The sequence below is a fragment of the Nyctereutes procyonoides genome, unplaced genomic scaffold (assembly GCF_905146905.1).
Source record: "Nyctereutes procyonoides isolate TBG_1078 unplaced genomic scaffold, NYPRO_anot_genome, whole genome shotgun sequence".
Classification (NCBI taxonomy): Eukaryota; Metazoa; Chordata; class Mammalia; order Carnivora; family Canidae; genus Nyctereutes; species Nyctereutes procyonoides.
Genome location: NW_026575120.1, coordinates 45,659,780 through 46,236,495, shown reverse-complemented (window position 1 = coordinate 46,236,495; position 576,716 = coordinate 45,659,780). Strand labels below are relative to the sequence as shown.

Genomic DNA, 576,716 nt, shown 5'->3' with positions numbered 1-576,716 from the left:
AGATCTGAGGGCTAGTTGCTAGGAGCTCCGCCCCCTTTTGTCACAATCAGATTTCCAAAAATCAAGCCCTATGGACTCCCCTGAAATCCCTGAAAGGTGAGACATGAATGGGGTTCCAGGGAAGTGACCACAATGCGAAAGAACCTGGATGTCTACCTTGGGCCCTCTTTTTCCCATTCGACCAAGGGATGCTCTCTGTGTAGTATTGCAGTTGCCTGGGGGTAGAGTGATGTGATCAGGTTATAGCTACTCCTCTTACTCTTCTAATCTCATCCTTCTTAGTCTCTTTGGTTTAGGGAGGGCCGAATTAGCCTACCCCCATGTTCCTGAATTTTTGCAATGATGTCTTTTATATGGACAGTTCCTAGTTTATCTTGTGAGGGGGACTGAAGTCTAGAACAACCTATATCACCATCTTGATATCATTCCAATGTTTCATTTTATTGATGGTTCCCTTTACAGAGCAGGAACATTTTACGTTGATGTAACACCACTAGTTTGTTTTGCTTTTATATATATATTTGCTTTTGGTATCAACTACAAAAGATCATTGCCAAAAGTAATATGAAGGAGATTACTCCAATGTTTTCCTCTAGGAATATTGTGGTTTCAATATTTAATCTTCTTGGTATTAAATACATTTAATACACATTTAATATATTTAAGTATTCTATCTTGAATTGACTTGTATATGCTGTAAGATAAGGGTCCAATTTCTTTTGCATGTGGTATCCATTTATTGAACAACATCATTTATTAAAGAGTGTCCTTATTGTATACTGTAGACACAGTTCTCAAGTTATCTGTGTTGTCTTAATTCTAGATTCTCTATTCTCTTTCATTGGTGTATGTGTGTGTATTTATGCTTGTGTGCCATGTTGTTACAGTTTTCTAGTATGGTTTGGAGTCAGGAAAGTCACAGCTTTACCTTTATTTGTCAAGATTGCTTTATTAAAGATCTTTTGTCCTTCCAGAACAATTTTAGAACTTTTTATTTTTCTATTTTTCAATGCTAGTGGTATCACAGGGATTTCATTGGATCCATAGATCACTTTGAGTGGAATGGACATTTTAACAAAATTCTTCCAGTTCATGAAAATAGCTTATTTTATTTTAGGATTTTTATTTATCCATTCATGAGAGAGAGAGAGAGAGACAGAGGCAGAGACCCAGGCAGAGGGAGAAGCAGGCTCCATGCAGGGAGCCAAACGTGGGACTCGGTCCCGGGTCTCCAGGATCAGGCCCTGGGGTGAAGGCGGTGCTAAACCTTTGAGCCACCTGGGCTCCCTGCTTATCCTTTGATTGATTTGTGTTATCTTTTATTTCTTTTATCAATGTTTTATATAGATCTTTGATATCCTTGATTAAATTTAGTTTTAATCTTTCTGTTGCTATCATAAATAGAAACTTTTAAATGTCTTTTGGATAGTTTTATTAATGCATAGGAATGCAGCACTTTTTTGTATGTTGTTTGTTTCTTGCAACTTTACTGAACTCCTCAGTTTTGGTGATACTTCAGTAAAACCTTTTAAGATTTTTCTATATATGATTGTGTCATCTGTAAATAGAGATAATTTTATTTTCCCTTTGTGGTCTGGTTGCCTTTTATTTCTTGCCTAATTATTTCCAGTAATAGTACTAAGTACTAAGCTGAACAAAAATGGTAAACATGTACATCTGTCTTATCTTAGAGGAAAAGCTTTTACCTTTTCACCATTAAAATTGGGCAGCCCTGGGTAGCTCAGCGGTTTAGCACTGCCTTCAGCCCATGGCCTGATCCTGGAGACCCGGGACCGAGTCCCATGTTTGGCTCCCTGCATGGAGCCTGCTTCTCCCTCTGCCTGCGTCTCTGCCTGTGTGTGTGTGTGTGTGTGTGTGTATCTCATGAAAAAGTAAATAAAAATCTTAAAAAATTTTTAAAATGATGTGGGCTTGTCATATACAGCTTTTATAATGAGCTACATTTCTTTTATACCTAATTTTTTGCTTTTTTTCATGATATTGCTGTTTTTGTCATGTGCCTTTTCTGTATCTTTTGAGATAATGTTTAACACTTTTTGTGTTTTTGTATTTTTTTTATTGGAGTTTGATTTGCCAACATGTAGTATAACACCCAGTGCTCATTCTATCACTTTGTTATGCTGTGTATACCATTTATTGACTTGCAGATGTTGAAACACTCTTGCATCTGTAGAATAAACCCATTTGATTATGGTGTATAATCCTTTTAATGTGCTGTTGAATCCCATTTGCCAATATTTTGTTGGGGATTTTTGCATGTTATGTTCATCAGAGATACAGGCCTGTAATTTTCTCTTCATGTAATGCCCTTGTCTGGTTTTAGTACCAGGGTCCTGCTAGACTTTGAAAATCAGTTTGGAAGTATTCCCTCCCTTCCTTGTCAGTTTTTGGAAAAGAGGCTGAGAAAAATTGGCATGAATTCTTCCTTAAGTGCATAGTAGACTTCACCAGCGAATCTGTCTGGTGGTGGTCTTTGTTGGGAAATTTTTGATGACCGATTCTTCTTACTCATTCTTGGTCTGTTCAAGTATTTTATTGCTTTGATTCAGTCTCAGTACAATACATGTGTCTAGGAATTAATTTCTTGTATTGATTGCTATACAGTTACCCATAATAGTCCCTTATAATTCTTTGTATCTCTATGCTATCAATTGTGATGTCTTCTCTTTATTTTCTCATTTGAGACTTTTCTCTTTTTTGCTTAGTCTAGCTCTTGGTTTATTTCTTTAAAAAACCCAGATTTTAGTTTCACTGATATTTTTAAATTGGGTTTTCTTTGGGAGGGTTTATATTTTACTTATTCCTGATCTAATCTTCATTTCCTTTCTGCTAACTCTGGATTTCACTTGTTCTTTTCTAGTCTCTTGAGCTATATAGTCCAGTTTACTTGAGGTTTTTGTTTTGTTTTAAATATAGACTCTAATTGCTATAAGCTTCCCAGCTGAAACTGTTTTTGTAGCATCCTACAAGTCTTGGTATATTGCCATTTCATTTCCACATGTTTCAGATGCATTTTTATTTCTCTTTTGATTTCTTTTTTGCCCCACGGTTTGCTCGGGACCAGATTGTTCAGTATGCATATATTGGGAGATTTTCCAGCTTTTCTCTTTTTACTAATCTGTAGTTTCATACTATTGTAGTTGGGAAAGATACTGGATATTATTTCAATCCTCAATTTATTAAATATTGTTTTATGGCCTATCAAATGTGACGTATCCTGGAGAATGTCCTTGTACACTTGAAAAGGTGGTGTATTTGGCTATGTTAGAATATTCTGTCATTTAGCTTCATTTAGTCCTGTAGTTCAGGTCCAGTATTTCCTTATTTTGTGTGGATGATCTGTCCATTGTTGAAAGTGGGGCACTGAATTCAGCTATTTTTGTAATGCTGTCTATTCCTCCTTTCAGGTATGTTAATATTTGCTTTATATTTTTAGGTGCTTCAATGATGGATGCCTACATACATTTACTATTGCTATTTCTTCTTGATGAATAGACTCCCTTATACGATGACTTTTTTGTCTTTTATTACAGTTTTTGACTGAAAGACTATTTTTTTCTGATGCAGGTATATCAATTCCTGTTGTATTTTGACTTTTATTTGCATGAAATATCTTATTCCATCTCTACTTTGAGACTATGTCCATATAGCTGTAGTGAGTCTTTTAGGCAGCAAACTGTTGGGTCTTGTTACCGGTTCAACTACCACTCTTTTTTTTTTTAACCACTCTGTCTTTTAATTGAAAATTTTAGTTCATTTATATTTGATTATTGATAGGTAAAGGACTTTTTCATGCTATCTTCTTGATTGTTTCCTAGCCATTGTGTAGTTCTTTTGTCCCTCTCTTCCTGTCTTCCTTTGTGATTTGATTATTTTCTGCAGTGCTATGCTTTGTTTCCATTTCTTTGTTGTAGAACTACTATAGTTTTGTGATTTATGATTGCTAGGGGATTTACGTAAAACATCTTATAATAATCTATTTTAAGCCTGTAACAACTTAACATTGTTGCCATAAAACACCTCGACACGTTACTTCCCTTCCCCACATTTTTTGTTCTTGATGTCACAATTTTTATCTTTTCACATTGTACCCATTAAGGAATTATAGTAATTTTTAATTCTTTACTCTTTTAAACTTTATGCTAGTGTTATATGTAATTTACACCCATCTTTATAATAATGGTGTATTATGGATTTGACTATATGTTTACCTTCCCCAGTGAATTTATGCTTTGATCTTACTAGTGTGTTTCTATTTCTTCAGTTTGAAGAACACCCTTTAGAATTTTAAGTTAGGACTAGTGATGGTGAGCTTCTTCAGCTTTTGTTTGGGAATGTTTATGTCCCCTTCAATTCTGAAGGAAAATTTTTCTGGGTAAAGTTTTTTTTTTTTTTTTGAGCCCTTTGAATATATCCCCTCACTTTTTCCTTTTTCACTATAGGTGTCTGCTGAGAAATCCAATGATAGTTTTATTGAGGTTTTATTGGGGTTTCATTGAATGTGATGAGCTGCTTTCTCTTGCTGCTTTCCAGATTGTTTTTGATTTTTGACTGTTTTATTATAATGTGTCTCAGAAAAATCTTTGGGTTGAACTTTACCAGGGACTTTTGAGCTTCATGTACCTGAATGTGCTTATCTTTCCACACACTGTGGAAATTTTCAATCTTTATTTCTTTAAATAAGCTTTCTGTCTCTTTATTCTTCTAGGAATTCAGAGTGCAAATATTATTGCTTTCATGATATTCCATAGGTGTCATTGATTTTTTTTTCCTTTTATTTTTTTCCTGAGTGGATAATCTCAAATGAAGTATATTTGAATTAACTATTCCTTCTGCTTGATTAAATCTGCTGTTTAAGCTTTTTACTGAATTTTTAGTTCATTCATTTTTATTTTTTATTTTTTAAAGATTTATTCATGACAGACACACACACACACACACACGGAGAGAGAGAGAGAGAGAGAGAGAGAGAGAGAGAGAGAGAGAGAGAGGGGAAGTAACACAGGAAGAGGGAGAAGCAGGCCCCACACAGGGACCCAACGCAGGACTCAATCCCGTGTCTCCAGGATCATGTCCTGGGTCCAAGGCAGCGCTAAACTGCTGAGCCACCCAGGTTGCCTGAGTTCATTCATTTTTAATCATTCTGTTTTGCACCGGTAAAAATGCGTGTTGTGTTAATGTTTTCTCTTATTTAACTTATTTTGTTCTTTTTTTTTAAAAGATTTTTCTGGTGTGTGTGTCCAAGATTCTTTTTTTCCCTTTCCTTTCCTTTTTTTTTTTTAAGAGAGAGTGGGGTGGGGGGATTAAAGAGAGAGAGAGGGACAACACGGGACTTAATCTCATGACTTGAGGCAAAATCAGGAGTCCGATGCTGAACTGACGGAACCACCCAGGTTCCCCACTCTCCAACATCCTTTAGGTCAATTATTTTGAATTCTTTCATTAGGCAATTTGTAGATTTCCGTTTGTTTGGGATCAGCTACTTGTACTTTATTGTGTTCCTTTGGTGCTGTGTATTTCCTTGATTAAACGTGAGCCCTATAGCCTTGCATAGGTATCTGCACATTTGAAGAAGCGACCACCTCTTTGAGACTTTATGACTGAGTTCAGTAAAGAAAGACTGCCTTCTGCAGACTGGGTGCATACTTTAGCATACTGTGGTTCTGTGTCCAGTGGTGCAGGATGCCAAGGACAGGGGCATATGATAGCTGTGTTAGGAGGGTGGACATAGTGTCTCACTGGCTTAGGCTACTGGGCTCATGACTTAGATCAGCTATGCGGGCCTTGGCATTGAAAGCTGTGGGGCATCCACAACAACTATAAAATTCCTTAGAGCAGCTCCTCAAGGTGTAGTGGTATGGGATTAGGACAAACATTGGTCACCAAAACCACTGCACACAGCAGCAGGGACTGGCTGTAGATGCCTGTGTGGTGGCAGGGGCTGGCTGCCACACAGTGGTGAGGCACATGCACAGTGGTGAGGGCTGGGTTCAGCAGCAAGGGCCTGGGCAGACAGTACTCATGTGGCCAGAGGAGCTAGGTGTAGGCAGGTGAACAGCACCCAACAGGTGATGGAAGTCATGGTTGGTGTGGTGGGTGTACAACTATAAGAACTAACTGTGGGTACACATGACAGTGCAGGCCAGTGACAAGATTCCGAGTTGCATCCAAGTGCACAAGCAGTTGTCAGGGCCTGGGCTATCCGTACTCAGTGTCAGGGCTAGCTCCAGGTGTGTGCACCAGAGTGGGTGCCTGTGACAGGGCTGTAGTCTCATAAATCAATGACTACATGGACTTGCTATGTGTATGTGTACATGGTACAATTTGGTAATAGGAGTACAGGTTGACTTGGGGTGCCCAATCAGCTGTGCATGTGTGTATGGTAGTAAGCATTAGCCACAAAAGACTAAACTGGTGTGCATGCATTCAGCCAGAGGCCGAGGTTGCTGCTGGCTTGGAGTCATGAACCAACATGCCCTTAGTGGGGCTAGCCAGGTCAGCTCTGGCAGAAATGACTCAGACAGCTGAAGTGGCAACCTGTGAAGCCCACAGCAGTCAAATATTCAGGAGCTGACCATTAACGGTTGAGTTGGCTCAACCAATGGTTGAGTAGGTTACCTCATTGGTAAACGCTAGTGGGTTTACTGCAAAACAATATATTTGGAACCCAGTAGATCATAGCATATGGCTGATGACTGATAGCTCCCTTTCTTCTTCCTTGCTTGTAGGGTTCTCTAGACATCTGAGACCTACCACTCTGTGGGTGATGACCCTGAAGCAGCTCCTTGGACCCTTAAGGTAGGTCCAACTTTCCTTTTCCCAAAGAGGAAATATTTTCTGCTGGGAGGTTGCCTTTTGGCATTGAGAAGTGACAGCCTGAGGGATAGGATAATGCAGGAAAAATGAAACTAATATTCCTACCATTTTTGTGCAGTTATTCTCAAGACTTTATTGATTGAAGCTTCATAAGTAGATTCTCAGGTCCTACCAGAGCTATTTTTATTTGTAGATATTGTCTAATTGCTCTTTGTAGGAGGACAGAGGTTGGAGCCTCCTAATTTGTCATTATTGTGATGTTAATCCTTACCAAGGATAATTTAGAGTTGGTACTTAAAAGCTAGAAAATTCTAAATGTTTGAAAATTTTTAGTTAACTTCAAATTTTAAATTCTGTATCACATAGAATATTCGGTATGTTTTTTTCATTTAAATTCAATTTGCCAACATATAGTATAACACCCAGTGCTCATCACATTACGTGCCTTCCTTAATGCCCATCACCCAGTTACCCCATCCTCCCAGCCACCTATCATTCCACAACCTCTTTTTGTTTGTTTGTTTTTTTCGCAGAGTCAGAAGTGTCTCATGGTTTGTCTCCCTTTCTAATTTTTCCCCACTCAGTTTCCCCTCCTTCTCTTATTTTGGTCCCTTCCACTATATCTTATATTCCACATATGAGTGACACCATATGACAATTGTCTTTCTCTAATTGGTTTATTTCAGCATAATACCCTCCAGCTCTGTGTCGATACAAATGGTAGTTATTTATCCTTTCTGATGGTTGAGTAATATTCCATTGTTATGATCTCTTTTAAATTTGTTGTGGTTTGTTCTGTGGCGTAACATATCCATCTAGGTAAGTATTCCAAGTAATGACAAATCTATTTCTTGTAGTTGAGTATAATGTTTGTATGTGTTGATTAAGTTAAATAGGCTATCTGGTCAGCTTTTTTATGTCCATACTGATTCTTAATGCATCCTTAATCTAGTTTTTACTAAAAGATATGTGTTAAAATTTCCAATTATGGAGACAGGGAGGTGCCTGCCTGTCAGAGTAGAAGGACCCTAAGACTCACCTTGTCCCATGAATACAACTAGGTAACTAGTAAGTCATCCTAAATAGCCTAGAAATTGACCTGAATACTGAAAGAACAAACTCTAAGGGAGAGAAGAAGCCACATTAAAGAAGGCAGGAAGTGGAGATGTGGTTTAGTTGAGAAATGGATGATGGCTGCTGTGGAAAGGAGTGAGCCATGGTTGTTGGAGGAGGGGGGAGGGAGGGGGTGGAGGGGAGAGGGTGTACAGGGGAATGGACAGGAGAACATTTCCCTAAAACCTTTGGCTTGGAAATTGAGAGGGGCTGAATTTCACGAGTTCTCGCAATGAGCAGTGCTTAAAGTCTGGAGTTTTAAAGGTGGGGGCAGCCCGGGTGGCTCAGTGGTTGAGTGTCTGCCCTGGAGACCTGGGGTCAAGTCCCATGTTGGGCTCCCTGCATGGAGCCTGCTTCTCCCTCTGCCTGTATCTCTGCCCCTCTCTCTTTGTCTCTCTGTGTCTCTCATGAGTAAATAAATAAAATCTAAAAAAATGTAAAGGTTGGTGGGCTTGACTGGCATAGAGCCCAGAGGGCACCACACTGCTCCTGGAGAGAAGGCAGACAAACAACCAGGGGGCAGATAGCATGGAAATGACAAATCAAAGAACCCCTAGGTCCCACAGTGGGGAGAGTATTTGCTCTTTTCAGATCCTGTACCCGAGGGCAACATTAATGGAGATAGAATTCTCTAGGAACAGAGGACCTGGCTGACTCCATTTCTGCCACCCCTGCCCCTCAACAAAAACGTAGAGCCACCTGCAAGAAGCAGCACAGCTCATACACTGGCTGCCTAAGTTGCTCATCCCAAGCCCTATACCCTTTCAATCCAATGGAACTGGCCTTCTAAATCATCCTTCCATCAGTCTCAGCGTGATGGCCCCACCCCCCAGCAGATCAGCACAAACTCCTGCCTGTATCCCATCTCCCAACCAGATTACAAGACCTCAGTTCTTGCAGAGTTCTGCTCATTTCACAAGCAGACCAGAGCCTACCTACTTAAAACTTGCCACATTCGGGATGCCTGGGTGGCTCAGCGGTTGATCGTCTGCCTTTGGCTCAGGGCGTGATCCCATGATCTGATGATCTGCTTCTCCCTCTGCCTGGGTCTCTGCCTCTGTGTGTGTCTCTCATGAAGTAAATAAAATCTGTCACATTAAGGCCAGGGACCAAACATTGGCCACAGCAAGCAGGAGTGCCTCTGCACACAAATTGTCTGAAGGATAGACCACCAGAACACAACAGCAGAGTGCACACAGCACACACAAGAGAAACCCCCTGAAGTACCAAGCCCTGGGCACTATATGACCTTTTCTCCCTAAGGCCATTATTTTCAGGGCAGGAAACCTAACTTTTCTAACGCAGAAGAAGGCAGAGACTTGGACAAAATGCCAAGAGGGAGAAATTTACCCGAAATGAAAGAACATGATAAGGCCACACCCAGAGATCTAAACAAAACAAATAGGAGTAATATACTCAACAGAGGATTTAAAGCAACATTTAAAAAGATACTCATTGGGCTTAAGAAAAGACCTCACTGAAACCCTATGATTTTTTAAAAAAACAAACAGATGAATGCAATAAATGACACTAGAAACATACTGATGTAATGAATAGTGTCTAGAAGAAGCTGAGGAATGAATTAATGACCTAGAAGACAAAATAATGGAACCAATGAAGCTGAATAAAAATTATGCAAAGTGACATTAGATTTAAGGAACTCGGTAACTCCATTAAATATAATATTCATATTATAGGAGTTCCTGCAGGAAAGGAGAAAAGGGGCAGAAAATTTAGTTGAAGAACTAATAGCTGAGGGGAGCCTGGGTGGCTTAGTTAAGCATCTGACTCTTGATCTCAGGGTTGTGAGTTCAAGCCCCACATTGGGCTCCACACTAGGCATGGAACTTACTTATAAAAAATGCATAAAAAAAAACAAATGATAGTTGAAAACCTCCATAAGGAGACAGACATGCAGATTCAGGAGGCAAGAGAACTCCCATCAAAATCAACAAAAGTAGGCCAATACCTGCTTTTCTGATTGAATTTGCAAAATATAGTGATAAAGAAGAAATCTTAAAAGCAGCAAGACAAAAGTTCTTAGCTTATGAGGGAAAAACCCATAAGCCTAGCTCAAGATTGCTCAAAAGAAATTTGGCAAGCCATAAAAGAGAGTGGCAGGATGTAGTCAAAGTGCTGAATGGAGGAAAAAAAAACTGCAGCCAAGAATACTCTAGCAAGTCTATCAGATTCAGAATACAAGGACAGATAGTTTCCCAAACAAAAACTAAAGGAGTTTGTTATCACCAAACCCACCCTGCAAGAAATATTAAAGGGGACCGTTAGAGTGGAAAGGAGATCAAAAGTGATAGTATAAAGAATGGAAACACAAAAGCAGTAAAAACGAATATTTCTGTAAACATCAGCCAAGGAACTCACACCAAAAAGGATATAAAATATAACAACATATATTTAAAACATGTGGAAGATAGAAAAGAATGGGTTCAAACTTGAATGACCGTCAACTTAATATAGACTATTTGCAGAAGAGGTTATATACAAACCAAATGGTACTCCTACATCAAAAACCACTAATAAACATGCAAAGAATAAAGAGAAGAAGTCCAAATATATCACTAAAGAAAATTAGCAAATCGCAAGAGGGGAAACACTATGAATCAGAGAAAAACTCCCTAAACAGTCAAAACGCGAGTAATGAAAAGGCAATAACTACATACCTATCAATAATTAAATTGAATGTAAATGGACTAAATGCTTCAATAAAAAGACACAGGGTGATAAAAGAAAAAAAGATCTGTCTATATGTGCCTATAAGAGATTAATTTTAGACCTAAAGATATCTGTGGATTGAAAGTGAGAAAATGGAGAAATATCATGCAAACAGGTGTCAAAAGAAAGCCAGAGTAGCTATACTTACATTGGACAAAATAGACTTTAGAGCAAAAATTGTAATAAGAGACAAGGGCACCATATAATAAACAGGACAATTCAACAAGAAGATACAATTGTAAATATTTACACACCCAGCATGGGAGCACCCAAATATATAAAAGAATAACAAATATAAAGGAACTAATTGATAATAGGGAACTTTAAAACCCCTATTATGTCAAGGGACAGATCATCTAAACAGAAAAACGAGGAAATGATGACTTGAATGACACACTGACTAGATGGGCTCATCAGATAATTCAGAACATTCCATCTTAAAATAGAAGAATATACGTTCTTTCACGTCCGCACTGACCATTCTCCAGAATAAATCACATGTTGGGTCACAAAACAGACCATAGCAAATACAAAATGGTTAAAATTATGCTATGTACCTTTTCTGACCACAGGATCTATGAAACCGGAAGTCAAGCACAAAAAGAAATCTGGAAAGTCCACAAATATATGGAGGTTAAACCACCTTCCATAGAACAATGAGTGGGTCAACCAGAAAAAATCAAAGAAGGAACAACAACAACAACAACAAAAAACACAGAAACAAATGAAAATGAAAACACAACAGTCCAAAAACATTCCCTAAGGGGGGAAATACATAGCAATACAGGCCTACATCAAGAAGTAAGAAAAATCTCAACCAAACCTTACACCTAAAGGAGTTAGAAAAAGAACAACAAATTAAGCTAAAGGCAGCAGAAAGACAGAAAAGAATAAATGTTAGAGCAGAAATAAATGATATAGAAACTAAAGGAATAATGGAACAGATGAATAAAACTAGGAGTTAGTTCTTTGAAAAAATTAATTGATAAACCTCTAGCCAAACTAACCAAAAAGGGAAAAGGACCCAAATAAATCACAAATGAAAGGAGAAATAACATCACAAGATACAAATAATTTTGAGACCTTATGAAAAACTATATGCCAACAAATTGGACAACCTGGAAGAAATGGATAAATTCCTAGAAACATATAACTACCAAAACCGGAAGAGGGATAGATAGAAAACTTGAACTGAATGATAACCAGCAAACACATTGAGTCAGTCATCAAAAAACTCCCAACAAACCAAAGTCCAGGGCCAGATGGCTTCACAGGCAAATTCTACCAAACATTTAAGGAAAAATTAATACCTATTCTTTGCCAACTATTCCAAGAAGCAGAAATGAAAATTTCCAAATTCCTTCTACAAGACCAGTATTACCCTAATACCAAAATCAGATTAAAAAGAGAACTGAAGGCCAATATACCTGACAACATGGATGGAAAAATTTTCAATAAAGTACTAGTGGACCAAATCCAGCAATACATTAAAAAATTAAACACCATAATCAAGTGGGATTTATCCCTGGGTTGCAGAGTGTTTCAACATTTGCAAATCAATGTGTGATATATCACATTAGTAAAAGAAAGGATAAGAACCATATCATTTAAACAGATGCAGGAAAAAGATTAACAAAGTACAACATCCATTCATGATAAAAAAAAAAAATCCCTCAACAAAGTAGGTTTAGAGGGAACACACCTCAACATAATAAAGGCCATATTAAAAAAAAAAGCCACCTCACTGGGGAAAAACTGAGAACTTTTCTTTTATTCAACATAGTACTGGAAGTCCTAACTGTAGCCATCAGGCAACAGAAAGAAATAAAAAGCAACCAATTAGCAAGGAAGAAGTAAAATTTACACTGCCGATGACATGATACCTTGTATAGAAAACCTGAAAGACTCCACCAAAAAGCATCTAGAACTGCTAAATGAATTCAGTAAAGTCACAGGATACAAAATCAATGTACCAAATCTGTTGCATTTCTATACACAAATAATGAAGCAGCAGAAAGAGAAATTAAGGAATCAATCTCAGTTGCTATTGCACCAAAAACAATAAATAGGTTTATTTTGGAATAAACCTAACCAAAGAGGTGAAAGGCCTGCACCCTGAAAACTATAAAACATTGATGAAGGGAGTGTAAAATGACAAACCAAATGGAAAGCTATTCCATGCTCATGGACTGGTGGAATAAATATTGTTAAAATATGTAGAATATTTGGATAATATAGACATTTAATTCAATTCCTATCAAAATACAAACAGCATTTTTTTTCACAGAGCTAGGAAAAACAATCATAAAATTTGTATGGAGCAACAAAAGACCCCTGAATAGACAAAGAAATATTAGAAAAAAAGACAAAGCTGGGAGGCATCGTGATTCCTGATGTCAAGTTACAATACAAAGCTGTCGTGATCAGAACAGTATGGTAGAGGCACAAAAATAGACACATAGACCAATGGAAGAGAATAGAAAACTCAGAGACGAACTCCCAACTATATGATCAATTAATCCTTGACAAATCAGAAGAATATCCACTGGGGTATAGTTGTTATCTCTTCAACAAATAGTGTTTGGAAGACTGGAGAACTACATGCAAAAGAATGAAACTGGACCACGATCGTATTTCATGCACAAAAATAAACTCAAAATAGAAGACCTAAATGTGAGACAGGAAACCATAAAGATCCTAGAGAAGAACACAGGCAGTAGCATCCTTGATATCAGCCATAGCAATCCCTTTCTAGATTTGTCTCCTGAGGCAAGAAAATGAAAGCAAAAATATTGGGACTTCATTATGATGAAAAGCTTCTGCACAGCAAAGGAAACAATCGAGCTAAAGGGCAACGTAAAGAATGGGAAAAGATACTGTGAATGACCTATCTGATAATGGGTGAGTATCCAAAATAAGTAAGGGACCTATAAAACTCAACACCTCAGAAATGAATAATCCAATTAAAATGGGCCGTAGACGTGAATGCACATTTCTCCAAAGAAGAAACCCAGAAGGCCAACGGACACATGATCAGTGATGCTCAGCATCTTTTCATCAAGGAAATGCAAATCAGAAGTACAATAAGATCACTTCATACCTGTCAGAATGACTAAAATCAACAACAGAAGAAACAACAGGTGTTGGCGAGGATGTGGAGAAAGGGGAACCAGCTTGCATGTTGGTGGGAATGCAGACTGGTACAGCCACTCTGGAGAAGAGTATGGAGAAAACTACCTTATAATCCCATAATCACACTACTAAATATTTACCCAAAGAACACAAAATACTAATTCAAGGGGATACAGGCACCCTGAGGTTTACAGCAGCGTATTTGCCAAACTACAGATGCAGCCCATGTCCATCGATAGATGACTGAATGAAGATGTGGGGTGTGTGTGTGTGTGTGTGTGTGTGTGTGTATGTATATATACATACATATATAATGGAATATTACCCATTGACAAGAAAGAATGAAATCTTGCCCATTTGCCATGGATGGAGCTAGAGAGTATTATGCTAAGTGAAATAAGTCAGAGAAAAATACCGTATGATTTCACTCATGTAGAATTTAAGAAATAACGGAGCAAAGGATGGGGGAAATAGACTATTAGCTCTAGAGAATAAATTGATAGTTACCAGAGGGGAGGAGTGGAAGGGATGGGTGAAATAGGTGATGGAGATGAAGGAGTGCGCCTATTGTGATGAGCTCTGGGTGTTGTATGCAAGTGTTGGGTCACTGTATTGTAGGCCCCAAGCTAATATTACATTGTATGTCAACTAACTGGAATATAAACACCTTTTAAAAAAGGAAGGAAAAGAAAGACACTTCCTTGAGTTAAAGGAACTCTTTTGATCAAGGTTGTTTGTTGGTTTAATTTTTAAATCTGCATATACTTCCAAAAAGCTTATATTCAAGAAAGCTAATAAAAGGCAATGTAGAGAATGGTCAGAGGGTTGACGGAGAGAGGTGGGGGAGGGATAGGCTAAATGAGTGATGGGTATTAAGGAGGGAACCTGTGCTGAGCACCCAGTGTTATATGTCAGTGAGGAATCACTAAATTCTCCTAAACCAATATTACACTGTATGTTAGCTAACTGGAATTTAAATAAAAATTTGAAAATAAAATGTAAAAATGGGTGGTATAGATAAAAACTTAAAAATCTGTAATTATGATTTTTATGTAAATATCTCCTTTTGATTTTACTTTTTGCTTCATATATTTAGAAGCCATATTATTGCATTAGTTACATTCAAACTGTTATTTTCCTATTGAATCTACTTCATTATGACATATCTGTATGAAATAGTCTACTATCTAGAAATAGTCTACTTTGTCTGATACTAATAAAACCATGGCAGTTTTTTTGTTGTTTTGCTTCACATTTGCCAATCTTATATCTTTCCAATGTGTAACCTTATATTTAGAGTAGGTCTCTTGTAAATAGTACAGTGGAATCTTAACAGTTTTCCCTCTAACCATTGTCTTCGAAATGGAATAGTTTTCCATTTTGCAAATTTTTTTAGAAGGCACATTACCTACTTATTTGAAATCCTTCATTCTAGAAACATGTGGGGCCTTACAGCATAGATAAAAGGCTCAAGTAATTCTGACAAAAATCAACAGAGAAAGAAAACTAGCTCTAAATCACAGTTAGATGAACATCTGTAATTTAATTTCAATTTAATTTTTAATTGGTATGTGGTATAATTGCTTTAAAATATGTGTCCCTAACAGCCATGAGCTAAGGTCCTATCAGGATACTCACGAAGGGGCTATCTGGGTGCACCTGGGTGGGGGTGATTGGCAATCTGAGTGACAACGTATCTGGAACAACTATATCCTATTATTTTTTAAAGGTTTTATTTATTTATCCATGAGGGACACAGAGAGAGGCAGAGACACAGGCAGAGAGACAAGCAGGCTCCCTGTGGGGAGCCCAACACGGGACTTGATCCCAGGATCTGGGGATCATGACCTGAGCCAAAGGCAGATGTTCAACCGCTGAGCCCCCCAGGTGCCCCTCCTATTTATTATTTATACATTACTTAGCGCCAGGATAGTCGTCTGACAGTTAAAAATCTGTTGCGTTTAGACTTGTCTCAAAATAAGGTACAATGGAGGGACCACTCCCCTGCCCACCATGTGCACCTTTGCCCCCAAATACACTGGTGGACATTAATTTTCTGCCACAAGTCATGAAGTCAGTCCAGGAAGAGTACATTAAGCACATATTTACCACTTCACTGGTAAGAATACAACTCAGTTAGATAATGGACATCCATGGTTCAAGATTACAGGTTACAGATTAACGAAGTTCATGAGTTCAAATTTTTCTGTTTAAAATCAGACTCTCGTTCCACCTACTGCTTGAATTTGCTATAGAGGGTTAAGGTAGGACCTTATATGCAAGTAGAGGAAGTCAAGAAATCTTCAGATCTGTGTGGGCTGGAGGGGCAATCATTAAGCTATTAATGTAATTACAATGAGGAATGTATTTCTTTCCCCTAAAGATTTACTTATTTGAGAGAATGAGAGAGAGTGGGGTGGGGTAGCGGCAGATGCAGAGCAAGAGAGAAAACCCCAAGCAGGCTCCATGCCCGGCCGGGACCCGATATAGGGGCTGGATCCCCTGACCTTGAGATCATGACCTGAGCTGAAATCAAGAATCAGAGGCTCAGCAGACCAATCAACCCAGCCATCCTGAGAAATGTATTTTTTTAAGGGGAAAAAAAGTTTGTGACGATAATTCAGGCCAGTTAACAAATTATTGCTTGAAGGAAAGAAATTATTACTTGTAGGAAATAAAAGGTGGGGTACATTTTTTTAAATTTTTATTTATTTATGATAGTCACAGAGAGAGAGAGAGGCAGAGACATAGGCAGAGGGAGAAGCAGGCTCCATGTACCGGGAGCCCGACGTGGGATTTGATCCCGGGTCTCCAGGATTGCGCCCTGGGCCAAAGGCAGGCGCTAAACCACTGCGCCACCCAGGGATCCCAAGGTGGGGTACATTTAAAAGGCACTAGATTCACTGACCCTAGGGCCATCCTGGAGACACCATGCAGGAAATTTGGAATTATATCATATTTTCTTTACTGAAGTATGATCAACATGTAACATTAGTGGCAGGTGTACAATATGATATTTGTGTATATTGAAAAATATCACCCCAGTAAGTCTAGTTAACATCTCTCAGCCTACATAGTTAGAAAATTTTTTTGATATGAGAACTTTTAACTGTTTGCAGCTTTCAAATATGCGATACAATGTTAACTATAGTCACCAAAATTGTACCTTTTAACCTCCTTCACCCATTTTACTCAAACCCCATCAAATGCCCCTGGCAGTCACCAACCTGTTTGCTGTATCTGGCTTTGTTTTTACTTGTATTTTTTTTTTTTTTAGATTCCGTGTATCAGTAAGATCATACAGTATTTGTCTAAATCTCATTTCACTTAGCATAATGCCCTCAAAATCCATCTATGTATGGCAAATGGCAACAATTCCTTTTATTATGGCTGAATAATATTACACTGTGTATACATCCTACATTTTCTTTATTCATTCATCCATCAATGGACACAGATTGTTTTCCTATCTTGGCTCCTTATTAACACTACAACGAACATAGGGTATACACACCTCTTTTGAGTTAGTTTCCTTTTCCTTTGGAGAAATACCCACAACTGGAATAGCTAGATCATTTTGATAATTCTATTTTTAATTTTTCTCTTTTTGAGGAATCTCCATACTGTTTACCAAGGTGGCTGCACCAATTTACAGTCCCACCCACAGTGCACAAGGGATTCTTTAATCCATATCCTCACCAACGCTTATTTTTTTCTTTTTGATGATAACCATTCTAACAGTTGTGAATTAATATTTCATTGTGGCTTTGATTTGTATTTTCCCTGATTATGATAGCGAACATCTTTCCATGTTACCTGTTAGCCATCTGCACATCTTCTGTTGAAAAAAAAATGTCCATTCATATATTCTGTCCATTTTAATCAGATTTTTTTGATATTGAGTTGTAGGAGTTACAAATTTCAGATGTTAACCTCCAATGAGATATGGTTTGCAAATATTTTCTCCCATTCAGTAGGTTGTCTTTTCATTTGATTTTCTTTTCCACTGTGCAGAAGCTTTTTTTGTTGGATGTGATCCCACTTACTTAGTTTTGCTTTTGTTGCTTTTGATATCAGGTCCAAAAAATCATTGCCAAGGTTTATGTCAAATTGCTTAGCCATATGTTTCCTTCTAGGACTTTCATGGTTTCGGGTCTTACATTCAAGCTATTAACCCATTTTGAATTAATTTGAATTAACTTGAATTTAAGCAATATAGTGGTCCAGATTTATTCTTTTGCACATGGCTGTCCACTTTTTCCAATACCATTTATTGAAGACACTGTCCTTTCCCCATTGTATATTTTTGACTCCTAGCTCATAGCTTAACAATGTACGCACAGGCTTATTTCTGGACTCGGTATATTCTCTTCCGTTGACAGATCCATTTTTATGTCAATACCACACCATTTTGATTATTAGAACTTAGCAGTTTCAAATCCGAGAACATGATGCCTCCAGCTTTGCTCTTTTTTCATAAGACTATTTCAGCTGTTTGGGATCTTTTGCGGTTTCGCGCAAATTTCAGGATTGTCATACTTAAGTGGACAATGTCACTAAAATTTTGATAAGGATTGCATTGAATCTGTAGATGGCTTTGGGCAGTGTATACAGTTACCAGCACAAATTCTTCCATTCCCATTTTTGTCATCTTGAGCTGTCTATATCAATGTGTTGTGGTTTTCAGAATACAGGTCTTTCACCTCCTTGGTTACATTTATTTCCAGGTGTTTTATGTGTATAATGTAATGATTTCATATCTGTAGACATTGTAAAATCACCACAACAATAAGTCCATTTAACATCTATCACCTTACATAGTTCAGTTTTTTCTTGTGTTGAGAATTTATTTATTTTTATTTTTATTTTTTTTATTTACGATAGTCATACAGAGAGAGAGAGAGGCAGAGACACAGGCAGAGGGAGAAGCAGGCTCCATGCACCGGGAGCCCGACGTGGGACTCGATCCCGGGTCTCCAGGATCGCGCCCTGGGCCAAAGGCAGGCGCCAAACCGCTGCGCCACCCAGGGATCCCCGTGTTGAGAATTTAAAGCTCTCTTTGCTTAACAGCAAATATGTGATATAATACTATTAACTATAGTCTCTATGTTGGCCATTACACCTCCATAACTTTTATAACTCAGTTTGTACCGGTTCACCCATTTCCCCCACCATCTGTGCTCCATTTCTGACAACCACCAATCTGTTCTGAGTTGAATTCTTTGTTTTTAGATACAACATATAAGTGAGCTCATATAGAATTTGTCTCCACTTATTTCATTCAGCACATGCCCTCAAGATTGTCACATGTGGCAAGATTTCATTTTTTTATGACTGAATAATATACTCACATCTTCATTGTCCGTTCATCGGTCTGTGGATACAGTCCCCCCGTATCGTGGCTGCTATTAATGCTGCAATGAATATGAGAATGCATAGATCTTTTCAAGTTAGTGTGTTCATTTTCATTGGGTGAATACCTAGGATTGGAATTGCTGGATCGCATTGTAGTTCAATTTATAATTTTTTTGGGAGATTTCAATGCTATTTTTCATTGTGACTACACCAATTTATATTTCTACCAATAGTACAAACTATTACCTTCACTCCACTCTTTGCCTACACATTATCTTGTTTGTTTTGAGTGATATTCATTCTAACAGGTGATTAGCTGTTTTTTTTTTTCAATAATATCTGTTAATGAGATGGTAGCTATTGTGGTTTTGGTTTGCATCTCCCTGATGGTTAGTAATGGTGTGCATCTTTTCATGCATTTGTCGGCCATCTGTATATCTTTATTTATTTTTTCATCTCTTATATCTTTAGGAAAAATATCTATTTAGCTCCTCTGTACATTTTCATAATCATATTGTTATTTTTTGCTATTGAGTTGTACAACTTCCTTATGTATCTTAAATATTAACCTTTTATGTGATACAATTTGCAAATATTTCTCTCATTCTGTAGAGGGTTTTTTCACTTTGTTGCTTTCCTTTACCAGGAAGAAGCTTTTTAGTTTGATATAGTCCCTCTTGTTTTTGCTTTTGTTGTCCACTCCAAAAAAAATCATTGCCAAGAATGATGTCAGGGAGCTTACCCTCATGTTTTCTTTTAGGGGTTTTATAGTTTCAATTCTTATATTCAAACTATTAATCCTTTTTGAATTTTTGTGTATAAACCAATATCATGGTCTAGTTTTATTCTTTTGTATGTGGCTATTCAGTTTTCCCAGCACCATTTATTGAAGAGATTATTCCCACATTTATATTTTTGGCTCCTTTGTTGTAAATTAATTGACTGCACATGTGTGAGTTTATTTCTTGGCTCTCAATTCTGTTTCATTGATCTTTGTGTGTTTTCTTATGCCAACACCATACTGTTTTGATTACTATAGCTTTGTAATAGTGTCTGAAATCAGGGTATATAATGCCTCCAGCTTTGTTCTTTCTCAAGATTGTTTTGGCTGTTTGGGGTCGTTTGTTGTTTCATACAAATTTTAGGATTTTTTTCTATTTGTGTGGAAATTGCCTTTGGAATTCTGATAGCAATTATATAGACCTATATCTGTTGATTGTTAATTCTTCCTATTTGTAAATAAGAAATATCTTTAAATTTATTTGTCTTCAATTTCTTTCATTAATATAGTAATCAATGTACAGGTCTTTCAGTCCCTTGATTAAATTTATTCTTAGATATTTTATTCTTTATGCAATTAAAAGTGGGATTGTTTTCTCAGTTTCTTTCTGATACTTTGTTATTAGTGCATATAAATGCAAGGGGGTGTTGTTTATTGATTTAGTATCCTGCAACTCAGCTGAATTCGTTTATTAATTTAAGCAGTTATTCTTTTTTTTAAGATTTATTATTTTTTTTTTCATGAGAGACACACACAGAGGCAGAAAAACAGGCAGAGGGAGAAGCAGGCTTCCTGCAGGGAGCCTGATGTGGGACTTGATCCCAGATCCCAGGATCCCAGCCTGAGCCAAAGGCAGGCGCCCAACCACTGAGCTGCACAGGTGTCCCTCAGTTATTTGGTGGAGTACTTAGTTTTTTATTTATAATATGTCATCTGAAAATGTTAACTACTTTTTCCATTCTAATTTGAGTGTGATCTATCTATCTATCATCTATCTATATATTTTTTTAGTTATTTATTTTATTTTATTTATTTTATTTTTTTTTTTTTTGCCTAATTGCTCTGGCTGTGACTTCTAGTACTATACTGAATAAAAATGACAAGAGATGGTCCTGGTCTTGTAACTGCTCTTGGGAAAGCTTTCTTCACCATCCAGTATAATGTTAGCCATGTGCTTGTCATATATGGCTTTTCTATTATGTTGAAGTATGTTCCCTCTATACTCAGGTCACTGAGAGTTTTTATTGTGAATGAGTGTTAAATTGTTCAAGTTTTTTTTCTGCAGATATTGAGGTGATAGTGATATTTTCATTGAAGTATGGCTAACATGAAACATATTAATTTAAGGTGTACAACATGCTGGTTTGACATGTATGTACTTTATGAAGTGATCACAATGTCTGGTTCCCATCTGTCACACATCACTATTACAATCCTCTTGACTATATTCCCTATGCTGTACTGTACATCCCTGGGGCTTATTTTATAACTAAAAGTTTGTACCCCTCAATTCCCTTGAAAGATTTTGACCAAGCTCCTGTCACCACCCACTTTGGAAGCCACAAGTTTATTCTCTGTGTTTATGAGTCTGTTTCTGTTTTTGTTTGATTCACTTGTTTTGTTGTCTTGATTCCACATATGTGAAATCACAAGGTATTTCTCTGACTTACTTCAGAGAGTAACGTAATACCTTCTAGGTTCATCCCTGTTGCTGCAAATAACAAGATTACAATATTTTTTATGGCTGAGTAAAAATTCAATTGTGTATGTATAGACCTCATCTTTATCCATTCATCTATTGGTGGATACTTAGTTTGCTTTCATATTGTGGTGATTGTAAAAAAAAAATGATTCAATGAACATAGGGTCCTGTCCTGAACATAGGGTCTTCTTCAATTAGTGTTTTCATTTTCTTTAAATATATACCTGAAAGGTAGAACTTTTAGATAGTATAATATTTCCATTTTTAACTTTTTTGAGAAAGTGATTCCTCAATAGTGACTGCACCAATTTGCAATTCCACCAACAGTGCATGGCAGTTTTCTTTTCTCCATATCCTGGCCAACACTTGTTAATTCTTTTCACTTTGATACTAGCCATTCTGGCAGGTGTGAGGTGATATCTTATTGCGGTTTTGATCTATATTTCCTTGATGATTAGTGATGTTAAGCATCTTTTCCTGTGTCTCTTTGGAGAAATATCAAGTCATGTTTTCTGCCCATTTTTAAATTGGATTGTTTGCTTTTTTAGTGTTGAGTTGTAAGAATTCTTTGAATATTTTTCATATTAACCCTTTATCACATATATAATTTGCAAATACATTCTTTCATTCAGTAGATTGCCTTTTCATTTGGTTAATGGTTTCCTATCCACAAAAGCTTTTTCTTTGTTATAGGACAAATTGTGTGTTTTTTGTCTTTGTTGTCCTTGCCTCAAAAGATATAAAAAAATCGCTAAGACAGAAGTCCATGAATTTACTGCCTATGTTTTCTTTTGGGAGTTTTATGGTTTCAAGTCTTATATTTAGGTCTTCAGTTCATTATGACTTCATTTTTGCATGTGATCTAAGAAACTGGTCCAGCTTTATTCTTTCACATGTAGCTGTCCGTTGTCCCTGCACCATTTAATGAGGAGAATGAGGAGTCTGTCTTTCCCCATTGTATGTTATTATCTTCTTCATCGTAGACTAACTGACTATACAAGTGTGGGGTATTGCTTAGTTCTCTATTCTGTTCAGTTAATTAAGGTTCCTGTTTTTGTGCCAGTATACACTATTTTGATTACTATATACTATAGTTTGTTAATATAGTTTGAAATCTGGACCATAATATCTCTAGCTTTGTTATTCTTAAGACTGCATTAGCTATATTCAGGGTCTCTTGTGGATCCATCCAAATTTTAGAATTGTTCCACTTTTGGGATCTCTGGGTGGCGCAGCGGTTTGGCGCCTGCCTTTGGCCCAGGGCACGATCCTGGAGACTCGGGATCGAATCCCACGTCGGGCTCCCGGTGCATGGAGCCTGCTTCTCCCTCTGCCTGTGTCTCTGCCTCTCTCTCTCTCTCTTTGTGATGACTATCATAAAAAAAAAATCAGAATTGTTCCACTTTTGTGAAAAAAAATGCTGTTGGTATTTTGTAGAGATTGTATTCAATCTGTAGATGGCTTTGGGTAACATGGACATTTTAACATTAATTCTTCCAACCCATGAGCATTGTGTATTTTCCATTTATTTGCATCATCTTTAGTTTCTTTCATCAATGCATAGTAGTTTTTGGAGTACAGGTCTTTTATTCCATTGATTAAATATATTTCTAGGTATTTTATTCTTATGCAATTGTAAATGGAATAGTTTTCATAGTTCTTCTTTCGGATACTTGGTCATTAGCATATAAAAATATAACTGATTTTTGTATATTAATTTTTATTCTGCAATTTTATTGAATTTATTCTAATAGTTGTCGGTGGAGTCTTTAGGGTGTCTAAATATAGTATCATATCAACTGCATAGTATCATATCAACTGCAAATAATTTTTACTTGTTCCTGACCAATTGTGATGTCTTTACTTCTTTTTCTTGTCTTATTGCTGCAGCTAGGATTTCTAGGACTGTGCTGAATAAAAATGGAGAGAGTGGACTATATTACATTGTTCCTGATCTTAGAGGAAAATCTCTAGTTTCTCACCACTAGGTATGATGTTAATTGTGGTTATTTCAAATATGACCTTTACTATTGAGTTATGTTTCTTCTAACCCCACTTTGTTGAGGGCTTTTTTATCCTTAATGAAGGGCTTATTTTGTCAAATGCTTTTTCTGCATCTATTGAGATGAATATATGGTAATACAAATTTTCAGAAAGCAGGGTACCCACAGTTATTTGCATGGTATTGACATTTTAACAATATTAACTCTTTCAGTTTGTGACCATGCACTGTTTCTATTTTTTAACTTTCTTAATATCTTTCATCAGTATCTTGTAGTGTTTGGTATACAGGTCTTTAAATTTCTTTGTTAGATTTATTTTTAGGTATTCTTTTTGATGCATTTGTTAATGGGATTGTTCACTTCTCTTTTTGATGGTTTATTGTTGGTGTATAGAAACACAACAGATTTCTGTATATTAATTCTAAATCCTGAAATTTACTTATTCTAAGATTTTTTGTGTGGAGTCTTTAGAGTGTTTCATATATAGTTTCATGTCATCTGCAAATAGTGACAAATTTACTTCTTCCTTACCAATTTGGATGCATTTATGTCCTACTCTTGCCTGACTGCTACTGGTAGGATTCCTAGTACTGTGTTGAATAAAAATGGCAAGAGTAGGCATTTTTGTATTGCTCTATGTCTTAGAGGAAAAGCTTTTAACTTTTTACTATGAAGTATCATGTTAGCGGTGAGTTTGTTATATACAGCCTTATTATGTTGGGGTATATTCCCTTTATATAGACTTTGTTGAGTTTTATCATGAATGGATGCTGGATTTTGTCAAATGCTTTTTCTGCATCTATTGAAATAATACAATTTTATCTTTCATCTCGTTAATCTGTTGTATCATGCTGATTTGTGGGTATTGAACCATCTTTGTTTCCCTGGATTAAAGATCACATGATTGTGGTGTGTGATCTTTTTAATATATTGGTGAATTCAGTTTGCTAATATTTTGTAAGGATTTTTCTATCTATGTTTATCTTGGATATTGGACTGTAACTTTTTTTTTGTAGTTTTAATGACTGGTTTTGGTATCAGGATAATGCTGTTCTTGTAGAATGAAATTAAGAGTGTTTGTTTCTCTCTAAATTTTTTAGAATATTTTGAGAAAAATAAGTATTAACTCTACTTAAAATGTCTAGTATAATTTATCTATGATGATAGCTGGTCCTAGACCTGTTTGTTGGGAGTTTTTTGATTACTTATAATAAAATTGTATTAGGAATCAGTCTGTTTAGATTTTTTCCCCATGATTCAGTGTTGGAAGATTATATGTTCACAGAACTGAATCTATTTCTTTTTTTGTTGACTAATTTGCTATTTAATTATTTGTAGTCTCTTATAATCCTTTGTATTTTCTTGGTGTTTTTTGTAACTTTTATTTCTGATTTTTGAGTCCTCTCGTTTTTTTTTTCTTAATGAGTCTAGATAAAGTTTTATCAGTTAGATCTTTCCAACAACCAGCTTAGTTTCTGTAGTCTTTTATGTTGTCTTTTTATTCACTGTTGATTGATTTCCACTCTGATCTTTATTTCTTTCCTCTACTAACTTTGGGCTTTGTTGCTTTTTCTAATTCTGTTAGGTATAAGATTAGATTGTTAGGGTTTTGTGGGTTGTTTTTTTAACTTTTAATTTATTATTATTTTTTTCTTCTTTAGCTAGGCCTGTATTGCTGTGTAGCTCACTCTTAAAACTGCTTTACTGTGTTCCAAAGATTTTAGAATAATATTTCCATTTTTATTTGTCTCAAGGTAATTTTGGATTTTTCTTTTGATTTTTTTCTTTTCATTGACATATTGGTTGTTCAGTAGCATGTTATTAAGTAATCTCTTTGTTCTTCCAGTTTTTCCCCCCAGTAATTAATTTTTAGTTTCATATCATTATGGTCAGAAAAGATGCTTGGTATCACTTAAATCTTTTTGATTTATTGAGACCTTTTGGGTGGCTTAACATGTGGTCTATCCTGGAGAACATTTTATGTGATGTATATATATTCTGCATTGTTTGGATGGAATGTTCTGTGTATACCTGTTAATTCCATATGGTCTAATGTGTTGTTTAAAGCCAATGCTTCCTTACTGAATTTTTTTTTGTACCAACTGCCCATTAAAGTAAATGGAGTGTTAAAGTTCCCTCCTATTACTGAATTAATATAAATTTATTTAATATTTGCTTTACATATTTAGGTGCTTCTATGTTGGGTATATAGATATTTACAATTGCTATATATTCCTGTGGTATTGATACCTTTGTTATGTAATGCCCTTGTTTGTCTCTTGCTACAGTCTTGGCTCTAAAATCTGCTCCCCCTCCCCCTATAAGTATAGCTACCCCAGCTTTTAAAAATTTCATCTACTTGGAATCTTATTTTTCACTTCCAAACTAGATGTGTTTTTAGTTATTATGTGAATTCTTGTAGGCAGGATATGGATGGGACTTGTTTTTTAGCCATTTAGTCTCTTCTATCTTTTGATTGGAGCATTTAGTTGATTTACCTTTAAAGTAATCAGTCAATAAAGTTGGCTGATAGGTATGTACTCCTTGCTATTTTGACCCTGTTTTCTGGTTGTTTTCGCAGTGATCTATTCCTTTATTGTCTTGCTCTTATTCTGTTATTTGATAAATTTAGTGTTAATATTCCTTTTACTTTATTTTTGAGTATTATAGGGTTTGGGCTTGTGGTTACCATGAGGATTATTTATAATACATGGTGTATATAGTGGTCTATTTTAAGTTGATAACTGCTTAATGTCAAATATATTCTAAAAGCACATTTTTTGCTACCTTCCTGTATATTTGATATTATAATATTTGTTATGGCCTTTTCTGCTAAAGAAGACTCTAGCATTTCTTGTAAGACCAATTTAGTGGTGATGAACTCACTTAACTTTTTTGTCTGGAAAAATCTTTCTCTTTCAGTTCTGAATGATAACCTTGCCAATTAGAGTATTCTTAGATTTAGATGTTTTCCTTTTTAATTCTTTGAATATATTTTGTCATTCCATTCTGGCCTGAAGTTTTATGGGTGATACCATATATATAACTAGTTGTTTTCCTTTTGCTGCTTTTAAGACTCCCTATCTTTAATTTTTGAAATTTAATTACTATATGTCTTAGTGTGGATTTCTTTGGGTTTATTTTGTTTGGGGATCTCTGTTTTCTGGACCTGAATATCTGTTTTCTTTTCCAGATTAGAGAAGTTTCAGAAATTAAGTTTTCTGCCCCTTTCTCTCTTTTGGCCTTCTGAAATTCCTATAATGCAAATATTAGCATTATCTCAGAGGTCCTTTAAATTATTAATTTTTTTCTTTTTTGCTGTTCAGCTAGGATGATTTCTATTATCATGTCTTTGAGATTGTGTTTTTCATTTCAGTTATTCAATACTGTTTCTTTTTTTGTATTTTCGATCTCTTGGTCAACACTCTCACTGTCATTCATCCATTTTTGGATTCAGTGAGCATCTTCTATGACCTTTACTTTGAACTCTTTATCAGGTTCATTGTTTATCTCCATTTCACTTAGTTCTTTTTCTGAGTTTCTGTCTTTCCTTTGGAATAGATTTCTCTGCCACCTCATTTTGTCTATCTGTGTTTGTTTCTGTGTGTTAGGTAGATCACCTATTTTATTGGGTCTTGAAAAGTGTGGTCTTGTGTTAAGTGCATCTCCTGGGTGGTACCCAGGAGCGCAATCTTCCCGAGTTACCAGAACTAGGCACTCCACCAGTCTCCCCTGTGGGCACCCTTATCCCCTGTGACTGCTCAGGAAAACTGGTGGGTGGGGCTGGCCCCTGGAGTGGCTAGCTGAGAGGACGGTCTGCATCTGCCAGGGCATACGAGGGGGCAGGGATAGCCCCAAGTTTGGCTGGCTATTAGGCAACTTGTGAATGTTTGCAGGCATGCAGAGAGGTGAGGGTTGCCCTGCCTATGGCAAGAGACCCTTTGGAGGGATGCAGTCTTCCTACTGGATGTGGCAGGACAGCAGCCTCTTTGTGGGGTGATGGTCCCATCTGAGTCCATGCATCAGGTTTGGCAGAGGATCCAAAGGAGAAGGAAGAGGATGACAGCACTGGCTGTGGATTCATTGCTGGGTTTTCTATTTTGTTCTATTGATATATGTGTCCATTTTTGTGCCAGTACCAACCCGTTTTGAACACTACAGCTTTGTAATGTAACTTGATGTCAGGAATTGTGATGCCTCCAGTTCAACTTTTCTTAAAGTTGCTTTGTCTATTCAGGGTCTTTTGTGGTTCTATACAAATTTTCAGGGTTGTTCTAGCTTTGTGAAAAATGCTGTTATTTTTATAGGGGGTTGCATTAAATGTGTAGATTGTTTTGAATAGCATAGACAAGTTAACAATATTTGTTTTTTCAATCCATTATCAGAGGATGTTTTTCCATTTTGATTGTGTCATCTTCAATTTCTTCAGTGTTGTATTGTTTTCAGAGTACAGGTCGTTCACCTCTTTGGTTAGGTTTATTCCAAGGCATCTTATTGGTTTCGGTGAAATTTTAAATGGAATTGATTCCTTAATTTCTCTTTCTGCCACTTCATTATTTGTCTTTAGAAATGCAACAGATTTAAGTATATTGGTTTTTGCATCCAAAATGAAATGAAATCGTTTATCAGTTCTAGCAGTTGGAGTCTTTCTGGTTTTACTTAGAGTATCATGTCATCTCTGAATAGTGAAAATTTGACTTACCAATGTGGTTGCCTTTTATTTCTTTTTGTTGACTTATTGATATGAAAAACCATATTCCAACAAATTGGACAACCTGGAAGAAATGGATAGATTCCTAGAAACATATAAGCTACTAAAACAGGAAGAGATAGAAAGGGGGGATCCCTGTGTGGCTCAGCGGTTTAGCGCCTGCCTTCGGCCCAGGGCGTGATCCTAGAGTCCCGGGATCAAGGCCCACGTCGGGCTTCCTGCATAGAGCCTGCTTCTCCCTCTGCCTGTGTCTCCACCTCTCTCTCTATGTGTCTATCATGAATAAATAAATAAATCTTAAAAAAAAAGGAAGAGATAGAAAACTTGAAGAGACTGATATCCAGCAAAGACATTGAATCAGTAATCAAAAAACTCCCAACAAACAAAAGTCAAGGACCAGATAGCATCACAGGTGAATTCTACCAAACATTTAAAGAAAAGTTAATACCTATTCTTTTCAAACTATTTCAAAAAATAGAAATGTGAGGAAAACTTCCAAATTCATTATCTGAGGCCAGCACCACCAAAACCAGATAAACTACACTATAAAGGAACTACAGGCCAATTTTCCTGATGCACATGGGTGTAAAAAATCTGAATAAAATATTAGCAAACCGAATCCAAGAATACATTTAAAAAAATCATTTGCTACAATCAAGGGATTTTATTCCTGAGTTGCAACAGTGTTTCAATATTTGCAAACCAATGAACATGATACACTACATTGATAGAACAAAGGTTAGGAATCATATGATCATTTCAGTAGATGCAAAAAAAAAGGATTTGACAAAGTACAACATTCACTGATGATTTAAAAAAAGAATCCTCAATATAGTAGGTTTAGAGGGAACACAACTCAACCTAATAAAGACCCTATATGAAAAACCTACAGATAATACCATTCTCAATGGGGGAAAAAACAGAGCTTTTTCTCCATGGTCAGGAAAATGATAGAATGTTTACTCGCACCACTGTTATTTAACATAGTACAGGCAGCAGCTTTTTTTTTTTTTTTTTTTAGGCAGCAGCTTTTAAAGTGTGAAAATGTATGCAATTCTTTGGCAGTACAACTTTAAATCCTTGTGACCTCTGGAACAGGTGATCTAGAAGTATCCCCTGGTTAACAGTTGCAAAAATTGGGGCTCTGGTTGAGTTATCAGAAATCTGCAGTGAGGGAGAGGGAAGGTGCAAAGATGGTATTCCTTGGTTCGTGCTTCCTGATAAGAACTGTAGACTCTAGATATATGGTAAACCTGAAGCCTGTCCCTTTAGCTGAAGCTCCAGGATAAGCAAAGAGGTCTCCTTCACAGAAAGTCTGGGAGCAAGGGGCAGGTTCTGTTACTCTCTGTGTGGTACTCTCTGGGGGCGATGGGCAGCCAAAAATTGTCTGTCTGTTAGAACCATTAGAGACCTAGGAACACCACAAGCTTCCTTGGCCAACAGACCCAGGGAATCATGAGGCATCCCCTGGTTTGGCAGCCACAAAAGCAGAGCACCAGGCATTAAAAACTAGGGAACCAGATCTATAAAAGTGTTCTCTTTAGAGTGATACTTGTATGGCAGCAAAAGAATAAGAAAATAGTACCCATTGTCAGAGTTCTCTGGAAAGATCTACAGTGAGCACTTAGATTAAACACATGTTTAAGAATCCTGCCCCTCAGCCTTCTGCTTGATAAGCTAACAGGCTTCTTTCACAGAAAGATTGAGTTCCTGGGTTTGTTGCCCCTTGCCATGCTGAGTGTGGCAGATGTTTAAAAACTCTTTCTACGTTGGTTATAGTCATATGGGATCTGTGAGCATAAATGCCACTGGAGCCTGGTGATTTAGAGGTACGCTCTGGCAGCAGCTGCAAAAGTTGAGGTACCAGACAAAGGTATAAACTCCTCTTGGGGAGATATTTTCAAGCTGGAGGAAGGCAGAGGGAGATCACAAAGGTAGTGTATACCAGCCTCTATTTCCTGAGAGGGACTCTCTGGGCCCCTGTATGTGTTGCAGACCAGAAGCCTACCCTTCAGTCCACAGCTCCTGGACAAGCAACTCTAAGAAAGACAGAGGTGTGTTTCAGTCTGCTGTCTCTGCAGTGTCCCTGGTGTGATAGACTGCCAAGAACCGTCTCTGATGCTTTTTCTTTTCTTTTCTTCTCTTTTTTTATTTTTTCTTTTTTTTTATTTATGATAGTCACAGAGAGAGAGAGAGAGAGAGAGAGAGAGAGAGAGAGAGAGGCAGAGACACAGGCGGAGGGAGAAGCAGGCTCCATGCACCGGGAGCCTGACGTGGGACTCGATCCGGGTCTCCAGGATCGCGCCCTGGGCCAAAGGCAGGCGCCAAACCACTGCACCACCCAGGGATCCCTCTTTTTTTTTTTTTTTTTACACTTCCTTGTGTCTCAGGAACACAAACTACACCCCAGGCCCCTGCATTGGGCTCCAGAGCCAGGTAATCAGTGGGTGTCTGGTGTGCTGCAGCTGCAAGAACAATGGCACCCAAAATAAGAGCTGTCACTTGATAAAATCACACTGGCCAGCATTGTCAAGGCAGAGGGAGAACATAAATGTGGTGCTCATCAGTTGGAAGGTAAAGATGGCACCTGCCAAGAAAAAGAAAGTGATGCTGTAGCAGGAGAGAGGACAAAGAATAGTGCCTGCTAGCACCTTCATCCCTGGCAAGTATCCTAATAGGCCCCTGCTCCGCTGGCTGATGCATTAAATTTAGGAATATAATCTCTTGCACATGTATTCTGGGGCTTTTCAAATGTCTGCTTTTGTGCTGAGTCCAGGGATAAGTGAGTCGGAGCACAAGCCCTGTAAATGCAGTTTCTCGGTTCATTAGAGACTTTGAGTTTCATAAATTCAAGACTCATTGATTGTTAAAGGCAGATGTTAGGCGGCTTCCCTCTTAGGGGCAGGTCTTAGAAACTGAAGTGTCTGATGTGGGGTAAAACACTTTCTCTCCTTAGGGAGGAGCTCTGGGTTTGTGAGTTTGCTCCTGATTGTGGATCGCCACGCCCGGGGTGGAGTTTACGGGGTTCATGGTGGGGTTTGAGATCTTGGCTTTTTCCACTGCCATGAAATGGGCCTTCTTGTGGTTGCCAATGTGAAGGAGCTGCTCAGCTAGTTTTCAAATGTTTTTAGGGTAGAATTATTCAATATATAGCTATAGATTTGATGAGATCTTGGGAGGAGGAAGTGCAGGATTTTCTTATGTCAGCATGTTGGACTGCCTCCAAGATGAACTTCTTTTGTAATTTTTTTTCTCAAGACTTTAAAAATAAGTGCTTTCATTTTAGAATAATTCAGGATTTTTAAAATTGTGATATATATAATGCAAGTGATCCTTGAATACCCTTCACCAAGTTTTGTCTTTCATAATCTTTCATAACGGCATGTTTGCCAAAATTAATAGATTAACCCTAGTGTATTGCTATGAACTAAAATCTAGACTTCATTTGGATTTCACCCCCACTAATGTCCTTGTTCTGGTTCAGGATCCAATCCAGAGCACCACATTACATTTTGCTTGACATTTTGGGGTTTTTGTCATTAATTTAAATAATTTTTACCAATTCTTTTACCAGCTTTTGGTTATATGGTCTAATTGCTTTTGAATGCCCAGCTTTGAATAAAGTAGCTTCGTACATTTCTAGAGGAAGCTAGTTCTTTATACTTGATATAAAATATACTTTATATACTTGGATAATATACTAAGCTGACTTGCTCTATGTAATTAGTACCTAAAATCTGTTATAAGTTGGAAGTTGAATGGTACCTATTAAGAATGACAACTTTTTAGAAAAATGGGTCTCTAGCTCTTCTTTCTAATGGTAGTTGGGTTGCAGAGCCAGTTATCTACTATAGAGTCTCCTAGTGTATGATAAAAGCTGTGTTATCTTCATGTGTGTGAAAATGCATCCTTCTATTTTTATAGTAGAAGGAAAAATACCCCACTTAGCCAAAATTTACCATAAGAGGAGCCAAGAAGGACTGTTGGAATCTTAAAGATGAGGGAATTGGGCCCCACAAATCCTGAGTCTGCTCAGATTAACTTGGCTAGGAAATGGCGATGCTGGGATCAAGCTACACAATAGTCCAGGCCACTCTAAGTTACTTCCACTCTTAAAGTATTTGGCCTTGTGTTCTTATGTACATGATAAATCAATAATATTTTAAGTGCATATTTAAATTTGGCTTCCCAAGCTTCTGTTTATCTTGACCGATAAACTGACTTTAAAGTGAGCATTCTGATTTCTTTCTTTGCACCTTAACTTCACTTTTATTATAGCATACCCAATGGGGAAAAATTACATTTGAATACTTGATTACAAGTTACTAATTTGCGAAAAAAAGTTTAGGCTTTAAGATTCCTCCAATTGGTCAGCTAGGTCACTAGAGATGGAAAAGTTTTTTTTTTCCCCCCAACTTTCTTTAGGAGTAACTGGTAATATTTCATAGTTTATTATTGTTGTCACCATGGTGCATCTCCCTCTTTGCTTTGCCCACTTGGGACCTATTTTTCTTTGTACCTATAACCCAGTAATGCTCAAATTTGCCAGAATTGGTGACAATATTGTTCAGTTTTGTGGATTTTTATGCTTTAAAACTAATGTTGGAAAATTATTTTTCAGAAGTTTTTCCTTGTAAATCACTTTAAAAGTTCTGAAATAAGACTATTAAGACTCAAACATGCCATTTCTCTAATCTCTACTCCAATAATTTGACATTTAAACACATTGTTCTTTTTCTGTCAAATGATACACATTTTGGTAGTGTTCCTTTTATTCCTGTAATGAGCACACTGTCACTGGAGACACAGCATTTGAATGAGATATGGCTATTTGTGACTGAGCATCAATCAGTCTTCTGTTCTGCTAGAGAATCCCCATGATAGTTCCCTTCATCATCTGCCAAGAGATGTCAACAGCCATTCTATATAATGCCATTCCTTCTGTACTGATGGCCCTAGATAAGTGTCACTTGCCTTGACCCGTGACATTTTATTATCCTGCTTCTGAGTGTCTTTCTGATAGCTTCATTTGGACAAATACTGATCCCTTATGGAACAGTTAGAAAGGATAGTTCCCATTGTCTCTGGCTTTTAAGCCTCTCATTATGTATTGTTCAGAGGGAAAAATAAGCTTCCTCTCTTCCTTCATTTTCTATACCACAGAGTATTACTATTTTTCTTATCAAAACTCAAGGCTTAGCTTGTTAAATGATTGTGGTTTTCCCCCTCTTTTGGAAATCCATGTCAATTTCTATTGTTTTCTGGATAGTATATTACTTTCAGACTTGTTCTGTCTGCCAAGAGCCTTATTACTATATTTATTATTCAATATTACAATTGCAAAGTCCTTCTACTTTTATCTTCCAAAACCTGCCATTTTTGCAAAGATTCACCATTAATCTCTTTAGGCAGAAAATCCATCATTCTTACATCATCTCACATTTAAGTGCCCTATACATATAGGTTAAATTCTCTTTTCTTAATCACGTCAATATTTTCTTGTTCATTCTTTGCCCAATATCATTGAATTCAATAATTATTTTGACCTTAACATGTACACTGGACAAATCACTACTAACATCACACTGGAGAAGACAGACACACAATCCATGTTTTTATGAAGCTGACATTCCAGTAAGAGACAGACTAGACTTTTCATTCAATAAGCATTTGTTAGCATTTAACTATCCTTGGATCACCGCTAACATTTCTGAAGAGAAAACAAGTTGCAACTAACTGAAGACTGAAAAGTTAACAGTAGACAAATGGGAGAGAATTTAAAACTTCAAACATGACAAGTACAAGTGAGTGAGTGTTCAGGAATTTTTTTTTAATCTCCAGACTTTCACCTGAGGGTGGCCTGGCAACCTTTGGTTGCAGAAATACACAGGAGATGCAAAAGAGCAAAATCTCTATGAGAAACTCTGTTTTCTGGCTGGAGAAACAAGGTAAATTGCCCCTGTGAGCTAGAGTGGGGGGGGGGGATTAGAAATCTGTTATTTTCTTAGATTAAGCACATAGGCAAGTCACTTGCAGAAATACAGTCCTGTGGTGGTGATCTAGGCACCTGACATCCAAGAGGAATTATCTTTATGGTCAGAAGAAGTGAGGGAGAAAAAGCCCTGGGGAGTCCAACAACTTCAGGGAAATCCAGGAAAAAAGACACTGGAAAAATGTATCTCTTAAATATGTGTGTGAATCTGCACAAGTCCCAAGTTCATTGAGATCTGTGAAAGTACACAAACAGACCTGAGAATAGAAAAGTCTCAGAAAACTGAATTCTGTGGTAGAAAACATGACACAGAAGACTGAAAGGAACTTGGAGTCTCAAGGTAACCAGTCTGATTGCCTGCTGAAAGGAACAACAAGAATTAGAATCCTAAAACACTTCAACAGTACCCAGAGCTTCATAACACAATTCTTAGTATGTTCGGAATATAATAATTACTTGAGACTAAAAGAACCAGGAAAATATGACCATTTCTCCAGGGAAGGACAATCAACAAATGACAACAATGAGATGACTCAGATATTGGCATTAGCAGGCAAAATCTTTAAGGAGCTATTATAACCAGGCTTGAAATACACAAAAAAGAAATAAGTCTCAATAGAGAAATAGTTTCTATTTTAAAACTGAACAAAATATTTTGGGACTGAAAAATACAATGTAATACAAAAAACATTTAAGGACTAACTGGATGGGCTCAATAGCAGAATGGAGACAACAAGGACTACAGAAAATGATCAATATAAATTATCCAAAATGAATTATAGAAAGAACAAAGATTTAAAACAGAATTAACAGAACCTCAGGGACCTATGGGATGGTTACAAGTTCTAACACTTATGTCATCAGAGTTCTAGAAGAAGAGAAAGATTAGTTTTTCTGCACTATTTGAGGGGGGGAAATGGCATGCTTAAAACTTACCAGTTGAGGGGAGGAACCTCAATAAAGCTTAATCAGGGTAAACTCAAAGAAAACCTTGCCAAGGCATATGAATTGCAAAAGGAATAAACAGGGGAGGGATAGGGAGGGGAGAAGTGGATGGAGAGGGAAGGGGAAGAAAGGAAGATGGATAGAAACAGGTGGACTGAGAAAAAGAGAAAATAAGAGAAAAAGGCTATCTATGAGAGTACTAAATAAAAGCAACAATTACATATAGAAGAAAAACTTCAATTATTGAATATTTCTCATCTGAAACCATAATGGGTGGAAGACAGTGGAACATCTTTAAAGTACTGAAAGAAAAACAAGGCTATTAATACAGAATTCTATATGCATCAAAAATGTCCTTCGAAAATAAAGACAAAATATATTTTTAAATGAAAGAAAACTGAGAGTTTGACACCAGCACACCTGCACTAAAAGATATCCTAAGAGAAACTTAGAACTTCAGGAATGAAAAGCAGGAGAAGTTAGAACTATCTGTATAAATATAAACTTTATTTCTCCTTTTAGCTGCTTAAAATACACATGATGGTTTAAAGCAAAAAATGCAGCATTATATAGTGAGGTAATCAATATGTATGTAGTTGTAATACATATGCTAATATAGTAATAAAGGGAACCATTCAGGAAACTGAATGATTGTAAAACTTCATGTTTTATTTAAAAGGAGAAATTTAACTGTAACTGGACTATACAGGAAAATATAATGTAATACTTCAAGCTACTAAAAAAATGCAATGAAAGAGTAAAAAAAATTAATAGGATAGTAATTAATATTCAAGTAAAACATTTTTAAAGGCAGGAAAAACAATAAAAATAAACAGGGCAAATAGGAGACAAAATGCTTAGCTTAAAATCAACCATATCCGTAGCATTAAATGTGAATGTCTAAGCATACCCAGCAAAAGATAAATTTTCGGACTGGATTTATTTTTAATCTTTCCCCATGTTTTTATTAGCTTCAGAGGTAGAACTTTGTGATTAATCAGTTGCATATAATACCCAGTGCTCATTACATCGGGTGTCCTCCTTAATCTCCACCACCCAATTATTCTTTCCTCCAAACCCCTCCCCTCCAGCAATTCGGTTGGTTTCCTAGAGTTCAGTGTCTCATGATGTGCCTCCCTCTCAATTCTCATTTTTCTTTTTCCTTCCCTTCCCCTGTGTTCATCTGTTTTGTGTCTTAAATTCCACATGAGTGAAATCATATGGTATTTGTCTTTCTCCGACTTATTTTTCTTAGCATAGTACCCTCTAGGTCCATCCACATCATTGCAAATGGCAAGATTTCATTCTTTTTGATGTCTAAGTAATATTCTATTGTATAGTTCAGACTGGATTTAAAAACAGGCTTTATTTTTTTTAAGATTTATTTATTTATTCATGAGAGACACATAGAGCGAGAGGCAGAGACACAGGCAGAGGGAGAAGCAGGCTCCATGCAGGGAGCCTGATGCGGAACTTGATCCCAGGACTCCAGGATCACATCCTGGGCTGAAGGTGGCGCTAAACCACTGAGCCACCCAGGGATCCCACAAAACAAGGCTTTATTTCTGTCTACAAAAAACCTACTTTAAGTAAATAAGTAGCAGTGGTCAAGTTAAAAGTATGGGAAATGTAATATGCAAGCACTAATCAAAAAAAAATCTTGAGTGGGCTTATTAATTTATTAAAATATTTCAGAAGGGGGAAAACTTACAACTAAAAATCAGCTATATGGGATCCCTGGGTGGCGCAGCAGTTTGGCACCTGCCTTTGGCCCAGGGCGTGATCCTGGAGACCCGGAATCGAATCCTACGTCGGGCTCCCGGTGCATGGAGCCTGCTTCTCCCTCTGCCTATGTTTCCTCCTCTCTCTCAATCTGTGTGACTATCATAAATAAATAAATAAAAATAATAATAAAAATAAAAATCAGCTATATATTGATAAATGGCCAATTCAAGAAGACCTAACAGAGTATCAAAATATATGGAGCAAAATCTGATAGTTACACTAAAGAGTTGACAAAAAATTCTTAGAGCTAATAAACCAAAGTAGCACGATATGTCAACAACCTGTGTTAAAAAAAAAATTGGTTGCATTTATATACATTAAAAATGAAAAGAAAAAGGAAATTAAGAAAACAATTCCATTTATGATAAACTAAAAAAAATAATAAATTTAAGCAGTAAGGCAAAGGACTTGGACGCTGAAACTTAAAAAAAAAAAAGACATAAATGTAAAGAGAGCACATGTTCATGGATAGGAAGACTGAATATTGCTAAGATGACCATACTTCCCAAAGTGATTTATGTATTCCAATGCAACCTTTCTCAAAATCCAATGGCATCTAAAAACCAAACCAACTGAAACAAAACAAACCAGAAAAGCCCATCCTGAAATTCATGGGGAAATCTCAAAGACCCTGAATAGCCAAAACAATTTCGAAAAAGAACAATGTTGGAATACTTACATCTCCTGATTTCAAAACTCTTAGTAACCAAAACAGTGTGGTACTGGCATAAGGACAGACCTTCAAATGAATGGAATACAATAGAAATCCCAGAAATAAGAGGTTGTGTATATATAGAGAACTCTTGATACTCTTTTGACAAGGGGGGCAAGACTAACAGGGAAAAGATGGTCTTTCCATTAAAAGTGCCAGTAAAACTGGATATCCTTATGCAAAAAAAAAAAAAAAAGGACCCTTCTTTTATACAAATATGAACTCAAAATAGGTCAGAGACCTAAATGTAAATTTTGTTCATTTATTTTGTTGTTTAGATTCCACATGTAAATGAAATCATGTAGTATTGTTTTTTCATTTTAATTTTTGGCAGGTACAGTTTTACTTTTATATATTAATTGAATTTAAATAATATAAATGTATTATTGGTTTCAGAGGTTGAGGTCAGTGAGACATCAGTCTTCTATTACACCCAGTGCCCATTACATCACGTGCCCTCCTTAATGTTCACCACAGAGTTTCTCCATCCCCGCACCATCTTCCCCTCCAGTGACTCTCAGTGAAATAATTTCTTTCTCTGTCTTATTTCTCTTCTCATAATATATTCTAGAATCCTCCAGGTTGTCACAGTGACAAAATCGTAGTTTTTTTTTTTTTTTGTGGCTAATGCACATGTATAGGTATAAACCACTTTTATCTATCCATTGATCTATCAATAATTACTTGAATTACTTCCATATCATACTCATTGTAAATAATGCTGCAGCAAACATAGGAGTGCATATAACTTTTCAAATTAGTGTTTTCATTTTGTGGGGGTAAATTCCCAGTAGTAGAATTACTGGATCATATGGTATTTCTATTTTTAATTTTTTGGGCAACCTCCATGCTGTTTTCGACAATAGTCACACAAATTTGCATCTCTATCAACAGGGCACAAGGGTTCCTTGTTTTTCCCACCATCTCCAACACATGCTATTTCTTGTCTTTTTGATGATAGTCATCCTGAGAGGTGTATGGTGATCTCTTGTGGTTTCGATTTGCATTTCCCTATTGAATAGTGGTGTTGAGCATCTTTTCATATGTCCGTTAGCCATCCGTAGGTCTTTTTTGGAAACAATGTCTGCTTAGGTCCTCTGCATATTTTTTTTGATAGATTATTTGGCTTTTTTTTTGGTGTTGAGTTGTATATGTTCGTTACATATTTTAAGTGGATATTACATATTATATAAGTGAATATTAACCTCTTATCAGATATATCCTTTGCAAGTATCTTCTCTCAACAACTGGTTTGCCTTTTTGTTTTGCTGATGGTTACCTTTGCCATGAAATAGTTTATTTTGCTGTAGTCCCAATCATTTATTTTTGCTTTTGTTTTCCTTGCCTGAGGAAACTGATTCACAAATAAGTTGCTAAGCATGATGCCCAAAAAAATTATTGCATATATTTTCTTATGGAAGGTTTATTGCTTCAGATCTCACATGTAGGTCTTTGATCCATTTTGAGTTTATTTTGTACATTGTAAGGAAGTGGTCCGGTTTCATTCTTTTGCACATAGCTGTCCAGTTTTGCTTTCACCAGGTACAGAAAGGACCCTTTTTCTCATTTTATATTCTTGTCTCCTTTGTTGTAGATTAATTTACCATGTAGGTGTGAGTTTCTAAGCTCTCTAGCCTGTTCAGTTATCTATTTTTGTGCCGGTACCATACTGTTTTGATTACTGTAGCTCTGTAGTAAATCATGAAATCTGAGAATGTGATAATCCAGCTTTGTTCTTCTTTTCAAGATTGTTTTGGTTGTACATGGTCTTTTGTGGTGCCATACAAATTTAGATTTATTTATTCTAGTTCTGGGGAAAATGCTGTTTTTTGATAGGTATTGTATTGAATCTGTGGATGGCTTTGGGTAGTATGGACATTTCAATAATCTTCTAATCCATGAGCATGGTTTATCTTTTCATTTGTGTCATCTTTAAGTTCTTTTGTTAATGTTCTATGGCTTTTGGAGTATAGATCTTTCACTTCTTTGGTTCAATTTCTTCCTGTCTTTTATTCTTTGTTTTTTTTTCTCCTTTTATTCTTTTTGATTCAATTGTAAATGTGATTTCTTAATTTTTATTTTTGCCACTTCATTATTAGTGTATAGAAATGCAGCACATTTCTGTATATTAATTTTTGTATCCTACTAATGAATTCATCCTATTAATGAATTCATTTATCAGTTGTCTTTAAAGTTTTCTATATATAGTTTCATGTATTGTGCAAATACTGACAGTTTTACTATTTCCTTAACAATTTGGAGCATTTTATTTGGTTACTGCAGCTAGGACATCCAGTACTATGTTAAATAAAACTGGGGAGCGTGGATATCCTTGTCTTATTCCTGATCTTAGAGGAAAAGATTTTAAGTTTTTCACTCCTAAGCAGGATGTTAACTGTGAGTCTTTCCACATATGGCCATTGTTATTTTGAGGTATGTTCCTTTGAACTCACTTTGTTGAGAGTTGTTATCACAAACAAGTGCTGAATTTTGTCAAATGCTTTTTCTGCATCTATCGATGATCAGATTTTTATCCTTCTTGTTAATGGGGGTGATTGTGAATATTGAACCACCTTTGTGACCTTAGATAAATTGCAGTAATTGTAGTGAATGATCCCCTTAATGTACTGTTGAATTTGGTTTGCTAATCTTTTGCAGAGGATTTTTTACATTTATGTTCATCAGGAATAGTGACCTATCATTTCCCTGTTCTTGTAATATTTTTATCTGGTTTTGTTATTCAAGAAAAGCTGGTCATGTAAAATGAATCTGGAAGTTTTCCTCTATCTTTTCTTTCTCTTCTATGTTCTGAGATAGTTTGAGAATAATAGGTATTAATTCTTCTTCAAATGTTTGGTTGAATTCACCTATCAAGTCATTTGGTCCTAGAGTTTTGTTCTTTGGGAAAATTTTTGATTACCGATTCAATTTCATTACTAGAAACCAGTCAAGATTCTCTATTTCTTCCTGACTCAATTTTGGAAGATTGTATGTTTGGAGAAATTTATTTCTTCTGTTTTCCAATTTGTGGGGGTATAATTTTTTGTAGTATTCTTTTAAAATCATTTGTATTCAGTGGTATCGGTTGTTCCCTTTCTCATATCTGATTTCAAGTCCTTTTTTGATGAATTTGGTGAAAGGCTTATCAATTTTATCTTTTTAAAGAACCAACTCTTATTTTTATTGATCTTTTCTTTTTGGTCTCTGTTTTTGCTCTGATCTTTATTTTCTTCTAACTTTGGCTATATTCTTTTTCCAGTTCACTTAGGTATAAGGTTAGATTGTTTGAAGTTTTTCTTGTTTATTTAGGTAGGCCTGTATAACTATAAACTTCCATCTTTTTTTTTTAAACTTTCATCTTAAAACTATTTTTGCTGTGTCCCAAAGATTTTGGAATATTGTGTTTCCATATTTACTTATTTCAATGTATTTTTTCTTTCTTCCTCGTAAACAATTTTAATTAAAATTTTTTTTCTAATCTCTCATTGCCCCCCCTTTTATAAAATATAAAAGAGGAACCTAAATTTTACTGATGTTACCAGTTTTCATTGTTCTTATTTTGGTTTATTTTCCTCCCATTTAGAAGACTGGCTATTTTATTTTCTTTCCAGTCAAAAATAACCACCAGCAGAGGTTGCTAGAATGCAAGCATCTCTAGAGAGATGAGGGAATTCTGCACTGCTGTCTTTGCTCTGACTGTCACAGGCGTGTGCCATGGGAAAGCATTTAATGGTAGGGATTTTTCAGAGAATTTTGAATGTTTGTGTGTATTCTATAGGGTAATCTGTGAATTCTCTTGAAGACAGAAGATAAGTAGTCTGGACAACTGACCACTGAAGCGAATTCTTATCTCTTTTTCTGGATGTTAATGTGTGAGGAGAGTTGAAAGAAATGTATTTATTTCACTTAGTGGCCACCAGAGTTCCCAGTCTAGCAAAGTTCTCAAGAAAATTAGAACAAATCTCATTTATGTTAAATAACAACTGTTACGTTAAGTGACTTTTAGGTTTTGGCTTACTTTTAATTTTTAGAAGAAAACTTCAAGTAATGAAGAGAAGATAGACACTAAAAATGTTATTAAAAATTATATTTCTCAGAAATATCTATTTAATTTGTGAAGTTTTTTTCAGATTTTTCAGTATCTGAAGACTGTTTTGAGTGCTAATAGGTTCATTAGGAGTTTTGCTAAACTCCCTCAGTAAAATTCTGAATTCGATTGTGCTTTATTCCCAGAGGTTATCCAAGAAAGGAAGTGGAGAATGTTCCTTTAGAAAGCATGAAGTGGGAAAATGTTTAAAACTATTTATAGTAGCACTTAGCAGTGGAAATCCCAGACTTTACCATCTATTTATAGTTATTCTTTGGGTTAAAAGGGTGAAACCAGAAATCTTGAAAATGCTGCATGCTTTTACCCAGCAGTTGAAACTAATAAGCTGTCTTTTGTGGTTATGATAACCAGATACTTATAAGAGTAATTCTGGAAATGGCAATAAATATATCTTGGCCAGGGGAAAAAAAAAAACAATTAAGTCTGAAAGAGCAGTGTGTTTCCTCATTAAGTGAGTCTTACTTGGTTTTCTTGGGTTTTCAGGTTAACTGCAAATTGGATTCTGTGTGTAGAATGTAAGCTATCTAATGAAAAGTGGGAAAGAGTAAGTTTACAAAAATTTGGGGTTGGGCTAACTGGTTGATGAATCTGAATAAAAAGAAAGCCAGGTAAAATTACCAAGCTTCTTAACAGCAGACTTTGAAACATCCCACTGAGAAATACCAATTTCTGAAAATTCCACCAGACTATAACAGAAATTTTCCTATGGCTTTTAATATGTAACACAGGACTTGCACTTACAACATATGGAATATATAATCTATCGACCCTTAGGAATTTGTGTTATCTTCTTACTATGTTTTTCTGGAGGAAAAAAAAAGACAAGCGATGAGATTATTGCCATAGAAGTTCAGAGCTTAAGAGGGTTTGGCTTGGGGCAGAGGCGCCAGGATCCGGAGGGAAGGGACATGGCTGAGTCCTAGCATTACAATCAGTTGGCCTTTGTTGAGGTGGCAAGTGTTAAGAATGAATCTTCCAACCAAAGGGAAAATTTTTCTATATGCATAATGTTATCTTTGGCTGTATATAAAAATGTAGAGATATTTAAGAATGAATGAATAGTGATGGATAAACAAAAATATCATGTCACTGCCTCAACTTCCTTTGCATACGTCTCACACAAAATCCCACCTAACCGGAAGTTAATAATCATCACTAATGCAAACTCAACATGCTTTTGTATCAGCTTAGAAAAATCAGGCCTCCATATGCAATTATGTATACACAATGCACTGAAGCGCACCATCCACCATTACCATTTTTAAAGTCTCATTCCGTTACCAGAGTAGCATATCTTAATATCACCCAACCGCATAACCTAATCTTCCTTCTGAACCTGGCATGTTCATGCCTTTCAAGCCGTAGGATAAAACTTAACCAATAACTTCCTTTCTACCCACCTATGCCAGTGACGTCTTTTCAATTTCCAAAGCACTCGTTGCTGAGGGCGTGCATTTATCACAGTTACATGCAGCCTTACGCCACCTCTGACGCCACTGTCTTTTCTATTTGTTCCTGTCACGGCTCCAGTTGAGCACTTGTTTCCTGTGGCTTTTATGGTTTGTCTGCCTGCATCACTGGAACCTCTCCTCCACCCCCCTGATTTGCTCTTGTTGAGGACCTGGCCAATTTCCTTGGAAACCACATGTGCTGCATTCACCAGAGAAAGCCTGGTTTGATAGGTTAGAGCTCTGGAGCTCTTACCCTGTTTCTGCCATCAACATTTTGGGTAATTCTGGACAACCACCTAACCTCAGTAAGACACTAATTCCTCTGGTCTGAAATGAACGATTGGGTCAGATCATTTCTAAGGTCCTTATGGCTCTACATGGCTTCATTCCCTCGCCTTTGAACCCCTCACTGGACTGTACTACACTCCAAGGACCTGTAGGTCATCCCACTTACAACCTGTCACCAGACTTATAGGTAATATCTGCAGCTCTACCCACCTCCACCACCAAAATCTAACAGTAGTGTGAGAGAGTCCAAACAGATAAATGAAAAGATGGCTACTCCCATTCCAAAGCTCCCTTGCGGGCCTGAGGGTACCTGAGACTTTATAGAAATAGCCACTCCCACAATGGATGTGGCCTTGCTGAATATTGGAACTAAGTACTGCTTCCCATACTTGCATGAGTAAATGGTCATAGAGTACTTAGCCTGAGGATGTCACAGGGCAGGCCCTCTGTAGCTGGAGCTCTGATGGTGACAATGAGGAATACAGCTCTACTTCTGAGCCTGGTCCTTGAATCTTGGATACTCATGTCTGCTTGACTTTGCTTAGTCCTGTCAGGATGCAAAATGTCCTCCTGCAGGGCTGCTGGTGGGATGTTCTCAGTAACGGTGGGGCTGAGTCCAGATTGTCAACTGGCAGGAATTGGAATTGGAGTTGGGTTGGAGGCAGACTAGTGGCAATCAGGGCAGTATCTGGGATGTCAGAGCTGAGATCCAAGACCTTCCCTTTCCTCCTGGGTCCCAGATGTGCTTACTGGCAATGGTCCAGGAATTGTAGCACCCAGTTACAGGGCTTGCCAGCCAAGGTCGTCACTGTCCATGACAGAGCTTTGAGGAAAGAGATGGACACTTGGTAACCAAAGAGAGTCCTCTTTGTTGCTGTTAATCCTTCCTGGCATTGTTGCACCCTCCCCTAACCTACTATGATGACTCTCTAATCCCTTGGCTCAGGGGTGGGGATTTGTACCTTCCCCCCACCTTCCTTTTTCCAGGCTGACTATGGTCTTTGAGCAGATCTGGTATTTTTTCGTTGGAGAGAGTGAGGATGGGCTAATGTGTGTTTAAGTCACATTAACTAAGGCTGATCCCAAATGCAGGTTCAGAAACACTCAGGGAAATCTTGGGGAGTATGAGTAGTCTCTCAGAAACCTGCTGGTAGGTACTCTGAGCACATACCTTGTTGTACAGGCCTTATTTCACTCCCTCCAACTCTGGTATACTCTGGACATACACACTTTGGCTAAATGAGTGCACATTGATGGTTATTTTCAGTTTCTTCTGGTAGGTCATTAGTTTTTATGTATCATGAATAAAAGACACACTAGAGGAATGAATCATTTAAAAGTGCACATGGAGGGCTATGCTGAATCTATGGAATGAGGGCCCAGGCACAGTGCTTTTGTAGGGGGGAAATAATCCCCTCATGTGGCTCCAATCCACAGCTGGGGTTGAGATCCATTGCATTAGAATCATGAGAACGAAAACAAATGACTCAACTCTCTACCTTCCATCTTTGGCCTCATTTGTATTCAATCTCCCAGCAAATCTCCTTTCATACTGGATTGATTTTTTTTTTTTAAGTGTGTTCTGCCCTGGTGGCTACTTTGGCAGAATCTTTGAAGGAATCACATTGCTTATTATAGCTCAGATCAAAATGATTTAACAGTACAAAGCAATCATGAAACTACCTCCCAATTTTATATGGGAAAATTAACTCTATACAGTGCTTAAATGTTTGTGATGAACTCTTATGTGCTCAGCTAAGAAAGTGGCTACTTTGCTTGAGTTAAAAACCAAACAGGACAGCTATGTGGTCATTGGTAGTGACAGCGGAAGCCTGGCATAGGGTTGGAATTGAACTCTTAGCTTATACAGTGGATGATTTTCACAGCACACGGAATCTTCCTGTATCCCAGCATGTATCCTAGAAAGGAATATAGTTGAAGACTGTGCCACTGGAGGCTTTGAAGAATTGCCTGAGGAACTGTGTGTGGTCAGCATATGGGAATAGAGGAGGACAGGAAAGGGGCATCCACTAAAAAGAATAAGATAACTTATCCACCATATTTTTCATTGAATCAGAAAGTACACCCTGTTGAAGAATAAACAGATTTGAACACCTACTGGGGAAGTCAGTGGGAACCTGCAATGGTAGTTGTTTTATGGGGTTCTCTTGTGGCCAATTTAGAGGTTCAATAGAGTCCTGAGACAGTAGGAAAACCAAGGCCTGAATTTTTTTTTAAACTTTTTTTTTTGTTTTTTAAATTTTTATTTATTTATGATAGTCACACACAGAGAGAGAGAGAGGCAGAGACACAGGCAGAGGGAGAAACAGGCTCCATGCACCGGGAGCCCGATGTGGGATTCGATCCTGGGTCTCCAGGATCGCGCCGTGGGCCAAAGGCAGGCGCCAAACCGCTGCGCCACCCAGGGATCCCCAAGGCCTGAATTATAAACCCAGCAGAGCACATATCTTCAGACTTCTCATCAAGTGTGACAAGTGGCTTATGTGGCCTTTCAGTGTTTATTCACAGACTATAGTTTAAATGTCAAATATTTATATTATTTAGTGTTAGTCACGAAGCTGTGTCGATAAAGATGCTCTTGCTGGGATTCAATGATGTAGGGATCCATCCAACTGGCCCTTAAAGATTTTCATTTGGACATCCTATAAGCTCCTAGATCTACCTAGTGTGTATTCCGATCTGTTTATTCTTCTAAGGCTCTTTATCCTTCTATTATCTCTATCTTATGGAAGTAACTGTCCCCCTATCCACCTGTAATCCCTACAAGCCAACGCAATCAACAGGTTCTACTAATTCTTCTTGAGAAAGACTCCCAAATCTCTGCTCTACTTTCCATGTTCGCTGTTGCTGCCCTAGCCCAGATCCTTATTACCTTTCACTGTCTCCTGCAATCACCTCCTAGGTCTTCTTGCCTCCAGTCTTGCCCCACCAAGCCATTCACTACACTCCCATCAGGATGACCTTCCCCAAACAAATTCCATCATACTTTTCTCCTGCTTAAAAAAAACTTCTGGTGGCTTTCCAGATCTTTCTAAATTATGGCAAACTGTGTTAGCACGAAACTCCCTGCTTTTTACTAACTTTCTCAAGTCTCCATTTCTGACATCATGGCTACCCTCTCCGCATCTCAAACCGTATATTTTAGTCTATATAGATGGATAATTACCACTTTGTATCAGTGCCGTAGAGTTACATCTATATGTCTCTATCAGTACTGGTTCCTTCCTAAATAGCCTCTTCACCACCTTCCCTCTCTTCAGAAATCCCATACACATTTTTCAAGGCTAATTCTAGTCCCATCTTCCTGCAACCCACCCCTCCTCCTTCCCTCTGCATCCCTCCACCAGTTTAATTCTTATCTTCATGGTAAAGAAGTATATTGCCTCTATGACAGCTTTTTCTTCATGCTAATCGATGAGCTTCCCAGATGGATTATTTCTATTTTTTTTTTAAAACTCCATGTCAAACAGGTGCTTAGTGTATGTTTGATCAAACTGGGAAGCTGGAAGCGACTTTATTTACTGACCTAGAATTCCCTGAAACTTCAAATAGATCCTTTGGCTTTACTTTGCACTCTTTCACTTAGAATAGTTTATTTACAACTCCATGAATTCCTGTTTAGACACTTTAAGGAGCAAAAGACTATTTTCCAGGGTTGTTACAAATCCAGCCCAGTCTCTTAGACTTTCCACAAATCTAACGTGGTCAGTAATTCTGAGGTATTGGAATAAAGATTGTCTGCTGAGTACATTGTACTTACTAGGACAAGAAAACATACATTTTTGAGAGATTTTCAGAACGAAAGATTGAACTCAAAAAGGTTTCTGGTTAACCATATTAACCAGGGAATTCAGAGTACCACCATATTCCTGTCTCTGAATATCATGGTTAGAGGACAACTTATTAGATTTGAAAGCAGTTAAATAATGTGACATATTTCTTAGAAGGCTGTAGAGTTCCATTTGTGAACCTAAAATTGTAATCCCCCCTTTCCTCACCAAATCCCCACAGCTTAGTTTTACTGTATTAACATAATTTAATTAGATGGCATATTTGATTCTTTACATCATTTTAACTTATCTATGACTTTTTTGTTATTGTCTGTACTCTTGACGTTGAGAATCTCATCCATTTCATGAGAAGTATGCTGCCATTGTACTGAACTCATTTGCTATTTTTGTCCCCAAGGGACAATTTATCTTGTTGGGAGGAGGTAACATTATATTATTAGTTAATTCTAAATAATCTCAAAATTAGCATTTTGGTTTGAGAACATTCACATGGTGTAACAACTGAATGTGTTGAATTGATTTAAAGTCTCCCCCTTTCCCCCTCTTCTTTAGAAGCTGTTGTTAGTTATTATGGCTTAATTGTTACCTGCTGGCAAGTAAGTATTCCAAAAAGGAAATAAAATACCATCGTTGCAGCAACCACTCAGGGCTGGCACATTTGTGATTTGTGACTGTGCTTGTCTTGTGCCAACCCATGTTCCCTCCTCTAGTAATGCCTCTGTTCTAGAGATTTCCTCAGGGATAAGGGAGTCCTATGTGGCTGCAATAAGAATCCCATGCATTTATTTCACTGGAAAGGAGTGGGGGAATAAGAGGCAAAGCACTATGAACACAGAGTAACTGATAGATAGAGAGCCTTTCCATCTTTAAGGAAAGAGTTCTCTCACATTTTCAGTCCTTTGGAAATTTATTTGGAAAAAAGGTTTTGGAATTAGTTGGTTTGAATTTGAATCTCCCTCCTGCCACTTAGAAGTGGGTGACCTTGGCAAGTGACTTAACCCTCAACAGTAGCCATTTCTTCTATAACATTAGCCCTTTAATCTGTGTTAGCAATATCTTACAAGGCAGTTGACCTTTCAACCTTGCTCAGACCATTGTCCAGGAATGCAAGTTCTGAGTTGGGAATAGAAATCTGAGGGTTTCTTTATGGGCTGAGCTAAGTAAGGTGGCAGCTTTAGACCAGAGAGCTCTACAGGGCTGCCCAGGAATGGTGGCCAGAAAAGGATCACAAAGGGACATGAAAGTGGGACTGGAAAATAATGCTGGCTTTGTGGTTTTGACTGGGCGTGTCCTTGCAGGTAGCATCACTGGGTAAAGCAAATGCTTAAGGCTGCCAGTAAGATGGGAGGACCAAAAAGCTCTATGCAGCCAATTTCCCCCTCTCCATATTATTCTGATCTTTTTGATCCAAGTCTTACTTTTCTTCTAATAGAAGGAAGAAGATGAGAGGAGAGCCAAGTCTTTTCTTGCGGCTCCACCATCCCTACTCCCCTATTTTATCTGTACAGTGCATTTCAGTGCACCAGATACAGACAATTTGCCTACTTCTCTGACACATGCTGGTGTAAAGCTAGGATGCAAGACTGAAAACATTGTATGAAAAACACGGATGTTCACACTGTGAACTTCTTTCATTAGCTTAAGCTTCAAAAGGAAAAAGGGCAAGGAATATAATTTCTGAGCTGACATGGAGCCTGTCCCCACTATCTTGGATTTCCTAAGCATTGGCGAATTGGGTGAAAATAACTAAACAAATATACTTTAATGTCTTGATTGCATGAACAAACACATGCAGAGAAAAGAATAGAGGCCCAAATTAGATGTTCAGGCCTTAGTCCTGGAATCACAGAGTTAGGGACGTATCTGACAGACCCATCACTACTTTTCAGGACTCACTGGAAGCAGAGGACTCATTTTCCTTCTTTGCTGCCCCCAACCACTTGGGGCTACCCCAGGAGTCCTGGAGTTCTTTTCTGAGGAAGCAACTCTGTAGTCTACAGAACTGGGAGTTGGGGGGGGGTAGTCAAAGCTAAGTTAACTGGGGGGTTTGCCATAGACCAACAATGGTCCAAAAATGGGAGTTCTTAGAGGCTGTGGAACAATAGCTCTGACATTTCTCTTCCCAATGCCTGAGGTGCTAGGGTCCCTCTGTGAGCTTTCTGTTAGCCTCAGATGGCCAGTAATGGAAGAGGGTGTCCTTGTCATCCCCCATCACAAGTCAGTTGCTGTGTGCACCCCACTTTATCTGTGGAGGCAATGGAGAGACTCTGAGGTACCTACAGTCTAGCCTGGAAAATACTGTGAAAGTGTCCTGAAATCTATAAAGTAAGCCTGGGATCCTGAGTCCCACACCTCTCCCCAGCCAACATCAACCTCCTTGTCCACAGCCTGCCCATGGTCACCCAAGCAGCAGGGACACCCCAAGTATGAAATGCTTTCCTACTTATATGTCTGCAGGAGTTCTGATTCTTCCATGTGTGTTTTACCCCTGTCCTCTCTTTTTCCCATACCCATCATGGTCTGACTCAATTTCTTAATCCCCCCCCCTTAAGTTTTAATCCCCTTAAGCCATGTCACCTTGGTGGTGCCACAAAAAGGAGTCCCCCTGACCTAGGAAGTGCTTAAGCTAAAACTGAATACAAAGAGTTTGAACCCTAGATAGGGAGGCAAGAGTGATTGGACTGGTTGAAATGTTTGGTTACTCCCAATCTTTAGATCCTTGGAGTTCTAGAAGTTGTCCTGTGGGAATTGACTTTGCTCCTTCCTGATTCAGGAAGTGAGGGCCCTGGCCCACTGCAGCTCCCTTTGTCTGCCCACTGGCTGGCTGCCCAGCAGGCCAATGGGGCTCCCCTTGCCCTTGTCCTCCTCCTTTTCCCACCCACCCCATTTAAATGGTGGGGCACAGCTCCAGAGATAAGCTCCCCTTCCTTGGGTGGAGACCACAGGCCTCCTCCCCACTGCAGGCAGTGTCCGCCTCCTTTGGAGCAGGTCCTACCATTCCCACACCCTTCTCTTGGGCCAGTGGTCAGCTTAGGACAAAGTCCAAATGGCCTGGCAAGAAAAATGGAGGAGACTGAGACTAGGTTAGTTGTCTGGGGCAATGAGGACTATGTCTGTATTAAAGATGTTTGAGAAAAATAGATAATCTATAGCATTATTTTCTATTTACTTCAAATGTATAACTCAGTAATAGTTACATGGATAATGGTTATATAAGGGTCAGACCCAGGAAACAAGTGCCAGCAAAGATAGTATTTCAGTGGAGTTCCAAACACCTTGCTAACAAACTGATCTGTACACTATAATTTGGGGATGGTTGACGTTAACCAATAAGATGCAGACACAAGTGATTTCTTTCTTTTACTTGTAGAAGGCACCTAGGGTACTATCGGCTGTAGCATCCCACTGGTGAGACAGAGTCAACAATTTGTAATGTTTTATGGTGGTTCTCTAGAAATCAAGAAATAAGAACCCTTGGTAAAACCCACTGGTCCAGGAGTTAAAAACAAACTGTCTGCCAAAATTACAATGTAATGCTGAAGAAAACAATAGCTAATTTGGCTGAAGTAAAAAAATACAAAGGGATCAGCGTAATGGATTGGAAGAAAATAGTGCAAGTTTCCCATTGGAATAGCAGGTTGATGGTGACCGCAGGGGCTAGGAACTGAAGAAAGGAAAGATTTTTCTGGCATCACCTTCATTGAATTCCAGTCACGAAAGATCTTCCCTCGGTGTTACAAGGCCTAAGCAATCTCCCTGCAGAATCTGGAGTGAATGCCCGAGCTGAGCCACGTGAGGAGAACCTGTTCCCCAGCATAGGGCAGTGTCCTCAGTAGCCACCAGGTCTTCGCAGTGGCTCTGCTCAGGTAGCAAAGGGGGCAGTGGGTATGGAGAGGAGGGACGTCCAGCTGCTCTTCTGGGAAGACTGCAGTAGAGGAAGATGTCGCCCTGTGAATGGAGCCCATTTTCCCGGCTGCAGCTACCCCTGGAGCTTTCACATTGGGTGCAGATTTTCAAATCAACTTAAAACCTTGCAATAAGTAGGGGATGTATCCGATGTTCATAAATTAGCCAAGTAGAAAAGCATAAAGAATCCTTCCTTCATTTTCATCTTAGCCTTCCTCAAAAAGGTGGCCACCTTTTTTTCCCCCCCTCTGGATTGTCTGATACTATCCTAAGCTCCCCTGGGGAAACTCAAGAGGCTGGTTGATTTACTAATTCTAACCTCTCTCTGTTTAAAGTGGTTTTCAGCTTTAGCTTTCCATTTGATTTTTGCTTTCCATTTATTCCTTTTTGCAGATTTAGTAGATATATGTATATCCCTCTTCTTTTAGTGGTTACCTTTGATCATTTATACATGTCATGATCTAAGGTTAGGGACCATTTACCATTCTCCTGGATAATACAAAGATGTTAGATGCTTTTGACTCCACTGAGCCCTACTTCTAGCTTACAAACTACTGAGATGATGTATTTTGAATTTTTTCATATTTCCATTTTTAACCTCACAAATTGTTACTGTTATTATTAATTTAATGTGTATTTAAGTTTATCCATATGTTTACCATTTAGTTTACTTACCCAATATTTCAAGCTTTCTGGGATTGTCTCATTCTTCCTGAAGCATAACCTGTAGAGGCATCTTTACTGAGATTTTTGGTAGTTAAATGGTCTTGATTTCTATCTACATAAAGTGTCTTTATTTCATCTCATTTTTGGAAGTTGATTTCACTGGATTTGTAATTCTAGATCTATACTTACTTTCTTGCACATTGCAGATATTCTAATTTCTTACAACTTCCATTGTTGCTATTAAGACTATAGCCAGTCTAAGTGATATTCTTTTGTAAATGTTTGCTTTTGTAATTGTCTTTGGTTTATAGCACAACTAATAGGTGTCTACAAATAAGTTTATATTTATTTGCTTTGTATATTATAGTATTTTCTCAGTTCTGGAAAATTCTTGATCATTGTCTTTGAAGGACAGACCATCCCTGACTTACAATGGTTGACTTATAATTTTTTTACTTTACGATGGTATGAAAGTAATATGCAATGAGTAGAAACCATGCTTTGAATATAGATCTTTTCACAGACTCACAATATGCAGAATAGTATTCTTTCATGCTTCTGGGCAATGGGAGCAAGTCACAGCTTCCTTTTTTGTTTTTAAAGATTTTATTTATTCATGAGAGACACACACACAGAGAGAGAGAGAGAGAGAGAGAGAGAGGCAGAGACACAGGCAGAGGGAGAAGCAGGCTCCATGCAGGGAGCCCGACTGGGACTCGATCCTGGGACCCCAGGATCACACCGTGGGCCCAAGGTGTTGCTAAACCACTGAGCCACCTGGGGTGCCCAAGTCACAGCTTCCAACCAGCCATGTAATCACAATCATAAATAACTGACATTGACAACCATTCTGTATCTGTACAACCATTTTATTTTTCATTTTCAATGTAGAATTCAATAAATTACATGAGATATTTAACACTTTATTATAAAACAGGCTTTGTGTTAGATGACATCACCTAATTGAAGGCTAATATAAGTGTCCAGAGAATGCTTAAATTGGGCTAGGCTAAGCTGTGATGTTTGGTAGGTTAAGTATATTAAATACATTTTCAACTAATGATGTTAACTTAAGAGTTTATTGGGATATGACCCCACTGTAAGTCAAGGAAGGCCTGTAATCTTTTAAATATTCCTTAAATAAATACTCTCCCCATTATTCTACAACTTTATTCTGTAATTTGAAATGGACATATATTGGACTACCTCATTTATTTCACTTTCCTATTCTCTACTTGTCCTTTTGTGATACGTTCTGATGACCAAAAGACGCATGAAAAGATGTTCAACATCACTAATCATCAGGGAAGTGCAAATTAAAACCCCAATAAGATATCACTCCACACCAGTCAGAAGGGGGTAGTATCAGGAAGACAGGAAATAACAAGTATTCATGACGATGTTGGTGGAAATGTAAATTGGCACAGCTGTTATGGAAAATGGTATGGAGTTTCCTCAAAAAATTAAAAAAAGAACTACCACTTGATCCAGCAATTCCACTTCTGGGTATTTATTCAAAGAAAACAAAAATCTTAATCTGAAGAGATACATGCAACCCCTAACTTCATTGTAGCACTATTTATACTAGACAGGGTATGGAAACAACCTCAGTGTCCATTGATAGTTGAGTGGATTTAAAAGTTATAATATATTCTGAGCAATTTCTTTGGATATATTTTCCAGTTTACTGATTCCCTCAGGTTGTGTTTAATTTGTATATTTTCATTAAATATTTTCTTACCCTTGGGCATTTAATTGTTTTGGGATGTGCTTTTAAATCTCTTAAAAATCTGTGTTCCTAAAAAAAAAAAAATCTGTGTCCCTCCTCTCCCCCTTCACTCCCTCACAATTTATCCTATTTATCTCTTGAAGCATATCCTGTAGAGATATCTTTACTGAAATTTTACTGAAGAGCTTAAGTTATTGTATATATACAGCTTCCTAACATGTAGATTTTGGTGATTGCATGCTCATGGTACAGTTCAGCATGTTCTTCTGTCCTCTGTATTTTCTGCTAATTGATGGCTGAAACCACCGATTGGATGACACTCTTAGTCAATGCCTTGTCAAGTCTATTGGAAGGATGTAATGCCAGGTTGTCTTTGTTACCTTAGGAGTCACTGATACTTAATGTCAACTTCCATTCATGGAAGGTTGCAAGGGACAGCCCCCTGTCATTTTTTCATTTACTGGTTGAAGTACTTTTATAAAGATACACTTGCCCTCATCTACTACTTGCTCATAAACTTACAGTTTATAAAGGAGAGGCAGGATGAATGCTTGATTGTTCCCTTTATTAGTATGTTTTCAAGGTAATGAACTGGTTTCTTTTTACTCCTGCCATTCTCCACGGCATTAAGAACTCCTCTTAGAGGGGTTTTAATCCATTGCAAGTATTACTGCTAAAGCTCAAGTTTCTCCTTGTGGCCAGTAGGAGCCTCTTCTAGTTGGCTTCTAGGTCCTCTTGACCACCTTAATGGTCTTTGATGGCTTACTTGCTATTTGGTATGGCAAGAAGCCCCATAACCCTCTCATTCTTTTGTTTTTTGCAGATGTAAAATCAGACATTTCTCCAAAAAGCCTTGATTTCATTCAGTAAGAAAAGGTATCACAAGCTTAACATTAAGGAATGCTTAGTGGGCATGCAAATATATCTGAATATATGTAAATATAAATGTATATTAAAAGAAAAATGCCCCATGAATTCAATTCAAATTAGAGTCTGTAGAGCTTAACCTAGTCACAATTACATCTGCGTCTTGTACCTTCCATACCCAAGGACCTAGTTCTTAAAGACACAGGAGACATTAGAATTCTAAAGTTCCATTAAAAACTCATTAGTTTTATGCCATATTACATACACAGCAGTCTCATAGTAATAATACCAATACTGCTACCCTTAGGATTCCTGAAAACATTACATTTGAGGGGATATTTTTTTTCTCTCCTTCTCCCTTTAATTTTTTACCCCCCACCATTTAAAAAATGCTATACTATATCCACATTGTCAGAGCGTATAGCCATTAAGTACTCATGTCTTCATGTTGTGTGTATTCTAGAAAGACCTCAACAGCAGGACGGACGTCCCCAGCTCTTTAGTCATCTTGGTTATCTGAAGCTCGATCTCTGGTAGAGTTCTCAGAATAGGCTCATGGGAATAATATTTTCTAAGTTCTAGCATGTTGATAACAGTGTGTGCCTTTTATACTTAAAAGTCAGTTCAAAAAAAAAAGTCAGTTCAGTTTTGCTGGACACAAAATTCTCATCTCATAAATTTCTTCCTTGAGTATCTTAAATATGCTACTTCATTATTTTTTCATAGTACATTGCTGTCAAGAACTCAGATAACTGTTTTTTTCCTTTCGAGAACTTAATTATTCTTTTCCCTTCACAGTCCTATGCTCTTTTTTTCTTTCTTTTTGGATGTCCAAAAGAAAGACATTTATTATGGCATTTTCCTTTCTCTGACTTTGGATTTTTTTCCTTTTTTTTTTTTTTTTTTTTAGTATTTTTATCATTCTGGGTTGATATTCTCAGGAACTTCTTCAGTATATAAAGTCAATCTTTTTTACTGTTATGCAGAAAAAGTTCTTGAATGTAGTTTTTAGTATTTAGGGCTTTTTCTTCTTTGACTTGGTTTCTTTTTCAGGAACTCCTATTCCAATCTCCTTTACTACCTTTAATATTTGCCACTTTCTCTGACATTTTTTCAAGTCTTTTTTCTTTTCTATTTTTAAAATCGTGCTCATTTTTACTTTTCTGCATTGTTTAAGGATTACGTGTTTATTGTTGTATTTCTTCTACTTTGGCCTTTTCTTTTTTCTTTCACTTCTAATTTTTGCCTGAATTACGTTGCCTATTGTTAAGATATGAAATAACAGGAATGCCGATTAGAAAAACTTATCTAATTTTCTTAAAGTCATCTAGCTTGTTTTTGAAATAGGTTGTGATCTGTTTTGCGGTCATGCTTTCAGTATTTGTACAATATTAGCCTACTCCTCACTCTTTTCTTACAATAAATTTGTTTGGGATTGACCTTGATAGTCTTCTGTTGTTTTAAGATTTCTTTAATTGAGGTAGGGCAGAGGGAGAAAATCTTTTAAGCAGATCCTCCTTTGAGTGTGGAGCCTGATACAGGGCTCCATCCTACAACCCATGAAATCACCACCTGAGCCAAGACCAACAGTTGGATGTTTAACAGACTGAGCCATCCAGGTGCCCCTTTCTGTTGCTTGTGTGTGTGTGTGTGTGTGTGTGTGTGTGTGTATGTGTGAAATTTGTTTGCCTGAACCTTTAAGATAAAGCATGGTTGAAGGTGGCTATTCTAATGCCACAAAACTCCCTCTTCTGATCTTTTTTTGATAATATTAAAAAATAAAGTATCTTGCTTCCTGAGATTTTTTTTCTTTTAAATTTGAGATATAATTGCTGTAACATTGTGTAAGTTTAATGTGTACATTTATATATTTCAATATAGTTATCAGTCTAGTGTTTGCTAACACCTCTATCATGTCACATGTTTTATCACTTATTTTGTGTGTGTGTGGTAGAAAGAATTAAAATCTAGTCTGTTAGGAACTTGCAGTTTATAATACAACATTGTTACCTGTAATCATTATGTTGTACATTATGTTGTACATTCCAGACCATATTTACTAGTTGCAAGTCTGTACTGGTAAACATTCGTTTTCTGCAGTTAAGATCTGGTTAAGAATTTGAGTTTTTTGGGGGGAGGGGAGGTGTCTCTTTTTTCTTAGTTTTTCTTAAATTCCACATATCAGTGAAATATTATGGCATTTTCCTTTCTCTGACTTATTTTGCTTACATTATACTTTCTAGATCCATCTACAATGACAAGATTTCATTATTTTTAGGGCTGAATAATATTCCATTGTATACATATACCATTTCTTCTTTATTCATTCATCTATTGATGAACACTTTGGTTGCTTCTCTAATTTGGCTATTGTACATAGTGCTACAATAAATATAGGGGTGCATATATTTTATTGAATTAGCATTTCCATATTCTTTGAGTAAATAGCCAGTAGTGAAGTTACTGGATCATATGGTAATTCAAGTTTTAATTTTTTGAGAAAACTCCATATTAGTTTCCACAGTGGCTGAAACTTCTTTCTCACCAACAGTGCACAGATGGGTTCCTCTTTCTTCACATCCTTGTCAACATTTGTCGTTTCTTTAGTTTTTTTTTATTTTAGACATTCTGAACAGGTGAGAGGTGATATATCATCATAGTTTTGGTGTGCATTTCCCTGATGATGAGTGATAAGGAGCATCTTTTCATGTGTCTGTTGGGCATCTGGATGTTTTCTTTGGAGACATGTCTATTCATGTCTTCTCTCCAGTTTTTAACTGAATTATTATTTCTTTTGGTATTCAGTTGTATAAGTTCTTTGTATTTTGGATACCAACCCTTTACCACATATGTCATTTGCAAATATTTTCTACTATTCTGTAGGTTGCCTTTTAGTTTTATTGATTATTTCCTTTTCTATGCAGAATCTTTTTATTTTGATAAAGTCACAAAAATTTATTTTTGCTTTGTTTCCTTTCAGGAGATCTATCTAGTTCTTATGGCTGATGTCAGAGAAATTACAGCCTGTGTTGATTTTTATGGTTTCAGGTCTCACATTTAGGTCTTAATGTAATCTGAACTCCTTTGTCAAAGATTAATTGACCATATATAATTGTAGGCTTTTCTGGGCTTTCAATTCTGTTCCATTTATTTGTGTCTGCTTTTGTGCCAGTACCACACTGTTTTGATTACTACAGTTTTGCAGTATATCATGAAATCTGGGATTGTTATACCTCTAGTTTTGTTCAAGATGCTTTGGCTATTCAAGGTATTTTGTGATTTCATATAAATTTTAGGATTATTTCTGTGAAAAATGATGTTGTATTTTGATAGGAATTGCATTCATTCTTCCAATTCATGAGCATGGAATATCTTTCCATTTCATTGCATCATCTTTAAGTTCTTTCATCAATGTTTTATAATTTACAGAGTACAGGTCTTTCAGCTCCTTGGTTAAATTTATTATTTTTGCTGCAATTTTAAATGGAATTTTCTTAATTTTTCTCTTCTGCTTCATTATTGTATGGAAATGCAACAGGTTTTTGTACTAATCATTGTATCCTGCCACCTTATTAAATTTATCAGGTCTAGTAGTTTCTTAGTAGAGACTTTAGGGTTTTCTATGTATAGTAGGTCATCTGCAAATAGAAAAGTTTTACTTCTTCTCTACCAATTTGGATGCCTTTTATTACTTTCTCTTACCTGATTGTTATGGCTAGGACTTCCAGTTCTAAGAATCAAAGTGGTAAGTGTGGATATCCTTGTATTATTCCTGGCCATAGTGGAAAACCTCTGTTTTTCACCATTGACTATTATGTTAACTGTGGGTTTTTCATATGTGGACTTTACTGTGTTGAGATATATTCTAAAACCACTTTGCTGAGGGCTTTTTTTTTTCCATAGAAGGATATGGAGGCAAGGACAGAAGGAGAGAGAAACATCTTTTTTGCTTGGAGAGGGAAAATCTTAAGCATGCTCTATGCCTGATGTAGAGCCTAACATGGGTCTTTATCTCATAACCCTGAGATCATGATCTGAGCCTAATCAAGAGTCAGATGCTTAACTGAGTGAGCCAACAAGGCACTCGAAGGGCTTTTTTTTAAAAAGTGATGAATGAGTGTTGTACTTTGTCAAACATTTTCTCTACTGAAATGATCATATGGTTTTTATTCTTTCTCTTATTGATGTGGTATCTCCAACTGATTGACTTGCAAATATTGAAACCCCTTGCACCACAAGAATAAATCACACCTGATCATGGTGAATGATTTTTTTTATGTATCACTGGATACAGTTTACTACTGTTTTGTTGAGGATAATTTTTATCTGTAATCATCAGAGATCTTGGCCAATAGTTCTTCTTTTGTAGTGTCTTTATCTGGTTTTGGTATGAATGTAATGCTGCCTCGTCAAATGAATTTGGAGCTTTTCTCCTCTTAACATTCTTTTACACTACAATTGCCTTACCCATTCATCTTTTGATATACACTTAGGGTTTTTTCCCCCCATATCTTGGCTATTGTGAATACTCCTGCAATAAACATGAGAGTGTAGCTATCCCTTTCAGATACTGATTCAATTCCTTCAGGTATATAACCAGAAGTAGGATTGCTGGATCATATGATAGTTCAATTTTTTAATTTCGTAAGCTACTGTTTTCCATGGTGACTGTATCATTTTACATTCCCACCAATAATGGACAATGGTTCCCTTTTCTCCACATCCTTGCTAACATTTGTTATCTCTCTTTGATAAAAGCCATCCTAAAGATGTGAGTTGATACCTCTTTGTGATTCAATTTGTGTTTCCCTGATGACTAGTGATGTTCAGCATCTGAACTTTCTTGTTTTGTCTTCTTCCCTACTTTGATCCCAGGGCTCGGAAAACTAAATCCAGCTCACATGAGTTTTGGTATGTCTTTTAAATTAAGAATGGTTCATACTTTCAAACAACAGCAGTGAAACAAAAAGAATATTATTTTGTGAAACATGAAAATTATGTGAAGTTCTGTTAAGTAAAGCTATTAGAACACAGCCACATCCATTCATTTTCATACTGCCTAAGGCTGTTTTCATAGTTGCAGAGCTACATAGTTGCACCTGACTCTGGTCCTCAAAGACCAAAATACTATTTGATCCTTCACAAAAGAAATTGCGTCCACCTCTGACCTTAAACCTCTAAGCTTAACCTTCTCTTTCTTTTGTCTCTGTCATGTTCATCTTGATAAATTTTGATTATATTCCTAGAGATTTCTCGTCACTGTAGGACCCTAGGCTAGAATAACACTCAAGGTATAGAAGTGGGCCAGTTTTGGAAAATCATAGAGTGTCACACTACTGGATTAGGCAAAACCCAGGGACTGTTCTCAAATTGGCCCCACTGTGCTTTCTACTAACAACCTAGCTAATCGGAGATTCTACTGTTCTTAGGTCATCGCCACTGTCCCATAGCCTCCTCCATCTTCATCCTGTATAGACATTGACACTGCATGGATCTTATGGTTGACAGTGATTTGTCTCCGCACGTCTGTATTTTGGAGCTCATCAGAATATCTTGGTTTCATTTTGCTATCCAGGATGTCTTTTTGTACATGGGGATTCGGAAACATTTAAATACTGCTAACATTTTTAAAAATTATTTTCTTTAAGTTCTATTTGGTTCTTTTTCAATTTTATCATTTCAGGGCACTTCTTGCTCTTTTTTCTTGCCGTTTATGTCTTTTTATTTTAACATGTTGAACATTCTCAATTTATAATCTGTGTCTGATTATTTAGTATCTGAACTTGACTTCTTTATATCCACTACACTCTATGCTCCTTTAATGGCTAAAGTACTCTGATACAATTTTCCTTTAGCTGTTGGATCTGATTCTATGAAAATGGAACATTTCTGAGGGTTCCAATACTGCGTGCCTGATCCAGAGACTATGTTCTCTTAGTTCTTGCTTATGGTGCATGGCTACTTGATCATCAACTTATATTAATTCCATTTCCTGAATAACCTTAAGCCAATCCCAACACTTCTTTTTGGAAAATTGTAGATACCTCTCCTACCTGCAATCTCCTACCTCTCCTAACTAGCTGATGCTCATAGGCAGCCTGGACTTGGTCACATTTCCTCTTACTGGCCCTTCCTACTCAAATCTCCAGAGCTCCTGAAGCCCAGCGTGTTTTCTTACACCCCCATGGCCTCTTCTTTATTGTGTTGTCCACAGTGACCACTTCAGCTTCCTTTGAAATCTAGCTTGGCATCGCTTTCTCCTGGAAGCCTTCCCTAAGCCCTTGTCCTTTTCATGTTGCACTAACCACCTTTTCTTACAGTTGCTTGTTTCCCTGGTCTCTGTGAGCTTATTACACTGTATTATAAGCTGTTTTCCATCAATGGCCCCCTTCAACACTGTCAGCTTTGAGGGCAGCTGCCCTATCTTAGTCATTTCTGGTCCCTGGAGCCCCAGATATAGATCTATACCTGATGTAGGATGGGTCTCAATACACATCTTATGAATTTGGGCTATTTATGTTTGGTGTGAATAAGCCTCAGATACGTACTAGAAGGTGAATATGAGTTGGAAAAAGGACCGCAAACACTGAAGTCAAAGTGGGAAGAGCAGGTATAGACAGCTGATAAGAAGATGAAACTGATGTGATGCCTGGATGATGGAGTTGGTTAAGTGTCCAACTCTTGGTTTCAGCTCATGTTGTGATCTCAGGGTCATGAGATTGAGCCCAGGGTTGGGCTCTGCACTCAGAGAAGAGGGGACTCTCTTCCCCTTTCTCCTTCTGCCCCTCTTCTCACCCCGCTCACTGACTCTCCTTCTATCTAAAATAAATAAATAGAATCTTTTTTAAAAAAAGATGAAGCTACCATATTCTTGCCTTGAATGATGTATGGAAAAGATTCCCATGTCTTTAAAATATGATCCCTTGGCTGCTGGTGACAAGCTAACTTCACTTGAGTACATCACTATTAAGGATTAAAATGTCGTTTTATCCAATCTCTTTGTTCCTTTTGTGCAGGAAGTGAGCCCTTAACCTCTGGAGCATAGATACCTTAGGCTTTAAAATCTGATTCAGGATCAAAGGGGGTATCATAAGGTGGCCTGGAGTCCAATAAATTATAAAGAGGAATAGGGCGGGAATTGCTCAAGAAAAGCAAAATGCCAAAAAGTTCAAAATAACCAAATTCCTCTGTTAATCCCTAACCGCGTGGGAGGGTTGTCTCTTCCTTCTTTGCTGGGCTCTGCTGCCACAAAATGGAGGTGACATTCTTTCATCACCACTCTGAAATGAAGTCTAGCTTAAGCCTTCTACCTCCTACTGTGCTATGGGCCCTATCCCCACACAATGTCCCCATTTCTGTTTTTGGAACAAATCTTGTGGGATCATGAGTCATAGCCATCAGCAGCTCGGCACACTTAGGACAAAGAGTCTTTCTCTTTTCTCTGACCAATCCCCAATAACTTAATGATTGGGTTTCTTGCTGCTTGCTGAGCACATTAACTGGCTGACAGCTGGCTCTTCATGCCAAGCTTTGAGGTTTGGCGGCAGCTTCTTTTCCCGCCTTCTCTGGCCCTCTGTGGTGGCCGCCACCTGATAGAACTGCTAACGTGCCTCCTTCCTGCATTCCTGTTGACAGATAGATGAAGGAACAGGCAGTTGGGTGATTGCCAGGTTGGGTTTCCCCCGACAATTTCTCTCTCCTTAGGTTTAGCTAAGATTGCATCTGCCAACTTGCAGGAGGGAATACTAAATTAACTTTTTCAGTATATCTCTGGATTGTTACAGATAGAAAACTATTTTCCCCCATAGATAAGCTGTGAATACAAGCACTTAAAAAAATGAAGCCGGATTACCAAAGGTATTAGCAGGGCCACAGTTCTAGGTGGAGCTTAGAACTTGAAAGGCTACAAAGCTTTGGGAAAACATTAATGCCTGAATTGGGAATGCATGCTGAACAAAATTCTAGGTTAGCCTAAACAATCTGCATGTTCTTTATTTAGCTCCAGTTCAATTATTTTGATCATCATTTTAGTTAACAGGGAAAATATTGTGAGGATAAAAGTAGATCTTATTTTGCTGGCACAGAGAATAGAATTTATAGGTTTAAGGGCTTGGTGAGTATTTTGAAACGGTTATATTTAATAAAAGAATCAGTCATGAACAATTAGAAACTAGCTTAAATATCTTCCAACAAAATCAATAAAATGTACATATACTAACTTAGGCTTTTAAAATGTATAAAATATTTTATGTAACGGTGTAGTACTTCAAAATAAAAGGAAGTAGAAAATTAATCTTGTTTAGACTTTAAGAGAAAGATGAAGTAAATCGAGAACAGGGAACATAACATTTGAATTACAACCATAGATCCTTTTAAAATACATACATTTTGGGCAGCTCAGGTGGCTCAGCGGTTCAGCGCTGCCTTCAGCCCAGGGCATGATCCTGGAGTCCCAGGATCAAGTCCCATGTCGGGCTCCCTGCATGGAGCCTGCTTCTCCCTCTGCCTCTCTCTCTCTCTCTCTGTGTGTCTCATGAATAAATAAATAAATCTTTAAAAATATATATATATATTTCCACTTCCCATTTTGATCATTAAATCATTGCTAAATGTGATAATTGTAAGTAAAATAGTTTTCTATACATTGTTGTTTGAGTTATTTGGAGTGAGGCCTGCTTGCTTTGCATTTCCTTGTCTTTGCTGGAAATTCTTGTCAATTGGCTGTTGGTTACATGTTTTGGGGTAGATAACGGCTCTCTGAATAATGCAAACTGGACTGCATTTGCTGCCATGCTCTGTCCTGTCTTCCGGCCTTCATGCTGTGCTCTGAGCTGTGTAGACAGGTATTGTGAATATCGGAGAAGATTCTTTGCTGAACCAAACCTAAGTCAGATTCCTGAATTTTCTTGTAGGCCCATCTGTGGACCTCCTTTAAAATCCAATTTTAGCAAGAACCCTGCTAAGTCAGTTTAATAAGAAACCTCCACTCTTGATATCTGATCATCCTTTCTATCTCTTAGCATTTCTCATCCCCCACCATCCCTCAGGATGAGGTCCTACCACCTGGCCTGCAAGCATCTTTTTAGGTCATCTTTTTAGCTGGAAACTCTCTTACCTGATCTAGTGGCCCCACCCTGCTCCTTGGCTATGAATTCCCATTTTCCATGCTCTGTTTATAGATGAGCCTCCTCTCTCCATCCTACTGCAGGATCTCATTGCGGTGGCTCCCACAACTATTATTACAACCCTCTTGGGTAAAGCCAGCCTTACTGTGCCTGTGCTTTAGCAAGGGTCATGAGTGTGTGTGTGTGTGTGTGTGTGTGTGTGTGTGTGTGTGTATGTGTTCTTTTCTTTAATATTACCAATCAAAGAAACTACAGCTCTGGGGAGAAGACGAATGCCTTGTCTAAGGCCTCACAGCTGAATACTACTGAGGTAGGAGACTAGTAAATCTACTGTAGATCTCACACATGGAGAAAAGGGGCAGGGAGGTAGGTAGAAGAATGGCCTCCAGCTTGTGACTATATTGGCAAGGGGAAACTAAGGTTGCAGATAAGATGACAATCGGCTGGTGTTAAAGGGATTATCCTGAATCTTCTGGGTGAGTTCAAGGTAATCAACATCACCAGGTCATGAATTAGGGAAGAGGAGGGCATTGTGATACTACCTCCACAGTGCTGCTGGTTTTGCAGATGGAGGAAGTGTCCACCAGCCAAGGAAGGCAGGTGCCTCTAAAAGCTGGAAAAGGCAAGACAAAGAGGTCACCCCTGGAGCTTCCATGGAGGACTGCAGCCCTGCCCACACTTAGTTTGAGGCTTATGAAACTCCTATCTGACCTCCAGAGAGGAAAGGGAAAACGAGGTAGAAGAGCAGGCAAAATAATTGAGTTGGATATAGAGAAGTAAAGAATGGGGGCACCCAGGTGGCTCAGTGGTTAAGCATCTGCCTTTGGCTCAAGTTGTGACCCTGCGGTCATTGGATCGGGTCCTGCATCAGGCTCCCTGCAGGGAGCCTGCTTCTCCCTCTGCCTGTGTCTCTGCTTCTCTGTGTCTCTCATGAATAAATAAAACCTTAAAGAAAAGGATGAAGATGTGAAGAAGGTTAAGAATGATGAAGTTGGAGGGAAGATGGCAGAGATAATAAGAGCTTGACTGTTTCTTCATCTTCAGTTTGCAAACAGCTTTATGATCTGAACAACTGGATTCCCTTAATGGGGTTTCTGAGTACGTGTTAATACCCCCATTTTAAGATAAGGAAATTCAGGATTTGAGTGTTTGACTTGACCAAAGTAATTTGGACTAAGATGTAGGCAGAGAAACAGGAGGTAGCCAGAATTCAACATGCAAACTGCCATGCGCATAAGGTTTTGAGTGCAATTGCTTTTAAATGGGTAGGTGCCTGATTCTTTTTCTTTTCAAAACAATTAGCAACATTACTAAACAAACATGGTAACACCAACAAAAATTAAATAAATTAATCAGGGTCCAGCTAACCCACATAAATTATGTCTCTTCCTATATTCTTGTAATACATACACAATTTTGCATGGTTCTGATTACAGTATAAATACAATTTTGGTGTTTTTTACTTTGTATCATATTTCCTGTATTAGTCTTCATAGTTGTAATTTATAATGGCTGTTTGACATTTCACCACACTGATGTTTAATAACAATAAATTTCCATATTGTTTGATATTTGGTTGTTTGTTTTCGATATAATGATGCAATGAACATCTTTAGGTACATGTCATTTTCCTTTTTAAAAAACTTTTTAGAGCAGTTCGGGTGGCTCAGTGGTTTAGCGCCGCCTTCAACCCAGGGCGTAATCCTGGAGACCCAGGATTGAGTCCCACGTTGGGCTCCCTGTGTGGAGCCTGCTTCTCCCTCTGCCTCTCTCTCTCTCTCTCTCTCTCTCTCTCTCTCTCTCTAGGTCTCTCATGAACAAATAAATAAAATCTTAAAACTTTTTACTTAAATGCAAATTAGTTAACAGTGTAATATTAGTTTCAGGTGTAAAATATAGTGATTCAACACTTTCATACAACATCCTGTGCTAATTGCAAGTGTCCTCTGTAATCCCCATCACCTACTTCACCCATTGCCCTCACTCACCTCCCATCTGGTAACCATTAGTTATCTCTAGTTAAGGGTCTGTCTCTTGATTTGCCCCCCCCTTTCTGTTTTCTATGCTCATTTGTTTTGTTTCTTAAATTCCACATATGAATGAAATCATACAGTATTTGTCTTTCTCTGACTTACTTTGCTTAGCATAATACTCTCTAACTCTATCCATGTCATTGCAAATGCCAAGATTTCATTCTTTTTGTGGCTAATATCCCTTGCTATCTATATACACAATGTCTTCTTTATCCTTTCATCAGTTGATGGACACTTGGGCTATTTCCATAATTTGGCTGTTGTATATAATGGTGCTATAAACATTGGGGTACATGTATCCTCTTGAATTAGTATTTCTGTGTTCTTTGGGTAGATGTCTAGTAGTGCAATTGCTGGATCATAGGGTAGTATCCAAAATATACAAAGAACTTACGAAACTCAACACCCAAAAAACAAATAATCCACTAAAAAAATGTATAGAAGGCACAGATGTTTCTCCAGAGAAGACCTACAAATGGCCAACAGGCATATAAAGAAATGCTCAATATCATTCAGCATTGGGGAAATGCAAATCAAAACTACAATGAGATCCACCTCACACCAGTCAGAATAATTAAAATCAACAACAGAAGAAACTAGGTGTTGGTGAAGATGTGGATAAAGGGGAACCCTCTTGCACTGTTGGTGGGAATGCAAACTGGTGCAACTGCTCTGGAAAACAGTATAGAGTTTCCTCAAAAAGTTAAAAATAGAAACACAATCATTTTCCTTTTTTAAAAAAAGGAAATTTCAGATAAATACTAGGATTGTGCATATGGATGTTCTCATTATTCCATATTTATTGACCAATCACCCTCAAAACTGTTGCACCAATTTATACTGTATGAAGGTACAAGTTTACCAAGCACGGACAGTCTCAGCAATTACACTTTCTTCCCTACTAATTTTGAAAGCCATTGTTAAAGGGTCTCAGATTAGCTAGTATCCTCTACTGACGAGCAAAAGGGTAGGAGATCACTGTCTACATGCTTTTATATTGATTTACTGCATAAGTAACTTGCCTTTATTTGCATTTCAGAATTTCAAAGGGGTATTAAGGAAAAAGCTAAATCCACCAAAATCAAGTTAGCCTTAGAAATAAATGACAGAGTGAAAGCAAGTACCAATGACCTACTTTATTCCAGTTTAATAAACTCTAACTGTGGAGAATGCCTATAAGTGAAATCACTTAGGAGGGTGATGGGAGAACTAGGAGGCACACTGCTTTCTTGGCCGTAGTCATTGGAAGGCCCAGGTGTGCCTGGTGGCAATATTTAGAAACCATGACTAAAACTCCAAGAACAGCCTCATAGTAAACAAGTTCTGTGGTTTAGGACCATGTAAAATTGTTCCCAGGCTGCTCTAGAAATGCTGAGGTGCTTGTCGTTTGTGTTTTGGATAAAGCACTTTGTATGAATTATAATTGATATACCAATATTTTAGGTGTAAAACTTATCGATTCAATATTTTTATACATTATGAAATGATCACTTCAACAGGTCTAGTTACCATCTGTCACCACACAGAATCATAACAAGATTGTTAACTATATTCCTTTAGCGTATGTGACATTCCCAATTATTTATTTTACAGTTGAACATTTGGACATCTTATTCACCTTCACCTATTTCCTCCACCACCTCCTCACTCTCCTCCCCTCTGCCAACCACCAGTTTTTTTTTTCCATATCTATGAGTCTGTTCTTGTTTTCTCAGATACCATATTATTTGACTTATATGTGGAATTTGTCTTCTGTGACTTGCTTCACTTAGCACAATATCCTTTAGGTCCACCCACGTTGTAAATATCAAGACATCATTTTTTATGTGATATTTCATTCTGTGTTTGTGTCTTTATATGTATATACATATCATATCTTCTTATCCATTCATCTGTCAATGGACACACACATTTAGGTCTTTAATCCATATTGAGTTTATTCTTTTGTGTGATGGAAGAAAGTGATCTAGTCTCTTGCTTTTGCAAGTATTTTTCCAGTTTTCCCAGCACCATTTACTGAAGAGACTGTCTTTTCCCCATTGTTTGTTCTTTTTTTTTTTTTTAAGATTTTTTTGCCTATCTGAGAGAGTGACCCAGAGCACACAAAGGGAGAGAGAAGCAGACTCCTACCGGGCTCCATCCCAGGACCCCAGGATCATGACCTGAGTCCAAGAGAGACCCTTCACTGACTGAGCCACCCAGGTGCACCTCCCCATTGTATGTTCTTGACTCCTTTATCATAAGTTAATGGACCAGATAAGGATGGGTTTACTAGTGTTTGATTTATGTGTCTGTATTTGCACCATCATCATACTGCTTTAATTCCTGTAGGCTTTTAGTATAGTTTGGGGGTATCACCTGCCCTGATTCCAGCTTTGTTCTTTCTCTAGAGAGCTTTGGCTATTCAGGGTCTTTTGACCCATACACATTTCATGTTTATTCTAGTTCTGTAAAAAAAAATGGCTTTAGTATTTTGATAGATTGCATTGAATCTATACATTGCTTTGCATAGTATGGTCCTTTTAATTGTATTCATCCAATCCCTGAACATATAAGGTTTTACTATTTGTGTTTTTTTCAATTTCTTTAATTAATGTCTTAGAATTATCAATGTACAGGTCTTCCACCTATTTGGTTAAATTTATTCCTAGGTATTTTATTCTTTTTGATGCCTTTGTAAATGAGGTGTTTTCTTATTTCTCTTTCTGATAGTTACTAATGTATAGAAACAACTGATTTCCATATATTCTGAATCCTACAATTTTGCTGAATTCATTTACACTAAAAGCTTTTTAGTGGAGTCCTTCAGGGTGTCTATAGCATCATGTCAACAGCCCATGCTGACAGTTTTACTTTTTCCTTCCAATTGGATGCATCTTATTTCTTACCTCATTGTAGGGCTATGACTCCCAGTACTATGTTGACTAGAAGTGGTGAGAGGGTGCATTCTTGTCTTCTTCCTGGAATTACCAGAAAAGCTTTCAGCTTCTGACTATTGTGTGTACTGTTAGCAATGGGCTTGTTATATATGGCTTTTATTAGTTGAGATCTATTCCTCTATACTCAGTCTGTTGAGAGCTTTATCATGTTTGGTTTTGGTATCAGGAAATGTTAACCTCCTGTGATGAGTTTGGAAATATTCTTATCTCTTTAATTATTTGGAATAATTCGAAGAGGGTAAGTATGAACTGTTCTTGAAATGTTAAGTAGAATTTGCTTGTAAAGCTAATTATCGATTTTCTTACAGGTAATTTTTTTTATTACTGACTCAATTTCATTACTAGTAATTATTCTATTCTGATTTTCGATTTCTTCATGAGTTAGAAACATAAGATTATATTTATAGAGACTTATCTCTTTCTTCTAGGTTTTCTAATTTGCTGGTTTATAATGTATGTAGTATTTTCTTATTGTATTTCTGTGTACAGATTCTAATTTCTAAATTTATTTGTGCTCTTTTTTTTTCCTTTGTGAATCTGGCTAAAGGTTTGTGGCTTTTGTTTACCTTTACAAAAAAACAAGTTCTTAATTTTTACATATTCAGTGTTTCTTACATTTATTTCTGCCTCTGATCTCTATTATTTTCTTTTTTTTCCCTACTAACTTAGGAATTTATTATTTTTTTAAACTTCCTTTATGGTAGAGTTAGAATTTTTTTTTTAAGTTTTTTTCTTGTTCCATGAAGTATGTTGCATTGATATGAAATTCCCTCCTAAAACTGCTTTTACTGCTTCCTAAAGATTCTGGAACATTGTGTTTCCATTTTCATTGTCTCAAGGTAGTTTTTTATATCCTCTTTGGTTTTTTCATGTGCACATTGACTGTTAGGTAACATGTTAAATCTCCACATCTTTTTCCATTTTCTTCTTGTAATTAATTTCTAGCTTCACCCCACTGTGGTCAGGAAAAAAATTGATATTATTTCAGTCTTCTTAAATTTATGGATACTTGCTTTGTGACCTAATACATGATCTATTCTGGAGAATATTTCATGTGCACTTGAAAAGAATATTTATTGTGTAGTTTTTGGATGGAATCTTCTGTATAAAGTTCAGCTGGTCTAATGTGTGGTTTTTGTTTTTGTTTTTTTTCATTAGAAATTGAAATTTTTTCCACGCTGGGAGATTTTTATTAACTTAAATTGACATTTTTAATTTTGTTTACCAGGTCCTTACTAAATATACCTTTATTTGATACAAACCTACAGGTTCTTATTGGTACCACAGGCTCATGGAGACTCACAGTTGTCACTGTTTTGTAGTGATTAAAACAATACTCAAGAAGTTACTTCACTGAAATACTTAAAAGCATATTCTGGAGAGTATTTGAAAGTAATTTATAAATACTTTCATTTATAAATAGTAATTATAAATTTAGATGGGTATCTGGTGTTGAAGATAAACACTTAATAAAACATTGTTTTAATACCTTTCTCTATGGAGATTAGTTGTAGCTATAATATATTCATAACAGTAAGGGATAAAGCTTTATCTTCATATTTATTTTATTCATAGGACTCTTATCAATGAAGAATGTTGTATCCAACAATAAACTGGCATATTGCAAGTGGCATTCTGCAGAAATAAAAATTATTTTTGTTTTTGTTCCCCTTGCTTCAGGAGACATATCTAGAAAAATGTTACTGTGACCTATGTCAGAAAAATTACTGCCTGGGCTCTCTTCTAGGAGTTTTATGGTTTCAGGTCTCACATTAGGATCTTTCATCCATTTTGAGTTTGTTTTTGTGTGTGATGTGAGAAAGTGGTCCGGTTCCATTCTTTTGCATGTAGTTGTCTATTTTTCTCAACACCATTTGTTAAGAGACTTTTTCCCATTGCATATTCTTTCCTCTTTTGTCAACGATTAATTGACCATATATAATTGTGGGTTTATTTCTGGGCTCTGTATTCTGTTCCATGGATCCATATGTCTGTTTTTGTGCCAGTGCTATAGTGTTTTGATTACTACAGCTATGCAGTATATCTTGAAATCTGGAATTGTGAAACCTCCAGATGTGTTCTTTTTCAAGATTGCTTTGGCTGTTCAAGGCCTTTTGTGGTTCCACACGCATTTTAAGATTATTTGTTCTAAGTCTGTGAAAAGCGCTGTTGGTATTTTGATAGGGATTTCATTAAATGTGTAGACTGTTTTGTGTAGTATGGACATTTTAACAATATTCTTCTAATCAATGAGCGTAGAATGCCTTTCCATTTCTTTGTGTCATCTTGAATTTTTTTTCGCCAGTGTTTTATAGCTTTCAGGGTACAGGTCTTTTGCCTCTTTGGTTATATTTATTCCTAGACATTTTATTCTCTTTGGTGCTACTGCAAAAGAGATTATTTTCTTAATTTCACTTTATGCTGCTTCATTATTAGTGTACAGAAATACAACAGATTTCTGTATATTGATTTTGTATCCTGTAACCTTACAAATTCATTTATCAAGTCTAATAGTTTTTTTTTTTTTGGTGGAGTCTTTAGGATTTTCTATATATAATATTGCATCATCTGCAAATAATGAACAAGTTTTACTTCTTCCTTATTGGGATGCTTTAATTTCTTTTTGTTGTCTGATTGCTGAGCGAGGACTTCCAGTACTATGTTGAATAAAAGCAGTGATAATGGACATGGGTGTCTTGCTCCTAAGGTTCTTGATCTTTGGGAAATTGCTGAGTTTTTGACCATTCAGGATGATCTTAGTTGTGGGTTTTTCACATATGCTCTTATGTTAAGTATGTTCCCTCTAAATCTACTTTTGTTGAGGGTTTTTTTTTTTTAATCATGAGTGGATGTTGTACTTTAAGTGCTTTTTTTTTTTGCATCTATTTAAAATAATCATATTCCTTACCTTGTTGTATCGTATTGATTGACTTGGAAATAGTGAACTATCCTAGCATCCCAGGAATAAATCCTATCTGATTAGGGTGAATGGGTTTTTTTTTTTTTTTAATGTTGTTGGAAATGGTTTGGTACTGTTTTGTTGAGGATTTTTGTATCTATGTTCATCAGAGATACTGACCTGTGGTTCTCTTTTTTTGTATTGTCTTTTTCTGGTTGTAGTAGTATCAGGGTAATGCTGGTCTCATAGGATGAATTGGAAGCTTTCCTTCCTCTTCTAGTTTTTGCAATAGTCCGCAAAAAAAGTATTAAATCTTCTTTAAATATTTGATAGAATTCTTTTGTGAAGCTGTCTGGTCCTGTACTTTAGTCTGTTGGGAGTTATTTTTTTTGTTGTCGTTGTTGGTTTTTGTTTTTTTTTTTTTTTTGTTTTGATTACTAATTCAATTTCATTGCTGGTAATCAGTCTGTTCAAATTTTCTATTTCTTCCTGTTTCAGTTTTGAGAGATTATGTTTCTAAGAATTTATCCATTTCTTCTATTTTGTCAAATTTTATAACATTCTTTTCATAACAGTCTTTCATAATCTTTATATCTGTGGTATTGATCTTTTCATTTCTGATTTGTGTGTGTGTGTGTGTGTGTGTGTGTGTGTCCTTATTTTTGCTTACTTGCTTTTTTTCTTATGAGTCAGGCTAAAGTTTTAAAGTATTGTTGATCTTTTCAAAGAACTAGCTCCTGGTGTAATTGATCTGCTTTGTTTGGATGGTTGTTTTTTCTTTTTAGTTTCTCTTTGATTTATTGCTGATCTGATCTTTATTATTTCCTTCCTTTTGTTGTTTCGGGGTTTTGTTCTTTTTTCAAACTCCTTTAGGTGCAAGGTTAAGTTGTTTACTTGAGATTTTTCTTGCCTATTAATGTAGGTCTATATTGCTATAATCTTTCGTATTACACCACTTTTGCTGCATCTAAAAGATTTTTGACCTTTGTGTTTTCATTTTCAATTGTCTGTGTATTTATGGATTTCCTCTGATTTCTTGATTGACCCATTCATTGTTTAGCACCATGTTATTTTAACTTTATGTATTTGTGTTCTTTCCAGGTTGATTTCTAGTTTCAGTGTTGTTGTCAGAAAAGATACATGATATGACTTAATTCTTTCTAAATTTATTGTGACTTGTTTTATGGCTGATTAAGTGATCTCTTCTAAAGAATATTCCATGTGCACTTGAAAATAATGTGTATTCTGCTTTAGGATGGGATATTCTGTTTATAATGTGTCATCCCAAACCACTGTTTCTTCTTTTTCTTTTTGGATTATCTACCCATTGATGCAAGCGGGGTTCTAAATCCCCTACTATCAGTGTATTACTCTTGAATATTTTTATATTTGTTTTGAGCTGCTGTATGTATTTGGATGCTCCCATGTTGGATGCATAAGTATTTACAATTTCTATATCTTCTTGTTGAATTATCCTTTTTTTGATTATGTAGTGTCCTTGTCTCTTATTACAGTCTTTGCTTTAAAGTCTATTTTATCCCATATAAGTATTGCTACCCTGACTTACCTTTAACTTCCATTTGCATGATAAATATTTCTCCATCCCTTCACTCTGAATCTGCATGTGTCTTCAGGTCTGAAATGAGTTTCTTGTAGACAGCATAAATGAGTCTTTTTTATCCATTCACCACCCTATGTCTTTGGATTGGAGCATTTAGTCCATTTACAGTCAAAGTAATTATTGATATGTAGTTACTGCCACTTTACTTGTTTCAGGGTTTTTTGTTTTGTTTTAGTTCTTCTCTGTTACTTTCTTCCCTTGCTCTCTTTCATGATTTGCTGGCTTTCTTTAATGGTGTACTTGGGTTCCTTTCTCTTTACTTTTTGCATATCTACTACCAGTTTTTGATTTGTGGTTACCATTAGGTTTGTAAGTAACATCTTATGCATATAGCAGTCTATATTGAATTGATGGTGGCTTAAGTTTGAACCCCTTCTTTACTCCCCTCCCCACAATGTTTAAGTATCTTGTTTCATATTTTACATCCTTTTATTTTGTGAATCCCTTGGCTGATTTTTATAGATATACTCAATCTTACTTTTTCTGTGTTTCCTACTTTTCTTATTCCTGCTAATGATCTTTCCTTTCTGCTCAAAGGGTACCCTTTAACATATATCATAGTGCTGTCTTAGTGGTCATGAAATCCTTTAACTTTTGTTACCTGGGAAACTCTCTATCTCTCTTTCTATTCTGCATGATAGCCTTGCTGGATAGAATATTCTTTGCTGCAGGTTTTTTTATCTTTCAGCACTTTCAGTATAATTGAAATAATTTCAAGATATCCTTTCTTGCCTGCAGTTTCTGTTGAGAAATCAGCTGATCATCTTATGGGGTTTCCCTTGTATGTAACTGCTTTCCTTTGCTGTTTTAAAATTTTTCTTTGTCACTACTTTTTGCTATTTTAATGACTGTGTCTTGGTGTGAACTTTCTGGGAATGAGTTTGGGGCTTTCTGTGCCCCCTGGATATGGATTTCTGTTTCCTTCTCCAGATTTGGGAAGTATTCAGCTATTATTTCTTAAAATAAACTTTTATGCCCCCTTTTCCCTCTTCTCTTTCTAGGATACCTATTATGCATATTCTATTATACTCAATGGTGTTGCTGAGTTTCCTCTATTTTAATTTTTTATTTTATTTATTTTTTAAAGATTTTATTTATTTATGAGAGACAGAGAAAGGGGGGGGGCGGGCAGAGACACAAGCAGAGGGAGAAGCAGGCTCCATGCAGGGAGCCCAACGTGGGACTTGATCCCAGGTCTCCAGGATCAGGACCTGGGCTGAAGGTGGCACTAAACCGCTGAACCACCCGGGCTGCCCTATTTTAATTTTTTAACGTATTTTTTTTCTTTCTACTATTCAGATTGATTGCTTTCTATTACTCTGTCTTCCAGGTCCCTGATCCTTTCTATAGTCTACTATTAATTCCATATAGTGTGTTTTCAATTTCGGTTATTTATCTCTGGTTCTTTTTTATGTTCTCTCTTTGCTGAAGATCTCACTGGGGCCCTCCATTCTTTTCTCAAGTCCAGTGAGTATATTTATAACCATTATTTCAAATTCTCTATCAGGCATTTTACTTATCTCTGTTTTGTTTAGCCCTCTTTCTGTAAATTTCTGTTCCTTCATTTGGGAAATATTCCTTGGTCTCCTCACTTTGTATAACTCTGTGTCTGTTTCTATGTGTTAGGAAAATCACCTATGTCTCCTTCTCTTGAAGGTAGTGGTTTTATGAAGAAGTCCTATAGTGTCCTGTAATGTAGTGTCCCCTGTTCACCACAACCTGGTGCTTCAGAGGTGTTCTTATGGGGTTTGCATTTGCCCTACTGTTATGGTTGGGCCACTTTTCCCTTCATCCCAGTTTTCTGCAATGGCTCTCTTTGTGTTTGGTGGACAGAGTTTGGTGCCTATGTTGTGTTAGTGGGTCAGTCTAGGGCCACCGTGGGCTTGAGTTGAGTCAGACCAGGCATTTGACAGAGATGGAATAGCACCAAACTGCAGGGTGCTTTACCTGTGTTGTCCCCTGAGAAGCTTTCATTGGTTAGTGAAGAATATAATTAGACCAACTGTCTCCCCTTGCCCGCTGCTGTGTGGGTGATATGTATATGTGATTATCTTCCCTTCTTCTTGGGACAGGAGTCCCTTTGGAGTGGCACAGGTCTCTGTCAGGGCTGCTTGCACAGTGCTAGTCTTGTGACACCTCTTTTGAAGGGCTCCAGACAAGGAGATATTAGAGGGGGCAGGTTTGCAGAACACTAGAGTGGGGCACAGGGTGGTAGCAATGTTTGCATGGGTCTGCTGTGGGAGGGGACCTGGAGCAGAGGCCTGGCCAGAGTAGTCTCCACAGAAGAATGCAGGGCAAAGTGAACCATTAGCAGTTAGTCAGTGTTCGCACTGTGCTGGTCCCTGCAGGTTTCCCATGTCTCTACTGGGTGACAGGAGAGGGAAATGGTGCTGTCCACTCCTTTATCCCAGGAGGTCTCCCAGTGATCCCTGCCCTTCAGCACATGTTCTGAGATTAGTCAACAAATCTTCCCATATACTGTAGGCATTTTTCAACTGCTGCTTTTATGCAGGTAACTTCATGGAACTCTTTTTTTTTTTTGTGTTGTCTCTTTAAGGGCAGGGACTTGGTTTCCTATTGATTCTCACTGAGCCTTCTGATTTTTAAAGTTCCAGGGTAAGCCCTGTGGACTTGAAGAGCTCAAAGAATCATGTCCCTTTGGTTTTCATGAAGGCTTATGTCTGGGGTGCTTGGTGTAAGGGCCTGGTCCTCTCATTTTCATGTGCCCATGGCATTTCTCCTTCCTGTAAACTGTCCCATGGGTCCATTTAGCTTCCAACCATGTCTCTGCCCTTCCTAGCCTCTTCAGTGTGGTCCCTTCTTTACATTTAGCTGTGGAGATTCTGTTCTTCAGTCTGCAGGTCATTTTCTGGGTTATTTACAGCTCAGAATGTGGATGTTATATAGTTGTATCCATGGGATGAAGTGAACTTAGTTGTTTCCTATTCCTTTATCTCTCCTAGAAGTCTCCCAGACCTTTATGTCTTTATCTTTCCCCAGATTACAGAAGTTTTCCACCATCATTACTTAAAATTTTCTGGCCCTTTCGCTCTTCTCCTTCTGGGTCCCTTAAATGTGAATATTATTCCACTGAACATTGTCCTGGATGTCCCTAAGGTATTGTCACTTTTCCAATTCTTTTTCATTCTGCCATTCTATCTGGATTTCTTCTATTGCTTTGTCTTCCAGCTCACTGACTCATGCTTCTATTTTATCTATGCAGCTATTGAACTGCTCTAGTCTTCTCAATTTAGGTATACATTCTGTTTGGTACTTCTCACATTTCCTGTCTCTTTGAAGTTTGTGTTCATTCATTTTTCTCCTGAGTTTGGTGAACATCTTTATGACCATTACTATGAACTCTTTTCGGATATGTTGCTTATATCCTTTTAAGGTCTTTTCCTGGGGATTTGCCATATTATTTGGATTGGAAAACATTCCTCCATCTCTACATTTTGCCTGGATCTCTGAACTTCTCCATGTGTACTGGAAGAAATGGCTATCACCCTCAATTTTGAGGGCGCTATCTTGTGCAGGAGCTGTTCTGAGCAGCCCAGAAATGCAATCTTCCCTTCCTATAAGAGCCAGCCACTCTATGGGCATCCATCCGTGGGCTTGTATGCCTGCTGCCTAGGGGTTTCAGGGCTCCTGCCACTTGTCTGACCCCATTGCTATTCATCCATTGTGCATGCAGGCTGTGGCTTGGGGCACTCAACTGACTCTTATGGTCCTGCATAGGGTGGTTAGGGCATGGGGTAGGCAGAACTTGCTTGCTTGTGCTAGCAGGCTAGAGAGAGACATAAAAAATGGTCTCTGTCAGCTCCATCACCAGCCAATGAGCATGAGATGGCTTCTGCCCCTGGATAAAATCCCTGTAGATTCCTGCATCTCATGCAGCTACTTGAAAATTAATAGGTTTCCCTCACTTATGGTCTAGGCATGTTTCAATTTGTTGCTTTTTGTACTGGATCTCAGGCCAAGTACATTTGTGTATAAGCCTTTTTTGAGCAGGGTGTCCATTCCCTATGATTCTATGAGTCTTCTGGTCTTAAATCCCCGTTAATTTCCAAAACCAGATATATTAGGGGCTTGTATTTTTGGTACTGGCCACCAGTATGGGGGTGCCTGATAATGGGGCACAATCCCTTGAAATAGTGTTCCATATGTGGGGCATTCCTACTGATTGTGGTGGGGTCACTATGTCTGGGCTGGGGGGTTGGTATAAGGCTGTATCTTTTTTTTTTTTTAAGATTTTACTTATTTATTCATGACAGAGAGAGAGAGAGAGAGAGAGAGAGGCAAAGACACAGGCAGAGGGAGAAGCAGGCTCCATGCAGGGAGCCTGATGTGGGACTCAATCCTGGGGCCCCAGGATCAGGCCCTGGGCTGAAGGCAGGACTAAACCGCTGAGCCACCCAGGCTGCCCAAGGCTGTATCTTTGATTCTCCTACTCTCCTTGATGCATCTTTGTCTTTAGTTGTAGAGGCATTTTTCATCCAGTTATTAGATCCTTTTTAAAGGAAAAATACTCCATATGTAGCTGTAAGTTTGTTGTGGCCCTGAAAGGAGTTCAGAGACTTTACATGCCACCAACATGAATTACTCCTGTGAGATGCTCAGCTTTTTTTTTTTTTACATGGTTCTTCTAGAGAAGAAGTATTCATGCCCCTATTTTGCCAGAAAAGCTTGGGGAAAGTTGGCAATGAAATGTCCTTCACTCTTGCTTTTACAATATTGCTATCATTTTTATTGAGATATAACTGACATATAATATTAATTTCATAAACATAATGATTATATATTCATATATATTGTAAAAAGACCACAATAATAATTAACATTTGGCACCACATGTTGTTTCAAAATTTCTTCTTGTGATAAGTTATAGAATCTACTCCTTCAGGGGCTTTCAGTTATATGAAAACAGTACTGTAAGCTGCAATCACTATGCTATACATTATATCCCTATGGCTTATTTACTTTATACTGGAAGTTTGTAACTTTTGATCTCCTTCACCAATTTCACCACTCCCCAACTCATGCTTATGGCAACCACTAATTTGTTTTCTACATCTAAGAGGTGAGTGTTTTTGTTTTTGCTTTTACATTCTACATATAAGTAAGGTCATATGGTATTTGTCTTTCCCTGTCTTACTGACTTCATTTAGTACAATGCCCTTGTAACAAAGCCCAAGTTCATTTGCTGGACATAGATTAAAGCTAATCAATGAAACATAAGACTATGCAGCAACAAAAGGGTTTATTTTAGAGGCAGCTAAATGAAAAGATAGGAGAGTAGGTCTATAATCCCCCTTTTGAAGGAGGGGACTCAGAGAAATTTAATCAAAAAGGGGTTTGGGTGGAAAGTTGCAGTTGTTCTTATCAGCCCCATTAATGCTTTGATTTACCAGTTTCAATCCTTCCTATCTTTGATCATTCCTCATTCTTGAGGGACCTGGGACAATGATGGCTCTAGTTTCTTGCTGAAATGGGGTAAAGATTGAGTTTAGAGGAATATACCCATTTAGAAATATTCTTTAGTTCTAGGTTGAGACCCAACATTCTGTATTACCAACATTTTTGTTATTTGGTTAATAGTTCTTCTACAACATTCTATATTTTATGACTAAATAGCAAGAGAGAATTAAGAATATGGACATTTCACATTTGAATACTAAAACCTAATTCCTTAAGATATCCTGAAAACTAGTTCTAGATCTGAATCCAGGGCCTTAGGGTAGATTTGTTGTAACTAAGTAGCTTGTAGTACGACGAATTAGCTACTGCACAAACAACTCCTTGTTCTGCCAAACTATAATCTAAAATAATTCTATTATCTCAAACTACTTGGCCAAAAAGTCTAAAGCTTTTTATCATGCTCCAGCTGTTTAAATATTTATATTATCAAGGGAAATATTTAAACCCACAAACAAAAATATAACCTGGGATTGCACATAGCACTCCTGTTAATTCACGAGGATCAATACTTTTGAGACTTACTGATTTCTTCCGACCAGCTCTCCTAAATATTAGTTTCAGGTATGCCAGAGGCTAGTTGGTCCAAGCAGGGTTTCCTTCCATGTTCTTGCGAGCAGTGTGTATGGGACCTGTGGATTCTCATAGAACCAGTTTAATTAGAGTGTGTGAAATCCACAGCTCAATTCCCTTTAGTTTCACTGAAGAATGTGTGGTCAGCAACACCTCATAAGGTTCTGTCCAAGGAGGTTGGAGTTGGACCTCTGGGTGCTTGCTCTTCCAGGTCTTTGATAACATCAAGTCTCTAGGATTCAGGCAGTATGAGGGCACATCTGTGGGGTGCATCAACTTGCTGCTTTTTTGGAATCATGATAAAATCTACCTACCAGTCTTTTCCAGATTTGGTGACTCTAAGTTGTATACCTTTGAGAACTGATGGAATCCCCCCATTTTAGGATTATTTTTTAGCACAAATGTCATATTTTGGACTATCTTTTCAACAGTCTCTGAAGATTGGGATCCACGATCTATTTCTGAATCCTTTGAAATGTGGCATCTTAATTAAAATAGGTGCTTTGATAAATATGGCTACTTATTTTTTCCAGAAGATGTTCTGGAATAAGGATTACCTTTTGTGAATTATATTTTCAGCTGGCTTTAGTGCTAGCATGGTATCTCATTCCCCATTCTTTAGCTCTTGTTAGTGTCTGGTACTAAAGCCATTATACTGGGTTTTGAAGACTGTATGGGCTGCCAGCTTGGTGGCTTGAGCTGCCTGATTATTCTCTTGGGCTCACTCTGTTCATTTTATGGTGTCCTTGGCAGTAGACAATAGCTGATAGGTCACCACTGCATCCAGCTCTTCATTGACCTTAATCCATACAACTGCTCTGGTCTGCAAACATCTCAAGGTCTGGATTTTCCTGGGGAAAAAAAATGTGTTCTGGTGATGATTCTGAGTGGCCCATATGGTAACAGGCAAACATGGGCTGCTGTGGCAATTTTTTGTGATGTTTTCCTCAAGTTGTCTAGCTTCAGGAAAACAAGTGCAATTTTAGTTCTGTTTGAGGAAATCAGAAGACTTTCAGGATCCAGTCCAGTATTCTAGGTAAACAACAAACACTCAAAGTTAATCAGAATTAGAATCTAACATCCACAAAGGTGTGCTACTGAAACATAATTTCTCTCCAAAATCACCTTCATTTCCAAAGATAGGCAAATTAAGACTAATTTGTTAGTAAAATAAGTTATTTTCAACAAATTTGGCCTAATCTTTTTAAATCTGTATTGCTAGAACTTTTAATAAAGAATTTCAGATAGAACTTTTAACAGCCTTTCAAAGCCTAAGAAGCCAAGCCAAATACTTGCCATCAGACTTTGCCTACACTACCTACAGATGGGTGAATTCCTCTCTTGTCAAGGTTCCCAAAATTCTCGAAGTTTCCTGAACCTGACAAGAAGTGACCTTTTTTTTTTTTTTTTTTTTTTTTTTTCTCACCTGGTAAGGTTGCTGGGAACATTGAAACAAGGTACCAGGCTTATTTTTCCAAGGGCTTGCATTGTTTCCATAAAGTCAACCCTATTTCCTTGAGGCTGTGTGGTCATCTCTGATTCTACGCATATCTCTCAAATATGGCATTTCAGTCGAAGCCTTGGTAATATAATCAATATTTCCAATTGTGTCCTGTCATAAAAAGAACAGATTCTTACTCAACTTATGCAAATAAATACATTGCCTTGAAAAGAAAAGAAAATAATCACTTCGAGTTAGAATTCTGGAGTGATTAGGTAGGGAGAAAAAGATAAATCTGTTTTGTTGGGGTTTTTTTGCCAAATTTTTTTAAGTCAGAGATAGATTAAGAGAAATTTTTCTTAAAACGGGAAGAGCAGATATTAGAGAATCAGCCACGTTTCAAATAGGAGTCATAAAAAATATAATTCTCTTCAACTTTATTCAACCCCCTATAATATTGTTCTGTCTGAATGTAGTTTTTTTTATTAGTTCTAGAAATTCTTAGTTAATTTTTGTGATATTAAAGTTACCAGAAACCTGTATTTATCATTATAATGCACTTGTCAATAAAACTCTGTGGCATACAACCCTTCAATAATTAGAATTACAATTGATGACTTTATACCAGGACATATCAAAACCTCAGGAATTTTATATAATTTTGGGGAGAGAGCATTCATCCATACAATATTACTTAAGGTTTATTATCCCTTACTTGACTATGCTTCCCATGTAATTTTATGTACCAAATAAACAACTTTCTCAAGTAATCAAAGATCTAATAAAAACAAAACATGGATAAATTATCTAAGAAGAATCTCATTTAACAGAAAAATAAATTCCAATTCTCTACTGGTGCACTTCTGCTTTAAAAGTAATTTAATGCAACAGGATGATTTTTTAAAAAATTTTATGCAGTCTCTCTCTTCCTCCATTGTCTCCCATGTCAATATATATATTGCTCAATGCAGACAGCTGCCTTGTCAAGGTCACGCCCTCTTCTCAGGTGGTCACATCCAATGACTGTTCAATATGAGAGTATAAAGTGCAGCCCTTCTGCCCCAATTTAGATGATTCTGGAGGGTAATCCAACTTTTGTAATTCCTTTGAGAATCAGCTAAGGCATCTGTTGATGTTGTATCATTGCTCAACTTCTGTGTGCTCTTGTTCTCTCACTTTTCTTCTTTTGCCAAGTGTTGATCACTTTCTAATATACTTTTTCACATACTCATCTCAAAAATCTTATCTATGCATAAAATTTCTTTCCAGAGATTCCCTTTCACAAACCTTTTACTATTTTCTTCTTTATATACAGATTTTGTCTGAAGTTTTCCACCTTTGAATAACCAGTCTGTTTCCTTGCATACAGACTTGTCTCTATTAGTCTTAATTACATTTATTAAAATTCTAATGTTTTCCTCTAAAAACAAGTGAACAAACAAAATAGAATCAAATATAAAGAAAAAACTGGTGATAGAAAGACATACTATGTGCTTTCTGTTTCCTGGCAAATTTTGCAACAGAGATAATGTAAACGTACCTCTCAGAATGCAGGTAACTCTAAAGACATGTCCATTTTAATAAATCCAACAACCTTAAATTAGCTTTCATATCAAATATTTTTCCAGATCAAATGACCTTGAAAAATGTTTGGGTTAGCTTTCTGAGTTTCAGGAGGGCCAGTTCTCACAAGCATTTGCCTTTAAACCAGCCAGAGTTCTTTCACCAATTTGAGGAATACCATGCAAAGACCAAGAAAACATCTCACATTTAAAACATACATGGACGTCAATCAATCAACCTACGTGGACAGATACACAAACAAGATACAAACAATCTTAAAATGGTATTATATAACTTATGGATCCATTAGTCATTTTTCTCTCAAGTCTAATGACTACTATGGCCAAGCAGAGTTAGAACAATTTTTTTCCTTTTCATAAATTCATAACTATTGTTCAGTTTTGGAGAATATAGATCAAAGGGTTGCATTTAGGGACTAAATTATCATTTCCCATTTTCCAGTCAGAGCACAACCAGCTTTATCCAAAGATACCAAAAACTGAAGCAATAAACAAACAAACCCAGTGAAGCCCAGAGTACCTCTGTGAGCATTAGTTCTTCTCCAAAAGTCAGGACTTCACTGTGACTGTATCAAATAGATTCCTAGGTCACTCCTTTTCCAATCGGGTGAAAAAGAAAGCCAAGAGATCCAAACCAGACAAGGAGGAGGAAAAAAAAAACCACCTCACATGCTCTCACACACAAAGTGCTCATTAAGAGACATCTGTTCAAAACAAAACCAAAAACCATTTTCTTGCTGCAAGAGTTATATTACGTTCTGAAGATCCCCAGTGCTCAGTCGATGTAGGGCCTGAGAGATGGTCCCTAGAACAAAGAGCCAGGACCATTGTTTAGACCCATCATGGGACTGTTACTGGGTCTAACAAACCACAAGCAAAGATGTCTTGCCCAGCTTTCCAAATTTGTAGGCAAAACCCAGCTCCTCTGCCTGACAGGCAACAAGGCCAATCACCGAGGCATGGAGTATGCATCAAGGAAAGAGTTTGAGAGGCGGCTAAATGAGAAGGGAGAGCAAGCCTCAAATCTGCCTCCCCCAATAGGACAGTTAGGGAAATTTAAAGGCAAACTAAAAAGTGTGGGTAAAAAGTTGCAGCTGGACTTCTTAAGGCCATTAACCCTTTGGTTACTGTTTTCACCTTCAAGTTAAATTCACACTCTCACAAAGGCAGGATTTCCTTCTTTTATGGCTGAATACCATCCCATCGTGTGCACGCACACCACATCTTTATCCTCTTAACCTTGAGGTCAGTGAGGTTGCTGCCACACGTTGGCTCTTGTAAACAATGCTGCCATGAACATGGAGGTGCGTACATCCTTCCAAGGTAGAGGTTTCGTACTCTTGACAGAAACACCCAGAAGTGAAATCACTGGATTGTTTGGTAGTTCTATTTTTAATTTTTTTTGAGTTCTAATTTAATTTTTAATTGTTTGGTAGTTAACTTCATACTATTTTCCGTAGTGACTGTACCAAATTACATTCCTACCAACAGCATGAAAGTGTTCTTTTGCTCCACCTCCTTAACAACACTTGTTGTGTCTGGCCTTTTTTGTAGCAGCCATTCTAACAGGGTGTGTGTGCATGTGCATGTGCATGTGAGTGCTTTAATATGATTGGCACGCAATGTTTCATTAGTTTTAGGCCTACACCATGGTGATTCTGCGCCTGTATACCATCCCCTGTCCTAGGTTATGCTGTGCTCCCCACAGGTGTACATATCATCTAAAATTAGTATTTCTGGGAGCACTTGGGTAGTACTGTTGGTTAAGCATTTGCCTTGGGCTCAGGTCATGATTTTGGACTCCTAGGATTGAGCCCTGGGTCAGGCTCCTGTTTAGTGGGGAGTCTGCTTCTCCCTCCCCCTCCGTACCTCCCTCTTGCTTATGCTTGCTCATGCGCTCTCTCTCTCTCTAATAAATAAAATCTTTAAAAATAGTGTTTTCTTCTCCTTTGGGTAAATACCTAGTAAAAACCTGGTAGTAGAATGATTAAATTATATGATATTCTTATTTTTAGTTTTTAAGGAACTTCCATACTGTTTTCCACAGTGGCTGCACCAGTTTGTATTCCCACCCACAGTGCATGACGTTTCCTTTTTCTCCATACCCTTGCCAACACTAGTTACTTCTTGTCTTTTTTATTTTAGCTATTTTGACAAGCGTACCGTGATACATCACTGTGGTTTTGATTTTCATTTCCCTGTGATTAGTAATGTTGAGCATCTTTTCATGTATCTGTTGGCCGTCGGTGTGTTTTCTTTGGAAAAATGTCTGTTGAGGGCCTCTGCCCGTTTGTTAATTGAATATTTATTTTTTGTTGCTGTACAGTTCTTTGTATATTTTAGATATTCTTTATCAGGTGGATCATTTGCAAATATCTTCTCTCATTCAGTGGGTTGCCTTTTCATTTCATTAGTTTCCTTTTCTGTGCAGAAGCATTTTATTTCAACGTAGTCTCATTTGTTTTTGTTGTATTTGCTTTTGGTGTCAAATCCAAAAAAAAATTTTCCCAAGATTGATGTCAAAGAGCATATCCACTACATTTTCCTTGAAGAGTTTTACTTTAAGATCAAATCTTTAATCCATTTTGAGTTAATTTCTGCACGTGTGTGTGTAAAATCCTGGTCCAGTTTCATTCTTTTGTGTGCGGCTGTCCAGGTTTCTCACTGCTATTTATTGGAAAAGAAAAACTGTCCTTTCCCCTTGTATATTTTTGGCTCCTTTGTCATAAATCAATTGGCCATGTGTTTGTGTGTATTTATTTATGGGCTCTGTATTCTGCTCTATGGATTTTTGTCTGTTTTTATGCCAAGAGCATATTTTTTATTAGTACAGATTTACTATAGCTTCATATCAGGGAACATAATGCCTCTGGCTTTGCTCTTCCCAAGATTGCTTTGGCTATTGGAAGTCTTTTGTGGTTCCATATAAGTTTTAAGATTGTTTTCTTTTTCTGGGAAAAAAAATGCCATTTTGGGGGGACTGCATTGAATCTGTAGATTGCTTTGGGTCATATGAACATTTTAACAATATTTTTCCAGTCCATGAGCACAGATTATCTTCCCATTTATTTGTGACTTCAAGTGTTTTCATTATTGTCATAGTTTTGAGTATAGGTCTTTAATCTCCTTCAGATTATTCTTGGGTATCTTCTTTTCAATGCAATCATAAATGGGACTTTAAAAAATTTCTCTTTCTGATAGTTTATTAGTGTGTAAAAATGCAACAGATTTGTATATATTGATTTTGTGTCCTGTAACTTCACTGAGGAGTTCTAACAGCTTTTCCTAGAGGAATTCTAACATTTTTTTTCAGGTGAAGTCTTTAGTTTTTTATGATACTAGGCCATGTGCAAATAGTGAGAGTTTTACTTATTTTCTGAGTGGATGTCTTTTACTTGTTTTTCTTGCCTCATCACTGTGGCTAGGATTTCTATTACTATATTGAATAAAATGAGTACAAATGGGCATCATTGTCTTGTTCTTTATCTTAAAGGAAGATTTTCAAATTTTTAGTGAGTATGATGATAGCTGTAGGCTCATTACATATGATCATCATTACATTGAAATACCTTCTCTCTTTACTCACTTTGGTGAGATTTTTTTATTATAAATTTTGAATTTTGTCAACTGCTTCTGTGTCATTTCTAGGGAAATGATTATAATTTTATCCTTCATTTTGTTCTTGTGTATCACATATTGATTTGCAGATGTTGAACCATTCTTTCTTCCTTTGAAAAAACCCCATTTGATCATGGTGTATGATAATTTTAACGTATTTTTGTATTTAGTTTGGTAATATTTTGTTGAGGGTTTTTGTATCTATGTTCATCAGGGCTATTGGCCTGCAATTTTTTTTTTCTTGTGGTGTCCTTGTCTAGTTTTGGTATTGGTGCAATGCTAGCCTTTTAAATGAGTTTAGGAGTATTCCCTCCTTTTCTGTTTTTTGAAGAGTTTGAGAAATATTTATATTAATTTTTCTTTAAATGTGTCACAGAATTTGCTAGTGAAACCATTTGGTCCAGTGCTTTTCTTTGTTAGGCAGTTTATTGATCCAGTGTCCTTATAATAGGTCTGTTCAGGTTTTCTATTTCTTCATAGGTCAGTTTTGGTGGGTTGCATGTTTTTAGAAACCAATTTGTTGGAGTATGGTTGTTCATGATAGTCTCTTAGGATCTTTTGTGTTTGAATGATTCCTGTTTTACTTCTGATTTTTGAGTCCTATTTTTCTATGTAAGCTTAATAAATTTGACAGTTTTTTTTTCAAAGAACCAGCTCTTGGTTTTATTGACCTTTTCTGTTGTCCTTCTAGTATTGTCTCATTTATGTCCATTCTGATCTTAATTTACTTCTGTCTAATAACTTTGGGCTTAGTTCACTCTTCTTTTTCTAGTCCCTTGTGGTACAACCTTAGGTTGTTTATTTGAAATCTTATTTTTAAGATTTATTTATTTGCGAGAGAGCAAACAAGTCGGGGGAGTGGAGGGGCAGACAGAGTAGGAGAGAGAATCTCCAGCAGACTCTGCTGAGCATTAAGCCCAACCCAGGGCTCCATCCCACAACCCTGAGATCATGACTTCAGCCAAAGGCAGACATTCAACCAACTGAGCCACCCAGGTGCCCCAAGTTTCAATGCATTCTAGAGCTCTATATTTTTACTCCCTCTTCCCACATTTTGTTCTTACTTCACAGCTTACATCTGAATATATCGTGTATCCATTAATAGATTTGTATAGTTATAATTATTTTTACTTTAGTCTGTTTCGACTTCATACTAGCTTTTATAAGTGATTACCTTATTACCCTTACAACATGAGATTATTCTGAATTTTACTATATGTTTACCTTTCACAGCATTATTTACATTTTCATGTTTTCCTGTAAATAATTAGTATCTTTATATTCCAGCTTAGAGAAATCCCTCAAACAGTTCATATAAAGTTGGTCTAGTGCTAATGACCTCTTTTAGTGTTTCCTTAAAAAAAAATTAGTATTTTAGAGAAAGAGTTGTAAGCAGGGGGAGAGAGAGGGAGAGGAAAAATGAGAAAAGCAAACCCCCTGCTGACCATGGAGCCCAATGGAGGGCTTGATTCCAGGACCCTGAGATATGACCTGAGCCAAAATCAAGAATCAGACACTTTGCTGACTGAGTCACCAATGGCCCCCTCTTTTAGTGTTTTCTTCTCTAGAAAAATCTTATTTCTCTTTACAGTCTGAAGAACAACTTTTCTGGGTAGAAAAGTTCTTTGGCATTTTTTTTCTTTCAGCACTTTCAATATAATCCTCCAATCCCTTCTAGCCTGTAATGTTTCTGCTAAAAAATCTGTTTATTGTCTTATAGGGATTACCTGGAGCATAACAGTTGTTTTTCTCTTGTTGCTTTTAAGATTCTCTCTTTAATTTTGATACTTGAATTAGAATGAGTCCTGTTTTAGGCCTCTTTGGTTCATCTTGATTTTTTAAAATTGTTTTTATCTTATTAATTTAAGGTATACAATATAGTGATTCAAAAATTCCATGCATCATCTAATAGTAGTTATGATAAATGCCTTCCTTAATATCTGTTACCTATTTCACTCATCCCCCAACCCACCACCCCTTTGGTAACCATCAGAAAATTATATTTAAGAGTTTGTTTCTTGGTTTGCCTTTCCCTTTTCTTTCCCTCTACTCTTTTGTTTCATAAATTCCACATATAAGTGAAATCATATGGTATTTGTCTTTCTCTGCATGTTTCAGCATCACACCATTTAATTCCAACCATATCATTGCAAATGGCAAAATTTCATTCTTTTTTATGGATGAGTAATATTCCATTGTATGTATATACTTACCTCTTCCTCATCCATTCATCAGTCCATGGGCACTTGGGCTGCTTCTGTAATTTGCTATTTTAAACAATGTTGCTACAAACATAGGGATGAATCTGTCCCTTTGAATTTGTGTTTTTTTTTTTTTTTGTATTTTGGGGATATATACTCAGTAGTGCAATTACTGGATCATACGGTAGTTCCATTTTTAGCTTTTTGAGTAAACTGCATTGTGGTTTTCCAGAGTAAATACACCAGTTTGCATGCCCACAAACAGAGAAAGAGGACTCTTTTCTCTCTAAATCCTGGCAGCACTTGTTTCTCATGTTATTAATTTTAGCTATTCTGATAGATGTGAGATGATACCTCATTGTAGCTTTGATTTACATTTCCCTGATGATGAACGATTTAGGGCATTTTTTTCCTGTGTGTGGTGGGCATCTGGATGTCTTCATTGGAGATATGTCTTTTCGTGTCTGCTGCCCAATTTTAAAATTAATTTTTTTTGGATGTTGAGTTGTAAAAGTTATTTACATAATTTGGAAACCAATACTTTATCAAATATGTCATTTGCAAATATCTTCTATCAGTATTGTTGCCTTGTAGTTTCATTATTTCCTTTGCTGTGTAATATCTTTTTGTTTTGCTGTAGTCCCAGTGGTTTATTTTTGCATTTATTTCCTTTGCCTTAAGAGGCATACCTAGAAAAAAATCGTTTTAGTTTTGAACTCCTTCAGCTTCCTGGATTTAGATGTTCCTTTTCCTCCCAAGGTAGGAAAGTTTCAGCCATTATTTCTTCAAATAATTTTTCTTGCCTTTTTTGTATTCCTCTGTGACCCAAAAAATGTGGAAGTAAGTATGTTTGATATTGTCACATAAGTCCCTTAATTTACCTTTACTCTTTTTTATAAATTTTTCTTTTTGCTTCTCTGACTGGAAGAGTTCCAGCACTTTGTCATCAGGTTCACTGACTGTTTCTTTCACTTCTTCTAATCTGCTGATGAACCCTCTGTTTTCCAGTTCAGTTATTGTGTTCTTAGATCAATGACTTCTATGTGGAACTTTATTACATCTTCTATCTCTACATTGACATTCTTTCTTGGTGCATGAGCTCGAGGAGCATTTTTTTGTAGGCTTATTAAGATAGAACTGACACATCACTGTATATGCTTAAGGTGTACAGCAAAATGGCTTGACATATATTGTAAAACAAAATTATTGCTAGGAGTTTAGTTAGTATCCATCATCTCATAAACATATAATAAAAAAATTAGATCTTACCCTGTGATGAGAGCTCTTAGGAGTTACTCTTTTAATAATATTTATACATATGATACAGCATATATAATAATTATAGTTATATTCTGTATAGTACATCCCTAGTACTTATATATGTTGTAACTGGAAGTTTAAACATTTTGTTCACCTTTCTCCTATTTTCCTTCTCCCAAAATCCTGTCTTTGGTTACCACAAATATAATCCCTTTTGCTTTGAGTTTTGTGTTGTTCCACTCTGCATTTGATTCTACATATATGTGAGATCTTATAGTACTCTTTTTCTGTCTGACTTTGCATAATGTCCTAAAATTCCATCCATACTGTTGCAAAAGGCAAGATATTCTCATTTCATATGGCTGAATATTTCATTATATATTCACTATACACACACACACGCACACAAGTATGCACACATATATGCAGTAACAACAAATTCTTGGGGATCCCTGGGTGGCTCAGCAGTTTAGCGCCTGCCTTTAGCCCAGGGCGCGATCCTGGAATCCCGAGATCGAGTCCCGTATTGAGTTCCCAGCATTGAGCCTGCCTCTCTCTCTCTCTCTCTCTCTCTCTCTCTTAAAAATAAATAAATAAATAAAATCTTAAAAAAACCACCAAATTCTTTATCTGTTCATCCATTGATTGATGGGCAATAGGTTGTTTCCATGTCTTGGATATTAAAAATAATGCTGCAATGAACATGAGGGTGCAGTTACCCCTCCAGGTTAGTGTTTTCATATCCTGTGGATATAGTCTCAGAAGTGGAATTGCTGGATCATATGATAGTTCGATTTTTAATTTTTAAAGTAACTTCCATGTGTTTTCCTTAGTGGCTGTAGCCATTTACAATCCTAGCAATAGTATGAGATTTCCCTTTGTCCACATCCTCTCCTGTGTATGTTATCTCTTCTAGATATTAGCCATTTTAATGGGCATGAAGTGTGATATCTCATGGTTTTGATTTCAATTTCTCTAGTGGCTACTTATATTGAACATTTTTTTCATTTCAATTTCTCTAGTGGCTACTTATATTGAACATTTTTTTCATGTACTTGTTGGGCATCTATAGGTCGTCTTTGGATAAATCACTAGGGCTCTTCCCCTTTATTAATTAGATTATTGGGGGTTTTGTTATTGAGTTGCATAATTTAGACATTAAACTTTTATTTCATAAATTGTGCAGAAATATTTTTTCCTATTTTATAAGCTCTTTTTTCACTTTGTTGACTGTTTCTTTTGATGTGAAGGAGCTTTTTCCAACATAGCCCCAATTGTTTTTGTCTGATTTTGTCACTGGTGCTTTGGTTTTTCTACCCAAAAAAATCATTGCCAAGATCCAGGTCAAGAAGGTTTTCTTGTATGATGGTTTCAGGTATTATATTTAAGTCTTTAATCCATTTAGAGTTAGTTTTTGTGAGACTGTAAGATAGGGGTTTAGTTTCATTCTTTGACATTTGAATACACAATTTTTCCAGAACCACCCTTTGAGACATTATCTCTTCTCTATTGAGTATTCTTGGATCTCTTGTCAAATACTAATAAAAAATAGTCTTGGTTTATTCCTGAGCTTTTAGGTCCAATTTCAGTGATCTATTTATCTGTTTTTATACCAGAACCATACTATTTTGATTACTATAGCTGTGTGGTGTAGCTTGAAACCACAAAGTGTAATACTTTTTAAAAAATTCTTTCTTAGGATTGCTTTGTTTACTCTGGTTGTTTTGTGGTTTCATAGATATTTTAGAATTGCTTTTATACCACTGTTTATAAAAAAGTCCTTGGAATCTTGGTAGAAATTGCATTGAAGCTATGATGACTTTTGATAGTATTGACATTTTAATAATTTTAATTTTCCAATCTACAAATATGGGGTACTTTTCCATTTTATCTGCATCTTTTTTTCATAAATGTCTTGTAGTTTTTGTTTTTTTTTTATGTTTCTTTCTGCTGGTCATTCTAATTTTATTGGAGTTCAATTTGCCAACATATAACATAACACCCAATGCTCATCACACCAAGTGCCCCCCTCAGTGCCCATCACCTAGTCACCCCAACCCCCTGCCCACTTCCCTTTCCACTACCCCTTGTCATTTCCCAGAGTTATGTGTCTCTCATGTTTTGTCACCCTCACTGATATTTTCACTCATTTTCTCTCCTTTCCCCTTTATTCCCTTTCACTAATTTTTATATTCCCCAAATGTGTCTTGTCATTTTTTTAAAGATCTTTAACATCCTTGGTTAAGGTTATTTCTAAGTATTTTATTGTTTTCTTTCTGTTATAAATGGAATTTTTAATATCTTTATTCAGATAATTTTTCCTACTATATAAAGCATGACTGAGTTTTGTATGTTAATTTTTTGTCCTGTAATTTTACTAAATTTTTTGATGATCTACAACAGTTTTTTTTATAGAATTTTTGGGATTTTTCTCTATATTCAATCAGGCCATCCGCAAATAGAGACAATTTTTACTTCTTCCTTTCCAATTCTGGTGCCTTATTTATTTCTTTCCTAATGATTCTGGCAAGGACTTCCAGCACTCTGTTGAATGGCAAGAGTGGGCACCTTTTGTCTTGTACCTACTCTTAGAGGAACATCTTTTAACCTTTCACCATATAGTATGTTACTAGTTGTGGGATTATTATATATGTCTTATTTATTTATTTATTTATTTATTTATTTATTTATTTATTTATTTTGGTTTTTGGTTTTTTTAATGCCCTTGGTTTTTGAGGTACATTTTTCTGTGCCTAATTAAGAGTTTTGATCATTAAGCAGATGTTGAATTTTGTCAAATGCTTTTCTTGCATCTATTGAAATGATTATATATTTTTCTCTTATTCTTTTAATGTGATGGGATGTATCACACTGATTGATTTTTGTATGTTGAACCATCCTTACATCCTACATAGAAATCCCAGTAGATCATAGTGAGTAATCCTTTTAAATACTGCTAAATTCAGTTTGTTGTATTTTATTGAGGATATTTGTATCTGTGTTCATCGTGATTATGGGTCAGTTGTTTTATTTTCTGATAGTTCTTTTCTAGCTTTAAGATGATATTGGCCTCCTAAAAATCAGTTTGGCAGAGTTACTTCCCCTTTCATTTTTTGGAAGAGCGTAAGAAGTATTGGCCTTACACTTCTTTAAATGGTTGTAAAACTCACCAGTGAATACATCTGGTCCTAGACTATTCTGTGTTGGGACGTTTTTCATTACTGATTAAATCTCCTTCCCAGTGGTTGGTCCTTCCAGACTTTCTGTTTCTTCCTCATTCAGTCTTGGTAATTGGTATGTTTCTAAAATTTTTTCTTTTATTTCTAGGGTTGAAATTGGAAATGAATGAGAGCCAGCCTTAAGTTCTCTGACCATACCAAATCACTTTTGTTGTATAAACAAAATTTAATTTAGCTCATTTTGCAAAGCTAATTTGACTTGGAGCATTTCTTGCTTGTGCCTCTGGAAATGATAAGCAAAACTTAAACGCTTTCCAAAGGTTGATATAAAGTGACCACTGAAAATTGAAATATTGTTACCAATCACTATGATTGGTAAAAGTCACTGATTTCCCTTGATATAAACTGCCTAATATGAGCATATCAATGAACCTCATTCTGTGTTTTGGTTTGAGTGCTACCACTTTGCAAACTGTCTTTCTCATGTATGCACAATAAGTTTTTACTGATTACTACATCAATGATTTGGTTTTATTTTGGCTATTTTGACATCTGTATGATGTCCAGAATAGCTTTTTAGGTTTCTCTTTTCTTTTCTCTTCTTCATTTCTTTTCTTTTCTCTTCTTTTCTCTTTTTTTTCTTTCTCCCACTCCTCCTCCTCCTCTTCTTTTTGTGTTTCTCTTCTGCTCTAATCTTTATTATTTCCTTTCTTCTGCTCTCTTTGACCTCAGTTCTCCTTTTTTTCTAGTTCCTTAAAGTGTAGAGTTAGACTGTTTGGGATTTTTCTTAATGTTAAGTGTTTATCGCTATGAACCTCTCTCTTAAAACTGCTTGGTGTATCCTGTTAAGTTTTGGTATGCTATGTTTCCATTTTTGTTTGCCTCAATGTAATTTTTAATTTGCCATCAATTTATTCTTTGCTATATTGCTCAGAAAAACATTGTTTAATTTTCATGTGTTCATCAAGAGTTTTCTGTTCATAATTGATATCTAGTTTCTTACCCTCATGGTCAGAAGAGATAATTGGTACAATTTCAATCTTTTTTAGTAAAAGATTTTTATAAACTAAGCCTTGTTTTGGGGCTTAACATATGGTCTGTTCTATAAAATGTTCCATGTATAGTTGAGAAGAACATGTATTCTATTGTCAGAACATTTGTCGCATGTCTCTTAGGTCATTTTGTCTATAGCATTGTTCAAATCCACTTTTTCCTTATTGCATATTTGTCTAGATCATCTATCCATTGTTGAGAATGGAATATTAAAGTCTTCAAATATTATTGTATTGCTATTTCTCTTTTTACCTCTATTGGATTTTACTTTATGTATTTAGGTGCCTTATTGATGGGCACATACATATTTATGGTTGCTATATATCCTTGATTGCCACCTTTATCATTATATAATGACCTTGTCTCTTTTTATCATTTTTTTGTTCAAAGTCTATTTTGTATGAAATTTGTGTAACTTCCCCTTCTCTTTTTATGGTTACCATTTGCTGGAAATACCTTTCACATCCCTTCACTGTAGGTCTTTGTGTGTCTTTAAGGTTAAAGTGGATCTCTGTCAGGGAAAATATCCCTTGATCTTTTAGTCTAGTCAGCTATTCTTTGTCTTTTAATTGGAGAATTTTATCTGTTTGTGTTGAAAATAATTATGATAAACAAGAGCTTACTTTTGCTATTGCGTTAGTTGTCTTTTGGTTGTTTTATAGATCCGTTGTTTGTTTTTTCCTTAATTCTGCTGTCTTTTTGTGTGTATATTAGTGTCTTGTGATATCAGCATATTTTTACTTCTTTATATTCTTCCGTGTCACTAGAATAGGGTTTTCCCTTGTGATTACATGAGGGCTACACAAAATATCTTAAAATTGTAACACTACTTTATTTTATTTAAAGATTTATTTATTCATTTATGATAGAGAGAAAGAGAGAGAGAGAGAGAGGCAGAGACACAGGGAGAGGGAGAAGCAGGCTCCATGCAGGGAGCCCGATGTGGGATTCCATCCCGGGACTCCAGGATCACGCCCTGGGCCAAAGGCAGGCGCTAAACCACTGAGCCACCCAGGGATCCCCCTATAACACTATTTTAAACTAGTAACAAATGAACTTCAAAAGAATTCGTCTTCACATTTCTCCTCACCCTCACATTTTGAGTTATCATTGTTGCAGTTTACATATTTTCATATTGTGTAACTAATGCCATTTGTTTTTTTAGCTTTAGAGATGTAAGTAAATTTTGCACTATCATTACCATGTACAAAATTCAGCTTTGACTATAATTTCCACTACTGGCAAGTTTTAGACTGTCTTCTTATGTCATTATAATGTTAATTAGTGTTCTTTTATTTACTCTCAAAGAACTCCCTTTACATTTCTGGTAAGGCATGTCTGATGATGAATTCCTTTAATTTTCTTTGTTCAGGCAAGTCTTTATCCCTTCTTCATGTCTGAAATACCACTTCAATGGGTGTAATATTCTTGTAAACATTTTTTCTTTCAATATTTTGAATATATTATGACCTTCTCTCCTGGCCAGAAAAGTTTCTGTTGAGAAAATCTGCTACTAGTCATATGAAGGTTCTTTCCTATGTAACTTTTCTCTTACTGCTTTTAAAACGCTATCTTGGGCAGTGCCGGTGGCTCAGCGGTTTAGCGCCGCCTTCAGCCTAGGGCCTGATCTTGGAGACCCCGGATCCAGTCCCATGTCGGGTTCCCAGCATGGAGCCTGCTTCTCCCTCTGCCTGTGTCTCTGCCTCTCTCTGTATCTCTCATGAATAAATAAATAAAATCTTTTTTAAAAATGCTATCTTTATCTCTGAATTTTGACGATTTAATTGTAATATGTCTCAGTGTTGCCCTATTTGCTTTCAACCTATTTGGAATATTTTGGGGGTCTTAGATTGAATGACTTTCCCCAGGTTTGAGAAGTTTTCAGACATTATTGTTTTAAATATATTTTCTGTTTCCTCCTCTTTCTCTTCTCCTAGAGGTGCCATAATGTGAATATTGTTTCTTATGCCCCGTAATTCCCTTAGACTTTCTCCATTCTTTCATTCTTGTTTTTCTTGCTCTTTTTACTAAATAATTTGAAATATCTTATTTTCCAGGTCATGATGTTTCTTCTATGTGGCTATATATTCTATGGAAGCTATTTATTGAATTATTAAGTTCAGCTATTGTATTTTTTGGTTCTAAAATGTTTTTTTTAATAATTTCTATTGCCTCATCAACCTTGTTGTTTTGTTCATGTATTATTTTCCTATTTGTCCATGTAGCTGCCCATTTCTATGTTCTTGTAGTTCATTAAACTTCTCCAAGACGATTATTCTGAATACTTCATCAATTCAGATTTCCACTTCTTCAGGATCAGTTGTTAGAGCTTTATTAGTTAACTTGTATGAGCATCTTTATGGCTGTTATTGAGTAAATTATTTATCTCCAATATGTTAGTGCCTTTTCTGATATTGTACTTTTTGGGTCATATTCCTGTTTATTCATTTTCCTTGACTCCCTGTGTTGGTTTCCATGCATAAGATAAATAGCCAAGACTTTCAGCCTTGAGGGAATGGCCTCATGTAGGAGATGAACCTTATTGTTAAATCCTCCCTAGTTATGTGTTATCTCTCAAAACGTTTTGTTCAAGCTTACTGCTTTATCCTTAGTGTTCCCAATAGTTGAAGCATGCCAAGATCTGTGTCCTGAAAAGGGAGTATTTCAGTCAGCTTATTCCATGTGATTGGAAGCTATATCATCAGGCAGCAGTTTTTGAGGTATACAAATATACCTCTTAGAGTGAAGACTGGAGGAAGGACTTCTTCTGTCTTCTCCCTCTGTACTGATGGCTAGTTAAGACTTCTATTTGATACCATCCCAATCAACCCAGGAATAGCAGCCTCACTGGCTACCATAATCTAGCAATCAGGGAATGTGTCTTCTGGGTGGCAGGCACAAAAGCTAGGGCATCAGACATGTGCAAAAGCTTCTTTTAGGAAGACACTGGTGCTTTGTGATAGGGCAGAGAGGGAATGTGAATATGATCCCTGCCAACTTCAGTCTCTGGAAAAAAATCATAGTTAGTCCCTAGACATGTGTTTAATTAGTACACCCTCTTTCAGGCCATCACTCTGATGATAAGTTGTTCTCCTTCACAAAAATACCAGGGGTGTGTTTCAGTCTGCTCCCTCTCCATTGTGCCCTGGGTAATAGTGGTTGATTAACAACTATTTCATTGCTACAGGCTTGTAGAAGCTTCAAACATAAGCCCTAATAACCACCAGAGCTGGATGATCAAGGGGCATCCTGTGGGCAGCAGCCATGAAAACCAAACAAAAAAAAAAAAAAAAAACAAGGCACCAGACATATGCTGCAAATCTAGCACAGAGAAATTGGCAATTTGGAGCATGGCAGAGGGAGAGAGCGAAAATACTACTGGCTGGCTTCCATCTTGAGAGGATTTTGGTTGGTCCCAGATGTGTGTTGAATTAGATGCCTGCCCTCAGCCCAAGGCTTTAAGATAAGTAAATAGGCTCTTTCACAGAAATGTGAGATGCTTTACAGGAAACTTTTTCTCAGATCACTAGAGTCTTGAGGGTCTCACGGATACAAGCCCTGTTTGCTTTCAAAGCTCGATGTTTGGGGGGCTCATCTCTCACCTGCAGGTCTTAAAAGTTGGCATGCAAGCTGTGGGATTAAAACTTTTTCCTTCTCAGGGAAAGGCTTTGGGTTGTGAGTTTCCTCCTGATTGTGGTTCACTATACTGGGTATGGGGTTTATGGTGAGATTGTGTCTCAACTTCTCTTAATTATATTGATTTGAGTGATTTCTTATTCACCTGATATATAGAAATCAGCTAGTTTTGGGGTTTCTTTTGGAGGAAATTATTTGGTATATCGCTATAGATTTGGAGTGTCCATTGGAAGCGGTGAGTTCAGGATCCTCCCAGGGTAACATCTTGAATTGGAAATCTCTGAGGCAATTGATAACCACACTTTGTATCCTGAACAAGACTCTATAAACAAGGGCTGGTATGAGAGTGACCACACACAGCTGGGCCTGTGGAAAATGCTGCTGCTGAGTTTTGGTATCCTTGCTCTTGTAGACTCCACAGGCATGCCTCATCAGGGCTGACTGCTCCCATGCAATCGATGTAGCTCTTAATTCTCAATTCCAGAACTGCTTATATAGTGCTATTGCAGGGAGTTGGTTTCCAGACTTTGAAGTTCCTCATAAAACACAGTATTTTGGTGACAAGAAAAGTGGGATCAAGGGAGCCAATCTATTATAAGTCATTTGGTGGAAAGAGTTCTTTTACCATGTCCATTCGTGTAATAAGTTCATTGAAAAAAGACCTCCTGCCTTAGAGTCACATGTGCTTGAAGGCTTATAGAATAAAAAACTCTGGGGATATTTGTATGAATTTGCAGCAAAATCGGGGTAACATGACAATCTGGCTCTCACCCCCCCCCCCTTACTAGAGAGGGAAGAGAAGAAAACTAGCTTTGCTGGCATCTAATTTGGGCTAGGTTGGTACTTTGTATGCATTACCTTACCTTCATGACCATCCTTTGTGTTCTCAGCCAGCATTGACTATTTTCTCCCACCCCTGAGTGAAGTCAGGGTGTGATGGAAATCCTCTGCAATGATCCATGGAATGTAGGGAATGAAACCATCATGAAAACCATCATGCCCTGCTGGTATGGGATATGCAAAGTTCAGTGTCAGGGAGAAGAAGCTTCGCAACCATTCCCAATACATAGGGAGAGAGTGGAGGCTGTGGGTGAGAAGTGAGACACACTGAACTGTGTTCTTTCCTTGAGCCCTACTACAGGATGCAAACATGGAGAAGTAGCCAAGGCATCTCAGACTGTTGTCCTCTGGGCTCATGTATTACTCTCAAGCTTGTCCCCCAGGGAACCGTGTCTATGGTTTCAGATCTCCATCTCCCTTCACCTGTTTCTGGGCTCTCCCCTTCCCCAGTACTCCTGCACTGGGGTGTCACTACTCTCACCCCAATGGCCTCATTTTCCTTTTGGTCCCTTTGAACCTCTACAACCCATCATTATGTCCCTGCTGCATGTCTTCTCAACTCCTGCACCCCTCTGTCCCTCTGTACCATTCAACCTGGCAATACCCAGCCATCTGCCTTCTCTATACCTGCAAAAAAACCATTTAACTTCTTCACTGGAGGAAGTGGGTTATGCTTCCATCATAACACTTATTCGTCTGTTCCTTTTATGTCCACACATACCCTCAATTGCAGACTTCTCACATTTTTTAAGAAAACTAAGGGGAATGGAATCCATGTGCCACCATTCCTCAAGGCCCCATACTTTCATCCTTTTGTTTTCTGCAAGTAGATGTAGAGATTCCATCAGATGCTGTTCCTTCTGCTTCCTACTACTGTATACATGGCCACTCTCTCTCCCTTTCAGGAATTATTTCTATCCATATACAAAGTTTAGTATCTTGCATCTAAAAGACAACATCCTCCCCCCAAGAAAAAAAGTTGAATTTAAATATTTAAATAAAAATATTTATTTTTTTACTAAATAAAAATGAAATATTGAAATTGGAAGGAAATAGCAAAAGCAGTGGGAAGATTATAGCATTGATTACTATATTAGAAAAGAAGAAATGTTTCAAATTGGTATGATTTTTAGACTCATATATTTAAAATTCTAAAGGACCAAGGAGGTACACACCCTCTAAATTTATACTCCTGGTTCCCTCCCTAGGTGTAATGAATAGAATTGATTTCTTGAACATTTTCTAGAGGTATTTTATGTCTATATGACCAACTCTGTACATGTAACAACCGTTCACACTTTCTATCTTTGTTTCTATTTGAGATATAATTAGCATATAGCACTGTAGGGGAAAGGTGTACAGCATAAAGACAAATATATTGTGAAATGACTAGCATATTATGTTTAGATAATATCCATCATGTATAAGCACAAAAACAAAAGAAAAAATGTTTTATCCTTTGTGATAAGAGTTTTTAAGATCTTCTCTTAGAAACTTTCAAATCTACTATACAGAAGTGTTAACTGTAGCCATCATGTTGTACATACACTTCCAGTATTTATTTAACCTGTAACTGAAAAATTCTACCTTTTGACCACTGTCATCCAATTCCTTCACCCCCTAACACCCACTTTTGGCAACCACCAGTTAGATTATTTTTCCTTTTTTTTTTAAATGAAAATATTTACATTAAATATTCATTATTTGAGATTTGTACAGTTAGGATGGCATTGTATATTTTTTACATTTCTAAAATTTGTTGAAGTATATAAATGAAGTTGTTATATAAGTTTCTGGTGTACAACATAGTGATTCCACAACTCTATCATTACTTAATGCTCATTGCTGTAAGTGTAGTTGCCATCTGTCACCATACATTATTACAAGGTTATGAAATATTTTCCACGTTAACATGCATAGTATTTCTCCACAGTATGAATGTTTTTGTGCTGAGTAAAGTTAAGTCATTTTCAAAAACTTATTTACAGTATAATGTACAGTGTTACATTAGTTTCAGATGTACAATATCCTGATTCAATAATTTTATACATTACTCAGTGCTCATCATAAGTATACTCTTAATCCCCTTCATCTAATTCACCCATCTCCCCAACCACCTTTCCTTTGGTAATCTCCAGTTTCTTCTCTATATCTAAGAGTCTAGGGGGTTTTTTGGGTTTCTTTTTTTAAAATTTAAATTCAATTTGCCAACATATAGTACATCATTAGTTTTAGATGTAGGTGTCAGTAATTTGTCAGTTGCATTTAACACTCAGTGCTCATTACATCATGTGTCCTACTTAATGTCTGTCACCCAGTTACCTCACCCCCCCACCCACCTCCCCTTCAGCGACCCTCAGTTTGTTTCCAAGAGTTAAGAGTGTCTCATGATTTGTTTTCCTCTCTGATTTTTCCTGTTTGTGTTTGCTTTGTTCATTTGTTCTTTCTTAAATTCCACATGAGTGAAATCATGCTATTTCTCCATTGCTGATTGACTTATTTCACTTAGGATTATACTTTCTAAATCCACCCAGTTGTTGCAAATGACAACAAATAATTCTTTTATATGAATATATATAAATATATATAGCATATTATGCATATTATATATATTTATATATCTACCCATTCATCTAACCATGTATACTTGACTTGACAATATATTTTGGCTATTCTAACAAATGATGCAACAAAATGGGGTTCATATATCTTTTTGAATGAATGTGTTTTTTTGGCTAAATATCCAGTATTGAATTACTGGATTATATGATTCTATTTTTTATTTTTTGAGGCACCTCCATATTATTTTCCATAGTGACTACACCAGTTTCTATTCTCACCAACAGTGTAAGAGGGGTCCTTTCTCTCCACATCCTTAACACTTACTGTTTCAAGCAGTTTTGATTTTAGCCATTCTGACAGGTGTGAGGTGATAGCTCATTGTGGGTTTTGTTTGTATTTCCATGATAATGATGTTGACCATCTTTTCATGTATCTTCTGGTCATCTGTGTGTCATCTTAGAAGAAATATCCGTTCATGTCTTCTACCCATTTTTTAATTGAATGTTTTTTTTTTTTGGTGTTGAGTTGTAGAAGTTCCTACACACACACACACACACACACACACACACACACACGTATAAATATATATATTTTAAAGATTTTATTACTCATGCGAGAGGGGGGAGAGCGCAGGCAGACTCCATGCAGGGAGCCTGACGCGGGACTCGATCCCCGGACTCCAGGATCATGCCCTGAGCCGAAGGCAGACACCCAACAGCTGAGCCACCTGGGTGCCCCTATATATCTTGAATGCTAACCCCTTATCACATATATCCCCTTATATATCTGATCCCAGTCAGTATATTGTCTTTTAGTTTGGTTGATTTGATTCCTTTGCTGTGCAGAAGCTTTTTATTTTGATGTAGTTGCAATTATTTATTTATGCTTTGGTTCCCCTTGACTTAGAAGATGTATTAGAAAAATGGTACTGCCAATGTCAGAGAAATTACTGACTGTACTGTCTCCTAGGATTTTTTTTTGTTTTTTTCTCCTAGGATTTTTATATTGTCAAGTCTCACATTTAGGTCTTTAACCCGTTTTTAGTCCATTTTTGTATATCATGTAAAAAAGTGGTCCAGTTTCATTCTTTTGCATGCAGCTGTCCAGTTTTCCCCAACACCGTTGTTGAAGAGACTATTGTTTTCCTACTGCATATTCTTGCCCACTTTGTTGAAGATTATTGCCTGTAACATCATGGGTTTATTTCTGGGTTCTCTATTGGAATAGATCCATTGATCTATGTGTCTATTTTTGTGCTAGCACCATACTATTTTGATTACTACAACTTTGTAATACAACTTGGAATCTGATACTGTGATATCCCCAGTTTTTCTTATAATATTGTTTTGGCTATCTGGGGTCTTTGTGGTTCCATACAAATTTTATAGATATTTTTTCTAGTTCTGTGAAAAATACTATTGGATTTTGATAGGGAATGTATTAAATCTGTAAATTGCCTTGGATAGTATGGAAATTTTAACAATGCTTGTTCTTCCCATCCATAAGCATGGACTGTCTTTCCATTTGTTCATATAGTCTTCAATTTCTTTCATCAGTGTTTTATAATTTCAGAGTACAGGTCTTTCACTTCTTTTGTTAGGTTTATTCCAAGGTATCTTATTGGTTTTGGTCCAATTGTAAATGAGACTATTTCCTTAATTTCTCTTTCTGCTGCTTCATTATTGGCGTAGAAAAATGCAACAGATTTCTGTTTGTTGATTTCGTATCCTGCAACCTTACTGAATTTGTTTGAATTCATATGAATATGATTTATTCAAAGTGCTGAATAGAAGAAGTCTGCAACCAAGAATGTTCTATGCATCGAGACTATCATTCAGAATGGAAGAAGAGATAATGTTTCCCAGACAAACAAAAACTAAACAAGTTTGTGACCACTAAGCATCCCTGTAAGACACATTAAAGGGGAGTCTTTGAGTGGAAAGGAGAGAACAAAACTGACCCAAAAAGAAAGGATCTCAGAAAAGCTTCATAAGCTTCATACCACAAAACAAGTAATGAAATGGCACTAAATAAATATTTATCAATAATTTCTTTGGATGTAAATGGATGGACTAAACACTCCAATTAAGGACATAGAATGTCAGAATGGATTTTTTAAATTTTTTTTATTATTATTTATGATAGTCACAGAGAGAGAGGCAGAGACACAGGCAGAGGGAGAAGCAGGCTCCATGCATCGGGAGCCCGACGTGGGATTCGATCCCGGGTCGCCAGGATCGCGCCCTGGGCCAAAGGCAGGCGCCAAACCGCTGCGCCACCCAGGGATCCCCTCAGAATGGATTAAAATAAAAACAAAACAAGACCCATCTATATGCTGCTTACAAGATACTGGTTTTAAACTTAAAGATACCTGCAGATTGAATGTGAGGGAGTGGAGAAACGTGTGCCATGCAAATTGATGTCAAAAGAAAGCTGGAGTAGCAAACTAGATCTTAAATACTGTAACAAAAGACATAAGTGAAATCACCATATAATAATAAAGGGGACAGTCAAACAAAAAGATTTAGCAATTATAAATATTGATGGACCCAACACAGGAGTTCCCGAATACATAGGACCATTTTTTTAAATAATAAATTTATTTTTTATTGGTGTTCAACTTCCCAACATACAGAATAACACCCAGTGCTCATCCCATCAAGTGCCCCCCTCAGTGCCCATCACCCATTCACCCCCACCATCACCTCCTTCCATCCATCACCTCCCCTTCCATCACCCCTAGTCCATTTCCCAGAGTTAGGAGTCTTTATGTTCTGTCTCCCTTTCTGATATTACCCACACATTTCTTCTCCCTTCCCTTATATACATAGGACCATAATAACAAAAAAAGAACGAATTGAAAACAATACAAAAATAGTATTTTAACATTCCACTTACATCAATGGATAGATCATCTACACAGAAAATCAACAAGTAAAACAATGACTTTGAATGACATGGTGGACCAGATAGACTTAACAAATATATTCAGAAAATTTCATCCTAAAATATAGGAATATACATTCTTTTCAACTGCACATGGAATATTCTCCAGAATAGGTCATTTATTGGGTCATAAATCAGGCCTCAACAAATACAAAAAGATTGAAATCATACCATGCATATTTTCTGATTACAACACTATGAAACTAGAAGTCAACCACAAGAAAAAATTCAGGAAGAACTCCTGGAGGTTACACATAATTTTCTGCTAAACAATGAATAGGTCAATCAAGAAATCAAAGAGGAAATTTTTAAAAATACATGGAGAGAAATGAAAATGAAAATACCACAGTCTAAAATCTTTGGGATGCAGCAAAAGCATTTCTAAGAGGGAAGGTTATAGCAATACAGTCCTACATCAAGAAGGAAGAAAAATCTCCAAAAAAAACACCTAACCTTACTTCTTAAGGAGTTAGAAAAATCAGAGAAAGAAAAACCCAAAATGAGTAGAAGAAAAATAAAGATTAGAAGAGGAATAAACAAAATAGAAACAAACAAAAATCCAAACAAGAAAAGATCAATAAAGCTAGGAGTTCATTTTTTGAAAAGATCAACAAAATTAATGAATTCTTAGCCAGATTCAATTTTTAAAAGGTAAAAAATGAGAGGACTCAAACAAAATAAAAAATAGACAACCAACTCAACAGTAATGCAAAGGACTATAAGAGAATATTATTTCAAAATTATATGGCATCAAATTGGACATAAAAACTGAATTGGGAAGAAATAGCTGGAACAGATTATTACAAATGAAATTGAATAGGTAATCAAAAACACCTAACAACAAAGGTCCAGCACCAGATAGTTTTACAAACAAGTTTTTACCAAACATTTAAAGAAGATTTAATAGAACTATGTGATTCTCTCAATAGACTCAGACAAAGCATTTGACATCAAAATACAGCATCTTGGGGCATCTGGGTAGCTCAGTGGTTGAACGTCTGCCTTTGGCTCAGGGTGTGATTCCAGGGTCCTGGGATCGAGTCCCACGTTGGGCTCCCCACAGGGAGCCTGTTTCTCCCTCTGCCTGTGTCTCTGCCTCTCCTGTCTCTCACAAATATTTTTATAAATATTTACAAAATAGCATAATTTCTAGATTTAAAAAAAAAAACCCCTCCAGAAAGTAGGAATAGAAGGAAAATACCTCAACATCATCAAGGTAATATACAAAAGACCCACAGCTAATATCCTCAGTGGAGAAAAACAGCTTTTCCCCTAAGGTCAGGAACATGACAGGGATGTCCACTATCAGCATTGTTGTTCAACATAAAGTCCTAGCCTCACTAATGAGACAGCAGTAATAAATAAAAGGCCTCCAAATCAGCAAAGAAGGTGTCAAACTGCCACTTTTTGCAGAAAACATGATAGTTTATATAGAAAACTCAAGACTCCACCAAAATATTGCTATAACTAATACAGGAATTCAGTAAAGTCAGAAGATATAAAATCAATGTACAGAACTCTATTGCATTTCTATGTACCAATAATGAAGTAGCAGAAAAAGAAATCAAGGAATCAAGCCCATTTATAATTGCACAAAACAATTTGATACCAAGGAATAAACCTAACCAAAGTGGTAAAAGATCTGTAGGCTGAAGACTATGGAACACTTATGAAAGAAATTGAAGAAGACAGAAAGAAATGGGAAGATATTCTGTACTCATGGATTGGAAGAACAAATATTAAAATGTCTATACTACTCAAAGCAATCTACATATTCAATGCAATCCCTATCAAAATTAACACCAGTATTTTTTATGGAGCTAGAACAAACTATTCTAAAATTTATATAGAACCAGAAAAGACCCCAAATACCCAAAGTAATGTTAAAAAAGAAAACCAAACATGGGGGCACCATAATTCCAGGCTTCAAGCTGTATTACAAAGCTGTAATCGTCAAGACAGTATGGTACTGGCACAAAAATAGACATATTGATTAATGGAACAGAATAGAGAACCCAGAAATGGATCCACAACTATATGGGCAAATAATCTTCAACAAAGCAGGAAAGAATATTCAGTGGGATAAAGACGGTTACTTCAACAAATGGTGTTGGGAAAATTGGACATCCACATGCAGAGGTATGAAACTGGACCACTTTCTTACACGATGCTCAAAAATAAATTCAAAATGGATAAAGGGCTTAAATGTGAGATAGGAATCCATCACAATCCTAGAGGAGAACACATGCAATAACTTCTTCAACATTGGCTGTAGCAACTTCTTTCTAGATAGGTCTCCTGAAGGAAGGGAAACAAAAGCAAAAATAAGAGACTACATCAAAATAAAAAGCATCCACACAACGAAGAAAAGAGTCAACAAAACTAAAAGGCAAGCTACAGAACGTGAGAAGATATTTTCAAATGACATATCTGATAAGGAGTTAATATTCAACATATATAAGGAATTTATAAAACTCAACACCCCCAAAATTAATAATCCAACTAAAAAATTAGAAGACATGAATAGACATTTTTCCAAAGAAGACCTACAGATGGCCAATAGACACATGAAAAGATGTTAAACATCACTGATCATCAAGGAAATGCAAATCGAAAGTACAATAAGATCACCTCACACCTGTCAAAATGGCTAAAATCAACAGCACAAGAAACAACAGGTGTTGGCAAGGATGTGGAGACAGGGGAACCCTCTTGCATGTTGGTGGGAATGCAGACTGGTGCAGCCACTCTGGAGAACAGTATGGAGATTTCTCAACAAGTTAAAAGTAGGACTACCTTATGACCCAGCAATTGCAGTACTAGGTATTTATTCAAAGGGTACAAAAATACTGATTGAAAGGGATGCATGCACCCTGACATTTATAGCAACATTATCAACAATAGGCAAATCATGGAGACAGCCCAAAAATTCATTGACTGATGAATGGATAAGGAAGATATGGTGTGTATGTGTGTCTGTAATGGAATAGTCTCTGCCATCAAAAAGAATGAAATCTTGCCATTTGCAGTAACATGGATGGAGCTAGAGTGTATCATGCTAAGTGAAATAAGTCTGAGAAACACAAATACCATATTTTACTCTTATTTGGAATTTAAGAAAGAAAACGAGTGAGCCAAGGGAAAAAGAGAGGCAAACCACTAAACAGACTCTTAACTATAGAGAAATTGGCAGTTATAAGAAGGGAGGTGGGTGGGGGGATGAGTGAAATAGGTGATGGAGGTTAAGGAGGGCACTTGTGATGAACCCTCGGTGTTGTATGGTAGTGTCGAATCACTATATTGTACACCTGGAACTAATATTATGTTAACTGGAATTTAAAAACTTTAAAAATAAAAGCATTAAATTATTATTCCTCTGCCAAACACTTGAAGTATATGTTGTCATGTTTTGCATTCTTTTATTCTACTAATCCTTTAAATGATTCTTACAGATACACTTAATTTTACTGCTCTTGTAATTCCAGGTTTTCTTGATCCTGTTTATAGTCATTTATTTCCACTCGGAATCCCCTTTAACGTTTCTTGTAAGGCTACTTTAGTGACCATGAAGGCCTTTAACTTTTGTTTGTCTGGGAAACTCTTTATCTCTTTCTATTCTGAATGATACTTTGCTGATAAGGTATTCTTGGTTACAGGTATTTTTCATTTCAGTACTTTGAATATATCATGTCACTCTTTTCTGGCCTGCAATGTTTCTGCTGAAAAATTAGCTGACAGCCTTATGGGGTTTTCCTGGTATATACCTGTTTTGTTCTCTTGTGGAATTATTTTTAAAAGACTTTGTTTATTTGATAGAGAGCATGAGCAGGGGGAGGGGCAGAGGCAGAGGGACCCCCACTGAGTACAGAGTGGGACCTAGACTTCAATCCCGAGACATTGAGATCATGACCTGAGCCAAAGTCAGATGCTTAATGAAGTGAACCACCCAGGTGCCCCTTCTCTTGCCATTTTAAGAATTATCTTTTATCACCACTTCTTTGCCATTTTAATTACATTGTGTCTTGGTGTGGACCTCCTTTGGTTGACTTTGTTGGAGGCTCTCTCTGCACTCTGAATGTAGATTTCTGTTTCCTTCCCCACATTAGGGAAGTTTTCAGGTATTATTTTTCCAAATAAATTTCCTGCCTCCTTATCTCCCTCTTCTCCTTATGGAATCCCTGTAATATGAATGTTGTTATGCTTGATGGTGTCATTGAGTTCCCATCAACTACTGCCATTTTTTATTGTTATGTTTAATTTCTCCTATTGTGCTTGGTTGCTTTCCATTACTCTATCTCCAGCTTCCTGATCCACTCTTTGGCTTCCCTTATTCTAGTATTTATTCCCCCATAGTGTATTTTTATTTTTACTTAGTGAGGTCTTCATCTTGGATTGGTCCTTTTTCAGGTCTCTGTTTGGGATGGCATTGAGATCCTCCACTTTTTTCCCTCAAGTTTACTGAGTATCTTTATGACCATTACTTTAAATTCTCTTCAGGCCTGTTACTTGCCTTTGTTTCACTTAGCTCTCTTGCTGTGATTTGTCCTGTTCTTTCATTTGGGACATATTCCTGTTTCCTCATTCTGTTTAACTCTCTGTGTCTATTTCTATGTGTTGGAAAAGTCACCTATGTCATGCTCTTGAAAGTGGTGGCCTAATGAAGAGATCCTATAGTGCCCTGCAGTTCAATGTCTCCTGTTCACCACGAGACACTGCAGGGGTGTCAACCTATTGTTGTGGCTGAGACACTCTGCCTTCAGTCCCACCATCTTCAATTCGTCTCGTTAACATTTATGCACAGTGATTGGTCACTGGGTTGTTAATGGGCCAATCTGGGGCCATCTTGGCTTGAGTTGGGTCTGACCAGGTGTTTGTCAGAGCAGTATGGGCACCAAACTGCAGGGCACATTCCCTGTGTTGCTCTCTGAGAGGGTTTCATTGGTGGGTGGGCCCTGCCATCAGGCCAGATCTCTGCCCCCAGGTCACTGGTGTTATTTGCCACAGTTGAGCTGCTGTGTATGGTTATCTTCCTCTGTCCCCAGGGCAGGAGTCACTTTGGAGTTCTTTGGAATGTGTGCATACTTCCAGGCCTGTGGCACTGCTTTGGATGTAATCCTACTGAGGGCACATATGTTTGGACAGGTCTGCAGGAGAACATGGGGGCTTTGTGCACAGGGTTAACAGGGTGTGTGCTGGTCTGCTATCTGGAGCAGCTTCAGGGAACTCCTGCTGAGTGTGGGTTAGAGGGGGTGGGCCCATGTGAGCAGACAGGGGCAGGGCATGCTCTTAGCCAGCTAGGTGGAATGTGTTCACACTGATTTCCACATGGGTCTGTGTATCTAGGCTGGGGAGCAGGGAGGAAAATAGTGCCTGCTGGCACTTTTGTTCTTAGAGAAATCTCCTGGAGATCCTTGTTCCTCCACACATGTTCTACATTAGTCAATGACTTTCATCCCATACACCCCAGGCACTTTTCAAACTGCTGCTTCTACATTGTGTCTCAACAGTGTTGTTTGTTACACTAAGGATGGGGACTCAGTTTCCTATCATCTCTGTCAGCTGATTTTTAAAGTTTCTGGTGTTAAAGCCCCACAGATTGTAGGAACTCACAAGGTTTGGTCCTTCTGGTTTTCAAAGGCAAATATTACAGGGATCTGTCTTCCCAGTACAGGCCCCCTTTGCCTGGGGTGACTAGTTTGTGGTCTCTTCCTCTCCCTTCTCTGTGCTTGCAGTATCCCTCCCTCCTGCACACAGTCTCATGGGTCAGTTTGGTTCCTGACCCCTTTTCTCCCTTCCTACCATTTTGTGATGTGGCCTCTTTACCTTTAGCCATGAAGCCTCTGCTCTGGCAGGCCTTGGGTCATTTTCTTTGTTATTTACACTGATGTGGGTGTTTTCTAGGTGTATCTGGGGGATGAAGTGAACTTAGAATCCTACTCTGCCATCTTCTCTGGAAGTCAGATCTGTTTTTCTAGGAGTTTTAGTTTTTTTAATTTATTTTTTAGATTCCACATAGAAGTGAAAATATAAGATATTTGTCTTTCTCTGTCCTACTTATTTAACTTACCATAATACCTTCAAACTAGGTTCATCCATGTTGTCACAATTGGAAGGATTTCAGTCCTTTTGATGACCAAATAGTATTCAGTATTCCACTGTGTGTGTGTGTGTGTGTGTATGTGTACACAGTACTTCTTTATCCATTCATCTGTTGATGAACACTTAGATTATTTCCATGTTTTGACTGCCATAAATAATGCTGCAATGAAAATGAGGATACAAATATCTCTTTACCATAGTGATTTTTTCCTTAAGCTATATCCCCAGAATATACACTGGATCTTATGGTAATTTTATTTTTAATGTTTTTAGTAGCCTCCATTTATAATCCCACCAACAGTGCACAGAGGCTCCCTTTTGTCCATAGTCTTGCCAGCATTTGTTATTTGTTGCCTTTTTTAATAATAGTCATGTTGACAGGCATGAGACTGATATCTCCTTGTAGTTTTGATTTGCATTTCTCTGGTGATTAGTGATATTGAACTTATTTATGTACCTATTGGCCATTTGAATATTTTCTTTGGAAAAATGTCTATTCGGGTCCTTTGCCCACATTTTACTACTATTATTTTTCTGATGTTGAAATGTATGCTTTCTTTATGTATTTTATATTTTAACACCTTATCAGATATAAAGCTTGCAATTTCCCCCCATTCTGTAGATTGTCTTCACATGTTGATTATTTCTTCCACTTTTCAGAAGCTCTTTATTTTGATGTAGTCACGCTTGTTTTGTTTTTTTTTTTTTTTATTGCTTTAGGTATCCTATCCTAAAAAACATTGCCAAGACTATGTCAAGGAACTTTTTTCCTATGTTGTCTTCTAAGAATTTTACAGTTTCAGTCTTTAATTCATTTTGGGTTTACTTTAGTGGTGTCAGAAAATGGGTATCGAATCATTCTTTTACATGTGAATATACAATTTTCTCAGCACCATTTAACAAAATGACTGTCTTTTCCACATTAAGAATTTTTGAAATCCTTGTCAAATATTAGTTGACTTATATTCACGAGTTTACTTCTGGGCCCTCAATTCTGTTGCATTGATATGTCTGTTTTAATGCCAATAACATTGTTTTAATTACCAAAGCTTTCAAACTATAGTTTGAACTTAGTGTTATACCACCTGCTGTATTTCTCTTTCTTAGTATTGCTTTGTCTATCTGGAATCTTTTGTGGTTTTGTACAAATTTTAGGATTTTTTTCCTATTTCTGTAAGAAAGGTCATTGAACTCCTAATAGAGATTGCATTTTATCTATAGATGACTTTGGATAATATGGACATGTTAACAGTATTCTTCAACCATAAATACTGGATACCTTTCCAATTGTTTTCATCTTTGATTTCTTACATCAATGTCATAATATTCAAAGTAAGACTTTGAGTTCTTTAGTTAAATTTATTTCTAAGTATTTATTGCTATTATAAATTGGGTCTTTTTAAAGATTATTCTTCATTAATGTATAGAAACATTCGTGATTTTTGTATGTTAATTTTGTATCCTGCAACTTTACCTAATTTGTTGATTATATCTCATTTTTAATTGGAATTTAGAATAACCTATATATAAAATCATGTCAAGGGGAAGCCGTGGTGGCACAGCGGTTTAGTGCTGTCTGCAGCCCAGGGTGTGATCCTGGAGACCCTGAATCGAGTCCCACGTCGGGTTCTCTGCATGGAGCCTCCTTCTCTCTCTGCCTGTGTCTCTGCCTCTCTCTCTATGTCTCTCATGCATAAATAAATAAAATCTTTTAAAAAATCATGTCAATAGCAAAGAGAAACAATTCTACTTATTCTCTATTAATTCTGATGACTGTAATTTCTTTTTTCTTGCCAGATTGCTCTAGCAAGAACTTTCAGTAATATGTCAAATAGAAATGGCAAGAATGAACACCGTTGACTTGTTCCTGATCTTAGAGAAAAAGTTTTCAGCCTTTCAGCTTTGAATATAATGTCAATTGCAGCCTTGCCCATGCACAGCCTTTATTATATTAAGCTACATTCCACCTCTACCCAATCTTTTGAAATTTGTTTAATGTGAATGGATGTTGAATGTTGTTATATGCTTTTTCTGTGTCTATTCAGATGACCTTGTGATTTTTTTCTTTTCATTAATTTAATATAGTGCATTGATTTATATATGTTAAGCCATCCTTGCAGCCAAGAAATATTTGCCAATTGGTTATGATAAATGATTCTTTTAAAGCTACTGAATTTGGTTTGCCAGTATTGTATTGAAAATATTTGCACCTATATTCATCAGTGATATTGGCCTGTAGTTTTTTATTTTCTGACAGTGTCCTTTTCTGGCATTTTGCTATCTGAGTAATGCTGACCTCATAAAATGAGTCTGAGACTATTTCCTCTTCTTCAATTTTTTAGGAAAAGTTGAGGAAAGATTGGTGTTAATTCTTCTTTAAATATTTGGTAAAATTCACCTATGAAGCTATCTGGTCCTAGGCTTTATTCACTGGAAATTTTTTTTAAAGATTTATTTATTCAGAGAGAGAGAGAGAGAGAGAGAGAGAGAGAAGCAGGCTCCAAGCAGGGAGCCCGACGTGGGACTGGATCCCGGATCTCCAGGATCACACCCCGGGCTGCAGGCGACGCTAAACCGCTGCGCCACTGGGGCTGCCCCGACTGGAAAATTTTTTATTATTCAAATAATTCAATTTATTCACTCTTAGACTATGTGTTTCTTTAAGGTTAGTGCCTTATGGACAGAATATCTTTGGATCTTTTTAAAATCCTTTCAGCTATTTAATGGCTTTGGATTAAACCTCACCTGTATTCCAAAATTTCATCAGTATCATTATGCTTTGACTTCTTTATCATATTCTTTTGTATTATTACAAGTTTCCCCTTTGTAGTTGACTATATATTGACCACTAACTGAGATTTATACCACCTTTATATATTTTAATGAGGATAATTAATATCCTTTTGGTTCCATTCAAATAACTCATTTAGCATGTGGAAGGCAGATATATTGGTAATGAACTCCATCAACTTCTCTTTGGGAAAGTCCTTATTTCTATTTATTTCTGAAAGACAGCTTTGCCAGGTTTGCTATTCTTAGTTGTTTTTTTTTTCTTGTTTTCAGTATTTTGAATATATTATCCCATATGCTCTTGACCTGAAAAGTTTCTTTGGAGAAATCCATCTATGTTCTTAAAGGGTTTCCTTTATTATGTGAGTGTCACCTTTCTTCTGCTGATTTCAAAATTGTCTTTTTGAATTTGTCTTTTTGCAATTTAGTTATATTGTGTCCCTTGTGTAGCCCTACTCAGGTTCAACTTACTAGGAGCTTTTGGACTTCATGGAACTGCATGCTCATTCTCTCTTCAGGATTAGAGAATTATCAGCCATTATGGCTTTTTTTTTCCCATTATGGCTTTAAATATAATTTCTGTCCCTTTTTCTTTCTCTTCTCCTGTGGGATACTCATAATGCATATATTATATCTTTTTTGTCTCAAAAGTTCTATAGGCTTCCTTCACCTTTAAAAGTTTTTTTTTCTTTTTGTTCTTCTGACCGGGAAATTTTATTTTATTTTATTATTATTATTATTATTATTATTATTATTATTATTATTGACTGGGAAATTTTAAATGTCCTGTCTTCTGGATTGCTAAATCTTTTGCATGGTCAAATTTGCTGCTGATACCTCTATTGTATTCTTCAGTTGATGACTTGTATTCCTAAGCTCTAGGATTTCTGGTGTATGTGTCTGAGTGTGTATGTGTGTATTGATTTTTATTTCCCTGTTGAATTTCTCATTTTGTTCATACAGTGTTGTGCTATTTTAATTTAGTTGTCTATGTGTTCTTGTAGTTCACTAAACTTCTCTGAGAGACTCATTTTGAATTATTTCTTAGTTCATAGGTTTCCATTTCTTTAGGGTTAATCATTGGAGCTTTACTAGATTCCTTTGGGGGTATAATGTTGACCCATTTTCCATGATCTTTGATTACTTACTTTGTGCCTGCACCTTCAGTAAGTAGTCTCTATCTGAGAATTTATGGGTTCACTTTGGCAGACATTTCACTAGTCTACTAAGCTTTGGTTTCTGGATTTTTATGCTGGGAACATCTGTAGGCATTTGGGCTTATGTTAGGTCCATTTTGGGGTGAGGCCACTGCCTGAGCTCTTAGGTTTGGGAGTGATGCCACTGAATGACAAGAGATGTACAGTCCTGATGGCTTTATTCCCTGCCCAAGGACAACTGTTGAAGTATTGTGTAATTGCCTGCATCCTCTGATCAAGCTTCCTAGACATTTGGGACTAGGTCAATAATTAGTAGGAGGTAGGACTGTAAATTAGTTTTTCTGCCATGGGAGGGAAGCAAAATGGACCCCAATGCCTGCACAGAGTATTTGGGGACCCAAATCAGGCAAGACTTTTCACTGAATTCTATGGTCAGATGGGGCTACTGGTTTTGCTTTGCAGACAGAGAAAGTCACAGACTGTGCTCTCAGTCTTTAAGTGCCACTCTAACCAGGGCACGATGGGCTACCCAGTTCCTGTATGCCCTGGTTAGGTTCCATGGTTCGGTGGGCTGAAGTGTAAAATTAATTTTCCTTTCTGGTAGGGCCCTTGTTCAGTCCTTAAGCCTGGAAAAGCTCTTAATTTGGAATAAAATTAGGGAGGACTATACACCAAGTTGGACTGATGGGCAACTGTGCTAGCTCTGCAGAGGGGCAGTGAGTGACACTTGCTGGGCTCCCTGCTCATTTACTGCTATAATCAAAGTTGCAAGATGAGTTACACAGATCTCCAGGAGCTCTGGTTAGCTTCTCTGGGTCTGGTCAGGCTAGAAACTATATTCAGCCTTGGCCAGAGCTGTAAACTAGCTTTCCTGCTAAGTTGGGACTACAGAAAAAGCTCCAGGGCTGACAAGGCTTATTGTTTGGTAATCAAATCAGACAGATAGACAGGACTACTACCATGGCTCTGAATGCAGAGAGCTGCTGGCTAGGTTCTCCACTCAAGTCCCATTTTAGTCGAAGCTGTAAGGTGGGCTATTAAGAATCCTGGGAACTCTGTGCTTTGTGATTAACAGAAATGGTGGCTGTATTCAACAGTGGGCAAGGCAACAGATTAGCTTCTAAGCTTTGGGTGGAGAAAGTCATAGGTCTTGCAGCAGACCCCAAGACTTATAAGCTAATCAGGCACACCTACACACCAAACTTTCAGTCTAGACTGGGTCACCTGGTGGGTTCTGCAGATGGCAGTACCCCTAGGCAAGTACTTTATTCAAATACTGCTGGGAAAAGTTTTCTAGGTGCTCAGGCCAGGGTTTTTGGCAGGCAGGGCCAGGAGCCAGCCATCCTTGCAAGGGTAAGGGATATGAATTATTTCCTCAGCCTGGGCAGGGTGGCAAAACCTGCTGTTTGTTGGGGTCTTTACTCAAGCAGAACTGTGCCTCAGATTTCCTGACAAGACAGAGCCACCTGCTTTGCTCTGCTAATTTGCACTGAAGCTTGTCAGACTCTCCACTCAAGTGTTGCTAAACTAAGCAGCATCCCAGATGTTCTGGTCAAACAGGGCTGGGAGCTACCCTCAGCTGTGGGTGGTACCGTAAATGAGTTCCCCTTTTCTGGCAGAGTGTGACAGCTAGGTCCAAGTTTCCCAGAATTTATGGCAAGGCTTTCTAGTTGGGGGAGCCAAGAGCTACACTCAGCTAGAGATGGGCTATAAATGGGGAGTATCCTGGGAATTGACCTTAAAAAAAATGGTGATGTAGGTTGTTCCTAATTTCATTTTCCCCTCATATGAACAACTCACAACTCTTCAAGGACAGGGCACCATGGACTAAGAAAGTCCAAGAACCTGGGAGTGAGACTGAAGCCCCCCCCCCGCCCCATTTCATCACAGAGAATGAGACCACATTAGAAGGATGAAAGGAGAGGCTACATGCTGACCACAATGCCCCTCCCTCAGGTCAGTGCAACAATAAACCAAGAGTACGCACCTGAGCCTATGGTTCCAGCAGGAAGAGAGCCCTTGGTGGACATCCAGCTCCCCAGCATCATGGGCCACGTCTTGAGAGTGGGTCACTCCAGTTTTGCCCCTCAGGGATTGTGGGAAAATCTGGGGGGCTTGACCCCTTGGGAAGCAGAGAAGTGGGAGGGGTTTGCAGCAACCAGCTCTCAGGTTTTGGCAAACCAAATTCCTATATGAAGCCCACAAGCAGCAGCTCCAACCAGCAGTTTTTCTCATCTGCAGAGTTTGACGAGGGAACTCCACAGGTCTGCCTGATTTGAGACCTCAAACAGTCTTACTATGGATCCTGGTCCCGCACTTGTGCCTAAGCAGAGCTAAGTCATAATCCTGCCCATTGTTGACTGTAGTCATCAGCCCCGCCCACCAGAAAGCTTTGCCAGAACAGCAGGTGAAGCTGACTAATCCTCACTCTTTGGCACAAACCGTAGGCTCTATGCGTTCTTGTGTACCTTGAGTTTGTGTTTAATAATCTCTTTCGAGGCCTATTTGATTTTAGTGTATCCAGAGCTTCCAACATTTTAAGATCACTGCATAGTTGTCCATTGTGTGAAGATACCATAATTTATTTAAACAGTCTTTACTGGTGGACATTTAGGTAATTTATAATCTTTTATTCCTACAAACTAAAATGACGTTCATTATTTGTACATATGTGAAGGCGGAGACATATGCTCCATGTATGAAGCTTAAATTTCATAATCCCACTTCCATGGGTTCTGAATATTCACTTTTGTAACAAATTTTTTGGTTTTATATATATATATTTCATTTTCTAGCATTAAGATATAATTGCCTTATACCACTGGTATAATGTGGACAGCATAACAGTTTAACTTCCACACATCATAAATGATTACCACTATCAGTTTAGATAGCATTTGTCATCTCATATACAATAAAAAGAAAAATAAAAAATCCACATGTAATGAGAATTTTTAGGATATACTCTTAACAATTTGCATACATATATCACAGCAGTATTAACTATAATCTCATGTTGTATTTATTCTTATAACTGGAAGTTTATGACTTTTCATCAGCTTCCAACACCTCTTTCCTGCAACCTCTGGATGCAGGAACCTCCTCCAACCTTTTTCTGCAACCACAAATCTTTTTCTATGATTTTCGTTTAGATTACAAATATAAGCAAGATCATACAGTATTTTTCTCTGACTCGTGTCTCTTAGTACAGTGCCCTCAAACTTCAGCGGTATTGTCACAAATGGCAAAATTTCCTCCTTTTTTTATGGATGCGTATTTCCACATATATTCATAGCTTCTTTGTCCATTTCTTCATGGATGAACATTTAGGTTTTTTCCATGTGTTGTCTATAAAAATGAAGAGTTCAGGTATCTTTTCAAGTTACTGTCTTGGATATGCTCCCCAAAGTGGGATTTCTGGATCACATGTAGTTCTAGGTTTAGTTTTTTGAGGGTCATCTATACTCCTTTCCAGAGTGGCAGTACCAGTTTACAATCCCACCAACAGTGTACATACCTTTTCTCCACATCTTCTCCAGCATTTATCTCTTGCCTTTTGGATGATGGCTTTTCTAACCAGCATGAGATGAAATCTGATTGCGGTTTTGATTTGCATTTCCATAATGACTAGTGATGATGAGCATCATGTCATTTTGGAGAAATGTCTATTCAGATCTTTTGAACACTTTTAAAATCGGATTAGGTTTTTTTGCTATTGAGTTGTAGGAGTTCTTTATGTATTCAGGATACTAACCCTCTATCAGATAGATGGTTTGCAAATTTTTTTTTCCCATTCAATAAGTTGTCTTATCCCTTTGTTGATTGTTTTTCTTTTTCTGGGAAGCTTTGTAGTTTGATATATTCCCACTTGTTTTGTTTTTTGTATATTTTTTATTGGAGTTCAATTTGCCAACATATAACACCCAGTGCTCATCCCATCAAGTGCCCCCTCTCAGTGCCCATTACCCAGTCATCCCATCCCCCCACCCGCCTCCCCCTCCACTACCCCCTGTTCCTTTCCCAGAGTTAGGAGTGTCTAATGCTTTGTCACCCTCTCTGATTTTCTCCACTCATTTTTTTCTCCTTTGCTGCAAAATCCCTTTCACTAGTTTTTTATATTCCCCCACATGATGATTGTCCTGTTTTGTTTTTTTATTTCTTGGGCTTTCACTGTCATGTCCAAAAAAACATTGCTAAGACTTATATCAAAATTTTTTCCTATGTTTTCAGATAGTAAGTTCAAGGTTTTAGGTCTTAAATTTAAGTTTTAATCCACTTAGAATTAATTTTTGTGTGTGTAATACAGAGGTCAAATTTCACACTTTTATATGTGAATATACAATTTTCCCAGCATAGTTTATTGAAAAGACTCTTTCCTTCACTGAGTTTTATTGGCTCCCATGTCAAATATTAGTTAACCATAAATGCTTGGGTCCATTTCTGAGCTATCAATACTGTTTCATTGGTGTATTTGTCTGTTTTGAATTCCAGTTGCCATACTGTTTGATTACTATAGCTTCATAGCATAGCTTCAAGTAAGCAAGTGTTACACTTCCCATTTTGTTCTTCTTTCTCAGGAATGCTTTGGATATTTGGGATCTTTTGTGATTCCACAGATACTTTAGGATTTTTTTTTCTACCTCTATAAAAAATGTCACTGAAATTTTAATAGGCAGTTCACTGAATCTACAGATGCCCTTTGATAGTACTGACATTTTAACAATACTGATTTATCCAATGCATGCACATAAGATGCCTTTCCATATATTTGTGTCTTTGATTTCTTTTGTTAATTTCTAGTAGTTTTCAGAGTAGAGATCTTTCATTTCTTTGGTTAAGTTTATTCCTATTTTATTATTTGTGCTATTGTAAATGGGATAATTTTCTTTATTTTTCAAATAATTTGATGTTATTATAGAAATGCTATTGATTTTTTGTATAGCAAATTTGTACTTTATACCTTTACTGACATAATTGATTAGATCTAACAGTTTTCTTGAGGGAGTCTATAAATTTACTATATATAAAATTATGTCATTTGCAAATAGAGACAATTTTACTTCTTCCTTTCCAAAGCTGATGCCTTTTATTCATTTTTCTTTTCTGATTGCTCTGGTAAGGACTTTCCAGTACTGTTTTGAATGATGATAGTGGGCACTCTTGCCTCCTTCCTGATCTCAGAGGAAAAGCTTTCAATCTTTCACCATTGTATATCTTATCATATAAGTAGGCTTATCTAATATGGCCTTTATTATATTGAGGTATGTTAATTCCTTCCATATCTAATTTGTTGAGAGGTTTTATTAGGAATGGCATTTTCACTGAAAAAATTGGACATGTAACACTGTACAAGTTGAAGGTGTACAATGTGTTACTTTGATACACTTATATATTGTAATATGGGTGCTATTGTAGCAATAGTTATTGCTACATAATTATAGCATGTTATTGTCTATAATCATTTGACTGGGTATTTGACCTTTATGGCTTATTTACTACTCACTATATATTCATACTCTTAAACACCATCAGTCTTAGCCACCACCTCTCATTCTCTGGTAACCACTGTATTACTCTTTTGTTTTTTCATTTTTACAGGTCTGACTTTTTTAGATTCCATGTTTAAATGAAATCATACAGTGCTTGTCTTTCTCTGACTTACCTCACCCAGTGTTATATGTTAAATGTCCACCCATGTTGTTACAAATGGCACAATATCCTCCTTTCTCATACCTAATAATATTCCATTTTGTATGCATACCACAAATTTTTAATTCACTTGTCAGCATTTGGGTTGTTTCCATATCTTGGCTACAGTGAATAATGCCACAATAAACATGGGAGGGCATATTTTCTTAAAAAAATCCAGCTTCCATTTCCTTTGGATGTATATCCATAGTGGATTTGCTGGGTTTTTTTGGCAGATCTATTTTTCATTTTCTGAGGAATCTTCATGATCTTTTCCATAGTGGTTGAACCAATTGATATTCCCACAATGTGTGAGGGTTCCCTATTCACCCCATCCTCACCAGTACCTGTTGTCTCTTATCTTCTTGACAGTAGCAATTGTAACAGATGTGAAGTAATATCTACTTGGAGGTTTTATTTTTTAATTTTTAATTGAAATATAGTTGGCCTGTATCAGTTTCAGGTATACAACATAATTTCTCTTTATTTTTGTGTCAATTGTAGGTTTTTGGTTGCTATAAAGTTTATGTATAACATACTATGTATGTAGTAGCTATATTAAGTCAATGGTTGCTTGTTTGAACATAATCTGAAATTATTATCTCCAGGTTTTATGTTTATGACGTGATCTTTTATATTTTGATTTTGTGTATCTCTTAATTATTGTAGATATAATTAATTTTACTACTTTTGTCTTTTAACCATTGTATTTATAAGTTGTTGATCTGCTTACCTTTACTGTATATTTCCTTTTACAAGTAAACTTATTTCCTTTTGTAGTTTTCTTGCCTCTAGTTATGTTTTCTTTCTTCTTAAAGAAGTTCCTTTAACATTTCTTTTAAGGCCAGATTGAAGAGGTGGTGAACTCCTTTAAATTTTGTTCTTCTGGGAAACACTTTCTCCAATTTTATTTTTTATTTTTTTTATTTAATTTTTTTACTTTCTCCAATTTTAAATGTTGACCTTAACAGGTATTCTTGGTTGTAGATTTTTTTTTCTTTTCTTTGAACACTTTGTATATATATTGTGCCACTCCTTCTAGGCTTGCAGTTTCTGTAGAAAAATTAGTTGTTAGCCTTAAGGATTTCTCTTTACCTAACTGCTTTTCTCTTGCTGCTTTTAAGACTCTATCTTTCATATTTGCCATGTTAATCATTATGTATCTTGGTATGGATTTTCTTGGTTTCATTTGTTTGTGGAGTTCTCTATGCTTCCTGGACCTGGATGTTTGTTTCTTATGCCAGGATAGGGAAGTTTGTAGCCATTTTTATCTTTTCTTTAAGAGTTTATTTTATTTATTCATGAGAGACAGAGACAGGCAGAAACAGAGGCAGAGGGAGAAGCAGGCTCCCTGCACGGAGCTTGATGCGAGACTTAATCCCAGGATCCCAGGATCATGACCTGAGCCAGAGCCAAATGTTCAACCACTGATCCACCCAGGTGCCCTGCTATTATTTCTTTAAGTTTCCTGCCTTTTTCTCTCTCCTCCTCCTCCTAGGGTCCCTATAATAGGAATGCTATTATGCTTGGTGTTGTCATGGAGGTCCCTTAACTAATCCTCATTTAAAAATTTATTGTTGGGATCCCTGGGTGGCGCAGCGGTTTGGCTCCTGCCTTTGGCCCAGGGTGCGATCCTGGAGACCCGGGATCAAGTCCCACGTGGGGCTCCCTGTATGGAGCCTGCTTCTCCCTCTGCCTGTGTCTCTGCCTCTCTCTCTCTCTCTCTCTCTCTCTGTTTGTGTGTGTGACTATCATAAATAAAAATAAATAAATAAAGTAAGGATATTTTTTAAAAATAATAATAATAATAAATAAAAATTTGTTGTTGCTGTTATTATTATTGTTCCCCTTGGCTGCCTTTCACTACCCTGCATTCCAATTACTGATACATTCTTCTGCATCTTCTAATCTGCTGTTGATTCCCTCCAGTTTATTTTTCATTTAAGTTACTGTATTCTTCAACTCTGACTGGTTCATTTTTATATTTTCTTCGTATTTTACAGTTCTCATTAGGTTTACTTGTTCTCAAGTCCAGTGAGTATCTTTATGACCATGACTTTGAATTCTTTATCATGTAGATTCTTATCTCCATTTCATTTAGCATTTTTTTCTAAGGTTTCATCTTTTTCTTTTGTTGGGACATATTCCTCTGTCTCCTCATTTGGTCTATCAGTGTTTATTTGTATGTATTCGGTCTGTCAGTTGTCTCCTCATCTTGAAAGTAGTAGCCTTATGTAGAAGGCATCCTTTGGGGCCCAGTAACAAAATTCCTCGTGGTCACCAGAATTAAATGTCCCTAGGTTGTCCCCTGTGTAGGCTGCATGTGCTCTTCTATCGTTGCTGGGCTACAACTACTTATTCTACACTGGTGGGTGGTGCTGGCCCTTAGTCCGGCTATCTGCAGTGACCAGCCACAACTACTGTGGGTGCAGTAGTGGTCAGGGTTTCCATTCCAAAGAGTTAGCTCAGAGACATAGCTTTAGACACTGTGTGTGTGTGTAGTGATGGGAAGGGCTAGCTTTCCCTCCCCTTGGGGCAAGAATAACTTTGAGGGGAACATCTGTCCCAGCCAGGGCCCACTGGGTGTGGCAGTGCAATAGTTGGTCTGTGGGGATGCCTGTCTATACTGGGGCTGCCTGCCAGGTGTGGAAGTGTGGAAGGCACATCAAAGGATCTCCTGTCAGTGTGGGCTGTTTGAGTAATCTCCAGGGGAGCATGGATACAGGGTGAGTGATGCTAGTAAGGCAGAAGGAAGGTACCAGTACTGGTTTCTGCAAGCATCTGGCCAACCAGGCTAAAGGAGGGTGGGAATACTGCCAGTACTTCAGTTCCTGGGAAAAGCTCTTGCAGATCCCTGATCCTCTGGCACAAGTCCTAAAATAAGTCAATAAATCTTCATGGATAGCCTTGGCACTTCTCAAACTGCTGTTTCTGTGCTCGTCTTGAACTAATTGATATAACATGCTGACCATTAAAGACCAGAGACAGTCGTCTAAAACCCTCTAGCTCTCCAAGAGTTATCTGGGAGAAAAATCAGAGTCTTACTGATTTTCAGAGTCAGACCTTATAAGGATTCATCTTCCTAGTACAAGTCCCGAAGGCAGGGGTGCCTGTTGTGGGGCTTAATCCCCTCACCCCTCCATACCTATGATCTCTCTCTCCCTCAACTGCATGTTACCACATAGGGGGTTTGGTTCCAACCATATCTCTACTCCTTGTACCCTTTTCAGTGTAGCCATCTCTTTAAGTCTTTAGCTATGAAAGATCTGCTCTGAAATCTTCAGGTCATTTTCAGAGTGAGTTAATATGTAGTTGATGCCTTTGTGTGTCAGTAGTTAGGGGGTAGGCTCAGGATCCCCCTCCTCGGCCATGTTCCCTCACTCTTCATTGTGATATTAATTGGCATATCCCAGATGATTAGTGACGTAGAGCATTTTTTCATTTGCTCCTTGGCCACTTTTATATTCTCTTTGGAAAAAAATGTCTATTTAGTATTTCTCTCCAATTTATTGTTTAGTATTTATTGTATATATTCTGCATCTATTAACTCCTCATCTGATATACGGTTTGCAAAGATGTTCTCCCATTCTGTACATTGTCTACCATTTGTTAATTCTTCCTTCTGCCATACAGAAATTCTTAAGTTGGTCTATGGCCATACCACCCTGAATGTGCCTTATCTTGTCAGAAGGTTTCCAGTTGATATAATTCCATTTGTTAATTTTTGCTTCTGTTGTTAGTGTTTTTAGCATCATGTCCAAAAAAAAAAAAAAATCATTACCAAGACCAATATCAGCAAACTTCTTCCCTATATTTCCTTCTAGAAATTTTATGGTAACAGGTTTTGTGTTTAAGTCGTTGATCCTGGGATCCCTGGGTGGCGCAGCGGTTTGGCGCCTGCCTTTGGCCCGGGCGCGATCCTGGAGACCCGGGATCGAGTCCCACGTCAGGCTCCCGGCATGGAGCCTGCTTCTCCCTCCCTCTGCCTGTGTCTGTGCCTCTCTCTCTCTCTCTGTGTGTGACTATCATAAATAAATAAAATCAAAAAAAAAAAGTCTTCGATCCTTTTCAGATTAATTTTCTGAGTGGTGTGAGGTAGAGGTCCAGTTTCATTGTTCTGCATGTGTTTCTCATTTCCCCAGAAGCATTTGTTGAAGAGTCCATCCTTTCTTAAATACATGTTCTTAACTCCTTTGATTATTGGTTGACCATATATGACAGGATTTAATTCTGGTCTCTTTAATCTGTTTCATTCATTGATGTGTCTCTTTCTGTGTCAGTACCACATATTCATTGCCGTGGCTTTGCAGTATATTTTGAAATACGGAAGTGTCATGCCTTTCTTTTTTTTCCCCTCAGGAATGCTTAGGCTATAAAGGGTCCATTGTAGGTTCACACAAGCTTTAGGAGTCTTTCTTTTGTTTATGTAAAGAATGCTTTTGTATTTTGATAGAGAGTGTATTGAATCTGAAGATTACTTTTGGTATTTTGGCCATTTTAACAGTTAATTCCAAACCATGAATACAGGATGTCTTTTATTTGTTTGTGTCTTTAGCTATGTTCAACAATGTCTTGTAGTTTATATTGCACATATCTTTAACTTCCTTGCCTAACTTAATCCTAAGTGTTTTGTTATTTTTAATGCTATTAAGAATGGAACAGTTGCCTTGTTATTTAGTTTTTCGATTGAAATAAAATTGACATACAATATCCTATTAGTTTCAGGTGTACCTCCTAGTTATTTGATATTTTTCTATATCACAAAATGGTGATCACGGTAAGTCTGGTTACTATCTGTCACTATACAATGTTATGTCAATATTATTTTCTGTCTTACCTATGCTGTACCTTACCTCCTTATGATTGACTTTTTATAACTTTTACCTCTTAATCCTCTTTATCTGTTTTTTTTTTTTTTTCAATCTCCTGCCACTTCTCCCACTGGTAACCAAGAGTTTCCTGTATCTGTGATTCTCTTTCTGTTTTGTTCCTTTTGTTGGTTTTGTATTTTAGGTACCACACATAAGTGAAATTTTATGGCATGTGTTTTTCTCTGACTGACTTGTGTATTTGTGTAATACTTTCTAGGTCCATCCATGTGGTTAAAAATGGAAATATTTTATTCTTTTTCATGGCTGAGTCATATGTGTGTGTATCGCATTTTTATCCATTCACTGATTGATGGACGCAGGTTGCTTACATATCTTGGCTATTGTAAATAATACTGCTATGAACATAGAGATACATATATCGTTTTGAATTCATATTTTTGTTTTCTTCAGATAAATACCCAGAAATAGGTTAGATGGATGATATGATATTTCTATTTCTATTTTTTGAGGGACCTTCATACCACTTTCCATAGTACTGGCTGCACCAACAGTGCATAAGGGTTTCCTTTTCTTCAAACCCTGCCCAACACTTGTTATTTCTTTTTTAAATACTAGCCATTCTGACAGGTTTGAGGTCATATCTCATTGTAGTTTTGATTTGCATCATCCTGACAATTAGTGATCTTGAGCATCTTTTCATGTGTCTGTTGGCCATTATGTGTCTTCTTTTGAAAAATGTATTTTCAAATTCTCTGTTCAGTTTTTAATAAAATTTTTTGGAGTTTTTGGTGTTGATTTGTATGAGTTCTTCATTTATTTGGATATTAATCCCTTATCAGATATATTATTTGCAGATATCTCCTCCCATTCAGTAGATTGTCTTTTAATTTTGTTGATTGTTTGCTTTGCTGTGCAAAAGCATTTTACTTTGATGTAGTCACAGTTGTTTATTTTTGTTTTTATTGCATTGGCTGAAAATACAGTTCCAAGAGACTATTTCTAAAACAGATGTCCAGGAGATTACTGCCTATTTTTTTTAAGGAGTTTTATGGTTTCAGGTCTTACATTCATGTCTTTGGTTTATTTTCATATATCATGTAGGAGAGTGGTCCACTTACATTCTTTTACATTAGCTGTTCAGTTTGTCTAGCACCATTTATTGAAGGGATTGTCTTTTCTCCACTATACATGCTTTTTCCTTTGTTGTAGATCAACTCATCATATAAGTAAGGTTTTTATTTCTAGGCTCCCTATTCTGTTTCATTAATACATATCTTTTTTTGTGACAGTACCATACTGTTTTGATAACTATGGTTTTGTAATCTACTCTGATAACAATCATAGATCATCTCTGTAAGCCGAGTGGTTGACCAGACCTCCAGGACCCAGCCAGAAGTTCAGTGCAGCATCCAAGCTTCTCACTAACTCCAATAGGGTAAGCAGGTTGTCCTCACAGAGGGGCTTTCACATTGCAGATGATGAATTGGCTCATATTGTCCATGAACTCCATGCACACCTGTGTGCACTGTCCTGTCAGGCCCAGCACCTTGGTGACCCTGCCCAGCTTAATGGGCTTGGGCTGCACTTGGCTCACTTAGTAGTATACTTCTGAGATTGTAATGCTTCCCATTTTCTTATTTCTCAAGGCTGCTTTGGTTAGTTAGGATCCTTTATGATCTTATGCAAATTTTAGAATTATTTGTTCTAGTTCTGTGAAAAATAGTATAGGTATTTTGATAGGGATTATGTTAAATCTGTGGATTGCTTCAGGTGGAATGAGAAGTTTAACAATATTCTTCTAATCCATAGGTATGGTATACATTTACATAGATTTATTTTTTCTTTGAATACTTTCATCAATATCTTATATTTTTTTCAGAGTACAGGTCTTCCAACTCCTTGGTTAAATTTATTCCTAAACATTTTATTCTTTTTATGCAATGGTAAATGAGATTTTTTTCATTTATTTTTCTCATATTTTATTATTAGTATATAGAAATGCAACAGAATTTTGACCATTAATTTTGTATCCTGCAACTTTCCTGAATTTCTTTATTAGTTCTAATAGTTATTTGGTAGAAGTCTTTATAGTTTTCATTATTTATATCACGTCATCTATAAGTAGTGATATTTTTACTTCTTCCTTGCCATTTTGTTTGCTTGCTTATTAATTTTTTGTATGCATATATGTATGTATGTTTGAGTGCCATGTCCATTACTTTCAGTACTATGTTTAATAAAAATGATAAATGTAGGTTTCCTTGTCATATTTCTGAATCAACATTGAGTATGATTTTCTTATACTTTGTTAAGGAGTTTAGCATCTATGTCTGTCATGGATATTGGCCTATAATTTTCTTTGCTTGTAGTGTTTTTGTCTGGTTTTGGTTTCAGGGTAATGTTGGCTTCATAGAGTGAATTTGGAAATATTTCTGTTCAATTTTTTTGAATCATTTGAAAATGATAAGTATTAACTCTTTTATAATTGATAGAATTCGCTTCTGAAGCTGTCTGGTTTTGGACTTCTGTTTGATAGGAATTTTTTGATTACTGATTCAATTTAATTACTAGTAATCCATCTGTTCAGATTTTCTATTTCTTCATGGTGCAGTCTTGGGAAGTTGTGTTTCTAGGAATTTATCCATTTATTTTAGGTTGTCCAATTTTTTGGCATATAATTGTTTGTAATAGTATCTTATAATCCTTGGTATTACTGTGGTGTTAGTCTTAATGTTCTTTTATTTCTTACTTTATATAGGTGAATCTTGTTTCTTGATTGTGTGGCTAAAGGTTTATTAATTTTGTTTATATTTTCAAGAACCAGCTCTTAGTGGTTTTTTTTTGTTTGTTTTTAGCCTCTATTTCCTTTATTTCTGCTCTAACCATTATTATTTCCTTCCTTCTACTAAATTTGGATTTTGTTCTTCCTTTTCTAGTGGCTTTAAGTATAAGGTTAAAGTATTTGAGATTTTTCTTGTTTCTTGAGGTAGGCATGTATTGCTATAAACTTACCTCTTAGAATAAGTGTTTTTGCAATGTCCCATTGGTTTTTATTTTTTTTCCCATTGGTTTTTAAATGTGCTTATATTCACTTGTAATTTTCTTTCATTTTTTGTTGAGCTGTTGACTATTTAGAGAATGTTGTTTGGTCCCCATATATTGGTGGCTTTTTCCTGTTTTTTTTTTTTTCCTTGTAATTTCTAATTTCATTCCTGTTTGGTTGGGAAATATGCTTAATGTGATTTCAATCTTAAATTTATTGAGATTTTTCTTATGGCCTAACCTAACAGGGGATCTATCCTGGAGAATGTTCTATGTGCACTAGAAAATAATTTATATTCTGTTTGGGGATAGACTGTTCTGAACGCATCTGTTAATTCCTTGTAGTCATGTGCATCCTTCAAAGCCACTGTTTTCTTCTTGATTTTCTGCTTGGATAATCTCTCCATTGGTGTAAGCAGGGCGCTAGAGTCCTCTACTATTATTGTGTTACTGTCAACTTATTTTATGTCTGTTAATATCTGTTTTATACATTTTAGGGCTCCAGTGTTGGATGCATAGATAGTTACAATTGTTATATTCTCTTGTTGGATAGATACCTTTATTATTATGTAACGTCATTCTCTGTCTCTTGTTACAGTCTTTATTTTAAATCCATTTTTTTTCCTGAAAGAAGTATTGCTAATTTTAGGTTTAGTTTTGTTTCCATTTGCATGAGATGTATTTTGTCATCCTTGTACGTGGTCTTGAGTATTGGGCAGACCAGCCAAGGGGAAAGCCAAGCTGTTCTAGGTCCCACTTGTGCAACCTGCAAAGGAATATGGTCCAGTGACTAGGCAAACATTTGTATCATAATGTCTTGGATTGATTCGTAACATCACTAGAAGGTTTGAAGATGCATTTGTGGAATCAACCATGGTGTTTGATTATAGTATTTTTTTGGCAATTACCTAGGAAGGATTCAATGACATTTTTATTTTCAATCCAAAGGAGATTTTTCCTTCCACTAGCCTTTCCTGAGTAGAGAATAGATCTTGAGCTTCAATGGACATTTCCTACTGTCAAATTACCATAGGATGAAGTAGAGTGATTTTTGTCCTCTTTGTGGTGGATACCACTCCCTTTTTTACACCCATTGTCCAGGATGGGTCCATCAGGTACTTACACTGGCAGGAACAAAAACTCCTTCAGGTTCTTTTGCATTACCTAGATGTTGACATAACCAGCAGTCTGATAGATTAGTTAAAGTGGCCAGGGTTTGGAAGACTGGTGTGAGTAGGTGTTTAGGTTGTGATAGAATTGTTGGAAAAGCAGTAAGAGTGAGTTAAAATGAGACACAGTTTGAAAGGGAGCCCATAATGGAGGAACAGGGGAAGAATAGGGTAAGACAAGCAATCTCCCACCAATCTTCATGTGAATGGAGAAGAAAGGGTTTTATTTAAAATTCTGGGTCAGAGAATTTACCAAGTTAGAGAGAGGGGAGGTTTTAAGAGAAGATAAATGGAGACAAAATTCTCGATTCAAGATCTTTGACAAAGTTGTCTACTCCATAATTTCATTCACTCTAGGAGCCTGAGTGGGCTCTGAAAACCCTCAATTTGAGGTCACTCATAGAGATGGCCTTCTGTTTGTCATAGGGGTGATGATTTGGATCTAGGTTAGTGTGTCTTGTGTTAATGCAGGAAGATTGATTTTTTTTTATGATGATAATTGTAGATGGTTAATGATACTTCCTAACACCTCTCCCACTGTGACAATGAACGATTTCTTGTAAAAACTTCTATGCGTGCTTCATTCATGGGCTTAGAACTCAGGCAGCTGTAAGCCCCATAGGCAATGGGGACAACTCTCTCCAGGCCCAAGGCTGATCCTGGGTGGGCTCTTGCCATGTCAGATGGGCTAGTCCCAAACCCACCACAGAGTAGCTTGTGCTGAGCCCTGGGAAGGAAAGTGTAAAGTTGTTACCATGAATGGGTGAGAACCCTTCTGGTAGTTGCATGTGGCATTTGTGCCTTATGTAGCCAAGTGATGGGCTTAGCTGCATGTGCACCCCTGGCCTTGGAGTGCTATTCTTGCCTTTCCATTCCTACTGCCAGGAGTAATGAGCTCTGGGCAGGTAAAACTTGAGGGGACGTGAGGCAAGCATAGCCCTACTCAGGCTGGCCAAGTCCCCTCTCTGCTGCAAGGGTCTTGAGACCTGAGCCACATTCCAGGTTTTTGTTTTTTTTGTTTTTTGTTTTTTGTTTTATTTTCCTTCTTAGTTGAAGTTCTCACTATGTTCACACTTTTCTCAAGTTTGGTGAGCATTTTATGACCATTAATTTAAACTCATTATCAGGTATCTTGCTTATCCCTAAATTCTGAAATTTTTTTTGACAATTCATAGATCTCCATTCTTTGGGCCAATTATTAGAACTTAATTAGCTTCCTTTGGTGGCATCATTTTTTCATGATCATTTATTCTTTATATTGGCCTCTATACATGAATAGGTGATGTTTTCTTCCAGACTTTGCAGGTTCACTTTAGCACAGACAGTTCCCCAGTCAGCTCATTCTGTGTTTCTGGACATGTGTACTGGTATCATCCTTGGGTCATTAGGATTTCCTTTGTAGTGAGGCAGCTGTTTGATTTCTGAGGTGAGGGGTGAGAGGATATGCCACTGGCTGAGAATAGCTGGATAGGACTATTTGCTTCATTCCCTGTCCATGTGAGGCTGTGATAGGCTTCTTTGTGTGTGTTTATACTTTTTGCATCCTTTTTCTTAAAGATGGCAGTGAGAAGTATATAGACGTCATGTCCCCACAAAACCTGAATCTATCCCTGTCGAGTCTATCTATAGGATGATTTAACAGAAGTACAATTTGCTGGACCAAAGGTAGGTGTATTTATGATTGTAAGGATATTATCAAAATGCCTTCCACTAAAGTTGGAAAATATACATTCCCAATAGTAAAATATAAAAATATCTGTTTTCTACATTTTCACTGACATATTATCAAGTGTTATCATTTTTCCATCTTCACCAACCTGATAAGAAAATATAGGAACTCCTATTTCTCTTTGCATTTTTGTATTGTGATGGAAATTGATCCATTTCCATAAGTTTAAGAGCCCCTGAATTTTCCTTTCTAGTGCATTGTCTCTTCAAATATCTTGATTATTCTCTCCTGTTAATTTATAGAAGCTTTAGCTATATTAAAGTCAATATGACTCTGCTGATAGGTTTTTCTATTCCCCAGCTTCTTTTCTCCATTTTTGTGTTTTTATTTATTTATTTATTTATTTATTTATTTATTTATTTATTTTCTGCAGATTTTTTTTAAATGACTATCTTTTTATAGTTGATTTTGTGGAACGATTAGAAAGATGTTTCCCATCTCTGAAAAGAAAATCGTATGTATCTGTATATATGCTATTGGTTCTGTTCCTCAGGAGAGCCCTAACACACATGGTACATAAACATTGTTTTCAATCATTCATCTTCCCTTCATGAAAGAGAATAAAATATCCCCATCCTTTGCCAATTTACCTGCATAGTTACGTATATAAGTAGGCGTAAGCTTGACATGTGTAATACAATAAAACATTTATATGGTCTGTGTCCACAGCTTTCTGGAGAAAACTTAAAAACTCCTGGAAGCAATAGGAATATCTGTTTTATGTTAGTGAGACCCCTAGATAACTTCTAGATGGGGGTTCTAGACCAACTATGTGATTAGACAACTGGGACTCTAAGAGAATTCAATCTTTAGGGAGGATTTTGAGTTCAACATGTGGTTAATAATTTTAACCAATCATGTCTACCTAATGACACCCTAATAAATACTATGCATACTGAGGAATGGGTGAGCTTCCTGGTTGCTAAAGATATTAATGCGCTGGAGTTGGGGGGTGGGGGACGTGTCTTGATTCTATGCGGTGGGGGAGGAGGACAGGATGGTCTTTGTGCCATTCCAGACCTCATTCTTATTCATCTGGATTGTCCTGAGTTATAGTCTTTATAAAAGAGCTGTAATTATTACTAAACACTTTTTTAATGTCGGTGGATCAGTTTAGCAGATTATCAAATATAAGGGAATTTTTGGAACCACCCAAGTTTGTAGCCAGTTGATTGGAAGAACAGGTGACCTCAGGCCCCCCTGAAGTCTGAAGTAGGGGTAGAATTGTGCCGTACTGAGCCCATAAATCTCTGGAGCTGAGGTTAACTCTGAGGACGTAGTGTCAGAAGCGGATGGCAGGCCACTCCACTGGAATTGAAATCCTACCATGAAACTTACTTCGATGAGTGAAACAAAACACAAGAAGTCGCCAAGCAGAAACTGTGAGAGCTTGTGCATTTCTAGCTTTTAATTTTTTTTTATTTACTTATGATAGTCACAGAGAGAGAGAGAGAGAGAGGCAGAGACACAGGCAGAGGGAGAAGCAGGCTCCATGCACCGGGAGCCCGATGTGGGACTCGATCCCGAGTCTCCAGGATCGCGCCCCGGGCCAAAGGCAGGCGCCAAACCGCTGCGCCACCCAGGGATCCCTCTAGCTTTTAGTTCTACGTCTCTGCCCAGCTGAGAACCCTGCCTTTAGCCTAGGTCCTAAAGCAAAGAAACACAGAGCAGAGCTGAGCTGGCATATACCTTTGGACATATACTGTGGGAAGGGGAAACAAAGTTAAAGTACACTATTATAGTAAAACACTGTAAGCCATTGCTGAGATTTGGGAGTCATTTGTTGCAACAAGATAGCCTAACAAAAACCAACTTATCCCTCTGAATTGTTTCCTTTACCTCTCTATCCGCAAAGCTGTCAAATGGCATTATCATCCACTTAGTTACCCTTTACCCATTATCATCCAGTCAACCAGAATCTAGGAGTCAAACTCTTGAATCTTCTATTTCCTTTACTCTACACACTGAACCTACCTTTTAGCAAATTCTATCATTTCTGTCTCCAAAGTCTACCACAGATACACTCTCAAAATCTTTACTGAAATGGTTCTCTCTTGCCTACATTGCCCAGATTTCATCCCCGGCTTCTTTTCTTGTCCCCTTCCATTCATTCTCTGAAGAGCTGCAAGAGTTCATCATAAAAGATCAATTCGATGGCATAATTTTTTTCTGCTTAAAACCCTCACTGGTTTTCCATTAGCTTCAGCATGAAATCCTTGATCTACAAGTCATGCTTCATCTGTACCTTGTTTCTAACCCCATCATATGCCAGTTACTTCCTTATTTGTCTTATTTCAGATACACACAGTAGTCTTCTTTTTGTTCTTCAGACACAGTCAGCTTTTTCCTACCTCAGGATCTCTGAATGAGTTTTTTCTTCAACCTAGAAAGCTTTTCTTCTCAGTCTTTGAATGCCTAGTTCTTTTTCTTTATTTCTGAGTTTAAATGTCCTCTCCTTACAAGGCTTTGCTGACCACCCTTATCTAAAGTAATTCCTCTCTTTGCAGTTGTCTCCACTCTTCTCCCTTTTATTATTTAAGTTTACGTTTTAACTTGCCTTTCCTGTAACATGTTTACTTTATGAGGGCAGAACAGTGGCTGTCTTGTTCCCTGTGCTTTTCTCCACACAATAGATGCTTAGGACACATTTGTTAAGTAGATGAATCATTTGATGGAGAGCAGTTGGGATATAGGGTGGGTCACAAAAAGGGTTCGCCTGGCTGTTGAACAGGCCTGCAACTAATCCTAATCTCCAGGATCTCCTTTGTTGGTTGCTTGTCTTGGCTGCTTTTAGGTAAAGGGAAACACTCAGTGTTCCATACTGTAAGGTTTTCCTTTGCCTAGGATACTGCTTGCTTTCCACATAGATAACCCCCATCCACCCTGCCCTAACCACTAATGCTACCAAATTCCAAAACCTTCCCTCTGCTTCTCATTAACAGGTTGGCCAGACGGCTGACAAGCTATTTCCCTATGGTAAATAGATTATGTGTGCGTGTGTGTGTGTGCGTGTGTGTGTCTAAAAGAGAAGGCACGGAAGATTGTTCAATTTTTAGGCAGGTTTGGACAGGTGTGTTGCTCTGCTATTCACTCTTCTCCTGTAGGACTTCCCATTTAGTCATCCGGGCCCTTTATCTCTGCATTCCTCTCCAGTCTTTTCCTAGATATCTCACATCCCAATCCCTTCCACTAACATTACTCTTCCCAAACTCAGGGGTGTGGTAGATAAAAACAAAAAAAATAAAACCAAAACCTCTCTCTTCCAGTCTCTTCTCTCACGTTTTCTCTCAGGCTCATGGCAAGAGGGGAATTTTTTTTTTAAATAAATTTATTTTTTATTGGTGTTCAATTTACCAACATACAGAATAACACCCAGTGCTCATCTGGTCAAGTGCCCCCCTCAGTGCCAGTCAGCCATTCACCCCCACCCCCGCCCTCCTCCCCTTCCACCACCCCTAGTTCATCTCCCAGAGTTAGAAGTCTCTCATGTTCTGTCTCCCTTTCTGATATTTCCCACACATTTCTTCTCCCTTCCCTTATATTCCCTTTCACTATTATTCATATTCCCCAAATGAATGAGAACATACACTGTTGTCTTCTCCGATTGACTTACTTCACTCAGCATAATACCCTCCAGTTCCATCCACGTTGAAGCAAATGGTGGGTATTTGTCGTTTCTAAAGGCTGAGGAATATTCCTTTTTTTTTTTTTTTTTTTAGGAATATTCCATTGTATACATAAACCACATCTTCTTTATCCATTCATCTTTCGATGGACACCGAGGCTCCTTCCACAGTTTGGCTATTGTGGACATGGCTGCTAGAAACATCGGGGTGCAGGTGTCCCGGCGTTTCACTGCATCTGTATCTTTGGGGTAAATCCCCAGCAGCGCAATTGCTGGGTCGTAGGGCAGGTCTATTTTTAACTCTTTGAGGAACCTCCACACAGTTTTCCAGAGCGGCTGCACCAGTTCACATTCCCACCAACGGTGTAGGAGGGTTCCCTTTTCTCCGCATCCTCTCAACATTTGTGGTTTCCTGCCTTGTTAATTTTCCCCATTCTCACTGGTGTGAGGTGGGATCTCATTGTGGTTTTGATTTGTATTTCCCTGATGGCAAGTGATGCAGAGCATTTTCTCATGTGCATGTTGGCCGTGTCTATGTCTTCAAGAGGGGCATTCAGTTAGGAAGATGTTGGTGATTAGGACCGAGCTGAAATGCATCAGTGGAGTTTGCTACCTGGCAAAGAATGACACTAACTTGCAGCTGGACAGTTAAATCAGTATTTAGACAAGACAAACTGTTTCACATCTCCACTGTTTGGGTATCTGCAAATTAAAATTTTCTGTCCTTATGCTTGAAATTTTTCTCCATTAAAGATATATGGCTTCTTATTAGATTTTGAATCATTAAAAAGTATTTTGCTACACCTCAAGTCTCTGTGATTAACAAATGGGGAAAACTTTGAGGTTTTTGTGGGGAAAGGATAGAAAATAGATTTCGTTCTCTAATGTGAATGATTTAATATTAAGATTTGAACTATAGGAAATACCTTCTAATATTTATATATGATCCAAGTGGGATTTTTTTTCTTCATTATAAATTCTCTAATGTTTAATATGCAAACATTAGAGAAGATCTGACGTTCTATGTGTTTATAAGGTGTTTTGCCTGTGTGGTGGGCATTTTATTTTTGGGACTATTCTTTAGAGGTTATAAATTTTAATATTTGTTGAAATTTAATACAATTTGTTTCATTTTTTTGCTTTATGGATTATGTCATCAGGTTTAATAACTACTTCCCCATTTATAAAGATGATCTATTTATTCTTTTTTTTTGATCTATTTATTCTTAAAGTGTTATACTTTTTAGCGATCAATCCACCTGGCTTTCATTTTTTTATGTACTGTGAGAGGCAGTGAAATTTTTTTTCAATATGGATAATTTTCTGTGATGTCCCTACCAACATGTAGAGCCATATTTGTTATGTACTAAATTTCTATACATACGTGGGTCCATTTCTGGTTTCTCTGTTCTGCTCTGTTGATGTGTGTTTCTAACCTTGTGTCAATACCATACCATCTTTCTTACTGTTGTTGCTTATCTTATTTGGCAGAACAAACCCTTTCCCTTGTTTTTCAATGACAGGAGAGTTTTAAATATCTGGGGGAGCTTAAAGATACAGACTGTGACTACATACACATGCATATAAACAATGGGATTGACTTTATAAATTATTTGGGGGGAAATTGATATCCATCCGGCATGGTCTTCCAATTTATGCACATGGTATCCTTTATTTATTGAGTCTATTTCATATTGTTATTTATTTAGATTTTATTCCAATAAAGCTTCACAATTTTCTCAAATATTTTATGCAAAATTTCTAAGATTTGTTTTTAAAGTACCTCATACTTTTTGGTGTGGTATTTTATATAATATCTTTTTTAAAAGTTATTTGTGTATAGGAATACATTTTTTTTAAATCATTGGTTTTGTATCCAAATCTTTTCTGAGTTCTTTTATTCACTCTAATAATTTATTTGAAAATATGCCTGACTTTTCTATTTTGATAATTCTATATCTTGCATGTTAGAACAACTTTAATATTTGAACAGTTTGAGGATTGGTATATCTTAAATTTTTGGTCGAATTCACAAATGAGGTCATTTGGTCCTTGACTTCTAGTTCTTTGGAATTTTATTTTTAAAGGGGAGGGACATAGGGAGAAGGAGAGAGAGGATCTTAAGCAGACTCTATGCCCAGTGCAGATCCCAACATGGGGCTTAAGCTCACAACCCTGAAATCATGACCTAGACAAAATTAGTCAGATGTTTAACCAACTGAGCCTCTCAGGTGCCCTTCTTTGGAGGTTTTTAAGAGTGACTGAATTGCCTAGCTAGTAGTTGATATGTTCAGATGTTCTTTTTCTTCCTGGTTCAGTCTTGGTATGTTGTATGTTTCTAGGAATTGTCCATTTTTAGCCTATATTTTCAAACTTAAGAAAATATAAGAATAATTTCTTATAGTAGTCTCTTGAGATCCTTTGTATTTCTGTGTTATCAGTTGTAATGTATCCTCTTCCATGTCTGATTTGTTTCTAATTCTCTTTTACCTTGGTGAATCTGGTTTAAGGTTTGTCAACTTTATCTTTTGAAGAAATCAGTTCTAAGCAAAATAAGGCTGTCATAGAAGGACAAATACCATATGATTTCACTTCTATGTAGAATTTAAGAAAACAGAAGAACATTTGGGAAAGGGGAAAAATAGAGAGGGAAGCAAACCATAAGAGACTCGTATCAATAGAGAAGAAACTGAGGGTTGATGGAAGGAGGTAAGTGGGGGATGGGCTAAATGGGTGATGGATATTAAGGGCACTTGATGAGATGAGCATGGAGTGTTACATGTAAGTGATGAATCACTAAGTTCTGCACTAGAAACCAATTTTACGATATATGTTAACTAACTAGAATTTAAACAAAACCTTGAGAAGAAAAAAATGGAATATCACTAAAGAAAGGAAAGAAAAAGCGATCTCCTTTTATTATTTTCATTGATCTTTGATACTGTCTTTTTAGTTCCTCTTTGGATTATTTTTACTCTGAAGTTTCTTTTTTCCTCTACTGACTTTAGGCTTTATATATTCTTCTTTTTCTAGTTACTTGAGTTATAAAGTTAGGTTGTTTTCCTGTGATACTCTTTGTTTCTTAATGTAGGCATTTATCACGATGAATTTCCCTCCTAGAACTACAATTGGTATATTCCATTAGTTTTAATATGATTTATTTTTCTTTTAATTCAAGGTATATTTTAATTTCTCTTTTGTTTTTTCATTGATCCATTGCCATTCATATGATGTGTAATCTCTACATTTTTGTGAATTTTCCAGTTTGCCTTCTATAATTAATGTCTAGTTTAAGATCACTGTGGTCATGAAAGATGCTTGATATGATTTCCATCGTCTTAAATTTAATAAATTTGTATTTATGATTTGTATTATGGCCTGACATACAATCTGTCCTAGAAAATGTTCCATGTGCACTTGAGAAGAAGGTGTGCTGTTGATTTTGTCTGGGATGTTCTGTATATAGGTGGCAAGTCATCTGGCCTAGTGTTTCATTTAAGGCCAATGTTTTCTTGTTGATTTTTTAGTCTGGATGATCTATCCATTGGTGTACATGGGTTATTAACATCCCTAACTAGCATCATATAGCTCTCTGTTATTCCTTTAGATCTATTAATATTTGCTTTATATATTTATGTTGTCCTGTTATGTGCATATATATTTATAAATATTATGTCATCTTTTATATTGTACCTTTTATCAGTATGTAATGATGTGATTTGTCTCTTATTACAGTCTTTGGTTTAATAAAGTTTATTATATACAAATAGAGCTACCTCAGCATTCTTTCAGTTTCTATTTGCATGGAGCATCTTTTATTTTAGGGGCTCATAAGACATTATGTAACATATCATGAGACATAGAAATTAAAATACAATGTTGGCAAGTACAATGATAAACATACATAGTTTACCAATAAAGATATTTAATCCAGCACCTGTTGGCTGTGGTCAGAAGAGGAGCCCTGGAAGACTTAATAATATCTGATTAGAGTCTGAGGTCTGGGTTGGTCAGGCTGTGGGGTTTGAGGCTTCTATTTCATCCATGGGTTGCAGGACCCTGCCATCCCTCACTTTCACTTTGGTCACTGCCCAGGGCCCAGGCCTTGCATTCCAGTGGGATGACCCAACCATGATTCTGTTTCCTCTTCTGTTCCTGGCACAAGATCTCTCTGGTTCATGTGGCCCTAGAGCAGAAGCTGAGACTCCAGAGTGTCTAGCATGCATGGAATATCTTTTGTCATCCCCTCACTTCAGTCTTTGTGTTTTAAGTCTTAAGTGAGTCTCTTGAGGCAGCACACAGATGCATCTTGATTTGTTGTTGTTTTTGTTGTTTTGCCATTCACCAACTCTATATCATTTAATTGGAGAATTTACTCCATTTACATTTAAAGTAATTATTGGGGGCAGCCCAGGTGGCTCAGTGGTTTAGCGCCGCTTTCAGCCCAGGGTGTGATCCTGGAGACCCAGGATCAAGTCCTGCATCGGGCTCCCTGCATGAAGCCTGTTTCTCCCTCTACCTGTGTCTCTGCCTCTCTCTCTCTCTCTGTGTGTGTGTCTCGTGAATAAATAAATAAAATCTTAAAAAAATAATTATTGGTACATACATACTGCTATTTTAACTGTTTTCTATTTTATAATTCCTCATTTTTTTCTCTTACTCTCATCCCTTGTGGATTGAATGCTTTCTTTAGTAGTATGCATAATTTCTTAATTACTATTTGTATATTTACTATAGGTTTTTGAGAATTACATATAACAACTTGTATTTATAACAAAGTTGATAACAGCATAAGGTTGAATGTATTGAAAAGCTCTACATTTGTACTCCCCACACACACTGTTTTTGACATTATATATTTCATAGTGTGTATCCATTGATATATTATTGTACTTTTATGTGCTTTCCTACTTTTAACCTTTTTACTAGCTTTGTAAATGATAAAACCACTACCTATTTATATATTTACTTTCCAGTGAAGCTTATATATATTCATATATTTTCTTGTCACTAATTTTCACCCTTTGTTTGCAGCTTAAAGAAATTCCTTTAACATTTTCTAAAAAGCCAGAACTACTGCTGTTGAACTCTTGTAACTTTGCCTTGTCCAGAAAACTTTGTCTCTTTCAATTTTTTGAATATATATTCTTAGTTGGATTTTTTCTTTTTAGCACTTCAAATATCTTGTTTTGCTCTCTTTCAGGCTCCAGTGTTTCTGCTGAAAAATCTGGTTATAGTCTTCTGTGAGTATCCTGTATGTAGCAAGTTATTTCTCTCTTGCTGCTTTTCTTATTCTCTTCTTGGGTTTAACTTTTGATATTTTAACTATAATGTGTTAAATTATGAACCTGAAGGCATGAGTTTCCTTGGGTTCCTCTTATTTGAACTCTGGGCTTCCTGGATCTGGATGTGTATTTTTTTTCTCAGGTTAGGCAATTTATAGCCATAATTTCTTCCAAATAAGATTTTTGCCCCTTTTTTCACGTCTCTGGCACAACTGTAATGTGATTTTTAGTACACTTGATGTCTCATATCTTCACTTTTTTTTTCATTCTTTTCCTTTATGTTGCTCTGACTACACTGCTTTATCTTGAGTAGATTCATCTTCTGCTTCATCTAGTCTATCATTGAACTCCTCTAATGGATTTTTTCAGTGCAGCTATTATATTCTTTTGTGATGTCTGTTTGTTACATTCTTATGTGTTTTATCTCTTTGTTGAATTTCTCATTCTGTTCATCTATTCTTTTCCTGAGTTCATTGAGCATCTTTATGATCATTACTTTGAACTCTTTATCAGGTAAATGCCTTATATTTGTTTCCTTAAGATTTTTTTTTCTGAGGTTTTATTTTTCTTTAATTTGGCAGAGATCCCTTTGTTTCTTTATTATACTTGACTCTGTATTGGTTTCTGTGAATTAGATGAAACGTCTACCTCTCTCAGTCTTTATCTCCTCATGTAGGAGATAAATCTTGTTGTTCAACCCTGCCCTATTCCTTGGTTTTCTCTCAAACATTTTCATTTCAGATTTGCTTTTTTTTAAAAAACATCTTGTTTTATTCAAATATAATAGAATGTTATTAGTTTCAGATGTACCGTATAACAATTCAACAATTCTGTAGATTTCTCAGTGCTAATCAAGATAAGTGGACTCAATCCCCTTTATTTTACCCATCTTCTTCCATCTACCCTTTAGCAACTGCATTTGTTCTCAGTATTTAAGAATGTGTTTGGTTTGACTCTTTTTCCTTTATCCATTTGTTTTATTTCTTAAATTTTACATATGAGTAAAATCATATGGTGTTTATTTTCCTCTGACTGACCTATTTCACTTAGCATGATACCTATAAGTTCATCTATGTTATTGTAAATGGCAATATTTTATTTTTTTATGGATAAGCTATATACCACTTCTTTTTTTTTTCATTCATCTATCAATGCAGAGTTGCGCTGTTGTAAATAATGCTGCAGAAACATAGAAGTGCATATATCATTACATTTTTATGTTCTTTGGGTAAGTGGCCAGTAGTAGAATTACTGGATTATATGGTAATTCTGTTTTTAATTTTTTTTAGGAACTTTGATACTGCTTTCCATAGTGTCTGCACAAATTTACATTCCCACCAACGTGCATGAGCTATATGCAAAAGAATGAAACCAGACCACTTTCTTACACCATACACAAAAATAAATTCAAAGTGGATTAAAGATCTAAATATGATACCAGAAACCATAAAATTCCTAGAAGAAAACATAGGCAGTAATTTCTTTGACATTGGCTGTAGAAACATTTTTCTAGATATATCTCTTCAGGCAAGGGAAATAAAAGCAAATTTAAACTATTAGGACTACACCAAAATAAAGCTCTTGCATAGTGAAGGAAATCATCAACAAAACAAAAGACAACCTGCTGAATGGGAGAAGATATTTGCAATTGATATATCCAATAAGGGGTTAATATCTAAAATCTATAAAGAACTTATACAAACAATATCAAAACCCCAAATAATCCAATTAAAAAATAGAGAACCTGAATAGACATTTTTCCAAAGAAGACAAAAAGATGGCCAAGAAACACATGAAAAGATGCTCAACATCACTCATCATCAGGGGAATACAAAATTAAAACCACAATGAGTTATCACTTTACACTTGTCAGAATGACTAAAATGAAAAACACAAGAAATAAGTCTCTCAGGCAGTTTTGATTGTTGAAGCAACCTATTTATTTTTAATAGCTCCCACTTGTTGAAGTTGTACCAAGATCTCTATATCCCAAAGGGGAGGATCTCAGTCAGCACCTAAATTCAGGATGACTGAAAACCAGACTCTCAGGCAGCAGTTTTAAATTATGCAAATATATACAGTCTTGTTTGGACCATAAGTATTAGCCTCGCTGGCTTACGCCTGAGGGTGAAGCTCCAGGATAAGCAAATAGGCCTCTTTCCCAAAAAGACTGGATATGTACTCAGTCTGCTGTCTGTGCAGGGCCCTGGGGGTGGTGCAGAGCCTGCCAAGAACTGTCTCTCCAGTTGTCACAGTCCTGTGGGAGCCAGGAGCAAGCCCCTCTGGCCACCAGAGCCAGGTAATCAAGGGGCACCCCAGTTGCAGAAACTGGGACATCAGACATGTTAAAGAACCCCCCTCTAATAGATAAGGATGTGCTAAAAGCACAGCAGAGGAAAAGTGAGAAGATAGTGACCATCCTCTGAGATCTCATGAAAGGATTATAGTTAGCCCTTAGATGTGTGTTTAAATAGAAGACTTCCCCTTGAGTGTCAGCTTGATGGTAAATTATTAGACCTCTTAGGTCTAATTTAGAGGTAAATCCTCTTTCACAGAAATATTGAGCTCTTGAGTCTGATGCCTTTTCTGTCTCCCAAGTGTGGTAGCTGGGCAAGTATTTTTTCTCTGTTGGTTATACTGTGGGATCTGAGGATATAATATTCCTGGCCATCAGAGCCAGGTGATAGACACATGTCTCCTGGTAGGCAGCTGGAAAAATTGTGGTGCCACACAAAGATATAAGCTCTTTTCTGGGAGACAGAAAGCTGGGGTGAGGCAGAAGGAGAGTGCAGATTGCATCTACCAGCTTCTGTTCCCTGAGAGCAACTCCATGGGCTCATGGCTGCCAAGCCAGGTGTCTATCCCTCAGACCAACACTCTGGCCTCTTCCTCAAAAAGACTGGGTGTGTTTTTCAGTGTATCTGTGCAGCCCACCGGGGGTGGTAGCCTGCCAAGAGCCATCTCTTCAATTGTTAAAGTCTCATGGGATCCAGGAACATGAGCTCTCATTGGCCTCCAGAGCCAGGCAATCCAGGGGTGTCCCCCAGGTGGCAACCACAAAATCTGGGGCATCAGACACAACTGTCGGTTCCTCTCTAGGACATATTTGCTCTCTGGAGGGCTGCATGGGGAGAGTGAACCGGTGGCGCCTGATGCCTCCATGAAGTAGATGAGGAACTTAAAGATGACAGCTGCTGTAGGGGGAATTGACTTATTTCACTCCACACAATACCATCCAGTTCCATCCACATTGAAGCAAATGGTGGGTATTTGTCATTTCTGATGGTTGAGTAACATTCCGTTGCATATGTACCACGTCTTTATCCATCATCTGTCGAAGGAGCTCCTTCCACAGCTCCTTCCACAGTATTGGCTATTGTGGACATTGCAGCTATGAACACTGGGGTGCAGGTACCCCTTTGAATCACTATGTTTGCATCCTTTGGGTAAATCCTCAGCAGTGCAATTGCTGGGTCATAGGGTAGGTCTATTTTTAACTTCTTGAGGAACCTCCACACTGTTTTCCAGAGACTACACCAGCATCTTGAACTGGGAATGGTTTCCTTGGATATTGGATGATGCTATTCAGGTCTTTATCTGAAAGTGATGCTTCAATGTCACCAACATGAGAAAGAAGATGCAGACTTGGGTGTTTCTTCCAACATCAGATGAAGCATTTTTTTTTTATTAGACTTGAAACATGTAGACCATCAAATACCTATTAGCTGCTTTGGAGCTTTCTAACATCTTTACTGGCACCAGAATATAGGAGAAGTTTCACCTTTACCAGCAAAGTGCATTTCTGTTGCATTCTTAAGAATTTTTTTCTCCAGTACTTGGCTTCATGTTGGCTCACCATTTTAGTGCTGAGCAAGTCCCTAAGATTCTTTTGCCATATCTGAAAGAATGCTGCCCATGTGGGGGGAGTAGCCTGGTCTCTGATATTTTGAACTTCTTGTATCTCATAGCTGGGCTAGATTACTAATTTAACACAAAAGATAGAAATAAGTAACAACCACATGGAACAGATGCCTTGGGGCAGGGGTATGTGGCATGCACACTGTCTCCAGACATGTCAACCTCAAAACTTGAACATGTTCACCAACCAGGAGACTCATGTTAATTTTTTTTTTTTTAGCATTCTGGAAAAATGTTTTATGAATTATACACACAAAACAGTGCACATATTGTGAATGTACAGCTTAATATGTTTCCACAAACTAACCAAGTCCATGTAATCAATTCTTGGATAAGAAAGCAGAATTACCAGCACGCTACCCCTTTCATTCACTGCCCACCCCATCCCCACCGATTGCAACTCTCCTAACTTTTAAGTATGAGTTACCTTGTTATAAATTATTTTTTCAGTGTATTTAAGAAGCAAGTTTGCACATTTCTCTCACCCCCTGCCTCTGGCAAGCACTATTCTGTCCTGTGTATCTACACACTTGGCTTTGTTGTTGTTAACATTTCACATAGAGATGAGGTACTTGTCATTTCTCTCTGATTTATTTCACTTAGCATAATGCCCTTGAGATCCATCCAGGTTGCTGCAGTGGCATAATCTTATTTTCCATTGCTTAATATTTCATTATTTTGCATGCTCTCCATTCATACGTTGATGGACACTTAGGTCATTTCCCTATCTGGGCTATTGTAAAAAATGCTGCGGTAATCACGGCAGTGCATGTTTACGTTACCGCCAACATGCACCAAGGGTTGCCACTTTTCTCTACATTTGCCACTTGCTATCTCTTTCCTTCTTAATAATGCCCATTCTAACACAAGAGGTGATATTTCAGTTTGCATTTCTCTGATGATGATGTTGAGCATCTTTTCATGTATCTATTGGCTGCCTCTTAGGTCATCTTTGAAAAAAACGTTTATTCAAATATTCCTCCCATTTGTGAAGTAGAATTGTTTGGTTTTTCTGCTATTTAATTATATTTACATATTTGGATATTAGTCCTTATCAGACATATGATTGGCAAATATGTCCTCTCACCAATAGGTTGCCTTTTTCCTTTGTTGATGATTTCCTTTGCTGTGCAGAAGGTTTTTAGTTTGATATAGTCCTACTTACTTTTGCTTTTGTTCCATTGATTTTGTATCAGATCCTACAAATCAGTGCCAAGGCTAATGTCCAGAAGTATACCCCTTATGTTTCCCCACAGAGTTTTATACTTTTAAATCCTTAAAAAAAAGATTTTATTTATTATTCATGAGAGACACAGAAAGGCAGAGACATAAGCAGAGAGAGAAGCAGGCTTCCTGCAAGGAGCCCAATGTGGGACTTGATCCCAGGACCCTGGGATCACGATGTGAGCTAAAGGCAGACGTTCAACCATTGAGCCACCCAGGTGCCCCTGTACTTTAAAATATACCTTGCAATTTTACTGAATTCATTTATTAGTTTTAAGAGTTTTTTGATGGAGTCTTTGGCCTTCTCTATATATAATATTAAATCTTCTGCAAATAATAACAGTTTTATTTCTTCCTTTCTGATTTGGATGCTTTTTATTTCTTTTTCTTGCCTAATTGCTCTAGCTATGATTTCCAATACTGTGTTGACTAAAAATTGCAAGAGTGGGCGGCATCTTGTTCCTTTAAGGAAAAAAACTTGCAGTTTTTCACTATTGAGTATGCCGCTCACATGTCATAGTTAGCCTTTATTAATTATTCCAAAGTATGTTTCCTCTCTACCCATTTATTGAAAGTTTTTATCATAAATGAATGTTGGATTTTCATCAGATGCTCTTTTTTTGCTTCTACTGAGATGATTATACAATTTTTATTCTTTGTTAATGTATTTCACAGTGACTGATTTGTAGATGGTGAACCTTTCTTCCAGTCCCAAAACAAAACATCACTTGTATGATCCTTATATAATAATGTATCGTTGATTTTAAAAAATATTTTATTGAGAATTTTGCATCTATTTTCCTCTGGTATATTGACCTATAATTTTCTTGGATCCTCATCATGTTTTGGAATCAGAATAATGGCCTTAAAATGAGTATGTGATAACTCCCTTTTCTATTTTTGGAAGAGTTTGAAAAGAATGGGTGCCAGTTCTTTGAATGTTTGATAAAAATTTACCCATGAAGTGGTTTGGTCCTGGACTTTTGTTTTGAGGGAAGGTTTTGCCCTATTAAATCAGTCTTGTTATTAGTAAAAGGTCAGATCTGAGTTTCCATTTTATCATGACTCAATCTTGGTAGATATTGTGCTTCAGGAATTTATCCCTTCTGTTGCCCAATTTGTTAGTATATGACTTTTAATAGTAGTCTCTCATAATCCTTTTTATTTCTGTGGTATTAGTTGTACCATTTATTTTATTTCTGATTTTATTTGTTTTGTCCTTTTTTCTTGGTGAATCTCACTAAAGAACTAGCGTTTAGTTTATTGGTATTTTTCTACAGTTTTTAAAATTATTTTATTTGTTTGAGAGAGAGCAAGCGAGCGAGCAGGGAAGGGGGCAGAGGAAGAGGGAGAGAAGCAGACTCCCCTCTGAGCATGGAGCCTGATCTGGGGCTTGATCCCAGGACCCTGAGATCATGACTCAAGCCGAAGTCAGATGCTTAACTGAATGAGCCACCCAGGTGCCCCTCTATAGATTTTTTTTAATTTAAATTTTAGTGAGTATGTGGGCATTATTGGTTTCTGGACTAAATTCAGTGATTCATCACTTACGTACAACATCCAGTGCTCATCACAACAAGTGCCTTATTTAGTACTCATCAGCCATTTAGCCCAGCCCCCCTTTCCTTCTCCATCAACCCTCAGTTTGTTCTCTGTTGTTAAGAGTCTCTGATTGTTTGTTTCTTTCTCTCCTTTTTTTTTCTTTCTTTCTCTCCTTTTTATCTTTTCACTTTATGCACAGGTTCATCTGTTTTTTTTTTATCTGTTTTCTTTCATAAATTCCACCTATGACTGAGATCATATTTGTCTTTCACTAACTTATCTCACTTAGCATAATATACTCTAGCTCCATCCATGTCATTGCAAATGGCAAGATTTCATATTTTGATGGATGAGTAATATTCCATTGTGTGCGCGCACACACACACACACACAGACTTCTTTATCCATTCATCAACTGATGAACATTCGGGCTCTCTCCATAATTTGGCTATTGTTGATAATGCTACCATAAACATCAGGGTACATGTGCCCCTTTGAATCTGTATTTGAAAGATCTAAATATGAGACAGGAGACAGGAAACCATCAGACTTCTAGAGGAGAACATAGGCACCAATCTCTTTGACCTTGACCACAGTGAATTCTTGCTAGACATGTCTCCAAAGGCAAGGGAAGCCAGAGAAAAAAAGGAACTATTGGGACTTCATTAAGATAAAAAGCTTCTACACAGCAAAGGATACAATCAACAAAACTTAAAAGACCACCTACGGAATGGGAGAAGATATTTGCAAATGACCTATCTGATAAAGAATTAGTATCCAGAATTCATAAAAAACTTACCAAACTCAACACCCCAAAAATAAATAATACAGTTAAGAAATGGGCAGAAGACATGAAAAACACTTTTCCAAAGAAGACATCCAGATGGCCAACAGACACATGAAAAGATGCTCCCCATCACTCTTCATCAGGGACATACAAATCAAAACCACAGTAAGACACCACCTCACACCTGTCAGAATGACTAAAATGAACAACACAAGAAGCAACAGGTGTTGGCGAGGATGTGGAGGAAGGGGAACCCTCTTGCATGCTGGTGGGAATGCAAGCTGGTGCAGCCACTCTGGAGAACAGTATGAGGTTCCTCAAAAAGTTAAAAATAAAACTACCCTACAATCCAGCAACTGCACTGCTAGACATTTTCTATAGCTTTTTCAAGCATGTTCTATTTCATTTATTTCTGCTCTGTGTTACTTCCTTCCTAATACTGGCTTTGGGCTTTGTTCTTTTTCTAGTTCCTCGAGGTGTGAAGCTAGGTTGTTATTTGAGACTTCTCTTGTTTCTTCAGGTTGGCATTTATTGTCATGAACTTGACACCACCGCTTCTTCTGTTTCCCAGAAATTCTGGCATATTCAGGCTTTCATGTTGTTTGTCTCAGGTATTATATTTCCCTTCTGATTTCTTTGACCTACAACCTGCTTGGATCAGTAGCCTGTTTAATTAATCTCCACGTATTCTGAAATTTCTAGTTTTCTTCCTGTAACTGAATTCTAAGTTTCAAACCATTATGGTCGGAAAAGATACTTGGTATGGTTTCAGCATCCTTAAGTTTATTAAGATTTGTTTTGTAACCTAACATATGATCTTTCTTGGTGAATGTTCTATGTGCACTTGAGAAGAATGTGAAATCTGTTGCCTTTGGATAGAATGTTCTGTATATATCTGTTACTCTATCTGGTCTAATATGTCATTTAAGACTAATGTTTGTTAATCTTCTGTCTGGGTGACCTATCCATTGATAGAAGTGGGATATTACATTTCCCTACTATTGTACTGCTGTCTATTTCTCCCATTGGGTCTCTTAATATTTGATTTATATATTTAGGTACTGTATGTGGGCTGCATAAATATCTAAAAATGTCATAATCTAGAGCTGGATTGATTTTATCATTATGTAATTCTCTTTGTATATTTATACAGTCTTTGTTTCAAGGACTGTTTTATCTGATAAAAATAAAGCTATTCCAGTTTTTTTTTATGGTTTCCATTTGCTCAAAGTAACTTTTTCCATCCTATCATTTGTAGTCTGTTTCCTTATGTCCTAGTGAATCTCTTAACAGGCAGCATATAGATGAGTCTTGTTTTTTATTTAGTCAGCCACTTATGTCTTTGGATGGATAATCTAGTCCAATTGTATTTAAAGTACTTATTGATAGGTGTGTGCTCTTCTCCTTTTTTATTAATTGCATTCTGGCTGTTTTGATGTTTCTCTCTGTTCTTTTTGTCTTTTGCCCTCTGTGGTTTGGTGACTTTGTTTAGTAGTATGCTTACATTCGTTTCTCTTTTGTGTATTTTACTATAGGTTTTTATGTAGTTACTATAAGGCTTACAACATATGTATAGCAGTCTATGTCAAGTTGGTAACAACTTAAGTTTGGTCCCATTCTAACATTCAGGATTTTTACTATTTCTCCATTTTGTTTTTGGGTTTTTTTTTAATATCAAATTTTACATCTTTTGATCTTTGTATTCCTAAACTAATTATTGTAATTTTAGTTTTTATTGTTTATGTCTTATAACATTTATGCTAACTTTAAAAATGAAATAATTTACTTTTATTATATATTTAACTTTCAGACCAGATTTATTCTTTCTTACATGTTCTTAACTTATTATTGCTTTTCTTTTCAACTTAAAGAAGTCTCCTTACCATTTTTGAAAGGTTGGTTTAGTGGTGAACTCCTTTAGCTTTTGCTTATGTGAAATATTCCATTCTTCAATTCTGAATGATAACCTTGCATAGTAGAGTGTTCTTGGTCATTTGTTTTTCTTTCAGCACTTTATTATTTCATGCCGCTCCCTTCCAGCCTGCAATGCTTCTGCTGAAGGATTTGCTGATAGTCTGATGGGGGGGTGGGGGGGAGCGTGTGTTCCTAGCACATAACATACTGTTTTTCTCTTGATGCTTTTAAGTTTCTCTTCTTTAATTTTTGATATTTCAGTTATAATGTACCTTGAGGATGTCTGTGGGTTTATCTTCCTTGGAACTTTATAGGCTTCCTAGATCTGGATGTCTGTTTCCTTTCCCAAGTTAGGGAAATTTTTATTATTTCATGAAATAAGATTTATGCCCCTTTCTCTTTTTATCATGGCTTGGAATCTCATTTATTTTTAGTACTGAATGACAATTCATTGTCTGGATATACCATCATCTACTTAACTATTCACTTAATGAAGGACATTGGATTTTTTCTATATTTTGGTAATTATGAATAAAGCTGCTATTAAAATCTGTGTGCAGATTTTTTGTGTGAACATAAATTTTCAGCTCTTTTGGGTAAATACCAAGGAGTGTGACTGATGGATCATGTGGTAAGATTGTGCTTAGTCCTATAAGGAATCACCAAATCATCTCATACCATTTTGCATTCTCAGCAGCAGTGAAAGAGAGTTTGTTACTCCACAACCTCATCATTATTGGGTGTTGTCAGTGTCGCAGTGTTTGCCATTTTAGTAAGTGTGTAATGGTATCTCACTGTTATGGGGATTGATTGATTGATTTGACAGAGAGCACAAGCAGGGGGAGAAGGAGGGAGAGGGAGAAGCAGGCTCCCCGGTAAGCAGGGACCCTGATGTGGGGCTCAGTCCCAGGACCCTGGGATCATGACCTGAGCCGAGGGCAGACACTTAACCAACTGAGCCACCCAGGCATCCCTACTGTTGTTTTAATTTGTATTTCCCTGATGACATATGATGTGATACATCTTTTCATGCTTATCTGCCATCTGCATATCCTTTTCGAGGAATTGTCTTTTAAGATTTTGTCCCATTTATAAACAATGTGTTCGTATTGTTGAGTTTTAACAATCCTTTGTATATTTCAGATACCATCCTTTACAAATATATCTTTTGAAAATATTTTCTCCTAGTAAATGGCTTTTGTCTCATTATCTTAATATTGTCCTCCACAGTTCTGAATTGAATGAAGTCCAGTTTATCATTTCTTCTTTCATGAATCATGGCTTTGGTGTTGAACCTAAAAGGCCAGTTCTACAGCCTATGCCATCTATGTTTTCTCCTGTGTTATTTTCTAGGAGTCAGATAGTGTCAATATTACAACTTATTTCTTCTCAATAAATAGTGTGGGTACTGAATCCTTTGCCTCTCCCTATTAATTTAGAATCCATTTGTTGATATCCACAGAATAATTCCACTGAATCTATAGACCATTTTGGGAAGAACTGACATGTTGGCAACATTGTGTTGTCGTCTTAATGAACATGGAGTATCTCTCCATCTACTTAGTTCTTTGATTTCATTCATCTGGGTTTTGCAGTTTTCCTCATTTACTCTTAAACATATTTTGTCCAGCTTATATCTAAGTACTTAATTTTAGAGGGTGCTAATGTAAATAATATATTTTTAATTTTAAGTTCTACTTGTTCATTGTTAGTATATAGGAAAACAATTGACTTGTATATTAACCTTACATCCAGAAATCTTGCTATAATTGCTTATTAGGTCCAGGAGTGGTTTTTTGGTCATATATTTCACATTTTCTATATAGAAGATCATGTTATGTGCAGACAAAGGCATCTTTATATCTTCCTTCTTAATATGCATAATTTTAAATTTCATCTTATCGCATTAGCTAGAACTTCATCATGCTGTTGAAAAGGAATAATAAGAGGGAATGTATTGCCTTGTTCCTGATCTTAGTGGAGAAGCTTCAATTTTTTTTCCCAGTAAGTATAATGTTGGTTTTCACTTTCTTTGTAGATAGTCTTTAAAAAGTTGAGGAAGATCCCCTCTATTCCTAGTTTAGTGAATAGGTATAGTTTAACTATATCAAGTTCATAAAGTCATTGAAAAAAAACTCACTCAGTGAAAATTATTTTCTAGAATACTCTATTTAAGACAATCTCTTCCCTGAATATTTAGTAGAATTTGCCTGGGGGTTGTGTGTGTTTGTTCATATTCAGATATTCGCTTCTTATTGATCAGTTTCATTAGGTTATTTTTGATACTTTTTGCTCTGTTCCCTTTCTAAGCTGTTCTAAATGACTAAAGTCCAAGACCAGTGACTGGTGGAGCAATCAAGCTAAGGAGTGTTGAGAACACTGATCCCAAGCAGGACCTGAAGGACTCCTTTTCCTGCAACATGGTATTTTTTATTTATTTATTTTTTTTAGTATAGTAGACAAGATAATGTGGATTTCACATGTCCACCAGGAAAAAGACAAGCCTAGAGCACTGTAAATTTCTCACAGACATCTGCTTGGTTTTACATGTTTGAACAAAACTACAAAGTCTCATTTCATGCCCTTATTTTGACTGTACTCAGGTTTCACCCAGGTATCTCTTTGGAAGTCTCATGACCTCACAGATGGTCCTTGAGCACTGCCCACTTGGATGCTCAAATCACTGCTCTTCAGTCCGCTTGAGATGTTAGCATATTATTTTATGGGGAGATATTTGGTGGTCGGCACCATCCTATTGAGCTCCTTACCATGGCAGTCTTTCCTTGGTGAAAAGAAAGATTTTTCCCCAAGCTGTAAAGAAACTGAAGTGTTCTTCCAGTGTTAAAATTGTATGAATTAACCAACTGGATATCTTTTATTTTACTGGACAAATAGTGCCTTACATTGAACCTGCTTGTATTCTAATCTCTAGTTATTATACTTGGTTGTATTATTGTACCTCTGATTTTTAAGCCCATTTTTTTCTGAATTATATCTACTTATTCTAATATTATACCAGATCAACTTTTACATTTTCTTTTCCATCAGGTGCCTTTCTTAATTTCATATAAGTTATCAAAAGTATCTCAAAATTAAAAACTTAGATATAAAAAATAAAAAAATAAAAACTTAGATATAAAAATGTGTATGTGTGTAAAATGTATGTAAAAATGTAAAAACATTTCCTTTTTCAAGTCTACTTTTTTTTTTACTTTCTTTTCCCCCTCTTCTTTAAGCTTTCAGAAATTTACCTATTTTATCAGTGTTCTCAAAAATCGTTTTTTGATTAGTGAAATTTTTTTCATTTCCTTATGTTTATTTTCCCAGTTGGCATATATCACTGTTATAAATTTAAGATGTACAGTACAATGGTTTGAAATACATATATTGTGAGATAATGATGCAGTAAGTGTAGTTAGTATTCATCTCATATGGATATATATATCTCCATATATATATATATATGAGTATTTAAATATATTTATATATTTAAAATTTAGTACTATCTACACCTAATGTGGGACTTGAACCAATGACCCTGAGATCGAGAATTGCATGTTTTTTGACTGAGCCAGCCAGGCACCCCAAAAAGAGAAATTTTCATTATGATAGGAACTCTTACAAGTTACTCTCTCAACAACTTCCCTGCAGCAGTGTTAGCTATAGTCTTCACATTAACATGTTGAACATTATACTCCTGATACTTACTTATAACTGGACGTTTTACTTTTTGACCATTTTCCTGAAACACTCTTCACTCCAACCCTTACCCCAAATAACTAAATATCTGATCTTTTTTTCTGTGACTTTGGTGTTTCTTTTTTAGTTTCTACATATAAATGAGATTATATGGTATTTGCCCTTCTCTGTCTGACATCTTTCACTTAGCATTTTCTCTCAAGGTCCATCCCTGATGTCACAAATGGTATATTTCCTCATTTTTTACAGTTAAATAGTATTCCATTATACATATAAATTTATATTTATGAACCATATATATCATGTATATGAGAATTGGATATTCATATGTAAAAGACTAAAACTAGATCCTTATATTACCACAACTTCTTTATTCATTCATCAATTGATGGACACTTAACTTGGTTCCATGTTTTGGCTATTGTAAATAATGCTTCAGGGAACATGGGGATTCGGGTGTCTTTTCAAGTTGAAGTTTTCATTTCCTTTGGGTATATGCCCAGAAGTGGAATTGCTGGATTATATGGTATTTCTATTTGCTTTGGAGGGTATTTTTGTGTTCTTAAAATTTCAATATAACTAACATTCAGTGTTCTATTAGTGTTAGGTGTAAATATATATTCAGTGTTCTATTAATTAGTTTTAGGTGTAAATATAGTGATTCAACAGTTCCATACATTTTTCAGTTCTCATAATGGTAAGCATACTTTCTCAATCCCCTTCACCTATTTCAACCATACCCACCTTCCCTTGATGACCACTAGTTATTTATCTATATTTAAGGGTCTGGGTTTTATCCCCTTTGCCCCTTGTTCCTTTGTTTTGTTTCTTAAACTCCACATATATGTGAAATTATATAGTATTTGTCTTTTTCTCTCTGAATTATTTCACTTAGCACTATACCCTCGAATCCATCAATGCTCTTAAAAAGGGCAAGATTTCATTTTTTGTGGTTGAGTATTATTCCATTGTGTGTTTGTGTATATATATATATATATATTTTTTTTTTTGTCTTTATCCACTCATCTATTGATAAACACTTGGGTTGCTTCCCTAATATGACTATTTTAAATAGTGCTGCAGTAAACATAGGAGTGCATATATCTTTTTGAATTAATGTTTTTGCATTCTTTGGGTAAATACCCAGCAGTGGAATTACTGGATCATATGGTAATTCTGTTTTTAGTTTTTTGAGGAACCTCCGTACTGATTTCCACAGTGGTTGCCTCAGTTGGCATTCCCACCAACAGTGCATGAGAGTTTCCATTTCTCCACATCCTTGCTAAATGTGATTTTAGCCTTTCTGACAGATGTGAGGCAATACTTTCAACTGTGATTTTTTGGGTATTAACCTCTTATTGAACATATCATTGCAAGTATCTTCTCCTATTCTGTAGGTTGTCTTTTAGTTTTGTTGATTGTTTCCTTTGCTGTGAAGAGGAGTGTTATTTTAATATAGTCCTAGTAGTTTATTTTTGCTTTTGTCACTCTTGCCTCAGGAGACATAACTAGAAAGAAATTATTAAGGGTGATATCAAAGATGCTACTGCTTGTGTTCTCTTCTAGGATTCTTATGGTTCCCTATCTCAAATTTAGGTCTTTCATCCATTTGGAGTTTATTTTTGTGTGTGTTGTGAGAAAGTGGTCCAGTTTCAGTCTTTTGCATGTAGCTGTCTAGTATCCCCAACACCATTTGTTGAAAAGAGCTTTTCCTATTACCTACTGCCTTCTTTACTGAAGACTAATTGACCATATAATTGTGGGTTTATTTCTGGGCTCTATATTCTATACCATTGAACTATGTGCCTATTTTTATGCCAATACTACACTGTTTTGATTATTACAGCTTTGTAGTATATCTTGAAATCTAGGATTGTGATACCTTCAGTTTTGTTCTTTTTCATGATTGCTTTGGCTTTTGTGGGCATTTTGTGTCTCTACAAATTATACCATTACTACTTATGTGAAAAATGTCATTGGTATGTTAAAAATTATTTATCTATAGATTTTATTTACTTTATATAAATATTTATTTAATATAGATTTTATTTATTTATTTGAGAGAGAGCATGCACAAGCAGGAGGAGGAGCAGAAGAGGAAGGAGCAAACTCACTACTGAGGAGGAAGGCCAGCGGGGGTTCTATCCCAGGACCCTGAGATCAAGATCTGAACCAAAGGGAGACACTTAACCGACTGAGCTGTCCAAGCTCCCCTGTCATTGGTATTTTGATTGAGATTGCATTAAATGTGTAGATTGCTTTGAGAAGTGTGGAAACTTTAACATTTGTTCTCCCAATCCATGTGTATGAGATGTCTTTCCATTTGTTTCTGTCACCTTCAATTTCTTTTATCAATTTTTATAGTTTTCAGAATACAGGTTTTTCACCTCCTTGGTAAGTTTACTCCTAGGTATTTTGTTATTTTTGTGCAATTGTAAATGAGATTGTTTTCTTAATTTCTCCTTCTGCTACTTCATTATTAGCATTACAGAAATACAACAGACTTCTATATGTTGATTTTTGTATCCTGTGATAACTGAATTTATTTATCAGTTCTAGTAGTTTTCTCATGTAGTATTTAGAGTTTTCTGTATATATTATCACACCATCTGCAAATAGTTTTAACTTCTTCCTTATCAATTTGGATGCTTTTTATTTTTTTTCATGATCTAATTGCTGTGGGTTGGACTTCCAGGTCTATGTTGAATTAAACGGGTGAGTGGACATCCTTGTCTTTTTCCTGACCTTAGGGAAAAAGCTCTGATATTTTCACCATTGAATATGATGTTAGCTGTGGGCTTTTCATGTATGGCCTTTATTATGTTGAGGTATGTTCCCTCTAAACCTACTTGGTTGAGGCTTTTTTTTTTTTTTATCATGAATGGATGTCGCACTTGGTCAAATGTTTTTCTGCTTCTATTGAAATGATTATATGATTTTAAATCCTCTCTTCTTAATGTGATATATCAATCAATGCAATTTACAAATGAACCACACTCGTATCCCTGGAATAAACCCCACTTGATCATGGTGAATTATATTTTAAGGCATTATTGGATTAAGTTTGCTTATATTTTAAGAATTTTTTCTATGTCCATCAGAGATACTGGCCTATAGATCTCTTCTTCCTAATGTCTTTACCTAGTTTTGGTATCAGGGTAATGCTGGCCTCAGGAAGCTTTACTTCCTCTTCTGGTTTTTTTCTTTCTTTCTTTCTTTCTTTCTTTCTTTCTTTCTTTCTTTCTTTCTTTTTTTTTTTTTTTGAATGGCTTGAAAAAAATAGGTATTAACTTTTTTTTTTAAGATTTTATTTATTTATTCATGAGAGACGTGGAGAGAGAGAGGCAGAGACATATAGGCAGAGGGAGAAGCAGGCTCCTTGCAGAGAGCCCAATGCCGAATTTGACTCAGGACCCCAGGATCATGACCTGAGCTGAAGGCAGACTCTCAATCACTGAGCCACTCAGATTTTTGGTAGAATTCACCTGTGAAGCCATCTGGCCCTGGACTTTTGTTTGCTGGGAGTTTTGTTTTATTACTAATTCAATTTTATTGATGGCAATCAGCCTACTCAGCTTTTCTATTCCTAATTCAGTTTGGGGAGGTTATATGTTTCTATGAAATTATCTGTTTCTTTTAGATGGTCCCATTTGTTGGCATATCTTTCATAATATTGTCTTATAATCCTTTGTATTTCTGTGGTGTTATTTTTCTTCCATTTCTGTGTTTGAGTTCTGTCTCTCTTTCTCTTTGATGTGTCTGGCTACAGGCTTATCAATTTTTTTTTTATCTTTTCAAAGAATCAGCTCCTGGTTTCAATGATCTGTTCTATAGATTTTTTGTTTCAATTTAATTTATTTCCACTCTAATCTTTATTATTTCCTTCCTTCTGCCGGTTTTGGGGTCTTGTTTGTTGTTTTTCTAATTCCTCTAGGTATAACATTAGATTGTTCATTTGAGATTTTTCTTCCTGAAATAGGCCTGTATGGCTATAAATTTCCCTTTTGGAACAGTCTTTGTGGCAGCCCAAAGATTTTGGACTATTGTAGTTTTTTTATTTTCTCTTTGATTTCTTGGTTGATCCATTCATTGTTTAATAGTATGTTATTTAACCTCCATGTGTTTTTGTTCTTTTTAAATTTTTTTCTTGTGGTTGATTTCTAGCTTCATAATGTTGTGGTCTGAAAAGATAGATGATTCGATTTCATTCTTTTTGAATTCATTGAGACTTGTTTTGTGGTCTAACATGTGGTCTGTTCTGGAGAAAGTTCATGTGTACTTAAAAGAATGTGTATTCCACTATTATAGGATGGAATGTTCTGAATGTATGTTAGATCCATCTGGTCCAATGTATCATTCAAAGCCACTGTTTCCTCTGTGATTTTCTGTTTGGTTGATCTAGCCATTGATGTAAGTGGGGTGTTAAAGTCTCCTACTAGTACTAGATACTATTGATTGCTTCTTGTATGTTTGTTAATAGCTGTTCTCTGTATTTGGGGTGCTGCTATATTGGGTGCATAAATATTCAGAATTGTTCTATCTTCTTGTTAAATTATTCCCTTTATGATTATTCAGTGTCCTTCTCTATTTTTTGTTATAGTCTTTGTTTTAAGCTGCTTTGTCTAAGTATTGCTACCTTGGCTTTCTTTTCACTTCCATTTGCATAAGAGATGTTTTTTTCACCCCTTCACCCTGAATCTGCTTGTGTTTAGATCTAAAATGACTTTCTTATAGGTAGTCTGTACAAAAGTCTTGCTTTTTTTATGCATTCAGCAATGCTTTGTCTTTTGAGGCAGTTAATCCATTTTCATTTAAAGTTATTATTAAGTATGTAATTACTGCCATTTTGTTACTTGTTTTAATGTTGGTTTTGTAGCACTTCTATGTTCCTTTGTTGCTCCCTGGTCTCATGATTTGCTGGCTCTCTTTAACAATAGATTTGGATTGACTTTATTTCTTTGCAAGTCTATTAAAGTTCTTTTAGGGATCCCTGGGTGGCGCAGTGGTTTGGCGCCTGCCTTTGGCCCAGGGCGCGATCCTGGAGACCCGGGATCGAATCCCACGTCGGGCTCCCAGTGCATGGAGCCTGCTTATCCCTCTGCCTGTGTCTCTGCCTCTCTCTCTCTCTCTCTCTCTGTGTGACTATCATAAAAAAAAAAAGTTCTTTTATTTATGGCTAACATTAGGTCCACATATAATATATAATGCGTTAAAGTAGTCTACATTAAGTTGTTGGTCACTTAAGTGTGAACCAATTCTGAAAGTATTAAATTTTAACTTCTTTTCCCTCATACTTTAGGTATATGTTGTCATATTTTACATTATCTTATTTTGTGAATCCCTTGTGATTTTTTAAAAAATATTTTATTTGTTTATTCATGAGAGACAGAGAGAGAGTCAGAGACACAGGCAGAGGGAGAAGCAGGCTCCCTACAGGGAGTCTGATGCTGGACTCTATCCCAGGACCCCGGGATCACGACCTGAGCCAAAGGCAGATGCTCAACCACTGAGCCATTCAGGTGTCCCACTTGAGTGATTTCTTATAGATATACTTGATTTTACTGTATTTGTGCCTCCTTCTATTCTTACTCCTGCTTGTGGTCTTTTCTTTCCAATCAAAGAATTCCCTCAACATTTCTTATAAAGCTGGTTTAGTGGTGATGAATTCTTTTAACTTTTGTTTGTCTGGGAATCTCTTTATCTCTCTTATTCTGAATGATAGCCTTGCTGGCTAGGGTATTTTTGGTTGTTGGTTTTATTTTTCCTTTCAGCACTTTGCATATATCATGCCACTCCCCTCTGGACTACAAAGTTTCTGCTGAAAAATCCACTGATCACATTGTGAGTCTTCCCTTATATGTAACTGCTTTCTTTTCTCTTTCTGCGTTTAGAGTTCTCTGTAACTACTTTTTGCCACTTGAGTTATTCTATGTATTGGTGTGGACCTCTTTGGGTTGATTTTGTTGGGGCCTTTCTGTGCCTCCGGATCTGGTGTTTCCTTCCTCAGATTTTAGAAGTTTTCAGCTATTATTTCTTCAAATAAAATTTTCTGCCTCCTTTTCTCTCTTTTCCTTCTGGGATCCCTATAATGCAAATGCTATTATGCTTGTTATTATCATTGAGTTTCCTTCATCTATTCTCATTCTTTATTACTCTTTTTTCTTTCTCCCATTCATCTTAATTGCTTTTCATTTCTGTTTTCTAGGTCACTGATCCGTTCTGCCTTTTCTAATCTACTCTTCATCCCCATAGTGTATTTTTAATTTCAGTTCTTGAGTTCATCTCTGATTTGTTCTTTTTTGTATTTTCTTTTTGTTGAGGTCTCACTAAGATCCTCCACTCTTTTCTCAAGTCCAGTGAGTATGTTTATAACCATTATTTTAAACCCTCTGTCAGTGGGTGCCTGGGTGGCTCAGTCAGCTAAGCATCTGACCCTTGATTCCAGTTCAGGTCATGATCTCAGGGTTGTGAGATCAAGCCCCATGTCAGGCTCTGCATTCAGCATGGGGTAAAGATTCTCTCCCTCTGCCCCTCCCCAACCCCTGCTTGAATGTGCTCTCTCTCTCTTTCTAAAAAATAAAATAAATAAATTCTCTGTCAGGCACATTGCTTATGTCCATTTTGTGTAGCTCTCTTGCTGTGATTGTGTTCTGTTCTTTCATTTGGGACATGATTATCTGTATCCTCATTTTGTATAGTTTTCTGTATTTGTTTCTATATGTTATAAAGTCAGCTATGTCTCCTGCTCTTGAAAGTAGTGGCCTAATGAAAAGTTCCTGTTCTTGTTCACCAGAATCTGGCACTTCAGGAGAGTGTCTCCTTTGCACTTTGTGTGCACCTACTGTTGTTGGCTGAGCCACATTTGCCTTCATTCCAGTCATCTGCATTGACTATATTTGCCTATTGTGGGCAGTGTTTGGTCCCTGTGTTGTTAATGGGCTAGTCTGAGACTGCTTTGCACTTGAGTTGACAGACCAGGCATTTGCCATAGATGCAGTCCCACTGACCTGCAGGGTTCTCTGCCTGTGTTGTTCCCTGAGAGGCTCTCATTGGTGGGCAGGACCTGAAGTCATACCAGATATCTGCCACCAGACCACTCCTGGGGCCACAGTAAAACTGGTGTGTGTGCTTATCTTCCCCTCTTCCCAGGACAGGAGTCACTTTGTGTGATACTGGCCAGTGTCAGGACTGCTTGCATGATGCCATGCTTTATAGTGACAGCACTATGAATGGACTCTTGCTGAAGGTGGGTTGGATGGGGTGGATCTGCAGGAGAATGTGAGAGGTGGGGGGCAGGCACTGTTAGCAAGCTTGGTGGAAAATATTCATTTTGGTTCTCACATGTGTGGGGTTATCTAGGCCAGGGAGTGGGGTGAGAAATGGTGCTTGCCAGCTCTTTTGTTCTTAGAGAAGTCTCTAGAGACCCCTGTCCCTCTAGCACACATTCTGAGTTTAGTAAATAAGTCTTTTCTCACATACCCCAGGTGTTCTTCAAACTGCTATCTCTATGCTATATCTCAGTGGGGCTATGTGTTATGCTCTGACTCTTTAAGGATAAGAACTCATTTTCCTACTGCTTTCTGGCTGTCCCAGAGCTGAGCCTGCTGATTTTTAAAGTTGCCATGTTGAGCCCCACAGATTGTAAAAACTTGTGAAGTTAGACCCCTGTGGTTTTCAAAGCCAAATGTAGGGATTTGTCCCAGTGCTAGTCCCCTGTGCTTGAGGTGCCTGGTGTGGGGTCTGCTCCTCCCCCTTCTCTGTTTGCTGTGTCCTTTCTTCCTGCAGACAGTCTTGTGAGTCAGCTTGTTTCCCAGCCATGTCTCTGCTCTTCCTACCATTTTCAGTGTGAACTCTTCTCTACAATTAGCTGTGGAGAGTCTTTTCTGCCTGTCTTTGTGTCTTTCCTGAGTTATTTACACTGTTATGGGTATTATATAAGTATATCTGTGAGTCAGAGTGAGCTTAGGATCCTCCTCCTCTGCCATCTTCTCCAGAACTGATATTTCTATGTTTAATTTCCTGAAGAACCTCCATACTGTTTTCCATAGCAGCTTTGCAAGTTTATAATCCCCCCAGCAGTGCTCAAGTGTTTCCTTTTCTCTACATTCTTACCAGCATTGGTTATCTTTTGTCCTTTTGATGGCCATCCTAACAAGTGTGATGATATTTCATTGTAGTTTTGATTTGCATTTCTCTGATAACTGTGGTCATCACCTTTATTAGCACCTGTTGGTCATTCATGTATCTTCTTTGGAAAAATTTCTCTTCAGGTCATTTATCCATTTTAATTGGATTATTTTTTTATTTGTTGCTGTTGAGCTGTGGAAGTTCTTTATTTTGGATATTAAATGTTTATCTGATGCATGTTTTGCAAATATTTCCTCCCATTCCATAAGTCATCTTTTCACTTTGTTGATTGCTTCTTTTGCTGTGTAGAAGCTTTGAAGTTTGAAGTAAGTTCCACTTCTTATTTTGTTGCCTTTACTTTAGGTTTCCTATCCAAAAATCATTTCCAAGATCCACATCACAGAACTTTTTAAGTCTTTAATCCATTTTCATGAGTATATAAGATAGGAGTCTATTTTCATTCTTTTACATGTGAATGTCCCATTTTCCCAGCAGCACTAAATGAAGAGACTGATTTCTCTTCATTGAATATTTCAGGCTTCTTTGTAAAATATTAATTGATTGTATATTCTTGGGTTTATTTCTGGGCTCTCAGTTCTGTTTCATTGATCTATTGGTCTGCTTTTATGCCAGTACTATGTAGTATTCATTACCATAGCTTTATACTACAGCTTGAAATCAGAAAGTGTGATGCCTCCTGCTTTATTCTTTCACAGGGTTGCTTTGGCTATTTGGAGTTTTGGCAGTTTGTATAAATATTAAACTTTTTTTCTGCTCTGTAAAAATGAAAATACCATTGGAATCTTGATACAGATACAAAGGGATCCATATATCCTGATGTTTTTATAGCAGCATTACCAACAATAGTCAAATTATGAGAAAGCCCAAATGTCCATCAACTGATAAGTAGATAAAGAAGCTATGGTGTGTGTGTGTGTGTGTGTGTGTGTGTGTGTGTATTCAACTATCAAAAAGAATGCACTCTTACCATTTGCAATGATGTGGATGGAGCTAGAGTGCATGATGCTAAGTGAAATAAGTCAGTCAGAGAAAGGAAAATACCATGACTTCACTTATATGTGGAATTTAAGAAACAAAGCAGATGAACATGGTGGGGAGAGAGAGGCAAACTATAAAACAGACTCTAACTATAGAGAATAAACTATGGGTTGCTGGAGGGGAGGTGGGCAGGAGGCATGAGTTAAATGTGTGGTGGGTATTAAGGAGACCACTTGTGATTAGCAGTGGATGTTATCTGTAAGTGATGAATCACTAAATTCTACTGCAATTAATATTATAATATATGTTAATTAGAATTTAAATAAAAGCTTTAAAATGTATCAATTCTTTAAATTCTTTTAGGTAATTTGTCATCAATGTATAGAAAAATTACTAATTCTGTATGTTAATTTTGTGTCCCATGGCCTTACTGATCTCATTGATCTGTGTGTGCATTGTTTAGTATTTTTCTATATAAAATCATGTTATCTTCAAATAGAGATATTTTTCCCCAATTATGATGCATTTTATGTCCTTTTCTTGCTTAAATATTCTGGCATGGATTTCCACAATGTAGAATAAGAACAGTACAAGTGGGCACTCTTGTCTTATTTTTGATCTTACAGGAAAAGCTTTCAACATTTCATTATTAAGTATAATGTTAGCTGTAAGCTTATCCTATATGGCCTTAATTATGTTGAAATATGTATCTTTTATATCTAATTTGTTAAGATTTTTTATCATGAATGTATATTGAATTGTATAATGTGCTTTTTCTGTGTCTATTGATATGAACATGATTTTTTTTCTTTTATCCAACTAATGTGCTGTATTACATTGATTGTTTTGCATATGTTCAAACATCCTTGCATTCAAGGATGGTTGGTCATGTAAATCATCCTTTTGATATGCTATTGAATTCAGTTTGCTAGTATTTTGTTGAGAATTTTGGCATCTATATTCATCAGAGACACTGGTCTCTGGACATTTTTGGACAGTGTCCTATTCTGGCTTTGTTATAAAAGTAATGCTGGCCTCATGAAATGTGTTGAAGTGTTCCCTGCTTTACAATATTTTGAAAAAAATTTGAGAAGAACTGCCATTAATTCTTAAGTGTTTGGTAAAATTCACCAAGGAAACATCTGGACTGGGCTTTTCTGTATTGGGAGAGTTTGGTTAGTGCTTCAGTCTCCTTACCAGTAATTAGTCTATTCAGATTTTTTATTCTTCCTGACTCAGTTTTGGTGAGTTGTAAGTTTCTCAGAATTTTTCCATTTTTTTCTAGGTTTTTCAGTTTGTTGGCATACCATTGTTCATAACAGCCTCTGATGGCTCTTTATATTTCAGTGGTATCACTGGTTTTAATATCTCCTTTTTTATTCATCATTTTATTGATTTGGGTCCTCTTTTTTTCTTTGGTTAGTCTAGGTAAAAGTATGTCCATTTTGTTTCTCTTTTAAAAAATATTTAATTTGGTTAATAATTTCTATTGTTTTCCTGTTCTCTATTTGTTTCTGCTCTATATTATTTTCTTCTAAATTTGGTCTCTGTTCTTCCTTCTACTTCATTAAGAGATAGAGATAGGTTGGGTGTTTTTTTGTTTGTTTTGCTTTTTGGTGTGTGGGGGGCTATCTTTCTTCCTAATGTAGGCATTTATTGCTATGAACTTCTCTCCTAAAAACCACTGTTGCTGCATTTCATAAATTTTGGTATATTGTGTTTCCATTTTCTTGATTTCCCCTTTAAATTCTCTGATCCATTGGTTGTTCAGGAAAGTGTTGTTGAATTTCTGTGTATTCATAAATTATTCAATTTTTTTGTTACTGATTTCCAGCTTCATATCATTGTGGTCAGAGAAAATAAATGGTGTGATTTCAGTCTTCTTTAATTTTCTAGGACTTGTTTTGTGACCAAAACCATGCTCTCTTGTAGAAAATGTTCTATCTGCACTTGAGAAAAATGTATATTTTGATGTTGTTGAATAGAATGTTCTGTATTTCTCTGTTCTCTCTGGTTTAAAGTGCTGTTTAAATCTGCTTTCTTATTGACTCTGTCTGGATGATCTATCCATTATTGAGGGTGGGGTATTAAAGTCCTTAACTGCTATCTTATTGCTATTTATTGCTCCTTTAATTTCTATTAGTTTTTGCCTTATGTATTTAGGTGCTCAGATCTTGGTCACATAAGTGTTTATAATTGTCATATCTTCTTGGTGGATTTGACCCTGTTAAGATTAAGCGACCTTCTTTGTCTCTTTATACCATTTTTGTTTTAAATTCTGTTTTGTCTGATAGAAGTATAGTTATCTGCTTTGTTTTTCTAGTGACCATTTGCTTGAAATTTCTACTTGCATCATTTACTCAGTGTATGTGTATCTTTAAGGCTAAATGTAGGCAGCATATTGGTGGATTTTTAAAATTCTTTTAGTTATTCCATATATTTTGTTGGAGAATTTAATCCACTTACACTTAAAGTAATTATTGATAAATAAAGAATTTATTATTGCCATTTATTAACTGTTTTCTGGTTGTTTTGTAGATCCATTGTTCTTTGCTTCTTATCCTGCTGTCCTTTTTGTGTGTGTTTTGATATCTTGTGGTATCAGCATACTTTGAATCCCTTATCATGTTCTTTTGGGTAGTTACTATAGTTTTTTTTCCTTGTGGTTACCATGAAGCTTGCTAAAATATCTTAAATTCCTGACACCCTATTTTAAACTATTCAATAGAATTTCTATGCTTTATACTTTCTCTTCTGCCACACATTTTAGGTTATTGGTGTTAAAATTTATATATTTTTATATTGTAAATTTTACAATACAGATTATTATAGTTATGGTTTTACTACATTTGTTTTTTAACTTTTATACTAGAGTTAAATGAATTATGCACCATTCACATACTACAGAATCTCACTTTGACTATATATTTAACATTATCAGTGTGTTTTGTTATCCTTTTATGCCTTAGATGGAAATTAGCTTGATTAAGCTTTCAGAAATTTACCTATTTTCAGTTTTTTCAAAGAATCAATTGATTAGTGTTTGTTATTAATTTCTAGTATCAACTTTATTATTTTATTCACTTCCTTGAATACACTGAATAGATTTTCCCTAATTGCCATTGATGGATATTCAGCTAATTTGTAGTTATTTTTATTACTAATAAAAAGCTATTAGAGGGGATCCCTGGGTGGCGCAGCGGTTTGGCGCCTGCCTTTGGCCCAGGGCGCGATCCTGGAGACCCGGGATCGAATCCCACATCGGGCTCCCGGTGCATGGAGCCTGCTTCTCCCTCTGCCTATGTCTCTGCCCCTCTCTCCTCTCTCTCTCTCTCTCTGTCTCTCTCTGTGACTATCATAAATAAATAAATTTTTAAAAAAAGCTATTAGAACTATATATTTCCCTCAAAATATTACTTTATCTGTAGCCTAGGAGATTTTTCTTCAATTCTAAATATTATCTCATTTCCATTGTGGTTTCTTTTGATGTATCCATTATTTGTAAGTTTGTTTCAAACTTACAAATACAGTTAATGGACTGTTTTATGCTATTGATTTTCTAAATTGTTTTTTAGTTCAGAAATATAACTTGTATGAAAGCAATAATTTTTCTTTCCATGATTGAAACTCTGAGCCAGATAGTGTAGTTTCTTTGTTAAACGGTGAATTTTTTTCTAGTTTCCTTCTTCACCAAGTATGTACCTGTCCCGAATTTTGGTTTTATTTGGAAGGACTCATCTCTAATACTACTCACTTTATATAGGCCCACAGCTTCATTTTCTAACCCCATTTGCCATTTAAACCCAAGTCCCTAGTTCCCAAGGGTCCACTCTCCTCATTCCCGAGTAAAAGCATTTGGCCTTAAGGTTCTAGACAGTTCTTGGTTTCTGGCTCCCTCTTGACTTTTCACACATTGCAGATTTCCTTTCTTATAGGAGTTCTGTGATACATCTAAAAATAAATTTGTAATTTTTTTTCTTCAGAATCTCTTGTATGTTATAGCAGAAGTGTTTTCAGGTTATTAAGCCTACTTTATTTCTTAATATTTTTGGAAGTCAAAAACTTGAAGGTTATCTGTATTCTTTACATTCTTCCTAAATAAAATCTATTCTCCTCAATTTCCCCTAAGGGAAAGGTCATGTAAGAAAGTAAAGAACCCCCAAATCAGCATTTATAATATTTTTTTTCTGCTGCACCTGCAATTAAGTCACCAGTTGTTACATGAAATAAAATACCAAACTGTTAATGACTGTAAGCATAAACAGAGATGGAGAAATAAACTTATTATTTACTTTTAGCTGTAGTTACTAACCTAGAGTGATGTCCCACACATTGTAGAGAATGGAGCTCTAGAGTAATAGAGTAATACAGTAAGATATGTTCTACGGCATGGCAGATTTTTATACATATTTCTTTATTTTCACGATTTGGATCTCATTACTTTAAGGTTTTGCATAAACACCTTTGTTTTCCTTTCCTTCTCAAAGATTAATGCAGAATGTTGACTTCACACTTCACTGGCCCAGTTGTGATCATATCCAGGATCCCTGGATGTTACAGCACTTCCTACAAGGAGCAGAGACAAAAGTTTTCAAACTTTGGATGTAAATGAGCCACTCCTTCAAAAGGATCCTGGTTTGGGCAGCCTGGGTGGCTCAGCGGTTTAATGCCACCTTCAGCCCAGGGTGTGATCCTGGAGACCCGGGATCGAGTCCTGTGTCGGGCTCCCTGCAGGGAGCCTGCTTGTTCCTCTGCCTGTGTCTCTGCCTCTCTCCCTCCTTCTCTCTCTCTCTCTCTCTCTCTCTCTCTGTCTCAAACAAATAAAATATTAAAAAAAAAAAGTGTCCTGGCTTACAAAAAAGATATGGACATGGCCAACAAGCACATGAGAAAATGCTCTGCATCACTGGCCATCAGGGAAATACAAATCAAAACCATGATGAGATCCCACCTCACACCAGTGAGAATGGGGAACATTAACAAGACAGGAAACAACAAATGTTGGAGAGGATGTGGAGAAAGGGGAACACTCTTGCACTGTTGGTGGGAATGTGAACTGGTGCAGCCGCTCTGGAAAACTGTGTGGAGGTTCCTCAAAGGGTTAAAAATAGACCTGCCCTACGACCCAGCAATTGCACTGCTGGGGATTTACCCCAAAGATACAGATGCAGGGAAACGCCGGGACACCTGCACCCCAATGTTTCTAGCAGCAATGTCCACAATAGCCAAACTGTGGAAGGAGCCTCAGTGTCTATGGAAAGATGATGGATAAAGAAGATGTGGTCTATGTATACGCTGGAATATTCCTCAGCCATTAGAAACACCAAATACCCACCATTTGCTTCGATGTGGATGGAACTGGAGGGTATTATGCTGAATGAAATAAGTCAATTGGAGAAGGACAAACATTATATGGTCTCACTCCTACAGGGAATATAAAAAATAATGAAAGGGATTAAAGGGGAAAGGACAGAAAATGAGTGGGAAATATCACATGAGAGATTCCTAACTCTGGTAAATGAACAAGGGGGAGTGGATACAGAAGTGGGTGGGGGTTTGGGGTGACTGGGTGACAGGCACTGATGGGGGAACACTTGACGGGATGAGCACTGGGTGTTATGCTATATGTTGTCAAATCGAACTCCAATGAAAAAATATACAAAAAAAAAAAAAAAGGAAAAAAATTTAAAAAGGTCCTGGTTTGGTAGGTAGGTTCAGGAATCAGCACTGTCAGTGATTCTGGGCCAGGAGGTTCCAGACTGTGCTCTGAGAAACTCTGCCAGTATTTCATTCTCAAGTATCACATCAATCTGTCCTGATTTTTTTGTTTCCTGATGATTAGCACAAACCAGTTTGTGTGTTGCTAGAACAGGAATAAGGAAAATCATAGTTTATGTTGTTCTAGTGCCTGATGATTTATAAAGACCTTTCATATCTTGTATTCCTAATCTTTGTTAATAATCCTTTTATTGGGATCCCTGGATGGTGCAGCAGTTTGGCGCCTGCCTTTGGCCCAGGGCGCGATCCTGGAGACCCGGGATGGAATCCCACGTCGGGCTCCTGGTGCATGGAGCCTGCTTCTCCCTCTGCCTGTGTCTCTGCCTCTCTCTCTCTCTCACTGTGTGCCTATCATAAATAAATAAAATTTAAAAAAAAATAATCCTTTTATTTTTATGAGATGTACCACGTAGCAACTATCCCAATTTTACACTTACAAATCCTGAGAGTCCAAGAAGTTAAGTCAATGTAACTGGTTCTACTAAATGGTAGGTAAAGACTAGAACCAAGTTCTAACAAGTTCCTTAATACTTAATACTCCATGACTTCTCTCTGGTCCAATGAACTCTGTGCCTGATGGCTTAATCCAGGTTAGAGCTTGAGTCCTAGTGTTCATACTCATGGGGAGTCCTCCTAAGGAATGGGAGAATGACAAAATGGGCTCTTTGCTCCCATGTGATCCACCCTGCCAAGTTGCTTAAACCATACATCATCCATCACAATGTGCCATCAAATATCTTTCCTTTAAAGACTCAAAAAGTTTAGTCATCTGTCAATTCCCCCTTGGATTCAGATCCAGATTCAGCAACCATTTACCTACGTACTTTATGCCACACAAGGAACATATTAGTGATGGTTCTCCAGAGGAACAGAACCAACAGGATTTATTATAAAGAATTGGCTCATGTGACTATAGAGGCTGAAAATTCTCTAGATCCATAGTCGGGAAGCTATAGAACCAGAAGAGCTGATGATAGGAGTTCCAGTTTGAGGGCAGGCAGGCTCAAGATTCAAGCTAATAGACACTTTCAGTTTGAGTCCAAAGTCAGAAAAAGATGGATATCTCAGGTCAAGGCATTCAGGCATGAGGAGCTCCCCTTTACTCAGAGGTTCAGCCTTTTTGTTGTATCCAGACCTTTAACTGGGAATGAATGAGGCCCACTCACACTGGGGAGGGCAAATGGCTTTACTCAGTCTACTGATTCAAATGGTAATCTCATCCAGAGATCCATGAACATCATACTGGGCCAGGGCATTTCACATTATCCTCCCCCTATTCAAGGGGTGAATGGTTAAACTGTGGCATATCTATGCCTTGGAATACTGCTCAAGAATAAAAAGGAACCAACTATTCATACACACAATATGGAAGAGTTCCCAGAGAATTATGTAGTGATAAAAACCAATGCCAAAAGGTTACATACTGTATAATTCCATTTACATAACAATCTTGAAATGACCCAATTATAGAACTGGAAAATAGATTAGTGGTTGCCAGGAGTTAAGGAAGTGGAGGAAACTGGTAGGGAAGCAGGTGTGGTTATAAAGGGCAACGTGATCACTGAGATGGAAACATTATTTATCCTCACTGCATATGGGATCCACAAATTTTACAGGTGATGAAATTGCATAGAACTAAATAGAAAAACACACATCCCAAATATATGGATGCCTGCACAACTTAAATCAGAATCAGTGTGGTGCTGTCTGGTAGTTGTACATTTTTACAGTCACTCCTCATGTGATTCTAATGTTACATCAGAGTTAAGAGTCACTGGCCAAGGCATTTTCAAAGGAATAACAAGAATTTTACAACATATTTGCAACACACTGCTAGCCAACAGCAGTGCTGTATAATAAGACATTAAAATCCCCAAATCATTAATTCCTGTTTAGATGTAAAAGGTATGTAAATCTATGATAGCTTTCTAAGTATTCCAAATGCTTGCCATTCAAACAGCTTCCAGGACCTCATCTGGGAGCCTTTAGAAATGCAGAATTTCTTCATCCCACCTCAGATCTACTGAATCAGAATTTGCCATTTATGGATATCCCCAGATGATTCAAATTCACATTAAAATTTGAAAAGCACTCCTATAGATCCTTCTTTAAATGCATATGCTCAGAATTTTCTCATACACTTTTCAAATGAAATTGTCAGAGGACACGGTTGGAAATAGCTAAATGTATTATAATGATAATTTTTAAAAAGATTTATTTATTGAGAGTACGTGTACACACGTGCATGCACACAAGTGGGGGGAGGAGCAGAGGGAGATAATCTCAAGCAGGCTCCTGGCTGAGCACCTGGCCAGATGCAGGGGGCTCGATCTCACCCAGAGTCAGATGTTTAACCAACTGCTTAACCAGCCATGATAATTGATAATTTCTATGAGGAAATTAAATCTCTTAAGCGCTTACTTAGCATTTCTAAAGACATGAGGTGTTGGTAATATTTAATATAACTTATGGCAGAAAATGTTCTCTCCAAAAAACGCCACTGTGTATACACCAAATAATGGGAGTGGCTTTCATAACACAAAGAAGCTTTAATTGCATCAAATGAATTCTCACTGGTGATTCATCTCTCCAATGTGTGGTGTTTGTATCTTTTTTTATGCATAGACCGTTTTGGTTTGTGTCATTTTGGGTGAAAAAATATTGTGGGTAAGGAGTCCTAATGTTTAGATTCTTTTCATGAAACTACTCATTAGTTGAATGGCTTTGGAGGGGTCAGCTTCTTTGCCAGTAAAGGACTGGCCTAGATGGGGCTCTCAGGAGTACTTACAGAGGCAAAGTGGAGTTTATCCTTGTGCGGAAGGAGGACGGGATCCTTGGGTTCCATAACCTTCCCTCTTCCCCTCCCAAGTTTTAATCAGTTCAATCAGTGATCTCGTTTACCTATTGCAACTTTTATGCAACCTCATTTGAAAAAGAGTTTTGCTATTTAAAAAAACTGGTAACAATTGCTAATAAAAGTTTCTTGGAGATACTGTGACTTCAAGTTTACAGATCATGTAATAATGAGGTCTACTGGACACGAAGCATATACAGCATTTAGAATAATGATCTGCATGCAGTGGGCACTAACTAAACATTTATTTATTTTTTATTCATGAGAGACACAGAGACAAAGGCAGAGACATAGGCAGAGGGAGAACCAGGCTCCCCGTGGGGAGCCTGATGTGGTACTTGATCCTAGGACCCCGAGATCACGACATACAACCACTGAGGCACTCAGGAGCCTCTAAGTAAACATTGTAAAATTGATTGTTACCAGTCCACCAGACATTCTCAGAGTTGCATTGCTGAGCCTGAGTGAGCTTGCAGTACCAGGTAGGGACACTCAAACATCAGTGCTTCCACCAACTGGTGTATGTGCATCTGTGCAAGTTATGTAATCTCCAGAAAACAGAGTATTCATAAATAATGAGGTCCACAGTTCCTTAACCACAACTCCAAAGTCCAAAAGGCCGAAAAATAGGTTTTGTAGATGAATCAGAGGCAAATCTGACCTGAATATAGACGAGACTATGAATGGTTTTGTATATCCCACTTAATGTGATGTATCACTGAGGAAATAGGAGGTTACAGGCTGCTGCTCCAGGTTACACGGGGGGGGGGGGTGGGGTGGTGGTATGCACCACAGTAATTTATGTTGGGTGGGCCACCAGGTAGCTGATGCTGGCAGGAGTTAGGAGGACTAGAGAGTCTTACTACGAATAACTCCTGTGAGAAATATAGGGGGGAATAAAGCAGGATCCCATAAGGGAAGGCTGCAGGACACCTTGCAGACTCTTGTGTTAACATTAGCCGGTTCGTGAGCACCACTGGGCCCAGGTCTTGGCTGGGAACTGACTGCGCAGAGAGAGCAAGGCCTTGGCTTGAAAGGATGAGGCCAAGGTGCTAACCACTGGGGGCTAGAAAGCTGTCAGCTAACTGTGCTCATTACAGCCAAACAGAAGGTTCTTTGTCAAGTGCAATCTGAGAGGTACCATGACACCATTGCCACATAGCTGTTTTGCCTTTTTTTTTTTTTTAATCTTGGCCTTTTATTTTTGTATATTTTATATTGGAGTTCAATTTGCCAACATATAGTATAACACCCAGTGCTCATCTCATCAAGTGCCCCCCTCAGTGCCCATCACCCAATCACCACATCCCCCCACCCACCTCTTCTTCCACTACCCTTTGTTTGTTTCCCAGAGTTAGGAGTCTCTCATGGTTTGTCACCCTGATATTTCCCACTCATTTTCTCTCCTTTCCCCTATAATCCCTTTCACTATTTTTTATATTCCTCAAATGAATGAGACCATATAATGTTTGTCCAATTGTCTTCACTCAGCATAATACCCTCCAGTTCCATCCACGTTGAAGCAAATGGTGGGTATTTGTCATTTCTAATGGCTGAGTAATATTCCATTGTATACAGAGACCACATCTTCTTTATCCATCTCCATCATCTTTTAATGGACACCGAGGCTCCTTCCACATGTGGCTATTGTGGACATTGCTGCTAGAAACATCGGGGTGCAGGTGTCCCGGCGTTTCACTGCATCTGAATCTTTGGGGTAAATCCCTAACAGTGCAATTGCTGGGTCGTAGGGCAGGTCTATTTTTAACTCTTTGAGGAACCTCCACACAGTTTTCCAGAGTGGCTGCACCAGTTCACATTCCCACCAACAGTGTAAGAGGGTTCCCTTTTCTCCGCATCCTCTCCGACATTTGTGGTTTCCTGCCTTGTTAAATTTCTTCATTCTCACTGGTGTGAGGTGGGATCTTGTTGTGGGTTTGATTTGTATTTCCCTGATGGCAAGTGATGCAGAGCATTTTCTCATGTGCATGTTGGCCATGTCTATGTCTTCCTCTGTGAGATTTCTGTTCATGTCTTTTGCCCATTTCATGATTGGATTGTTTGTTTCTTGGGTGTTGAGTTTAATAAGTTCTTTATAGATCTTGGAAACTAGCCCTTTATCTGATGTGTCATTTGCAAATATCTTCTCCCATTCTGTAGGTTGTCTTTGAGTTTTGTTGACTGTTTCCTTTGCTGTGCAGAAGCTTTTTATCTTGATGAAGTCCCAATAGTTCATTTTTGCTTTTGTTTCTTTTGCCTTCATGGATGTATCTTGCAAGAAGTTGCTGTGGCCAAGTTCAAAAAGGGTGTTGCCTGTGTTCTCCTCTAGGATTTTGATGGAATCTTGTCTCACATTTAGATCTTTCATCCATTTTGAGTTTATCTTTGTGTCTGGTGTAAGAGAGTGGTCCAGTTTCATTCTTCTGCATGTGGATGTCCAGTTTTCCCAGCACCATTTATTGAAGAGACTGTCTTTCTTCCAGTGGATAGTCTTTCCTCCTTTATCGAATATTAGTTGACCATAAAGTTCAGGGTCCACTTCTGGGTTCTCTATTCTGTTCCATTCATCTATGTGTCTGTTTTTGTGCCAGTACCACACTGTCTTGACCACAGCTTTGTAGTACAACCTGAAATCTGGCATTGTGATGCCCCCAGATATGGTTTTCTTTTTTAATATTCCCCTGGCTATTTGGTGTCTTTGATTTCACACAAATCTTAAGTTCCAACTCTCTGAAGGAAGTCCATGGCATTTGGATAGGGATTGCGTTGAATGTGTAAATTGCCCTGGGTAACATTGACATTTTCACAATATTAATTCTTCTAATCCGTGAGCATGGAATATTTTTCCATCTCTTTGTGTCTTCCTCCATTTCTTTCAGAAGTGTTCTATAGTTTTTAGGGTATAGATCCTTTACCTCTTTGGTTAGGTTTATTCCTAGGTATCTTATGCTTTTGGGTGCAATTGTAAATGGGATTGACTCCTTAATTTCTCTTTCTTCAGTATCATTGTTAGTGTATAGAAAAGCCACTGATTTCTGGGCATTGATTTAGTATCCTGCCACGCTACCAAATTGCTGTATGAGTTCTAGCAATCTTGGGGTGGAGGCTTTTGGGTTTTCTATGTAGAGTATCATGTCATCGGCGAAGAGGGAGAGTTTGACTTCTTCTTTGCCAATTTGAATGCCTTTAATGTCTTTTTGTTGTCTGATTGCTGAGGCTAGGACTTCCAATACTATGTTGAATAGCAGTGGTGAGAGTGGACGTCCCTGTCCTGTTCCTGACCTTAGGGGAAAGGCTCCCAGTGTTTCCCCACTGAGAAATATATTTGCTGTGGGCTTTTCATAGATGGCTTTTAAGATGCTGAGGAATGTTCCCTCTATCCCTATACTCTGAATGGTTTTGGTCAGGAATGGATGCTGTATTTTGTCAAATGCCTTCTCTGCATCTATTGAGAGGATCCTATGGTTCTTGTATATTCTCTTGTTGATATGATCTATCATGTTGATTATGAATGTTGAACCAAACTTGCTTCCTGGGGATAAATACCACTTGGTCATGGTGAATAATCTTCTTAATGTATTGTTGGATCCTATTGGTGAGTATCTTCGTGGGGATTTTTGCATCTCTGTTCATCAGGGATATTGGTCTATAAATCTTTTTGGTGGGTTCTTTGTCTGGTTTTAGAACTAAGGAGATGCTGGCCTCATAGAACGAGTTTGGAAGCTTTCTGTCCCTTTGTATCTTTCGGAAGCTTTAGTAGAATAGGTATTTGATAGAATTTGATAGAATTGCCTGGGAAGCCATCTGGCCCTGGGCTTTTGTGTCTTGGGAGGTGTTTGATGACGGCTTCAATTTCCTCCCTGGTTATTGGCCTGTTCGTGTTTTCTATTTCTTCCTGTTCCAATTTCTGGAAATTGGTAATTTCTGGTTTTCCAGAAATGTGTCCATTTTTCTATAATGCCTAATTTATTGGCATATAGCTGCTCATAATATGTTTTTAAAATCATTTGTATTTCCTTGGTATTGGTTGTTATCTCTCCTCTTTCATTCATGATTTAATTAATTTGAATCTTTTTTCTTTTTAATAAGGCTGGCTTATTAATTATCTGTCTTATTATTAATTATCTGTCTTAATTATCTGTCTTATTGATTCTTTCAAAGAACCAACTCCTGGTTTTGTTGATCTGTTCCACAGTTCTTCTGCTCTCTATTTCATTGAGTTCTCGAATCTTTATTATCTCTCTTCTTCTGCTTGGTGTAGGTTTTACTTGCTGTTCTTTCTCCAGTTCCTTTAGGTGCGAGGTTAGCTTGTATTTTAGTGTTTTCCATTTTTTTTTTTTGAGGGATGCATGTATTGCGATGTATTTCCCTCTCAGTACTGCTTTTGCTGTATCCCAAAGATTTTTAATGGGTGTATCGTCATTCTCATTAGTTTCCATAAATCTTTTTAATTCTTCTCTAATTTCCTGGTTGACCCATTCATCTTTGAGCAGGATGCTCTTTAACCTCCACGTGTTTGAGTTTCTTCCAAATTTTTTCTTGTGATTGAGTTGTAGTTTCAAAGCATTGTGGTCTGAAAATATACAGGGGACAATTCCAATCTTTTGGTATTGGTTGGGACTTGATGTGTGACCCAGTATGTGGTCTATTCTGGAGAAAGTTCCATGTGCACTTGTGAAGAATGTGTATTCAGTTGCTTTTGGATGTAAAGTTCTGTGAATATCTGTGAAATCTATCTAAATCAGTGTATCACTTAAAGCTGTTGTTTTGGGCAGCCCAGGTGGCTCAGCAGTTTAGCACCACCTTCAGCCCAGGGCCTAATCCTGGAGACACGGGATCAAGTCCCATGTCAGGCTCCCTGCATGAAGCCTGCTTCTCCCTCTGCCTGTGTCTCTGCCTCTCTCTCTATGTATCTCATGAATAAATAAAATAATTAAAAAAATAAATTTAAAAAATAAAGCTCTTGTTTCTTTGGTGATGTTGTGCTTAGAAAATCTGTCATTTGCAGAAAGTGCTGTGTTGAAGCCTATTAGTATCTTATCTAAGTATGTCTTTACTTTGGTTATTAATTGATTGGTATATTTGGCAGCTCCCACATTAGGGGCATAAATATTCATGATTGTTAGGTCTTCTTGTTGGATAGACCCTTTAAGTATGATACAGGGTCCCTCTTCATCCTTACTACAGTCTTTGGGATAAACTTTAATTTACCTGATATGAGGATTGCTACCCCTGCTTTCTTTTGAGGACCATTTGAGTGGTAAATGATTCTCCAACCTTTCACTTTCAGGCTGGAGGTGTCCTTAGGTCTCAAATGAGTCTCTGGTAGACAGCAAATAGATGGGTCTTGCTTTTTTCTCCAGTCAGAAACCCTGCATCTTTTTATGGGGTCATTAAGCTCATTCATGTTCAGAGTTATTATTGAAAGATATGAATTAGTGTTATTGTAATACCTATTCAGTCCCTGTTTTTGTGGATTATTTCTTTGGGCTTCCTCTTTCTTTTACAGGGTCCCTCTTAATATTTCTTGCAGAGCCAGTTTGGTGGTCACATATTCTTTCAGTTTCTGCCTATCTTGGAAGCTCTTTATCTCTCCTTCTATTCTGTAGGAGAGCCTTGCTGGATAAAGTATTCTTGGTTGCATGTTCTTCTCATTTAGGACCCTGACTATATCCTGCCAGCCCTTTCTGGCCTGCCAGGTCTCTGTGAAGAGGTCTGCTGTTAATATTTCTCCCCATATACTTTAGGGATCTCTTGTTGCTGGCTGCTGTAAGGATTTTCTCTTTATCTTTGGAATTTGCAAGTTTCACTATTAAATATCAAGGTGTTGCATGGTTTTTATTGGTTTTGGGGGAGGGGAGGACTTCTCTAACTCCTGGATCTGAATGCCTGTTTCCCTCCCCACATTAGGGAAGTTCTCAGCTATGATTTGTTCAAATAGGCTTTCTGGCCCTCTGTCCCTCTCGGCACTCTCTGGAACCCCAATTATATGTAGATTCTTCTTTCTGAGGCTCTCATTTATTTCCCTTAACCTTTCCTCATGGTCTTTTGTTTTTCTCTTTTTTCCTCAGCTTCCTTCCTTGCCCTCAATTTGTCTTCTATGTCACTTTCTCTTTCTTCTACCTCATTAACCCTCATCATTAGGACCTCTAGTTTGGATTGCATCTCATTTAATTGATTTTTAATTTCAGTCTGATTAGATAAAAATTCTGTAGTCACGAAGTCTCTTGAATCCTTTATGCTTTTTTCCAGAGCCACCAGTAGCTTTATAATTGTGCTTCTGAATTGGCTTTCTGACATTGAATTGTAATCCAAATTCTGTAACTCTGTGGCAGAGAGTACTGTTTCTGATTCTTTTGTGGTGAGTTCCTCCTTCTAGTCATTTTGCTCAGTGCAGAGTGGCTGTATGAGTGGGCTGAGTCAAGAATATCAACCACGACCTATGCAAATTTCACCCTAGATGATTCTGACGAGATCGGAGTCCAGAAATTTAAAACAAAGATCAGAACAAAATAAAACAAAAGGACCATTAAAGTGAAAAACAAATTGTGAAAGAAAGTAGTAAAAACTAAAAGGCCAAGAATCCCAAAGAAGAAAAAGAAAGGGAAAAAAGAGAAAACAAAAGTAAAAAGGAAAAAAAAAGGCGGGGGGACTGGGAGATGGTGGTGGTGACGAAGTTGTATTGGAGGGAGAATGTAGTCTACCTGAGGGCTCCTAGACGGTGATCCTCTCGGTTCTGAGTATATTAAGTTCTGTATGTTAGAAGATGTTTTGTCCCAAATTTATATAAAGCAGAAATACTTGTAGATGGCCCTACCATTGACCACCAGAACATAAATGAGATAAAAGAGGGGGTGGCTGAATGGGAATCAAGAGAATATAATCTCACAGAATGAATCAGCATGGTATTCCACTTGGTTCTGGGTGCATGCTGGTCATGTTTTAGAAGGTATTAACTTCTGGCATTGTAGAACAAAATGAGGCAGAGAAAACAAAAACCACAAAACAAAAACCCACATCTCATACATCTCTCCAAATTAAATTATGTTGAAGGGAATCCAGAAATGGAAAATATATCTAGGACCTGTAATTGTAGAAATATGAAGTCAAAAAGGAAGAAACTTAAAAATGAAGAGGTGGTAAAATATTGTAGTTAAGGTGGGAAAAGAGAAAAATTGGAAATTTACAGTCTGATATAAAAATGAGTTGTACTGGAAAAAAGAAGAAAAAAGGAGGGGTACCCTCTGGTTCTATATGCTGTAAATCCCTCGACTTCCCGTGGAGCTTTCCAGCGCAGCTTGGTCAAGAAATTGCTTTTCCTCTGTCCCTTCCAGCTGGTCTTCTGGGGGAGGGGCTGCTGTGCTGATTCTCAGGTGTGTGTACCTGGGAGAGATGCTCCCCCCCGCGGGTGCTGGGCTCTGGGAGCTGTGTACCCCGTGAGGCCTCCGTTCCCTGGTGGCCCCGCTCTATCCCAGGAACAGGGTGACACAAGGAGGAACCACCACGCTGGCGGCGGCCAGGTCTTTAGCCCTGGAATCAGCTCCCGCTGCCCCCGTAGCCCGGCTCCTCATGGCCCCTCACCCACTTGGCTCTTTTTTTATTTTCTGCCTTCCTACTTTGTTAGAAGCAAAATCCCTTCTCTCTGTAACGTCCAGCTGTTTTCTCTTTAAATCTCAGTTGGAATTCCTAGGTGTTCAGGATGGTTGAAAGTTATCCAGGTGAGTTGGTGGGGCCAGGTGAGGTAAGAACCCTGCTCCTCAGTAATCTTGCCCCCCCCCCCCCCGGGTTTGCTGTTTCTTCTTTGAAACACCTTTAATGATGTATAATTTATGAACCATAAAGTTTGCCTGGGGAAAGAGTGTGCTGTTCAACAATTTTAGTGAATGCATATGGTTGTACAACCAAATCACAATCCCATTTCAGAACATTTCCAACACCTCAGAATGTTTGCTGTCGGTTCCCACTCCTACCTCCAGCACAGAAACACTCATCTGTTTTCTGCCTTTATGGTTTTGCCTTCTCTAGCATTTTTATCTAAATTGAATCATAACATATAATCAGTTGAGTCTGGCTTCTTTCACTTGTGTATCTTTGGGGATGATGCGTGTTATGGCATGCTATCAGTGATTTGTGTGTGTGTGTGTGTGTGTGTGTGTGTGTGTTGCTTGGTAGCAGTCTATGTCCTCGATATGCCACATTTTGTTTATCCACTCCTCAGCTGATGGATTGCTTCCAGTTTGGGGCTGTTGTGAATAAAGACGCTGTGAACATTTGTGGGCTAGTCTTGGTGTAGACATGTTTCCATTTCTCTAGGAGTGAAATTGCAGTGTCATATGGTACATTCATGTTTAATTTTATTTCTTTGTATGTTGAAAGTTCAAAAGAAACTGCCAAATAGGTTTCAAAGTGTACCATTTTGAAGGCACACCAGTTTTTATGTTTCTCCACATGTAGGTATTGTCAGGATTGTTGGTTACAACCATTCCAGATGGCATGTGGCATCTCACTGTGATTTTATCTTGTGTTTCTCCAATGACTAGTAATGTGTTTATAATCGTGTCTATATATTCTTTATGCTCTTAGTAGACAATCTCTACACAGTCCAGATAAAATTGCTTTATGAGATATATGGTTTACAGCTATTTTCTTCTAATCTGTGGCTTATCTTTTCATTGTCTTTTTGTTTCTTTTGAAGAGCAAAAAAAAAAAGTAACTTTAAGATCCAGTATATTTATGAATAATGCCTTTAGTTTATATTTCATATCTAAGACATTTTGCCTAGTCTAAGGCAAGAAAGATTTCCTGCCGTGTTTTCTAGATAATTCATAATTTCAGTTTTGTTAGGTCAGTGGTTCTCAGCTGGCAACAGTTTTGCTTTCGAGGGAACATTTGGGAACACCTGGAGACCTTTGTTACAACTTGGTGGTGCGTGCTACTAGTGTCTAATAGGTAGAGGCTAGTGATGGTGCTAAATATACAACGGCACAGCTCCCAACAGCAAAGAATTACCTCGCCCAAGATGTCAGTGGTGGGGAGGTTGACAAGCTCTGAGTTGGGTTTCTGGCCATTTTGAGTGCATTGTTGTGTACGGTGTAAGGATCTACACACACTTTGTTTTTTGCATGTGAAGTAAGGATATACACGCATTTTTTTATTATTTTTTTTTACATGACATTTGTTGCAAGGCATTGCATTGCCTTGGCACCTTTGTTGAAAACCAACTGACCATAAATATTAAGATTTATACTTAGATTCTGTATTTTGTTCCCTTGATCTACATTCCATTTTTATGCCAACACCACACTTCTTGATTGCTATAATTTTATAGTACATTTTGAAATCCAGCAGTGCAAATCCTCCAACATTGCTTTTTCTAAAAAATTGTTTACTAAGGGGTTCGTTCCATTGTCCTATCATATCAATTTTAGCATTAGCTTTTCAAACTCTACTAAAAACTACTTGGGATTTTGATGATTGGGCTTAATCTAGATGAATTTGAGAACTGACATCAATACTGAATTTTCTAATCCAAAAACTTAGCATATTTCTCCATTTTTCTCAGCAATGATGGATTTCAGTATACACTTACCTTTCCTAAAATTTTTCCTACTGATTTTAGTTTTAGTTGCCAGTGTAAATGGAATTGTACTCTTAATTCCATTTTTGAATTGTTTATTCCAGCATACAGAAACACAGTTGTTAGTTTTGTATAATTTTGTACCCTAATCTTGCTTATCTTGCTCATTCATCTGTATCATTTTTGATTCTTTAAAATTTTCTACATGTAGTAGTATCCTTTGAGAATAGTTTTACTTCATTTCCAGTGTGCATGCCTCAATTCCTTTCTCTTGCTGCCTTCTCTAGGTGCAATCAGCAATACAACCTTACCTTACATAGAAATGGTGAAAACCACATACCTTTCAAAATTAAAAAAAAAAAGTTCTGAGTTTCAGGTCAGGGATTATTGGCCTGTAGCAACTAATTTCTATGATTGTTAGGAGGTTACAAGAGGTACCATATACACAATTCTTAGTGTAATTCCTGAGACAAATGAACACCCTCATAAAATGTTACTTTCTAGAAAGAATCTCGACCAGCCACTGGCAGGCCAGCATTAGGAATCAGAACTTGTTACTGAGGGTGGTCGTCTGTGGCTGATGCGATAGGGGATGGTCCCCAACAAGACTCAGCACAGTATCTGTCAGCCTCCTCAGGAATTTTTGGTGTTGTGGGAGCTCTGCCAAAGTACCCGAGCTTCGAAGTAGGCAAGCCCACAGCCCACAATGCCTGTGGATATAGTGAAACAGATTTATAACGTGGAAGGAGGAGACTGAGGTCTCTTGAGTTGTACTGAGGCTCAGCCGTTGTTGGGGCATGAGTAATAGGAGGGGATTGTTTGGGGGCATATATTAAAACTAAGAGAAAACACTATTTGTCTCTACATTGCTATCTCCTTCAAAGATTTGTTCTAGTTCCATTGTATTTATTCAGGGACTTGACATGTATTAAGGTAGAGATAACAGTTGAGGAACAGATAACATGGGGAGGGAACAGGATCAAGAAGAAGTCTTCATGGCACCTCAGCCTTGTTGAGATTTAGTATTTCTGTTGAAGACGAGCAGTCAGTGTGTATATGGTTCAGCTCCACTGCCAATATCCTCTAAGGAATGGCAAGAATTGGTCAGCCAATGGAGTCCATGATCTCTTGTTGGTAAAGCTCCCCTCACCATAAACTAACTTGGAGAAGTAGGGCTTCTCGGGTGGCATTAATTATTGCAAGGCTTCCACACCTGTCTTCATTAATTACTTTGAGAAGAATCTCAGGCACATAAAAAGTAACCCTAATAGCTGATCGATATCCTGCCTCTCTAGTACATGACATGTCAATAAAGATCATAGAATCCAACCAAGAAACTTAAGGTATTCTTTGATCTTAGGAATAAAACAGTTTAAACGAATTCCCACTCTTTATTTAACTAAGGTGCTTCCACGACCAAGGTTCTGTGATGTTTTAATCATTATGATCATCACCAGAACACTAAGATTGGTATTACATAGAAAAGGCCCTTTAAAAAAAAAAACACATAAAAAAAATCCAGTTGTTAGGAAATCACACAAAGGAGTTTCTTCATATAAGAACCACAATGCACACATATGATAACATAAAAAGGCATCGTTTCTATGTCTATCCCTTCTCTTGCATCTTTGCTCATTCGAATGTCCAGAGACAACTTTTCGAGCTGTTGGCAGTGGCCCTCTGTCGGTGTCTCCATCACTACAGCAGTAGGTAGTTGTCAAAGGCACAGACCTTGTGCTGAATGATTGAATCTAGAGAGAGAGAAAAGTGGTTTAATGTTTAGTGGCCAACGAGACAGTAAGACGACAGCCTTTCTACGTGCGTGCAGAGTCCTGTTTTAGAACCTTAAACGGTTTAGAGCTGCTTTGTATGTCCACATGGCACACGTGGCTATTTAAAACAGTTCAGTTCCTCAGTCACACTAGCCACGTTTTAAGGGCTCAGTAGGCACATATTCCCATAGATGTAGGACAGAGGGTGTTGGCGTCACGGCAGGACATCGCATTAGGGTGGAAACTTTGCAGTCTGTGGCGTGAGACCAGAGTTCTAATCTCTGCTCGCTAGATTAAATACTCTCTGGTGCAAGGCAGAGTCTACATAAAACCTAAGTTTTAGTTACAGCATTATGCATTCGAGGCCGTCCGCGTACCTGCCCACCTGCATCCTATCCACCTAGCTGAGCACTTTACACAGAGTGCAGTCAGCGAGGACACGTTCTACAGCTCAGGTCTTCGTATTTCAGTTGAAGAGGCCAGACCAGTGAGCTCTAAAGTCCTGTCACTTTGAAAGCCGGTTATTTCATGAAAGTCACAAGGAGTCCCCTGGTCCAGGATAAGTTACTGATGCAGAACAGGCCAGCAGGAGACGGTACTGCTGCCAGCCCTGCTTGCAGGAGGATGAGGGAGGAATGCACTGGGCTGGCAGGACTAGTGGAACTGCAAATCAAATTACAGTTAACTTACTAATTACTATTATTATCCACAGGGATGGATAAATTATATTGAAGGACCTTAAGATGCCCCAGGGATGAGCGATAGCAGAAAGGAAGCCAAAAAAGAGTTTTGTTCTGTGAATACAGGGGAAAATGGAAGAGAAAGTAGCATGTGTTAGTCATAGCTCCTGACAGTGTCTCAGGGTTAAGCTGTATCCTGCCCAGTACAGATGCACTCCCGCACGAGAGGGCTGAACTGGCGACAGGGATTTCGGAGGTAGGGACACTAACACCTGTCATCTACACTAAATACATGATAGGACGTTAAAGTTGATACAGCCAATATAACAAGCATTAGTAGCACGGAGCAAACCACTCTGTCCACAAGCTAGTGACGTGGCATTCTTATGATTTACATTTTAGCATGAGTCCTTTATTCTTGTGATGTGTTGTCCGTGTTTTCTCTCTCATTTGCCTTTTGACTTCTCTTATGCAAAGAAATTTTTATTTTATGTATGCATTCAGATTATGTCAATCTTTTTACTGTATCTGGACTTTGAACCATAGTTAAAGCTCTGTCCTCCACAGGGTTCAATAAAAAGGAACAAGATGTCTCTCCATTTTTAGGAAATCCCTCAAACAACACATAGGGTCTTTATACATTTATTTCTATGTAAATATGTTTTTAAAAAATTAAAAAAAATGCTGTCCCATCTTTAAGTTTAAGGAAGGGTTGTAAGATTTGGGGACTCTATAGATTTCTCTATTTGAATTCTTTGACCATGAAATTGAGTGTCACTTCCTGCATTCATGCATCTGTCCATCCATTAATTCACTCAGGTCTAGAAGGGCCTCATCATGTTGGAGAAAAACTGACTGGAGAAGGAGCAAGTTTTAAATCTAGACAAAATAAAACAGAACCCTAAATGTAACCTCCCATAGCAAGTCTGTGGCTGGTGCCTCACCCTCGGTGTGGTGTGCTTTATGATGGCACAACGTGAGGAATTAACCCAGGGACTTGGAGAAACAGTAGGCGGGTACGTGTAGTGTGACGCCTGTGCATACAGTAAGCAGACTGGGGAGTCCGCGCCGAAGAGCACTTGACTGCCCAGTATGGCTGGCAGCCAGGACATCCGCTTCCAGAGAGCGCCTCGTGTCTCCAGGTCCCCAAATGTAAGCACACGCACACACATGAAAAATGACTTCTATCCAAGGTCATTTGTCAACTGAAGATAGCCACATCCCCCAAATTCCTATGTCACATCATATGAATGATCCTCAAACACCCCCATAAAATGTGACCCACAGGACAGATGTTAGAGCAATGCCAGGCCTGCCCAGTGGAAAGAGACAAATAGTACGTGAGCAGCTCCCATGAAATTTAAACTGAAAAAAAAAAAAGAAAAAAAAAAAGAAAAAAGAAAAAAGTTTGCTTTATTGTAACGGGTAATTTGCAGGTCTTGGCACACAATTACGCACAAATTAAAGTTTACTGGCTACGCTTCTGTGTGGTCTGATGCTCAGGATAGTGAAGGAACACGCTGCTAGCTATTTTTTTTTATATATATAGTGTGGTGGGGCCACTTTATTAAATGGAACTCCAAGTGCCAGTAGCCAAATGCGGCTACGGTACCGTGTGCGGGGAGTGCTAGGACACTCGGACCCCACAGGGAGCTTTATCTTAGCTCATCACAAGAGGCTGACCATTCTCGGGCTGAAACGCGGAGCCAGGCACGCCTTCAGTTAAGCATTCGGCTCTTCTGGAGGGTGAAGCTGCCAGATTTGAAGCAAGAATTCTAAAGCCAGGCGGCCTTGCGGACAGACTGCGCGTGGTAAACCAGGGAAGAGGAGTCCGAGAGCACTCCCAGGTTTGAATTTGGGCCTCTGAGAGATCGCTGATGCTCCTGGACATCAGGATCCGTGGTGGGGCCAGGGGTGTACCCAGCAAGTGGAAGAGGGGCTGATCACGCCCTAGCTGTGGCCACTCACCGTCGTTCACCCCCTGAACCGCCACAAGGGCCTGAAACTGCGCTCTCTGCTTCTGACGCAAGATGTGGGTTCCCCTACTTAAAATCCTTCGGTGACTTCTGTCTATTGAGAACAAAAGCTAAAGCTCTCACCATGGTCTAGAAGGGCCTTGGGTGGTGCAGCCTGTGCGAGCTTCATTTCTCGTCCCTTTGTCCCTTTGCTGGGTCTCAGCCTCTCCCGACAAGGCCTCTGCTCCTCCTGACCTGGAGCCCAGCTGGTCCCTTAGGTCGACGCCAGCCCACCCTTGTGTTCACCATGGGGGTCTCAGCCCAAATCCGGCTCTTCGGCAAGGAGCCAACCTCCCGTCCCCGTAAATACCCATACCCTGTTTTCTTCGTAGCATTTCTCACCGATAGGATTTAAAACCATTTTATTGTCTGTCGTCATTAGAATCTAAGTCCCACGGGGGCAAGTCCTCTGTCTGCCTTGTCGCCTCCTAGTCCAGCGGGGCCTGGAATATGCTCGGTACGTGACACATGCTCGAAACAAGTATAAATTGAATGAACGAGTGGATGGCTTGACATCCTGTGGTATATTTGAAGGAAATTGCTTGATGTAAAATAATGGAGCGTTCTCAACATTTTTTTTTTCCTGCTGCGATACGAGGCTAGAGACATTTACATATTGGAACCTTTCCCAAGAGTATACCAAGAATGTGGACCATGTCACAGACAGGATGGTCTAATAGTTTACTCCTACTCTACCAACTTTCACATTCCACCCAAGAAATGTGAGTTAAATGATACTGTTACCGGGCTAGCCTTGAATCCGCTAGTTTCTCTATTATGTTATATATTTATTTACTGTTGGATATAGGAATGCTCGTGATTTTACCAAGTGGATCTAATATAGACCAATCTTGCTGACTCAGTTACAAGTGTTTTCTTGAGTCTCTCAGATTTTTCTATGTAGACAACTGTATCATATGCAAATGTGAGGATCTGTCTCTTTATAATTCTTAAGTTTCCTTTGTGTGTCTCATCTTATCTCTTTGATTAGGAACACTCGATCTCTATTCAAAGAGTAAGAACGGTCGTATGTATTTTGTAGTTGCTTAAACCTTAAACTAAGGTTTTCATTACTAAGTAAAAGAAAGGTTTCCCATAGATACCCTTTATCACATTAAGAAAGTTCTCTTTTATTACTAGTTAATTAAGAGTCTTTATCATGACTAGATATTGGGTTTTTCTTTTTGACATCTGAGAAAACTAGTGGGTTAGAAAAAAAGATTTAGCGACATCTATCTTTACATTCTTTGGTTAAACTCGGTTACATGTTTCTTAACACACCGCTAAACTTTGCAAAATATTTTATTTTGGAATTTTATATCCATCCTCACAAATGAGTTTGGGCTGAAATTTAAGTAGTATTAGTTCAAGATTGTTCTAGCCTTATAGAATGCAGTGAATATCTTCCTTCTTCAGTGATTTGTAATATTTGGTAAAACTTACCAGTCCTAGACAGTTTGAATAGTATCTTAAAAATATTTTTTGTAGTACAATGCACTTGACATGAAATTTACCTTTTAAACGATTTTAAGTGTACAATTAAGAACGTTCATGATGCTATATGATCATTGCCACTACTCATTTCCAGAATTGTCTCATAATCCCAAATAGAATCTCCACACTCATTAAATAATCACTCAGCAGTACAATTCCCACCTCCACCTAGACCCTGGTAACCCCTATTATAATCTCTGTCTCTATGAGTTTCTCTAGTCTGGGTAATTTACGTAAGTGGAATCATATTTGCCCTTTTGTGTCTGGCTTACTTCACTTGATGTGATTTTAGTGTTCATTCACTTTTTAGCATGTATCGCAATATCATTCCATTTTATGGCTGAATGTATAGACCACATTTTGTTTATCTACTCATCCGTCGATGGATGCTTGAGTTGCTTCTACATTGGGACTATTGTGAATAATGCTATCATGAACACAGGTGTGCGAATATTGGTTCAATCCTTGTAGGTACATAACCACAAGTAAAACTGTGAGATCACATGGTAATTGTTTAATTTCCTGAGGAGGGGTCATCCGGTCTCCCACAGTAGCTGCACCGGTACACAGGTTCCAATTTCTCCACATCCTCAACGATGCTAGTTTTCTGTTCTTATGGTAGCCATCCTATTGGGTCCCAAGTGGTACCTCATTGTGGTTTGATCTGCATTTCCCTAATGATTAGTGACGGTGAACATCTTTGCACATGCTTATTGGCCGTTTGTATATCTCCTCTGGAGAAGTGTCTAGCCGTGTCATTGGCCATTTTTTAATTGTTTTTGTTGTTTTCAAGCTGTCGAGATTCTTTATGTTTTTTAGAGACTGACTTCTGTATTTGCAAATATCCTCTCCCACCCTGTAGGCCACCTTTTCACCTGATTGTGTCCCTTGATGCATAGAAGTTTGTTGTTTTGTTTTTACCTATTTTTATGGTTGCCTACCTTGTAGCTTAATTTAAAAGCAGTGTCTATCATTTTTGCCTGCACGTGTTATTCAAGATGAGTGAGCAAGCCAGTTTTTCTGATATCTCCCAAGCAGACTAGAACAAATAAGGTCTGCATTCAAGGAGAGGAAACCAAGACTGTACGATGTGAACGACGAGCCACAAAATTTCCCTACGGCTCTGAACATTGTTTTGTTTGATTGGTCTTTGCCCTGGTTGCTACAAACTTCTGACTATTTTCCAGCACTCCTACACAGTTGGTTCAGACATAGTTGGTTCTGCTGGGGGGCTTTTTGGTGTTTCTGTGGGGAAGATGGGAGTTTGGATCTTCTTAGTCTGACATTTTGCTGATATCACTCTGTGCAGGTGTCTTTTTCTTTTTTTTTTTTTTTTTGATGGACGGTGAGAGGTATACTTTTGATTGTCATTCAGGTTTTTAAATAGTTCAGATTTTCTATTTCATGAGTCAATTCTGGTAATATTTTTTCCAGCAATGTCCATCTTACCTATTTTCAAATTTTCTGGTATAAATTTACTCAGCATGCTCTCATGATTTTAAATATTCTTACTGTATCCATAGTTGCAGCCCCAGTTTTGTTCATAGTATTGTTCACTGGACCCTTTTTTCTTCCTTTCTTTTTCAATACTGCTAGGATTTTGGCTATGGATGGTTCCCCCCACCCCCCAAAGAACTCTTTTTCAGCTCTTAAAAAACTTTTTGCTTTTTGTTCATGTTTCATATATTTTTATCATTCATTTCATCTCCAACATTCTTCTGTATTTATAACTATGTATTCATTCATCCTCAAGTGCCAAAATTTAAGAAAAATTGAACAAAAAAAAGGGAAATGATTTATCCAAGTATTTTTTCTCTTCCTACAAATTGAGAACAGCTTCTTATTTTACCCAGAGGTTGGATCCTTCAGAATCCATCCATTACAGTTTCTGTGATGCACCATTTGAGAACCTCTACTGTTAGTGGTTGCACAAATGAGAAGTTCCACTTACTGAGGGTGGCATTAAGATCTTTTTACAAAGGAACAGTCTGAACGGAGAAGAGGTTGACTAGAAATGCTGGTTCTTTAATTCACCATGTGACTCCGGTGGAGAAATTCAGATCCCTTCATTTGATAAAAGGCACAGATTTCTACCATGATCTCAGAATTTGTTTCCAGCAGTGTTCATCTGCTGGGGTGGCTGTTAACAAAGCACCACACACCAGGAGGTTTAAACAATAGAAATTTATGATCTTAAAGCTGAGGAGGCCTGAAGCCCAAGATCAAGATGCCAGTGGATCTGGTTTCTCCTGAGGCCTCTCTCCTTGGCTTGCAGAAAGCTGTCTTCTCTGTCCTCACGTGGCCTTCCCTCTGCACACGCATCCCTGGTGTCTCTTCTTTTCTCATAAGGATACCAGTCCTGAGGGATCAGGGCTCTAACCTGATAGCGTTTAACCTTAATCACCTCTTGAGAGGTCTCTATCTCCAAACACTGTCACATTCTAAGATCCTGGGGGTTAGGACTTCAACATATGGATTTAGGCAGACAAAATTCAGTCCATAACAAAAGTCCATCGCTTTAGGTTCTATGATGCTCAGTATTAACTGTCTAACATGGAACACTGAAAGAACTGAAGCTCCAAGTGCTTGAAAGACTCACGGAAACCTCCTGTAAACAGTGTTAATATACTAGGTCAGTAAGCAAAGGGTGGAAACTGCCAGCAACATCCCAGTAGGGGGTTGGGCTGTGAAGTTCTTTTATGGCCATTGACCCCCAGCCCCAGAGTAGGGCTAGAGTTAACACTGGAGCACTTACCTCTGTGGGGGGAGCACTTGCAGGGAGCCCTGTGAATCTGTGCACAAGACAGTCTTGCGAACCTGTCAAAACCAAAATGCTCAGCACTGGCCTATACATGGCTGGTGTATTCCCCAAACCGATGACTGCATTTCTAGCGGTGGATTAAAAAAAAAAAAATGTCGCTGTGGTTACACTATTTCCCATTCTGAGTTGAATATGTAGCTGATTGTCATGTTCTACGTCGCTTCTTGTTTTTAAGTGAGGCTGTGCCTTGGCTAGTAAGGTGTGGAGAAGGCCTTTAATGTTCCACTTTGCTTGTCTTCAAGATGCTTTTTTACTTTTATATCGCCGATGATGCTCACACCTGGTGACTGGAGGTCAGTTGGCAAAAACTTAACAGAGGGGAGCCAAGTGAGATGGGTTAGGAAATTTCAAAGATCACCATCCAGGACCACTAGCTGACCAGTGAATACAGTTAAAGGCAAATCTACTTTCTCAGTGCACACTTTCTGTATCTTTCCAAGTTGATGCTTGCTGTTCAGCAGCTAGTAGTTAATTATATGTATTTTAAAGCTATTCTATAACTTTGACATCTCGTGTGTGTGTATATATATATATATATATATATATATATATAATCTAAATACACGAGATGTCAAAGTTATAGAATTCCATGTCAGTTTTAGTACTCATTGATGCCTTTACTGGTAGACGTCATCTATTTGAGAGCAACCGCCCCCCCCCAAAAAAAACCCCACCTCTTCAAGATGAAGGTCTTATCGTCTGAGATTGTATCTTGAAAGTCTGCCGTCACCCCCTGACTGGTTGCTGAGCTCCTGGGTGAGGATGGTATCAGGCGGCAGGCAGCAGACGTGCTCCAGGTTCTCTTCCCTATCTCTTCTTCTGTCCATCCTCAGCACATGGCCTCATTGCCTGTGACTGCTTCCTTCTATGCCGTAAAAATGTGGACGCAGAGGATCCTGAGGAACGCCAACATCATCTCTTTAATCATGCACCCCAAGGGCTGAGGCCTCCTGAGTGTCCTTGCTTTCACAAAATGCCATGTTCAAGAGCATGCATTTTTCTGGGCCTAGTTCTGTGGTCAGCCATCTGGCGAAACAATGATCTATGCTGGCTTGTAAAAGGCCCACATGCTATCAGAGATCTTTTTCCTGAAAACGTTGACATGGGGAGACATTCAAATCAAATGCTTATTATAAGTTATAAGGAAATCATGCTGCGGCTAATTTTTTCCCCCTTTGGCAATGCTGTTGAGCATATTACATTATGTTCCCACAATAGCATAAAATGTATGTCTTATCACTTGAACCTAGCCCAGACAATAAAAGGGCGCCCGAGACTGGAAATATGTCTTCTGAGAAAGGCCAAACCAGCTGAAAGTGATAACACCGACGCGGGGGATGGAGAGAGTGAAAAGACAGGGCTCCGGCACAAAACTTTGCAGACTGGTGATGAATGCACTGGGGTCCCAGGGCTCCCGCCCCTTCCCTAGCCCCTCACTGAAGACACCAGCCAACTTGGGGCTCTCTCATTGTAGTGTCTTGATATGTAAAATGGGAATTCTGTTCTAGGGGTGTGCTGAGGTAAATAAAATTACTGGAACTTGCTTCTACTCCAGTGTCAGGTAAAGGTGACATTTTGCTTCCTGGTGCCGGGAATTTGGTTTTTGTTTTCCTGTTTATTTTCATGCATATTCAAGTGCCCACGAGTATTTTCTGTCTCAAAAATCCCCATTTCTCCTTCTGGTGCAATGATTCATCGAAAATCTTGGCCTAAGTATACTGCTGTTTCAGGGAAAATGGACTCTGGGGAATGAATTGGGAACATAATCATGACCGTTTAAATGGCCTCGTTATAAGGCAACCCAGCATGTAGGAGACTCTCCACGGAGCAAATGAGTAAGACATGGCTTAAATTTCACGTGGTGAGCCCTGTTTGGAGATTTCATAAGTTCACACCATTCTATGCCAGCAGCACAAGGCAGCAGCCAGGAGGGTAAGCTGGCTGAATGCTCCATGGTCACCCCTGACCAGTGTCCCCCAAAGAAAGAGCTGGAGGTTAGAAGAAAGTCTTATACTGGAATAATCACGTAACAGTTTAATTTTTCAACATAAATGTTGGGTCAGAGGGTGAAGGGATAAAAAGGCTTATCTGAAGGAATACAGTGCTAGGATGTTGAAGGTCTTGGGGAGACTTCTCTTTTTGGTGGTGGTCATCTTTCCCTCTGCCAAAAAAACAAAAGCAAAAAAACCCCAAAAAACGACAAAAAAAACAAAAACCCAAGCTTCTCAGAGGGTTCTAATGGCTAAAAAAATATACTTGTCCATCCCCCGTGACTTTATTGTGTCTGTATAAACAAAGATCCCATAATACATAGGAATAAATATAAAGGTACTAAAAAAACTTGGAATCTCTTATTTTGGAAAGCAAATGACAAACATGAAACTAGATACAACGAGCTACTTCTTAAGACTTTCAAATCCTTACTCTTAAGTCTCAGGGACCCTACATTACATGCTGATATTCTAGTTGGAACAAATTTTAGAGTATTTCTTTTAATAATAATCATGTCACAAAATTATTTTTTTTTAAATTGGTGCCTTAAGGTGATTTTAACTATAATTTACAAGGGATTTTATTGCAAATTTTAATCGCACAACATTTTGAGAATAAAATATTGGCTAGATGTGCTCACAGTGGAAGCTCAGGGGAAGGAGGAAAGTCTTCAGAAGAGAAAATGTGGCTATGTCAGTGGACACTGTCATCCAGTGATAGTGGACAGGGCCCAGTGTGGGTGTGAGATACCCTGCACACCCTTGTGTGTTAGCTCCTCTGACCCTCATGTGAAATAAGCAGGGCCGAGGTTATTACTCTGTTTAATAGATGAGGGGACTTGGGTCCGGAGGGCATAGGTGATTTGGTGATTTGTGTCCCCCGGTCAGAGAACAAGCCAGCGGCAGAGTCCTGATGGGAAAGGAACTGCAATGCTCAGGACCATGTGTTATGTGGGGTCTACAGGTATGTGTAGAGACGGGCAGATGAAATCTCCTTGAATTGCACAAAGCCGGGGCTCTTATGTTGCAGCTGAATTAAAAAAGATAAGAATATGAACTCCTGAATATTTGAAAAATGCACGTTCTAACACCCAAGTCATCAGAGAGGCCCTGGTGCAGAGACAGGGGCAGCAGCCAGAGAGTCAGGGGGGCTCACCATAGGGGTGAGGATCTCCCCACACGGAGAGCCAAGGATTCCAGAACACACAATACCCGGAAGTTGCCAAGGGCACACGCAGATGGTGTAATCAATGACAAATCAGAAACAGGACATGGATTATGGGAGAGGAAAGAAACTCGGGCCCGCAGCTCCAGCTCTGAAACCCAAAGAATTCCACAGGGTGTTGTGAAAGTGAAGCCCCGGGGTCAAGCAGGTAGACGTTTGCCTCCTGAAAACCCACTCACAGGAGAGCAAAGTGGCAAAACAAGCGGAGGAACTAGGCAGGCGGCTGGACCGCGCCTGAGCTGTGCACAAAAGCCACGGGCAACAGGAAGGGGCGACAGAGTTCCGCGACCTGGAAATAATAATCGTGCAGCCCCAGACGCTGGCCCTGTGCACGGTACACAATTTGCAGACGCTATAAAGATTAGTTGTTGATATGGACTGTTGATATCAATCGTGTGCACAGTTCCGTTAGCTGAATGAGACTTTTTTTTTTGAAAAGCAAAATTCTGGTCGCCAGTTGGTGTCATTTTGATACATGCGCTTTTCTAAAAAAAACAAAACAAGAACCTCTGTTTCTAGAACATAGGATGTTTTGAAGGTTATAGTCTTGGCATTTAGAAAAGAGTAAACAGCCTCTTGGCTTTGGGACTGAAGCTAAAATCACATGGGTTTTATTTTTTTGGAAATTAGTTTCTAGGCAGAAGATAAATTACTCTCACCAGAGAGTAAAAAAAAAAAACAAAAAAAACAAAAAAAAACAAAAAACTCTTGACAGCCATACTTTAAAAATATATCAAAGGATGACCATCAGCCATTTAAAATATATTCTTAAAATGTCTGATATACGAATGCAACTTGGACGCAGGATCTACGTATCTGTTAAAGGATAATGTGTACGAAGGGGTGAGAAAAGCCAGAAGTTTGAGATTTAGAGACGAGCGGAGGCGAAGAGGAGGAAGGCTCTGGGAGAGGGGAGCAGGACTGAGAAAATACGCTTCTCAGGTCTCTGGAAGCTGGGTAAGGATCTTGGCTAAAGATGCTGACACCGAAGTAACCGAGTAGAAGCAGAAGAAGAAAAGGTATCAGGAGAAACTGATTACCACTTCCAGCCTCCGGGCTGTGAGAGAATGAATCTCTGTGTAAGCCCCCATCTGTGGGGTTGGTAGGGCGGCCCTGGCATGCTATGACCTTCATCAAACCCAGAACACGAAGGCTTATCCCCAAAGCGGGGCCCCGGGAGCATCTGGCACGTCCAGCACCGATGCCGCGCGTCCCCACATCTGCTCCCTACGTCCCCTACGGCCCTCCCAGAGCTGTGGGCACCCTGGCAGCCTCCCGGGAAACAGAGCATATGTTGTACCACCTCTTCCCCTTTAGAATCAAGCCATGCGTTTGGCACCGTGTATGCTGCATCGGTGCCAGTTTGTACGTTATGTTCCTGTTTTATTTTTTTTGAAGTCAACGCTGTAGCTGCTTTTGCACAGAAGGATACCTTTCTGAGATCAAGAGGAGTGTCAGGAGCGGTGCACACGAGAAGGTGAGAGACAGGTGGCGGGTCGTGGCAGCTGGGCACTGGCCCGCGGCCCTGGAAGCAGAGCAGAGACAGGCAGCGAGGGTGGGAGGGTGGAGGGACCGAGCATCTGAGCCGAGGGTGGACAGGCCTTGCGGTCTGGAGGGGATGTGGGTAGGCTGGCTGTTTCACACTAGCTAGTGAGGCAGACCGGGGAGCCTAATAGGATTTCCTTTGTCCCTGTGAAGTGTACTTTGGCTGATGGTAAAGAGGAGGTGGGACCAGATTGGCTTGGGACTGACAGTAATTACAGGATTCTGTTAAGGCAGATGGTGAGTGTGAGTGTCCATCCAAAGGCCCCAGGCTACAGGGACGTGGCCATCACGCTTCTCCCGGAAAAACCTGTTTGTGTGGCCAGGACCACAGGACTGTGGATGTGAAGGGGACACCAACAGCTACCACAGTGAGAAGGCACCGTCCCCGTCTCCATCCCTGTGTGCAGATTCCTACCTAAGATCCAGGTTTCTGACAGATACCGGATTGTCGCCTTCCTCTTTCCTTGGTAGGGTCCGATGAAGAGGCTGGCCCGGCATGGGATCCGCGTGATCTGACCCCCACACAGGAGGACCAGTTCCCACAGCTTGGTCCTGGGGGGACTGCTGGCTGGGGTGATGAACATCATCGGCTGGTCGGCGAACAGGGTTCCCCGGTACCTCCCCGTGGATAGATCACGCTCCAGGCGGCAGAGCTGGGGGGCAGAGACAGGGAGGATTAGTGGGACACTGCGTGCATCATTGCATTACTCAGGACAGGCCCACTGTGGAGCTCACGTCCTTTTTCGGGAGAACAGACCGCATGTAAGGTTGTGCATTCTCAGATGAATTCCAAATTCTAAAGACTCATTTAATGATAATGACAAATAGCAGGCAGATAAAAAATGGACACTTGCTGAAGCAGCTTGCCAGCAAAACTACAAACGAATCTATAGTCCCCCCCTACCCTGCCATCCCGTAAGAAGTTTAGGCTTTTGAATTATTACAAATTCTAAACCAAAGTATTGAAAAAGGAATCGAGTTGAGTGAGGAGAACAGGATGTGCATCCTTAAATCCTATTCGAGCTACGTGGATGAGCATGGAAGAGAGAATGAGCGTGCTGGAGAAGGAAGCCCGGCTGCCCTGGACCAGCAGGTGCTTCCGGGCCCCTGGCAGCGCGTGCCTGTTACAGGCCCCGAGACGTGCCCTGCATCCGGCACCGCGGTGTAGACGGGCAAAGGCAGGGGAGATGGAGGCGGCGGTCCTCGAGCTCTTGTCCAGCTCCCGAGCTGGTGGGGGGTGGGGTGGGAAGTATGTAGAGGCTGCTTCCAGTGAGTCACGGTGGAAATGCTGATGAGGAGGATGGGAGACAGTGGGAAACACTGCAGGAACGGGCATGTTAAATTGTTCTTCCTTTTGGTCTGATAAAGTTGTGGTCGGCGGCTGACCCGAGGGACGGTGGGAAGGCCCGCTTACTCTAAACAAACATTTCACTAACTACAGATTAATAAAGGCTTCTTTTTAAGTGCAAATGCCCTCTGGGAGCCGCTGAGGGTGAGCTGTCATCCACATTTTGAGCATTTTAATCAGCTGATTTCCCTGAGGATAGAACTGAACGTTTGAGATAAGTGGGCTCAGAGAAACTAAGGATTGTGACGGGAGATATGTGGGAAGAGAGGTCGAGGGGCGCTCAGGGGACTGCAACCCGCGTGGGGTGGCCGCCAGCTGGCCAGGGGGCCACGGCCGCCCCCAGAGCAGGGAGGGAGGGGCTGGCCTGGAGGTGGGAGGGCAGCGGATGATACCTTCCTCCGTCTACATCGTCAACAAAATAGATTTTGTCCACCAGATGTTCATACTCAGAATCTCATGATGAAAAAAGTTGCTCCAAAAGTTAATAGAATCAACCCAATATATTCACATACAGCCATGGAATTAATTCTCTCTACTCACCACCGGTTTTGAACTATGCGATGTTTTAACCACTTTCCTTCTGATTAGCTAAGTGGTGCGGGATCCTGACAACGCGAGCAACAATTCTGCATGTGTGTTAACTCTGTTTAATGTTTTCAGTAATTTCCAATATCCCCCTGAGACAGGGGGTAGAAAGGGTCTCATTTAATTTTGCAGATGAAGACAACGGAGGTGGACGCCTGCCAAGGTATCTGCTTTGGCTAAAATGATGAGTCAAGCTGGGAGAAAAACCCCACGATCCCTCAACTTGGTGAGTCACTGGACCATGTACTGTAACTAGAGATGGAGAGGGAATCTCACCAAGGTTGGATATAATCACACATTCAAAAAACTAATTGTAAAAGCGGTTGATAATTGAGAACGATACAGAAGGGTATAAAGTAAAATGAATTTTCCCATGTTAGATGCTACTGGCCGTTATTCAAATTCATTCTTCTCTCTTCCTCCTCAGTGGCAGGGCCGTGGGTTCCTTGGGAGGTACTCGCCTCTGCAGAGCCAGGTGTTCAAGGTAGGGGGCCCCTCCCCAGCTCAAGGGAAGACTCCAGATCGGCCCTAGTAAATCATGGTGATGTCCTTTCCCTTGCATGTGGACTTGATCATGGCCAATGGGATCTGAGAATAAGTCGGCTGAGGGCAGCCTTTCGTCACTAATACAAACTGATGCATAAGCAGAAATACGTCTCTTACCTGCTGGACTTTAGGATACCTCGGATTACTGAAGCCACTTGAGGCCATAAACCATGCAGAAAATGGCCAGTTGGGAAGGCCTGGATCCTGGATCACCTAAGTCATTGGATTGACCAAACCAGGAATTATCTTTTTTTTTTTTTTTTTTGCTTTTTCTGTGTTGGGGGAGGTGGATTTTTTCATTTCTTTAAGCTACTTTTTATTGAGATTTACACGTCCAGGAGCCCATAGCATCTAGATGCTGCAGTTCTCGGGCCCCTGCCACCTACCAGAAATAACCCCGGGTAAGTGTTTGCTGTGTTTTTCTATGCTCTGTACAATGTTCACACACGAAACCATGCAGGATGTAGTTTGTCTTAAAAACAAAAAAAATAGGATCAAAGATGCATCTTGGTATGTGCATAAGCAGTAAGTCAAACCCATATTTAACCCAAGAGTGAAGGACCTACGCAAACCTTTCAAACGGTTAGAATGTGACTTGAGCAGCTGATCGCTTTGAGTCTTAATTCCCCTCCCACGTTTATTAAATGCTTACTGTCTACCGGGCACGTGCAAGATGCTGGGGAAGCAGAGAGGATTAAGACCTGGTCCCTGACCTCGCTGTAAAGCACGTAACACGAAAGTCAACAAATGAAAATACTTCCTTTTATTTATTTATTCAGCTTGAAATTAAAGGAGGCAAAGAATTACAAAGATCTTATTCTTCACTCAAAATAATTGAGACTACGTGCACGCTGACTTTCTAATCCTAAGTAAAATAATTCCTGGGAAGGCTTAATCAAGATTTAGGTTACTTAAAATTAAAAATTAATTGGGGAATGTCTCCTAGGAATACACTCCTGGATGTATATGAGGACGTGCATGGACAGGGGTTCATTGCCATAGAAACGATGACTGGCAGGTTCTACTTAGGTTGCACATAGGGTGGGAGCCACCGTCCTCCTCACTATGGAGCCCCGGCTACCCGCTCTCTCCAGGTACGGTCTCCGGAGTGCAGACCTTCCAGTCTCCCCGGGGACAGACTGCCCTTGTTACTCACCCTCAGGGCCCCTGGAGCTTTCACATCTTGGGTCCACTTGGGTCTATAAACACAAGTTCTGCTGCAGCCTGACCCCCGAGACCACACTCTGTCTCTGAAGGCAACGGTCATGAACTTGCTGTGCTGCGGGATGTGCCCTGAGAATTCTGGCTGTGGCTAGTCAGCCTTACCCTGGAGCCCAGGGCACCGTGCGTCCCCAGCAGTGGATGCCGGGCGAGCCAGAGGACGCTCTTGGACCACGCCGCCTAGCCCCAGAAGGCTCACAGCTGCTTATCACCATTGCTTCTCGATCCCTTATGTAATAGCAATTCACGGCAGTTTGCTCTGAATCCTAATTCCATTTCAAACTGGTGAACAAAAGTGCGGGACAAACGCCGTCAGCTGCAGAAACGGGTCCGGGTGGCAACAGGTTGCTGCTAGAGGCCAGTGGAGCGCAGAGGCTCACGGCCGGGGTGACTGTGGGCAGTGGTTTCTGGTCTTGAAAGACGACCTCAGAGATCACCAGGCTTATCTATATTGACCTAGAAGTTTCTTACTAATTGCGGTTAAAATAAATTTTTTTTAAAAAATCACAACTCTCTCAAAAAAAAAAATCACAACTCTCTTATAGCTCATTTTATTTAACTCAGGTGCTATGGTGTTTCCAAGGATAATTAACACCCTGATAGATTGGGAGCATGGAGAAGAGCCTGCAAATGAGCCAAACAGGTGGCTTTTCCATGGGCGTGGAGCAGTCCCTCTCAGCTCCCGCCGTTTGCACGGCCAGCGGGTCGTTAGTTTACGGAGCTGTGGAAGACGCAGAGGCAGTGTAAGCTAGAATCAGGCAGTCTGGAAAGGCGGTCTAAAAAAGTATAGCTGTCCGAGGAAGTGCTAAGTTTCCTACAGGGGCCCCTGGGGGGCTCAGTCCATGAAGCATCTGCCTTCAGCTCAGGTGGTGATGGCAGGATCCGGGGATGGAGCCCCAGGTCGGGCTCCTTGCTCGGCGGAGAGCCTGCTTCTCCCTCTCCCTCTGCCCTGTGTACTCTCTCTCTCTCTCTCTTGCTCGCTGTCAAATAAAATCTTTAAAAAATAATAATAATAAAAAAGTTTCCTACAAAGCCCAGGGGATTCAGCAGAGGTAAGTGACTCCTCTGGGTTTAGTTACTCTCAACCATAATGAACAGGACAGGTCAGGAGTCTGGGTGAATTTGGGGTGGAGTTCAGGAGAGTTCCCCCGTTCTCTATGGTGATGTAAAATCAGTACAGGAGTCAACATACACTTGTGTGTGCAGGACCAGGAGAGGCTGACCGGAGGGGGAAGTCTTTCTCTGCCAGGAGATCTTCACTTGAACCCTTGGCTGTAGAGGATGAGGTCGTCTAGGGGAGGCTCTCAATAAAACAACAACAAAAGACATTATCTGTGATTCGTAAAATGCTGCCTCTGCATTAGTGTTTTCATCAAAGAGCTATGCGGCCTTAGTAGCTCAGAGCCTTCCGATCCGTGTACAAGGCGGCCGTGCTGCTGACTGCAGGCCGCCCGCACCCACCTGTGCTCACGGCCCCGAGGACTCCCAGCCACGTGGCCCCCCGCCGGGATGTGAGCCCCGCGGCAGGGAGGGTGTCCACGGCTCATTCACTCCCGATTTCGGTTGGTGTTGAACCTGCTTTTCCCTCCGGGTAGAGCTCACCTTGGTGATGACCCTGAACCACTGACCGTCTGCAGAGGTACCGGCGAGCGGCAGAGAAGGGGAGGTAAAATCTGTCACGAGATCGTCCGCTGTTGTGCGTCGGACGAACCGGAGGCTCAGGGAGGTTGGTTTCTGCTGGTTTGCCCGAAGACACCCCAGGACGCTGTAGTGTGGGGCTGAACGGAGGGCTTCAGCCCTTCCCATAGCTCCACGTGGTCTCTGCGCCTCACGGGGGAGACGGGGTACAACGCCTATTCTCGCCCTGCGCCCGACGGATGAGATAACGCCAGGCCTCTTGAAATCTAAAGCCTGCCTTTGTTTCCATTCCCCAAGCGTAGGGTGGTTTTACACGTCTGTAGGTGTGCTAACACTGATGGAACTGTACGTTAAAAAAAAGAAAAGTCAAGAAAAATACGAGAATAAAAAACATTTTAGCCTTACATGTGCCTGTATCCCATTTTTCTTTCGAGGGCAATTGAGGCCTTTCTTTTGCTATGAAGCCATTCCTGAAGATCCCGCCTCTAAAATCTCACCAACCCACAGACGGGTCGGCTCACTCAGAACTCAGAGCGGCCCACTGGCTGACAGCTCACGCCGGCTCACATCCTGGTGGTGCAGAGACATGAGGCCAACACGTACAACAGCCAGGACGTGCATCCGTAGCTGCTGGGGCTCCAGAGCTCACGGGGGGAGAGGGAGAGAGAACGCGTGGCTGGCGTGGTGGCTAATCCCCGGGTCACCCTGACGGGGCTGAGGGGGGCCCAGGGAGCCGGGCAAACAGTTTCTGGATGTGACTGTGTGGGAGTCTCCAGAACATCCCGCCCTTCCATGGCCTGCACAGAACACAAGGCGGGAGGAGGAGCCAATTCGTTCTGCTTGAGCGGAGACACCCTCCGACGTGGGAGCTCCCGGGTCGCGGCCCTTGCAGGAGGATGGTAGACCATCAGCTCTCCTGGGGCTGCAGCTCCTAGACGGCAGGTCACGAGGCATCTCAGCGTCGGACTGGGAGCGAGGAGCGCGTCCCTGTAAATCTCTCGGCCCCTCGCAGACACATCGGAGTCGAGAGCGAGTGGAGTGAACCAGGTGGAGGAAAGTAGGAGCGGTGGGTGAAGCTGGGGAGCTGACGGGTGCAGGTGGGGAGGGGGTTCTATGATCCTTTCTCTCTTGCTTTAATAATAATAAAAGGGTAAACACGTAGTTAAAATCACTGAGAACTTCCTTCCCTCCCGGCTACCCATGCACATTCCCACGGTGAGGTCCCTCCCGGTGGTCACGAGTGCCCGTGCCCCATCGGGTGGGACAGCCAGGCTGGAGGAGGACTGTGGCCCTGTGCTCCGTGTGCTCACGCTCCAGTGCTTGCAGCAGACAGGGCACGAGGGGCGAGGCGGGCGGCGCCAACAGGTGCAGGTATCCAGCTGCAGAGCTCGTGGGCCGGGGCGGATGCCGGCAGTGGGAAGAGCCTGGGAGATCACAGCGACCGCGGCTCATGCGCCGCGGGCAGGGGACTGAGGCCTGGGGGGCGAATTCCTGATTTGAGATCCGAGACCCTGGCAAAGCTCGCCTGCGCTTCCTAAGCTGCAACATCCTCTTGCCACTGCCCACCACCGTGCAGCTTGGGGTGGGCCTCGTGTCCTGTCCGTGGGTGAGCACGTTCATTCACTCATCATGTCTCAGGCGAGGGTCTAAAGCTGTGAAAACCTAAGGACGTGGTCTTTGCTCCCCCGGGACTTTCTAGAGATTACAGGTCACGGGGTGAGAGCCCGGGTAGACGTCACAGTGGTAGACCTGGCTTGGGCAGTGACCAGGATGTCTGCTCTGAGAAGAGCACGTGGAGGGGCCCCTCGGGTGGGTGGTGTCTGAGGTTATCACGGTGCTCAATCAAATGGCTCAGGGTCCCTGGGGGTGGCGGGGGGGACAGGACTGGGCGGGTGGTCACAGTAACAGCAGGTGCTTCTGTACGCGGTGGCGTATTCACCAAGGGGAAGAGGCTGCTGCAGACGACGTGGGGGCGCGGGGCCAGGCACCCCAACAAGAACCGTGTGAGCAGGGCGCGAGGCGAGGGAGGCCCATTCCCGGGCGCCCAGTCGGCCACACTTTCTGTTGCCCCGGGGGCGGCTCAGCTCCTTGCGGCAATGAGGTCTGCAGCAAACCCCACGTCCTTCCCCCAGCTCACCTGGGGACACGCTACGGGGCTCAGGCACAGGTCATCATCGCGCTTGTGGCTGCTGAAGCTCGTTGCCCCCTGTGCTTGGGCCCACAGCCGCGCGGGGACGGAGGACACAGCCTCAGAGGTGCCGCCCCTGCCCCCAGGGCTTCCCTGGGAAGGTGGGCGCCTTGGGGCCACCCGACGGGGCTGCGGTCCCAGGTCCGCGGGGGCCACCTCAGGGCACACACCTGAGGACAACTGTCGGGAAACCTACTGTCTACTGCGGTGCTAGGAAGGTCAAGGCCTACGCCCGACGGCGCTCAACGGGCTGAAGGTATCAGAGCTAAACAGAACTGGCTGTCACGGGTACCGGAGAGAAAAAACAACGTCTGGGGTCCTGGGAAATTAAAAAGATAAAACTATTCTGTTTAGTTTTAATGGGACTCAGGCAAATGTAGGAATTGTTACAAAGACAAAGTCCTCGAATGACCGACTGCTGAACAGCGTAAGCCGCCCCGATGGTCAGTGAAAGGCTGTCGCCGCCACTCCCTGCAGCTCCGGAGCCCCGGCTCCCGTGCCGGCCGCATTGTCCCTGCGCATCGTCCCTGCTCGGGGCGCCCGGGCCCTCACCTTGTGGTGGCCGCCCTTCCCCCACGTCCTCACGGGCTCCCTGTGCCTCCCGCCCCAGTTCCCGGAGAGCCAGAGGCCCCCCCGTCCCTCTCTCCCGACGCCACCACTCGCCTCGCCACCTCCGGCCGCCCCCTCCGTGCAGGCTCCCGGGCCCCAACCCCGAGCTCAGCTTCTCCTTCCAAACGCCCGCAGGCGAGGACCATCCCTCCCTGCCCTGCACTCCAGCCCGAGCTGGTGTCCCTACTTCGGGAGTCGGCCCCCATTGGGTCTTCTCAACAGAGCAAGGATTTTAAAGACCTAACTCAGCTCATGTGTCTTTGTGGCTCAAAGCACTGGTGCGTCCCTTCATTCAGGAGAAGGGCGGAAGCCCTTGGCTGGACAGGGGACAGCTGCTCCCTCTTCCCTATCGGCGCGTTCCTCCTGGCTCACTCCGCTCCCCGCCCCGCTGTTCCTGAGCGCACCCGGGTATGCCTGCCTCAGGACCTTGGCACCAACTTCCCTCCTGCCTGGGATGATCCTCCTTTAAACGTCCACACAGCTCACCCCGTCACTCCTCTGGGTCTACTCAGCTCTCAGGGTTTCCGTGCGGCACAGCCGACCTCAACCCCCAAATCCCGGTCTTTATATGTCACAGTAGAAGCCCACAGAATGTGTGGCAAGAGAAGGAGGATGATTTAGTCTGTTTCTCGTGCTAGAATCTAAGGGCGGGAATCTCTATCTAACGACATATCCCGGCACCCAGAGCAGCGCCCGGCCCACGGGAGGAGCGCGGTTATACTCCGTGCATCTGCCGGGTGACCGGAGAGGCTGCGTTCAGAGTCTGATTTCAGGGCAGCACACGCTAGCTAGGGACGCCAGCACACGGTGCTCCCTGGGGGACGTCAGGGCGGCGGGCACCAGGCTAAGAGGATTTCGAGGGAAGGGCAGGAGTGGGTCCCCTGAAGGCAAGAGCGTAAGAGGTGGAGGATGAGAAGGGGGTGGGGGGCTCCAGAGGAAGCTGGGCCAGGGAGCGGGGGGCACAGGGCAGGGGGGGGCACGGGGCAGGGGACGGAGCCGCAGGACGGGTGCTGGCCAGTGGGGAGGAACCACAATCACAGCGTCCCGAGCTTAAGATTCCTGCAGCTGAGGTTCCCCAAATGTCCTGACTGGTGTCCACGTGGGCACTCACGGCACAGCCCAAACCCTCCTACCGGGTGGGGCCCCGTCACCATCTCACCCACCCCTCTCCCCGCAGCCCCCCTGCCTGTGGCTCCACCACCAGTAGGTCAGCACATCCACCCTGTACAGGACTGGGGGGCCCTTACCGTCTCACCCGGCCCCTCCCCCTGCAGCCCCCCTGCCTGTGGCTCCACCGCCAATACATAAGCCCATCACAGGGAAGGTCAGGGCATGCACCGTTCACAGGGTTAGCGACAGCTTGAAGCAGGACACCTGAATGCTGCTTGGATCAGCAACCACGTCTCACATGAGGCAGTGTCCAAGGCCACATAGTGAGTAAATCAAATGGCCTGCAACAGAGGGATCGGGACCTGGCGCTGCCTCGTACCTACGAGATTGGTGCATGGGCCTGGGGGCTGTAGGGGGGACATCAACCAGAAGAGAACATGCGAGATCCCTCCCTCCAGCAAGTCATGTCCCCCCTCTGCCGCCCGCAGTGCCACTGTGAGCGTCACGTGGGCTAACACGGCCACTGCCCCGGGTGTGGGCACAGCCAGGACTGCATGGCCCATGCTATTAGGGCCTGTGCAACAGCGTCTCACACAAGTCGCTCTCATCCTGCCTCAATTCTCAGCAGCTCTGCACACTCCTGACATCCCCGCCCTGTGAAACATCTGCTCCCCCTGGCCTGGGACGAGTCACCCCTCGCTTTCCCCCTGTCCCCTGCTCATCATCCAGCCCCCAGATGCTGAGATTTCCCATAGCCCTGGGCCCCACCTCCCCAGGCGCTTAGAGTCCTCCTACCAGCAGGTGACCCTTCGCTCCCTGTGGAGCTTTCTTCTGGTCTCGGGGGCTGTATAACCCGCCACCTGCCAGCCTCTCTTTCTGGAAGATTCCAGGCCCTGGACACCTGACACCTCTCAACCTTAATTAATGCTCTTCATTCCCAAACCAGCTCCTGCTAACTAAGAGCTAACAGTTACCAAGAGCCGACCGCGTGCAGGCAGTGGCAGCAGCTCAGATGAGTTAGCGTGTCCACGCCTTGAAATAACCGTCGGTGAGGGACACTCACCGCTGGCAGCTGACGGGGAATGAGCAGAGAGGGGCGCCCGGGGGCTCAGTGGGTGCGGCATCTGCCTTCAGCTCCAGTCATGATCTCAGGGTCCTGGGATTGGGTCCCGCATCGGGCTCCCTGCTTCTTCCTCTCCCTCTGTGGCTGCCCTGCTCCTCTTCTCTCTCTCTCAAATAAATTAATTAAATATATTTCAAAAGAGAATGAGGCAGAGCGTCCACCTCCATGAGGTCACACAGCTGGGAGGTGAAGGAGCTTGGGCGCCAGGCCCCCGAGCTGTGTTCTTGATAATCACCTAACGCTGCCTCCAGAGTCTCGGGAGGACCTGACCCCCTGGGCGTCGTACTAGACTTGCTTCTTGCCCGCACCGTCCACACCCAGTTTATCACCAAGTCCAGCGGGTCTCATCTCCTGAGTATCGCCCTGAGCCCACCCTCTCTGACACCACCATCGGCACCCTAGCCAACCTCAGCTCTTTCTTTTCTGGGGGACGGAAGCAGCTTGCAAACGGGCTCAGGACCCACCCGGGGTCCACTCTTGTGCCGTCGTGCGGGTAAGTGCCCAACGCACCCTAACCTTTACAGCTGACACGGCCACCTGTGGAACTGTGGCCACCATCAGGACTGGGAAGGTGCCCAGCACTCCAGCGGGTGCCCCCTGCCCGGGCGGAGCATCGCCCTGAGCACGGTCATCATCGGTGACTCCGTTTCTGTAGTCATGTGCCATTATACCCCTTTTGTATCCGGCCTCTTTGGCTCAGCACAGTATCTGAACACAATTACCCTTAAAACCCTCCAATAGGAGGATCCCTGGGGGGCTCAGTGGTTTAGCGCCACCTTTAGCCCAGGGCATGGTCCTAGAGTCCGGGGATCTAGTCCCACGTCGGGCTCCCTGCATGGAGCCTGCTTCTCCCTCTGCTTGTGCCTCTCTCTCTCTCTCTCTCTCTCGAATATATAAATAAACAAATCTTAAAAAAAAAAAACCTCCAATAGCTTTCCATTACTCAGAAAAAAACCCCAAACTTAAATGGCCTGCAAGACCTTCCCAGCCCCGACTATTACCTGAGGCTGAATCTGGCATAATCGTCTCCCTGTCTGTTCTTCCTCAACAGCCTCCCTCCAGCCTCGTAGGTCCTACGTGCTCCATTCTGGCCACAGGGCCTTGAAACATGCTGCTGCGTCTGCCGGGATGGCAGGTCGATCCCTTGTTAGCTGGATTAGCTCCTACTCACTGTCTAGATTTTGGCTCCTTGTCATCTCTTCAGGGAAGCCCATGCTATTCCCCTAAACCAAATCTGCATCATCCTTTTTTTTTTTTAATTTAATAAACACCTAGCACTTACCGGGTGCCAGCCACTGTTCTAAGTGTTTTATAAATATTAATTTATTTAATCCTCATAAAAATTCTGCAGGGTAGTTAGGATTATCATCCCCCTTTCCCATATGAGAAACTGAAGACCTGAAGAGGAAACAACTTGCCCAATGTCACAAAGCTAACGGGGAGGGAGCCAGAGCTGGGAGCAGTCCACTGGCCTTGCCCGGAGGTCTCTCCGCTCCTGTGTCCTCCCAACACTTGTATCAGTTACACCAGCGACAGTTCCTGCCCCAGCGGGGCGGGGCGCTCTCGATATATGAGCAAACGAATGTGCGTCAGCGCCTATATTCAGATGACAACCTCAGGTGCCTTACAGCTGATTGGTGGCTACACAGGAGTGCGGATGTGTGTATACAGTCGTCCCCCCACCTCCAGTTTTGCTTTCCACACTTCTGGCTACCTGGGGTCCACCGCGGTCACAAAGCAGATGCCTGTGACCAGAAGGCGGGTGTAACCCAGGGCTACGTCACGATGCCTCCATCACTCACCTCGCTTCCTCTCCTCTCGCAGGCATTTGATTATCTCACATCAGCCCAAGAAGGCTGAGATGATAAGATGTTTGGAGAGAGAAGAAGGACCACATTCATAGACCTTTTATGATGGTACGCGGCTACAGGTGGCTTGTTATTGTTAATCTCATACTGTGCCTAATAGATAAATAAATGTTATCACAAGTACCTGCAGATACAGAAAAAAAAAAAAAACATGCCGTACCCAGGGTTCCATCGTGTCTGTGGTTTGAGGCATCTACGGGGCATTTTGGACCGTGTCCCCACACACGGGGGTGGGGGGGTTGGGCAGTGAACAGGCCTGTCAGCCTCTGTCTTACGCAGAGCCTGTGCCCTGCTCTGTGCAACTCACTGCCTCAAAGTTCATGACCTGCCAAGCTCAGGAAGCCTCTGGATTTCTAAGTACAGACAGCTGTGCATCCATCAGTTCCTGTGACAGTGACTATCTGAAGATACTCTTGTCTTCTAGAATCCTCTTTATCTTTAGATGGGTCTAAATTCATTAAATTTCTCTACTTCAAATTCAAGCTTGATTTCTTTGCTAATGTGAGATTAGAATTTATAAAGACCACACGTGGGGTCCTGGCTTCTCCATCCTGTGGCCCCTGATCTTGGGTAACATCAGCCTATTGGATCCGTTGCTCCAGGTGCAGAGGCCAGATGACACCCCCCCACCCCCCTGCCCAGAGTTATCGTGGACTGCGTCTCTCACCTTGCTACCTGGCCATCAAACGCATGCCTAATGCCGCTGAGTTATGAGTGGGCTGCAACTGATGCATCCTCGTAGCACACGAGGGCTGAGCCAGGAACTGTGGCCGTGGATTCCAAGACGAGGCACAGGGCCTTGCGTGTGTGTATATATATTTCCTTAAAGAAGCTTATACAACGCCCAACATGATAAGCCAATTAAGGAGAACGGTCTGTGTGGTAGGCAACTGCCACCGCATGTCTGCGACTTCCCAAGTCCGAGCTCTGGGGACCATACAGAGCGGCCTTTGTCCCCATCTAGCTCCAACACATGGGATGAGAGACCCAGCAGCGACTTAGGGCAAGTGGAAGCATGCAACTTCTAACAGCCCGACAATGGGGAGTTCTGAGCATGTCAAAGCAAAGAGGCTCCAAAGACCAGTAAAAATGGTGCAAATGATTTCAAGAATCCTTATGGGTCTCGGAAGAAAAAGCCTCATGCAAAAACGAGCAATTGTCAGAAACGAGAGCACGGTTTCTATACTCGGCACTGGTTTAAACATTTTTAAGATGAGTTAAAATTTTTTTATCTAGCTTTATTGACATGGAGCTGACCTATAAACAGCATTAGCTCTCACGTTCCGGTTTGAAACGGTCTTGGAAGTAAAAGTGCAGAGAAATTCCAAATAATTTATCTAAAAAAAAAAAAGAAAGAAAGAAAGAAATGAAGTAAGGGTGGAAGTGGGGCGGGTGAGGCAAGCCTCTGACGGGCTGCCCCGCAAAGCATGGGTGACATTTCTCCCAGAACGTAGGTCCCAGGAAAGATCAAATCCATGCCGTGTGGAAGATGAACAGAAGGGCCCGGCCAGTGCAAAGGGCTGCAGTCTCCTAACACACCGCCCTTCACCCCTCATTTTATGAAAGGAAGTGAGAGAAAGCACACAAGGAGACTCGTGGTGGCTCCCCCTTCCCGAAAGTCACATACAGATGAGCCCCGACATCAGTTCAGCACAACAGACGATAGCCGAGCGCTCTGAAGTTCACGTTGGAACTCTGCGCCAAACTCAGATTTTTTTTTTTTTAAGCGTCACTTGAGTTTTACAGGCCACGTAAGTGATGGGAACACAACCGTCTTGGGAATCCACAAATAACTTTTTAAAAAGTCATAAATCTGCATCCCATGCCTCATAGTTTTCAACAACTGCGAGAAATAGGTCAAAGCTCGAGCAGGGTAGGTCCCTTCCTTCTTCAGTGGTCTGAGTGTGGGCGGCCCTGGGCCTCTTGCACTTGCTTGGGTGGTAACTGCCTTGGCCGTGTGGCTGCACTTGGGCCTGAACCGCTTTTAATGCCCATTTTTCAAAAATCGTGATAAAATACCCATGAAAATAGCTTCTTGGTTTTACAGAAGAACTGCCTGGTAGGTGGCTAAACAAACAATCTTATAAAAATACTAGAGCAATTCCATCACATAAAGTTGGGGGATTTTAAGACAAATTTTGGAAAGGGTGGCCACCAGCCACTAACCGGTGTTGCAGGTGTGGACTCTCCAGGGAGGCGCTTTCAGAATCATGTCACCAGGGCCCCACCCAAGCCAATGAAGTCCCCACACCTGTCTGGGGCGAGGTGAGGGCTGAGCATTAGCTTTTATTTTTATTTTTTTTAAAGCTCCCTGAGTGTAGGGGTTCTCAAACTGGACTGCATACTGCAGCCACCCGGGAAGGAGGAAAAAGACCGTGCTGGGGGTCCCCATCCCAGACGTTCAGAATTAAAGGGGGTTTGGCCCCAATGCAGGAGTTTAAAAACCTCCCCAGGTGATTCTAAAGAGCAAGAAGTACCAAATTATACCCAAAGAGGCGGTGAACAGAAACCAGTTTCCCTGCGGGCAGGCCTCTTGCCTGTTCCAACACCGTGAACCGACAAGTGGGTACTGTCTTGCCCGGATCCATCTACCAAAGGATGACATGTGGTCGTGGTCTTAAAAAGCTTGGAGGATGAAATAAATCATTAAAGTAAATCAGTTTTGCGGATCGCAGCTTCCATTCCAGAACAAATTGGCCCCCCTGCTCCAAGATGAGCCTCTGTTCCCCGCTGAACTTCTCCAGTTCTCTCTGGATTCTCCGTGGGCGGCCACCTGCCCTTCCACCTGCGCCCCCGTGGACCCTGGACCCTGGGGCCTCCCACCAGCAGGTGCAGCCTGGGGCCCGGCCAGTCAGGGGTCCGGGCGGGGGGGGGCTCTGAGGGGCGCTCCCATCTCAGCATGTAGGCCTGCCCGTCCTTCCCGGTCTGACACCCAGGCCCACGAGACGGCCTGGTCCTCCTGCTGGGGGAGAGCCCTGGCCGCAGCCCCGGCTGCCACCCACCTCCGGGGGCTGAGACGAGTGGGAGGTCCCAGGTCCCACCTGGGTGGCCTTCCTCACCCAAGGCCCTGCTGAGTGCCGCTGCCAGGCGCCCTGCTCCACTGCCAAGAGCATCAGTGCCTCCTGGCCGGGACCCAGCCTGACGGTATGGACGCCGAGTTTCCCAGGCCTGCAATCCTCTCTGTTTGTTTTCTTTGGGTCTCCACATTTTCTCATGGGCATCTTCCTCCCTCTGAGGTATCGCCACTCCCGCTACCGTTCAGTGTGGAGGGAGAGACAGAAAGAGAGGCGCTTCCTCCGGGCCCTGCCTTCAGCGGACCATCCCCGGCTGTAGGGACGAGGGAACTTGGATCTGGTTTTATAGCAAACGACCAGGACACCTTACGTAAATCAGGCTTTTTAAAGCAGCTTCCATTCAGACCCATATTTTGGATCAAGATTTGTAAAATGACCTATCGTGAACTTTGCGTTTAGGCCACCTTATAATCCACTACCGTGAATTTCCAAGTTCAAGTGCCTTTTATTTGATTACCCAAAACATTTTTTCCTCCTCTTCATTGAGGGTTCCCAGATATTTTAGATATTTTAATCTACATACAAGCAAACGAAACTACTTTATCATTTCAAGGTTTTGAGGATTTGTTTTTCCTTATACTAATAAACAGACATATTCTTCAAACTATTCTTCAAAAAGCACTCTCTGCAGGCCTGTGATACTTCTGGACTTAACTATTCACTGGCTGCCGACAAAAGCCACTGAACTAGCCAAACGTCTAAAATCTTGTTCACAAGGTTTTTTTCTATTAAAGCAAAATTTACCAATCTGAATTTATTATTTTTTTAAAAAAAGCATATTAACATTTTCTTATTTTACAAAAACAATTTCTTTAATTCCCGATGCCTAAAAATGAAATCTGATATTCTCTACATCGTTGGAATGAAGGCACAGGCCAGTGGCCCCGGCCCCCGTCTCTTCCAAGAGACTCGTCCGAGAGGAGAGGCGCATGTCTCCCTCCACGAGCAAGCGCACACGGTCTGGCGGCTCAGGCCTAAGGATTATTTTAGAATAAGCAGTGGTTTGCAGCGTTACGTCTCAGTTTAAGGACGTGTCCTTGTTCACATCTATGATTTATTTGCTGCTGAGTCTTTGGTCAGAAATGCAACCCCGGCCATAACATTTTCCTAACGATCCGCCTTATAGTGTGGTTTCTGGGAACGCATCACAGGGAAAGACCAGGGACTCCCTGCTCTTAGGTTTCAAAACACTTCCCCGTGGGTGAAACAAGTTCTTTTTCAATGAATACAAAGTCCCAAGGGAGGAAGGCGTAAAGGAGGGGGGAAGAGGAGGAGGAGGAGGAGGAGGAGGAGGAGGAGGAGGAGGAGGAGGAGGAGAACTGACAAACTCGCAGGGAGGAAAGATGCTATCTGGACGGCAGCATTGGGAGGAAGGGATAAAAGATGCCTCTCAGAGGAGTGACCTCTGTAGGTCTTAGGAGCCTCTCAAGAACGGGGCTGGGGTCCAGGAGGCCTGGGTTGCTCCTGGTTCTCTGCTCAGAACAGGTGGTGAGGTCGCGATCCCCGAGCCTTCACTCCACCTCTACACAACATTCAAGGGCGGGGGCAGGTATATGGAGGAAAGAGATTCTCTGCGAACAGATTCTCCGCGATGTCACAGAAAGACTGTTGGTGTGACTGCTTCTTTACGCCCAAGGTCTTAGCCTATAAAACAAAGGGACGGTACCAGACAACTTCCTCATCTTCTTCCTATGTGGCAATTTTTGATTTGATGATTCTTTATGATCAACGTCTTTGCTCTTACTCCTTTGCAGTTAGCCGCTCAATTTCCGTCCCTCCCAGCTAATTCCAGAACCTTCTATTGTACTTAAGTGACTTCACAATTCTAAGAAACTGGGTCCGTATTACAGCAGTATACTGGAAATTCAGACATTCACTGGAACATTCCATTGTATTTTAACCCACCCAATCAGTTAGTCCTGGAGGTTTATTAGGGGATTTGTGGGGGGTTCTTATTTTTCTTGAAGCTGTTTTTTGTTTTATTTCAGTTCATCGTTCGGGTCCTGGAGTCCAACACAAAAGGTCCAGTTTCGACTTTTCTATTGGCTGTGGGTGTGTTCACCAGCCTTTGTAGAAGGGTTGTCGCTGGGAAGGCACAGCCCAGAAGTGATACAACGCCTGGAAGCCACTCCACCTGGCGCTGTGGCGGCAGGTGCTGAGGACAGCCGAGAGGAGGGCGTCCAAGGAGCAGCCTTTCCCAGCTCCTCAACCAGACCACCTTTTGAGCGAAGCCTGTTTCCTACCTATTGGAAATGGTGTGAGAACCAAAAGAGACAAGTACCATAGGGCCTCGCAAAAGTAAAACATTACATAAAAGGAAAAGCAAAAGTTCTCAAACTTAAAAAAAAATATATTAGCTTAATACTGGCTCATAATCTTAACAGTGTTTGATATTGTAGCCACATTATTTTTAAAAACTGACATGCAGGTCAAACATTATGAAAAAACACAACTATTTTCATGAAGATCAAATATCTCAGCAGACTACTTCTTTCTACCGTAGGATGGAATCCTCACATTCAGAATACAGCCATTCCTCCAGGATATTGCTGGTTTGGCCCCAGAATACAAAATAAAGCAAATACCTCAATAAAGTGAGTCAAGTGATTTTTTTTTCTGTTTGCCTAGTACACAGAAAAGTCATGTTAATATGTGCCATAGTCCACTGAGTGTGCAATAGAATTATGTCTAAGAAAACAATGCACATGTTTTAACTTAAAAATACTTTATTGCTAAAAACTGCTAACCATCATGTGAGCTTTCAGCAAATTGCAATCTTTTTGCTGGTGGACGGTCTTGCCTCATTGTCGATGATTGCTGATAGATCGGGTTGGTGGTAGCAGCAGGCGGGGTGGCTGTGACAATTTCTTAAAATAAGACGAGGAAGTCTGGCACATCGATCGACTCTTCCTTTCATTAATGATTTCTGTGAGCAGATGGTGCAGTCTGAGAGCATTTTTTTTTTTAAATTTATTTTTGTTCCTGTATGGTTAACATACATCAGTGCTGTATTAGTTTCAGGTGTAGAAGACAGTGATTCAACAATTCCATCTATTACTCAGTGCTCATCGTGATTACAGTACTCTTAGTCCCCTTCATCTCTTTTGGAATATTACTACGATGGACTATGACTCAGCCATAAAGAGTGAAATCTTGCCATTTGCAACATCATGGATGGAGCTAGAGGGTATAATGCTAAGTTACATAAGTCAGTTAGAGAAAGACAAATACCATATGACTTCACTCTTATGTGGAATTTAAGAAGCAAACTGAACAGTTTGATAGCATTTTACCCACAGAACTTCTCTCAATTTGGAATCAATTCTCCCAAACCCTGGAGTTGCATTATTAACTAAGTTTATGTAATGCTCTAAATCCTCTGATGTCATTTCAACAGTCTTCACAGCACCTTCACCACAATTAGATTCCATCTCAAGAAACCACTTTCTTTGCTCATCCACACGAAGCAGCTCCTTATCTGTTCAAGTTTGATCATGAGAGCACAGCAGTGCAGTCCCATCTTCAGGATCCACTTCTGATTATTCTCGTTCTCTGGCTCCTTCCACCCCATGGGCAGTGACTTCCTCCATGAAGTCTTGAACCCTCAGAGTCATCCATGAGGGCTGGAATCCACTACTTCCAAATTCCTGTTTGTGTTGGTATCCTGACCCCCTTCCTATGAATCACAAATGTTCTTAACAGCATCGAGAATGGTGAATCTTTTCTGGACAGTTTTCAGTTTATCTTTTGCCCAGATCCATGAGAGGAATCACCATCTGTGACACCTATTGACTTACAAAATGCATTTCTTTAGTCATAAGACTTGAAAGTTGAGATGATTCCTTGATCCATGGGCTGCAGGATGGATGCTGCATTAGCAGACATGAAAACCACGTTAATCTCATTGTCCGTCTCCCTCAGAGCCCTTGCGTGACCAGGTGCATGGTCAGTGAGCAGCGGTATTTTGAAAGAAATCCTTTTCTCGGAGCATTTGATCTCCGCAGTGGGTTTCGTATTCAGTGAAGTGCTTGTAAACAGATGTCCCGCCACGCAGGCCGTGTTGTTCCATGTATGGGGCACGGGCAGAGTAGATGTGGCATCATTCCGAAGGGCCCTGGGACGTTCAGAATGGTGGGTGGGCCCTGGCTCCCATCTGCAGTCCCCAGCTGCGTTACCCCTCGCAGGAGAGGCCGCACCTGTCCTTTGCAGCTTTGAAGCCAGGCTCTGACTTCTGTCCGGCTGTGAAAGTCCCAGATGGCATCTTCTTCCAACAGAAGGCTGTCGGGTCTACACTGAAGATCTGGGCTTGAGCGTAGCCTCCACCTTCCTGAACTCTTGAGCCTTCCGGAGGACCTGCTGCAGCTTCTCCATCAGCCCCTGCTGCGTCACCTGTGCTTTCACGTGGTGGAGGAGGCTTCTTCCCTCAAACCCGCTACCCAGCCTCTGCTGCTGCTTCAGATGTTTCTTACAGCCTCCTGCCCTCTCCCAGCCGTCCTAGAACCGAACAGAGTTAGGGTCTTGCTCTGGGTCAGGCTTTGGCTTAAGGGAATGTTGTGGCTGATTTGACCCTCTGTCCAGACCACTGAGTCGTTCTCTGTATCAGTGATAAGGCTGCTTCCCTTTCTTACCATTTATGTGTTCACTGGGAAAGCCCTTTTGATTTCCTTCTAGAACTTCTCTGCATTCACCGCTGGGCTGACTGTGGTACTAGAGGCTTAGCTGTCAGCCTACCTCAGCTTTTGACATACCTTCCTCACTAAGCTCTATCATTCCTACCTTGGTTAGTAATGAGCCTAATTCCAATACTGTTGTGTCTCAGGGAGTAGGGAGGCCCGAGGAGGGGGGAGAGACAGGAGAACTGCTGGTTGCTGGAGCAATCAGAACACAACTATTTATCAGGTTCGCCGTCCACACAAGTATGAGTTCCTGACACTCCAAAATAATTACTGTAGTGATAGCAAGGATCGCTGACCACAGGTCACCGTGACAAATCTGTTCATGGGGTGGGTGGGGCTGCCGCAAACCTTCAGTTTGTAAAGATACGATATCTGCAAAGTGCAGCAAGTGGAAGAGGGTGAGTAGTGATGGTTTCAGACTCAGGTACTGATTGAATCTCAGTTTAGATCTCTTATAACTTAGCACAGCCTATTTGTCACTGATTTGAGTCCAAGGTCACCTTATGAATATGTAGTGTCCAATCATCTATGGGGGGGGGACAATGCTGCTACGCCCAAACCCCTCCCTACGTCCTTGAAAATATTGCTGAGGGAGGGAACGCACTGGGCTAAATTCGCAGAAGTACATAAGCAACCGATAGTCTCATTTTCCAGCAGGGTCAACATGCTGCTTTCTTTCCTTCTTACCTTCTTACCTTCTTTCCTTCCTTCCTTCCTTTCTTTTTTTAAGATTTTATTTATTTATTTGACGGGGGAGAGAGAGAGAGAGAGAGAGAGAGAGAGAGAGAGGGAGGGAGGGAAGGAGCGAGCACACAAGCAAGGGGAGCTGCAGGCAGAGAAGGAGGGAGCAGCAGGCTCTCCTCTGAGCAGGGAACCTGACGCAGGACTCGATCCCAGGACCCCAAGATCACGACCTGAGCTGAAGGCAGACGCTCAACCACTGAGCCACCCGGGCATCCCTAAGTGTGCTTGTTTTCTTACGCTTAACTTTCAAAATCAACTTTCGTGCGGTATAACTTACAAACTGCAAAGGTACGCGTTTACAGGTGCAAAGTCAGAGGATCCTGACAAACATGTGGGTCATTCAGTCCCAGCTCACTCAAGGTTAGGAGGTTTCCGCCGCCCCAGAAAGCTCACTCTCGATCTGCCCGCAGCCAGGCACGGCCTCCCGACAGCCACTTTCCCTGGACTGACTGAGGCCGCCCTGACGTCCACACAAAGGCGACAATACAGCATTGCCCTTTGGGACCAGACTTCTCCTGCTGCACGCGGTGCATCTGAGGTTCAGCTGCACTGCAGGCTGGGGGCTGGCCGTCCCTGTCGAGGTGTCCATCACGTCTTATCAAATGCCGACACCTCGCTTGGGGTCCGCTCACCTGCAGGCAGGCGTGTGGGGTTTCCCAGCTATTGCACGGAGGCGTAAGGCTGCTACGAACAGCGGTGAGTAGGTTTTTTGGCTGAAGGTGCTGCCCCTCCTCTTGGGTAAATACCTACGGGGGGATCTGTGGGATCACCTGGAAAGGACCGGCTGCCTGAACCTTTCTCCACAGTGCCTGGCCCTCATGCTCCCGCCAGCGAAGTAGGAGCTCCGCGCGCGCTGCGTCCCTGCTGGGCCTTGGCACCTCGGTGGCGGCACTGGCTTGCTCAGGTTGTGCGCGGTCCTACCTCACTGCGGGCCACGCTTGTGTTCCCCTGACGACTGACGCCGCTCTCCCTGCTTGTGCTTCTGGCCAAGCCCCTAACTTGTTCTGGGAGGTGCTGTTCTTGCGTCTCGTCCGTTTGCAGAGAACTTTGATTGGGTTGTGACGATTCTTTATATTTTTTTGAAACAGGTTCCCTTTCAGATACCCGCAGCGTGAATGGGTAGGTGCTCTCCGCCGAAGGGGCGCCTCTTCATTTCCCTAGTGGTGCCTTTGAAAAAACAAGCCTGCTTGGTGTTATGAAGTCCAAGTTACCGGTTTCCTTCCACGGTCTGGCCTCGTGCATGGGTTTGCGTCTGCGGCAAGGTCGCGAAGGTGTCCTCCCGAAGTGTCCTCCACCGGCATCCTCCGACAGAGGGCAACGTGCGGACAGCTCGCTAGAGAAGAGGGGCAGGACGCGGAGCAGGAGGAGGAGGAGAAAATGCAAAAGAAATAGGATGGAAAGTGAAAACAATTAAAGACAAAATAGAGCTGGCCCCTCGGAGGAGGGAATTGTGAAAACAAGCCCGTCCGCACACATGCTCAGGCCTGACAGGACCGTCAGGTGCCTGGGACGCTCACAAGTGTGTTCTGGAGAGAGCGGAGGAAGGCAGGCTGCAGGCTAATGGTCGGGGAGGGCAGTGGTGAGAGCAGATGGGGGCTCACGCGCTCACACCCACTCTCACTATGTACTAGCGCTCACATACCTGAAATACAAACACACCCACACGGGGTACTAGCACTTACACCCTCTCACACCATGTACTAGCGCTCACACTTACATACGATATGTACTAGTGCTCACACGATGATGCACTAACACACCCACATGATGTACTAGCACTCACACTCAAACTATGTACTAGTGTTCACACAATGATGTACTAACACCCGCACACGATGTACTAACACATCCACACGATGTACTAGCACTCTCACTCTCACACTATGTACGAGTGCTCACACGATGATGCACTAACACACCCACATGATGTACTAGCACTCTCACACACTATGTACTAGCACTCACACTAGGTACTCCTGCTCACCTCAATTTACTAGTGCTCATAATGTACTAACATTAGTACATTAGTAGCCACACTGTGCACTAGCACTCACACCTAATGATGTACTAACACACCCACATGATGTACTAGCACACGCACACACACTATGTTCTAGCGCTCACACGTGATGTACTAACATACCTACACCACGTACTAACACACACTGTGTACTAGTGCTCACACACACAACATACTAACATACGTTCACACATGTACTAATGCACACACTATGAACTAACAGTGAAGCCCTCACTACGCCCTACACTATGCCCTAGTGTTTACACACACTATGTATTAATACACTTGCATATACTCAGACACAGTATATGCACACACAGTTGCACAATGTACTAACACACATTTGCACAGGAAGTACTAACACACACACGCTGTACTAGCACTCACACGCATGTACTGACACACATGACACACACACCTACTAACTGGGACACCGACGTACTCACATACACACTCTATACTAATACACTCAGTATACACATTCACATACTACACCCACTCACACACACAACGGATTTTATTTGTGTCTATATAATTTATTTTTTTCTACGTTAAGACCACACTTGCCAGGCCATTTTTAGTTTATCACGTCTCTTAAAATAATCAAAGTAGAATGAAATCCGAAAATACAAAACAAATATCCCTCAGCAAGTGGCAAGAGGTCAGACCCAGAAGCACAGTTTAAAAGAGTAAAATATGCAGAGTTGGGCCAAGAGGTGACTAAGAGGGAAGGAGATAAGATCTGTCTACAAATACCTGGAGGCTGTAAACAACAAGGAAAGCGACAAACCAAGCCAGCCCACAACAAAGGCTGACCAGGAATTTGCTGTGTATCAAGGAAAGGAAGTGGACGAGGGCAAGGAAGCCTTCCCACTCGGGGTTCTCTGTGAGTCGTTGGCGAGCACAGGCCGGCCGCGGCCCCCTGCCCTACCCTCCCTCCCTCCCAGCCTGCGGTTCTCCCCACGGCGCCCGGGACCGCTCCGTCGCCCCACCTCACGGCCCTCGCCAGCCCTGGCTGCCCCATCGACGCTGGGACTCCTAGATCCAACCCCATGTGCCTGCAAACCTGCAACAAAACTGGAGACCACGTTCCTCTGTGGCTCCTAGCCCTGCTGGATAAAGTCGAACAAACTGAGGTTGGTCTCAGGGCCCCTACGATCTGGCCCCTAAGCACCTTCTGTCCTTCCCAAGTCTTGCCAAATGTTTTGCTCAAGGAAACTGGCCTTCCTCACCTCTATCTGTACAGCAGTTAGTACCTGTGCCCTCCTTCCAATCAGGTTCAATTTTAACTCAAGATATTATTGAGTATCTTCAATGCATGATGTAAGGGATTAAAAAAAATGAGGACAAAAATATGGACCTTGCTTCAAGAAGCCCATAATCTGGCAGAAGACACATTACATCATTTATTTTTTTACACTAGAGTATTTATGCTGGTGATATAAAAACCAAACTGTAAAACCATAAAAGAGGATGAAATAAATTTTTCCAGGAAGATCTGGAAAATATATCCCAGAAAAGCCTGCCCTTAGAATTAGGAAAAGGGTATGTGTGTGTTGGGTGTGTGTGTGTGTATGTGCATGTGTGTGAGTGTGTGTTGGGCATGTGTGTAGGTGTGTGAATGTGCTGGGTGTGCACGTGTGTGTGTTTGGGTGTGAGTGTTGAGCGTGTGCACGTGCATGTGTTTGTGTGAGTGTGTTGGTGTGTGTGTTTGTGTGTTGGGGGAGATGCCGAGGCAGAGTGGACCTGCGACCACGGGGCTGCGGCCTGGCATCCCGCTTGGGTTCAGGCTGCCGGGCAGCCCCGGGCGTAGGGGTGGGGGCAGGTCCAGGCAGGGACCCGTGCCTTGCCTGGGGACTGAACTCACTCTTGTGGGCAGAGGTGTCCCTGGAAACCCGAGGGCAGAATGCGGCGTGGGGACCTGCATCACCCCCGTCTGTGTCTCTGGGGCCTGTGTTCTCTGACGGTGAGTCTGGAAGGGTGACAGGAGGCCCGACGGAGTGGAGGCAGGAACAGGGCGCAGGGGCCGCAGGCAGCGGGGACTGCAGGTGGCGGGGGGTTGGCTGTGCCTGGGTGACCCGTGGTGCCCGTGTGCTGGGCCGCCTCTTGCTCACCTCGGGTCACGCTCCGTCCGGGTAGCTGATGTGAGGCTGGTCCCCTGGATGCAGGCGCCTCCACGTGGGGGCAAGCGGGCTGTCCCAGCGGCAGCGACCGAGGAGGCGGGGTCCTTGCAGGCCTGGCACGTGGGGCCTGCAAGCGCATCCTCGTCTACCCTTGCGTGGCTCTTGCGCTGTTTATCAACCCAAACCACGTCCAAAGAAACACAAGCAGCCCTGTGAAAACTGCTGGTGCCCCTCGAATGTGCCGAGGAGCTGGGCAGCGTGGGCCGCCTTCCATCTCGCTGGGCCTTCCTCAGGCCCTCACCTGACGGTCCACACCTGGGGGAGCTCATGGCCCCAGCCCTGACGCTCAGGACGGGACACTGGCTAAGTGGACTCAACTAAACCCACCCAACGACGAAGCGGTCCGCGGGCCCTCGCGGAGGCGCGGCTTTCCAGGCCATGGCAACGACGTTAGGCGCAGCGAGGTCAGTGCAGTCGAGGAAAGACCTAACTCAAGAGCTATTTCAAGACCGAGCCATCATCAAGTTCTGGCCTTGGCCCATGTATAGTCTCGAGTGAGTCTAAAAACTGGAGATGTGACACGGGAAGCCTCCTTTGGAGCTCCTTTGGGAACGGAGGCACCTCCAACGTGAGCTGAGCCCCAGGGAGGTGCCAGCAGGGCGCTGATGGTGCTGCCCGCGCCCCCAAGTGTACGTCCACCGGCTGGGCTCCCATAAAAGTGCCTACGGTGCAGGCTGGTAACGTTCGAGAGGAGGGACTGCCTCGATTGAAACGTGGAGCAGGGACTTGGACGGACACCCCACCAAGGAAGATACCAGGGAACCACATGAAAAGATGCCCCCCCCCCCCGCCACGTCCTCAGGGAAATGCAAATCAAGACAACAAGGAGGTCCCAGTGAACACTGGTTAGGACGACCAAAGTCCAGACACTGGCAACCCGAGTGATGGCAGGGGCTCCCCTTCACGGCTGGAGGGGATGCAAGATGCTGCAGCCACAATGGAAGGTTAGTTTGGCAGGGTTTTGAGGGTTTTTTTTTTTTTTTTAAGATTTATTATTTATTTGGGGGAGAGAGAGAGAGAGAACACAAGCAGGGGAGGGGCAGAGGGAGAGAAGCACACTCCTGGCTGAGCTCGGAGCCCGACGCCCCGGGGCTCGATCCCACAACCCTGAGATCAGGACTTGAGCCGAGATCAGGAGTCAGAGGCTCAACTGCCCGAGCCACCCCAGCGCCCCAGTTTGGCAGTTTCTCATAAAATGAAACATATTCTTATCATATGATCCTGCAACCCTACTCCTCGGTATTTACCCAAAGGGCCCGAAAACTTGTATCTACATGACTTATCTGTACACAGAAGTTTACAGCAACTTTATCCATAATTGTTGAAAGCAACAAAGATTCCCTCAGTAGGTGGATGGACAAACAGACAATGGCAACTAATCAGCGCTACGAAGGGATGGGCTATCAAGCCATGGAAACACTTGCAGGAACCTTAAAGGCATTATTACGAAGGGAAAGAGGCCAATCTGAAAGGTTACATACGGTGTGGGTCTGGAAAAGGCAAAGCTAGGGAGAGAGTGAGAAACCAGTGGCGGCCAGGGGTTGGGCGGGGGAGCCAGAGGGTATTTGGGGCGGTGAGACTCCTCTGTGATCCACATGGTGGGTACGGGACAGGATACATTGGTGCAAACCCGTGGAGAGTACAACACAAACAGTGAGCCGCACTACAAACTGGACTCCAGGTGATGACGTGTCCGTGTAGGTCCACCCATGGTGAGAAGTTCCCACTCTGTGCGGCAATAGGGGTAGTGGCGGAGGTGCGCATGTGTGGGAGCAAGGCCTATATGGGAATTCTCTGTACCTTCCCCTCAATTTTGCTCTGTACCTAAAACTGATCTTAAAAAAAAAAAGAAAGTCTTAACGTAGACAACAAGAAAGAGAGAGGAGGCACTGCTGCTGCTTGCAGGAATACCACTTGGTGAGCACCTGGCCCCTTCTCAGAGCCTCTGTCACGCTGTTGCCCAGCCCCTCTCTGGTGTGCCTTCAACGGGTAGGGCATGGGTAGCCACCCCGAAATCCGCAGGGGGTGAGACTGCCAGACCAGGGTCACCCAAGTGAGAGAAGGACTGGGGGTCCTGGCAGGGACCCTAATTCCCCAAACACCCCCCTCCTCCGCCGCAGCCCAGCTGGGGCCTTTCCTGGCAGCTTACTAAGTTCCCTTAGAAGTGGCACCTGACCTGTTAGTGCTCTGGTGAGTGTTCAAAATACTGAACTCCTGAGACGTGGTGCTGCTGCAGTTTGTGCATATTTTAGAAGACTACCCTAGGGACGCCTGCGTGGCTCAGCGGTGGAGCAGATGTCTGCCTTTGGCTCAGGGCGGGACCCTGGGGTCCCGGGATTGAGTCCTGCATCAGCACAGGGAGCCTGCTTCTCCCTCTGCCTGTGTCTCTGCCTCTCTCTCTGTGTCTCATGAATAAATAAATAAAATCCAAAAAAAAAAAAAAAGACCACTTGGTCTAATCCTTCAGAAAAGGACAGGAAATTCAAAGCTAAAGGCTTCTGTGTCCCATAGCAGTTCAGCTCACGTCACTTCTGTAAGTTGTTAGCACACGTACACCTCCTATGTATCAGGGGTTTGCTTCCAGGCCACCTCAGTAAGTGAATGTCACGATAAAGCAAGTCAGACGAGCTTTTCGGTTTCCCAGTACATATAAAAGCTATGTTTATATTATCGCGTAGGCAGATCAGTGTGCGATAGCGTTAGGTCTAAAACAATGTACACACCTTAACTAGTTAAAAAATACTTATTGCTAAAAAAAAAAAAAAAAAACAATACTAGCCACATCTGAGCTTTCAGTGAGTCGTGATCACTGTAACAAACACAATGAAAATGAAAGAGTTTGAAAGACTCTTTTTTTCATTATTGCAAAAATCGTTGCAAAAACCACCGGAATGTGACATGGAAGCATGAAGTGAGCAAACGCTGTTGGAAAAAGGGTTTGATGCACAGTTGCCGCAAACCTTTAATTCGTCAAAAAAGAAAGAAAAGAGAAGAAAAGAAAAGAAAAATGTACTATCTGCAAAGCGTAATAAGATGAGCTATGCTTGCACTAGGAATCAAGCTGTCATCCAGCTTCTGTTGTGAAAACATTTACTTTATCAAATGTTTAGCAGCAAACAGAACACAAACCCACCATGCTTTTCATCTTTATTAATTTCAAACCCATTCCCCTAATGGTTACTTGTGAAGTAGCTATAGCCTTGGTGTAAATGACTGTCTCACTTTGGCTTCTCATATTATATATGTGGCTAGTTGCAAAAAACACACCCACATGTATATATATATTTCTACACACACACGTATGTAAAATGTATTAAGGAGTGAATTCCCCTCTGCTTTAGTTAATCTTGATAACTGGTGTGTGTATATATATATATATTTTTTCAATGTATACAATCTCTAGTTGAATCTCTAGGTAACTTCTTACCCTTATCTACCCTCATTTCTTAAAAAAAAAAAAGAAAAAAGAAAAAGAAAACAGAAAACCGAAAAGATAAAAAGTAAATCAAGGGGAAAAGTACCAGGAGACTATTTCCAACAACAGATGACTCAACTAGCACCTGAGAATTTGTTGTATTTGTGTGTGCCGAGGTTCTGAACTTCCTGTTTCAATAAAATACCAAACAAGTTGTGTTTCCTTTACAAATAGGCTATTACATCAAGCCCTGTTCCTATAATTTCAGGGTTTTGTCTCCATTCCAACATTTTCTTTGGCAAATGTAGAAACATTCTAATTAAAGTGGAGAGGAAAACAAGCAATCATTCATCACGATAAGAATAATGCACAAAAGAACATCCTCGTTTTTTCCTTCTTTCGCTAAGTCGTGCTCTACTTTAAACAGTTTGGGGACTGGCGTCACTCAGTCCCAGGCTAATTCCTAGGTAATGACTGAAATCAAGCCTGAGTCACTTGAAGGAAAAAAAAAAAATTCCACAGGTATCAATAATTCCTGTCACAAGTTTAACATTCTCTTAAAAATATCCTTCCGGGCCAGAGAGGAAGGCATTCCTTTAGGTAATCACGTAACAACATCAAGGACCAAGGGTTCTTTTCAAGATCCTGAGATTAGAAGAGGCCTTCCTATTTGGGGCCGTGCAAGCCTGAGTTGAAAGGAATATTCCCACTTCCCAGGAGCTCTCCAAATGTCCACTTTCCTCACAACTTTTAAAAGCCATATATGTGCCCTAAGAAGTGCCGTCCAAACGGGTTTCACGCTTTTTAAGATACGGGTTTGAATCCGAAGTCCTCAGGATCTTCTCGCTGCTTGCTCGCTGCTCCCCAGTGAAACGGGGGTCCGTGCGTGTGAGAAGGCAGCAGCTGAGCATACGTGTGCGCGCGCATGCTACTTCGGGGCTCCAGCTAGAGCCAGAACTCCTTTTCTTCCAACTGGAGAGCACTGTATTTCGGAAAGCCCAAGTCTGGGAGGCACCCGCATCCGGCGTGATGCGGGTGCCTCTCAGAGAAACAACGGCTTCTGGGAGGTTCGAGGCTCCTCCGGTCTCATCTCTGCTCCGGGACAGTCCTTTTCAGGTTCCAGACATTCTGTTTTCCTCTTCAGTTACAACAGCAGGAGGACCCGCACCCCGGGAGCACGCCCGTGCCCTAGGGGGTGCAGCAAAACACCAGACTGTGTCCTTTGGGCTCCGGTCCTGAAGCCACCTGCAGATCCCCCGCGTCCACGTGCACACAGGTGCGCCTGTGTCAGCAGACACCAGCAGGGCCGGGGTCACTGGGGTACACGCATCAATCACCTTCTCTAAGACCTTCCCGACAGGTGAGGAAGGGGGCCCTGCTTCCACTCAGGAGGAGGATGAGGACAGACGTTTGAGGGCAATCTGTCTTGGGGGCACTTGCACACCGGCCCACCGCTTCCTCGGCCTGGATGCTCTCCAAGGAGACACCACGGGCATCCCAAGGTTAGGTGCTGGCCTCCGTTCCTGCATCCCCGGGATCGGACCGACGAAATCCTCATTCCGTTGTGGGCGACTTAGGTGCAAGTCGGCACCCACAGCTGTGCTAACGTTGGCTGGAGGATCACTGGGGAATGTGACTGTTGGTTCAGTGGCACAAGCCTTTGCCACATGCAACGTGCCAGGGCAGAAAGACCAGAAGGCTCAGAACCTTGCCTCCGCTGCTCACGTTTCTAAACTCCCAAGACATACGTGAATGCAGGGTGGGCACCTGCCTGGCGTGGTGGGTCCACTAAGGGACAACACAGCACATGTAAGAAAGCAGCGAGCTCAGAAACCGAGTAGCGTCGGAGGCCGAGCAAAGCAGGGCTGCCTTGGCGGCTATGCGGCCAGAAACAGTTTGGGGACGAGACAGCAGCCCCGTCTCCTGCGCTCCCGCCCACCCGCGGGCACCCCCCGTGGGCCGCTGTGCACTGCCTGCAGCCACCGCTCCTGGGACAGCCCCATGCAACCCTGGCTGGGCCTGGGCGGTTCCAGCGACTGCCGTGTGGGCTGCCGGTTGGGTTTGCCTCTGGCATCCCCAGGGCCAGGTGGCACCATGTCCACCCTCCGCGTCAGCTCTGTGCCCGGTGAGCGCAGCGGCCAGTCCTTGTTCCAGAGCTAACTCCCAAGACGCTCCTCCTAGACCTGGAGAGTCTGCCGGGGGCAAAGGACGGCGACAGCAGGAAGCACCGCGTCCTGCCCTGGTTCCTTCCCTTCCCTACTACGTCCCTCCTGACGGTGGTGATGGCCCCCGGCCCCCCCGGCCCGGACCAGGGCTGCACAGCTGCCCCCCTCGTTCTCCAGCAGGTGGGACTGTCACCCTCGCCGGGTCGGGGGTGCGACGGGAAGTGGGGGAGTCACGCGCAGGAGCTGAGAGGACCGGTGTGCAGCTCCCAAGCACGGTCCACGTCGGTGCCCTCCTCCCCTCCAGCCTGGAGGACTCCGGGGCTCTCTGCTGCCCTGACGGACCCGGGGAGCCTCGCTCAAGGCCGCATCTTACACATGGTCTGTACGCGGCCTCGCATCCTTTCATCCTCCCCAGCTACGACCGACACGTGAAAACCGCCTACACTTGGGTCGCCCGGCGTGATGTCTTGCTACCCCGTCAAGCTAGTTAACACATCCGTCACCTCACACAGTTACCTTTTTGGTTTGGTTTTGGCTTTGGCGGTCGTGAGAATGCTTAGGAGCTACAGTCACGCTTTACCTTCTGTCCTCCTACGTTTTCACGGTGGGGCCTTGGCTGTTCCACTCTTGGCGATGGCTCCCACTCTCCGCTTGCTGGGCCGCCTCTTTAGGAAGCTGTGAATCCCAGCACCCTAGGGTGGGCCGTTGGCCCTGGTCGGGGCAGGCTGTCGCGGTTCCACTTAGCTGGCGTCTACTCTGTCCCAGGCTCTGCGGTGGCCGCCGGGAACACCATGCCAGACGCCACAATCCTGCCGCCTGCGAGGCCCCCCTGGGGCCCTCCTCTGCACCCGCACGGCCCATGCTGCCCCGGGCTCCTGGCTTCCTTCCTTGCCCATCCCAAGGGCCCGGGTCAACTGGTGTCCAGCGCCTGGGCCTCCTTGGCTGCTGTGTGCACAGACATGAGGCTCCAACACTACGAGCAGCGGCGCCGACCATCCTGAACAGAGGTGGACCCCTCCTCGGCACGTAAACACCCTCAAGGTCCCCACTATGACAACCTGCGTGGACGAGGACAAGGGGACCGCCCCATAAGGCCCCCCGGAGCCGGCTGAGCCACGTCACGTCCTCTCCTGTACCTTCCAGGTGAGCCGACGTGAACCTAAAGCGTTGAGGGGCCTGGTAAGGGGCCTGGTAAGGGGCCCAGCTCCAGCTGGAGGCAGAGGGAAGATGTGAGCCCGATAAAATCCCAAAAACCACTTCCAGGGTCCTTTTTGTGGAGACAGAAGGTGTCATTCTGGCTCGTTCTCCTCAGTGTCCCCAACACACAAAGAAACTGCACTTCACGCACGAGCGCCCAACACACGGCATCACCTGCCATAGAGGCCTCAGAAACGTACTCTCGTTTAAAAAAAAAAAAAAAAGAATCTGCCCACATGACCGTTTTCATCTATTGCTTCGATTCTTCATTGGACTCTCTTGGGCTCCTCTGGGAGGCCAACCTGTGTCTCCTCTGTGACATGGAGGGCACCGGGCCACCCCGCGACACGGCGGACGTGTGTGTCCCCCGGAGGTGGCGGCCACGGCCACGAAGCGGAAGCCCTCACAGACAGCCGCGGAGCCCCCTCCCTCCCCACGCGGGGCCGCGTGAGCACAAGGCTGCCGTGAGCCAGAGCAGGCCCTTTCCGGACGCCGGATCCGGGGGCCTGGATCTCGGACGCCGCCTGCAGCGCCGTGACACATACACGTGTGGTGTTGGTAAGAGCCCGGGGTGTGGTGTCCCGCACGGCAGCCAAGCAGGCCGGGACGGCGGGGCCTGGGCCTCCCCTGCTCCCCACCTGTGCCCGTGCCCAGCGGGGGCTCCTCGGGCTGCCGGCTCCAGGCCCGTCTGTGTTCGCTGACCACGGGCTTCGGATCCGAAAGCAAAGCGGGGCGTCTAGACTCGCTCAGTCAGCGACACGCCTGTGCGCCACTCGGCTGTTCTGGATGATTCTATTGTCCTGAGGCTGCCAGGGGGGCTTCGGTGAGACGGAAGTCAAAAAACAGTTGAGGAAAAGTCTGCTCTTAACCAAAGGCCTCAGACGGAGCCAGAGCAGCCAAAGAGAGGGAGCTAGGACAGCCCTGCGAGGCACCCTGCCGCCGAGGGGGGCCACCCCTGCCCCCACCCCACCTCTCTGCCTGCCGGGCTCTGCACCGCCCCGACCCAGCAGGCGGCCGGCGGCCGGGAGGCCAGAGCTGCTCCGGGTCCCGCTTCTCTTCCACAGGAACTGCCGTGCCCGGTGCCGCCGACGGCCTCTCTGGGGCGCTGGGGCGCCGGTGGTCCTCCACGAATGTGGGCCAACGGGGTGCTAGGCCCCCCCATTTCCAATCTGGATGCGAGCGACGGCTCTGGTTTCTAGGTCGCACCCCAGGAGTTGCCACGAAGGGATTGCAAGCACGTTTTCCGGAAGATTTGGGCCATCCTTGTGCGTGGTACCCTACCCCGGGCTGGCCCGCGATGAAAGCGCGGGTGCGACCAGCTGCGGCCCCCACCACGCCGAGCTGTGCGGCGCACACCAGCCACGCGTGACGCCTGGCTCACGGCCCTGCGCTGACTCACTTCGGCGGTTTCCTTCAACCCAATAACCTTCGCAGTAAACGCCCCCTGGGATCCGACACAAAGAAGGCACCTGGCCAGGTGCGCCCTGGGCCTGCAGCGGGGAGGCCGCAGACGCAGCCAGCGCTGTGGTCCCCCTGCCGGGGCACGAAGCCGGACTTGCCGGGGTAACTGGCGGTCATGGCCCCTGTTTTCCTCAGAAGCTTCTGTTTGCCTGTCGCTTGAGCAGGGTGCCAGCTAGCTAGGGACGCACGGCCACGTTCACGCAACGAGAAACCAGCAGAGCTCTGCTCTCACCACAGGAGTCCACGCTTGGGCAGGAGCAAACCCGTCACTAAAAGGGCCGAAAGGCGACCTTCGCTACAGTGGGCCTACGGGACTTCAGAGCACTGCCCGGGCTCCTGAAAGCATGCCGACAGGATCCCCAAACCTGCACTCAGGGGGTGCCTCGCACCTCTTCTGCACCCGAGCTAGGACAAAAACCCCTCCACGAAATGCAGGGTCTGAACCTCAGCCTTGAGGCCGCAATTTGAGGAGACTACAACAAAACACTTTTACAACAAAACACTTTTATTTGGAAGGAAAAAAAGGCGGGATAAAAACAAGTGCCTATCGATCTCTTTTAAAATAAACATGTGTAGCCTAAACTTTATTTTTATTTTTTTATTTTTTTTATTCTTTATTTTTTTCCGGCCTAAACTTTAGAATGACTTTGATTTAGAGGGAGAAATGAGAGAAACTGACTCTTGCAGGAAAACCGTTACATGCTTGGATTAAAATTTAATGCGACTTAGAACATCTTTAGCACATCTTTACACGCGAGGTACGGAGTCCGCTGTACGTAAGCAGCAGAAGCAGGGGGTGGTTTTGCAGCAGATGACCCCTCACAGGGCGGGTGGAGGTCGGCTGGGATGGCACGGCCCCTTCCCCTCTCCAGCCCCTGGAGACGTCCCCAGAGGCACCCTGAGGCTCATTCTGCTCGAGGACGCGGTAGCCGTGCCACTGCTTTTGAAATGATTTTAAATATCTAGGACTTTGAGGGGATCCCTGGGTGGCTCAGCGGTTGAGCGCCTGCCTTCGGCCCAGGGTATGATCCTGGAGTCCCGGGATCGAGTCCCATGTCGGGGTCCCCACATGGAGCCTGCTTCTCCCTCTGCCTGTGTCTCTGCCTCTCTGTGTCTCTCATGAGTGAATAAATAAAATCTTAAAAAAAAAAATCTACGACTTTGACCCACCACCTCTGGAGGGGCTCATCATCCAGCGGGGGCCACCCAAAAGCTTTCACATGTGTCCTGTCATCCTCACACCAACCCTGTAAGGCGGGATTGTCATTCCCATGTGACAGATGGAGAAACCGAGGCCCAGAAGAATGTTACCCATATTCTAGGAAGCACTAATGTCTGCATTCCCAGCTGGCCGCATTTGACTCCAAACCCGTGCCCCTCATTGCCAGGGGGCAGAAATCTTGAAAATGTTGAAATTTTGAAATCTTCGTGTTCAAAACAATCCCACAAAGATTCTGTGATAATAGGCAGATTCAAGATTGCTGTTGCCTCTGGGGAGGGGGGAGGGAATATGCAGTCAGATAGGGAGGGACATAAAGGGGCCTTCGACTCTGTGATATTGTGTAAAATCTGCAATGTTTTACTTATGGAAAGCTCACAAGAAATGGAAGCAATGATAATAAAATACTAAGATCTCATGGAGCAGGATGGCAGTTAGACTTGTATGTAAATATACTACTTCCCTTCCCCCAGATGCTCAAATTACTTTATCAAATATATGTATAAAGGGAAAACATTATTAATTTCTAAACACATTCCCTGATATTCCTGTAGAGGTTCACACAGCTTTCTTAGTTTGCTTCATACGACGTTTTCCCCACTTCCGTCCCATAGGCTCCCCCTGGCATTTTACTGTGAAGAATTTTAAACGTACGGCAAAGTTAAAAGGGTTTTACAGTGAACACCTTGTACTGGCTGCTACCAAGACACCTACACACGGTCCCCTCCCTCTTGTTTCTTTTGCGTTTCGGTAAGCACAGGCGTTGCCACAGACCAAAATCAGGAGCTCACACCAACCCGTCCCGAGTAGAGTTTGAATGATCTTCTGTTCGAACGCAGTGCAGAGACTCTGAGTCTCCTGATGCCACGTCTGTAAAACCCAAAGCTCAAACGTCACAATAATGCCGCAGCTGGTGGCATCAAAATTATGGGTTTCTCCAGGGCCACAGGACCTGGAATATGGTATATATCTGTACCTTGCTCCCCAACTGAGAAGGAAGCTGGGAAGAAGCCAGCAAAGATGTTTCTCAAGGGCTCTTAAAATATTGCTGAGTTTAAGAACATTCAGAGTCTTGAAACCGTGGAGGACGGGGGGTGGGGGGGGGGACACCTGCTAGCCTAACCCTTCATCCTGCACGAGGGATGGTTTCAACGGGGAGCGTCTGTTATCTCGGTAGAGACTGGCTTCACGGGCCAGCGGGGGAAGCAGCTGTTGGCAGGGTCGGTCATTCAACATGTGATCGTCTACACACCCCCTACGAGATCGAGACCTTAGCAAACATCCCTAGGGGTCGGTGGGGGCACAACCCAGAAGACAGTGAGCACGCTTACAACAAAGTGCGGACGAACAGCAGTCACGGCACTGGGCGAGGCGGCCCCGGGCGTGAAGGTCCGAGGCCGAACCAGGCTGTGCTGCCCGAGCGTGGGGGGCCCGCGGCGACCTCGCACAGCCCCGCTGCCCTCGGCTGCCAAGCAAATATCACCTTGGCGTGATGTCCCCCCATCACCTTGGGGACACCTGCCCCACACGATTCCCGCAGGAATCAATCAGCTAATGGATGGGGATGGACTCCGGGAACGCTAAACTACGCTCTGAGGTTCACATTTTTAAGAATGAATGATTTTAAAGACCTTCTTGGTCTGGAAAAGTCCTCGGTTCATGCAGAGAATGAAAGGGGAGGCTCTCAGAGAAGATGCGTGAGGAGGGGCCCTTCCCGTCCCTCCCTGGGAGGCTGGGAGCCACGGGTGGGAGCGCCCTGGGCTCTGGGGCTCCAGAGCCTTCCCTTCTGCCCTGAGCTCCCGAGGCACGGATCTGTGACAGGTCTCGGCCTCTGACGACGCCCCGTACAGATGCGTACCCCAGGGGCCGCGCAGGGAAGGCTGCTGTCGGAGCCCTCGTCGCTGGAACCTGCAAGCACCCGGGTGGCCCGAGGCCCCGGCTCCCCATGTCCCGCCCAGGACGCCCTGCTTTCTGCCTCCACCGCTTCATCTTTGGTCACATCGGCTTATGGCATGTTTCAGAAAACATAAACCGAGCGTGTCTCGCTCTCTTCGCATGTGAGAGGAGTAATGGGCTGGTGAGTATTTACGGGGCGTGTAGATGCTCCCTCCACCCTCCCTCCCCCTTCACTCCAGCTTGAGTTGCCACCCTTACTCCTGCACCGCTGAAACCTTCATTTTCTCCCCTGAAGTTACAACACGCTCCCATGCGATCGAAAAACTCTGCAAAAGTACCTTTTCGACTCTGCGAATCCACTCCTACTTGTGCTGCATCTCTGATCCTCGGCCCCCATGCACTTGTTCTGTCGTGAAGAACTTTCTTGTGCAGGATGGTTTCAAAAACGACGGTGGCATTTGAAATGCAACCGCATGAGCTAATGGGTGGGGACGGTAGGTCTTTTTTACAGCACGTCTTTTAGGTTATGTTAAGGTAAGAAGAGCTGTTTGTGAACTGAGACGTCTCTTTATTATCGTCCCGTCAACAAGCATAGGTATGCATAGAATCATCTGCTACAAACTGCTGCATCCTTGCCTCTCTAAGATACAAAGGCATTCAACATGCCTATGCGCCGGGTTAAAGAGTAATACATCCTTGATGCTGTGCACGTAACTCACGCGGTTGTAACAAACAGCACAGCAGCATTGCAAGAAGGCCCCGCGTATTCTGACGGACAGGACAGGACTTTTTATTTGTTCCTCCTGCGCAGCTTAGGAAGGCATTGCCCCCCAGACAGAAGATCAAAGCGCCTGGCACATAGTAGGTTCGCAGCGAAGGTTTGCTTCCTTTTTCCTCCCCCACCAGCTCATCTTCCTGAAAACAAAGGCTTTGTTGTTCAGGATTTCATCATTTCCAGATGCCTGCTCTTCAAGTGACATCCAGAGCGACACACGCTGATGTCACAAAGCCTGGAATTTCTGGTGGGAAATTAGCAGTCCATGATCTCACTGGATACTAAGATCCTGTTTTCATGTCAATATCCTTAGTCATAAAATATGAGGAAAGAGAGGAAGTATAACATATAAATAAATATTCCTTACTCATTATCACAGTCCCAATTTATGCTGAAAAAGATTCCCATAAACTCAGGTATCAGTTGTTCTTTAAGAAGGGGGAAAAAGAAACATGCTTAACAAGTGCATTAAAGTCTGGGTTCTGTAGAACAACTTCAATTCTGTGTCGCTTTATTTCTCTAACATCTGTCACCGTAGAAGCGACCTGCCTTCCCTGAGACAACAGAACCGACATATCCTGGGAAAATCCTTACTGGTAAATACATCACCCAGGTACTTTGATGATCTTACGCTTTCATTTTCATGCATCAGTTTATTTAATAAAAGTCTACGTGTAAAAGCAGAAGCCGATTTTCACTAGATCCCATTTTACCTTCTAATCTCATTTCTGCCTGGCTACCCTTTTTGATCATGTTTTTGTCCTGATGCTGGAAAAGCAGCAGCCCCGGTAACGACCTCTGTGGAGTGTCCCATTGGAGTCTCCTCTGGTCCCCCCCGCCCCACAGTGCCGGCAGGTGGTGTGGAGCACAGCCCTGGCCCCATGGCCGCTGGAGGGAGGCAGGCAGGAGTAGGAAAGGTGAGCACAAGAGCCGCCTATGACACAGAAGTGCCCTGGACAGGCCCGGAAGGTCGGAGCCCGTCAAGCTGCCGGGCACTCTCTGATGGTGGCCCGCGAAGCTGCCAGGCTCTGGGCGTCTATATCCTCCTAAGCATTCAGTGTCAGCCCTGAGGGCACATCCCTCCCTGCACCCTGGCAGACTCACTCTCCTTCAGAAGGCGCCGGGCCTCCCCTGCAGTCCTAGCACGCCCCTCAGGGACGGGGTCTCAGCCTATCCCCCAAGAGCCCCCCCGACTCTTCCTTCCAACCATACTCTGTATTCCAAGCCATGCTCCCGTGAATGCAATGTTCTTTTCAGATCTTTCCTTTTTGTAACCTTTTTTTTCTTTTTCTTGCTTTTTTTTTTTCAAAGTGCATTAAATGAATTTTTAATAAAGGTCAGCACCTTTTTTTTTTTTTATAGACTGACAGCTTCACAGTTGGCCCAAACCTTCCCCAAGCTCCAAACCATAAATTTGCCCTGAAGGCTGCCGCTCCAGCTGCCTCCTGGGGACAACGGACAGGGTGAGAGCCACCCCCGATTCCAGGGCGCCCGCCCTCACTCCTCAGCCTCAGTCTCCAAATATATCCTCCCGTGGCAGAGTGAAAAATCCTTCTTTCACCTGTTTTCCCCCAAATGGCCGGACTTTAGGAAGCTTAAAACAAAATGGTTCAGAGATGCCTCGGTCCCAAGAGAGCCTGTACTCCATGGGACTCTGGCCCTGGGAGGGCTTCTCGAGTGGGTCCTCCTCCAGCACATCAGTCAGAGGATGCCCCTTGCTCAGACTCAGCACAAATTCTATCATCAGCATAGACCACAGAGAGAAGTGTCCCCGGCCGCACGCTCCTGGGGAGTGCTAATCCATGGCCCTTTGATGCCTGGCCTCTGTGAATAGGGTCTCCACAAGTATTGGTTTAATTACCAAGGCTTCCTTGCATTCTTATTAAGAGGTACTGGGCTGCAACTTTATCACTGTGAACTTCTAACACAATAACCAACCAACCAGGCCCCCAAGACTGCTAGTCTCCTGAAATAGTGTCAAGAGATGTGCAGCCAGATGCAGACACACACCAAAAACCATAATCAGACTTATGACAAGCACAACTAGAAACAACTCAAATGTCCACCAGTCACCCAGTGAGAAACAAATAATGTCCTGCATCTTGAGCGTCGTGGTGATCAAAGAACTGTATGTGGTTTTGCCAAAAGTCATTCAACTGTGCACAGAAAGTGGCGCGTTTCATTGCATGGAAATCATACTTCAGTAAAGCTGGGAGGAGGAAAAAAAAATCATGAGCCGAAACAAGCAACAAACAAAATCTAAACCAGAAGCAGATCTTGCGATAGCAAAGTCCACTTGGAATCCAACGTGACTGAGTTAGAAGTCAGTTGGGAGCACCCTGCATTTGCCAAAATTTGGTGAGTCATTTTTCCTTTCCAATTATTTTTATAAAAGCAAGAGGCCTCGTAGAGACTTCTGGTCTCTATAATTCAGACCACCCCCAGAGATGTGCAAGGCTGCCCCTACCGAATCAACACACACCACGGGCAACACAACCGAGTGGCTATTGCCAAGGCTGAAGGCCTGGAACAGATGTGGGTCCCCAGCCCCCGACGAGAAGCGCGGGGTGTCTGAGAAGGGAAAACCGGTGGTCCCAGGGCTCCTCATGGAAAAGGCCGCTCCCGTGGCCCTCACGCTGCCAGAGGGAGTGTTTCTGTCGGGCGCCAGCCACCACAAGGGATTTCCCGTCACGGTGCCTCTGGGACAGGAGGCCTGTGTGAGAAGCAAGGTGTGCTACGTTGACCAAAGCCAACGATGACATTCGGAAGGCACATTTCCAAATCTCGTTTACCCCTTCACCCCGTCCTGAGCAGGACTGCCAGATTAATCTCAATAAACTCATCACATTGTAGAGACTCCTGGCCTCTATAACTCAGACCACCCTCGGAGATGTGCAAGCCTGCTTGTACCACAGCAGCACACACCACGGGCCGCGGCCCAGGGAACGACGCAAGGGGACACAAGGAGAGTCCAGGGCAGCACAGGAAACCATGAGCACTCCATTATGGATCGAGGCCAAGGATAAATCTGGCAAAGGCAGCGGGACTCCTCGGCCTCAGAGCCATCCATGTCTGGGGGTCTCTGCACGTGGAGATAATTTACCACCAAGAGCACGCAGGCTGGGGGCGGGGGTTCTAGCAAGGAAATCCCAGTGACGATGGGCAGTCTTGGGGTTCCACCTTTAGAGGCCAGCAGAGGGCACAGAGAATGTTTGGGCTTCGCAGGGTGGCTTGAGAAAGTTAGTGGGTCCCAGGTGTATTATTGCCCAACCCTTTGTTTTAAAAAAAAGGATGCCTTTGTTTGGCTTCAGGAAGACTTTTAGAGTTAACGTACGAGTGAACTAGTGTTCACATCAAGCCATGCAACAGAAACCTCATGCCTTTATCGCATGGTTGGCTGGCTTTTATTTATGGAAACTGAAGGTACTGTTTGTTTTTTCCCCAAAAAATCTGTTCTGCAGTCCCACGACATGATTGGTCATAAAGAATAAGCTCTAGACAAGGTGTAAAGCTGCCAGGCTTTATTTCATAAAAGAGGAGAAAACAGTAGTTAAATGTAATTTCTCTTTTAGTGAGTGACAGAGAAGGGGGGGGGCAATTAAGTGTGCATGGGAATCCAGGCAGGATGAGTGAGGTCAAAGTAAAGCTCGCCGTCACACACAGATTTTGATAAAAGCAAAAAAAAATTACCACAATCTCTTATTTTTGTGACGTTCAGAAAGGCACACCTGGGGGAGAGGGGCAGGAGACGCTTCCAGAGCATCTTATTCAGGTGTCTTAATGTGTAAAGTTGGGGTGGAAGACATGGGTAGTCAGAGGCTCTGGAGCTGCAACGTGCACCAGGACGAGCCCGCGTCCAGGGGAGAGGCGCTGGGACAGCTGTGGCCCCGCTGGGTCATACTTCCAGCTGTGGTGGCCACCGTCAGATTCCACTTCCCGACAGCATTCGCCCAAACCGTCTCACTTAAACAGGAAACTCACGGGACAATTGCAGGACGCACTGCTGTGGGTGGACATAGCCCCTGCCCCACATGTCGCTTATCCTGGGTCTGCGCTAGCGACACCCACACGGTCTGTCCCCATGGAGTCCCAGTCATGGAGAAGAGCTCTCTTTGCCTTGCCGATGAGACATTTATTGACCATAGGAACCTTCCGAACACAGCGCTGCGTTCTACTAGGGTGAAAATCCTGGAGCCCTGGAGCTTCACCTCCAATAATCGGATCAGAGCTGCTGCAGGACAGTTTACACACATGAAATGTCGCTCCGCCTGTGTGGCCAGGAATGCTGGAAATGGGCTGGAAATGGGCTGGAGGAGGGGTTTTATCTACTGATTCCTGTGGCCCCATTGATCAGATCTGCCAATTAGACTCAAAAAGTTCCTTACATTTTATTTGGACTTTCAGATTCTTGGAAACTTCTGAAATTGCCTCCATTTTTCTATCTGTTCATCAAATATGGGGTAACCGTGTACCTGGGGAACTCGGCTGACCCCACCTGTTCAGCAGAACTGTGTTGATAGCCAAAAATGGCTACATCTTGTCAGGATATCACTGTATTTGGAAAATGCCAGCAGGACAGGAAAATCTTATTGTAAAAGTCCCTTTAAAAAGTCAATACAAACTGGGACGCCTGGGTGGCTCAGTGGTTGAGTGTCTGCCTTTGGCTTAGGTCGTGATCCTGGGGTCCTGGGATCGAGTCCCACATTGGGCTCCCTGCATGGAGCCTGCTTCTCCCTCTGCCTGTGTCTCTGCCTCTCTCTGTGTCTCTCATGAATAGATAAATAAAATAAAAAAAAAAAGTCAATACAGACTACTCTGTGTATTATCAAATTCTGGAAAGGATTAAGTGAAGCTGCGGCCAATGCAGAGTGATGCCTTGTAAGATAACCCCGGTTACAATGGTCTGAAAGAGCATGGCCTGGAACCAGCTGTGTTCTGGTGGAGAGTTACTGTAGATGGGGAATGTGTCAGGACATGCATGCAAAAGGACTGGGATACAGAGGGATTATAATAAAAAAGGATTAGTCTTTTTCACAATAACCTCCATCTGCTACATCTCCTTCTAAATCCATTGAACTATTTTTGTGGCTGATTCTGTTTGCACTAACTTCTAATGTTTTAGGTTTACTAAACCCTAGATTGCCGTAGGAATACAAACAGTAGGAAGAGGAAAGATTCACATCTCAGATGAACTGGAGAGGTCCTTCCTCCCTGACATTCCAGTTCTGTAGCATTAGTGTTACAGCTGGGCATCGTGCTAGGGAGGGTGGGGTGTGTGCCAAGACGAAGTGTGACATTTCTGTGAAGGAGTTTTCATTCACTACAGAATGCGACCGCTTAGGCCAACGGCTCAACTTCAGTTCGACGAATACCCGAATGCCTAGAGAGTAAAGAGCAGAAAGAGACTTCTCCTCAAGGATCATGGTCCTCAGAGAAAGCTTCATGGGAAAGCACTTTATGGGAAAACAGTTGGGCCTGAAGGGTTGGGGGCACGCTTTGGGAATAGAGAAGCTCACGTGGGCTGAAGACTCGAAGACTCTAAGAAAGACCAGTAGGCACGAATGCCACAGAGACGGGAGGTGCCACACGCTTTCTTAGAATCACAGGGTTTGTGACAGGGACACAGTAGACAAGTGCAGGGCTGCAGAGAGCCACACTGCTGGAAGGGCCCAAAGGTCAAGGATGGCAGACAGCAGTGTCCTGGATGAGAGAGGGCAGGGCTGCGGGCAGCACAGAACACAGGGACAGAGGTGAGGCATGAGTGCTCTAGCCCCCATGCTGAGTGCCGAGTGCTGAGAATCTGTCTTAAAAAACAAACAAATAAACAAACAAATCCAATGATGAAAGAAGGCCATGCTCGGAGCACTGGAGAAGTGCACGTCCTGACCGGGGACTGTGAGTAATCCAATTGTGAGCATCTGAGGCTAAGGAAGTAACTACTCGGACGGGTTGCTTATTTGCTCTGGAGTCAGACTTGGGTTTGGATTCTGGCTCTGCAAGGTCAGTTCATGTCACTGAATTTCAGGTTCTTCAACAGTGAAATGGGGTTTCACCGAAGACTCAGTAGGCGGCTGGGAAGAGCTAATGCAGGTGAGGTAGCTGGTTCACCACCACTGTAACCCTGAGCATCTACAGAAGCCCCTGAAGGCACGCGGAGGACGGTTCCAAGTGCTTCCCATACACAGTGAGCAACGGCTGCCACGCCGACGTCGGAGGGGACGGTGGAGACATGCGAACCTGCAGCTCCTGGCTCCCACTCAGCCCCGCGTCACACTGCACCTCCGCATCCAGCCAACTGCTAAGCCCGGGTCGGAGGCTTCCCAACGTAGGCATGAATCACAGCACAAGCCGATGCTGCCCCGTGCAGGAAAATTCCAACATAATTTAAGATTTATCCAAAACTATCAAAAATCAGATAATAAACACTGAATCACACATAATTCGGGGTGTTTTCTTCACATAACTAACTTTCTTGTAAGAATGTCTAGTAAGAACCATCAGAAGATACTGTTCCGTTTTCACATGAGATCCTAATGTTTAAATTACATGCCAATGGTCAAAAACCAAACCAAGGCAAGGACAGGGAACGATTGCTTTCATCCCTAACTTGTGCTCCTCTTGGTTATATTCACATGTAAAGTTCAACTGCTTTTCTTGGTTCCACTGTTACAAATAGGACAAGGGCATCGAGTTTCAGAATAACAAAGAGAGACTAGCAGCAAATCCAAGTCCATCCCCCATTAAAAAAGAAATACATGGCTGAACGATGAACAATGAGAGTTAGGAGCACCCACTGACTGCTGTGCCTTCCAAAATCTGCATATAACGTTTGATTCTCCAAAAACTTAACTAATAGGCTACTGTGGACCAGAAGCCTTGGTGATAGCGTTAACAGCTCATGAGCATAAATGCTGTATGTTATATGTATTATATACTTTCTTCTTACGATAGAGTAAGCCAGAAAAAAAGAAAATGTTATTAAGGAAATCATAAGGAAGAAAAAATACATTCACAGTATGGTACTTGTTGAAAAAAATCCACAGATAAGAGGACCTGCAGAGTTCACACCATTGTTCTTCAAAAGTCAGCCGCACTTAATGGTTGTGGGTCCCTAACACTCAACGTACAGGAGTGTTGCAGGTGCATAGTATGTATCTGTAGGAATAAGAACTAGAAGCCTGTGTTTGTGTGATATGCTAAGTAGCACGGTGGCCCCTGGGAAGTCATGAGCCATCCCACCACTTTGCTTCATCATCTGTGAATGAAGGCTCTTTCTCTCTCCAACTCTGAGATCCTTTTAGTTTATTTTTTATTATTTTTTTAAAAAGATTTTATTTATTCATGAGAGACACACACACACACAGAGAGAGAGAGAGAGAGGCAGAGACACAAGCAGAGGGAGAAGCAGGCTCCCCGCAAGGAGCCCAATGTGGGACTCGATCCTGGATCCCAGGATCATGCCCTGAGCCGAAGGCAGACGCTCAACTGCTGAGCCACTCAGGTAATGTGGCTTTTAGTTTAATGTAAGATCCTTTTAGTTTAATGTAAGAAAGGGCCACAAGCTGGATCCAGAAAGTGTTATCGCTTGACTTAACACCTGTTAATGGTTGAATTGGGGTCAATTTATGAAGAGAAGTATTGGCCAATGTCACAGGATTTCAGCAGGATAGGGGAGATTTCTGTCGTTGGCTGGCACCCAAGGCCCTGTTGTTTGCTGAAACAATCCTTACCTTATCGGTCTTGGTGGGATGCAGAGCCGCGTTCCCACCACGGGGTCTGCCAATGCCCGATTCTCACTGTGCCAGCTCACTTGGCTGCTAGAGCACAGGGAATCTAGGGACTAAAATCCAATGCAATGCTCTTTGGCGGGTTTGGTCAAGGTTGGTGGTGCTGGCTGCAAAACTGGCTCCTGCTGGTTTGGGGTTGGGGGGAAGTAACACCTCACCAGCCCAACTGTCTGTGGGAATTATGAATGTGGCTTTAGCTAAGTAGCATCATTATTATTTTTTGAGCTACCCAGTATCTTCAATCAATTCCATTTCTACATAAACCAGAATGCATCAGTTTCCCTCACTTGGATAATTAAGGATCCTGGCTGTGATCGCTGGTGACACCTGCTTTGCAGACATAAAGAGTTATTGGTTGTCCTTTGCATATTTGCCTTATTTTTCTAAAACCATCTCATTATCTTATTTTCTCAGGATAACCTGCAGACCACTTAACATATACAATCAAGCATTAAATTACAGGGTCAATTTAAAGCCTGCAATAACAACAAAAGTATGAACAAAATGTCCAAAACTCTACCTAATAATTATACACATAGCACTTCTCATAAAGAAGCCCAAGAAAAACGCTTCACTTTCTGATGGACAGGGCTGAATCAGAGGGTGGCAGGTCAGTTCTGACATTGTGAGGACCGATGGTTTTCAACACCTGAAGTAAGATCCAGTGGGGGGATGACTGCTATCATTTATTTCTTCAGGAGATGGATCTAAAATCATTCAATAAAGCAATCTTTCTTTGATAATGAGTCACATGGAGAGTGGGAGCAAGGAAGGGCACTAACCTACGCAACGGATGCTGTGTTCAGGGCTTTGCCAACATCACCGAATTCTCCAGATAACCCTGTCAGGAATGTTGTCAAGTAACAGATGGAGAGAGAAGAGGCTGCAGGTAGTTAAGGTTGATATGGAAGAGGCAGATCAGGCGGGTTTGAAGGAAATGGAAGAGGTTCTCCTACCCTTGGAGGTTGTCCCATTTGGGGTAGTTCCTAGTGTTCTGAGACACCCTTGGGGCCAGTAGAGCCTTGGAATTCCATCTTGGTTTGAAACATCCAGACCTGATGACCTAGGCCCCATCTTTGCTCTTTGAGTGCTGGCCCACCACTAGGATCTCTGGGCCAGCATAAAAACCATGGGCTCTGCCCTGTGAAGAGGCTCCAGGAATAATCAAGTCTGTGGGGTAGAGAAATCAAACTGTATTCCCAACATTTAACCAATGTCATATAGGAGCTAGAGCTAGCACTGCTGGGACCAGCATCTGACTCTGAGTCATACAAGGCATCACTCATCTTTCGTGTTGATTGGCCCGGCTTCTTTTGAGAAGCGGTGCATCTGCTCCAGCCCTGAAGGGGCCTGTTTGTCACCAAGAAGCTTTCAGATGGGTCTGCTCACCCTGAACTCTCCTGTGTGGATAACACAGCTGTCGAAATGGTCAGACCCCATCCCTGAGTTACAGATGTCCAAAGCTACACCTTGCACGCAGAACTGTGACTGCTGGCCAGTTTACATTTGATTCTATTCTATGTTCTCTAATCTACTGGTATTTTGGTAGTAATGAAATAGTCTAGTCTGAAAAAAGAGGAAAAAAACCCAATTACATAGTGAGGTTTAGATTAATGGTCAACAAATATTTTTTTCTTTTAATCATTAAAACATTTTAAATGTATCCTTAAAAAAAAAGAAGAAGAAGAAGAAAAGAAAAGAAAAAAGAAAAGAAAACCAAACAGGCCTAGAAAAGTTGGATATTAGCTCTCATGTTCTGAAAACAGGCATATTTTTAAGCCCTAAATAAGCACATTATGGAAAGGGGTTTCCCAAAGTTTTAGGCTTCAAGCCTTATTGTTTTCTCACTTTTCTTTTGCCAACTAAAATGTTGTTTAGAATTGATATTGGATAGCGAACAGCTGCAAGTTCTGGCTGAGTGTTTTCCTAGAAATACCAGTTCCAGAAAGAATGTCCACCCATTTCCCTCTCCCGTGAGCCTTCACAGTGGATCAAACTTATTCTTCTCAAAGATTATGGACCAAATGTTTACCGGGGCAGCCGAGCGTCTGGGAAACAATGCCAGGGTGGTATTTTTAGCTGTTGGTCAAAGGAGAGACCACTTCTGATCTACACAGTGGGTGAGTGAGGCAGGCAAAGCCCCCATTTCCAATTCAGAAATAGAGGAGCTATTTTGCTGCCTCACGGGAGGGCACACACGCAAAGGAGAACCTGTTCTCCACGACACCCAATCTAGGGCTGGTCTGACTTTTTTTTTTGGAGCTACTTTAGAGGCAAGTGGAAGATAGACATCTGGATTCATTGGACTCTGGATCACTTAGGTTCTGTGGAGGAGATTAACGAGAATCCTCACCAGCTCATGCTAGACTACAGGGTTACTGATAATTCCTTAATTTGCGTTTCTTCTACATCTAGTACGTGTCTTTCATTCGTTGAACTGAATAAGAGGAAGCGACTGAAAACCCACAGGGTTATAATATTATAGTAGGGTCTTCAGTCACTTGCTAGACCTAACACGACCCTGCAGTTTGGGAGGCGCACTGCACTTCATTCTGCCCTTAAGGAAGGGAGCTGCATTCTCATGGGAGATGATCAAATGCAAGCCCTTGGCTTACAGCGATCATCCAAGAGAAGTTCCAAACGTGTTTGGAATAGGAAGGGCAGAGTAAGTGTTGCTAAAGAGCACACAACTAAACAGTCACGGTGTTTGGTGGAGGCTGCAAGGCAGTGACATATTTTCATTCCCTTGCTAACGTTAATTTTGGGGGAAGCCGTATTAGTTTTCGGGGCAGCTGTAACAAAGTGCCGCACGCTGAGTGGCTCCAACAACCAAAACGTGTTCTGTCCCAGCTCTGGAGGCTGGAAGTCTAAGATGAAAGTGTCCCCAGGCTGGTTCCTTCTGAGGCCGTGAGTGACAATGTGCTCCAGGCACCCCCTTGCCCCCAGCTTCTGGCGGTTTCTGGTGGTTCTCGGCTCACAGAAGCATCAGCCTCATCTCAGCCTTCACCTTCACTTGGTGTCCTCCTGGTGTGTGTAGGTGGCTGTGTCCACATCACCCCTTTTTTTATGAGGATGCCAGTCATATTAGATTAGGGCCCACCCTCTACAGTGTGGAATCACTCATGTAATTCAACGAACATAAAGTGTGACAAATTATATTTCCAATGATCCCATTTCCAAAGAAGTCCTGATTCTGAGGTCCTGGGAGTTAGGACTTCTGTGTATGAATATTTAGATATTCACAATTCAACCATAGCAAAGAGCCCTCAAAGAAATGATAAATTTATCAAAAGTTATCTTGTGAGTAATTATATCTTTTGGATTCTACTTTAATCATTTGCAGCAACTCAGAGACACTACGAAGTCATGGTTTACAGACCAGCCTGGGTCTTCTTTATTTACTCTCTATCTCCTCTGGAGCAAAAATCTAGAGAACAGGACAATTCTGTGAACCAGAATCCACAGAACCTGCACCAGTGGAGCTGTGCTCAAGGGTCAAGGCTGATGACAACACTCCGCTATTTAACTTTATCTAGAAAAACCGAGATTGCTAATATTTATGCAATTTACGTAGCTGTTGTTTTTCATTATTTTCCTATGTTATTTAATACTGTTACTTAACAAAACATGAAAATAGGTCTCTGCTGCTCCCAGCTCAAATCAGTCTCTCAAGCTTCAGACCCGCAGAGTTAACAGGAGAACTTTGCCTGGATGTTTCATAACCCATTGCGACTGAACATGCACGAAGGTGCATTCATCATCTCCCCCATCACCTCCCCACCACCTGCCTCCCGCCCTAGGCTCCCATGTCTCATCGTGCAGCCACCTTGGCTCTTGACTCTTCCCTCTCACTCCTCTATCTAGTCTTGTCTTTACCCAGTTGGTCATTCATTGGGTTTTTTTTTGAATCTGTAGCAACGTGTCCTTCATTGTTTTGGGGGAAATTCTGCAAAACTGCCGGCTGTGTTGTCTCCTCGGCTCCTCCTGAAATTCCGCCCTCCAGATCCCTCACATCCTTTCTCAGTGCCTGCCTCCTTGTCTCTCTGTAATCTCAGATGGATTCCTCTGACTTATCTTTCAACTCAGGAGTCTCTTTTCACATCTTTAGATGCATCTAATCTTTTTGATCTTTAAACTATGACTTTCAAAGATTACGTATTTTTTTTTTTTAATTTCATTAGGCTTCCTTTTTAAGCCTACTAGATTTTTTTCTTCTTTAGTGTTATGGCCTTGTGTTTTCACAATCTTAGATCCCTAAGCATGATAAGTGTTAGGGGTTGAACTGTGCCCTCCTGCCCCAAGATATAAATCTTAACCTTCAGTACCTTTGGAAACAGGATTGTTGCAGATGGAACTAGTTAAGCCGAGGTCATAATGGAGTAGGGTGGGTTCCTAAATCAGCATGACTGGTGCTGTCATAGGAAGAGAGGCACACAAAGACATGAGGACACCCACAGAAGAGTGGCTTGTGATGAGGAAGGAGGCAGAGGGTGGGGCTATGTGGTTGTAAACTAACTAATGCCAAGGACCATCAGCAAACCACCAGAAGCTATGCAGAGGCAAGGAAGGTTCCCACACAGGCTGCAGAGGGAGTGTGCCAACACCTGCTTTCCACACTTCTAGCTGCCAGTGCTGTGAGACAATGCATTTCTGCTGTTTTAGGCTCCCCGGTTTGTGGCACTTTGTTTATGGTGGCCTGAAGAAACTAAAGTTCTTGCCAGTCTGTTTGGGCCATTTCTTTTTTCTGCTGACTTTTGCATGTGAGTCTATGTCTTAACATGTTCATTCATTCTTATGAGTTACTCATTTTTATCTAAGAATCTTTTGAGACTTATGATGCATTCTTTTGGAAAAGATTCACATTTGACACAAAACTGGGGGCCTGAGGGTGGTGGGGTGGGGTTGGTAGCACTAGCCTGGGGACCACTTTAGAAAAATTCAGCATGATTTGAGTTTCTTTTCTTCCAACCACCCAATTTGGTCTATAAAACTAGAAGGGTGCTCTTGCACTTGTGATCCTCAGGGATGGGCGCCACCCTGGTGCCAGCTAATGTCAGGCACCACGGACAGGTGGACTTCTGCTCCAGGCACTGCAGGTAGAGCCCTATGGGGCCCCACCTTCATGGGGTGGGGGTGGGGTGTCTCTCAAACTCACCACTGGTGGGGCCTCTGTCTCCTCTCCTCACCCTCCTGGGCCCTGAAAAGCCACTTAAATTTGGGCCTGCTATTTTCTATTATTTTGTCATTTCATCAATGCCTTTTAAGTGGTTTCTAGATTATTTTATCCAGGATTTTTAATTGTTTTAAGTGGAAGAGTCAACCCCAAAGCCACATCAATGCCACTCCCAGAATCCCCATAGCCCACTGATGTAGAAGTTCTACTGATTGTCCCTCTTAAGTCTCCTGGAGCTCCCTGGTGATGCTCCAGTTCAGGCTCCATGACCTCGGAGCTGCATGCCTGTGCGGTTTCTTCTCACTCTCTCCCGGCCTCTCCCCAACACAGCACTGCAGGGGGGAAATCAGAGTAGTTGGTTCCCTCTGGAAAACACTCCCTTGGCTTCAGGTTGCCTCAGGGCAAAGTCCAAACCCGGGGAGCTGGTTGTGGATGGCATCTCCAGATTCACGCCTTCCCTGCACTCTGCAGAATTACGTAATTCCACTTGGGTTCCGTGGTCTCCTACTTAGTACACATGCTCCTTCGCAGCCTGAAATGTCATTCCCCTCACTTGTGGAGGGACGAGAAGGTTCTTTCCAAACAAGCTAAACATCTGCCTCTAGACAGTCATCGGTAGTACTCCTGGCTGTTGACTCCGACTGCATCAGCTGTACTCAGGAGCTTCCTGAGCAGTGCTCCTGCTCCGCACGACCCAGAACCACGGCGCGGGGGTCACAGCACTGTCCCTGGGTGCCAGAGCGTGGATCTACCTCACTAGACTGTAGAAAACCCGCTGCAAGGATCGGGTCTCTAAACTTGCCCCTTCCACAGACAGACAGCACAAAACTCTAGGTTTTTTGACTGTTGCAATAGCCCTTGCTGAACTCACTTGGGTAGTAACCCGATCACCAGAAGCTACTGGCTCTGCATGGGATAAACAAATGCTTAAAAATATTTTTCGCCGGCTGTGCATGCACACAACACACAGACACACGTGTAACATAGGTGTTTAACTTCTGCATATGGTGTGGTGTTCCCTTGCACCCAAACCACAGTGAAAGCATTCCGCATTGTATATTAACTGCTACTGATTTATGTCCTAAATTGCATGTCATTTCTATTAACCATGAGGATAAGACACGGATGGTCCTGCCTGTCATCTGTTATGAGGCCAGCAGAGGGGGCGGGTGAGTATTACAAGTGGAGGTGATCATTGCACTGCCACATAGGTACCATCTCTAGCAGGTTTTCTGTCTTAATTTTTATTACAGTCAAGCAAGGCTTTTTGACCTACTAATTAAAAAAATCACTGAAATATGCATCACAATTTGGGGGGGGGAAGTACACATTTTTTTCTTTTTTCTGCAAATACCCTGCTAGAAGAGTGTTAGGACTTTTTAGAAACAGATGCCAGGAACTAGGCACCTTAATGCCACTATCCATGTCCTCTCTTTACAGGCTTTGTACAGTTTACTTTATTTTTTTTTCTTTTGTATCCATCTTTGCTTGAATTTAGATACTTTCCTTAAAATAAAACACTTTGGGAAGTTCAGTTTAATATTAATAGAGCGCCAAAGAAATTGAGGTAGGGTTTAAGAGAAAAAGGGGAGCATATACATATCATATTATTAGGAAAGACTTAAATCATCAGTTGACGACCATACTTGAGTTGACCAAGGAATGAGGATGGCATAGGGTATTTTTATGCACTTGAATGCAAACATTGCTTCCTTTTATGCATAACTATTTGTTATATTTCTAATGTAATTCTTGAGAAGCTATATATAATTCTTAAAAAATGAGTTTTTATACATGTAAGTCCATAATCAAGCCTAATTTCCCACAGGAAGATTCTTTTTTATATCAAGTCAGTCAGGCAGACATGAATACCAAAAGGGGGTCATGTGCTTTTATTATTTTACTTCTCTGACATAAGCAAATTTATTTATGTTAACCTATAACCAAGAGAGGTAATATATCTTCATGTAAATAGCACATATGACATTTTTATCTCTTATTTTAAAAGGTTTCTCATAATCAAGACAAGAATTTTATAAACTTAGATTAAACAAGGATTAATCGAGATGGCATTAAGCCACTCCAAAGGAAAATTAATTCTGAGAGAAATTTATATAGTCCTTTAGTGGAATGGTTATGACAGACTGGGCACATTTTCCATGAGCAAAGAATCTGAATTCTCTAAAACCTTATTTAAACAAATTTAGGAGCATTTAATGTAAAATTATAAGCCCACCTCAAAATCTCTCCTGAACCATTGTGTTAGTCAAAGGAAAGATTCTATTAACTTTATACTGGTCATGGGTATAACAGTAATCATCAACATCAGCCTACTGAAAGAAAATGTAGCAATTTTTTTTTCCCTATGGGAAGAAAACAGGACACAGAATTACTGGCAGAAATATTATCAGGCTAACGCACTCATCTACTGTTTTAGAATTTCACCAACTGCCTTTTTAAAGTTTTGACTTGTATCTTGACCTTTTGGGCTTTTTTTTTTCTTTTTTGATGGGAAGATAAAATACTCCATGAAAATATCAAAGAATGAAAATATTTTAAAATCAAACATCATTTGAGATAACTTTATATAACAGGAGAATTACATAAACTAAAATATCCCTAAAAATTCAGGGAATGTATGATGAAATCTTTAAAAAAATAGTGACTTGGATAATTTCCAAGTTTCTAACAAATAAAAAGCTTTTTCTTTTCTATCTTTAAAGCCACATAGGATAGACAACGTGGCTTTAAAAACCAAGCATTCTTTAGCAGGCACTAGGCTGGTTCACGGCAGTAACAAACTACGAAAGATTCAGAATGTTATAAGTTCCTTTAAAAAACAATCTGTGCTCTCTTTCAGATGTCATTTCATAGCAAATGCTCTGATCAGCTACAATGAATGAGTATTTGGTACCTTTTTTAATTGAACTAAGCTGAGTAAGAATGACAGCCACCTGAGACATCACGTGAAAGAGATTTTTCTCCTATGACGAACTCTGGTTTTCCCATCAGTATGACCCTGTCCACCAAGAGCCCCTACGGCCCTCTGTCAAACAGAGGTGAGGCAAGAAGACAGATCATTGTCACAGGGCTGATGCTATCTGGGCCTCTGCCCTTTGGTCCTGGCCCTTACTCTGTCTGCGAATGAAAACAGGTCTGGTAATACAAGGGAAGTGGCTGTTTCCCAGGAAAGGAAATTGCCTGAAAACACATCTGGCAAAGGGCTTTTTCTCTTTCGCTGGCAGGCAGATCCTTATTTTAACAAAATACACATTTCCTCACCTTCCACAAAGGTGATCTCTATGCAGCCAATGCCCCGTTCTAAGGCGCAGACGTTTGGTTTGTTCTGTAAATATGACGGGCCGGCTACTTTATATCACGTGTTATCTATATTTAATTGGACAGGAAATTGTGCTAAACTAGGCACCATACCTCATCTCAGAACTGTGTGCGTTCTACAAGGTAATTCATCCTCTTGTAGCTATGAATGCCATTTGTTCCATCTGATGGAACTTAAAGAGGCAAAGAAAGGAGGAAAAAAAAAATTGGTAAAGCCAGGAAACGGAGAATGTAGCCAGAATGTATACATTAAGCTTAACTGATGCAGTTAGGTCATCGGTGGGATTTCCAGAGATTCCATCCTAAGCTAGTTGACACAATTTGATTTTAAGTCTGCACTGAAGCGGGCGGTTCTCAGAGGCCTTTCCCGGCTTACGGAGGGCAGAGGTCCAGGATACCAGAGCGGGCGCTCGCTGGGCTCCACGTGTTCCCCCAGGTGCTCCAGCTCGAGAAGCCCCTGGCAGCGGGATGCAGCCTGTCCCTGGGGATGTGTGTTTGTGCCGCACAGAGGCCACAGCCAGCACGAAGTGGCCCTCCAAAGACGTTAAAGCTTTGCCATGTGAAAATCAGGGTAATAGAATATTGCCCCTTAAACTGGTCAGCATTGACGGAGCAGACAGGCAGAGAGAGGCCTGAGACCCAGAGACCCGGTGGGCGGAGGGGAGGCTTGCCACCTCACTTCACCGAGCCTTGACTCCAGGTCTTTCACGGGGGCAAGACTTATCTTCCAAGATTTCCCAATGTTATGGGGATATGTGTGTGTGTGTTCACAGTTAGACTTTTTTTTTTTTCTTTTCCTTCTCTTTATGGTAACTTTAAGGGGACTTTTGTTTTTATTTTCCCAAATCTCATCACTGGGGATCATTTTCCACCTTCCAGCTTCAAGACTTGATAGTAGGTCAATGTGGCCAGCAGCTTGAGAGGGAGGCATCACCAAAGTTTTTGCAAATGGCTCTGGACTCCACCCGTAGTTCAGGTTCCATTCAGCATATGTCGAAATCGAGTAGAAAAGGACTTCTGTGAGACTTACAAAGAAATCACTAGAGAGGGGGAGCCTGCTTTGGGGAAGCTGAAATAGTGACTCCCTCCTTTCCTTCCTATCCCTCCTTCTGCCCTTCACTTCCTTCCAGTTGTGGCTTCCTTTGTAGCTCAGTCCTTACTATATCCAATTTGGGAATAAAAGTAGTAAAAATAACTTTCTCCAATGACAGTTTTCTGTCCAGTGAACTTTTTTTTTTAAGATTTTATTTATTCATAGACACACACAGAGAGAGAGAGAGAGACAGAGAGAGAGACAGAGAGAGATTGAGAGAGGTAGAGACACAGGCAGAGGGAGAAGCAGGCCCCATGCAGGGAGCCTGACTCAGGACTCGATCCCGGGACCCTGGGATCACGCCCCGGGCCGAAGGCAGGCGCTAAACCGCTGAGCCACCCAGGTTGCCCTCCAGTGAACTTTCTAATGCTCTTCCCTGTGCATTGAACGTTGAATTGTACATAAACACGTTGACTGATTTTATGTAGCCAATTTTTAAAACGCCAGGGCGAGGAGGGAGGGGATGGACAAATGTCTCCAGAGCCCCTCCGGCTCCAGCTTGCCAGGCAGGCATCTGTGTGTCTTGACTGTGCCTGTCTGGCTACAAATGGCCAAACACTGAAACAGAGTGTCCCCAGCTTCATCTATTGGGGCGTTTCAGTTCTGCGAGTCTCTCCTATAGCACCATAGCACTTTCCAGAAATTAAGGCCATGCTGGCTGAGGGCACCTGGCCCAGTCTCCATGTCCCCTGGGCGGCAGACAGGGCTGGGAGGAGAGGAGCCTGCTCTGGGAGACGGCGGGCTCTGGAGGACCTGTGCAGGCAGGATGCAGGAGCCTCGGGCTCAAAGGTTCAGGACCTGTGGGAGACCACGTGCCTCTGGGGCTCTGAGCACCACCGTGTGTTCTCCCGTTGGGGATGGGCATCTCTGCGCAGACATCTGACACGTACACCTACTGGGATTTTAACCGTTCCGAAAGCTACGTGCCCCCCTCTCCCTGGGCTTGCCGGTCCCGCTTCTGTCCCTTGATCTGTCCAACAATTTAACGGTCCAGTTACAGACGGGATGTTAAGCCGGCTCCCCAGACCACAGCGGAGGTCACTCGGGCGTACTCACAGTTCCTATTTGGCAATCATGGCTCGGGGGCTGCCCCACTCTGCACCGTCCTAAAGCTGGCATCTGCTGTGGCTCCAGGGTTCCTGAGACCCTCAAACAGAGCCCAACGTCTGAGAGCCTCCGAGATTGCCCTGGGTGACCTGGGGCCCCTGGAAGGTTGGGGTAGGTCAGATTCCATGATGCAGACAGAAGTGGATCTCCACGTACACGGACATGCGTTTCGGGAGGGGACAGGGAGGCCACCGACACTGGGAGAGCCTCTGGCATTAAGCACACGTTAGAGCCTCTGTCCCACGGGCCAGTCTGAAGCACCATCTCTGTTCTTCGTAAGGCTGACCTCCTTCTCCCAGGAGCAGGTAAACGTGGGCATTTTGGTGCCGTCACACAGGATTTACCTCGTGATAGCAAAGTGCAAGGAGGACTTGAGGCAGCTCTACAGAAAATAAATGGGAGCCTCCAAAATTTCAGCTGATGACATACAGTATGGGGGAGAAAACAAACATTATTAAGAAAATAAATAGTACCATGCACAGCTGTCCGGCAAATATGTCAGGGGAAAAAAAATGGTTGGGCAGGAAGGCAGCTTTTGGGAAGGCTGTAATAACATTTCTCCCTTGGTCGTTTCATGTGCCTTTGCAATCCTATCTGCAGGGCACTGAGGGAAACTCTGGATTCTCTTTGAAAATGAACAGTTGAGGGTTCTGAGAAGCACGGCCAAGTCTGGTTCCTAGTTGGGGCGGGGGGGGGGGGCGGGCTCAGCCTGCCGTCCCCGGGCTGGGGCAGGAGTGGTCCCTCGGCCGACCTGGGGCAGGGCCTGCGTGGCTGCAGGTCCCACCCGGATCTGCGTCCTGCTTCCAGGGCCTCCTGCTGGCGGCGCCCCGAGTTACGGCAGGGCTGCTGCAGGTGCTCGGGGACACACGGGTCCAGTCCCGGGCAGCTGGGCGCCCAGTCCTCGAGCACGCCGTCCTCGCCCACCCCAGGGCCAGCTTCGAGAGGCACGTCCTTTCTGGCCAGATGTCGCTGCCCCCGTAGGAAGCCCTCTGCCCGACCACAGCCTCCCTCCCGCGGCACTCCGGCCGGCAGCACAGCAAGCTCCTGACCCGAGGCCCGTGCAGCCTCGACGGGCCAGAAGGCGACCCCCCGCCCTGCCTGTGCCCAGGCCCCTCTCCTGCGCCCTCCTAGTTTATGGGCCGTTCCCGTCGGGAGCTCCGGCACATCATGCCCGTGCCCAGGACCCGCGGAGGCCGGGCGCAGGGGTCTCCGCAGCGGCTTCTTCCCACCCTCCCGGGGCAGGCAGGTGCTCTCCAAACGGAGGATATGCTTAGCACGTCGCCTACCCTACGTGTCCGCCGGCCGTTCCCAGGATGACCACATGCTTGCAACGGCTGAGGGTGGAAGAGGGCTTCCCTCTGAGCAGAAAGCACACTGATGCAGAAAGGAACGCTCAGGGACATGACTGCTCTGCACCCAGGACCATGACTGGTCCTAGAAGGCATTTCAGAGAGAAGCACCTTGTAGGCGGGGGCCCTGGCTTCAGGCCTCCACCGGGCTTGTCCTCCGAGCCTGCACGCTGTCCCCCGCCCGGTTAGCCGTCCGAGTGGGTGCATTTTCCCTAATCTCCTCCTTCAGAATCGCAGCCGAAGCCCACCACCTCTCCCGCCCTATGTCTCTCCCTGAGCACAGGCCCTCTGCAAGCCTCAAGGAGTCCATGACCCTCTTCTCAGGAAAGGACATGTGCCACGTTATTGGGACGTTAGGGAACAAGATCCAGGGACGAGTCTGACAACGATGCAGTGCTGAGTCCAAGGGATGGCTTGAGGTCTCATGACAAAACCAGCTACAATTGCTATTGAGGACAAAGCCAGGGGTACTGACCACGGTCGCTCATGGCCGAGCCCCGGTTATAGGACGGGCCGTATTTCAGTTACAGTTTGGTGAAGAACGAAGATGTATTTTTCTCCATTGAAGTTCACGGACCCCTTGAATTCTGTGCATGGACCTCAGGTTAAGAACCTCAGCCCCAGAGGGAACCTGGGAGCCAGTCCATGCGTAGGAGGGATGTTTTGAAAGGTCTAATTAGGTCTCTTGAAAATACACATTCCGGGAAGACAATCTACCACACAAATTCCATAAGCACCCAAGAGTTAAAAACCATAATTCTGGAATGCTCTGAAAGCTGCTCGTGCGTGATAGGGACCGACCGTGACTTTCACGGGGCGGGCGGGGGGTGCGGGGGGTCCGTCGGTCAGTGTGTAGACAGGCTGCCGCTGGCCGGGGAGGACAAATCCTGCGCGCTGAGACAGACTCAGACCCTGGCAAAGAGGCCGGGGTGTTGCCCCGTGGACACCCTGGCCGGTCAGCACATTGCTAATCCCGAAAGTATTAAGTTTTAGTTATTGAAGGAAGTCGCCCAGGGGACCGACTGAGCCACATACGTGAAACAAAAAAATCCTGGGAGTTGGTGCGACCCTGGAATTTTACAGATTAAGGATGGTAGAGCTCAATTTAAAATGAGAGGTGATCTGTCCGAGCCCCCACAGAGTGGGGCTGATCTAGCTAATGCCGTAAAGAATAAATGATCAAATAAATGAATAAAAATAAAAATCACAAAATGATGGGATTTGAGCAAATCCTGACCTATAGCAGAGGAAGTCTGTGTTCCTTTCTCACCATCCTCTTACTTAAATTCTGATTTCTCTGTGTTTTGTGATTTGATGGACCCTTCATGTGTCCAGTTATCTCTTACTTGGAATATTGAGGTGGATATTTTGTTTAACAGATCAACTGTCACGAGTCCCAGGAGCTGATATTCCTGCCACGATTTAAGAAAGTGTGACCTTCCATCCAACGGTTTTCAAAAGAAAAAAAAAAATCAAGAAATACCAAGGAAACTGTTTTCCCTCTGAAGAGGCAAAAAAGGGATTTACAAGAGCGAGACTTCTTTTTCCTCTTTGTTTGTAATAACAAAAATAAACCAAAGTCCTGACATATTTGCAGTATTTTTATTCCTAAAGGAAAAAACAGGAACTTTCATTGTACTTTAAAGTTATTACTCCCAGATATTTCACCAGCTAAGCACCGCACGGCCCGTCTCGGACGCGAGAGACCCGCGTGTCTCTCTAGGAAATGCTCCCTCCGGGTGGTGCCTCTGGCACACTCGGGGGTCCTGTGAATGATCAGCCTCCTCGGGGGGGGGGGTGGGGGGGGTCTGCAGCCCGCAGCCCTGGTTGGACAGCACACACCATGCCGGGAATGTTCCTGTTGTGTGGCTAGTGACCCCCCTACAGGAAGATAACAGACAAGCCAGGAGGGCGGAGCAGCTTGCTGCACATGTCCTGGCTGCTCTTATCAACTTATCATATAAGGAAAGGAAAGGATGCTCGTCCCGACACAATTTAGGGAACGAGGAAAACAAAGAGGCACTCACGCCGGTCCGTGAAGGCAAGTGCAGGGCTCAGGAGCCGCGGCCGTCTGACAGCTGGCGGCAGGACCGACCGCAGGAGGGGAGACGGCCCTAACAACCAAGCTCCTGCTGCAAGAGGAGGCAGGAGTCCCACTGATGGACCTGACAGCATGTCAGCAGAGCCCTGCATCTGAGAGGGCAGCCTAGGACCCGGAGCCCCAGTGCCTTCGCGTCCCTATGTGCCTTCGCCTTTGCTAAGCTGCTGGCTGTTTTTTTTTTTTTTTTTTTTTAACTGAAAGACAGAAAGAATGTGGCAGATTGTTTTCTTTACTCTGAGCTGTGATCTTGTCCGAGCCGCAGCCTACAACAACTTTCGGAGAAGCATGGACAGCATCGGGAGAAGGCAGTATCAGGTTCAGCACGGGTCCTGCAGCTACACGTTCCTCCTGCCAGAAACAGACAACTGCCGCTCCTCTGGCTCCTATGTGCCCAACGCCGTGCAGAGGGACGCGCCGCTAGATTACGACGACTCGGTGCAGCGGCTCCAAGTGTTAGAGAACATCATGGAGAATAATACACAGTGGCTAATTAAGGTAGGGAAACAATCATTTATTTCTACTTGGTGAAGAGCTGGAGCTGATCAGCTCAGTTTTCACAAACGCTGCCCTCCTCCTCCAAAAAAAAAAAAAAAAAGCCATTAGCACAGGAGAGAGATGGTGGCTAATACCTTCGAATGAATTATCATTTCTATTATTCTATGCCGGGCTGTAAAGTAGTCCTGGGTGCAGGGTGAAAGGATTATTTGAGAAGAATGCCAGGACCTGTAGAGAAAAATCCCTCTGAGTTCGGGATCTTTATTTAATAAAGCAGGGGAAGTGCACTTCTCCCTGCAAAACGTGTAGGCTGTGTTGTTTGTGTAAGTGGCTTGAGCTCAGTAACACCCCTTGCCAGGGATGTTATAAACCGGTTGCAGGCATGGGAGGGAAGCTGTAAGCGGCAGCAGCAGCAGCACTGCCGGAGCCAGGAAAAACGTGACAATCATGCTAATTACTGATGCATAACGGATGGAGTAAAGTGCTTTACCAATTTCCTGAATTTATTTACTAAAATAGGTTGTGACTCTTGGTAAATGAAAGGAAATTAAATAAAGCAGACTTGATGTTTCTCAGAATCGGAGGGCTTTACCCCCCTGAAGGGTCTGCCGTTTTGTACATGGGGTGAGTTTTCCAAGCTTCCGGGGGAATGTGCAGGAGCCAGCCCGGGGCTCCCGCGGGCTGCGACGGTCCCCCACGTGGGACGGGCACCGGGCACTCTCTGCAGCTGCGCTGTGACAAGACGGTCATGTTCTCCGGGCTCTGGTGACACAGGGTTTCAGAGACGTTTCATAGAAACTTTAAACCCCCAAAGCTCAGTTTTTCTTTCACAAGGAATCATTTTCTTCATGGAAAGCTCTTTATCCAAAACCCAAAGTCACCCCCCCCCCCAGTCAATTTTTCCTGATACGGACTATGCATATTCCGGAGGAGGCTTACACAAACTGTGTGAGTAGATGAATCACTGACGATCATCGTGACATCACATCATGATGCCTGCACGCGGCACAGAAGGTACCTCTGAACAGGCTAATTCGCTCCACTCAGGACGCTGTCCCAGAAAGAATTCCCAGCCTTTCATTTCACCATAAGCTTTCTGCTAGGATACTTTATCTTAATCTTAGAATAGATCTTGGCTCCGAATCTGTGTTTCTCATTAGCTGTCCTACCTTCAGAGAGGAAACGACTGAGTTAGGACTTGAGTCTGATCCCGAATGAATGAGCGCCCTCAGCCACCAGAGTGGCCGCTTCAGTGCAGACACAGAAAACACAAACACTTATCAGAAAGGCCTGCTGTGTAGTACACAACTCATTACTAATGATCTTTGAAGGCACTGGCCCCCTCTGGGCAAATTCTCCCCCAGGTTTTCCTCTTTTCCTAAGGAGATTCCTGGGGTGTGTACTTTAAAAATCTTCAATAATTCATACATGTGCACTTAAAAAAAAAAGCTGTTCATTCACAGATGTACTTTAAAAAAAAGTACACAGCAACACAGGTGAACATCCTCATCTGCCCGACAGGCAAGTCCTCTTTTAAACACTTGAGGAACCTGAAAGAATGTTTTGACAAATGCAAGACTGCTAAATTGCATTTGCTTAATGAAACCCACAGTAAGTACACCTAAAAAACTGTATAGTCAAAGCTCGTATTTCTTCCTTAGATAAACAACCCTCTTCTCTTGGATCTTTGAGACACTATTTAAGGAAGGAAAGGGACAAGAGATTCTACATGGAGAAACCAACATTTTTTCCCCCTTTCCTGGTTCAATTAATAAATATTTGAACAGCAGCACAACGGCATTTCTAGATTTCTTTCTTTAGCTATCTACCTAAATTATCACCAAGAATGACATCATGTTTATCTTTCCAAGGCTCAGCACCTGTTCACCTGGCCTATCTGGGTGATGTACACCTGAGAAGGACAGTTTGTGTTCACTCCCTCTGTTCACAGGCTTCTCATTTGGGCACGAAAGCCAAAAAAGCAAACACCAAAGCTGTTTAAAGTGGTTAAATGTAACCTCTTTGCTTGTTTTATATTTCTGTGTTTTGTCACCTGTGATAATAAACATTGCTTTTCTCATAAGGGAGAAAATAATATATAATGGGATGATAGATAAGCCACAGGATTAAAGGTTCAACATCACAATCTAACACGTATTGTGAGACTATGCCGGAGAGAAAAAGCACAATTCTGTGTTTTTCTTTTGTTTCCCATATTTCCTTTACTTTAGGGCTTTTTCTTTTTTTTTTTTTTTTTTTTTTAGTGTTTTCATATTTTCTCTTTCTCCCTGACCAACACAACACTAAAAATTAGGGAGGGGGTGTCTGTGGGAGGTGGCAGGGTGGGAAAACTGTAAGGAGCTTGGACTAAGAAAGCTGTTTTGCACATCATCAAAAGATGCCACTCTGCCCCTTTAATCTGCCAGGCAAAGGAAGTGTCAGACTCCTGAATGAGTGCAGAGTAATATGAATGGAACAATACAGGGAGGGCTCGCTTTCTGCTCCGTGCGTGGTTAGAACAAGGGCAAGATAAACGCATGAGAGTTTACTAAATACACCACGATGACTTAAAAAAAAAAAAACATTATATGTCGCATTCCCTCTGCCCCAGTGATTTTAAACTCACTTTATAAAAACTGACAAATAACTTAGCAAAGTGGATTTTATCTTGCCTGGAGACTGAATGTATTTTTCTTTTCCTATAAGAGGAAATAGGGAAAGGAAATAAACAATTATTTCACACTGGTGAATACCTCAAATTTATAAACAACTGCAAAGTCTATTGTGCTTTAAAACAGAATGTTTTGAAAAATAAAGCTAATGCCTCTTAAATTGATGTAAACATTTCCTCTTTTTTTTAAATAAAAGTACAGAGTAGGCACTATAAACCTGAGTCTAGATGCTTTTCTTTCTCTAAAACTAATAAAAACATATCCTTTTAATAAGGTATGAGGAACTACTATTCTGCAGTGTACGTATAAGGGGACAATGCACTTCTGCTAAAAACAAAATTGCTGTCGATGGGAAAAACTGATGGTGAGAGGCTCAGGTGCACTCAGACCACCAGTCCCACCCCCATCCCTGCTGGGGGACTGGGGGGTGGGGAATGGGGGAGTGTGTGTTTTATCACACGTGGTTGCAAAGCACTCCTTAGCTGTATATTCAAACAAAAAAAAAAAAAAAAAAAAAACAGAGCTTAGCTCACTAAAGAAAAGAAAACCCCAAATCCTACAATATCTGTAGCCAAAGGTTGACTGCAGTACCAGAGCAGAACTCTATCTGTTGTATCTTGAATCAGGAAACATGACTGTGTCCAGTATTAGCAGCAAATTTTGTGCATTCAGATAAGCTGAATAAAGCTCCTGTTTTAGATGGCAGGGAAATGGTTACTGTCATTATTTAATTATATATAAACATCATATAGTAAGGGATGAAGAGGTGATTAAAGTTTCACTATGGTAGAGGAAGTATAACACATTTAAGTTTGGAAAATGCAGGTATAATGTCTACTATAGATTATGTAAGATATTTAGTACATTGTGTGCTTACTGTGTATGTTATATAAAATATACTAAATATTTAGCATATGTAGTATTTGTTGTTTATATAAGATTTGCTTTCCATGGTCAAGTAGTCTCTGCTTATTAAATGGGGCTTTTGGCATGCTGAACTACGTAGGCACCACACTATGGGGAGATGATTATTTGCCTGCAGAGTCTAGAACTAGGAAATGGATCTGTATGTAACTTCTATAGTGTCTTACTTCTTGTTTAGACACTAGGTGATCCATAAAGTCTCCACACTAAAATTTGAAAATTGGTTTGTTTTAATCAATGTAGTTGTTTACAGTTTACAAACAGGTTGTGATCCAAAAGTTGGGACCCAGGCATCCCAACACTGAATCACTTTAAAGCACTCCCCTCACCTTATCCCGTTTTGTCCCAAGACTATCTCTAGAGCACAGGCATGGTAGATATAATCCTATCTATTTGTAATCACTTATAAACATGGGTCAAGATAATATCAATGTGCTTTGCAGTTTGGAAGTCTTGTAGGGATTACCTAGATAGGAAAACAAACACGGAAAGGCACGTACACCGCGCCACCCCCCCACCCCTTGACAAAAAACAGAATTTTCCATGGGTCTGGAAAAAGTACAGAAAAACTGTTGGGAGAAGTGTGAATGAACATGAATGTAGTGCTATTTCTTAGCCCACTAAGGTAAAGGAGTGAATTCCACTCTACCCCCTCCCAGTCCTTTTGGGCAGGAACCATTAAAGTTCATTTATTTGTTCAACAAATATTTATTGAAAGCCTCCGTGTGTCCTGGCAGCATTCTAGTGCTCGGAATAAATCAGTGAGGTGAAGTCAATGATGAAGGGTTTGGTCCTGGTGGGGACTTGCTGCGTTACACCACGGCCTTCCTGGGAGAACACGTGTCAGGAGGCAGTAAGGACTACACAGAGTAGGTGAGTGACGAGAGAGGTGGCGGAGGGCTATATTAACAGTTTGGTCACTCCACTGAAACCTCTTTCATAAAAGGAAAATCAATACAAACTCCTTCTGAATGGTCATTTTTCCTTGTCACCATGGTTATTATAGAAACTAGAACATGCAAAGAATGCACAAAGCACACACACTATGTATAATTCCATCATTCTGAAATAACCATCCTTAATATTTAATGCCTATAGATGCCTACACACACACAAATTATTTTTAAATGTGCTGTAAATATTGTAATATACACACTTATACCTATCTCATAACTTATAATTTTTTAAATTAAAAATTAAAAAAGAAAGTAGGTCTGGGAGGTTAAGTAACTTGGTTGACATCCGAAGTCAGCAATGCTGGTAATTCCCAGCACCTATGCATCCTGTGTGAGATAGCACAGGGCAGGCATCCCTGGGCAGGCCTCCGCACTGGAATTCCAGAGCACCTCAGCAGCCCTGGCACATGATGGCTACTGAGCAGACGGCCTTGTTACCAAATGTTTACAGGTAAGATGTGCCATTGTTTCTAAGAGAATGGTGCCAAAGCTGCTAAGAAACAAAAACACAGTTGGGAATATCTTGTGTTTTGAGTAATTACCCCAAATTCCACTTTGTAGTTCAGAAGAGTAAAGGCAAATTCTTTGGTAACCAAGAGAAGGTGTATGTGCAGATTCCTATACACTGTACAGATAGTAACAACCCTTTTCTGGATGCTGCCCTCAGGTAACATCCTGAATTTCACAGTAACACTTGTAAGTTCAAAGAAAATTCAGTCCCAGCAAAATAATGTAGGACCTGCTCCGTCCTCTATTTGAGTTTAAAATCATCCAGCATTCTACAGATGGGTATAAGCAAAAATACCTTGACGTCAGCATGGTAGTAATGGTTAAAATGAGACTGATCAAAGATCTGATGTAATCAAAACAAGTAAAAAAATTTTTTTTCACAGGTAGTGTTTTAGAATAAGAATTTTCAACATTTATTGGGATTAAAATGACTGTTTCACATATGGTCTGACAATAAAGGGATGAACTCTCCTTCACCACATGAACTCTGAGTCAGGTATGCTAGCTGTCTGTAAATTAATAATTAATTAGATATTTCCCCATGAAATCACCTTTCTTTCTTATCCTAATCTTGGCACGTACCAGCTGATGAAAGATGTGAAAACCTATTAAAATCCCCTGAGGAGTGGGTCTAATCCTTTTAACCATCATGGCTCCTTCAACCAGCTACAACCATTATCTTTGCCATTCAACTAGAACCTAATTAAAACCTCTGTGGGACCAGCCCCAGGGGGTGCCTGGGATGGTAATTACTTTGCTCCAAAATCAGCCTCAGTCTGCCCTTTGAGCAACTGCTCAGAGTCTATGAATTGCTTTTGAAATCTTTACATTAATCTGACAACTCAACAAAGTATCTGCATCCAATATTTAATATTTTTAAAAAACCAACAATCAAGCAAACTAAGTATATACATTAAGAATATAAGCTGATATTTATTACTACGTCATGTTACTTTTTCTGTGTGTGTGAACAATAGTGATTTTTAAAGAGAGGTCAAGATACATAGGTCTTAGAAAATACATTATTTTATCATGTTGACACAGTTTCTTTGAGAAAGTATCATTTTTATATGTGAATATTCATTCATAAGTTGTTTTTTAGGTAGAGGATATTAGTAAAGTCTTTAAATCCCCTGAGGAGTGGGTCTAATCCTTTTAACCATCATGGCTCCTTCAACCAGCTACAACCATTATCTTTGCCATTCAACTAGAACCTAATTAAAACCTCTGTGGGACCAGCCCCAGGGGGTGCCTGGGATGGTAATTACTTTGCTCCAAAATCAGCCTCAGTCTGCCCTTTGAGCAACTGCTCAGAGTCTATGAATTGCTTTTGAAATCTTTACATTAATCTGACAACTCAACAAAGTATCTGCATCCAATATTTAATATTTTTAAAAAACCAACAATCAAGCAAACTAAGTATATACATTAAGAATATAAGCTGATATTTATTACTACGTCATGTTACTTTTTCTGTGTGTGTGAACAATAGTGATTTTTAAAGAGAGGTCAAGATACATAGGTCTTAGAAAATACATTATTTTATCATGTTGACACAGTTTCTTTGAGAAAGTATCATTTTTATATGTGAATATTCATTCATAAGTTGTTTTTTAGGTAGAGGATATTAGTAAAGTCTTAAAAGGAGGCAAGCATTCAACCTCTCCATTTCTCAATTTTGTCACATTCTGTCTAGACCATATTGACACATGTGCTCATCTGACCAGTCTTCTCCATGTGAGGGGAGCTGTTCCACCAGGGTGACTTAATCTGATCAGCCTGGGGACAGGACCTGCCATCCACATCTCCGTGTCTTACATATTCAGGATGATTGCTCCAGCAAATGCCAGGAATGAAGGGTAGACCTGAATTGTGGACGAGCTTCTGTATCCCGCTAATTAACACTTGGTACTGGGCTCAAGACACTCCACCCTGGAGATTCCTACTTTGGCAGCCAAATGCACATCTTGGTAGTTAGACAGGTTCAAAGCAAAAAGGAGAAAAAAAAAATGGGTCATGAAGTTTTCTGATTTCATGAATCCACAACAAGGAGTCCATACTCTTCAGTGTAACCTTCTGAATTATGTGGGACTCTGTAAAGGACAGTTACTCTGATGGTCTTTCTGTTTCAAGATGGGCAAGAGGGACAAGGGAGCCACTACTCCTCCTTGCCCGAGGAGCCTTTTGAGGGACAAGGAAGAGAAGGGGGGAAAAAAAAAACCTGAGGTCATTCCAAAGGGTTTCATCCAGCCCCAGAAATTCAGCCAACCTGGAACAAAGGGAATGCTATGTTCTGTTCATGTTCTCCTGAATTTGGAATAAAGGTATTTTATACCAAAAGAAGAGCTATCTTGGACACAGCTATTCAGATTCAAAGAGATCTGAGATCTAAAATAAATTATGTTTACATGTGAAGTCAATACTCTTACCAGTAGACAAGCATGCCTTTGAGGTTACTTTCCAGTGCAATCTGAAGCTACAGAATACCAGTTTTTTATTGTTCTTTCATTTGCTCCTCTTTATATGTAGCAAATGACTTTAAAGACTTATTTTTTTAGAGCAGTTTTAGGTCACAGCAAAGTTGAGCCAAAGGTACAGAGATTTCTCATATACCTCCTGCCCCCACATCCCTGCATCGCCCCCTCAATTGTCAGCGACCCCCACACCAAATGGTGCGTTTGTTACAACTGAGGCACTTACATTAACACACCATTAGTGCCCGGAGTCCACAGTTTACATCAGGGTTTACTCATGGTGTTGTACACCTACAGGTTTGGACAAATGTATCCACCCTTGTAGTGTCATGCGGAGTACTTCCACTGCCCTAAAAACCATCTGTGCTCCACCCATTCATCCCTCCCTTCCTCCAAACCTCTGGCAACCACTGATCTTTTTACTGTGTTCATACTTTTGCCTTTTCCAGAACGTCATATAGTTGGAATCATGCAACATGTAGCCTTTTCACTTAGGAAGGAACATTTTTTTTTTTTTTTTTTAGCACGATTCACTAAATTTGCTTAGTGACCCTTCCTTTGCCTTATTCAACTAAGTTAACTGGCTAAAACCCCCACTGTGTACTTCAGAAACAGAAGGCTGCAGCAGGGACTTTAAGGGATTATGTGTTTCGAATAAGGGGATGAATGTGCAAAAGTGAGTTGGAAACTCTTAGATGCTATACTACTGCAGGGTTTATAATTACAATTAATTTTAATAACAATACCAGAAACACTTAACGAGATCTGTACTATATCTCACGTTGAAGATCATAATTCCACTCACTCTTATCAGGGCGAATGATCTGACCTTATACCTTTGAGCTGTACACCTCAAAGCGCACCTTCGCTCTGTAAGATAATGAATTTCCTTTCAACACGGAAAAGGACCATCGCAAGTGCATACGGAAATTATCTTTATATCACATGGCTGAGCATCTCTCTAGAAACACTGAAATTGCCCACGGCATCTCCTCCCACACCTCCTATGTTACTCCATCATGCTCACAGATAAAGCTGTGGGGCCCATTAAAACAGTCAAACTTTACTGTTAAACATATATTTTTTTTTAATCATTTCAGCTTCCAATTAAGTTATAAGCAATGCTGCCCCCCTGTCTGTTCTGTTTTTATAGAAGGCAGGACCTTAATACGGAAGGACTGTCCTCAAACTTCTGAGTGGCCATTCTGGAGTTAACTCGTCAACCCACATGTCTGGGTAAAAAAAAAAAAAAAAAAAAAAAAAAGATTCAAAATTCCTAAGAGGTATCATTTCCTCTGGGCTCCTGTAAGCGTTTTCTCTGCCATTAGATTTGTGGAATCGACAGATACTATCAATTCTTGGTTGTCTGCTTGATAATTATAAACGTTAGTCTGAAGATAATTGGAATATTCCTTTGAGTTTTATTAACTACTATCTAGTCTCTGGAATCTTGGAAAATTATTACATACAGATGTAGCTTAAAACTTCCCTAAGCAAACTGGTCTTCTTAATGAGAAATTCTGGTGCAAAAATGCTGCTAGACCGAAGATATTTTGCTGAATAACATGAAATAATCAAAATCTGACCACAAGCTAATTATGTATGCTTAACCTCTGGTGCATGTATATGAAATTCCTTATTATTTTTAGTTACTAAGAAACAGATTGTTAAATTCACTAAGAAAATTTTAAAACTTATCCAGATTTAAACTTAACTGAAGTGTTACTAACAGGAATTCCTAACCATAATTGGTTTTAACCTAACTCTAACAGTAAAATGCTCTTAAATACACCAATGGCTGGGATAATTAGGTGACACATTAAAGAATCAAGATTAATCAGAACATCATTCCCTCAAATAAACATTGGTCATTTTGTGATGTGTGATTAATTGTCCATATTTTCCAATATGGTCCCCTTCTGGGTTACAACACAGTAAATCCATATGTGCTTTCTCCTCTAATTGGACAATGTTTAATACACATAACCTACTTATTACCACATGATTAGTCGGCCCCAAGCCATGAAGGTTGTACAGCCGCAACACACAGTGTTAGCGTGAAGAAAGTCGCCTCCCTTTACTGTTATTCCTTCCAAAATGCCATTACCATTCAAATAAGTGGTCTGTGGAGGAGAAAGACCTAGGGAAAACATTTGTTGAATGCACCGTGCTCTCTCCTTGAGCTGGGACCCTTTCTGTGTCCATCTCAGTTTTAAGAGACTCAAACTCCTAAATTGGTTGACCTAAGAGGTTGGCCACAGCGGCCACGGAGACAGCCTAGAACCACTCGCTCACCTCTTCAAAAACGAGGGGGCTGTTGGCTCATGACTGTGATGCCAGCATCTTCCACTTGTTTGTTGAAAAAGCCTACAGAGCTCTTGCCAAAAGGAGAGCATTCATGTGACAGCAGTCAATACGGGTCAGAACGGACTAAGGCACTTTTTTCCCTTTGGCAGTGCCATGGAGTTGTTCGCTGCTGTCGATCGTCATTGCGACAGCAGCTGGCACACGTCACGCTTAGGATGCAGTGACAAGCCCACTTAAGGTAGAAACTCTCTGCCTCCTTTATGGAAGAAACTCACGCTCAGAGTGGCATCACATGGTGCCCAGCTGACAAAAGCACAATCACGTTTCTTTATTTCTGAGCTTCTTAGAATAACACACATTCTCCAAGGATTTAAATAAAAGTGCGCACATCTTCCTGTGCGGGTCAGGAGAGTGGAAGGCTTCACGGTGTCTCCCTGACACCTGCCGTTCGACCCTACGCATGACAGTCACACCCAAAGCAGGCCCACAGCACGATAAGAGCAAACACGGGGAACCAGGAAACAGTGAGAAGACCAGTTTGGGTGGATATTCGGATTTCCATGTCACCCCCGGAGGAAGGCGGAGATGCCAGGCTATGGAGACGCTAGGCTGTCAGCAGTATGTCTCCTTTCTAAGCCCTTTGATCAACAGCAGTGTTCCAACGCCTCCCAAGCTTTGCTTTTTTTTTTTTTTTTTCCACTCCCAGGCCTAGAACCTACACCAATATAAATGGTAAAACCCAAAGGATTTAAAAACGTCCGTATGACGTTGTGTAAGTGCACATGGTAGCAGCCACCCTCAGCATCACGAAACTCAGCCAGAGAAGTCTGGAGACAATGGCCCGTACTTGGCTATGTGTCCGCACGTAGGAAGGGATCCGTGAGCAGGCAGGTACAGGTGCTAAGCTTACCATGCCAGTCTTCACGGACAGCCCTGTGGGAATAAGGGGTGGGCGAAATAAGCCTTAAGGAGCAGGACCTGAGTCCACGGGCACGCACACACGGCGCCCCAACACGCAGATGGACTCGCCTACACCATGGCATGGCCCACACTGAGCCATGGTCTGGAAGCACACGCTTCTCCTTTTGACCTGTCCTCAGAAGGTCAGGATTAGCCTGACACTCGGTCACAATGCCTGTGCTATTCGCCTCCCTTCCTCCCACCACATAGGCTCTGGACCACCCCGCGTCAGCACAAGGACAGGGAGCCCGGACACAAGGTATTTTGGAAGAGAGAGCGGGAGGGAGCACATTCGCCTAACTTCCACGGAGCATATCGTGAGAACTGTCCTACTGTACCATCGGTTGTTGTCGACATCTCACTGTGCCGCGTGTACGAGTCCAACTTTGTCGTGTGTGTGTACAGGGCAAGATGCAGAGCATATAGGGTTTGGTGCAATCTGTGCCTTGAGGCTTCCGCTGGGGGGTCGGAGACCATGCCCCCCACCGGGAAGGGGCGCTACTTTCCCTCTTCCTCCCAAGGCTAGCCACCCTCCTGCCCTCTGTCCCTGCAGGTTAATTGCGCTTTTAGATTTCATATAATTGGGGCAATGCCGTACATATTCTTTTTTTTTGGTCTGGTTGATTACTTCTCTGATTCATCCTTGCTGTTGTACTAAAATCTGCCCCTCCCCGTTACTGTGTAGTGTTTCATTTTAGGTGTATGACACAATTTGTGTGCTCACTGTATGGTTAGAGGTGGATATTTGTGTCCTTTTGTGAACGTCAACACTTCTTAATTGGACACACCTGTGTACTATTTTTCCTGTACTGCGTCTCGGGAACCTCTGTGGTTGGCCTGACTGAAAGCCGCCTTGACTTGACTTCCAAGACCAATCAGCCTGCTAATGAAATCTACACCGTGTGTGCTGGGGGGGGGGGGGGTCTCTTCTTTGACGTGTACTTCGTGGCCTCCGTCATCGGAGGTTAACAAGAAGACAGAGTGGGGATAAAACGAAGGGTCTGTCAGGTAGCCATCCGCCACTTTCTCTGGCCTTCGCGCTCTTCACCTCCTCCCTGCCAACACCTCAATTTTCTAGCCGCATCGGAGAGAGGGGCTTCCACACGCAACTTTACGGAAGAGAGCCTGCGTCTGGGAGCACCACGGTTTGTCCTTGGGTTCCAATCTTTCTGGGACAGCATCATGCTTCAGTCTGTTTGGTTTACAGTCACCCCTGTGAAAACCCATAAGGTGCACTCCCCGTGCCATAGCCCAGCTCCTCTATCATGGGGTCTGGCCTGATCCTGCTTCCTGGGCAGTTGCGGGACCGCGAAGACGTCCAGCCATGGAGACCCGAGAGCTGCTTTTCAGACGTGGGCCAGAGGAAAGCTCACGGCCACTGGGCTTAAGGTTTAGTATGAGGATTCACATCCCCGGGATTTTCAGTAAATTTCCTAGGCTGGCATGAACTTTCTCCCCAAAGCGTCCATGCTCCGGGGAACTGATGGTGTAAGGGTCGAGGAAGAGGTCTGCACACACCTGAAGAATGCTGCGATGCAAGAGAGGCATCCTGGGCCATCAAGGTCTGACTCTGACCTCCTTTGGCCAAAGGACTCCCAGAGCCACTGCAGCAGAGGCCAAGATTCCACTGGAACCAACCGCTCATCCTCTGAATCCCACAGAGCAGCCAAATCTCCAGGGTAGGTCCTTCCGCCGAGGGGACTCAACACAGATGCGAAGCCACAAAGTTTAAGCTGGCAGGCCGGCCACTCCAGCCTGAAGCCGGACTTCCCCAGCGGAGGGGAGCTTGCAAGAACTCACTACCCCTGATACACTCAGCTGCTCACAGGAGTCACGGCCAAATCACAGCGCGACCGGACCGCAGTGACTCTGGTCGCAGAGCGAGAGTGAGATGACTCACACTTGGTTGAAACAAACAGACCCTGACAACCTGACAACCGGAAAACCTCCTGCGGCTCCTTGATTCCTGTGTGCCCCCACCCTCAGTCCCGCTTCCCACATGTCCCCTCACCCCTCACTCCCGCTTCCTGCCTCTCTCCCACCTTCATTCCCACTTCCTGCCTCTCCCCCCACCCTCATTCCCACTTCCTGCCTCTCCCCCCACCCTCATCCCCACTTCCTGCCTCTCCCCTCACCCTCATCCCCACTTCCTACTTGTCCTCCCACCCTCATTCCCACTTCCTACTTGTCCTCCCACTCTCATCCCCACTTCCTACTTGTCCTCCCACTCTCATTCCCACTTCCTACTTGTCCTCCCACTCTCATTCCCACTTCCTACTTGTCCTCCCACTCTCATTCCCACTTCCTGCCTCTCCTCCCACCCTCATCCCCACTACCTACTTGTCCTCCCACCCTCATTCCCACTTCCTACTTGTCCTCCCACTCTCATTCCCACTTCCTGTCTCTCCCCCCACCCTCATTCCCGCTTCCTGCCTCTCCCCCCACCCTCATCCCCACTTCCTACTTGTCCTCCCACCCTCATTCCCACTTCCTGCCTCTCCCCCCACCCTCATCCCCACTTCCTACTTATCCTCCCACCCTCATTCCCACTTCCTGCCTCTCCTCCCACCCTCATCCCCACTTCCTGCCTCTCCCCCCACCCTCATCCCCACTTCCTACTTGTCCTCCCACCTTCATTCCCATTTCCTACTTGTCCTCCCACCCTCATTCCCACTTCCTACTTGTCCTCCCACCCTCATTTCCGCTTCCTGCTTGTCCTCCCATTCTCATTCCCGCTTCCTGCCTCTCCCCCCACCCTCATTCCCACTTCCTGCCTCTCCCCCCACCCTCATTCCCACTTCCTGCCTCTCCCCCCACCCTCATCCCCACTTCCTGCCTCTCCCCCCACCCTCATCCCCACTTCCTACTTGTCCTCCCACCCTCATTCCCATTTCCTACTTGTCCTCCCACCCTCATTCCCACTTCCTACTTGTCCTCCCACTCTCATTCCCACTTCCTGCCTCTCCCCCCACCCTCATCCCCACTTCCTACTTGTCCTCCCACCCTCATTCCCACTTCCTGCCTCTCCCCCCACCCTCATCCCCACTTCCTACTTATCCTCCCACCTTCATTCCCATTTCCTACTTGTCCTCCCACCCTCATTCCCACTTCCTACTTGTCCTCCCACCCTCATTTCCGCTTCCTGCTTGTCCTCCCATTCTCATTCCCGCTTCCTGCCTCTCCCCCCACCCTCATCCCCACTTCCTACTTGTCCTCCCACCCTCATTCCCACTTCCTGCCTCTCCCCCCACCCTCATCCCCACTTCCTACTTGTCCTCCCACCTTCATTCCCATTTCCTACTTGTCCTCCCACCCTCATCCCCACTTCCTACTTGTCCTCCCACCCTCATTCCCGCTTCCTGCCTCTCCCCCCACCCTCATTCCCGCTTCCTGCCTCTCCTCCCACCCTCATTCCCACTTCCTGCCTCTCCTCCCACTCTCATTCCCACTTCCTACTTGTTCTCCCACCCACATTCCCCTTCCTGCCTCTCCTCCCACCCTCATTCCCACTTCCTGCCTCTCCTCCCACCCTCATTCCCACTTCCTGCCTCACCTCCCACTCTCATTCCCACTTCCTACTTGTTCTCCCACCCTCATTCCCCTTCCTGCCTCTCCTCCCACCCTCATTCCCACTTCCTGCCTCTCCTCCCACCCTCATTCCCACTTCCTGCCTCCCCCCCACTCTCATTCCCACTTCCTGCCTCCCCCCCACTCTCATTCCCACTTCCTGCCTCTCCCCCCACCCTCATTCCCACTTCCTACTTGTTCTCCCACCCTCATCCCCACTTCCTACTTGTCCTCCCACTCTCATTCCCACTTCCTGCCTCTCCTCTCACCCCTCATTCCTACTTGCATGTGAGCTGCTGTTCCCACTGAAGTCATGAGTGATTAATGCAAACGAGAGTCCCTGCAGCTCTGAGGAGGAGGAGGAGGTGGTGTCTCCATCAGGTGTACTGCCCCTCGAACAGCACTTGGTGATGTCAGCATCTGACCCCTAACGGTGACGCGAAGTGAGTCAGCCAGTCCATGGTGGCTCATAGTGATGCTGGGCCCCTCACCCATTGAAAGAGAAATATCTCCTGAAAGGACTTTTTTTTTCCTCTTTAAGTTGTGAGTAAAAATTAAAGCATGCAGAAGAAAAAGTCAATTCTGAATGACATGCTTTTTATAACTCGTGGCGGTGGAGTGAAAGGGGATAGGAATTTTCCACTAGCTTCCATTGGAATCGGCATGCATGCAAGGCGGTAGGGTTAGGGAGAAGGGGCAGACCTCCAGAACTGAAACTAATTATGGGAAAATGATTCAAGTCCCTTCGTACTTTTACCGCAAGCATTTGGAGAATCACACTGAAAAGTTACTTCCCAAATGGCTTTGGTGTTCAAGGAAATTTGGCTTTTCTATACATTATAAAATGCGCTCGACGAACAAGTGAGGACGGCAAGCATGCAAACTATAAATTACATGCAGAAGTGGACCACCTTACTTTTGTAAAACTGGCACATGTCCTGTCCTCCCGCTGCCCACGTGAACTGCCATCACCCAGAGGCGACCGTGCTATCCCACAGGATGTAAGCATGTGGCTCTAAGAACGTTCCTCCGTAGCACGCTACACTTAAAGTGTTGTCAGCCTGAAAGGGGACGTGGTGCCCAACAACTAGCTTGCAAGAAACGGGGCTGTTTCCCTTAATGGTTTCGGAAGTTAGGAATATTCAAGTACATGTCTTAAGGAAGGTCTGACATAATTACCAGTTCTTTTTGATTTACTGAGGTTCCAATCAACATTTCAAATCACAGAGATTGCAGTTAAAGACACGATGGGGACCGAGGGAAGAAAGGAGAGGGAGTAGATTGAGTGCACACCCTACCAAATGCAGGCTGAGTCAATTAAGATGTTCTAGAGATGTAAGTGATACCAATTATTTACCGGTGGGCTATATTTGCCAGCTAGGCATTGCTCAGCACCTCAAACTTTGGAATCAGCTTGGACACTGCCACCCTCATTTCGAGTTCCATGCCGAGTGTCACGTAGTAGTTGCCTTTTGCGGCAGTAACCACCCAAAACCCAGCTTTGCACAGCGGCATAATCTAATAGCGCTGAAACTGTGAGCTACGTTGAGATTCTAATTCTTCTGGTGGTTGGCAGGTGTTAAGTATGGTGGGGCTTCCCTTGAACATAAAACTACGTCCCACTGCTCTTCTGGGTTCACTGCAGGAGCCCAGGGTACCTTGGCAAACCGTTTGGGAACCGTGCTAATTACTTCCATTCAATCATTATGCTAACATAGCTCAGTGAGCATTAAATGCCTGTTTTACCAATGAGAAAACTGAGGCTAAAAAAAGTGGACCGGGTGGGCAGTGTGTAGTTGAGCTGGGATTCACACCCCGGTGTGGGTTTGGGTCTCAGTATCTGTGCTGGAATGACAACTCCACAATAGCTTCAAAAATCACAACCTTTTCCCCGCTTTGATCCAATACAAACAAAGCCACTTTATTTAGATGGTTTTTTGTTTGTTTGTTTTTGTTTTGTTTTTAATCAGGTTGCTCATGTAAGAACTACTTGAATTGGAATAACTCAAAATATGAATAAATTCAATGGAATAATTCATGGATTTCACTTTTCTCAGAGTAATTTTGTTTTCATTCCAATGGGCTAGGGGTAGCATTCAGAGAATAGATCATTTTCTTCCTACACTTGAAGCCACTGAACTCCAACAAAATGCAACCCATGACTCAGACATTTATTTATTTATTATTTATTTTTAGACTAATGGGAACTGCATGAATTCTTTCTTGGTCTTCCAAGAGCAAATGCCTTTTATGCTTGATCCGGAAAGAATTGAGTTTCGGAATGTGAAATCACTAATTTACCTAACTGAATACTTTTAACCCTCTTTGGGCAGCTGGAACAGTTTAATCTATAGCTCTCTGCAGTTGCTGTGAAATCACTTTTTTAAAGTTCATTTCTTTAGGCGGTATTTAGGAACAAACAGATGAAAGCTGCAGACAGAGGTAAATAAAATCACTCATAGCAGCTGGGGTCATGGTGTTACAGCAAAATTTGTCAAACACTTCATTTTTAATATCCTTTCCTAAAAAAAAAAAAAACCCAAAAACCTCTTTAATGAGGCCTAAAACACAGGAAGTGTATAAAGTGTACCATTCTTAAATCGACAGCCTCATGAACTTTTAAAATACGAATTTACATGTGCAACCAGCTCTGAGATTAAGATATAAAATATTTCCAGCAGCCCAGAAATGTCCCTCTTGCTCCTTCCCACTTAATAACCTTGCTTGCACCACCTCCAGCACCCCCACCCCCAACATCTCCCACCCAGAAATCATCATCCTTCATCATCCTGACTTCGGTCACCATTGATAAGTTTGGTCTATTCTCGAACGTGATTTAAATGGGATCATGCAGCAAGCATTCTTTTGTGTGTGGCTTCTTTTGCTGCGTGATGCCTGTGATGTCATTTAATTTTAGCAGTAACCTGTTAGGTTATTTTCAAAAATTGAATTGCAGTGCATGAGCACATCAAATCAGTCCCCAGGAGCAACATTTGCAAGTCAAAATAATCATTGTATTGTGAGAAAGTGACTCGTGGAAAGTGTTCATTAAAGAATGTCATTTAGCTATTCCAACCTGGTACCATATAATCAGCCTCAAAACGTATCTCAAGTCCTCCTGAGTTGGACAGACCAACAGATCTTATATATAGCAAGTCAGTATGTAAGAAAGGTTACTTTAGTGCAACGTATAACTCTATATACCATGTCTGCGTCTGCATTTAAATGGATTCCTTCTTAGACTGAAATTTTACGCAAATGTTACTTTAGGATAAGTTGGTAATCCTACAAAAATTAGAATAGTGTGCACTTAAACTCCATATGAAGCAGCGGCATCTTCATTTTATGGCCCATTTTTGCCTGTCTGTTGTTACTCAACCATTGGAGAGCAAATGACTCCCCCAGTTACATGAATGGCATGCCCCTGAAACAAAAGCTTGAAATGAACTCCCTCTAAAAATGAATCAGAAGCTGGTATTTTGTAAAGAGAAGTCTGATACAACATGTATTTTGTAGGAGGATACTCGCTCATTTCAGGTCGGGGGGCATAATTAGAAGCTCACTGATTTGTCCCAAGTCATAATCACTATTTGCAGTTCCCAGCTGAGGCTCTGTTCTCGTGGAGTCCAACTACAGCCATCCCCAGAGCACTGTGTGTGTGGCTTCTGGAACAGCTTCCCCGCACTGCAAGCCACAGACAGAAGTGGAATGTGCTTAGAGCTCATGTCCCGTCTTCCAAAGCGAACGGCAGCCCCACTTGGCTGTCGACGTCTCAGAGGTGAACAGTAAACGCTGAAACATACTTAATACGCTTCTTATCGAATTCCAGATCAAGAAATGAAGATGTGTTAAAAGGAGTCCAAAAAAAAAAAGAAGAAGCCATACTATTTTCTTTTTAAGACTATATTTATTTATTCATGAGAGAGAGAGAGAGAAAGAGGCAGAGACACAGGCAGAGGGAGAAGCAGGCTCCATGCCGGGAGCCGACGTGGGACTCGATCCCAGGACCCCGGGATCACGCCCTGGGCTGAAGGCAGACAGATGCTCAATTGCTGAGACCCCCGGGCTGCCCAAACCATACCATTCTGTCTTGCCACATAATTTGGGCACTGAAACTTGTTTTGGTTTTGCTGCACTGTTTCTGATTAGAAAAAAAAAATTCTACTGTTGATCAGGTTTTAAATAAACTGTCAATATGCTTCAAAATGCATTATGGATTTAAAAATTAACATGGCATAATTAAACAAACAGTTTGTATTTTGTAATGAGAGTTAAGAAAGAAAGAAGAAAAAAACAATCACTTTGCTTCTGCAAAGCCCAGGCAAATGTACAATTTCCTAAACTACGTGCACATGGGCCACTGAGTTATGTGAATGAATATGAAAGACTTACAGCTTTAAACACTTGTGAGAATGAAGATGGAACCAGAGGTCAAATTAGAAGTAATATAATATTAGACTTGGAGGGGTACACTTTCCCTCCTGAATGGTTCACAAAACCATGAACTTTCGCTGTTATAAAATCATAGAATTAAAAAAGCTGCGGCTACAGCTTTATGGAAATGAGAATGCCGCACTTGCCTAAATATTTCCCGGGGCTATTCCTATTAGTGCAGCAACTCTCGTCTGTGGTCTGGATGGCTTTGTTCAAGGTCAGCGGGTGAAGCTGAAGGCCGCCCGCGCGGCTCCCCTCCACCGTACGTAAGGTAGCATCCGTACGCCAGCCAGCTCGCAGAAACGTCAAATCAGTGAGGACAGTATACAAGACTATGTCACCTCCCTTAATCCTAATCCACGGTAATGTGGACAGGATGATGTCCCGGCAAGAAAATGTGAATAGGTCAGAAGACAGCTATCGGCCACACGGAGAAAATACCACAAAAGTACATTTTGCTGACGGCGGGTCGGCGGGTGGGCGCCCGTCACACACGAAAGGCGGAATGCCTTATGGCTAAATGCTCATGCAGATTCGTCCGATGTCCTTGAGCGGCTGCCCATGGTATCCCCCCAACTGTCTGCACCTCCGGGTTTGCTAGCAACAGCAGGAGAAGCGGGAGCGCTGGCGGGAGGCCTGCGGTGATGTGCGGAGCCCAGCTCGCAGGCCACTCAAGCCCAATCCCCGGGCCACCCGAGCAGGCCCACCGCATTCCCAAGTCCCCGTCCCTCCCCTCCTGTGTGAGGAGCATCACAGGCTTCCTGCCTGCCTCCTACAGAACTAGCTCGCCTTGAAAGCATCTTCAAGACAAAAATAATTTAAATTCCTTTAGCCCTTTCCTGCCTTTCCGGGCCACCTAGTATAGTAATTGTGACACGGGATATTTATTTCATGTTATAGAGAAAAAGAAACAACAACAAAAAACCCCCTGTGTTAAGGACGATCACGCTGCCGTGTCCCTAGAAATCTCTGCAGGATTTCAGCAAAGCCCGTGAAGACAGAAAGGGACGGCAGGGATAGGGCAGGTAAAGGACGGAAACGGGCTTTGGGATCTGAATACTTCAGCACAGAAGTGAAAAAGCAACACTGTTCATGCCCGGTGGCACATTTTTTTTAGGTGAGCACAAGTACCTCGGTGCGGTGGTGAGCGTGCGGGGCGGGCCGTGGGCCGCCCGGAGACGAGCTAGGCCTGGGGCCCCGGGTCCTGCGGCCTCCCTCGGAAGGAGGGAAGTCAACACTTTGACTTCTGGGGCCTCGGGCCCCTCAGCTCCTGCCCGTCTATGGTGCTGCACAAATGGGGGCACGGAGCTCGGTGGGCTTCCATCTCCAGTGTGAGGGCACGCGCGTGTCCATGGGGACACACGCTTCGCAGTGCCGCCTGCCGTGCACAGACCCGACACCCTGCTCCCGCTGTCCCTCTCCGTACACCTGCCGTCGGGAGGCACGCGCACACTGTTGGGCCGAAGAAGAAACCCCGCTCTGTTTTGCCCAAAGGCCTCACCTGATGGCCAGAAGCGCGTCTGAGCTGCCGTGGGTCAGGGCGCCGCGGGCTGGGAGGAAGGAGCAGCGGCGGGGCGGTGCCCGAGGGACCGAGCTGCACCTGCTGCCCGAGAGCAAGGCCACGGGGGACGCTCCGTGTGTGGCCCCCGGCCTGGGGCACTGCCCTCCGCTGCACACGGCAGGCGCTCTGCCGGGGACGCCGCGGGCCGGGCCACTCGGGGAGCGACGTCCTCCGTGGCAGACTGGCCCTGGCGCCCGGGGCTGGCAGGCACGGGGCTCCGGGGCACCCCCGGCCTGGTGGCCCAGGCTGGGCGCCCACCCGAGCAGCCACGCGGTGCCCGAGGCCGTGCCCCGCCCCCCGGCACTGGAGCCGCCCTGTCTCGCCGCAGGTGGCGGTGGGGGGTGGCTCTCGGGCTCCCCGTCGCCACGGTGGGGGCCCACCGAGCCCCGCAGCCGCCCCGCCCCGGCCTGTCCTGCTGCCTGCATGCCTCTGGCTAGGCCCCGGTCCGGGGGACACCCAAGCGAAGGCATAGGACAGTCAAGCGAAATTGCCGAATTAACGGATGAATACAGAAACACAGAGTTAATATATAAAGAAATATACCCTGTACACGACATATATGTTCATACACAAGGAAATTCATATAAAACCATCTTGCATATGCAAACTGCTATTACCATTCTTGCTTTATATAAGCAAACTTATATCATCTATCATCTTAGAACATCTGCTGCATTTACTGGCTCCGCTGCCTCGGGAGTACCTACAAGGTGTTGTGAGCCAGAGCTCTAGCAAACGTTGGGGTAAATACATACGTACTGTAAGAACCCTTTTAAAAGCCACACACATGTAAAACATGGCACCTTTTCCCATATGAGATGACCTAATTCATTTATGTTACTATACCAGCCTCAGTGTACTTAAGAGGGCATATATGTAAAATGGCTGATACTGATGAAAAAAATAGCCATTTTATCAGTAGGAAATGACTGGGATGCTTTGAGGGGAAAAATATACTCTCTTCTGAGGGAAACATGCAAAGAGGCAAAGAGATGCGAACTTATGGGATGAAAACCCCCAATTAAATATTGAAGAGAGATATGTAGTTACACTCACAGATTAAGTAAAGAAATATGGCTTAAGGGAGCATAGATATACTGTATTCAAATTATTTAAAATTTTGTCAGTCACAGGAGGAGGGGGACAAGCTATTAACTTCAGCGTGGTACCGAATGATGCATGCAGCTCTACTCCCCATCACGTTTTCATGCTCATAGTCATCAACATGCACACTTTCGGTCTCTTTATGACCAGTGAAAATAGGAAAGGGGTTATCTTTTTTGTAGTTAAGTAAAACTATTTTTATTTGAGATAACATGATAATCTTTTTTAAATTTTTAATTTATTTTTTTGTATATTTTTTATTGAGGTTCGATTTGCCAACATATAGCACAACACCCAGTGCTCATCCCATCAAATGCCCCCCAGTGCCTGTCACCCACTCACCCCCACTCCCTGCCCACCTCCCTTTCCACCACCCCTTGTTCATTTCCTAGAGTTAGGAGTCTCTCATGGTCTGTCACCCTCTCTGACATTTCCCACTAATTTTCTCTCCTTTCCCCTATAATCCCTTTCACTATTTTTTATAATCCCCATATGAATGAGACCATATAATGTTTGTCCTTCTCCAATTGACTTACTTCACTCAGCATAATACCCTCCAGTTCCATCCACGTTGAAGCAAATGGTGGGTATTTGTCGTTTCTAATGGCTGAGGAATATTCCACTGTACACATAGACCACATCTTCTCTATCCATCATCTGTTGATGGACACCGAGGCTCCTTCCACAGTGTGGCTATTGTGGACATTGCTGCTAGAAACATCGGGGTGCAGGTGTCCCGGCGTTTCCTGCATCTCTATCTTTGGGGTAAATCCCCAACAGTGCAATTGCTGGGTCGTAGGGCAGGTCTAATTTTAACTCTCTGAGGAGCCTCCACACAGTTTTCCAGAGTGGCTGCACCAGTTCACATTCCCACCAACAGTGCAAGAGGGTTCCCCTTTCTCCACATCCCCACCATTTGTGGTTTCCTGTATTGTTAATTTTCCCCATTCTCACTGGTGCGAGGTGGGATCTCATTGTGGTTTTGATTTGTATTTCCCTGATGGCCAGTGATGCGGAGCATGTTCTCATGTGCTTGTTGGCCATGTCTATGTCTTCCTCTGTGAGATCTCTGTTCATGGCTTTTGCCCATTTCAGGATTGGATTGTTTGTTTCTTGGGTGTTGAGTTTAATAAGTTCTTTATAGATCTTGGATGCTAGCCCTTTATCTGATACGTCATTTGCAAATATCTTCTCCCATTCTGTAGGTTGTCTTTTAGTTTTGTTGACTGTTTCTTTTGCTGTGCAGAAGGTTTTTATCCTGATTAAGTACCAACGGTTCATTTCTGCTTTTGTTTCTCTTGCCTTCATGGATGTATCTTGCAAGAAGTTGCTGTGGCCAAGTTCGAAAAGGGTGTTGCCTGTGTTCTCCTCTAGGATTTTGATGGAATCTTGTCTCACATTTAGACCTTTCATCCATTTTGAGTTTATCTTTGTGTCTGGTGTAAGAGGGTGGTCTAGTTTCATTCTTCTGCATGTGGATGTCCAGTTTTCCCAGCACCATTTATTGAAGATACTGTCTTTTTTCCAGTGGGTAGTCTTTCCTCCTTTGTCAAATATTGGTTGACCATAGAGTTGAGGGTCCACTTCTGGATTCTCTATTCTGTTCCGTTGATCTATGTGTCTGTTTTTGTGCCAGGACCACACTGTCTTGATGACCACAGCTTTGTAGTACAACCTGAAATCTGTCATTGTGACGCCCCCAGCTCTGGTTTTCTGTTTTAATATTCCCCCTGGCTATTCGGGGTCTTTTCTGATTCCACACAAATCTTAAGATGATTTGTTCCAACTCTCTGAAGATAGTCCCTTGTATTTGTATAGGGATTGCATTGAACCTATAAGTTGCCCTGGATAGCATAGACATTTTCACAATATTAATTCTTCCAATCTGTGAGCATGGAATATTTTTCCATCTCGTTGTGTCTTCCTCAATAAGAAAGGGGTTATCTAGACACAGTATCAAATAACAAAAGGTCACTCATAAACTATTAATAGAAACAAGCTAAAAAGATAGAACAAATTAGTTATAGGAAGTACTTGAAAGAGCCTCTGTGGGGTGGGCTCCATGGAGTGATGCTGATGGAGACAGGTTTACTTATTAACATCCTTGAAAACCTTAAGTGCCTAACTCTGGCCATGGAGAGAAAGGACTGAAATGACAGACAGTCAATGGTAGGCACACGGCTTTGGTATGGACTTTTCTAGGCTGGAAAAATTCAAGTATGGCGTCAATACGAAGAGGAAACAGGAGAACTTTCCAGCCGACGGAGCATCTAAACACTATCTCCAGTGTATGAGCAACATATTTGCCTGCTGACTCCTGCTAGTGTTTCAGAGGACAAAGATGTGCTTGGGCCATGAGTCCTCAGCCTTTTCCTCTTTAACCTCCACATGTCACCCTAAATACTGCTGAGCACTTAGGAAGTAGAATCCCTAGATTTAAACACATGCGCACACACACCCCCACACACTTTATAAGGAGCGGGAAGAAAACCCATTTTACCACTTTTCTGTCCGAAACCTCAAAAGATATTTCAGTTTCCTCATGACAGGGAACCAAGAACATTAGGTCAAAAGCCTTCCAAACAGAAAATCCCTGGATTTAATAATCTTGCCTCCAAGTTTTCAAGCTAATTTTAAGAGCACATGCTTTGCGTGTTGCTATGAGGGTGTGTGGGCACACACAACTTCCATATCCCAAGCAAACAAGAACATCAATCTGTAGTGTGAGGGGATCTAAAAATCAATGAAACAAGTACAGAATGTTTTTTTGGTATTAAAAGGCAACCCAGCAGCACCATGGAGGCCTTGGAGGAGGGCATGCGATGGGGCAGTGTATAGCCGTGGAAGGGGAAAGGAGACTCAGGCCAAGGCAGATGGCAGCGAGGGCTGGAGGTCGAAGTAGCCTAAGGCTCTGGCGTAGCCAGGAGGCAAGGTGCACCGAGGAAAGCAGGCCGGGAGACTGGAGAGGACAGATGGGAAGGAGTATGGGCCGCCAAGTGAGGGAATCTGCACTTCGTCTAACAGGCACGACCATGAGGGAGTAATGTGAGCTGCCAAGCAACCATGACACTCAGGGATGGGTGACTTGTGTGCAGTTAGGGGCTTTGTGACCACTCAGACACAGAAGAGGATGCTGAACACCGGGTGGGAAGGTGGGACCGAGTCAGGAGGTAGTCCTGACGTAGCAAAGAAACATTCTTTGAGGGTGCGTGTGTGTGCAAAAGAGTAATTTGTTTCTACGTTGAAATGCTAGCGATAAAGTGCAGTGGAACCTCCTGCAATTTGTTGGTTTCCTAGGGAAATTAGAGCATTCAGAGGACAAAAACTAATTAATTAGAAAAGGTTATCAGGACATGGAGCTTTATTTAAAAAGAAAAGATCTCTCAACCAAGGACTATATAGTTGGTACGGGACCAAGATCACAATCTTGAAGTTGGGGATAGTTTTAGTACATTATCTGTGTTTTCCTTTCCCCAGCCAATTTCAAGATTACTTTCCTTTTGGTCGAAAAAATGATGATGATAATCTTGGTGAGATGAAATGTGGCAAGGGAAGCATTTTAACATGTAATCGATCTGCCATAGTTACCTTGCAAACAAACTTATTTTTCCTGTCAAATTTAATCATTCCAAATGTTGGAGGAGTAATCAAAAACCCCGGAACATATTTTACATCTATCTTATCTATCTATCTTATCTATCTATCTATCTATCTATCTATCTATCTATCTATCTATCTATCTATGTTAAAATAGTTTACTCTGGTTGCTTGAACTCCGATGCATTGCCAACTTGAAAGGCTATGCTTAGGGTGCACTCTTTTTTAATAAATCGAACCAATACTGAGCAACAACCTCATGCAACTACAATAACAGCAATAGCCTTGAACTGTTCATGGAATTTAGATAATTTACTTGAGCTCTAAGCAGAGAGAAACAGCTCAAGGACCCACATTTTTAGTGCTTAGACCAATGATTTAAGAAGGGGGCAAAATGAACGTGCACACCATCCTTCAAACTGTAAGGGGGACCTTTTTTTGGGAGGCACTTGGACCCATGAATCGGAATCACCACATGATCATCTTCTGACATGAGGGCAACGTCAAACATTCCTGCAAGACATGAGTGTGTGAAGCCACCCGTGTGAAAGGAGGAAGAACCCCATCTCCTCCCTGGGGAGGGTCAAGTATCTTGGAACTGTTTTGAGAAAAGCAGCTAAGTGCAGATGACAAAGACAGAAAGGGCTGCCCAAGGAGAGTGGAGCACAACACTGCCCACAGGGGCAGAGGAGATCTCAGTCGTCTCACATTTTCCCTTGAACAAAGTCTTCCTTACGCTAGGACAGAATGGCACTGGGCAGATTTCTAGATTTCTGGGCTTCAGTTGCAGGCAGTAAAAAACAAGTGATACTAAACAGAAATACATTCCTGGGCAATAAATGAGGAAAGAAGGAAGAGGACTAAGTATGGCTTCTCTGTTGTGAAAGAGTACTCAGTTGTCACAGCACCCATTTCTCCTAAAATCTTATTTTCACTGCTTCAAGTGTAAGAGCACAAACCTTTTTGGCAATCAACACAAAACTGTCTACTTCTTTTTTTTTAATATTTATTTACTTATTCATGAAAGACACAGACCAAGAGAGAGAGGCAGAGACACAGGCAGAGGAAGAAGCAGGCTCCCTGCAGGGATCAGGGATCCTGGGATCAGACCTGAACTGAAGGCAGGTGCCCAACTGCTGAGCCACCCAGGCATCCCCCAAAAATGTCTACTTCTTGATATCGCTGTCTGTTCCTCATTCATCCCCCAGACCTCAATGAGATACTGGGTATCATCTAGGATTTTACTTTACTGAGTTGTATATACCCTATGCAGACGCTATCTGCATGTATACTGTGGACATAAGTGCTCTAGGTACCCCCGCAGCACACGCATATGTGTATCTGTAATTTGCTTTCATGTAACATTAACGACACCCCCACACACACCACGTGCATGCACTTTGTCGTCCCCAAAGCCTGAAAAATACTGACTTAAAAAGCGTTCTGCATTCTATTGTTTTCAAGCTTAGAAAAAGTTATGGTAATAATGTTAAAATTTTCTACTTATAAAAATTGGGTCTTTTATGGTTTTTAAAGTACTTGAGTCTGATTTTAAATGGGAAGTTGACTTTAAAATGTCGGATTATAAATAAGCTTCTCAAATGTGTCTTGATGGTTGTAACCACTTTTGACCCTGTAGTTCTAGGATGGGGGGAGGGACCAAAGGACCCCCTTTCCTCCTCTGGTTATATGATTTAGAGTGACAACGGACCAAATCATTTTTATTTTAGTGCTTAAGTACTAAAATCAATAAGGGAATTAAGACCTTTATTACACTAGTTTATAAATTATTACTTCAGAGTATGGACTTAAACCAAACTCCAGCTTGAACATATCTTTAATAAGCCCAAACTTTCCAGAATAAGTCTTTCTAAATATTATCTTTGCTGGGTGTTAAGAGTAACTAAGACAACTCCTCTGGATGACTTATTTAGCTTTAACTTTAACCTCAAAAATTCTATTACTCCCATGGTGATGAGAAAGAGGGAGAGTGTCTGTGTGTGTGAGAGAGTATGTGAACGAGAGGGAGAGCAGAGAGAGAGGGAGGGATGGAAAGGAGAAATAAACTTCTGTCGAGTTCTTATAAATTGTCTCTTCAAATCATAAAATTAAAATTTTAAAAAGGCAGGGGAAGGGAGGAAGCATAAATTAAGAAAGAACGTAGCCACAAAAATGCTTGGGCTAGTTATCAACCAGCCAGTTAACTCAGGCTTCACAAGGGTTTCACTCTTCAGATTTTATGAAGTTGGTATTAGAGATATTTCTTGGACTGTCAAGGAATAGCATGTGATTTCATGTTTTTACAGTGGTCTAACCTATTTTGGTTCATATGGAGAAGGAAAGGCTTCACTTGCGAGACTTTTCAAGTGATGAAGCTGCAGGAATGGTCAGGTTTCGCACTATCTGCCCGGTGACTGGGAGAACCAGGGAGCGCCCATTAACCCTGGCCATAACGACAAGGAGGGAGATGGGACGTGCACGGTGGAGGGGCAGAGTCAATGGCAAGCAAGAAATGCAAGCAGTAAACCCACAGTTCTAATACCAATCCTGAGACTTATTAAAATATCTCCCAAGGCACAGTTTATAAGTTGCACCGACCAAGAAGCCTTGGACTCTAAGGGAGAAACACTACCCTCCCCATTCTGCTTTCTTACTCTTACGGGCAGAAGTACAGAATTACTCCGTGGTTAAGACTGTAGGAGAAACGATGTTTGGTGACTGGTTCTATGAATGGTTTCTGTGCAGAGAATTACAAGTTTTAAAGAAAGGCATTACAAGGAGTTTTAAACTCATCTTTCAATTGTTCGATTGAATTAAAAAAAATTCTCAGTTATAACTATGAAGGAAAAAAAACAAAAATAGGGCTTTCTGTCCTCGTGAACTTGTACTTTGGGTTAATGAATAGAATTGTGGCTCCTACCGGAGGATCACCCTGCAATACAAAAATGAAAGGAAATTACTTTTTAAGTATCCAATGTTATATATGCACACGGTGACTGTAAAAGCAGGGCTTAGCTGATCCTTCAAAAATTTCTCTGACCAGTCAGAAACACTGTTTGGTGCAGGAGGACATTGGGCACCCCTAAAGTTAAGCAACATCCCCAGACTGGAGGAAGAATAGGAGAGCAAGTGTCCACAGCCCAAAGCCCCCATGCTCTTTCCCACACACTGGACATCCCACATTTAATATTTAATGATGTGATCTTACTACCAAAGACATAGGTATCTATGCCCACAGCAGTGGAATTAGCTTCTTCACTCCCTTGTGTTGAGTTGGCATTGCCCACACACCCAGCATGTGAAGTGATGAAGGTCCTAGTGCAGGATTATGACTTTGCCTGGCACCTGACGTGATGAACTTGTGAAAACTCATACATGTTAGGAAGACTTAATGGGTCCCATGTGTGATGAACAAGCTAAAAGCCAAGCAGAGGCGCCCGCAGAACACGGGACTGAGTGATGCTGTGAGTGATGGGGTAATCCAACGGTGAGCCATTTCTCATACTCTATCTTAGGCTTCCCAAGTCTCTGTTTCAAGAAACTACGAGTCTAGAATGTGAGAGAAACAGTGATGCTTCTTAGAATCAAATTTTCCTGTTCTGCTGAACGTGGACAGACCTGCAGCTTGACATGCCTGCTGACAGCACCACCCTCTGCCCACCTCTGAGCTGGGGCCTCACTGCCTCCCCTGCTGGCCAAGGTGTGGCCTTCTAGAGGTGACCAAAAAAAAACCATCACTCTGTCCTGCACATGATGTGACTAAGCTGCCAGATTTTAAGTCAACATAAAATCACACTGCATTGTACTGCTAGTGAGAAAACCAACCAACCAATCAACTAACCAATCAACCAACCAACCAACCAACCAGCAAGATTAGAGCAAGGCACAGGTCTTCCAAAAAGATTTTTTTAAAGGAAAGGGAAAATACTGAGGGATGAGGTTTTTGATCATTTGTCCACTGTGTTTCTGATACATGTTATCTTCCAGCTTGAGAATTACATACAGGACAACATGAAGAAAGAGATGGTAGAGATGCAACAGAATGCAGTACAGAACCAGACTGCCGTGATGATAGAAATTGGAACAAACCTACTAAATCAAACAGCAGAGCAAACACGGAAGTTAACAGATGTCGAAGCACAAGTAAGCACTAAAACAAAACGTGTAATGGTAGCTAGACTAGCTACTAGCAAGAAATTGGGCCACATGGTTACCTGATTCAATAGTGGGAAAATGAAGAAACTGTGAAGGTAGCAGGAAAAAAATGATATGAAAATAAAAATTTGTAGTTAGATAAGAATTTAAAATAAGGAAACATATTTTCATCTTTTTTTAAGATTTATTTATTTATTTTAGAGAGGGAGGTGGCAGGGGAGGGCAGAGGTGAGGGAAAAGGGAGAGAGAGAGAGAGAGAGAGAAAGAGAGAGAATCCCAAGCAGACTCATCACTGAGCATAAAACCAGACATGGGGCTCCATTCCATGACCCTGAGATCATGACCTGAGTGGAAATCAAGAGTCAGACATTCAACTGACTGAGCCACCCAGGTGGCTGTTTTCATCTTTAATACTGAGGTTAAATTATATCTTTTCTACTAAAGACCTGTGAGTCATTTCATATGATGCATACTTGACAGCTACATGATAAGTGCCCCTCTGCCTCACTGGGTATCTTCTGGATAAGTTCTTAACTGTTTCATGCATTTGAGAAATGAAAGGCACCGAAGCAGAGTGTAAGAAACTTTGTTCTTCAATCTAACTTTTAAGATACAACCAAATCTCAAAGAACTGTGAAAATAATTTGTGGCATAAGTTTATAGACAAAGTGGCAAAGAGTTTACAAGCAGCAGTGGTCGTGGCACCGAGGGCTTACCCATCTGCAGAAGGCCTCAAGTTCCCTGATGGCTCGAGCCCCGCCATCAACGGGGTGAGTGAATCTGAGCAAGGCACCCGCTTCTGTGGACCTCGGGGGTTTTAACTATAAAGTGAGGGCTGGGTCTTAGACTGGCTGCACCCTTTTAGCTCGCAGATTTTATGAGCTGCTGATTAACAGCAGTAGGAGAGAGGAATATGAAGATAACAAAATGATAACACCAAGACATTAAACATCAAAACGAAATTCATCAAGTCATACCAAATGACACACAACCTGTGACTGAGTAAGAATAGTCCACTGGGACAGAGTGGGTGGGGATGAGAGTGCGGGACACCCGGGGGGCTCAGTTGGTGAAGCATCTGCCTTTGGCTCAGGTCATGATCCCAGGGTCCTGGGATCGAGTTCCACATGGGGCCCACTACTCAGTGGGAAGTCTGCTCTTCCCTCCTCTGGACCCCTCCCTCCATCCATGCTGCCTCTCTCTCATAAATAAATAAAAACTTAAAAGAAAAAAAAAAAAGAATACTCCAGGTGAGAAAAAGGACTATGGGTGGAATTTATTAAGATGCTCCAAATTCAAGTCTCTTCATTGTTGAATCTGCATTCTGATTCCTAACTCTGGCTTCTTTATAGGTTTATGAAGTCAGTACCTCCCTGAGTTGTAAGTAATGCTTAAAAAGAGAGAAAGAAAGATTTAATAGAAATAACTTCTGCAACGTATTATTCCTATATGCTACTTCAGCTAAAAGAAATGTTAGACATGAACAGAAGGGGATATGATGTAAGGGAAACAACAAGCCTCCCAGCTGTAATAAGATCACATCTAGGATGGTACAAGTGTTCTTACACTGTCTCCCTAAGAACTGCTGGATAAAGTAGGGGAAAACATGAGGAAAGTGGTAGGAGAATAAAGGATTTTTATCTGAGGACAGAATAAGAATTTACTTCTTGAGAGATCTTTCCATAATATTAGAACAATGTAGGAAAAATATAGCTGTATTACATGATGGATCACAAGATATGAAAACTGTAATCCCAAAAGGTAATAAAAGCTAAAAACAAAAAGATAAAAATTTTAAAGTAAATGTATCAATATATTCACAGTTAATCATTAAAATAAATCATAACGCTCAACTCACATCCCTTGCCTGTTGACAGCAAAACTGGTGGGGAAATCGAGCTCATCCAAAAAATGTCTGGGGAGTGTAACATTTCTTATATCTTCAGGCAGTGGAAATAAAGTGTAAGACATAAGGCAATGCTGTGTGAGGCAGGCTTTTTTTTTTATTGAGCTTTGGGTCACATGATTTTTAAAAAAAAATCTATTGTGAAACTAGGTTCAGATGATCCATGATAAGAGGAAAATCAGGAGATGACTGAGAAGAAAACAGCCTATAATATCCAACTAAACATTAAAATGGCTGAACCTACGGATGTCAAGGGACTGAATTACGCACCAAACCTAATACGGCACTGCTGAGCAATTACTGTGTGAAATGGGTTTAAATCCAAACACAACATTTTCTGATTAGAAGATTCCTATATCCTGTGAGAGTGAGAGGCTATTCAAACAGACAATGAGACATAGGTGGAGGTCTGAGAGCTTAGAGGCAACAGGCAACCACCTGACCTGGATAATTTAGGCAGTCACCTGCAGCTGGGGGGCTCTGGGAAAGTGATGAAAACCTCACCATTGATGCTGGGTCAGTCGGGACCTACATGTCATCCTCCCCACCTCTGGCCCACTGTGCTCATTTTATGGCCCTTAGGAATTGAATAAAAGACCCAAGTAGCCAGTTCCCTTTAGGAATAACCAATATAGAGTATTTGGGCCCAAAGGAGATGTAGGCCCAATCCTTAGTCCAGGTGTTAATACTAAAACCCAACCTTTCTGCTGGCCAATGCCTTCACTCATTCATAAGAATGTTCATGGTGTGAACTCCTCCTGCGTTGACTAAGGACAGGGCTATTCTGAAAGCTACTTGGTGGGACCCAGCCAAGCCTTTTATGAATGACACCAACCCTGAGCAAACAATGGTTCTTTCAAGGACCCTTATTCTTGGGCAACAATTCTGCCTTAAGCTTACACGTGATGTCACATCCTGAATAACCATGACCCAGAGGATGTGAGTAACAGACTCTTCCTGCTAGAAGGCAGCCAAACGCCAAGGAATTCATCCTCAAAGTTGTTAGAACACAATGGGAACAGAGATATTGCATATGGCGTAGGCCAGAGAGGCCCATGGAGCAACACTGAGCTCCTACTTCATATTGATGTATTATTGTTTCCTATTCGGTTAATATTTTTTAAATCAAAAAAAGAGAAACAGAAAACAAAAAGCTAAACGTGAATACAAACTAGGAAATTTCAGGTTAAAAATGAGCTATAGTTTTATAGAATGAAAGCATGTGACTTCTAATCATGTCGTCTACTGATAAATAAGAGAAGATTTAGTTTTGAGCAGAACCAAGAACCTTTTCCATTTACCAACAACTTCTGATGTATTAAATATGACCATTTATATGCCCACTTGTCTCACTGTGTGAAAAGAAAGGCTGAAACATGGCAAAACGAGAAGAACAGCATTATATTATTTGACACAAATACCACTGTCCAGAACTACTAAACATTTTCCAAAAAAAGACACGGTGAAAAAAAAAAACCCACATTCTGATGCAATCCAGGACTACAAGCGCTTTCCGAAAATGAAGAATATGCCAAAATAAGATACTTGGGTACATAAAAAAATGCTTTAGTTATGCTTTCCTATAATTTAGCTGACTTAATTAAAAGGAAGTTATATGTAACTTTAAAAATGACAAATGGGAATTTTATTTTGTTACATTTAGGTATTAAATCAGACAACAAGACTTGAACTTCAGCTTCTGGAACATTCCCTTTCCACCAACAAATTGGAAAAACAGATTTTGGATCAGACCAGTGAAATAAACAAATTGCAAGATAAGAACAGGTAATAAAAACACACAAAAAATCTGTAATTCAGAATTTCACACTTTCTGGATCTGAAAGCCTATTTCATGTGACTATTAATTGTAAGCATGGCTTCCAGAATGTCAGATTTCTTAATATGTAGTGTCAGGATCAGACACCTCAGAAAGGTCGAGAGTGGGTATGGGAAGAAATATGGAAGTGGCTATGCCTTCTAACCCAGTCTTCCATTTTTTCATCTTCTGGCCCCTTAAAGAGTCTCTCTTCCAGTGAGTTCCCCAAACTCACCTCAGTACTGCACAAATTAACCTATGACAAAATAACGCCAGTATCATGGAGTAAAAGTAACACTGGCCTAGGCATTTTAATAGTTCTTCACCTCTGGGAACTTCGTTGTTTCCAATGCAGAATGATCCACAGCCAGAAAACTACCTTTAAACTGTAAACAATGCGCATGTCATGATACAATGGTTACTCTTAAGAATATGGTCAAGTAAAAACAGAAGTTAATAATAAATATATTGTTCATATTTGAATAAGATCTAGAAAAATCGGGGATCCCTGGGTGGCGCAGCAGTTTAGCGCCTGCCTTTGGCCCAGGGCGCGATCTGGAGACCCGGGATCGAATCCCACGTCGGGTTCCCGGTGCATGGGGCCTGCTTCTACCTCTGCCTGTGTCTCTGCCTCTCTCTCTCTCTCTCTCTCTCTCTGTGACTATCATAAATAAATAAAAATTAAAAAAAAAAAGATCTAGGAAAATCCCAAGAAAACCAATACAACAACAGGTTGAGGTGATTGGTGGGGATTTTCAAAGGCTTATTGCAGTTGAGGATGTTATGAGGCTAAGTGTGCTTATTCACCTGTTTCTAACCAAGACTGCTGTATGTGTGACACGGAGAATGGTACTGTATTTCACAGCTACATAATTTCTTACATAATTCTTTATTCTCAACCAAAAAAAACAACAAACTTCTTGTCTTAAACTTACTATCTTACAATCATTGTTTCCTGTTAATTGGGAACTCAGCTGAAATAATTCTTTCTGTTCTTTGGGTAACAAGTTTAACTCATGACTGAGGGTTTTGAAAAGCAAATAGATTTTTTTTTTTAATGATAGTCAGAGAGAGAGAGAGAGAGAGAGAGAGAGAGAGAGAGAGAGAGAGAGGCAGAGACACAGGCAGAGGGAGAAGCAGGCTCCATGCACCGGGAGCCCGACGTGGGATTCGATCCCGGGTCTCCAGGATCGCGCCCTGGGCCAAAGGCAGGCGCTAAACCGCTGCGCCACCCAGGGATCCCTGCAAATAGATTTTTTAATTCAAGTATTTTTCTTTAGGTTTCAATTTTTTTTCTTCTGCAGAGTAGTAAATAAAAGTTTGAGACCAAAATTGAGATGCAACAATCTCTCCAATTTCATTTTCTTCAGATGGTTTTATTTAATAATGTTCTATTATTTAATGATGTCGCAGTAATGGGAAGATACGGGGGCTGAATGACTACTTTAGTTGCTTGCCAGAACAATACTGTCTGGGCCATGTCCAGTTTGTTGAATGCAGCCTGGAACTGAAAACTGTTCCTTCCTTACATTTCTAATTTCATATGCTGATATTATTGATATTAACACTGATATTATTCATTAAGTAAGTCAGTTTTGTTACCGGAGTATCATCTTTGTAAATAATCGCCAAATCATATTGCCTCTTGCCTAGAGAAGTATAAATCTTATTCTCAAGTTTAGATACACTGCTTAATGTTCTCACTTACTACAAGTAAACTTTGTTATACTCAGTCAGTTGGAATTGCTTTGAAATACAACCAACAACTTTCCCTACATCTTTTGATCATCCATGATAGGGCGAAATTTCTTTGTATGTTAAAGCTGGACAATGTATAAAACAGTAATTCCACCCATCCTGAAGCTTGCTGTATTTTCCGGCTACTCTTGCATATGTGGTCTTTCACATTTTTTTTTTTCACTTAAATCTTTCACATTTTCCCCCAGTTTAATCTGGGGAATTTTCACAATTTCACACAATTTTCCAATACTGTGTATCTAGTTTTATAGGATACTCAATTTAAACAATACATTTCTACCATAAAACCACCTTGTCAAACGTACCTAACAAACTACAGTTTTACGTAACTTACAACAGCAGTGCGGGTCAACTTGAATGGCAAATATCTCACTCAGACACCAGACTTGTAAATGGACTGTTTCTGAATGACCTGCCAAAGTACAGACCCTGAAAGGGATAGCTTTTTATCAATGGCCTTGTCCTAAAAACCACACATAACAAATCTATACCTGCAGGAAGAATAGTCTTTTTAGCAGCTGCAGAAGCCACAATCTCTTTTTCACAAATATGAAATGAAGTGACGATAACAAGATTTCCATCAATGAGTGTAAATAAATAAAAATGTGAAAACTGTACAGATGATTTTTTCGTCCCTCAGTGACTTTGGCCTACTGTGTTTTCAGGTGCCTTACATTGTTACTAGCCTAGGATTTCATTTGCAAGGACATCAGTAAACATATATGTGAATGTTTTGCACATGTGACAAACTATACCTTTAAATTACCTTCAATATTTCCCCCAAAGTGCAACTGTTTTCATTACAGAATAGTTTCCAATGAAATCAGAGTACTTATTAGGGTCGTTTTTCTAAAAATTGACACTGTAATATTTTTAGGGTCACCAGCAGAAGGTGAAAATTACTATGTGTTTTTCATCTTATCATTCTTTTTTTTTCCTTTTAAAAATAAATGATTCATTTAAGGGCTACTTGTACCAGTTCAATTAAATTGTGATTATTGTTACAGAGATTATTATTATGGAAAAGTACTACATTGATACTCTTCCCTTCTGAAGAACCTTAGTTATTTCTGCCCATACAGGATACATCCTCACATTTCTCAACTGACCATGACCTATGTTAATAAAAAGGTAACCTGCACCTAAGTCCAACTTTTATGGTGCTGATCAAATTGATTATCCTATATCAGAAAATCAAGTGCCATGCTAACGAGTGAGCTGTCAAACAACGTGTGCATACCCCATGCTGCTCCATCTCCTTTCTTCCACCACTCATCACTCTCAACCATGGTTATTTGTTACAATGTGCCAAGTCCTTGCTAAGAATTTACACCCATATTTCATTTATTTTACCCTATTTAATTAATTTTCTCTCATTTAAAAAATGTTGATTGTCACTCATTAAATGGATTTCCCAAGCCAGTAATGGGTCCCAATCTGCATTTTGCAAAATGATTCCCTAGAATATGTGTGATCTGAGACTCCTTATAGCTTTAAATGCAATGCTATGTGCTTCTGTACTCATCACATGGTACTGCTCTCAGAGCCAGCATGCTTCGGGGTGACCTGATCCTGAGCTAAACTCTCCAATACATGTTTGTATTTAATCTTAATGTTAACTATTTTAGATCAAGATCCAACTACCCTCTGGAGCTATACTGGTATAGGTTTGAAACTTTTTTTTTTTTAAATAAATATCCCTTCTGGAGTGTTCACACACTGGACCATGGGATCAACCCATCTTTCTTTTATGCCTCCTCACAGAATATTAGAGACCATGAAAGACAGCTGGATAACAAATTTCAGCAATGTCACTTTGAAGACAGTATAGATTAATAATTTAAAAATGTCCCTTTTTTACGTTGTCTAGGTCAAGCATCACAGGGTGCTTCCAAAGTGTATTGCCTGTACGCGCTTGTACTAGAAATGATTTTAGGTAGAAAATAGAAAAACTTTATGCATCTATGACACAGGTTACATAGGGATTCATGCACGGATATGAGGCTCTCAGCCTGGGTTTTCCACTCATCTTTCCACCTGCCCACGTGTGTTCCCAACACTGAGGCTGCCTTCTCTTTGCCCACAGTCTCCTACAGCAAAACCACAGTCTTCAAGGGCACTCCATGTGATAACTCCTAATTACAAGCCTTAATTTTTACCAGCAAATTCTATACTCATATCTATGTCATACCTATTTATCTACTGTTCTTGGCAAGTTTGAGAGCTTCTTTAAGGCTGTGGCCACTCCTTTAACATTTTCACAGAGTGTCTTGGAGAAACAGAAATTCAATAAATATTAAAAATTACATAAGAATTATGAAACTGACTCAATGTCTACAAAGCAAAGCAATCAGAAAACCTTTCACTAAACTAACAATTATTTCCCTTTTCAAGTTTCCTGGAAAAGAAAGTACTAGACATGGAAGACAAGCATATAGTTCAACTACGGTCAATAAAAGAAGAGAAAGATCAGCTCCAGGTGTTAGTATCCAAGCAAAACTCCATCATTGAAGAACTAGAAAAACAGTTAGTGACCGCCACAGTGAATAATTCGGTTCTCCAGAAGCAGCAACATGATCTGATGGAGACAGTTCATAGTTTATTGACTATGATATCACCATCAAACTGTAAGTCAAGTTTACATGTCATTTTTTCTTCCATTTTCATTGCCACTAATTAGTAAGTGAAACTCTCAAATTTCTAAAAAAAAATGTTATCATTCAGAAAAGGACTATTTCTCTTACATGTTTCATACAAAAGCTTTACAGGGTCTCAACACAGAACCAAATAAAAAGGAGGAAGTGATTCTACTCCTGATTATTTACCCAAAGAATGCAAAAGCACTAATCCAAAAAGATATATGCACCTCTATGTTTACTGCAGCATTATTCACAAAAGCCAGATTAAGGAAGCTGCCAAGTGTCCATAGATAGATGAATAAATAAAGAAGATGTGAAATATATATAAAAGTATACATATACATATATATAATGGAATATTATTCAGCCATTACAAATAATTAAATCTTGCCATTCATGGCAATGTGGATGTCGGTTCCCTTCTCTCAGCTCATCCTTAGATATATTGTGCCTACTTTATTACTGTTTTACCTTTCAATTTCTCTTGGATTTGAGAGGGAGGAAGAGAGGCATCTTCAGTCATTACTTAGAAATGTGGTATATAATCTATGTGGGATTTCCATTTTATGTTTTCTTTTTCTAAAATGAATTGATTCTAGTTCTTACTATGATTTATTTCCTAATGTCCTTTAAACTTGGATTCTTTTGACATAGATACATTTACATATGAATCAGGTGAAGATATTCTTCATTTTCACAAAAAATAGTACATTTTCACATCACCCTCGAGTCATGCAGTTATCTCAATTTTAACAGAAACACTTAGACAAGGAAATGAATAAAAATCGCCCATTCTTGATGATAAGTGGCAGGATTGACACCAGAGGGCCAGTTGCCAATACCTGCCTTCCAACTGGAGATTCACTCTTATCATTTAGAAAAAAGTACTTTTTCACATCCATAGAGAAGGAAAAGGCAATCATCTGACATCTAGTGGGAACGAGATAATGTGAGGTGTTAGCTCTGGTGAGCCAAAGTAGAGAAAATCATGCAGCTCAAATCTCGGCAGAAAAAAACAGCACAGGAGAGAGGGTAACAGAAAAGGGTTTCCTTTTCCCATATGTCTCAAGGTGATGTGAAGATAGAACCTCTGTCCACTTGTGATACCTACCCACACATTTGTGCTATATGCCCATGCTCTGGTGCGTCTCCAGAATGAATACAAATACCTGCAAGAACACACACACACACACACACACACACACACACACACACACACACACACTTTTTTAGGGTAAAAAGGATTGGGAAATCTAAATGTTGACAGCAGAGTAAAAATTTGAAGGATTTTTAGATTTAGAATTTCAAAGACAAAGATAAATTAATGGCTCCTCTTGAACACAAACTATAATGGGACATTTGCTTAAAATCTAAAGAATACTTAAGGTCCTTACCCAATAGTCTAAAGAAATGTATCAAGACTTGACCTCAGATAAAACTGAGGTCAGTTTTAAAAAAGGAGACTTTTTAAAAGTCTTTTTAAAAAAAGGAGAAAACACATCCACAGCCTGGATAAGATCATGGCTGACGGGATATGCCCCGCAGCCACTGTAGAGGGGACACTGTTTGTACATTCTTTTTTTGTTGTTGTTCTTTCGCAATAACTATGTGATTCTAGTCAAGGTGGAAGATTTTTTTTAAGTAATTGTTTACTATAGCTAATTACAAAGTACTTGCATTACATGTTGATGGTAAAAAAAAAAGAAGTATGGATTACTGGTGATAATCTTTGAGAACTAATGCAGAACAGACTAAAGGAGTAATGTTTTTGGAAAGGATAAAAACTGATGTGTCCTTTTTACTTATTATAAGAATTCAAATGTAATAAAACTTAAGTGCATTTCAAAATAATAAACTTGTATCTTTCCATGAACTCTCTTTAAATGCTTTCCTGTATTTTTTTAAAGCACCTAAGGACTCCTTTGTTGCTAAGGAAGAGCAGATCATTTTCAGAGACTGTGCAGAAGTATTCAAGTCAGGACTGACAACCAATGGCATCTATACGCTAACATTCCCTAATTCCACAGAGGAGATAAAGGTATGGTGGTTAGTGTCCTGGTTTCAACTTCCTGGCTGTAAACACACTATTTTAGAAGCAGAGGAACCACACTGCATTTTACACACCCAGACCTTTCCCAACTTCATGCAAAGCAAAGCAACAAACATGTACTGAGCGTCTACCCCACACGGAGTACTTGCCAAGGACTCCAAGTCTAGCCACTGCACACAGATACTGACCGGGCATGTCAATGATGTAGAAATTTCTATCTTATCATCAGAAGACATCTAATTCCTCTTCTCCTTGCATTTAACTTAATCATACTGTCCATCGTTTTCCCTCAAGTGTCAGACTCATTTCATTACTTTTAAAGAAAACGTTCTCCGAATACTAGAGTTCAAATAAACAACTAGTTTGTTTTTCAATTGTTATTTCAAGTAGCATTGGTAATTCCACAAAAAAAAAAAAAAAGTCTCATTTAGCTAACAACTAAAACAGCCACACAAAAGCTTTTCTTTGACACAACCGTGGTACCCTGGTTTGCAAAAGTGATTTATAGACAGTTCACATTTCATTAGACAGCTCGTAAGAGGGCACGTACTCAGCAGTAGAGACTCAATACAATCAATGGTTTTTCCTGCTTTGTCAAGGATGTCCCAAAGCTAAATTGACTTATTTTTTTCCCAGTTGCGAGGGTGTGGCTGAAGCATATAGTGACATGCTCTATTCCCTTGATTCATTGAGGTGCTGGCAGGTCCCCCCACCGGAGGTTCTGTACCAACGGTGTGGACGCTGTCACAGTGTCGAAGGCCAAAAATGTCTTAGTGTCATTACAGTGACACTAAGGAAACAGTGTCAGCCCTGCCAGTGGCTGGCAGCGAGGGCCTCAGGGCCGCCCCAGGAGTCTGCAGGTCACCCCATGAGGATCGCTGGGGTTTGCTACTCTTACCCCACCTAACATAGGCTGGAAGACTTAAAACATACCTTAAAACATACCGTCAAAAGAGAGAGGTTCATTTTCTCCTCAAGTATTTGGAGTTTATTTGAAGGCATAAGCTCAATTACTTTGTGGAAAGTGAATCAACAGCCAGAACTTGCCATCAGGAGAAGATAGTATATAGCTTAGCTCAATTATTCTTAGTATTTTGGATTACTCAGTGAGCACGGCTCCTGAAGTTGCTCTGGGAGACCCTGAGCATTAGATGAGGGGGGAAAAAAATCACACCCCCCAGGGAATATTTCAATGTGGCTTCTCACAGAGGTTTGAGAAGGTAAAATAATACAGGAGATTCAGTGTGAAGCGTTATATAATTATCAGAGGACTGTATTTATATTAACTGTTTACAAATATGTCTGCATCTAACTGTAACTGTTACAAGTTAAACCAATGTAAACAATTACAGAAAAGGCCATCGATACTATATAAAAATGGAAATTTTAGAGGTTCCTGGAACTATTATCTCTTTGAACTCAGTAAGATCCTCAGTATTTAAAATGCTAATAAGAAAAAGCACTTTCAAAATCTAAGCATTAAGGGTTTAGGGACATAGAATTTGAAACAGTAACATATACTTTGATTATGAATTTAAAAGATAAATATTGTGCTATTCAAGACAATACTTTCCAAAGAAAACCCTTCTAATTCATTCATGCTGCTTTAAATCAACCTTGGAAATCAGTTAATGTCCCTGAGTGCCCTAGAAGCAATGCATTAGTGGGGAGGAAAAAAAAAAAAAACATAGTCTGCTACAGATGAGAAAATAATGAACAGATCCTGTATGAAGACTCTCAATCCCCTTTGCAATCTGGTTTTCATAACAATCCTTCGGATACTACTATCTGTCACCAGATGTTGGTCTCTTCTTGGCCCAAAGAAATGGGGACAGGAGTGGCGACAGGAGGAGGGGAGAGGATATCAGTGCAGTGTGAATGTTTTTGCAAATCCAGAGGGCAATCGCCGATCACACAGCACCAACCAACTGCTCTATAAATGTTTTCGTGACTCAGTGCAATGCTCCCACCCCAGAGCCCCATGTCAAAGCCAATGGCCTCTGAAATGTTCTACAGCAAGAGGAAAACGTAGAGCATTGTGGGCCAACGTGAATCTCAGGTCATGGTTGGCAACCTTAGGATTTATGTTTCTTTTAAACATTTGCAGTAAAAATAACTCATGTGCACAGTGGGGAACAACAATCCTACCAAAACTCAAGTTTCTCATCTCTAAAATAAATGGTCCAGATTAAGTGATTTCTAGATTTCCTTCCAGACTTGAGACCCTGGAATTCACCATCTGATCAAGGGAGAGAAAGCCCGAGAGACGTGAGTTTAAATTCTGGCTCTGCCAATTTGTGCCTCTGAGGCACATCATTTACCCTGTGTGAGGCCTGTTTCCTAATCTGTAACACGATGAAGTCACCACAGTCTGACAGAGCGATTTTGAGGTGACCATGGCCATCAGCTCTTAGGACAGGTCTTACTACTTAACCAGCTACTCGATAACTGAACTGTTTACCATTTTGACTGCCCCCAAGGACTATGAGACGGCTTCTCTGCATGACATCTCTGCAGCCATCTTTGCCCTGTTTCATCTAACTCAGGAAAAGTGCGTTCAAGACATCTTTGGGCCGACCTTTTCCAAAGGGGCTTACGTATTTCAGCTTTATTTTTGAAAAATTCATTATGTTTCTGCAAAAGATAAAAACAAAAACTGCATCAAGGGCATTTGAGTTTGTTTCTGCTGGTCAGAGACCTAATAATTTCATTTCCCTAAATTTCACAGGGTATCTGTCTCCTGGTGTTTATCTGTGTGATTACTGTTTCATCAGCCATTCTCCATGGCCTCAGAGCCGAAGCATGACACTTAAATCAAGCATCATCCACTAAAAGAATTCAAGTTTTAGAGAGCAAGCTATCAGGTCCCTGAACCATGCAATAGTGTGCTAACAAAAGCATTAGCTGCCCTGGGGTTGGTCGTAGCTGGAGCGGTGAGGTCTTGGGCACTCTCTGAGGAAGTCTGCTTTCCTGATCCTGAGATAATCCATTTCATCATTTTCACTCAGTGCCCTCTGGCTACGTGGACAACTCTCTTTGAACACTATCTTCCTCTGAAAGTTTCACGACTCAGTTAACCATGATACTTTAGTTTCTATGAACTCTTTGTTCTTTTTTCTTTTTAAGAGGAACAAAGAGACATTAAGGAAACGTTCTAATCATCTCCTCCTTGTCCCTGGTGGAGTTAGGGAATAGTGCAGCTCAACCCATTTTCACGTGGGCGGTGGAAATGTCCAGTCTGGACTCTGATTTTCACACCAAGACAAACTACTTCTCTGATTTAAGTGTTCATGATACTCGATGATGGTGATGTTGACAGCAAAAAATCAAATATTCTGGGAACAAGGATAGGCTCGCTAAAAACCATATCCGGTCTTTCCACCCACCAGCATGCCATTTAGGATACAGAGGAAGTAACTTGTCTGTACACACATAACTCCTCAAGCCAGTATAGCTTACTCAGCTAGTTTACTAAACGAATTTTCTTTTAGGAGACATACTGAGAGAAGTGAGCAGTACTGATCATTGGGTGGACCACAGGCAAATAAGAGGCAGTATTATTCATGAACTGATTTCAAGTTGGAGCCGTGTTGAGGGCAGTTCTGGCCTATTAACAAAAGGGTCAAGTTTCTTTGTTTCTGGCAGTCTACTATGGTGTTTAAAAAAAAAAAAAGGTACAGAATGAGGAATTTAAGAGACCTTACTCGAGTCCTATATTCCACCTAATAGCTGAATGACTCTGGTCAAATTAACTTTACTGAATCTTTTCACTAAATCTTTTCTCCTTTCAGAAATGCAAAATTACACTGTCACAGCAGAATTGCTTCAGGATTGCTGATAATATATGCAGGGTACCCACTGCAGTACTTGGAACAGAGTGGTGCACAGCAATCATAGCAAGATAATTAATAATAATAATAATATCAACACAGGGAGATAATAAGGGGTCACCTTAGGCAGGTCAATATTATTTGTCTGGTTAATTTAAAATGGGGAAATTATTTTATCCTTAAGAAATACAATCTTCTTTAATGGAACATGTGCTCCCAAATGTGAGGATCATCAGGGAAAGCAATATGGGCCAAGGGACTTTTGTGGAAAGAGATGGGAAGAGCAGTGGATAGAAATCTGCTGGAGAAGAGGGTTCTGGGTTCCAAGGGCAGCTCTCTGTCCCGTTAGCAATGAGACATCAGGCAAGGCTTTGAAAATGAAACACTAGGTCTAGGTATGCTCTTGCTTCTCTTTTACTCGCAAGATTTTAACTCACAAATGCAGAAGAGTTCACATTTAAACTTACTCTGCCAAAATTTTCTCCATTATTTCCCAAAAAAGACTGAGGAAGACAGCCGAGGAAGACTATTTCTAATTGGTTTTGAATGATAACTTTTGTATTTAATACCTTGTATGCCATAGGAAAATTTATCTGAACTTTCTGGGAGAATTTTTTGTTCTACTCTAATCTCATTATTTATAACTATTTATGTAATCTTATTTGCAGGAGTTTCTAATTTCATAATAAAACTCCAGCTGAGTGGAAAGTGAGCATGCATGCTCCTGGCCCAAGACAGAATTCTGTGTTCTGAACAAAGTTTAAACCCACCAAGCCAGTTTGAAAGCAAAAACTAAAAAGAACTAGGAAGAGAAATACCATGGGCAGTGAGCAAAGTGCAAAGAAGCTTGAAGTCATGATCTGAGGGGTAGAGCTACCAGGTGACACTCAGGTCACATACACCACCCTGGGTACACAGGAGCCTCAGATCTCTCACACTGAGGGTCGAACCGAGAAATCTGACTTTTATCCCACGTGGAAGAACCTCGTAACCCCACAGCATAACATAACAGGAGTCTTGGAAACCCTACAGTGCAAAAGTACTCTTTCTACCCAACTCTCTATGGAGTTGATAGGGACTGACAACTATCATAAAGGTCTCTGGAGTTGTGAACACCAGCTGGTAGATTTTTGCAGGTTGGAGATGAGGTTTGGAACCAATCCACCAAGATGCCCCAATTGCAATAAATCTCTAAGAAACAGCGATTTTTGGGTCAGCGATTGGGGTGGGTCTTTAGCCTAGAAGAGACGATGACAAGAAAGTCATATTCTCATCGATGCTGAAATCATGTTATATTACTGTTTATTTTTCATCATCATTTTAAACTCCTGGTTTTCAATTTATTTAAAACCATCTGCTTCTTGGAGGACCACAAAGATTTACCCTGGGGAACCCTATCAGCACAAGTCATATTATAGGTATCCACATGTGTCTTGTTTCTGTGAGTTCAGATGCAGACCTGAGTCACTGGTGTTTCCCACGCAGTAATTGTGCACTTCCCATTGGCAGGCATACTGCGACATGGAAACCTCTGGAGGTGGGTGGACGGTCATTCAGCGGCGTGAAGATGGCAGTGTTGATTTTCAGAGGACTTGGAAAGACTATAAAGTGGTATGAATATTCTTTAAGCCATCTGAAAATAATTTTCTTTCTGAAAACTAACTTTCAAGATCTGCAGGCCCTGCACCACAAATCCAAAACTAACCAATGACTGTTGACAATTTTTGTTATCAAAACGTTCCTTTTAACTGTTGTTTCAGTCTCCCCACTAACGAATGACCCTGTCAATGTAAAGTAAACTATATATCAAAACAGAGGCATGCAAGTGTGAGGCTTATTTTTAATGGCAGGCTCAGCGTTTTTCGGTAAGCCAACAGTTTCACAGAGCTTCACATGTCAATAAACTGAGCTGTTTACACTCATGTTTCTATTGGTGATTTCCCCAAGTAGTTCTAATTACTCTAGTACTAATTTTCTTCCAGTAGAAGCTTGTCTTTTTTAAAAAACTGACCTTTGGAAAAACCTACTTTCTTATATAGAACACCTCAAACTTTCAGAGAACAGGGAAGTATTTAAACTGATTGACTATTGATTTCAAATAAGTGAAGAAAAAAAATAAATGAGGTGATTGAATTTTACAACTTGGATTATAGGGATTTGGGAACCCTTCTGGCGAACACTGGCTGGGAAATGAGTTTGTTTTCCAAGTGACCAATCAACAGCCATATGTGCTTAAAATACATCTTAAGGACTGGGAGGGAAACGAGGCGTACTCGCTGTATGAACATTTCTATCTCTCCGGTGAAGAACTCAATTACAGGTGAGTTGTGTGTAACTAGAAAACATTAATAGATTTGCTGGGTGAGCATTCCAGAAAGTCAGAGCCCCACTGCATCGACCAGGATCAGAAGTACTGTGAGGATACCTTAAACGGAGGAAACCTCTCGTTCCTCAGCATTCCATGTTGCCTTTTGGGAAGCTCCTCTAGCCTGAAGATTCTAACTTTGGTTTTAACCATATGAGGGGAAATTCACGAGGACAGCATCTTGTTTGCTGTCTCTGTCTTGTATCCTCAAAGCCTGGCACATAACAGGCATTCAACAAGTATTTGTAGAACATGTAAAGGTTGTGTCCCTATTATAAAAAGTTATGCCGATGTCACAATGGAGGGTATACCTGTGACTAGACGGTTTTCTTCCAGAAGGTTTTAACACTTAAATCTATCTTTCTGCAGTTAAAGTACACTCAATTGTCAAGTTCCATCCCCAAATCAGGGTGAGTTACCAAGTCTAAAAGTGGCAGACTTAGGTGGGTTAGTCATGCAACTCCTTTACTCTCCACCATAGAAACAACAGCCGAGTCACAGCACTCCCTTAGTGTTTGTCTTGCCCCACGCATTTGGCGGCGCTTATCCTGAATGTTCCAAGAAAAGCATGGGCATCCTTGACTCAGAATTTAGTTTCTGGCTATAAAGCACCATGAGAGTAGAGGCGGAGAGCAGCACAGGCATTGAGAGGCCGGTGCCTGACGAGTGACCTCACGGCAGGTAGGGTAAAAGCACCTACCTGCGCGTGGTATCACGGACAGAGGTACCTGGAAACCCATGTGCGACGCCGCAGGGAGAACAGTGAGATCGTGTGCCAGGTGGCACCGCAGGAATTGGTCTCAGGAGGCACTGAAGAATTGTTCAATCACCAACACAGGCCTGCAGGAGTCTGAAGAGCACAGGCATGCACATCATGAAAATACCTACACTCGAGTCAGAAATAAAGTTCCACCGAACATCGCAGGAAACAGTCCTTGTGGGGCCTTGAGTCCCACCTACATGTCATTCATGCCCAATTCAGCCCCTCTGCACCATAGAAAATCCAAACTCTGAACAGCTTAGAAAATACACATGATTTCCAAGTCCCTGAGCTGGCTTCTTTGGGGTGGAATCTACAATGAAAAGCACAGAAAAACAGCGACTGCTTTATAAACGGGAGGGTCAAAATTCTGAAAGTTTTGAAGACAGGTAACGAGACAGTACAACAAGTAATGACATGACTTCTGAAAAGTCAGTGAGACAGAGCCCATCGGTTCTCATAACAGAAAGAGCAGGGCTCCCTTGAAGAGAGAAGGACGCAGATGAATGAAAAGATAGATATTTGGGCCTCCCTGCAGCTCCAAGTTGACTCCAAAGAGATCAAAACTTCAATGAATTTTTAGGCACGAGTGGTTGGTCATTGTTTTACCTCCAAGCTAAATATTGTTTCAACTGGCAATAGTTAGGAATCTACAACAGAGGAATTAAAAAAAAAAAAAAAAGAAGGAAAGAAAGAAAGCAAGAAACACAAAAATTAAGGATTAGACTGTTTATATAAGGAGATTTTACAAAATGGGTCATTAGCCTTGTATGCTGACATTATAAAAATGTTTTAAACTGAGATAGTTTTTAACAGATACTTCCTTTAGAAATGCGATCAGTTTCGGGATATGCCATTTAAAAAAGCACACATTCATTTAAAGCTCAGTTTAATTTACTTGGCAGCATAGGGCAGATACTACATCGAAACAATGATTGTCCCAGAAAAACATGGTGGTGACAAGCAGGCGGTGACATGGCTGAGCAATACACAGGGGTCTCAGAATGCCACTGTTTGTAGCCATGGAGTTGAGTTTTTTTCCCAAAAGAAATGTTCCCCAAATGCTGGAAAACCAAAAAATAAATGTCAAAGGGAAAGGATAAATGCATCGACAGATTTTTTTTTTTTTTTTTTTACTAAAACTAAAAACTGTTTGATACTATATTAAACCTTAAAGACTGGTGGCAGCTCTATACAAATGTTCAGATTTCATTATTCAATGCTGGCATTGCTTCTTTCACTCCACTCTTCTATAAAGTCAACTGATAACCAACATAAAGCAATTTCAAGAATGTGGTTATTCTTAAGAACCAAATTTAAAAGAAACCCACTATAAACCAGGGGGGCCATATAATAGAAGGATCTAAAAATCATACAGCCCTTCTCAGAAACACAAAGAAAACATGGCGTACTCTCTGATTCTGCTCGCCTTCGTGGAGGTTTAATGAGTCCCACGAGAACTGACATTGTTGTAAAGGAGAGAAGAGGCTGGAAAGGGGGAAGGACAAGTAGAGTGGTTTATCTGGATGCTATCTATGATTAACGAGAAGGGCCTGGAAAGAAACCAAAGTGTTTCAAAATCCCAGAGATGAGTAGAATGTATATAAATGCTTTGCAGCAGGTAATGAGAGACTGTGCTAGGGGCCAGGGTCGTTTTTGAAACGTTGAGAACACTGAAATTCAGAAATTTATGATGCCTTATGATGGGGGTTCTAGAGCTACAATACTAAAAACAATCTTAAATCTAAGTCAGTAACGCTAAAGTAGTTTTAGAACCAAAAATTTATGGAACTCCGCTTGGCATGCTCTGTACTCCCATCTTTTCAGAACCATTCCCTCAATAAACAAACATCCCTGGTAAGTGTCTACCAGGGTAGAACCATAACACAGGAGTTAGGAGTGTGGTAGAGCTAGAATTTGCACCGGATTCATCTATCTCGAATCTCAACAATTTGATATGTAAAAACAGGAGGAATGCCTGCCTCTCAGGGCTGGTGCATGCGCTCCACGAACACATCCATGAAAGTGCCTGGTACAGTCTGGTTAGAGACAGTCCCCAGCGAACCTTCCCTCTCTTCTCTACCCTCTGTTCCAACACGAATGCCTGGAATTTATATGATCATTTCAAGGAAGTGGTCAGCAAGAGAAGAGCATCATTTTGGGGACCTGAGGTAAAATTCTCCCTCAGATGTTGCAGGGTTTTGTTTTATAGGATCCCCAGGTCACGAAGACTCAACCAGCTGGGCTCGCCCACTACCATCCTCCATTGCCAACACGGTAACATCACATCCTACACAGCCACACACGGGCGTGTGAAAAACCCTCCTCTGGGCCATACTGTGCCAATCTGCCAATGGGCCTTCTTGAAGCAGTGTTAACACACTTTCTCTTTCCCTTCTACCTCTCTCCTTGGCACCCAGATCACTGATGCAAGCCAGATTTTGGCAATCTTCTAAAAGTATGGGCTATTATCTGATGTCTAACTTAACATTACGTTTATTCCTTTCTCAATATCCAGCAAGTTTATTACAATACCATATAGAAATGAGGGTGTATTTTCTATACAGTTCTATAGATTTCTATTCCAAATTCAATGATCCTTCTGTGCCTACAAGGCTTCCCATCCCTACCACTCCACTGAAAATAATGATGCCTGAAGTTGTCTCATCTTCTCAGGGCTCTCATTTCTGTATGGATGATGCCGGGAGACCTGGAAAGAGGACCCTTTCACGTTGTATTTTCCCCTCTTCTGTTTATCTGAAAACAGCAGGGAAATAAATGAAAGGGCCCTGAAGCCTGCTAATGCTTGTGTAAGTGAGATGAGCTGAAGATTTCACGAAAACATTCCTCATTGCCTAAGGATTTGATGATAAGTTGGTTCCTGTTTATACCAGTACAAAAATATTTTGTCGGGAGTGTGCATTAGTACACCAACCAGTACAGAACGCGTATCTGCAGAATGGAATTCTTCATTATAAAAAATTTTCCACTACGGTAAATCAACAGCCCAAGCCAATTACGTTATTTTCTTTTCTTTTTTTCTTTGCATGCTTGCAGGATTCACCTTAAAGGACTTACAGGGACAGCCGGCAAAATAAGCAGCATAAGCCAACCAGGAAATGATTTTAGCACAAAGGATGCAGACAACGACAAATGTATTTGCAAATGTTCACAAATGCTCACAGGAGGTGGGATGACTTTTCTCTCTTCCTATTTGTTTTGGCAAGGAAGAATTTCATAGAGTGAAAGGTTGGCCATTTGGACTTGAACTTGTGATTGGTGACAATGTCCACATTTCATAAATAGACTTACTAGATGTAGGGAGATTTGTTTTTCACTTTTTCAGACTGTTGAGTCTTAAGAATGTGATGTTGAGCTAGAATTGTCAGCAGGCCAACTGTGTCTCTTCAGGACCTCACTCTGGCACAGAGAGAAACATCTGATATCCAGTAAGCTCTCTTGAGCTTATGCACGTTGAGTAGCAGATGTCAGAGCCATGCTTTAATTTCATTTTACTTTATTAAAAAGGTTAAAATTCAAAACAGCGACTGAAACAGTGACCTAGATTCATTAACACAAAAGTGTTTCTAATTAATAACTCACTGTTCAAAACACGGAATTTGCAGTTCTCTTTCTTTAGAGATTTCATTTATACACAGCAAATACTTACAAACACAGAGATACTAATTAACCTGATTTTTTTAAGTGTGCCAAGTTAAAACAGTTGTCCAATTTAAATTAATGTGTTTATTCTCATGCTCTCCTCACTCCCTACCTTTCATGTCAGACTGCTTTAAAAAATAAAAATGGAAACCACACCCAGAAGCGAGAGACTATTTTAACAGTCACTTAAAATGGCCAGATTAGTATCCAGCAACATTTAAGAGCTCAAGGACAGGAACCAACTGCTAGAAAATCCACCCTTCTAATTTCTAAAAGTTTAAAAATTGAACGGCCAGAACTAGTTAATTGTAACTGAGACAAGAAAAAAAGCTTGACAAATGCTATCAAGCGAGTTCTTAAAAATACTGAAAGACTTAAACCAGCAACGAAAATTCTGCCGACAGGACAAACTGAATGTGAAGGCAAACAGGAAGTTAGCAGGGTTTAATTTGTAGAGGCCATAAATTCTATTACCAAAAATTCATTCATTACTCACCCAGGAAAGACAAAGGTAAAGACAAAGAGCTGTCATCAATTTATTTGACAAATATAAGGTAACTACATAAACAAGATCTAAGCTTATCATGTGTTTGCATTCCAGTTAAGAATCATTTACGGTCAAGAGAAAGGATTTTATTTATTTATTTATTTATTTATTTATTTATTTATTTATTTATTTATTTATTTATTTATTTATTTATTTATTTATGAGACACAGAGAGAGAGCTAGCTAGCTGAGACACAGACAGAGGGAGAAGAGGCTCCCTGTCGGGAGCCCAATGTGGGGACTCGATCCCTGGACCCCGGGGTCACCACCTGAGCCAAAGGCAGACGCTCAGCCACTGAGCCACCCAGGTGCCCACAGATAGGATTTACTTATGAGAATAGTTTGAAACTCAGTAATTTTCATGTCTTTAAAATAACACTGAAAGAATTAGAATCCATTACAAAAAAAAATCAGTCCTGTGGCTTTTTAGATAATTTATTTATAGGTACCCACATAATCTATCTTGGCAACACAGGGCTTCTATCAGCCATAGTTTTTCAATGATTATTTCAATGAGAGAAACCTGTTACATTGATTGTAGAAAAGCTGCTATCTCCCTCATTCTACCATAATCATCCTTTTTGAAGTCAACAATAAGGGGAAAAGGGGTGGGTTGGGGGGACCAAATGTACCAAATCCTTTTTTCCCATCTGCCATTCCCACACTGAGCCCAGCTGTCCACTCGACAGGGCGGTGGTTTTCAGACCACCCATATGTCATGAACTACTCAAGAGAGTAGGAGAAATGCATTAATAACCAAGGAAACAATATATTTATTTACTCAAATCAAGATTTAGGGCTGAGAGTAGAAGTGGGAAAGAGACTGGGGAGAAAAACACAGCCCAAGAGAGAAGTGGAGCCGTCCTGACCATAAGGAAATCAGGTTCCAACCCGTGGTCTGGGCCCAGGGTAACAAGCCTGACGATCAGATCAGCTATATTTTTGCACGGACAGCAAATTCTATAGTTACATCAGCCAACAGGCTCCAGAACAGAACGGATCTATAAATCCATAATATCCCTGAATATTTTGAAGGATTCTAAATAACACGCACAAATGTCCTATCAAGTGAACATTAATGTGAATCAGCTCAAGTCATGAACTGTAACTGGATGAAATAATTGGTCACAGTCCAATATGTAAATATAATAAATATAATCACTACATTAAAATATTTTTTTGTTTAAAGAAATAAAACTACACAGATATAACTGAAGCTGTCCTGTCAATACCTGCCCCTGGGGTGACCAGTGAATTCAGGTTTATTCACATTAGTTATTTATTTCACTAGGTATGCAGATATTAGTAACAGTTGTTTTTTCCCCCATATTCTAAAATCTTACATAAATGGCATCATACTGCATGTGTACTTGCAACACAATGTTTCTAAAATTTATTTAGACTATGTAGATCTAGATCATTCCTTTTCCCTGAAAACCAGGGCTTGGGGCCCACTCCTGTTTCTAGGGAAGAGCATTAAAACCCCAAGCGTGGTCATTTAGGTGTAGCTGTGGGACCCACGCCCTGCCCCTGCTGCTGCACCAGGCAGCTCCCTCACTTTACGGAGCAAACCACAATAGCTTTAAATCTCCTTTTTGTCTCTAGGACTTAAAGATGATTTTCTTTCATCTAACTCCCCTGAGTAGTTAAAATTTGGAGTCATTAAAAAAAAAATGTCTGGTAGGAGGAGGGAAGCTGAATAGTCTGGCTCACTAAGTTGTTGGAATCCACTGAGAGTCATCCAACAATTCTTCAGTGTTATGACTTATCCGTGCCTTCCATCGTACTCTGGTGGTCACCACATCGGGACCAGGGAAGACGTGCCATGCACATCTATGGGTGATGGTCTTCCCACGCTCACGCAGGAAAAGGAGCAAAGCAGCCCATAGGAGCCTCTGCCATGTGGAGCTAGGATTTAACTTGGGTAAGGCTGGAAACCTTACCGCTCATCTGTCAGTGCGGCACACTCTTTATGCACGAATATTTGCATGAGTCTACTTAAAATGCACGGAATGCAACTGGAGGATTAGTCAAGTGTTTCTAAGGCCATGCTGAGATGGAGTTAGGGTTACCAAGTTCCTAATTCCTTCTGCGTCTTACTTTCACAGGCTGGTGGTTTGATGCATGCGGCCCCTCCAACTTGAACGGAATGTACTACCCGCAGAGGCAGAACACAAATAAGTTCAACGGCATTAAGTGGTACTACTGGAAAGGCTCAGGCTACTCGCTCAAGGGCACAACCATGATGATCCGACCGGCGGACTTCTAGGTGCCTGCACACACCGGAGGAGTGCTAGGTGCCAAGACCTCAGCCCGAAGCTCAAAAAGCCCAGGCTGCGTCAGTGTCTCTTCCACCTCAAACAGGTGGCGTGCGCGCGGGTGCACCGGGATCCACGCGCTCCAGCTGAGAGCCCCGCAGACCTCCTCACTCAGGCCTGCACCACACAGGCCCCAAGCGCAGCCCTGGTATTGTGACCCAGCAGAACGCCTATGGCAAGATAAACCTAAGCCCGCGAATTTAAGACTGACAATTTACAGACTCTGATGTCACAACCAAGAATGTTGTGTCGAGTTCATCCGTAAATAACTGGAAAACAGAACACTTAGGCTATACAGTAGAGATAACCTTGGAGCTACATTTTTCTCAGTCCTGTTTATGGATTGTGTAAATATCCATATGTCCTGAATTCAGCATCACTATCATAACTGAAAGGAAGAAAAAAAAAACACTAAGCCATAAAAATATATTATGTATTCAGGGATTTTCTGGGAAGTGCTTATTTGCAGTTTAATATTTGGAGAAGGAAAAAACATAGTTAATGCATTTTCACTCCTCCTCTTAGGTGCTTTAAACTTTCATCCTGAAATCAGCATATTTACGAATGTGTTGACAGCGTAGATTTAAGTGAATGCTCAAATATGTATTCCAAGTTTAAATGGTGAAAACTTCCAGGATCTCTGAAATTACAGAAATGTGTGTTCTTTCAGTTTATATGGAGATTGTACTATTTTTTTTTTCTGCCTGGCTGTTAAATATAAAGGTATTTTTAGTAATTAAATATAACTTATTAGATAATTACATTTAACCTTTACGATAATATTTACGATTTTGTGATTTGATTGTGCTAATAACAAGGAAAGATCTGTTTTTTAATGATGAAGAAAATTATACATTTAATTCTATAACAAAGAGACTTTACCATCTTTTCCTCACTATTCTATTACAAAGGTCTTTTATTTTCTCTTCTAGTAAGATATATTTTAGGGAAGTAAGCTATAGTTTAGTTTGTGGTTGAAAAAAAACCTTCTATTTAAAGCACTTACAACCTATACTTCTCAGACTAGATTTACCCCTAAAGGTATTTTTTTTTAAATGTCCATCAGCAAATTAAAAAAAGAAAAAGAAAAAGAAAGAAACGCATTTTGGAGTGCAAAACCAAAATCTGATGCTTATAGTAGATTCAAATCTTTACAGAAAATCTTGAGAGTATGGATTTAAGCTCAGGGCTGCAAAACTTTAAACCCCTAGAGTTTTAACTCCATTTGAAGTTTTCATAGTACAATTAATACTAACATACATTGTGTAAAACTTTATAATTTGCAAGTAATTTCTCACGTATTTGCCTTGGAGTCAGCTGCTGCTGGAAGCTGAGGGCCAAATTTGAAACCAGCATTTACCTCATGTCTGTCTTCACTTTATACTGTTCTACCACTATGTTTTTCTCGTTATTTCCATTTTTCTTGTGTAATTTACTTTACCACTATACACCCTCGCCCCAACTTCATTTGAGAACGCTTACGTTTGCTGCATGTTTCAAGTCATTTTATGGACTCCAGAAGAGTCAGGCACACCACTTTCTCCACCACTTGGCTGTGCTTCCTCAACGAATGTGTTAAGTAAAGAACCTCCCCATCTTTGAATGGGTCTCTCTTTTTACAGTTAAGCACAGTTTATAAATTCAACAGAGGTAGCACAGCTTGGTGTCAAGTTTAAACATTATCTGGTAATAAGATAGCTCCACTGCAAAAGAAACCTTATGTTTCTGTGATGTCTCAATGACCACACAGCAAACACTGAAATGGAGAAATGATATGATAGGACAAACTGGCAACAACATACTTGATACCATGTGCCCACACAGACAGGTAAAATGCATTTCAAAGACAAGCCTCACGTGTTACATAGAATTACATGTACTCTCTGATGACAGAGAGTAGGGGGGATTTGCGTCTTTGCACTCCAATTCCTTACATGATATATCAAACAGAGTCTTGCCAACAGGAATGTTTTCTCTCCTTAAGAAAATCTTTATAAAGTGTAGAGAAAATCAAACCAATAATCTTAAATATGAAAACAAAAGCAACCTCACAATCTAGATAACTCAGTAATAAAGGGCAGTGTCCTACACATAATGAAACAGCAGATAACATCAGCCCCAGTCACAGATAAAAATCACCACTTCACTTTCAGGTATTGATCTTCCAAAAGAATAAATTGTATCACAAACCAGTTAACTTTTTTGAAAATGAAAGCCAACATCTACACAATCCTGCTTCCAAGTAAGCCTGAAATTACCTATTTAATTATTAATCTTTAAAAGAAATTGGAACCTCCATAAGCATTTGAAATATTTAAAATTTAAAATTCAGCAAAGTTGAAGTTGATTTTGGAAGCTGATTTTGGAAAAAGTATCAGAACAAAGGACTGTATCATGTTGCTAGCCGGCCATGACTTTTATACCTATCAATTCTATCTTTATGAGCAGTAACAGCTTTATTTCTTAAAGCAGCAAACAAGATATCATACCACCTCCTCAAGAATCTAGTCCTTTTTCATTTTTTTGTTTTTCTCAAGGACTTTCATAATTAAAATTCTTTAAGATTTCATTCTGCAGAATTTTTTTTGCAGAATATCTCACGTTCCCACATTTTCTCTCACAAATAGATAAAAAAAGTATTATGAAAGATCTATAAAATGTGTTTTTAACTGTGAGCATACTTGGTTTTGACTTAATAAAAACTTGAGTCTGTATCTATGCAAATAATAATTTCCTGAAAATTCCAAGTTGTATTTACCATAATAAAATAACATCTGACTTACAGGAGCTGCAGGGAAGTAGTTAGAAAGTTCAAACGGTTCCTCGGAAATCCAGTGACCCATTTCCAAAGACCACAGTACCTACAAGTGACACAATAAAAAGAACATTTATTATAGATTCATTAGGCTCTCAGTGGATAATAAACCACTTTGAAGAGATGGCCAAAACAAAACAAAGAAACCAGCAGTGACTATGCACTCCATAGATCTGAAGCAGATGTATCTTAAATACCAAGTACCATAGAGTCTTCATGTTGAATCAATCTTATGAATCATAAATGCTTCTTTAAGAAAAAAAAGTTTCACAATGATGAGAAATCTGGGTTATTATCTTAGTGAGGCCAACTACTAAACACCACCCCAATAATAAACATATGAAATACTTTTTTAAGAATTCCAAGTTTCCAATTTAAGGAATCATTATTGACAATCCTCAGTAAATATTCCAGGATTTTATTAATAAAAAAAAAACACATTTATTAGGAGAAGATAGATCATAAGTTTAAATTAAAAAAGCAGCCCTTCTGACATGTGACTTTGTTTCTAACATGGACTAATATTTTCAGAAGTTCTCCTAAAGCATTTGAAAATCCTTCCCTGACTTTGGAAGGATAAAATATTTCATAAACAAGCTTTCTGTATTTTTATTATTGTTATTTGAACCCACATATTTTAAATGATCAAAATGATGTTTTTGTTTTTAATTCAACAATGTTCAAGATTCTACAGTCATCTCCACTTGATGACCAAACTCCCTGAAAATCTGTTTCTATTTCCATGAACCAATAGAATTATACAACAAAAATAATCAAACTGAATTACATATCCCATATTTATTTTTCATCTGCAATTTCATTTCTTACATTCGGTGAATCCACTCTCTTTTCTAGAGCAGCTACATAAAACAAGTTCATTCTGCTGAATTACTGGGGATGAAGAAAGGAGTTTTCCTGTTTGGTAGTTTCTAAGATTCAGACCCATCTATGGGAGCTTGGTCTTAAATATTTCCTTTTTTATATAATGAAGCTAATACTTATCCAACATGAGTGAGTGAGCTGTACTTCATTTCTAAGAAAAATGAGCATACCAGTGGAATAAAGACAGTAACAAGACACAGAATCTGAATGACAATTTCCAGCACCGGTCTGGATCTTACTTTAAAACTGATGCATTTATTCACTCAACACTGTTCTCTTCATTTCACTATCCACTCATCTGTGAACAACGTGTTGAGAGCCTCCTGTGAATAAGAACCCATGCTGGGTCCTAGAAACACAAACGCAATCCCAGAGGAGTTCACCCTCTGGCAGGAGGGCATGAAGACAAACCACAAATGGTGATTTCCCAAAACAGTTCTGTGGGAACCTATAGAAGAAGGAAACTAACTCAGTCTAGGAGAATCAAGGAAGGGTCCACAGATGAGGTGACATTTTAAGCAGAGTCTTAAAGGATGAGTAAGAGTTCATCAGGCAACGACAGAGAAAATGGGGAGGGGAGAGGACATTCCACCACAGAGAATGCTATAAGCCAAGGCAGGTTTAAAGTGGGCTCTTTTTTTTTTTTTTTTTTTTTTGCTAAGGGTGCTTTGGAAGAAGAAGTAAGAAATTCGGGTTGGTTAGATTCCTAAGTAAGGTATAACAATATACCCTGTTTCTATCCCTGTGTGCGCAAGGGCATTAGCACATGGCCAAAGAAATGCTGGTTGACAGAATCAGAAGACAATTCAGAAAAGACAAGAGAAAGAGCTCTGAGGGTGCTGGGCCCCGGGTGACAGAATGGGAATGTAGTATAATGCAGGGCAACGTGTCTTCACTATAGAGAGAAGAAGCAATGCAGTGTGTTCCCAAAGACCCTATTCCTTCTTCACTTAGATCTGGTGTATAAGTGAGCATTTTGTCAGTTAAGTCTGTTTTTGCTTTCCCCTGATTTTACTGTCTAACCAATATAGATAGACATATACATATATATGCATGCACACACACACAATACACACATATATATCTTCATAAGATCAATGAAAGAGGGTATGAAAATAAATAGTACACCGAAATCATGTTTCTTCCTGGCTCTTCAGAGGTGGTTAAATCATTTAAGTAACACAAGGTTTACCTTACGGAGAGACACTAACAACACATGTGTGGTTCCTTACAAGTCTGTGATTAGCCCAGGAAGTAAAATGTAAAACGTTTCAAAATCAGGTTCATTTCAGGCATGAGGCAATGTGAAAGAATTAGAAAGTGAGAAACATAATGTACCAGGGAGAGAATCCAAGAAGCCAGTCTTAAAACTGCGTGTGGCATTTGAGTTCCAATGTAGTCCACATTAAAATGTCAAGAGAGCCTCCTGGAGAAAATTTATGCTCTCTGAGCTTGTCCCTTTCTAAATGTTATAAAAATAAAACCATAAGGCATCTAGAGAAGAATTTTGCTAAGTGAATTAATAAAGTGAATTTAGGTAGGCATCCCAAGAATTAATACTGGACAGGGATAACAGAAAACATTAATTCGACTGTAACAAAATCATCAAATCAGAAATACAGTGCAAGCTTTCTGCTTTAGTTCTTTCATTAGCCAAAGTTATCTTTAGTAGTGTTACATATTGAGAAAATCTACTCTGCAAGATCACAGTTAAGGCCCTAAGTGAACTAAAAGTTTAACCCATCATACTTCCCATCGTATATGTGATAGAATAAAAATAACTAAGATGCTAAATAAAGTTAGAAATTAGGTTGCATAAATACAGAGGATCAAATTCCATGTTTATAGCCCTTAGCATGAGGGCTGAGTTAGTTCAGCATTCACTGAGAATGAATATAATATTTTTGACATTTTAAAACTGTCATTCATAAAACGTGCTGTTGATGAATCTAAATAGAAACTGCTTGTCTTATTATTAGATTAACAGCTACTGACGAGACAAATTTCCACAATGTAGGCGTGACCAAGCAGTTAATTCCATACCAGGCAAAACACAAATGGTCTTCTTTCGTTTTATATACATCTAATCATTCTATTTGAATAATGTGAGTCAGTGGAGCTACGGTGAACCAAAGCCAGAAAATGTCATTGGTACTGAAGGCAAGTCAATAATAGCATCATTTACAAGGAAGACAAGGAAGCTGACTTATGGTTAACATATAGCAAGATGAGCACACCTTTATCTTCACCTTCTCCCAAGACTCAACCAAAGGGATGGAATTAAAAGGAATGAGAAGAGTCTACAGCAGATAAAACAGGATGATATTTTGGAAGTTGCAAAGCAGATGAATGAATTATAAATGACTTAGAAGAGCAAAGGAAGTTCAAACTTAATGTCTAGAGAAAGAGGTCCATAGAAAGCATCCAATTCCTTCCACAGATTCTCTAAAAGGCAAACAAGTTGGTGGTCTTGGATACCTCTGAAAATGGGGCACAGAACAGGGTAAAAAGGAGATATCCCCTACCTCCTCATTCAACCTCCTCTAAAATATAAGACAAAACTAAAGTCAGCCTGTTCTGAGAGCAGTGGTGGAAAGCACCAGGGAAAACCTCACCAGCCCTCCCCCTGGGACACCAGATATTTTTTTCCAGGGACACAGATGAGCCCCCCGGGGGGGGGGGGGGAAGACATGCAAATACTAAAACTTGTATCTCAAACATCTCAATTCACACTAAATTATCTATACACCACTCGGGCAGGCAGAGTTTCAATCAGCTTTTCAGTGCCTCCTTATTGAACATAACTTTATACCCATTTGATAAAAGCCTCTAGCTTGAAAACATAGACCAAACCAAACAAGAATGGAATTCCTGGGATCCCAGTGGTGGAAAGTCCCTGGCTGACAGCAGCTCTGTAGACCTAGAGAGAACCAGTCTCAAGGGGAAGAGAATAAATGGGCTCACGGGTGGCATCTCCAAGAAAAAAATATATGGGATGGGAAGATAATCTGACATAGAGACAGATTTGAGAGAAGAGTTATAATAATAATAGAAGTTTTTGTGATTGGTTGCTGATAGGTGCGTAGGGAACTAAGCAATCAAAATAACTGTCGACAATTAGCTCAGGAAAATCAAAAAGCACAAATTATCAGAGATGAATCATAGTACATTACACGGCTCAGTTCAAATAGCATCCACATACTCAGTTCCTGTGTGAATGTGTGTTTATATGCATCGATAAAAAGTTAAAAAATGTAACCATATTGAGTAGACTGCGGAGAAGAGTGGGGAGTAACCAAAGGCAGCCATAGTGTCATATTTTGATCCTCCATCGAAGGAATTCTATAGATAATGTCTCAAAGTGAATTTAAAAAAATAAAAAGGCAAGAAAAACATTTCATTCAGAAATATGGAGGTAAAATATCAGACGGCTACTTCAGGAGTAACACTCCAGGCTGGGAAACAACAGGGCAGGCGGTGCCATTTTTTTAATTATAAAGCCTAGCAAATTATACTTGATCTTTAAAAACACTCTGTTTTGGATAATTTTAGTCTTACTAAATGAGACTTCTCATATAACCATCACCCAGATTTCTGTATTCTGTGATTACCCAACGAAACTTTGGTCTTTTATTTCAAAAGGGCTTTGCAACTTGAACCAGTTTGCTGATATCTATGAGGACATCTTGCTGAGCCTGTAATTGGAACTGAGCTGAATCTATAGATCAAAATGGGGGAGAACCAAAGAGAAAAACAAATACCATCTGATTTCACTTACATGTGGAATCTAAAAAACAAAACAAACAAACAAAACAGAAACAGGCTCCTAGAGAGAGTGAGAGAGCGAGCAATCCAGTGGTTGCCAGAGGGGAGGAGAGAAAAGGGATGGGCAACGTAGAAGGGGAATAAAAGGTACAAATATCTGGTTATAAAATAAATAAGACCCTGGATGCAATACACAGCACAGGGAATATAGTTACTACCTGACAGCTTTGTATGGTGGCAGAGTAGCTAGATTTACCATGCTGATCACTCCCTCATACATGTAAAGGTTGAATCACTTCATTTGTCCTCCTGAAACTAATATAACATTGTATGTCAACTATACTTAAAGGAAAAAAAAATTTGAAGGGGGGTCTGATTGCTTAAAACATATCCATTTTCCCAAATTCATGAACATAGTATCTCTCTCTGTGCTTGGGTCTTTGATTTCTTTCATAGAGTTTTATAGTTTTCAGCAGGCAGATCTTACAAATATTTTGTCAGGATTTAAATATTTTAATTTCTGTGCATGCTAATATAAACTGCATTTTTAAGGAAAAAAACCAGAATTCCAGTTGTTTATTGCTAGTACACAGAAATACAACTGAGTTTTGTATATTGACCTTCGTACCCTGTAACCTTGCTGAACTCACTAGCTGTGGGAGCTTTTTTGTAGATTTGTTGATAGTCTCTGTGTAGACAGTTATGTCTTATGCGAATAAACAGTTTTATTTACTCCAATCTGTGTGCCTATTTTTTGTTTAGTTCCCTTAGTGCACTAAGACTCCCAATACAATGCCAAAGAGAAATAGTGACAGCGCTGCAATTGCTGGAACTCCTTCATGAGGCAGATTAATTTGATTTATTACAAACAAAAACAAAATCAAAACAAAACAGGACAGCACAAACCCAAAGTGTTTCTGGGTGTAAATGGATGTACCTATGGAAAGCACAATGTTTCTTTGTTTGCTTTATTTTTAAATGTAAAAAGTTTATATTGTTATCTAGGACTGGCATTGGCTACTGGTCCTGGTGCTTTTATGAACTGCTTCACCTTCTCCTTCTCCAAGGAATAATCAGAAAATTCAGACTGGTCGGTATAGCTCAAGATCAGTGAATGTCACTTTATAAACCAGAACCAATCAAATTAATTTCTCTTAACATTCACCTTAACTTCCTTCTTTGTGGGAAACAACAATATTCTTTGAATACAAAAGACTTCATATTGTTCAACATTTCTGCTGATCAAAATCTAATCTGAAGGTCAGAAACTTATGCCTCAAGTTTAACCTGTGGGAATCTAGTTAATTTCAAATAGTTCAAAAGTATACTTGTTTCTCTAACCGTCGAGAAGAGTGAGGTTGTCATCATTACTCTCACTCCTATCACCCATCCTTGACCCCACCAACTGCTAGAAAACTTAGCTGCAAGAGTTTACGGAGGTATAAAAATATACATTCAGCATTTGCAAATTTCTTCTTTCTTATAGAAGAGGAACAAAAACTGTAATCACTAAATGTTTTTGCTATTTTAAGGTACCAAGAAAACAATACAAATCAAATTGCAAATATTTTTCTCATCAGATTTTATAGATTCTTTGCCTCAGGTATAAGAGTAATTAATTTGCTCAAACACCACCACCTTAAGAGAATTTGCTGCTCCGTACGCTGTTATGACTTTTCCCACCAAGAGAACAATATTTATGTTTTCTCCATAACTACACACTGTAGTAAACTGATTAACACCACAGAATCCAGGCAACTTGGTTAAACTAACCTCTGCCTCTCTGCATCCCTGCAACAAGAGGTATGTTTAACCTGTCTCATGAAAACATTATACATCATTATAAATTATAAAAGTACCACATAGCTAATGAAATAGTTGTGGCAATGAAGCTATTTCTAGGTTACACTTCAGGATTAAAAAGTTGGGGTTGGGGGCGCTCGGATGGCTCAGCGGTTGAGCATCTGCCTTTGGCTCAGGGAGTGATCCCAGCATTCTGGGATCCTGTCCCACATTGCGCTCCCCGCAGGGAGCCTGCTTCTCCCTCTGCCTGTGTCTCTGCCTCTCTCTGTGTGTGTCTCTCATAGATAAATAAATAAAATCTTAAAAAAAAAAAGTTGGGGCTATCGATAGTACGATTTTTTAATAACAAAAGAATAGGGTATCGGGTGCTTATGTCCTGACCACTTTGGAGCCAGAAAACAGAGGAGGTCTGGTCTTCTGCAAAGACCAACTTGAACTGGCAGAGTTTCAAGGCAATAATATTGGTTCCAAAATAAGCCATTCCTCTGTATTTCCAACACATCTCAGAACATCAGGAAATGCTTTATGTTATCCCGTAAAGTTATTTTAAAATACAAACCCATTCCATAGATGTAATGCCTCTGTCAATGAGGCAATTTTCCATATGTGGTTTTTAAAGATTGAGTTGAAATTCTCATAATGCACAAGTAACTATGTTAAAGTGTACAGGTTAGTGGCATTTGGTATATTCACCATGTGTGCAACCACCACTTCTCGCTCCTTTCAAAACACCTTGGTTATTCCAGGAGTATACCCCGTACCCTCTAGGTAACCACCCCTGCCCCCTGCCACACTCTACCCCCTGGCAATGACTAACCAGCAGGTGATCTCGGCGGACTTGCCTAGGCCATATATGCAACAGGACAGGAATCAGACAACATGTGGCCTTTGTGTCGGGTTCCTTTCACTCAGCATGTTTTCAAGGTCCATTCAAGTTAGGATTTGAATGAAGACCAGTGATAAGTGTCAAAAATGCTTGTTTAATAACAGTAGCTGATACTTATTGAGTGCTTACGGAGCACTTTATTTAGATGACTCTTTAATCATCTTACAAATAAGTACAAGTACGGAAACTGAGTCTTGGACAGTAGAACTGCCTTACTGGTCACACAGCCAGTGAGTGGCAAAGTTATACCATTGAAACTCGCTGTCTTGTCCATCAACCTTTCAAAAACACGTAGCATGTGATGTGCAGCCATGGAATAATGATACCCACGTTCCAGGTAGTAGAAGATAAAAATATCCTCTAGGCTATCTCTGCTTCCAGAGACAGATGCCAGAAAGGATTCGGCCTACAAATTGAGGAAAGGCTGAATCAAATTCGAAACTCACTTGCTTTCAAGCAAGGTGAATAAGCAACTTACTGCAAGTATTCAGGTCTCTGCATCCACAGAGGAGTCTTGCACTGACAAGGTCAGGGAGCCTAAAGCCGTGCCTCTCCTTCCATCTCCTGTGTGACTTGCATCCTCCAGAAGCAGCCCCATCTCCCTCTCCAAATGCAGCTGGTTCCTCTCTAGAACCTTCCAATGCAGCACATGGTCCTAGGGCCAGCAACTCACACCTAGGAACTGGTAGCCTGTGAAGGAGCTTAGATCGGAGAACTACTGGACCTCAATCTGCATTTAATAAGATCCCCAGGGGATTCAAGTGTGATTAAGTGTTTAAAAAGCACTGTTCTGGCTGTCTCAAAAAAAAAAAAAAAAAAAAAAAGTGGCAAGAAACCAAAACCTTAATACAACCTATTTAACCAAGAGAGATAAGATAAGCAATAAAGTACTAAAAATAAGTAGTTAAGAAGTCTTTTTCCTTTTTAAGAGATATCAACTGACAGAGACGAAATACCAGATAGTAAGAGGAAAAGGATGCTGTGCATTGATATATGCTCGAATAGTCTTACTAAAAATTTGAGTTACATGTATATGGGCATTTACGTGACATTTGTGCTGCTTGTGTCTTACCTCATCTTGTCCACCCAGAAAAAAATGAAAATGGATTATTCGTGGATCTTAGAGCTTAACGGCCCACTATTAGCCACTTTTTACATATAGCTAAGCAAAGACCAGGGTGACCCAGCATTTCACCAGCACACTGACATGTGGAGTACAAACATCTTTATAAATAACACAAGCTCGTATTTTTCTTATCAAAATGAAAACAAAGAAATAAATATAACACATTCCAATGTAACTAAAACAAACATCAGACATATCACTTCACTGTATGAAAACACAGTGGAAATTATTATTACCACCATAGACAATAAGCAAAATATTATGGCTACTGTGAGCAATCACTGATTCTTACTCTTTCTGTGAATTTGAGGCATTAGGATTTTTCTTTTTCCTTAGATGAGCATCAGGCCATCTTATTTTCAATGAGTTTTAACACAAAAATCATGAACTATGTGGATACCTTCATAATATATGAGGCACATTGTTTTTATACGACACTTTTAGCTCATCAAAGGCAAAAACAAATTCTGAGGTTCTTTAAAGAAATAAGTATGTTTAGTCATCTACCTACCCACTTACTCATTCTACGAGTATGTACTATGTTTCAGTTCGATCCCAGGTCCTGGGCCAGGTGAGAAAAGACAGGCATGGTCTCTGCCCTCAAAGTGCTTGTAATTGCTAAATAGCCAAGGGTCTGTTGAAGACATTCTGCTTTTATGTTTGAAACTTCCTGTGCTTTGACCTAGTCCCTTGTGCCAAGGAGGGTATGGCTCTCTCTAGGGGGGTTTCGCCACCAAAATATACTGTTTACAATTTAACAATTGAAACAAATGTTCTACCACACTAAAGTCATACGTGGCAAATCAGAAATACCTGAAAGGTCGAACGGTACAAACTTCCAGCTACAAAACAGCTCATGGAGATGTCACGTACAGCATGGCGGCTATTTGAAAGTTGCTAAATGAGTAGATCTTAAAAGCTCTCATCACAAGAAAAAAAATTTTTTATGACTGTGTATGGTGATGGATGTGAGGTAGGCTTACTGGGGTAATCACTTCACATATACAATCAAATCATTATGTTGTATGACTGAAGCTAACAGAATGTTATATGTCGATTACACCTCAACTTAAAAATTGTGAATGATGTTAAGAATTTGTATACCATTCTTTCTTATTTTGTTATTACCTAATAAAATCAAAGTCAAAAAGAATTATATAAAGGGGGGAGGCGCTTGGCTGGCTCTGTCGGTAGAATGTGCAACTCTCTGGATCCCAAGGTTGTGAGTTTAAGCCCCATGTTGTGTATAGAGATTACTTAAAAATAAAATCTTAAAAAAAAAAAGAATTGCATAAAACAAAATTCGGTGGAGAGGTCTTTTTCTGTGCACTAAAGGACATTCCCCTGTGGTGGTAAAAAAGACTGACTCAAAAAGTAGATCCATCATGTACCTATGGCAAGATGCTATTTCAGTTGACAAAACCACTTATAGTCACATATTTCTCATTCTCCGGCAAAGAAAAGCCCAAAGTGTTTTCTGTAGAGAACATTCCAGGGCAATGAATTTTAGGAGAAATGTATTGTGTGGATCATAAAAAGTGTCAGGTAGCAAAATGTACAATGCTGTCGATGATAGTTTTGAAGACTGACAGTTGTCTAAAATCCAGCATTTCTTACATCAGCTCTCTTCAAAACCATCAGCTCTCTTCAAGACTATCACGGAAGTCTAATTCACAGAGGTACTTAGGCAGACACAGAGTTCACGTGTGCTGTTCTTTGGCAAACTATTTTAATTTGGGGATAGAGCTTAGACACCTGAAAGGATGGAGGGCAAACAACATCCTCAACATTCCTGGCAGATACAAAATGATATGTAAGTGACCAATCGCTGAAGACCATGAAACTTCAAGAAGTGCCAGCAAATCAAATCATGGTTGTGTGCTTTTGACGAGAATCTCAAGCAAAGATATTTCTGTGTTGTTATTGCACGTGAGAACGGTTTCGTTGGGCGTCAGAAACACAAGTGACAACTGTGTTGTTGCAGAATGGGAAGGTCTGCAATGGGAAGTTGCAGAAGTGACATAATAAGATGAACCAGGAACAGCTGGGTGGCTCATTCGGTTGAGCGTCCCTGGAGTCCAGGGATCCAGTGCTGCATTGGGCTCCCTGCCCTGCAGGGAGTTTGCTTCTTCCTCTCCCTGTGCCTCTCCCCCTGCTTGTGCACTCTCTCTCTCTCTCTCTCAAGTAAATAAATCTTTAAAAAAAAGAAAAAGAAAAAAAGAAAAAGAAAGATGTATCTGTAGGTACAGCTGGAATATTTTCTGGAAACAAGCTTTGAATTTGTGACACAACTCCATACTAAGTGGGTGTCTTGGAGTCTTCAGTCATAAGGCGACAAGGAGATGATCTGAGGTTAAAAAAAAAAAAAACAATTAGGAAGTGGAATCTGATGTACCATTAAACAAAAAAACACTGCGGTTCCTGAAGGCCCAAATTACAAAGGGGCCACAAATACCAAATAAAACCGAGTCTCTTAACTTGCTGATTTTCAGCCTCATGCTTTTAAACTGTTTGACAAATATGGCACCTTTTGCTTTAATACACATTACCTTCGGGCAGCGCCGGTGGCCCAGTGGTTTAGCACCGTCTTCGGCCCAGGGCCTGATCCTGGAGACCCGGGATCGAGTCCCACGTCGGGGTCCCTGCATGGAGCCTGCTTCTCCCTCTGCCTGTGTCTCTGCCTCCCTCTGTGTGCCTCTCATGAATAAGTAAATAAAATCTTAAAAAAAAAGTACACATTACCTTCATCTGGTTTCTTCTTTCCTGCTAAGCTGATACGTTCTGCTGCTCCACAGGGACACGCCCAACTCACTGGGGTAAAATCACACTGTCGGGCTCCAGGAACATGCTCCTTCAAGTGGCCTTATTACAAAGCTTCGAACCGTGTTATGTTGCCCATCCAGCTGCCTTAACTGTTGTCTATGATTCACATCACAGCAGGAAGTTTAGAAGTAGTCATGTGGTTTCTACTTCCTCCATTATTGTGCAACTTCCTCCTCCTCACGCTTGTTGCTCCCAAGACTCCTGACAGCAACCATCTTCGTCAGATCCAATGGCTGTTTCTCTGCCTTCACTGTGTTGGTTTTCCAGTGGCATTCCACGTGGTCAAACATAGCCTCCTCTATGGGACGGTCTCCTCTAACTCAGCATCCCACCGTCCTGGTGCTCCCCTTCATCACTGCCTTAACTGCCCTGGTCTCCCTTGCTTGATCCTCCTCCTCCTTTTTCCCGACTTCTAAATGTTGGCCCGGGGCTCAGTGTTCGACTTTGCTTCTCCCCTCACTGTACACTCGTCTCCTAGATACCATGACTCTAAGGACCATCTATGCACAAATGGTTCCCAAAGGAATATTTATAGTCCTAACCTTTGCTCTGGACACACGTATGTGCGCACGTGCGCACACACACACACATAACTTAATGAGATATGGGTTAGCTCTACGTGAATGTCTAATAGGAATCCCACACCCAATATGTATAGATCAGAATTTTTTCTTGTACCCCAAACCTGCAAACATTTTTCTCCCCTGAGGATTCCTTGCCCCAGTAAATGCTACCACTATCTACCCTCAATTGCTCAGGTAAAAAAAAAATTGGGTAGGAGACACCCTGACTTCTCCATTGACGCGTGCTGCATGTTACCAAGTCCTGTGAGATCTTCCTAATAAAGTACAGCAGTCTGATCTCTTCTCTCCACCGATCTGCCACTATGCTAGTCGTGCTCAAGAGCATCCGTTTCCCCCCACCTCTCTCCTGCTCCTCTCTGCGTGGTTTTTCTTCCCCTGTATCATAGTGTGCTGGCGTGTGTCTCTGTCTCTGTTTCTGTCTCTCTGTGTGTCTCTCTCTTCTTTCTCTCTCCTTGTAATCTCTGACGCAGATGATCATAACTGTCTTCCTCTGGTCAGTCTGCTTATCTCACCTTCCTGCAATCCATTCTTTACGCAGAAGCCAGAGAGAGAAAAGCCTGTCACTCTCTAGTTCACACACTCCAGCAGCTTCCCGAACTCCTGACCGTGACCTCCAGGTGCTCTGGTCCCTGGCAGTCTCTCCAAATACCTATCCTTTTACGCCTCCTCAAAGCGCCTCAGGGCTTTCTCTTCCATGCAAAGTCTCAGCTTCAAGACCCGGGCACTTGCTTTGCTATGTCGAATGTATTAACTAGAGTCTGTCTGGCCCCTTCACAAAATTAAAGAACAAATTATTAAATATATGAATTCCAAAAATGACGATGGAATCTCAATGGCTGTGTTCAGAGTGACTTCACAGACTTATGCTCCAAGACAGCTCTCCCTTAAACTCCTCTATGAGTTGTACTTGATGACAATCACGGTCCCATTGACAAATGTTCTCAAATGTTCTCAGGAAGGGCAGCACCAAAGCCCTTCATTTTCCAGGGCAATTACTCTTTTCCTATCTGTCCTCAACCATGATTTCCTACAGAACTAGGAAAGCACAGTGGATCCACTGAGGAATTGCCAGGATGAACCAAAGGGATGGCGGGGAGGATGGAGGATCAGAACAGGACCACCTATGTCCTATGTCCTGGGGTGCCCAGAGCCAGTTCTGCAGCTTGCCCAAGGTTCTGCAGAGGAAAAGTGTGGGCATTCTTCAGTAACTACCTCACTGAAAAGAGCGACGTACGACAAGCCATACGTGTCTCCACAAGCAGAACCCATTATTTTAATAACACAAGTTTACAAATTAGGTGTAGTCATCTTTGAGATGACTATTTACAGCCACTGCTTTAGGACAATGCCTTTATCAAGACTGTTTCAAAGGTACACATTCAAGTCGGACAAGTTATTTTTTCTAGTATCTCCATCACTCAACACAAACAGGCTCCTTCTCTATTGCAAATATGTTCTGTAAGGACCTGATGAGACAGTGTGTATGAAAACATATTTTAAAGTGTAAGTACTTTTTATCAAGGTATAATTATCTGTGGCCCAGTAAAAAGAATAAAATCTATGTCGATTCAAAGAATCAAACAGGAGACGTCAGTCAGCTTGGTACGATAAGTGTCTAGCGCATGGCTGCAGCCAACAAACATTTGCTTAGAGAGAACTTAAGACAACAGCTCAAAAACCCTAGTGACAAATGTGGTACACCAAGCACATTTTGCTTAAACATTATTCTTAGAATGTGCTCAGATGTTAAGTTTAAAAAGAGAGAGAGAGAGAGAGAGAGAGAATGGTTTTCAAGAGGATTCTTTTTTACAGTCTTGGGAGGATAGCATGATGGACTACAACACCAGAGACAACCCTAGACTTCAGGTCCAGTTCTGCCCCTGGTTAAAATTCTAGGAGAGTAACTCAGCCTTCTTCACTAGCAGACGAGAGGTCCACACTGCAGGAACCACAGGCCTCATTCTAATTTTGACACCTGATTCTATGTTCACACCAATTAAATCAGACTCACCATGTACTGAATCCAGTGTGAGAAAGTCAAAATTGCATCACATCATTTCAAGAAAATTAACTCATCATGACATCATTCTCTGATTTTATGAAACACTTGATTATGAAGTGTTTTTTGTTCTTTCGTCAACAGTTAAACTGTCTTGAAATTTGGCTGTAGAACTGACAGGAACTCTGTATCAGGCCTTATTCCTAAACTGTTCAGAATCCACATGTTTTGACCTGAATAGAGGCTGAATTACTCCTCACTGCTCTGTGGTGTCTTTGAGGTGGAGATGGGGCTTTATCATGTAACAGGAGCCAGAAGGAAGAAGCCCAGGTCACTGGCATTCCACTACCTTTCGCTGAACACAAAGCAGAGGATAGGTAAAGCAGCACTGTAGATAAGTCAGGGGAGAATGGGGGAAACACCAGATAGGTGAAAGTTAGAAGACAGACGCTCTAAGGAATTCAAAGAGCACTATGCTTAAATACAATGCAGCAAAGAAGCTCTGGTCTATGGGGATCCTTCGGTCAAATCGATTTCTTTATTTTTCTGTGTTACTTCCTGTCTCCCACGAATAGGAAACAGGGCAACTTGTGACACGGTTTTCTGTTTCTCTGTATCTGCCAGACAATTTAGTCATGAAGAAGCAAAAACACAAGTTATTCTCTCTGGTGAGAACAGTGGGGTTAACAACGAGAGTAGGCACTGGCGTAAACACATATGCATTGTCAACAGGGTTGTCCAAAAAAAAAAAAATTTTTTTTTTTAAATAAAAATTCAAACCGAATTTTGTTATAAAATCGCCATAATTTTTTTGATATGACTAACTGGGCCACATACAACCATCTAATTTTGAAGAACTGCTAGAAGGCTCCTTTACAAGCAATTTCCAGAGAATACCACACAAACCCTGAAATAAAAACATTCTCAGTAATGTTTTTCTTGGAGGCAAGCTTATATAGCTAGCCAAAAGGAATATTTTAAGAATCCCCCAAATTGCATTGGGGACAAGGAAAAAGGAGGGGACCACAGGGAGAGAGGGACAGTCATTCCTTTACACAAAGACAACGTGATTCCTGAAGTATATCATATGGACGCTTCAAGTCTTGGCCCTAAAAGAAACTGCATCCTGTGGAATTCATATCTCAAGTCACACACAAGTTGCAGATGAACAGTAAATTGTGTGCTGAGCTTTAGACATTATGTGGCTTGGCTTATAAAGGGCAATGGCAGCTATTCTCACTCAAAAGAGTGTATCGTGCATGAGTTCAAGCCCCACGTTGGATGTGGAGATAACTTAAAAAAAAAAAAGTTTATCCTGTTTGTGCAATTGCATTTTTTTTCCCTAAAATTAAAGAAGGGAGGCCATACAAGGAGCAATTATCTTTGTCTCATTTAAGTGACATAAACAGGGAAAGAGAATTGGTTCATTTCTAAGTTTGTTTGTTTTTTTTTCTTTCCTTAAGAGTGCAAGTTAGCAGTCACCTATTAAAATCAATAAACACGCAACACCAGTGAGAGGAAACATTTGGCAGGCATCGCAAGTACATCACCAAGACACAAACACGCATTTTACTGTAGGCTGCAGTAGATCTGGTCCTTTACATTTCCCAGGAACCGGTAACTTCTCACAAGTAATGAAGTGTTTAGGCATCACTGGTAAAGCCATGTCTGTAGCTGTTTTCGTAGAAAGATACTAATGCCAAAACTATTGGTCTTAAAAATCTGAGAGTGATCACTTGCAGCAACAGGAAGACCCTGAGGGTTTTGGAGAAGGTTGAAATATATGAAAATCTGTACTACGGCGGCTTTTACAGAAATGGGGGTTCCTTTTTTTTTTTAAGATTTTATTTGTTCACTTGACAGAAGGAGGGGAGAACACAAGCTGGGGGAGGGGCAGGCAGAGGGAGAGGGAGAAGCAGACTCCCCTCTGGGCAGGGAGCCCAATGCGCAGGACTTGATCCCAGGACCCTGAGATCATGGCCTGAGCTGAAGGCAGACGCTTCCCCCTCTGAGCCGCACCCCAGTATACTGAAATTCCTGCAGACACCCAAGGGGTACTCTTCTTAGGGCCCTCAAAGAACGAATGCGGGCATACTTCCTATTGTCCACCAGCTCTCTCATCCTCGCTAGGGGTCCCCCCATCACACCCCACACCCTCTCTTCTCCTAAGTGACAGCTGCACTCAGCAGCCTTCATGGGCCTTCTTCAGCACTCGCAAGGACAGAACGGACCGTGCATGCTGAACTCAGCTTTCATGCGACCCAGTGAGGGACGTACTGTCACACACAGGGGACTGTGGCTCAGTAAGGAGGAGTGTTCTCAGCACCCAGACAGTTAGACTGAGCCTACTCCCATTTTACCTGGGGATGGAGGTTAACTTGCAGTCTGTGAAATCCCCAGATCTGGGCCCAGCCATAGAGCTTGGCACTGAACTCTCCCGTACTCAATTATTTTTCCTGTTGCTTCGTGGTTATCATCCCACTAAACTGTTAAAACATCAGAAGCCTAGATCTTGTGTTATAGGTTTGTGGGTCTTTTATTTCAAGATGGCCTTAGTGCAAACGTACGGCCAATTTGGACATTGTAAGTGATGATGATAATGTGATGGAAATACACAGGGACCTCCAAACATATGTGTATGGGTGTGTATTTTCAGGGTAGGTATTTAAATCGTGATGTTCTTTTCATCCCTTTCTCTCTGAATGACTATTTTTTTTTTTACTTCCGTCTTCCTAGGAGAAGCCAAGATAAAAATATATGAACTTGTCGCAAGTCACATCTTAGAGAAGAAACTCGCTTAATCAGTGGTTTAGTATGGGAAAAATAATATCAGATTTTCAGGCGGCTGCTTCACCACTATTTAAAATCTCTATACTGGTATAGTGCAATGCGTTACTTAAAAAAATTAACTGCGTGCTTTCATGCACCATCTTGCTAGTGTTAAAACCTTGAGGAAGGCGCTCAACGCTCTTAGAGCTGTCTTGCTCCTGTCTTTGCTCTGGTCTCTGAGGTCCACAGAGCTGTCCTCCCTGCCCAGGCTGGCCTGGCTCCCCACCAGCATCACCCAGTCAGCAGGAAGGAGCATGAACAGCTTCAACATGGTTAGAGACCCAAGGCAATCTATTTTACTCTTTTTCTGTAAGCATTTCTTTATTTTCTTCTTAATGTTCTCTAGTTGAGAACTGTCTTTCTTCTTGTTTATAATCAACAAAGCCAGTTCTGAAGACAACAAGAAGTCCTCAATCGGTGTATTGGCAGAGCCGCTTCCTTCCGGACACCCTCAGGGAGACTCTGGTCTGAGATGCCTTTGGCTGCTGAAAATCCCTGGTGTTCCCTGGCTTGTAGATAGATCACCCGCTCTCCACATGGCCATCCACGCTCTGCGCCGCTCTCAGCTTTCTTAAAGCTTATCCTTACAGAATTCACACCACTTAAAAGTCACCAACCAAAGGTGCCGTGAAGCATTTGATACGGGGCTTATGGAATTAATACATTTGTACTTGTGGGACTGCAGAATGATGAATCCTCTCAAAGCTGTCCACAGCTGAGCCCCAGAAAATGTGAGCATGTCCCATGTTTCCATGGTGAAGGGGACACTGCAGGGGCAGTGAAGTCAGGGAGATGGGGAGCTATTGTGGATTATCCAGGTCAGCCTCATGAGACCACAAGGGTCCTTATAAGTGAAAGAGGCAAGAAATCAGAGGAGGTGTGACAAGAGAAGCAGAAGTCAGAAGGACGTGATTGCTGCCAGGGGCCACAGGCCAAGGAATGCAGGTGGCCTTTAAAGCTGGAAAAGTCAGGAAACAGACTCTCCCCTTGAGATTCCAGAAGGAATGTGGCCCTGACGACACACCAGGGCTTGAGCCCAGTGAAACCTATTTTGGACTTTTGACCTCCAAAATCATAAGAGAAAAAAATCTGTGCTATTTTTAAGCCAGTAAATTTGGTGATTTGTTACAGCAGCCAGAGAAAATGAATGCAGTCCCATGGACCCTGCAGGAGAAGAAATTATTCAAGGTGATGTCACCTTGTGCTTGTTTAAGAGAGCTGTTTCTGGCCAGGTTGGCTGAGCATCTGGCAAGGATCTGTGGGTCACATGCAGGCTCCTGGTGCGACCATCACCGGGTACCCAGCTAGTGAGAGCCAGGGGGAGCAAGGGCCCTTGTGCTGGACTCACCGTCCAGGTGCTCCTGGTGCTGGGACGGGACGTGCCGTCTCGGCGGTGTCTGGCCCTGGCACTGGTGTCTCTCCAGGTTCATGAAGCCTATCTTGGTCCACAGGCTGAAAGGGCAGCCCACCCTAATGTATTCCTCTTCAATCATAAAGGATCTTTGAACTGTTCTTGTAACCACTGTTACACAGCTGCTCGGGTCACGGGCACCAGCACTGTCTTCACCTCCTTCCCCTCACAACCTGCAGCCTACCCATGGGAAAGCTGTTGCACTCCGGCCTCACAGTATTATCCACATCAGACTGTGTCTTGCCACCCAGTCCAAGCTGCAGTTTTTCTCTCACTGGGAAACTAAGAGGACGGTCTGCCAGCGGGTTCCCTGATGCTAGTCCTTCTTCCCCATGGTGAGCTCCCTATGCAGCGGCCACCATCCTTTGAAAAACACAGGTCAGAGCACCTTGTTCCCTTCATAGAAACTTTCTGATAGCTCCTCATGACACAGAAATAGTATCCAAACACCCTACTGTGGTCCAGGTTCCCTTTACCCACTGGCTCTCTTGTCTCATCTTCTACTTTTTCTCTTGGTGAACCCCAACCAAGCCTTCTTATTGTTCCTCAAACATCCTGTTCCTGCCTTCGGGATTCCACTCTCATGGTAGTTGTCAGTGCCTTGAAGACTGGACATGGAGGGCTGACTTTATAGGAGCTGTCTGGGAACCCCAGCAGTCCAACCCCTGGAGGCCTGGGGTCCTGCGGGAGAAGGGGGTGCACAGAAGGGGGTGCATCTGGTGGGAGTAGAGTCTAGGCAGTCCTGCAAATGGAGAAGAGGACCATGCTAGCCTGAGGTCAGCTGGTTCACCAGCAAGCGGTCCACAATGCAAGAGATTCATCCAAGTTGTGACTAGTAACATGATTGTCTTTAAGGAAAAAATAAAAAAAACTTTATTTATTTGAGAGAGAGCGAGAGAGAGAGAAAGGAGGAGGGGCAAAAGAGAAGGAAGAGGAAGAGAGAAAGAACTCCAAGCAGGCTCCACGCTGAATGCAGAACCTGAGGTGGGACTCGATCTTACAATCCTGAGATCATGACCTGAGCAGAAACCAAGAATCGGACACCTAACCATCTGAGCCGCCCAGCTGCCCCTACAGAGTTGTCCTTTATTACTGAGCCATATTCCACAGTAGGGAAGGATGGTTGCTTTATCCCTTTGCCCACTGAGGGACATTCGTGCTGTTGCCAGGTTTTGGTGATTATAAAGAAAGCTGTTACAAATATTCATGACATTCATGGACATGTTTTTGTGCAAGTGAGAGCTTTCATTTCTCAAGGGCAGATACCTAGGAGCAGGTTTGCCAAGTGACATGGCGAGTATACAATTACATCACATCAAATTTCCCAACTGTTTTTCAGAATGGCTGTGCCACTTTCCACCCTCACCAGCAGTATACAATGCTCTGCATCCTTTGCTAGAGGACTGTCGACATGCTTTGTAATCTAGCCATTCTGTTAAATATGTGGTGGTATCTCACTGTGGTTGTAAATCGTATTTCTCTAACGGCGCTGAACATCTTTTCATCTGCATATCTTCAGTAGACTGTTGAAAAAGATGCTTTTGGCTATTTGTTGCTTGGTTGTCTCTTATTTTTGAGTTTTGAGAGTTCTTTATATATTTTGGATTTAAGTCTTTGTTAGATGAGATGTGCAAATGTCTTCTACTGGCTTCCTTAGGATATTCTTCACAGAGTATATGTTTTTACACTTGATGGAGTATCACTTATCACTTTTCCTTTCACACATCATGCTTTTCCTGTTGTATCTAAGAACTCTGGGGGCACTTGGGTGGCTCAGTAGGTTAAGCATCTGAGATCCCAGCATCTCAGCATCCTGGGATCAAGCCTTGTATCAGGCTCCCTGCTCAGCAGGGAGTCTGCTTCTCCCTCTCCCTCTGCCACTCACCCTGGTCATGCTTCCTCCCTCTCTCTCCCTCTTCTCTAATAAATAAATAAATAAAATTAAAAAACAAAAGAACTCTCCACCTAAACCTGTGTCATACCGTATGTATACTTCTTAGAGTTGTATCATTCTGTATATTAGTCCATTCCATTTGGAGGTAATCTTTGTATATGGTGTGAGACACAGGTCCAGTTGTGGTTGATGTCCAACACCTTTTACTGAAAAGACTTACTTTCCTCCACTGAACTGCCTTTGGTTCTTGTCAAAAGCCAGTGAGCTTTATTTGTGGGCCTATTTCTAGACTCTCCATTTGTTTCATTATGTCTATCTTTTCCCAGACACTGAATTGCCTTAATTACAAAAGCTTTAAAGGATACCTTAAAAATCAGATAATGCTAGTCCTTCAACTTTGTTCTTCTCTTTCAAAATTGTTTTAGTTATGCTAGTTCCTGTCTCCCTCTCCCTGTGTGTGTGTGTGTGTGTGTGTGTGTGTGTGTGTAGTTTAGAATCAGCTTGTCTATATCTTCAAAGAATTCTTCTAAGATTTTAATTGGGAATGTATTGAATCTATAGATTGTTTTATGGAGGAATGACATTTTAATTATACTGAGTCTTCCAATCCATGAACATAGTATGTGAGAGACATTTATTACTTCTTTAGTTTTTTTTAACCAGTGATTTATAGTTTTCAGCATACAGATCCTGCACACATTTTTACGTCAGATTTACACTTGAGTATTTCAATGTCGACCCTTGTATCTTGGCAATTTGTTCTAAGAGCTTTTTTGTAGAATTCCTGTGACTGCCTACATGGAGAATCATGGTGTCTATGAAGAGAACTAGTTCCATTTCTTCCTCTCTAACCTAAATGTCTTTTATTTCATTTTCTTACCTTATTGCATTTGTACTTCATTCATTCATGCGTGTGACCAGATGGCACGGACTCCGCATGAGCACTGGAAGTTCACCAAATAACACGTCCACATCCTGCCTTTCTCATGTGTGGTGGTTAATCCCACATATAGTTAGCATACGCTAAATCTGCATCTGGCTCTGTTCCTATGATGATTAGTGGGAGAATATTGGCAGTACACTGAGCAGAAACATGGAGGCATCGAGGGAGCTGGTCTTCACACACGGCAACAGTAAATACTGATTCCCATTTCTGACCTCTCTGTTCAAAGTCCCAGAAGAATAGATGGGACACACAATCAAGCACAGATGTATATCTTCATAAATGACAAAGAATATTTTTTTTCCTCTGAGACATGGGGGAAGGAAGAATGGACTGATACAGAAACAGAAACATTGTGAATTGAAGAGAAGGAAGACAGCACATGGATTCATGGAAGCTGGAGTTATAATACGGTATTTCTTACAAAGAAACATGGATCGGCACAAATAAATAATTAGATAAGGTGGTGCCCAACTGCCACCAGTGCAAATAGTACTCTTTGCAGGGAATTTCAAACTTTTCTGCTTCGTGACTTAAAGGACTAATGGCACAAATGTCTTATGCCAGAGAGCTGCAGGGTTAAGTCATAACAGAGGAAAAAGGCCACAGCCATTCTTAAAAATACATCTGTAGTTTGTTTGCATATTATAATTCTACTGGTTTAAATTAACACAATATTAATATAATACATTCTTGGGGGGAGGGAAGCTGGAGGGTGGAGATGTAGCAGATTCAATACAGTAACACAAGTAACAAATGACAGTACTCACAAGCAGCAATGCTTTGGAGGGACCACAGGTTGTGGATCAAAGTAAAAATAGAAAAAGTAACAAACAATCTCAATTTCTATGAATAATGAAAACAGTGATTTTTTAAAAAAAACTACCTTTAATGCACAGAAATAAGGGTAAGTAATGTTACAGATAGATATGCGTAAGATAAAACATATCCAAATGGGATTAAATGAACATGTTTCATCCTAAGTAAATCCATCTGTAAAAACAATCACTGAATTCTTTTGGCTTTTGAAACCATCGCTAACATAGGTCACATTATTTCTTGGTCAAACACAGAAGAAAGTTCATTTGACTGTGAGAACACGCATTTTGTGTTTTCATTCCAAGCCTGTTCTAATCTTACTCCTGCCAGTGCTGAGGTCTGTATCCAGGAGGCCACTCTTCTGTTTTCGATCCTCACCACACTTGGGTTCCCAAGGGATCAGTGTGGCTGAAGGTGATGGGCCAAAAGGAGAAGAGGTCAAGGAGAGAACAGGAACGGGATCCACTGCTCACGGGAAAGTGTGCAAATTAACAAGAATGCGAATCTAGTGATCTAGTGTCACTGCCTCAGGATGACCACATCTACCAAAACACCTTCTTGTTTGAATATACGCACTTCCAACATCTGCTTACATAACAGCTTACCCATTCATAAGAGAGGATCCAGCAGCCACGGGCGATTCCCAGCAGCACATTCAGAGTTCGCAGAGGCTTCCCAGACAGCACGTGAGTGGTAGTTTCACACACCTCCCGGGCAAAGGAAAAGCCCTTCAATTTATTCACAACCTGGACAACGATGTTCTGCTCTCTGTTAAATGGGGGGGAGGGAGGGAATCAATATAATAACTATGTTTCCTACATATGAACATCAAGGTGATTACATTGAATAATAGTTTTTTTAAAAAAACTAGAAAGCTAAAATTCTACGTTGATCTTAGGTATGGAGCTCATGTTTTAATTTCTTTATGATCAATGACTTAAAATTTGGGGAAATAAAAAAACTTCAGTTCTCAAATCCAACTGTCTATTTTAATTGCTGGCAAAGCTTCCCCAGGCTGGAAGTGGCTTCCCACATGTCCCCGGGCCAGAACACAGCCAGCATCAGAAATGGGCCCTGCCATTCCCACCATGGTTACTTCGCAGATCTGAACCAACCTATGGACGGTCAGGACCAAGCTTATCCCTTGCTTATTTTATTTGAAATATAACATTTAATTGAACTCACAGTTGTTTTTTTTTTTTTTTTCTAGTAACGGGGAGGAAGGGCCTTTTGCATTACATTATCAGGTCAAATCTTAGGGCAAATTTGGCAGAGGCTCCTTATTTTTACAAAGCCCATCATTGTTTATCTTATGGTCTGTCATTAGTGTCTCAAGTACCTGTGAAGAAATATTCTTCCCACCTAATTTCCTCCCCAAATTGCTCACCATTCTTCTTGTCTTCCCTTTACGACCTCCTTACTAAAGCCTTTGGTTCCTACACATCGCATTTCCCTCTCCCTCCCAGCAAGTTTTGGAAATCCCCAATGAAATACAGATGACGTGAAGCGCACTCTGAGCCACGCTATGACGTACACGGTGAGTTAAGAGATAAATTTCTCTCCTCTCCAAAAGTGATTATGAAGAGAAAGAAGCTGGCTGTTCTCACACATGCGTGGACCGCTTATAATCACACTGCATCTACCTCACAGTACTTCTCAGTTCTCTCTCCAGCCGTCTTGGGTATGTCAAGCTCAAGACCTATTTCTTTACATGTGAAATGAAAGGGCGGAACGATATCACAGTTTAAATTCTTAGAGACCACTAGGGCCAAAAGAGATGAATGGGTCAAGACCCGGGCCCTATCACCACATCAACCAGAGAATCTGTGCTTATCCGGGTGATGGAAAATATTAAATTTGGGGGAAATGCAAAGAAAACAAAAGCATAAGGAAGTGAAAAGCTCTAAACCATATGCTCCCCAGGCCCTTCATCTCTGCAGATCGATGATTTTCCTCATTCCAAATCTGGCAGCTGCCAGCTATTTGTTGGAAGTGTTAATCAACAACAAGTGTCTCTTTGAGACATGGCTAATCAACGTAGCATTACAACCTCTAGGTCTTGTCCTTAACTTCGGACAAGAAGTATATGTGGGGGAAGAAACATAAAAAAAGAATACGGCCTAAATGAAAAGTTCGATTTTCAAAACTTTGAGAAGATAACTATTTACTAATGTGTTTTATACTAGGGGCAAAAAATATGGACTTTAAAAAGCATTACACCCACCATACTCAATTTTCACTTTCATATTAGACTATTTAGGATGTTTCTTGTATTTCATAAGAGATTAACAAAAATTGTGAGTGTGCTCCTTTTTCACTAGCTAATGTATGGTGTTTGAACTATTGGTCCTTTTGATATCATATGCCATGGGTAGGAAAAGGGTCCTGGAACAGAAAGCATGCACTTTTTCGCAGGCTATTTTTCACTGAAATGTCCCAGTGTTTTGATGAATGCCTTTAAAACCTTAAAACATATGATTGATATAAAAAAAAAAAAACCAACACATGGTTTTCCCCTTTAAATAGGAATTCAAAAATCTGTTACAAAGAATATAGTGCTGTATTTTTGTTGGATGTGCTATATATTGTGTTAAATGTTTAAGGAGGATGATAAGAGCGTGCCAGCAAGCTATTAACTCTTTCACAAAATGTGTAAATAGTGGTATAATATAGTTGTAGAAAGCTTCCCAGCAAGGTGTTTATGAACTTTGAGGGACTCAGCCAGTGGTGCTCCATTTATTGAACTTCCACGGGGTACAAGTGGTGGATACACAGAGACAGTATATATGAAGCAAGAAGCCGAACAGCAAAATACTATAATACCTCTTAATGCTATTTAATCAGCTCAAAAAGTCTTCAATGATAAACTGTTCATAGTCTTCTAACCACGTTTTTTTTTATTTCCAGGGTTCTTCTAACTCTAGTATCAATGATTAACAGCAAAACAGTGCAAAGCTACGAGCTGCCCTAAAAGCACAGCACCACAGTATATGAAAGAAAAATCTAAAATTTTACATTGAGTAGAAAGTTATCAAAACAATGAATACTTACTCAGATGGCATGCCTGTCATGACTAATGTTCTCGTTGGCTAGAGATTTCAAAAGAGAAGGAAGAAAAAACAGTCAGAAATATAAAAAACATTTTTTCCCACAGAAATTAACTTTAATACATTTTTTTGAAAAGTTACATCACTTAAAAAATAAACATTTAAGCATATATCAAAGAAAAAAACTTTATGTTCCTGGAAAAAAAAAACACAAACAAACAAACAAACAAACAAAAAAAACCAGCCCAAGCAGCCCAAGAGATAGAAACTGAGATACTATACCCAAACCAATCCCAAAATAATCCAGAACATGAGGCAGAGGAGTGCGGGAAAAAATTTTAAAAATGCTTCCCTCCAGAAGTTTATTCTCCTAGTTTAGCTACCAGACCTCTAAATGTGCCATCGTGCTTAGGGACTTGTGAGGAAGAAGAGGGTAAGAAGGCATTTTTTTGCAAGCTGAAGAGCCATTTCTTAAGGTTTCTAGCCTTGCCTCAGTCACACATACACAATAATGCTCATGCTCCTGCGGCCTGGGTCAATCAAATGCTTTAACCTCTTGCACACAGAAGCCCACATCAGCTCAGGACTGCTTACATATGGTTTAGCATCTGCTACTAATTGGAACTGTAAAGTTCTTTTTAATAAGTTTTTAAATACTTTTTTTTTAATTTACATAAAAGCTCTCCCTCGAGGCCCATGCTAACAAGTGCCATGATGGTGAGCACACGTTCAGGCTACTGTGACAAATGGTCCTGGCCTGAAATACGATGATGAAACAAAAGGAGTAATGCTGTTATTAAGAGTAAGTGTACTTATCTGTCCTTATAAGTGACGCATTAGAAAATACATCCAATATAATTCCCTTGATTAACCAAGGAAGCTCCTTTACACGATGATGTGGATTGGTATCTGCCACTTATTTAAAAATGAATAACAAAATAAGATGGTTGGTGGATGGAGAAATAGATACATGATGGAGTAAATATTTAAAAGAGTTCCTTGTAAAACCAAGGCTGGAGGAGAAAAGTGTAAACTATTTAAAGTGGAACAGAAGATTACTGGGTGTCTTCAATGAATACCCATGTGCGTTGTTCATAAAAGTCATCAGCTTCTATGAGGTTTATACCTTTCATTGTCTTTGAGTTTATTTTACAACTCTAGTAGCTGTAGAAAACTGATAGGAATGCAAATTATTCTTGTCTCTAGAAACTCAAAGTCTGACCAGTGGACATTTGATTGATGTCCCTCTCCTACTGGTGACAAAGCCATGTCAGCACTGCTCAGGGTCCATTAACAGGTCTCCTCTGTAGATTCTCCTTTGAAGAGGACAAAACAACTTCCCAGTCTCATCACTGGCTAATGAGTTGAATAAAATTGTTAACATGTATTTATTTTCTATTAGTGGGAAAGTCACGTGTATCTTTATAAAATTATCTTTCACCAGTTAGGAAGGTTTCCACCAAGATGCCCAACAGATTCATCTGCTAAAGATTAGCTGCTTCTGTCAGACAGAGGACACTCCACAGGCAGCTTGAGCCCAGAATGGTCTATTATTGGCTCCCGGCGCTGAATGCCAAGTGGCAATAGAACTTTGCTGGCTCTTTTTCACTAATTTTAATTTTCCTCTCCACTTGTTTTGTTTTGTTTCATTAATGGATGAATTATTCTCCATTATGAGAATGCTTAGGAATGTGGTTTTATGGTCTGACTACTTGGTGTTCTATATAAATTAATTAATGGATTATAGAGATTTATTCTTTTTTGGTAAGAGACCGTAGAGGACTGGGTTTATTAGCCTTTTTTTTTTTTCCTGCTTATTTGCCCATTTTGGAGCTAAAATGAATTAAGACATTTATGTCCCCAAGGAAGGAGGATAGCTCCTTGAAATCTGGGCTGGTTTTAGTATTTCTGTCTTTAATCTTGACCAGTGGCTGAAATTATAACTAACTCAGAAATGTTTTAAAAATTCAAATTCACATAGTTAATGTGTTTAGAAATTACCACTAGTGTAATAATTTTGGCTTAATGAAAACAGTTATGTCTTATCTGAATTCTCCATGTTAAGTATAATATAAACATACATTTTATTCTACTGGAGTTTATTTTTCCTAGACTTAGATGGGTTTACTGGTAAGATTACTCTTGTACAATGTTTAAAGATTATTTTTAAAAATGTAAATTTGTGACAAATCATTATTCTAACAAAATTTTTATATCAATACTGATTGTGTTTCATAATACGTCAATGTGAAGATAATTTCCAGGATCTCTAATGTTAGATTAATTAAACAAGGAGGCCATTAGACTAAGGTGGCTTTAAAGCCTTAGCTTTAAAGCTAAGTAGCCTACATAAGCAGACCAAAACCAGAGCCTGTAAACTACTTAAGGTTAAGAAATAAAAACCTAAGAACAACCAATCACAAATAGCCAACTAAGCTTTCCCATATAAGGCAACTGCTTAAGCTACAGCCAATTAAATAATTTCCTTGCTTAGATTCCACCTCTGCTCTATGAGTCTTTCCCCTAGCTCATGGCTTTGGTGCACTCCTAACCACTTCTGTTTGTTAGTACCTTATTCAAATCAAGTTTTGCCCAAATAAACTCTAAAATGTTTTAATATGCTTCAGTTTATCTTTTAATATTAGGTAACATAAGCCTTGGGCAGATATTAATTTAAAAATTGTTGGATACGGGATGCCTGAGTGGCACATTCGGTTGAGCGACCAACTCTCAGTTTCGGCTCAGGTCATGATCTCAGGGTTTTGGATCAAGCCCTGCGTGTGGCTCTGTGCTCAGCACCAAGTATGCTTGGGACTTTCTCTCTCTCTTCCTCTGCTCCTCCACCATGCTCTCTCTCTCTCTCTCTCAATAAATAAATAAATTTTTAAAAATTTTTGGGTAACTCAGTAATTTTGTAAGAGAGAATACTGAAACACTGATTACTAAGCAGAGTTCTATTTTTTATATATTTTTTGCTTATTTTTATATGCAATACAGGTCATGTTGATAAGCATGTTCATTTTTCCAAATTTAAAAGGATATAAAAGAGACATGGAGGTAGGTAGGACAGTATGATGTAAGCCTTGCTGGTCTGCTAACATGCTTGGGGAAAATGGACATTACTCCATTGTTCGCCTCAGTTTTCTGTGAAATAGAACTTACTAAGTTTGGCTAAAAAAATATAATTAATATGAGTGGTTAAGGTTACACTAAAAATAATGCTGACAGAGGAATACAATTGTGCGTCTTTTTTTTTTAATACATTATTTTATATTTCTTTAAGCCGTGGTTTTCAGGTTTTATGGTTTCTGGACTCCTTTTTGCTATTGCGACTCATTGAGAAACCCAAAGAACCTTTCACTGATGTGGAAATGACCATCAATATTTAACATCAGAGAAATTAAAACTGAAAAACTTTAAAATATTTATCGGTGCACTTAAAGATGGCAAGAAGAACACACTGCCTGTTAACGGAAATATCTCACTGTTACTATTAAGTTGTTGTGACTACAGGAACGCAGCTCTGGGATTTAGTGTCAGTTTGCTACAGGATAAGAAAATGCATATTGAACAACAAAACTGGGAGAGTTGACTTAACTGGCTTCGGTTTATAATACTTGAGTGTGAAGGAAAGCTCAAAGTACGTTAAAATTTTAGTCAGTTATGCCTGATGTCAATGGGCTGTTTTTATGGTTACTGATGACTGCCTATAAAGAAAAAGATCGGTCCTAATTTTCTGTATAATCTGCTTGGAGAGCCAAGACCATGTTTTAAAAGGATAATTCTCTCTCCTTTATGTTGACTACTTGATGCTTATGATTAAGAAAATAAAGTTTGTTCACTTAGGTTACAGTCTATGCTTGTTTTTAAATGTTTTCTTAAGACTGTGATTAAATAACTTACCCAGTATTGTTTCTCAGGCACACGTGATCCTCTCTTAAGGATTTGTGTGAATCTCATCTGGTAACATTTTTTATTTTTGCCTTCTCTAAACTGGATCCTAAATATATAAAAATAAAACTTGGAGGATATCACTGACACCTAAAACTAGCCTTGAGATTTCTCAAAGAATTCTTAGAAATGACAAAAACAAGGTTTTTTACTTGTAGGACAACTGTAGGATTGTGTCATGACTGCAAAGTTCCATGTGAAATCAGAAGGACCACTCAGCCTGTCTAGGTGAGTATATAACAGGTACAATGTTATCAATACGAATATTTCAGGATCATAGGCTTCAAGGAATATCCGTGATATTGGTTATTGACCTAATCGTCCATAACGTTTTTATCTTCAGGGAAAACACTGGCCAGATGCTTCCCTAATAGCTGTGTTGTTTTCTTCCATTTAGGGTATTTTAGTCCTACTGTGCTGCTACTAGACAAAGTCGTACAGTGTCATAATCTCAGTTACTAAATTGTTAATTTGGTGAGGGTCTTGCTTCTGTCATTTTAATTTAGCGTCTTGTAGGCTAGTGGCTTTCAACTGGGGATGCATGTCAGACTTACTAATGATTTTTTTTTTTAATAAAAATATAGATGTCCAGGACCTAATGCAAGCTCGCCAAATCTCTTGATATTCTGACATGTTCTTAGTATATTTATTGTGTCTCAGGAACATTATACCACATCTCAAGATTTGTTTCCTCCATAAAAATCAGGTTGATCCTCTTGAGACAGAGAAACTGAAGGACTCCATTAAAAAAAAAAAATCTGCTTTGTGCTCCTTTTTCTGCCTCTATTCTTGCTGGGACCTGCACCCCCACTCCACACGTGTCTCAGAATGCAAATAAGATGAGGGAAGTTGAGTGTGCTTGTGGACTTGGAATATTGTTGATATCGCTCTAAGGTCCTATTTTATGAACGTCTTCCCGTCTTAAGCTATCTGTAATTCAGGTGACTATAGTAGACAGTGTTTCTATAAACTGAAATACAACATTTTAAGATGAAACCTGATTTTCAAAGACTGCCTCAAAATTTGGAATCTTTTCACTAAGTCTCTTTGCCTTCCATGGGAATACAGATTTCTGTACAGTTTCAGAATATGTTCTCCAACTTACCAGGATATACCTGGAAAATCTGATGATGAGAGCAGGCTTTGCCTAGAATGTCACATTTGAGAAGGATGCTCACTCAGGTCTGGCTAGCTCATTTGGAGGTGATAAAGACTAATTTTACTTGGGAGCCAATGACTATAAAGTCCCCTGCAAGAAAATCATCCTGGTACCTGGCTTAGAACCCCAGCCTCACAGAGATATTGGAAGATCACTTCTGGCATGGACAAGACATTTAAGATATTTTGAGGACCTCCAGAAGAGAAATCCACCTAAGTTAATGGGTGCTGTGGATAAAATGGGTGGAGAGTTGTCAGGCTTGGTATTTTACCTTGGAAAATAAGCAAATAACAGAGGGAAACAAAGGCCAACCCGAAATCACTCAAGAAAATGTTCAGACCGATGATGATTTTATTTGTTCAATATAGCACGGCACTGGATTTTATGGAGCATCCCGCAGAAGGCCAACAAACACTCTTGCTGCCCCTTTGTACTCAGGCAATATCTGGTTGAGAGCAGCCTGAGCTTATAATCAAGAATATCCTTTTTTGAGATAATCTGATCACAAGAGAAAAAAACAATTGTACAGAAACATTGTGAAAAAGATTTTGAGACAGAACAAAAGATTACCCAGTGACACTAGTGGGCAACTACAAACTGAGGACACATTCTTTAGAGTCGTTGGATTCTGTGAATGTTCCTCACTGTCTTTGAGCTGTATACAGCCCTGTAGGCTGTCGAAGGCTCTTACTGTGTATCACTTTTGCCTACTGACCTGCTAAATCAGCCTGGTGGGAGTCCAATGGAACAGGCCCATTTTGCACCCAGGAAGCAAAGGCATTCGGCCTTCGTAACAGTCTATCAGTATATACACTCACTGGGCTCTCCTTGCAACTGGACACAGCAGTTTTCCTTCCTTAGTAACATGAGCTAACTAACACTCGTTTTTTATTAGTAAGAAAGTCCGGATCACAACCCTCTAAGATAAGTACCTCACTGTATGGTTCTTTCACCTTTTCTTTGCTTAAAAAATGCCTATAGTACACTTTTAAAAATGCAATTCTGGTACATGTCCTTTAATTGGCAAGGCACACGACCACGAACGCAAGAACAACTCAAATCAAGGTCCTACAGTTACGCGCTACAGCCCCAGTGCGGCTAGCATTCAGCATGTTCCCTGGAGTTGAATAAAGTCTCTACATGTGAACGTCAATGTACTGTTCATCATCTTGGAAGGCTAACACTACTGGAAAATATACAAAGTAGAAGAATCAACCATGCAAAAAGAATATACAAAATACAAGAAATACGATCGGCTGCTAGGAGACCCAGAACGAGATCTTTCTGCAGCCCACTTGTCAGTGTCTCCATATTTGACAGGGCACTTGGCCTGTCCTTATCTCATGGGTCTCATCTAAGAAATGAGATAATGAATTACTCCCAGAGTGCTACATGATTAATAATTCTGTTGAAAGTAAATATTAATGCTAGCAGTTTTGTAAATTATAACCTTCACAGTATGTAATTTCACGAGAATACAAACCACTTCTTAACTTAGTCATTTATTTATGTAACCTTTGCTGTGAGTCACATTTCACCGATGGTAATAAAAGCAGGGGGAAAATCTGGCCACTCTATTCTCTTTAGTGATGGTAACCTGATGATGTGGCTACAACCCACTGCACGCCCTCCCCAGGAAACCTGAGTGTAAGATGATGTCTACATGGTACAAACCTAATGAGAATCAGTAAGCCTTCTTCGTCATTATTGGAAAAGACCAAAACATTTATTGGAAGCAGCCGTATACAGTGTTGAAAAAAATTAAACAGTTCTTTACTACTGAGACCTGGATTTACCCCTCCTGTAAGATGCATCCCTGTTCTATTAAAAGTTGATTCTCCACAACACTGAACATCACCTTTGCCCCAGAACATAGAGCGCAGGTTAAAAGAGCTTCCCACCCTTCTGTGTAGTGAGAAAAGTGTACTTGAGAGGACCTTCTGTCTCAAGCTGCAAGGAAGGACTGTTAAAACCACAGGCTCAAATGGCATTACTTGAGCCAGGCTAGGTCACCAAAGCAGGATAATCCCTAACCTAAGTGCAATTTCAACCTCCCCCAGAAATGTATTCTTAACCACCAGTCAGGAATATTCTGATCAGCATCAGGGAGGTCTCATCTGCCACGTGAGCCTTCTCAATCCCCCAACAGAAGAGGAGGTAATCTGCGTAAGGCCCCCTGCCCTTCCAATTAGGGGAAAGTGATCTTGCCTGAAAAAAGCCTTTTTCTTTTGCTAATCACTTCTTTGCCCTACACCCCTTCCAATAAAATCTTTCCATTTTGTACAACTCCCTGGTGGCTCCTGTCTTCTTGCTAGATGGGATGCTGCTGGTTTTAGGAAAGTCCTTCAGAGGTTCGAATTTACTCAGCCGAGAATGTTGTTTTCTTAGCAGGATGCACCCTGCCCTTCCTCAGTGACTCAGGTAAGACCATCGCCATCCTCATAGACACCCTGCTCTACCTGCCTCTGTAAAACACTGGGTCCCTTCCTCTGCTTCGAGACATTCTTCAATGATGAAGATCGTTCCTATAACAACAGTATGCATACAAAGATTTTCATTTTCTTGTGCATTTTGTTTTTTGAAGTTTTGGCATGTGGCTCAGATGGGATTGTTCCTCTTAAATGTCCCTGTGTGCCATTCCTGACCAGCCGTCTGTGTGCCCAACATAGGGCCCGGCTGGGGACTCTGTGCTCCAGACTCTTGTCTGCTGATACTATGGTAAGTCCTTGATCTTGATTCTGAGTATTTACTTGATTTCTGGTGCCAGCTTCCTTTGGTTTTATGATCTGACCATTCGGTTAGATCTGTAAAGGGGATGACTGTTTATAGAGATCTTTGTTGTGTGAAAAATGATAAAGAAACTGCCTTAAAGGTTTTTTTTTTTCCTGTTTATTTTTCTACTTTGAGTTCAAAACTGTTAAGTATTTCATGCCTCCAAGTAGATATCCAGAAAGAGTTTTGTACTTCCATGTTTATTATACTTGAGCCACAAGTAAAGTCCTAAAATTGAAATTACAAGCTGTGTGTGTCTCTGTACATATATGCCTGCAATTCAGAAAGGCCAGTATCACACATCTGAGATAAGCACCACGAGATGATGTTACCACATGAGATTATAAAATTTCTTAAAGAAACTCTATTGTAATTGGCTTAGAAAGAATAACCTATAAATTGGATTTTCCTAAAATCCCGAGAAATTAAGAAAATCGAACTCCCAGTATTTTCAACATTGAAAAGAAACTTCTCATAGAAACTCAAAATGTTTTAAGAACTCAAGTTCACATGTTTTGGTAAATCTCTGGCAAATGAGATTAGCTGAATATTTTTGGTTTATTAAAAACAGCTATCCCTTCTCTATCAGATATGATAACAAAGTACATTTTTATTCTTCTGGTACATGTTCTTCCCAACCTTTCAGTCTCATTGATTAAATGAGCATTACTGCTGCTTTATGTTTAAGACTATTAAAAAATATAAATTTGTGTTTAACCAAATTGAATCACTATTTTGACAAATTTAACTTTAACAGCATCCATGTTTTACATTATGAAATCTTTAAGATATATTCCAAGATATTTAGGCAACTCAAAACCATCATCTAACGCTAAACTGAGTTACTCAATGGATACTCATGCTTAGTAAAACAGAACACAGAAATTCTAATAACTAAGCACGATTTTATTTTATCTTATTTTATTTATTCGAGAGAGATAGAGAGAGCATGAGTGGGGTGAGGGGCGGAGGGAGGAGCAGCCTCCTCTTTGAGCTGGGAGCCCGATGCGGGGCTCCATCCCAAGACTCTGAGATCAAGACCTGAGCCCAAGTCAGATGCTTCACCCACCAGGCATCCCACTGACTAAACATAATTTTAAGGATATATGCTTTTGATTCTTATTTTTACATGGGACAGAGACAATGAAATATGGACAAATGCAGGCACATGGTGCTACATTTTTAAGGTCCATTTTCTCAAAGGCTACCTTAGTAACTAACCTTAGTAACTAATTTTAGAGGTTACTTTAGCTAGAAGTTAAAATTAACATGTGGTTTACACTACAGTTAGTAGCAATACTTTGAAAGAAATACAAACGTGTACCCAGTTCTATTTTTCAAGAACAAGAAGAGGTCTATCCTGAAGGAGCAAGTTTTTAGTTCCTAAACCCCACAGCACTCTTCCAGCTTCTCCATGATCCCAGAAAGCTTTATGGGTTTTTAATAACTATCGACATAGATACACTCAGAGATAGCCAACCATATACCCACTACATGTTAACAGTATCTCGCAAATATTATGAAATTATTTCTGACCCTGCAGAACCCCTGAGATTGGTCCTCAAGTGCCAGGTTGCTCCAGAACATGAAAGAGTTTCAAAAAAGACAAAAGGAGGAATGAACTTTGTCTTAGTTTATAATGTTGGGTTTGAAAACCTAGAACATCTGCAAAAACCTTAGCAAACTTTACTCCGAATTGACAGGCTCATTTCCTTGGTTTACTGCTAACTGCTTTCACCTAAAATGTAGTGTCGTGCATTCATTCTTTTTTTTTTTTTTCTGTGTAACTTGTTTGGATAACAAAGATTGTGTTTTACTAGAATAACCTTCTATGGTTTATGTTGACTGCTGCTTCCTTGAGTATTTCAAAAATCTAGTCATTTAAGAAAAAGGTAAGGGGATCCCTGGGTGGCGCAGCGGTTTGGCGCCTGCCTTTGGCCTAGGGCGCGGTCCTGGAGACCCGGGATCGAATCCCACGTCGGGCTCCCGGCATGGAGCCTGCTTCTCCCTCTGCCTGTGTCTCTGCCTCTCTCTCTCTCTCTCTCTGTATGACTATCATAAATAAATAAAAATTAAAAAAAAAAAGAAAAAGGTAAGGCATTTTAAAGTTATGTTATCCTATGTTTACTTATAAAATCTTTTTGCACTTTAAGGAATCAGGTACTGTTTCTAAGTAACCTATGATCCTATCTTAATCAAGTGCGCAAAATTTCCTGACAACTGTTGATATTTCACCTTCCCATATTCAAATCCTAAGCTGTCTTTGAGATTTCCCAGAGACACCTGGAGAATCATGAAGATGTTGTCTTCCACCACATGAAAAGAGAGATGTTAAGAAATAATTAAGTCAACGTGATTATGTTACTATTGAGGAGTTGTATGGAAGGAGTTGTCAAATTAGAAATGACACTTGGTCATCCTCAGGTTAAATTTAAGTGAGTAAAATGTTATTGATCTACAGATATTCAGGTCCTACTCTAGACTCATAGGATCTCCTGACTTGACAATACTGATATATTCTTGGTCTACTCCAGTTACATTTTTAGGATATCCAGGGTATATTATATCTTGGGGCATTTTGTTATATCTGAAGGGTTTTTTTTTTCTATAAAGATTATGTTCTTCCATTTTTTATAATTACATATAATATCTGCTCTTCTTTGAAAACAGTGCTAACCATTATGCTTATAGATGTTGACTATACCGTTTCTGGTTGCCTTTGTCTTCAAACTACAACAATGCTCCCCATCAGTGCATTATTCTACTCTCATCAGACCTCTCACTTTTGAGACTTATCAGTAATTCAATGGCCACAGCCATGTAGAACCCTTGTCAACTACAATTTCTCGTTTCACTATGATGCGCTCTGACCAGCACTTGTAATCACCCATAGGCCAGAGTGATTGGTCTTCAAAAGAAACATCCTCTTAAAAGTCCATGGAAAAGGACTATGCTGGGGGGACCTGGGAGGCTCAGTGGTTGAGAGAAGCAGATGGGTTCGTGAGACAACTAACCCGAGATCAAGCAAAGTGAGAATTAATGACAAAGGCTTAAATGAACTACTGAGGAAGGACTGTGGCTTTTATTTGGAATATTTTAATGTTCTACTTTCTAAATATAAGGAAGTCCCTGCTCTTCTTATGCTGTCTGTATCCTAAAACAGTTTGGTAAATGAAGCTTTTGCTAAAAGAAAGGACATATTTAGAAATATTATCTGAGTCTCCTTACCTGACCCTTCCAGAATTTGGAAACTCGATATTATTTAGTATTCTTACTTTCAGGGCAATATAATTATTTGTCTAGGTTCAAAAAGAATCTGTCCTCCTCATTACCAGGACATAACTGAAAAAACTGGTTAAGTAACCTTGGCCTTGGGCTGCAAGATCATATCTGAGAATGATGCTCACTTAATCAACAATGAACAGATCCTTTCAAGAAACTAAGGTAGAAAAAAAAAAAAAGAAACTAAGGTAGACTTTATGGCATCAATGTTTGCCAAAGCCCTCTGGGGAAAACAAGCCTGGTATCTGGCTCCCATGGATCCTGACTAACAGATGAGCAAAAAAAGATCACTTTGTAGAGGTCCAAGAACCTCCATAGGCTATACTGGGTACCTCAGAAGAATTTGTGCAAATGTATAGACACTGAAGGTGGAATCTGACAGCAAGCGCTTGGCTGGGTTTCCTAGCCCCAAGAGGCTTTTAAATGTGCAATCTAAGATTCCTTATGAAAACTTCCTGCAAACTATTCTTGCTACACCTATGTAAATAAATCTAATGAGACCAGTCTTATTTTGCGATCATAAATAATCTCTCTTTGATTATTAGAGGAGGGACTATGGGAAAAAAAAATTGTGTCTCTGTGGGAAACTATGCATTGTTTATACTACACCATTCCAGGATATCAGATCCTAGCCATGTTCACTGTCTGAGTTATTTTGCACCTCTTTGTACCCTGCAGGGAACTGACTGATGTGAAAACTCCATTTTCTCTGATAGAGCCTCCCTTGACTTCCTTTTCCCCTATGTAAAAAATCTAGTTTCTATCCCTACTTGCATATTGACTCCATTCTTGTTGCCTTGCCCAAATCATCAATCCTTACCAAATTTCCAATTTGTCTGGTTTCCTGCACTATCTGGCTACAACCTTCAAACTCATGTTCCAGATTTTCCCCTACCTGATTTGTCATCACCAAGAACTAGCATCCGACTGTCCCGATCTCTTTCTGGACTCTGGTGACCTTGAAACCTGTCCTTCTGCCCAGGTTTGAAGAAACCCCAGGCACCAAAGCCCATGTGACCACACGTGAGCAGGATCCTCTCTGGACAGGCCATGAGAAAATGTGGCACAATGCTCAGATTACACATGCCTTTTACGACAGGTAAGCACACCTGCGGACAACCTGGCTCGGAACCCTCAAGACAATAAGCCATGTTGTAAAACCAAAAGATGCTCCTCCACCGACCTCTGGGACCCACTGGACTGGTCTTCCTCAGGGCTCGGCTCCTGACTCTAGATTCTAATATAACCTTCTATATAAATTTATATCATTCCTTTTCATTTTAGGAATGCTTATTGTAAGATGCTTAATGTCCAGGACCCTAAAACAACTGACCTTTGCCATCACCTCTCAACAGATAGAACCAGTATTGGCAAGAGTCCTCAGGAGACTAACCCTTAGGCTCTAGTTTGCCTCCAAAGTTCTGACTGCCTCTCCATCATTCAGGAGGAATGACACTCGCTTTGAACAAATAGTAGCACTCACAATGTGGAAGCCAAGCTCTGCACTCCTGCAGGGGGGGAACAGTGCTGGTCCTCCCCCTTTTGTTGAAAGACAGGCTAAGCCCAAAGGACCACTTTGTTCCCCAATAATTCAAGAAAAGACCCATCACCATCTTTCTCCTTCTTAACCTAGATAAAACTATCTTTATCCTTATTCTTAATTCCCAAAGACTCCCTGATGACATCCTTGCTTACCTGACTATGGAACCCCAGCTTTCTCCTTTGCTCTGAGCATTCCTCATTAAGGAATGATCTCCATATTACAACACTCTAAATAAGATTATCTCCTTAACACATTTTTTTTTTAAACTCCTGGGAACAGAGTTTTGTAAAGATTGTGGTCACTCAAGAAGCAATAGTCCCATTAGATCTACTAAAGTTTTAATTTCAAATGTCATGTTTATCCTCTTTGGTCAGTTTTGAATCAAAAGTGATGAAAAGATGAGAAATTCTTGAATAATTAATGGAAGCAGAATCATCTAATTTCTAAGAAAGAATAATATAAAATAGTAAATACCCATTTAATCTTTAAATACAAAATGAGTCAGAATAATTTATCAAGCACAAAACCAGATGCTAGTGATAAGGAGAAGAAGAGGGAAAAAAAGGATTCCTGCCCTGGAGGGTGAAAATCTAAAGAAAAATGTGACCAAGCTAAGACTTTGAGAAGGAAAAGAAATTTGGCAGATAGGGCAGATATGTATCCTAGACAGGATGAACAAATAACACAAAGAAATATTCATGAAATTAGTGGCTCCGTGGAGAATCTGTGAGTGGTCTGTATGGATTCAACAAGATGTCAGTTATGAGATCAATTTTACAAAAGCTTCCTCAAGACAGCAAGAAGGATACGTTTCAGGAGGAATTATGAAAAGACAGGACATAATATAATAATAAGCTATTATACAAGGCCTATCACAGAGAGAGAAAAAACAATTGTTACATTTTTTTGACATTGCTGTTCAGTGACAAAGAAAACGTAGGGCTCTGTTCCTTAAAAAAAAAGGAAAAGCACTTGTCCAAATACAGCTACACAGCACCAAAGAGTACTCAAAGCAAACACTGAAAGGTAATCCAGTGAAATAATCTACCGAACAATAGGAAGCAAATCACAAATATAAAACACTGCATTTAATTTCGGCAAAAGCGTTTTCTGGAAGTTCCAAAGTAGTGAGTGGTGGGAGGAAATATAAGTATTTAGGAAACAGTCTGACTGGTGTTTGCTTTAGTATTATCAAGGGTAGGTCAAATTAAACAAACCTACTTGTCTTATTAGTGACAAAAACACTTTAAAAGTCAAACATTTCTTTGAAATGTGTTTTGGGTTTAGGTACCATTTCATAAGTAAACAGTGAAACTACTTTTCCTAAAAAGGAAGTTAAATGAAATAATCAACACATTTGCCAAGATTATTGATTCTGTTCACTAGGAATACAGCTCACATATACACATGGGCACCACCAGAACCCAATGTTTACATGGATTTTTAATATGGTGAAAATAAAAAAAGAGCAAGTCAAATATGACAAGAGATAAATTCTGGAAAATGTCTTCAAATTGCTTCCTGGGGATATTCGATCCTCTAAATGCCTGGCAGCTGCATCATTTAAAGTGTCTTCAGAGAGACTCCCTCTGGATCCAAGAGATTGCAGGGTTTTTTTTTTTTTTTTTTTGGTTTTTAAATAAGCAGCTCCCTAGATGCTCTGTACTGCTAGTAACCTGTTTATCTTTTTTTTTTTGAAGATTTTTATTTATTCATTTGAGAGAGAGAGAGAGAGAGCACAAGCAGAGGGAGAAGCAGACTCCTTGCTGAGCAGGAGCCTGACGCAGGACTCGATCCCAGGATCCTGATATCATGACCTGAGCTGAAGGCAGACGTTCAACCACTGAGCCACCCAGGTGCCCTCAATATCCCCTTTTTAATCTGATGACAAATTCTATGCTCCAAGTGGGTTCACTGCAGAAAAATAGGACAAAACTCTTTAATTTTCTTTTATTAAACTTTTCACGACTTAACTGTCCTCCCTTATATCTTTTTTCCTTATGTGAAATTGGTTTCCCATAGGATCGTAGAAACTTCATATTTCTAAAAAGCATAACGCCTTTCTAAATATTCTCAAATAATATAATAATAATGTCAATCAAGCATCAGTGTCAATTTTGAATACTTACATATTGGAAACGATTACTTTTTATAATAAATAAAAAAACAATCGTAGAGAAAATGTACAACCAACTTATTCATCAATGCCTAATTCATTTTTTTTTTTTTAAGTAATGTGCATGCATCACCTTACTTCTTGGGAGGCTTTATCTAGCAAACTTAAAATCTAAAGTTAAAACTCCCGTTGAATCTACACAGACACACATCACCCGGCTCTGAGCATGGAGAACTCCATATGTTGAAACCCTAACCCCCCATGCAATGGCATTTGGAGGTGGATCCCTAGGGAGGTGACCAGGTCATGGGGGTGGAGCCCTCATGCGTGGGATTAGTGCCCGCACAAGAGTCCCCAGGGAGCTCCCTTGCCCCTTCAGCCACAGGAGGACCCAGAAGACAGCTGCCTCGGAACCAGGAGGCCGGCCCTCACTAGACACTGAATCTGCTGGACCTTGATCTCCGACATCCTGCCTACAGAACTGTGAGAAATAAGTGGCTGGTATTTATAAGCCACCCAGACTATGGTGTCCTGTTACAGCGGCCCGGACAGATGAGGATACCGCATGCCAGACCCTGTGTTTATGCAACCCGTTCTCCACTCAGCGGAGTGGCGTTCCATGGACAAACTCTCCTGGCCAGGGCGGGAGAGTAAATATGAGGGTGGACACCTTCTTGTTCCAAAAAAAGAAGTACTTAGAGAAGAACAGAGTGTCAGAAGGACAGCTTGCAGGGCCTCTCTGACTGCTAAACCTGGGACAGCACCCTCCTCCCAAAACAAATGACAGCAGTGAACCGTAACCTACTAAATAAGAATCTACGTGTCCACACGGTATGTGGTAGAGAAGGGGATCTGAGGGGCATACAGGAGGGCAGGGGAGTGGAGGGCTGGTCCTAGTCATAAACCGTCACCTGCAAACAGGGACAGTCTCTGAGCTTCTGAGCTCCTTTCTCATTAGCCACTCCAAATATAATCCTAAAATCACTAAATCTGGCCCTTAGGGAACAAATGGGAACAGATTTAGGGGGAACATAGGCAAATTCATGGGATTTCCAGGCTAGTGCTGTTATTCTGAATCAAACGCACATGCCTCTACCCTTGACCCATAGGGGTCACACCACACACTGCAACCCTACTCAAGTGTCTCAGATTCCTAATGTCCTAGGAATTTTGTTGCCTTTTGTTAAATCTTCACCCAAAAAGCTGGGATGACACATTAAGAAAACACCAAAAACAAAAAAAGAAAATAGCCACAACCTGCCCAATGTTGGGAATGATGTCAGTGCCTTTTATTAAATGAGCAGAATTAGATTATAGCCAGTGGATTTATTCAAAAGTAAAAAGCAGAAGATATTTATGCAGAAAAATAAAACCGCTTAACTTCAAAAAACAAAAAGAAAAGAAAAAAGGTTTTCAAAATTGAATATCACTGATAATGAAGACCAGAATAAGGACCACTGCAGACTGAGCTACTGCATTTTGACAGCCATTCTGTATTATATTATGTCTTTACACAGACTCATCACTGATACATTAACTAAATCTTAACTCATGTCCAAAAGCCACAAAAGCATGTGCCAAAATCTATTTGAAATGCCTCATATTTTATTTTTTTAACAAAGTCCATAATAATGCCTCAGTGATTCTGCGTTGTGGTTTTGTGTGTCATGAGTCTAGTTAACTCCTTTCCTTCTCCATAATGCTGGGGGTTTTTTTTCTATTTTTTTTCTTTAAAAAAAAACAAAACAAAACGCTCCTAAAGTATCCTGGATTAATATCCAATAATTTATAGCCCTAAGATTATTTGGAAAGGAATACCTTTAAAAAAAATGAGTGAAAAGACTTGAATGGACCTCGTAAAAGGAATAGGAATAAATATCTTATCATTGGAGGGGATTATCGTTCCTCCGGGGAACACAAGAAAAACCTGCTTGGGAAAGCCACCCACATTTACAATGACATCTAGCCTTTTGGACAAGTGGACACAGCTCTGCATTTCTCTGTGTATATGACCCATCCTATCTCGGGAGCATAACAGATGAGACAGCTTGTCCCTTGTTCACACATCTCTCTGATGTCAGTGGAAATAAGCCGTAAGATTTGCAGGCCTCCCCCTGCTTCCTTTCTTTGGTTCACTCTTTGGCTTCACCCTGAGGCTGCGGCACTTCCAGGAGATACATCCAGCCATAACAAAGCTCCGAGGAGCAGGAGAGCGTTTCTTCCCAGGGCTATCTCGAGTGAGAAAACACTTTTTCCAGAAACCTCCCAATAAGACTTCCCTTGCATTTTATTGGGCAGAAGTGAGTCATATTCCCAAACTAATTACTGGTATGGGGAAGAGAATAACCATGATTAGCCTGGGCTAATCGTCTGAGCAGAGAATGGATGTGGGGGGCGAGCAGGGGGAGGTGGAGGCAGTGAGGTGGGTGGAAGAGGATTAACACGTATGCTCCAACAAACACTTCCCTTCACGCTGGCTGCCTAGCAAAGAGGAAGCATTCTGACTAGGGAGACAGAGGATTGTGCATCTTTCACTGATGTGCAGTTTCCTTTACGAAGAATCCATTTGGTTGATTTTTTTTTTTAAGGTAAAGATTGAGCTTTGCTACTTCAACAGATTATTTTGCTTGAATTTCCACCTAACTCAAATAGATTAATTTGATTATTTCTAAACCAGGTTACCATGGTTTACTGTCAATTAGTTAACGTCACCCAAATGGTATATTTAGCAAGCTTGCCTTAGAAACTAGCAGCTCTGACTAATTACATCTAGAATGCCCATCTCTCGTTTGCCTGGTACATCGGATACCTACCAGCAGATCATAAACACACTGCTCAGGTCCCCCCATGAAGGGCCTCGTAGACCTCGCCTGGTGGGAAAAGTAGTACACTGGCCTCTACCTTTACACGGCCAATGGTGACCATGGATGGCGCAGGAGAATATGATTCAGAGACATCCTGACTGTCCCTCATTTCCACCACTTCCAATCCAAAACAAAGCACGCATTTTATAATGCACGCAAAATCGGTTATCCTGTATTGGACACAGAAAACACAGTAAAGAAAACTGATGCTCTTTGAAGATTCTTTTTGATGTCTTTTATATAAATATTTTTTTCTCATATAACAAGAAAAAAAAATAACACGCTAATGGGAGTCGAAAGCATTGTTATACCATCAAGAGGCAGCTGGTTTTCAGATAGCTTCGCAAAGTAACATCTGCCAGGGGATGCAACACCTGTCATAACGAGCACATTCCCATCACCGCCAACTCTGGGGACACTTTGCCAAAAGTGATATATCAAAGTAATTTAAACACCTGTGTTAGAAATCTAGGGCACCTTCAATCTTTGTAAGCTCACCTATCAAATTATCTGCACTCCAACACCCTACACAGGAGATGAGGCCCTATCTGACTGCATACAGCAGGCCTGAACAATGGGGTAATTATTTATGGGGACATTTATAAAGGGTGTCATCCTCGAGGAAGTGTGACAATTCCCCTAAGTGAGTAATCACAACATACTCGTGCTGAATTTTCAAGAAACAAAATAAATATCACCTGTCATCTGGATGACTCACTGCTATTTCAACTTGAAAGTTCTACTTAAAAACAAAACAGCCCACAAGATTACACGCTCTCAGCCAAGTACACTATCTAGTGGCAAAGAGCCAAGGTCCTGGAATTACTGCTAATTATAAAAGTACATTCATAAAATATCGGAGTCTCCAGTAGAGCAGTGAAGTACTCACTCAGGGGCCTCTCAGAGGAGAGATGCTATTAGGGAAAATAATCTGTTTTTAACAAAAACTGGCTCAAACAGCCCATTTTCTTTATTCAAGAAGGCTTCTCTGTCCCTCCAGCTCTCTTCATCCCTGTCCCTAGACAGCCTCTCCTCCCTTCCCTCCATCCTCTATTGGTACTCTTTTCTCCCCTGCAAGCTTCCTTCTTGAGAGAAGCCAGACAATGAGCTAAATTCCAAATTTACTACCTCCACAAGAAAGGCAACATCAGAGCTCTCTAAAACGTTCTTTCTAGCACCTCCGTGTGATGGCAAAATATAAGACTCAGTCTACACAGAGGGCACCGTGCTTAAGAATGGCAGCTTTCGGCAGTGACCATGAGCATGTTCCGTCAAGGCCCCACAGTCGCATGAGTGGATCTCAGTTACGTTCAGGGGGTTCTAATGAGAGTAGAAAAAAAAAAAAAAAAGAAGTATTTGTGGGGAACCTTGAGGAAGCAAATCACCAAAACACCAATCACTGACTACAGAACCCATGCTTCCCGCCCTCCCCTGGGTGAGGGGACAGGGAATAATTCTTCATTAATGGCCCAAAGTGATGCAGCCCCATCTCACAGAGGTTCTCACAGAGTGGCTGGCCATCATTTCAGAGCCCTGTGGCAAGTTAAAAAAAAAAAAAAAATGAACGCCCAAATCTCCTTCCCCCTGTGCCCAGAGATCCTGTCGCAGCCCAAGTATGATTGTGGTCAATAAATCCAGGAAGAGACATCATTTGGAACATCTTGGAACTTGGAAGGCCATTTTAATTCAAGACACACAGGGGGTAGGGAAGCAAGCAGAGCGAGTCTACTTTGAGTCATGGCTTCGGAACAAGGGCGGCCAAGACGTGGGCACAAATGTCACCCACATTTGTGTTGGAATAACTAGCTAATGTTTGTGGAATGCCTCCATATATCAGATACCATCTGGAACAGTGCGCATTTCAACACATTTCCTTAGCGTCTAACTTTTGAGATTGGCACTGTCGTCATGTCTGTTTTGTGTACGAGGAAGCAGACACACAGAAATATTAAGTAACTAATTTAATGTGATAGAACCAATATGGAGTAGACGGGGGATTTGTCTCAGGAACCAATGCTTTTAGCTAAAACGTACTACAGTACAAAACTTTCCTGCTTTCATTGATGCAAGACCGTTCTACAAGCTTAGGAGGGCTGTTTGGAAACAAATGAGGGACATTAAGGTAATTATGACATTGTGTGATGGTTAAAAGCACCAGAAATGCTATAGCATGTTCATTCAAAAAGCAGAAGGGGAATCAATGCAAATACTTACTGAACGCCTCTTTTGTATGTGGTACTCAGTATTATAAGATGCATAGGGTGCAATCTGTGTCCTAAAGGACTCATACCTTGGTAGAAATCTACAGTAAGCAATGGTTGGAACATATGCAAGCTATTATTCCTCATTTCCCCTCGAGTTAAAAAACTTATAGAAATTAAAACGGTTGTTATCTGGTGTGTAGGGTCTCTTCTTTCTTTCTCTTTTTTTTCCCCCTAAATCACTGTCAAAATAAGCATACTTGTATATGATGAGGTACTATGGCCTTCATTTCCCGCTAAGCCTCCAAACTTATGAAAGCCAGCAAACACACTTCTGTGCTCGGAGCCACAGCTAGTCCTCTGATGGGACACCCTTGCGTGGCAGAGGTGGCTCCCAAATGAAGTTTTAACACGCAGCCATTTGTGAAAAGCCATCCGGGTGATGATTTACCTTAAAAGAAAAGTTCTGCTGAGGATAATAATAGTTTGAACCACCATAATGACAGAAGTAGTAGAATGAACAAAAATACTTTGGAGAAAAAGAATTTTCATATATGTTTCCCATAGTACTAGCATTCATCTTATATTTAGCTTCTTCAGATTCTATGACAGTATTAAGCAACCAACAGAAAACAGGTTAAAATTGGCCACGACATGTTATATTTCTCCCTCTGAATAGATGGGAGAAATATGTCTCCTTGTCATTAATGTACATAAGATTATAGAGGTCATGAAATTGCTTAACTGGATTAAAAATAAAAGAGGTTCAACAAATTTAAAAACGTATATTTAAAGTAATAAATCTAAAAAAGATAGTTTCCTACTGATTTACAAAGTGACTTTTCCCATTAAAAATGGGTCCTAAACCAAAAAACCTCCAATAGTAGTTATTGTTCTGAGATTCTATTCTTTACTGAATTCTTTACTGAATTCTTTTTGCTTTCAGTATTTACTCTGTCTTTTGCAACTAGTGGCTTAAATGTTCATCTTCAAAATCCTTTCTGTTGACTTAGAAGGTCTTTCCTCAGAGGGTGTATCCTGTTTCCACTTAGGGTTTTTGGTTTCTTGGCTTTTAATAGCTGTTAAAATTTACCCATTATTTCCAGGAATAATTCACAACAAACTCCCCACTGTGAATAATTGGTAAAGCTCACAAGACACAAGCAAACACCAGCTCTGGGAAGACACGGCTGAGCTGCAAGACAGTGGGTTGCATAAGGGGACACCATCAGAGGTGAGCCAGCATCTGAAGACCATTGTCCCCAGGGGATAGCTGGCCTCACAGAGTTAAAGCCTGACCTCAATTCCTGCTAAGAAGATAAGTCAAAAAAATAACCAGGCATAGTAGAGGAACACATGACTGAAAACAAAGAGAAACAACAGATTACAAAGACAGAAACTGCATGGAGCTGGAAAATGGAGTTATCTGGTAGAGATTTCAAAATAATTATGTTTTATCATGCTCAAAGAAATAGAGGGCAAGATTAATAATTTTCACAGAGAACTGGAAAAGATTAAAAACAAGCAAATAGAATTATAAGAACTGAGAAGTACAATAAGTGGAATTTAAAAACTAAATATATAAGTTTACCATCAGAACAGATATATAAAGAGGGAAAGGTGGAATGGAAAAGAAATCAATAGAAAATATCCAGAATAAAATCAGAGGATACATAAGGACAGAAATATAGAAAAGCCATGAGGCAAAGTTACATGGGTGGCTCAGCATCTGCCTCTTGGTTTCAGTTCAGTTCATGATCTCAGGATCCTGAGATTGAGCCCCAAGTCAGGCTCCAAGCTGGGCATGGAGTGTGCTTGGGATTCTCTCTCTCCCGCTCTCTGCCTTTCCCAAATCCCACTTGCACGCATACTCTCTATACAAAAAAAATTATTAATTAAAATAAAATAAAAATAGAAGCAGGAAAGGACCTGAACAGACATTTCTTTTAAGAAGATATCCAGATGGCCATAGACACATGAAAAGAAGTTCAACATCACTGATAATCAAGGAAATGCAAATTAAAACCACGATGAGAAGGGCATCTGGGTGGCCCAGTGGTTGAGTGTCTGCCTTTGGCTCAGGTCATGATACCAGGGTCCTGGGATCGAGTCCCACATCAGGCTCCTTACAGGGAGCCTGCTTCTCCCTCTGCCTGTGTCTCTGCCTTGCTGTGTCTCTCGTGAATAAATAGAATAAAATCTTTTAAAAATAGTAAAAAATAAATAAAACCACAATTAGCTATCACCTTCCACCTGTCAGATGGCTAGACTCAAAAAGACAAGAAATAACAAGTGTTAGTTAGCAAAGATATAGAGAAAAAGAAACCCTCGTGCCCTGTCAGTGGGAATGCAAATTGGTGCAGTCACTGTAGAAAACAGCATGTAGGTTCCTCAAAAGATTAAAAATAAAAATACCATATGAAAAAAAAAATACCATATGATCCAGTAATTCCAGTACTGGGTATTGACCTGAAGAAAACAAAAACACTAACTCAAAAAGATACACACACATCCTTAGGTTTATTGTAGCATTATTTACAATAGCAAAGATATGGAAGCAGCCCAACTGCCAGTGATAGATGAATGTATAAAGAAGATAAGATGGATAGATATATGCAATGGAATACTACTCAGGCACAAAAAAGGATGAGATCTTGCCATCTGCAATGACATAGATGGAGCTAGAGGGTGTTATGCTAAGTGAAATAAGTCAAGCAGAGAGAATGATTTTGCTCATAGGTAGAATCTAAAAAAAAAAAACAAAACTAATTGAACACATAAAAGCAGAAACAGACCCATAAATGCAGAGAATGAACAGGTGGTTGCCAAAGGGGAAGGGAGTGGAAGGATGGACAAAATGGGTTAAAGGGAGTGGGAGTACAGGCTTCCTGTCATGGGATGAGTAAGCCATGGGGTTGAAAGGTACAGCACAGGGGACAGAGCCAACATACTAAGGTAGCCTGTATGGTGACAGACGGTTGCTACATTCGTGGTGAGCACAGCATGATGTATACAGTTGTCAAATCACTATGTTTTACACCAGAAACTAATGTTTCAGAGAAATAAACACTGTGTGTCAACTATTCTTCAATTTAAACACAAGGAAAATTTAAGTTTTAAAAAGGATAAAAAAAAATCTCCAAAACCAAAGTTAAACGACATATGAGCAAGTGATGTAACTACATTTATTACTATTCTTGTTGCTTGAGCCTTCACGTGAAGGCGTGTATATATCCTTCTGTATTTCATTTTCCCTGTTAACCACTTAGGTTTCATTAATACCCACGATGGTGAGACTATCCCACAGTCCCCACTTGTGTAGCACTGATCACTGGACGCATCCGATAATGCTGGGAAGGGTACAGGGGCTGTTTGCTCATTTTACAAGCCCTCTAAGGCGAGAGGCTTTGTAGGAACAAAGGCACAATCCTTTCCATGTAGGACACGTCCCCCTCCAGGTGCATGTCGCTAACCCCCTGCTCTTCCACAGACCCAGTGCACAAGGCAAGCTGGTTATCAGGTAGATGCCAGGCAAGGTCAGATGTCTGAAATATTAACTTCCAAGTTAAACCACATGCTCGTGATTAGATAGCGTCAAGCATTTTTATGGTTGATTACTGGTGATCAGTATTTACTGGGCAATTTTTTTAAATATAGGCATAATACCGAGAAAGAGATGAGTAGGTATGACTGTTTCCCTAAGAAAGTACCCACGGGAGGGTAAAACGTAGGTAAGTACTATCATAAAGCGTGCCGGTCTAAAGCAGAGGTGTATAGGGACCACCCCGAAACGCCTCAAGAGGAAACAGCAGTGCATCAGCTGAATAAATGTCAAAAGGTGTTTGCTTCTTCCCAAAGGAAGAAGGCTAAGTGGCCATGCAGCAATTAGGAAGAAGACGACAAGGACCCAGGGCAACGAAACATAAACGCAGACAGAGGGTCACTAGCTTTCACTAGCCAGAGGGTCAGAGGCGCAGTCGTGGGAACCACTGCACAGGGCAGGTACGAGAAGGTGCAGGTAACAGGTGCAGGGACACTTGCTTACAGCCAGGGCGCCCGAAGCAAGGCGCCTGGTGTCCCTTACACGCTCACACGGGAGGGGACTGCGACCATTTCCCTCCCTGCAAATCCACTCCACCTGACATGTGATCCCTTCCATGTGGGGAGTCCTTTTTCTTTTATTTTCCTGAGACAAACCAGAACACATCAGTAAAGAAATTAGAGTTTCTACCACTTATAACAGACTTTCATGGAATCTGTCATTTTAACCGTTGCCAGTGTAAGGAAGGTGTCACTGGTCCTCTTCCTCCTGTGGGGCCTGAAGACTAGGATGCCCTGGCGCCCTCCGTGCGCTATCGTTGCTGCCTTTCAAATTGTTACTCGTTTATCAGGAGAGTTTTCCCATTGTGTGGAAACCAGGTTTCGTTAATTACGTTTTCCTGGCCTTGGCATAAACGAGGCATCAGATAAAGAGAGGCTAACTGAACGTAAGGCACAAAAGCGGATGTTGAAGAACCAGAAAGTTTTAGATCCCCCTTCTGGGACTCAGGTGAGCACACCATGTGACGAGAAAGCCGCACAGCGGAGAGCAGGAGCTAGACGCTCCCAAAGCTGAAGCTCGAAGGCACGGGAACCTTTCACTCCGATGGCTTGAACTCAAACCTTCATTAGCTCACAAATGAACAACGTCTGAGTGCTTCACCTCCTACCTAGTGAATGTTTATTCAGATTATAAAACAACAATTGTTGGCACAACCGACCCCCTCTGCTCGAGAGAAGCTGAGCATTTTTACAAGCAAGAGAGTGCGTTGGCAAAGTGGTGGCAAGGCTCGCCCTGCTAATACTAACTCTGTCCTGAATGCAACTAATGCTCTCAGCTTCACTATTTTCCAACATTTCAGTTCAGTTTTCCAACATCCAACCATAATTAATTTTTTTGAATAGAATGCAAGTTGGGCAGACTAGTTTAAGTGACATTCACTCAGACTAGGGCATTATGATGTAGTAGATTGGAAAGTTTAAAACAATATTTTCATGGACCCACCTTTTGGCCTTTCCCTCTTTTCTCTGATTCCTCGTGAGGTCTGGTGAGGTCCCCACAGGCTCCCGTTGAGCCCTCCAAAACATCATGCCTGGTTGGTCCATTTTTAACACCTGAAACCCAAGAGATTTGAAGACTGGTTAGAACTTTACGTGGACTGAATACGAATGCAACTTAACAACATAAAAATTTAAAAATTAATTCATGCGTACTGGTAACATGAAAGCACTAGTCCTTTGAAATAAACAACACATACTTGCTCTGTGAAGTCTATTTAGAACTTTCGGTTTATTCCACTACAATCTCCCAAGCAAGCAATTCGCTTAACTCAAGGGTCAGAAACAATTTTGCCTGTCGGGTGACAATGTCCCAGTTTTACAGTGTCCCATTCGTCCAGCGGATAATGCAAGAAAATGTAGGCCCATACCTTATCAGCTATTCAAACTCCAACTTTTAGGTCTTTACGTAATGATCAAGGTTCTTACATAATGATCAAAACTGAACTCAGATTAAGCAGTTCTGCGATAAAGGAAGTAAGTAATCCTAGCATTTGGGTCAGATTTACTCTAGAAAACCGTCTTCAGTACAGTACAGGGCTTTAGGTTTCAATCTACAAATGAGAGATGATTCTACTCCCCACAAATTTCCGCCTCGGACAAGCATCTTGCCACGAAGACACACAAACCAAAAAAAGACACTAATCAAGTGAAATGTGGTTCCATTAGACGCGAAAGTGTGGAAATCCCACGTAGCCCATAATGAAGTGTGAAGTGTCTCCTTTGAATTGCTACATCTTTATACAGCGCTCCTCATCTCTCTTTCTCCTGAGATAGTTTGCCTCGTATATGACTTAACTAGTATTCTGAAGGAAGACTAAAAATACCAGCCATCACTTTTGTGGTCTCAACAGAATAACGCACAAAAGGCAAAGAGGGGGCTAAGGGATACTCAGGTCCCAGGCACAGCAAAGGGATGGTCAGTCATCCTATACAACCCACCATCCACATCATCCAACCAGTCAGTCACTGATGCTCTTATCAACAATCAGAGGTTGCAAGATGCACACACACAGATCCTACTCTTATGGAGTTTACAACCAAGTAAGACAATGTAGACACCGACAGTGACCATAATACAAGGCAAAAATACACTACGTGCCCTCAGGAACTAAAGATCCTATCACATGGGAACCACTGCCTTGCGAAATACTTCAAATAAAATAGGATGCTCTAGTAAAACAGATAGGATTAACTTTAGAGGGTCCGATTTGAAAGTTTTAACTCTTCTTTCAAAAATAGGATTCCAGTTAAGTGAAAAAAAAAAAAAGCACAACAGGTAAATAATTTTTTGAATTCAAACTAGTTGCTGTTATTTGCAGCTTGGACCCTAAAGATGTGTTAAGGCCGGGTTCTGAACGACCTTATACTCAATCCTAACACTAAAATCCCTTTTGGAGACAGGCAAACCAATCAACACATGTGGACCCCACTAGCCCCTCAACAATCTTTTATATCTGACGAATCTTCCACTTCTCTTCCAGCAAGCTAACACAGACCTTACTGAGGAGATGGGTTAGTGGACCGTGTCTTCTTCGATTGATAGTCTGTTATAAGATACAGCTAAGCTAAATTTCTTTTACTCCTTTTGAAGGTAAGAGCATCTATCTATGCATTACTTTTCACAACATCCCACAATCACTGCTTGAAAATGCCGAGAACTTCTAATCTCTAGGGCAGGACATGGAGAGAGTGTTTTTTATCTTTAAGATCTAAGATGACAAGTAATTACAATATTAGAATGAATACAAATCGTACCCACTATTCATTTTTTTTTCTTTTTAAGATTTTATTTATTTATTCATGAGAGACAGAGAGAGAGAGAGAGAGAGAGAGAGAGAGGCAAAGACACAGGCAGAGGGAGAAGCAGGCTCCATGCAGGGATGTGGGACCTGATCCCGGGTTTCCAGGATCAGGCCCTGGGCTGAAGGCAGGCACTAAACCACTGAGCCACCCAGGGATCCCCATTTTTTCTTTAAAAAAAAAAAAACCCTAAATGTTTACTCAAAGCAAGAGTATATAAAGAAAAGTCTATATAAGAAAAGAAGAGGGGATGCCTGTGTGGCTTGGCAGTTGAGCATCTGCTTTTGACTCAGGGCGTGATCCCAGTTCAGGGATTGAGTCCCACATCAGGATCCCTGTGAGGAACCTGCTTCTCCCTCTGCCTATGTCTCTGCCTTTCTCTGTGTGTCTCTCATGAATAAATAAAATTGTTAAAAAAAAAAAAAAAAGAAAGAAAGAAGAGGACTACAGATATCATTTGGCATCCAATGCACTCCTGCTATTGCACCCTAAGTTCACTGCCTGCTAGGGTGTCTGCGTCAAAAGAGATTGTTACGGCCACATGCTTTGGTTCTAGCCGAGAACAATAATTTTGTGAGGCATTTTGTAAACAAACATCTAAAAGATGTATTATGACCTTTTAAAACTTAAGACTAATGTCGCTAGTGACATTCTTCACACATAATGTAATCACAAGATGACATGCGTCGATCTTCCTCAACTTAGGACTAGGTTACATGCAGATAAATGTATTCGTGATAAGTTGAAAACATCGGCCGTTAAAATGCACTTAATGCACCTAACCTGGGGAGCATCTCGGCGCAGCCCGGCCGACCTTAACCACGCTCGGAACATGTACAAGAGGCCACGTTTGGCCAACCGAAGTTCTCTTGTGAGTTGGGCACACAGCCTATTTATAAAATACTTTTTATAAAAAAGTATTGAGCATCTCGTGTAATTTAATGAATAGTGCACTGGAAGTGACAAACAGAATGGTCGTATGAGGAGAGGAGGGCTGGCGGTGTGCGGGTCATGGACCGCCTGACTGAGCGCTGGCCTGGGGGCTACGGCTCACTGCGGCCCCGCAGCACAGGACAGTAGAGAAATTGTGGCCTAGTTGCTTGGTACAGTAGTAATTCACACTTTCTCTTAAAAAGAATATGCAAAATATTGACTGAATACCTATGACTTAAATGGACTTTAGTTCTTATTAAATATATAGGAAATTTTTTTTAAAAATTTAAACCCTAACCAAATATATATATATATATATATTTGACAAAGAGAAAGAGAGAGACCAAAAGCCAGGGGAGCAGCAGCAGAGGGAGGGAGTAGCAGGCGCCCCGCTGAGCAGGGAGCCCCATGTGAGGCTCATCCCAGGACTCTGAGATCATGACCTGAGCTGAAGGCAGATGCTTAACTGACTGAGCCACCCAGGTGCCCCTATACATGAAATATTTTAGATTAATTCCATTTAAAAAATGGTATACCTCCTTCTGATTCAATGAGACGTATCACATGCATCAATAAGATAATCAAACTTTCTCATATGGTTGCAAAATCAATCAGAAGCTATAAAAGCGATCTCTACCGTGGGATTATGAATCATGCAGAAATATACAAAAATGCACCTTTTACTATTACTATAGCATTTCTGCCTCTAAGCCCCATAGTGAGCCATAGTAATCCTTCTCTAAGCAGACAGTACTATCCATCGTGCGTGTTCCTGCAAAGCCAAGAGGAAGCCTCATAATCCTTCCTAACACAGAGGTACCGGCGGTGACCACTAACCACCCCAAGTCGGTCAGACGCTACGTGTTCTATCACAGGGATGAATGCACTAAGAACATCGTACTACGAAGGCTGTCACGAAACTAAAAATACGTACTTGAGCAGACTATGTAATACGAGTATGGGCACCAATTCACCTCCATCCAAAACACCCACTACGCGAGAGGCCAGCCAACAGGCTAGGAACTACCACACTCGAGAGACAGCTCTTAGAAATCCTGGCCCATTGTTATTAGATGTTTTTCTAACTGGCGAAATGGATCAAAGAAATGAGCTACACTTGGTGATGTCATCAGTTTGTTAATCAACATACTGGATGTCAGAAATGTTTGCCCACTTAAATTCATGGCTTCCAGAGAACTGGACTGGCTGTTACAGGGGATCCCTCTACCCCAGCATGAGCTGCAGCTGTATCCCTGAGGGTAAATGGCCCTATGAGAAGCTGCAGGGTCAAAATATCTGGTGGCCTGATGGTGACAAGGTTACAGAAACACAACCCTAGCATTTTGTCTGTGGCTACTACACCGGACAAGGTATGGAGAGTTCACCCGAAGGACAAGACCTGGGACTTCAGCATACAGGTCTATGTTGTGGACAGGTCTCCATCTGCTTGCCCGTAAATATTTGATGTCTGTGTCTGAGACTAGAAGAGTGCTCACCTTCATCATCCTCTAGTAACTGACAACTACTACCTGTGAAAAAGAACCTAAGAGTTGGACACAATCTGCTTAGATACGGCACGTGTCTATACGGACGTGTAAATTTTATGAAGCACAGCCAAGAAGGTTGTCTGTTAAACCGATGGACAAGAGTGAGGGTGTGGGTATGAAGAGGATTTCCTCCTGCTTTTGCCAGTGGCCACGTAGCACGACTGCAACCACCTCAGCCACCTGAGTCGCTGAGAAACAAGTAGGAGCCAACTATGTGCTGATTCGGCACGACCGGTCAGCTTTGGTTTACTTGGCAACTAAAACCAGTCTCAGGAAGCTCGTCTGCAGATCGAAGGCGAGCGGTGCCATGGGTGGTGAAAAGTCATCTCAACATCAGGCGGCTTTATGCACTTTTCGTCCTGTGGCATCAGGAGCGAGATCCCCACTCCCAGGCAGACCCGGTGAGGGCCTATCTACTGCACTCAAGCTACGGTTCCGGGTTTCCCAGGCCTCGATGCAAGAACGTCCACTCAACTGCACAACAGAGGAGCCTCACGGGCGGGGATTCATCTGAGCACACAGAGAGCCACCTATCAGGTGAAGAGTCTGACCGATTTCCATAAACGCCTTCCGTGCACTGAACATGCTCCGTGAAAGCCGTCAGCTAATGGGCTGGTATCCATATCCGGCGGTACCTGGCTGCATGAAAAGGCATTTTCAAAAGGGAAACACATAAAATCCTATTGTGCATCTGCCTCAGTGAATGTTTGCAATCAATTTTGATGACGGGAACACTCGATCTGAACCCCAATTAGGTAAAAAGGTATTCGTCTCCCGAAAATAGAATTCTGTTCTTCTCATGAGACTTGTATCTCAAAAACACTGCATTCAATTTTATCTGAGTTGTGTCATAAAAATTTTGTAGGAATGTCTTTTTTTTTTTCTCTTTATGTAAGTAAGTACCTACATACCTTAATTTTGCCTTCTGGTTTACAAAGCCTGAAATAGTTATTATCTGATTCATCAGAGAAAAAAATTCATTGACCCCTGAAGTGGATTATATTTTTAAAAAATGAAGTTAGATCACTCAAATGATACCAATATGGAACTGACATTTGAGAAAAGCGAGTCTTAAGGGGGCGCCTGGGTGGTGTGGTCAGTGAAGCGTCCGACTCTTGGTCTCAGGGTTGTGAGATCGAGCCCTGTGTCGGGCTCCATGCTCAGCTTAAGATTCTCTCTCTCTCCCTCTCCCCCTGCCCCTAAGCCCTGACTCATGTGCTCTTTCTCCCTCAAATAAATAAATAAGGAGACCTTAATAAGGTAATATAATCCTGTATATGCAAGCTCCAAGCGGCCCCGGGTGCTGGCTGCCTAACTCCTTTCTTGCCAGCCCCCCTTCAGCCCGCTGGCACGCAGCCTCACAGGCTCTGTGCAGGTCCTGCCAACATCTCTCCCTGAGGTCGCGTGCACCGGCGGCTTCCGCAGGCTGAAACGTGAGCGCAGCAGGCCCAGCGCTATGTGCCCTTGGATGCCAGGCCTGCCGCCGTGCCCGCGGTCGCCCACTGTGCCTTCCTCGTGCGGCACGACCTCTGTGCACAGCGCACACTGTTCCCTCCTAGGCCGTCGCCTGGCAAGCCGACCGGCGGGTGCCCGGGGGAGCCACCAGGGGGACACAAGCAAGCAGGACGACGGGAAGTTTACTCTGTACCAGCTTCTATTACAGCGAACGTATAGTATTTGCATATGGTTTCTAACATGAGAGAAGTTTAAGAAGAAAACAATTTACCAGTTAATGCAATTTCAGAGATTATTTTTTAAAAAGACAAAATTACGGGGTTCTCCCTCTAATCCTGTTCTCTTCCTACTTATTGGTGAATCTTCTCTGTGACGTGTGACCTTTACTGCACACCGTGCAGTCTTCCGTGGATATCGACAAGGGCAATGAGCACAAGTCAACTGAAAGCAGAAATGGAAAAAAAGCCTTTTATTTCAACATAGAAGAGCGGGCAGTATCGCCCGCCGCACAGTGTTTTCCCGGCTCCGCGGTTCCAGCACGCATGGACTGCCTAACGGAAGCTGCCGACTCGAGGCTTCCGTCTGCGGCTGCCTCCCAGACAGAGGCCGGATACCTGGGGGCTGGTGGCAGACAACCTAACACGTCAGGCGGTGTTGATCGTATCACCATGAAACTGGGGACCAGATTTCGGCCAGAGAACGCGTAGGTCTCTCCCGCCCCAGGACGCAAGGATCTTGTCTCTGTGGAATGAAAGAACACAAGGCGACGCCAAGGGGCATCTTTACAGGGAGCACGACGAGTGTGCGGCTGCACCCCGCGGTGCGACAGCTCCGTCGCCTGATGCTGAAATCCCAAGTGCCCCGCTGGAACGTCCCATGCCGGCCCCTCAGGGTCGTCCCGGGGCCCCAGGCCCCCGGGGGCTGTGGACGCGGGGTGAGTCCTACAACATCCTGCCCCAAGGACAACTGCACTCTTCTTAGCAACGCTGGGGTTACGGCGTGCACCATGCTGTCTGAAACCAGCCTTTTTCACTTAATTTATATTTGCATGCCATTAAATATTTTTCAAAGCCTTTTAAAATAAACAAGATAAAAACTGAGAAAAATGAGAATGTAAGCTTTAAGAACAGGATATTCTTAACTACCAAAACAATTCTATATATCTACTGATTTATATTGACCTTAGAGTCAACATGATTTTAAAATAAATATTTTGAAAACACATACTAAGCCTAACTCAACATAAAATATTAGTTTGTCAAGTTTTATGTATTTTCAGAAAGCTAGGATACAAAAATAAAGTTAAAAACATACACAATTAATTCTTTACTGAGACTATTTTGGGGACTTCTACCCAAGGAAAAGATAGACATCAGTGATTATTATTTCCATACACGTAACTTCTCCATCTTGAAAACGGTGATTAAAATCATGGCGAGAACAGACATTGTAATGAAGAGTAAACTTGGGTCTTGTGAAAATCTTAGCCTAATCTTTAGGTAATGATTACAGTTCAAGATCTCATCGCTTTTGACTGCTGAAATTTATTTGTGCTCATAATCAGGACGTGTGAAATGTTTCCTATTGTTGCCACTTTTGCTACGTTTCTACAATTACAGAGTTGTTTTGATGGTCACAATTAAATTACACAAAGGAGAAAATCTACTTAAGTGATACACTTAAAGCAAAATAAATAGAAGCCAAACAAGGCCTGATACAGTGAACTTCTTACCCTGGGCAAAAATGCCAGTTTTTTTTTTTCTTTGTAACTAACACCGCCCAAAGTTTCTTCAAAATAAATACTGGTAACAGATTTACACATTTACTTATTTATACTTTCTCTTTTCTTGATGGAGTCAATGCCTACACTGCCTTAACGTCCCTGAAATAAATAGCTTCCGACACTCTAGCAGGGGGTCTCTGCGCCGTGCGACCTAAGAGGCTCCAGAGACCAGGAAGCGGCCACTCTGGTCACTGCGCACAGTAGGCATCACATGCTCTCGGCATCTGCGCAGAAAGGCCTGGGGGAGATGCATTCCGGACAGTAGGTTTGACCGGAGTGCCCAGAAAAGCCAGAGGGTGGAAAGGCACCTACCTATCCCTAAAGAATGCATCACTGGAAAATATCACACACACATTATTTAAAATTAAAAAAAGGAAAAAAGGAACTATTTTAATTAGAAAGAGGGCGACGATGTTACAAGACGGATGCGACAAAGGTAGCTGTAAAGGAGATTCACATACTTCCATCACGTCCCGTGGATGAGTGTTCCTTGTCTCCTGCAGGCATGTCCACTGTACCTTCACTCACAAAACCACACTGCACTTCACCGCCAGAGGAGCTCCACGGGCGAGAAGCACGATCTTCCTTCTGCGTGCTTCTCACGTCCACCGATCCTTTCATTTCTGCGCTGCTTCCTTCCAGAGGAGTTAAATCGCCATGAAGTCCTTCCCCTCCGTGTGCCTCTGGCGGAGCGAGCTCCTCGTCTACGTGAGAGCAGCCTTCCCCAGCCGGGTGCCCACGTTCTCTCTGAGGAGCGGCAGCCTGTTGACAACAGCCTGGGGCGTCTTCAGCGGCACCCGTTCCGTCAGAGGTCAGGCGACCCCTCATCGCGTCTGCTGGCTTGTGTGTAGGTTTCTGAAGACTGGAGCTAGTTTTTGCTGGGACACCGGTGACAACATCCACTGACCTGGGGTGTTTGCTGAGGCAGGAAAAGTCACACATCTGCAGTATGTTTCTTCTCTCCCTCTGAGAAAGTCCTCTGCAGCTGAACTGAGCAGGGCCTGCGGATGGCTGAGGTCCAGGGAGAAGAGCCTCTGAACTCCTTTCCTTAAGATTATCAGGTGAAAAATAATCATCGTACGAGGACACCTCGCCGCCAGGAGCCTCGACAGCAGGCCAGGATGTGAACGGCAGGCGACCTCCCGACTTCCACAGCTGCACTTGTGGCCCGGCAGCCTTCCCACTGCACCTCTTCTTCCGCAGTCTTTCTTCTGGGTGGGAATTTGAGCTCACGGATACTCTTTTTCTCTTTGCCGGAGAGCTCTTGGATCGTGAATGTCCTGAAGGGCGGCATTTGCTTGCAGATGGCACAGGGGACAAATTATGTTTCTCGTCAAGCCCCTCCCTGGCTGCTCCCTCCGACTGCTGCTTGTCAGGGGTGACCACTTCAGCTGCAGGATCTCTCTGCCCACGAATCTCTTCTTTGGAAAGACCACCCGTGGGCTTCTGAGGAGTTAACTGACAGAGGTAACCGGGAGATGCCAATGAAGGGACATGACTTGTCTTCAGCTCAGGCGAAGAAACACACACATCACTTTTAACTTGGTCCACAAATCCTGCCAGCTTCTCTTCCTGACTTCCACATCCCGTCTTTCCACAAAGATTGTCAAAAGATGAGTTCAGATCATCAGCAAAGGACTCATCTGGGAAATATCAATGAAGAATCAACTTTTAAAATGGTGTAAATTAGCATAAAAGTAACTTTCAGTTAACCCGTAAGGCAATACTTCTTAAACACAGCCAATGGTTAAAAAGAGTATGACCGATCCTGGTTCTTCTCATTTCCACCTGAGGACACCTTTCAGGCCAGCATTCTTCACTAAGGAACCTGGGCACTGATGGCGACTGTAGGAAGGGCAGGGACAAACCTCTAAAACCACTATGCTCACTTTCTAAACACTCAAACGCATGTGCACTTCCTCCCAGGAAGAGCATTCATACCTGGTCACTAAATTCTCAAGGAGGTCGATAATTCTAAAAGCTAAGAACAAACGCTACTGTCTACGTCCAAGTTCTAGCCTTCCACGAAGCAGCCAACAGAGAGTAAGAGCCCCCCTGACTCCCGTCCTCCACTCAAGTCCTCACGCTGTATTTATACTGAAAAGTGAATCACCTGGTACATCTTAGGGTTCCGACTTCCCATGTATTTTATATGTGTCTTACATCCTGAAAACTGTACACGTTTATGCCTCCAGGCCTTGCCTTCACTCCACACTTTAATCTGGGTCAATCCTATTCAAAAACCCACCTTGGATGTCAAAATCTCTGAACCCTCCCACTTCACCGGGTCTAGTAACACATCCTCCTGTATGCAGAACTCTGCCTGAAGTCCCCAAAAGCATGTGTCATATTATTATTATTATTATTATTCCTATCTGTCCTTCTCACTGACTAGAAGCTCCCAGAGCACAGACATTATTTTCTGGAATCCAAAGCCTCTAACCCAAAACTTGTAAAGGCTCTACCTTAAAGAATGGAGGTAACCAGCAGGGAGCAGAGGGAAGCCCGGGCGGTGGGGTGGCACTGTACCCACACCAAGTCAGGAGCTAGAGATACAGGACTCTGTTAGTATTAGCAGCTCAAGAAGCTTAGCACACTTTTCAGAAAGCTGGCAAGCACTGTGCCATGTCATGAAGCATAAATTCCGAGGTCAGATGCCTAAGTTTGAATCCTGGGTTTGCCACCAACAAACTGTCAACTTTTACGAGCTTCCTGACCCCTCTGGCCTAGTTTTCTCATGACATGGTGGGGGTGACAATGGTATGTACTTTGTGGGTCTAGTGAGAGAATTAGATGAGGTAAAGCACATAAGACACACAGCACCCAAGACAGGAAAAATGGAATCTGTGTTAGCTACGACCAGGCATGTCCAGCTTATATAAAACGAGTGCGAGTATAAAATAAAAAGATGGAGATTATTTAAGACAAATGAGTAAATAATTTTAACACACACCAAAGGGATTAAAGGAACAACCACACTCAAAAAGGAAGCTGTGGATTGAACTCCTAATACCTCCAGGCTGTTTGTCACCTGTCATAGCACGGCCACTGATCTGGGCCCTCCCATAGGCAAAAGTGGGTGCTTCTATCACATTTCTTAACACTCAGTAAAAGGAAAGCTGTATAAGCTGTATAAGCATTATCATTCAAAGTCAAACAAGGGCTCCCACATTTAAAGTGCATATATAAAATAAAACCCTGATTTAATTCTTTCCAATGCTCTGACTCTAGGCAGAAATCCTATCATTTACCCTCTAAAGTTTTCAATGGCCTCTACACACCTCACTGACCCGCTTCAGTCACGTCCCATAGTCACTACACATGGTGTGGAACAAGCAGCTCTCATAGTGTTCTCAGTAAGACACAATTTATACTCCAGGCAAATTAGTACATACAATAATGATTTCTTTTAAAAAATGAGCAATTAATTCTTTGCTAAAAAAATCAAGTGACTACAAGAAAAAAACAAAGGAGCCAAAAGAGAGGTTTAACTCACGTAATTTCTCATGCCCTAATTTTATTACAATACCTATTTTTTATTTTAATACCTGACTTCAGGGTAAAATTCATGAATTCTAGTTTTTAACCAACTGTTCTTAGACATCAGAAGAAATTCCAAATAAGAAAATCATCATATTTTCAAAGTTTAAATATATTGCAGAAAATAAAATAATTTTACCTGAATACAAAGTATTGTGTGAAATGTTCCACGAAGCTTGACATGAGGTATCAGCTGGGTTATTATGAGAGTTTTCAAGCATCTGCGAAGCTGCAAACACAATCAAACACTTCATCAGATACAACTCTGACATGTTAGTAGATGAAGGCATGGTAAGGCTACTCCATCCGCTCGTCCACAACACAAACACTGACCTACATCGGGACTTCATATCCTAGACTGACTATAAAACCATAAACACAAAAAACTCTTACTCAAATCTATTACAGGTAAGATTCATAAAAATAATCCGCATTAATCATTTTATAAAAAGGATTAAATCATAGGATACTTAAAGTTAGAAGAAGTTTTAAGGGACACCTGGGTAGCTCAGTTAAATTTAGCCCTTGACTCTTGGTTTTGGCTCAAGTCATGATCTCAGGGTCCTGGGATCAAGACCCAGGTCAGGCTCTCTGCTCAGCACAGAGTCCACTTCTCCCTTTGCTCCTCCTCCCACTCATGCTCTTGCTCTTTCTCTCATAAATCAATCAACGAATTAATAAAATCTCTAAAACATTTTTAAAGATAACAAAAATACAGAAAAACAAAAACTAATGCCTGAGATACCTAATCTAAAGCAGATTGCCTCAAGAGCCTGATTGATTTGTTTAAAGGAAAGCATCCCAAAAAAATAAAAAATTACAAAGGGACTATAAAAAAATAGGATTCTCAACCTGGCCAATATGTGCTTAAAACATATGTTTTAAAACTATAAACTCCATATATGCTTTAAAAATCTCAATGAAGCATAAGAATTTCTGGAAAAAAATATTAAAGTCTATCTAGCAACAGATAAAAATCTGTTAAAATCAAGAAAGAACTAAAATCTCTAGGTGAAGAGGAAAAAAACCCTTCTACCACAATCTATTCACCAAGCATCTGCCTCCCTCTCACTTTATAAAATGCAAGCACTTACAGGTAGGGGAGAGGTTCTCCCTTTTCTCCTTCATCTCCTGTAACCTCCTCAGCATCATACTATGCTGACCGCTGCACATTTTCGTTGTGGGACTATACATCAGTGAGCCGTTCGATTCAAACAAGAGGACAGGGACATCATTATCTGAAAACAACCAAAACATTTAGCTAAAAACAAGCCTTCTTACTTCCACAATAGGATCCCTTTGGAGGAACGGCCTGTCGCCCACCCCCAGGGGCTTGGTCCCCCCCCCCACATCATTATCTCCCACCACCTACGGTCTATCCTCACCCCCACCGCCCCACCCCCCCAAGAGCAGTAACACTAGCTCTAAAACTGCTGGCTGATGTTTGCCGAGAAACATCCACGTGCTGGGAACCGGGCTGAGCACAATATGGGCACTACTTCACTCAACCTGGCCTGAACCCAGCACATCAGGTGATCAGTACCCCCATTTAAAGATGAAGAAACTGCATTCTGGTTCCTCAATGGTGATGAAGAGCGGCAGAATGCCACCCCAAATGTGACAGTTTGGCATAAGGGTTTTTTTTTTTTTTTTAGCAAAAAGCACTTAAGTCACAGCAAGTGAAAGGAAGGTGCTCTGACCCCCCCCCCCCCCCCCCGCTCCACCCACCACCCCAAGCCTCTTCCTGAGCCAGGAGATAAAACTCCCAACACTTTGTCACCAGAGATGGGGCACTGAGGCCAAGAGAACTCGGTAAAACAGACCTTGTTAAAATAACTCTCCTCCTCCGGTCCCCTTACATCTTACCTTTCCACAACTGCCTCTCTCTGTTCAACATACGCACTAAGGTTCTATCACTACTTTGGGATTTCACCTCCTTTGAGAGCCCCCATGTCACAAAAAAATGTACAAGTGTATATGTTCTTCTCCTATGAACCTGTCTTTTATAACAAGCCCCAGTTGAGAACCCAAGATGCACACAGAAAAGGTCCGCCTCTGACAGTGTTCATTCTAGGTCTCGAAACCACCACCCCTAAGCAACCTTATGCGACCCTCAAGAGACACAGACGTAACTCTGGCTCAGGAGTCCAAGATGTGTGCTCTCCTGGAACCCATATCTTGCATGTGCCCAGGGAGAACTGCAGGGCTCTGACCACCTCCCCTCACCAACCAGTAACAAGACCAAGCATCAAGGTCTTCTTTACAACTCTCAGGCCTCAACAGCTCTAAGCACACTTCTGACAATATGCACACATGCCAGTTATATCTTTAATACCTCACATTTGAAGTGTTTAAAAGGCAATTTTTATTAAGATATAAACTTGATCCAAAAATATAAAATTTTTTATCAGTACCATTTTGCCAAATTCTTTTCAAATAAACCATTACTGGTATAGGAAGAAGGCCCCAAAGCCAAGAGTGTAAAGCTGAAGGAATGCAGTACAGTGCTGACCTGAGGCTGGAGAGACCAGACCACACAGGGCACGCTGTACTGCAGGGCAGGTTATATATAGGGTTTTGTCCTAAATATTTTTCCTTACAATGACACTGAGGAAGTAGATGCCCTGGATGGGATGTGCACCTGACTTGTGATTTACACCCTTCTGACTCAAGTACAGCTGGTGGATGGTTAGGGACACAGTGCCTATAGGGCCCAGTCAGGCAGCCACTAGGAGGGTCCACATGGGGCTGATGCAGGCTTAGAGAATGAACAGTGCAGGAGGCAAGCAGTCATTCAGAAGCACGATCTTGGTGGGAATCCGGCATCAGGCAGAAAAGAGATGTCAAGAGCTACTCCATGAGTGTGGTCGGAGCAGCACAGTAGACCAGTTAGTGGGAGGTTCTTAGGGAGGGACCAGCACAGCATCAAGAGAAAGAGACCTGATTCTCAGGCACTGGGGTGACTCCGCACAAAAACAAAGGATCAAGGCAATGTTTTTAGAAAATCATCTGGCAGCGTTACCTATATAGGCTAAATATTCTAGTCAATTCTGTTGTATTATCATGGCAGATTTAAAATAAAGCTTGATAATTCTACATGAAAAATTTCAAAATACAGAGCAGAGAATCTGTGACATGGCAGTACACACTGCAACAACAAATGAGAGCAATCAGTGCTTCCGTTTCTATCCCATGTGTTATACAGTTCTGTGTTTCAGTGTGCTGGGAATTGCTCTGAAACACTGAATTTAGGTAGTGAAAATGGCAAAAAAAAGAATACAAAAAACACATGGTACTTTAGAGTTTTATGATGTTCTAAAGTATTTTTATAAATCATTAAAAGAATACATCTAGCAAAATAAAAAAGTCCAATTTTAAAAATGGGCAGAAGATCTAAACAAGACATCTTTCCAAAGAAGACATACAAATAGCCAACAGGTACATAAAAAAAGCCAACACCACTCATCATGAAGGGAATGTAAATCAAAATCACAATGAGATTCTAACCACATATTAGAATGTCTACTATCAAAAAGACAAGAAATAATAATATTGGAAAGTATGTGCAGAAATAGAACTCTTGGGCACTCCTGGAAATGTAAATTGGGGCAGCCACTATGGAAAACTCTATGGAGGTTTCTCAAAAAATTAAAAATAGAACTTCCCATATGATCCAGTAATTCTACTTTTGGGTACTTGTATTACCTGAAGGAAATGAAAACATTAAAGAAAAAAAAAACAGGACAACACTAATGCAGACCCATATTTGCATACCCTCATGTTCACTGAAACATTATTTACAATATCCAAGACATGGGAACAACGTACATATTCATCTATGGATTAATGGATAACAAAAATGTGGCAGGTACACACACACACACCACACACACACACACACTCTCAGAGCAATACTGATATTCAGCCATAAAAAAGGAACAAAACCTTGACATTTCTGGCAGCATGGATAGACCTTAGAGAGCATCATGCTAAGTGCAGTAAGTCAGAAAGAGAAAGGAAAAATACTGGATGATATCACTTGTGTGTGGAATCTATTCATAAGATGAGAAAACAAAGAACGGAACCACCAAGCTCATGGATAGAGAGAACAGACTGGTGGTTGTGTGAGGCCCCAGGGTGGGGGGTGGGGGGGTGAGCAAAATGGGTGAAAGGCACAAATTCCCAGTTGTAAAATGACTGAGTCCTGGGGATGCAATGGATGGCATGGTGACTACAGTAACACCGTACTACATATATGAAAGTAGCTGGGAAATTGGGTCTTCAAAGTTCCATCATGAACAAAAGAAAATTTTGTAAGTATGTGTGGTGACAGATGTCAACTGGACTTGTTGTGGTGATCATTTCACAACATACACACACATCGAATCAGGACACCATACACTGGGATCCCTGGGTGGCGCAGCGGTTTGGCGCCTGCCTTTGGCTCAGGGCGCGATCCTGGAGACCCAGGATCGAATCCCATATCGGGCTCCCGGTGCATGGAGCCTGCTTCTCCCTCTGCCTGTGTCTCTGTCTCTCTCTCTCTCTCTCTGTGTGTGTGAATATCATAAATAAATAAATAAATTTAAAAAAAAAAAAAAGACACCATACACTTGAAACTAATGCTATGTCAATTATACTTCAAAAGAAATAGAAATGACTCTATAATTAAACACATGATGACAAAAATTTCCCTACATTTTGATTCCATAGCAGTAGCCTGTTGCTACCTAGGACCAAATGTAGCTCACAGATCTCCTAAACTCATTATGTAATATCCGTGGCCTTGTGTAAGACGCAACCGTAAACAAAGGTGACTGGGCTGCTGCTGTCCAGTGCTGTAAGGTTTTACAAGTAATTCAAGACAAAGGAATCAAGTATCTTGAAGCCAAATGATGCCTACACAGAGAAAAAGAAAATACAAAAACTATATACGATCCAAACAATGTCCATGTGAAAGCATCAGGAACTACTGAAGAGACCAGGCCAGAGGGGTCAAGATTCTGCAGAGGAGGAACAGAGAGGCCAGCTGACAAGCAGTGGATGCTTCTACCCCCAGGAGGATTTATCATTAAAGGGCCTGGGGCAGGAGGCTGAAGGTCCTCTCTGTGACCAGGCAAAGAGCAGTTGCTGAGAAACAAAGACACAAGCAAAGAATTTATCAGTATCAACAAACTGAAGAGAAAACTGAAAGCTTTGTAGCACCAAATCCCACTAGACAGGGCGTAGGAGAAAGCTGGTCCTTGCATGCATGTGATACTATCTTCAAGAAAATTGCTCAATTCTGAAGCTACAAGTGACAAGAATACTAAAAATTAAGCCGAATTCTTCTGTGAAATGGTGGAAAGTTCTCTGTGGTGTGTTTTTGCTGAGACATGAAATGGAAGCTCAGGACCAGCCAGGGGAAGGGATCCTAGTTATCATGCCAGGCTCTCAGTGGAAAGGTCTCAATGGCCACGCTCTGGCATCAATGTCAAACGAGAAGTCTACCAAGCCCTATACCAAAAGTCAGTGAAGCTCAGATTCCAATCAGTCCACATAAAGCCAACAGACCCCACTCCATCTGCTTAGCAGAGGAAACTGGAAACTCTGTGTCTAAGAAAATAATACTGCCTAGAGCTTCAAACATATTTTACAACTAAATGACTTGCCTTCAATTACAAAAACCATCATTCCTACTAAAAGACAGGACCTATACAACAAAAAACAAGAGAAAAAACAATCATACAAAACAAGAGAACAGAGGCATTCTATATATTGCAGATAGAAGAGAAAAAATATGATTTAATCAGAATAACAGGATCAAAAAAAAAACCTGGAAATCCTAGAACTACAAAATAAAGTAACTCCAATTATGAATGCAACAGATAATTTTTACATATTAGTGAACTGTAAAAAAGGTCAATAGACAATATACAAACTGATGCACAGAAGGGAAAAAACAATTCAGGCATCTCTGTGAACCCCAAGTAGGATACTTAAAAAGAAAACTGGGCTGATGAACATAAAATTCAAACTGCTGAAGGCAAAAAATGTAAACAAAAGGCAGTCAAAGTTAAAAGAAAATATACCTTTTAAAAGAGCAGAAATACAATTGTGGACTAATTTGTAAACGGGCATTATGAAAGCCCAAAGACAATGAAATGCATTTCTTCTTTTTTTTTTTTTCAGTTTTACTGAGGTATAACTGACTAAAATTACATATACTTAAGGGGAAATAAAGGAAAGAGTATATTATCTAACACTTCCCTATTCTGGGTAATTAAACAAAAGACAGAGTATTAGGTAAAAATACAAAGTTAGATACAAAATAACAAAGAAATAAAAATGGACTTCTATTAATAGGCCTTCTTAGCCATAATCTGTGTTTCCATAATCATTCCTGAAAGTAAAAAGCTCCATCCACGTGGTGAGTGACCAAGACTCTGGCCGATGAGCTCGGACAGGCGCGGTCCACTGCCTGCAGGCTGGAGCCGGGTCCGCCCAGGCGCCCCTGGCCATCGGGCAGCTGAAACAGATTTCTGGACTCACCCAGACTTCTCTTCTGCCTTTGTAGCTCTGTAGCCATTTTCTCGAATTTCTTCTGAAGCCTTTTATCATGTTCCGGTGTTTTAGGAATAAAATCTTTGGGCTGCATACACTTCCGCTGTGCAAAAAGGACAGGAAAATGAACACTTACTGTATTGCAGCTGCGTGACAAGACAAGCGTTCACACGCTTCTGAGATCCGTTACAACACTGCGTTAAAACCCCACAGAGGCCCTTCTTGCACTGCATGTGAAACAGTAATATTTCTTTTTCTCTGTGCCTCTGTAAGAACAGCAGCAGAGCTGAGAGACTGAATACTGAATACATACACGAGGTAGCTACACTTTCTGAGGCATTTTTCAGAATCCCAGCATTCTTAGTTCCCATGAAGGTCTTTAAACAAAATGAGTCCTTTTCCTTACTTTTGTTACTCTTATAATATCTCTCCTCCTCCTCACCTCAAAATCATGACATGGTAACAAAGTCCGAAAGCAATTATTTTCTAACTACCAAAGAAAAGAACCAACATTGAATCTTGCTTTACTGCCCTTAAATCACAGTAATTCTATTCAGCCAGTAAAACGTAAAAGCTCAAACTACACCTACAAGGTGTGATGAACAGGATGAAGCCCAGTCCAAGGCTAACTTCCAGAGAAAGTCTTGGGTTAACCTTCCCATACCTACACTTGTGTTTCTGATGGAGCTTCTTGTTCTTGTTCTTTATTTAACAAGAATATATGTGTCGGGAAGAAGATTCTTGCTACGAGGAGCTTATACTCTATTAAAGAATGATAGAAACTACACAACATTAATGAGTAAAACAGACTGTATATGTGTCAGGAGGGCTAATTCCAGGAGGCCTGCAACTGGCCTGAACTGTTCTCCCAAAACACACACACAGCATGCAGTGTCCTAATGAACAATGTTGCTTTGTAACCATGAGTCCAAGGCATCTGGGGGCATTTGTACTCCGGAGCTGGTCAACTGCTTGTCACCAATGGGAGGGCTCCTCTGCTGGGGGTGGTCATGTAGCGACAACAGGGGTACGTGACCAGCGCAACACAAGAGTCTCCCCTGGTCCCCAGGGGCTCCACAGACCATTGTCCTTCAGGGTCCTGTGAATATTTGTTAGCAACTGAACCCTAGCTACCTGCCACCATGACTACGGTTCGTCAGAAAGGGCTAAGTGCAACTGATAGAAAGGAATGTAGCGGGCGAGTGGGTCAGGACAGCGGGCACAGTGGGAAGGAATTACCACTGAGGAAGGGACTCTGGCACAACGCCCTCCTCAAGTGAGAAAGTGGTCACGTGCATGAAGGCAGGAGGAAGCGTGTTCCAGAGAGAGGGAAGAGATACGCAGTGCGATGGCTCTAAATTACAAAATACGCTTGGTGAATTTACGAACAGCGAGCAAGAGGGTCAGGCTGGCAGCAGAGTGAGGGAGCGGGAAGCTGAGAACCATGTCAAAGAGCCCAAATTAAAGGGTCTGAAGTCATGTTCGCTTTGCCACTGCACTCAAAGACGGGAAACAGGATGTCTTCAGGCACAAGTGAACCCTGAAATGAAGTGTGTAAGCAGTCACTCCGTATGCTTCAGACCAGGAAAAGTACAAAGATGAATAACATGCAGCACCAGCCACTGTGTCAAGACAGAGGCACTCCTGTCCATGCTGGTGGAAAGCACATGCACATCTGATGCAATCATTTATTTCATTTCTAGACAATTCACTTGGAGAAATAAACTCGAATATGTCACATAAACAATGTGCTTGGAAAAAACCGACAATGATTTAAGGGTGCAAGAATCCAAGAAAGACACATTGATACCACAGAATAAACACAGAAGAGTGAAGGGCTACATATACTGTCAGTAATTCATCAAAAATACACTTTTAAGTGAAGAAAAAAAAACAATCTCCCAGACAATATATGTAACACAGCAGAACCTCATTTGTACAAAATGCGTGTGTGTGTGTAACGTATGTGTACTGAAGACCATCGGATCCACAAGGACCCAAGTCAAACAAAAAACTGCTTATTTTGAGTAAAGAGACATTAAAAGAGTTATTTGCTTTATTGTGTTTAATGTTTTATGATGAAAATATACTCATATCGTTAATGTGTTTTTAAAATAAGTACTTTATTTCTAAAACAGTAGACACAGCCATTGCCTAATGTATCACAGAGAGTGGAGACTTAGAGGCGTTACTTCACCCCTAATCGAATGAGATCTGGACAGAGACTGGAGTTAAGTTTGTCCATCACTGTGCTGCAAATCCCAGCTTGTCCGAGATGAATGTAATGGAGACGCGGGATTCACCATTTACAGAAATCTGAGATGCCCACGGGAACATCTTCTTTAACCTACAGGAAATGTATGCGTCTAGTCTGTCTAAATCAGTTTGGACAAAGCCTGCAAATCTCCTCCCCATCAGGATCCCCATGTGAAAACAAAGTGACTCTGATGTTTCCTAGTAAACCAGTTTACCCTCAAATAAAGAAATCACAATTAAAACTTTTAAAGAATAAAAGAGTGAAAATGTTGTGGATCGAATGTGAATTAGACCTCAAAGGAAAGCAGTGTCTTATGTTTGAACAGCAGATTTATGATAATAAATAACTTAATTATTTAATACATAACGTGGACATTTCTGCATCAAGACTTTTGAGATTTTGTGGCCAAACTGCAAAACAAGGGTATTTTGCTGCAGATGTAACAAACCAAACTCTGAAGCAGTTCTGAGAGCACCTGCCTGTCTGCTGGTCTCTTGGCAACTTTTCGTTTTCCGCTGGCCAAACACAGCAGTTCCACTTTTCACAAATTACACCAAAGCATTTCAAGGATACAGTAATTTTTATAACTTTTTAAAAAACCCTATGTGTAAAGAACAGGATCATCAATTCCAATACTTAAGACACTTCTTGAATATATTCCACAAAGTTTCACTTTCTAGGAACAAAAGAAGGAATCAACTCATAACTGCCACTGTCTATACTGATACCACATACTTACTTTTTTCTTAATCAAGCTTGGTAGGTGTTCCCTGGTATTAGCTGCAGGGAACAGTGACTCATCGATGTGCGCTCCAGCTGTCCTGCATCTGTATAATTAATTGATAGAGCATAATGAGCATCTGTTCCTGTTACAGTCACACAGCATTACGTCGGCATGTGTGTCAGCTAGCGACTGAAGAGACGCATAGGCCATTTTAATAGACGTGTCTTTAAAAGTAAGTACATTTATAACCAAATACAAAGGACCATACAAGTTCAACTTTCCAAAGTAGTCTCTACATGGTGTTTTTAAAGTGTTAAGAGTAGAAGCAAGAGGCAGGTAAAGGAAGTGCCGTTTTTACACGGTAACTTTAGACTTGTGACAGCCTTCAAACTGATCAGTGCAGGGCACACGTGCTACTAAATGAACAGTGTAAGAGCAAACAGGACATAAATGGAATAATCTAGAGCTATAAGGGCCCTAAAGAAATGAGGCCAAAAAGACTGTCTGGCCCCCAAAACTGGTGTGTTCCACCCGAGAGCAGGGTGGGAGACCCCAGGTACTCCCAGCTGTGCCCGGCCACCCCCACTGTCTGCCACCAGAATCTGTCATTCCCACTCTCGCTATGACCTCCCTGCCAGTCATGGGAATCCCCAGACCACTACCTACTTTAAGCACTCAGATGCTCAAATCTAAGCAATTACCATAATTCTCTAAATGATCTCCTTACCTATAGTTTCTACTCTTCTCAATCATTCATATTATTACTGACAAGAATTAATTAAGCATAAAACATTTTATTCATCTCTCCTCAACCCAGACCAAAAGTCTTCAATCACTCCTGTGTTTACAGAGTATCACCTACCTGTTGTTTCAGTGTTTTTAAAATACAGCCCTCAATACATCTCTGGCTATATTTCATAAACCTGTCACTGTTCAACAGTTAGTATGCAAATGAGTTGAAAGTAAAATTGAAATACAATGCAAAAAAAGAACAGGGAAGTATATCAATATTCGTATAGAAAGCTCTCTTAAAATATATTAGGAAGAAAAACAGAATGTCAGCAGCGTGAACATGACACTATATACTGTATAAAGTACTTCTCAATTTAAGCAAAGTCTGGGAGAGTACACACCAAGTCGACAATGCTATTTATCACTCGCCTAATGAATCTCAAAGTTGGTCAGAAGACTCCTGGGGTCCCCAAGCCCCTTCTGAAGGCATGCGGGTCAAAACTGTTCTTCTCACAAGAAGGCCTCATTTGCCTTTTTCATTGCTGTCTCATGAGCACACGACGGAGTTTGCTAAATGATGTGTGTGTCTGTGCATGTGAGAGAGATCCCGAAACACTTAACGCAGAGGCAGACAGGACAATGCAACTGTCTTTTATTAATCCAGATATGAAAGAAATTTAAAAAAAATGCAAAAATTAAAAAAGAGAACACAGCACAGTAATTGTAATAAGAGAACAACAGGGGAGAGCAGAAGCCAGAGACAGCACAAGTGATACTTCGGGAGTGGCGAGGAATTAGGAGGGAGGCGACCACCAGATGAAATTCTGATGAGGAAGCAGATGTGGGAGGATGCAGATCTTCCGTCTGGAAGAAGAGCACAGACAAAAGCACAGCAAAGTGGACAACAGCGTGACAATTCTGGGAAAACAGACACCACTTGGTGTGAGTGCAGTGAATGCACTGGAGTGAGGATACCAGGGACAAGGAGGTTACATAGGTCGCCCAGAGGGTTGTATCTGCCAAGCTCATGAGCCTGGACGGCCTCATGCTGTGGACCCTGGGATGCTAGGAGAGGTGGGCAGGGGGGGCCCTGGACAGGCCACTCTGCAGGATAAGCTCCAGGACAGGAACCTGAGGGCAAGGAGCCCAGCCGGGAACTGTGGGGGTAGGAGATGCTAGAGGTTTCACCACAGCTGTGGGACTGGGTGCAGATCCTTAAATGCAATATTTAGAAATAAAAATGGAATGTTCTTGAGCTCTTGTTACAACTGACAGAGCACATATGTTTTTCTCTCCTGCCCCTGAAGCCCCATTCAAATGAGAGTGAAGTAAAACAAAACGACACCGACAAACAGAAATAAAGAGTAGATAAGAGATGTCTGGGGAACTGAAAAGCAAATACAGGAAAGTAAACCGGAGCCTGGAAGCTGGACAAGGGAGGACACAGGACAGGACTCCTCTGCTCACACCTCCAGGGCTCTGGAGACAAGGGGGGTCTGAGGAGCAGCAGCTATACCCCTAACTGTGCCAACAGTCAGGGCCTCTGCACCTCCACTTGCTCCTGCCACCAAAGCAGGTGACAGGATCAGTTTTCAGATGACTTGGACCAGAGACGCGCTGGACTCAAGGATACCAGGCAGAGCTCAGGTAGGACAAAGTTTCACAAAGACTTTGTGAAATGTATTCGCATGCATTTTCAGATTCAACTAACAACAATTTTTACAGTCTTAATAATGCAAAGTAAAACTATGGATTCAGCTGATCAGCTGCTGATTTTGTTTACAAAATCCAGAGAGGACAAGCAGCATGGGTGTGGTGCAATGAGTAGGTGCATGCAGATGGTGGAGTGGGGTCCCCCAGAAGGTGGCCACTTGGAAAGCGCTAAATTTGCATTTCCACACTCTAAAGTCTAGACAGTGTTGGAAACTGGGAAGTCAGGGCAGCAGTGGAGCCACGGTAACTGGGAAACAGAGGTCAAGACAGCTGCAGCAAGATGCACGGGTAGAGAGGCGTTACTTCTGGAGAACAGGAACTGGGACCACTGTTCACTCCAAGCCTCATAATAATAGCTGACTTCTCTCTTTCCTGTGTGTGAGGGGCCCTCTCTCCATAACAGGATGGGAACAGGAAACCAGGCGTTCTGTTTCAAAGGACTCTGGCTGGCACAATAGGGAGAGAAATGGCACCTACACCAAGACAGAGAATGAAGTCAGGAAGTCATTCACAGAGGACGGTGAGTTCAGGTCTGGACCTATCTAAAGTTAGGTGCTACGCTTCATCCACAAGAAGGTCTAACATGGAGAGGCCACACTGAGAATAAAGAGAGAGATGTGCCTAACATTCAAATCCCCTCCACGGCCTGCGGGAGGACATCCCTGCCTCTGAGCTTCCCCTCCTCAGAGATCCCAACCACACAGGCATCACCCTGTCTCCGGCCCCAACCTTTCGTTCCTCACAAAGCTGGTCCCCCAGATCTCTGAATACCTAGATCCTTCACATCTTTGTTTCAGCTCAAGTCTCCAACTCCAAGAGGCCTCCCCAGCCACCATGTCAGTAGGGTCACCAACTACAAATGGGCCCCATGGCAAAGCCCATCCTGTTCCCTTCAGAGGATTCAACAAACCCCGCACTTACACAACCTGTTTCTTTCATTAAAACTCAGTTCCACAAAGGGAGTGAAGACAAACAGTCACTAAGTAAGTGATCTTATACTTAGTACTAGTCATCAGGGAAATACACACTAAAGCCAGAGGGGATCCTCAAATGTACAATTAATTGATTTATTTTTATTTATTTATTTTTTTAGAGAGAGAAAAAGAGTTCAAGCAACAGGGGGAGGAAGAGGGAGAAACTCTGAAGCAGACTCCCTGTTGAATGCAGAGCCTGATTCAGGGCTCAGGATCCCAAGACCACAACCTAAGCCAAAATCATTTCAATCAACTGCCGACTGAACCATCCAGGCATCCTTGGTTAATGGATTTTGAGTCTTGTCAAAATTAGGGACTAAAATCAATAGCAAAGAATCATCTTTTCAACAAATGGTGCTTGAACAAGCAGATACCAACGCAAAAAAAGGATGAAATCAGACCCCTACCTCACACCATGCACAGAAACTAACCCAGATGGATCAAAGACCTAAGTTGTCTGAACTAACTATAAAATTCTCAGAAAATATAGAAGTAAATATTTCTGATCTCCCGATTTGCCAATGGTTCCTTAAATGACATCAAAAGCACAAGAAACAAAAAATAAATTGGACCTCACAAAGATCAGAACCATTTGTTTCAAAGGAAACTGTAAAGGGCGTATAAAAATAACAGACACAATGAGAGAAAATACTTATGAATCATACATGATATGGATATATGTGCTACAGCCCTACAATGGAATATTATTTGATAATAAAAAATGAAGCAAAATTCTGATACATGCTACAAACATGGAGGAATCTTGACAATATTATTTTAAGAGAAAGAAGCCAGGCACAAAGACCACAAATTGTCTGATTCCACTTCCATGACATGTTCAGAAGGAGCAAACCCAAACCTATGGAGCCAGAGACTGATTAGTATTTGCCCTACACCGTGGGATTGGAGGGTGGTGGAAAGGGTACAAGGTTGCAGTCTAGGGTGATGAGAATGTTTTAAATTGTGTTGGTGGCTGCAAAACTTTGTGAATATATTAAAAAACACTGAATCGTAGGGGCACCTGGCTACTCAGTAGAGCATGTGACTCTTGATCTCAAGGTCATGAGTTCAAGCCCCATGTTGGATACAGAGTTTACTCAAAAACAATAACAAAGGGCACCTGCTGGCTCAGTAGGTTTAGCATCAGACTCCTGATTTCAGCTTAGGTCATGATCTCAGGGTTGTGAGATCCAGCCCCACGTAGGGCTCCAGGCTTATCAGGGGGTCTGCTTGAGATTATTTCCCTCTGTCCCTCCCCAAACTCACAGACATGCACGTGCACGCTCTCTCTCAAATAAATAAATTTTTAAAACACAACAAAAACAAAAACAAAAAAAAAAGTCACCAAATTGTACACTTTTGATGGCTGAATTATATTCCAAAAAACTGCTACAAAAAAAATAAACACATGATATACTACTACATATCCACTAGCATGGCTACAATTAAAGACTGATAAATCCCAAGTGTTGGTGAAAATGTGAAGCAAATGGAACATTCATGTACTGCTGGTAGGAATGAAAAACAGTCTGGGTAACGGCCCAAGAGTGATGAAAACATACAAGGACACAGCATGATTATTCACTGCAACTTTAGTCATAATAACCAAAATCCAAAAACTATCCAAACGTCCATTAACAGGTGACTGGGTAGACAAACTGTGGTATATCCATATAATAGAATCTTACTCAGCTATTAAAAAAATTAAAATATTGATACATATAACAACAAAGATAAATGTTTCAAAAATATGATGTTGAACAAAAGAAGCCAGGCACAAAATAACACATACTAGATGATTTCCATTATATAACACCCTGGAATAAGTAAAGCTACGCTGCAGTGCCAGAAACCAAGCAGCCCTGCAGTGTGACCCTGTAAAAGGTACAAGGGCCTTGGGGCAGGGAAGGTGACTGCAAAGGGATACAAGGGAACTTCCTGGGACGATGAAAATGTTCGCAATATTTTGACTGTGACAGTGGTGGTAACATGGGTGTGTACATTTGTCAAAACTCAGCGCGTGGACAACTTCAAAGGGGTACACTTCATTTTATATAAATATTATTTGTGTAAGGTTGTTTTTTTTAAACAAAGTAATCACCTAAGCCTGCAGAAAGCCAGCCACGAACGAGGTAGGCGGAATAATGGATCTAATGAAAGAAGTGAGAATCAGGCATCACTAATGAAGAGAACAAGGAGAGAAATACTTCTCAGGAATGCTTCTTTTTAAGCAAAGGTCTGCTAATGCCCATGTGTACCCTGAGCAGGGCCTACTGGCTGCTTGTTACTCACATGAAATGTCACCTATTTCCCACTGTTCTAGGCAACAAAACAGCACATGGGTGTGGCCGGGAAGCACCCTGACATAGGTCTTGGAAGAAAAGAATAACTGCACCATCACATCCATGATATTTAAGTCACAGTCAGAGACCTTAAAGCTCAGCCAGCTCACAAGAACCTCACACCAATCCTGGCGGATAAGTACTGTCGCATCATCTGCTCACATCTGACAAATGAAGACACTGAGGCTCACGGGACATCATTTGCCCAAGTTCACAAAACTCCTAAGTATCCTGTACTAGTCAGTAGTTGGGGGAAAGGCTTGATTCAGCTGGGTAAAATGTGTGCCTGACCCAGGCGACATAGTTGTGGAAGACAGCTTCTCCTTAATGGCGAGGAGTGTCCCAACAATTTATCTGTGACTTGGTATTGTGGAAAGACGCAGACACGCTTCCTGAATCCACCTCTCACAACAAAGAAACAAAGGGCCCCTAACTGGTGATGTCATTCTGTGCATGCAAACAACTTGTGTGTCCACATGCCTACTGAAATACTGCACAGACACTTCACTAAAACCCCTATTTATCAGGCACTCAATCAAAATCTACTTAATAAACAACAACCAAAAAAAAAGTCTCATGGGTTGGCTTTTTGCTTTCCTTCAGAAATGTAAAATAACACTATCCTCCCATCTAGTGGTCACGCAGAAAAGTGTTTCAAGAGATGCCCTTAACTTGATCTTCAACTGTTGCTCCTTCAGAGCCAACAGGGGACAAGGCAGCATGTGTCATCCTCCCCTCTGGGAAGCCCTGCCTGGGCTCCACTCCAAAGAGCTCTTTCTCCCCGGAGAGCTAAGGAATGGTGGCACTTCCCACTGCGCGCCTGCTCCGCCGCCCCTCCCACCCCACCCTCAGGACAAACTCTCCACTGCAAGGGGATGGGCTCGCAGTTATGCCAAACACACCCAGTGTCAGCAGCCCACTCCGCGTCGCCTTCACTCACTACCTCTTCAAAAGCTAGGGCAGTGGAAAAGGCTCTGACCTGTGGGGGAAGAAATCCCTTTCAACAGTAAAACCGAACAAGAGAACATGGAGGGCCTCCCTCAGGGGATGAGGAAGGAAGAGGGACGATGCGCGCCTTCGCCTGGCACAGAGCAAACCCGCGGTCACGGTGGGGCTCACAGTCAGGAACCATGGACACAAAACCACTGGTGAAGCAGTATTCTGGACTCAAATTCTCTCTCACTTTTAAAAAATTCAAAGACCTTAAAGTTTTTTTTAGTGTGAGTTAGACTTAAGGATATTTTTTGTAACAAAACTGAGTTCTTAAAATATGTAATTAATTCACTTAAAAACAACAAGAATAAAAATCAATACATGTCAACACAACTGACCCCTGACCCACAGAAGTACCTGAACCATGATTTGAGAACTACTGCTCTAAAGCTACAAGAAACACATTATTCTGATATTATTTACGGAGTCACTCATGAATATTAGGTCGTATTTTCTCAGTAAACCTACACTAACAGGAAAAAAATGTCTTTTATTCGAGTTGATGTTTTAATTGGTAACAGTAGATAAATTTGGGTGTTGCTTTGCTTTGTTTTTAACCAAAAGGGGAACACTGAAAGTCTGCCACAAACAGAAAAACCTAATTGGCAGGTTCTTAAGAGCACCTATCTTACTAACACACAAGCTTTTAATGACATGAAAAGGTTTAAAACTTTAAACGTTTAAGGATAATTCTGAACTCTGTGAGCCCATTCCCACCACTCCAGCAACCCGTCTTACATGTGCTCTCAACATAAGGTAAGAAGTCTGCCCTTCCAGCCTTCCCTCCCACCTGACAATCCTGTCCTAGAGCCACACAGGCGAGGCAAGGGCAGACACCTGCAAGGTTTGTAGATGGATGGGGAGCGCTTCTCCACTGGGGGGCTTCCCAGAGCCTGCCAACGGGGCATCCGTGGGGGGGATGGCCCAGCCTGTGGTGCTGGGGCCCAGGCAGGCAGAGTATGAACAGGTGTAGAGGGTTCCCACCTGTGGGGGCCAGGCGGGGTGAGGAGGACATCTGTACAGGGAAGGGCACTGCCCTGAAGAGACTGGTCACCTACCTACTCAATTAACTGCCCTGCTAACAAGGATAACAGGAGCCCGGGTCCTCACAGTCGGACAGTCGGAGAAGAGAACTACAAACACTGGGGAGAAGAATATGAGGACCAGAATGAACCCCTGGTTTGGGAGTGATGCTGCAGATATCAGTGGGAACCTGGTTCACTACACACAGAGCTATAACTACACGGGCACAGTACGCACGGGTATCGCGATCTCTGTCCACGCACAGGGTGCGGCAGGGCACGGTAGCACCCAGATGATGGGTTCAAAACACCATTTCTAGTATAAGGAACCAGGCATCCCTGGAGAAATGGCTGAATCCAGGGCTGGGACAGAGAAGGTACAAGCAGAGTTAGGATTAAATTGTTGTCAGAGAATCATGGGAAACAGGTAAAATAACACAGAAGTCATCTTGGATGGGTGACCCTGGGCAATCAAAGACAATCTAAACCTTAAAAGAAATGAAGACAGTAATGGATTACAATCCAGTGAATAAAGCAGGGAGACACACGCTCTCACACACAATGATGAGGACAGTCAGTGACGTAGTTGAAAGTACCTCCCCTCAAATGCCACACTAAATGTGGTATGGGGGGGAACATATACCCCCCCCCACGGTGCGGCGGCCTGGCAGGCACAACCGTGACCACCACCAGCACCACCAGCAGCACCACACACCGGGAGGGAGGGGGCACGAAGAACCCATCTCAGCTTCCTGAGCCTTCCTGCAAGAGATGCAGGACTCAGATAATCTCACTAGGAAACACCAGGTGATCCCAAACTGAGGGACAACGCACAGCACAACTCACCATCTTCCACAACATTAAAAGGACAAAAGCCGAAGAAAGACGGAGGCACAGCCCAAGTGAGGGACCAGGAGACAGGCCGCCCGGATGCAGAGGGCATGTCTGCAGGGGGCTGGGAGCCGGGCGCTGTGAGGTGCACGACTCCAGCAGCGGGTGAGACCACGGCGGACTCAGAACTCAACGGCGGGGGTGCGTCTGTGTGGACCTCCTAACATGAGTGGCCGCGTGGGTCATGCAAGAAAATGTGCTCGTCTGTAGGAGGCATGAGATGCAGCGGTGGTGGGGCGTCTGGCAATGATCCGCTCTTGGGCAGGCAAACACAAATGCTGTGAACTGTGTTTCCAACTTATCCATTAGGTCAGCCATCCTCAACAGAACGGAGGGGTGACAGCCAAGTTGACCTTTATTCCTTTTGCCTTTACTTCTTCTTCAATATAAAATTGTCTAATGTTCAAAGGAACCGTCAGAATTTATCAGTTGCTGTTTCACAGCAATATGCCCTCAGAAAAAACATGCCCAGAAAGAGCTCAACAAAACGGGATTCTAGTGACACCTAGTGACCTTACATACTTACTGTCCACAATTTTAGTGGGAAACAAGCTATAGCCTGCACAGGCCGTAAATGAAGAATAAACGTGACATATAAAATAATGGTCAGTTCAGCCTTTACCTCTAAGTTCTGTTGAAAAACATTCAAGCTCACTAAAAATCAAGGAAATGCAAATGAAATAAATTTTATTTTTTTCATCAACAAAGTAGGAAAGATTTAAAAAGACAATTTGCAGTATGAGTAACAGTTATGGGAAACAAGTGTTCTCTTACACTGAAGGGAATTTAGCGCACTCTTTCTGGAAGGTATTAGGACAGTATTTATCATAAATTTAAGTAGGTGAGCCCTCTGAACTGAAAAATTGACTTTTGGAATCTAAACCTGTGAAAAAACTTACACATCTGCAAGAAGTGATGCACACACAGACATTCAGTGTTGTACTATTTCTGACTAGAAAGAGAAAGAAATAGAGAACTTCGTATTCATTAATAGATCAGTTACACAAATCACTTGATATCTCTTATAAAAGACTGCATATGTTTTAAAAAATGAGATCTATCACTACGTACAAACATTGGAGTATGTTCTCTAATGTTAACCAAAAAAGTTTACGTGCATTCCATTAAAAAAATAAAACCTACATATTTCCACGGATGCACATATAAATATGGGCGTATAAATGTTTAAGTATGCATTTTTTATGTGTTTAGTAAAATGTCTGAAACTATACTCCAAATTCTCAGGAGTCGGTCTCCCCCCATATGAGGGGAGGGGAGATAAGGCAAGAGGTAGGTGGGGACTTTTCATATTAAAAAGATACACACATTTTAATCTAAACACACTCAATTCCAAAGGAAGTCTGTCTTCAAGATAGCAAAAGAAAATACAAAATCCGTAATTAGTTCTATAGAATAATTAAAGTCTGAATGCATTACAACAAACAATAAAAAAAGAATTTGTCTTAAAAATATGATTAAGTTCATTTTAAAGGGACTTAACATGATTACTTTTGGGTAATAAAAATTATTTGAGTTTCCATGCTCCCCTTAAGAAACAAGGGCTCAGCAGGAGCAATAAGAGAGAGGAGATAAAGCAGAAAGGGGAATTAGACGACAAACTACCAACGAAAGCAAGATGGCAGGACTCTCAGGGAAGAAACTGAGAATTCCCCTGTCAGGATCCAGAGCTGAGAAGCCTCACCTCTTTTCAGGACAAGGATGCCTGTCAGATTGCATTTCCACCCAAGCATCTCCACTAACTGCAGGCTTTGAGGAAAGGTCTGTTTTCTGAACACTCCCCTTGCCCACATTCTAATATGACCATTTCCTGGTAGCTCACCATCACTTCCCCAAGAAATTTTCTCGGTATCTCTAGATTAATGTAAGTAAAACCTCCTCTGTTCATTAGTTGACAGGACAATACTTACTGAGTACCTACAATGAGCCAGGACATGTGCTAGATACTTAGTGGAAACACAACCATAAAACAAGATAAACATGAGGACTGCACCTACAGAGTTCATATATAATGGAAAGACTAAAATGCATGATTAGGTAAACAGGCAGGCAAACAGATAGACAAATGAATCACACTGTAGGGTATACACTCAGAAAATACAAAAATACTAATTCAAAGGGATAGGTTTATCCTATGTTTACTGCAGTATTATCTACAATAGCCAAACTATGAAAGCAGCCCAAGTGTCCACTAATAGATGAATGGTTAAAGGAGATGTGGTGTATATACACAATGGAGGATTATTCAGCCAGAAAAAGAGAACAAAATCTTGCCATTTGCAATGCATGGATGGAGCTAAAGAGTATTATATTAAGTGAAATAAGTCTGAGAAAGACAAATATCATATGATTTGACTCATATGTGGAAAAAAGAGAATAAGCAATAAAAAAAGAGAGGAGAAAGAGAGAGAAATCAAGAAATAGGCTCTTAACTGTAGAGAACACACAGAGTGATGGTCACCAGAGGGGAGGTGGGTGGCAGATGTGGGAAATAAGTGATGGGGATTAAAGAGTACACTTAGTGTGATGAAAAAATAAATTTTAATTTAAAAAAGACAAATGAACAAAAGTTCTAATAGCACAAAAAGGAAAGGAGTTGAGACCAAACCACCAGGAGGACTGTTCTGTGGGCCATATGGTCTCTGTGATGCTACTCAATTCCAGGTATGTGCAAGAGCAGCTATTCACAACACGTAATCAAATGTGCATGGCTGTGTTCCAGGAAAATTTTACCTATGGACACTGAGATTTGGATTTTACATCATTTTCATGTGTTAGGAAATACTCTTGATTTTCTCCCCAAACTTTAAAACCGCAAAAACCACTGTTAGCTCAAGAGCCATAGAAAAAAACAGGTTGGTGGGCTGCATTTGGCCCACCAGCCACAGTTCACTGTTTCTGCTTGGGACCGTGCAATTCTGAGCCATTTTATCTCAACAGGAACAATGTTTAACTGATTTACATGTTAGAAGTGTTGCACTTGCTAACGTACAAGGGGTGAAACGAAAGGGACAAAGGGACGGGCAGGAGGCAATGGAGTAATGTGTCAAGATGATAGTTGTCTGGACTAAGGGGGACACTTAGAGACAAAGATCCACAACATCTATTCTGAGATACAATCAATAGGCCATTTTAATGCACAATGAGATGAGGGAGCTGCCTGATATTGATTCCTCCCCCACAATCTCCCATAAAAAGACAACATTTTTAAAAATCAAAGTGAAGGACACACATGACCTACATTTTCACCAAAACTTCAAAAGATGTATTACATAGAAAAATAACCCAAGTTTCAAAATAACAGCAAGTTTGTGGATGCAGAAAGCGGGGAGGAAAGGCTTATTACTCCACAGAGAGAGTGGAGGGGCCTGGAGCATCAGAAGCAGCACATGTAGCATAACTCAGAAAAAGAGTAAGTTGGCATTAAATGCTGAAATACAGAGCAGGAGTGGTTCACAGTACCTGATAGAGGCAAGAGGCCCAGAAGTGACAGGCTCTGAGGAGAGGTAATCAACTGTACTGAGAAGGAGTCATAACCCTGAGACAGAGAGCAGTGGAGCAACCAAGAGGAATATATTCAGGGATCCTACGGAAACAAAAGGCAAACACTTCCCCCTCACCATCAACATCATCCACAAAAGGAACTATGTGGAGAGCAGAACAGCGCTTGGATATTAGGAACCTTGCCTGTAAAATAAAAGAAAACAGAACAATGCAGACCACATCCATAAAAAAAACTGGAAAAGAAAATGCAAATCAAACCATTTCAACTGATGAAAATCCCCCTGCTGTCAAAAATAAAAACAGAGCTGAAAAATGTAACACAAATGTCACGTCTAAATCAAATACTGCCCCAAAGATACAGATGTAATGAAACGCCAGGACACCTGCACCCCAATGTTCACAGCAGCAATGTCCACAATAGCCACACTGTGGAAGGAGCCTCGGTGTCCATCGAAAGATGAATGGATAAAGAAGATGTGGTCTATGTATACAATGGAATATTCCTCAGCCTTTAGAAACGACAAATACCCACCATTTGCTTCAACGTGGATGGAACTCGAGGGTATTATGCTGAGTGAAGTAAGTCAATCGGAGAAGGACAAACATTATATGGTCTCATTCATTTGGGGCATATAAATACTAGTGAAAGGGAATATAAGGGAAGGGAGAAGAAATGTGTGGGAAATATCAGAAAGGGAGACAGAACATAAAGACTCCTAACTCTGGGAAACGAACTAGGGGTGGTGGAAGGGGAGGAGGGCGGGGGATGGGGGTGACTGGGTGATGGGCACTGAGGGGGGCACTTGACAGGATGAGCCCTGGGTGTTATTCTGTATGTTGGCAAATTGAACACCAATAAAAAAATAAATTTATTATAAAAATAAAAAAAATAGAATCTAGTTTGATAAAAAAAATAAATAAATCAAATACTGTCAAATACGTATTTGGGGAACTATATCCATCCCTGTCTGTATATGTGAAATATTTCTTAAGTCATAAGTATAAAAACTATGAACATCAAAACAGGAAAATATTAAACAACAGTTGGTTAAACTCAGCCAAAAGAAGACAAGACAAAATCATATCAGAAGTGAACACTTAGAGGGGCAGCCCGGGTGGCCCAGTGGTTTAGCGCCACCTTCAGCCCAGGGTGTGATCCTGGAGACCCAGGATCAAGTCCCACATCGGGCTCCCTGCATGGAGCCTGCTTCTCTCTTTGCCTGTGTCTCTGCCTCTGTCTTTCTGTGTTTCAAATGAAAGAATAAATGAAATCTTAAAAAAAAAAAAAAAGGTGAACATTTAACTATAATATGCCAAAGAAGAAACAGCTTCAAATGAAAACTTAATAAAAAATACTGAAGAAGGTTGAGGGGCAGGGGGAGAAGGGGAATAAAAATAGCATTCAGAAAGAAGTAAAAAGGTCAAAATGGTTGAAATTAAAAGTAAAGGGGGACCAATATACATATAATTGAAGCCCTTGAAGAAGAAAAGCAAAACAGTAAAACAGTCATATTTAAAACTATAAGAACATTTTCCAGAAATAGGAAGACCTGAATCTCTTGAAAAGGCCAACCTAGAATTGGAATCTACTGGATCAATTTACAAGAGAAAACAACTAGATTATTAAAGGAGGGGGGAGGGATCCCTGGGTGGCGCAGGCGGTTTAGCGCCTGCGTTGGCCCAGGGCACGTTCCTGGAGACCCGGGATTTCGAGTGCCACATCGGGCTCGCCGCGTGCACTGGGAGGCATGCTTCTCATAAAAATCAAAACAAGCAAAAAACTATCAACACCCACCCACCCCACTCTCTCCCCGCATCTCTCACTCACCCTTCCTGTGGACTATCCCAAATCTATACAACCAACAAAAATAACTAACTCACGGCGGGGGGACAAACCATCTTAGTCCCCAGGGCCGAATGCTCACAAACTTACAAGCGGAAACGCATTAGCCGCCTAGTCTCAGATGCTTAATCCCAACATACACCACAAGGTCCCACATGGAGTTTAGTCCTTAAAACCAACTCTCCTTGCCAAATGCACAAGACACAGTCAATCCACCAACTATACCTTCTGCAGACTAATTCAAAGCCACCGCGCCTAGACGTCCAACACCCAAAACAAACCGACTAACTCTCTTCACTCACGGCACAAAAACGTGCACCGCCGGGGCACACCCGTGGCCCCTTTTGACCGACGTGTTGTGGATGCGCGTTGCTGATTCCACTGCGGTAAAGCAGTCTGTGGGAGTGGTGGTGATGGGCAGCTTAACCTCCAACAGAGGGACTTGCCATCTTTCTGGCCAAGGAACTCGGGGAATCCCCCGGCAAGTAGGGTTACCAGAGAACAAGGCAAGGACCCAGGACACAAGCCAGGGAAAAGGAACCTCAGGTTCTGAGCATAAAAGCCCACCTCCCTGGCTGACCCCTGACCTACAAGTACCTCAGGAAAACTGACATCAGCCTGGTTAATCTCAGGGCAGAGGACTAGCAGTTCATCTCCTGTATGGCTAGCATCACCAAGGCTTGAAGAACTCGGAGAATCAAAGCAAATGCCCACCACAGGTCTGCATTTTAATGCTAAACAAGTTAAGTGCTTGCTAAAACAAAGTCAACACTCTTCAGAGCAATATAAAAGATTGCAGAGTCTAACATTTAGTGTCCAAAACAAAACTCTAAGTTAAAAGGTCACATTAAAACCCAGAAAATGTGACACATCCCTAAGATAAAACAACAGATGCCAACCCTGAAATGCTGGATTTATGAGACAAGGGACTGAAGGATCTACTGTCACTGTACTCTGCAAGAGAACGGAAAACACACATAAGGAAAGATAGGAAAAGCAAAACATACATAAAGAGCCAGGTGCAAATGCCAGAGATGTAAAATACATGTGCCCAAAATTTACTAAATGTACTTAATGACAGAAAAAAGTTGATGAAGAAAAGAGTCAATTAACTTGAAGAAGGATCAATATGAAGGAAAAAAATAACAAAAATAATTAACAAAAACTAGGGCATCAGGGACAAGTAAGGATGTTTCAAAGACAGCATTACAATTATGTAATACTTTTTGCAATTATGGCCCACAGGTCACCCTGGCTCACCACCTGTTTTTTTTTTTTTAAAGATTTTATTTATTTATTCATAAGAGATAGAGAAGCCTAGACACAGGAAGAGGGAGAAAAGCAGGCTCCCTGCAGGGAGCCTGATGCAGGACTCGATCCCAGGACCCTGAGATCACACCGAGCCAAAGGCAGATGCTCACTTGCTGAGCCACTCAGGTGCCTACCACCTGGTTTTAAGATAAACTTTTACTGCAACACAGCCACCTCCGCTTGTTTGCTGCTTCTCTAGAGGCTCCTTTCACACTACAAGAGCCGAGTAGTTAAATAAAGACCATATGGCCCCCAAAGCCTAAAATAAAGGCATACCTCATCTTACTGTACTTGGCATATTTGTACTTCCTGTGCTTTATGAACTAGGTTTGTGGAAACCCCACACAAAGCAAGTCTATCAGCACTATTTTCCCAACTTTATCTGTTCACTTAATGTCTCATTTTGGTAATACTCCCAATATTTCAAACTTTTTCATTATTTTATTTTTATGGTGATCTGTGATCACTGATCTTTAATGTTACTACTGTCATTATTCTGGGGTTTCACGAACCACACCAACCTAAGAAGCCAGAACAAGTCAAAAAACTACACCAGTTAAGCCATGAATGCAAGGGAAAAGTTCTTGAAGGAAAATAAAAGGGCCAGTGAACACACAAATGATAAGAAAGGGAAGCAGCCTTATCACTGATACAGAGAACGACTCAGTGGTCTGGAGAACGACTGATACAGAGAACGACTCAATGGTCTGGACTGAGGATCAAATCAGCCACAACATTCCCTTAAGCCCAAGCCTGACCCAGAGCAAGGCCCTAACTCTGTTCGGTTCTAGGACGGCTGGGAGAGGGCAGGAGGCTGTAAGAAACATCTGAAGCAGCAGAGGCTGGGTAGCGGGTTTGAGGGAAGAAGCCTCCTCCACCACGTGAAAGCACAGGTGACGCAGCAGGGGCTGATGGAGAAGCTGCAGCAGGTCCTCCGGAAGGCTCAAGAGTTCAGGAAGGTGGAGGCTACGCTCAAGCCCAGATCTTCAGTGTAGACCCGACAGCCTTCTGTTGGAAGAAGATGCCATCTGGGACTTTCACAGCCGGACAGAAGTCAGAGCCTGGCTTCAAAGCTGCAAAGGACAGGTGTGGCCTCTCCTGCGAGGGGTAACGCAGCTGGGGACTGCAGATGGGAGCCAGGGCCCACCCACCATTCTGAACGTCCCAGGGCCCTTCGGAATGATGCCACATCTACTCTGCCCGTGCCCCATACATGGAACAACACGGCCTGCGTGGCGGGACATCTGTTTACAACGCACTTCACTGAATACGAAACCCACTGCGGAGATCAAATGCTCCGAGAAAAGGATTTCTTTCAAAATACCGCTGCTCACTGACCGTGCACCTGGTCACGCAAGGGCTCTGAGGGAGACAGACAATGAGATTAACGTGGTTTTCATGTCTGCTAATGCAGCATCCATCCTGCAGCCCATGGATCAAGGAATCATCTCAACTTTCAAGTCTTATGACTAAAGAAATGCATTTTGTAAGTCAATAGGTGTCACAGATGGTGATTCCTCTCATGGATCTGGGCAAAAGATAAACTGAAAACCGTCCAGAAAAGATTCACCATTCTCGATGCTGTTAAGAACATTTGTGATTCATAGGAAGGGGGTCAGGATACCAACACAAACAGGAATTTGGAAGTAGTGGATTCCAGCCCTCATGGATGACTCTGAGGGTTCAAGACTTCATGGAGGAAGTCACTGCCCATGGGGTGGAAGGAGCCAGAGAACGAGAATAATCAGAAGTGGATCCTGAAGATGGGACTGCACTGCTGTGCTCTCATGATCAAACTTGAACAGATTAGGAGCTGCTTCGTGTGGATGAGCAAAGAAAGTGGTTTCTTGAGATGGAATCTAATTGTGGTGAAGGTGCTGTGAAGACTATTGAAACGACATCTGAGGATTTAGAGCATTACATAAACTTAGTTAATAAACCACTACTAGGGTTTGAGAGGAATTTGAAAGGAGTTTGAAATTTGAAAGAAGTTCTACTCCAATTTGAAAGACGTTCTACTGGAGATAAAATGCTATAAAACAGCATTGCATGCTACAGATAAACCAAACCATTTATGAAAGGAAAATTCAATCAATGTGGCAAATCTCAATGTTCTTATTTTAAGAAACTACCACAGCCATCCCAACTTAAGCAACCACCACCCTGATTAGTCAGGAACCATCAACACTGAGGCACGACCCTCCACTAGCAAAAAGATTAAGACCAGCTGAAAGCTCAGATAATTAGCATCTTCTCAGCAATAAAGTATTTTTTAAATTAAGGTATGTATGTTTTTTAAACAATGTTATTGCACATTAATGGACTATAGTACAATGTAAATGTAACTTATATGCACTGGCAAACCAAAAACTTCACTTTATTGTGATATTTGCTTTATTGCAGAAGTCTCAAGCCAAACCCAAAATATGTCCAACATATGCCTGTATTTACTATCTGTCCTTTTACAGAAAAACTTTGCCAATCCTGTCAGCAGCTAATTAGAAAAAAAAAAAAAAAAAAAAGAGGTAATGGGACAGAAAACGTATTTGAAGAAACCAGAAACTAATCATATTTTTAGAAAAAAATATATAACCTTGTGCATTCAAAAAACTCAATGAAATCTACCCAAAATCAATTAAAAAGCACCACACCTACACAAGTTAAACTTCTAAAAACCAAAAACAAGGGAAAAAACTGGAAAGAAGTCAGAGAAAAAAGTCACAGTACTTACAACAGAGAAATGATGTGAATGACTACCGGGTTCTCAAGAGACACCAGAAGACAAAAGACTACAGGAAAAACTTTCAGGCAGTTGGAAAAAAAAATAAACAAACACTGTCAATTTGGAATTGCATACCCATGGAAAATATCATTCACAAGTAATGATGGAATAAGAACATTTTCAGACAACAAAAAACTAAAATAATTTGTTAAAAAGAAAGGCTAACCAGAAACACCAGAGTGGCTCAGTTGGTTAAGCTTCTGTCACTTGATTTTGGGTCAGGTTATGATTTCAGGGTACTGAGTTCAAGCCCTGCGTTAGGCTCCATACTCATCAGGGAGTCCGCTGGAGATTCTCTCCCTCTCCCTTGCCCCTCCCACCTCCACATGCGTTCCCACTCTCTAAAATAAATAAATAAATCTTTAAGAAAAAAGAATACTTAAAAAGCAGTACAAACCAACTAGATCTAACAGATACCTGTAAATAGAACATTCCATCCATGCAACAGAACACACATTCTTCTCAAGTGCATATTCAATATTCTCCTGGAGAGATCAAATATTAGGGAGTAAAACAAGTCTCAATTATTTTAAAAGGATTGAAATAAGACAAAATATGTTCTATGATTCGGTGGAATGAAATAAGGTATCAAAAACATAATGAAGTTTGGAAAACTCACAAATACATAGAATTTAAATAAGAATCTTCTAAATAACGGGTCAAAAACAATCACAAGAGAAAGCAGAAAATACTTTGAAGTAAATGAAAACAAAAACACAACATACCAAATTTTATGAGATGCAGCTAAAGCAGTTGGAAGTAAATTTTTAACTACAAACCCTTAATTAAAAAAAAGGAAAAATTTCAAATCAAGAATCTAATCTTCTACCTAAGGATATCAGAGAAAGAGTAAACTAAACCCAAAGTAAGCAGAAGAAAATATGAAGATTATAGAGTGAAAATAAAGAATAGAAAAATAGAGATAAATCAACAAAACCAAAAAGTAGGTTTCTTGAAAAGATAAATAAAATCAACAAATCTTTTTAGTTAAGACTAATCAAGACAAAAGAAGATTACTAAAATCGGGAATGAATTACTATCACTACTGACCTTATAAAACTAAAAAGGATCATAACAAAAATTCTACAAGCACGTATACCAACAAATTAGATAACCTAGGTGAAATGAAAAAACCCTAGAAAGATAAACTATTCAAACTAACTCAAGAAAAAGCATAAAATTGGAGAAACCTATAGCAAGAGATTGAATTAGTAAACCAAATCCTTTCCACAAAAGCAAGCCCAAGACCAGATGCTTCCTGGGAATTCTACCAAATGCTTGAAGAATTAACAATCATACTTACAAACTCTTCAAAACACAGAACGGGGCACCCAGATGGCTCCATCATTTCAGTGTCCAACTCCTGGTTTCAGTTCAGGTCATGATCTCAGTGTCTTGAGATCAAGCTCTGCAACAGGCTCTGCATAGGGCATGAAGCCTGCTTTTAAGATTCTCTTTTTCCCTCAGCCTCTTCCTCCCACTTGAGAATGAGCACAGGCACATGCATGCTCTCTCTCTCTCTCTCTCTAAAAAACAAAACAAAACAACCGAAGAACATGCACGATCCCAACTCATTCTATGATACCAGTGTTGCACTGACACCAAAATCAGGAAAAGTCATTATAAGACAACTATAGACCGATATCCCCTATGAATACAGATGCAAAAATAAAAAGTAAAAACAAAGTACTAGCACACTGACCTGGTAATTTAGGGGGAAAAAAAGTATTTACAATATGATCAATCAAGATTTCTGCTAGGAATGCAAGGTTGGTTCACCATATGAAATCCATAAACCTAATACAAACTTCATATAATAATAAAAAAAAATAAGTATCTCAATAGATGCAGAAAGAACACTTGACAAAATCCAACACCTTTTAATGATAAAAACAAACAAATCCAAACAAAAACTAGGAAACTTCAACCCGAAAAAGAGCATCTACAAAAAATCCATAGCTAACAGAAGAGTGAAATACAGAAAGCTTGTCTCCTAAGAAAATGAAAAAGACGAGGATAAATTATTATTACCACTTTTATTAAACACTGTGCTACAGGTTGTAGTCAGGACAATTACACAAGAAAAAGAAATAAAAGGCATTCAGTCTGGAAAGAAAGAAGTAACAGCTATGTCTACATACAGATTACACAACACTGTATGTAGAAAAATCCTACCGAAATCACAAAAACACATAGAGCTAATAAATAAGTACAGCAAACTTGCAGGATAACAAAATCAATATAGAAAAATCAGTGGTATTTCTATATGTTAACTATTGAACAATCTAAAAATGAAATTAAGAAAGGAATTCCATGTTGGAGAGGATGCGGAGAAAAGGGAACCCTCTTACACTGTTGGTGGGAATGTGACCTGGTGCAGCCACTCTGGAAAACTGTGTGGAGGTTCCTCAAAGAGTTAAAAATAGACCTGCCCTACGACCCATCAATTGCACTGCTGGGGATTTACCCCAAAGATTCAGATGCAATGAAACGCCGGGACACCTGCACCCCGATGTTTCTAGCAGCCATGTCCACAATAGCCAAACTGTGGAAGGAGCCTCGGTGCCCATCGAAAGATGAATGGATAAAGAAGATGTGGTTTATGTATACAATGGAATATTCCTCAGCCATTAGAAACGACAAATACCCACCATTTGCTTCAACGTGGAGGGACCTGGAGGGTATTATGCTGAGTGAAGTAAGTCAATCGGAGAAGGACAAACATTATATGTTCTTATTCATTTGGGGAATATAAATAATAGTGAAAGGGAATATAAGGGAAGGGAGAAGAAATGTGTGGGAAATATCAGAAAGGGAGACAGAACATAAAGACTCCTAACTCTGGGAAATGAACTAGGGGTGGTGGAAGGGGAGGAGGGCAGGGGGTGGGGGTGAATGGGTGACGGGCACGGAGGGGGACACTTGACGGGATGAGCACTGGGTGTTATTCTGTATGTTGGTAAATTGAACACCAATAAAAATTAATTAAAAAAAAAAAAGGAATTCCATTTATAATAGCACCAAAAAAAAAAAAAATAGGAGTAAATTTAACCTAGCAGGTATAAGACTTGTATACTGAAAATGACCAAACCTCACTGAAAGAAGTTAAAGATCTAAAAAATTTAAAACCCATCCAATGGTCATGAATTGCAATACTACATATTTTAGAACACTTCCCTAATTACAGACACAACACAATCTGTATCAAATCTCAGCTTTTTTTTTTTTAAGAAATTGACAATATATAATCCTATATAATTCATATAGAAATGCAAGGGAGTCAGAGTAGTCAAAACAATCATGAAAAAAGAAAAACAAAACTGGAGGATTCACGCTTCTCAATTTTAAAACCATAGTGGGGCGGGCACCTGGATGGCTCAGTCAGGTAAGCAAGACTTTTGGTTTTGGCTCAGGTTCTGATATCAGGGTCTGATCTCGGGTCATGAGCCCACACTGGGCTCCCCACTCAGTGCTAGCCTGCTTGGGACTCTCTCTCCCTCCCCCTCTGCCCTTCCTCGCCACAAGTACATACTCTCTAAAATAAATAAATATTTAAGAAAAAAATAACTATAAAGCTACAGTGATCAAGACTGTGTAGCACTGGCATTAATGATAAATCTATAGGTCAATGAAACAGAACAGAGAATTTAGAAATAAACCTATGTGTCTATGGTCAACTGATTTTCAAGAAGAGAACTAAAACAATTTTATGGGGAAAGAACAATCTCCCCAAATATGGTGCTGGAACACCTGGATAATCACATACCAAATAGTGACAGGGAAACCCTACCTTATGCCCTGTACAAAAATTAACTTGAAAAAAACCCACAGATTTAAATATAAAGATAAAACTATAGCTCTCAGAAGGAAGCATAGGTGCAAATTTTCATGTCTTGAGATTAGGCAGTGATTTATTGGATGTGACATTTAAAGCAAAAGCAACAAAAGAAAAAATAAATATAATGAACTTAATCCAAGTTAAAAACATTTTTGCTTGAAAGGATACTACCAAAAAAAGTGAAAAGACAATTCAGCAAAAGAGTGAAAATGTTTGCAAGTAATATATATAATAAGAATATTATAGGGACGCCTGGGTACCTCAACAGTTGAGTGTCTGCCATCAGCTCAAGCTGTGATCCTGGGGCCCTAGGATTGAGTCCCGCATCAGGTCCCCGCAGGGCCTGCTTCTCCCTCTGCCTATGTCTCTGCCTCTGTCTGTGGGTCTCTCATGAATAAATACATAAAACATTTTTAGGGATGCATGGGTGGCTCAGCAGTTGGGGAGCTGCCTTCAGCTCAGGTCGTGATCACAGGATCCGGGATCGAGTCCCACACTGGACTCCTGCGAGGCGCCTGCTTCTCCCTCTGCCTGTGTTTCTGCCTCTCTGTGTGTCTCATGAATAAATAAATAAATCTTTAAAAAATAAATATTTTTTTAAAAAAAGAATATTATATCTAGAATATATAAAGAACTCTTACAACTCAATAATAAAAATAACCCAATAGTTTAAACTGAGCAAAGTACTTGAACAGACATTTCTCAAAGAAAGACAAATAGCCAATAAAAACATGAAAGGCTGCTCAACATCACTAACTAGGTGAATAAAACTATACTGAGACACAACTTCGCATTCAGTATGCTAGCTATAATCATAAAGAGGGATAATAATCCTCAAACACTGCTGCTGGAAAATGGAAAATGGTATAGCCAATTTAAAAAAAAAAAAACAGTTTGGCAGTTTCTTACAAAGCTAAAATATATAGTTTCCAAATGAGAGCAATTCCATCCTTACATGTATACAGCTGACCTTTGAACAATATGGGTTTGAACTACATGGACACACTTATACAGTGTTTTTATAGTACAGAACTGCAAATTTATTTTCTCTGATTTTCTTACCAGTTCTTTGCTCTAGTTTACTTTGTTGTAAAAATATAGCATCTAAAACATATACAAAATAGTGTTGTTTGTTAGCGGTAAGGCTTCCAGCCAACAGTAGACTACTAAGTAGTCAAGTTCTGGAAGAGTCAAGTTTTATGGGGACTTTCAACAGTGTAAGAGTCGCTGCCTCAGCCCCCACCTTGTTGGAAGGTCAACTATGTATTTACTTTACATGACTCAGGAGGACCCAGATAGATAGATATTCAAGAAAATTAGAAACACGTATTCACAGAAAATCTTGTACACCTATGTTCACAGCAGCATTACCCATGATAACCAAAAATACAAATAACCGGGATGTCCATCAACTGCGATCAAAAGATAAACAAACAAAAAGATAAACAAAATGTGGTATATTCATACAAGGGAGTATTTCTCACCCACTCAAATGAATGAAGTACTGATGCAAGCTACAACATGAAGGAACCTTCAAACCAATATTCTAAGTAAAAGAAGCCCAATATAAAAGGCTACATACTGTAAGATTCCATTTATATGAAATGTTCAAGAATAGAGAACTTGGAGATACAAAAAGTAGATCAACAGAGTGACCGCTAATGACTAAAGAGCTTCTTTTTGGGGTGATGAAAATGTTCTTAAATTAGACAGTAGTGGGACGCCTGGGTGGCTCAGCAGTTGAGCGTCCGCCTTTGGCTCAGGGTGTGATCCCGGGAGTCAAACATCTGGCTCCCTGCATAGGGCCTGCTTATCCCTCTGCCTGGGTGTCTCTCTCTCTCTCTCTCTCTCTCATAAAATAAATAGAATCTTAAAAAAAAAATTAGACAGTTGTGACAGTTACAAATCTCTCTGAGCAGATTAAAAACTACTGAAATGTATTCTAGAAAGACCTCAGTATCATTATCCTTGTCCCCCATATCCTTCCAACCCCCTTTATGGTGGCAAAATCCAGCCCCAGTTAAAACCAACACTCTGCTTCCTTGCTGCTTGTAGGTTGCTAGATCAACACCTGTCCCGTTGCTCAGGGCCTCATTTTCAACTTAAAATCACCATCTTCAAGTGAACTGTTAGTCCTGCCCTGATCCACCCCCTCTCCCAAGTTCCTAGACAACTACGTCATGTGTTGCTATTCTCTTCAAACCTCCAAAGCCTCTCATTCTCAGATCACAATCTTGCTCGCTCTCACTGAAGACAGCATCAGGAAGGAATTTCCTCAAGACCTGAAGCCACATCTACTCACTCAGCAGCAACTGTCCTCTAAACTCTGCATTCCCTCCTCTCCTTGATCCCACATAACCCATCCTACATAGCCTGTAGGATACGTGAGATTAACCTATATATACCTGATATAACCCATCAGTTTATGTGCTAAAGTCTAGTCCCTCAGCCCCCTTAATAAGCCACTAGCATGAGTAAAGGTCTCCTCATGCCTCTGCATTAGCAAAATTTCCCTCTACTGGACCAGTTCTGTCAGCACAGATGCTGTCATTTCTCCCGTCTTAAACAATCTTCTCCACTCCACAACCCCCTCCAGGTACTGCCCCAGCTCTCTCTTCCCCCATTGCAGTAGCCTCCATGCACTGCTTCCCAAATGCTACTTGAACAAGCTTTGCTCCCACTAATCTGCTAAACTGCTGGTCGAGATCCCAGAGATTCCACATTGCTAATTCCAGCGGTAACCTCTTGGACATGCCTTTGCTCAACCTGTTTGCCAGAGCTGATCACTATCGCCTCCTTGACAGCTTTCTTCACCTGACTTGTAGAATCCCATGCTGACTGGTTTTCCTCCTCAACATCCAATACTAGGGTGCTCAACCTTGGAACACTTCCGTTCCCCATCTATACTCACCAAGAAGAGGTCACATCCAGATTATGGCTAAATCACATCTGTATACAGAAGTCTCCCACATGTTTATCTGCAAACTCTGCCAAGGGCTCCACGCTCCACCCCACGAGTTCCTAATCAACACCCCGAATTCAGCACATCCAAGTGGAATTCATGATCTCCTCTCCAAACCTGGTCCTTCTGAAGCCTTCCCAATCTCAGGAAATAGCAAATCCATCTTTCTAATTCCTTGGGCCAAACACATCACAGTCATCCTTGATTCTTCCCCTTCTTTACGAACTCACATCCAAACCCTCAGATCATCTAGTCTGGCACTACCTTCAAAAATGCATCCTGCATCTGACCATTCTTCATGACCGCATCACTGCACCCTGATGCAGGCAACGCTTCTAGGCTGAATCATTCAGCAGCCTCCAACCACTCTCCTGCCTCTGCCTTTGCCCCTTTTCCATATACATTCTTCTGAATCACACTCCACAAGGTCCTACGTCATCTGACACCCTACTATCCCTCTGGCCGCAATCTCATCCAAGACTTCCCTTTGCCCACACCTCTTATGGCTTCAATTATGCCCCCCACAAAATTCAGGTGAAGTCTTAACCCCAAGTACATCAGAATGTGACCATACAGTTGACTCTTAAACAATGTGGGCTCTAGGGGCAACAACAATCAAAAATCCATTGTGCAATCAAAAATCCACATGCAACTTTGGACTCCTCAAAAACTTAATGACTAACAGGCTACCGTGAGCCAGAAGCCTTACCAGAAGCCTTACCGATAATAAGCAATTTACACATTTTGTAACGTTATTACAATGTTACAATGCTATTATATACTGTATTCTTAAAATATCAAACTTCTTAATTTTTTCAGTATTTCAAGGCTGCAGTTTATCTGTTTTTTTCAAACTGTAACAAATCTCCAAAAATTTGCCAGTGCTGTTATTGAAAAACAATCCATGTATAAGTGGACCTGTATGGTTCAAACCTTCTTTTTTTCCAGGTGTCACCTATATTTGGAGATCTGGCCTTGGAAGGGATAATTAACGTTAAGTGAGGCCTCTAGGGTGGGCCCTCAGACAATACAACTGGTGTCCTTACAAGAAGAGATTAGGATGCCCGTCACACAGCGACCAAGTAAAGACTCAGAAAGGACAGCCATCTGTAAGCCAATCCTGCCAACACTGGCCGGAACTGAGAAATCAATGTGTGTTGTTTCGATGCTGTCTGTGGTACTTAAGCTATGGCACCTATGCAAGTATGATCTGCTTCATCACATTCACCTCCTGTGGCTACATGACTACACCAAGCCTATACGTCTCAGGGCCATGTGGTCACCTTCCCTCTCCACAGGGTTAAGGATTATACTAGGTCCATCTTCAACTGCTGAAACCAAGGCCTGAGGACAGTGAATGACTCGCTCAAATAAGAGGTAAAGACAAAATCACATTTTATCTAGTTCTGTGATATATGAGAAATATCTCCATACTTGACCAATACTAGCTACTTAGAGGAAAAAAAGAAAGAAATCACTTACTTTTCAACCCAGAGCACTGAGACGAGCTTCACGCCTCTCTTCTGTGCTTTGTCCCAAGTGCTCTGGTATCCGTCTTTGAACACAACGTGAGTTACTTGTTTGTTAAAAGTTTTTGAAACCTGTAGAGAAAAGGTAGAAGATAAAATGTAAATTACCATTTACAATTTCATAAGTAAAACTGATCAAAAAGGATATCTTATTCAATATTTGTTGAAAGGAAAACATCTAAAGCCCCTACCCCAGCAATTCCATTTCTCAGAATCTGTCACAGAGAACTCCCTACTCTAATAAACAGATAATGCCACTTAGGAAACCTATCTACTCCAGTTAGGATGGTGTGTTATACACGTGTTTATCTCTGCTCCCTCTACATCGAGTTAGAGCTCCACAAGGATAAAAAGAGGGGGAAAGTAAGGAAGCGAAGGTAGGAACTGGCACAGGAACTGGCAGTGCATTTTTAGTAGAAGAGAGAATGGGAGTGGAGTCAAAAATAAAGAGATTTTAGACAAGCCTTGTACATCAAAGACAAAATAAAATTCACAGGAAGCAGACAACACAGGAAAAACTTATGTAATTAAAATTAAAAAGTATTATTTAATATATTTAGAAGAAAGTGACATTCGTTTAAATCTTCAGAAGATACTGTATTCATGAAAGAATATCCAAAATGGGAGGCTATTTTTTTTTTAAAGGACCAGAGAACTAAAGAGCTGTTGGAAATAAAAATATGATGACACAAGTAAAAAAAATGTCTATAGAAATGCTGGACAATAATAGATCTGAGAAACTGTACCCATGAACAACAAAAAGACAAGGAAATGGACACAATAGGAGATGTAAGATAAGAACATCAGCTTGATCAGGAGAACCAAGACCTAAGTAATAACAGTTGAAAGTAATACAGGAATAGAGAAAATGGAAAAGAAAACAGAAAATAGGGCAGCCCCGGTGGCGCAGTGGTTTAGCGCCACCTGCAGCCCAGGGCGTGGTCCTGGAGACCCAGGATGGAGTCCGACATCGGGCTCCCTGCATGGAGCCTGCTTCTCCCTCTGCCTGTATCTCTGCCTCTCTCTCTCTCTCTGTGTCGCTCATGAAAAAATAAATAAAATCTATAAAAAAAAAAAATCCGAAAATAATTCAAGAAAAATGACTCAAATTAAAGGGCATGTGTTCTAGATCAAAAGGACCCCCAAGGGCCTGGCATGAGAATGAAAACAGAACCTTACTAAGCTTATCATCGTGAAATTTCAGTGGAGCTGGAGTAAAGAAAGATTTGAAATTAAAAGAGAAAGTAAGGCAGCGAAGGTAGGAATAAATCACACCCAACAGTGAGACATGACAATGGCATCAGACTTCCCAACAGCAATCTGGAAGTCAGAAAACAATAGAGAAGTGCCTTCAAGGGAAAATAATATATACCTAACATTTTACAATCAGCTAAAATATCAATCAAAGGTAAAGAAAGGTATAATAATGGCATGTTCAAATTCACAGTGTCAAAAAATTGACCTTTATATGTAATCTTTCCATTAAGTGGAACTTGCCAATACATAATTCTTTTAACAATATTTAACTTCATCAAAGTATAGACATACACTGTTTGAAAATAAAAAGGTAAACACCAAAAGAAACAAATAAAATGGATCTAGAAAAAGCTGCCTTAGAAAAATAAAATGGGAAGTATAGGGCAAAGGACTGCTGGTTTCTCCTTGTTTGTACTATGAACTTCATGGCATCGCACATTTGCCCTTTTAAGCAACATGTATGTATCGCTTTGATAAAATATACATACATACTCTTTATCTATCTACCTGCCCACCTACCAGAAGGCCCTGGAGAGCTACTGAAGCAGTGAAGGATTATTACTGAGCTAAGAGTCTAGGTACAGATGAACACAACCAGAGGAGCCCAGCACTCGGTCATTTTTTTGTCAAATTTAGCAAACAATGGGCAGTACTTCTAAATGCCTCTGGAGACAAGAGGAACAAAAACTAGACTAAATTAGAATTGGGTAAGGGAGTGTGGCAAAACCCTCACATCTTGGATGGGCATCTGTGAAGGGCTGACCCGGGAGTAAGGGTAACAGTCATAGAGGCCCTCAAAGATCTGTAGTCCAGTTTTAAATCATCTCCAATCCTGCAACTGGATTAAGACAGTCTTGGAATATGAGCGCCAAAAACACCATGACTGAGGCAAATGTGAATCTTTTCTAAAGAAAGAAAATATAATTCTAGGTCTCAAATTATTAAAGGATGATCTTTTCAATAAATGGTGCTAAGATAAAAGAATATTCACGTGGAAAAACATGAAACTATTTCATACCACATATAAAAATCAATTCCAGATGTACAGTAAATCTAGATGTGAAAGGCAAAACGATAAAGCTTCCAGAAAATAACACAGGAGAAATCTTCATAATCTTGGTATAGGCACATTTGCCTTTTTTTTTTTTAAACAGGACACACAACAAACAAAGCTCACCGTAAAGAAATAAATAAACTGTATTCCAATTATCATCAAAAGATATCACAAAAAAGATGAAAAGACCAGCCACAGAGTTAGAAAATCCTGCAATTAATACGGCCAACAACGAGGCCAAGTGAAAAATAGAGGGAATGCTTCCAAGTCAAGAAGAGAAGGAAATACTCAATGGGAATACGAGCTGGAGTCTTGAACAGGCTCCTCAAAATAAATATATGAAAACGCGCAGGAAAATACCGCGTCAGACCCTGATGACACACGGCCAGCAACTTACCCGTGGGCTGAAAGTAAAGACAGAACCAAGTACAGACAGCAGCGGCCTCCCACCCACTGGCACTGGCACAGGCACAGCTTTCTGCAGTGGCCGAGTCCATTAGGAACCACTGCTAATCTTCTGAGATGTGATCAATTGTCTTTATCATACGGGAAAATCCTTTGTTCTTAGAGGTTATACACAGTGAACCGATTTAGGGCCAAATTTTATCTGTGACTTTCAAATAGTTTAGGAAAAAAAAAAAAACACTTTCACATGTAAATACACTGTACAGAAGAGATGCAGACGAAGCAAGGAGGCTAAGATGTTAACAATTATTGGGCGTCTATGTCCCACTCTTCCGTTTCTAAGTTTTCTAAATAAAAAATGGAAAGCAGAAAGCTCCAAGAGAGCGGAGGTGTGATGCTAACACTCAGCAGTGAGGGCCTCACGGCCCTCCTCCCAGCCACGCACCTGGTCTCTTAGCCAGGTAGGCAGCAGGTATAGAAACCAGGAAACTCGCTCTGGCTCCTACCCACCCGCGGGCCAGAACCGAAGGGGTCTTCTCGGGGTCCCAGGGCGCCCTGCCCCTACTGGTTCAGCACTCTCCACCCCAGGCTGTGCCGTGCAGCAGGGTGGGGACTGGTACCAGCCAGACAGGACTTAGGAGCACCCTCTCTGCCTGTGAGTGAAAGTCCTTCTGTTTTATGCCCTGGGTGCCTCTCTCCCCACCCTCACCCCTGGTCTGCGTTCACCCGTCTTCTCCCTTCACCCGCCTACGCTGTCATCCCCCGAGTCCCCCCCCCCCCCAACACACACACACACAAATACACTCTGTCCACAGCTCAGGTCCCTCTGAGCATAGACGTCTGCACCACCTCCTTCACTCCCGGGCTAACGTCCAATCCTTACCCGTCCCACTGAAAACTGCTACACTCAACAACACCCTGGAGTTCCCAAAACCTAACGTACACCCACCAGCGCCAACCTGTCTGGAGATTCTGAAGTCCGTCCTCCTCCGACTTCCAGACGTGCGTTCCTGAATCTCGTGGATGCCCCATCTGTCCGAGTCCCTGCTCCCGCCACCCGCCCTCCACACAGTAAGCTGGCTGCACCTCCAGCCCCTACCATCCTAACCACCGAGTCACTCCCACACTCGTGGTCTCCCCTGAGCCGCAGGCCTGACGCCCGACGACGCACTCTCCGGCCTTGACGATCTCCAATCCCACGTCTGTACCTCCCTGTGTCTGCCAGATATTTTCAATGTGCCCAAACTCACGATCTTTCCCTCCAAGACCTTCTCCTGCTCCTGTACTTCTCACTTCGGTCAACAACATCCTGCATCCAAGGAGCCAATGGCAGAAACCACGTTTCCAGGCCTAGAGTCTTCCCTCTTCACCCAAAGGCCAACTATTCTCTCTCTCTCATTTTTAAAGTTATTTATTTGACAGAGAAAAAGAGCACAGCAGTGGGAGAGTCGGGTGGAGGGAGAAGCAGACCCGCGCTGAGCCGGGGCCGGGGGCCCAGGAGCAGGACCTGAGCTGGCGGCAGGGCCTTAACCCCGGAGCCTCCCAGGTGCCCCACGACCAGCTGTCCTATAAACCCTGCTGTTTACACGGTTCATGTCACGGGCCGCCCTCCCCAACCCCGCTACTCACCCACGGTCTTCTCTGTCCTTCAGGCCTCACGTTCTAAGTACGACCTCCCGAAATAAAACACAGGCCCGTCCCACGAGGTCCCGGAGGACCAACGTCGCGCAGCAAGGTCAGGGGACTTACCTTTGCCCCCATATCCACAAGCTGGTTTGTAAACGTCTTGGAGTAATTTTCTGTTCCATTCACTGACCAGACTTCAACATATGCCACGACGTCTGAAACACAGGGTACCAGCGCGAATGTATTTGAACACCTGGCCCCCCCTCCGAGGACGACAGGCGGCGCGGCGCGCTCTCTCGCTCTATCTACTTTGAGAGGTAGGTTTGCAGCTTCTTGTACCAAAAGCCGATTCGAAATTGCTCTAGTGCTGCGCGGCTCCTAGAGCTGGGGGCAAACAACTTGGTTCCTAGGCCGAGGCTGACCCCTCAGCACGGCCGCCCGGCCCAGATTCCTAAACTACACTTGGCTTTTCCAGTGAAGGATGTTCTGTGTAAAGGACCAAACAACCAACCGCTCAGTTCACGTACAGGGGACAGCCCCCTGCCACAGGGACCCCCCCCCGCCATGGGACACAGAAGGTGCTGGACTGGGGGCAGCCCCCCCTCAGGGACCCTCCCCCCATGGGACAGGGAAGGTCCTGGACTGAGGACAGCCCCCCCCACAGGGACACCCCCATGGGACAGGGAGAGTCGTGTACTGGGGGACAGCCCCCAACCCCCATTTCCCCCCAGGTCAGCACCCCCAGGTGAGCCCCCCATCCCCCCCACCCCAAGTCAGCCCCCTCCAGGTCAGCCCCCCCACCCCCTACACCCCCCAGGACCACCCTCCCACCCCATACCCGCCCCAGGACATCTCCCCCACCCCCTATCCCCCCAGGTCAGCCCCCCTAGATCAGTCCCCCCACCCCTACACCCCCAGGACCACTCCCCTACCCCGTACCGACCCAGGACATCCCCCCACCTCCTATCCCCCCAGGGCAGCCCCCCACACCCTATCCCCCCAGGTCAGCCCTCCCAGGTCAGCCCCCCCACCCCCTAGCCCCCAGGGCAGCCCCCCATCGCCCCCCGCCCCAGGTCAGCCCTCCCAGGTCAGCCCCCCCCCCGAGGTCAGCCCCCCCCCGAGGTCACCCCCCCCCCCCGGCCGCCGCCGCGCGGACTTCCGGGAAGGCCAGACCGGGTCCCCGCGCCAGCAGCCGACCCCGCGGCCCAGACCCGGGCGCAGCCCCGACCCCCGCGGCCGCGGACTCCGCGCCCAGAGCGCAGGGCCCTCACCTGCCAGGACCCGCCGTCCGCCGGGCCCCGGAGCCGCCATGAGCCGCCGGAGGACGCGCCCCGCCGCCCCGCGCCGAGCCCCGTGGCGGAGCGGCCGGTACTGAGCATGCGCACGGCCGCCGCGCGCCCTCACTCCGCTCCACCGCGTCCGCGCGTCCGCGCTTTCGCAGCAGCCGCGGGGCGGGGACCTGGAGGCCGCCGCTCGCCTCCCGAGCGCCCAGCGCCCTGCCCCTCGGAATTGGGACGGCCCGGGTCGGACCCTCACATCCCGCCGGGGTGGGGGGGGGGTGGGGGGGTGGGGGGTGGGGGGCGGGGCTCAGATCCCCGATAGGGAGGCCCCGGGGCTCAGATCCCCGCTGGGGGGGCCCCGGGGCTCAGGTCCTGCAGGGTGGCAGGGAGAGCCGGGTCTCGCCCCCCTCCGTGGGAACCCCGAGCATCACCTCGCGGGGCTCTGCACTACGCCGAACCTCGGACCCCGGCTTGGGAGGGGGCGCCTAGGTCCCCGACTACCGCCGAGGGAGCCGCGCTCCGCCGCCCCACTCCAGCTCTGCCGCCCGCAAATCCCGGAGCGGATACATCCGGGCGGGAGCGGGCGGACCCCGGAGGGAGCGCGGGAGTTCCGGGTCGGTGAACAGCCCTGCAGCCGCCCGGCCGCGGAGCCTCCGGGATTCGAACCTCCCGCCCGCGGCGCCCGGCCCCGCCCCCGCCCGCGGAGCCCCGCCCCCGCCCGCAGGCCCCGCCCCCGCCCGCGGAGCCCCGCCCCGGGCTACCTGCGGAGGATGCTTTGTGGAGCGCGCGCGGTCCTGCCTGGCTGCGGGTGGAAGCTCTCCCCGAAACGCGGAATTAAAGGATGAAGCACCGAATGTATAAAAACCTTCATCTCCAGTGATTTCAGTACCGTCGTGTGCTGCGCCCGGCAGGCTCCGTCACCACGCTTGATGGAAAACGCAGGAGGCTCCTGCCTAGTGGTGAGAGTACCACCCTCTATCCCTCTATTTTGGGATCAGACTGGACCTGGAGCCCGGAGACGTCAGTCGTCAGTCACTGACTAGCTGTGACGAACTGATGAGTTACTAAGACTTTCCGAGCTTCATTTTCCTGTAAAAAAAAAAAAAAAAAAAGAAAATCCTTAATAGTAATGGAATTAATAACTGACATTTGTTGAGCAATGGGCTTTGGATTTATTATCAAAGTTGACCTTAACCTGTGAGGTGAATGTTCTTATTACAATTTACAAAGTGTATATATATTTATATGTATATTATATATTTATATGTGTGTGTATGTATATATATAATATATACACTCCAATTCTCCACCACTCCCACTCCTCCTCCTGCCCCACTGCTTTACAATCAAAAAACTTTTCTCTTATTCTGTGGATCGTTAGATGTTCACAAAGGCCCTGTTAGAAAAAAAGTGAGCAGGGGCGCCTGGGTGGCTCAGTCCTTAAGCCTCCGACCTTTGGCTAATCCATATAATAATCAGGTACAACAGAATACCTGACCAGTCTAAGGTGACATAACTCGGAACTCATATTGGTTAGAAATGGAAACCATACACTGTTTTTTGGGTTTGTTTTGTTTTTTACTAAATCCAGTGGCAGGGTACGTGTACAAGAATATAGGCTACCAGCTTCCACCCTGTGTTTCTAAGGAATTACCTTGAGCATATGCGGCCTCCAACCCCCACTTCCTAGACTCAGATCTTTGATCAGTATTTCATTATCATGAATTGTTGACCTAATGAAGTGTAAAGAAATGGTAACACCCTTTCCTTGGGAGAGTGAGCTCAGGTGGTTACTGAAGATAAGGCTACTTCTTGTCTTTACCAAGTGAGGTGAATGCTGAGAAGATTTAGAATCCAATCATGACAGGATAAAAATAGATAAAACCAATCACCTTTGCTGTACAAAAGGTGATATAAAAATTCAGGATTGGTTCTTCAGCTTTAAGCTCACAAATATTTTCTTCTATTCCTTCTAGAAATCTTAGTTTTAGGTTTTGTATTTACGTTTAGGATCTATTTTGAGTTGATCTTTGTATATGGTAGAGATAGGGACCTAAGTTCATTTTTTGCGCATGGATATCCAAATATTTCAGCATAACTTGTTGATAAGCTGTTTGTCCACTGCATTCACCACATTTGTATCTTAGCCAAAATCAGTCGTGCATGTATGTGCAGTTTATTTTTGGACCTCTATCAGTTCAGTTGAGCTATCTTTTTATCATATTTTCCTGTTTTGATTACTGGAGATTTATAAATAAGTTACAAAGTCAGATAAGGTAAGCCCAAAAACTCTGTTCTTTTTTGAAAGTGTTTATATATTCCAGAACTTTTGTATTTCCATATACATGAATCTTAAAATCATCGTGTCATTTTCTAAAAAAAAAAAAAAAAAAAAGCCTGGAATTATATTGAATCTCCGATCTATTTGAGCAAGAATTGATATCTCAAAAATATTAAATCTGGGGCATCTGGCTGGTTCAGTCAGTAGAGCCTGCACGTCTTGATCTCAGGGTAGTAAGTTCAAGCCCCACATTGGGAGGGGGATGCGTACTTTAAATAAACTTTTAAAAAATATTAAATCTTTTGATACATTAACTGTCTATTTAGGTCTTCTTTAATTACTCTCATCAGTGTTTTGTACTAGTCAGAGGATGAGTCTTTTACAACTTTTGTCAAATTTCAAATTCCAACCTAAGTGTTACCATTTTTGTTGATACTGTGAATGATTTTTTATAGTTTCGATTTCCCATGGAAATATAATTGGTATTTGTCATTGATCTCATGTTCTGCCAACTTGCTAAATTTAATTACTGGTTCCCAATAGCTTTTTGTACATTCCATACAGTGTTCTACAATCACATTGTCTGTTTTTGGAGGAAACCTTTTCTTCTTCCAACTTCGGTCCAGTGAATGGGAGCCTACAATTAACAATAGACAGATTTACAGGAGAAAAAACAAAGCTTATTTTCACATGTTCACTGTACAGGTGGAAGTACTCAGTAATGTGTGACCCACTGAATTAGCCAGAAATAAGAAGTTTATCTACCAAACCCAACAAAGTTTGGGCTTTCAAAGTTTTTCTCATTTAGGTTTTGCACATTTTCTTGTCAAGTTTGTTCTTTATTTTTGTTTGCAAATGGATCTTTTCTATCCACACACCCTGCAATTGCATGTTCATTTCATTTCTGGATCCTTTTTTTTTTTTTTTAAGATTTTATCTATTTATTCCTGAGAGACACAGAGAGGCTGAGATACAGGCAGAGGAGAAGCAGGTCCCTGCAAGGAGCCCTAAATGGGACTCAATCCTGGATTCCGAGGTTACGCCTTGAGCTAAAGGCAGACGTTCAACCACTGAGCCACCCAGGTATCCCTATTCCTCCATCCTTACTGAATTTATTGTTTAAGTTAGTTCTATCAGCAATTCCCTAGAGGTTTCCAGGTATATTACTATTTCCTCTGTAGTAAAAATAGTTTTACTTATTTAAAAATTCTGGGCCACTTACTGATTTCCCTGTCTAATGAGAGTAGATAACACGTCCACTGAATAATGTGGAACAGTTGTAGAGATAGTGGACATCATTTTTGTTTTCTTCTGATCTTAGTAGAAGAAAGTGCTACTCTAGTGCTACTCCATTGAGTAAGATGCCTGGGCGGCTCAGTCAGTGAAGCATCTGTCTTCAGCTCAGGTCATGATCTCAGGGTCCTGGGATGCAGCCCTGCATTGGGCTCCTAGCTCAGCAAGGAGTCTGCCCCTCCCTCTCCCTCTGCCTATGCCCTTCACCCCACTCCTGCTTGCTCTCTCCTTTTCTCTAATAAAATCTTTTTTAGAAAATCAATAAATGTGTCTGATGGAACTGAACAAGTTGATGCTAAAACTCATGTGGAGAAATATATCAGACTAGGAATTCACTGGAAAGGAAAAGCTACCATCATTGCCAGACATAGAACATGTTATCATTGAGACTGTGTTCCTGGTGTGTGACCAAACAGGCCAGGGGGAGAGTGCTGAGGGTCCAGAAATACACCTAAGTATATGTGGACATTGGATAAATTGCAAACATAGTACCTCAAATCACTGGATCTAAGACAGAGTTTTGATGTCCTCGAGAAAAGAATACAAAATTAAATCAGTATCTCTGACCAGACATAAAAATGAACCTAAAATGGATTGAGGCTCTGAATGTAAAAAAAAAAAAAAAGAAAAAGAAAAAAAAGTAAACACTCAAGTTCTAGAAGCACACATGGGTGAATTGTGAATTCCAATATAACCTGGGTGTGGGGAAAAGGCTTTGTTACTGTACCTCAAAACTAGCTTCAATAAAAGAATGGTTAAAAACGATGACACACCATGAACGGAGTCAAGAGGCTACTGACAGAGATCAGAGTCAGAGAGATTTGAAGATTCTGGTAAGGACAGAGGAAGGAGCCAAAGAACACAGCAGCAGCGGGAAGAACCAAAAAAGGCCAGGAAACAGATTCTCCCCCGGAGCCTCCAGAGGGAGCATTGGCCCACAGACACCTTGTCATTAGCCCAGTGAGACTCACAGCAGACTTCCGATATCACAACTGTAAGATAATAAATGTCATGTTTAAAAGCAAAAAATAATGACAATAAAATTTAAAAAGGCAACTGGAAAAAATATACTATTCCTAGCATATATATATATATTTTTTTTTAATCTTAAAAACTGAAGAAAAACTACCAAAAGTTTTAAAGAAAAATGGGCAAAAGAAAAAATTACCAACCTTTCTCATAATTAGAGAAATGTAATCTAAAACTGCACAGGGATGTCGTTTTCCTTTCAAACTGACAAAAATGCAAACAGCTAGACAATACATTCTATTGGGAATACCATGGGTAAATACTGCTATACATGCTAATGGGAAATAAAAAGTTCTGCAACCTTTCAGAGGGGGATTTGGAAATGACTAACAAGGGTACCCATGCATCTACTTTCTGACCTGCCAATTCTACTTCTAGGAATTTACCCTCAAGATCCTTCTGCAGTATGAGATACATAACCACAATCTTATCATTGCAGCATTGCTTGTATCTGCAAAATATTGGAAACAGTTCAGCTGCTGTGGAGGAGTAGCCGAATAAATTATGTTCTGTCTACACAATGCCGCACTTTGTGGCTGTGAATAGAAAAAAAGGGAGAATGAAGAAGATCCCCAGGAAGTGCTGTGGAATGGTTTGCAGGTTATATTAAGTGACAAAAAACATAGCACAAAAGCATAATCATATACGTGTTATGGGTAGAATTGTGTCCCCCCGAAGTTCCTATGTACTTCAGAATGTGATTTGTTTAGAAATAGAGTCACGGCAGCTGTACTGAGTTAAGATGAAGTCCTTGCAGAGTACAGTGTGTCTCTAATCCAACATGACTGTGTCCTAGAGAAAGAGGAAATTTGGGCAGATCTGCACACAGGAGAATGTCATGTGAGGACTGGAGCTCTGTGGCCACCAGCCAGGGATACCCTGGAAGCTGGGAGAAGGGCCTGGATCGTCTGTTTCCCTGCTGCCCTCACAGGGAGCACGGCTCCTCCAGCACCTTGACCTGGACTTCTAGCCTCAAGAACTGCGGGACAATAAATGTCCATCATCCAAGCCACTCAGTTTGTGGTGCTTTGTTACAACCACAGCCTTGGGAAACTAATACAGTAAGCTACCTTTTGTGTAAAAAAACAAAAAAGAAAATAACAACTGCAGATATGTGCAAAAAATAATCAGACACAATGGATAAACCAAAAGTATATGTGATTTGTTACCTATAGGGGTGGTGGGAATGGGGTGAAGAGGAGGAATGGGTACCGGGTAGAAGGGTGATCAGGGACGCTTCTGGAAGGGTACCTCTTTATAGTTCTGGTTTCTAGAGTTAATGGGCTATATGCTCAAGACGTAAAAAGTCAACAAGGACAGTCAACAAGGGCAGTAAAAAGTGTAACATATCCAACGGTATTTCAAATAAATAACATAATGGCACCGAAGGGCAGAAAAAAAATTAACTTAGGCAACTTTAGACACAGTAGTAAAAATAATAACTAAATAAATATCAAGTTTCAGTTAATTACTGTGTCTCTCACATGGGTAAAGGTTAGCAGATTTGAAGCCACAGTGTAGGTAGACTTGAATGTGGTGCTGATGACAAGAACCAGGCTTAGTGCTAGAAAAGGGAGTTGCAAATGTGAAAGAAGAGAAGGCTGGAATAAAGTGGTGGGGCTGAGTTCGAATAGGTTCTTGGTGGTGGTGTTGTTGTGGTTGTTGTGTTTTTTTTTTTTTTTGATTCTTGGTGTTTAACGTGCATAGAGACAGAGCAATAGAAGTAGAAGATCTGCCACAGGCCTAGATACGCACGTGGACACTGATTTGTGTGCGCGTGCATTCATCGTGTAGCTCTGTCCTCCGAGAGCACCTGTGATATCCCAGTGAGAAACGCACTCTGCCCAGACTTGGTTTCTAAATATCCTTTTGTCACTAACAAAATCCAGGTTCCTTAATAAATAGTGATATCAAATGGATTATAACCCATTAAAAATAGGAAATCATGAGTCCATATTAATAGAAGTGAATGAAAAAAATGATCGGAAGCTGGCAAGTTTTCATTACAGGAGGATTCTACAAGAATTTGAAAGAATGATGGAATTAGACCATCCCGAATTGGCAACCGTAATTAATTCTTTCAGGCAACAGTCATCGATTGATGTAAAAACTTGTGAATGAAAGTATAATGAGAAACAGAGCATTTTCATACACTCCAATCTCCCAATTTCATTTATATTAATTGCAAAGAAAAAAATAATGGGAACTTTGCAGTAGGGAAACATAAAAGGCACCACCTGTAAAGTGACCCGCTATCCCCATCACAGGGCAAATAGACATCCGCGCCTTGTGCTTTGACACGTTGAGGACACAGTATCACCGGCGGGTGTTCCTGCAAGCGGTGCGTAATTTGAATCTCAACCTGAGGAAACATCAAACAAGGGGGGGCGGATCTACAAAATGTCCTGTTTGCTTCAAAAACATCCGGGGCACGGAAGACAAAGAAACATGAGTGTTCATGCCAGATCAAATGAGTAGAGAGACATTTAGCAACTGCACACAGTGTGATTCTGCACTGAATCAAGGACAGATTCAAATTATAAATTTTTTTTCTGCAAAGACTATTGCTAGAACATTTGGTAAAATTTGAAAAAGGCCCTTAGATTAGGTAAGAATATTACACAAACATTAGTTCCCTACCTTTGATCACCATACCACAGTTAGCGAAGACAATGTCTTATTTTAGGGCAACGCACCCTGAAAAGTATAGGGTAAAGGGATGTTGCATCTGCAAGTTCCTCTGAAATATTTCAGGGAAAAAGCTTGTGCACGGTCACATCCGTTCATATCTGCAGGGAGGGGGTAACAGAACAAATGTTACCATATTTGTGGTACATTTGGGAAATCTGGGTGAACGACTGACCAGCGGGTGGGCCTTCTTTGTCCTGTTTTGGTACATTTTCTGTCAGCCTGGAATCCCTTCAGGATAAAAAGTCACAACAATGGTGGCAGGGACCTGGGTGATGGGGTGAGGCTGTGCTGGGCCCTGATGGTCTGAACCCCTCAGGGGAGAAGGCAAATACTGGCAGCAGAGAGGAGGCCAAGGCTGCCTTAGAAGAGCAGCTCCGGCTGTACCATTTAAGGTTATTTGTATTAAGGATGGCAGGATCTTATTTTTTCTTTTAAAGATTTTATTTACCTATTTGACAAAGAGAGAGAAACAGAGAGAGAGCATAAGCAGGGGGATGGGCAGAGGGGAGAGGGGCAAGCAGGGACCTCCCAATGTGGGGCTTGATCCCAGGACCCTGGGATCAGGACCTGAGCCAAAGTCACAACACCTAACCCACTGAGCCACCCAGGGGTCCCAAGGGTGGGATGATTTTAGTATAGAATTATAATGTCTAGAAAAATACTGACATAAGATGCCATACTGAAGAAGAAGAAGAAGAAGAAGAAGAAGAAGAAGAAGAAGAAGAAGAAGAAGAAGAAGAAGAAGAAGAAGCCACCGCCACCTGTTCCTCATATAAACTGGAAAGATATTTGCTGGGTCCAGAAGAGAGTCTCAAGGGTAAAGGGGCTTTGATTCAGCGCTGTTCCAAGGGCAGCTTCAGAGCTGTAACAAAAAGCCTTGTTAAAATAAATACCTAAATCAAAGGCTTCCCTGAGCAAACAGCACTCTGAAAGGACGCACCCCAACTCCCCCAGAAAGATACTGCAGTTAACCAGCGTTATCATCCAATTCAACATGTTGGTTCTGCAGGTCAGAGGAGTAAGGCTATGGCTCAAAGTCCCGGCCCCCGAGACTGGAAGCAGCTCTACGATTCCACTCGGGCCTTCTGACCTAGTAAAGAAAACCGCGTGGCCCAAACAGAGTCACTTAGGTCACGTCCCCTCATCAGTAGGGTAAGACTTCCCACCTGACGTACCCCAAGTTTCAGCCCCTCGGAGATGAACCCGTAAGCCGAGGACAGAGTTTCCTGGTCATCATGGGACAGTTGGTGGTATTGGGATAGTGAATGAAAGGGTCACACCTCTTCTGCTCCCCTTAGGAGGGCAACTTTGTCCTCCTTTGCTAGTAAATTCCTTTCTTTTTCCTTTGTGTGTGTGTATGTGTGTAATGAGCTCTTTCTACTTTTAAAAACCTTTATTTTGGGCAGCCCCGGTGGCTCAGTGGTTTAGCGCTGCCTTCAGCCCAGGGCATGATCCTGGAGACCCGGGATTGAGTCCCACATCGGGCTCCCTGCCTGTGTCTCTGCCCCTCTCTCTCTCTCTCTGTGTGTCTCTCATGAATAAATAAATAAAAATCTTTTAAAAAAAAAATAAAAACCTTCATTTTGTTTAGCTCAGCAGAGCTCCCCCCCCCCCCGCCGGAAGGAATGCCGTCCAATTCACAAATTGTTTGATAAGGCTGATCAGATCTTCGAATTTACTCAGTTAAAATTTGTTTTTTAAATAGGTGACAGGTCTAGTTTGCGCAGTTTTTTTTTAATTCTGAACTCTTTCCACAGGAATTCACAAGCACCTTCTGGGTACCGGGAACTGCGTGTGTTAAGCTTTACGCATCCGGTAACCAACCTCTTCCCATTGACTCACGACCTCTTCACATCAGAAGACGAATCTATCACCTAAGCTAAAGACGGTACATCTCATCAGTAAAGACAAAGTCAGTTAAAACTAATGCGCTCAAAGAAACGTGACCTTTGCTCTAACATGCTCTATTTTTATTTGTTGTCCCTGCATCTCTACTCAGGGCCTTCAATAAAGTCATATATTCTAAAGAAAGCATCTCCCAAAGTCCAAAATAAGGTATCTGTGCTCCTACTCTTGGCAGAAGGATAAAAGATGAAAGCCCATCACTCAAAAAAAAAAAATTAAAATTAAAAAAAAAAGAAAGCCATCTCTCTCTGCTGATACTCACCCTGCCCCCGATAAAAGGGACATATACTAGAAAGCCCTTTTATACACACTCAGGGCAAAGGAAAAGCTGAAAATACTGACTTTTGTGGGACGCACACTTTGGCTCAGCGGGAGTGGGCTCTCTGGAGGTTTCTTTCTGACAACCTGACAGTCCTTGGACATGAATGGAGACGTGCGCATCTCTGAGAAGTCCCGGCAGCCAAGTCAGATGAAAGGCCCAGCGCTTAAGAAGGGAACCCTGGTGCCCAGACTTTCAAGTTCCCTCTGGAATGTTCCCTGCTCAACAGCAAGGCATAAACATTTAGGGCAGAGTTCAGTCTGGGCTTTCTAGGAGTTCGTGGATTTCAGAGGCGCAGCACAGACCACTGATTTACATTTTCCTTTATGGTATTTCTATTTAAAAAAAAAAAGACAGGGAGAAAGTTGACTAGCACAGATAAACCTAATAGAAAAGTATAATTTTTGGGATGCCTGGGATGCCTGGATGGCTCAGCGGTTGAGCATCTGCCTATGGCTCAGGTCCTGATCCACGGATCTGGGATAGAGTCCTGCATCGGGCTCTTTGCAGGAAGCCTGCTTCTCCCTCTGCTTGTGTCTTTGCCTCTCTCTGTGTCTCTCAAGAATAAATAAATAAAATCTTAAAAAGAGAGAGAGAGAGAGATTAATTTTAAAAAAAGTCAGGCTGCCCTGGTGGCTTAGGGGCTTAGCGCCGCCTTCAGCGGGGGGTGTGATCCTGGAGACCTGGATGGAGTCCCACGTTGGGCTCCCCGCAGGGAGCCTGCTTCTCCCTCTGCCTGTGTCTCTGCCTCTCTCTCTCTCTCTCTCTCTGTGTCTCATGAATAAATAAATAAAATATTTTAAAAAATTAAAATAAAAGTCTAATTTTTCTAGTGAAAATATAACTCAAATTATTACTATTATAAGAAATGTGGCATTTTCTTAAATAATAGCAAAATATGCTCCTTTCAAACTTAAAGATTTTTTTATTATTTTTTTTAGATTTTTTTTTAAATAGAAGTTTTACATGTTTTAAAATGAGAGTATTTTGTGATGAAAGGGGAGATACCTACCATACTCCTGATGAGGGAGCAAAAGGAAGGTGAGCAGAGGGCAAAGCACAAGGTGACACCTTACGCCCCCCCCACACACCCCCAGGTGGGATGGATGCAACATTCCTCAGGCACACACCTGGCTGCCCAAGAGCAAAGGAGATTTGCTCTTGGGCAGCCAGGTGTGGAATATGAATAATAGTGAAAGGGAATATAAGGGAAGGGAGAAGAAATGTGTGGGAAATATCAGAAAGGGAGACAGAACATAAAGACTCCTAACTCTGGGAAACGAACTAGGGGTGGTGGAAGGGGAGGAGGGCGGGGGTGGGGGTGAATGGGTGACGGGCACTGAGGGGGGCACTTGACGGGATGAGCACTGGGTGTTATTCTGTATGTTGGTAAATTGAACGCCAATAAAAATTTATTTAAAAAAAAGAGCAAAGGAGAAAAACAGATGGTTCACTGATAGCGATCACAGTTATGCAGGACCTGAGTCTCCATCAGTTTACGACTGTCTCAACGATTTACAAGAAGAAAAGCCATTTTTATCAATTAGCTAGACCTCCAGAAACCTATAGTCTCCATTTCCTGGGGCCCTAATGTCACAGTCCCCTCCAAAGGGTGGAAAACCTTATATAACTTGTCACTCCTCAGACTAACAACACAGCTCTTTCTGCCTGCAGGTCCCGTCCCTGAGCTAGAATAAAAACACTTTTTTTTTTTTTTTTTGCATGGACAATATCTCAAGAATTCTTTCTCGGTGTTTGGCTCCCGAACCCCACTCCAGACCACATCACTGGCACTCACAAACATAGAAAAAAAAAAAGTAAAACCCACAAATACATTGAACTGAGAAAGATAAATGTCTGGAAAGCAAAGAAGCAGCAGAAGCTGTGAAAGACTGAAGAACTGAAATTATCTGCAAGAATCGTAGCGGATTATTTTAGTTTTGTTTCCCCGCTCACGTTTCGCGGCAGGACAGGTGGCACTGGACAGCCACCTGAGGAGGTAATTCAAAGACGAGCTCAAGTGAGAAAAGCATCTCCTGGAAGTTTTACCTCGATGGAGCATTTATTATATTTAAGAGTCAAGAAACACGTGCCCGTTACCTTCATTCCCACTGGGATCTACGCGAGCCTCAAGCAGAAGGCCCAGCTCCACTGCGTGGGGGTGTCGCCCAGGTGAAGCGCCACAGGCAGACGGCCGGGGACTGCTTCCAGGCCAGCCTTGGGGTTAGCCAGGTAGCCGCCACTGCAAACCCTGAGCTCGCTTCCCTCTTTGCCGCTCTGACTGCCTTCAGGGTCCACCTGTCCCTTCATTCATCCAACACAAGTCTGTGTCACGTCCAGGGACCCAGGCGGGGGGGATCCCAGCTGTAGCAGGGAATCTAATAGAAAAGGGAGAAGAACACGCTACCTGGGTGCAGGTTGGCCTACTGAATTTCCCGCGGCCCGAAGACCCCCCCTCAACACTCGTATTCTGGTTCAAAACTAAATCGCCTCAAATCCTTTCTGGAAGCAAAGAGATAAACACAGAAAGTGCCCAACGTGGGGAAACGCTCACCGTATCCTGCTGAACTGAAGAAAGTAGGGACCCAAATGCCACGCGGTACAGCCCCCAGCTTGTTCAAAACTCCCTACCCCGGGGCCCTTATCCAGGCCAGGACACGTTAGGGCATCAACACTGGGTCCTGAATATTGAGATACACCTGGGTCGTTTGACAGGTAGCTGCTGTCTCGATCTGAGCCAGGGTTTGCTGCCCCATTCCCCCATCACCTTCACCCCTTCCCACCTCGCTTCCCAGGCCCAGCCGGCCTGCAGTCCGCTCCAGACCTCAGCTGAACTGCATTCTCATTGGCTGCTGCCTATTAAATATATACATATATATGATCCCTATTATATATATTTATCTATTATTCCTGTTCATATGCAGAAATAAACATTTTTAATATCCAAGCTGACTGCAATCACTCATGCCTCCTAAGACAGGTTTTAATTTTTCTCCAGAGTAAAAATGCTTTTGTTCACTCACTCTCTCCACCCCCCTCCCTCGTCCCTCCGCAAGGGCAGCTGAGGAGAACCCTCCTGGAAGAGCCACAGCCGGCACACGGGCCCTGAGCCAACACAGAGCCTCAAAGCCCCAAGAAGGCCAATGTACAGGATGGAGGCGTTGGTTGAGCATGAGGGGTTCAGCAGGGCCAGGCCACTAGGCTCCTTTGGAGTAGGGTGAGGAGTTTGAAATCCATTAAGGACCAGGGGAATCCAGCGGAAGATTTCAACCCAAGGGCCCAGACTGAACTCAGCACAAGAGATCACTCTCGGTGTGGCGTGGAGATCGGAAGGTGACAGGGGTGGAACTGGAAGATGAGTGAGATGAAATTCCCACGACATGGACAAGAGCTGTTGGTGTTTGGGAATGGGGTGATGTTGAGGGAATGTGGCAGGTGCCCTGGCGCTTTTTGGCTGCTACGCCACCCCCACCACGATGGGTGCTGAGGCCGCTGAAGCCCAGACTGGAGGCTGTACCACCCTCAACACCTGTGCTCTGGCCAATGACTCTCTCTTGGGTGGGGGGCGTTGAATGCAAAATCCCTGCTCCTTTGTTTCGAGGTGGGGCAGAGACTCACGGAGTGATTTCCACTCAAGAGTTCTCTGCAGTTAGGCTGAAGCCAGGCTTCACCTGCACATCTGTCCTGACCCTGCCTCCTACTATCTGCTGCTGTGGAACAAGCGCCTCCAATCTCTGGGACTTGGAACAAGTTACTGATGGGGACACAGAGGACCAGCTGAGGACAAAGCACACTGACAAGTCCTTGAAACAGGCAGAGGGACATTCCTCTACAGACTCAGCTGCCTCGATGTTCATACTTTGCTGAGGGCAAGAGGCAATCTTAGCCCGACCCCCAGGATCCTGTGAGTCTACTTTAACATATAAAAATTCCTTTAGAAGTTTTCCTTTAGGGATCCCTGGGTGGCGCAGTGGTTTGGCGCCTGCCTTTGGCCCGGGGCGCGATCCTGGAGACCCGGGATCAAATCCCACGTCGGGCTCCCGGTGCATGGAGCCTGCTTCTCCCTCTGCCTGTGTCTCTGCCTCTCTCTCTCTCTCTCTCTCTCTCTCTCTCTCTCTCTCTCTCTGTGACTGTCATAAATAAATAAAAATAATAAAAAAAAGTTTTCCTTTATCTCCAAACCCCCAAGATACATGTTGGCGATCATCCCCCAAGCACATGGCCCACCGATAAACATCTGAAGGGTCTCATGACTCAGGTTTTACTAGACGGTAATAAGTCACCTTCTCCCGACAACAGCCAGCCCCCTCAGGGGCCTGGAGACCTTGCTTCCAAAGTTCCTTAGAGAGTAAGCTCTCCCCAAACCCCTCCTAACTCCCAGGTATATAACCAGCCACTCCTCACTGTCCCAGGGCAGCCGCTCTTCCTGCCCATGGGTCCCATCCCCGGGCTTTAATAAAACCACCATTTTGCACCAAAGATGTCTCAAGAATTCTTTCTTGGTCGTCGGCTCCGGACCTCACCCCACCAAACCTCACCTAGATTCCAAAACTTCATCAGTTACTACCATGCCCAGGGGCTTGGGCATTGGCCTGCAAGGGTCAATAAATGGGAGAATAATCACAAACCAACCTAATGACCATGAATGGGAGCTGTGCTAACTCAAGTGTAATTTCTACAGAATGGAACCTCCCCAGTGGTGGGAATGAACAACATGAAATGGGAAATAACACTTTCATGTTGATGACAAAAGACAGCTGCACAAGGTTACCTAGCCATGAAACCATATTTTAATGCTATTTTTGAGGCTTTCTTAGGTATTCCACTAATACCAGAAAACCAGACACATTCTCAATTAAATTAAGGTTGTGGACGATGTGAAAAGCAAAACTATTCTCATCACTTTTTGGTCGGCTTCAACTCTTCATTTCTAAGAAAGATGAGTAAAACCCCCCGCTGTGTTTTTTCTCCATGATTCTCGTAGAAGTCGCTTTCTCCATTTCACCAGCTTACTCTTTGTGAGTCGAGTCTCCAATCTATAGATCAATTTCATTTTAATTTTGATGATTATATTTTTTATTCCTAAAATGTCAGTGTGTTTTCAGTACTTTTTTTTTTTGAATTTTTGGGATCATTAAAGGCTTACAGAAAAGTTGCACAGATAATACAGAGTTCACAAATACCTTTCACCCAGTTTCCCCTAGTGGAGTACTTTCTGGAACCGTGGTGTGTTTGTCAAAAACTAGGACATTACCAGTAGTTCGTTGCTATTAGCTAAACTCATGACTTCATTAGGGTTTCAGTAGGGTTCCCATCAGCATCCTTCCCCCGTGCCAGGATCCCATCCTGGACAGCACACTACACTGAGTCCTCCTCTCTCCTAGGCCCCGCCTATTTTGTGACACTTCCCCTTATCCTCTCGCAGCTTTCTGTGATCTTGACAGTTTTGAGGCATTTTTCAGAATATTCCTCAGTTTGGAGTTGTCTGGGATTGTCCTCATAATTGGACGGGTGTTAGAAGTTTTGGAGAAGAAAACCACAGAGTTCGTTCAAACATGGGTTCGTTTATACTGTTTATTATCGTGTCTTCTGATTCTTCCTTATGGAAGTTTATTGATTTTTTTTTTAAACAGCAATCTACTCTTTTCCCTTGGAAAATTATTTGCCTGTGTTTTTTGAGGTCTATCATAAAGTGCATGTGTGTGTGCCCCAGGGTCTGTACTTACTTCTGCTGAATACCCCGGGTATCCCAGCAGCCGTAGACTAGTAAATAAATACATGGGTTGCTGTGTTTTGGAGCACCCAGATAATGTGGATTTGCAAATAAATCTGTGTGCTTACAGCTCCTCAGAGGCAGATTTCTCTTTTTCAAACTGGTGTATTGTAAACCAAGGTAATGATCCTAAAGTATGAGATGCGGTGAATTCACTTTCGGTAGAGCCCTGTGAGGTTATGATTTTATGGAACGATCTCTTAGTAAAGTCCCTACTTTGGGTCAGGCCAGGGACACTGACCCTCAAGGACCCGACCCATCGGATAAATGACGTCGGCAAAAGCTTCTAGACACCACCTACGTGGATTTCTGCCCGATGGGGGTTCCCACCACTTTCTGCTCCTCATGGGGTTGTTTTAATGTTTTGGATTGCATTGTCAGTCCTTTAAGTAGGATGGTTGGCCTAGATTGGAAACAGAATAAGTTGCTATAATGATCAGTTGTTCACAAATAGCAAGTAATTAAAAATACAGTGATTATTCTAGCTTATAACTGTATCCAGGTGTTTTGTTTTAGCTCAAAAACACATCCAAGTGTCTAAATTGATTGGAAACAGGATGGGACTAAGGAGTAGCTGGGGTGCCAGGATGCCAGAGCACCTGGCTCTGGGTCGCAAGCAGATGGGGTCGGCCACTCACTGCCGACAACATCCAAAGGCAGAGATCGTGACGAGTAGTGCGGAAGCAGGAGGAGATTTACTTCCCTGAGGATTGAAACCAGGAAGACTTGGGACCAGCCCCTCAAAGACTGTCTCCAAAGGGCTGAAAAGACTTCCAGGTCTTTTATAAGGAGAACACGGGGCAGAGGTGGGTGGGCCCAGCAGGTGGGCCGTGGGGGTCAAACCCATCAATATCTTCAAGTTGATCAGGGGCAGGATCTCAGGGATGGGCAGTCCTTAGGCTTGAGGGGGGCAGTGTCAACTTCCATGAGGGGTGTGGGGGGACGCTGCCCTAGGCGCCTTCCACCTGGGTCAGGAGACACACTGGAAGGAGGAACCCAACCAGAACGCTCCATGGGAAAATAGAGGCAGCTGAAGCCCTCGTGCACGTGTAATTTCCACAAAGTATTCAAGATGTTTTAGGTCTCTGGTTGGCCCAGAGGTCAGGGGGATGGGGCTGAGAATTCAAACCTCTAATCACTGGCTCACTGGCAACCAGCATCCCTTAGGTCTAAAAGTCCTCTCCTGGATGCAACCAAAGACGCCCTTATTGCTCTCATCATAGGAAATCCCTGTGATGGAATCAGGAGCTCTGTGCCAGAAGGGGGAGGAAGACCAAGTCCGTGTCTCTTCCCATAAATCACACTACCCCAAGCAGTGACACGGTTCAGCAGCAGCACGGACGTCCGCATTGCCACACCAGTTACAGTGAAGCATAATCACATTTTTCATTTTGCAACAGGGAAGCCTTCTCTTCTGGCTGGGACCCCTACCCTCGCCCTCCACAGCAGATTATGTGTGTCCTTCTTGTAAAGGTCAAGGACTTAGTGATTTCTTGGGAGGCTTCCAGCGCAGTCGGTAACACCCAAGGAATGTCGGGCCTGGGTCGTCCTGAATGTTTTCTGAGACTCGAGACACCTGGCTGCAGGGCCTGAGTGACGGATGGAGAGCACCTGAGCTCTTTGCTCCTGGCTGCCTGGGAAGACCCGCACAACCAGATCACCGTCCCCAGTGGAAACCCCAGGCCCCAAGCAAAGATGAGACTCAGGCTCCTTTCCTTTCCGAGTCTCCCGGATGCTTTGCTTGTATCTGCACCCTCTCTACACCTTCAATACACATCGGTCGCACCTCTTCTCAGCTCGCATTTGATTCCTCCACTGCTTGAAGCCAAGGACCCTCTTGGATGGTCTTGCAGGAGGACCCCCTCTGTGTCCCTGGGCCCAGCCAGCCTGTAGCATGGGAATAAAAGGCCCAGCAGAGGGAATCCAGCCCACGACATTGTAATAGCAACATGTGGTGACGGCTGGTAGCTGGGCTCGTGGTGAGTAGAGAGGTTGAATCACTAGGTTGTGCACCTAAAACCAACCTGACATTGTGGGTCGGCTGTACTGCAATAAAAAGAATTTTTTGTGAAAAAAAAATCATGTTTGGAGAATGAGGGAAGCAAACATTTTGTTGGTTTTAATAGATATTGTGTCAAAAAAATTGTTTGCTGGGGCAGCCCGGGTGGCTCAGTGGTTTAGCGCCGCCTTCAGCCCAGGGCCTGATCCTGGAGTCCCGGGATCGAGTCCCACATCAGGCTCCCTGCATGGAGCCTGCTTCTCCCTCTGCCTGTGTCTCTGCCTCTCTCTCTCTGTGTCTCTCATGAATAAATGAATAAATAAAAAAAAAAATTTTTTTTGCTGATTAAGTTAGTGAAGGAAACATCAGAATGGAGATTTTAAAAATTCAAGCTAATCAAGCTCTGAGGGTATCAGGCACATGGCCAAGTCCACAGGACTTCGGGGACCCTGCTTTCTGCAACCCCCCGCCTGGGTGGGGTTTAGGCTGCGGGCGGGAATGCACGATTTGAGCACGGATCAAAGCATGTTTGTTAGAACTATCGACACCCCTCTCTGTCCCGTGGAGTAGTATCTGCAAGCAAACGTCCTGCAATTTGTTTAGACCACGACGTGGGGGTCCTAGAACCGCGCAGTACGATGCACACCCCACCACCTGCAGTCACAGACCGTGTGAGAGAGGTGCAGAGCGGCTGCACCCAGCGCGACAGGTGGCTGGCACACGGCCGTGCTCTCAGAAGGGAGGCGCCCAGGCCTTGATACCAGCTGGCTGCCCACGAGCTGCCTCCACAATCAGGCCTCTGTGCCAAGGTGTGAAGGTGCCCTGGACACAGTGATGGAGGATACCGGGGAGAAAGGCAGGTGAGGTCTAGGGCCCCAGCCTAAGGGGAAGCTGCCCCTAAAAGGATTTCCCCTACCCTGGCAGGAGCCCTCCAGCCCTTCCCAGTGGTGGGCAGACGACCAAACCCTGACTGGGGGAGTGCAGGGAGTGGTCATGGGATTAACACAGCCCACACAAACCCATATAAACCCCTAGACTGGGAGATTCTGGCAGCAACCCTGCTGGTGCCCTCCCTCTTGCGGAGCTTCATGCTACCCCCCCCCAGCCCCCGCCAGAACCTCAGCTTCACTACCACCTCTCTCCATCCCCCTCTTCAGGCTCCGAAGTGGCACCACCAAGACCCGGGGAGGGGTTGAAGGAAAGGACATCCCGTGACAACCGTTGCATGTTTTGCGTCCTAGTCCAGAGACAGAGGAGGAGAAGCCTGTCCCAAGGTCAGGGACTAACAGAAAAGAGTAGTGGACAGACGCGATGGGCTGTGGCCCAGCAGAATCCCAACCTACCTCCCCATGTGATGTCCTTTGGCTTCTAGGGAAGTGTTTAAGATTGTATGGGGTCAGAAGGGTGGGACCCTAATCGGTTAGGACCGAGGTCCTGCCAGGGAGACCTCAGAGATCTCTCTCTGCCTGCATGGGGAGAGGCTGTGTGAGGACATGATGGGGGACAGTCATTTGCCATCCCACTGGCAGCCGAATCCTGCCAGGTGGGCTGGCACCTGGATTTGGGCCTTCATCCTCCAGCGCTGTGAGAAAATAAACTGCAGGGCGGGATACCTTGCCCCGTCTTTCACTGGGGCCTCCTTACAGGCTGCCTGCAGCCGGTTAGCTAATCAGTTCTGTTTCCTTCCACAATACATTCAAAATAGGAGGTTTTTTAAAAAAATACCTGGGACCTCCCCAAACAAACAAAAAATCACCGTGATTATCCTAACAGCCCACCCGCACAGCTGCAACTGTCCTCTGTTAGTGATGGATTTGTATCTCCTGTGACATCATCATATGGAAATAGATGCCCCCCCATGTGGAAATCCATAGAAAAGGGTCAAGACTGATTCTTACTTCTGGGGAGACGATGGCCTCGTAGCAGAGTCAGGGCAGTGGTCAGTTTTCCCTCAAGGTGCTTAATGTTGTTTTTGCAATCAGCAAACATCCAGGTGTCAGGTGGGGGTGATAGAAAGCTGGGTCGGTAGCCAAGCCGGAGAAGAGCAGCAAGGGAGGCCAGAGTGCATTCCGAAGACAGGAATACGCCAGCCCCAAACTGGCGGTGTTGTGCCCACTTCATCACCCATCCCTTCAGGCCACTGCAGCCGGAGGGGTTTCGTAAAAGCACAAGCAGGATCGTGTCACCTGAGGTCCTGCAGTGACTCTGCTGTCCCCAGGGAGCACGTGAACTCCTCAGAGCAGCCCGGAGGACTGGGGTGCCCCCCCTTCTCTCCAGCCTCTGCATCTGCTTCTCCCCCCTGCTAAGCTTTCCAGAAAGGCCACCGCTACCTGCCTGGCCTGCCTACTTACCCACTGCCCCCCTTGCCCACGTTCCCTGCCAACCACGCCGGGACTTCTGCTCACCTTCAAGGTCCACTTAGATGTTGATTCCCCAGAGAGATTTCCCAGGGCCGTGCCCCGACCCCGACCCCAACCCCTCCTGCGAGGCTGTGTCTTTGCCCTTGGCCACGTCCCCCAGGGCAGCCCTCCCCCAGCCTGCCCCTGTGGAGAACTTTCTCGAGGTGCTTCACTGCCTCCTGTCATGATCCCCTTCGTGCTTGCCTCTCTGGCTCACTGCAGGGCCCTGGCCTTGTAAGCGCTTGCACGTCACAGAGGTTTAGTCAAGGCGTGCGGAATGAAGGAAGGGATGAACGAGGGGAAGACAAGCCAAAGGTGCTTGGAGCAAAGCTCTGAAGGCCTCCAGCACTTTCTGGGGAAGCAGGGGTGGTGCAGCCGACATGGGGCGCTGGGGGCGGTGAGCTCACAGGGTGGGTGGGGGGGAAGCAACCAGAAGAGTGCTGCCCAGGAATGCTGGACATGGGATGTCTTTTTTAAACGTGGTGACAGAGAGACCACTGGGGACTCTAAAGAAAGCAGTTTCAAGGAAGTGAGAGGTGTAGAAGGCACTTTTTGGGGTTATATCCTCTTATTTTGATAGCAAAGTAAACAAGAGTGAGTCTAAGCCTGGGCTTAGCTTCAGCCCGCAGTGCTCCCACTTACTAAGCATGGGCTTCGGCAGTGCCCTTGGGTCTCTGTGCTCATCCTCTGTGACAAAGAAATGATAATGACGCTTGCCTGCTGTGGTGTTGGAGAATTAAAAATCAGAGAGGGAGACAAACCATAAGAAACACCTAACTCTGGGAAACACAAAGGGTTAGGGAAGGGGAGGTGGGCAGGGGGACGGGGTGACTGGGTGACATGCACTGAGGGGGGCACTTGACGGGATGAGCACTGGGTATTAGACTACATGTTGGCAAATCGAACTTAGATAAAAACAAATGAAAAAAAAAACCCAAAAATCAGAAATCAGAAATAACAAACGCCCCAGATCAGGCTCAAGGAGATCCTCAATCGATGGTACCAGTTGTTATAACCTAGTTCAGCTTCTGCATTTAAAATCGCTCTTCTAAAAAAAAAATAATAGATAAATAAAATCGCTCTTCTGTGGAAATAGATCTTACTGAATCAGTAGAGGCTGCGGTGTTTTTTTTTAAAAGTTAATAAAATGTAACCACATTATAATCAAGTCACGTTACTGTCAACTCAGTTGCTCATCCTGGAGGTGGAATGAGAGAGAAAGCCCCCGGACGGTGTGTGTGTGTGTGTGTGTGTGTGTGTGTGTGTGTGTGTGTGTTTTCTCCAGCAAATACAGAACAATTCTGGCTTTATTAGTATGTGCAACTCATAAGATGTTCTCAGAACCATGTCAGTATAAATTAAATACACATGCACACAAAATCTTTGGTGAAATTATAGCACTGACGCAAAAAACAGTGAACAAAAGCATTCTGATTCCAGGCCAAAATCCTTGATTCCGATTGGCACATTGCCATAACTGCTTTCTCTACTTGGAGATTTTATGAAAGTCATCAGTGGGTAAACTTTTAAATTTCCTCTTCGATGACTTGAAATAACTTTGATGTGCATATCACGGTTTCTGAAAGAAGTATTTATGTTAGACTACAAATATGGAGATATCTTTTGCTCAATACCAAAATTCGATACGTATATTCGGTTAATATCAGGACATTTTTATGTTTTACATAAAGTTTTTCCCAATTTTCTTAAAGATTATTAAAGATTATTTATTTATCTATTTGAGAGAGAGAGAGAGAGAGCACAAGCAGTGGGAGCAGCAGAGAGAGAGAGGGAGAAGCAGACTCCCCACTGAGCAGGGAGCCCGATGTGGGACTCCATCCCAGGACCCTGAGATTCTGACCTGAGCCAAAGGCAGATGCCACACCCACTGAGCCCCCCAGATGCCCCTCACCCCAATTTTTACATCTATTGCAGCATACGTGGGGTAAGAGTGGACAGGATAGCAGGCGATGGAATTGAGAAGAAGCGATGTGAAAGGCGACTGGCCTCAGCAATCAACTTAAAGATTCATATCGTCATTTACTCCATGAATACTTTGGGTGCACCTAATACATGCCGGCCAGCTTCTGGGAACTAGGATAATGCATTAGTGAATAAAACAAACAATAATGTTGACCCTCATGGAACTTCTATTTTAGCCAAGGGGAGACATACCACAATAAATAAAAAAACAGAAATATATTCGAGGGCGATAAACCCGGTGGGAAACATCTCAGCAGAGAAGGGGGATAAGGGATGTTTACGGTGCAAGGTGGGAGGTGGGTCTGCAATTTTGAAAAGGCAGCAAGGGTGGGCCTCCCTGGGAAGGGAACAGTTGAACACAAACGTGAAAGAGGTGCAGGAATCAGCCCCAAGGAGGGAGCTGTGTGAAGCACAGAGGGGACGTGCAAACACATGCTGTGAGGCCGATGGGAGCCAAGCCCTGGGCGGCAGGCGGGGAAGGCCAAGGGGCAGCCTTGGAAGCCGACGCAGGTGGGAAGGGAAGGAAAGGGAAGGGAAGGGAAGGGAAGGGAAGGGAAGGGAAGGGAAGGGAAGGGAAGGGAAGGGAAGGGAAGGGAAGGGAAGGGAAGGAAGGAAAGGAAGGGAAACCCCTGCTCTCAGCCAGGGGAGGATCAGGGCAGGACTCGCAGCTCCTCTTGCGGGAAGGATGGAGACTCGGCCTCGGCGTGGCGATGAGCGGGCTGGGTTCAAATTTCACAGCAGCCAGAAACGCTTACTGAGTTTTCTCATGGGCTAGGAGCTCCAGCGAGCACGTTGCACACATCCTCATTTACTCTCAGTAAACTCCCAGGTACGCATGGTCCTCCCTTCACACAGGGGATGAGGCCAGAGCCGGAGAGGTCACAGGTGATGGGACGGAGCTGGTTCGAGCGGATCTGCTGCCCCAACGCCTGCACCCCTAGAAGGCCGAATTCTGTGACCTTAAGGAAAATGCGTGAATTGTACTGAGCAATGTAATCGTGTTGTCGAAGGAAGACGTCAGGAATTGACATCTAAATGCAATTTGGTTAAACGATCCTGTCCGTACTTGTTTGAACTCGATATTTGTGGAATTTTTGAAGACTGTTGCCCTTGTGACGGGTTAACACACCTCACTGTTACCTTCCCTAATATGGTTTCCAAATGCATTTTTTTTTCGTTATACTGGGATAGGCGCCGTAGTCCTATCCCCCCAAATGCACTTCCCCAAAAGGCTTATTTCCGAAAATCCCTGAAATGTGAATGTGTTACCTTATGTGGCAAAAAAGACTTCACAGATGTGATTAGGTCAAGGATCCCGAGATGAGGAGGCTACGCCGGGTGGTCCAAGCTGTCCAGGGGGAATCACCACAGTTCCAAGGGCCTTTCTGGGGAGGAGGCAGCAGGGTCAGAGTCAGAGGACAAGTCGGTGTGACCTGTGGTCCATGAGCCAAGGAAGGGGTGGGGTGGGGATGGGGGCTCCAGAAGCTGGAGGGCCGAGGGACACACTCGCCCAAGAGCCTCCAGCAGCCACGCAGCCTTCCTGCTACCTTGATTGCAGGTGTCTGCTCCCCAGAACTGTCAGATAATAGCTTTATGTTTTACTAAGCCACTGAATTTCTGATACTTTGTTCTAGAAGCAATGGGAAGCGAATACACACAAAAACAGATTAATAATATAATTATGGTAACAGTATGATTATACGATATGCATACTATACTATCGTAATATAGCATAGTAATCGCACTATTATAGTGAATAATTATCAAAATCATGATATATTATAATATGTGATAATTATATTATACGATTATATAATGTAATTGCATAATTATTGAAGTTATATAAGATATCATATGTATATATGCCTACATGCATATGTATTCAGAAATGGAGGACTGCACCCTTGGGTTTTGTGTTTCCAGCCGGGGCAAGTGAAGGGTGAGAACCCCCCATTGATGAACCATTATTTAAACCTCCATCCATATGTCACATACGCTGTTAAGCTCAGAATAACAAAGATGAATACAACCCCAGTTCAAACACCTAAAGCGTATTTTTCGAAAGGTAAAATCAGGGAACTATAAACTTGGAGCACATGTTGGAGATTTTATTCAATTCATTGTTTAGAATCAATGTATTGATGATGAGTGAGATATTAAGAACGATTCAAAGACCATTTGAGGAGTTTTGTATTTTTTATGGGCAATTTAATAGGGGGAAGTTAGTGCAAGATTATGATACAGGATTGGGCCTGATGCTGCATATGAAACAGAGGTGGTTGACGTCCTACAGGGCGGCAGACTGTGACACGTTGGGGGTTACCCTTTCCACGGAATAGAAGTCATTTCATCTGCATCCAAAAAAAAAAAATGTTACATGTTTAGTTATAGAGTCTCTCAACCTGAATCAGTGGTAAAGAGTTAATCCTGCACACCTTCCCTCCTGTGTGAGAGGAAAGGATGTGCCACTCGCCTTTTTGCCTTATATCCCTGTTTAGAATAATTTTTAAAAATAATTTTAATTATTTATTCATGAGCTGCTGTGGGGCCTCACCTCTGAGGAGTCCTCTCCCTAAGCTCCCTTTGACAAAAACAGAATTATTTTTAAAAATATTTTTATATATTTATTCATGAGAGACACAGAGAGAGAGAGGCAGAGACACGGGCAGAGGGAGAAGCAGGCTCATGCGGGGAGCCCGATGTGGGACTCAATTCCAGGACCCCGGGATCACGCCCTGAGCTGAAGGCAGATGCTCAACCACTGAGCCACCTGGATGCCCCAATTTTTTCTTTTTTTAAAAAAGATTTATTTATTTATTTATTTATTTATTTATTTATTTATTTATTTGAGAAAGAGTGCGCGCGCACACACGTGAGCAGGGGGAGGGGCAGAGGGAGAGGGAGAGAGAGAGAATCCCAAGCAGACTGTGCACTAAGCCTGGAGCCTGATGCTCTGCATCTCATGACCCTGAGATCACGACCTGACCTGAAACCAACAATCGGTCACTTTTTCAACTGAGTCACCCAGATGCCCCTTGAAAAATTTTTCTTAGCATTGTCATCAGTCTAGTGACTTCCAGATCCTAATCCGGAGGGAAATGTAAAGAAAAAGTAATTATAGTCCAGTCCGGCAAGTGAGCAGAGAAGCAGGGCGTCCTGCTGTTGTAGGACCTGTTTAGAGACAGGAGTGTCATTATTCTCTGGAAGTAGTGAAATAACAGTGGAGAGGGATTTTGAGCAAATAGAGTGCTGGATGAAACTCTTCCACTATTGCTGTCATCTGTTGTAGAAGCAAGATGGCAAAATAATAAAAGCAGAAAATTGTGGCTAAGAATCTAAAAGAATCAGGAAACTGATCGAAATGAAGCCATTCTTCTTGGCGGGTAGTAAATACTTCCCACATAGTAGCTTGACATCCCATAGAGGTGATGATTCGTCACACTTAAGAAACTTTTCAGAAATGTCACTTGTTATGCCACCAGAAGATGTCTATTTCAGTAAACCATTAATATAAAACATTTTCTTCATAGAGTCTCTCCAGTTAAGAATTTCCAGTAACTCATTAAGGGATAAGTAATACGACAATCAATATAGTGATAGGTTTTGCATGGATCAGTAATTTGTAAAATAATTGAAGGAGGACAAGGAAATTACGGCCTAGGAGTCACCCTGTGATGTGTTCTTGTAAAAAAAAAAAAAAAAAAAAGACCTACCAGGGTACCTGGGGGGCTCAGGTTGTGACCCCGGGGTCCCGGGATCGAGTCCTGCAACGGGCTCCCGGTAGGGAGCCTGCTTCTCCCTCTGCCTGTGTCTCTGCCTCTCTCTGTATCGCTCATGAATAAATAAATTAAATCTTAAAAAAAAAAAACCCACCTCCTTTTCCCCATTCTGATGCGGCCACCCCTCTGATGTGGCTAACATTATCCAATAACGTGTAAAAAAAGGTTTGCAAAGTGACTATGAATGTGTATAGGAAATACTGGGTATATGTTACTACTTAAGAAGAGTTTGGGGTTCTGACATCTTGGTGTTCGTTTATACACCTTGTATCACTAACACAAACACAAGTTTGACTCCATCGTTGTCTTGGAAACAGGCCTGGGGACCTACACTAGTCAAGGCCAAGTGTTGCCAAGATCAACTCTTAAAAAGGAAAAAGGACCCGGAGGTCTGGTTTGCACGACTAGATGGCGCTGCTCAGCTTTGGAAATTCCAAGCGCCACAAAGCTCAGAAAAACCGGAGCAAGAGCTCTGGGGAGCAGGGGTGGGGGGCACCCAGAGCCTTTTGCCTGCGACGACGCAGGGACCTGACTTTCTTTTGCTCGACAACACTTGGCACGCCGCAGTTAAGAGGACCCTTCTGGAAAAGCGACTCACAAACTTGTATTTCAGTCCCCGACAGTCTGTGCAAACGCTCCCGCGTCTCCCGTGTATGTCACAGGTGTGCATCGTAGGACCCACCCAAGAACTAGTACGACTGAGGCGAAACAAGAATACAGTGACTCACACAAAGGACCTAGGTTCGATTTAGGTACACTGGAAAATGCAGAGGATCCAAATAACAATAAAATTACTTATGATCTTTCAACGCAGCTTTTGTAAAAGCAACGCTGATGGCCCTCGAGATACCGGTGTCCGGAGCCCCGCGAAGACCTCGGCGCGGTGTGTCGCTACCCCTGTTGGGCCTTGCTCCTGTCCTGGGGCAGCGCGAGCCTCGCTCATGCCCCACCCCCACCCCCACCCCCACCCCCACCCATGACTGCTGCGGAAGCGCTGGATTTCCTGGGTTCTGTGATGCACCCATGGCTCACCCTTTGCGTTTTGGGGACTCAGGATGTCTGTGGTTTCCTACTGATGGTGCTGTACTGCCTCCGAGGGCCAGGTGGCAGTCGTGGCGTGGCTAACGTCGCCCAGCCCAGGAGAGCGCAGGCGACGTTCACTGGGGAGAAAACCTGCGAGCCAAGGGCTCTGCTTGTGACTTCCAGAAACCAAATGTCAGTGCAAGAGGATGCGAAAGGTATTAAGCAGGTGTATTTGCTGACATTGCTGAGGTGGGATCAAGCGTAGACCAGAATTCCACAACTGCAAAGCAGGCTTTGAAGCTCAGCAAAGATAGCTTTTTAGTTGACTTATGCATTCTTGTAAGAAGTGCTGTGTCACCAACACTTTAAATGGTGCAAAGGTTGATTTTGGTTAAAAAAAAAAAAAAGGCGGCGGGGACAGCGATAGCTCTGAGACAAACAAACGTTTCAGAACGGTTGCATTCAGACATGAAAGTTTTATAAAAATCTTAATACACATCTTGCTTATAATTTCCCTTTATGTACATTTAAGATTAGTATATGAAACAAATTGTGGTCTAATTAAGTCTAAATGAGTTATTTCGAGAATTATGCGTAAATATTCCAAGTGATAGTTGTGTGACAGTTTAACTGGAAGGATTTCTTTCTTTCTTGGTGGCTTATAAACAATGGTGCATGTTATGAGCAATGACATTTTATTTATTGATTTATTGATTTATTGTTAAGCAATGACTTTTTAGATGAGGTGGGATACAGGTAGAAATATAACCTTCTTGGGGATCCCTGGGTGGCTCAGCGGTTTAGCACCTGCCTTTGGCCCAAGACGTGATCCTGGAGACCTGGGATCGAGTCCCGCATTGGGCTCCCTGCATGGAGCCTGCTTTTCCCTCTGCCTGTCTCTCTCTCTCTCTCTCTCTCTCTCTCTCTCTCTCTCTCTCTTTTTCTATGTCTATCATGAATAATAAAAAAAAAAAGAAAGAAATATAACCTGCTTATTCTCACACTGCCAGCCGTATACGTAGTGGTCAAGTGTCATCAACTGTAGCGTTAAAATACCCAGAAGTGACACTAACTGTGTTAGAGCATCACATAGCATCTCCAACGCTCAATTTTCCTACTTCTAAAAAGGGGCTGAGGTAGTATGTATCCCCCGAGGAGATACATGCACTGCAGTTATCATTGTTGATATTAAGGTATCATGGTAAGCGGGCGTTGTGAGAAAAGGCTGTTGGCAGCCATAATTTTACCCTAAAAATTTTGAACTCCACCCACTCTATAGCATATACATTGTTGTCTTGCACAAAAATCTTGGTTTCTCCCAAATCTTCACCAGAGAAGATAGGTTCTCTATCAACGTTCTCATCTTAGGTGATTTTGTCCGCTCTGGTGGCCTCAAATACCATCAAGTTTACCTCCTTATGTTGGGCCTTCCCCCTGACTTTCTAGGTTATGTATCAGACTACTCAGTCAGAAGCTATGTATAAACATCTCTTAAGTACCTTAAACCTGACATAATCCAAATAGAACTGATTAGTTTTCATCTCTCATTTCCAAATCTGACTCCGCCCACCAAACAGGCACCCTCAGCAGCTGGCAGCGTTATCCACACACTTAGGAGACATCCCTGAAGTCTCTCTCTCTCTCTCTCTCCTCAACGTTCCACCTGGAAGGGCATCTTGATGCCTCTGCCTTCTCGATATGTGTTGACTCTAATGCCTCTTAATATCTTCACCAACTAAAACAGTGGTCTACACCGCCAGCGCCTCTCACCTGCCTGCTCCAAGAGCCTCCAATGTGGACCTCCTGGCTTCATCCCGCCCCTTTACCCGGTCTTGGGCCCCACAGAGCAGCCAGGATTGGTTGTCCCAGGTATAAATCAGGTCATCTGTATCCTGCCTGAGATCCTCTGATGCTTTCTCATTGTTCCCAGAACCGAGTTCAAGGACCCTGGTAGGTCCCGTGAGGTCCAGCATGCTTCTCCAACATCCCTCTGTGTTTCCTCATTTACAATAGCATCACGGCCTTTCTCAACACTCTGCTGAGTTCCCCTTTGGTTCCTGTGTCTCTTGGCTTACTCTTTATCATGTTGGAGTCCAGTGAAATGACACGTCGTCATGAGAAGGCAATGGCCCTTAGTCATCCTCCCGCCATATTACCTCAATTAATGTTTTTTGGGGGAATTTGTCGGTGCCTGCAATGATCTGCCCCTCTTTTTTTCTGACTCTCTATCTATCCACTGTGTGTTTGTCTTCTGCCTCCTTCTACTAGAAAACATGCTCCTTAAGAACACAGGTCTTTCTCTGCTTTCCCCACCCATCTACCCTCTGCCCCTGGAATGGTGCTGGAACGTGGTAGGGATTTAACAAACCCTTGCTCACAGACTGAGGATGGGGTGTCATATTGTGTTGAGCATGCAATGTAGGAAAAAGAACTGATTTTGGAATTAGAGACCTGGGTCAAGTCTTAGCTCTACTTTCTAGTTGTTGGTTATTACGCTGCAAGCTTTTTGGTAAGCTGCTTCAGAACTCTCCAGAGGATTGGGAATATAAATCACTAAACAAGTGAAAGGAATATAATGTGACCCAGGATAAGTCATTTTGTATCCAGCTGGTTACTTTGCTGTTGATAAGAAAATACTAGTCTACAGCATATGATCAATGGATTTTCAACAAAGAGGTCGAGACAACACAATTGAGAAAGGATAGTGTTAAAGGTAAAAGGTACTAGAACACCTGGATACCTAGTTGGAAAATTGAACTCCTTCTCTCACGTCGTACACAAAAATAAACTAGAAATAGATCATAGACCGAAATGTAAACACTGAAGCTATAAAACATTTAGAAGGGGAACAGGAAAAAAATCTGAGCAATCTTATAGAAGACCAAGATTCCTTAGAACACCAAAACCATAGACTATGCAAACAAAGACAAATTGTACTTCATCAAAATTTAAAACAACTCCTGCATTTCAAAAGACATCATTTAGAAAACAAAAAGGCAGGCCACATGGAGAGGAAATATTCACGGTACCTGTATCTGACAAAGGATTTGTACAAAAATATTTAAGTAACATAAAAGTCTTTAATAAGAAGACAGCCCAGTAAAGAGAAATGGGCACAAGATTAGAATAAAAGACAAAGAAAGGACCAAGATGCTTAACATCACTAGTCACTGAGACATCAGTACAGTATCGCAGCATGTGTGATAGGGTTTCACAGCTGTGACAGCGGTTAAAGCGAGAGGCTGACCAAATGCAATGCTGTTGAGGATGGAGACCATTTAGAACTCTTACCCATTGGGGTGGGTTGCAAAATGGCACGACTCCTTTGGAAAACGGTTTCTCATAGAATTAAACATGCACGTACCCCACAACCCAGAAATCGCCCTTCTAGATGTCGACCCAAGAGATGACAAACCTGTGTTAATCCAAAGATTTGTCCATGAATGTCTATTGCATGTTGATTCACAAGACCCCCAACCTGGAACCAACCCAAATGTCCGTCAGCAAGTGGATGCATAAATAAACTACAGGGTATCCACACAATGCATACAGTGCAATACTACTCAGCAGGAGAAGGAAGAGATGTCCCTATAGGTGTAACGACATGGGTGAGTCTCAAAAGCATCATGGTGAGTGAAAGACGCTACACAGAAATGCGTGCACACCGTACGGGTACATTGATATAAAAATTCAGCAAAGGTAAAAATAATTTATAGTGTCAGGAAGCCTATCAGTGGTCACCTGCCGCTGGTATGAGGGCAACTTGATGAGTTGATGGAAATGTTCTGTATCTTGTGGCATCGGAAATTATGTTTGCCAAAGACACCCCACTGGACGCTCACAATGAGTACATTTTATTGTACATGAGTCATACCTCAATACAGATGATTTAAAACGAAAAAATTAGAGAGAGTAGTCGTCATTCAACATTATTCTCAAAACATGCATAAGAATCCGGTTTTTAAAAAAGCTCCATAAGTATGGCTGCTTCTGGATCTAATTGGGCTAATATCTGCTCTCTTTCTGGAGAGAGGAGTCACCTCAACGGACTTTCTCAGGGTATCAGGAAATGGCCTTTGGTTCTGAAAAATAGGAGTTCACTGGGCAAAGGACCAACATGATCTCCTTACTTCTTACCCACTTTGGCTTCTTGAGCCCAGGAAGGGGGCCAGAGGGTGGGAGCTCCTTGACACCTCACTACGAAGAGAGGGCCCCTTGCTCACCCACAGTTTTCCCATCTGGTGTTAAGAGAACCATAAGCCATTGAGTGAGAAGGAGCCTTGGAAAGTTCCCGGTTCGATTTCCAGTTGCTTCTTCATTGCTATCGTCCCTGACTTGCTTTCTCATAATCATCTCTCTAGGGTCTAAAGAACTCTTGTCTCTGTTTGGAATCTTCCAGGAGTTTGGCGAGGGCTTACACATTGGGTTTCCCCCTTTCTGAACACTTTATTCCACTGCTTTGACTTTTGTATCTAAATTTCAGTACCTGGTGTCGAAGGTTAAAATTCATTATGCGAAGTCCAGCGAAACTCAACCAAAGATACATTGTGAATCAGGCTTGTTTATCACCATTTTCATAAACGCATACATTAGGGGATGTGTAAAGTGTCAGTCTCTCTGTAGTGGCCTTGATGACGTTCCCGGACTAATTCTCCGGAATTTCTTTTAGCTTAATGATTCTTGGAGAAGGGCAAACACGTGATGCCTTCCCTCAGGGTGGGGACAGGAGTGGACAGCCTCTTTGGGTCAAGTTTCTCTGCCCTCTACAGGTATCCATCCGGGAATGTGCTGGTTTTGGCCAAGCAACTCAACTTTGAGCTGCCAAGAACTTCAGATGGGAGCAATATAATCAACTAGAAGGATTTGCTTTCTTTATTGCGAATTAGACAACATATCAACAGTTGGGCACATGGTAGACATTTCCCAACTGGTAGTTTCTTCCTCTCTCCTGCATCTCCTGCATCTTCCCCAGAGTCACCGTCTTCCCAAGCAATGAGACTCTGATGGAAGAGTTTCACAAAGCAGAACATTTCTTGCATGTTCCTGAACAGGTCTGATGTAATTTGCAAAAAAAGAGAAAAAAAATAAATTTTATAAAATATTCGTAAAATCTCTCATTTAGAAAGACAGAGCCCAGCCCCACCCAGCTACTACTGGCTACTACATATTAACTCCTTTTCCAGCTTTTGCATCAAAGGTTCCCAGGTAAAGAAGGGACATTGCAAAGTATCTCTTCCTCTTTACTCAAAGTTGTGGACAGAGGAGAATTCTGTGTCTAAGTCCTGGACACAACAGGATGAGCCCTTCTAGCTTATGCTGCCTGTTTGCCTCCTGGTATATAATTAGGAAGATTCATGCTGACTGTATCCATTAACCTTTAAAGACTTAGAACAGTCAAACTCATAGAGAGAGAAAGTAGGATGGTCGTTCCCAGGGACAGGGGGCAAGGAGGTGGGGAACTGTGGTTTGACGAGAGTTTCAGTTTGGGAAGGTGCAAGTTCTGGAGATGGAGCGATAAGAGTTGCCCAACAATGTGAGCGCACTTAATGCCACTGCACCGTACACTTAACAATGGTTAGAATGGTAAATTATGTGTTATGTGTGTTTTACTACAACATAAAAAATTAAAAAAAAAAAAAAAGAGGGGACGCCTGGGTGGCCCAGGCTGTGAACCTGGGGTCCTGGGATGGAGTCCTACATCAGGTCCCTGCAGGGGACCCTCTGCCTGTGTCTCTGCCTCTCTCTCTGTGTCTCTCATGAATAAATACATAAAATATTTTTTAAAAAGTAAAACAAAAACAAAAAACCCTGGGGGTAATAATGTCTACTACCAGGATTAACAGAGATGTTTATTCAAAGGGCTAGCAGGTTCTCCAGAAAATGCTAATTCCCTCATCCTTTCCCGCGGTAAAAACCCAGAGACCCAGCTTCTTCAGAAAAAGGACAGTTTTTCCTCTTAGAGTTTGGAGTTCGAAACTCCACTCTACAATCAGCCGTAGGACATGAACCTTCTTCCTGAAAAATCCCTTGGAGGGGGTACAGGCCGGTACAAGCAGAGCGGGCTGGGTGGGGTGCTTGTGTGCGGGCCGGAGAACAGTGGGCACTGGGCACGGGCACACAGGCAGGCCGCTCCAGGGTCAAGCCGTGAGCCAGGGCCCAGAGCCCCCCGGCCCCCTGTCCTTATTTTATCCTCCCACATAGATAGGACTGGGCCAGGGACAAATGTGTCATGGGGACTTGTGAAGAAACACATTTGAGCAAAGGCTGAGGCCTCCAGGAGTGGCCGGGAGCAGCAAGTGGAGGCCAGGGCCCAGGCTGGGCCACCGTCGAGGCGCCCTCGGCCCAGGCCCCAGCGGCCCAGGCCCTGCAAGGAAGGCAGCGGAGCAAAAGAGGGCCTTTGAGGCTGGTGGGCAAGTGGATCAGAACTTTTTTTTTTTTTTGAGGTGAGGGGCATGTTTATTTAGTGATCCTTTATCCACAAAAGCCCATGTTTTCTTGAACCTCTTTCCATCTCTGTGAGATGCTGGCTCTACACAGACAAAGGATTATGTGGATCTTCTGGGGCCCATCTGCACCTGCTATTTTTCGGGAGAGGATGAGAGGGGAGCTCTGGCCCCTGGGGCCCTCTCCTCCCAGCCCCCCCTCCCTCCACCGCGGGGCCTCGGCTCTGGTAAGACTGCAGCAGACCAGGAGCTCCCCGCGCCTGCCCTGCAGCGGCCTCCCCGGCCCGGGGGCTCCTCTCCCTCGTTGCACCGGGAGATGTGTGTAGGTCGGAGGGAAGAGGCAGGCAAAGGGCTTCGGTGAATCTGAAGCCCAAACAAACCAAAGCAGGTCTGATTCAGGTTTGCACATCAGCCAGGGATAGTAAGGCAAGTGGCGTCAGTGGGGCGCTTGGGGAGAGGGGGCCGGGCCAGGCACCTATCCCCGTCCTAGGGCAGAGCCGAGAACCCAACACACTGAAGAATACAGTGCATCCAAGTTTTCCGTGGAGATTCTGGTTTTTATTATTATTATTTTTTTCATTCATGAGGCTACGCTGTTTTGTTTCATCGTGTTTGTGAGGTTTAGCATTATCTTGCATTTCAAAGACAGATTTTTCGGCAATATATCTGAATGTGCTTTCAGGTCCTGCTGCAGCTGTTATTTGATGTATTTAAAAAGCCATTGACTCTCTAAGTAGGGTTTGACTACGTAACTGCTTTTCTGCTCACATTACGTACAGGCGGGCAGGTGCCTGTTTCAGCCAGTGGGCCCAACACTGACCCTTCTTGTGAGACTCTTGTCATAAGTCAGTGTGGCCATTGCACCATTAAACCGTGTGGGGTGGAAGGAGATTTACAGTGTAAAGTGAACATGTGATATTAAAAAAGATGACTTCTAAGGTTATTTTCAAGATGGAACATCAGTGACGGGAAATGATTACTTTGGCAGGTATAACATTTGGATTTTGCAAATTGAAGAACGTCAACGGGATCATTCTGCTCTCAGTTTATCCAGGAAGATAGCTTTCCACCTCAAGTCCACACCTGAGGATGCCTAGGTATGTACCACATAACCTGTCTGCGGAGATATAATTAGAAATGAATAACTGATGATCATATGAACACGTCCAACATTGACCTGCCTTTATTTCAATTAATGTGTAAAAGCAATAATAGGTAGCAAAGCCCATTTGGAAGATAATGGACCTCCTCATAAGCAGGCGGGCTCTTCTCTCAGCATGCTCACATCACTTTTCCCGAGATGCAGGGTTTCATGTGAGGTCAGCCAATTGTTGTCCTCATATATTTACCTCCGTGTGCACAGGATTCCTTGTCTCTTATCCAGCGTCTTATTGCAAAGGCCTGGAGTCAAGATAGATGGCTTTGTAAGGTTTAAGTAACCACCTGCAGGAGAACAAAAGGCAGCTGATAAATTAGGTGAGTATGGGAACTGAATGACCACCATCCATTAGCCAACTTGTATTCAACAGTCAAGGGACCAGGAAAGCTTTTCAGTGTTTAGAATGACAGGGGTCAAGTTTACTAAAGCCAGCTGGTGATACGCTGGAAGCACACAGACTGTGGTCTTAGACCTACCCTCGGATCTCTGCTTCAACATGTACAAGCTCTGCTACCTCGGGCAAATTACTTATTCTCTTGGAGCCTCAATTTCCTTGTGGGGAAAAAAAAAAGGCTAAGATTTGTTGATGCTTATTATGCACTAGGAGTTGTAATTTGTAATTCACATAGGGTATCACATTCAGTTCCCACAAAGTCCATAGAAGCTTGCGATTAGGTTAGCCCATTTTTCACATGAGGAGACTAAGACCCAGTGAGATTAAACAATTCACCCAAGGTCTCAGAAGTTGTAAATTTTAGAATCAGTAATGGAGCCCGGGTCTGCCTGGCTCTGAAATCTATACATTTAAAAATCCACTATACTGCTTCATTTGCAAAAATGAGAAAAATATGATCAACCTTGAATGGATTTTAGATAATGAGATGATATACATAAAATCTCCAGAGTGTTGTTTGGCCCAAGAGTATATGCTCAATAGAGGTAATGATTATTATATTATTCAAAAAATTCATGAAGAAGAGTAGCACACAATATTTAAGAAAATCATGATTGTTAAGTTTTCTGAGGGATTATATGCGTGATTACAATGACCGTTTGTAAAACTCTCTTATTTAGATTAAAAAAAATTATCTACCCTTTGTAAATGAAAGAAATCATAGCTGAAGGAGATCACGTGTTTTTGTACAAAATGGGAGCCAGAACCAGGGCCACTGATTTCAAAGCCAGTTTTTGTTGTTCCTATGAGTTTTTATTTTTAATCCCTTTGCTAGTGGTTTCCCTAAAGAAGAGAAGCTCCTGATGCCCCAGATAAACCTGGATTTTGGAAGAGTTATGTGTGAATTTGCATGAGGGGACCCATTTTGGGTGGACATACTTGGTAATAGCAGCTGAATGAAACACAGAATTTCAGAGATCAGAAAGCTGAGCAGGAAAGGAAGTGTTTTAAACTGGAAAATGGTGAATTAATCTGTTTTGGGGGAAAAATAGCCTCAAACATGTGTTTGATGAAAAATTAAAGCTTGGAAGCAGAACAGTGAATCTTGTTAGAAAGATTGACTTTGGCTTCCTCCTGTTCTGTTCATTACACCCGAATAATCACTATAATCTAATCTATAAACGGTACAATTCCTAAATCAGGTGGGACCTAAATCTCCATTTTGTAAACTCCGAATTAATTCTGAAAGACACGTTAGTGCCATGCAAAGTTAGTGACGTTGTATCTAATGCTATTTGGTCTTTCCATCAACCACAGCATTTCCCTTGCTTCTCGAGAGGCCATTATCAAACATTTGCCCTTCCCTAGTGTTTCACTTGGAGTTGCACTTGAGGGCTGCTGCCTCACCGCAAACCTCATGCAGGCCTAACATCTCTCCTGGTCATCGCGTCTCCTCCAATCTTCTGGGGTGGGTCCCGAAATGCCCCCACATCCTCCTGCTTCACTGGAAGTTTCCTGTTACCTGCTCAAGGGGCAGAGCCCACCACATACTTCCATAATGTGCACAGGAACAGTGCTTGCTGTCTGTGTGTCCTGCTGTGAGGGCAGGTGCCACATCTGCTTTGCTTGTTGCTGCATTCGCCAGACAGCCTTGGTTAAGTGGCAACATATGAAATGTCCAATAGTTGACCGGGCTTAACCCACAAAAATGGCACCCTCGCATGGTTCAACTAAAGTCCTATGCATAGTAAGTGCTTTGTGCATAGTTCATGGTGTCCAAATGTCTGCAGTGACTCTTTTAACATTCAGGCTCCTCTGAATGTTCCAGCTCAACTTCTTATTTCTTACAGAGGATGGTGGAGGTCAGGGGTAGGGATGGGTTAGACTTTAGAGGACCAGAGTCTTCCTTGCAACGCTAACCTTCCAAAGTAATCTCCAGTTTCTGGAATTAAACAATGAAGGGCAGAGGATTTAGGCAAGTCCCAGGGCTAACAGTCAAATTTGCCTGATGCGGGAACCAGCACAGGTGCCTCGTTAAAGCAAAAAAAGATGAAGTAGGTCAAACTGTGAAGTGTTCTCTACTAACTGGAATAGTCAATAACTGCATGCATGGCTCTCTTTATGTTGGAAAGAAAAAAGAAATTGCTAATTATTGACTTTCCCCCCCCAAATTTCACGGGTCGATAGAAACTGGAGCAACACCCACGTCGACTCATTTGCTGTATCCAGTGTTGACAAGCAGCATTTGACAAAACGAACTCCACCATAGTGCTTCAAACAAAGGAGAAAAGATCTCAAATTAGAAATTATTGAAGGTCACAACCAGGTTACAGGTGCCTGAGAAATGAAGTCATGGTCATATTTTCAAGGGGGAACTGCAGTGGATTCTGGGTATTGCAAAGCTACAGTTGGCTGATGATTTGGGGGAGAAAAGTAAAACGGGAGAAACTTAATCTCCAAAGTGGCCTGAAATATTCTGGAGATAAAGTTGCCAAAGTCAAGCAAATAAAAACCCAGAAAGTTTCAATTATAAAGAAAGATACCAAATGAGGGACGATTTTTAGACGTAAGCTTCCTAATATAGGTAACTGTGCCATATAATGGAAGGCAGACACATTTACAAGAAATAGATCTATCTCATTAAGCTTCCATGGCCCACTAGCCTGAAACCTTCCACATCTTGACATTTAATGTGCATTGAGGGCATTGCTACTTGACTTTTCAATGCTTGGCGACGTTGATTATTATGACTATGATAGTTCCATTCAGGGGAGCAATCAACATAAACACAGTTTTTTTCTGTTTCTTGCCCATGTAAAATGTTCCAAATATATTAGCCTTGAGTGTTGCATTTGTCTCTTGTCACCCAAACTTTCCCTCTTCCCAGCCACAGTTTCCCTTTTGGGTTATCATCATTTCCCATTTTGTGCAGTCCCAGGGGAGAGTAAGTCTAGCTGTCTTTCTCCCACCCTTGAAGCTGAAGTGGCTACATCCTTTCTCCCCACACTGTGTCCAGCTAGAGAGGAGTTGGCCATTCGGACCATCTCCAGAGCTGGCCTCCTAGAAGAGTGGCTCAGGATGAAAGAAATTAGTTCAATGGACTCATCCCACTTCAGTGTCCCATTAGGTCTGCTTCTGCTGCGAGATGCTGGCTGTACTCCTGCATCCTAGCTTCCCTTGGTGGAATGCTGTTTATTCAGCCTTTTGTAGATTTTATGAAGCGTCAGCACGCTTATCATACATGCACTTCGCTTAAATCAGTTTCTCTTGCTTACCACCAAGGAGTCCTAACTGAAACACTGCTTAATGCCACTCGGGCACAAAAGGAGAGGATGGTTTCAAAAAGCAAATGCTATCCTCAAAGGAAGAAGTGTGGCCCCATCCTCACAGAGGCTGAGTCCAATTTCCACCTCTGCCAATGAATGTCCTTGGGCAGGTCTTACCATGCTTCGAAACTTCAGCTTAAAAGTCATGCTAAAATGGCCATAACAGTGCTTCCTCTGTCCATGGCTGTTACAAAAACTCAGTGCATTGAAGTGTGTGAAGGAGCATTTTAGGCACTGAACTCCTGTCAACAGCTACCTGTCATCACGGAGTGGAGGAGCCCACCACCTCTGCAGCTCTCCTCCACAGCCCCGAGCTCCACGAACCCACCGACAGCATTCAATTGTTCTGCTATTCACTCAACAGATGCTCATCAGCTGTCTCGTCTGTGCCTGTAACTGTTCTAGGCAGTTGTAAGACAAAGAGAGGAGATGGGGGCTTGTCTTCCAAAAGGTCAAACCCTAATAGAGAAGACAGACATGTAAGCAGATGACTGCAGTTTGTGATGAGAGCACAGACTGAAGGTTTGCAGCGCTGTCATCAATCAGCAGGCGCATGAAAGAAAGAATCGTTTATTTGGCTTATGGGAGTCAAGGAGCCCCTGTACTTGCCTTGGAAGAAGACTAGATTTTCATCAGAGGGACAGTAGGAACGGATATTCCAGGCAGAGAGAACCATATGGCATGTGGAATTTTAGGTGCCTGATGACTTGATAGGGGAGAAATGTGAGGTGCATTGAAGTACTGGCAGGAGACAGGGCTTTAAAAGACTCTTTGACACTCAAGATAGCATGTGGGGCCAGGGCTCCACCGGTAGGGGGTAGGTGACCCCGGATAAATACGTGAGGGGGGTAAGTTGTCCTATGGCTCTGCCCATCCTGCCCTCACTCTGTGCTTCTTTATCGCTGTGCAAATGTTTAGGCACCGAGAACACCCCCATAGGGCATGTGGATGTCCCTCCCACCATTGACTTCCAGCAGTCCACCTACTGGAAGGGGATTAGACTCACTCATGGAAGCTGCTCACATCACTCATCTAGAAGGAAGAGACACTTTTACGCACAATTTTGCTTTCAGCAAGGATCGTTTTCATGCTGAGAACTCAATAAAACCAAATTCCACTGTAACAGCCTCAGCTAATCAGTAAACAAGTTTGAGATTAGAAGTGATTGGGATATGCAACATAGAGAAGCCAGGGGCGCCTATGGGAAGGAAAAAGAATAAACACAACAGCATAGAGGTATCAGCTCACCTGGCTTTATGTTTTGATTTGCTTTTCCTGCTATTCTTGTCATTTAGTTTCTTTGGATTATTTCTTCTTTCTCAGTTTTCCCCCATAGACTCCAAGTTATTAGGAAAGAAGAAACCCAGGTATGAGGACTCTGGTCTCTTCTACTTGGTTGTGAAAATGGAGTTGTGAGGGTGAATGCCGGGCTCTTTTCTTCGGGAAGGAGCTGGTTCTTATTAAGTCACAGTCTTCTTCAGAAATCCCCAAACTTGTTAGATCCATGGATCTCTTAGTGTCTCAGTAGTCTTTTTTTATGGAGTCCTTAGCTTAAACATAGATCTCATAAAAACTAAACATATTCTTACCATACAATCCAGCAATCAGGCTCATAAGTATCTACCTAATAGAGCTGAAAATTTATATTTGTGCAAAAACTTGCACATGGATGGTTATAGGAGGTTTATTCATAATTGCTCAAACTCAGAAGCAACCAAGATGTCCTTTAATAGGTGAATGGGTAAATAAACTGTGGTCATCCAGATGATATTATTCAGCACCAAAAAAAAAAAAGAATAAGAAGAAAAGAAAGAAAGAAAGAAAGAAAGAAAGAAAGAGAAAGAAAGAAAGAAAGAAAGAAAGAAAGAAAGAAAGAAAGAAAGAAAGAAAGAAAATGAGCCATGAACAGACTTGGAGGAACCAGCCATGTATATCACAAGTGAAAGAAGCCAGTCTGAAAAGGCTACATACTGTCTGGTTCCAGCTATTTGACATTCTACAAAAGGTAAAACTATGGAAAAATTAAAAGATCAGTGGTTGCTGGGGTTGGATAGGTTGGAGAGAGATGAACAGGTGGGGTGCAGGGACTGTTTAGGGCAGTGAAACTACTCTGTGCAGCCCTGGAATGATGGACACATGTCATTAAACATTTGTTCAAACCGGTAGAAAGAACAACACCAAGAGTGAACCCTACAGTAAACTATGGACTCTGGGTGATGATGATGTGCCAGTCTTGGTTTATACTTGTAAAAAATGTATCATTCTGTGACGGATGCTGACAGTGGGGGAGGCTGTGTGCATCGAGGGGCAGCACCTACATGGAAACTTTCTGTGCCTTTTTCTCAATTTTGTTGTAAATCTAAAATTGCTCTAAAAACAAGAATAAAGGAGCACTTAGGTGGCTCAAGTTGAGCGTCCAGCACTTGGTTTTGGTTTAGGTCATGATCTCAGGATCATGGCATCAAGCCCTGTCTTGGCCTTCCTGCTCAGTGTGGAGTCTGCTTCAGATTCTCTCTATATTCATCATCGGACTTTCAACAGGAATTGTTGCATGAAGGGTTGAGGAATTGGAAAAAGTATGCAATCAAAAAACAAAGCAGTTTTCCTTGGCTCTTGATAATTAGACAGATGTTTGCAATATTACCCCATTGTTTGGGAAGTTATCGTTGAGTTCAAAGTGACGAAGAATCAGCCTCTCTGAAGAGTGTGCATGTGACGACTGCTGTCGAGACTACATTAAATGAAATGGAGAAACCACGAGGTACAACCTGAAGTGGAATCCGGTAAGATGTTTTGCAATTGATGCTAGTAAAATGTGTGTGCGACAGAAGGCATCTTAGTTGGACAAATTTACAAAGCTTGTGAAAATGCAGTGCTGAAAGCCGCTGTTTATTTCATTATTCTTTGACACGTAGGATATAGAGACTGTTTGGCTATATCTTATGTTACCGAACAAGTATGTTACCGTACGAGTAGTATCAGCGGTACATTTCATCGCTTTCTTAGACTTAACCATTGTCAGTTCTGTAAAATGTTATTGGAGATAAAAGCTGAACACCCTGACTTGTCTTGCCACATAGCAGTTTGGTGTCTCAGCAGTGGTAAAGTTGTTGTGATTTTTATAGCATAGGGTCAAAATTAAATTTTTTTTTAATGAGAAGAAGTATTCTCAACCACTACTATGGAGCACTGAATAGCTTTGGGAATTAGTTTTTGCTACAGACTTGATGACATTTTTTAAAAGAATTTAATCTAAAATTTCAAGGCAAAACCATGCTTACATGCAGAACTTACATTGTTATAATGTTATTTTGACAATTGATGTTTGAATCTCAACACCATCAAGCAACGGTAGTGTTGCTTGCAGTGTTATCAAAAGTTAAAGCAAGAGGCAAGGTCTCTAGTCTTACCCAGTTTGCAGTGGGTATAATTTTTAAGTTCAAACCATGGTTCCAGCAGTATTTTTTGGGCCCTATGCAAAAGCAAAAGAAATTTCCGTATTTCTTTCTTTTTTTTTTTTTTAATTTCCGTATTTCAAAACCCATTTAACTGTGCAGTTGAGGAGCTTCCACCTGACCTTCAACCAGAAGTGATTCATCTGCACTATAGTAAAGTGCTAAAGCTTCAGGAGAAAAATCTAATAAAATTTTAAAAAATGGTTTTCAAGTGATGAGTACCCTCAGTTAATATCATATGTTCATGGATTAATATCAGTATTTGGCAGTTTCTATCTGTGCAAAAAAAAAAGAAAATTTTAATTTATTTTTTGTTCTTTAAAGATGTTTTATTTTATTTTTTATTGATACATAGTTGACATACATTAGATTAGTTTCAGGCGTACAACATACTGATTCAATATATGGATGCACGGCAAAGTGATCACCACGGTAAGTCTAGTAAACATCCATCACCTACATAGTCACAACTTTTTCCCTTGTGATGAGAACTTTTTTAAGATCTACTTTCTTAGCAACTTGCAGATATATAATACAGTGTTATTGCTATTATTATTTACAGTACGATATTATTGACTATAGTCACCATGCAGAACGTTACGTCCCCAGCACTTGTTTATTTTATAACTGGAAGTTTGTGACTTTTGAACACCTTCACCCATTTCACCATGCATCCCCTTACCCCTGCCTCTGGTGATAGCCAATCTGTTCTCTGTATCTATGAGTTCTGGGTTTGTTTGTTTTCATTCCACATGTGAAATCATATGATTTTTGTCTTCCTCTGATTGATTTCACTTAGCATTATGCTCTCAGGATCCATCCATGTTATTGCAAATGGCAGGATTTCCTTCTTTTTTGTATTTATAAATGCCACTTTTTCTTTATCCATTCATTGTATTGATGGATACTTATGTTATTACATGTCTTGGCTACTGCAATGAACATGGGATGCAGATATCTTTTTCAGTCAATGTTCTTATTTCCCTACCCAGAAGTGGGATTTCTGGCACATATGGTTGTTATTTTGTAAATTTTTTGAAGAACCTACGTACTATTTTCCTTAGTGACAGCAACAATTTACCTTGTGCCTACTGAGGCACAAGGGTTCCTTTTTTCCCACATTCTCACCAACACTTATTTCTTTGAAAAGGCATTTTCAAACATGAATTGCATAAAATTTCATTACAGGTCAACACCAAGAGATGAACATTTGTAATCTCTTTTGCTGATAGAAAACACTAATTTTGATTCCTAATTAAGTAAAATGTGCATTTCAAAAAAGCATTCCATTCTTCTCAGTAGTAGACCTGTATTAGAATAAAATGTACTCAGTTATTATGTTTTGAATCTCATCAGTAACAAATTTGTAGAAATTTATTTTATTTCTTATTATGCAATACTCACAAAATATCTTTGATGTTGTCCTTTGGCCTGAAAAATCTACTATTTACTATCTGCCAACTCTTATTTCAATGCATGCAGAGTAGGAGAGAATGGGCGGGATGTATTAAGTGTTTTATTCTCACAGTGAAGAGCCACGTACTAGGAGGCTACTCACTTGACCATGACTTGGTTACAGCTTGCTAGAACACTCACAAGCATTCACATTGGAGCAGGGCAACCAGGTTAGGAAAATATGTGCTCTGCATCAGAAGTCAGGCTGAGGGTTGTAGGAAGGACAAGGCCGAAAGTGGAGAGTAGTAACTGGACAACAGGGATCAGAGACCCAAATAGGGCCAGGCCACAGTGAATGCAGGAATCCAGCACAGGACACGTTGGTTCCTGATAGGAACTGCAGAGGGTATGAGAAATCTATGGTCCATAGTTGCAGATAGCTAGGATCACTATCTGGAGTTGGGGGAAATCACTGGAAATTAAGGGGTAGTAGAAGGGAGAAGTGGTTGTGGGGAAATGACCTGCTGCTGGTGGAAAATGAGGTGGATAAAGTCTGCATCCCGTACAGCCAAGTCAGATTCTGGCACTGGCCTATAGAGAGGTGGCCCAGCGAGAGTCCAGAGTCTAATTACACATGTAATTTAGTTCAATAAAAGTAAGTCTCTCTCCTCTTTTTATCTCTCTCTCTCCCTGGTCCTATTTTCTGTTGGATAAGGGGAAAATTAGGACCAAGTTCTAGAAAACCAATGTCTTTCTGCTATAACTCACTCTGTCATTCACTTCATAATCTAATGAGTATATTTTCACCATATTTGTTGAGCTTGGTCTAGGCTTGGTGTCCTGAGTCCCTCTTTTATTTTTTTTTAAGTTTTAATTTATTTATTTGAGAGAGAGAGAGTGAGAGAGCGCACAAGAGGGTTAGCAGGGGGAAGGGCAGAGTGTGAGAGAATCTACACTCAGTACAGAGCCTGACTTGGGCTTGATCCCTGACCTCAAGATCAGGGCCTGAACTGAAACCAAGAGTTGGATGCTCCACCAGCTGAGTTACCCAGAGGCCCGCTGAGTTACTCTTTTGAGGCTAAAGTCCACCATGGAGATCAGATCCTGGGACAAGAGAAAGAGTCCTGCTATAGTCTAAATGTTTATGTCTCTCCAAATTCATTCAGTGAAACCTTACCTCCAAGGTGCTGCTGTTGGTAAGTGAGGCCTTGGGGAGGTGATGAGGTCTTGAGAGTATAGCCCTCATAAAAAAGTAGCCTAAGAAAGCTCCCTTGTGCCTTGCACCTTGTAAGGACACAGAGAATAGTCACTGTCTATTAACCACAAGGCTCTCACCGGGCATAGATTTCTCCGGTACCTTGACCTTGAATTTCCAAGCTCAGAACCATGAGAAACAAATGCCTGCTAACTATAAAACACTCAGTTACAGTATCTTGCTGCAGCAGCCCGAGCAGTCTAAGACATCTACTTGCTGGATCAAAGGACAGAACAGGACTCTAAGGTCTGGGAGTGTAGCGGGGCATGAAAACTCTGACTATGAGTAGGAGAGAAGCCACAGGCCAGCAAGAAGGTGCTAATCTGGAAGACTGAGAGACCGAGTAAGGGATCAGCCAAGAAGCAACGGTTCAGAGCAACGATGGCTGACTAGGAGGTGTAGGGAAAACACGGAGATGAACACTTGAAGACGTGGCTGTTGGAGGGTGTGTTAGGCACACACTTCATTAGTCTTAGACTCAAATCCCAGCTGCCCAGAATTCTTGTACTTATCAAGCTCTTGAAGCATAGAATGACAGGCAACAATTGGCAACATCATTACAGCCACAAGGATTCATCTCTCACGTACAAAGGGATGAAGAACAGGCCATGTGTAGCTCCTCGTTTTCTTATTGAGTAAACAGAAGTGCATACACTTCCTTGAGCAAATTCAATAAATTTATCTTTCTTGAAACACTCAAGGCTCCTGACCACTTGTCCATATTCTTCTACAATGGATAATTCTTCCAATGCCTACTTATTGTTTAGAAGTAGTTCACCCTTTCTGGAAGGTGGGGGTGGGTGGAACTTAGCAATATGTAACCAAAGCATTAAAAAAAGTGCATGTCACCCTACAGATTATTTTTCAGTTTTAAAGGAAAAAGAAGGCACCGGGTGGCTCAATAAATTGTCTGTCTTCAGCTCAGGTCATGATCTCAGGGTCCTGGGATCAAGCCCTGCATCAGGCTCCTTGCTTAGCAGGGAGTCTGCTTCTCCCTCTGCCCTCTGCCCCTCCCCCTGCTTGTGCTCTCTCTACCTCTCTCTCACAAAAATAAATAAAGAAAATCTTTGAAAAAATAGAGAGAAAAAGATACCTTTATAATTGGAGAAAACTTGACTGACAATCTTACCCAAATGACCAAATTTAACATCAACCAATTTAACATCAACGGGACACACAGACATTGGATTCCTGATATGTTACCTTGAGGACACAACATGACTTACTAAATATTGCTGCTGAGAAAGGTTTTACCAGAATGGAATTATGAGCACACAACCAAACAAGTCTAAATGGAGGGGGCTTCTGAAAAACAGCTGGCTTGAAAAAAAGCAATATTTTCTTTTAATTTTTAATTAAAAATTTTTTTAAAAGATTTTTATTATTTCTTTATATTTATTTTTATATATTTATTTATTTTTATTTTATTTATTTATGTGAGAGAGAGGGTGAGTGAGAGAGAGCACACAAGCAAGGGGCAGGAGCAGAGGGAGAAGGAAAGTCAGGGTCCCCGCTGAGCAGGGAGCCCGATGCGGAGCTCGATCCCAGGACCCTGAGATCATGACCTTAGCTGAAGGCAGATGCTTCACTGACTGAGCCCCCCGAGCACCCAGAAAAAGAGCAACCTCATGAAAAAAATATCTTGGGGTGAAAAATATATTGGTCAAGGTGAAAGGAGATGCAGATACCGCACATGACCTTTGATGGGCCTGTTAATAGACAAAATATGAGAGATAGTTTTGGAACAATTGATAAAATTCGACTATGGTTGACAAATTACATAATAGTGTGATATTGGTATTAATTTTCTTGAATTTAACCACTTACTGTGGTTATGGAGGATATCCTTGTTCCTAAGAAAAAAATGGTGAGGTATATAGTGAAATGTCCAGAGGAAGAGAGACGTTGGGTGGAGATCAGGTAACAAGCGAGGGGGAAATACAAATAAATGTTGAGAAACATTAACAATTGATACTCTAGACAAGGGGTACAAGGGTATTTGTTTTATTCTTACACTTTTTCTAGAGGTTTGTCATTTTGCTAAATAAAGCATTGAAAAAAAGAAAAGTTCCAGTAATTCCGCTTCCATGAATTTATCTTAAGGGAATAATTATAAAGTTGCATAAAGATGTATGTGTAAGTACATTTATCATAGCCTTGCTTATAAAACCAAAACACTTCTAAATAGTCTAATTTGCTAGCATCCGGGGATTCGTTGAGCAAATGATGGTCTTGTTTTTCAAAATATATGGAAGAAAATATTATTCATTCATTAGAATTATTTTAAAGGACACTGTTTCTTGACATGGAAAAATACTAATACTATATCGCTAGGTGAAAAAAAGCAATTGGCAAAACATGGCTGTATATTTCTAGCAATACATACATATGTATAATATGTGCATTCTTCTTTTTTAAAAAAGATTTTATTTATTTATTCACGAGAGACACACAGACAGAGGCAGAGACACAGGCAGAGGGAGAAGTAGGCTCCCTGCGGGGAGCCCGATGTGGGACTCGATCCTGGACCCCGGGATCACCCCCTGAGCCGAAGGCAGATGCTCGACCACTGAGCCACCCAGGTGACCCATCATCTGCATTCTTAAAGATATTTAAAATAGGGACACTTGGGTGGCTCAGTCAGTTAAGCATCTACCTTCTGCTCAGGTCAGGATCCCAGGGTCCTGGGGTCGAACCCCACATGGGGCTCCCTGCTCGGTGGGGAGTCTGCTTCTCCCTCTCCCTCTGCTACTCTTCCTGCTTGTGCTCTCTCAAATAAATAAACAAAATCTTTTTTTAAAAAAAATATTTAAATTTTAAAAGGACATATACAGAGATATTAGTGGCATTTTCTTTCAGGCTGAGATTACAAGTGATTTTGAAAGGAAGTAATTTTCTAGGATTATTATTATTTTTAAAAATGAACATATATTGCTATTCAATTTAGGAAAAAAATTTCTAAATATGGTTAAAAATTTTTTTCCAGGTTATTTATGATATGTCTCGATTATCAAAAGTTGCATTTTCTTTGCTATTTGGCTAGGTCATTGCTTGGTGTCAAGTCTCCCAAGTTTTTTATGAAGCACTATGCAGTTTACTTATTTTCCCCTCCTGGCTCTGCACCTCTTCCTGGAGCCCTTTATTTTGTTCCATAGACTAAAGAAAGCACATATCGATGCCTTGGTTTATTAGTGCTGACACACAGGGAACTAGAAATATAAAGTGGTGTTTACCACTCGACTAGCTAACGCTTATCTACACGGGGGAGTTAGTGCTGAGAAGGGAAGATGTGACATAGCCAGGTGAAATGGCTTAAATACCAAGACAGCCCCTACTCGCTATGAAGAATGTCGCCCAGAATATAGGAGATTCCTGATGTTTGAGAAGGAGCCGGAGAGCCCTCTGAATCAGCACCGTCCCGGACACCTCTTCCCACAGAGCTCCTGCCATGGTGAGCAGATCGCAAGGCTCTGGCGGGATGCAAAGGTCAGGAGGTGCTAGAAGGAAAACCTACAGAAACATTCCTCTTCCTGGACCACATACGCATTAGTGATGTTAATATTAAATAACGAAGAGGGAACGTGAACTCTGTACTCATTTAATCTCATTTCGTCCTTTATAAAAACCAAGGGTGGCGCCTGGATGGCTCAGTCGATCAAGCCTCTGACTCTTGATTTTGGCTCAGGTTGTGATCTCAGGTCCTGGGATGGAGCCCCGGTTGGAGCTCCTGCGCAGCGCGGAGTCTGCTGGATAGTCTCTCTCTCTGCTCCTCCTCAACACTCCCCACCCCACCCCCCCAATGCTCATGCTCTCTCTCTCTCTCTCTCTCTCTCGGATAAATAAATCAATCTTTTTTAAAAAAGGAAAATAAAGAGTAATATTCAGGGGAATGGACTTCATGCCCTACTCCCACCAGCAGAGAAAGGGCCTCATCACCCTTCCCAGGTCACTGAGGCACGTTGTGCCATAAGCCAACTGACAGTGTTATGGATGAGATTCCCTGCTCGTGGCTTAAGGGCGAAGAGATTTTGCGTGTTTCTGAAGGAAACACCAAGCTCACATATCAAAGACCCAGATTTTAAGCAGATGTCTCCTCTACACAGGGAATCTTGGAGATGTCGCCGAGGTGACGTGCTGCCCCTGCCCCTGTTATGCCCCCTCATCTGGAGGGGCTGGCTGCAGGGCCAGGCTCACGGCGTCCGGGGAAACTGAGTACAGGGTTGCCTGTAGGTGCTGAGAGATCCTCTGCGTCACTTCCCACGTGCTGCTGCACTTATTGTTCTTCATCATAATTGATTTTTTTCCTGGCTTGTCACCAAAATAGACTGTCAAGCACCCATTGCAGTGTGACGGGCGCAGCAGAGATTTAAGCACCAGTCACTGAAGGGATAGGCCCACCTCTTCCCTATGATGCGCAACAGTGGTCTTCTGCTCTGCACGCCCGAGCCAGAAACACAGGGTTCAAAATTGAAGTAATGAAGTCCTATTTTTTTTTAAGTTGTGGTAAACGATACAAAACATGACATTTACCTTTTTAACCATTTTTAAGTGTGTGGGCCAGTGGCATTAAGTATATTCATATCGTTGTGCAACCATCCCCGTCATCCATCCCCAGACCTGTTAACCTTCTCAGCTGAAATTCCACATCCGCTGAACTCCAACTCCTCCTTCTGGCCTCCCCGCGCCTCTGGGAACCACTGTTCTACTTTCTATCTCAATGAATTTGACTATTTCAGGAAGAAGCCTGTAGCCGTTTGGGTAGTGGCTGAGTTTCATGCGCTTCCATGTGGAGACTCTGGTGTCCTGGTGCCATTTGTGGAGTGGCCCATTTTTAGTGCACTGATTCCTAAAACATAGAGCAAGGCCTAACTGACAGTCTTTTCTTGGGCTAATGTTCATGAAACTTAAAAGGAAACTTATTTTCTACTACTAGGGTATAGAATTTAAGATATGCCAGGAAGGTGCCCGTTATTAATGAGGGAAGATATTTTCTATTTACATTATAATTATCGGTTGGTTTATTTGATCTGTTACCGACCAAGAAGGGTAAATGTAATGTATTCCACAGCAAGGGAAGGATTTCTGGTTCCGTCTATTGGTAAGAAGTTTATTTATTTATTTATTTTATTATTTTTTTTAATAATAAATTTATTTTTAATTGCTGTTCAATTTGCCAATATACAGAATAACACCCAGTGCTCATCCCGTCAAGTGCCCCCCTCAGTGCCCATCACCCAGTCACCCCCACCCCCCGCCCTCCTCCCCTCCCACCACCCCTAGTTCGTTTCCCAGAGTCAGGAGTCTTTATGTTCTGTCTCCCTTTCTGATATTTCCCACCCATTTCTTCTCCCTTCCCCTCTATTCCCTTTCACTCTTATTTATATTCCCCAAATGAATGAGACAATATAATATTTGGTCTTCCATTCTCACAGTAAGTAAATAAAAGGCTAACTGAAAATCAGTAACTCTTCTTGGATCTGTAAGAGAAGTGAGGTCACACAGCAAACCACTGCCCCTCGATTTTGGAAATGAGAACTTCCCAGAGCAGAAACCCATGAGCCTGGACCTCTGCGGGAGCAAGTGCTCAGGCCAGAAAGCCTGGTCCATAGTTGATGAATCACTAGAAGCCCAGAGTGGATAAGGAACTCAGGGGGTCCAGTCATCGGGGAGCTTCCACGCTTTTGTCCTACCTTGTGGAGCTCTCCCCGGCCCTCACGGGGAGTGTCAGAGAAAAATCCCTTCCTGCAGGTGGAAGGGGAAAGGAACCACTTTGGGACATTGCAGAAATGGCTCCCGTGACACTGTCTGGTCTCAGGGGAATTTATTTAACCAGCAACTACATAATCTGGAGGAAGGGAAGTGCCCAACTCCAGCCCCTTCACACACCCTCTTCCACCTAAGGGAGGAAACTGCCCAAACTGAGAAGCATGTGGGAATTTCACAGTCCAGAACTTTCACGGCGTAGGCTCACTAGCAGACCAACACCTAGTCACAGAGTGAATCCCCTGCCCCCCACCTCTTTGCCATCGTCCTAAGGGACTACTTCTAGCAGTTCCGGTTACCCAGGGCATCTTGTGCAGCTATGAGGGAAAAAAAATTAAGTCATATTGAAAGGCAAAGCACCCAGTTTGAAGAGTGTGCCAGCCTCATAACCAGACTCGGCCATGGCGGGGATGTGATGTTGGAATCATCAGACTGGGGATTCACGACAGCTATGATTAATGTGCTAAGGGCTCTCGTGGATAAAGTAAAAGCATAGTAGGACAGATGGGCAGTGGAAGCAGAGGGATGGAAAACTCTAGAAGGATCCAAAAGGAAAGCTGGAGATCAAAAACCTAGTAACAGAAACGAAGAAGAATGCCTTTGATGGACATTAGTAGACAGGGCACAGCTGAACAGAGAAACTCTGAGCCTGAGGATATGCCAATAGGATATGTCAACCTCCAAAACCAAAAAGAGGAAAAAATACAGGAAAAAAACTGGAATAGAATATCCATCCATGGGACAACCACAAACGGTGTAACGTATGCATAATGGGACTAGAAGAAGGAGGGGGAAGACAGAAAGAAATAGAATAAATATCTGAAAAAAAAAAAAAACAAAACTATTGAGAATTTCCCCCAAACCATAGATCCAGGAAGTTCAGAGGACAATAAGCAGAAAAATACTAGAAAGACTATGAGTAGGCATATAGTTTCCAAATTATGGAAAATCAAAGATACAGTATCCCATACCTATTACTTCTGTCTACTTTTTGTGGTCTCTCTTTAATTGTACTTTAGAATTTTTGCTACTAATTATTTGGTGCGTAGATGGTCACAACTGCTATATCTTTACCAGGACTTTAACTCCGTACCATCATGAAGTGCCTCCTTTGGACACTCATTTCATGGTTTCTCATTATCTGAATGTCCTTTGGTTGTTAAGATTGGGACCCCTGCACTGCGTTTGCTTGATATAACTTTACCCAAATCTTTGTATTATCACCTTCCTTGGTTTGGCTCTGTGATCCAATCTGAAATTCTGTTTCTTAGAACAGGTGAGTTAAGTCCTTTTAAATTTATTAATAGGAAAGTGAAGTTTGGTCTTGGTTGTGTCATATTGGTTGTTTGTATGCCTTAAAAATATCATTACGTTAGTTTTACAGTTTCTTACAAAGTGAATTATATTCTTACTATGTGAACTAGAAATTGTGCTCCTTGGTATTTACTCAGTGAGTTGACACTTTGGTACACCCCCAAATTGGGCCCATGAATGCTTATAGTTTTATTTTTTTTTTGCTTTTTTTTTTTTTTTTGCTTATAGTTTTAATGCTTTATTCATAGCTTCCAAAGCTTGGAAGCAACCAAGATGTCCTATAGTAGATGAATGGATCAACAATATTAAACTCTAAAAGGAAAGGAGCTACCAAACCATGAAAAGACACGGAGGAGACTTCAAGCCACTTCCCTAAGTGAAAGAAGCCCACCTGAAAGGCTACACGCTGTATGGTTGCAACTCTATGACATTCTAGAAAAGGCAAAGCTATGGCAACAGTAAAAAGATCAGAGTTTGCCTGGAGTTAGGAGGGAGAGGGGCTGAGCAGAGAGGGTTTTAGGGCAGTGGAAATACTATAACGGTGGGTACGTGTCATTATACATTCATCCAAGCACCGAGAGTGAACCCTGAAGTAAACTAGGCTTTGGGGGATGCGGATGTGCGGGTTCATCAATCGTAACAAAGCTCCCATCCGGGGATTGTACAGGAATCTGTGAGTGTGTGTGTGTGTGTGTGTGTGTGTGTGTGTTGGGGGGGGCAGGGGTATTTGGGGACTCTCTGTATTTTCCCTTCAAATTTGGTGTGAACCCAAAACTGCTCTAAAAATAAAGGCGATTAAAAATACATTGTTAACTACATGACCTGTTTGCTTTGTCTCTTTGCTTAGTTGTTTTGATAATTAGGAAACTCGGTATTTTTATTCAAAGATTCATTCCTTTTCCTCCATGATGTCACTGCTTCAAAACTCTGTTTCCTTAAATAACATCTAGCAGTTCCCTTCTAAGAACAATGGTATGATTCGCTGGTTTCCCTCTTTTGCCCCGTTCCCCGCTCCCGACCACTGATTGTATATTTATCAATATTATTATGCAGAGTGTTGTCTTAGCTCTATGGTATGCGTTTATGCTTTAATGACTGTATCAGCTGCAAGCAATATTTTAAAATTCCCAGCTTTTGAGGATTAAGCGATTCAACGAATTTATTTTAAGGTCCAACCTTCTGCCTTCCTGCCACGTTTCTAACCACCTGACCCTCTCTTCTGATGTCGGGGCCTGTGACGCATGCATCGCAGTCCAGGACCCAAGTCCTCATATTCATGTCTCCGTCCTCTATTTAAATGTAACGGATTTTTTTTTTTTTTTTTTTTTTTGCAGTTATTTCCCTGGCCTGTTTGGCTGAGAGTCAGCCTTTATTAGCGCCCTCAGCAGGGTCCTGGGAGCAAAGCCTGAGCTGTAGGGTGCTCACACCTGGTGGTTTGTCCGCTTGAGCGGCAGACTCTGGCTGCCACGGGGACAGCACCCGGGGCGCACCTGCGTGCTCCTGCCTCCCAGGTTCACCTGTTTACCTGAGCCACCGGGAGGCTGGGAGCGCCCCCACCTGCCGCCAGCCTGCTCCCCTGAGCTCCAAGCCCTGCTGTGAAGAAGGCCCAGGACTGTGGCCTCCGTGTTCCTGCTCCCTCGCAGGTACCACTGCTGATGGATTTCAACATTGCCTCTTCTCTGCAGTCCCTCTTGAGCGGCTTTTTGCCCCCATATACAAGATATAACTTGTAGTCTGTGAGTTCGTTATATCTGTCTCCTCGTTTCACTGGAGGCAAAAAAAAAAAAAAAAAAAGGCTGCAAAATGGCTTTGTTCCCCTTATGGCTTTTTTATGATTTCCAGGAGAGGAGAAAAATGCTGACTCACAAAGCTTTGTTTACACTGATGCTCAGAAGCTTTTAAGTTCTAAATATATGGGTTTCTTTTTGTTGTACTTTTGGATACTTCTAATTTTATTGCTTTCTGGTCAAAGAACATGGGCAGTACGATATCGATTCAATTCTATCGATTGAGAATTTCCGTGCAACTCAGTGCATAGTCACTTTTTTTTGGTAAAAGTTCTGCTTGTACTTGGAAAAAAAATGTACCTTCTCATTGTTGGGCTGGAGTTCAGTAGATGCGCACGAGGTTAAGCTTGTTTATTGTTTTGCTTATATTTTCTCTGTCATCTGCTATTTTTTTTTCCTGCTTCTATCATTTGCCGAGGGTGGTATGTTAAAATCCTCACCATGACTGTAGAATACACTATTTTTCCTTCTTATTTTTTCAATACATATTTTCTTGGTATAGGTTTTTTTTTTTAATATTTTGTTTATTTGAGAGAGAGCGCGTAAGTGGGGCAGGCGTGGGGTGAGAGGCAGAAAGAGAAGGAGAAGCAGACTCCCCACCGAGCAGGGAGCCCGATGCAGGGCTCCATCCCAGGACCCTGGGTCATGACTTGAGCCAAGGTAGATGCCAACCCACTGAGCCACCCCGGTGCCCCCTGGAATAGGTCTTGTGTAGGTTTTCCTATTTGTATACATTGTGAGGCCATATGGTTGGGTCAGGCAAGCACACAGTGGTGCTAATCCTCCTGGTGAGCTGCTCCTTTCTTCCCGACGTGATTCTCTGAATTCTCCTGTTTTTGTTTTTTTTAAAGATTTTATTTATTTATTGACACAGAGAGAGAGGCAGAGACACAGGCAGAGGGAGAAGCAGGTTCCCTGCAGGGAGCCCAACGTGGGACTCGATCCCAGGACTCCAGGATCACACCCCAGGCTGCAGACGGCGCCAAACCGCTGAGCCACTGGGGCTGCCCTCTCCTGTTTTTTTTTTTTTTTGGATTAAAGCTGTTTCCTCTGCTCAGTGCTACATATTACTTTGCCTCAACCTTTCACTTCACTTCAAACTTTCTCTGTCATTGTGTTTCAGTTGAAGTAAATCTCCTCTAAATGACATAGAGCTGTTTTTTTTTTTTAAATTTAAATTCCAGTTGTGTCTGTCATTGAACTTGTAAGTATAGTCCTATTACTGTGATTAATGTTTGGATTTATTTACACATCCTATTTATCATTCTTTTACTTTACCTCTTATATGTATTTTTCTTTTCTACTGGGTTGTGCTTTCTTTATTCACCCCTTTCCACTGATTTATAGTGTACTTATTGTTTCCATTCTTTATTATATTTTAAAATATGCACATTGTATTTAACAAAGTCTAATGGAATTTAATGCTTCTATCCTACTGAACCATATCAAAACTTGCCAATATTTAACCCTGATTTTTAACTTCCTCTCTTACACGTGTTTTCTTTGATATTTCGGTTCCAATATGTTTTTAATTTCCCCAAATGTTTTATTCTGAGTGTCTTAAGTAGTCAGTGTTCATTTAAATCGACCCACATGCTTACCAATTCTGTTTTTTTTCCCCCTAAAGCTCAATGAGGGGCTTGATCTCATGACCTTAAGATCATGAGCTAAACCAAAATCAAGATTCAGACTCTTAACTGACTGACCCATCGAGGCGCTGCGTGCTTACTGATTCTTAACTCACCCTGACTTGTTCTACTCCTCCCTTTGGGTTCAGTCTCCTTCTTGCAGATGTTCATGCTTTAGGCGTTCATTCAGCAAGTTTGTCTGATTTGTAGATTGTTTTAGTCTTCCTCTGAAATGTCTTTATTTACCCTTCATTCCATGATGATAGTAGCTGCTGTAGACTTTTAGCTGGAGAGTATTCTCTCTCAGCATTTATCGGTCTGTCATTTTCCAGAATGTGAATGTCAATATTTATTCTTCTTAGATGCTCTTTTTCTTTTCAGCTTTTTTTTTAAAACACTTTATGTTTGTTATATCAAACGTTCACAGTGAAGTGGTCCACTGGAGATGTATTTTTATTTATTGAGATGCATATTAGTTATCTGTTGTTGCAGAACAAGCTACCCTAAAATTCGGTGACTTCAAACAATGCACGTGTATGACCTCTCTGTTTCTGTGGGTCAGGAACCCAGGCATTCCTTAGCTGGCTGCTCTGTTTCTGAGTCCCTCCCTCCCAAGGCTGCTGTCATCTCTCAACTGGGGCAGGATCTGCTTCCCAGATCTTCACGGGAGGTTGGAATGAGGACATCCCTTTGCTGCTGGCTGTGGGCCTGAGGTCACCCGCAGTTCCTTGTCAGGTGACTGACAACACCTAAGCAGGTTGGGGAGAAGAACCAGAGAGAGAATGTGACAAAAGTCTTGGGTTTTCATAACCTAATCTTGCAAGGGGCACCCTGTCACCTTTGCCATATTTCTATTTTTCTATTCAGTAGAAATAAGTCATTAGATCCAAATTGCACCCAGGGGTGAGCTATGACCCAGGACATCACTACAGGGAGATGGGTATCATTGGGAGCCAATTTAGAAGATAGAACACAGAACATGTCATTTCTAAATGTGAATATTTATGTTTTTCATCAATTTTGGAAGATATTCAGCACTACTTTTTTATTTGACTCTTTATTCTCTCTTTTAGGATATCATATATAAAACAACTGCTAGAGTTTCTTATTCTATAATCCCTTTAACTTAATCTCTTTTTTTCTGTTTCCAAGTTGATTTCTGTCTGGTGTGCATTTGGGGCAATTTCTTTAATCCTACATTCTATTTTATTTCTTTGTTCTTCAGCGATCTGCTACTAAACTCATTCGGTAAAATTTCAGTCATTTACCATAAATTTTTAAAGATTTTGTTGGTTTTTTTAGTAACATTTTTGTTTTTCCAGTCTGTTAAGGAGTTTTCAACTATTTTGATTCTATGGTAATTTTTCAGATTATTTTTGTGCTTTCAGATGTTCCTGGGGATGTCAATCCTCTCTGGTTGGGGATTTCTTGCTCTTGTGAATTGTTTCCTCATGTGTTTTGTGAGTTTTCACTGCATGATCCGAGGGAGCTTGATCCGAGGGAACCCTATATGGAGTAGGCTGGGAATTCCCATCGAGAATGAGTTTATACTTCCATCTGCCTGGTACCCCAGTTATACCAAAATCCAGAAGCCAATTTTGGTGTATTAATTTCTCTGGGTGTTCTTGAATCACCTCAGCAGAGTAAATTGGAACCCTGTGTTTTAGTTCAGAAGTTGCCAAACTTTATATGTAGAGGGTCAGATAGTCAATATTTTGGGCTTTGTGGGCCATTCGGGCTCTTGCCATCACTCAGCTTTGCCCTTGTAGTGGGAAAGGAGTCATAGAAGGTATGTAAACAAATGAGAACAGCAGTTTTTCATTAAAACTTTATCCAATAAAAAACAGTGGCTGGAGGATTTTGTATGTGCCATAGTTTGCTGATGTTCACTCTAGTTAGGTATAAACTCAGCTTTTCAATTTTTAGAAGACATTTACATTTTTAAAAATTATTTTTTTAACCAGACCTCAGAGAGAGAAATTTTGCCGTATTTCTGTGGAAAGAGTGGATTTCTTATGAATGACTTTTTCATTAAGGGTGTAGCCGTTTGAAGATTTTCCAGGTTTTCTTCCCTTCCCCTCCTTTTTTTCTTTCTTCTTTCTTTTCTTTTCTTTTCTTTTTTCTTTTTCTTTTCTTTTCTTTTCTTTTCTCTTTCTTTTCTTTTCTTTTCTTTTCTTTTCTTTTCTTTTCTTTTCTTTTTCCTTTCCTTTCTTTCCTTTCTTTCCTTTTCTTTTCTTTCTTTCCTTTCCTTTCCTTTCCTTTCCTTTCCTTTCCTTTCCTTTCCTTTCCTTTCCTTTCCTCTTTCCTTTCTTTCTTTTCTTTCTTGATCTTATTTATGACAGGGAAGCAGAGAAGGAGAGAGACAAGCAGACTCCATGCTAAGCACAGAACCCAACTCAGGGCTGGATCATGACCAGAGCCAAAACCAAGAGTTGGTCACTCAACCGACTGAGCCACTGAGACGCCCCGAGGACTTCCTAGTTTTATGGGTTCTAGTCCTAGCTCCCTGCACGGAGGAATCAAATTCTCATGGCCTATCAGGACTGGGCTGGCTAGTCCAACTCTATTAGGAAGGGTATTTTAGGTGTTTCATAAGCATATGAAGTAATGTCACTGAAAAAAACCAATGCTTCCTCATTTCTTCTAATTTTTATTTTAAAAATTACTTATTTGTACATGTGTCACCAAAAAACCCAACATCTTGAATGTACCAATATATTTCAGAGATAGAGAATGCCCACTTTCACCAAAGCTATTCTGAATATCACTTACAAAAACTAAACCTGTTTAACCTCTGATAACTTGCATAGTCAAATCTACTTTATAGCCCAAGTATTAGCATACTGGAGACCACTGATATACTTTTTAATGTCATTGATTACTCTAAAAGAGTGAGCGTGAAAATATGAAATTGAAAATTATTTAAAAATAATATTAATAAAAGGATTCTTTAATCTATTTTTTTGGGTTTTCATAAGACTCTATTGGAAAGACTCTATTGGAAAGTCTTTCATAAGACTCTATTTCTGTTGCTAAATGAAAGATTGAATGTGTGACTTTAGGGAGAACTGGAGCTCCCTCTGGTGCCATCTCCCTGCATTCCTGAGCTGTAGGCAGATGGGGTCAAAGTCAAGAGCATATTGGGGTCACACTGTCAAAGGGAAGAGCTGAACAGGAAAGAAACACATGCTCTGTTTGTTTCCACCCTAGGAGGGGAGACAGCAATCTACTCCCAACACTAACTACGCAGAGTGAGGGTCAGACTCCAGCATATATATGGGTTCAGTCCTCAACAATGCAGTCCTTACCTCTGACCTCCGAGACCAGCTGCACTTGGGGGTACCCAGGCCATGTGCTCTTCCAACCAACTGACTACAAATTTGGGGTTCCCACACCTCCTCAGGTTCAGTAGCTCCACAGAACAACTGATAGAGCTCAGAACACCACCATACTAATGGGGTATGGTTTTATTACGAAGAATGCAAAAAGAGACACATAGGGCAACATCTGAGAGAGTTCTGGATGCAGTGCATCACCCTCTGGGGACATCACTGTGGTCACAAACCAGGAAGTTCACCTTGGGTTTCGGTGTCCAAGGATTTTACTGGGATTTGATTGTGTAATTAAATCATTGGCCACTGATTGAATTCCATCTCCAGATCCCCCTTTCCTCCCAGGAGGGTTGGGCTGCTCCAAGTTCCAACCCTTTCCTCAGGTGCTTGGTCTTTCTGGGGACCAACCCTCATTCTTAAGGCTATCTAGGGGAATAATCCCAGGTGCCTTATTACCATAACAAAAGTACTACTAGGCCTCAGGAGATTCCAAGGGCTTTTGAAATCACTGCAGTGGGCACTGGGGGGAAAAGAAAAGCCCTATTCTTTACTATACCACAGCCCTTTGGAAAGATTTTTTTTTTTTTTTTTGGATTCTCACTTTGGATTTCCTCTTGTCCTCTCTCTGTGACACAACAGGGGCCCGGGCTTATTCTCAGTTGAGGGCTGGCATCAACTTTCTCCACCTTCCTTAGGTGGCAAATAGAAAACAAAGGGAATTTGGGGGGTGGGGTGGGGGAAGGAGCTTACAGGGGCCATTTATCTTCATTTACTCCTTTAGTTCAGGCAAAAGTGGTTTCTGATGCCTGAAATGGACTGACTTAAGTTCATAGAGCAGGAAGCCAGAGAGCACAGGGCCACTGCGGGGATCACACTAGAGTCCCTGGGTGCCTGCACTTGCGTGTGTGCCCACTGGGCCCTGGTAGGGACATGACACAAGATCCAGCAGGTCAGCATCCTGGCACACATCAGGAGCCTAATACACACGCTGAGGTATTTGTTTTGTTTTCCCTCATGTTCTGGCTTCCTTTCTAGCAGCTTCATTTCTGCAGATTGGTTTATTTTTCTCCATTTCTATCGAAACTAATTTTCCTGTCCCAATTCTTGCCTTTGTCAGATTGTATCTCTCTTTGGTGTTTCTTTCCACGATCTTTGAAAGTTCCAAATAAAAGTGCATGTATTTGTGTGGAGTGAATAATGCATGAATCCATTCCTTTCAATGCATGAAATTGTGCTCCTTATAATGTCACTCATTAATCTATATGGCAAAAACAGTGGGAGAAGGTCGATATGGTTAAAGATAATTAGCAATTGATTAGCACCTGAGAAGCTAAGTAAAAAGACACATTTTCCCCCCATGGCTTGAGTTGATAAAAACAAGAATTCTTGTTGGAGGCAAGTCATGGTGTTCAGGACTGTGAGGGAGAAAAATCTTTGCGTTAATATGGGCATGAATCAGGGTAAATATTTATTTGGGAAAAGAGACAGGAACCATTCCCAAGTATTCATTATAATGTATTTTGCTAAAGAATATCTGTCACCCGAAGTCTAAAATCTTTATAAACATTTAGCGGTAAAAATCTGAAATACTGATATTGCAACACCAATTAGGCCCACTGTTTTTCCCAGTGTTTTCAGTACTTTCAAGGAGGCCATTCCTCTTTGGTAGACTCACAAAAAGCTGGCTCTGGTAGGAAGCAGATTGGGCGACTGAAGGGCTTGCAGAGCTGGGGTGGGGGTGGGGGGTGCGGGGCCCAGACGCCAAGGGTGTCCCCTGCTGGTTCCCTAAGCCGCGTGCACGCTGAGCAGGGCAGGTGCCCCAACGTCCTCAAGGAGAAGAGCAGATGCTCACGTTGTCACTGACGGGAAAGGGCTTCACCGAGGGCTCCCTCCCGTCTGGTGTTCCCTGTGCTTCCACACCCGCCGCCTCCCATTCCGCTCCTCCTCCTTCCTTCTCCCTGCACCAGGCACCTGGGGGGACCCGTGCTCGGCCCCCTCCTCCACGTGGTGAACAGGCGGACGGCTGTGGGCTGCGGCTCTCTCTGCCCCAAAGTCCTGAGAGGTCCTCACCGACGGGCGGCCAGACCACGGCGCTCCGGGGCAGGAGGGCCCAGGGGGACCTGACTGCAGGGTGATGGGAGCCGCGGCCCCGCCCCCAGCTCTGCCCCAGGCCCCGCCCCCGGCCCGCACAGCCCCGCCCCCAAGGCCCCGCCCCCAGCCCTGCCCCCGTCACGCCCACACGGTCCTGCACCCCGGCTCGCACAGCCCCGCCCCCACACAGCCCCGCCCCGCCCCCTCAGGCCCCGCCCCCAGGGCTGCCACGCCCACAGGTCCTGCACCTGGTCTCTCACGGCCCCGCCCCCGCAGGCCCCGCCCCCGCAGGCCCCGCCCACACACAGCCCCGCCTCGCGCACAGCCCCTCCCCTCCCCGCACGGCTCCGCCCCCAGGCCCTCCCGCCCCCGCAGGCCCCGCCCCGCAGGCCCCGCCCCCGCCCCGCAGGCTCCGCCCACTCCCCCTCCGGGCGCGCGCTCCGCCCCCTGCACGAGGGCAGGTGCCCGCCCAGGAAGCCGCCGGGGTCACTCCCTGGGGCCGCGGGGCCTCACCTCTGGGGAGGCCTCTTCCCAAGCTCCCTTTGAGAAAAAGAGAATTATTTTTTAAAAGACTTTTGTCTATTTATTCATGAGACACAGAGAGAGGCAGAGACAAGGGCAGAAGGAGAAGCAGGCTCCCTACCTGCGGGGAGCCCGACGCGGGATTCGATCCCGGGACCCCGGGGTCACGCCCCGGGCCGAGGGCAGACGCTGCACCGCTGAGCCCCCAGGCGTCCCCAGAAGCCCCGAGTTACTGCTCAAGTGCAGGTGAGCTGCCGGGCGGGTCACGCTCGTTTCAGGTGCGCAACGTGGTGATGCCAGTGAAGAGGCCGCCGGCGCCCGGGGGCTGCGGCTGGGACCTGCTGAGCCCCCCTGCGCCTTCAACCTGGGGAGCCCGGCGACAGACTCTCCCTGGACAGTTGAGGATAGAAGCCCTCCTTGCCATCCTTAGGCCGTAATCCAGCCAGGGATCGTCGGTGATCCGTGCCCTCCTCTTGGTGTGCACGGTCGTCAGGAACCTTCCTGGGGGGACCCTCCCCCACCACCGTGGGAGGCTCTGCTGGGAGGGATGCGGGAACCCCAGCGGAGGGGCCGGTTCGGGTACAGTCGGGACTCCAGGGTCGGGAGGCCAGGCCCGAACTCAAGGGCGGCAGGGGGACGTGGAGTCTGGGTTTGCACCTGTGTCCCTGGCCACGCGGTGCGGCAGGGCAGGTGCGGCACACCTGAGGGCGCGGCCCCGACGGGAAAGGGCTGGTTGTTCCGGCCGGGCGGGGGACTCACGGGGCTGGCCAGGAGGCCTGCGCAGCGACTCAGCCCCGCGGGTTGCATTCGGGGCACTTGGGATGCGGAGCCTCGAGGCTCCCTCTGGGTACCTCCTGGGTGAGCTGGAGGGGGATGAGCTAAGCTCGGGGCAGGGCCCTCCCCGGGCACCACAGGTATGAGGAGTGGGACAGGCACCTGTTGGGGCTGAGCAGATAGGACGGGAAAGAAGAAGGGGGAGCTATTCCCGGAGCAAGCCCGGGCTCAGGGTTTCTCCCCCATGGCTTGCTCTTACCAGCAAGACCAGTTCTCTCTCTCTCTCTCTCTCTCTCTTTTTAAGATTTTATTTATTCATGACACCGAGAGAGAGAGAGACAGATTGAGAGAGAGACAGAGAGAGGCAGAGACACAGGCAGAGGAGAAGCAGGCTCCATGCAGGGAGCCCGATGTGGGACTCAATCCCGGGTCCCCAGGACCAGGCCCTGGGCTGAAGGCAGGTGCTGAACCGCTGAGCCACCCGGGCTGCCTGAGACCAGTTCTCCCCACTGAGGCACAGGGGAGAGGGGTGTCCTCCCGGTGCCAGCCTCATCCAGAGGCCTCGGAGCACGACAGGCCAAGTCCGTACTCCCAAGGCCTTGCTCCCCTGCACAACGACGGCCCCAGGGGAACCACTGGGGACTGGTGTGCGGGCAGGGGGTCTAGCTCACCCAGCCAGGCCTCCCTGGCCTCCTTCCATAATGAAGCAAATCCCAACGTGCTGAACTGATCACATCGAGCATGGGAAGCTTTCAAAACCCTATGAAAAGTGATTGATTCGGTATCTCTTCTCGGGCAAAGTCAGATTTGTTTTTCCCCAAGAACTATTGCTATTCTGCTCAGTGTCTCCTTTGAATTCACTGCGTTCTCTTAGGCGATGAAGTAGCGGTAAGTTCCTGCCTCTCTCGTGGATCCTAAATGCACACTGGATAACTTCCCAGAGTTGGCGCAAGGGAACCCAACACACGGCGTTGGGGAATATTATGAGATGCTATTTTTTAAGCCACACCTGGCTATATTGTCGTCTCTCTTTTCTTTTCTCTTTAAAATAGGCTACGTGGCTCTCGTCTCGGAGAGCTTTGTGATGTTAGAGCCACACTCCAGCATATCATATCGGGGTGGCCCACGGCTGCAGTGAGACGGAGCCTCTGTGAGCCTGTAGATTCTGGAAGGCGGAGCCAGGAGTCGGAGGATGGTGAACCAGGGGAAGACCTAGCTGAGGTGCGCCGTGCTCTGCTCAGCAATAATGGGGGCAGGTATGTGACTTACCCACGTTGAGCGTCCAGCGCTTGGCATGATGCTTTGCCCATCATGGGGGTTTGATTCAACTCTATTCAGTGAGTCAGGGAGTCCAGGAACCTAAGGCCAAAGTTCTAGGATGCTTCGTGTGACCTGGATGCTCCTTCTAACCTGCCCGGGATTGACCCAGTACTCGTAGTCTGACCTGGAGTGGCTTTGTCTTGCGTCGATTCCTTCAGGCATTTAAAGGTCTGAGGTCCCGTCTTTCTTGAGAGATCCCATCGCAAGGCTGCAGGCGTTTGCTGATACTTCGGAGCCAAAAGTGTTCTGGGTGTCTATTATTATGTCACCAACTACCCCCAAACCTAGTGACTTAAAATAACTGCTTTGTTATATCTAAAGATTTTATGGGTCAGGAACTCAGACATGACTCAGCTTGAGGATTCTTGGGCTACAGGTGGCTCTGGCTGGCGTTCCTTTTACACCTGGTGGAAGGGCTGGTCTGGGGGGCCCAGAGGGCTTTGTTTGCACATCCGGTGCCGTGCCTGGGATGGCTGGAAAGCAGGGCGCAGCTGGTGCTGTGCACGGGACACCTACATACATGTGGTCTCTGGAGCTTGGTGATCCCAGACCGGGCAGGAAGGGGAAGTCATCCCCTTGTTTGGTCTGGGCACGGATACTAGCACATTTCATGTCTGCTCTACTGTATCAGTGGAACAGCCCCAGAGCCCACCTGGGTTCCACGGGAGGGGCAATCAACCCCACCTTTCCACGGAAAGAGTGTCCAAGAATTTGTGGCCGTCTTTATTTGATTACAAAGAACCTCAACTTGAAAATGTGTTGCAATAGCCAAAAGGTAGGAACAACCCAAATACCCATCCACGAATGACAGGATAAACAAAATGTGCTCTTTCCATGCAATGGGGGGGGGGGGTGTTCAACTGTAAAAAAAGGGACGTCCTGACACCTGCTATTGTGGGGAGGAACCCCAAGACTGTCGTACTGAGTGAAATAAGTCAGTCACAGAAGCACATGTATGCTTCTCCTTATGTGAGGGGCCTAGAGACAGAAAGTAGACTGGTGGTTCCCAGACGCTGCGGGAGGAGGGAGGTAGAGTGAGTGTATGATGGGGCCAGAGCTTGAGCTGGGGAAGATGAACAAGTTCTAGAGATGGGTGGCCGTACAACAGCCTGAAGGTTCTCAGTCCCGTCCACCAGTAGACTTAAACATGGTTAAAAATGGTGAATTTATGCATATTTTATGACAAAATGCAATTAAGTAAATTATATTAAAAAAAAAACATGCGACGAGTCCATGCGACGAGTCTCTGAATTTATGTTTGCGTCTCCATTAATGTTTGCGTTGAGGATCCAATAACATTTTTGTGTAGGGCTGCGAGCGTGTCCATAACCTCCCTCTGAGATTTTGGTACCTAACTTAATCTTCTTTTAATTACGGGATGAACTAGAACTACTGAAATGAGTAGAAGCACAGATAGTTCCCCTCTTGACACCAGTTGGGATAAAACGATTAGGTGATTTGTGAGTGTCATCTAAAAGTTAACTCCGCTGAAGGCTTTCTTATGCCCAGGAAGGTTTATTCCTCAATTATTGATGTTGATAGCTGTTTTTTTTTTTTTTTTTTTTTTTTTTTTTACCTTATTAAACAAGTAAAAGTGAGTTACGAAGAAGTACTTCCCCCCCCCCCAAGAAGTAGTTTAACTCACCTGTCAGCATCTATCAGAACCACCACAGGGTGCCTCACCCCCCTCGTCTGTGTACATGCAAATTAATTCCTTTTTAACCTGCGCTTGTAACTGCTCCAGGATAGAATTATGGGTTTAAGGGAAACAATAGGAGCACTCTATCTTGAAATTAGATTTTTTTTTTTGCTGTCTTTTTACACGTAGGGGCATATAATTCATTGCCCTGTATCTTCTGTTGGCATTGACACTTTTGTGAAAAATCCAAGTATAGCATATATTCAGAAAAGTGCACAAACCTTAAGTGTGCGGTTGAGTGTGTTCTCATGAGGTGAATCCACCCGTGGAATCGGCAACCCCGTCAGGAATAAGGACACGCCCAGAAGCCCCCTCCCCAGCGGTAGCTTTGCTCTGGACACCTGCTACCTCTGATATGGTCTCCCTGCTTCTGAGCTTCTTACAAATGGGATCGTACCATAGTTATTCTTTTTGGGTTGGCTCCTCTCGGATTTATGAGTGATTCATCCATGTGCGGGGTGGCTGAAGATCATTTTATTTTCATTGAAATATACCACAGTTTATTTCTCCATTCTGCTATTGGGCATTTGGGTGATTTCCAGTTTTTCTGGATAACGTGAAAAGGGCTGCTATCAACATTCTTCCGCAGATCGTTGGCACAGATGTGCTGCCTGTCTGGTGGGTTCACATGGAGAAGCTGAGTGACCGTGTCACAGGGTACACAAATGCACTACTTTCCTTGTCCATACCGAACAGGTTTCTGAAGCCGGGCATGTCAGTTGATACTGCCATTGCCTAAGAGTTTGCTTTGCTTTACCTGCTCTCCAGACTGGGGGTTGTTGGCCATTTTCATTTTAACCGTGCTGGTAGAGGGTCGTGTGATCCTGCTGTGCTATTTGCCAGTTCGACAACCATTTGTATGTCATGCCTGTTCAAGTAATTTGTCCAGTCTTTTCTGATGGGTTATCCGCCTTTTTTGTACTGATTCATAGACATTTAAAAAATTTCTTCTGGGTATGAATATTTCATTGCATAGATTTATTGCAAATATGTACTCCCATCCACTGGGTTGCCTTGTCACTATCTGAATGGTGTCTTTTGAGGAATGGAAAAATCTTAATTTTAGTGTATAGTAGTATAAAATAATTTTTAAATTTTCTTTTCATGTAACACTTTGTGTGTATGTCTTATTGAATATATTTCCCTACCCCAAGGGCAAGAAGAGAGTATCCTTTTTTTTTTATACTTTATTGTCTTGTCTTTTAATTTGAGATCTGCAATATTATGATGTGTGATGGTTAATTTGTTCCTGGATAGGATTAACATGTAAGTCAGTGAACTTTTATTAAGCAGATTGCTCTCCATTATGTGGGTGGGCCTCATCCAATCAGTTGAAGGCTGAATGGAACAAAAAGACCAGCTTCTTTGAGCAAAAGGGGATTTTCCAGCAGACTGCCTTCTGACGTCATCCACACCATTGGCTCTTCTGGATCTTGAGGCACATTGGTCATTGCAGATTTTGGACTTACCAGCCTCCATAATCACATGAACCAATTCCTAATAATAAATATCTTTCTTATATACACACATTTCTTCTGTTTCCCTGGAGAATGCTGACCGACACATAGTATGAGATGGAGGTCAAGATACATTTTCCAGTGCTCTGGAGCTCCTGAGTTTAACCCCAGGGCTCCATGGGAACTCAGTTTAATACTATTTGTCTAGAACTCCTATCTAGAGCATTCTGTAGATGTACCATTTATTGTCTGCTTCTAGCTGCCTGTTTTTCTTTAGAGACAGTTTGGGGTCTCTGTTGTGTAGGAATGAGCCTTGAAATGGGAGACCAGCTTGTTAGTCAGAGGGGCTGCCATTGACATCTGAGCGGGGACGCCCTGCCATGAAGCACAGGTGGGGCATGTCAAGGGCAGAGGCTGCGAAGAAGAGCCATATGAGAGGGGAGAGGTGAGCAGTGGGGAGACTTCATGGAGGAGGATCTGGAACATCTGCCCCAGGCTCAGTAGGAGAATGGTGGCCAGGCTGATGGGAGCTGGGAGCCAGGTTAGCTCAGCGCTGAGCAAGGGCTGTTGCCACCATGGCTCAGCCATACCCTCTGATTCTGCATCCTACCCTATAACCCCAACTCTGTTTTACCTGGTTTTCCATGTTCATCTAGACGTGTGTTTGTTTTTTAAGATTTTATTTATTTACTGATGAGAGACAGAGGCAGAGACACAGGTAGAGGGAGAGACAGGTTCCATGCAGGGAGCCAGGTGTGGGGCTGATTCCAGGATCCTGGGGTCACGGCCTGAGCCGAAGGCAGGCGCTCAACCACTGAGCCACCCGGGTGCCCCTAGATGTTGTTTCTGAGACATAATCTTATTCGGGTAGAGGCAAGTTGGGGAAGCGATGGAGGAGGAGGCATTCAGAACCCCTTGCACTCTGATTTGTAATTATGTACAACCCCGCCCCGTAGGACCTGCAGGCATCACAGGGGAAACTCTTATATCAGGTAATGTATTTTTATTATCCTTTATCTCACACCTGAGCCACCTCATTGAGTCTGCAGTTTGTCACATAAATTGTAGGGGCCCTTTCGGATTTATTGACTGTAAGGTTGAGGACTAGCATTTGCGTGCTATGCACTACTGCAGTTTCAGACCCGTAATAGGTATTGGAATTCCGGAGCGTGTTTCTTTTAGATTTAATTCAGCCAAGGAGTATTGGTTGGTATAAACAAGGCTCTGATGAAATTTCTCATTGAGGACGAGTTCTGAAGTATTCTCTTGAATAAGACATCACAATTCATAAAGGTGCTTGATTCCTGGAAAGGCGAGGACTCTGCAGGGTTCGAATGTTAGTCAAGTATCCTTCCTATGAATCCTCCCTCTGATCTCCCTTTTTTTTTGCCTAAATGATCCCGTGGAACATGATGAGGAGGATTTTTAAATTGCATTACTTAAGACTTGGTTTTATATACGATGTGCACATAACGGGGCTTAGGAGAGGCACATTTATTTTTGGTTACATGCAGATGATACTCAATATATATTTGTTAACCAAATGAGCAAACATCACAAATATTACTTTTGAAATAAAATCCCTCATTTGGACTCTACATTGTTCCCTAAGTGTGAAGCCCTGGGAAAAAAAATGATCCCTTTTGTGAATATCTGGTTTTTCATGCTGTGTTCTATCACTATTGTAATCAATACACAATTTTTAGGACAATTAAACTGCTCATCCTCATGAAAATGTATCCACTTGTTACCATAGCTACCAAAGTGCAAGAAACACAACAAAACCAAACAAACAAACAGAAAAATCTTGCTCTGTTGTGAAGACAAAAAAATGTCAGCATTGGAAAGCCCTTGAAGCATTGAAATTCTGTGTAAAAGAATCCATGGTTATTATTGATAGAGATCCTTTGCCCCTGACCTCTCGTCCGCAGAGGGATGACCAGATCCTTGTGTCCGGGTGCGTTACCTGGTGAGGGCTGCTCCAGGAAGGGCAGCTGAGCGAGCCATCTGTTTCTCAACACTGCTGCCTTGTGTTTGGGCTCAAATAAATAACGGGGTTGAGAATGTGGCTTGATGGCGGGTAGAAAGCATGAACACAGGGATAGTCTGTACAGTGGCGTGCAAGGTGCCGCTAGGAATTTAGTACTTATGTCAGTGTCTCTTACTATGTCATCCTGTTCTATGCAACAGGAAGCATCTGAGCAGATAAAAGGGCGTGGCTGAGGTTAGGCACCAAAGTGGGGGGCAGTTGTCAGGGCAACAGCAGATGGGTGGTGGACTCAGGTAGGGTCGAGGTATCCAGAAGACATGTCATCTGCACAAAGGTGTTGAGTTACAGTCTAAGATTTGGGTGTGCAGGGTTGCCAGGAACACGAAGCAAAGGAACCTAGGGAGTGTGTGGTAGGAGGGACTAGTGAGGGTTCTGCAGACACACAGACAAACACACACAGGTTGACTGTAGGGACCTGGCTGGGTAACATGTGTGGCGGGCTGGCAGGCTGGAGACCCAGGAATGCCAATGTCCCAGCACAGATCTGAACTCCATCTGCTGGATAATCCTCTCCCCACCGAGGGAGACAAGTGAGTCTTTTCTTCCGTTTAGGACTTCATCTGGTTGGTTGAGGCCCATCCACGTTCTGATTTCCTCCAAGCCCATTGATTTAAATGTCTTAAAACACCTTCACAGAAATGCCCAGAATAATGTCTGTCAAACTCTGGGTGCCATGGCCCAGCCAAACTGGTACGTAAAATTAACCACCCTGTAGGTCTGCCTAGTAATACATTTTTGAACGTTGGAGCCCTTCTGCCATGGGTATGCTGCATCTCGCTGCGCAGGTAGAGCAAAGCCCGCGTGCTTCCCGACAAGAGCCTTTCCTCGATCCGTGTGCCACAGCAGGTGCTGGGAATGTCGCAGTAGGTTCGGAGGGGGGGGGTGCGTGTATGGCACGCCCCTCTTTGTTGAAGTGGGGGAGTGTGGCAGGGAGGGCCACACAGTGGGCCTTCGCGATGTCAACTGCTGGGAAAAAAAAACACGGAGGGAAGTGAAAAGCTTTTATGATCAATATTGAGAATGCAAATATATACCCTGGGAAGTCCGATTTGATTACCATCTCGACCTAGATAAACTTGAGCTGTTTGCATATCGCCAGCGCCTCTCTGAGTTGTGAGCCTTGTGTGAGCAGGACAGACACCCGGCGCTGCAGGGGGGAGAGAACAAAGCGGTAGGGCCGCAGCTGCCCTGTGCCTCTCGGCCTCATCCAAATGCACAGCTGCCAGCTGACATCAAAGGGAACCCGGCTTCCAGGGAAGGGGCCCTGGAGGGAGATCAGACACTGGCACTTAGCGGTTTCCTTTTATTTTTGCATGCTCACAGGGGCCCCGGCCCCCTGCGGACGGATTCATTTCACCCTCAGCAGAGGCTCGCTTCCAGAAGCGCTTCTGTTCGCATAGGACAGAAGCGAATGGAAACGGGTGTGAAGACATCGATAGGCATATCCAGACATCTCCCTACAACCATTTCACTTTCTGGCTATGAAACAAGTCCTGTTCTTAGGAGAATACGGCAAAGAAACAAAATAATAAAGGAAACATATAAAAGCCACCCCCACATTAAATAATCAATTAATAGTGAGTATTTGTGCTGTGCGGGGTCTTGTGATCCAAACACCTGCTACTAAGACACAAACGTTGCATGTGCTCCCTTGAGAGCCCTACAGATGAATCCCTACCCTGTGTTCACCTGTGTTATCCCCTCTCTTTTCTCATGTATGTGTGTGTGTAAAAAGGATGACTGTGTATGTACATTTTAAATTCATAATGGAGGAATTGTTTGTATGGCTCTGGATATTGCCTTTTCATGGAAAGTGACTTACAAGCTTTTCTTCCTGTCATTGATATGGAGTGATGTCATTTATTTGATTCTTTCTTGTACTTGGTATTTAGGTTGATTTTGATTTTTTGTAATTATAAAAACTGTTGTTACGGTCATTCTGGCATATGCTCCATTGCTTATTATTATTATTTTTTTTATGGACAGATTCTCAGAAATTTGGAAGACAGGATCCCAGAGTATGAACAGTGTCAACAAGTTTCTGTCTCCTGGGTGCCTTTTAGGAAACATCCGCTGACGTACAGCCCCTTTGGCAGCGCGTGATGTCGCTAATGTCCTACTCATTAATTAGGATCGACTGTTAATTTTAAAAACTGCCTAATGAATAGAGAAATGAAGAGAGCACATTTTAATTTGCATTTTGTGATGGCTTGGAGAGATCACAGTGTCTGGGTGCATGCCAAGTTCTTCTCCACCCGGGCTGACTGGAGGGGTAGCCCGGGAACCAGGCAGGATGGAATTGGGATGGGGTGTGTGCATTTAGAAGAGGTCTGTGCCCAGATTTTGTGGTGAGGAGAAAGTGAAACGAAATGGGGACAAATTAAGGGAGTTGGAAGCGCTAAGCAGGAAAACAGGGCACGTGGGGGCTGATAGGACTGGGTGCCCGGTCAGGTCACTGTGAGAGGGATACCCATCCTCTAGGCTCTGACTACTGGCTCTGAAACCAGAGGGGGGCCTCATACAGATTCTAGCTCTGCATTTGGTACCTGTTTGGCTCTGGGGAAGTTCCTTACCCTTCCTGTGGCTCAGTTTATCACCAAAAAATAAGGATGACAAAAATATTCACTTTCAAGAATTTGGGAGACGATCCAGTGATGGATGCATCAGACTTAGAATCCTTAAGACTTAGAGTCATGTCTGGCTTTTGCACACAATACATGCAACCTGTTCTTCCACATGTTGGGAATGTACTTCTGAGAGCAGGCTCTCCACTGGACCCCACTGCATCGGGCACCAAGCGCATCTGGGGTAGGATTTTTCCAGGATGGGAGTGGCTTTGCAATCTCTGTGTACTCTCCTCACATGGATCTTCTTATCTCATCTCCCTCCCTCCCTCCTTTCATGAATATTTTGCGGACACACTGACCTAGACACATGGAGTAGAGGTGTCTCAGTCTGTTTGGGCTGCTGTAACAAAAAAGACCACAGGCTGGATGGCTTATGAGCCATAAACCTGTATTTCTCTCAGTTCTTGAGGCCAGTCAGTCCGAGTTCGAGGCACCTCAGATCTGGTGTCTGGTGAGAGTCTGCTTCCTCATACATGGCAGCCCCCCCCCCATACTGCAAAGGAGCAGCTTGCTCTCTGGGGGTCCCTTTCATAAGGGCTCTAATCCCAGTCCTGAGGGCTGCACCCTCATGACCTAATCGTCTCCCAGAGGACCCGCCTCCTGACCCATCACATTGGGAGTCAGGATTTCAACATACTCATTTTAGGGTGGGGCGCACACACTCATTGAGTCTTTAGTAAGTGGTGAACGAACCAGACAAAAAGCCCTGTGCTCGTGGACCTTAAGGTCTAGAGGACGTGGCTTGTATGCACTCCGTGCTTTTCTGCTTATTCATGTGCTCCACAGAATGCTCCTTTCTCTCATTTTTCGCTCTGCAATCCTCTCATTCCTTGATATCCAGCTCAAATTCTACCTCCTTCCTCCAAAGCATCCTTGACTCCTGCATCTAGAATTCAGGCTCACCTATTTATTGGGCATGAGGTCTACAGTGAGCCCTCACAATGGTTTTCTTGGATGTTTAAAACTCTTATTCTTCACCTCCCCGCTGGCACTCATTACTGGTTACTTATGTTAGTGACCCTTCTCTCCTATGAAACTTAAAGCTTTTTGCAGATAATGTCCAGGACTTATCCATCTCTGTCTCCTTTGCATTACTGAGAACAGAGCCATGTGTATTACTGATGATTAATAAATGTTTTATGAAGAAAATAAGTGGAAGAGGGAGCAGGCATGATTAATGTTGTTTCACACGGGCATACATCAGGCACTAACCAGTTGACAGAAGAAACATTGTATTATCCTCAGTACAAATGGATTTGAGTCCTCCCCAGTGAGTCCTGGGGACGGGTCAGTAAGGAGCACCTGCAGGTGGTGTCCGTGGATTCTTCTTAGTGATTTCATTTCAGCCATGAAGGGTGAAAATGTGAAATTTGATTGCCCCACATGTATTTTCCAAAGGATTCATGTCCAGCCCATCTTCCTTGGACCCTCAGATATCGTATGAGTTTCTTCTGGCTGCTGTAACAAATTATAAACGTGGTGGCTTAAAATAACACAGGTTTATTATTTTATTGTTCTGAGGTCAGAAGTCCAAAATGGGTTTTGATGGGCTCAAATCGGCATTGTCCACAGGGCTGTGTTCCTTTTGGAAGTTCTAGAGGAGAATCTCTCTCTCTCACCTTCTCCAGGTTCTGGAGACAGCCTCGTCCCTTGGCTCATGGCCCCACATCGCTTCAGCCTCTGTTTCTGTTGTCACATTTCCTTCTCTGACCTGGACCCTCCTGCCTCCCTCTTGTGATGGATATTGGGCCAACCCAGATAATTCTCAAGGCCCTAAATTCTATCTGCAAAGTTCCTTTTACCATATAAAGCACTGTATTCACACGTCCTGGGGATTAGGGCATGGATGCCTTTGGGAGGATCCTAATTTTGTCTGTCATAGAAGTGTCATCCCTTCTTTGGTTTCCAGGTCTCCAAATAGGGCTGGAGTTGAGAGATAGAAGCAGTGTCTGTGGTTGGTATCATAAACTAATTAGAGCATGAGGCCTATGGGTATTCTGATTCAGAGCAGCAGGTGCTAATGACTGTAGTGTGCATCCTTCCTTGATTTAGCATTCTGACATGCCAGCACCCCTGATCTGCAGACCTGCCTCCTGAACCTTCTGCTTCTCTTCCATACTTCTGTTCCCATGGCCTAGAACAAGAGGGAAATAGAATGGTGACCCTGAGTATCAACTGGGATCACTTTGAGGGTAGAGGTAGAGGAGAGTTGGGGAGAGAACTGAGGGATGGTGAAGAATTCATAATTTTGATATTTTAATTTTTGTCAAGAGGATGGATTATCTTATTGGGATAGTTTGCTCCCTAAATATTAAAAAAATATATATTTCACACTATGGAGAATCTTGTTTTTTTCTTAATATTATCCTATTTTGATCCTATAGTTGTGGGGGGGGTTGAGTTTATTTATTTATTTTTTTCCCAGATGTGTAAAGTATATTATTTGGAAAAGCAGTAAGAAATTATCTATAAAGAGGTGTATTTAAATAATGGTATTTTGAAAATCATACTGCGGTGGGCTGAGTGTATCTCCCCCAACATCCCGTGTTGAAATTCTAAACCCCCAGGTGATGGTGTTAGGAGGTGGGGCTTTGGGAGGTGATTAGATCATGAGAGTGGAGCCTCATGAGGGAGATTAGTGCCCTTCTGGAAGAGATCCCTACAGAGCTCCCTCCTCTTGCCCCACATGAGGACACAGGTGAAGTCTGCCAGGTGAGCCAGGAAGCTGGCTCTCATCAGACACCTGATCTGCTTGCACCTTGATGTGGGACTTCCCAGCATCAGGATCTGTGAGTTACAGATAAATGCCTATAATCCATCCAGTCTATGATGTTTTAGATATCGCAGCTGGAGCTAAGGTGCACACATCCGTCAGTATCACGACAGCACCCTTTTGTTTTTCCTTTGCTTTCCTTATATAGTCCTTTTTCTAACTTGCAAGAATATCTGCTGTGAATGTGTGCATAGTCACCCCCTATTGGGAGGTGATGCTACTGCTTTCATTTTTGAACAATTAAATGCATTAAAAGTAAAATATCAGACTGGTCCATACAATTTATTCCTGTGTAGTGAATGACTGTCTTTTGTCTGCATCATAAGACAAATTGATCATAGTCCCCTGGCTCGTTGCCCCAATAGCTTAAATCTCTCTTTTGCAATACCAACCATTAATGATTTCTTTATAACCGTTTCCTCTGAGAAGCTATTGATAGCACAAGAAATATTACACAAATGCTATATTAGAAAGTTTGACAGTTGTTCCAGTGATATTCTCATGGAGCTAACTAGAAAGTTTGCAGGGAATAACTGAAAGGAGAGACATTGGCTATGTATTAGCCCAAGAACATAAATAGCAGTCTATTTCAGCTTCATTCTACAGAAAATACAAAAGAAGGACATGTGTGTTCCTCCTTACATTGTAGTCTGGGATAGTCTTGTAAGTCTAGGATAAGAAAAGAAGAATTAAAATGTGACAGCTGTAGTTAATATGCTAAGTGTCCAAAGGAAAATTTTGATTTCATTACTGTTTGGAAGTGAAACTCATTATACTCAGTAGGTATTTAATATCTGCGAATTAAAAATTAATTTGTAATATTAAATTCAATCCAGGTTATTTACTTTAAGTAGATAATACATATAATAAAGGAGAGGCATTGTTCTGATGGAGACTTAGAAACACTGGTGATATTTTTAGAAGTCCTCAGAGATGATTTTTCAACTCTGTATTTTCTTTAACCTTGAGAAATATGTTATATTAAAGAACATATTTTTTCTTTGGTGGAATATATATAGCCAAGTCATCTAAAATAATTTCAACTGCCTTCTCTACAAATGGAAAATAACTATAAAATGTTAGCTTTTAATTTGTTTCTGACCTCTAGAAAACAATGACTTCTAGCTTCTCAGTTGAGCGGACTGGATTTCCTATTGGTGTAGTCTTTAGTTTAAAGTGAGTTAGGATCTGGAAGGTTGCTTGTAGGTCAATTGTCAACTTAAGAGTTTCTGTCCATGAATGGTGGTTGGATTTTGTAGAGCAGCTGGGAAAGACAGCAGGTCTCTGGAGCCCTTTTCAGAGGCGCCTGCCTTCATAAGGGCAGCACTAGGGGGAAGGAGGCACTGCCTGACCCGATCAGCCAGTTGTCCTAGGACTGTTCCCCATGCTCCTGCCTCTCCTCACGGGGGGAGGGCGAGTCCCTCATCGCCAGCGCTTGCTCACCTCCGTCTGGGCTCCTCTTCCCGGCTGGCTCATCGTCCTTCCTGGAGACCCCTAGCTTCAACGTTGAAGGGCCCCGGGCTTTGTGTCCTGGAGCATTAACCGAACATAACATCCCTTCAGTGCTCTTTTAGCAGCCCCACAACCCTGGTTTTCATTTTGCCATCTCTCATTATTTTGGGCAGAGTAAAAAGCTGATTTAGTGCATGGTATATCCGGGTTAGAGGAGATACTAGAAGCATGGGACCAAAAGATAACTTAGAGAAAATCAAATCCATGTCTTCAGGTGATGAGGAAGCTTCCAGGGCACCAGGGTGCCATACTGAGTGGTTTACACACATCAGTTCATTGAATACGCGCAGCAACTTATGACACAAGCCTTGTTACCCCCATGTTACAGCCGGAGAAATCAAGGCTTGCAGAGGTTAACTAACTTGCTCAGCTCCTAAGTGGTGGAGTTGAGATTCTAACCCCGGTCCTTCCTATCCACAACCATGCTCTTTATGGTAGCAGCCATCACTACCTGCTACTCTGTGTGTTCCAGCCATTATTCTGAACTCTCTACACGTGTGAACTTGTTTACTTCTTCCAACAAACCCGAAAGGTAGACACCATTATCATCATCATGTATTCCCATTTCAAGCTTGAGAAGATGAGGCAAATGAGTGCTGAAGAGAAATGAGCCAGGAAGGCCTAAAAAGAAAAGACTTGGAAGAACCTTAAATGCTTATTACGAAGTGAAGGAAGCCAATCCGAACAGGCTCCATGACGTACTGGAGAAGACAAAGCTGTGGAGATGGTAACAAGGTCAGTGGTTTCCAGAAACTAAAAGCAGTGAGGGGAGGACAGAGCACAGAGGGGTTTTAGGGCATTGATACTCCTCTGTATGACAGACACTATAGTGATAGGTACATATCAGTGTCCATTTGTCCGAACCCGTGGAGTGAACGCACGAGGAGTGAGCCCCAAGGTGAATTAGGAACCCCTCATGATAATAACGTGTCAATGTACATTTGTCAGTGGTAACAAACCATCTGTTTGGTGGGGATGCAGATAGCAGGGGGGCCATGCATGTGAGGGGGCGGGGATATATGGGAAGTCTCTGTACCTTTGCCTTAATTTTTCTGTGAACCTGAAAATGCTTTAAAATATAAAATTTGGGTGCTCCTGGCTGGTTCAGTCAGTAGAGCATGTGACTCTTGATCTCAGGATTGACAGTTTGAGCCTCACGTTGGTTGGAGAGATTATTTAATTTTTTTAAATTATAAATTTATTTTTTATTGGTGTTCAATTTGCCAACATACAGAATAACACCCAGTGCTCATCCCGTCAAGTGCCCCCCTCAGTGCCCGTCGCCCACTCACCCCCACCGCCCGCCCTCCTCCCCTTCCAGACTCCTAGTTCGTTTCCCAGAGTTAGGAGTCTCATGTTCTGTCTCCCTTTCTGATATTTCCTACCCATTTCTTCTCCCTTCCCCTCTATTCCCTTTCACTATTATTTATATTCCCCAAATGAATGAGAACATATAATGTTTGTCCTTCTCCGATTGACTTACTTCACTCAGCATCATACCCTCCAGGTCCATCCACCTCGAAGCAAATGGTGGGTATTTGTCGTTTCTAATGGCTGAGGAATATTCCATTGTATACAGAGACCACAGCTTCTTTATCCATTCATCTTTTGATGAAGAGATTATTTAAAAAGATAAATACAAAATAAAGTCTTAAGAAAATCTATGGAAAAGGAACGAAGAAAAGAAAACGAGGCACAGAGAGGTTAAGTCATTGCCCGAGTTCCCACAGCTAGCAGGTGGCAGAGGCAGGACAGCCCAGAACCTATGTTTGTAATCCCTGCAGTGTGTGGTCCCTCAAACCCTACCACGTGCTTCACGCTTTCCTAAGGGTGTTACCTATATTAACCCATAAGTCTTTTGTGCTCTTTCTGTTAAGGAGACTCACTAGCTTAGTGTGTTCGGGCTGCTGTGACAGATGCCTGCGGGTGGCTTCAACACGGACATTTCCTTCTCACAGTTTTGAGGCTGAAAGGCTCAGATCATGTTGCCAGCAGGTCAGGTTCTGTTGGGGATCCTCGTCCTGCCATCAGGACAGCTGAGTGCTCAGGTGGTGGGGAGAGAGGCGAGGAAGCAAGGCCACTCTTTATCCTCTTATAAGGGCACTAATCTCATCAGGAAGGTTCCCTCCCAGAGGTTCCACCTTCACCTATCATATTGGGAATGAATTTTGGAGGAACGTGTACATCTAGTCCATAACATGAACTAACCATGTCCTCTGGCTGGTGTTCGAGTCTGGACTGGGGGAGCTCCCAGGGTGGGGGATTTAAATGCTAAAAACAGGAATGTCCCCCACACCTCACCTTGCTTTCTCTCAATCTAGTGACATTTTTGCTATGCTGTGTAGTTTCGCTTGTCAGGTGACTCTCTTCCTTATCCTGTGGGGGAGTTGGGCTCATTTCTGCATTTGTATGTGTTCCACTTGCCCAGAATGTTCTTTGTCACCCTGTGCTTCCCCCGCTCTTCAGTGCCAACACAGTTCCTCTTGCCGCCATCGTCATGACCGTGCCTACCATGCCGGGTACCTTGTGGGACTTCAGGCTTTAGTGAGCTCACCAGGAACCCAAGGACCACAGATGATACTGATTCTTGGCCACATCTCTTTCACTAGAATGGAATGCTATTGAAATAAGCCTCCAGACATCAGTGTTCCTCTTTCCAGTCCTTCTACCCTATTGAGCACAGTGCCTGCGGTAGGCTCCAGATCTGTGAGGAGTGGGTCAGGTGGCACTGTTGACATGACGCATTGAGGCTGCCCCTTTACGCAGCTCTCCACTCTCCTCTGTCGTGGTGGTAATGCTGGCCGCTGGCATTAGCTAGACGGGAAGATGGAGATCATGTGCGTAGAGCTTGTCCCTTCCTTCCAGCCGGGCTGCCTTGGATGTACACGTGTGCCAATAGAGACCCAGGGCCAGGGCATGAAGAACCTACTGTAGTACAGTCAATCTTCTTCCAACTCCTAGAAATCTAGGAAAGAGGGGCATTTGTCTGCTTTCTACTGTTGCAGTTGGTAGAGTGCATCATGAAAAATGTATAAAAAGAAATTCGGTAATGACAAGGGAAATTAACACTCCTCCAAATGGGGTGAGAGACAGCCACACATGCAAATCACAAACAGCAGGTGTTCTGGAGGATTTCTTGAAAAAGGGGTATACAAACCCATGGCTGGGCTTGCACACAGACAGTGTTCTTTGCAAACAGTTGTTTTTGTTGTTATTTTGTTTTGTTTTGTTTTGTTTTGCAGTTATTCACTTGAGTCAATTTCATTGACATAACGGGAGCTTATAGAGGAGGCTTGGTGTTGCTGCTCCGCTCCGACCTCCTTGGGCAGACTTCTTTTTACTATGTGTGTGTGCATGTGTGCATTTGTGTGCTTGTGTGTGTGTGTGTGTGTGTATGTGTGGCTTTGAACATGGCTTTGCTCTTAGCGTCAGCACTTGGACCCGCAGGCTCTTAGAGCTGGCACTGCCTGTACATGAGTGGCCGTGCACGATTCGGGAAGGGGCTCTCTGCACACACTGCATCTGCTGACACCGCGATCTTGGATGTCCCGCCTTTGGAGATGTGGAGGGTAAATGTTGTTTAAGCCACCCAGCCTGTGGTATGTGTGACAGCGGCTCAGTCTGCCTCAGACAGATGCGGAATAAGAATTATGTTCAGGATAAAGGGTAATTTTTATGTTCTTCCATTAGCTCGCTTGTACCCCCTAATTTTCCTATGTTAAAAATAACAGGGGTGCCTGGGTGGCTCAGTGAGTGAAGCATCTGCCTTCGGCTCAGGTCAGGATCTCAGGGTCCTGGGATCAAGTCCCACATCAGGCTGTCTGCTCAGTGGGGAGTCTGCTTCTCCCCCTTCTTCCCTCTGCCCTTCCCCCCGCTCATACTTGAGCTGTCTCTCAAATAAACAACAACAAACCTCAATAATTGAAAAATAACAGTTACTGTTGATCAAATGCTTATTAGTGCAAAGACCTGTGCTGAGCACTTTGTCTACATTGCTGGATCCCTACAGCGGCCCTAGGAAATAGACATGATTGTGAATCGTACGTTAGATTTGGCAACTAGGGCTCAGAGAATTCCGTAACCAACCTGAGGTCACAGAGCTAGTAGGTGTGTGAGCTGAGATCCATTCTGGTCACACCTCACAGCTCATCCTCTGAGTCCCTGCTGGGTGCTGTCTTCCAAATGAGCTTGCCTTACCATATTGTCAAGTTTTAAAAGTTTAAAGTCAAAAAAGGTCTCCTATCTACTCGTGTTTGTGACAGCATAACTACGCACATCAATGGACGAACGGATAAACGAAATGTGCCATATGCATCGGAGGGAATATTATTCAGCCTTAAAAGGAAGGACATTTTGACCCCTGTTCCAACACGGGCGAACCTTGAGGACATTATGTAATGAGAAATATGACCCCTTTTATGATTCCGCTTCCAAGGGGTCCCTCGGGTAGACAAATTCACTGGGACGGAGAGAAGGATGGTTGTTGCCAGGGCCTGGGGGAGCGGGAGGGGGCTGGTCTTGAACGGTATGGAGTTGCAGGGTCGCAAGATGAAAACAGTTGCACACGTGGGTGGTGCGAACAAGGTGCGGAGTGCACTTCACATCACGGGATTGCACAGTGAACGACGGGTGAGGTGCTGAGTTTCATGCATGATAGTAATGTGTATTTTACCACAATAAACCCACGTTGGTGGGAATAAGGACTCTGGAGCAGGACGGCCCCCAAGAGTCTTCCTGGTAACTTTCGGTGTCTAGGGGGAAGATCTTAGCATGTCACACCTCCCGGCGACAGCTGGGCCTGTCATAAACCAGGCACGTGTGCACATCGCCCTCCTTGCAGGAGGCAGCTGTGGGCACGGGCGCAGGGCTGTCCGTCCTTGTGGTTCTTTGTGTGGTGCTGGGACCTTCAGCCCGTGGCTGTGTTTCCGGGATGCTCGACGTGCTTCCAGAACAATTTTATGTGTCAATTTGACCGGGCCACGAGGTGCCCAGAGAAGGGGCCAGACGTTATTCTGGGCATGTCCGTGTGGGTGTTTCATGATGACACTAGTATTTGAACAGGTAGAAACAGTAAAGGGGTGTCCTCCGCAGTGTGGACCCCGACTGATACACGTGGGCTGTGACTCCTGAATATCTAACGGAAGGAAGGTGAGGTGTAAGGGAAGCGACAGCAAAGAGTTTGAATATGAAAACAGGTGGCTTCAGGGGTGTCTGGGAGGCTTGGTGGGTTGCGTGCCCGACTCTTGATTTCGGCTCAATCGTGATCTCGGGGCCCTGGGATCGAGCCCCACGTCAGGCTCCCCGTGCGGTGGGGAATCCACTTGTCTCCCTCTCTGTGCCCTCTCCCAAATAAATAAATCTTAAAAAAAAAGAAAAAAAAGGTAGCCTCAGAATGAACAGTTTTAAATCTGTCTCTACTAAAGTTTGTTTGCTCACATGTTTTCATTATGGAATTGTTAGCTATGTATTTATTTTCTGCCTTCATGGGTTTGGCTGTACTTATTTAGAAAAAAAAAAACCAAACCTTTATTTTATTAGTCTGATATTTCTGTGGCCAGATGGTATCTGCTCACTCCCGCTGAACCTGGTGCTTGACCACATACTCCATGCTGACAAATAAAATGAAATATTCCCTTGTGTGGTATCAAACTGTTGAATATCTCAAAGAATTTCCTTCTGGAGATAGAAGTGCTGCTGATAAATGCGATGCTGAACGACAGTGGAACAGATTTTTCCTTATAGTAAATGTTTTGTCTAATTTCCCATCCGCTTTAGCGCATCCTCTGGTGCGCGCTCTCGGTCCCTAGATGTGAAATCATCCTCGGAACCTGCATTAACTTATAAAAGTTAGGCGCAGGAAGCCCAAAACAATGAAGAATGACAACTTAGAAGTGGCAGGGGCTAAATGGGGCCCAGCTGGTTTTGTTATCTTCGTATATACTCACGTGGCCTATTATTTGCCCGGGGTTCTTTGAGTGATCACGGAAAGGCCTTTGCTACCACGCAGATTGTGCCAACTTGATTTACAGACCCTGGGAACAGAATCCCACTAAATGCACTTTGGGGGGAAATGATGAGAATCGTTACGGGGCACGCTGGATAGCTGTGGGAGAGAAGGTATGGTGATGTCAGGGCTAAGACAATGGCCTTAACTTGTGACAAGTGCTCTGAACACAGATTGTAAGTTTTCCTGGTGACGAGCATCTCTCGGACGTCGCGACCAGGCTTTCCGAGCCCCGACATTAGAAGGTGTGGAGTTAGGCTGAGTAATTTTGGGTTTGTGCTCACGGGTCTGGACGCAGCAGCACATTACATCCCGAATCCTCCTTCATACAGCTCCCTCTTGTCGACACTGGCCGAGAACGCGGAGCGTGTGTGTGTTGCGGCCCCTGCAGTGAACGATGGGGCTGGAGCTATCCCAGACCCGGGGTGGCCGTGCTCACAGCTCGGGTGGATGCTGACCCTATGCAAGGGATGAGGGCCCCTGCGTTACCTGCGCTTGCAAAGTGCTCGCCCCGGGCTGCATGGAACACTTCTGTGGGGATGGGAAGGATTCATAAACTCTAACCGGGGCCTCCGTATCCTGTATATAATTGCGACTTCAGCGCCTCCACGCCCTGCTGGGGGTACATGCACGTGACATAATTATTTTTAATATCTACCTGCTGTGACTCGTCGGCCTCACCTGTGCACACAGAGGAGCAGGAGTGGGAGCCCCTCTGTCGTCCCCGGGTGAGCGTGGATGTGCTCACAGTGGTCTGCTTGCCCCTGGTGGAGTATCACCAGCCTGCTTCTCCCTCCAGGTGGGCGCTCCGGCCTTGATGACCCTACCCAGGTCTCTGGGATAGTGCCACATGCCTGGAGGAGCTTGAGGTGATCTGTCAGGGTCTCCGTGGTTGGTCACCATGGAGGGCAGGAGGGCGGGCCTAGTGGACCAGTTGCACATCGAGACCCGGCTCTCCATCTCCTGGTCTTCCCGTCTTCCTCTTGCATCAAAACCTCTGCCACCAGCCAAATCTTCACCTTCGCTGCCCCACCTCGGGTGTGCTGATGCTTAGGAAAATGTGGTCTCACACAGTGACCTCCGCTTACCTCATCTTTCATGACCTTCAGAGCCCTCCCTGGCAGATACTACAGTCTCCAGTTTCACCGGTGAGAAAAGTTGGTTCCGGAGCATCATGTGCCTTGGGGAAGGTGGAGCGACTAATTCAAGACAGAGGTAAGAGCTGAACACAGGTGGTTTGGGCTCCACACCAGGACTGTGGGCCCGTGGGAGCTGAGGCTCTAGTGCCAGAGTCTGGGCGCTCAGCCAGGCCCGGCTGCATTTTGAGCCATGCAGGCCTCCCGAATCCACTTCACGTCAGGCACGGGCTGCCTCTTTCATTTTTTGTAGCTCAGGCCCCAGCACAGGTTCTAGGAAAGCTGGCTGGCGCCTAAAATAATGAGCAATAGCTAACACAGAAAATACATCTTCACGGTGTTTATATTGGTAAAGGTATTTTACAGATACACAACGAATTTGAAATTGGGTAACCCTCATCTGATTGTTAAGGAGGTGTAGGAACCTAGTTATGCGTCGTCAGCTCGGGTACTAATGGGTCCTCGTAGATCCAGCTCTCGGTCACTTCGTGTTTTCCCCTGTGCGGCCTTGGGTTCCCTGAGAGCGAGATGGACCGGGAGGAGAGTGCGTCTTTAGGCGGAGATTAGCTTAAAAATATGTCCTGCTGGGAACAGCGATCCCCCCCGCTGTTTGGTTAACCTGTGCCGCATTGCAGCGTCTCTCTCCAGGCTCATCAATGACGTTCTTCAGTCAGGAAATGCATCGCATGCTGCGGTTGTCTGTGCAAAAGTTAGGAAAATAAATAAAACAAGGAACGTTTGGGGAAAGGAGGGAGACAGTTTCAGTCATCGGACTTGCGAGGCGAACATCTAGGCAGGCAAGCTTCGCTGATAAAGGAGCCCAAAAATAAGCATAAAAGAGACGGTCGCCACTGCAGAGGTGCCTAGAAAATAATTAGGCGTCTGTTTGCTTTCGGGAGCCGTGACGACACGTGGCATGGGATCAGGGTGGTGGGTGGCTCGTGAGAAATTTCTTGTAATTTGATGAGCCATCTCTGCCGCTACCTTTATTTTCTTGAAATGAATCACCAGATAATGTCTTTGGTGTATCAAGGGAAGAAACTAAGGTTCCTTTGGGGGTAACCGGCGTGTAGGCCCTCATCTACCGCGAACCCTCGGGTCTCGCCCCTTCGTAGACGATCGGATGGACTTCTCCCTGGTGGGTGGCACACTTCGGCAAAAGTGGCCAAGATGCACTGCTCTTGGCTCTTGGGATGTTGAGACCTATTTTAAAGTGTGTCACGTTGAAATTCTGTGACACGTGGGGTGTCCCCGAGCTCTTCTGCTTGGGTTAGTTGACGCTACGTTATGCAGGTGCACGTGTGAATATTGTCATGCTCGGGGTCTGAGCAAGGGTCACGAGGGCTCCGTCTCTTGTCAAGACTTGTCAAGACACACAGACCTGCCACAGACAGAGCACGGGAAACCCCGACTTGATGGCCTCTGCTTCCTTGTCCAGGGCCCGCCTGCAGAGAGGGAAGACGACGTCGGTTCCCGGCGCGCCGTGAGCGGCTGTCCCCGTGGCCACCCGGGTGCCCACTTCCTCCGTGCACACGCAGCGAGGCGCGGGCTCCTGTTTTCCTGGGACTCCTCCCGGCATTCAGGAAGCGAGATTCCAACGAGCTGGAACCTCTTCCTTCAGCAGATGTCTCAGCAGATTGTTCTCCCGCTGCCACCGCTTCGTAACGTTTTTCTAACCCCGTGGCTTACCTGCGTGTGTCCCCGACTCTTGCCTGCCCTTGCTCCCAGTCGGGGGACAGTCTGCTCACCTTGCTGGGGGCCGTCGACGGTCACACTAAACTAGGCCTTTCTGACTGTCCCTCTAGCTCCGCATCACCAAGGGCGCCTCTGGGACTTCGCTACCAACGCTGAACTGACACTTTGGGTTTTTCCCCTGGAGACTGAGCAACCATCCACTCCCTGTTTCTAAACAGGACACCTGTTCCTGTCACAGCAACCAGGCCCAAAGGATGCTGCAAAGCCGTCTGATGGCAAAATCCCTCTACACTCATTCTTCCTGACATCAGTCCCTTAGCGATCGTTGCGTAGCTCGCGTGGAGGTGGCAACTGAGTTTTCCTCTGGTTTTCCAGTTCCTTTATGTCTGTTCAATGAGAGGCTCCTTCTGAACAGAATCTTTTTGTTGTAGGTGATGAGCACCTGCGTGACTGGATGAAAAGAAAGGTGCTCGGGGAAGCGGATGTGAATCCAGTGGTTGGGGTGGGGATGAAATGCCCATGGGTGGAGAGTTGTACTTTTACCCTGTAAGTTTCCGTGTTGTTCATTTATTTTTACCATAATAAGGGGCCACATTTCTAATAACGAAATACTTTCACGATGCGCACAAATAGTGGCGAAGACGATGAAATTGGCAGATCGAGATCAGTTATGCGTCTCAGGTACGGGTCTGCTTTGAGCTGTAGCTTAAACTGAATCAAAGTCCAATTCAGTGTTTTGATTTGTTTTCTGGGAGTCCTAATTCCCGAGTAATAGAATGGCAGTGAGATCTACTGGGAATGGCTTTTTTTTTTTTTTTTTTTTTTTTTTAGGACAAAATTTCAGGGAGTGGAAAAGAGCTCTTCCTGCATCTGCATGCATTTGTTACACATATTCAGAAATGAATTTGAAGGCTTATTGAAAATGTGATGTTACTTCTGTTGTGTTTGAATGATTTTTAAATAATAATCCACTTGGAAATTTTAGGTTTGTTACTGCAATTTAACGCTGAGTGTTTCTGTAGTGTTGTATGTTATGCACAGTAAAAAAAAAAAATAAGTCTCTATGTAAAGAGAGACAAAATTATGCCACCATGAGAATGACCCTAACTTGGGACACCCGGGTGGCTCAGTGGTTGAGCTTCTGTCTTTGGCTCAGGTTGACCCCAGGGTCCCAGGATCGAGTCCCACTTTGGGCTTCCCCATAGGGAGCCTGCTCCTCCCGCTGCCTCTGTCTCTGCCTCTCTCTCTGTGCCTCTCATGAATAAGAAAAAAAAAATCTTAAAAAAAAATGAAGAATGACCTTAACTTGAAGGAAAAGAAACCCCCAAAAACTCACAATGAGAGACTCTAGACTTATTTATTTATTTTTTTTAAATTTTTATTTATTTATGATAGTCAGAGAGAGAGAGAGAGAGAGAGAGAGAGGCAGAGACACAGGCAGAGGGAGAAGCAGGCTCCATGCACCGGGAGCCCGACGTGGGATTCGATCCCGGGTCTCCAGGATCGCGCCCCGGGCCAAAGGCAGGCGCCAAACCGCTGCGCCCCCCAGGGATCCCTAGACTTATTTTTGTATAGATCTTCTTCCAAACATTTTGATCAAGATTTTTATGGCAGTAGGGGAGGTGCAACTACACAGATTAGAAGAATGGAAGTCTTTTGAGAGGCAGTGAACCTTCTGGAAAATGTTTGATTCATTGAATATATTCATTCACCCCTTTGGTTAGAGGTGAGAGAAGCTCAAGTAGCTTAAGTAGAAAAGGTAATGTATTTGCTCCTGAAACTAAATATGGGTTAAGGGAATATGTGTGATGAGTTTTAGTTGTGACTTACTCTAGGGAATCACACACCACCACTGGGCCTCTGTCTCTTTCTCTCCTCGCTTTGGCTCTGTCATATGTTGGCTCCACTCTTAGGCATGTTTCCTCTTCATGATGTGAAGGATGACTACTGGCCACTGGGAACCCCAAACTTGCTCCAGAATGAAGAGAAAGCCACTCTTTCTCCAAGAGGCCATATGACCAGTTCGAGAAAGATTTTCATCGGCCCTGCTGAGGTCATGGGCTCATCTTTGCCCGGGAGATGGAGTTCCTGGGTTGACCAGGCTGCACCATGTTCCTGCGGTGGGAGAGTGGGTGTGATGGTGAATAACCCAGCAGGACAAGATGGAATGGAGGGAAAGTTGTTCTCAGAAAAAAAGAAAAGTTGTTGGATGGACAAGCTATGGTACCTACCATGGAAGCCCACTTCCCCAGGATCTGGTAAATGCATCAGGAGATTATATTCAGGCATCTGAAATTTAAGTAGATATTGTATCCCCTTACCCTACATTGCTCGCCAAGTAGTTGTGAACAGTTATGAATCACTTACAAAACCTGTGAAAAACTGCTGCTTAGATCAGTTTATATCAAAGCTTTGCTGGAAATGCAGAAACTGCATTTGGATCGTCCTTGAAAATCATTTTCCAATTCAGTAAAATCTCCCTCATGTGAACTGTTTTATCTCCTAAAACTCTCGGTCTGTCATGAAATAATCATACTTATGATGGTGATGATGATGATGATGATAAATGTATGCCTTTTATAAAGTGCGTACCATTTGCCAGGCACCGAGCAAAGCTTATCATATGCCTTCTGATCGGAATAACTTTTACAAATATTCTGTGAGATGAGCTTTCAAAGTCCTCGCTTTTATCAGTGAGGTTCATGGAAATGGATAGCTTCCCTGAGATCACGCAATGGAGTGGAGTAGGGGTTCCGACCAGACTGGTCTAGATCTGAAGCATGGCCTCTAGGTCTGTGGGGCCTGCTGTATTAGGGCCTCTGTGTGCTGCAGTCTCCCTACACAAGTGAAGGAAAAGAAGTTAAAGCCATTAAGAGGTGGAGCTGGGGAGAATGGCTTTGTTTTACAGGGAGAGATGATTCGGGGGGCCTAAATGACGTAGCAGCATCATTACTGGCTTCACTGACTCATGTTCATTCATATCATCTTTACGTGTCCAGTTTTCAGTCTGACGATGTAGCCACTTCATTGCCATATGTAAAATAGATAAAATAATCTTTATTAAGGAGATTACATCCTGGATGAAACCCAGTATCTTTCACCATTAGTTGCTCCATTTAAGTTTTGGAAGGGTAAAATGATAATTTTTTTTTCACAGTGCTTCATAGTTTGCTTGTAAAATGTAATATTTCTCTTTTACTGATGAGGAATCTTAAATTTGGAGAGGCTGCGTGACTTCCTCCTCGCCTTCCGACTCCAGATTTCATGTTCGATCAATTAAAATTCTTTAAAAAGCAATTGAGTGGTGGTGTAGGAAGGTGGGCAGCCTTCTGTGTAATCAAATAGAGATGCTGGGACGCCCGGATGGCTCAGCAGTTGAGCGTCTGCCTTTGGCTTGGGTCCTGATCCCAGGATCGAGTTCCACATTAGGCTTCTTGTGGGGAACCTGCTTCTCCCTCTGTCTATGTCTCTGCCTCTCTCCTCTCTCTCTCTCTGTGTCTCTCATGAATAAATAAATAAAATCTTAAAAAAAAATAGAGATGATGATTTTTGGTGGAGATAAAAATGCTAGGAGAAGGAATCATAATGGGGTTATTCAACAGCTATTAATGATTTTTTTTTTAATAGTTTCATTTATTTGGTAGAGAGGCTGAGAGAATGTGAGCAGAGGGAGGGGCAGAGGCAGAGGGAGAAGCAGGGTCTGCACTGGGTGTGGACCCCATGTAGGGCTCTATCCCGGGACCCTGAGATCCGGACCTGAGCCAAAGTTAGACACGTGACAGACTGAACCACCCGGGTGCCCCAACAGCTACTAATGATTGCGATGGAACGGCGGTTTTCAAATGTATTTAACTGTAGAAGTGTCGCAGCACTCTGTGCTAATAATCATTTCCTTTTCTCCTTTATCTGTTAAGTCTGTAAAGGTGTATTTTCCGGCCCAGACCATGGTCTCTCTGGGTGAGTGTTCAGGCGAGCTTGTGAAGAATGTGTGTCTTGTGCTGTTGTTGGATGGAGTCGTCTAGAGACGCCCATTATCTCCAGTTAATTGATGGTGGTGGTGAGGTAACGATGGCCTTACCTCAACACCATCGCGTTGATGGTGTTCTAGTCTGGATCTTGCAGATTTCCCTATCTCCATCTCTGATGGAGGGGTGGTAAAGTTCACCCAGGGCAGCAGATTCATCCTTTATTCTGTTAATATGGAGGATTTCTTTGCTCATTTTTTTTTCTTTGCTCATTTTTTAATCTTAACTCAATCTGGCGTTCCTGGAATAAACCTAGCTTCACTGTTATATATTATCATTATATATTATCACTATTGTAAACTGCTGGATTTGATTCAGTAATACCTTGTTATTTTGCACATCAGAATTACTGGCCTGTAATTTTTCTTTCTTGCAAACTCCTTACTAGGTTTTTAGAATCCAGGTTATGTTGGCCTCATCAAAAAGAGTTAGCTTCCTGTTTCCTTTTTAAAAAAAATCCTCTGTAAGATAAGATTGGTGTTATTTCTTCCTTAAGTAGTAGGAAAAAGTAAACTGGGGAAGCTGTCTGGGTCTGCAATTTTCTTTCGGGGAAGGATTTAAATTATGAATTGTTAAAATGCGTTATAATAGTTGACTTTTTAAATTTCTTCTGTAATCAGTTTTGGTAATTTGTGTCTTTCAAGGGATTAGACCATTTTTAAATTTTATTTCATTTCTTATTGAAGTATGGTTGACACACAATGTTAACGTGAATTTTAGGTGTACAACATACTGATCTGACAAGTCTACCCATCGTGCTATGCTCACTACAAGCGTAGCTACCATCCGTCTCCACATGGTGCTACTGCAATACCATTAACGGTGTTCCCTCTGTACCTTTCACCCCTGTGACTTACTTGTTCTGTGGCTAGAAGCCTGGACCTCCCACTTGCCCATCCCCCAAGCCCTCTCCCCTCTGGCAACCTCAGTTTGTTCTCTGTATTTATGGGTCTGTTTCTAATTTCTTTATTTTTTTTTTCTCCACGTGTAAGTGAAATCATATGGCGTTTGTCTTTGTCCGACTGATTCACTTACCCTCTGGGTTCTATGTTGTTGCAAATGACAAGATTTCATTCTTTTTTATGGCCACATAATATTCTTCTGTGTGTGTGTGTGTGTGTGTGTGTGTGTAACATCTTCTTTATCCATTTGTCTATCAATGGGTACTTGGGTTGCTTCCATATTTTGAATATTGTAAATAATGCTGCAATAAGCATGGGGGTGCATATATCCTTTTGAATTAGGGTTTTTATCTCTTTTGGGTAAATCCCCAACAGTGAAATTGCCGGATTGTGAGGTATTTATATTTATAATTTTTTGAGGAACCTCTATACTGTTTTCCACAGTGGCTGCATGAACTTACATTCCTACCAATGGTGCATGAGGGTTCTTTTTTCTCCACATCCTCGCCAGCACATATTTCTTGTGTTTTTTATTTTAACCATTGTGACAGGTGTGAGGTAATAATTCATTGTGGTTTTGATTTGCATTTCCCTGTTGATGAGTGACCTAGAGCATCTTTTCATATGTCTGTTGGCCACATTATATGGCCACATGTATGTCTTCTATGGAAAAGTATCTACTCGTGTCCTCTGCCTGTTTTAAAATTGGATTATTTGTTTGTGTATGTGTGTTGATGGAATTAGCCCACAGAAATAGTTTTTTTCTAATTTAATGGGCATGAAATTGTTTATAACATCCTCTTCTCAAAAATTTTTTTGATGTCTCTAAGATCTAAGTGATGTCTATCTTTTCATTCCTGATACAAATTACTTTTTTCTCTCTTAATTTTGATGAAAATTTCCAGGGTTCTTCAGTTTATTGTTCTTTTCAAAAAGTAAATTCTTGGCTTTTGTGATTTTTTTTCTATTATGAAATTATTTTATTTCATTGGACTCTTACTTTTTTTAGAAAGGTTTTATTTATTTGAGAGAGAGAGAGCACGAGTCGGGGGAGGGATAAAAGGAGAGGGAAAAGCAGACCTCCCACAGGGCTTGGTGCCACCATCTTGGGATCATGACCTGAGCTGAAGGCAGATGCTTAACTGACAGGGCTACCCAGGTGCCTCGATTGTGCTCTTATTTTTATTATTTTTTTTCTTTCTGATACATTTGTGTTTACTTTTCTGTCATTTAAACTTTTACTTTTTTTGGAAAATACATAGATCACTGATTTTTCAGCTTTCTTCTTTTATCACATATATAACTTTGAGGCACTAGATTTCACTGTGACTTCAGTTGCATTTTACATTTTAGTTCTCAAGTATTCTATTTTTGTTATCATTAGGTTTAAAATATTTTCTAATTTCTGTTGTAAGTTTTTTCTTTGATCTATGGGTCATATAGAAAAGAATTGCTTAATCTGAAACATTTGGGAATTTGTTTAATTATCTGCTTGTTAATGATGTCCAGGCTAATTTCACTACAGTCAAAGAACAGCTTCTCTATCATTTAGTCCCTTGGTATTTATTGTGTCCTACTTTATGACTCATCATATAATCAATTTTGGTGAATGTTCTCTGTGCATTCTTTTTTAAAAAGATTTTATTTATTTATTCATGAGAGACGAGAGAGGCAGGGACACAGGCAGAGGGAGAAGCAGGCTCCATGCAGGGAACCAGAGGTGGGACTACATCCCAGGACCCTAGGATCATGCCCTGAGCTGAAGGCAGATGCTCAACCACTGTCCCTCTTTTCTTTTCTTTTCTTTTCTTTTCTTTTCTTTTCTTTTCTTTTCTTTTCTTTTCTTTTCTTTTCTTTTCTTTTCCTTTCCTTTCCTTTCCTTTCCTTTCCTTTCCTTTCCTTTCCTTTCCTTTCCTTTCCTTTCATGAATGCAAGCAGAGGAGGGGCAGAGGTAGACAGAGAGAATCCCAAGTAAGCTCCATGCCCAGTGTGAGTTCAGCATGAAACTTGATCTTGCAACTCTGAGATTATGACCTGAGCCGAAATCAAGAGTTGGACACTTAATCGATTGAGCTATCCAGGCACCCCTTCTCTGTACATTCTAAATACATGTGGATCCTATGGTTATTAAGTATAATGTTCAATATATGTGGATTAGGCCACATTTGTTTAAATATTCCATGTGTGTTACTTTCTGTTTGACTTTCCTATCAGTTACTAAGAGAGTATTGTTAAAATCTCCTAGTCTGTTTGTGGATTTTTATTTTTCAGCTTTTGGAGCTATATTGTTTAAATATAACTAAATGAAATGAAATGAAATGAAATGAAATAAAATGATAAAATCATTTTAAATCATCTGGGGCATGAGCTGTTTTATAATCTTGAAACATCTTTATTTTTATTAATGCTTCTTGACTTGAAGTCTAATTTGTTTGCTATTAGTATAGCTGTACTGCTTTTTTTTTGGTTAATATTCAGAAGACATATTGTTTTCAATTATTTTACTTCCAAAAGCTCTGTGTTCTTAAATTTTCTATATTTTAATATAGCCATAATTTTGTTCTTAAAAATATCTATTAAAAAATAAATAATGGGGCACCTGAATGGCTCAGTTAGTTAGGTGTCCAACTTTTGATCTCACCTTAGGTCTTGATCTTAGGGTCATGAGCTCAAGTCCCATGTTGGGCACTACACTAGGGTGGAGCCTACTTAAAAAAAAATCAAATAAATAAATAAATAAATAAATAAATAAATAAATAAATAAATAAAATCTACTAATCTGTTTTCCTTTAATTGGATAATTTGATATTTTTATATTTATTGTTATTACTGATTTGGCTTATTTACATTAAATGTGATTGTTTGTATATTTTATTTTAGGTTTAAATCTACAATATTATTACCTATATTCCATTTATTTTATCTCTCTCTTAAAAAAAAGATTTTTATTTATTTATTCATGAGAGACACAGAGAGAGAGGCAGAAGCATAGGCAGAGGGAGAAGCAGGCTCCCTGTAGGTAGCCTGATGCTGGACTCAATTGTAGGATTCTGGAATCATGACCTGAGCCGAAGGCAGATGCTCCACCCCTGAGCAACCCAGGTGCCCCTGTTCCATCTCTTTTTCATTTGTTATTTTTCTTATCATAATTGTTTTGAATTTGGAAACCTGATTTGAGTCATATTTTCAACTATAATTCAGAGATGTTTTATGCATGTTTCTAGTTTCTAAGACTTTCTAGGGTTTATGAATGGCAATATGAATTAGCAATAATAACAATATAGTTTTTATTAGTCCATTTCCTTTCTAAGTTAGCTATTTTACATGCATTTATTATCTTTCTAGTGATTTTCTTAGAAGTTAAAATATGCATCCTCGACCTTTTAGAGCCTACTTCAAATTATGCTTTTGTCTGTTTTTCATTTTTTAAAGTTTTTACTTTAATTCCAGTTAGTTAACATAGTTTTATATTAGTTTCAAGTGTACAATATACCGATTCAGTAATTCCATAGATCACCTGGTGTTCATCACAAATGCTCCCCTCCATTTGTATCACCTATTTAATCCATCCCACCACCCACCTCCCCTTAGTAACTGTAAGTGTATTCTCTAGTTAAAGAGTCCGTTTCTTGATTTGTCTCTCTTTTTCCCCCTTTGCTCATTTGTTTCATTTTTCAAATTCTATGTAAGAGTGAAATAATATGGTATTTGTCTTTCTGTGACTTAATTTGCTTAGTATTATACTCTCTCACTCCACCCATGTCATTGCATAAGGCAAGATTTCATTATTTTTTCTGGCTGAATAATATTCCATTTATATACCACATCTTTAAAAATGTTTTATTTATTTATTTCTTATTTGAAGGGGGAGGGACAGAGGAAAAGAGAGAATCTCAAGCAAACTGCACACTGAGTGTGGAGCCTGATGTAGGGCTTGATCTCATGACCCAAAGATCATGACCTGAGTTGGAATCGAGTCACTTAACCACTTGAGCTACTCAGGCACATCTTTTTTTTATCCATTCTTCAATCAATGGATACTTGAGCTGTTTCCATAATTTGGCTATTATAAATTATGCTGTAAATAGGGGTGAGTGTATGTCTTTAAAGTAGTGTTTCTATAGCTTTGGGTAAATACCCTGTAGTGCCATTGCTGGATCATAGGGTAGTTTTTATTTTTCGTTTTTTGAGGAAATTCCATATTGTTTGCCATGGTGCTTGCACCGTTTTGGATTCCCACCACCAGTGCCAGAAGATTCATTTTTCTCCATATCCTTGCAATATCTGCTGTTTCTTGTATTTTTGATTTAGCCACTCTGACAGGTGAGAGGTGATATCTCATTACAGTTTCGATTTGCATTTCCCTGATGATGAGTGATGTTGAACATCTTTTCATGTGTCTGTTGCTCATCTGGATGTCTTCTTTGGAAAAATGTCTATTTATATCTTCTGTCCATTTTTGAAATGGATTATTTTTTTGAGTGTTGAGTTGTATTCTTTTTTTTTTTTAAGACTCATTCATTTGAGAGAGAGAGAGAAAAATGCAAGATACTGTCTATGAACAAATGCAGGAACCTCTGGATTATGTGAGTTTCCTCCAGGAAGGATCCAGTTTCTTTCTAGCTGGCAGTTGGAGGAAGGGAAGCTCCCTTGACCCAGCAAGGGGTTGAGCTGAGTGGAGAGGGTTTTGGTCCTTTTGAGATCTGATCTCTTTCCTCTGTGCCCTTATTCTTAGAGCATTGCCTCGGGTGTTTGCCGGGGCCTGGCCTTTCTTGGCTGGTCTTGAACTCTAACTTTTGTTTTTCCAATGTGTAAGACTGCTGACATGCCATTTTGCTTTTTAGTCTTTTCGTTTCTGCCTTTTTTCTTCTGAGTCTAGAAGAATTAATTTGCTTCAAGTCTCCTTTTCCTCCAAGACCTTCTTCACTAAAATCCTGGCTGTTTTGGTAGCTTGAGCTCCTGTCTTTGTTTTCTCATCTCTGAGACTCCTACAAGCCCTGAGCTCCACCCTCTGTCTGGCTTCTCAGGTCTTCTGCAGTGCTTCTGCACTGACATGCATTTCAGAGGAAGAAGGAAGAAGAGCGTCTGTGTGGCCTTGATATATTCTCCTTTTTTTCTTATCTTTGGCTCCTCAAGACATTTTCTTATCTTTGGCTCCTCTGAGTCTTTAAGCAGCATTTATTAAAATTTTGCTGATTCTACAGTTGTTTAAACCACTGTTTTGAGCTACACTGTAATAGAATAGAAATCTCTTCTGTTGTGATTTCATGGTTTCATGGGTGCTTCTAAGATCTATATTTTTTTTGTTCTATCTTTTGTATTAAAGATTTTCTTATATGTGGTAATATTCTTCTGGAGTGTGTTACTGGAAAGCTGAGGGCAGTGTATGAGAGTGACTGCGCTTTATAACCTGAGGGTACTCCAAGGTGGCTGTGATGAATGGTTTCTCTGGTTTTCCTAATTGTTCATATCTGTAGGTCTCTCCTCTTAGTCTCCTAGTTTCTGGAGGGAGATCCCCTCTAGCATCCTGCATGGTGCATGAGCCTGGTGGCCAGTGATATAAAGGCAGGAGGGGTCCTCGGTATTCAGTATGCATGTTTCTCCTCAACCCTCTGTTGCTAGCATGGGAACCATGCTCATCTTGCTCAGCCAACACAGGTACTGCTGCATTCACTGTACAAAAGAAACATCTAGTCTTCCAGGACATGAAGGAGGGTAGGGTGTCCTGGCCTGTCGGGCTGGCTTTTAGCCCATTCACCTGAGTTCTGCCATGCCCTCACCTCCACATTAGAGGCAGTGTGAGCCATTCTGAATAACCCCCACCAATGAGTTCAGGTGTCGCTGGTCTGTGGGGTCAGTAGCTTTTCAGCTCTCAGCCATTTATGGCTGCAATCTCTTCTAGTTCTTTTAGTTCTGTGAATTGGTGTACATTTCTAATATTTATTTACTGTCCTTTAGTGGGACTTCAGGAGGAAACGTGTTCAATCTGACAGGCTTTCCTGGAGGTTTATGCCACTCTTAATAACTAAAAATAGGGGCACATGGGTGACTCAGTTGGTCAAGCATTAGTTAATGCCTTCCGCTCAGGTGATTATGCATAACCACCTTCAGCTATGGTCATGACTTTGGGGATCAAGCCCCATGTCGGGGCTCCCTGCTCAGCCAGGAGTCTGCTCCTCCCTCTCCCTCTGATCCCCACTGCTTGTGTTCTCTCTCTCTCTTAAATAAGCAAATAAAATATTTGAAACATTTTTAATAACCAAAAATATTTAAGAATATCTTTCAGAATTAATTCTCTAAGAATTGTATTTATCTCATATTCTTCAGTAAAAACAAAGAAAGCAACAAAACCCCTTCTGAATGTGTCCTGGTGTGAATTTATCGCATAAGTGACTGACCGTCATTTGAAACATCATTTATGGTGTCGGAAGTTTGATTTGACCTGGTACAGAATTTCATTGCTGTTTAAAGTGACAGAGTGTATATCTGCTGAGAATGCCTCGGGGAGGAGAGGACAAGTGAGTAACTTCTGTTTGAAGGTTTTCAGTTTCCCTGGGAATTCAACTGAAGTAGCCAGTGACATTGACAATGCATTGGCTATCATGAAGGAGAAGACTGGGTTCTCTGGACTGTAGCATCGAGGGAGGAGTTATGATCCCCCTATGAAGAATGGATGGTGGAGAATCAGCTCAGGGACACAAGAACTTGGAAGAAGGTTGAAGTTATTTTCTAAGAAAGGAAGGGAAGATCCGCCCTGAAGTGGGTATTAACAATGTGCTCAATATTGAAGGTGGAGAGTCCTCAGATGAGTGGGACACAGGCCAAACTCTAAGGAACCCCCCCCCAACCTTAACAGAGCACCATTGACATGCTTCCTTGCTCAGCTACCATGTTATATTCGAAAAATGTACCATCACATATTCACTTTCAATAGAATATAGATTAAATCCTAAGTGGGATGCCTGGGTGGTTCAGGGATTGAGCATCTGCCTTCAGCTCATGTCGTGATCCTGGGATCGAGTCCTGCATTGGACTCCCTACAGGGAGCCCGCTTCTCCCTCTCCCTGTATTTCTCATGAATAAAAACATAAAATCTTTAAAAAAATCCTAGCCAATTTTTTCTTTCTTCCTTAGAACCTAGAACAGGTTTCCTTTCTCTATTTTGAAACCTAATGGATTTCTGTCCCTTCTCTTCATGTTTGCTTCTCTCCATAAGCATCTACTGAGAACTTTTATGTGTGTCCCTCAATATATTAGGTGGTCTTCCCTCTGGACTTCTTCTTCCACTTATGGACTTCGTTTGTCCTATAGATGTACATTTAATCATGGGCATTCACAGGCTGAATGGCCTTCTATTAGCAGGACAGTGTTACTGTACATGAAAAGATCCCAACTCAAACGGTCACAAGCCAAGAAAAGAATTTGTTGCCGTATGTGATTAAGAAATTGGGGGCTACAGCTGTACGTTGACATGCCTGGATCTTGTAGGGCAAACCAATGCATGATCAGGATTGGCTTTTCTTTCTCTCAGCCCATCTTTCTGCTGGGTCACCTTTATTTCCAGGCACACTTTCCCCACACGGTTTCTAAGGACAATGAGTTTACATCATCCCAAAATTAACCTCAGGAGCAAGAGTGTGGCCCTTCCACATGACTCCAGTGACGTCCCTGAGAAGCTTCTGCTTGGCAGGGTGGGGCCACCTGTCCGTTCCTAGACCCGTCTTGGTGGCCCAGGAAACTAGTGTTGCATTTGGGTAGGCCTGGGTCCCGGGCTCATTGAGGAGTCCGGGAGAGGACTAGCCCCACCTGAACCATATAAGCCAAGAGTGGGGTAAGGTCACTTCCTATAGAAGTTCTGGAGGGGAAAAAAAAAGTGTCCATTGCCTTTGGGCAAGTTGAACATTTTCCTTTCTGGGGCTTGAGGCTGATACATGCTTTGTACCCTTTGCTTCCTTCAAACAGCTGGTTTGCCTTGGTTGGCTTCTTGGGGTATGTGTGTGACTGGCTGTTGACGAGGGCAAGTTCTCCGTCCCGGTCCCTCTGTCTCTCGGATTCTGTGCAAGTCCTTCTCCGTCTGAGAGTTCACAGCACATCCTACCCAGCCTCCCTCCCACACACACGTTCCAACAGCGTCTTTTGTTTGCTGGCTCCCTCAGATTCTCTTCTAGCTCTGCCCGCTTCTGAGACGTCCCCCTCTCTCTCCTCACTCCGCGTTTGACAAAAAAGCACCTGCAGCCACAGCTGTTAGTCTCGGGTGTACAGTGTGACACGCATGCATAAAGGGACTTAGAAGTGATACTAGATAGAGGAGAGCCTCTCTAAAGGTTTACCGGTCTCCTTCAGAGGCTTCCCGGAGGTCATCCCTCCTCTGAACCATTTTCAGACTTGGTCGTTTTTACTCAACTATTGACATTTGAAATCAGCTCTTTCATGGTCGGTCTGCCGTTAGTTAAGCCGAGCTGTGGGTCTTTGGAAGGCATTGTGAAACTCTCGCACCCACAGCTCAACAGTGTGCATGGACCAGCCGGGAAAGTTAATGGTTTGAGATAGTTCCTCTACGAAAAAATGCATTTTCTCTCTTTCTACTAAGCACCCCCCGCCCATGAAATAAACAATGACGGTGGTTTTTAGTTTTTAAGACAATTCACCCAACACGTCCTTTTGCAGATGCTTGTCAAGCCCCGTGTTGCACCCTGGGAGGGGTGTCACGGGGCTGGAGGTGGAGGCGGTGGCTGGAGCGGGGGTGGGGAGGCAGCTTGTGGAAACCAGTAGGATTTCATCCCTGCCCTTGGAGAATGTATTGTCTGGTGGGGAATTGAAGTGGAGCAGGTCATACTCCCAAAAGGTCTCAGGAGCTGGGCTAAAACCCACTTCTCAGGCCCCGGTGACCCTGTGACCCTCGCTCTGTCCTGTGTGGTTATTGTCACAGTCAAAGTGATGCTCGGTTTGACAGTTTCAGTTCAGAGGCCGCCGCTATGGCTTTCAAAGCCACGCGTGTTTGCACCTGTTCGGGTCTGTACGGAAAGTGTGACCCATTCTCGCATTTAGGGCTCCCCCTGGAAGTTCCACCTCTGAAGCATAGTTCAAGGCCGATTTCACGGTGGTGATTTTACCACCGTGTAAATCCACGAGTCCTCCAGATTCCTCGCAAACGGGATGGCGGCTATCCCACGGGGAGGAGTGTTCTCTGGTACTCGAGCCTCATTCCTCTGCAGGGCCTGCCCTCACTCGTGTAACGCCGTCATTGGCAGCGATGCCCCCCTTTGTTCTCACTGCGTGCCTTGGGGGGTCCGTCCCTTGTTCTGCCTGGAGGTGCATTAACTTCAGGAGTGGGGGCAAGAGAAAGCCCTGGTCCTGACCCCTGGGTGTGTAAGACACCTGCCATTTCCCTCTGAGGTGTGCTACAGCGGAATTCAGAGAGCCCACGGAGGAAGCGAAGGTCTTACCCAGTTGAAGCCCGCAGGGCGGCGGCGGTGGGGAAACTAGACGGGGGACGGACGGAGCTGCCGAAGCAGAGGGCTCCAGAGACAGGACTGGACTCCGGGGCCTGGGACTCTTCATCCGGCGTCGGGCACTCCTGTGGACCGTGGTGTGGACGTGCTGGGGGCAGCTCGGAGGCGTCGCACATCAGGGCTGCGGAGCCACGACGTCCTCGTCTATCGGCATTAGTCCTGTGCTCATCGGTAGGTCGGTTGTAATAAGATTAATTAGTTGCTGAGGCATGGAGTTGTCAGATCATGTTAAATGATTTTATATCCGATACGGATATCTAAATCTATTCACTGGATTCAAGTCGCAACACCACGATGAGCGCTATTGAATCAAGGCTTGATGTCATGGCGTGGGTTGTCATAGGTCTCTTAATGTTCTGGAAACTTGGAAACTGCTACTGATTTTTTTTTTTTTTTTGGTAAATATGTCTCTTTGTCAGGGTTTTAAAAGTTGGCTAATTAAACACACACACACACACACACACAGAATTCGATATAGTGCAAGTGTGTCCTTGAGTAGGTTGTGGGAGGGGGACACAGACTCTTTTCAGATGACTAATGAACAAGAAAACTAAAAGAGTGATAGGGAGCATTGCTCATCTTTGGAAGGTGAGGGGTTCCCAGCATCACTTCCTGGAGAAATGATTTGCCGTTTGGTACCTGCGAAGGATCTCAAGAGTCAGAGCCGGGTGTGGACACCAGCTGTCTACCTCCAGAAGCTCCCGGGCCTGGAGCGTGCTGGGGGTATCCCTCTGTGCTCGCTTCCTAGACGTTTCTCCCCAAACCCAAGCTCTTTGGGTGAGGAGACCACCCCGATGCTGCCGATCTCGCTGTGAAACCTCTCGGGGTGTGGCCTGCCTAAGGATGACAGGCCCTCAAGACCTCCTGCAGTGGGCACGAGCGCCTTCTCTCGCCTCGTCTTCCAGGAGCCTTGGGGGATGGCATTGCACACTTAGGACGCACTGTCGTCTTCCCGCCGTCCCATCCTGGCCACTCAGGTTTCCATTGGCAGAGCCTTTCCAGTACTTCTCCACCTGCCAGCCTTCTTTGGCCCTCGGAACCCCAGATCTCCTTGATGAAGCTTTTCCTGAACACGCATCCCACCAGCAAGAGCTCCTGCATCCTGGCAGCTTCCCCGTTGTCCTGCACGGGCTGGCCCCTCGCTTGCCGCTTCCTGCACACAGGCACGGGGCGGGTTCATGTGTTGGGTGCTCCGGGACTCTGCGGGTGAGAGGCGCGGGTTTGCCCGAGGGGGCAGTGAGGTATAGAATTTGACTATGTAGATTTGGGTGTGGATTTTACCTCCATGATTTTTTTTTTTTTATGTTAAACTCAGCTGCAAAACTCTTGGTAGGTAACTCCCGTAATCCCAGGGGTGACTCTCGTTGGCCCGGCTTTGCTCAGCTGCCCGTCCCTGAGCAAGCGCTGTGTCTGGGGGTGCGGTGGGCTCATAGGCTAACCCCCGTGCATGTGGGGGTGGGGGTCACACCTCAGACCCCCTCCCACTGCAGGGAGGAGGAGGCGGGCAGGGGGGCTTCACAGAAGGGAGTGGCGCTGGGGACCCATGGAAGGGTCACAATGTCAACCCAGTGTAGAGGCAAGCAGGTGCAAGGGTTGCCATGGAAATGGTCACACGTGTCCTAGGAATGAGGTAGAAAGAGGAACTGCAACATGGATTATTTGCCACGATGAATGTCGATTGCCCAGAAATTAAAAAAAAAAAAAAAAAAGGGAAAGCAACCAGAGTGGTGTGTAAGCGCTTGCACCAGAAGTGCACGTCCCGTGAGCTCTCGGGCTGACCAGGAGTATTAGCACCGGGGCCCTCTGAGGCAGGAGGGATGCGGCTCCTGAGAAAGGGCGGGCGCCACTGTGTCTGCGCGCCGCCGCCTTGGTGGACGTGCCCTTGCAGCCTCGAGCGTCCCCAGTCAGCACGGTGACCTGCCTGCCGCATCGGTGGCAACCGCTTCCTTAGACGCGGCGACATACTCTGGCCCAATGGTCACCCTCACGGAGTTCCAGCTGGGGGACACAGGTGCTCCAGCCTCCATCCGACCTTCACTGGGCTCTTCTACTCGTGTGGAAACCTGAAGAGCCAACTCGAGCTGCGTCCCAGCGTGTGCGCGGGTAGGTGGGCCACTGCCCCGAGCCTTCCTGCTCGGCTCCCGACGGCCCTCGACTGCCTGCACACCGAGGCGAAGCCCGGGATCTGAAGCAAGACGCTCAAAGGCCGCTTCCGGGTTGCACGTGCTCTGGGTCCCCTCACCTGCGTCTGCCGCCCCCCCCCCCCGAGCACGTGGGACCCGCAGGCCTCTGTGCTTTGCCCATTCTGTTCCTCCAGCCTGCAGACCCTTCCCCAGCCTTCCTCTTCGATGTGAGCCCTGGCCGACTCGTGCTCCTCACTCCGGTAACCGCAGCGGAGTTTACCAGCCCTGCCTTGGCCTTCTGGAGACTTCTGGCGTCCTTCCCTGGCCGCCCTTACACCGAAGTAGTTGTTCATCTACCCGTTCGGCTCCCTGACCAGTGCAAGACCCTCACAGTGTCTTTTCACAATCCTTGTACCTGCTGAGCACCCAGTATGACTGTGGGATTGGTGAACTTCGAGAAGACTGAGAATGCCAAATAATTTACACATTCCTGTGTTCCACATGGCTGGGGATTTTGGGGGGACATGGAGCATGCTTCCATAAGATGCGCATAATGGGCGGCTGTAGAGCTGGGGCTTGGCCAGGTCACGGGTATCTGTCCGTGACTATCCCTGCACCTGCACCTCTGCAGTGCCCTGTGACCTAGAAGCCGTCCCCATGTGCCATGAGACGGCGCAGTCTCCCCCTACCGTGTCCTCCTCACAGGGCCCCGGGGGTAGGATTCTCAGGTGCAGCTCAGCTGGCTGCTGTGTGTCACCTGGAATGATCCAGAATGGGGTTCCAGCAGGTGTGACGTGGGGGAGGTTGGTCTGCAGTCAGAGCCCGGGGTTGGGCAGTGGGAGGGGGCGTCCCAGGATGAGCGGGAGCCAGGTCTGCAGAGAGGGGGCTGGGGCAGGGGGGCGAGGGGTGGAGGGAAGGGCCGGGTGGCCCTGCAGGGTGGGGTCCAGCCTCCCCTCCTCGCTCCCAGCCACAGTCCCTTATGGTGGGTGCTGCAGCAGGTGAGCAGCGGTAGTGACAGGCTTCTCCCTCAGGCCCCCCCCCCACCCTCCGTGCCTCTCTGCTCTCTGTCAGCGGGGCCTGGAGGAGGCATCCTATCCTCGTCTCCCTTCCCCTCCACCGCCACCTGTTCCCTTTCTCTGACGGTGACCAGCACCAGGTGCCACCCTAGAAGGCAAACGGGTGCCAAGCCGAAACAGGGTCTGCAGTGGGGAGAAGCTGGCCCAGCTACGGGACACCCAGACAGCTGGGTGCACCCGCGGGGTGGGGGTGTGTGTGTTTCCAGAAGGGATTAGCATAAACCTGCAGACCCAGGAAGGAATGGGGAGGGGGCGGCCCGAACAGAAGGGAAAGGCAGAGGGAGAGCGCACTCGCTGTCGCCGTGTTCCCCGGCCCTGGGTCGTGGACCCTCGTCCGCAGCCCCCAGGTCCTCGGGCCGTGGCCTGCGGGTGGCAGGGCGTGGGGTTGCTGGGTTTCCAGGTGGCGGGAGCCCATTCCTGCAACGGCCCCCCTCTCTGTTATGTACAGGAAGCCCGTGGGGTTTGTCTGGAGGGCCCTGACTAGCGCGCTGCTCACTCACCGCTGGACGTGCACGTCTCACATCGGGCCAGCAACCATCCCCCGCGCACACGGTGCTTGGCTGCCGCGTGCGTGGCCGTCCCTGTCCTCGGGGCCTTCCAGTCTGCCTAGGAAGGATTCCAGCCCAGGAGGCCGCCGCCAAGCCCCTGCGGGATGCGGACACGATGGGCTTCCCTGGGTGGAGGAAAGGCCCGCGACCGTCCTACTTTGGGAGGTGTCACACTCTGAGCAGACGCTATGATCCATCTGCTCTGTCCTAACGATGACAAGTGGGTCCTCCCCGGCGTGCTGGGGTCGCCCCCGCTGCTGTGACACACACACTGGAGAACACGGACAGGGCGCTCCCCCCCCCCCCCCCACTTCGAGGCTTCGAGAACGCCTCAGACTCTCGGGCGTCCTCGATAGCGGTCCCTGTGCCTGTGCACACGCGTGCACACGCCCCCCTGGACACGTGCCTTTGCGGGTTGCACACACATCCCACAAGGAGAACTTTCTAAGGATGCTCATTTGGGGAATTGGGGATGGTCCCCATAAAAGTGATGCCTTGGGATCGAACTTTTAAGACGAAGGAAAAAAAAATCTTGCTCTCTAAGGGTTTGCTCCCGCTGGGTGAAATCTCTTTTTAATCAATATTTTCCTTAAACTTTTTGTTTGTTTGTTCCGGCTGGTTCCCTGTGTCATGCATTTGCAGAGACGGGGAATGGAGGACGTGGTCCTTTTATTTAACGAAATACCTTGGTGAGATTTTAGATGAAGCTCCCCCCCCCGCCCCCCAGCCCTGCCGGCCCACCCGGCACCTTTCCTTGAAGAGAAGTCCTGGGTGACGGGGAAAACCGCGTGCCAGTTGCTCGGATAGATTCCTGATCCTCCCCTTGCCACCCGTCCATCTGCCTTTCTTCCGATCTCAGGAAACGTGGTGTCTCCAGGGGCATAAGCCACGAAGCCGTGGGGTTGGTGACCCCTCTTTTGCTTCCGAGCCCCCGTGTCCAGGATGACAGCCAGTTGCACCAGCTCCCCCGAGATGGTGGAGCGAACCTGCCGCTTACCTTCACCGCCCCCCATCACCTCCGGCCTGCAGTGGCCTTCAGCCCCTTGCTTCTGCACGTGCCTTTGCTCTCCCGAGGTCATGGCACATTCCGCTCACAAGCTTTCAGTGCCTTCCAGGCTCCCTCTAAGTAGGAGACAATTCCAGGTCTGCAGGGCTTTGCAGGACCTAGCCTCCTCCTCCTCCCCTTCCCTCATTTTCCTCCAGCCGCACTGGGGCCCTCGCTGGCCCTCCTTTAAGAACTCGGCCGTTTTTCTGTCTCAGGCCCTTTGCACGGGCTGTCCTTCTTGCTTAGCCGGTTCTTTTCCTCGATATCCACATGGCGCCCTCTCCTCTCTCCTTCACACTGTTGCCCGAGTGCTACCCTCTCAGCTGGACTTCCCGTGACCACTCTACTTAAAATTATACCCTATCTTCTTCTTAATTTTTCTCCACCTCACCTTTCACCATCTCACACATCGTATGCTTTCTTGTTGCCTATATTGCTGTTCCAGGTTGTAAACTCCAAAAAAAGGCAGGCAACTTTGTTTTTGTCTGTTTCTGTATCCTCAGTGCCTGGCACATAGTAGGCTCTTGGTTAGTGTTTGTTAAATAAATCCCTAATTAAGTCAGTAGGTTTTGGGAGGGGTTCCAGGGCAGCTCCAGGGAGAAGATCGTAGGGGTCCCTGAAAGATAACCCTAAGCGAAGATGCTGGAGGAGAGGGAGTCCAGCAGAACGTGGGTCATAGCTAAGAATTCAACATTATGCTTCTTGTTTTTTTTCTTTTTGGCAATACACTTCAACTTCATTGTCTACTTTTTTTTTTTAAGATTGATTTATTTATTTTAGAGAGTGCGAGCAGGTGCGTGTGCTCGAGCCTGGGGCGGAGGGGGGAGGAGGGAGAGAGAACCTGAAGCAGACTCCACACTGAGCACGGACCAACGTGGGGCTACGTCTCATGACCCTGAGATCACAACCTGAGTCGAAACCAAGAGTTGGACGCTTAGCCCCTGAGCCACCTGGGCTCAGTTGTCTACTTTAAAGGGTAGATGAGTAATATCCTCTGGTTAATATTTTGAAACTATGCCCTAATCCGAGGAGCATGTGTTTACCTGTGTTTTATATATGCTCACTCTTAGGCTGATTTAGATTTAAGCTGAATTACTCTCCAATCTCAGAGAATTAACCACCAGGTGATATTCTTGTTTTCAGATGGCAGCGTTGGGATGAGTTAATTAAGAGGCCTGAATACTTTTTTTTATTCTTATCAGTATTCATTTTTGAAGAAGATAGGATTTATGTTAATGGTACATGCATCGCATGCCTACTCGAGGGACAGGCGTAGGGTCACCAAGTGATTAATTAACTCTCTGAGCTGATTAAAGAATTTTAAAGCAAGCCGCCTGGTTGTCACCAAGTGTTTCTTCTTTAGAAACCCAGAAGTGTCTTTTATACTTCAGAAGGAAAACAAAGACCCCATAGCATTTCCAACCTCAAGTGAATGAAAAAGACGTTGGCCTAAAGAGGACGTGCAGATTATGGGTGGTAACGTAAATGACAACTTTGCAGAGGAGTTTGCCATCGCGGGGCCGGTCCTTATTGTCCTTGGAGACTCTTGTGTAATTAAGAAAAGATTGGGAAGGATTTGGAAGAGTTTTTATAGGGAAGAAAAAACAATGTGCCAGATGGCCAAGGAGAAATTCTTTCCTTACAATAAAATTTTCAAAAAAGATTTTATTTATTTATTTGAGAGAGAGAGAAGAGAGAGCGGGAGCGTGTGGGGAGGGGCAGAGGGATAGAGAGAGGCTGACTCCCTATTGAACGGGGAGCCTGACATGGGGCTCGATCCCATGACCCTGGGGTCATGACCTGGTGGCCGAAGGCAGACCCTTAACTGACTAAGCCACTCAGGCGCCCCGATAAAGTCTTTTATTTACCCTTGTACTTTACTTGTACTCTTATGTCTTGATGTAGTAGGGCAGAGAAAATTAACTGCACATAGTTGATCAAACTTGTGAATTATACTTTTGGGGCAGGCTAGTGAATCAAAACATTGTCATAAAATTTTGAAATATTTGATAGTATTCCTCAGCGATTGAGCTTTTGGAAATGCACATACTGTGATAGAAACAAATGAATCTTTTTTTTTTTGCTTTTTTTAAGATTTTTATCTTATTTTTTATTTTTTTAATTTTTTTAAAGATGTTATTTATTCATGAGAGACACACACAGAGAGAGAGAGGCAGAGACACAGGCAGAGGGAGAAGCAGGCTCCCTGCAGGGAGCCCGACGTGGGACTTGATCCCAGGTCTCCAGGATCACGCCCTGGGCTGAAGGTGGCGCTAAACCACTGAGCCACCTGGGCTGCCCAAATCCTTTTTTTTTTTTTTTTTGGATCAATAATTGTGGTTGACATGTCATGATAGATTCATGACTGACACGGCATTCAGTATTAGGGGACTAAATCAGAATCTGGGAAGGTGTGCGGTTCACAATGAAAAGTAGTAGTTCTCTGTACCCTTCATGGATTTTTGAAATAAGGTCGTAAAAATTTATTTAGAAATTTCCAACAGTGTAAGAGATTTTTTTGCATGTGTTTATCTCAAGAGCACATCCATTTAAGCTTTTTGAGGACCTTAAATATCTTTGCTGTAAATTGGCAAACTTTGTATTGCTGGGAGGAACTGCTGACTTCTCTCACCTAGGAAAGAAGGTGTAGGGTAGGCCAAGTGGGTAGTGATGTTCCAGTGATCATTTTTTCCAGTTATCTACTGGTGAATGATCCATATCTCCACGTTCAGTGACATCAGACAACATTTCATACGCTTAAGGATTCTGTGACTTAGGATTCAGACAGGAGATTGTTGAGCTGGCTTGTTTCTGCTTCACAGACAGCTGGATGTGAACTGAAGTGCCCAATGTGACCTCTCATGTGGCTTGGACCTCCCGACAGCGTGGCGGCCTTAGGACAGCGGGGTTCTTACGGGGCAGGTCAGGGCTCAGAGCACAAGCGTCCCAGCGAACAAGATGAGAGCTTCAGGACCTTTATGACTCAGCCTCAGGGGTGAAGTCACTCAGCACCACATTTGTCTTACTCTTTTGATCAAAATTTGGTACCTGGAAGTGGGGTCTCTGGAGGATAGTGGAGTAGATTTTGCATATGAAAGAAATTTCACTAGTTTGTTGCTAGAAGATAGTCTATGGTGATTTTTTTTTTAATTGCTGAAAATTATTTGACATTCCTGCTGTCAAGAGGTGGGGTTTATGTCCCTCTATCTTGAGTCTGGGTGGGCTGCTTTGACCACTTTGAACAAAAGGGTATAACAGAGAAGAAAGGAACATAGCAGAATTGTGAGGAAGTTCTCTGACATTCCTAGTTCTCTGAGAGTTTTTAATCGGTAGATGTCAACGTTTGTCAATGTGTTTTTCACATTTACTAAGATAACTATTTCAATTTCAGATTTAGTCTGTGGATATGGCATATTATAGTGATTGAGTTTTAAATATCAAACCAACTTTCATTCTTGGGATAGATTTCACTTGTCATGATTTTTTTTTTTTTTTTTTGTACAGATTGCTGAGTTCAATTTGCTAATACTTTGGTAAGGATTTATATGGCTATGCTTATAGTCTGTGGTTTTGTTTTGTTTTCTTGCAATGTCTTTGATTTGGATATCGGGGTAATTCTGGTCTCATATAATGAGTTAGGAACCCTTTAATAAGGATTTTCGATAACCTTGGCTAAAACAGAAGAATTATCGCCAGCCCACACACTAGACATGGTAATTCTATGCGATATGTGAAGTCTGGAGGTGACCCTGTCACGTGGACAGTGGGCTCACTGCCAATTGTGGGCGGAAAGGATATCAGTGATGTTTTCTTAGTTATCCCAAGAATCTGCACTATCCTCTTTGAGATCGAGAAAGGAGTTAGAATTCTGAGTTTCTCTCAGATGTTAACTCTATCATGGTTTTTAAATCTGTAAATTTGATTTTCCCTGCTGTGCACTTATGTTGAATATCTTTCTTCTTTCAGGAATGTTCATTGCCCTCTAAAATTGATTGCTGATCCAGTTTTGTTTGTATTTCTCTGTTACTGTATTTAATCTTATCAGTGGGTATGTATTGAGGCCTGTTCAAGTCCTATCTCAGGTATTGCCGTATAAGCAATTTATATGCAATTTAGAAAATAAGCATCTTAAAGCTGAAAAAAATTGTCTTTTATAAAACAGTAGATAAAGTTGTTATTCCTTCACTAAATGTTTGGAAGAATTTGACAGTAAAATCATCTGAGAATGGAGTTTTCTTTGTTCTAAGAGCTCAATTTCTTTACCAGATACAGAATTTTCAGGTATTTCTTTTTGGGTTGGGAATTTTTCTTTCAAGGAATTTCTCCATTTCATGTATGTTATTGAATTTATTGGTATAATGTTATTTATAGTATGCCTAATTATCCTTTTCAATGTTTATAGGGTCTGTAGTAATGTGCCCCTTTTCATTCCTGGTAGAGGTAACGTGTTTTCCTTCCCTTCTTCCTGCCCCTCCTTCCCCTTGTCAGTCTGGCTACAAGCTTACTAATTTTGTTGAATGCTCTTGGTTTCATTGACTTTTCTCTTTTGCTTTTCTGTTCCATTTATTTCCACCCTTAACTGTTTGCTCCTTTGTGATTTCTTTAGGTTTAATTTGCAATTTTGTGGCTAGTTCCTTAAAGTGGAAGCTTAGATACTTGATTTGAGACTTTTCTTCTTTTGTTACTTTAGCATTTAATCCTTTTAATTTCCCTCTAAGCATTCATTTGGTTGTGTCCCCTAAATTCTGATATGTTGTATTGTGATTTTTAGTTAGAAATATTTAGTAATTTCTCTTTGATCTCCTACTTGATCCATGGGTTATTCAGAAGTGTATATTGTTCAATTTTGAAATATTTGGAATATTTGAGGATGTTCTAGATATTTTTCTATTATTTACCCAGCTGTTCTGCTATTTCCCTGGCCTGATCCATTCTGCTCTGTGTTAGTTATTGTAAATGTTGGTTGGGTCCCCTGGAGAGAACCCCCAGGAGTTACCTCAGCTTTACTAACAGTGTAAATTACTTGATGCTGAATCTTTTCCTTGATTTCTCTGCATCCAGTGATCCCTGGGGCAGTACTGCTCATTGACCAATAATGCTGTATTATGGGCCAGCAGATCTGGGTTCTGACCAGCTTTTGCTTAGTCAAATACTACTTAAGCTAACTATCTAATTGTGTCTCAGTTTTCTTGTCTCTGCGGTAGACTTAATAGTCTAGGCTTGATTATATCCCAGAGTTTTTGTGAAAATCAGGTGTGATAAACATCATTGTTAACTTATTAACCATGTAAAATATAAGATGTTATTGTTGATGGGCATTTCCTACATGTAAAGTTATTTGTCATGCTGTTCTTTTGTGCGGTTACATGTGACTATTGACACAGATCATTATAAAACCTCTTACCCTGACTTATAAGATATTGAGTGTACACATTAAAATAGAAGTTTGACGATAATGCTCACTTCATTAACTTCTAATCACCAAATATATAACTAAGGGAGGTGATTATATGAAATGTCTACCCACTTGAATGGAAAAAAATGGGTATAATTCTGTGGATATTTTCATTGATGAACAAAATAATTGTCTTTTTGAAAATCTATGCTGAGTAAGTAGAGGATCAAGTAGCCCTGAAATTAGGAGTGCTTTTTTTTTTTCAAATATTTACATAAATTCTAGTTAGTTAAAATATAGTATAATATTAGTTTTAAGTGTAGAATTTAGTGATTCATCGCTGACATATAGCACTCAGTGTTCAACACAAATGGTCTCCTTAATGACCATCACTCATTTAGCTCATCCCTGCCCATCTCCCTCCATCAACCTTCAGTTTGTTCTTTATAGTTAAGAGTCTCTTATATGGTTTGCTTCCCTCTCTGTTTTTTTTTTTCCCATAGAGTTCACTTGTGTTTTTGCTTAATTTCCACTTTTGAGTGAATGAAATGAGATTTTAAAAAATATTTATCTTATATTTTTTATCATGATAAATCCCCATCACCTATTCCCCCCATGATGAAGCCCCACCACCTCCCTTCTGTTAGCCATCAGTTTGTTTTCTATCGTTAAGACTCTATTTCTTGGTTTGCCTCTCTTTATTTTCCTTTCTCACTTGTTTTCTTAAATTCCACACATGAGTGAAATCATATGTATTTGTCTTTCTCTGACTGACTTATTTCACTTAGCATTATACTCTCTAGCTCCATCCATGTCATTGGATATGGCAGGATTTCACTTTCTATGGCTGAATAATATTTCATTATATGCAGTATCTATTTCATCTGTTCATCTATTGATGGACAGCGGGCTGCTTCCTTATCTTGGCTATTGTAAGTAATGCTGCAATAAACATAGGGGTGCATGTGTCCCTTTGAATTAGTGTTTTTGTATTTTTTGGGCAAATACTCAGTAGTTCCATTGCCATAGGGAAGTTCTATTTTTAATTTTTTTGAGGAACCTCCATACCATTTTCCACAGTGCTTAGACTAGTTTGCATTCCCAACAGTGCCAGAGGTTTCCTTTTTCTCCACATCCTTACCAACCAACCCTGTTATTATGTCTTATATTTTAGCCATTCTGACAAGTGTGAGGTGATGTCTCATAGTTTTGATTTGCATTTCCCTGATGATAAGTTATGTTCAGTATCTTTTCCTGTGTCTGTTGGTCATCTGGATACCTATTTTGGAGAAATGTCTGTTATATCTTCTGTCCATTTTTAGATGGATTATTTGTGGTTTTGGGGGTGTTGGTTTTTTTTTAAGGTTTAAAATTTTATTCAGGGAGAGACAGAGGCAGAGACATAGATAGAGGGAGAAGCAGACTCTGAGCCTGATGAGGGACTTGATCCCTGGACCCCAGGATCATGACCTGAACTGAAGGCAGATGCTCAACCACTGAGGCACCTGGGTGCTTCTGGGTGTTGGGTTTCATAGGTTCCTTATATATTTTGGATACTAACTCTTGATAAGATATGTCCTTGGTAAATATCTGCTCCTATTCCATAGGTTGCCTTTTAGTTTTGTTGATTGTTTCTTTTGCTGGGAAGAGATTTTTTATTTTGATATGGTCATAACAGTTTATTCTTGTGTTTATTTCTCTTGCCACAGGAGACATATCTGGAAAAATGGTGCTATGGCCAATGTCAGAGAAATTACTGCCTGTTCTCTCTTCAAGGATTTTTATGGTTTTAGGTCTCACATTTAGGTCTTTAATCCATTTTGAGTTTATTTTTGTGTATGGTGAAAGGAAGCAGTTCAGTTTCATTCTTTTGCATGGGTCTGTCCAGTTTTCCCAACATCATTTGGAAGAGACTTTTTCCCATTGGATACTCTTTCCTCCTTTGTCAAAGAGTAATTGACCATTTAATTGCGGGGTTTTTTCTGGGTTTTCTACTCTGTTCCATTGATATGTGTCTTTTTTTTTTTTTTTTTTTGCCAGCACCATACTATTTTAATTACTGTTGCTTTGTAATATGACTTGAAGTCTGGAATTATGATGTCTCCAGTTTTGTTTTTCTTTTCCAAGATTGCTTTGGCTACTCAGGGACTTTTGTGGTTCAACTAAATTTTTGGATTGTTTTTTCTAGTTCTGTGAGAAATACTGTTGGTATTTTGATGGGTTTGCCTTAAATCTGTAATATTTGATATTTTGGCTTTAAACAAGAGAAAGAACTATAGGAGGAAGAGCTTTGGTGATCCCTGTAGTTTTGATTTGCCCAACTGCCAGCAATTCAGTGGCTTTTGGTATGCCTTAGGGACCAACTATCCTTGAAAAGTAAAATTTTGAATTCTGATAAATGAGATTCTGAGGGAAATCTCTCTAGAGGAATCCCTGGACAGATGTTCTGCTTTATTATAATAAAGCGTTCACTACAGGAAACTAGAAAACACACGTGTTTTTTTAAAAAAGATTTTATTTATTTATTCATGAGAGACACAGAGAGAGGTAGAGACACAGGCAGAGGGAGAAGCAGGCTCCTGGCGAGGAGCCCGATGTGGGACTCAATCCCGGGACTCTGGGATCACGCCCTGAGCCGAAGGCAGATGCTCAACCACTGAGCCACCCAGGAATCCTGAAAATATACATTTGTTTTTGAAAACTAACAACAACTTGCTCCTCTCTTGGGGTCAGAGTGTCATCACTTTCGTTTTTTTTTTTCACTTTCGTTTTTGTATTCATTGACCAACAGCTGGCAGTATTGTGGGTGCCGAGCACTGGGTAAGAGAGAATGGGGAGCCCAAGTCCCTATTAACAAATGGAGGATTCATTCCATTTGGGGAGACATTTAATATACGATAATATACATTTAATACTCAGATCATAGAGTAGAGACCTGCACTCTGGAGAGTGGCCTGGAGCCTGTTTTTGCAAACAAAGTGTATCGGATTGCAGCCACGCTCACTCACGTGCACACTGTCTGCAGCCACTTTCCCAAATGTGGTGACAGGGTGAGTGCTTGCGAGACTGGAGTGGTCCACAAGGCTTAAAATGTTAGCTCTCTGGTTTCTTACAGAAGAAGTGTGCCATCCCCTCATCTGGAGTACGAGAAGGGGAGAGGCCAGGCACGTTTCCAGGAGGAGGAGACCTTGAGCTGAGACCCAGATGAGAAAGAATGAGCAGTGGAGCATGGGGTAGCCCACTGCAGGCGGAAGGCAGAGGAAGTGCATGGCCTGGTGGGGTGGGGTGTGGAAAATGGGGACCAGCAGCATGACTTGCCCCCAGGGCTGCTTGGGGCAGGTGTTCCAGCATGTTCTAGCACCAGAGATCCCCCAGCAGTCTCACAGAACCTATGGATTTCTTCACAGAATCATGTTTTTAAGTGCATCAAATAAAAGACATAGGTTTGCAGATGGATTATAATGAGACCGTGATCACAAGATGACGAAAACACCCTTGCTGTATGGTGTGGCGTGCTCCTTTATGAACACCGTAACTGACCAGATTTAGAAGTTGGTCTCAGAACCACTCTAATGTCAAAGTAGAAATGGGAGTAAACATTGTTTGAAGGTTATCAGCACCAGTTGTAATACTGGATTGAGATATCTGTGATTTTTATTCGTGAATAACTCAGAGATGCTTCTACAAGTACTTGTTTTGCTGCCTATGTTAATCAAAGATGTATTGATGAGGGTTCTCCAGGGAAACACAACTGATAGGCGATAATCTGTCTGTCTATCTATCTATCTATCTATCTATCTATCTATCTATCTATCTATCTATCTCATCATCTATTGATAAAATAAGGAATTGGCTCATTGGCTTCCAGAGGCTGAGAAGTTTCCTGACCTGTTATCTGTAAGGTGGAAACCCAGGGGTTGCTGATGGATAAGTCCCAGCCCAAGGGCAGAAGACCCAGCTGAACAGCCAGGCAAGGAGAGAGAAAAAGAGGGGAAGGGGAGGGAGGAGGGAGGCCCAAGAGGGCAGAGGAGAAAGGAAAGGAGGAGGTCCTCTTCCATCAGCTTTGTATTTGATTCGGGCCCTCAGCAGATTGGATGAGGCTCACTCATCTGGGAGGGAGATCTCCTTGGCTCAGTCTAGTGATCCAAATGCTCATCACATCCAGGAATAACGCTGACCAAGAATCCAGACACCCAGGCCCAGTCAAGTTGATGCCTGAAAGTAATAGAAGGAAGTGCTGGATTCCAGCCTCAGGCTGTGAACCCTAGAGGAGGCCAACGTGACCCCGAGTTCCCAGACCCCTGGCCCCAAGTTAACGTCCCCTGATGTAGACCTTGTTCTTGTCTAATCAGAGCAGGGCCCAGGGAGGGTAAAGCAGGGTGGGGAGGGGGCCCCACTGATACTGTCTGAGTGCTCTCGTGCGGCGCTGGGGGAATGGGCCGCCGGGCAGGTCCAGGGAAGGGGGCCCGCGGGTCATCGTTGCGTGGTTTCGTACATTGCCTGTGTCGCCCTCTGGTTCCTTGGCTCCCCAACAGGAGGACTGAAGATGAACTGCTGGCACTGGCGTGATCCCCTCCACAAGGGCATTATAAGTGAGAATTAAGTCTCACTTTATCCATCTGGAAATCCAGAGGGTGGAATGAGCTTCAAGGTCCATGCAAAATGTGATATTCTGTGACTCTAAACTCTGTACGTCTTTTCATTGTGGGCAGCCATCAGTGATTGCCCACACTCATCCCTGGGTGGAATGAAGTAGAAGGAACTGTAGGGGGTCGAGTCTCAGCCAAGAATACAGATTGTCATCCTTTTTAACTGACAAAAAGAACTCTGTTTTTCACACGAATCACTCGTCTTCATCCCAGTGTGTATAGCTGGGATAAATCCGGTGTCTCCAGCCCCGTCACCGTCTCCTCCACTCCTATTTTGGGTTTGCACATGGCCATTGCCTCTACACATCAGTATCCTTTAACCGCTTCTAACGTTTTCTGCCTGCAATGAAGTGGTCTTGTGTTAATTCACATTTGCAGTGAAATGTGGATCTTCTGCGCATTCCTCTAAATCCACGAACCTTAGTTGTTACGCTGAGCTCTCTGATCAAGGTCGCGAGTCCCTTGTGCCTTCTAATTCTAATTTTAGTTTTTCATTTGCTGGTTGAAATGCCACGGCGAGGTCCTCACCTGGGGTTTTAACAGAGACCGGAGTGTCCGCGTGAGAGGTGATGCGCAGGGGGAAGGGGACCACGTTGCATGTGCTCTTTCTTCTGTGCCCGTGGGTGCTCAGGCCAAGGGCCGTGTGCAGGGCACGTGAGCAGCAGCGATCACAGCTCTTTCACTACAAATACGGGCGTGTCCGGGAGGACGGGGACGTTTGGTGTGTGTCCAAAATGATGGAGTTCGTGTGCCCTGCCCTACAGGGGAGTCCAAGAAAGATCCTGGGAGGAGGTGGGTCATGAGCTCAGGTGCAGAACCTCAGAAATTGCCCAAACTGGTCGTGGGACTTTGCATGGAAATTACCGGGGGTGACAAGCCAGCAAGTTTCCAAGGCAGATCCAGGCTGCCCAGACTCGATCCTCTTTGCCTTGCTGCTTGCTCTGGCCTCCTCCCGTCTCGGCGGGAGCCGCTGTCCTCTAGCTCCCTCTCTGCTTTGTCATCTCAGGACAAGCCAGGACAGTGGGCTGCTCGCCTGGGGGATGGAGTTCTGCGCTCAGCTCCTAAGGATGTGGCGCAGGGCCTGCGTGTCACGATGCCGAGAGGCCGCACCAGGCGTCAGACAACAGCGGAGTTCGTGGCGCTACGGTCATTTAACATGTGACCACCACTTCAAGGGCCCGTATTTAGTATGAAAAAGGTGGGGATATGTTCACTCTCTCTGGTTATATTTTTCCTCCGCCGCTCTCATGAGAGAGCAATGGAAACATCTGGAACATTTGTAAAGTTGGAAAAAAAAAATAGGAGCCCCTGAATCTTCATTTTGTCAGGTATTGAGAGAATGAAAACATACTTATTTGACTATAGGTTGGAAAACAGTTCTGTTTTCCGGAGCTTTAATAATCCAGATTTTGTCTTCAAATACGTCTGAACGTGCAAGTCCGTTCAGCTGCCGTAGTTTTGTGAAGCCTCGTGTTCACGCCCTGGCGTATTTTCTGAAGTTGTGACATTGACAGTCAGACTGCAGGAAGCGGGTGCAGTCGTTAGACATCGTATTATGTTTCAAAACCAATTTTGTGTATTTTAGTTGGAGAGAGATATCACCTAAAACAAGGACACGTGTTGGAAGGCGTGTCGTAATTTTGGCTGACACGAGGGAGCACACGGCCCTCGTCTCTTACCAGGTAGGAGGTCCTTCTCTCCACGAGGCACCGCAGAGAACACCTGGCAGATAGTCAGTCGTATGGTATCGCACCTGCTGGTCCTGGGGCTCCCTGGCTTCACCCAGTGCCTCTGTCTCCAGGAGTCCTTCCCGCACTTGGGGACCTGCGGCCTATTTCCTACGTACCATCTCGGCCCCAGCCCCCTTCTCAGGGAAGCCTTCCCCTCGTGCTCGAACACCCTGGTCCAGTCCCCCAGGGCCCGCACAGCTGTCCTTCAAGCCTTCCCAGCAGACATCTGCTTTCCGTTCCTCGGCAGTTAGGTGGTGTGTGCGCGTGTGGTGTGGAGCGTGGTGTTTGGTTTTCTCATGTCTAGCTTGGGGTGCTTTGCCAGAGGGTTGCGGGCCAGGGCATCCTCATGACAACTGTTCCGTGGGTCCGGGTTCCTGTCTCCCTCTGTTCTGGCTGCCATAGCAAAGTGCGACAGGCTGGGTGGCTTGTTCACAGCCTCTGCACAGAGGCTGCGGGTCCGAGATCAGGCTGCCAGCCTGGGGTCTCCCTGGGTTGCAGATAGCCCCCTTCTCACCGGGGAGGGCAGGCACGCTTCCAGCACCTCTTCGAAGGGCACTTCCTCCCCCGTAGGAGGCTCCCCTTCATGAGCTCCTCACTTCCAAAGGCTTCCCTTCCCGACAGCCTCCCCCTGGGGTGGTGTTTCCACCTTCGGAGCTGGCCCGGTGGGGCGGGGGTGCAAGTGTGCAGCCTGTGACGTCTTGCAGTGTGTGCCTCGGAGAAGGGATGCCTCGGTCTCCTGAGATGGAGCAACTGCTCCTCACCGTCATCCCCGGGCTGCGCGCTCCTGCGAGGCTGGGGTCTCCCAGGGGCCAGCGAGGTGGAGCCCACGCACCAGCACCCCGAAGAGCATCCGAGGCCTCCCTGGTCCCCCGTTTCCCACAGTCAAGCCTACTAGTGACACCTGTGGGGGCCCGGCCTTCACCCAGTCGACTCGTCACTGTCGTCGTGTTTCTGAGTTGCACACGCGTCCCTTTGCTCTCAGCCTGGCTCTGCGTGCTGCGCCTTGTTGGCCTTCGTGCCCAGAATGCAGCTTCCAAGACCGCGACTGAACAGGTGCATCCGCGCCGAGCGAGGGATCTGCCCAGAGAGGAGACGCCGTGTTCCTCGTATCCCCGGTGTCCCAGCCCAGTGTGGGACCTAGATGAATATTCTATAGATGAATGGGTAAATGCATGAGTACATAAAACGAATAGCAGCTTTTCATTGGAAAATCAGCTTGTGATGACATGATGACAGGGCCGGTCAGTTGTGTTGGATACAGGACAGGCGACAACACCTTTGTTTCGCTCCTTCGGCTGCAAAGCCCTTTCCTGCTTCATTCTGTTGGAGTCTCTGGAGGCCCAGGTGGGGCGGCTCTGCAGGTGCGAAGCGCTCTGTATTGCAGAGGAGGGTGCTGAGCTCGAGGTCCCACGGGGGGACCCAAACCCAGGCCTTGCCGTCCCCGATGTGTGTCTTTCCACCCCCGGAGTGGCCCCAGGGCATGGTTGAGAGTGTGCGTGCGCTCCACACACCCCCGGCGTGGAAGTGTCCGTGTGTCACACAGAGGGGATGTTACCTTATGGCCGTCTCCGTCTGCTGGGGGTGCTGTGCAGATGCCACACACCGGGGGGCTTCCACAGCCGGGACGCATCAGCTCCCAGCCCAGGAGGCCGATGCCCCAGATCAGAGCGTCAGCAGGGAGGCTTCCTTCTTCCTGTGAGAGAGGCCCTGGGCATGACCCTCCTCCCTAGCTTCAGGGCCCTGCTGTATCACTGGCCGTCCTTGGCTTGTGGTCGCAGCACCCCATCTCTGCCATCCTGTCCATAAGGCATCCTCCCTGTGTGTCTGTGTGTCCTCACGTGACTGTCTCCCGAGGGCCCCTTACCCCAGCATGACCTCACCTTAACTGTTACACCCGCAAGGGTCTCGTTTCCCAGTCGGGTCACATTTTGAGGTGCTGGTGGTTAGGACAATCTCGGAGAGAGACACCGTCGAACCCATAACAGTTAGTTTGGTTGGGTTTCATGGTTGGCTTCTGAAGAATAACCAGAATAACCAGGCCCACTTGGCCTTGGAGAAGCTTCTCTTGACATTTGAAGCCAACAGTAGGAAGAGTCCAGGGCAGCCAGTGCACCCCGGCCCCGTCCGGAAGAGCGAGCCTCTGTGTCGCATGCGGTTCTGCTGGAGCCACACCGATCTTTTGATTTGACGCCACTAGCCAGGCACAGATTAAAAAACAAAATAACACCCATGAAAACAGCTAAGTATAGACCCATGGACGCATAAAGACCTTTCATACCAGCCATTCCCTGTTTCCTTACTGACCTCTGTGGGATTTCTAAGCTACCCTCCCCTTCAGGTGTCCTCCTGAGCCCATGGGCCTCAGGAACTCTCACTGCCCTGTCTCGGTGATGCATTTGTAACCTTGGGGAGTGAGTCACCTTTGCAGATTGTCTGTCTGGGCGATGTCTGTTACTGTTTTCTTTTTAAACCAAACTCAGTGGAGGAAATACTCTCTTTAGTGCATTTTAATTGTTAAAAAATTTTTTTAGGATAGCTCAAAGGAAGGAATTTTTTATTTATAAATAAAAGGAATAAAGGAATTTTTTATTTATAAATAAAAAAATATTGATTTAATCTCTTTGGTGCTGGATGAAATGAGCAGCCCATATCAGTCCCAGAAAACAGCACCCGGATGCAGCACATGTAGTTCAGAGTTCTGCACACCTTTCTGTTTTTTTTTTTTCCAGGGGAGGAGAGGATTACAGATTGGGGAATGTTCCGAGCTCACAATTAAGTGAATTACTTGCTGGCTCATCTCTAACTTTAATTACTTTCCCTTCCTCAACTTTGCAATTAGCTGATGTTGCTACAAATTTTTGTCACATACTTAATCTTTATATAGCGTATTTGGCCAGAGTGCAGTTAAAGTCTGTGAGCAACTCTGATATCTTTATCCGGAGGTGAGGCTCTCGGGGCAGTACGATCTGCCCAGGTACACCCTTGCAAGGGCTGGGTGTGTTGAACAGGGGAGCACAGGAGCTGGCTTTGTTCTCGATGCTTCCAGACCCTTCCTGTGGCCTGCAGGTGGACAGGGCCTTACGGCTGCAAACCTCCCTCACCCTCTGCCCCCCGTCTGATTGATACAGGATTTATTCAGCCCCAGGAGCTTTATAACCACTGAGTATCTTAATCCTCTACAGACATGCAGCTGGGATTCCCCTCAGTTAACAGGTAATATAATTGAGTCTCAGAAAAGTGATGTTACCTGGGTAATTAGAAGAAAATCCAGGACTTTTAACTCCAAATCGTCTTATCCCAAACTGTGTTCTCCACAGTGTCTTGTTGCCTGCCCATGGAGATTGCTGCAGTGTTGTAGGATCAGCTGACTTTGGAAGGAAGGGGGAGATATACCCCTTTGTGGGGTGGGCTGGGGGGCATAGTTATAAGCCTGGGCCCTGAGCTGGGAATTAGCCAACTCCTGTGGGAGGCAGGACACGATGTTTTGTGGCCTGACTGGTGAAAGGGGGAGCAATAGATTGGAATCCCCAAGTTTTAAATTTAGGGAATTTGGAAGGGGTAGGGAAGCTCTCTTAACTACGAGTCCATATACTTAATTTCATGTGAAATTTGAAAGACATTCTCATTGGAAGGACTTAGGCATGTTGTTTCAGATGTCCCGTGGACATTCGGATATATCTCTTTAGTGAGGAATCAAAGCGAAATGTGTAGAGTGAAAAGTTATTCGCACACAGGCTGTAATTTAAAATCAAGGTTGAGTTCAGAGTCTCTACCAAAACCCTTCGGTTCATTTCTAAATGTGGGATGAGGGCACTGAGGCTCAGGATGATTAAGAAACTTCTCAGATTTACTAAAAAAAAAAAAAAAAAAAAAAAAAGTGCTGAAGCTGGAGAGGAATCCAGCTGTGTCTGATTCCCAAACCCAGGGGCTCTCCATGAGCTGCAGTGGAGCCCCACGGCAGGGCAGCCAGCTGGAAGGCACTCGTGCTGTAGGGAGAGGGTTGCCAGGTTGGTCCTCTTTGAGCCCTAGAACATCAGGACCCTCTGGTCCAGTGTGTCTGAAAAACGTCTGAAAACACCCTGGGGGTGTTTAACCTGGTTCTTCGGATGAACCTATCCTCCTCGAAGAGCGCTGTCTACCGTGTTCTCAACCTCAGTACGTGCACCAAACTGTCAAGGGCACAAGGTGGATTCCGACACCGTCTCCAGTCGCTCTCCGCTGAGATACAGGTGATGATTTTTAAAATACTTTTTATTATGAACGTTTTCAAAACTATAGAAAAATATAAAGAACCAGTATGACGAGTATCCATATATCCACCACCTGGACTCCCCAGTTCCCATTTTGTCAGATTTCATTCATTTCTATGATTCTTTCTATGATTCCAAGTATCATGATACTTCATGCCTAAATATTTCAGCACGATCTCCAAAAAAGCAAGGCTATTCCCCTTAGTAACCTTAAAACTATTGTCTGGTAATTCCCTCATATGTTCATCCAACCCAGTGCTAAACAGAGGAGCCTCCGTGCTGAGTACTGTCTGGACTTTTGCTGTGCCAGTGCGTGTTGACCAGGTCTGCTCCGAGCTATCACGTTCTTCCTTTGGTGCCCTTGTAACCAAAGGTTAGTCTTCACCCACAAAATAACACCCGCAGTAGTTGATGCTTCTTGAATGCTTATGATGTGCCAAATCCTGAGCTAAGCTTTCTGTTCACCTCATCTTGTAATGGTCACAGCCAACCTAAAAGGTGGATTTAATTATTATCCCCATTTTATAAGCGGGCGATTGAGGACTGCACAGTCTTTAAGTGATGAGTCTTTGTGGATTGATTTCTCTGGAAATCGGTATGTTATTACAACTCTTTGTTTTCTACCCAAGGTGTGGGATGTTGGCATATTGGCTGCGGAGATCAGCTATTTTTAGAGCAATGACTAAGCTCCACTGGCATGGAATGGGGGGCAGGGTCAAGACCAGATGCCCTTTGTTTGAGGTGCAGAGACACTTGTGTTACCCCATCGATGCTTCCTCAGGCAGGTGGTAGTTCAGGGGTAGCCGGGTGGGGGGTGAGGCATGACCATCTAATCAAGAACGGCCTCACATAATGGAGAGTAAGTAGCCCTTTCAGAATTGATGAACAGAACTAAGCGTTGTGGTTGGGCAGGCTGCGAGAGTGAGTGACTTGTTCTGTTGCATGCTGAACCCGCACTTAGGGTTTCGTGCTCTGTGGTCACTTTCTTGGATTTCTTAGTATTTTGTTTTTTTAATTTGTTTTATAAGGGAATTTTGATGGAGCGAAGGAGGATGTTCTGGGGGCCAGAGCCTGGGCGCCTGCCCCCCACGCGGAGTTGTGGGGCCAGCCTCCAGGGGCAGCTGGTCATCTGTGAGGATCAGCCCTCGTCTCTAAGGATCTCTGTGCCCCGAGGGTGGGGGGGGCTGCATGAAACAGCAATAGGAATCACCATGATGTGTGGAGAGAGAGTCTGTCAAAAACAAAGTAAAACAGCTTTTTTTCCCTATTTTTGGACAAGACGGCCCGTCTTTCTATTTTGCATTTTTATTTCTTCTGTCACCTAACAGGACTGGCATTTTGAAGCCTCAGACATGTGAAGATATATCAGAGAGAGCTTTAGATTTGGTGCAGGCTGGGAAAGAACGAAGTGTTGAGGTCACATGTGTGGAGCAGAGGCGGGTCAGAATGAGCAAAGCAGCAGCTTCTGGTAAGGGGGACAGCAGGACTTGGTGGGGGTGGAGCCAAGTCAGAATAAGTACCTGGCTCTCCAGAGCAGGGATTTGTAGGTCCTTCTGATAGCAGAGTCAGACTCCGGGACAGTGGGTAGCTGGCCCCTCCTCAGGGACCTCAGAAGCTTCTATGTATGCGTCCAGGGGTCTGGAACTTCCAGTGGAGGGGCGGGGGGACAGCAGGGCCCCAGCATCAGAAAGGAGGTGATTTGGGAGGCGAATAGAATGAGAATGATAGTAGTAGACACTTAGGGGGCACCCTTATGTTCTAGGGACTCTTAGAAGCACTTTCCATAGGTTGTCAACGTTAGGAGTTGACTATTTTTCAGAAAAACAAAACAAAACAAAACAAAAACAGGGCATGGGAAGGTGAAGTGGGTTGCCCAAGGACAGGGGGGACTGGCGTCCTGGGAGCTTTACCACCAAGCCGCGCATTTAAACTAGTTCACCACCCGAAGGCCAGTCTTGTTGAAAGCCAGGAGCCAGATTCTCTCTGCAAGAGCCTTGTCTTCAGGCAGGAAGCGTATCTGGAACATTTTGCCAGACTGGCAGCTCCTGCTTCTACTGTTTTCCTAGAACTTTATTGATTTTCTCTTCAGAGTGCCTCCAACGCATTAATTGGTTTTTGGCGGAGAATGAGGTCGTTGATGTCTGTTATTCTTCTGTAATTGCGTGTTGTGGATGCATTCTCTGCCGGCAAGGGCAATGGTTTCCCTTTGGAAATTGCAGGAATCCAGAGGTGGGGATGGAGAGGTGGGAAGACGCACCTCACATGCCCGCTGGAGCCTTCTCAGTTATGTCAGCCCTTGATGTGGTGGGTGATTTTGAGGAATCTGGGAGGGAGGACACATTTTTTTCCCTTAGGACTCTTCCTATAAACCTTTGTCGGTAGGAATATTTTCTTACCAGGCAAATGAACATGGGGAAAAGCCAGTGATGTTCCCATAGGAATCTGAAGTTGGGAACTTAACTCTGTTCAGACGTAGTCATTTGTCTATGCCTACATTTCCAAACACTGGCAAGTAGTTAGACATTGGCTCAAATGGATTCTTTTTTTCTCCAGACTCCTTAAACACAGTTTTCCAATGGAGAAAGTATACATTCCTTCAAGAAATATGGCAGATGGAGACTAGACACGCAGATGATTAAGTTGACCTTTGCATTTCTAAGAACTATTGAGACTATGTAAGCCCAGCACCAAATGAAATGACTCAATAGGGTCTTAGGGCACCTATATTTCCCTTCCTACCCTGCGTCCTTTATCTTAAGTTACTTAGAACCTTGTTGCTTTAAGTCCCATGCTTCATTTTCTCAATATTGATTGAGTTGGGTCAACCTGATAAATAACTTATTTCTTTTGTATTCATTCTTCGCTGAGAATATTATTTGATTTGATGAATTGGAAGAATGTGAGGAAGATACGTAGTATTCTTATCACTTAGGTGTAATAAAAAGTGCATAAATATCAACAAATGTAAACCTCTATTACGGGTGGCGTATGGGAGTGGTGTCTGCTCTTCCACAATTTGAAGGCAAGCTTAGCCGGAAGAAGCTGTAGTACCCTGCTTCATGATTAATAATGGATTATCAGATGTGTGTTCCCCTATATTGGAAAGTACCATGTTTCACACACTATGCTAAGCCGTCTCGAGGCATCATCCCATCTCTTATTTTCAGGAATCCCTCTACAAGGAAGTAATTTATCACAGTTTTATAGATGTGGAACCTTAAGAACGTTTCAGTTACCCACGTGAGAAGTTTCCCGGTGAAGTCTTCTCAACAATAGAGAATTCAGGGGTTTCAACAAGTGCTCAGTAGTGACGGTCTGTATTATCATCCTCTCTTTGTAACGTGTGAAGGGAAAGAAACAATTATTGAACATCCCCTGTTTTTCAGGCACGGGAAGAGTTTCTCTCTATGATTTTAATTTTCACAGCCATCTTTGGAGGTAGTATTAATGTGCCCGCTTTACAATGGCATAACTGAGGTTTAGAATAGCCAAGTAATTTGTTCAAGATAAAAGAGTCGGTGAGATGTGATGCCAGCCGTCGAACCAAGGGGGAGGTGGGCCAGAAGGAACAAGGAAGGAAGGAGGAATTGGTCATTTGCAGTCTTGCAGAAGTTGGGGGGTGGCAGGCTGCTGATGGAGGTGGTAGGGAGCTTGCATCTCTCTCCTTCTGTTACAGTTCCACTCCATTCCACCTGCCAGTGAGTTCAAGTAGCCAACCATCAATCAAGTTAGAAGTTCTGTTCTCTTGTTTATCCTCTCCTCCCATCCCCAGTTCTTCACACTCGACCCTACTCTGCAGCAAGATTGATTTAGGAGCCCATCCGTCCTTATATTTACTTCCCAAGGAGTAGGAAGGACATGTAGGTAGTTAACAATGACCTGCTGCCTGTGAACGGTTTGGTCCATCTCCAGAAAGAGCCCAGCGTCACAAGGAGTGGAGCATGAACACACTCAGAGTTCAGAAGGTGGCATGGATTATCCTTCATGTCAGTCCTGGGTCATCTACTCACCCCTGTCTTTCTGACTCAGATGGGCACCTACATGTTCCTTCTTTCTTATGTTCCATTCCGTCCTTCCCTCAGTTCTAGCTTCCCTGTGCTCTCCAGGTACTGGCTTCATCTTGCCCCTTGTGGTCGTGAGCAGAGAGTCCTGTTTTCCTTGATTCGTTAAATATTCTGCATAGCTTTAACGCTTCTTTTTTTTTTTTAATTTTTATTTATTTATGATAGACACATAGAATGAGAGAGAGAGAGGCAGAGACACAGGCAGAGGGAGAAGCAGGCTCCATGCACCGGGAGCCCAACGTGGGATTCGATCCCAGGTCTCCAGGATCGCGTCCTGGGCCAAAGGCAGGCGCTAAACCCCTGCGCCATCCAGGGATCCCCAGCTTTAACGCTTCTTAAGTTAATATTCATCCCCTATCTTAGCTTGGGGTTCTGTAACAGAATACCACAGATGCGGTGGCAAAAGCAATAGACAGTTATTTCTCACAGTTCTGGAGGCCAGAAGTCTGAGGCCAAGGTGTTGGCTCATTTAGTTCCCAGTGAAGACCCTCTTCCTGGCTGGTGGACAGAACCTTCTCTCTGTGTCTTCACATGGCAGGGAGAGAGAACTCTGGTGTCTCTTCCTCTTCTTATATGGGAACTCATCTCATCATGGGGACCCCACCCCCATGACTTCATCTAATCCTAATTCCCTCCCAAAGGCCCCATCTCCCAACATTATCACATTGGGGGTTAGGGCTTCAACATATGAATTTTGGGGTGGACACAAACATTTGGTCGATAACACCCGATTGTTGCATGTTGGAGATGCATCATCACACTAAAAGGTCTCCTTTCTGACAGTGGTGGGGCCAAGTGGGGGAAGGCGATAGAGAAGCCTGCCCTGAGAAACTCAAATATTAAGGGAGGTAATGCCAAAAAAAAAATCACCTTTGGGTTCGATCTTGCCTACCCAGGGTTGCAACCAAGGAACTCAAAAGTGAGATGAAAATTAGAAAACAGAGTGTTAGAAAATGAATTTTCCAGATGAAACATGCCTGGGCTCTAATATCCTCAATTAGGGTCTCATCTCTGGGCTTCTTGTCCCGGTGGATGGCCCTGCGCTGAATTTCTGCTTTATTCGGTTTGATTATATGAACATAAATATCCCTCTGTGAAGCAGTTTGAGTGACCCCTTCCCAAGGAAATGGCTTTCTGAGCTAGTGAATCACATCCTTACATGACATCTCTCTCTGTTCCCTCTCTTTATTTCCATGTAAAATATTCCAGATGACATTAAGTGTACCCTGCGATTGTCAAGGGAAAAACCAAGTGAAGTACTTAGAAATATCTGCATATTCAGGAAAAATCATTTGCCAAGTATTAGCACACAAGAGTGAGTAAATCACCTGGGAAGAAGGAAAAGGTTGCATTCCAATTTTACGAAGCAAGAGCTGCCGTCGCTGAAAAAGAGAAAAATCAATACCATAAAACACTGTTTGATTTTTAAGGTGTAACAAAGCAGGACGTTTCCAACTATGGTTTTTTGGCAGTACCCCCAAAATGCATTTTTACATCAATGGATTTGATTGCTTTTTTTTTTTTGACATGAAATTTCTAGAATGGTTTATCCATAGTTGGATAAGACCCAGTGGAGGTCGTGGAAAAGCATGCAAGTCGGCATCAGTGAGGTTCAGGTTTGTGGCCTGGCTCTCTGCACCAGGTAGGATTTGTGTGTGAGTGATGGGGACGATAGCAGCTGACCAGATAAAGGCACATTTCTCTCGCACCTGTGGTCTGTACCCACAGGTAGGCAGTCTGGGAGAGTATGTGGGCCTCAGAGATCCCAACTCTAGCTCATCTCACTCTCCTGCCCAGAACTTGTGCTCACGGCTCAGCATGGTGAGTAGGGCAGCTCTGTCCCAAATGCATTTGGGGAAACAGGTGGAGGAACATGAGCAAGAGGAAACAAGGTGCGTGCCCTGGGTGATCTTTTTCCAGAGCCATCTTCATCGACACCCAGGGCCCATTTACAAAATGTACAATACAAATATATGGCTTAATACGTTACCGTGGAAAGCCCTGTTGTGCACTTAACACAGCAGGTCATCAAGTAGATATGACTACACCCCACGGCCCTCCTTTCCCTCTTTTGCCTCCTCTCGATCAGCATCCCTTCTTTCTTCTCAAAGGTAGCACCTGTCCCAACTTCTTTGACCATTTTAAAATTTTATATAGATTGAATCATAGAGCATATATTCTGTTTATTTATTATTTAAAATCAATTTGCCAACATATAGTATAACACCCAGCACTCATCCCATCACATGCCTTCCTTAATGACCATCACCCAGTTACCCCGCCACCTCCCTTCCAGAGACTCTCAGTTTGTTTCCCGGAGTCAAGAGTCTCGTATTTGTCTCCCTGTCTGATTTTTCCCCACTCAGTTTCCCCTCCTTCCCTTATCGTCCCTTGCACTATTTCTTATTCCACATATGAGTGACACCATATGATAATTGTCCTTCTCCGATTGACTTATTTCACTCAGCATAATACCCTCCAGTTCCATCCGCATCAGTGTAAATGGTAGGTGTTCATCCTTTCTGATGGCCGAGTAATACCCCATTGTACAGAGACCACATCTTCATTATTCATTTCCTCTGTCGGTGGACATCTCAGCTCTTTCCCCAGTTTGGTTTTGGTGGACATTGCTGCTGTGAACACTGGGGTGCAGGTGCCTCTTAGGTTCACTGCATCTGTATCTTTGAGGTAAATCCCCAGCAGTGCAATTGCTGGGTTGTAGGGTAGCTCTATTTTTAACTTCTTGAGGAACCTCCACACATTTTCCAGAGTGACTGCACCAGCTTGCATTCCCACCAACATGGAAGAGGGTTCCCCTTAGCGTGTGTTCTTTGAATCTACTTTCTTTCACCTAGACTATGAGAGACTCACCCATGCTGTTGTATGGAGCTGTATTTAATTTGATTTCCTTGCTGTGTGCAATTTATTTATTTCTTTTGCTCTTGACTATCTGGGTTGCTTCTAAATAGGGGCTGTCGAGATTTGTTTTGCTATGAACACTGTATTACTTGCCTCTTAGTGCACGTGTGTAAGTCTGTGCTTCTGTTGGGTATGTGGATGTTCACAGTGATTGTATGATTCAGTCGCCAGCAGTGCGTGCGTATTTCCAGGGCTCTGCATTCTTGTCAACACATGGCACTGTTTCACTTTAGTCATTCTTATGGGTTTATCGTGGTATCTACTGTGGTTTTGTTTTAATTTTATCAGTTACTAATGAAATTGAACCCCTTTTGGTGTATTATGGTCTTTTGAATATTCTCAGTTGTGGAGTGCCTGTTCATTAATTCCCTTGCCCATTTTTCTTTTGGGTTCTTTTTCCTGTCGATTTTTAGGAGTTCTCACTATATCCAGCACATGTTCTATCATCAGTTGAGTGTCTTGCAGGTATTTTTCTCCACTCAACTCCACTCGATGACTTGCCTTTTCACTTTTGTAATAGTGTATTTCTCTTGAACAGAGATTCTTAATTTTAATAGAGTCTAATTTCTAAATTTTTTATTCTGTGTTATTGCTTTATTTGGTGTCCTATTTACTCTTCCCCATATCTCACGATCAGGAAGATACTAATCTCTACTATGTTTTTTGGAACTCTATTGTTTTGTGTTTTGCATTCCACATTTAGATCTAAAATCTAAAGTAGTTTTTGTGAGTGGTATGACATAGAGATGAAGTTCTGTTTTTCCATACGGTTGTATATTTAACCAAAAATTATTTATTGAAAGAACTTTCTCCTCTCTGCTGTGCAACGTCAGTTTTTTTCTAACTCATGTTTTTATATATGATTGGATCTGTTTGTAAAATCTATTCTGGAGTGGCTGCACCAGTTCACATTCCCACCTGGATACAGATCCAATGAAATGCCGGGACACCTGCACCCCGATGTTCACAGCAGCAATGTCCACAATAGCCAAACTGTGGAAGGAGCCTCGGTGTCCATCGAAAGATGAATGGATAAAGAAGATGTGGTTTATGTATACAATGGAATATTCCTCAGCCATTAGAAACGACAAATACCCACCATTTGCTTCAACGTGGATGGAACTGGAGGGTATTATGCTGAGTGAAGTAAGTCAATCGGAGAAGGACAAACAGTGTATGTTCTCATTCATCTGGGGAATATAAATAATAGTGAAAGGGAATAGAGGGGAAGGGAGAAGAAATGGGTAGGAAATATCAGAAAGGGAGACAGAACATGAGAGACCCCTAACTCTGGGAAACAAACTAGAGGTGGTGGAAGGGGAGGAGGGTGGGGGGTGGGGGTGCATGGGTGACGGGCACTGAGGGGGGCACTTGACGGGATGAGCCCTGGGTGTTATTCTGTATGTTGGCAAATTGAACACCAATAAAAAATAAATTTATTATAAAAAAATAAAATCTATTCTGTCCCATTTTTTTAAAAAAATATTTTATTTATTGCTTTGAGAGAGTGAGCCACGAAAGAGCACATGAGCAGGGGCTGAGGGAGAGGGAGAAGCAGACTCCCCACTGAGCAGGGATTCCCCACACAGGGCTTGATCCCAGGACCCTGGGATCATGACCTGAGCTGAAGGCAAACGCTTAATGGACTGAGCCACCCCCAGCGCCCCTATTGTGTTCCATTTGTTTATTCACCTAAACTTGTGGAAATACTATACTGCTTTAATCAAATCTTTCTATCAAATCTTGATGTTCTTTCAAGAGTGTCTTATTTAATCTTGGCATTGTTCTTTTTTATATAAAATTTAGAATCAGCTTATCAGTTTGCATAGAGAAATCTTTTGGGATTTTAACTGAAAAGGTATTGAATCCATAAATAATTCAGAGGAGCATTCTCATCTTTCCCATATTAAATTTTATTTTCTGAGAATATCTACTTTGCTTTTAAAATTTCTCTCAGAAAAAAAAATAAAAAATAAAATTTCTCTCAGTAGTGTTTTGTTTCCTCTATAGTAGTCTTATAGATAGCATTATGTATTTCTCCCTAGACATAGATATTTTTGAGCCTCTTTAAATGGCATCTTTAAAAAATTCTATTTCTAAATTTTTGTTGCTAATAAATAAAAATATAATTTTTGTATATTGATCTTGTTAAGCTTGCTAATTTTAATAATTTATATGTAGATTTATTTCTTTCATGATCATGTTGTCCACAAAATGACAGCTTTATTTTTTTCCCCTCATTTTAATTGCGTTTTTATTTCCTTTTCTCATTTCATGGTGCTGGCCAGAACGTGCAGCACAATGTTGAATAGAATGACCCTGGAAGACATTTTTTTTGGTCTTATTTAAGAACTATGAGGGGAAGCTTTCGGTTAGTCGCTATTGAGTATAAAGTTTGTCCAGGGTTTTGTACGTGTCTTTTATCAAAGACATGGTTTGATGCATGGACTATGAGAAAAGGCAGTTCAAATGCTGGACTTGCCTCTCCAGGAGCACATTTTCTTCCAAGTCACCAACCTGTAAATATTCAATGATTTCTTCATTCTCTGATGTCTCAGGCAGATTTTTGAATTTATTCGGCTTTCCTCAAACGTGGGCTCTGCATCCTCTCCAGTTCTCGTGTCATTGTACACAAAATGTGGATGATAGCTCGAGTTCACCGGAGTTCTGAGGGTCAATGGGAGAATGAGAAATGAGTGCGGTGTTTCTGTTCTTCTTTTTTGAATAACACTAACATACACTGTGCAGTGTTGAAAAAATTACTTTCAAAATGCATGGACTGTTAGTTACTGAAATTTCAGAGCCTAGAAATTATGAACTTTTATTTGATCTTCTGAGCCTATGTTACTTTAACATTCTAGCATTCACAGAAACTATTCACATGCGTTTCAAGAAGTTGGAGGGAAGTTGCATCCCTCTGACAAAATCTATTATTTAGAACAGTAATAATACTATGTGTTAAATGTTTCTCTGTGTAGGCTTCAGACTAAACATTTATTGTGTTCTTTTCACCATTAATTCTTCCCAAAAGAGTAGTAGTTAAAATTTAAAAGTTGCTTTTTTCCCGATTTATCAAGAATCTATAGTTTATCAGTGTCAAGCTGTTGAACGGATTAGCTATGAATAGTTTCTTTCTGATAATTTCACAAGACATAGCTGTATAAGCTTCTCAAAGATCTTTATACCCTCAATAGCCATTTCAGTAAAATATAGGGTCTAACCCTTTTATAGCTGGGAGCAGTTGTTCCAAAGTTGTGGTTTTGTACATTTAATCAATGTGATATTAAATTATTGCTCTCCAAATTAGACATGATGGCTTAAAAGGGGCTTTCATAAACAACTATATACTGATGAAGATGTTAAGCTTTGTGTGTGTGTGTGTGAAAAGCCAACATATGTTTTCAAGCAGGTGGGAAACAAATTTGCAATAAATCTGATGTCTCTATTGATAGAGTTGCATTCACAAATACATGAGTGCCTACCACTTGGCATTAATTCTTAATTTTAGGATCTTTAATAAATTCCTTAATGTATAGAGCTCTAATTTACTTAAGTGATGCAAGTGTTATAAAATAAGTATAAAACATGCTGTTTCCTCTAGTAGCAAGTGCAATACTTGGTTCATGCTAGATTTTTGATAATTACTTCATTCACTGATTCACTGGACTAATGAGAGTGAGAGAGAGAGGATGGGAGGGGGGAGATGTATGAGGGTGGGGGCAGCAGGGAGATGGGGATCAAGAGACACAGACAGAGAGACAGGGAGGCCTGCGTGTCTGGACGGCAGAGTGAAAGGTCTTCCTCATTGTCTGAAGTTCTTATTCAGATCACTTCCCCAGGAGCTCTCTGGGCTGTTCTATCTTCAGGCTTTTCTCCCTACTGACACCTGCAGTTCCCTGCGCTGAGGTTAGCTGCATAACCTCATTGTTCTCCAGTGCAAAGGAGAGAAGACAGATACCACAAAAATTATTAATTTGTCTCCTACATTCCTAACTGCAAAACTGGTCTTGTACACTTTCCACCTCTGCACGTAGGTACGAATCAAAATACAGTGGTTGGAAGAAGAGAGTTAGCACGTTCTCAGTATTAATACTGGTTCTACCACCTACCAGAATTGCATCCCTGGACAAATTGCTTAAGTTCTTGGCCTTAGTTATAAAATAAAAGGGTTAAATCCACCACTTGCAATTGGGCTATTTTTATACTCTGGTGTTCTAAGTTTTCAGATGTTTCCCAGGAAATTTTATTAATGACAATTAAACCACTGATTTCAAGGCTGTTCCTGTGATGATATCACTCTCAGTTGCATTCTGATGACTTCTTGCAGGACAGAGAAGGAGGTGCTGTTGCAGAGAATGCACTAGAAAAGTGCAAACAGCCTAGGGCTGATCTAATGCATGCACGTGAGATGGTTACCTGCTGCTCACTGGCGCATCGACCTCACATATGTTACAGTAGGAACAAGGAATCGAGAACTTCCAGACTGTGTGATATTTATGTGCCTCCCCACTCTAAAATCTGTGATTGGTTTTCAGGGATGTTATTCCAAGAACACTACCATTATATACAGCCTTAGAGACAGGAGGAAACTGTCTTATCTGTGAAGGATGCTAGAGTCAGAGTGGAAACAGTTGGGAGTCCGATCACCTGAGTGTGTGATATGGAGCAGCCGAGTCGTTTTTCAGACCTCTGTAAAAAGTTCACCTGAGTGCGTGAGCATCCTTTCTCTCGTTTGTTAAAAGGGGGATGAGGGATGCCTGGGTGGCTCCGTGGTTGAGTGTCTGCCTTTGGCCCAGGGCATGATCCTGGGGTCCTGGGATCGAGTTCTGCATCAGGCTCCTTGCATGGAGCCTGCTTCTCCCTCTGCCTGTGTCTCTGCCTCTGTGTGTGTGTGTGTCTCTCATGAATAAATAAATAAAATATTTTTTTAAAAAAAGGAGGGGATGATACTAGTTTTATCCACCTTGTATTATATTGAGGATGTGTAAGTGTAAATTATAAATTCTTAAGTTGATTGGTTTTTCAAAATGGGACCTATGGGGCACTGGGTGGCTCAGTTGATTAAGCATCTGACTCATGATTTCAACCCAGGTCATGATCACAGGGTTGTGAGATCAAGTCCTGCCTTAGGCTCTGTAGCAGTGTGGAGTCTGCTTAGGGTTCTCTCTCTCCCTCTCCCTTTCCTTCTGCACCCCCACCCCAGGTACTGCTCTCTCTCTTTCTCTCTCTCTCTCTCTCTCTCTCTCTCAAAAAAAAGGTACATATTGTTGAAATAGAAAAAATAAATTAATTTGTAATTATTTGCATAATATATTTCACTTTTTATTTTGGAGTTCTTATAAATACAAAGAGATTATATTTTTACTTCTCAATTATAAAACTATCTTACAAATTTCATAGTATCTTGTTCTGGCTCCTTTAGAATCAAGTGGAAGTGAGTCTAATTTTGATATCTTACATATAAACTTTAGGTAAGTTATTATCTTAATGGGGATAAAAGGAGATTTTGCTTGAACATTTTGCCTTGGAAATAGGTCACCAAAGTTCCTTTAGCTTAGCTTTGTTTAAGACACTAGAGCATATAAGCGACCATATGAAGTCTTTTCAAGTGACATTAGAATAATGACCTGGAAAAAAATGGAGTAATTCATATCTGACTTTTGAAATGTAGGCATTTCACCTATATTACAATATATTATAGTAAATATATTATGTATTTTTAGTAATCTCCACACCCAGCATGGGGCTCAAACTCACGACCTCAAGATCCAGAGTCACATGCTCCTCCAACTGAGCCAACCAGGTGCCCCATATGTTATAATAGGTCTAAATATTCAGGTACCGTCAGATAGGGTCTTAATTGAACACAGCAGTTCCCAAGAAACCGTGCTTCGCTGAATTATATAAATATTCTTTATTAAGCCATTTATTGACCCTGTCGGCCATGTGGAAAATACACTGAGTGAGCCCACATGCCAAGGATGATCATGAGCTTTTTGTTTATGGACTCTTAAGGAAGTTTATTTTGTGCTGGATCATGAAGCTGTTTCTGTATGAAACACCAGAGTAGTTTTGAATATTTTTCTGGCAGTGCATTATCTTCTGTTATGTACTCGAAAACCATTAAAATTAGTTAGTATTGAGCTGCTATTCATTACTGAAGCTTAAGCTCTTACATTAGCATTTGACTAACAAGGATAGTCTAATCCTTTTTTGCTACAATATTGTGTCTTACTCTAAATTAACTTTTCATCAATCCTCAATTTTATATGTCGTGACTTCATAAAAAAATAAAATTTGATTAAGTGTTCTAGATAGATGAAGCTGGATTTTATGAAATGACAATGCACTGTTTTTGGAGTGTTTTTTAATTACTTTTGAGTTAAGTCAGGAATTTGTTAGAAATGCATCTGTGCTATTTTATTAGAGTTTTTTTTTCTCTCAGGATGAGCAAGCTTATTTTAATTTTAAATATGTATTTAGTGATAGCCCTGGGGTATGAATAATTAGAATGCATTTACCCAAGTTCTCTTAATGCTGCAAAAAGAAGTTAGGGAACACATTAAGTATGTACAGAAATCCCATTTCCAGCACTTTGTGATGTAATTAACAAAAAAATCACTCCTGCAGTATTATAAGCATGTGATATAATTTATCATAAATGGCTTCTAACCTATGAATCTTCATGCTCATATCCTCATTTAAAAATAGAACTCTTCTAAGGCAATAGTGTGATGGTGTGTATTGCAGTTGACTCTATCTCCTGCAGTTAAAATAGGGAAATAGACAACTTTCAGAAGGTTTAACTGGAAATGACCAAAATGGTTAAAAATAAAACATACTCCTAAGAAATATTAAAAAAAAAAAGAGAGAGAGATCTTTTCCTGGCTCCAAAGCCCCTCCTGGCTTTGCTTGATGAGCATGCGGGCACGAGGCTTGGCACCTGTTGGCCCAAGTGTGCCCGCGTGTTGGGTCCATCTCTGGGAGCCTTTCGGCTCTTTCTTCATCTGAGGCTGATGCGATATTTACTTTCAGTTTTTCTTGTTTCCTGACAACATGCATTTGGAGGCTAAACGAGCCCATCATTAATTATGAAATATTTCAAGCCTAGAAACATGGAGAAGGTAAACAAGGCACCTATGCATCTTCTACATTGTAATTTATATACGTTGATATCCTGCTGTAGCTGCTTCCGTAACATGTGCCCCCTGGGGTGAAAGTCCATCGTCCCCGACTCCACGCGAGGCTTCTTGTCTGACCCTGCCTCAGTTACCTGCCCAGGGCTCCCCCAAAGCTCCCCTGGCCCAGCTCTGTGCTCCTGCTTCTGGGATTACTCAGCCTCCTCCTGCATTTTCACACCTGTGGTTCCCTCTGGCTGGAGGGTCCTCCACCACCCTCACCCCCTCCCATCTCCACCCTCCCAAGGTCCCTCTCTCACCTGCTCAGCTGGGGCTTCTCAGCTGACCACCCCGGCACCTTGTGACCTGCACGCTCTTCCTCCCACAGCCTCTCCTTCTGGCCTGGCTTCCTCAAAGCCCTGGTCATCAGTTCCCCTTCTGGACACTCCTTATGTATTTTATTATTCATCTCCCTTCGACTAGAATGGAAGCTCCACGTGGTTGGGGATGGTTAGTCTCTGCGGAGGCGACTATGTATGGAGCAGAGCTGGGCGGGGGGGAGGGAGGTTGTCGAATGAACAACAAAGACCTGTGCCGTGTACCTCTGTGAGTGTTTCCAGGTAGAGTCTCCGTTTTGTGGGACCGGAGCTCATTATACCTGGGAGGACCCTTCTTCCAGAAAAAGGACACAGCAGTGAAACATCAAGAACAAAAAAAACTGACACTGAATCCTTATTTAGAATTAAAAGGAATAAAAACAAATTTAAAAAGGTGACAAATAGCACAAATACCCCACAATCCATACAAGTAACAGTGTTTTTAACTGCCTTGCAGACCTCTGTAGTACTTTACCCCACAGGATGTGGCTCATATCTGACCGACCCTTTATATGGCAACGGTTTTACACTATTTTCTGTAGGAGGAATAGAGATTTATTTTTCTAGCCTGCCTCATCAAAATTTGTATTTTATTATTGGTAGTTTAGAGAAGTTCTTTTCAGCTTCACAGTTTGTAACTGTAGGTCATGAAAAGTTTTAAGAATTTGATCAAATTTGGGAAAAATCTTTGTGAAGTTTCTTTTATGCATGAGCTTTCACATGTCAGGATATTTCAGATTTTCTTAAGCAATGACTAATCTTACATAATTTTAGGAATTGAAGGCACTCATTTCCTGGTACATTTGAATTTGGGGGTGACAAATAATTTTGAAAAATTATATACATTTAGTTACCTAAAATATGAAATGTTAAAGTTATATAAAGAATGATTAAGGCATAATCAGAAGCATTCCAAACGTTTGTCACTCTAGGCAAATGTTGAGCACCTTTGCATCCAGAACCACCACCCTTCATGTAGATGTGATGCATTCGATGCCACCAAATGGTCAAATCTGTTATGTTTGCAGTATCTGAAATAGGAGACTTCGTATACAGACACACAGGCCTATAGTACTGTTAGAGGTTTGAATTAATTCAAAGTTATTTAATTTTAATTCAAAGCTTGAATTAAATGTGTTTATTTTTTTGGTGAATTTCATCAAAAACAAACAAAGCGCATGGTGCATTTATAATCTCCTATGCTGCATTATCACGCCAAGCCTCTATTCCTGGCAAAAGGGAACATCCACTGTGACTAGACATGTATGAGAATCCAATTTTCTGCTTATAATTTTACATATCTGATGATTAAAAAAATTTCCCACTGATTAGCATTGGGCTGTGTTACATTTCAAACCTTGTTTAGCTTCGGCTCCTCGCACATTCCAACGCCAGGCACATTGGAAGCAGATCTTGTGTAAATCTACCCCATGTCAGTATATCTCATTTGACTCCCGGCCTTGAACGTTTGTGTCTTCTCACCAGGAGAATTGGCACAGGGGGTCGTGGAAGACTTCCAGAAGCCAGGCCTACGTCGGGTCAAGGAGCAGTCACCTGATCCCGGCAAATGCCTCCCAACCACATGCAAACATCCCACAAAACACAAACTGGTTGTAAACCCAAGCCAACCTCCCTTTAGCTGATGTCAGTGAGACCCACAGAGAATCCAGCACTTCTGACGTGATGGGAAGTGATCGAGGAGAACCCGGAGACAAGGGACAGTCACTGGTGGATTGTATTTTTAAGACCTTACGCGTCCTCATCACTGTGAACACCAGGAGGGACATTTTTATAAGCAGGTGCTTCCGTCAAATGGAGAATTCTCTTCCAGCACAGGTTAATCGGGGGAAATCCGGTGTCTCCAACCACGGGTTTCCCTGATCATCTGGTTTCAGTCCAGTTGAGCAAATCCGCTCAGTAGCTCAGTGAGTTCCAAGCAACCGCCGAAGCAGGCTGAGGACTGGAGTTTATGGCCAGAGGAGAAGGACACGTGTGTCACAGCCCGGTCTTCGTGCGCTCGACGGCTGTGGCCACGTTTCAGGAGTGTGCTGCTTAGCGAAGAATATCCTCCCCATTGGGATACGTCACGTTAATGTTCCACATATCTGTGAACATTACAGAATGTTCCACATATCTGTAATGTGCCAGATGCTAGGACGGCCACTGGGAGGAGGGAGATGCACAAGACATAGGCTTTGCCCCTAAGAAATTTATTTATTTATTTATTTATTTATTTATTTATTTATTTATTTCCAATTTTATTTATTTATGCATGAGAGACACAGAGAGAGAGAGAGAGAGGCAGAGACACAGGCAGAGGGAGAAGCAGGCTCCATGCAGGGAGCCCAATGTGGTACTTGATTCCGGGACTCCAGGATCACGCTCTGGGCCAAAGGCAGGAACCAAACCACTGAGCCACCTGGGGATTCCCCCACCCCTAAGAAATTTAGTATTGAGTACTTACGTTCTTATATTACAGAGATGAATCAGATCAAGTCCATATGGGATTTTTTTTTTAAAGCAATGTGTGATTCAAAGGAGAAGCATGCTTCGTGGACCAGAGAGACATCCAGATGCCATCAAGGGCCCATTTGAGATCATCCTTGAGGAGTAGGAAGGACTTAACAGACACTGGAGAGAAGACATGGAGGTGGAAAGGAAGGGGGAATGTTCAGGAAGTAGTCTTATTTGGCTGGACCGTGTGTATGTGTGTGTGTGCGTGTAAATACGACCTAAGACAAGCATCACAGTGAGGGGGGCCGGTTTTTAAAATTTGCCTTTGAAAGGGATGGTATTTTTAAAAACCAGAGTGAAGAGATTTACTTTATTTAGCAGGTAGCAGGCAATACTCAAATTCTTGAACAGGAGGAGCAAGATTGCAGAGACAGGTAGATGAGGTCGGTGCTGGCACGTGGATGGGTTGGAAGAAGCGTGGGGGGTGGGGTGGGCAACTGGAAACCACCCAGATGCCCGTGAACCCTGCCGGGAGCGCGGACGAGGGTGGCGGTGGTGTAGACAGAAGCTGTTAGCAGAGCGCTGGGGGAAAAGAGAAGACGTGAGCACAGTCCAGCTCCAGAGATCTGCTTTCCTTTCTTCGCACAGAGACGAGGTTTGACTCTTGGGCCAGGTGACAGGGCGGACCTGGAAGGCGTAGCTGTGGTTCCAGAAAGAGCCTGGAGCTCTTGTGAGGCAGGTTGTAGAGTCCCCATTCTTGTGAGTCTTCAGGAACCCACTCCCAATGCTGGCAGGTTCTCCCTCCTCCTCTTTCCTCATCTTCTCTGCGGAAGGATGGGTGCTCCTGAACCCTGGGGTGTTCTCTGCATAAGAGCCCAGCAGAGCGTCACGCTTCAAATGCATGAAGGCAGAAGCTCTTACGAGGGGGCGCCTAGGGTGGGACGTGCCCTCATTTAAGGAAACACGCTCCAAGTTGAGCGTCACCGCTCCACTGTGCAAAGGGGGCTGGGCATGGGGCGCCTGTGCCTGGGTGGGGGTGGTTAGCAGACACAGACAGTCCACCCCAGTCTCCTGATGCTGGAGCAGGGCACAATGAACAGGAGACAGAGCCAAAGTGGGGCTCTGGGACCTTGGGCACGGCCACTTGCCAGCTGGGGCAGTGAGTAGCGTTTAGTTCTCTCTTGGCTCCAAATGTCCAACTCCGGACCAGGCAGCCTTGATAAATGAACGGATGGATGGGGGCGCCCGGGGGGCTCAGTGGGTTAAGCATCTGCCTCTTGATTTCTGCTCTGGTCCTGATCTCAGGGTCGCGTGATGGAGGCCTATGTCAGGCTCTTTGCTCTGTGGGGAGTCTGCTTGAGATTCTCTCTCGTTCCTTCCCCCCAACTCAGGCTTGCACTCTCTATCGATCAATAAAAATTTTTTTTAAAGATTTTATTTATTTATTCGTGAGAGAGAGAGAGAGGCAGAGACACAGACAGAGGAACAAGCAGGCTCCATGCAGGGAGCCCGACCTGGGACTTGATCCCGGGACTCCAGGATTGCGCCCTGGGCCAAAGGCAGGCGCTAAACTGCTGAGCCACCCAGGGATCCCCAACAATTTTTTTTTTAAGAAAAAAGTGGAACATCTTTATTTTTTTTTAAAAATTATTGGAGTTCAATTTGCCAACATACAGCATAACACCCAGTGCTCATCCCGCCAAGTGCCCCCTCAGTGCCCGTCACCCCCACCCCCTGCCCACCTCCCTTCCACTTCCTCTTGTTCAAATAAATAATATCTTAAAAAAAAGCAGGTGCACGGCTGCCTGCCTAACTGGATGAAGAAGCTTTCAGCGTCGACTGTGCGCTGTCCTCTGCACGAAGCACAGCTTACAGGCAGGAGACTCCGTTCGGCTCTTTGACCCCAGTTAGCATCACACGTGTCTCTTGGCCCCATGGCCAGTCGTGGGAGCTGCTTCCACTTTGGGAGATTTGGCGAGACCTGTGGACCCCGCTCCGGAGCATAACACGTAAGGCCAGGGGGGAGCTGCCTCCCGTTCGCTCTTCCGCTGGGCCGGGGCGGTTGGACCACCTGGGAGGTTGCTTTTATTTTTTGCTTTTTTCAAAGGGGGACACCAATTTAAAAGTCCTTTATTATAATAAGAATAAAGGACACCAGCGAAATTAATCACTGTGGTTTTATAAGAATAACCAGACAAAACACGGTGACCTTTTATAAACAAACAGCACGCGTGTTTCCAGCAGGCGAGCGAGATCACGGGAGCAGCGGACCCGGTTCGTCCCGTAGGTTTCAGGTTTCTGAGAGTCCCGTGTAAATTGTTTGTATTACTTCTGGCTTTCAGAGATGACAGAGTAATCTGAGCAATTAGGTTCTTGGGAAAGATCAAGACACTTATTAAATCTTATCTTAGTTACTCCTAATCATAATCATCCATTTATCCCTGTAGAATAAAATACTAATGCAAAGCTCAATTCAATCACAACATGACTAGTTTTTATTCTAGATGTTTAAAAAAATAGTAACCCAACGCTGTCGCCACATATGCACGAAAGGGATCTATGATTAATTAATGAAGTTAGAGCCAGCAGATTGCTAATTGCATGAAAACGCAAAGTGTACCTTGGCGTGTGCTTCGCAAGGTTGCCTCACGTGGCGCGGGACAGGCCGCGGGCGCGGGGCAGTGCGGCAGCTGCTGAATGTCGCGGCCGAGCCGCTCGCACGTGCGTGTGTCGAAGCCCTGCATCCCAGGGAGGTGGTGTCTGGAGCGGTGCCTCTGGGGCTCTTTGGGTCACGAGGGCACAGCCCTTGTGGGGGGATTGCTGCTTTTGCACGGGACAGGGAGGGATGATGTTTGTCATGCCGACTGTGACCCGAGAGAGCTTCCTGCCAGAAGCCACCCTCGCTGGCACCTGGTACCTGGCACTTGGCACCCGGCCCCCGCGCTGCGGGGCTGCGGCGTTGTGTGCCGGCAGCCAGGGGGAGCTGAGACCCATGGCGACTCGTATGCACCAGGTAGCGGCCAGGGGAGCAAGACCCCGGTTCCTGCGGGCACAGGCTGGGCGGGCACAGAGCGGGCCAGGTGGCCTCGTGCTCCCTGTGGCACAGGGGAGGGTGCCGGCATGCGGGGGCGAGCCTCCGGGGGCTGTTTCCTGGGGGGTGACAACCTGGGAGGGCTCCACAACCCGTGTCACTTAAAGGTGAGACCTGGAGACGGGAGACCAGCCGCGGTGACGGGGACACGGGGAGATGATGTCTGCACAGCCCCCGTGGGGAGCCCCTAGGAGGCGCCTAGGGGGAGAGGAAGTGGGGTGGGAGCAGGGGGGGACAGGGGGAGGGCCGTGAGAGGTTTTTCCTCCGTCGTGGGAGGACTCTGGACTTCATTCTGGAAGGAATGCACGGCCACTGAGCAGTCTGAGTGGGGCGCTCGAGCTTCCTGAGGTTCCGGATTTGGGGGTCAACCCTGGGGGTAGCATCCTAGGGCAGAGCCCGTGGACTGCGGGGGGTCACGGTGGGGGCTGCGCTGGGGGTCGTGCTGGGGGCTACAGTGGGGGACACGGTGGGGAGGCCGTGCTGTAGGACACAGTGGGGAACAAGGTGGAGGTTGTGTTGGGGGACGTGGTGGGGTACATGGTGGGGGGGCCATGCTGGGGGATGCGGTAAGGGACGTGGTGGGGGTCGTGATGGGGGACATGGTGGGGGACACGGTGGGGGCTGCAGTGGGAGCCACGGTAGGGGACACGGTGGGGGCTGTGCTGAGGGACACAGTGGGTGACACAGTGGGGTACATGGTGGGGGACACGGTGGGGGCCGCAGTGGGGGCCATGCTGGGGGTCGCGGTGGGGGACATGATGGGGGACACGGTGGGGGCCGTGCTGAGGGACACAATGGGTGACACGGTGGGGGACATGGTGGGGGACACAGTGAGGGCCGCAGTGGGGGCCATGCTGGGGGTCACGGTGGGGGACACGGTGGGGGGCCGTGCTGGGCAGGGAGCCCGACGTGGGGCTGGCTCCGGGACCCTGAGGTCGGGACTGAGCTGAAGGCAGACGCCTCAGCGAGGGGCTGCCCAGGTGCCCGTGTTGGCCCCCCGCTGCTGGCTCATCTGCCCCCGGGGGCTCCTCCCCCGCCCCATCCGGACCGCGGCCTCGGCCTCCAGGACCCCGTGCAGCGTGGTTGGGGCCCGCTGTGGCCCCAGTGGCTGCGGCCCTGCACGGTGGCTTCACGGTGGCCGCGTTTGTATTGTGGTGGGCTGGGTGGGGGTCCTGTGCCCAGGCGGGCGAGGGGCCCCTCTCGGAGCAGGGGTGCCGGCCCCGGGTCGGTGCTCCTGGCTCCCGGGAGACAAAGCAGACGCAGCAGAGGCGGGTGCTTGTGAGCCTGGCACCCTATCGGGTTTATTACTGCGGCAGGCTCGGGCGGCCTTGTCAGTAGAGCACGTGTGACACTTTGGGTGAGGTTTGCCTGTGAGGTTTTAGAAGGAAAAGGAGGGGAGGTGTTTATACTTCGCTATTTCGGGGAGGCAAATGGACCGCGGCCTTTTCTGGTGAAGAGCAAACGAAGTAGAACAGAGGGGACTTCTGCTGCTTGTCTGCCGTGGTCACACGACAGCGTCCTCCTCCCTTTTGGAGCTAAAACCTTTGGCAGAAGGAAAGTTCTTTAGGGTCGTGTGTTTGCTGCAGGAAAGACGGAAGGGGGAGCCGAGGGCCCAGAAAGTGGACCCTCCCTTCCCACCCCTGCTCAGGTCCTGGCCCTTCCTGCACAGATTAGTACGTGTGGGGGATTAAGCCCATGGTGGGGCTCCCCGAATCTGAGAAGGAAGAGGAAATCTGCAAGTCTACCTGCTGGGAGGGGTAGGGCAACCGCTGAAGAATTGGGTCCAGTTGCATGACAGCAAAATTACAAATGTGCTCTTTTGAAAGCTCAATAATTGGGCCTCCTGGGGGGCTCAGCCGTGGAGCATCTGCCTTTAGCTCAGGGCGTGACCCCGGGGTCCCGGGATGGAGTCCCACGTCGGGCTCCCTGCATGGAGCCTGCTTCTCCCTCTGCCTGGGTCTCTGCCTCTGTGTGTCTCTCATGAATAGATAAATAAAATCTTAAGAAAGGTCAAAAATTAGTTCACTTTCTAGTTTGAAATGATTTCAGACTTATAGAACAAGTGTAAGCGGTGTGGGAACTCCTGTATACCCTTTGTCCCAGGAATGGTGGAGACGTGATGCCCTCTTGCCCCTAAATTCTGTAGATTTCCGTCACATTGGTACGTATATTCATGGTGTCATGGGATGTACTTTCCAGATTTGAAACCCCTTCACCAGCTGTGGGAATCCTGGCCCCATTGTCCTCAGCTTATCTACTTATTTTCTCAGGCATCCTGTCTGAAACCAATCTCTAGACCAGGTGGGCTTGGCTGTGGCCCACAGGGTGGCCAGGCTGGTCACAGTCCACGTCTCCCTCCCACCAGGTCTTGTCCCTGCCACCAGTGGCAGCCACACTCACTCGCGCCTCTTGGCGAATGTCCTCAGCCCTGCCGTGCGCTGAAGATGGTCAGGTGTGGGTAGACTCACTCATTTCTCAACTCATCCAACCTTGGGCGCCATTAGTACCTTTAGCCGGATCACCGAGTTCAGCACTAACATGTGTCGTGGAGTGAGGCCGTGCAGGCTAACAGGTAAAAGTACCGCCTTTGCCCCAAAGATACAGATGTCATGGTCCGAAGGGGCACCTGCACCCCAGTGTTCATAGCAGCGATGTCCACGGTAGCCAAACTGGAGAAAGAGCTGAGACGTCCATCGACAGATGAATGGGTAAAACTGTGGTTTTAGATACAGTGGAATATCACTCAGCCACCAGAAGGGGTGAAATCTTCCGTTTACATCAAGATGGATGGAACTGGAGGGTGTTACGCTGAGTAAAATAAGTCAATTGGAGAAGGACAATTATCATCATGTGGTGTCACTCATATGTGGAATATAAGAAATAGTGCAAGAAACCATGAGGGAAGGAGGGGAAACTGAGCGGGGAAAAATCAGAGAGGGAGACAAACCATGAGAGACTCAGCTCTGGGAAATAAACGGAGGGTCCCTGGAGGAGAGGTGGGTGGGGGGATGGGGTAACTGGGTGACGGCCATTAAGCAGGGCACGTGGTGAGATGAGTGCTGGGTATTATACTGTATGTTGGCAAATTGAATTTAAATGTTAAAAATGTACCCCCTCTGCAGGCATGCAGTCGGTGCTCGCCCCCAGGGGAGCCGCGGGGAGTCACGCCTGGCTCTCGGCCCCGTTCTCTTAGCTAAGACTAGTACTTGCCTCTTAGGACTTCTGTTGGAATCCAGGCAAGACTTACTGGTGAAGCACATGGTAGCGTGTCTGGCCTCTCATAAGGACTCTTTTTACTAAACTATCACAGGTGCCTATTTTGGCTTTCAACAAAGGACAGGAGGCAGGGATCATACTTCATGCTTCTTATCTCCCACAGGCAAAAGCAATAGGGTCCCTTATGGGGCCTCAGGGTTACCCCGGATAGGATCCTTATGCAGTGCTGCTCCAAGCGGGGGCACAGACTGGCGTCGTCACCATCACCTGGAAGTTTGTTGGAAATGGGAGTTCTGCTCCCACCCTCTGGATCAGAATCCTGGGACCTATGGCCCAAGAAACTGTTTTAAGGACTCCTCAGGTGATAATGCGTGCCATGGCTTTAGGGACTGCCTTTGTTTGCATCCCATTGGGTATAGCCTCACTTTTTTTTTTAAGCTTTCTTAAGGTATAGTCACAAAATTGTAAGATATTTCAAGTGTACAGTGGGATGACTCATTACACCTGTGCATGGTGGAAGACTTGCCCTGATGGAGTTAATGAGCACATCCATTCCTTCACATATTTACTCTTTGTTTAGTTTTGCTTTTGGGGAGAACATGTCAGTTCTACTCTCTTAGCACATTTCAGTTATGTGATTCCGTGTCATCAACTATAGTCACCGTGTTGTACATTAGATCCTCAGACTTTAGTCCATTTTATTCCTGAAAATTTGTACCCTTTTGCCAATTTCTCCCAGTGTCCCCCAACCCTCACTGCCAGCCCCTGACAACAACCACCATCCAACTCTCTGTTCCTGTGAGTCTGGCTTCTTCTTTTTTTTTTTTTTTCAGATTGCACATACACACGCGATCCCAGGGGATGGCCTCCCTCGACAGGGGGTCATGCTCCCTATGGTTTTCTCCCTCCGCTGAAGCTGGTCCGCACAGATTCCTTCACTGTCCTATGAATATGTTACTCCTCCATTTAGCATATTTGTTCATAAGAAAGAAGACAGTAGACAGGGTATTAGAGCAACTTTCCCCAAAGTGTATTTATCCAGCAAGTGGCATCTGTTGCCTGTCCCCAGGAGTAGGGCTGGAACGCTTCTGCCATCTTGGTATGGGGAGTCAAGCACTGATGGGCTTTGTCACACAGAGAAGTGTCAGAGCAAGATCAGCTTCAGCAGTGGGCACCAGGCCCTCAAGACCAGTGGGTCTCCCAGTCACTGATGCAGGGCAGTTAACCTACACACACCCCTCCCGAGCTGCAGAACAGAGCACCCTGGCCCCTCCCCCAGAGGACAGAGATAGCAGTGCAGCTAGCCAGGTGCCATATTACACATGTGCTGAAGCGAAGCAAGTGTCCTCGAAAAGGGACAGATATTCCCACGTGGGGGGATAAGCCCAGTGCAAGCTGTGAGGATGCTTCATCCCCTGGAAAGAAGTCTTCCAGGCCCATTCTTAGTGGCTGAGTTGGGGTTAGAAGTCTGCATGTGGGACAGCGTCTTATTGAACTTTCTGTTCCACAGAACTATTTACTCATCTAATAAATTTGGAAATTTCTCCAAAATGTATTAGATACACTTGCAAATTTTCCACACTTCTTTGGCCACCCTTACTGTGTTCTAGATTATCAATTTCCAGGAGAGGGAATATGATATGCAGTGTTTCCTGAACTTCTTTTATCACACAATCTTAGTTTGAGGGGAAGAATCTTAGAGTTCTTGGAACATATTTTCTGAAATACTGTCTTATAGGAATAATTCTCCTGGTGGAAGATTCAGAGGATATGATAAGAATGAGTTATGTTTGAAAAGGTCCTTAAATTTCACTTTCAAGATACTTGGTTCTCAGGAGAGGCCATTATAGTATGATCAAATGTGAATGCATTTAACAATGCCTGTAAAATTGGAAATAAAGATGTTCACCTGAGTACTCTTGTCCTTTCCTTCCATTTTACCCAAGATAAATTTTAGTAGAATATAATGGCTTTGATCAATGTAGATTGCATTTTATGTCGCCCCCTTGAAAGCTTTTAAATAATATCACAAACCTCAATGCACATATAATGTAAAAAAAAATAGACAGGAATTTGAGTTCTCTTAAGGAAAGTGGCTTAATATTTCTATTAATATTTCTGAATCTAGATGGGAAGAAGAGCAAGGGAGTCAGAACTGGGATTGACACCCGTGTCTGCGCTTCGTAGACTTAGCTACTGAGCGAGATGGTCTTTGGTTAAGTATCGAAGAGTCTTTCAGTGGGATTCTGTTTTGACTTTTCCCTTTGCAAGACCAAAAAAAAAAAAAAAATCCACGAAAATACAGTTATTTTAAACACCTTAGCTAAATTATAATCTAGAGGTTTTAAATTGTTCCTTTTTGGAATAGGATGCACTCATCTTTTTGTTGATGAAAACATTTTGCATAGGCAATTTTCTCTGCTGTGGTGCTGAGTCATATACAGTGATCACAGCTGCAATTCAAAATGTTACCTTTGATTGTTTCCCCCAATGTGTTCATGCTGAGATTTTTTTTTCCTCAAAACTAATCGTCTGAAGCTAGAGAATATGGTCCTTTTTCTTTTTTTTCTTTTAAAAAGGACACTAAGTGACCACAGGCATTTCATGTGAATTTCCTAAGTAAAGGTAGAGGTTGTTATTATATAGCCACCAATTCTAAGTAATTCATTTAAAAGAAAATATTGTGGCCGTCATGACTTTCTACATTCTCCTATGGTGCTTGTGGGGATTTGACATAGCAAACTTGGAGGTCATTTATCGTTCTTAGCTTTTGTCCAACTGAAGATATATTTTCAATTATTAAATTCTGTTATGAGAAGGCAGCACAATGGACAAAGTCAAATTAGATTGAGAAACTAAAGATCATTTTAAGGAGTTCCCCTCTAGACTTCTAACGCCATAGCCAGCCTGTGTCCTGCTAACTTTTCATTACAAGGGGGTTCCTAGAATAGCCCAACTCTAGCACCGCTGCTATTCTGTGTCAGTTGGCTCCATATCTTCTCTTTCTCAATGATTTTAACCTCAACTGTGGTTTGACCGCCTCATCTATCTGCTTCTACAGCCCACAGCTTCCTCCTTGTGTCTAACCCTCCCAGCTCTGCCTTGCCTGGAACCCTTGCTTCCTATAGGTAGAAGGCAGGTTTTTTTTCTGTACCTTCTTTCACTTATTCACCAAACATTTGTCAAGCACCTGCTCAATGCTGGATGCTCTTCATCAGTGAATGAAACAAAGATCCCTGCTGTTTTAGAGTTTGCATTCTATAAGGAAGACAGATAGTGAATATAATGAAAACTGAACCACATGCTATGTTAGAAGTAAGTGCTGTGCCCTTTTTTGTACAGGAGGGTAAAGGAGACTGGGAGAAGCTTGGAGCAAGGAGGAGGGTGGTCGTAGTACTGAATAGAGTGTTCAGGGCACTACTTTGAGAGTAGTCCTTTGATTAAAATTTGAAGGTGGTGAAGAATTTTTCTAAGATCTGTCTAGAGGAAGAGTGTTCTAGGTCATGGGCATGGCCAGTGTGGCTGCAGCAGAGAGAAAAAGGGAAAAAGTAGAGATAAGGTCAGAAGTATAATGGGTACCACATCATTGAGGGCCTCAGGCCATGTAAGGACGGTAGCTCTGACGGTGAGTAAAATTGCAGGGTTCTGAGCGGAAGAGCATGATGTGATTTACGGTTTAGATGGTGGGCGTGCTGAGAATAGACTGTAGGTGTTCAGTGTTAGGAGCAGGGAAGCCTCAGGAAGGATGATAGTTATCTAAGTGAGAGATGCTGGTGGCACAGACAGGGTGGGAGGAATGGAGGGGTGAGGACTGCCAAATTCTAGATATTTTTTCAAAGAGAGAGTGAGACTTCCTGATAGTCTAGTGTGGAATGTAATATATTTTGAGGAGCCTGGATGGTTCCAAGAAGTAAGAATAGAGTTGTCATCAACTTAGGTAGGCATGATGAGTACGATGGATTTTAAGAGAGGATAAGGAGTTCAGTTCTGAGTGACAAAACTGTTAGACAAACATCAGACATCTTGAGTAAGCAGTTGGGTATATGAGTCCGGAGCTTGGGAGAGACATCTAGGCTGGACATGTAGATTTGGACGTGGTAAACCGACAGATGGTACTGGTCTTAGTCTATTAATTAGAGTTGCTGTAACAAAAATACCATAAACGGGATAGATTTTAAACAACAGACATTTATTTCTCAGTTCTAAAGAACTGGAGGTCCAGATCAAGATACCAGCGGATTTGGTGTCTGGGGGAGAATCCTCCTTCTGGGGTCTGACGGGCATCTTCTCTTTGAATCTTCACATGGCAGGAAGGGGCAAGGATACTCTTTGGAGTCTCTTTTATAAGAGCACTAATCACACCCATGAGGGCTCCACCCTCATGACCTAGTCTCCTTCCAAAGGCCCTGCCTACTAAGCACCACCTTGGGGGATTAGGATTAGGATTCAGCATATGCATTTGGGGAGACACAAACATTCAGACCATAGCAGAACTTACAGGTGTGACACTAGTGATCTCACCAACAGGGGGTGGTGAGTGTGGAGAGAGAGGAGAGCCAGAGCTGAGCACAGAGCCAGACCAGCACTAGAAGGTGGAGAAGACTGGAGGAGGGAGAAATGTCTATTGGAAAGGAGCTAATCTGGAGTTAGGAGGGAAGTCAGGAGTGTGTGGGATCTGGGAAGCCAAGTGAAGACAGTGTGTCAAGGAGGAGAAGTGATCACAAATAAACTGCAAGAGAATTGACCACTGGGTTTGGCCATGTGGACATCTTGACAACCATTTTGACTTGACTGGGCGGGGTTAAGTACGAATAGGAGAGCAATTAGAGACACCTTATAACACATTTGGTCTGTAATGCATCTTATAATCAGTGATGTTTCACAGTTGCTGCTGGCCGGGCAGTAGTCACGCCGTGGTGGTAACTGCTGCCTGCACACGACCATGGCCACGGGTGACCTGCGTGTCGGTGTCACACGTGCATCAGTGATACTGTAGATGTTGAGTTAGCCACCATTTAAAATGCCTTCTTTGTTGCCATCTGAAAATCTTCCCTTGACACATTCTAGTATAAAAAAAAAAAAGTAGGAGTTGAAGAACAGGTGTTGGTGACTTGGAAGAAAATCCTGGAAACACGTGTGTGAGTCTCCTGTAGAGTCTTCATCTGGTAACACTGCAACCTTATCTGCCAGACAACACTGTGAACAATACGGCATTGTGCACTTAAAAAAATCTATTGGTGGTAGACCTCATATTAAGCGTTCTTACTACAATAAAAATAAGTTGGTAATTAAATAAATAAATAAAATTCAAAAACATAATTTTTGACAGGATTGAAGTCTAGGTTGCATGGAAATTCTCAGTGATGAGAATAAATTAGGTCATTGTAATGGGCATTTTTTTTTAATGGTCATAAATAGGAACGTGCCTTATAAGGTATAGAGTCTTAGGTAATACGAAGTATGGTGTATGAACTAACTTGTATGTTTACAAAAATGTTACAATTTTATAATATGTGGACTCCTTTCATCAGCACACACATACTGAAAAATCATTGCTCAGTTGCATCCGCAAATTTCTGTTTACCTGGTATCCAATAAATTATGTTCTCTAAGGAGAGTCATTATCTCAGTAATGTTAGTGGGGACTAGCTGATTTAGCTGAAAGATTTACAAAAATCATATGTGTAAATTATTCCACTTATGGTAGCAGTAATTTATTCTAAACAAATTGGATCCATGGCCATCTGTTTTAGCTGCTAGGAGAGGAGAAGCCTGCTCTTCTCTATCTCCACAAACTTATGTTCAAGTCACAAATGGAGAACTATGCAAATTAAACAGTACATTCTGTTTGAAGTGAAGAAAATGTCCATAGACACTGAGGCACTTCAGGCTCGGCATTCCTGCTGCTTCTAAGGGATAGAGTGATTCTAACCCAAGGCCAGAGAGCTTGGGAGTTTTCATCTTGGACAAGAATTTGGATATAGCCAAGTATCAAAGAAAGATATGACCACTGCCTTGGGCTTGACCCCATTCTAACATTCTTATACCATCCCTGCCTTCTTTCCCCATATCTCTGTCCCCCATACCTAGAAGTCTTTAATATCACATCAGTAAAGCCCACTGGGGCAGGAGCACAACCATTTCTGTCTTGAAATCTCATCATGAATTCTCTTTCAGACAGTTCTTGGATTTAAATCTGAACGTCACCTGGGTATGACTGGGCCCCGTGGGAAGTTCCTGCTCTTCTATCTTTCCCAGTGTCAGGGAAGAACCCACTTCGTAGAGGGTGACAGAGAGTAACAAGGCTCCTAGGGGACAAATAAGCAATCAAGCAGGTCGCTTGAGGCAGCTCCATCCATCCTGGAAGTAGGTCACAGCACTCAATTGATCAGAGCTTGACAGTTTATCCCCACAGCACAGCAAGACTAGGAGGATCAGATGGACCAGGAGCACCAGTCCTGCATCTCTGAGTCCCATGGGGTGATGGTATAGACCCAGATGGCGAATGTGCACACAGTAGATGGTGCCACTGTTGAAGTACCTAGGACCAGGGCCCAGCACCTTTTATAAAGCACTATACAGCTGCCTCAAGCCGACCTACTTGATTGCTTATTTGTCTCCTAGGAGTCTTGTTACTCTGTCACCCTCTACGAAGTGGGGTTCTTCCCTGACACTGGGCAAGATATAAGAGCAGAAACTTCCCACGGGGCCCAGTCATACCCAGGTGACGTTCAGATTTAAATCCAAGAGCTGTCATGATGAGATTTCAAGACAGAAATGGTTGTGCTCCTGCCCCAGTGGGCTTCACTGATGTGACGTTAAAGACTTCTAGGCATGAGGGACAGAGATATGGGGGAAAGAAGGCAGGGATGGGATAAGAATGGAAGAATGGGGTCAAGCCCAAGGCAGTGGCCATGTCTTTCTTTGATCCTTGGTTATTTCCAAATTCTTGTCCAAGAATTCCAGTTCTCTCCCTTCGGCCTGACTGCCTCATCAGGGAGGAAGCAGTCATACATGTTACGGGTGCCTTAGCCTACTTAGTGCCTAGGTGACTAGCTCCAGAGATAGCTCAGGATATGAGGACAGTGAGGCCTTGCAGATCTATATACTCAACAAGGACGTACAGGATGCTTAAGGTCCATGGCAGACTGTCCCTCCCAGAAATCCAGCCCTTGGCCCTAGAAGTCCTTGTTTGAACTCAGATAGTCACCTGAGAATGCCACCTGTCAGCAACTCCAATTAGGTGCATTGACAGGGACTGCGGCAATATTTATCTCATGCAACACTTGATTATTTTGATAATATCAACCAGATTTTGGTCATTTGGATGAGGCCAGTTGGCAGTATTGACCTTAGCTATGCCCCTTATATCCTGGACATATCCAACTGAGCAAGTTTCACAGTGGACTGTGGGCCTTATTTTAGATGACCATTTAGCTGTTTATCTTAGGATGTATATGGACTGTCTCATCTGAGTAATAGTATTGATCTCATCAGAATAGGAAATTTTGGTGACCATGTGCTACCTCCTCGTGCAGGCAGGGTGAGGTCTGAGGCCAGCCTGTTGCCCAGTGTGACCCATCATCCATTAGGAATTTAGACCACCTGTTGAACTTCTAGGGCTTCTGCTGTCTCATTGGTTAAAGTAGCACAAGTCAAGGGTAAGCTCCATCCATTTTCTAGGATGTGGACTCTGAGGACAGGGAATAATACTTGTACTACATTATGGAAGTAGGGGGGCTTTGTATCCCTTTTTTGCCCAGGGACCCAACAAGGAGAACATGGTGTCAATGCCAATAATTATAGGGGTCAAATGCCAAAAATAGATGGGCCAAGAAGCAACTCTCATTTCTAATGAAAGGACCTTCCATTCCCACTTTCTTAATATGCAATTTTATGGGTACAGGTCACCCATGCGGGATTTATCCTTAAATGTAATCGAATTACCGCTGTATTATATTTGTTAAGCCATGTGGATAGCGCCAATAGTATTTGCCTCCTCAATAATCATACATGACTTTACCCAAGACCACTTGGGAATCAGAGAAAGCATATGGATTTGTGTGAGTTAGAATTAAATGAGTTTTGGGTGTTTTTAGATGTGTAAAGTAGGGAGTGGTCAGGTTTGAGAATGGCTCATGGTGCATCGGGCACAGCAAAATAATTCAGAACTGGCCATGTCCCCATGCGTTTTTCTGTTTCTGTAGCAAGTAGACAGCAATGACAGATCCAGCAGTGGGTCACACCACCAGCCACTGCTGCATTATCAGACAGACCATGTGGTTGTTTGTCAGGTGGCATGCTGGATGGAGGGGACAGGATAAGCATTAATTATGTCCTCCTCCCTGCACCTCCTGCGGGCTCAGATGACCCTCTCCAGATGCTTGTGGCTCTTCTTCCTTCACAGCTAACTGGTCTGCTCACCCAATCTTGTAGCCACCGCCTCTTACTTTGCGCAGCCATAAGAGGACATCTGTCAGCCTTCCTGGTGCTGGAGTCAAAGGACAAAAAAGAAAAGGAGTGGTCAGGACTGTCAGGTTGGGATCACAGATATGGAGATTCCAGTCTCCTTGTTCCTCCTCTCCTCTGCCCTTTCAAAGGGGACGTTCCCTGGCAGGGGACAGCCACCTCTAATGCTCACACTGCCTGGCTAAGAAGTATCATTCATACCGTTGATAATGAGATAGGTCCATTAATATTTATGAGTTGAGTCTTTAAAAAGTCCATTCAGGCTCTGGTGATGATTGGAGAATGTCCATCACATGCCATGACATCAGTCATGGGTCTGGGTCTTTTTTTTTTTTTCCTTTTGGCCACAAACTATATGCCACTGTCTGGTTACACCTGTCTGGATAACCACAGACACGAGCCAGCTTAGACTCATGTGCTACAACTGTGTGGTTACAATGTGCCACTGTCACAGAAATAGCAATTCTGCGATGGAGTCAAGTGTCACTGCATATTGGATCCTGCCATGAGGTGGTAACAGAAAACCTATCTGTCTGTCTATTTGACAAGAAGGGGTAGGGTCCCTTTTGAATATATGTCCTAGCTCACTTGTAGGAAGTCACATCAACTGCTGTCAGGTAGGACAATCCCGGTAAGCCTAATGTGGCCTCCTTAGCATAGAGATGGAGGTCCATCCTTTGAGCCCATTGGGTTATGGCAGCAGGATTGAGAGGCCCAGTCCAGAGATGAATCCAGAGAGCAAAACTGGCCACCTGGGCTCTGCAGTTCTGCTCAGCTCCATTGTTCTCAATAGTATCTTCTGGATATTGATCCTTCCTGTGGTGAGATAGATGATGTCTCCATAGGTCACATAAACGTCTCATGGTATGATGGCAATGGTGTTGAGGTCCCACAGAGATGTGTCTTTAATATTCCAGGCCATCATCACACTAGTATCTAACAGCCACAGTCCAACAATCCATGAAAACAGAAAATGCTGAGCATTGTCTAAGCAAGGGTAAAGGCTTTTAATTTGGGCCCGTGTACTGACTAACCAGTCATACATCCGGACTTGTCCTCGAGATGGGATGCCTGATGCCACCCCGTGGACACCACTGTCTTTTAATTTGGATAAAGCCTACATGAGCACACTCAGGGGCTGTCTGGAAGTGAGTCCCCTAGATAGCCAAACATGTTCCAGTCAGTGATCGGGGGAGAAACAGTTGGCCTCTAAAGCTGAGGTCGCAAACTTTTGTATAAGGAGGACCTACCGATAGGACTAGACTTGCTTTTCACTTGCGTATATCGTTTCCATTCAACGAGAGGAGACTTTTTGCCTTTTCAACCTGGTTGTTAGCCTCTGAGTGGACCCAGACCAAGGGAGGAATGCCTGGGTGCATGATTACCTGGTGGAACTCTGTAAGGAACTGCTTAGGTGCCCGCTAGCAGCTCAGTAGCTGTTCCTCAAAAGGACTTAGTGAGTAGGTGGCTACATTGGAGAAGCTGAGGGTGCATCTCAAAGTGCACCTGTACATGGTGGCTGCTCCCTTTGCTAGAGGCTCCAGTCATAGTTACCAGAGGTCCTTGGTGTGCAGGCCCCAGGGCTGTGATTGCTCAGACTGTGGAACTGCCTGCTACTAGGTTCTCAGCTAAATTTGGTGGATTTTCTTGTCAGGTTGTTCATAGGACTCAACAAAATGCTTACATTAGGCGCATTTTGTCTCCAGTACTCAAATTATCCAATTACGTGCTGGGCTTCCTTTCTGTTAGCAGAGTATATTTTCCTTCATGGTTTTGGGGATCGACTTTTGTGCCTTACCTCCACTGCTTTCAAGAATCTGACTTGGGCTTTTTTTTTTTTTTTTTTTAAACTTATCAGGTTAGTGAGCCGTGCATGGGGTCTTGTGTGAGTTAGTATCAGCTGCAAAGCTACTACCATTTTTTTTTTTCTTTTTGAGACCTATGAACTTGGTGCCTTTGGGTTTAGTGGAACTAAATCTCTGGCTGTGTGTCTTTGCCAATCCACTGGTTGGCATATAGCGGGGGGATATGGGTACGTTGTAGCAGCACAATGCATGTGTATCAGGGTCCCAGCTAAGTAAGGATTTTGATCTTCTGGTGTGAACAGGATCAAGAAAAAAGCATTAGCACTATTCGAGAAGGCATATTAGGTGCTATCTATTTGTGCATTTGATTCCGTTACAGTCACAATGGCTGGAACAGCTGGGGCTGTAGGAGTAGCCACTTAATTCAGTGGGCAGTAATCCACTGTAATCTTCTGGTCTCATTAGTTTTCTCACTGGCTACACGGGCTATTGGATTGAGATATTGAATTTGAGACATTCAATACCTGCTGACATTAATCAGGCTGTGATTTCCTGGTCTCCTGAAGCTCTATATTGCTTTTGTTGTATAGACGGGAAGGCAGCCTAGTTGGCAGTCTATTACGTCCTCTTCCTCCTATCATTTCTCAGCAAGTGGTATTTCTCAACTAGCAAACTCATCCTTGCGCTTTATGAGCACGACGGTTAAACATGTAAAACATCCACACCAGAGGTGCCTGGGTGGCTCAGTGGGTTAAGCATCTGTCTTCAGCTCAGTTCATGATCTTAGGGCCCTGGGTTCAAGCCTCCCTGCTCAGCGGGGAGCTTGCTCGTCCCTCTGCCTCCCACCCCAGCTCTCTCTCTCCTCCACCTCTAAACAAACAAACAAACAAACAAACAAATAAAAATCAATCTTCTTTAAACCAACCATCCACACCATTTACACATGTGGGAGTGCATTATAGGGTTGTGAAAGGCCTGCCAGATGGTTAAAGTTCCTTTCCTTCTCTATTTTTAACCATTTCCAAGTCTGTTCAATTAAGTGAATGGACCTTGTCCATTGAAAGAATCTGGTAAGCTAGTCATTTCAGCCCTTGTAGGCAAATAAACCTCATCCTGTGCTCCAATAAAGGTGATTCTCTTTGGTGGTGGTGGGGGGGTGGAGAAACCTCATCACTACCCCAGTATCCCCTCATTGATGCTTAAGTTCTCTGTTCCCCCGGGGACAGGGAGGCCTTTGCCATATGCCACCTTCTTCTTAAGGGTCCTCAAATCAAGACGTGGAGTCAGACAGCAGATGAGGTGAAGGACTGCTCTGTCTTTTTTTTTTTTTAAAGATTTTGTTTATTTATTCATAGAAATGAAGAGAGAGGGGCAGAGACACAGGCAGAGGGAAAAGCAGTCTCCATACAAAGAGCCCGACATGGGACTCGATCCAGGGTCTCCAGGATCACGCCCCGGGCTGCAGGCGGCGCCAAACCACTGCACCACCAGGGCTGCCCGGACTGCTCTGTCTTAAGGTAGCATCCTGACTGCTCAGCTCCAATAGTAGAAAGAGACTGGTATTCATGGAGGGACGTCCAGTTTCAACCAGGTAGACAAGCTTCCTGCCTGGGAGCCCCCATTGCTAGATGCATGGGCTGGATTTCTTCTGCTTGTTGATCCCTTCACTGAGAACCCCTGGATGGACAGCGTAGCTCATACCTTATGACAGGAGGAGCCCTGCTTTTATTCCCAACCTTTTTGTTTCCCTTGGGTTGCAGAGACTTTGCTCATATAAGAAGGTCTCTTTCTGTCTTGGGCTTTTTTTTCCCCCTAAATTATCACAGCCTCCTGCTCGGGCTAGTTAGCCCTAATGACCCACTTAGTGGAATTCTCCACATTTTGGGGGAGGAGGAGGCGTATCTTGAACATTTATCAATCTTCACTGTGTTCTCTGTTATTCTATCCATTATGCGGTGTCCAGGGTGTTTCACGGGGTGTTATTGGTCTCAAGGAAATCTCCCAGGTTAGCCATAGTGTGATTATTGGAATTGACATGTTGCAAGTGTTACATGATGCTGTCCCAACTGAATAGCCTCAATATTGGCTTGGAGCATGGAGTCGAGTGTAGACAGCCTTATTGCTGCCTTTTGCCCCCGAGAACATAATTTTTTGTCCCTTCTCATCACACAGAGACACCAGCTGTGCCTCTGACAGCTCCCCAGCCTCTTGACCAAAGAAGCCCTGGATTCCTCTTCTCTCACTCCAACTACGATGTGCATCCCTCACCCTGTGTGAGGGCCTACTGCCCTCCAGGGATGGTGCTCACTGAGGTTAACAAAGCACACTCGTGCTTCCCTTCCTGACGGGACTCGGATGCCTTCCTGGTTCCTGATCCCATAGGACAGTGGGCAAACAGTTGTGACACCACTTTCGTGGTTTGCTTCAACCCCTCTTGTTGCTCAGATTCTATCCATCGTCCCTAATGATTATCATTAACAGGTGGCACACGGGTGGGCAATCATTTGGACAAGAGCGTTTACTAACAGCTTCCTCAAAATTTTGGAACTGTCCTTTGTTTTTTTGTTTTTTTTGTTTTTTGTTTTTTTTTTTTCCTTTTCTCATCCAAAAACATAATTGCCTTTCTTGGTGCCCTTGCTCACTCGGCCAGTTTGTCACATAAGAACTTCAGCCTTGTAGAACAGGGGTTGGCAAATCTCGGCCCACAGGCTAAATTCTGCTCACTGCCTTTTTAAGTTTGGCCCCCAAGCTAAGAATGGTCTTTCCCATTTTTATTTATTTATTTTTTTAAATAATAAATTTATTTTTTATTGGTGTTCAATTTGCCAACATACAGAATAACACCCAGTGCTCATCCTGTCAAGTGCCCTCCTCAGTGCCCGTCACCCATTCACCCCCACCTCCTGCCCCCCTCCCCTTCCACCATCCCTAGTTCATTTCCCAGAGTTAGGAGTCTTTATGTTCTGTCCCATTTTTAAAGGTCGAAAAAAAATCAGAAAGAGGAGTACTATTTTATGACACATAAAAATGACATGAAACGCCAACCTCAGCGTGCATGGACACGTCTTAGAACACAGCTGTGCCCGTTGGTTGACACGGTGTCTGTGGCAGCTTTAGTGCTGAATGGAAGGGTTGACTCCTTACGATAGGACCCGATGGCCCCCCACAACCTACACTGTTTACCACCTGGCCCATTGCAGAAGTCATGGAGGGTGGCAAGAATGCAAGACTCTAAAGGAGACAGCAACAACAACAAAAACAAGAACAATAACAAACTTGAAGAACTAAAAATAAAATAAAATAAAGGCTGCTGGTTAGCTTGCCATTGCTCCATCGGGGCCAGTCGTGGAGAAGGAGCCTAGTTGGTTTGGAACAGGACAGGTTGTGCTCCCAGGGTAGCAAACAGCAGGGACCTCAGCTTGGGAGGGTGGGTTCCACAGGCCTGGACCGTTCTTAACGATGCTCATTCTGTTGTTTAGCTCCCTTGTGTGTACAAACATCTTTTTCTTCCCCCTTAGGTAGGTAGTAAAATGCATGCATCTTGGATGTATTTACATAATGAACCTTGCTCTCTTTCTGTATTTTCCGTCTTATGAAAATGATCATCAAAATTGTATCTATATTTCTGTTTGAAAACCGTGTTTGGAGACGGTGTCAAAGCCAGACGTTAGCCCTCTCAGGGTGTTAGAAGTTGTTTGGAAGAAAGACTTCAAGGCTCCTTTGAATCCCGGGAGGCCCAGCACTTTCATCGTACCTCCGGGGCTCAGCCTGCACTCTGCTGACGCGGCTCGCTCGCCCCATGCCCGCTTCACCTCCACCTGCGCGCGTGGGCCGCCCCTTCAGGACTCAGAGCACCACCTCTCTGGGGCTCTCCGGGCTCTCACCCCGCTCAGGTGGGCTCACCTGTCCATTGTTTCTCTAGCATTCTGCACACTTTTGCTCACTTTTGCTACAGCACACCCCCCCCCTTCGCTGGATGGGCGATCTGCGTGGGCATCCGCAGGGTCTGTGCCCAGAGAAATCAGCATCTCTTCCAGCAGAGACCAGGACTTGGAGTGCTTGTTGGGCTGCATGAAACCTCACATTCTTGGTCCCCAGAGCAGCTCTCCGGAGGGTTAGCACATGGTATATATCCACTGAGTGAACGAATGACGATTCTCCTGCCCAGGCTTGTAGGTACATACATTTTTTTTTCCCTGTGGGTTTTTTAAAATGAATGTTTTGATGGGTTTTCAATCTATAAAAATTTGGTCCAAGAAGGAACAAACTTAGATATAGTCAGTAACATATTAAACTTAGAATCCTTATAAATATAACTTCAAATGTATAAATACATCTGCTGATAAGTAGCATTCTATACAGCCAGGAAGTGATGACAGTGTGATATGAGGATAGAGTTTTTATTTACACATGAAATGTATATCTTATGAGAAATTAGGCATTTTAAAGGTTTATAAACTTATGATGGATGTTGCAGATTTTTTGCTTCCCTTTTATCCCTTTTATTAAAATGAATTTTTTTGCAATACTTTGTGTGCATGCATGGGATAAAAGAGAAGGATTTTATTGTATTTTTTAATTTAATTTTTTAAAAAAATATTTTATTTATTTGAGAAAGAGAGAGAGACAGAGAGACAGAGATAGCCACAGAGAGCAGGAGCAGGGAGGGCGGAGGGAGAAGCAGACTCCCCTCTAGGCAGGGAGCGCACGCAGGACCCCATCCCAGCACCCCGGGATCATGACCCCAGTGGAAGACAGATGCTTAACCTGCTGAGCCACCCAGGCACCCCTAAGGAGAAGAATTTTAAAATTAAAAAAAATGAGCTTGAGTGGCCTTGTGGGAAATACTTTGGGAGAAGCGCAGAGGATTTGCTGAGAGAAGACTTGTGTCTGAGACGTGGCGTAGCCGCTGGTAGCTGACCAATATCGAAGAGACCCCGGGTTACTCCAGACTCAGTTTCTCCAGCTGGGAGGTAGGGCAGGGACTACTCGTAACAATAGTATTTCATAAGCTATTTTTCATGCATAAGCAGAGATGACACGTGTACGACAGTTTATCAGTCATAATAATAGAATTATAGCCAATTCCGCTCTTACGCTTGTTTTGAAAAATGCAGACTTTTTCCAATACAGTTGCAACATTTGGATGCAATCTGAGCAAAATGCAGTTTCGAATTGGCTTAGGAACGGTTTCACCCGCAGGACACGCGGCACGACTGGCTGGCACCACCGCGGCGTAGGACACACAGGACACGCACCTCGGATGCTCCCGGCCGCTTCCGGGCGACAACCCGTCGTGAGCCCCGCAGTCCCCACCTGCCTGGGCCCTGTCACACCTGGGGCTCCGGAGACCCGCCTCCCCGAGCAAACGCCAGGAGCCTGTTGTGGCACCGGCGTATCTTGAACCATCGGGTGTTGCGCTGCCATTTTCATGGAGATTTACCTCTTAAAAATGTGTCACCGACGAAGCGTTGGACCCTTGTCCTATTAGCCCAGCTTGCTCTGCAACCGCGGGGTTCTCCTGTGCAGTTTTGCGTATTTCAGGAGCACGTGGGTCGTGTCAGAGCCCAACGGACTGTATTTGGAACACTACGCAGTGACACACGACCAGACGGGCCACCTGCTTCCCTGAGGTCCGTTGCCCCACATGGCCTGCATGATACTGAAGGTGCCCGTGGCTGTATGATTAATGAATAGGGGGTGGAGGGTAAGCGGGAGGGTTCTGGGGAAAATGCACGGCCCCAGGGCTGAGTCTTCGGGCTCTCCCTGCCTCCACGACCTGCTGCCTTTGTCACACGCATCCCGCGGCGTGTCACAACTCCACTCCTGGCTTCCACTCATTCTCCATATTTTGATTTTTCTTTTACTGTGACTTTTTCACTTTATGTATCCCCCTCCCAGTGTGTGTGTGTGTGGTGTGTGTGTGTGTGTGTGTGGAGTTGCTGGGGCAAAGTCCTTGGGAATCAGCAGAGAGATCCCAGTGACTTAGTGGCCTTACGCAGGTGTCCCCTCCTCTGTTAACAGGGTAACAGGGTGGCTCAGTGGTTTAGTGCCACCTGCAGCCCAGGGCCTGATCCCAGATCCCGGGATGGAGTCCCGCGTCGGGCTCCCTGCATGGAGCCTGCTTCTCCCTCTGCCTGTGTCTCTGCCTCTCTCCCTCTCTCTGTGTCTCTCATGAATAGATAGATGAAATCTTTAAAAAAAATTAAAAAAAAAAAGGCAGTAACAACACGGCTGATGGATGCGGTGTTGCAGGCGGCCCGGCAGGTGCTCAGGGGCACCATCATGGATAATCAAGCCCTCTCGGCCTTATCGGCCCTGCTTGAATGCCCAGCCACACCTTTACGTCCCCCCAGGTGCCCTCCTCTGTGATTTCAGTGTTCACACTTCACGCTGACTTTTTTTTTTAAGATTTTATTTCTTTATTTGTAAGAGAGAGAGAAGGAGAGAAGAGGAGCATGTACAGAGGGAGAGGGAGAGTCCCCACTGAGCAGAGTGCCCACATGGGGCTCGATCCCAGGATCCCAAGATCATGACCTGAGCTGAAGGCAGACGCCCAGCCGACTGAGCTGCCCAGGCGCTCTCCCCCCAACCCCACACACTAATTTTTAACGCCGTTTCTTGCTTTTCCATCCTTCCTTCAGTTAATTGTGAATGAATCTGCGTTTGCTGAAACTCGCACCTGTGGCGTTGACTCTGCCACCTTCACGAAGCGTCACAACGTACTGGGCGCCCTGGACTTGGGGACGGATCAAACCACTCCTGCCCTGGATGCTGTATCTGGGGAGGGAGGCAGGAGGGCCTGTGGTTGCAACGTAGTGTGTACATGATCCCCACGGAGTGTGCATGGAGAGAGCGCTGACACGCACAGCGGAGGGCGACATCTGAAGGACAGTGTGGACGGTGGGTCGCTATGTCTTCCTAGAGGCTGCGGTTCTGGGGATTCATTTAAATAGAATTCTTTTTTTTACTTTTTTTTTTTTAATTTTTATTTACTTAGGATAGTCACACAGAGAGAGAGAGAGAGGCAGAGACACAGGCAGAGGGAGAAGCAGGCTCCATGCACCGGGAGCCCGATGTGGGATTCGATCCCGGGTCTCCAGGATCGCGCCCTGGGCCAAAGGCAGGCGCCAAACCGCTGCGCCACCCAGGGATCCCTGGGGCTTCATTTAGAGGCTTGAGGAAGGTTTCGCCAGAACCTAAAAGCAGGGAAATCACTTTGCTTGTTCAGGTCCAAGAAGTTTATCTCATAAGACAGATCGTTCCGCCTCTGAAATGCTCTACTCCATAGAAATCCTTCCTTTAAAAAAAATTATTTGTTCATGAGAGACCCAGAGAGAGGCAGAGACACAGGCAGAGGGAGAAGCAGGCTCCATGCAGGGAGCCTGATGTGGGATTCGATCTCAGGACCCCAGGGTCACACCCTGAGCCAAAGGTAGATGCTTAATCACTGAGCCACCCAGTGGCCCTGAAATTTCTTTCCTTTAAGAAGCCCCAACCCCACTCTTGTCTTGTAGTGTGTGGGGGTCACACATGACCCTCCAGCTTGTGGGGGCAGAGGTGAAGGTCAGGGTGGGCGTATCAGCAGAGCTCCCCATCCTTCACAGCGTCATCTGCTCCTTCTGCTCTCTCCTCACTGTGCCCTCACGCCTCTCGTCTGGCTCAGCTTTGTCAAAGGCCCAGTCACATTACCCCCCGAGAATGGAGGATGATACCCTCGTGTGCTCTGTGGCCGGGAGCCCCTGGATGCCCCAGTCCTTGCCTGGCCCCATTGCATCTAACCTGAAATGACTTGGGTTTTTTGGCTTTTTTTTTTTCTTTTTTTTTTCTGATGGGAGAGCGGATAGTTCTTGTACATTGTTATGCCATCACCCAGACCACGGTGCATTAGTCATTATGATAAGTAACCAGCTACCCTGGTCTATCCTAAGATCCCAGATTCACTAAATCAGATGACACAGCGATTTCTCGGTTGTTAGATTTGTATTTACCTCTATCTATTTCACCCCCGCCCCCTGTCAACCCACATGTGAGGAGCTTTGTGAGCACTGATGGAGCCCACCGGTGTATGGGGGCTCCCCTCTAATTTGGGTTTTCCACAATGAGATAGTGGCAAATCAGGAGTCGGACTGGGAAGGAAAATGGCATCAGGAGGCTTGCCACTTGAGGTGGTCATCAGAATTTGACTCCGTCCGTGGACACTGGGGAGTTAGGACTACCTGGCCAGCCTCAGACTTCCTGATTCCTCTCCCATTTATCCCAATACTTTCTGTTTTACACAGAACGATGTCATGAGAGGCTTGGTCAAATGTGTCTGGAATCCAGTTGTGTTATGCTGATGAAATCCTCTTGATCCATTTGTTCTGGTACAAAGAGGAGAGGATTAATTTTGGCTTCACTTGTTTTTAGTACAAGCATGTTGGTTCCTACCGATCATTGTAACCCTGTGCGAGGTTATGGCCAACCGTCCATTTAGCAATCAGCCATCTCTTTAATATCATCCATATAATACGCTGTACTAGCATGTTGCCAGGACTGGAACCTGTATTGCTCGATGTAGTTGCCAGAGTTTTCTTTTCTCATTTTAGACGATTCAGGTATGGCTAATTTCCAGGCTGACTACATCCTTTTGTTTCATTTGATTCACAGAAACTCAACTGAGATTTTTTCTTAAGAAGAAGACCTTTTAAGGAAAAAAAAAAAAAAAAAAACCTCAAAAATCTCAAAAACAAACAAACAAAAAACCAAACCACTGTATTTTGAAATGCTTCGTAATGTTGAGGAATCGCCCTCCATACCATTAACCAGTAATGACACCGAATATCAGAATAGGTCCTGGTTCATGGTTCATGATCTTGCGTTCTTGGACGACGCTACTGCCCTTTGCTTCACCCCTTGCTCTGTTTTCCTGCCGTCTCTGATTTTCAGTTCTGAGAGCTTGTTCTAAGGTCGACCCCTCGCCTTGTGCCTTCCGTCCGCCGACCTTAGAACCCCGAACCCCGAGAGAATGTCACGCACTTTCTCTGCAGCTCGTGGAAGCCTCCGTGTAGGTCCTGCCCGTGGAAGTAACCTTGTCTCGCTCCCGAGTCTAACCTGGTCCTGATTTTATGAGCCTGTATGTACAAACATTTGACTGTAAATTAAAGACTAGCATGGAGGGTTAGGGGAGTCGTTTGTGAAGCTGCATCTTGTATTGGTAGGCAAATATTTGTTTCAGTAAAAAAAAAAAGCTGAGTGAGTGAAAAAGAAGGTGATAGCCCCTTTAAAGTAAATCCATCTTTACGAGGTAATAGCCGTACGATCTGAGACATAGCTGACCACCGAATATACTTTCAGGACGTATTAGTTGGTTCACGTTTGTGGAATGAGCCAATAAGCTAGATTTCCATTTTTTGGGATGTTCGTATATGCGCGCGCGTGTGTGTGTGTATACATTTGGGTATACACAGACTCTGCATCTTAAAATCCTTCCAGGGGGGTGTGCTTGCCATAATTCTCTTTTCTTCTTCTCAAGTTCACCGGAATGTTAAGCCACACAAGAGGGATTTGATTATCTTATGAGAGCATGGAATTTAAAGAAAATTGGGCAAATAGGATCACTATACATCCAGCTGTTCAATTGATTTCATGTTCATCTCAGAATGTAATTGAATTTGAAGCTCCAGAAGAAGTAAATGGAGACTAACAATAACCGAGCACGTTACTTTTGTTCCTAATGCCATGATTGAAATGCGCTCTACATCAAGATAGAAACGTGGCAATACCAGTTATTTATGTAAAGCCCCTTTCTGTGAAGACCTCAATTCACCGTACACAGGGTGCACGTGATCCTACGGTGACCAAATAAATAACTTGCTTCGCTGGAGGAGGTGCCACGTCGGAGGTGAAATGATCTGATCAACCTGAGTCGCTTGGAAGGCAGCGGGCCCCGATCCGGAAGATTTATGCCCCAATTACCCTTTGTCAGTGGTACATCCAGAGTGGAAGAGAGTGTGGCTTTGGCAGGTGGGTCTTTAAGATCTCAAAGGAAAGCATTTTCCTCCTCTTGGAGATCCAGTCTTTCTTCCTACAGGAAACCTGGAAAGGTTACCAGGGCTTTTATGCACATTTTGGAGAATTTGCAAGCTGCCTTGGAAGAGAGGTCACTGTACTCACCTTCCACCTTGTGAGCAAGAGTAGAATGAAGATGTTGCCTGTTTTCTTTTTTTTTTAATTTTTATTTATTTATGATAGTCACACAGAATGAGAGAGAGAGGCAGAGACATAGGCAGAGGGAGAAGCAGGCTCCATGCACCGGGAGCCCGACGTGGGATTCGATCCTGGGTCTCCAGGATCGCGCCCTGGGCCAAAGACAGGCGCCAAACCGCTGCGCCACCCAGGGATCCTGCCTGTTTTCTTTCTATGTTTCTGTTTGGGGATCTTCAAAGCTCTCTTCTGTTGCCTTTGCCACATCCTAATCCCTTTGCATCTTTACAGGTCAAGTCATAAATCCTTCCCGTTTCAATAATGAAGGATCCCTGAGTGAAGGGATCTCATGGCAAATTTATATAATAAATGTGAAATTATAGGTTAGCTGGTGCTGTATATTCTATATGATAACATTATGTGGAATACTATTGTATATTTTGTGTTTTTATGTTGTATAGTATTCATAATGTAAGTCATATTTCTTATCCCTAGCTTTTATTTAGCCAAGTCTCTTATTTAAATAATGGAAACAAAGCTGCATTAGCGAGACCTCACACTCTCAGCTCATTTTAATACAGCTCAGTCAGCGGCTACCAGTGAGCTCTGATGATATCAAGGCTTCGTCTGGCCTGCGTGCTGAAGATAAACAGATGAGAAGACATACTCCTGCCCTCAAGAAACTGTCAGCCTTATGATCGTCCTATTGCTTGGACACCTCCAGACCTCTTTATAGTATGGCTTTTGGTACATAATCAGAACCTCATACCCCAGGTTGGGTGCCCATTATCTGCTCCCATGGGACCTTGCACCAACCTCTTTCACTATGCTTGTAGTTACTAAGACAATTGGTTTAGCATCTGTGCCTACCATTGGAAGATCAAATACTCCTATGTGACACTTCTCTGGACCTACAGCCGTGTCTTAGGGTCTCCAGAGAAGCGGAAGCAATAGGGTACATATAGTACACAGAAGACTGACTATGGGAAATTGGCTCACACAGTAATGGAGGCTGCTGGGTCTCGTGGTCTGTCATCTCCAAGCTGGAGAACCAGGAAAGCCAGTGGTATATTTAATTCAGTCTGATTCTGAAGGCCTGGAAATCCAGGGCTGGTGGTGTAGGTCCAGTCTGAGTCCAAAGGCATGAGAACCAGGGGCTTCAATGTCCCAGGCCAGGAGAACATGATGTTCCAGCCCAAGCAGAGAGAGCAAAGTAGCCTTTCCTCTGCCTTTTTGTTCTATTCAGGCCCTGAAGGGAATGGATAATGCCCATCCTGGGGGTGGAGGGAAGCCCTATGCCTACTATACTCAAATGCAAATTCCTTCCAGAAACAGTCTCACAAACACACCTAGAAATAATGTTTTACCAGCATCCCAGCATCCCTTAGCCCAGTCAGCTTGACAGTAAAAGTAACCATCCCAAGCCCCTTTTCTAGTGCCTGAAAATATTTGGTGGTCGATATATTTGTGCTGCCTTGAGCAAAATTGCAGCTCTTTCTGTTTGAAAAAGATGACCTTGGAGCTTACTACTAGAAATATTTTGCCACCAAGTCCTTCTGCCCTCCATCTAGTCTGGCTTGTTGCCTTTAAGAGAGAGATTGTTTACCTTTGCGACTAATGGTGACTCAGCCACAGCAGCCTCCAAATAGGAGGGCTATCGGTGCCACGTTGGGCAAGCACCGTCTACCTGACATTACGTCTCCTTATGAGAAGGCCTTTTGCAACTCATGCAGAAATAAAAACAGTGGAATTCCATTATGGAATATTCTTTTTCATTTCCTTCACCACTTGCCCTCTCCTTCCAGCCTTGATGGAGAAGCACCTTGAGTCAAGGAAGATCAAATGTGCTGTACGTGCTCGGGGCACCATGTGACAGGGAGCACTGCATGTATTTACCCATCTGAAATGCTGCTAGAGCTCTGTCGGAGGGCTAAAGCTAAGTTTTAAGTGAATAAGAAGAAATACGTTCTTAACCACCAGATCAGGGTGACCTCTAAATTAGCCATATTACAGGTTATTACCTTCCTACTGTGTTGGAGGCTTAGGGTATAATTAGCTCATGCATTTTGCACAACAGCGAGTGAAGGCTGAGCTGTGTCTTTGAGCTCCAGGAAGCCACTGTGTTCCCTTACTTTTGTTGACTGGCTGAAACTTTAGTACTGATGAGATGAGGGCGTAAGGACATGAAAGGGGGGGGAGGATATCACTTTATTTTCTCCATTAATTGTTCAGATGGAACAGGATGCTCTAGAGTTGGCTTCACTGTTCACCATCTCTACTTAAAGAAGACTGAAGCTCTCCTTTCTTTTCTTTTCTTTTTCTTTTCTTTTCTTTTCTTTTCTCTCCTTTCTTTCTTTCTTTCTTTCTTTCTTTCTTTCTTTCTTTCTTTCTTTCTTTCTCTTTCTTTCTTTCTTTCTTTCTTTCTTTCTTTCTTTCTTTCTTTCTTTCTTTCTCTCTTTTCTTGAGAGAGAGAAAGAGGATGACAGAGAGAGCACAGGCAGGCACATGCAGGGGGTGAGGGGCAGAAGGAGATGGAAAGAGAGAATCCCAAGCAGATTCCCGGTGGGGGGCTCGATCTCATGACCCTGAGATCATGACCTGAGCCGAAACCAAGAGTCAGATGCTCAACCCACTGAGCCACTCAGGTGCCTCAGCCAAGAGTCAGATGCTCAACTGACTGAGCCACTCAGACGCCCCAGGAAGACTGAAGTTCGTAACTTCACAGGTTACTTAAAAGTGAACCTAATGAAAGATCTACATTAGCACACACATCGATGAGGATGTACCGTGCTTGCTTTTTGCCTTGCCGTGTGGGGAGATGAGAGCCTAAGACATGACCTCTGCCCTCAGCGAATCTCGGGGATCAGCAGTCCTGTCTCACTTTCCCTCTTACGTTTCAGTAACTTGGGTGGGATTCCTGTACCTGTGGAAGAACGCAGGCTGAGAGGGGCTTCCTCTAGGTTAACTCCGAGCTTCTACTACTCACAATGGCTGTAAGAGGCAGCGTGTCCTACTTACTCCCAGACGGAGGTGCTCACTACCATTTACACCAAATCTCAGATCAACCTAATTTTTTGACAAGTGTCTTGAGACACAGTGGACAGGACAGTGTTAGGGCAACTCACCCACAGGGAATTTACTCATTGTGTCCTTACCGACCTGGCCTGCTTCCTGGCGGGGGGACTGTAGGAAGAGGGGGCTGCTTACCATGAGTTCCTCTGTGTATTCGAGGCAGACATCTTGGGTCTGGAGCCTTTGGGTGGTTCCTTGATGGAAGTCAGGGCTTTGTACACTCAGGCTGAAGAAGGAACTTCCTGCTGTTTGCTGGGTCACTTACCCCATCTGCTTTTCTACTTCCAAAACTTCCTCTCTGATGCCTTCTTCTGTTCTTTTTCACCTTTAAATAATACCTTTAGAGGATTTGGTGGGGGGCGGGGGGTTGAGGGAGATTAGAGCCGATTTCACAAATTCAAGCTACCAGTAGAGTAAGCCTGTCTAGGGAGGGAGTAGATGGGGGTGGGGAGTGTAAAAGAGAGAAGAGAGGGGGAGAGAAAGTGTGTTTAGAAAACCCTGCAGCCTAGTTCTGCTTTTGAAACTAATTTAAATATGTTGGGTTGATTCCACATTCCAAGGATACAATTTTCCTGTGCTATGGAAATCACACCTACTGGTTATCATGATGAGGCCTCATGAGACTGGGTGTCAGGGAGGAATTGTCCGGGAACCACAGGCACTTGGGAT

General features: G+C 42.4%; 2 protein-coding genes across 7 annotated transcripts; one reads left to right on the top strand and one right to left on the bottom strand.

The window, feature by feature from the left end:
- Positions 1-180,815: 180,815 nt before the first annotated feature.
- On the bottom strand, positions 180,816-410,727 carry MCPH1 (microcephalin 1). Of its 5 annotated transcripts, XM_055334855.1 has the most exons (14): positions 410,629-410,727; positions 409,481-409,572; positions 404,969-405,087; positions 378,577-378,664; positions 375,569-375,683; positions 370,132-370,275; positions 369,177-369,266; positions 365,959-367,140; positions 357,924-358,033; positions 332,996-333,033; positions 330,550-330,712; positions 308,149-308,226; positions 193,403-193,640; positions 180,816-181,195 (listed from the first exon to the last, which is right to left on the bottom strand). In XM_055334855.1, exons 1-14 carry the CDS (start codon positions 410,666-410,668, stop codon positions 181,143-181,145), a joined length of 2,550 nt encoding a protein of 849 aa, XP_055190830.1. In that variant the 5' UTR covers positions 410,669-410,727; the 3' UTR covers positions 180,816-181,142. The 5 variants fall into 5 exon arrangements, with proteins under 5 accessions (XP_055190830.1, XP_055190831.1, XP_055190832.1 ...); XM_055334856.1 differs by lacking the exons at positions 180,816-181,195; positions 193,403-193,640 and adding an exon at positions 275,750-275,905; XM_055334857.1 differs by lacking the exons at positions 180,816-181,195; positions 193,403-193,640 and adding an exon at positions 305,927-306,005.
- On the top strand, positions 251,876-306,128 carry ANGPT2 (angiopoietin 2). Of its 2 annotated transcripts, XM_055334860.1 has the most exons (9): positions 251,876-252,492; positions 281,546-281,701; positions 285,283-285,404; positions 289,588-289,820; positions 291,740-291,870; positions 297,222-297,323; positions 297,866-298,032; positions 301,895-302,025; positions 305,156-306,128. In XM_055334860.1, the coding sequence occupies exons 1-9, from the start codon at positions 252,208-252,210 to the stop codon at positions 305,314-305,316; spliced, it is 1,488 nt and encodes a 495-aa protein (XP_055190835.1). In that variant the 5' UTR covers positions 251,876-252,207; the 3' UTR covers positions 305,317-306,128. The 2 variants fall into 2 exon arrangements, with proteins under 2 accessions (XP_055190835.1, XP_055190836.1); XM_055334861.1 differs by lacking the exon at positions 281,546-281,701.
- Positions 410,728-576,716: the final 165,989 nt, after the last annotated feature.

Excerpts from the sequence above, each read along its gene's own strand:
- MCPH1 (XM_055334855.1), bottom strand. The coding sequence starts at position 410,668 with ATGGCGGCTCCGGGGCCCGGCGGACGGCGGGTCCTGGCAG. Across the intron at positions 405,088-409,480 it reads TTGTGGATATGGGGGCAAAG|GTTTCAAAAACTTTTAACAA; the intron begins GTAAGTCCCCTG and ends TTTTCTCTACAG. Across the intron at positions 333,034-357,923 it reads AAAGAGGGAAAGGCCAAAAG|CCAACGAGAACATTAGTCAT; the intron begins GTGGGTCCATGA and ends TGAAATCTCTAG.
- ANGPT2 (XM_055334860.1), top strand. The coding sequence starts at position 252,208 with ATGTGGCAGATTGTTTTCTTTACTCTGAGCTGTGATCTTGTCCGAGCC. Across the intron at positions 285,405-289,587 it reads AAATTGCAAGATAAGAACAG|TTTCCTGGAAAAGAAAGTAC; the intron begins GTAATAAAAACA and ends TCCCTTTTCAAG. Across the intron at positions 291,871-297,221 it reads ATTCCACAGAGGAGATAAAG|GCATACTGCGACATGGAAAC; the intron begins GTATGGTGGTTA and ends TCCCATTGGCAG.